Here is a 576,716-nt window from a genome sequence, read left to right on the forward strand (position 1 = left end):
TCTTGAAGAGGTTGACGATTTAGAGCTAATATTCGTGCTATCTAGGTCAGCGCTGTCCGAAATTTACACGCGAGTAAATCGATCGTCCACTAATCCATTTTCGTTGTCAAGAGAAACAAGATGTTAAGCATAACATAATACAAAGCTGCTTTGCGTTAGCAATTTCCAAGCAATTTTTCCATCACGCGATAGCAACATTTCTTTTTTTCTACCAGCAGATTTTCTGTTTCACTTACCATAATTTTGGGATTTCACATACTTCCCATATGACAAAATAATGGAAGCGGAATCATGTATGTATTATACATTGCGTACAGGAATCACCGATTTTTTTCAATGATTACTAGACTGCGGATTTTATACATTTATGACAAAAACGAGTAGGCGAAATTCGAAACAGTAAAAAGATTAAAAGAGTTTAACAATATCGATACAGCATTTTTAACATATAAAAGTTATTAATGAGCAAAATATAATAAGCAAATATAATATATAATATAATATACAATGTGCAAATTATAGTTTCTTATGTTAAAAATTATAACTTATAATATTAACTATTTGCTCAACTTATATTCATTGTAAGGAAATATTTGAAATACATATTTGAACAACGACAGTAAAATATTTTATGTTCTGTATCTGGTTATCAAAATACAAATATTTTATTTATGAATGAAATTTTTCTTTCCATTTAAAGCAGTATTTCATTTGAACCACATTAAATCATACTATTTAATATAGTATTTTAAATATTTTTCCTCGAAATTTTGCCCAGGTGTGGATAGTACCGACTTAAATGGTCCACCAGATTCTTGAAAAAAGATACCAAAGATCTATCTAGATCTTCTTTCTGTAAGCCTTCGTACGCTCATGCAACGTCTAAAAAGTGTTTAAACAAATGGCACGCGTTAAAGACAAGCGGCCTGTAAATCACGAAACGAAGATAGTACTCGCAGCCTGGTTTTAACAGACGATTACTATTAAAATACCGCGGGTAAGGGCATTCGGAACGCCTGCCGGTATCTACCACGGGCGTCGAAAAGCTCGTTCTACTTGATATAATCGCCGGTGGAGAACTAGTTTTGTTTTGATCGTTCTATAACCGCGTACGGGACAAATGGCGCCAGGCCGGAGCGCGCCGCTGAGGCAGATTAAAACGAGAGATTCGAATAATACTTCGTCGTGTGCCGGTGTTGCGCTGGAAAGCAGAGGGAAATGAGAGAAACGGCGATGTCCGCCGTGAGTGGATCGCTGAAAAATTATTCACATTTTCCCGGGGTTTTTCATCGGGGCGATCTTTTAATGAAGAGGAAACCGGTCGCGGACTCGGTATAAACGATGCAGCCGTAAAATTGGATCGAATAACAAATTCGCTTTTCCATCCTGTTCGCCCTTTAATTAAAATACATACATTGCATCCGCGCATTGTATAAACACTTCTTATTAATTCCAGCACGTTATAATCGGGAAATATTATAACCCGTATTGATAATCGTCGGTTAGTGAAAGCGCGGCATCGCGTTTCAGCGCCTCGCCGCCCACCGCACCGATTGAGAGAGAGAGAGAGAGAGAGAGAGAGAGAGAGAGAGAGAGAGAGAGAGAGAGAGAGAGAGAGAGATGGGGAACAGAGATACGTTAAATCGAGATGGAAATTCGATTGTATGCGAGGGAATTATTTTCCAGGATTTCAGCCCGGGGGTTTTCAAACGTCAGAGGCGAAGCTGGGGCCGATAATCGACAACAAGTGACCCTGTCCGCCATCAAAGTGCGCCGTGATACCCGTTGCAACGCGCTGACGGCGCGACCGTAGGCGCAAAATTAAATAGCGATAGAGCAGTTCACCATCGACTAGCATTGGTCATCTACACGGCCGATTCCTTCCTGCCTCTCAATTACTCCGAGGAGCAAAATTGAACCACTCAAATCATTTTTCATCATTTTTCAATTATTTTGAAATCTAAAACAAACTTTGTAGTACATTCAAGTTTTTATTTCTTAATTTATTACATAATCTCCATCATTATCAAGGACAGTTTGCCATCTGTCCTGCAAATTTTCAATCCCCCTCTTATAGAAATCCAGGGTTCGTCAAGCAAAATATGACTCAAAATGCCTCCTTGCATCTTCTACAGAAGTGAATGTTTTATTTCTTAAATAATGCTCCAGAGATCTGAAAAGATGATAGTCAGAGGGAGCAATATCCGGTGAATACGGGGGTGCGGTAAAACTTGCCATTACAATTCTTTGATTTTTTCCTGAGTTTCGCTGTATGAGGCCGGGCATTGTCAATTTGCAGTGTTACATCTTTTCTGTGAACTAAAGATGCCCTCTTTTTCAATAGTTCTGAATACAGCCGTTGTAATTGCTGACAATACAACTCAGCAGTAACTGTTTCTCCGGGTTTGAACAACTCAAAGTGAATTATGCTACGACAGTCCCACCAAATGCACAGTAACACCTTGCTAAGTGATAAGCTAGGTTTAGGGGTTGATATTGCGGTTTGATTTGCAGAAAGCCATTGCTTGGAGCGCTTTATGTTATCATAAAAAATTCATTTTTCATCTCCGGTAACGATTCTGCTAAAAAACGGATCTCTACGAAATCTGGATAGCAATGAAGTGGAAATTGATCGACGAATATTCTCGTTGTTCTCAGATAATTGATGCGGTACCCATATTCCTTGCCTATATGCCTTTCCCATTTCGTGTAGGTGCCTTTTTATAGTTGACCATGTGGACCCAAGGCTTCTCGATAATACTTGTATACTTAATTTTGGATCAGCTTCCACTAGAGATTTTAGGGTGTCATTATGAAATTCAACTGGTCGTCCATTTCGAGGCCTGCCAGAGAGATCATAATCACTAGCAGTAAACCTTCTGAACCAATGTTGACACTTGTTGACCTTCAATACATCTCCATAAACATCGCAAATTTTCTTTGTTGTTACCGTTGCATTAAATCCCGCATGAAAATGAAAAAGTATGCAATGACGAATATGATCTGCGGAAGGTACGGACGCCGCCATTTTATTACAGGGTTGTAAAAGAATTATACTTTTTAGAATATTTTGAGTACAGGCTGCTTTACCGAAAACTGTAAAAGAATACGTGTTTCCTCTTCAACGATCGGTACAGAACTAAAGGCAAAACAAATTCTTTTGCAAATGATTGATTACTTATGGGTACCCCTAATATGTCTATGAATGGTCGATGAATTGTGAAACTGGAGGCTCGAAGTTTCGAAATAATTCCTAATTAAATACTGTTCGATTCTATTTTACGAATTCATAATAGTCATTATACCGCAAATTTTTTGAAAATCGAAAAAACAAATTGAAAAAGAAGTGAATTAAAATATGTATCCATACCATTACGCGAACAGAATATGTAGAGCTTCTGTCAGATTAAACATGAATTTAGAAACCCGTCAAATTAATATTGATTAATTCCATAATTACATTTTTAAGATGTACATTACTGTCCATATACGTGTAAGCACGAATTTTGAAATCCGCCAAAGTAAAGTTAATTAATTCCAAAATTCTCTTTTACGTATTACTATTAAAACACAACATTGGAACTTCCTTTTCTCGATATTCAACGAATATCGCACAATTCGGGCTCACCACACACATCGTACGCAGACCGATCCGAGTATTATTATTATTGCTATTTATCTTTATTGTGCAACTGACTACAATTATTATATTATGATCAAAGCATAATAGCACGTATTCGAGACAGGCACACAACAAGCCGGTTTCTGCGAGAGACTGCAAATTTTTACTTTTGTTCTAATTGATAACTGTTTTGAATAAGCGAAAATTCTTTGTAATGAAAATAATTTCAAAAAATTAACGATTATACGTATACGTACACCCATATTCTTTTATTCGATGTTTATGCGAAATAAAATGTTTTGTCGTAATTATAAATCATACGAGTTAAACAGAAAAACATTTCAATAAATAATAACAATAATATTGAAAAATTCCTTTGCTATTTTTACTGTTTCCTGTTTCATCTAATAATTTTTTTAAATGCACATGCAATAAAAACAATTTCTACTATTTTTATCACATCGTAATTCGATGTAAGAATTTATTTACAAGAGAGGAAAATTAAAGTTTGTGCTAAATCCATTTCTGTAAAACTCTGAGCATCAAACTGAGCTAATTAAGTCTTTTAAAACTTGGTTGTAGGAAATTCGGAACGGCTATGAATCAAATAAATTAATACAAGAAAATTGAACTAACATTTGCCTTCCTAGTCCTTCAAATATAAATTCCTGTATTTTAAATATTTTATAGATAAATGTGAGCAGGAAGACGTAATACGGAAAACCGGTAAATGCTTCAAGATTTTCGGGTTACCTCTAAATGGCTGTGCAGACTGTTTGGAAAGGAGAAGAAAGTTTCGCGCGAAGTTCTCGTGTATCGTGCGTTTATCTAAAGCAGCGCAGTTGATACGGGAAGTTCGAAGTTGTCATCCTTTAATGCACGTGACAGCGAGTTCGCAAAATCCCGGAGATGGTCTTTAATAGAAGGCATCCCAGGCATGTGTGCACGACGAGTGACGGAACTTGACACGACGAGACGATTAAATAGCCGTAGAACATGCGGCAGATTAACTCCTCTTTTCGGCGTTCCGGTTCCGCAAATCCTTTGACGTGCGCGGCACAAGCGGCATCCCTCGCTACACGATTAACTTACCGGCGTTTGACTTTTGACGTTCGCCCACAAACTCGCGACGCTATCGGGCTAACGCAATCCAGTTACACCATGGGAAACGAATGACGAAGTTTGGAAAGCCGGAAAATTGCCCTTATTGCGAAGAGCAATCATCCACTGCGCACCGGCTCGCCGCGGAAAAACTGCGTACACTCCGCCACAAAAGGATAGACTGCACCAACTAAATGTTTTTAAACTTTCGAAATAATGTAGGTATTGCGGTGCTTTTATTATGTAGCATTTTGTTATTTACTCCAAATTCTAATATTTCCAGTATTTTTAAGAACAGTAGGATTTCCTGCAATTCTGAAAATTGTTTGTCACTATCAATTGGTCACCATTCTTGGAAGATTTCTTTTTGCCATGTTTTGTTACATTTCTTACGAAATTGTAATAAATAACTTTGCGACTGCGATTCGCAATTTTGTCAATGAAACTATTCATTTTCTCAGAGTAACTGTACAATATTATATTATATTATAATAACTGTATAATTTTCAGAGTAACTGTACAATGAGAGATGTTTATATAATGTAAAAACGATTTTTATACAACTACAGTTGCGAAAACCAAAATGGCACAGCGTATATTCTAAGCGTATCATAATCTCATTTTCTGTTCACAATCAAGCCACAAAGTGAGACAACAAAGCTAGAAACTTGGAAAACCGTGTCTCGTTTTTAATTTACGAAACCAGAGCGGCAGGGGTTGTATTAAAGCGCGGTATTAAAGACCTATTAAATTTTAATACACAAAAGAAGGCGTACATAACGAGCTGCGTATATTTAACTACGTCGTACTCTGTTTTTTAGTTATGTTCTGCGGTTTTGACCTGCATAATTGCATAATATACCGTTAACGTTTACAGAATAATAAACGAAGCTTTGAATAAAAGATCAGTGAAATAGCGAACCGTAAAAACATTACTTTGCACCTCAAGTTCTTCTAGCAACAATTAATATGCTGATAGTTACGCAAATTCTACCTCTTCTCGTAAATATCTATTTTCGTCTCTATTTATTTCTTCAATAACACATAATTTACTTTTGTGTACTGTGTAGTTTCAGATAATTTAACTAATCATGGAACAACTATCTTACTGGATAATTGACAAAATTTTGAATAATATTTTAAGCAAAAATTAAGTAAAGCCCTCGATTATCGCGCTGTCGTCTCCTTGTCAGTGTCGGCGCTACAATTTGTCCGGGACAACTTTCAAAAAGATCGTTTCTGTGTCGGCGTCAAAAAGCAGCCATCAATTGGCAGAATAATAGCGGGATTCTGTATTCGGATAAATTCGGAGGGGCTGTTTTTATTGGAAACTGATACGTCCGGCCGCGTTTTTGCCGAACGAAATCCATTGTCGCAGCTCGAGACACGGCCGACCATGCAAATTGTTCGGTGCTACGGCCCGCAACAAGAACACACATATCCAGGGATCATTTGCGGCTGGCCTCACACCACGATTGCCTTGTTTCTGCGATTATTTGTTGGCGACCGGATCGCAAGGAGGGCGCGCGTGCCTGCTCCGCTCTCTGGACCCGAACCTCGTGGACCAACGTTTTGCGGTAAATTAATGTCAAGGAACTGTAGTGATTAATCGACCCGCCATTGCACTGTATAGTTATAGAGTTCCTCGTCTTGGGAACGATTACTCGGAACCGTAATTGGAGAAATGGAACGGGTTCGTATTTTCTGGATCGTTCATCATATTTTTGCATATTTCTTGTACTATCATTGATCTACTCGACTCTGTCGGAATGATCTTCCAACGAGGTTGTGCGTAAAGCAAAAGCGAACAAAAGATTCGTCACTTCTTGTCCATTGTGTTCGCTATCACCAGGATGTCTCCGATCAGGATATGTTCTTGCATATTTTAATTGAGCTTGCACTGCGTTTTGTCTGCTTTTTGTCTTTTTCACCGATCAAATACGACATTTCGAAACTGAGACTGAAATCATACTGATATAATATGACACAAATTGCTGCACGGTGCGGCAGTTTGTAAACAAGAGATGTCTTTCGACAATGTGTCAGTGTTTACATCAACGGAACCCTAATAGAACACGGTCTCCGTACGTTAAATTATGCTTTTTGAAGAATAACTCCTTTGAAGGTTATTAGAAGGTCAACATATTATACACGGTTGAATTTGTCTTTACATTAGCTACAATGTTACACTAATCAAAATATATTCTTCCATTAAAAAAAAAATTACGATGACCTTGAAATATCGGAAAATATAACCTACAGAAAAAAACTTCTCTGTATGACCGAAAACAACGGAGATATTTTCGGTGAACGTCTTAGGCGCCTGTATATTTATTATAAAGTTACTTTCCGAACTTACAACTACCATGTAATATGTATATCTGAACAGTTTAAATTATGAACAACCACGGTTCGAATACTTTCGCGAGCCATTGTGCATAGTTATCGTTCACATTAATTTACCGATAGACAATTTTATGCATACATTATCACGCGGCAATTCGATTAAAATTAATGCGCAGATTACGAATATACTAATAACGATATTCATTTCAATGAACAATGCCACAAATCCTTTCAGTGATAATGCTTTTTTCTGAAAGGATGATATAGTTCAACAATTAAGCAGTCGATGCCGAGAAATAGTTTCAGCTTGAGTAAACGTGTTATATCTGTTCTTCATGAATCGTTTAACCTACACTTTTTTCATCAACGTTCTATTAGTTAATCTTTTTGCGACGCGACAGACTCGGGAACTGTAATCGAAAAATCGTTTCAACTTTGTGAGTAAATAGGATTAAAAGCATGGTCTTCATCAGTCTTTATTAAAGAAACTTAAGAGTTCCAACGCCTCGTCACTTTATCGTTTATTTATTTATTTATTCATTCAGATGCACCTCGGAGGAATCTCGATCGAACTTTGTAATTACACTTCCGCTCGAAAGTTTCTGATCATTTAATCAACTGGACCTGAATAAATAAAAGTTCGATATTTAAGGAGATGAACAAATATATTGTGCAAGATTGAGCATTCGTTTCGTTCGAGTACAAATTTTATTGTTTCTCCTCATTTATATATAATTTTTTGAACAGTAAAAATCAAAATTTTAATAAAACATTAGAAACGTTTCCCAGCTGTTCGTTGGTTCCACAAAACATTTTCAACACTTTCCATTCATTCAAGTGCAGTAGTTAAAAGGTGGGATGAATTTTATTTTTATTTAAATTTTAGAGACTACAGTCCCTCTTTTGAATTTCGTTAGCGCGTGGTTAACGCTATAAATGTTTCTTGTGTCAAAAATCACGTCAGTTCAGGAGCGGAACTAATAACAGCTCTGCATAAAATTTGTATGTCAATGCGTTTTATATATTCAAACCAGCTGTGAATGCGTAAAATCTAAAGTCTGGTTGATGTGGGAATGAAATGCAGAGATTCAATTAAGACAGTGCTTTCATCGGATTAATTGTGGCCGATTTTACTGAAAATGCGGTTCCGCTAGCAATAATAATAACGCCGGATTCGCCGAGTAATTTAAAAAATAAACACGCAATGCGAGTTACACAGTCGACAACAAAACGAAACAATCGCGAGTTCAGTCAGAACCAGGGATAACATAATTTAAAGTTGCGACGAAAAATACGAGCGTTACGCGGTAGTTTTAGCGAGCAAAGACTGCTGAATCTCATCGCGATTTGTATAATTGCGACTCGGACGCGACATTAATTTCCTTTTTAATTACGATGGACGGGTATGGAACACCTGGGCCCTTAGAACTTACATCGCAGAACTGAAAAATTGAAATTTCATCGCTGAAAAGAGGGTTATCATAATCTACAAACACCTTCAAAAAGGAAAATATTGTTAATATATTTTTAAAATGTTTTGACTTCACCGAAATGTCAACAGAAAATTTATGTTAAGACTATCTGGTTTGTAACTGGAAAAATGCATTGAGAAAAGTATCGGACAATTATCTCCAAACTCAGAAAGATTAAAATTTTATGAATTTAACAAATATTTTTTTCTATAAAATGAAGTTCATTATCATTTCAGGGTAAAAATAATGCTATGAAATTATTAAGACTTACATTTTAATATTTCCTAGGTTACGGATATGTGTAATTTATCAAATTAAATTACAGATATAATCTCTTTACTATCGATTTTATGGGTTTTTCATCATATCATGATTTCGTAAGCGCAAAAGAGTTAGAGAAAAAAATGTTATTCGTTTACATGTTCACTCGATGCCTAGTCTGAATTTCGAGCGAGACGCATCGGTTTCATATGGTGTGTATGTCCGCACTTCCGCGGGCCGGTTCTCATTTAAATTTAAAATATTTCATTTGGACAACTCTACCGGAAAGCGGCAACTACTGCGGCCTGGTGCTACACAAACGCGCAATTGAATTGGTCGAATGTTGCCAAAACGAATCGGGTTGGTGTATTGCGGTGTCATCGATTCGTAACGAAAGCAATTTGTCGATGGGATACGATCGCACGTATGTCTTCAATAGCGAGGAGACCTGGCTGGTGTCTTGTGTTTCCCGGTGAAAGACGCGTGCATGTACACTGGATCACACGTGCACGCGTTTTCCGGCGGCAATCAACGTGCTAATCAAGCTTTTGAATCAATTCAAAGGATTGAGTTTCCGGTCGGGCGGAAGTTAAGACGAACTTCCGCCACCATCGAGAAGGTTATTATAGCAACGAATATTGCGTGCGGTTACGAACATTTTCAGTGAGGTGTGTGCACAGGACGAGCCTGTTATATACGGTGATTTTCCTCGAGTTCGCTGCGAACTCTCTTCCAGCAAATGTTGTATCACTTCTGACCCGCTCTAGTTTATTTACAGCCATACTGTTGGATCCATCCGAACAAAACTACTATAGTTTGTATTTAAATTATACAAGTCACCAATAACTCTGTTGACCACATATTTGAATTGGCGGTTTTGAGTAAACGATGCCAATAGGTTTTAGTAAATCGGTTCACTTCATGTTCATACGTGAGTCCCTACATTTCTTTTTAAATCTCATATTTAGTTTTCAAGAGAATAAATTTTAAAGATACCTTGTGTTTTAATAGTAATACAGGTGGGAGAAAATTTAAGGGGTGGTTCTCCATGAGAATATAAGACGAAAATGAAGAGTAAAAAATTGTGATTTCGGCTCCATTTTTTAGTTATTAACAAGTAAAAATTCGCCTAAAATGCGGCAACCCGGACAACAGAGGTTGCTTACGTCATAGAGGCGCGCGACAGTCGCGCATCAAGTGACAGATACTCCGAGAGCCTCGCAAGATGTCACCTGGCAAGAATTCGGCATGTAAACCGTCCGATTGGGTCATCCACGCGCATTTCCGGTTCTAGCCGAATTATTGGCGAAAGTGTGTGACGTCAAAGCGTAACGATTGGGTGCGAGCGAGGAGCCCCTTTGACACACGACTGTCGCGCGCCTTTATGACGTAAGCAACGTACACCTCTGTTGGCCGGGTTGCCGCATTTTAGGCGGATTTTTCGTTTCAAAAATACACATCATTGCAGACGTGATGCACTTTTCAAAATTATTTTTCGCACGCATATTACCAAGATTCTTAAAAATTCTTGCAGCTCGCAGCATTATCTATTTGCCATCCATCGGAGGAGACCGATATAAGCAGCCTTGTAATTTTTAGTCGGTAAAGCAGTCGTTTCAGGAAGAAACTTCAAAGCATAAATGGGGTATAAAAGTAGACTGATCGTGGAGTTTTAACTCACACTGAATTACCGACCAGTACCGACATTGCTAAAAATCAGTGGCTTTCCGGCGCCCTCTCTCAAAATGAACCGGTCAAGTAGTAAACTACGTAAGACCACAGACGAGGTATAGGAGTAGACCAATCACCTAATGTATTTTTTTGTCTCACAACCATTACCATTCCCTATCGCATCCTACCGTATCGGCCAGAACTAACGATGACTTTTTCGCTTTCCAGAGCCAGTTAAATTTAAAAAAAAAATTTATCTCTCCCCATGTAATGTCTGGAATTTGAACAAAATTTTTTGTAACTGTCCAGGTCCAAATGGAAATTTGAAAAAGCATCTGAAAATAGAGACTTCAAGCTTTCAAATGATTTTTTTACGATATCGATACAACAATTTTTGCCGGAGTTATGATCACTGAAAATTGACCCAATTCCTCGGGTTCGTAGGGGTGATTTTTTAATTTTTTGAGGGGTGCGTATCTAACATGTGAAAAATCACTATGGCACTTACCTTTGGATAAGGTACCTTTGGAAAGAATGTGGAAAAACTAGTAACCCTTCTACTTGCAACGCAGTAGAACCATATATGATCGGTCAATGAAAACTCACTGTGATTTTTCGATAGTAAGAAGTGTATATTACTACAACATACTTGTGGGATATTGATTGCAACAATAATCGCATCGGTAAAATGGGAGGGTGAGGGTTTGGTAGATGGGTTTTGGATTTGGTGGCAGGGTCGTGAGGGTGAATGGATGGGGAACAGAGGTATCGCTACTTTTCTACACGGCGGATACGTATATAACAAAGAAAGAACACACACATATTTAGCTGTGACAATAATTTGTTCGCATATCAATACGTGTCGTGTAGTCGCATTATCAAGATAGAATTACAAAGATTCGTTTCGAAAAAGAAGAACGGAAACTATGTTCCAGCTAATCGCGGTGTCGTCGAACGGCGCCCCGTTTTCACATGTACAAAATTATCGTAAGACAGCGTACATCGTATAGGAATCAAATCAAACAACCGTTTCGTTGATCGTCTAACAATAAGAAACAAGGGAATGGAATTTGAACATTTTTCTGCTTGCGTCTTTTTGTTTCCTTTTTCATTCTGCATCTTTTGAATCGTTATCGTAGCATCTTGTATCGGTTTGTTGTTTTGATTTTTCGTATTTCGCATTCTGTATTTCGTCTTTTGTTTCGTGTTCCATCTGAAATGAAAGATTCCGCGTGAACGATTGGCAGACGGTCATTGGCAGTGTTTCCCTTGCGCAATTGGAAGAAAGTAAAACCGTGAAGATCATGAGCGAGGACAAATCGTCAAGAAGTCTGAACGTACATCAGACCGACACTTAACATTGAGTATTACGCAGGTAACTGGTTAACATTTATCTCAGTGTGTATACATCCATGCTAGCTTAGTATGTAATTGGTCAAGATACTGTAACGGTAAAGGACATACGTATTTGTTTTTTTTTTTGTGCTTTCTTGGTTTACTTCGGGACCCCTTGTGACGCTACACAGTCGAACGATCTCGAACTTCGAACGATCATTTCGAACAATCCGTCGCGATCGAGTCCGAAAAGAACGAACGAAAATCTTGAAACTCTCTGCTCGATATTCTGGCTGCTTTCTGTTTCTTTACGTTCTTCCAACGACTCGTCGAATATTCATTTTGTACTTGTTTCGAATTTCAAGATTACTCGCTAAATGTAATGCAACTGCGACCGCGAACATCGAACTGGCTATTGAGTTCCGTTGAACTTTTAGGGTCTCACTTGGAAATTAAAAAAGATGTTACTGATCTCTCAGGACTGTTACTCAAAACATTGGCCAATCCAAAATATGTCGATTTGTAAAAAGGGAGCCAGCGGCAAAACCGAAATCGCTCGACGTTCGCCAACGCTTGCGAAGTTATAGTAACTTTACGAATACGTTTTGTTAGGCATACGTTTATACTCGATGGGAAACGTACAGTGAACTCCTCAGATTGCATATTCGAACTTGCTGCATTCGATTAATAATCCCTTGTCTTATTGGATCGAATCTGCTAAATATCATTAATTTCTCTTAAATCGAAATAAATAAAATTTAATTTTCAGTACATGACTTGGGGTAAATGTCGACATACAATAAATATGTATTTTCTTTTCCTTGTAGAAAATTGGTAACGACGGATAAGTTCTACCCAGCACAGGCATTAAACCAATAGTACAAGGGATTATAAAGTTCATTGATTATCGAAACTCGACAGAATATTTGGTTAGACTCTCCCGTATTTTCCAGAATATCTTAACAACTTCGTTGCAATTGACGAATCCACTGCGTCTCTTTCAACGACACTGTCAGAACGAAATTAATTGACGGTTCTAGGTCACAATTCCCATTGCGGACTCTACCACACCCTCCTCCATCTCTGTATCGAACGGTGCAAGCTTGGGAAGTGTCTTCGAGGGATCATTTGATTTCATTCCGACCATATCGATGTACATAAATCATTTTGAACGTATCAAGTTCAACAGTCAACGGAAGACTTCTCATTTCGTTCCTCAGTGCCGCACGGATAACTGTCGCATTCTACCCCCGCCACTGCTTAGGGCAGGTAAACTTGTACCAGTACCAAACAGACTTTTCCTAAACTGCTTTCCAAATCGTTCAGACGCCAGAGAAATTTTACCTTGCAGAGATACATATCGCCGTAAGAGCTCTTGATAAGGGATCAAAAAGTTGGTTATCAAATTCAATGACTTCTGGTACAGTAGGTTCTCACTCATTACTGTGAGAATCGTAGCTTAATGGAAATGGTAACGACTAGTGGCGACTGGTTCTTTATATTGTTACACGATAATATATATTTCTTTATATTGATCGCAGCTTTGATTCAATAATGAGCTATAAGTGGGAAACCTTATGCAATTGATTTGACACCCTTCATTGCGAAAACCTCGGAGGTCGTCTGAAATTCCAGTTCTATTTTCGTGCAACGAGCGAGTACCTACTGTAATTGTGAAACTCCTTTCCAGAAGAATACGTTTCTTACTTTAAAGTGACTTATTGCGTCTGCTCTGCCAGAAAGTTGCACATGCGATGCTCGTGTTTTCAAGTGCGACCAACCGCACAGCATCTCATATGATCTTTCGAACCTAGTGACGGCTAATTACCTAGTCGGCAGTGTCAAAGGGCTCTAAAAGTCTCTAACCGAGACAGTTATCCACGCAGCGTCGCATTCACCGTCCGTGGTTCCCGTGCAACGCGATGCAGTTCCATTACGATGTCGCCAGTAGTAGTATCGTTGAAAGTTGTGACGGTTTGATGGAACATAGGTCCAGAGACGCCGCGGGGGTCCGTCGATTAGGCCAATTGCAGAGGCGAAACGCGTCAAGGAGAGTTGTTCCGCCGATCGGAGAGGGGGCGTCGAAGCTTCTTTCCGGTTGTGTCTCGTCGAGACACGCCGTCCTCTAGAACGCTACACGGTCGGCTGAATTCAATTAGCTCAAAATGACAATTAACACGTTAATTAGTCATACACACATGAAACATCATGGATACGTATATAAACACTTCTCTTATCGTAGGCCTGTGCGAATACTTGCATTTGTATGTTGCGCCCGGTTCGGCTCGACGCAAAACACGGAATAAAACCGATCACACCTCGGAAAGGAAACTCGAACACGACCACGTGAACGAAATATATTCATAATATGTACGTGTATATATTTATATCTTTATATATTTATATATATTTATAATCGTAAAAAACATCGTTTCGTCGCGTTCATCTTTCTATTTACTCTTGAATCGTAATTTCTCCATTATAATCATTTAATTCTGTTTACTATTCGTTTGCTTCCTTTTGTCCTCTTTTTGCAGTCCAAAGCTGGAATTTCTTAAACGCGGCGTGACGCGTTTAAGAAATCTCAGTTTTAGGGTGGCGTGGTACGGCAAATTCCCCGCGTGCGGTTCAACGATTACTATAATTACCGTTCGACCCCGAAATTTATGCTATTTGCGCTAAACGTTCTAACCGAATTCCCAATGATATTTTTCCGTCCCGCTAATTTCTCTAATGTCTTCCTTTTTGGTCGGCTGTACGAGCGAGCGTTCGATGGTTACATTTTCTGTTCCGGCTCCCTTTTTCTCTGCGATTTTTGGTTTTTCGTTCCTTTCTCGTCGACCGGAATTGAAAGACTTTTGGAATTGCGAATCGATCGGTCGCAAGCACACGTATTCGATGATCCCGATGACACGCCAGTTCTTCGTCTAGGCCTTCGATACGCACGATACACGGTCGCTTACAACATCGAGCATTTTATTCGCCAGCGAAACTCAGGATGGCCGCGTCTGCAGTCCGTTCGTTCATCGTATCGCTCACTATACTTCCGTCGCAACTGCCTTCGTCCGCGGTCGCGTCGTTCGACTATTCTATTCGCAAGATCAGGCTAATCATTGCAACGCAACTCGAATCCTCGAAATCAGTTCGAAAGACAAAATGAGGAACGGAAATTCACTCCTCGTGCGGGAATAAATAAAAAGTTTAATCACGTCGTAAAAAGAGTCTTAACATAAACAAAGCGATTAGGTTATTCGTATCATACAATCGTACAAAAGTCTTTTTTTGTTTAGTCAGAAGCAATTGGAATGTTAGCGCGGTCCCTCAATCTTTAAAAAACTCCCGCGTCCTTCTTCTGTTCAAACTATCCTCGCACGCGACAAACAATCGTCATAAATTTAAAGAGAAACAATAGAGTTTATAAATAAAAAAACGAAAGCATCCAATTACTTTTCGTTGTCGCACGACGAATCGCTCTCTCTCTCTCTCTCTCTCTCTCTCTCCGTGACGTAGTGTTATCACCGCCGATTTTACTTAGCAACCGTCATCAGCGATAGAAGCACGGAACACACTTTCATCTCCGTGCAGACGACAAACAACCGTAGACGCAGCCATGCGTCCATTCGTATCAGCGTGCGCAAAAACTAGGGTTGTGCGAGATCGCGAAATTTCGAGAGAGCGAAGCTTGGATCGCGGTTCAATCAGCATCTCGAAAGTGCCTGACGTCTCGAATCTATTAGGATTCTGAAATTATACGCTCAAAATTGTCAAAGTCCTCGAGGTCTTTCCAATTAAGAGCGTACAATTCCATCGTCGTGGCGTAACAGTCTAATCGAGATCGATACGATGACTAGGCTACAGATTTTTATCAAAAATAAAAATTTTCTAAGTCGATCGTAGGAAATAGAAGCTAGCTGAGAATGTATTTTTCTCTCAATTGTGTTAGTCAATCGAAAAGAATAAAAAATAATGTAACATTATTCTTGACAATGTGTCGTCCATAATCTCTCAGTATACTTAAAGATAGTCAAATCAATTTGATACATTTCCTTGTTTAAAATTCATACTCCACAGCGTAATGTTCTTCTGACAAAACGTTGCGATATTTCATAATAGGAATTCGTTGCATTCGATAAAACATTTGTACGAAGAAGATAAGCTGAATGTGTTACATTCTTCTAACGTCCCTACAGTTTCGCGTTTGAATCATCAATTTTTGTGAAAAATGCTTGAAATTCGCAGTCCAACGACGTCAATATAAAAGTGATATCGAGTCCGAAAACTCCAAAACGAGGGATAGCATTTTGATTGTGTCTTTAGAATAAGTATCTATCGAACTCTGAAACCCTGAGAAAAATTGTTCGCTCATTGCAATTACTTGGCCTTCGAAACTGAATCATATTCTCCCTCTGATATTTTCTATATCCTTAGAAATCACAGAGATGCTTAACGTGTTCGAGTTAGACATCCTGCGTAGAAAAATCAGTGGAAGAATAAGAGCCGACACCATTTCCAATATTTACGCTTTGCATTCTAGTTCACCCTTCGCAATCGAACAACGCGCGGAACACGAAAACACTATGACTTGACCGCTCGAGCGTTGCATCTTGCCGGATGCAACGAATCGCCAGGTACTTTCAAAACTCCGATACGATCCAAAGGAAAATTCTCGAAATTTTCGGATTCCGGCACACCTCCAGGAAAACCCGAACGCCTCGAGCACAGGGAAACAACGAGATGGCGAACAGTTTTCGACGGGGTACGCGGTCGTTGACCCCGTCCGCGAACGTAACGGAAAAGAAAGGGCAAAGTAAACGTACTTACATGGAGAACGAAACGAGAAACGTGTGCGTCCTCGGTTACGATTGTGTTATGTTGACTAGACTCTAAATTATCATTCTATACACACCTATCGTTATCCTCTCGTGTTTAATTATGTATAGTATTTATATTATGTATATATATATATATAAACGATGGGCCGACCGATTCCCGGGTGCAAATTCGTGCCGCGGGACTCGTTCGGTGTTCGCGTACGCCCTCTCTCGTCGCACACCCATCTCATCGTGAATAGGTATTTTTTTCGCTTTTCCATTTTTAGATCCGTATAGGTACATTCAGAGTTTACGGTGTTTGTTCCTTATTTGTAAAATACAGTACAGATTCGCGTTCGTTGCGCAACGTTGCCGTTGCGTTGGCAACCCGGGGGAGGAGCGTCGCGATTCCTCTCCCCGGGTTCTCATTGCGCGTCTCGCTTCGTTAAATCAGCGAGTCCTCGAACGACGCAATTAGGAGGGACTGGAATGACAGTGATCATCCGAAGGACCACCGTCAAACTATCACACGGTGTCTATCCACGGGGTGGCCGCCCACTGTGCGGTGAGCGGTTTGCAAAACGCACGCCGGTCACGAAAAACGCGGTTAACACATCTCTTCCTCTTCTCACGGTTTCAACATCGCCTCGACCGTCTCAGATCATAAATATCTGAATATAATATATTTATATCTGTAATCAATTTTTTCTTTATATTCATTCATATATATATACTTTTATATATATATATTTTTCTTTATATTTATATACTCTTTGCGGCTCTCTTTATGTATACGATGCATTCTCTCGCGTGATCGTTTCTCCTTTGCCACGTGATCGCCTTAAGCATTAACAACAGTCAGTTCGTTCGCCAATCAAACTACATTTCTACCAGAATCTAGACGCTCATCGTCGTCGATTTTTCTATAAATCTGCGGTCTTTATCTGCGTGTCTATGTATGTGTGCATGTGGTATACCGGATGTGTATTTGTATATTGATGTTTGCGTTATTCACGTGCGTTTGTATGCCGGTGTTTGCGTGACTTGTCTGTGTGCTGCTGCTTGTGTTATTTACGTGTGTATGTATGCCGTGTTTGTGTTACTTCTGTGTGCTGATGTTTCTATTATTTGTGTGTCTGCTGTTTAAGTTGTTCATGTACGTTTGTATGCAAATATGTGTGTACCTATATATGTATGTATGTAGGTATGCAGGTGTTTGTAGTTGTGTATAGTGAACGTGTGTTGGCGCGAGACGACCGTCGCGAACGGCCGGTATACTCTGATCGCCGACTCGCGTCTAATTACTCCTAATTACATCGAAACCGACAGTACACGCACAATATTATCGTATGTATTACAGAACACCATCATCGACTCTGTCATGCCTTGCAGGGAGGGATTCGCTGGATTAAAATCGGTCCAGAGGAATTATCTACTTTCGCGATGACTGGTCCTCCAGCGAGGACATACAGCATCGTCTCGATTCTGTCCGGCACGAGTTCTCGCAGCGTCATCGGCAACTAGTTAAGGCGTCCGCGATCGAAAATGCGATCGTCGCGTGCCAGCTGTTACCCCCGTCCTTGCATGTTTCTTTGTTTCTTCTTTTTTCTTTGTTTTCTTCGCAACGACGTTCGCAAAGTGAGAGCGAACAATGAGTAGAACGACGAAATGATCGACAAGGACGGCTCGATCGCGTGCACCGATTCCGATCTACGCTTCGCCCGACGCCGGACGTCGGCTCGGTTTCTCTGATTCGCCGAGAGCCTTTTGCAAACGGCCCCAAGCGGTTCGCTTCGTTAGTGGATTCATTCTCGGATGAATCGACTGTATTACAAAGAAACTAGAAAGGTTTGGTCGAATGTGCGAATCAGCCGGGTTCGATCGATCAATCATAGCTGCGGTTTGCCTATCGTCGAGAGACGCACAGCATTCAGACAATTTTTGTTTTCATATCTCCGAAAACACTCCGAACGCAATTTTGTCCGAACGGTCTATTTAACGCGCCTTGCGGTTTGATTCTAGCGATCGCGGAAACTATATCGAAGCTATACCGTAGCTGTAGATAGGTGTTTCGATCTTTTTCTAAATTCTCATTCTCTTTCCACCAGCGCAGCCTTCTATGACCTCTTTCTCCTTTCTTCGGCCGTCGTTATGTTTCTTAGCTTCGCCGACGGGTCTCGAAAGGTAGCAAGTGATACAGTCGACGGGATCGATGATCTCGCCCAAGTATTCGCCTCCTATCTTTCAGACACGCGGACTATACCTATTTCTTAAGCGTTAGGCGAGTCCTTCTCGGGTGGTTTCGCTGGGCTCTTGCGAAAGTAGACCGACGTTTGGTGCCCGTTGCGGAAGCATGGTATCGAGAGATCGATCCGTTGCTTCGTCCCTTCAAACCTCGCGTCGATCAAACCGGAGAAGGACGCGCGATTACGTTACCGTTAATTGAATACCGAGTTAAAACTGACGACGGGTTAAAGATCGCCTTGTTACACGCGTCTTATTAACACGGACACATACATGCACACACATATTATTTTTTCACTTTTTTCTTCGTTTCTTTTTTTGTAAATTTTCTTAGATTTTCCTGGTTCCTGTCGACGATAATTGCCAATAGAATTGTGTGACACGCCACCGTCCCCACGGTCGAGTTCGATCTGCTTCGTCGAAATACTTTGTAAAAAACGGGAGTGTCGGAAAAAGGGGTATCAATCGCAGGCAGTTTTCGTTTCCGTTATCACGTGGTTCGTTAACTTATGGTACGTGTATATCGTAAGAATCCTAGATCGATAACAGTCTTCGGTAGTGTCGATAGAAAATGATTGCGCGGCAAAAGAACTCGTGGCTAGAAGGATCCGCGTTATCACAATGAGCACACGAGCGGGTCGCATGATCGGGGGGAAAGAAAAAATCGTTACCGGCCCGCGAGTATCACCGGACACGACTACTGAGACGGTCGGAGAATCGTTAATTATCGAACGCTTAAGATTGTCGTCGCTGTAGGTTTTCCTCCGCGTTGATCGCGCGCGTCTCGATGATCGAATCGGGTCGCGGAGAAATCTAGAAGTTACGTCCGACCGGTGCTCAGTGGATTCCTTTAGTTTCTCTTCGTACGAATTAGTCGGTTATTAATTTATTAAATGGAGGGAGATCAGTCACGCTCGCACTTTCGCCTCGTCCTCTCGCGCTCGCATTCACTCTCGGATTCATAGGACAACCATACGCGGATTATTATACGTATACGTTTACACCTAGATCGATTATTAGATTCCTTCACAGAGTTTGTAAGTCATAGCGATCGAGCTTTGCGATTCGTTTAGATAGCCATTTATTCGATTACGTTTGACTCGTTAAGCATTTACGTTCGCGCACGACTTCGTTCGCGGCCGATCTCTGGCGATCGAGATTCGTTGATGTTCGTTTGATCAGGAGGCCGGATCGGCTGGTCAAAAGTCGTGCGAGCCGAGCTAGCTGGCCGCTCAATTCGACCGTTTGGATCCTCAATTCCTTGTGACATCGCATGTTTCGAAGCGGTGGAAATCGAGAAAGAGACACAAAAGGGCGCCGGACTAGCTGACTACTTTCTTCATCCGATAGTCTTCCTCGAATCAACGCGGCAAGGTTGTATTCGGTGTATTCGATATCCTGTGCACAGATCGCAGATACTCGGAAGTGTGTTTCGATCGATCGATCGATCCTCGGCTAGTAGAGAAAACCATGGAGAAAGACTTAAAACGAAACGAGAGCGAATACAAGCGATTCTTTGGTAAAGTGGTCGAATGATCCAACTTATATAAACGTACACATCTATACGCATTTATGGCCGTGCGCGTTGTTTATATTTGTATGTGTATGGCCGCGTGTGTATATACAGATACGAGCAGTGTACACTTACACGATGAAACAATGATCGACGGCGGCGCGGCGGCGGGGGGCGACCGGCGGGCGTGTTCTCGACGAAAAGTGGTTTCTTTTTTCTTTTTTGGCACCCAGCGCGCTACCGGAAAAACTCGCCCCTCTCCACCCATTGCCACCGGTATTTTTACGGTATTTTTACCCTATGGTGCGTGCACGCGCACCCTCTTCTTTCCTCGTGTGTTCCCGCGAGCGTACGCGTGCACCTACTGACGCGAATGATTAGGATATTTACACGGAACGTGCCCGAACAGTTTTCAGGAAAGTGCTAAAATCGAGTCGCCGTCCTTCCGTTTTGTGCGAAGACGTATCCAACCTGGAACTCCACCCGATGGGCCCTGCGTTTAAAAATAAAAACATACGTATATGAATACTATGTCCGGTTATGGTCACGATACGATGGTGATGATATCTTAACTCTGAACCGCCCCTTATTTGGCAAACTCAATCCTTGACACACCTGTGTCGAGTGACTGTGAAGATTTAAAACTTGTAATACCTTTTAAACTCGAAAGAGCTTATATTTGTGTCTTCACTTGGCGTCGTCACTTCTACGCATGACAGTTTAGTTGTCGACGGTTAAGTGTGCATTGTATTTTATAATGTTAATATCTTTTTTACTTAGATAAGTAATCTACATGTATTTAGCTATTTTAAATATTATTAGTAAAGAGAATCGTTTAAAATTAGCACCAATCAAGGAACTGTTTATTGGCGTACATTTTAAAATGATGGGTAGTTTTTGGGAACAAAATTCATAAAAATTAATGTCATATTAAGATGAACGATTGAATTTGTACATTTTTTCCTAACGAATGAAACACTGTGGTAAGGTGACACAAGATTAATAAGATTATTTGCATCGTTCACAAATAATAAATTGACGTGCAGAAGTGAACTTTTGGTCTATATGGCTATTTGCCAAATTATGGACATGGTAGCGAAAAAGGCCGATCAATGCATAAGCTCATTCTTTTCATCCGCGCAAAAGCAAACGTAGCGGAGTTGGAGTTCGAATATAAATTAAAGAATTATGAGTGCAAACGTGCTTTCTAAATATAGAAGCAATTGACGTCGCAAGACTTGAGTTCTTAACAATGGTCGAAAGATATATTTAGTATTTGGGTAAACGTCATATTTTTTTTATTTCTATGCAAAACGAAACAAACGTCCTCCAAAAAGTGTCTACAGGCCACCGTGTACGAATTGGTTATTACTACTCACATATTTGGAAAAAGCATTGTACAAAAGTAATACATCACTTAATTTAATTTCTTCAGAATTAATTTTAGGAAAACTATACATTTCAGTAATTTGACTGTTTAGCCCCCTTAAATCTAGGAACGATGGACCAAGCTTTGGATTCTTTGATCACTTGGGACGAGTAACCGCTCGCCCACTCGACATCGAGTGTTTGTGTTTCGTGTTGGTAGCCAGAAGTGCTGTCTCGAGTGTTGTAAATACTGATTTCCAAAGTGTACCAGGTTCGAGTGTTTACTTAAAACAGTTTGGGTTGCAACGGTAGGTGAAATTGTACACGAAGATGATGTTCAGTCAAGAATGCTCAATGGGGGCATTTAGGGTACGATTTGACCCGCTTCTAAAATGAAATTTTATTATGCACTAGCTTTGTTAGTTGTAAGACAAGGGAATTGGACAATTACATTCCAATAGTCTCCACTCATCTGTACGTATTTTCTTGTTTAAAATGCAATTCTATTGTCGCACCAAGCAAACTTATTTGCAAGGAGAATAAAAAGAATTTTTGGGAACATTGATCAATTAATCCAATACCAATTATAATTTTTACATTTTACTTATTCTGTTTTTTTGGAAGATAAAGTATTTTCGTTACTAAATAAAAAGTGTTTCTACTTTTTGTCGTTATTCCCACGCCTCATAGTTCAGTCACTTAGAGTTAAATCGATGGAAAATTTTTTTAAGTCGAACCACATAACTTTTAAGCAAATTAAACTGCTCATTCTCCATGCACTGTAGGCAACAAATCGTAGGAAAGTCAATCGACACCGAACACGTCGATTGACCTTCAATGAGAACCGAGGTTCAAAAGAGTTCCCCTATTCGAAAGCCTTTGCACAATTCGCTTAACTCTGATAATGAAAAGATGCGGTAACGACTAGGACGACCACGGGTACTCACAGAATCAGGATTACACTTCGGACAGTGTGGAGCTCGATCGGTTACAGCGGCTCGGACCGGCTCGAGGAGACACTGCAACCGAAGATCGGCAGGCATCATTGAGGCAACGTCTTGCAGCTCGTCTCCATACCTTCTGGCGGCACACGCATGCTACCGTTGGTGACGTACCCATTTGCGTCAACGATCACAGAGACGCTTCCCGGATGATTGTGATAACTGACATTCCGGTGGGTCATCACGATGCTTTTCTCGTGCTCGTTGCCGGCGTGCGTCGACAAGCAGCTCTCGCTGCTTCTGCTACTACATGGCTCCATCGAGTGTTCCACTCGGATCGGTACCGTATAATCGGCCATAGTGTTTACTTCGACCGTTGCATACTCGCGGATCATGGTCGGTTTCGGTGAGTAATCCATTTGCATGTGCTGCATAGACAGAGTTGGCACGTCAGCAGGATCCGTCATGGTGGACACGTGGCCGTTCGCCATGCTGTACAGATCCGGCTCATCGTGGCCCTTCGATGACAGTGTGTGTTCCAGGCATTGGTACAGCAGCATGTAATCCTCCTGTTAAGAAACCGAAACGCGTTAGATAGGTGGAAGAAGAGGATTTGCTGAAAAGAGTACACTGTCGGTGGGATAGTTAGGTATGCTGGTTGCTTGTCCTACCAACTGTGCGAGGGATAGTCTCAAGATAGTCCTAGAATGATGCCGTGGTGGCTGTGGGGTTAGTAACTCACGAGCAATGGCCCAAAGACTAACGAATTATTTTATTTTCTACACGCTTAATCGCTTGGACATAGGTGAAAACTTAAATTCGGATTTTTGTACTATATCTTCACTAAAACTGTAGTGACCATAACTTCAAAAAAGTACACTTTACACTCGCATTCAAATTGATCCAGTTGTGCACGCGTCTGGTCTATACAAAAATTTTACGTCATTTGTAAATTTTGAAAACGAAACTCTGCACGTTCACTGTTTGTAGTTTAATATCGTTCATTTAAGAAATCACCATATCTTACGTACTATTGCAAGAATTAAACCTCAATCATACCTTTGATCGGAAGACACCAGGTCTCTTCATGTACAGCAGCTTCGCGAACATATAGATATCAGCACTCTTCTCGAACTCCAGCTGCTTGTTCAAAGTTATAAGGAGAATGAAGACAGCAGCCTCAACACCGCCATACCTGCAATAAGAGGAAATAAACGTTATCCCTGCTTTGAAGACGCGCAACAGCTTTCGGTAGCTAATAACCTTACCTATCCATCACGACGATAGGACCGTTTTGATAGTCCCGGTGCAAGTCGTGGATCAAAGTGACGAGAGGTTGCGGATTCGTGTTGTGCGGCCAGAAGCAGGGATGAGATCGCGGTCCTTGAACGATTTTGGCACTCAGTTCGTAATCGTCTTGTAGAGATCGGACTGCGACCTCGCGGAGGATCATTCCGCCCGCGGTTTCTTTAATTCCGCAGAACCGGACGCGGAAGGTCTCAGACTCTAGATCGTTTCCTTCGGTCGGCCAGAATTCGGGATATTCCTGAAAGTGGAACAGTCACATTTAGAAACCTCTTCTCCCTCTGAATGCTTTCCTATTCACTGACAAAACATTTTGGTTTTGAATTATTTCTTTATGAAACTTCTACCAATATATTTGTCACATTTTTCTTATCAAAACGAGACCAAACATGATATAATTCGGTGTATGTTTGCTGGTTTAAGTTACAATTCAGTAGAGCCTCGATTATCCGAATCTATGATACCTGAATTCTCAATTCAAAGTGAAACTGCATTTGAAATAGTAAATAGTAATTAATCCTATGTATTGTAAATGATGCATACAACTTTGAAGAAAGTTCTCCAATAAATCTGAATAACATCATATCACTCACCTCGTTACATTCGGTTAACATGACCACAGTTTGCGCGTTGTAGTCCCACATGATCTGCCAGAACTCCATAATAGTGCTCTCCAAAGGATGTTGAGTGATAATGAATTCTCGATTGCGGTGGAAACCTGGAAAAATGGTGGAACTTAATCCCTGTCGTCATTGAAGACATCCACAGGCCAAAGAAGATAAACACGAAAATTTACCAGCGATCCATGTGGCGTTGATGTAATCGCTTCCGTCGACTCCTGGTTTCGGTGTTAGGTGAACTCGAGCGGTTTCGATAGAGACGATTTCCTGATTGCGATTCTTATGGAAGTTATATGGTTTGAGAGCCGACTCCAGATTTTCCTCCTTCGGTTTCCAAGAAGTGACCAACTGGAAGTAACGAGTCACTGTTTAGTCAGCGAGTTCTTACACAATCTTTCAGCGGTGAAACAAGCAAGGTATAATAGTACTTTGTATTGCGCCTCCATGTTGTTCCACGCATCGGTGTTGGTGTTGTTCGGGTTCAACATGTCCTGAACGTATTGCATCAGATTGTTCGTCTCGATGTTGGTCTCACCACTCTCCATAGCCTCCTGTAGAGCATGATGAATGAACACGTACTGCTGTTCGGTCTGAACCAGGAATTTTCGTTGGGTGCGAATGTGCTTCAAGAATCCAAACACGTTCACTTCGTTCTTGCACTTTGCCTGTTTCAGCATGGCATCTATAACGATGTAGGTACCAGTGCGTCCAACTCCGGCACTGAGGAACACAGAGGGAAGCTCAGTCAATGTGCGCGTTACACTTAACAAATATACCCCTTGCATTTCACAAATTGTACCTGCAGTGGACAACGATCGGTCCAGCTTCAGGAGGATTGGCGTTGGAAGATTTCCGAATGAAGCTCAGGACCGGAAGGGGATGCTCTGGTACACCATGGTCTGGCCAACCGGTGTAATGGTACTGCCAGATGATACGCTCACCCATGTTCACGCCGTTCTTCCTCTTCTTCACCTGTGGCATAGGCTACTTGGAAAATTGAATAAAAATGTTTTCGCCTACGTCTCATGCGCTATTACGTGGAAACTAACCTTCAGATGGCGGACCTGGAGAGTACGGATGGTATAGGTAGCCATCACGTCCTCCCGCAGCAGAGTCACTTGAATGTAACCATACGTCTCGGATCCCTTCTTAGGCCAGTACATATCACATTTTTTCTGCGAATCGCATAAAGACGGTCAGTTCACTTCGACGAGTCTGAGGATGCAGCAATAGGCGAATTTATTCAACTCGGAGGACTCTGTGTCCTTATTGCTACAGTAAAGTCTTGATCTAAGCGCAATCCTCGGGTCCGTGCTGTGACGTTCTCTGTGATAGGTCGTAGAAAAGGACAACGCGTGTAAACATGGACCATGCGGCCGGAAACGTACTATTTACGTACGACATGTTTACACTTTACGTTGATCGGCGACTAAGATCGTGGTAGCTCTGTTCGGCTTAGATCAAGACTTTGTCATTTACATTAACTCTTAAACGATTTTCTTTGTAATCCACGACTTTATACCAGACAAGAATATTTTAACATATTTTTCGAAACGAAGCAGTCGAGCTAATGTAACGAGTAAACTGAGACACGCGATGCTAATAAATTTTATTTAGAACAATTACAGCCAGACCAGCAGACTGTTATGTCTTATAAAATAATCCGCAGGTGTTAAACTATGATTTTGAAAGGGCGTATAATATTTACGACCCACGAGGTATACCGAGTCGATCTGCGTTACGAAAAGTAGCACGAAGTAGTAAATTAGTACCATCGTGTTTTATTACGGTAGGTTATATAATTCCTCAATTTTGTTACAAGACCACACTTTCTCTATCTCTTCTATTCATTGCATTTATCGATAGTAAATTGTTCTTTGTTTAGAGATGTTTAGAGAAACTAATAATAATTGTGTATAAGTTCTCAAGTTCTTGATGAACAATTTTAGGTTGCGTATAGATACTTACACGTCCACGTTCGACGAGATTGGTAATCATCACGATGATCGACACCCTCTGCTCCCACACCATACGCCAGAATCCATCGAATGTTGACGGTAATGGACCCTGTGTGCCGATATAAGCGTGTGCACGCTGCCAGCCATCGATGTAATTCGCGTTCACATAATCGTGACCTTTCTTGGGCGGACCTCCGTCGCATGATAGCAATTGCACTCTAGTATGATCGTCTGCAAAGCAACGTTGCACTGCATTAGATATATACACAAATTTTAGTCCAGTTCAATCTTTCATGCATAATAACTTATAATGGTAGTAACATTCCGCGTTTTTCTGCAATGTGTTTAAATAACCAAGTTCATTATAAAAAGACTAAAACTTCATTGTACACGTAATGGAATTACGAAAAGCCGAGTCTGTAAAATTTGCAGTCATTATAGCTACATTTGCGATGTTCTTCTCCTTTCCAAAAGATAAAACGCGACTCAATTTTCGCATGTAACTCTAACTTATCCTATGAATTCTTCCACTTCCTTATTAGATACGAGCACAATTAAACCCGAGAGAAAGAAACAAAACAATTCTAAAGCAGAATGTTCGAAATTATCTTTCTGTATATCTTACGTTCTAACGATATGTTTAAACGAAGGTAATTACTTCGGGAATGACTGGTGAAATTCTCGATTCTCATCATTTCGAAATTAATACAATCACGTATGGCTACTTAAGTTTGTTGACTTAACAAGTAGCTGTATCTCTACGTCCATCAATTCACAGAGAGATTCGAAGCTCTCGTGTTGCGCTGGTGCGTCGGCTCCATTAACGCAACACGAGAGCGCTGCTCGTTGCCTCATAATCGCCAAGAGTGTCGGATCGCCTGGAGAACGCAGTTCCGTGGCGAAGGGGCTAATTAAATTCAGAAAATCCGTCGCAGATTTCGATCGATTAAGCGATCGCGCATCCGCCGCCCCGTCTCGAACTGCTCCTCTGGCTGATAGGCATTAACGAACAGTGCCGTGGAGCATCTGTGACCTCATTGTCGAGTGCCGCCGGTCACTCGCATTAAAAGCGAACGGAGAGCTGTTCGTTAATCCGATAACAGTGCGAAGGAGACGAGGCACGTTGCACCGCGAATTTCGAGCCGCCTCGGGTCCCGTGCGAGGCACGTTCAGAGCCGCGGTCGAAAACTCTTCTTATCGGAACAGGTCGCGGTATCTTATCGTTGGAAAATAGCAATGGAATTTCTTGTCGCGTCTCTCCTACTGAAAAGGGAACGCACCGAACCCAGGCACACCGATTTTAACGCCGAAAGTACCGAGCACTAAACTAAACTCGTAAATATACAGGGTGGTTGGTAACTGTTGGTACAAGCGGAAAGGGGGTGATTCTACGCGAAAAAAGAAGTCGAAAATATAGAATAAAAATTTTTTGTTTGAGGTTTTGTTTTCGAGAAAATCGAATTTAAAGATCCGTCGGGTTCGCGTGCTTCAGTATGCGCAGGAAGTAGAATTGGTAGGTCATGATCAGACGCAGCAGACAATTCCTATCGAATAACACGCGCATTGGCTGCATTTTCAAACTCAATGTTCTCGAAAACGAAGCTTCGGATGAAAAAATTTTTTCGCGTAGAATCACCCCCTTTCCGCTTGTACCAACAGTTACCAACCACCCTGTATATTTTCTACCGCAATTAATAATTTCTTTGAGCTTTTCATTTTCGTCGACAGCTTCGCTCGCTTCACCATCTATTTTATTCTAAAGTAATTATGCCAATTTTATCTATTTTAGCAAACTTCAAGTCACCTGATTTCACATTTCGTGAAACAATTAGACAGAAAACTTCCAGTCGTGTAATACGTTAACACTCGGTACACCGGATACTATAGTGCTTCAACACCAGCAACGAGCGGATAGATGTGTACTTCGACGTTCTAGTGCTTCAGGACGTAAGAACTTCTTTGTATGCTTTAATCGATTCATTGGTCAATCGAACACGAACGCAGGAGACGTGAAACAATTCGACGCGGTTCGCGCAACAATTGAAGCGAAAACGAAAATGGTTCCGACGAGATTCATGGGACATATCTAAACACAAATCTATCTTCATCTATGCCAAAAATGTTCAGGAATTTTCAGACCCCGATTCTTAAAAAGCTGATGAAAATAATAAACACGTATGTGTAAACGAAAAATAGCATTGGTTGCATCATTAAATTCGGATTGCCGCAGCTAATGAAATACGTGTTTATTACTTTTTAGCAGAAAAGTTCTGTTGTAGTCTGACAATTTCCAAAGAAGTCTCGCGAATCAGACGAGAGGCGGCTCGCTGCGGAGTTGGAAAGCGAGATTGGGAACAATTTCAGCTCCATTGGAGGCCGTTTCCACGCGAGGTCGGCCGACGCTGTAACGATTGCAGACTTCCGATACGCACGATTGCAATTGTCGCATTGTGACAGGGCATCGGTCTCTGTGTTCCGATGGAGGTGAAACGCGCGTCGCGTTGCGTCGCGTCGCATGGACGGCGAGCAGAACGGAAGGAAAAACGCGAACGGTCCAGTTGACGCGAAACGAAATGGAAAAGACCGGTTAATCATTCCACCGTGTTAATCCCGATTTGGAGAGAGATTCACTCGCGGATACAGAGAAGAGATAACAACGTGCTGGGCATCCGCGACAGCTTACAACAGCCGGGATAAAATTAAACGGGCCGACGTATCGCGAGGATGGAGAAGAGACTCGTGACGTTCTAAAGTAGAATACACACCGACCGCGGGCAACGGCGGCAAAAAAAAAACAACAGAAGCGGTAACGAGAACCTGTCAAAACCGTGCGTGTAAAAGATCGAAATAAATTTTTCCAGGAAAACCGTGTTTCGCAATTTCCACGTTGCGGTGCTCTCTGTCGCTGGCAGCTTTTACGCGTCAATATTGTTGCATTTCCAGTATGTTTCAACGATGCTAAATATAAAACGTGGCAAATCTCGACGATTCGCACCTTTGTTTTATTAGCTGTTGCCACTCTTTTTTTGTTTCTTTTGATAGAAAGCACACATCAAAATCCTCCTAAAAACTGTGTGCGTGCGTGTGTGTGTGTGTTTTAAATCATCGTTCAATTTGTAACTGGAACGTAGACTTTTATCGATTTACTGTAGGGAATGTTTCCGATTCGGAAACACGGAACAACGCACCTTAAAACTGAATAGTAATTAATAGATTGCGGTTCTGTATGCGACATAAAAATTATCCACCTGTGTTGTAACAAACGTGAGAGATAGAAGTTTAGTTCGTTTCTTAAAATGTTTAATAAGGTAATAAAACGGTATTTTTAAATTCTTCTAATGTTTTTACCGATTGAAATTACACCTACTCAGTTTTGTCATAAATACGTAAAATTGCGCAGTCTAGCGATTAGCAAGACCTGACTGAAAATTTCAATTTTTTCACTGTCCCAATTAGATTGCGGATTTTATGCGACAAAACTGTGTGGTCATATTATTTCTGACGTATTAACAGACATCCGACCGCACGACTGAATTAATCATTTCCCTAGTATTAATCATATTAGCTGTCTATGCCGTCTGTGCTATCTGTGTAGGAATCGTTCATATTACAGTGAATTCTCGATATATGTCAACAACACGTGCCCTGTCAGCGTCGCGTATCGTCCAGAAGACATACCCGAGCCGTATTATGTTTACATTCCTCGGGGGTATAGAGGTAGTGGGGATGATTCCGCGACGTTTATCATCCAGGTGTTGGCGACATATATAGAGGAATCACTGTATATTTGGAATCGTTCGAACCTGAAGAGTCTACAGTGAATATACAAAATTCGTAACCAATGAAGGATGAGACTCACAGGCAAAGATGTTCACGTATCGGTTCTTCGGTTGGTTTTCGACGTACTGGGAGTTCTTCGCCGGGAACTCGTCGGTCTCCGATTCGATGAACTCGAACTCCTTGCTGAACCCGATGTCACTGTCCGCGTGGAGTTTGGCAACGTGCTGCACGAACTTCTGTATAGCAACCGCGGTCCGTTCGCCGTCCTGCTCGGTGTTCTCCCATTCCTGAAGCATGGGCACGCTCCGGGGCGGATAGCCGAGGAAGTAGTAAGCGGTGTGGAAACATTTCCTGAAAATTGGCCTCAGGCAAGGCCTGATGAGTTTCACCGTAAGCATGCATTCGAACGAAAAAAAAAGAGACATAAGGAGAACGTGAAAAAAACAGTGACGGGAAGACCGAGGGGCAACGGGGGAGCAGTATATCGCGTGGTTGAACGATACGGCGTTATCAGTGTCCCGTCGCGTTGCGTCTCTTTATCGAACACGAAACAAGTTCAGCGTAATAAACAAATTCTAAGGTGCACCGACCAGCCGGCTCGAGGTGCATCTCACGAGGAAAAGTCGTCCACGATTTCCCAGACGGTAAGCAACAAACAAACTCCCCGGACTTTCTTCAACTCACAACTCGAGGTACTTCTTCATGATCGTCGTCGCGCGACTGCCGTTGTCCATCTTAAATGTGCTTCAACGTTCGTTGCCGAGGAACGAAACGAGAAATGCTAGCACGATCAGACCAACAGGAAATCGAGTGACTCGGATGTTTGCGAGACGAAGAGGTTCTCTATTGTGGTCCGCTTTTCGGTCCTCAGCATCTTCGACGACTCGATCAATGGGAAAATCCGATATCGCCACCGGCAAAACGTACTTCGCGCTCGCGAACCGCGTACGACAAGTGCTGCTCGAGATCTGCTTGGCAAAATACTGTCTCTGCTCGACCACGAAGCCTTACTTCGGCGCTGGCGCTGGTTGTTATCGCAACTGATAAGCGGTTAACCGGCGAATCAGAAAGAGAGAAACGGGCCGAGCAGTGTCCACGGAGGAAAGAGGAATCGATCAAAAAAAAAAACTCCGAAACATGTGTTTGCCCTCCGCGTTTGATTTGTGCATTTTCAAATTTTGTACTTGGAATGCTGCGTCTCATCACAGAATTATGTAAAACGAATAATATTTTCGTTTTCGGTGCTCCGAAGGGTTTTAACGTTACAGAAAACAAATTTTCCAAAATATTACTCTTTACAAAAATTGACTTTTCGCCACGAAATACGGATTTTCAGACCATTTTACAAAATTCTGAGAATACGGAACGTAAGATGCTTCTTCAGCCTTCCGTTTAGGCAGAAATGGTCGCCCGTGCGGTAATTGCAGTAGTTGCAGTTGAATCATTATCTATAAGCTTTTGCGAGAGTGATACGGAGCATAGAAAGTTATGAGCGGCGAATCTGGTTAGCATCGAAGCTACGAAGAATTCATTGACGAAAAATAGATTGCTAGACAATTACCTTATCGATGACAGCACATTCCTAGCCTTTTTAACCACCCGATCCATCGTCCTACCCGATGCATCATCGAGTATGATGCAACGTAGACTGACGCGAGTATTAAGATACAGCTCCAAGTGAGAAGGGTCAGATAAACGAATGAAAAACTGCGACACGGGTCGCGATAATTCTCCTTTCGCGATAACGAAACGCCAATGGCAACGTGCAATCTTTCGGTGTCGATCGTTATCATGTACTTTTCAGCAGTTGCATCGATACAGGTCTGGTTGGTGGAATTTCGAACGGAACACTGAATGCATTAGGGTGGTCGTTGATTCTGACTAAATTCTGACACTTGATGTGAAAATGATGTCTGCCAATTTTGGAAGTAATAGGACAACGGTCCTTTGAATCATCAGTTTCCTACAGGGATGGATCATTCTCTAAGACATTTATATTTTAATATTATATCTATTGAAAATAATTTCATTTTGCAATTTGCAATTTGCAAAAATTTCTTCTAGTTCTACATTTTTTAAATTTATTTAGCATACGCTTTTTATACGTTGTAAGTTCATCACAGAAAGACAAAGCTGCACATTTAATATATAAATGCCCATGAAATTGACTGAATTCAGTTCTGCTTATAATTTCATCGACTTCTTTATAATCCGAAAGATTTTTTAAAAATTTTAAATTCTGATACAGAGCTAGGGCAGAAATTGGAGTATTAGACCAAGCTTCAACATATAAAATAATCTATATGCAGAAATCACTAATGCCTTTAATTTCCTCATTATTTGAGAAGAATTCCTCACGAAGTAAATATATTTTTAATTCAGGTCCTGTAGTCCTTCTTTCGGCACAAATCCTTCTCTCGCCAAGTGCCACAATTTAGGGGGATGTGACGAGAAAAATTTTGAAAAAAAATTGTTGAGCCGCATAGTCAAGGATCAGTCTCGGGGACACACAGGGAGTAAAAACTGGAAGACAGAGAGGGGAGAGAGAGAGAGAGAGAGAGAGAGAGAGAGAGAGAGAGAGAGAAAGAGAGAAAGTTGATCCTCACTTCCACAAGACGAACGATGTAATCATCAGCATCACCGCGAGACAGGCGCAAATCATTCCGGCAATCACTCCGCTGCTGAACCTTCTGGTGCTATGGGGCAACAATGGTGGAACTTTGTCGCAATCGCGTGTCGCGCGCACCTTCCGTGGGATGGAACCTTCTCCGTGTATGATTAGCTGGTTGTTGATGGCGCTGCGTGTGCCTCCGCGTACCACGATCTCGTAAACTGTGTTCATCGTCAGGTTCGGTATGATCGTCTGCGAACAAACAACATTTCTCAACGTAAATATTGGCTCTCGTCCCAACAACGAAATTCCTGCCCACGCAATTAAAACTGAAACCATAGAGCTTAACTCAGCCAACGCACAATGATATCTCGTTTCGTGTGAAAAATTCAGGACCGAAACGTCGATTATATCGCGTACGAACACTATTTTCCTTGATCTCTTGCCTCTAGCATCGAACGCAGATAAAGATAGCAAGCAAACAAATTATCGACACCGACGTATGGCTTAAACGATACTATTCCCACGATGAAATCTTTTTGTTTCTAATGATCTTTTTATGAAACTTTCACGAGTACATTCGTGACACTTTCCTGATTAAAATGATACCCAACACGCAAGCAAAATATTTACTGTTTCGCACAGCTTATCGTGTTGTATGGATATGTGTATGTATCACTTTAGATTGATAATATCGATCGATTCGGATAATCGAGGTTGTACTATGTCGTGAATTAAACCAGTAAATATCGTCCAAAATGTGTCGTGTTTGGTCTCATGTTAATTAGAAAAATGTCACAAACATGTTGTTAAAAGAATTATGGGTTCCACGGTCCAGGTTTCAACTAGAATCCTATTGAACATTTCCATAACTCTTTTCATCTCTGTTTTCTGCGTATTTAGAGGCTTGGGAGAAGATAATTTCCAATTCCAAACACTTCTGGCACGCCTGGAGCCGGCTCTTAGAATTAGTCATCGGCAGATAACGTAACGTCATCGGCGATTCCATCGCAACGATTTTCCACAATATGAAAGCTGGTAACTCGATACACAATTAGAGAGGAGGAATCTACGCCTACGGTGGAAGAGGCTCGACCGGTCCAGAAAACTAAACGTTTCGAGATCGATTTCCGGTCCAGCGAACCTCGTTGCCGATTCCATTCGCGAACTCAGAAATCTTCTAAAATGAAGGTGCGCGGAAAATATTGGGTTGTCCGGAAGATTCCTGCCGTTTTTCTGTAGGTGGCATTAGGATAGGTCTGAATATGTCAGAATGATTGAAAACAAATGGTATGTGTACATAGTCCAAAAGGTGATGTCTCAGGCATTTTTAGAAAAAAGTTTGATTAGGATACATTAAGTTTTGTTAGTTTTATACGTTCTTCAATATGGAAGGAAACAGACTGCATTATAGGTATTTGATATTTTTTTCTTTCAAAAGCTGTTGGATCTTGGTTGGGATGTGCTACCCCATTCACCCTATCAACTAGACATTAAACCTTCAGATTTTCATCTCTTTAGGTCAATACAAAATTCCCATAATGACAAAAACTTTAACTCTTTGGTCGACATAAAAAATCATGTTAAAAAGTTTTACGCCAAAAAACGCAAGTTGCGTGAAAGATAGAGAATGATTGTGGAACGAAATGGCACTTATAATAATTCAATAAATGTATATTGAAATTTAAATGTACTGTGTTTCAGTTTTCCGGACAACCCAATACAGTGGAAAAATCCCGAGCCGGTCATACTGACGGCAAAGTTTAGGTATTCTGTTCTCGACGACCGATTTTTTCTTCCAGTCATAACATATTACAAAAATGGTAAGTAGTTTAAATAAAGAAAACGGCGCGAATCAATGCAACCCCGTAATAGATTCCAAGTGAGAGTCGTTGGGGGTGAAAGTGCGAAAGCGAGCAATGTCAACGTACAGCGGTCTCAATTTGGTCCTTCTCGGTGAAGACTTCGATCTCCTCGTAGCGGTTGTCGTTCTCGATCCGGTACTTGATGAAATAGTAATCGATCGGGCCCCAAAAGATGCTTGGCCTGGCCCATTGGATGTAGACGGAGTCGTGGGTCTGACAGCTCACGTTCAAAATCAACGGTGCTCCCGGTCCAGCGACGTCCGTCTGCCGAATTATGTGATCCGAAGGCTCGCCCTCGTTCTTCCATGTGTACGCCTTTACCCATATTTTGTACTCGGTGTTCGGCTCTGGAAGGAAAACGTTCTTTAATCAGAATGGGAGGATCTACTTTGTCTTAGCGGCTCGGCCGTTTGGCCGGAGACCAAAGCGGGCTCGACTGTTTTGGCTCTGGAACAATGACGGTAAGGGTTCATAAAATTATTCCAGAACATTCCCCTCGAGCGTATTATTGCGCTATACCCTCTTTATTCGCAAAACAGAGGTCTCACGTGCTAACACACAGGATAAGAAGACCGTTATCTGGCGTAAGAGACGGTATAGGGTGACCTGTCCAGCGAATGAACGCTTAAGCTGCATGTCTGTTGAAATTAGTATTCGCAAATCGCTATTTAATTTTCTGGGAACTATGGTAGAGGTACTCTGGTTTTCGAGGCCGTTTTTGCACGAAATTTTGGGAATTATTGAATCTTCTGCCTTGGGATTTCGCAGGCATACTTATTGCTATTTAAAGTACACGTAGGATTTTTTCAAATAAGAATAGTTAAAATTACACGAGTTACATATGTTGTGAAAAACATGGGTCTTTCCACTAATGTGAAACAGAAAAATTCAGTTGTTTATTAACAGGAAGGAACATAGTCATGGTCTGAACCAAACGAGGAGATGAATGACCGATTTTTTAATATTCTTCTTAAAAATTTAAAATATTCTGGTTCCTGCAACTTTTCTTTCTTAGTCAACGTTTGATTTGTGCACAGTACGAAGGTAGCCATGCTAGCTGTCCAGCCGACTTCATTCACGAGAGGCTCATAAAATATGATTGTCAAGAGTGGGGTAGATAGTGTCTCTTCTTTCAAAAAACAACCTATTCAATCAAACTGGATAATTACACTGTTCAACACTAATTCTGCGATCCGATTTTCTCCGCCGCCATTAGATTTTGAGAGATTTAATTTTGAAAAGCCACATTTTCGATTTTAAGGATTTCTCCTGTTCTAATTGTGACACAACTAAGCAAATTCAACGGTAGGTATATTTTTCGATTGATCATTCTCGATTTTGATCAATAAAACATTGAAAACCGAAGATTTGTTTTGGATCAAATTAATCTGAACCGTGTACCATGTGAACTACTGTGTCCCCTAGAAATGGAATTATTAGTTGAAATTTAAAAAAGAATTTTTACGCCAATATATTCGGTGCGCCGATTAGATCTGTGGAATGCAAGAAGGTTGAAAGAGAGAACTCACAGTTCAGACATCCTAATTTCTCAATTTTTATTTAATTCTATTAATCTGATTTTATGGAGGCTGTTGAGTTGACAGTCGAAGTGTTAAACGGCTCAAGATTAGACAAATCTGGCTGCGAGAGCAGCACGCATCTTGAAATGAGGATCGAGTAAGTGAGTGATTCGTTAGCCGAATCCCCGGTTTCGGCGCGTTATCTAGCGGTGCACTAATCTGCAGCCATCCAACTCAAATATGTCGATAAGAGCTTATCGATGCCCCAAGTGTGCGGACGTCTCTCATTCCATTACCTGAACGATAATTCTCGGTACGCTATTCATTCGATGTTGGTTCAGTTCTGTCCCAAAGTAGGCAATACCACCCCCTAGGGAGTTTTGGAACCCAATCTAAGGGATGCGGGTTCTAGTGGCTTCGGGTGATGTTAGCAGTCGTTGAATCAAAAATAAGGCGTAAGAGAAAATCCCGTGTTCTATCTTTTGTGCAACATAATCGAAACTGGACGGAGTGCGCAAGCGAAAGAAATGTTTACAATCGACACTTACTCAGTTTTTTCAAGACGAACTCGATAATCGACCCATCGTAGTTGTCGGATTTGTACATCTGAACGTGGGTGTAGTTGGCATGCATGTAATAGATGCGATAACCGGATATGATCCCATTGGCGCTCTCGGGCTCGGACCATGACAATTCGATGGTGTCGGAGTTGATGCCATGGGACGTAAGGTTCAGCGGTTTTGTTGGCGCTGCAAACAGAATTCATCAAACAAATTATTATGCGTACAAATTAATTCTCGGTCCTAACATTAAATTCATCAGTCGTATTTTTCAATATGTCTGTACATTGAATACACAATTCCATCAATGGGTATCGGATCAAGTTCGCTACGGGAGAAACACGTCCACACCATGACGCTTCCATGTTTAATAATGGATAGAACGCATCGCCATTGAGACACCCTCGAACGTGAAGACAATTTTCCATATTTTTGAATGCGCTGCGGCTCAATATTCCCAGCTCCGTAAACTATTTTTCGGTCGATGCACTTGGCGGCGCGGCTCTTTCTCCCCTTTTCGCCCCTTTTCTCTTCTTTTCGGCGGGCTCGTCATCTTCCAAGGTGGCTTTCCAATTTCCCGCGCACAAAGACGAGAGCCGGCTCGCGTCGACCGAAGTCTGAATAATTAATTTCGCCTCGAGTATCTTCTCAGACCCCTCGCGTCGCCGGAGTTATACTGCATACAGCCGCGGCGTTCTCACTTTTCGTACGGCCGACCACCGTGTCTAAGATCGAGACTGCGTCCTCTTCGACGCGTCTAAAGACCACTCCCTCTCGCGAATAAGTCGCGGGACAACCGGGGCTTAACTGTTTGAGAGGAGCCGGCTCATTCCGGGAATCCAGTCGAAGAGCCACGAGCGTCGACATCACGCTTCTCTTGTACCCCCGCAAGAAGACTGCTCGTTTACTATTCACTATTCGAAATAATATTGTACGTAATATTAGAATAATGATCAAAATGAGATTCGGTTTGAAATAGCGAATAATCATTCCGCGGTGTAAATAACGATCCCGCGGTAGAGTGCAAACACGCGACTTTTAATTGCGCTTTTCAACGCGCAGAGGGAGAAAAATAATTACGTTGCGCCGCGCCCGAACGGTTGAACATCGCCCCGAGACGATCGCGTGAAAGAAAAAGATGCTTGTGAAAGCGAGCCATTGTCGAGGCTGACTAGGGGAACACCCCTAAAGTCAATATGCCACCCTAATACTTCGAGGATGGTCAGGGCATCATAAATAACACCGGGAGCAGCGAAGAGCAAGGACACTGGTGTGTAAACGAAGTTGTCCCTGCCAGATGACAATGTTTCCTTTTGGAAGTGCCTGCTGAGACGTAAATACGTCCTCGTCGCAGGTCCCGCTGGTTCGGGAAAAGCGAGGATTATGCGTCATTCATCTTTAAGCAGATATCGCACGTGCACAGCATGTGCTCGTGGTTCTCTTATAACAGTTCGAAAGGCTTGCCTCTTCGGTTTAATGTGGATTAGCATGTCTCGAGCAGATGCGAGCGAAAGTTTACTCCGATAGCGGACGAGAATTACAAACAGAGCCGAAGTACTTAAATGTTTAAGTTCACCTTGTTCCGCCGCGCGAATTCGATTCTCTCGATTATTCATTGTGCGACGCAGGCTCTTCCCTGCTGATCATTTCATGCGCATTCCCTGGACTGAAGAAGTTTAATGTTATACTTGGATTTCTCAAGATCACGGAAATTCAAGTGCAATACGGTTGACAAATATTTGGTTGGCCTGCAGTTCGCAATTTTTAGTCCCTCGTCAAATTTCATCTGATATTATTATAACATTCAAAAAATGTCGTAGTTTACCATTTTATATTTGTTGCCCTATACCACTCAGCTGCATGTACTAACTTCAATTCAGGCCGGAAGTAGAGGACTTTCAACCCTCAGCACACCAAGGTGAATGTTTTAAAACCCTCGGTTTTAATTTTCTTCTAAAAATCATTTTAACCGATTTCAAAAAATCTGTTTTGTATCTAAGCAAGAGGTATCTATTTAAAAAATTCGCCAGCAGTATCCTGCACAGTAAATCCTCCCGAAAGCCATTTTTAAAGCCCATCAAAGTCGCCAAAAGCCGAGGAACCACAACCGCGAACCCTAACAGTGGTCGGACGGAGTCGTTTCAACAGAAAGTTGATTAGCAGATGAAACAAAAGAACGAACAAGCGGAAAACATTCTACGGTACGGCTTCACGATTGAATTTCGCGGAGTTTCAGCAACGTAACGAGGATTTCCAAGCAGCATCGCGCGCCACGCGACGTACCAAACTCGAAGCTCGTAATCAGATTCTGCACAGGCCGCAGTCAAAACCTTCGGTAGGTACTTATCGAAATTCACAGCCGGCGCAGCTGCGCGTGTTTTCGATTCGGGACGATACCTCGAGGAAAACGATACCCTCCGAACACCAAACGGACTTCAATAACGCACGCCGTACCCCTAGTGCTTCTGCGTAACACAATACTCCAGCAAACGGTGTGAAACGCCGAGCTTGGCCCGCGCTCCAACTTTGACTATGGATGTGAACGATCGTTGGGGTGGCAAATCGTGCATGATAGAAAACGCAGGGGCTTCAATTTTCACCTGGACACGATGTCCTTTTGTTCTTCTTCTGGCTCGCTCTGTGGGACAGATCAGCTTCGTGAATAACGACAGGACAATCGTGAAATAATGAAATAAGTGTTCTTAATTTTCTCTTCATCTTCAGCGGAACCGAGAATACTTGTAAGCAATCAAATAAATATGCTACGGGCAATTCAGTTAATATTCAATCTAACGAGAACACAACTCCGAGCGAAATGCAACGAATGGACCTGAAAAATACTGTACAGTAACGGCTTAGTGTACGGCACAGAATGCGTGCGTCAAATAGCAATTGGTCGTGTAAATTCATTCGGGACCGGATGAAAAAAAAATTACGCGTGAAAATTCTTGTTGCACGGGCTGCAATTCGATATCGATACGATCGGGCGACAAATTGCGTTCGGAGTATTTACCCACGTTCGAACGTGATCAAACGAGTTTTGACGCTGCCAGGGGGAAACGCATGGAACAAACGGGTTTATTTGGCGATTCTAGAGAATAGACCAGTCCGGCTCGTCTTTGCTTTTCCACTTAAACCCTCGTTAGTTTCGATTCTGATCTGATTTTTGGACATTGGTGTCTCTTCTGTCACGTTCGTATACAGAAATACTTGTTAAAAATAAATAAATCCACATATCGATATTGTGTACCTGTGTTATTTACCTTCCGGACACTATGCGTGTTTGTACAGGAATTTATCAGATCAAAGACGGAAGGTTTCATTTCAATGGAACGAAATTTTCTTTGACAATAAATAATAATTTCGTTACTTTCGCAAATTTCTCCGCAAAAATTTGATGGACATTTTCGAAATATTTTACTATAGATTTGTGCAAAAGTTCCCCTTCGAATCATACAGAACAAAATGATGCACCTTACCGCGCTAAATACATCGAGAATTCTCGATATACATATATCAACAACACTGGTCTTGCCAGCGTCGTCCAGGAGACATACCCGAGCCATGTTTACGTTTACATTTCTCGGCGTCCGAGGCCTCTCGAGCTTCGTGGCCCCTCACGGGGTATACCCCGCGGTAGTCGAGAAAATACCGCGACGTTTTTCATCCAGGCTTTGGCGACGTAAATAAAGAAATCACTGTAGTTTATAGTTTCGCTACTTAGGAAATTTTTCCGCGGACTTTGGGAGGATATTTATGACACGTACTACAGATTTGTGCAAAAAGATATTTCCCGAGCTCGTTCCACGAGAATCCCCCCACGATGCATACAGAACACGGTGATCAATGTCGCTCCTTACCGCACTAAATAGTAAACAATTTCGTTGGTTCAGCAAATTTTTCTGCAAACTTTGAGAGGATATCTATGACACGTTGTACTATAGATTTGTGCAAAAAGATATTTCCCGAGCTCGTTCCACGAGAATCCCCCCACAAGGCAAAAACAGACCACGGTGATCAATGTCGCTCCTTACCGCACTAAATAGTAAATAATTTCGTTACTTTATCAAATTTCTCCGTAAACTTTGAGTGGATATCTATGACACGTACTACAGATTTGTGCAAAAAGATATTTCCCGAGCTCGTTCCACGAGAATCCCCCCACAAGGCATACAGAACACGGTGATCAATGTCGCTCCTTACCGCACTAAATAGTAAATAATTTCGTTACTTTATCAAATTTTTCCGTAAACTTTGAGAGGATATCTATGACACGTACTACAGATTTGTGCAAAAAGATATTTCCCGAGCTCGTTCCACGAGAATCCCCCCACGATGCATACAGAACACGGTGATCAATGTCGCACCTTACCGCACTAAATAGTAAACAATTTCGTTGCTTCAGCAAATTTTTCTGCAAACTTTGAGAGGATATCTATGACACGTTGTACTATAGATTTGTGCAAAAAGATATTTCCCGAGCTCGTTCCACGAGAATCCCCCCACAAGGCAAAAACAGACCACGGTGATCAATGTCGCTCCTTACCGCACTAAATAGTAAATAATTTCGTTACTTTATCAAATTTCTCCGTAAACTTTGAGTGGATATCTATGACATGTACTATAGATTTGTGCAAAAAGATATTTCCCGAGCTCGTTCCACGAGAATCCCCCCACAAGGCAAAAACAGACCACGGTGATCCACCTCGGAACCGAAGTCGACCGCGAAAGTATCCATTCGCGTTCCCACATTTCGTATTCACCCTTTCTGTTTCTGTTCCATTTCCGCGACGGTTTTTCCACGCAGGTTCGTCCGGAAAGCGACGGCCTCCCGCAATATCGCCGACTGTCGAAATCGTCTATTTTAGCTCGGGGAACGGAAGAACCGCGCGTCACTCCGTTTCGTATTCACCGCGCATTAAGGATGGAAATGAAGAGGCGAGTCACGACGATTAGAAGGAAGGCTTTAGAATTCGCGGCCGAACGATGATGTTGTATCGAGTACGTGCACGCACGAGCTGAAAAATGAGTACGATTACGCGGTGAATAGGCAAGGTCGAGCAACCCGTTCCACGTCCCGGCAAAACAACCGCGGAAAAAAGTAAAAAGAAAAAAAAAAAGAAAAGGAAGAGAAAGGCGAGAACCCAGTCCCGCTGATTACGTCGTGGACTCGCGGCATTTTTCCCCGACGACTTTTCCGGGTCGAGGGAAAACGCGAATCTGCCGACCCTTTCTCCTCGCCTTCGACGGAAACTTTTGTCCTCGATCCTTTCAAACCGAATTTTTTCGTTCAAACAATGCGCGCGACATTTTGTTCCCGTTCGTTCTGTTTTGACTGAATACCTTCGTATTTTTTAAGAGTATATTTGCTGTAATGGTTGAAATGACGTACAGTGGCTCCAAAATGTAGAGCAGTAACACATTTTTTTATTAAATTTTTTAATTCAAAATCGTACAACAAGCCTGGTCACAGGCCCCTGTATTAGAAAATATTTTCTATGGTTTAATCTACCATAGGAAGATTGAACCTTCTCCCTTACAATTAGTCGTCTTATTAATTGTAAGCTTTGAATGAAAGGTGTACTGTCAAGTTTACTGAAATATGCAGTACACAATGAACACTAATTTTTGTTGCATGAAACATTTAAAAAATTAAAAAAAAAAAAGAACCATTATTTACGGTCCCATTAATTCTATGACGAAGTTTAAATAGATAGAGTAAGAGGCCCAATTACTGTGGAGGTACCAATTACTGTGCCTATATTAATTATACTTATAATTATACTTATACTTATTTTGGAAGCATAATGAATATTAAAAGAAAGATATTAAATTTGTTTCATTAAAATCAGTTAATACATATGCATATTAATATCCATTATGCTTTAAAAATAAGTATAATTAATATAGACACAGTAATCGGTACCCCCACGGTAATTGGATCCCTCGCCTTAGTTCTGCGGTTTTTGTAAAGGTAAACAAGGAAATATCAAAGTACATCTAATAAGTAGTGTGAATAGTACTCGTTTCTTCTGGACTGAAATGTCATGCTTTCGTTATGAACACAGAAGAGGATGTAGCTGTTAGGGTAAATGTAGGTTTAAAGGCAAAACGTAACTTTAGAGTAACGGTTATAGAATTCCGTTTCCTCGTACCGAGCCATTAAAGATAAAGTAACTTTGCTGAACACAATTGCGACAGAAATGCCAAGACGAGGCATAGTGAAGAGTCTTGTCTCTTGCTCGACTACCCATTTCAAAGATTCTGTTAAAGTTTGAAGGAGAAAGTTCTTTTCTTAACCTCCGACGATGTTAACCTCGTTGGACCTCGTGCGATTACTGGATTGCGGATTTTAAGCATTCACGAGAGAAATGAATAGGTGCAATTTATCTTCTAATTGCTAACATATACTACTCACAATCCCAAAACTACAGATTCATAATTTCAAGCATAAAGTCTCGTCTACATTAGTAAATATTCATTTCTTAACCCTTTGCACTCGAAGCCATTTTAACTGCAAAACGAAACATTTCTTCCGACCTAGAATATTTCCCTTCTATAGATTTTTTTCAGGTTATACATACAAAAATGATGCAATCTCCTCGTACAGTACTGAAGTGTTTAGTAATTTATAAAATACAAACAAATTTAATAAAGTCAAATATATTTTGAGTGGCGCCTTATAGTCGCCATTCGAGTGCTAAGGGTTAAATATTTATTTCACATTTACGGAATTTAAATAATTTTACGGAATAAAAATTGATGCCAGGCTCATATCGAATTTCAAGTGTACAATTGTGTAGACAGTGCGAATAATTGGAGGCTAAAGAGCAGATATATTAATAGAATATTTATGAGTAAAATGTATTAGTTACACTTCGCTAAACATATTAAAAGGAGAAAGAAATTTCTCCTTGACTCCTGCTTAGTGGCAATCATTATTTTGCATAGAGATCCGCGGTCTAGTTGTTACTTTTACAGTCGACTGGATCGACAGATTGAATTTCAATGTCGTTGGAAATGAAAGGATCGGTAATCGTTCGTCAGAGTGTTAGCGCGAACCGGCACGCCACGTTCTCCGCAGGTGACTAATCTCCCGCACCGAAACAAAACCATCTATCCAGGTACGAGTCTTTTATGCGGAATCCTATTTCAACAGAGGTCGGAGTGCCTTCATAAATACCAGGCAATTCGAGTTACGGATCGATTCTTCTCGGAAATAACACAGCGTTGCTTTCATATTTTCCTAACGTTGCCGCGCGCACAACCCGCGATGCTATCGGCCACTCAAATTATCGCCAGAAAGGAACGCAGCAACCGGAAAATTTTAATACATTGTACAAGCGAAATTGCCGGCACTCAGGCAACGCTTTGGTTAATGACTCGGCCCAGACCTGGCAAATCGGCAGGTGAGTCAGGAGCACGCTATCGACGATGCCGTGAAATGATCGGACAAAAGCCCCAATGAAACTTGTTCCCTGAACATTCCAGGTGTGTTATAATTTATGACGAATAAAAAATATTCGACTCCCAATGCAGAACATTTTTTAACATAGCTTCACCTTCGGGAAAATGTCAGAAATTGAACACTTCAAGCAGAATGAATGAAGAAGTTTGTTAAATTATCCTACCTTTGTACAGACAATTCCCTTATTTACTACACGGTATATGTATAACCTTCGCATAGTCTTACGACAGTAATGGGGCACGGTAGGGGCCCCTCAAACGCCTACTTCTCCCACCAATCACTCTTTCCTGCAGTGCGAAGAGAAGGAGACAATGAGCGTCCCCACAAAGGGGACACTCTTGTCTCAATTGAGACAAAAATTGTTACCATTGTACAGGAAATTCCCATATTTACTACACACTATGTATATGTATAATTTTCATACAGCCTTACGACATAGTATCGTTCTAACGTGGTTACATAATTGACAAAACACCCGGTATAGTACGTTATTTTCACTGAAATTTGGTATAACAATCCTTCAAGAAGTACACAAAAAGAACAACTGAAATAACAGTACGCAAACAGTTGTTGTTAGCTCGTGCAATATAAACTGTCTCATTTCTAATTTTTTCATTGCTCGATTATTACGCGAGTATTGAGAAAATGTATGCCCCTTCGTGTTACCTTAGACTTGACAAAAACTGAATTATTTAAACAATATTAGGCGCAAATGATAGACTCATGCTGAGCAGAGGACATTAACATAAAAATCAAAAAATTGTTTGAATTTCGAGAGCACCAAACAGTACATTGCTACGAAAAAAAACGGTTGCGCGACACAAACGACAGGCTGTGGGTATTGCATTAATTGGCAGGCGACGCGATACAATAAATAGACCGCGAGGTTTAATAATAAAAATATCGATTTGACCTGCGGAGTACGATTCAGTCGAGCAGGACGCGTTTGGCAATTTTCTCTGAAGTCTCGACAGGCTTCATTAAAGAAACAAATGCAGCCGACCTTGAAGTGTCCTTGGCCCTGCCTACAAGCAGCTCATCATATGAAATTCTAATGTCCTCCTCGACCTCTTTCAACACTCGCACTTTCAGTTTCTTCTCGATTGATTGTACCGTTCACGGTCTATCGAGCGCGCGCGTTGTAACCGATCACCCTGTATAGAATTCCCGACCGTAATTATCTAAATGATCGGAAGAAAACCGACTCTCCGGGGATGCATAGAAGGGGCGTTCCACGAGGATACGAGAAATAGGCGAAAGTGGCTTTATTAGGATAGGCTCGGTATGAGTAACGACGTGCCAGTGAAAGGAACCGTTGATAAGAAAACGAACAACCAGTGACGGCTACCTGTTTCTCGCGTCGCCCTGTCCACAATTTCCTGGACGGAAAATTTATGAATTTCGAACACACTGTGCGGATTTTCGCGGCGATTTCACCCACGACAAACCAATGCCACGTTCGCAATCCTGATCATTCTCCCCATAAAATATTAGACGCAGAAACAATTTCTTTCATGCAAACGATATACAGTATCGTCTCGATACTACATTATTTTTTTTATGAATCTTTCGCCAACATATTTCTGACATTTTTCTGTTTACAATCAGGCAGAACATGGCATGATTCGGAGCATGTTTGTTCAATTGACGATTCAGCGGAATTTCGTTATCGATATCTGAATTCTCCCTTATCCATTCTCCATCGCCATTACCCCAAAAGCGACAAATGTACAACACGATTTCTTGCAAAAGTAAGTAAACATTTAATCTAACGCCGTAGGTGGATAACTGTTCTGTTATCCGAGCAATCATGTTCCATGGATGAGTTCGGATAATTGAGGTTGTATTGTATCGTTAGTTAAACGATTAAACATGATTCAAGTTGTGTCGTGTTTGATCAGAGAAATGATTTTGATCAGAAAAGTTGATCAGTTCGTCAACATGACGAACATGTTGGTAAAAGTTTCATTAAAAAATCATTGGAAACGAAAAAGTTTCATCAGCACTTTAAAACATTTATCAAATCAGGACATTATTGTCCCGTAAATCTTAAATTGTGATATGTGAAAATGTTTTTAATGAATTTATTATTTATTATGGTCATTAATAATAATAGCGAATATTTTGTCTAATTATTTTTTCTTAGAGCTTTCACGGAAAACTGAATTTATTTCTACACTTAATGTTTATGTAAATACTTGTAGGTTTTACATAAATATTAATTATCGAGAGAAGGTAATAACTACAAATTCAGCGAGTGTTAGGCGAGATCAAGCCATTAGTAAAAACTTCTTGTGTAACCATCACTTCTGAGACAAGAAACATTGCAGCCAGTTTGACAACTGAATTGTTATTCGTCGAGCCTACTTCAAACGTGTTCTTAAATTATTCGTCGCTTAGTACTTTTCTTTTGACTTCCTATTTCCCTGCTCCACTTTCTATTTCCCCTGGCAACTTCTACTGAAATGGTCTCCATTCCTCAACTTCGTTTATGGTTTGGGTTCAGTTAATTATGCTTCCTTTTTCTTTTTATTTATTAAACACTTGGGTGGTATTTTGTAACAGCTTGTAGTTGCAGCTTGCCTCTTGTTTTTGTGTAGCGTATCAAATCGCGCGCTATGTTAAGTACGTATGCATTTCCGTTCTGCTCGATGCTCAATATGTTGAAATCGTAATAATAAGAATACTAGGTATGTTGATTGGGTTACCTTTAAATCACCGACAAAAGGGACTGCGGTCTTATAACCCAAAGACGATGTCGGTGAAATGATTGTCGGTGATTTCAACATGCCGGAAAATAAACATTGTCGGTGAAATCGTGTCGATGAAAACATTGTCGGCGAAAAGATTGTCGCTAATTTAAACGTAACCCGTGTTAATTTGTGAGGTAATTGATTTGGTGTCTCCAGACGGGTCAAAAACTATGCTTTAAAGGTATTTCAATGTAACCTCTTCCCAGTCCTTTTGGGTTTCGAACCACTGTATATGACACTACATTTAGTATTTCATAGAAGTAACGAAAATGTATTTCTTCAGATTTTTAACGATTTTTATCATAAAAAATCTCCAACCAAATAAACTTATCGAACGAGTTCCCCATAACTGCAACTATCCAATCTGGGTAATCGAAAATTTACAGCCGCGGACGTAATTTGCGAGAATGCGTCGAATAAAGAAAAAGAATGTCTTGAGCTGGCGACAGCGATCGACCGGCAAAATCACTGATTCTGCCAGCACGGGTTGCCCAATCCCCTATCGGATAAAATTCAATAGCCATACAAAGACGTTGTCGTTCAACTATAATTGCCGGCGGTGTTGGATTGCAAAAGATTAAGTGGGGCAGCCGACTGAAAAAGGCGACGGGGTTTCGCGGGGCGTTGTCCATTAATTCAAGGAGCGCGTCCTCCTCTATGGACATTAGCAAACTGTACGAAAAGAAAAAACCGGCTAGACATTTCGGAGCATGCGAATTAGAATCGCGACCTTGGGGCCTGTCGTCCGTCGCGCTCGCGCGCGCCTTCGGCACGTAAAAATAGCACGTCTGGATGGCTCGCGAAAGATAACGTGCTTTGACTTTCAAAAAAACGAAATGAAAAGAAACCGGGCATAAACGCGACGAGTATTTCCATAATTTTATACCTGGCCCGAGAGAGGACGCCGGTGAGGTCAACAAGCACGGCCCACCGTACGGTTGTTGCAACCGATGACGCCGTGAGGTGGAGAAAGAAAGAAAGAGAGAGAGAGAGAGAAAGAGAGAAGCTTTTGCATGCGGATCACGCGTCCCGCGAATCAAAACCCGAGGACCATTGCGAAAAGTGGACCAAAACGGGACGAAGAAGTCCGCGGCTGGTTTTCATCGCCAGAAACGTGATTTTCTCGTGAAGGGACCGTGATTAAATATCGCTGGAGGGCGTTCAATAGAGTCGCACTGGGGCGCAAATAGCCTTGCGCGTTCCAGTACATCTCTGTCTTTTCCTATCTTTTTCTTTCTCTGTATTCTGTGTTCGGATATTCCAGCAAATATTGCGCGTTTCTATCTACAGTCGTTCGAAACTCCGTACCACCCTCTGAAACAAAGTAACTTTTTCAACCCCATTTCATCGAACGCTTTCAGGAGAATATTTTCAAGCCATTATATTAGGGGAACCCATAAGTAATCAATTATTTTGAAATCTAAAACAAACTTTGTAGTAAATTCAAGTTTTTATTTCTTAATTTATTATATACTCTCCATCGTTATCAAGGACAGTTTGCCATCTTTCCTGCAAATTTTCAATCCCCCTCTTATAGAAATCCAGGGTTCGTGAAGCAAAATATGACTCAAGATGCCTCCTAACATCTTCTACAGAATGTTTTATTTCTTAAATAATGCTCCAGAGATCTGAAAAGATGATAGTCAGAGTGAGCAATATCCGGTGAGTACGGGGGGTGCGGTAAAACTTGCCATTACAATTCTTTGATTTTTTCCTGAGTTTCGCTGTATGAAGCCGGGCATTGTCAATTTGCAGTATTACATCTTTTCTGTGAGCTAAAGATGCCCTCTTTTTCAATAGTTCTGAATACAGCCGTTGTAATTGCTGACAATACAACTCAGCAGTAACTGTTTCTCCAGGTTTCAACAACTCAAAGTGAATTATGCCACGACAGTCTCACCAAATGCACAGTAACACCTTTCTAAGTGATAAGCTAGGTTTAAGGGTTGATATTGCGGTTTGATTTGCAGAAAGCCATTGCTTGGAACGCTTTATGTTATCATAAAGAATCCATTTTTCATCTCCGGTAACGATTCTGCTAAGAATGAATCTCTACGAAATCTGGATAGCAATGAAGTGCAAATTGATCGACGAATATTCTGGTTGGTCTAAGATAATTGATGCGGTACCCATATTCCTTGCTTATGTGCCTTTCCCATTTCGTGTAGGTGCCTTTGTATAGTTGACCATGTGGACCCAAGGCTTCTCGATAATTCTTGTATACTTAATTTTGGATCAGCTTCCACTAGAGATTTTAGGGTGTGATTATCAAATTCGACTGGTTGTCCACTTCGAGGCCTGTCAGAGAGATCATGATCACCAGCAGCAAACCTTCTGTACCAACGTTGACACTTGTTGACCTTCAATACATCTCCATAAACATCGCAAATTTTCTTTGTTGTTACCGTTGCATTCAATCCCGCATGAAAATGAAAAAGTATGCAATGACGAATATGATCCTCGGAAGGTACGGACGCCACCATTTCATTACAGGGTTGTACAAAAAAATCATACCGTTTAGAATATTTTGAACACAGGCTGCTTTACCGAAAACTGTAAGGCAAAACAAATTCTTTGCAAATAATTGATTACTTATCGGTACCCCTAATACTATCGAATTGTTCAATTTAAAAAATCGATTTCTACGTCCCGTTATGTCGAGCTTAACCGGATCCTTTCCGTTAATCAACGGCCGGTTAATCGGGCATCGATTGCCGAAACTTCGGCAGAGTGTTGAACCGTTAAGGAAACTGGACCGAAACGGGAGGGCGGAACGTGCGCGGCTGGCTCGGCCGGCCGGAAACGAGATTCGCTCGTTGGAAGCAGGATCAAGTGACGCTCGAGGGCGCTTCCTCTCTTGCCCGGGAACCAGTTTCGTGGCCAGGCATCGGAACTGGATCGCAGGCATTGAAGACGGAACGTAATGCAGTGTTTTCATGGCTTTATGACAACCTGCGTACCCGTGATTCCGTACTCGAGCCGCTTACGTAACGCCCGCGGCAAGGTGCGTTTCAGAGGCTAGGAGAGCTAGAGGATCGGGGGCATATAGGCGAAGGGGAAGAAAGAGGGAGAGAGAGAGGGAGAGACACAAACCTACTAATATGCACCTCGTTCTTCGGAATCGAGACGAAAAAGGAAATGAACCGGCTCCGCTGCGCGCGAGCGGAAAATCTCGCGACGGGATTACGGGCGCAACGATTCCAGAAAAATTTTCTCGAGGATCTATTTTCGGTGGACCGGAATGCGGATTGGATGTTGCAGCTTCGTATTCGCTTAACGAATGCTTCCGACGAATTTTCTCGAGCACCCAATCCAGAAAAATTGACGCCAATGCCGCGCTCCTCGCGATTAAGGCTTCCTTGGAAAGTGTACGCGATACGCTGCATCCACCGAGTATTTAATATTCCGAATGTCTTGTACATTGTTCACGTAATTATATGACCGGAGTGCGGCTCTTATTACATTCGGAATGAATTGTCGTCGTAACAATGCGGTTGGCCAATTTGCTTTGAGTGGCTCGGAAAATTACATTTGACGGCGGGGCTCTGGTATAAAAGTTAATTTCAGGAGAAAACGAGCTCTCGCCTTGTTCTAATTTGTGTACCGTAGATCCAGTATTCGATTCTTTAACAACGCATCGTTCCAGTGGAACACTGTGGTTGACTCAATTGTTTTTGCCGGTTACCCAACATTCGATTAACCAATTACTAACTGATTGTTCGGTCGCTACTCTGTTACGCTGATGATACGTTTGCCGTTCATCGAATAACAACAATTAACGAAACAGATCGATCTGAGAACAGAAACAAACAATATGAAATGTCGCGGTGCCTGCGGATTTCGTTGTGCCATTTTGCGGCTATTAATTGTAATCTACTTAATAATTAATATCATTTAACAACTTGCCAAAAAAGCAACTTTATTTGACAGACAGCCAAGCAACCTATTTATTGAACCTTGTGTAGAAGAATCTGACTTTTCCCGTTGGTAATCAGTTCATTGGTAGCAATTTCCTCGCTATCTACAAAATTCACGTGCGTTTATCGTAGCAATAAATCTCTACGGTCCTAGAGACAACGAATTCGGAGCAAAGCAAGCAGGAAAGGTTCATTAAAAGGTCACAGATATTGGAATGTCCTGTGGAGACGTGATATTCGTTTCGGTATTGTTTCGTTCTCGTTTAATTATCGGCGCTCGCGGAATGTTGGGTCAGCGATACCGACGATTAATCGGATATATTTCACGCACCATCTATTGTGTCTTTGCCGCGCACGGACAGAGCGATTTCAAGTGCTCCTTTCGTTCATTAAATGCGAATGAATTGGACAATGATACTTGTTTTATGATATTTCAAAATTTTTTTATGCGAAAAGTACTCCAAACATTCCTGCTCTTTTACTACTTAAAAATTTGGAGGAAATGATAAAATTGTATATGTATATTAACGCTGAAAAATATTTGATTATTCACAAGATTTAATTTATAGAAAATGGCAAATAAAAATATAAAACTTTCCAGAGAACTGTTCCATCTCATAAGTTTAGCATCGACTAAACAACTAATGAAATATCTTGTAGCGTTAATGTGTATTATAAATCAGCTGCCACTGTGACGTTTTAAATTTAATTGGTAATTGAATCCCTTTTGCCAATCAATAAATGATTAATCATGCACCGGTAGCTGAAAGTCTAATGTGAATCATCGAGAACGAACAGATTTTTAGAAACGTATTGTAATTAATGGGTTGAACCAATACTCTTGAAAATTGAAGGCTATTTCATTACAATATTGCAGTAATCAAAACAACTTTTTAGCAAAAACAGCTCTACAATAATCCACGGTTAAATTTCACTACGTTCTGGAGCCAGCAGTGAAATTCTCGCGAGTAGGGTAGCGTTTTTTAACATTGTAGCATTGTATTATTTATACTCTCTCCTTATCTACTGAGATATGGCTCCGCCGAGTTCGAGGCACCCACAATAAGCGGTAGGGGGAGAGTGGGGATGGTCCGTGGATATTTCAGTGAAACCGTGGATCGCTGTACCTATTTTAAATTTAATTGGTAATTTAACCCCATTTTTTGCATGTAACCGGATATTTCGGTAATCAACCAAAAAGGTTTGTTGTTACAGGCATATTTATCTTTCGCAGTGCAGCACCGAAGAGTTTTCGCCTGCGAGGGCGTAATAACACCCAGACTAGAAACGAGAACACGCTGGAAGGAAGTCCCGCAGCGTTTCCTCGTACGACTGGTCACGTAATTGCAGCTATAATCTAACGAGACAGCAGCCTCGAGAAATCTCGTACTTTCATTTCCACGTCGGGCAAATATCTTTATGCACAACAAACCTGCCGGCTACATAAAATCGACCTGGAAGGACATCGTTCGTTGTACACCGGTTGGTCCGCTCGGGCCGAAATAAAAACCATACAATAGACACCTTTCTCTTTGGACCGTTCGGGGAACAGGAAAACGTCCGTGACAACCGATGCCACGAGAGCATAGATCCGATTTACCTCGATAAATGTCGCTGTCGTTCTCCGTGGAGGAGACTGGCACCGTGTACGTGGTCTGCTCGTAGGTCTGTTCGTCGGTGTACGCGATCGGATCCGCGGACGCGAATAGAATCCTCAGGATGACAGCCACTGCGGCCGCGAGTTGAGCGGCACTGACTATCCTGGCCCACGACATTTTCGTTTTGCAGCTGCAGCTGTGAGGCGTGGTGGCTCGGGCTCGGCGTGGCTCTTCTCCACCGGGCTATTTCACAAATTCGTCCATCCTCGTCGTTCGCGGCGACGCGGAGATTTTCATCGCGGTCGTTCCACCCCCGTGTGCACGGCTACAAGACAGAACGGTCCGCCGTGCGACTCGAGTCTTCGCGAATGTTCGTGCCGTTTAGCACGCGTTACATCGCGACCCGGTACACCATGGGGGACTGGGATTCGCATTGTCTCATGGCACCCCGAGACGCAACGATCCCGAAGGGTCCCCGCGAGAGCCCCCTGTGCGATCACCGTTTTCTAGATCGTCGATCGGAGGACGTGGTTCGGTCGAAGGATTCACCAGCGAACCATCATTTCATCGAACGATCACACTGACCCGCGACCGTGGATCGGCCGGTTACGAGGGAACAGATATTTCGCCAGACATATCCTGCGGTGGCCTGAAGGAATATCGAAATTGTGGCGGAGGCACGTCGGGCCACGAGGATCGAACTAACGAAGCGGCGATTACATTCGCGCTGTGTGCATCCTCGCGACCCGATACATGCGCCTCGTAGAGCGGCGTGTACACGTACGAGCAACGCGAGCGGAATATTAACGTGGCTCGAGATCGAACCCGACCAGCCCAATTTGGTCTCCTCCTGCCGTCGATAAATAATCTCCTCCTTCTATCCCCCTTCGTCGGGCTCATCTCGCTTCCTCGATTCGTAAGCGCCTGCCTCCACCCCCGAACACCGCTGATTACACTTTGTTTTCCTAACCGCGAACGAAAACCGGGAGAAAACAGATACTCGTGTCGTTTCTCACCCACCGGGCAACAGTTCTCTCGCTCGCGCGTTGTTCTAATTGCATCGTCGACCGGCTCAATTAGTCGGAATTATGGCCTCGATTGTTTCTCGTCGGGCATACACAGGCCCCGAGAGCCAGGCAGCAACAGCGCCGCACCGCGCCGGTAGCAACAACGGAGACGCGACCAGCCGGCAGCGACAAACGCATCAGGTTTGCCAGCCGCGCAGCAATAATTACACGACCCCTCTCGAACGTTTTAAAGCGGCTTCCCCTTATATTTTTAGTGCGTCAAGACCGAGGGGATAGACACGGCCCCGGCCACCGAGGCCCTCGGAACCCGACGACCAGTCGTTTTGCGCTTTTACAGGGCGAGTTGTCGAAAACTTCGCCCGGCTTGCCGAATCATCGCATCGGCACGTCCCGCTATGGGCCAAACTGCGAATCTACACTGGACGGTCAAATTATTAGAGCCACCGCGTGGAAGATAGACTTTGTTAACCACGTGATGAATAACGTTATTTATATTTCTAGCTTTCAAACATTAGTATTTTTATTAAATCAGTCAGCCGTCTTCGACGTAGTTGTTATTAACATGCTATTTTCTGAATATTTTATAATATGGGAACATGAGTCTATGAGTGCTCGGTCAGATGTAGAATAATTTGTTAGCACATATTTATTTTCAAGCATTTTCAGGAAAGCCGAATATTGGATCTAGAAAGATTTTCATTAAAAATGTATAAGATTGTTAAAAACGGTTGTTCAATTGTAAGATTGCGAACTTAGGCGAGTGGTTCTAATAATTTGATCATCCACTGTGACAGGAAATGGTGCTTCTATTTTAGGATCTATAGAGATTTGGGAACAGAAAAAAACTGATAAATAGTAGAAAACAATCCGAACTTTGAATTATCTCGATTCAAAGTTAAAAGGTATCTATAAATTTCCTTAGGAACACGAAACGATTAGAAGGCAATTATTGTTCGACTTTTCGAAGAGGTTATGCTCATTGTCGATCAGAAAATGGAAAGATCATGTCATGTGTGTTTGTCTTTAACACACTTATGAACGTTTTAATGTAAATCTCTTTGCTTTCGCATAACTATGTTTTCAAGCTATTTTCGCAATGTTTTCCGTCTAAAAATTCAGTTAAAAGTAGGCAATAACAGGTTTTCCTGTGGGAACGTTTTGTAATGATTACTGCTACTCGTACATTTAGCTTAGTGAATTCAAATGTTTGAAAGGAGGTAGCATTTGTAAAAGATCTACACCGAAAAATAGATTTGCAACAGAATGACGGAAATTTAAAGTAAAAACGACTTTTTATTTTCGCTAATTAAATACAATTCAGGCTCCAGCTTCTATTCTTTACGCTGAGTCTATATTTTGACCGTCCACTCTATAAATACAATTTTAAGTAATATTTTGAGATAACATATTACTCTATTATCAAGTTTCTCAAAGTCTCCAACCGAGCATAACCCTTCGCGGAGTAACCTCAAATGACACTAAACGCATAATCATTCCCAGAACGATGCCAGTCTGCCTATGACAATCTCCGGAAGGACAGTTGATCTGCCATCCAAGGACCGTTAGAGAACGTCCGAGAGCTGTGAGCGAATCCTGATCGCGGTTGATGCTGGGTAAGAAAGTCCGAGGAGGAACATCGGTCCTGGGAGACCGATTATCGATACGAGAACAGAATCATTTCTCCCTCCTTATTGAATGCTTGAAGCGGAGGAAGCGAACACGCAAAGAAAGAATATTTCCCTGGGAGTTTCTTCGCCGGATGAACAAGACGTCTTCATATCGAACAGAAAAATTCCCGTACCGATCAAAGATTAGACAGTTCTCTCTTTACATCGCTGCTACCGAGCTCTCTATCGCCGCATTTTAATCCGTATCGCGTCGCCACCGCGGTGGATTATCGTGTAAAAGTGAAAGAATGGTACCGTGCGAAAGATCAACCTCCTCCTCCCCCCCCCCCATATTTTCTAGCTGGGCGATTTCCCCTGGGAAAAGCGGTGGGCACGGGAACAAAGACGAATTGTTTGCCGTAGTATATCAGCAGACAGCGCGAGCAAATGGACGACTCGCAATTACGTCTGAACGATTGCGATATTAACCGCAAGTTAACCGAGAATCGGCCGCAGCGACGCTGCTGCACACGTGCTGTTCCTCGGCAACCGCGAGCCTTGACATTTATACGTCACAGAGAAATTCTCTCTGGTGGGCTCTTCGTGTTCATCCTAGTTACCCAGAAAGCTCTGCGCACACGGTGGGGAGAGTAAAACACGTCGTCCGCCGTGTCGAGACGAGACCACGTTTCGTCAACCGTGATCGTGCCGAGGACAAACCGAGAAAAACGCTTCCGCCGATCAGAGATGAAATTTTCAGTTCCGCAATAAAAGGATGACTCACTCACGTGCGACGCTTCGACGCGTGCACCTACATGTACAGGGTGTACATCTCGTAATGTAGAAGCGACGGATCGCCGTTACCAGACTCGGTTCAGAGAATCGTGGGAATAGAGGCGGATGCACAGTTGTGCTTGCGAAAGTATTGGGCAAACGCCGGTTTAACGCGGATCCCCCCGCTAACGTTCGTTCGTTCGCCTGCTTTTATTCTTAAATGGCCATTCGGTGCGTCGAGCGGCAACTTTCTACGTGCAACGTGATCGACTAGACTGCGGATACTTATGCAGATGCAGACTTGAGTGCGCTATCTTTGCGAAAGATGCGAGAACTACTAGTAAAACCGTGTCCCGTCTTTTTTAAATACTGCATACCGGTCTCGAATTGACGAGATGAACAATAGAGCGGAGGAATGCCTAGATAATTAGATAATAACAGATAATTTTGCAACTGTCTTAGCAAAAATGGGAAATTGCACTTCTATCCATCGAGCATGAAATTACTTTTTCAATCGATGCAACTTCTATGATTGAGAAAATGTGCGATAAATTATCATAAGAACAGGATACGAGAGAGAATTTAGTAAATTTTGTACTACACTTTAATATCAATACTGCAACAATCTGGAAGGCATAATTACACTTCTGAGGAATTCGATGAATTTATTATACTACCCGAAAAAAATGATTCGATCAAACAAATCGATATTTTCAATAAAACTTGCCATATATAATACAATATGTTGGCTAGAATCAAATATTATTCGGATAGCATAACTATGGATAATCCACGCTCGAATGAATTTTCGCCTAACTATACTTCTGTCGACCATTCTCAAGTACCGCGATCAAATCAGAGTACGAACGTGTTTTACACGCGCTGATTCGACCGACAGTAAAACGACCGTTAAACTCGTTTATATTCAGTTTTATTCTGCTCCAAATAGTTGCCTGTCATTCGCATACCAACTAGAACTGACCTATACTAACGTTCAAATAATGTTTATAGACTGGTCGTCAAGGTCGTCGTCGTCGGCATACCGTGTCCAATTAGCAAGCACGATCGATTGGAAACGAACAGGATCGAGCAGGACACACGTGTCCTGGGAACAACGTATTCTTTAAACTTTCATCTCGAGACGTTTCTCACGCATTGTGAAACACCCGGTAGATGCGTGTACAATAAATGCCCATTCGAAGCAAGTTAAATGTTGTTTCTCACGCGTCAGCTAACGACCTATCGATGATTTCCTGGCGACTTCCGTTTCCCGAGGACGTTAAACGGGACGACATACTGGGAATGAGAGACAAAACGAGAACGAGAGAGAGAGAGAGAGAGAGAGAGAGAGAGAGAGAGAGAGAACGATAGAAAGAGAACGCTTCCGATTCCAATATCGTTCCCGATGAGAAATATCCAGTTCCTCGACGATGAGGTCGAAAAGCACGGAGAACTCGGTTCGAACCGACTTCGTGTACCGCATCGGTGTATTTGCATAGGTCGCGCGCACCGATGACACCGTGTCGTCGCGTGGGATCGTGTCGACCGACGTACAGAAGACCAATCGATTTGTTCTGCGAGACGTCGCTCCTTCGACGGATTCGACGGTGAGGGGTGTTGCCCTTTACCGTCGATTGTCATTTATTAACTGGCCGCAGCCGACGGTGGAACGAGTTTCGAATTAACTCGTCCAGGATCAACCAACAACGGGGCAAACGTTGTCGACGCCGTTGTCACGTATCGTCTCCACGTAATCTCGAACCTGTACATAATTTACGAATGGTACCGCAGACTTCTACCAGTACTGCTTCAAATTTCAAACTAATAGAACTCTCAACAGAAGTCTCCGTGATAAACAACAGAGGCTGTCTCCTCTGCGAAAGACTCTCGATCCTTTGCACCACAGCTTTATACGGTACTACCTCAAACTAGATATTAAGAGAACTGTCAACGGAAGTGTTCACGGTGAACTACAGACAGCAAGGTCACCTTGTCTCTGAAAGACTCGATTCTTTGTAACGAGGATCGTGCGAGGACTATTTGCCGGTAATTAGCACTGGAACGACTGGTTTGCTCTGTCATACACACAAGAACGACTTGAATCGAGTCGTTCATTTCGACCGGTTCGTCGGTCCTAGCGTAAACCACGGACATTTGGCACGGCGTTAAACGAAAATAAACAGAGCCATGACCAACAACGAATGTAGGACACTCGGGAAACACGTAGAATCGTTGTCGTTAACATTGACCAACTGTACCGGAAACAGTTGATCCAGACGCGCTTCAGCTCGCGCGAGAACGGTGCAGCTGGTGTCGATGCACTTTAAGGAAAGCAGCAGGATGCTGGCGAAAATCGGTGCGAGATTCAAAAGGCGACCACTAGAGACTGTGCTGGTGGGTCGGTCGGTTAGAACTGCATCGCCCGGCGATCGTGTTCGCATGACCGTTCGACTGCACCGTCAAACGCAGCGTCATTTTGGCAAAGTGTGGAGTGAGCCCTTCACGCCATATCGACCCTTCAACCTCGAGCCGCGATTCCGCCCACGTTGAACGCGTACCGGGACCACGTACCGGCCCCCGATCATTACCAGGCGACTCCTTTGGCCTTGTTGCGTCGGTCTTGAACCCGATTAGACGTGCAGGAGAAGAGCGAGTAAGAGAGAGAGACAGAGAGAGAAAGAAGAGAGAAAGAGTGTAGCGTAATCCTGGGACGCAAGCACACTTAAAACTTTCTCACAGCAGGCATGATTCGGCACGGTCGCGAAGGCGTCGCACGCGCGACGAATCAAACGCCATATTTTCGATTCGCGGAAGATGGTCCAGGGAACCGGGATGGGAGACAGAGAGAGAGAGAGAGAAAGAGAGAAAGAGAGCGATATCGTCCCCTGCGTTATAGGAACGTCGCGATGCTGCGAGAGCGACACAACGTGCACTGGATCCGCTTGCTGCGAGAGCGAACACGAACACTGAGCACGCACACGATCCGCTCCCACGATCGGCACACACAGACGACGATCTCTCGCAACGTTCTCTCGCGCGCACAGTAAAACCGTGACTTCGGCTCGGTTCGGCTCGGCTGTACACGCTATGCTCGCTTCTCCGACTCGTCTCCAGTAGGGACGAGAACAGACGGACAAACCGACGAGCGAGTACAGAGAGAGGGAGAGAAACTCACGCTGCCACACGCTCGAGGAGCGCCGGCTCTCTCTCTCTCTCTCTCTCTCTCTCGTTTTCTCTCTTCCTCTCTCCGTCTGTGTTCGTGTGTACACGTACACGGAAAGGGGGATGGATGGTGCTGCAGCGAGGGTGTGTGCTTGTGCACGCGAGCGCGTCAGCTTGTTCACCGACGTGCACGCTGGCATACACGCGCGTTATGCCAGCACGAGCGCCCGCCAACACGCACAACTGAGGCTAGGCCCTCTGACAAGCCGGCGTATACACGTGCGTTCTCGCAAAATGTGCGTGAGAGAAAGAAAGCCGAATAAAAGGGAGGGGAATCCTCTAGCCAGACAGAGAGAGGGGGGAGGGGGAGAGGTCTGTAGAGTAGTAAAATGCAACACACAAAGGCTGTTCCGAACAGAACGTGTGCGCTCGTTCGAATTCTCTTGGTGTGTGGTTGTAACGCGCGTTTCCCTCGGCTGCCTCCCCGCTTATCGCGTCTTCTTCGCGCCGAGAACCGAGAGAGACTTGGCCGTGTCGCATTCACCACGTACCGCCGGACCACTCTTCTCGAGGAGTGCACGCCGGAGTGAAAAATCGTGGAAAATCGATCGTGGAACGAAGAGGCGCGCCGGTGGCGACGACCGAAACGGCGTGGCTCTGTCCCCTTCTCGTTCGCCTCTGTTCAGCCCCTCCTGCTCCGCCCCGTCCCCCTGTTCCCCGTCTTTGTCCTCCTTTGTGTACCTCTATACCTATACCCTCGTCTCTCTTTCATCCTCTGTCCTCTTCTTTTACCGTTTATCCACCCACGTTTCTCTCCGTCCCACTCTCTCCCTCTCCGTTTCCTTTTCGCCCTGTGTCGTTCTCTCCTTCTTTCTCTCTGTCTCTTCCCTCCTTCTGCTCTCCCTTCTCTATCCAACCAGCAACGTCCTCTCCGTTTACACGGTTGCTGTCTGTTCGATCCTCGTCGGTTGCTCGATTCTCCGTCTCCGTTCACCACGCTCCCTGCCCTCTGCCAATGTATGGATTTTCAGGCAGTTCGTGGTAGGGAAAATTCGGACGATTATTTGGCGATCGCCGATCGGAACGGAATCCGAGCGAACAAGGGGACGAGGATCGACGATCACGATGACCGACTTCGTTGACTCATCGAGGAACGATGATGAGTCGTTAAAGAACGGCGACCATAAAAATCTGTGAGCCTGTCCTGCCCTGCCCTGCCCTGCTGGCAAACGAAACGACACGACGGACGCACAAGTGTCGGGGGCCGTTCACGGACAATGGAGAGAAGAGCAGCTGGAAACCTGCTGGCCGACCGGCCGCTTCAGGGACGTAGGAGTCGATCCTCGTACCACGTGACCCTAACTGTCATTGCCGGGGACGTGATTCGTGTACAGAGCGCCGGTGATCTTTCAGCGGCCGATAAGAATCTACCGGCGAGATGAAACGGTGTCATTAGACCGTCATCGGGCGCTACCGTCGCTTTCGCGGATTTCGGAGCAGATGTCGCTGTCATACAGATTTCCCCTTGCGATTTGTCGCTGTATAGGTGACAGAGAGTTAGAGAGTTAGAGAGTTAGAGAGAGAGAGAGAGAGACGGATTTCACATCCGCGAACTTTCAGCCGATCGAATTTTACGAGACTGCCGGAGGGTGGATGGTCGCTTCCTGAGTCTGTTCCGTGTTCTCACGTCGGCCCCGCGAACAATGGACGACACCGAGGAACAAAACGACGCTGACGCTCGGGCGGGATCGTGATAGGATGTTCGGTAATTACGTATCAGTGGATACTATGGCAGTTGGGATTGATAAATTTCGCCCTCAAGACGCCCGCTCGTGTCGGAAACACGATATTTTTCAGTATCCTTCATCTATAGGGAAATCCTTCTTGGCGAAGGAATGTTTGTCATGTTGACTGTCATCGCGACTAATAGCTCGAACTTCTAAAATGTAGGACTGTAATTACGCGAGTATAATTATCGGTAAAAGAATGATTTGAACAAAGGAGTCGCCGTTTCACTGTTCATCAAATTTACACAATGCTTTTGTATCGACAGCTTCTTGTTACTACATAATCGTTTGGAAAGGTTCCAGTAATAGTATCGTTGCACAGCAACACTCTGGCGTTTCGAAACAAACGAGTCGGAACGGTTCATCTGGAGGTCCTTATAGGCATCAGGGACACATGGACCATAAGAAAAGGCGAAAAAGAACCGTGACCGGAATAGAAGAGGTTTGCATAAAATATCTGAAGTGTAGCTTTTATTGTGTCCCGCGAATGGAGCACCGTAGTTGACGTCCGACGAATTTAAATGACATCATTGACTGCGCCAGTTAAGAAAAGATCGTCTCATGGACGTTACGCTACATTCGTTATCTGTACGCGTAATCAGCGTATTTCGACTGATAGAGACGATTAAGTTAAGCGCGCGCTGTTGAAGCGTATGATTAAATGAATTCAGACCTTGGCGCAGAGAGGCTTGTACACCTTCTCCTCGGTCCGAGTAATCTCACCGTTTTCGTGGCGAAGATAAAAAAGTCGTGATCCCGATACGATCTTTATAAATACCACGTGCAAAGGGGAGCCGGTGAGTCCTTATCATTCTGTCGTAAACCAGAAACCGAATAACAATCTAACGATGGACCGATCAAACTCAACAAGACCTTTGACCTCGCGGTCCCTAATTTATCTTTCACCGATGTTACCATACCATTTTATAGGTATTTTAACACATTAGATTATCGGAGATTATTTCATACTTTTCGGAAGTCCATGGTCTATCAATAACGATGCCTTAATAGATCCATCAACAACTTCTATCATGAAGCAATAACACACTCCCAGCAACGCCATCCAATAATTTTCAAGCGTCCTTTTGGTACAACACAATTATTGAAAGTTCTAATAGGCATACGGTAAGCAAAGTGTTAAAGATTCGAGGTCTTTTGTGTGACCTCCTAAAGATAAATTGTTTCTATCTTATGATCGATCATCGCTAAGTTTCCAAGCGTGACGAAACCTTCCTTATCGAGACTCACTGAAGTAGAAATCCCTGCGTCATCGACCGAAGACACAGCGAAACTTGATCAGATCCCTGTTTTATCGACAGTGAAAGCGTGGAGCCGGGAGATTCGCGAATCGTCCGCACGCGTTTGAATTCTCTGGCGCTGAACTTACCGCCTTCGTCCGTCATGACGGAAACTGTCGTCTTTGGTCCTGGTCCGGCCGGATTGAATACAAGCAGCGACACCAGATATTGCGTATAAGTCTCCAGATTGTATATACTGTGATTCTGTAACGAATAGAGGAACGGCGTTCAAAAGGACGAATTGGTGGAACAATACTGATTCTTTGACACGACACTGATCAAGAAACGGATTGATACACATTCTGATGTGACTTACGTGTATGGCCGGGTTACGTATGTATATCTCTTGTACTTCTTTGTCCTTTTTATCCCGCGGACGGTACTGGATCTGATAGCCCAGGAACTGTCCATGAATGGTGTTCTTGCTGGGCGGTTTCCATGCCAGATAAATCGACGTGGATGAGGTATTGTAAGCGCTGGTAATTACGGGAACCCCCTCTGGCACTGTAAAAAAGCAGAATACACAGTCATGTCGGCGCATTTCGAAGTAAATACATTCCCCGAGAGCTTTCGAGATCGTATCGTCATTTCATAGGGTATTGCGTAAACATTGCGAGCCACTATCGAATGTTTATTATGGGATAATGTTTTTGCTTAGTAAACACACGATATTGTTACTGTTTATGCCACGATTCAGGGACGAACATTTCTCAAATGTAATTTAAGTAAAGTCTTGATGTAAGCCCAATCCTCGGGTACGTGCTGTGATATAGATCGTGTAGGGCTACTATTTTCTTGTGACCGCGTCGACCGCGCCGAACTTAGAAACGGGCAGCGCATGTAAACACGGACCAGGCGGCCGAAGTCGCACTATAGTGAATTCTCAGTATATGTTAACAACAAGGGCCTTGCCAGCGTCGTGTATCGTCCGAGACATACTCGAGCCGTGTTATGTTTACACGCCTCGGTGTCCGAGGTCAAATCTAAAGGAATTATGTTGGGTTGACCAAGATGATGGCACTTATTTATAAAAAATTATACAAACTTCTGTTCAAGCCTATATATATTATAAAATCGTCGAACCGGCTTTTTCGTCTTAAACAATAGTAACACACGTATCCATAAAGATCCAGGCAGAAATTCGAAAAGAGTCAATGTTTAATGCTCGATGAATCTACAGCATATACAAAAAATAAATCAAACAATTTCTTTCGCAGAAACAACACAAAAATTTCCAGCTACAACCATAAATTCTCATTCGAAGTCCAACCAATTTGTCAATTTTGTACATTTTTCTAGTTTGTAAAGTTCATCGTCAGCACTAGAATATAAGAATTACGAATGTCATTCGTTTTTTTGGTTTGTGAGGCTGTACATGTATAAACGTCTGAATATTTATTTATTATCTACCACATATTTTTCAACGACAAAATTAAGATATATTCCTTGAGTACAAGATAAATTGTATTAAATGTTTTAAAAAGAACCGTTTCGTAGTTCCTTCAAAAAAGTTTGCAAAAATCACTTTGTTTTTGGCGTTCTAAGCCAGAATCCGCCCTTAAAACTGAACAAAAGCAAAAAAGGGGGAGGAGGCGGATATATAAAAATCTTGAAATAATCGACTAAATTTTTTTATTGGGCATAGTCATATAAATACCGTTCATCAAACGAGCGCGCTGAAACGTATTTCCATTATTTCCCCTGTGCCGGCGTTACATATTTTTGGAAAATTCTCCGAAGCTTTTGAATAAATGGTAACACTCGTTTAATGTAACGTTCTTTTCGTACGAACGGATTTCATAACATCAAAACTCTGCAATAAATTGTAACATTTTCCCAGTTTTCCTGACAGCAGCTAATTGTAAGATTCACGGATTTGTGCGTCCCTTTGGGAATTTAATTATGCTCTCGTATTATTACACGGTGTTTGACCTTATGAATCCAGGAAAATTCCGTTCAAAGTGTAACGAGTTTTCCACTGTTCGTTAAAATAATCCGTCGACGATGTTGCACTCTTTCACGTTCGTCTGCTAACTCGTTGAAAGCGTTCCCTTTCATGCAAGGCCGGCGATTCCTTTATTACATTTCTTTTAATACCGCTCGGTATCTATAAAGTTTTTCCTCGCTCAGTGTGAATTTAATTTCCTAAGATAAAGAAACAATGGTAGTAAATCAAGAAAGCGTGAGGATGACTCAGTTTCCGGAATCAAAGCTCTTCGGGAACACTGCTCCACTTGCCGCGTAAGGGAAACTTATACTCTTTTTGGCAACATTAAACTCCCCAGAACCCTAAAGGAATTTTTACTTGGCAAATTCTAATTATAGTGATATTTTCAGAACGTTCAATGCGGTCGGAATGAAAGTTTAATTGGTGCTTCACTGTAAACTGTCCCGAATAATTTTGTGATTCCTTATAACATTCTCTGCGATTGGTGGCACAGCGAACTATTAACCTACTTATATATATATATGACTAGCTTAAAAAATTAATTTTTTTTTAAAACAATGCCATGATTACGACTAGCACACTTAACGTAACAGTACTATTTACTCGAAGTTTTCAGTAAATACTTCGTATTATGTTTAGATAGATTACGTTACATAGAATCTGTCTCGCGTTCCCTTGGCCCAACGAACGAAGACTGAGGACGCGCCGGGGTTTTCAGTCACTCCTGAATAATCAGCGCGACCTGAGCAACTACGCTTTATCATGCGGCAATATTCGCAGCGAAACTTCGCGAATTCCGCACAGCCAGCCGGCCGAGGAACGAGGGAATTATCTCCGAAATAATTTCGCGTCGTTGAATGCGCGCGCCGCGCCACGTCAACCGACGTCGCAGATCACGCGAACTTCCGGTAGCAGTTTAATGGCCACTTGACCGAGGGGTGACCGGCCGGCGAAAATAAACCATTCGAACAGGGACGGTACGGTGCCGCGAATGAAAGTCTTTAGGTAATTAATGCTCGGTGCAACGCCACTGAAACTCCGAACGGTCGTCTGTCCGGGTAACTGCGCGCGACAGCGATTATGCGGCAAGTTGAGGGCTAGCAAATAGCATTCAAAGAGTTCATAGAATCGTAACAACAAAACTCGGCGTTTCAATTGTCTTCCGAGTTGATGGCATCCCCTTCAAAAAGGTCCCCTTCCGAATATACAGGGTGTGGCCGGATCGGTGGTACAACTGGATGATTCTACACGTAAAAATAAGTCGTAGAAAGGGAATAAAATTTTTTTGTTCGACGGTTTATTTCCGAGAAAATCGAGTTTGCACGCGTGCTATTAGATAGGAGTCACCTGACGCGTCTGATCATGACCAACCAATTGTACTTCCTGCATATACTATAGCACGCGAAGTCAACCGAAGGTTGAAAACGTTCCGGAAATAATATTGCCGGCATTTCGGTCCTGTTACCAAGTTTATTCTATTCTACACTGTATACCGTAATGTTAAAACCGACATATGTCCGTTATAGAACTGATATAAACGAAAACTTTTTTCAATCATAACTGCTTAGTTTATTTCGGTTCTTACAACTGTTTTGAGAACCGAGACCGATATTATAACCGTTTTCATCACCAGCTTTGAACTCGATACTTTTTTTTTAACCGAAGCGCGAAGGTAAGCATGTTTTTCTTTTTTTCGATTTATTTTTACGTGCCGAATCATCCCTTGCTCGGTTGGACCACCCTTCCGGCCACACCCTGTGTACACGTGCTTCAGCAGCGTTTCCATCAGCGGTGGGTAATATTTGGCGAAATAAATATTTCAAATACTATTTAACACTTTGGATTACATTTGACTCAAAACACTAGTATTGTAAATGGGATACATAATATTTTTATTACTAGAATCTGATTCACAAAATAAAGTATTTCCATTTTAATAATCTGAAACACAAAATAAAATATTCTATTTTGTTCGATAAATCTCGTATGAGACTTCCAGTGATATAAAAGAAAATATTTTATTTCAATAATCTGACGCAACATAAAGTACTTTAATAACCATCTTTCGAGTTTTCTTAAATTCTGCCAATATAAATATTTTTAACATTAATACCATGGAATAACAAGCATTGAAAGAACTTCTTTCAGTTCATCAATTCTCTTTACTTCTGATATTGGGGAGTTAATCGATTTGGCTAATAAGCGGCTCATATTTATACTCCCGAATTTTGTTTAACCTTTTCGCTATTTTAGATTTCGCCGACTCGTTTTTGTCATGAACGCATAAAATGCAGTCTAGCGATCACACTAATTCGAGCAACCTGCCTCAATTTTTTCGGGAGAAAATTGCGAAGTGCCCGTCGTCGATATTAATTTGCTGCACAAAGCCCGCTCGAGGCCCGATCGCGCCACGAAAATGAATTCGTCGGACAGTTAGGGATGGCGCCGCGTCGTTCGATCGACCGTTCTTTTCAGTAGAGTTTGATAGAAAAAGTTATGTCACGAGTAATTTCGTGTCGGTAACGGTAATTAATGAGGTCGACGCGGCATCAAAAACCGCCGGTATCGCGGTGGCGTTGCTCGACGAAGCAACTGTTGAATTGGATCCTGGGACTGGGTGACTCGCGTCGGAGCACGTGAACTTTACGATTATTTTCCGCCACTTAATTTGGCCGGTGAACAAACTTTCTAACGCGCGGACGGCTTACTTTACTGTTTAACACGCGAGCTCGCCGGAAAAGTCCGAGTAATTTTTCCGGTTACAGAAACCGCTGCCCGGCTTTATCCCGATGTCCCTCTGCTGCGCTATTATTCATAAGCCTCCGGACAATGTTCCGTTTCAGCGTCTCGTGCGGATATTAATTACAAGCCCGTTAACTTCTGTTCGCGGTTGTTAATTTTTACCGGGGCCCTTTGTTATCTTCGTCCCGCAATTAACACCTCCTGGCCGGCCATCAATAATTCACGCGCGTTAAACCTCCGATTCCGTTCCGCGAATCTTATTCCCCGCAGCTTCGCAGCAATGCTGAAAATTGTTTAAAAAATTCTCGAACGCCTTTCCATTGAATTCTAACTTCTGTCCGCATGAATGTGCAGAAATTGTTTGCAGTCAAACAGGATGTTGTGTATCGTAACTATACAAAATTATTCTCCTTCACGTTAGTCGCGAAAAAACCGAAGTTATTTACTTCATTTTGCGTTTAATATTTCTTATATTCTTACCTTCGAAGATAAAGATCCCGGCTCTGACACTGCAGTCTTTTATTTTCTTCGCGGTATGAATATTCAGTGCACAAACGCTCAAAAGATAAAGGGCAACTTATCTTAAATGAAGTTGTGTTAACGGCCATGGACATTACACACGAGAGCACAGTTTATAAAGATTAAAAGCGTTAGGCACGTAATTAATTGCAGCAGAAATTTTCTAATTCTGATACGGTGCTTGGGGTTGTACGCATTTGTAATGCTACAACGTGTTGAATCACTTCACGGTGTTAATGCAAACCTTGCAATGGAGAAAATAAATTGTTCCGTGCTAGTTTTCCTTTTATCTAATTGCAACATTTATATCGATTCTGTGAAATTTTTATAATAGTATAATATAATTTTATAATATAAATAATTCAAAGACTTCTACATCTATAACAAGATTCGAACATCCTTTTAATTGACCATCATCTTTTGATTGTCATTTGTTTATAAACATTGGGAGGAAAAGATGGATCTCTTCATGTATAATTGGCTCTGCATCCAATCTTTTATTTTCCACAAAACTTGAATTAAAATATTACCGATCTGGTTAAACAGGTATGTAGACTGTAATAGAACATTGATAGAAAAACAACTGGTGTGTAGTTTTAGAAGATTACGATCGAATGCAAAAATTAGAGTAATAGTTCGGTTTATATTTGACCGACCCTCGTATTAAGAATTGCAATGTACAGAAAAATGTTAGCCGTTGAATTTGTTTTTAGTTTTGGTCGGCATCATCATTCACCGCACCATGGCAGTCAATTAACGAAACAACCGGTATTATTAACACACGGCTGAAGACATTGTGGTAGGTCAGGCATTACGAGCGTACGCGGCCGGCAATAAGTCTTTCGCGCGATCCGGGCCAGCTACTCCGCCGGGCAATTTAGCGGGGTAATAAATGCGAGCCGTGCTTTTTTACCGACGCTAAATCTGCGTTAAGTTATTACGATCCTGCTGAGCCCGCGTTTATGGTGGCCGCTGGTCCACTTTTACACCCACGCGATGAAATTACGAAACACCGATTACTCCCGGACGCGCGAGGGTAATTCAATCGAACCGCTCGATCCTTTTACAAACCATCATTCTCGCTCGGTCAAATTAAGCTTTCATAAGAGCGAAAGGAATGCAAACTAATTCACTGTGCTCGGAACCGTCAAAAATATGAAGCAAAAACACCACTGGGTTACGAATTCGAATTTCTCTCCTTGTCCGACTAGGCGGAAAGAAAAATAGAACAGAAGTTTATCTTTTCCTATTAGTTTTAAAAACAAGGATGGTGGTTCAGAATTCTACGCATTATTGGTAAGACTGCAGTACGAAAGAGAGGTTGAACTAACAGTTATTTCTTCGTAAAATGATATAAAGTATAGAGGTAACAAAAATGTATTAACAAGGAAAAATTGCGCTTAAAAGATAAGCCACAATCTAATTATATAAGTGTCAGGAAAAGATCAAGTATCTTTAGAAGATTAACTACACATTTCAACATTACTGCATTAAAACGGAAAATATTTTGCCGTTCACTTTTTATAATACGATATGGTGGCACGTTATCATTTATATCCATATCCACGGACTCCGCTAATTGTACCTTACTTAATCAACAATGTATTATTCTCTTTCATTAACAATGTAACCTGATCTTGTATTGCACTTTCGAAACGTATTGCACACCGTTCCCCACAATTAATTTGTCACTAAGTCGCAGTATTTATCTCGAAACAGATTAACTCGTTTATTTATACCGCTTAAAAGAACCGGAAATCAGTTCTCCATCTCTAAGAAGTTAAACGGAGTAGTTACTCTCTCCCTAATTTGCAATTCAGATATAAATAGTGCCCTATAAAGCTACTCTTTCAATCTTTACCAAGTGATTGCGAATCCCTCGGCTATCAAGGCCAGATCCTGCCGCCGCTGTGTCCCAGGACAGCGGAGCCTGGAGGGACCAGCGGCAGCGACAGAAATTTCCTTCATCCCTTATCATCTCCGAAGGAAAATAAAAACTGGAGACCGAGGACGTTCCACGAGATCCCAACGGTGCCGGGCGTCGTCGTTCCACTTCTTGGTAACTTAGCGTGATTACTGGCTCGCGGTGGTAGCGATGTAGTCGAAATTAGCGCCGCGACGAGTCACGGAATCCTCCAATTTTCACGGCAGAGCCCGGACCGACGAACTTAGGCGAACACACCCCGGTCATGCCCCCCTCCCCGCGTTTTCATCCCCTTGGTGCTCGCGTGTACGTCGACACGGCTGTACCGATGGCTAATTGGTGGCTCTGTTACGCCATATATTTCCGTGGGTCCAGGCGAACGATCTCCGAAAACAGAAATGGAGAAGTCGGTCTGCGTATTGGTCCAGGCCGAAGTGGTACACTCCGGAACAAAAAGATACTCTCCCATACAGAATAATAGCACGCGAGCTAGTGCCAGTTGTGGAACAATTTTTTGAACGCGAAAACACATCAGTTTTTCCATGACCAGCACACGGATATAAATACAGGGTGGTGATTAAATCGAGAAAAAGGAATAACCTTTCTTCGTCTGACGCCTTGTTTTCGAAAAAAAAACGAGTTTAAAGATCCGGCGAGTTCGCGCGCTTTAGTAACTGCAGGAAGTAGAATTGGTTGGTCATGACCAGACGCGTCGGACTGTTCCTATCTAATAGCACGCGTGTTGGAAGCATTTTGAAACTCGATTTTCTCGCAAACGAAGCTTCGGATAAAAACATGTTATTCCAAATTTTTTCGTATTTTTTTCATGTAGAGTCATCCCCTGCCCGAGTGTACTAGGGTTTCCGCCCCGCTCTGTATTATTGGAAATTGTTGGGGAGGGCTCTCACGAACTGTATATACGAATAAAATGCACTATGAAAATATTCAACAATTAAAGCAAGTTGTTATGGTAGAATGGAACCATTCGTCGCAGATTATAATTAAAACAGTTTATAATCCTTACTAAATTAGGTGCTTGAAGTAATAGAAAGTAAAAATAAATATACCCGCTTATTAACCCTTTGCACTCGAAGCCATTTTAACTTGAAAACGAAACATTTCTTCCGACCTAGAATATTTCCCTTCTATATATATTTTTTCATGCTATACATACGAAAATGGTGCAATTTACTCGTACAAATTTAATAATGTAAAAAATATTTTGAATAATGATACAGCAATTTTTAGTGGCGCCTTACGGTCGCCATTCGAGTGTTAAGGGTTAAATACCTGGTAAGTGGCATGAACTAACTTCTTTGTGAAAATATATGCATAAACTTCATTTCGCCGCCATAATTTCTATTTTTCTTCTCCTGGTTTAGAATATCAGTGTTGAATTTAATTTACTGGCATATTCTGTTTTTCGGAATCGTAACAATAACCGTGTGTTTCCTTCTGAAATATCTATGTAGTCTTCGAGAAATGAAAAATGTCACACGCGTGCCGTTTGTCCCGTTTGCGTACTAGGATATTTACATTTGCATTCGTAGAATTTCATCGGAATGAACATTGTGGACCTAGTAGGGTTTTAGTAATAACATGAAATATGTATTTTTAGCAGTTTCCACAGCAGAACTTTAAAAAAATATTAGGTGTGCTATCTTTTTTGTTTGGGAGAGTAGAAGTTACGTTGGTGCTCTATTGATCTAGCAGTGACAGAACGGGAGGACCAGCAACGGGGAAGCGCAAGGCAGACAGTAAGGACAGCGTTTTGTTAAAGCCACCCTCGAGTCCTGTACACCGGCCCAGGACTTATCACCTATCCCCCTTCATATCTGCTCGGCCACCTCGCACAATATCCGCGAATTAGTGTAGCGATTTCGAATCTGGCGACGATGTAACTGCACCGCGATTCCGCTCGATCGTTGACGCATTATCTAACGTAATCCTGCAGCAGATCGCAGTCAATTCCATTCATTCGGTGAATTAGGTCTAGCCTGGGTTTGCAGCTGTGGTTTATTTACGCTAGGCATCCATAGAACACGTTGACCCGTCGACCAGCCCGACAGATTCAGACAAAATTTAAGTAATCGAGTTCAAGTTGAGGGTACGGTTTTCTTGATGGTTTTTTTCGTAACAACTTTATTTTCACGGGACCCATGAATTCTCGTCTCAAACAAGAACAATGTCTTATATCGAAAGAAGACCGTAGTGGAATTATTATAAACATTGTCCTGTTCATACACGGATTTGAAAATGTGTACAGTGTACACATTATTTTATGGGGGAAATTTTTGTAGTATAATACGAAATAGATATAACATATACACAAAAATTGACATAGGAAGGAGAACAACGCAAACAAAAATAATATTCCAAATAATAACAAATTGAAAAATAAGAACTGGGAAAAGATAGAATCAATAAGATAATTATAGTAATTGATAATAATGGACGCTGTTACTATTAAACCTAACCGGAGAAAGTATTACAGAATTGGTCGAACATTCTCAGTGATAATATCTGAACTAATCATCCAAGATCATTTTTAAGGCTGTAAAAGTGACTTATATCATGGTGCAGAACGCATCTTCGAGTTCCTAAGTTGGCAGTGGCGTAAACAGTTCGTTAACGTTCGTCAAGCCTTTTCCCGCGACGGTAGCGCCAATAAGTATAAAAATTATTATATAAGACGTTTAATGACTGATGAAAAACGTCACGGAACCCCGTGAACTGATTAAAAGAATCCGTGTCCGAATGTTACGCGTCAAGTTAACGGGTGAAGAAAGTTTCGCAGCGTCTCGTTAACGAGTTGCTAAAGGCAACGTAACGTTTACCGAGCTACAGTATTAATTATTCTCTTAAGATGTATCTATTTGCAAGGGGAGATTGAAGCTTGCCAGCCGGCCACGATCAAAAGAAAGATTTAAAGAAGCTCACGGGAAATTTATTAGAAAAATATACTGAAGACCAATATGGACACGCTGGTTAAGTGTACCCTTGAAAAATTAGGTCAACGAATTAATCGCGACGGTGTTCGTACGAACTTCTTACGTTATCTGTTCTTTGTATTCGCCGCTCGGCGTTCACTGACGGTAACGCACGACTCGTATTGACAGCATTAAACACACACACGGCCATTAATTGTTGGTTGATTACCCTGACAGCTGTCATAGTCAGGTTATCACCGCAAGATTATTTTCGTCGAACAACGGGCCTTTGCGTTGCCTGTGCATTCCAGGCATCGTGTACCAAATCCACAGCATTTGCCGCGATTGAAGACGCTCCCTGTCAACGTGACGTATAATCTCCCGCCAACCCTTTCCCCCTGCTCTCCCACCATTTTCGAGGCTATCGTCCCGTGTCCGTTCACCACGTCTGTCCCCATCTATTAACCAATTTCTTGAAATTAATTCGATTGCATTCTGAATACCGCACCCGATAACCAATTTGCAATGTTAGGGTTAGGGGATGGAATCTATCAACGACCTGCATGCTTTGAATAGACGATGATTCGGCGAAAAGTAGCTTATCCGGCTTCGATCCGTTAAATTACCATACTCCTCTCTAGACTGCTGATTTTATGGATTTATGGCGAAAATATATCAGTGGAAAACAAAACCGCAGATATGTTAGAAGCATTTAAGAATATCATTACATTCTTTTCGACTTGTTTCCGGACCGACACAGACCGGCACGAACCTGCACAGACCTGCACGGACCGGCACGAACCTGCACAGACCTGTACGGATCTGCACTGACCTGCATAGACCTGCACGGAACCTGTACAGACCTCTACGAACCGGCACGTACCTGCACGGACCGGAACGGAGCTGTACAGACCTGCACGGACCTGCACGAACCGGCACAGACCTGCACGGACCTGCACGAACCGGCACAGACCTGCACGGACCGGAACAGATCTGCACGGACCGGCACGAATCTGCTCAGACCTGCACAGACCTGCTCAGACCTGCACAGACCTGCACAGACCTGCACGGACTGGCACGAACCGGCAGGGACCTGCACGGACCTGTACGGATCGGAACAGACCTGCACGTACCGTTAACGAACCGGCACCGAGCAACATTATCCCGAAGAATGTTTAATGCTTGAATAATGATAACGAAAGAACAGAATTCGATTTCGATTTAAAAGAAAGGTGTAACTTTTTAGACTTAACAGATTTTGTTTGAAATCTTCGTCACGTGACATTATACTGCGTATAGTGTGTGATATAAATGATTGAAAATACGAAATATGTATTTGCGAACACAAAAGGATTCTGTTACCGATAAAAACGGTGCGATTATTGTACCAATTGTCGATTAACGAAGTGGTAATTGTAAAAATTGATAAGGTAGAATTTCATCGTCAAACACGCCGAATATTACTATAGTCGTTTGCTGCCTTACACATTCATCGGCGATCGACATCGCATCATAAATTCCGCGGCGTTACTGCGAGCACGATATCGTAAATATTTTTTTCATTTTTTTTTTTTTGTTTCGGCGACCCATTTTTGGCAAAAATTCATTCGAGCCCGTCAGTAGGAACGCGCGCTGTCACAGTTGACGTATTACTTGTCGCTCGGTATCGGGCAAAGGTTTCTCGTCTCGTTTCAAGTGAGAGTTTACCCGCGACTCAGACAGACTTCATCGATCTTCGCGATAGGATGTCATGTCAATCCCGCGGGATTCGATTAGACGGCAGAAAAGACGCGATCGATAATTGTTGAATTATTCGAGTTGTATCAATACCTTGATAACAATCGTGACAGACATTCTCTCCAAAACAAAATTTAGCAGCGGAACAGATCGAAAAAAATTGTTGTTTGCCAGTAGAAAATTGAAGTTGCCAGATGTGGAGTAACATTGTGTTTTTGAATGTTACTTTTGAAAATCGATCGCAACAATATTATTTAGATAGTCCGTAACATGTGTTCAATTTATGAGGAGTCGTGTTACTTTTTCTCGAATGCCACAAATATTCATCAATAACCACTCGACTTTACTGTTTCGTACAAGTCAACAGAACTTTTAGTACAATTCTGGAAGTATAAATAATAAGTAGAAATACTAATGAGAGAGTGTAATGTGCATAATTATTAGGTAGAAACGTTGTTTATAGAGCCCATGTTTTTACAAGAAGTAGAATAGGTAGGTCATGGCCAGACGCGTCAGCCGATTCCTATTCAGATAGATCTTCAAATTTAATTTCCTCGGGAACGAAACCTCGGACTAGGAAATTTTATTCCACGTTTCCGACTTATTTTTCCATCAAGATTGTCTCCTTTTTCAGATATACCACCAAATCTGACAGTAAAAAAAGGTGCGAGTGAATAATATATTTATTTCCGATTAATGTTAGCAGTAATGCCTGCACTACGATTAAAACAGAGGAAACTAGACACATATACTTTCGAAAACATAAACAATTCATATAAAATAAGGACTAAATTTGTACCAAATTTGTTGGAAGTTTTTATTAAGTTTCATCATAAATGCATAAAATCTGCAGACTATTTTCTGCTCGATAAGATTAATAACATTGAGTTTCTATCAGCACACAAAACAACCCCCCGAAAAACCGTCACTGTGATTCAAGGTTTATTACACTGAACCCGAAGGCGAAGGAGGAGTTCCCCGTTGTTGTGACGCAACATTTTGTCAGATCAAGGGAATTTCAAGCGCGTCAATATTTTGCTCGGTCGGACGGTGTTGTTGTTGACGGTTTTCGTGAAAACGACGTTTAAACGGCGTATCCGGTCTCACGTGTATCGGGAAAACAGAATTGGAAAAGGCAGATGGGGAAAAAAGCGAGTTTCCTGGAAGCAATATCCGCGAAACGAATATAATCACGCTCGGCTTAACGACTCGCGGCCGCGACCGTTTGTTTTTCTTCGTTCTCCTTTCATCCGGGCCTCTTGCTCCCGCTAGTTTGCGAGCCCGTTGATTGCACAGCTGACGATCGCCGGTATTTAAATTAGTTATTGACACTGGCCCTCGTCCCCGACCCGACGCGCAATCATTTCCAAATGCGGGCCAGTCTTGATAACTAGATAATTGCTCCTATCTCACGTGATACCATAATCAACCCGCTCCCCTCCCCCGGACCTGAGTTTATGCATTTAATAGCACCGATTTCGCGTCGCTCGATTCGCGAATGATCCCCCGTGCTGTTGGTCCTTGTTCGAATCCCGCAACCCCGTCAAATACTACAGAGATTTCTGATCCTGTCTATTTGCGCCCGCATTTGGCCGCGTGTCAAATGTCCGCGCGATTTTTATCCTACCCGATGCCGGATTTGCCGCATGTTTTGTGGCACGATTCTAATTAATTTGGCTTGCCCCGATCACCCACGCTCGGCTATCGGAAACACTTTGTTGGAGCGTAACATTGTAAATCGTTCCAAATCTATTATAGCCTACATCGCAAAGGATAGACTATAACATTAAAATTGCACTACGTATTTCACATATTTTCGACTTAATTTTTTTTTTATGTATCATCCCCTTTTCGGCTGTGCCACCAGTTTCCAATGATTTCGTATAATGTGCCGAAGTTTTCAAAACTTTTCCTCTGTGTTTTAACATCGCGATACAAATGTTCCATGTTCCATTGCTGTAACAAAATATCTACGAATTTTATTTCGTCGACATCTGTCAAACAATTGTTATCAACATTTTTTGGATCAATCAATACGCGAGTTTAAAATACTAAAGCCTCCGCCTTCAACGGTCTGCGGTTTTTCCAGTTTCGTCAGTATTGCGCGTATTGCGTCGATTAATTCAGTAATACGATATCAATCACCAATTCGAATGCCCGCGGGTAACACGATATTTACGCGCGGCTAGGCTACGTTACGAGTTGGACGGAGTGTTGCTAGGGTTTCCTCGGGTTTAGAAAAAAATGTTATTATAATTTAAATTTCTCGGCATTCCCTGCGAAACTGTGTCGTTAGGTGCCAATAATTAATCAGCCAGAAGATACCTACGACATTTTAAATACTTATAACAGGACTCGATATTTCATTTGGAATGACAAAGAATTGTTGCCACGAGTACAATTACACTTACCAGCAGGTAAGTGTTAGCGAAAGAGAGGGGATGGGTCGTGCAAGTTTCAGCGTTACAGATTTAGTGAAATTTAAGCGAGCAGTACCGTAAATATACAGGCTGTTCGTGTGAAAACTTTCCAGCCGAATGTCTCGAAAAGTATGAAAGATATCAAAAAACTGTAAAACACGTGTCCAAGGATTTCGAGGGGGAAAGAGGGGGGCAGTATCAGTTTTTTTATTTGGGTGGCGTTTTCACGGAAAAATATAGGTTTCCATATGAAAAAACAAAGTTGACCTTCAAATGACCTTGAAAACGCCACCCAAATAAAAAACCGATACTGTCCCCCTAGTTTCCTTATTTTCTGTATATTCTTGGCTGTTCTTGGCCCGGTGAATTATTCACTGCCGAATATCTCGGGCAGCCAAGTAATTCGGCGGGTCGTCAGCGAGTAACGTGCTAATTGTTAGCACGATACGCATGGGAATCCAGGTCGGGGAGGTCCGCAACGATCGGCGGCCCGGACGGAACCGGCTAGGCTGCGAGAGGGTGTGTGTCGGTAGCGAGAGCGTCTTTGTCATCGTCATCGTGTCGGGGGCAAAGTTTGTTGAGCGTCGTAGGTATACACCGGCCGTCGTCGGCCAATCCCGGCGGCGTTGACAGAATTTATAGGGCTCAGCGTGCGCTGCTCAACCTATTTTCCCGGCTGGCCGAGCTAGAAAGACAAACGGAGGCTTGAAGCGGCAACGGAGAAACGCGAGCCGGACCGCTCGAGTTAAGCGCGGCTGTACATTGCTTCTTCCTGTGCTGCAATTAGCGCCTCTTTAGTTGCCTACGCTCTCTCGCGACGCTCCGTCCTGGCCGCGGAGAACCCGGCCTCTGCCAACCATTCTTCTCGCCCTTGGCCTCTCCCCCTAACCCCTTCAACCCCATCCCCCTTCAAGCCCATCGACCCTCGCGTTTCAGCTCATCCGCCCCGGAATTTCGACCGTTTGTTTTTGCAGGCTCGAAGATTGCCCCCGAGGCGCTCGTTCCCATGGATATTCCTGACCCGATTTCACACCTATTATCATTCCCCAAAGCGTTCTGCGAGCTGTCACTGCATACGTATGGCCAGCCCGCTTGCCAACCCTCCGGTGGCGGGACGCGGGTCCGTTTTGATCCACGGTTAACAAATCTCTATACAGGACTATACTGTCCAGTATCCGAACCGAATCGTAACTCGGTTATTATTGAACTTTGAATGGAAATAGCCGTTGCGTACAAATAACGGAAACATAGAGGCTTATTTAGGAAAATAACATTAACCTTTGTATCTCGTTAACTCTTTGCAGCAGACAAGAAACCGTTGTTCGTATACAAAGGCTCTACGCGAAACTAGAGAATTATTATAGGAAACGTTTTTACGAAATTTTAATTAAAACGGACATATTTCGAATGGGAAAGTTGGATGGCACGATCTGCACAGCTTTAATTTGAAATTGGAAAATTATGGCGTACGTATATGTGGACAGTATCTGTCCTTTTAAAATATTTATAATTATTCTCACCTGCTTTTTATACTGCTTTATTCCTATTTATTTCAAATATAACTAACTAAATTAAAATCATCCCTTCCGACTCCTAAAAAATTCGTTTTTAACGCGGATGAAGTACATGTCATTCTGACTATTTTAATATTTAATAAGTGTTTATTAAGGCTCTTTTCTTCAGCGTTTAATCTCGACTTCGGTATTCTGAAAATGGCAATTTTCACTTTGTTCGACTCTTCAAGATTTACACTTTATGCAGTGTGTTCGGTAACTAGTGCTACAACCGAAAAAGGAAGTGATTCTACACCAAAAAATAAGTCGAAAATGTGAAGTAAAAATTTTTCAAAGTAGAGTTGAAAATCCGTCAAAATCGTGCGCATTTGGAAGTAGTAGAACCGATAGGTCGCGAATAGACGCGTCAGACGACTCACGTGAAAAATTTGATTTTGCATCTCCGACTTATTTTTATATGTAGAATCACCCCCTTTTGTCCATAAAACCCAGGAATATCTTTTTCACTCGAGTAGGTGGGTGTTCGAAATGAAACCAACGTTGCCGAGCTACTTTTGAAAAATCTCGCCCGTAAAAACGATCTTGAAATATTCTTGGAAACTTATTTCCATCAAGTACCGCATTTGTACCGCGAAGAATTGTTATTCTGTGCGTCGAACCATAATCCCGCCGCGAAGTTGAACACAATCTACAAAAACTTTTTACTTGTTAAAACTGTAGAAACACAGGGTATCGAGGGTTGCGCGTTCGTCGATTGAATTCGAAAGGCAAATAATTTGGTTCTGAAGTTTCAGGTTTCTGCTGTTATCCTGGTTTCTCCAATATTAATTAATTATTTGCAACTTCTCTCTTCCCTCTTTCTGCAGCGCAATACTTTCTTGCGCGAAATCTGTAACCGGTGCACAGTGGTCCAAAATTGTTGAAACGCAGAAATAATCAAATTTTCAAGTTCAGTCAAAATCAATGAATTTTATGTCACAGATACATTAGGGTACACTACATTTTAAGTTACCATAGTACAGAGTAAAATATATACTAGAATACAGAGGAAAATACATGTCTTAAAACGAGATTCCCCAAAATAATCTGACTTTGCTCTATCATATTTTTTATAGTTGACAAATTAACCAAAAATTACTACATAATGCTGAAGAACGTTAGATATATGCATTAATATATGCAACACTTTCAAACAATATCTTTTCAGGAATGTCTATTATTCATTGTGTTGGGCGTTTAGCGACGTTTATAAAGTGGAAGTCAAACAAGGATATTTTGTAAGACATATCGTCGCCAGAATATGCCCATTTGGGTATCTGTTCCCCTTCCACCATCCCATTCCACCACCATGAGCACACTCCAACGCCCCCCACTAAGACTGGTCACGTGACATGTCCCGTGAGGCCGGGCGCGACTGAGGCGACGCTTGGTGTCCCACTCAATCCCCATCGCGCACGCGCAACGTGTCACATACTACTCTGGTCATCAGAGAGGGGGTACATTGTATTCCCCTCGACTTTCTCGATCTGGCAACACTGCTTAGCACCTACGTCGACCTTCCCCGCCTGAGCCTAAGCGTAAGAGTGGGGTCCGCCGCCTGGCGTCAAGAGTGGGATCTCGCAGATCCCCCTGCGTCCCACAGTCGAAATCACTGTCATCTGATGGACGCATAGTACATAGCATGTGTGGCCGCTTTAGCCAATAGTGCGCTAGAGCCGAAAATGCGTGTAAATCGAGACGTGCCCCTTTCGCTCTGACCAATTAGACCCATGCTCCTTTATCGGAACTTCTTGTGACGTAATGTCCGTGCCTCACAAGAAGTCTCGCGGACCCCAGAAGGGCAAAGGGGGCACTCGCTCGCTCCGCCTATCCCCACCGTTGACGCTCCAGTAGGCCAATGCTTAGGCTTTGACGTCACACGCTACATAGTATGTGCAACCGCTTTACCCAATAGAGCAGCTAGAGGCGTGCCCCTTCCACTCTGACCAATCAGCCCCGCATTCCTTTCACGAGACTTCTTGTGCGGCACGCACAGTACGCACAGCACAGCTATTTGGAATTAAATGTAATATTATTGTATTAGGCCAAACTACGACAAGGAATTGGGATCGAACTTTTTCGCTGACGAAATGTAATACATCACGAAAGAAACGGTATTAGGGGATAATTAAATGATAAAATAATTATGATATGGACAATTTATATAAAAATGATTGTTCGAATCGTAATTCTAGAAAACTTACAAAACCATTTCTTTCATAATGGGTGATGCGTAGATAGCAATGCTATGAATTTTGTTCCGCGCTTTGACGATTTCGGACTACTGTGCGAGACCGTGGGGAACGGTGCTGCTATAAAAGTTAAGCGTGGACATTTTGAATGGCATCGTTCTGCCGCGGGTGGGACTCGTAACCGATCGAAATCCGACCCCGGTAAAGCGAATGCCGGTAATTACAATTGGAAAAACATACATTCACGAAGAGTGATGAGGAAATAAGACGCGTCGCTGGGCCGGCTACGTCCTATCGCGTTCACGGCCGACACACGGAAGCTGTAGACGGTGAACGGCAGCAGGTTCTTGACAGTATAGTAGGTATGGTTGGTCGGTGTTTCGATCTCCTTTGTTGCGTTCCATGGCCCGTTCTCGCCGATCCTGGAAACAGTTGTGTCGTCGTTAGCACAGAACTTGCGACCGTAAACCTTGATGGGAAACGGTTCGAAGAAATAATCTTAAATGCTTCGAACGCGTTGCCATTATCGTTCAGCGGACAGTCAAGGAACGTATACAGTCATTGAAGGGGGTGTTTTCAATATCATTCTTTCAGTTTCTCCTCGTGGGAACGTAGCACCGTGACGTACGGGATCAAATAAATCCGGATGTTTCGAAAAAAAAAACTTTGTCGCAAATCTGATATTGATATCGGCATGTATTATATTTCCTGAAACTCTACATAATTTTCATAACACCGTCACGAAACCAGCCGACACTTTCAGCATGGCCACTGGTCGCGCGACAACGCGCATACAAATAATTCGACTTTTTCTATCAAAATACGATATCGCGCGCGTCACACGTACGTGACTCCCGCCGGTGTAGGAGTTAATGTGCGAAAACCCGTATTTACATAAAGCCGGCGCGATACAAATATGGAACGCGTTTCGAAAATTTGCGAAACGCATCGCCGCGTTGCGAGCGGCGCGGCGCGGCGCACGGTCGCTTCGGAAATTCAGTATGCGTCTCTTATAAAAAATGTGCTTTTCGTTCCATTGAATTCTGCTACTGTACGAGCGGATCGCGTTACCCCGCGGACACGCTGTGTACCATCGGACCGATTTCTCATTGGGCCAACGGGACAATAATAGATTCGATAGCGATGCAGTTCGGCCTGTAACCGGGGATCTAATAACGATCGCGCGGCGGATCGCGAAAACAGTGTCGCGGCGCGCGGGGGTGAATTTAGAACGAGGCGGACAACGGTATCGATTTCGCGGCGCGTTGGAAAAGCCAGCGAATGACTGTGCCCCCGAAGCGTGACCAAAATTGAAACGATCTACTTGTACAAACGATAAGCAAATCGAAGAGCCGGGTAAACGGCAGGTGAGCGACGTTAATTGGAAACGAGTTATCGGCTTTATTTTTACCGCGTACACCGGTGGGACTGCGCCGACTCGAGCTCGGGCCGGGCCGGGCCGGGTATCGTTCTCGTCGAAAATCATTTTTATGCCGTGTGATTTTTCGCTGCGCCAAGCCCGCTACGTTGTTCCGTCGCCCCCTTCCCCCTCCCCTCGACACTTTCGGCCGACATTGTAGGAACGACGAGAAAGAGGGGAAAGGGAATTAAAAAATACACACCGTATAATCCCGTCCTCGCGCCGCGCCGACCATTGTATCGGGAAACAGGGGTTTGCGCGTAACAGATAGCTGAACGCATTGTTATTAAATCTGCTGGGAAAACAGTTATCCGCCGCGGGCCATTTAAACAATTTGCCTGCAACGTACGGGAAAAGTGTCGGCTATTTTTCTTGAGTGTAATGATTGGATCGGTCCACCATTTTTTACGGGGACTCCGCGAACGCTTCGGTTGGTTCGCGATTTATCGATGCGGCGTTCGTTCGCGAATGGAGTTTGCTGTGTTAGATTGTTTATGGATCTTGTTTAGCAACGGGAACGTTAGCGAACTTCGATCGTTCGGCACATCATCATTTGGATTTTATTTAGGAATTAGAAGACACGATATAAATATTTCTTTATTTATTGAAAGGCCCTATTCTGTTGAAAGTTAATTATATAAATTTGTGCTCAAGTTGAGCTATGTTAGCAATATTAGCGCGACAATGGAATAATATGACTGAAGGATACAATTTACATAATTCGAAGCTTAAAATGGTCGCTTTGTGTAACAGAATGTTCAACTATAGTACGTAGAACTCCGTTTAGCTGGATCCCGTTAATCTGGATTTGCGGTTCATCCGGATTGCCGTGTATAAACCCTGTCTTTTTCGTATTCGCTAATTAATTAATATCCTGAGTCTACGTCTGTGGCAACACGTTCGAGTCGTCGCATAGCTCCTTATCTCCTTGTAACTGCTACGTCATGTTTCGCTGCGTTTCAGACATGTTTCATCTTTCGTGAGTTGCTCACTGCAACAAATGACGTCGCGAAAGCAGAAAGTGGTTGTTTCTATGGAAAAAGAATTAGAAGCACTGGGAAGAATAGACAAAGGCGAAGACCTTAAATTCATATTTATTAAAATCCCATTTTAGCCTATAAATTGCTATCAATTGCAGAATTTTCGGGTACATCTGAGTTAGCACAAATGACACGAGAATTAAATACAGATCGGTCTGTGAATTAAATACAGATTTTAATTTCCGTTGGAATCGATAATGCGTGCTTCTGATGAAGCAATTGTGAAATTATTTTCTTTAGTGTTTACATCGCGTTACCTGCCACACGATGGAAGATGGTTGAAACATGATTATACACGTTTAAATAAACTTTGCGGGAAATTGAAATGCATTTGTTATTGCAGCTCGAACAGAAATACAATAGGAAATAAATTATTGGCGGGCTGGGAAATACTTCGGAACGGCCCTCGCATGGCAGAGTTTCCAGCACTATAGAAAATTGGTTACGAAACAAGTTCGTATTTGAAAATTTTCTAATTTCAAATTTCTCGTTACGCCAACCGAGGTTAGTGCTACCGGGTGGACAGAAACACACGGTTCATTATGAAATTTTGTCGGTCCGGTTCGAACAGTCAAATAACGAAAAAGTGGAATATCTGCTGCACTCAGCGAGAGTTAATTTTTGAGTGGCAAGGTTTACAGATGGTTAAACTTTAAAGAGGCTAGCACACGCAAAAGTATGTAAAATAAAAAAGATAACGAATGTGAAAATAATACTGCGTTGACGTAACAAAAATAATAAATTGTTAAAAATTTTTACAATCTTGCTGTAGAATCGATCGCTGAAGCTCTTCGTCAAGGGAATTCACTATTTTTGGACACGGGAACAAGTTCAATATGTACTCACGAATCCGAATCAATTCCAATTTCCAGCTTCGCTTGACAAGTCTCGAATAGTACTCGCAAGAAATAATATTTATCGATAACATTTCCAGCGTAGGAGGTCTGCAATAAAGTTTCAAAATGTAGCGTGCTTCGAAATCGTACTTGAGCATTCAACAAATTTAAATACAATTTCATATCGATATTCTGATGATAAACTATTTCTAATTGAGCGCATAGTTCATCGGCTTAAAGTCAAATTTACACAGTTTTAAAAATAAAAATTAATCCGTGAATAGTTGCTAAATCAACTCGCAAGCATCAATACTTCATAAAAGAACAATACGAAATCAAAGTAGCAGGATTCTCATTTAATAATTGTCCGTTTAACAACCGTCAATTGTCTATGCAAATGGCTCTAACAATTCAATCGCCCAGTGTAGGGGTCAAATATCTTTGTGAGTTCGGTCTCACTTGAATAATGACCCTTGCAAACTATGTATAGTAACTAGACTGCGGATCATTATGCAAATAAAATGTGTTACGAGCCATATTGCAGACACTAGAATGCAACAGAAATTCGAAAGGCGTATATGGTCGACGAGGTTTACCTACAACGAGAATGATAGTGGATATGTTAGTGGGAGTACAGACGAACCTAACGCGAAATCAGGTTGCTGTTAGGATATCGAGAGACGGCACGAAGGAACCCGACCTAAAATCGGGGAGTCGCTAGCGAAAAGAGAAACACGAACGATTCTGAAATCTAGCAGCTGTCAGTAGGTTGGATAACGTAGAGACAAACTTGATGCGAAATCAGGGAACCTAATGCGAAATTATGGAGCTTTGTAGGGGGAAACGCCTCAGGTGTATAAGTTATTAATTGATTCATTTGGCTGATTTCGATACACGGTTACGCAGCCACTGACTTCCCCACGCTCAGCATCGAACACGCTATCTCTGCCGATCCTCCTTTGTTAATCATGCCCAGCGTTACCAGGTCGAGGAATTTCTGAGGTAAATAGATGGAGAAATGCTATAGTCGGAACCTGAGTGACGTCACCAAGCTATAGTTTAGTCCTTTGCTGTTCTTATTCTGGGCGTAGACAGAACGGCTACCCCCACTCCGCTATGTCACTTGCCCGTAGCTGTGCCCTTTGTCCGCTAATGGACATGTTGAGCAGCTCTGGTTGAGTCTAACCTAGATAGTGACGTAGCGATACATGCTGAGGGTGGGGATCCTATAATGATCCCGAAGTAGCGATATGATGTCACTAGGTACCCCCACTATTGGTACGTTGGTAGGACAACTCCCGGAGTGTGACGTCATGTAGTTCCTCTGAGAGACTCCTCACTATTTTTCACTTATTGATTATCCTTCAAAAATATTCCCGAAAACATAACACATTTTTAGATAGTCAAGGTATTCTACCCCCTTAAACAAATGCTTATCGTTCTATAATATGAACATTATTTTCTACTGCCCATTAATTCACGTACTGGAGTTTCTACTGTTTATAATCTCTCAGAAAGTGCGAATAAGAAAAGAAACAAATTTTAAAAATCAGCAAACTACCGAAACCCTTGAGATTTAAGATTTTTTTTTATTCTGAAGTAAACGCCACGCAACAAGGATTTGTTAAATCAAATTCGACCGAGTATTTCCAAGTTAATTCGTCCAACCATGGCTGAACGAGCAGGGCATTCGACGCGTTCCCATCCGCCTGGATCTTCTCTCGGAAGACGAATGCTCAGCGTCAGCCACGGTGACAGTTTTCTTACGGGCGGCGCTCGTTGATCGAAAAGTTAGGGTCTCGACGATTTATTTGAACGGAGACGGGGAAACATTGCGAATCAAAATTTCTCATACGGCGCCCTCGTTCAACCTCGGCCCCTCTTATTCCGCAGAGGTCGAAACTTTTCGTCGAGCGGCAGAGCCTGGTATGATTGACTCTGCCGCACCGGCAGCGGAGGGGGTGTGAACGATCGATCCCACCCTCGGAAAAATGGCGCCGTGATCCACGGGATTAAGTAAATCTGGATTTTTCTAGGTGGAAACCGAATCCGGTGGAAATTAAATGGATCTTCGAACACTCTGAATTTACTCAGAACACGCACTCTTTAATAGAGATATTGCGAACGGATATTTCAGTTTCTGTGGGATTTGCGTTTGTACCGGGAAACTACTTCAGCTATGAACGAAAAACTGGAAACTGTTGCGATTATGGGTCGGACGATTGTTTGAACACCTGTTCGCTCCTTCGGTGGCAGCAGGTAACCATTATACAAGCAAAGAAGTTTGTTAATCATAGATTGGAAAAGTTTTGATGAAAGCCAGCCTGTATTAGCCGTTGTGCAGGGAAGACAATTTTAAATGTAATCAAATTCTTTTAAGGTTTGCGTGAAAACACATTTCAAACTTAGAAAGCAAATATTTTGGAGGTGTACGTTTGAAAACTTCCCGGCCGAATATCTCGAAAAGTATGAAAGATATTAAAAGAGTGTAAAACACGTGTCCAAGGATTTAGAATTTACAATAAAAAATGTAGGTTTCCATATGAAAAAAACAAAGTTGACCTTCAAATGATCTTGAAAACACCACCCAAATGAAAACTGATACTGCCTCCCTCTTTCATACTTTTCGAGATATTCGGCTGGGAAGTTTTCAAATGAACACCCTGTGTAATCGGCGATCAGCAATGAATATCAACGTATTGTGATTCAAAGAAATTAATCATTTTTTCCAAAGAAAGAACTACCAGAAATACTGAACACGACGTTAGAAAAACAAAGATATTGCAAGCTTTTATAAATATTCGATATTAAATATTTACTTGTAACCCGTTCAATAACATTTCGTACCCGACCGACCCATTTGTGTGGTCGCATCGAAACAGCGATCATCCGGATTTCTTTCGCAGAACAGTTGAACGGAATCCTGGTTTCCCCTCGAGGTAACCGCACCGTCTCAAATTGCAAATTGTACGAATCGAGCGACAATTTCGAATGAAAATAGATGCAGGGTTTTTTTTGCAGTAGGACCTCCGGTTGCAGTCTCGTAACCGGAGAAGCTATTGGCGAACCGATTATCGAGCACTCTCGAAGCCCGCCCGTGCCCGCAAAGAAATAATGCAACACCGTGGAACCGTGGGTTCCGCGGTTGATTGGTACCGGCAACAATAGCTTGTCCATAAGCAACTGTGCTTAGACATTAATGGCATCGGGTGGATCATCGACGAGCGGGATGCGACGTACCGCGGATCGGACGCGATTGATTAATTATGCGAGAGCGACCGCCTCGTCCCGCGGAACAATGCCATTTTACAGGAAACAAGTCAAATCGCAAGTACCACGGACGGAAACGGCGTCGTTCGACGTGGAATAATGAGTGGTCGAAGACGCAGCGTGGCTGCGACCGTGATTTTACCGTCTCGCAAATTATACGGTACTCGTTCCGCCCTAATTAATATAGGTTATTAATCGCGGTCGCGATCCGTTACGGAAAGTTCTCGCGCAGCTGCGGTTCCGGTAATTGCCACAGTTTGCATTCGGTTGATTCACCCTTCGCCACCCGGTTGTTCACGCGTGTGCTCCCTTTGCCGATCGAGCCCTACCCTCTGGGAGCAGTTTCGACGTAAAAGGTGGCAATTACTCTTTGTCGACGGTACTCGAACTGTTGTTAGTACCAGAAAGTACTGTCAACCCTGTTTTACGCACCAGGGGCGTACGCGTTGCCCCCTTCTTTATTTGCTGCCGTATCTATGGAACTGTCAGTATTTTTAACTTCATTTGGCAAATATTCGATCTACAACGCATATATACCATTTCATCTGCTATGGCTTTTCAGAGCACTTTTGTGTGTACCACGGACCTAGGTGATCTCAAGGCCAATTTAATTTCTTTAAACGGAACCCTATATTTTTTGCCCTATAGCGTCTTATGTGACCAATTCGCCAACCATAGCACAAGGTCATCCAAGGTCAGGTGACACGGGCTAAAAGCTTCAACTACCATGCTTAAATAACGTGTTTATTAATGTGTTATCACATCAAATGCTCAAAATGATTGCCCTCCGCTTGTCTGCAAAGATCAATCCCCAATACTGTGAATTCTCGATACATGTCAACAACACGGGTCTTGCCAGCGTCACGTATCGTCCAGGGGACACCCGAACCGTGTAAACAGAACTGTTTACACTCCTCGTGTGAGCTTCGGGGACCCTCAAGGGGTATACCCCGCGGTAGTGGGGATAATTCCGCGACGTTTATCATCTATGCCTTGGCGACATATATAGAGAAATCTGTTCGATGATTCCTAAAACCAAAACTATGGATTCTCCATGGCTTTTGCATCGTTGGAATTCGCGTCACCGCACTCAGATATGACGAATGAAAATTATTCCAGCTTCCATTCATTTACGCGAGATTCGTTTTTCTTTATCTAGGTAAAAATGTTCACCACTTCGCGTCGGTAAAAACCTGCTGGGCGAATGGGTTAGCCTTGATCAGGGTCGGAACGTTCAGAGGACCAAGTGGAAAGTGTCGTATTACAACGTCCGTTCGCGAAATTGCCCCGAACGTTCACAGCGTCCGCGAATTTCGCCCAAAATCCGATCGGGCGTTCCCCTCCTTTCTCCCCGTTCTTTTTTCCCTTTTATCGGACGGTTCTTCCTGTTCATTTCGAGGGCCTTTGATTTATTTCGGTGGGAATAGGACTGTGTGGTTCCGGCTCGTCCGAATTATCCCGCGAGTATCCAGACATCCGCGATGGGACAGAGATTCGATCCGATCGCTGTTGCGTGATTTCTCCCGGCCAGCTTAGGTTTTCGCCTTGCGGTGCCGACCTTCGAGACAGTTTCGCATAACTGGCCGCGTTATCAACACACCAGCTGTTTATTCTTGAAGCGATTCGTCGCGTGCACGGGGACTTTATGCAATTCGGGGCCAACCCCTCGAACATGCGAAAATAATGCCGTGACCGGGCTTCGACCGTGATTATCATAACGATAGCCTTTGCAACCTGTTTGATTCCGTCCTACCTGCCGACTTTTGCCAGCGAAACTATTTTGTACAAGTGTTGCTTGATTCCGCGTTGAAACAGCGGTACGTGGCCTAATTTCAACCTAGTTCGAAATAATTGTGATCGTGATTTCATTCTTTGAGACATGGAAAAATTGTTGTTGTAATTTTTAGTCACAAAATTTAGAATCACGAATGTTCCAATTGTCGTACACTTATTACTAAAGTACTTAATAGTAAAATAACATATTACAGTATAACATCCCCTAATGTGCGATAACATTTTCCTAAACGTTTGCTCAGAGTTACAAAACGAAACATGTGTTTCCAGGTCCATCGCTACATGTTCGGTTTTCTGTTTCTATTATCTCGTGATCAGGAACTTGAGCAATATTATTCCACGAAATTTTGTAAACGTTACGGAGAGCGTAACTCAGATAACCAATCGCGAAAGTTTGCAACCGTTTATTGGAAGAAATTGAAGGGTTCCACTAACAAAAATACAAAACGGTATCTGCATCCGGCGCGGTTCTCCTCGGGTTTCCAATTATTCCACAGCATCGATCTTTGCAAGCGAAACATTTTGTTTATAAACACCACTGTTTCATTTCCACGGGAAAGATCTGAGTGATCTAATTTCGAAAATCACGGATGAACGAACGGGCAATAGGAAACAACTGAACTAATAAAATCGCAAGCCTTGTCTTTTAGTAGGTAATCAAAATATATCGATTTAGCGTTTCAAATCGAAATCATCGATTAACAGTTTCGTGGCGGCTCTCGCGAGCACGGCGTAATAACACGCGTCGTTATTAAATCATCTGGAAAACGAAACGATCCATAAATATAAAGCCCGATGTATCGGGGTATAACAGGTCGCGTATACGAGCGCTATATCATCATTCACAACCGTCTTGTAAAAATAAACTGGTCCCGTGGTTTGCCGCCTGCAATTCAACCAGCGATCCATTCACACGGTCGTCTCGTCCATTTGAAATTTAAATTTTATATCGTTATTGTCAGTTTGCCCCGTTTAAATCTGTAATCTTGTTTCAATTTCATCGTTCACATATCACGCGTGGCGAATTATAAGTTTATTTATTGAGCCGAGAATTTTTGCTGCTATTATGCAGGAGATTTGCATCCGAATGTTATCCGATTATAAAATATCGATGTTTCGTTTATCAACCGCAATCGATCGGGACGATTTTCAAATATCCTTCTGTTGTGCGATCGAAAATTCTTTTGTGAAATCACTCGACTGCAGAGTTTTATGTGTTTACGAAGAAATTGGCTGGGCGAAATGTAAAACAGTAAAAGATTGATAAAATCTGAGTATGTTATTTTAATCATCCGAATTATTCCTGTATAATACCGGAAATGAGAACGTTTGTCACAAATGTTTTAACGATTGAACACGATTTTATTATTTTCTTGCATAATTACGTGCTGCTGTCGCGGATTCTCCATTCCAATTCACAGTTTAGCATTTTAATTATTCCGGATTACAGGTTAATGATTCGAAGCTATTTGTCGAGTTTCTGTAAAATTATGTCGCATAACAATATTTTTCTTTATTTATAGTAATATTTTTGAACATTTATTTCAGCTGCAAGTTTTAACCTTCTATAAGCGGAAGCTACTGTTCGTAATCTCTCAAGATTTTTCGCTTCAGGCAGCTTGTATTTTATTTACATTAATGCAGTAGTCTTTACATATTTACTATTACTTCAGGTTCGATATGATATATACTTAAAACATATGGCACAATACGTCCTAACTTCGTATGACCTTATTTTTTATGTGGACGCACCGATGCAACCGCCAGGTGCAATTGCACTTTATTCTTTAATGCAACCCAACTTTTTTTTTCGTTAAACCAATCGATCCCTTTTATTGTCCTGCGTATAAAAGTACTTACCCAAAGTGAATATTTTACGAGATATTTGACATTTCATGTCCGAAGCGTATTTTATTACAAAAGGTGTCCAAACTCTCAACATAATGGACATAAAATGAAATTTTCAATATATGTATAACTAATGTGGATCTACAAGACACATATTTTAAATTTTCATCACAGGCTCAAATAATAAAGTTTAAAAAAGTGCCTGCTTTCTTTTTCCATGTAGTTCTCTCCAATTACAATTTGTTCAAAATCCTTTGTGCACGTCAATTAGTAAATCAACGCACCTAATAGCTAAAAAAAAAAAAGAATCAAGTCGTTTGGTCCACTTTTAAAAAAGTTATTCTGATGTAAAGGGCGTTCGAATACTTTCCTGCGCCACTGTACGTAAATATAATTAAACGTATAATTTTGTAACAAGTCCCAAAGTAAAAGAGAGACATCAGACCGCAAAAGGTTAAGCGTAGATCCGCAATGCGCAACGCAGGAATAGTAATCGTTGCAGGAAACTGTTTATTACACCAAATATCAGACGAGACCGCAAGAAAAGTCGCAGAAAATTCAAGGTCGCCGCGTGCCCGGCTGACCCGTAATCGAGCGGTGAACGTATTCGACTTGCCTAACTTCGGTTAACGAGCAAATCACGTTACACGTGATATCGCGTTCTCAGAACGCCATCTACGGCGTTAGCCGTGCTACATTAGCCCGCGCCCGCAATTAATTAAGTTACAAGCGGTTTAATGGGGATCTAGTTATCTCTTTGATTGGCCCGCTCCTCCGTGCTACACCAAATTTCTCCGGCGCACTTATTTCCGAGTTTCTCTGCCGGGGCTCGAAGCCCTCGTCCCGCCTAACTACGGTATCCAGAGACTCCTTGAAACAAAGAAACCGCACCGGCAAACTAGGTCGTCTGAGAGATAGAGAGCCGCCTAAATGATCTCAATTACATTCTCAGTTAACCGGGGAACGGGAGCTTTCTACTTGTCCGACTATATTTCCGGCATCGTTTGAATGTTTCCTGCGCTGAACACCGCAGGAAGATCCTTTTGCCAGGGGTGCATATTAACCGTCGATCAGCGTTGCTTCCCTTCTTCTTCTTCTTCTGCGTCTTGGTCTTGCTCCACGTTGATCTCCGTTCCGTTTCTCGAGGGAATCGGTGAAACAGCCACTGTTCCCGTCCTTTGAAATCTCCACGAGCTCTTTCCTCGAAATTTTCGCGGGCTTCGAGCCACGGGTTCGCAGCCGTGGCTTAAAAGAGTGTAGCTAGCGAGCCGCTCGATTAAGAAACGCTCCGTCTCCGAGTGCACAAAACACTAGAACCCTCCCGGAGAAACATTGCGCGTCGTTAGTCACTTTCTTTCCCGTTTTTTGTTCCCAAACACCGCCCGCGGAAAGATGACGGCTGACTATAAATCACGACGAAGTGCATTTTGATGATTAAAGTTCCTCCTTCTTGTATTCATGACTTACCAGTTTTGACACGTTGTCCCGGGGACTTTAATAATACACCTCTTTCCAGATGTAATCCTTTGTGCACCGGGGTGACGGATGCTTTGAACCGACGGATCATGTTGTTGTAATTAAAAGTTTACAACAGTTCGTCGACTGGCAAAAACGGGCGCAAAGTGATTCTATTTGCAAAAATAAGGTTGACGCATCCTTTTCGAGAAAATCAAGTTTCATAGTTGTCCGGGTTTGCGTGCCCCAGCATTCGCTGGAAGTAGAATTAGTTCGCCGTGATCAAACAAGTCAGCCGGCTCTTACCCAACATCGCGAATAGTCAGCGAATTCTCAAACTCGATTTTCTCGACTATGAAAGGTCACAACCGAGAAAATGTATTTCTTTTATCTATACCTATTTTTGCACGTCATATTTTAGAAATACCTATCCAAAGTTCAGATCTCAATTCTAGTGATCATTTACTGGCAGAAATAGGAAAACGGCTAAACGGAAACCAGAAATGTTGAACTTCTGTTATGGAATCCTGTAGATTTTGACGAGAAAATGCTGAAAATCGAAGTTTTAATCCTAAGAGGTCAGTAGTTTTAAAGATGTGCTATTTTCAACGTTTTTGACAGGTAAGGGCGCCGCCATATTGGTACGTACTCAGATATCGTCCAATGAGCAGAGCCGCGAGAAGGGGAGGGGACAGAAAGGCCCAACTAGGCTTACAAATCTACGTTACCGACATCACCGTGTGCTTGTGCTGCCATCTAGCGGCTCCGCTCGTTAGACAACGCGAGACGCTGAGTACATACCAACATGGCGGCGCCCTTACCTGTCAGAAACGCTTAAAATAACTCCACTTTAAACATGCATAACTTCTGAACTACTGATCTCCTAGGGTTAAAACGTAGATTTTCGGTATTTTCTCGCCAGAATCTACAAGATTTCATTAAAAATTTCTGGTTTCTTGAAAAAAAGTTCAACCTGGAAAACGATTTTCCAAATACACGACTCAAAATAATTTTTTCCGTCGGTGTACGTCTCCAGTGCTTTACTATTATAAATGGTACTATAATGGTGACAGAACGAGCATAAACAAATTACGGGCTGATACCGGGTCCACGAGAACCCGTTCGACGGTCTGAACGCGTGTTAAGATTAAACTAGGACAATGCTCGGAACCGATGTTTTGACACCGCGTCGATCTATAACCCGATTTCCGTCGCGTCCAAAAGTGTCCTGTTCGGCTTTCACGCGCGATTCGCTGAAACGCTTTCGACGTAACGGCCAGGCCTCGATTAATAACGCTTTATTAAATCAGCCGCGGGATAATCGAACGGCGGGAACTGGGGCCGTGTTTTCGCCAGACGCGTCCGCTTTTATTTTTTTCTCGGGACGTTTTACGGCGGCCAGCTGCACGCGCCGGCCATCGCGCCGCGCGCCGCGTCGAATAATTATTTTTGCGTAACTAGGGGGTGGCGTTCAAAAACGTGACATCTCATTAATTACATAGCACGTGTTGTATGAAAACTGGGACCGGTTACCGGAACGGAGTTCAAGCGTGAACGGTTCGAAACTGCGCTTCGCTTTTCCCCCCTCGTGCAACGAGGACGGACAAAGCGAGAGGAAAAGAACAAGGGAATCATCCTCCCCCACTATACGGTTTTTCGACCACGGTCAGCCGTTGTTCCGTGCCTCTTTGCTAATTAAATACGTTTCACCTTAATACCCTGGTAACAAGTGACGTTTTTCGGCGGCCGTTTGCCAAAGCACCGCGTGTCGCCCTCCCCGACATGCAGAACGTTGCTTACGCCAGAGACACCATAAGCCAAATCGATTACTTCTTGCGGTCGATGTCACGAATTTTTTACAAACATGCACAGCGTAGTTAATCATGGCTGGTCACTTGATTGGTTGCGAATTGCTTCCTCAGATATAGACCCTTCAACTTACTCACGGCTTAATAGAGACAGGTTGCAACTGGCCAATTATATTGTTTTTGAACTGTTAACAACTAGTACTGATACTCTTTTGTTTCCGATGATTTCTTTCATCAGCGTATTCGTGACACTTTTCTGGTTGAAACGACATAAAACACGACGCAATTCAGATCACTTTTATCTGTTTATTGCACGATACGGTAGAACCTCGATTATCCGAACTAATCGGTGGAGCATGCGTAGTCGAATAATAGAACAGTCCTATAGTTAATGGAGAATTCAGGTAATCGCGGTTTTACTTGTCAATTTAAAAAATCAATATGATCCAAATCGTGTAATTTTAATCAGAAAAGTGTGACAAATATGTTGGCAGAACTTTCATAAAATATGAAACAAATATCATTGATTTCCACAAGTATAGTACTGTGCAGGTGTACTTGAGTGCACTGGAAACAGTACACGCCTACCCATGCACATAAAATGAAACGTACCAGCGTACCTCGCGTACAGGTACGCGAAACACACGGCTGCTTTCAATGCACGTTCGAAACCATGATCTGCAGCATGTTGGCCACCTCGCAAGAATTATCCGCGTAGCCGCGAGGCTAACGTCCCGTCGAGATCTCCGTACGAGTTCGATCAGGCTAGTCGCACCGATGCCAGTCAGGGACTCGTGGATCTTGTCGGACGTGCGTGGCGAACATGTATACATAGATACGTCCGGTCGTTCGCCGTTCTGTTTATGCCTCGCTCAGAATAGTAAATTGCTCGGCATTATCTGGCCGGTGTGCTCGTGTATCGCTCGTCGTCCGCCACAAACGAATCGGCCAAATGTCAATGATAATCCTGCGGGCACGTTCTAATTTTGAGTGATGAACGCCGCCGCGTTTGTAGCTTGTCTCTCCCCGGCAGAGCCGAATCTGCTCTCGGTGCCTCGCAATTGCCTCCGAACAATTTCCTCTCCTGTTGTTTCGGAATGACATTTGCACTCCTCCTTCGCCTCCGGTTTTCCATTGAATAACAAACGGAAGCCTCGCGCCTGGGTTGAACGACTTCGTCGCGAGAGAGACAGAGAGAGAGAGAGAGAGGGAGAGAGAGATGAAACTGCGATGGTCGATCTCGGAAAGAGGTTACAGGGTTTATCGAAAGTGATTTGTTCAGCGGGGACCAACGGCGCGGAAACATCGAAGAGTCGCGGATTTATGTCGCGTTTTTTCGCCCCTCGGGCGGCCATCATCATAAATTTCGCGGGCAGATCCGGTGCGCCGCCACGAATCATGCGGAGACCGACAACCCTGCCCATCGAACGGTTTGAATTAAAAATAATGTAACTCCGCGTTCCCGACCCCTGTTTCCCTCTCTTCACTTCTGTTCTCTTTCTCCCCTTCCCCCGCCACCGATAGATCCGTATAAATCAACGCGTCAGATACGTCCCCGATAAACTGTCGGTGAGCTTATCGATCCTCCGGACGGTGAAATCGGCCGGCGCACCGCGAGCGAACGCGATTTGCAAATTATAATCGGTCACCGAGTCCTCGCGTCGTGATCTATAAACCCGCGTACACAGAACCCTCGTATCGCCCCGGTCGAATTGCGTACGGTATAATTTTTCAATCTCGTTTTATAGTTCTCAGCGGTGCACGCGGATCGCGTCCGCAGATTTAATTTCAGCGCTGCTGGAACTTTCCGAGTGGCTGAGAACTTTTTGAAGTGGCACCGTAGAAAAAACGATAGTCGCTGAAGTATTCCGAGTCCCTCCAAAATTTGCCAAATTTTAATGCCCTTCATCAGTTTGGCCATTCATTTCGATGAAAATATTAGAATAAAGCGTTAAGAGCCAAGACCACGTGGATTCGCGATAAGGTAGAGTGACCACGTTACCGACAAGAATAGGCGAAAAATGGTTTCACGTGCCTCAACTTTTCGCCCTTATCTGAGAATATTTTCTGGAAGGAAAGGGCTCATTCGAAAGAGGAAGGTCGGCCGGATTTTAAAGAAGCCGTTCTATTTAACAGTAGGTTTACGGAGCACTAAAAGTGACTATTTTACGTTGTAGAAATAACAAAATTGTAGTTATTCAGATTTTCAGCCATTTTTATTGTAATAAGTGCTCAAAGAAACGAGCCTATTGAACAATTCTTCGCAAGTGTGTCCTTAAACACTTAAATATTGTAAATTTAAAACGTCGAGTCAGTGACTTAGACGGGTCCCGTGAATCTAGTGAATGCTCCGTAGATTCGCGATAAGGTAGAGTGACCACGTTACCGACAATAATAGGCGAAAAATGGTTTCACGTGCCTCAACTTTTCGTCCTTACATGAGAATATTTTCCGGAGGGAAAGGACTTATTCGAAAGAAGGTCCTCGAAAAAGGAAGTGCAGTTATGGGAGAAATTTCCCAATGATTCTGCAGACCTTCTCATATGTAGTATCTTACCCACAGTACCATGCAAACATATCTTGGACAAAAATTATCCGTACGATATTAGTCTTCCACAAGTTCATATACCAGAGGTTTTACTGTACTATTTTCGAACGTCATAACAGGCACCATAGGTTGCATTTCCTAGAACAGTATAACCACCAATCCTGTTGCCGAGGGGAATACAGTTACACGTTGATGAGCCTGTCGCTGCATTGATCTCGCGACAGGTGTTGTCCATGGGCTCGATTGAAAAATTACCGGCGTCTAGAGGGATAAACAAAAGTGAAACGAACAGACCCGGGAAAAATGGTCGGAAAACGGCAATCTCGCTGCGGGGGTTGAAAATATTTTTACGGGTCGGGAACACTTGACGAAACAACGTCCGCGACTCGACGGGGCGCGTATCCCCCGTTGGGATGGCTGACGACCGAAACGAAGGCATCGGTTATCCGCAACGATCCCTGTTAACGAATTCCATGGCGGCCGACAGCGCAACGCGCAGTTTACTTAACGCGAAACACCGCAGCCGGTGTTCCACGCGCACAGATATACCATGTGCGCACACGATCCCATATATAGATATATATGTATATATGAGCCGGTTTCGATTGGTTTTTTCCGGCGATTTTTCGTCGGATTTTTCCCCCGGCCCCCGGGCCAACTTCGCTGCATTACAGGAAAGCTCCGTTCTGCGGGCGTGAATGGTTTCGAAACGTGGCGCGCCGGCACGCGGCAACCAGAAACAAAACATCTAGTTCAACAACTCAACGCAGCCATGGACACGGACAATTATCGTGATCGCAACGGCCGGAGGCAGGGCGGCTCGTGAAAAGAATCAATCCGTGCCGCGTACCAAACGGCGAGACAAAACCCTGGAATAACCGGATTGCGAGAGAAAGAGAGGAAAAATAAAACTACAGGATCTACGAGGACTCTGCATCGGCGGCTCCCCCTTTTTTTTTTGTGTCGGCTGAATGGGCGCGGGAAATTCGAATTTGTCGGGGGTACGAGGCATCCTGACGCAGACCGTACCCAAACAGCGGACCCCACAAAACAACAAGTTGTTGCTCCCCCGTTCTCTCATCTCCGACGAATACGGGAAAAAGCACGCCACTGTCCGTTCAATGGTGGCTATCGCGGGTCGATGGTTTTCGAACAGAGGTAACGGGAAACGCTTAAAGGTGCGTCTACACCGGTGCTGGGCACGGTTGGGGTCCCTCAAACGCTTGCTGTCCCCAACAACCTCTCTTCCGTGCCAGTGTCGCCAGAAGATGCCCATTCGGGTATCTGTTCCCCTTCCACTATCCCATTCCACCACCATAAGCACACTCCAACGCCCCCCACTAAGACCGGTCACGTGACGTGCCGTGTGGTGCCGCGTGCGACTGAGGCGACGCTTGGTGTCCCACCCAATCTCCATCGCGCACGCGCAACGTGTCACATATTACTCTGGTCATCAGAGAGGGGGTACATAGTATTCCCCTCGATTTTCTCGATCTGGCAACACTGCTTAGCACCTACGTCGACCTTCCCCGCCTGAGCCTAAGCGTAAGAGTGGGGTCCGCCGCCTGGCGTCAAGAGTGGGATCTCGCAGATCCCCCTGCGTCCCACTGTCGAAATCACTGTCATCTGATGGACGCATAGTACATAGCATGTGTGGCCGCTTTAGCCTATAGTGCGCTAGAGCCGAAAATGCGTGCAAATCGAGACGTGCCCCCTTCGCTCTGACCAATTAGACCCATGCTCCTTTATCGGAACTTCTTGTGACGTACTGTCCGTGACTCACAAGAAGTCTCGCGGACCCCAGAAGGGCAAAGGGGGCACTCGCTCGCTCCGCCTATCCCCACCGTTGACGCTCCAGTAGGCCAATGCTTAGGCTTTGACGTCACACGCTACATAGTATGTGCAACCGCTTTACCCAATAGAGCAGCCAGAGGCGTGCCCCTTCCACTCTGACCAATCAGCCCCGCATTCCTTTCACGAGACTTCTTGTGCGGCACGCACAGTACGCGCACAGCACAACTATTTGAAATTAAATGTAATATTATTGTATTAGGTGAAACTACAACAAGGAATCGGGAACGATCTTTTGCATTGACCCAATGTAATACATTATGAAAGAAACGGTATTAGGGGATAATTAAATGATAAAATAATTATGAAATGGACACTCTATATAAAAGACCTCGTGATTCGTAACTGATCAACTCCTGAGCACTCCCACCGAACCGATTTTTCTTAATCCCATACGTATTTGGTTTGAATGTCCTGTTCTCGCAAGAGTAGATTTGCCGATGATCGATTTACATTAAAAACAAAGGTAGCTCAAATTCATCGTACATAGTCCGTTATATTACAAGCGTTCGTTCGTTTAGCCTAAACGCACCTTAACGTTATTTTCCATCGCGAAACCTACATTGTTCTGCTCCACGACGAGAAATAAAACCTCATCGCTGGAAGAATAATTGCGTAGATCATTCTTTGCGAAGATCAACTCTCAACGAAGAATTTTTGTTGCGGAGACGATTAAAGAAATAAATGATCTTCGCGGATCCAGATTAAATCGCGAAATGGACGAGCTTTTAATACCTATTCGATAGTTATTGTTTGCCGATATTAACGACTTTTGCTTTTAAAGATTTAGGATGATCGATCCTCTATAATAGGACCACAAAAGGGCCCACGTAGGATCTACAAAAACGTATAGTGGCTATTACCATGAATTGCCAATGGAGTATCGTGAATTGAGTGCGGGCTTTTATATATTTGCGATACGCTGCAGTGCAGAGAGTGATGAAATTATTATAGACATGAAAACCATATTTCGTATTTCCATTTTCGTACGAAAATGGGTACAATTTAAAGTGTGAATCTTCTCTCGACTTTTTATTAAACATCCAGTCGTTTTTATACATGTATAATTATTATGAATATGAATATTTCTTCGTTTCTGCGTTATGCAAATCACTGAAATACTAGTGAACACATTTCATCCTACAAGCGCGAATGTGTACACGCTTAGTATGTTTACAGACAGTATTGTATATTGGGTAATACGTTGTTCACATAACAGGTGCTCCTGGAACGTGCGCATAATGGACGGTCATACATGTTCATATAGGTGATTACTTATGCAAAAATAAGAAAACAATATAAAATAGAATTTTCAATCAAGTTTGAAAATGGAACGAATTCACTATTAGATAGCAATCGTCTGACCATGACCAACCAATTCTACTTCCTGCACGTACTATAGCACGCGAACCCGACGGACCTTTAAATTCGATTTTCCCGAAAACAAGGCGTCGAACGAAAAAATTGTATACCTTTTTTCGAAAATTCAGTTTCATTTCTAGAACGAAGTTCCACGTCTAGAACCGTAGCAGTACCTATGTGTGCACATAGATCGCTAGTGACTCTTATATAGTGTGTGATACGCGTTAAACTTTAACGCCGCCATCAAAACGGTCATCGAGACTTTATAAAATGCAGACAACATAAAACGGCACCTTTTCTTCTAGCATCCACTGTACGAAATCCTAGCTTGCGGATTCGCGTGGGTAATCCATGCTGCCACGTGACAGAGTAGCCAGCCGTAAGCAGTATCGTATTACCGTAATCTCGAAAATGTGATTGCACCAAGTAACTTTCAAATATACGCTTTTTCCTACCAACAATACTTTGCGAGATAATGGTCCATTTGCTGTTAAGCGCGGGCACATTAACCGGTATGAATCATCCGACGCGAACACTTTAAATTAGCTGTTTTTGCTTGTGTCTGAGTTACTTGAAATCTCGTCGAACAATATAATAAAGTCAAATTTCGAATTTTGAGATCAGCTGGAAGTCATAATAAAAAATAGACGCGAAGAAGCTGTGGATTCGCCAATCCTGAAAACATTTGTATAAAGATTAATGAACAGGAGAGCGTACAGTTACGTTGCAATACTATGTTATTTAAAAAAATATTAATGGATCCGTTAAAAGAACTCTTGTAAATCGAAATATGCACTTCGATTCGGATCATTTATCAGTAGTACTCATTAAAATTTCAAAAAGGAAAATAGATTTCTATGCAACTCCTCTGTCTAGCAATTAATGCAGACTATTTTTATTTTGCATAAAAATCCACAAACTATTTATCAGGTGTTTAAGTACATTACTTCAGCTTCGTATGTTGCGAAAATAAAGCTCAACGAAGTTGGACAGTTGCGTAGTCATTCGTTTCTACTGAAGGAAACTTCATCGAGTAAAATAAGAATAGAAGGAATGTAGATAGCAAGAGAAACGTAAAGATGAAGTAAGAATGGTTAAAACTGTTCACATGGTTTACAACAACTTAATGAGAGATGCACCATCCACGGAATGTTTTAAATGTATACCATTAATTGCGTTAAAATCATAAAGCTCGCGTTAAGCGATGGAACTGCGGCAGCTTAGTGTATTATTAACACGCGAGCAAACAGAATGGATAATTGTTACGTTGAACGAAAGGTATACGCGGCAAACTGTTATTCAGTTTCGTCCAGGAAAATTTTGGCGGAATTTATTTCCGGAATACACGGAGTAGCCGGTCCCTCGCATAATTTGAATAATTTTTATGCATATTGTATTATTGTAGAATACGGTTTCCTTCGGCTAGCTTTGTTCTAGCCGGCGCGCCGGCTTTTACGGTGTTTACGGTCGAATAATGAATTACTTTTCTGGGAAGGGGCACGAACGTGCGAAACGCCCGATTAAAACGAACACCGAAAGCTTTCCCCAGGCTGGCATGAACGTTGTTAAAATTTCACGGGTATTTGTCTCTACGCTGTGTCAATAAATGCCACCGGCGCGAAAAAGATAATGGAAAGCTATGGATTCGTACGGTATAAACTCGCACGCTAGATCAGTCATAGCGCCGTGCTCGTTTCTCGGCAGTGAATTCGAACAATCCAATGCGCACCTGCCTACAGGCACCGTCTGCGGTACCCACGGTAAAACAATACACAATTTGGAAGCAACTATTGATCCCAGTCGTAACTTTAAAAATGGTAGAACGATCAAAAACTTTACTTCTCATTCCATCTAAATATTGTCACAATGTAAGAATTGAAAAGCAACCACGAAGGGTGGTAGACCTGACAGTAGCATTTTATTGTGGCTGGTAACGATAAAATAATTTAAATATATTTGTGTATTTTATTTTATTTCAATAACGAGGCAGTGCTGACAGAAACTTCTCTAAGGAAGTTCAACTTCAATAAGTATTTCAAAGGCTAAAATTTAGTTTTCATTCTTCTTGCTTATTTTTGCCTTATTCTGTAACATTTCAGCTGTAATTTAAAAAAAGTTTCGTCACTCTATCTTAATTTTATCAAAAGTTCTATGGTTTCGCCACAAAAATTACCATTTTTCTCAAGTATGCAATTATCTGTACTGGAAGGGCTTAGTAGCAGTTTATTGTTAAATAATATTATAATTTATTATTAAATAATATCCGTTTTCATTTTCGTAATTTATAAACTTATTACTACACAAGTTATTATTACACATATTAATTGTTATTCTATGCTACAGCTTTCATCATTATTCTGAGCACAAACTGATTCAAGGTACGTTTATCCAGTAATACAGAAAGCATGTGAAATAAATTCCTGAATATCTTTTCAGGTCTCTCAGTGTTCTAGAATTTCAGTCGTGCGGACATAGCTTGCATACATGGTCAAAATTGATTGGCAAACAGAACACTATACCAGTTGGAAATAACAATAATTCAGCACTGACTAATATATGTATGTTTGGTTGGTAAATTATGTTATCAAAAGCAAATGATTCTCCGGTAGTTAATTAATAGTTGTAGGATTTCCATATTGGAATTTGTTAAATTGTTCATTGCATCGCATATTCGAACGTTTTGAACCAGTACCAACCAATCGAATATGCTATTCGTTTATTTCAGAAGAAAGTTGTGCCTTTTCGAATATTGACTTTTTCATAAATATTCATTATTTGCTTCGTCCAATAGTATAATTGGTAACATTTTACCTACCGGGAGCCTACTAGAATGGGATTTTCACTAATTATGCTAACAAAAGAGAAAGGTTAAAAATCGTCTTTCGCATAATAATTCTAAACGAAATTGTTGGATGACAATATCAGCCACGACTTATAGTTCACAATTGAAATTGCTGTTGAAGAATCTATTAAAAAGTCTATAACCATGGACAATAGGCTTTCAAAAATAACGAGAGATTCGCTGGTAGGTAATGTGTAGACTGCGGATCTGTTTTCAAGTCACAGAAGCGAAACAAAAATTATCTTCTTCGTTTAATTAATTTATTAAGCTGAAAACAATATGTCCACTGCAATAAATTGTGCTTACCAATTTTTGTCACGAATGCATAAAATCCGCAGTCTAGTAATGCGTTATAACATGAACAAGGTTAAACTGAAATTGACTAATCCAGAAAGATGATGTTTTCGGGATTGGTATAGGGGAATGACAAATTGCAGGAAGCAAACAACTGGCGGGAAAAGTGACCGAAACGATTTTGTGTGTCCAGCGGATTCTATTCCGGCCACGTGCAACGATTACGCACGCCTCGTTACCTCGTGCACGCGTTCTGACGGGTTGAACGTTGTTCTTGGTCGACCTCGAGCACAACGCCATATCAAATCCGGACCAGACGCGCACCATAACTAGTTCAAACACAGAGGTCTCGGGATGGCGGTATCAGAACCTCCGTTTCCCATCTGCTCTAATAACGTACAACCGAGCGATAGACTCGGCCGCGTGCGTGTATACGTAAGTCTATTCTTGTTCTCGCCTATTTACTCGCCCGTACGCGTGTCCGGATGGGTTACGATATGATTTACGCCTAGCCCGCAGCAATATGTCACCGAACGACAGCGATGATACGACGGGAGCACGCGTTCGTCACATCGAATTTTCTGAAACACGCTTCCCATCCGTTTTCCTTTGAACGCCGCGCCGCGCGTCCATCGAACCCCCTCGCGGTTTTTATCACAACGGACGCGGGATTACATTTACTTTAATAAGGTTTCACGAAACTGTCCTCGCACTCCCAACAATTACAGAATAAAATATCTCACGTCGATTGTCCCTTCCCTTCTGGCAACTGTAGTGCTAAATCTATGGACATATATTAGATGTATAATTATGGACGCTTGAAAAACACAAAAAGAAAAATAAATTCATGCAAGAATTTATGTCTATTTATAATTCAGTTTAACCCATTTAGACTTACATATGTACAGTTAATTAAATAAAAATATAAACTGAATTATGAATATAAACAAACTGTTTAACCCATTTAGACTTACGTATGTACAGTTAATTGAATAAAAATATAAATAGTTTGCCAATTGAGACGATATTTTCTCGAATATATATAAGAATTATATAGTAAATTAAATGATTGTATGCATATAAAAAGACTAGATACAATAACAACCGTGACAAACGTATAAAACGTACAATTTAAAATGCCATTTTAAGATTCGTGCTTGACCTCTTGCCTTACGATTATTTTTAAATACTCTGACGGCTAAATATATCGGCAATAAGAAAATTGTACTTCATTTGAATAACGTTTCAGTAGATTCAGTTAAAAATCTTCGTCACGAGTCTAATTCAATGTTATTAGGTAGCAAGTGAAGTGCAATTTTCTGCGCATTCGTATCAATAAAAGCCACATTTTGTTCGCAGATCTCCAAGAAAGAATTTTAAAGAAGAAAGTTTACTTTGTATTTGAACGTTAACTTTCTTTTACGATTGAAAACACACTGATTCAAGAGAAGAGTATTGAACAACCGGCAGGATGCATAACCTTTTGTTGCTGGGTGGATTTGAAGGATGAAAGAACATCGTAATTGTACTGATCAATCAAGCTTTGCGAATTATTAAGCGAACGTGAAAACAGAATCTCTTGTTTGTGTAAAACCGGGTTACGGTGCCTTTGGAGAATTCGTCTTACGCTGAAAGGAAACGTTGAAATGCGATTGGAAGGTAACGCGTATGTATGTTTAATGTTCGTAGTAAACATGTCTTTTGTGGCGTTGGAAAATGGCGTACCAGAGGTGAAACTGACTATTTAATATAATGCGTGGGCCCTGGGAGTAAACATGTCCGTGTTTATGATACCTCCATGGACAAAATCTAACGGACTGGAATTGGGGTAATAACCGTATTTACCTTACAAGCTACTGCCATTGATTTCTATACCGTTGTTTAACGTTCAAACGTTGTGCCGACGCCATAGAATACGTCGGCCATTGTCTTTCTTCTCATTCAAAGAACTCGGAATATGGCCGTCGATTTAGTAATTTCGTGAAACTGAAGTTTTCAGTGCAGCTTTCTTCAAAGGCACAGTAAATACAGCCCACAATAAAAATTGTAAGAATTGTCTTACACTCGCATTTTGTAAAATTGTTATAAAAAATTCGATTACCGTGGTTCTAATAAAAGTTGGATAATTTATTATACATTTTCAGACGATGCTATTGAACGAATATAATTTTTCCGTTTAAATAAAAGGTCTTTTACCATCGTCATCGTGAAAAATTTTCAATTTTCTACCACGTCGAAAACTGTATAGAATAAATGCAGATGAATATGTTGAATATATGAAACGCGTCGGATAACATGATATTTAAATAATTTGAAATTGTGCCGTTTTATGAGGCATGGAAAGCTCTTGAATATTTATTATAATCGTTTTTTATGTCTACCACAGTTTCAAAGATACACAAGAAAATAGAATAGTACTCATTCAAGGTACGTTTTCATTCTTAAAAATCGGAGAAAAGGCTGAAAAATAAAATTGTAGTTTATTTTCTAACTTTAAAGTTATTATTTGCAGTCATTGTTTTCAAGTTATTATTTGTTTTTCGGCGCAATCGTGTCGGATGTGGAGAAAAAATGGCCGGTTTCAATTCTCTCGTGAAATCGTTCGGCGAAGGTGTCAGGTGTGTCTCGGCGGACAATTTGGTCACGAGCCTATTATTCGGCTCTTATTCAATCCCATGGCCCGTGTCTGAATAAATCGGCGTCATTTCCTCGCGAATCGCCGACTCTATATCCCGGGCCACCCGCGTCCCAACTGCAGAATGCAGCCGATTCAATTCGGAGTGGCTTCCGGGAATGGAAGTACCTCTTCCCGAGATATATTAAGGACCCCCCGAGGAAGTTGATCGAACTCCCTCCACCGGCCATCCAAAATGATCCGCGAGAAAGTCAAAGCCGACCGTGCAAATTGACTATGAGAACGTTCAAAGCGAAATTGACCCCGCCCCTCTCCACCGACGATTTTCGTTCGCGACGTAAAAGTACCATTCCTCGCGAGCTCGCGTATCAATGGTATCGCATGAATGGAGCAAAGAGCAATTAACACGCCATTTTTACGAAAAGGGTCACAGGTTTATTGCTCAGGTTAATCCATTGGGACATTCGAGTCATTCGTGACCCGTAGCGGTTTTTTATTCCTAAATAAAGAAATCCCCTCTTTTCTTCTTCATCCGAAATACGACGAAAGCGGGTCCCGAACCATCGTCTTATATCGGAACAAAACTGCATTAGAGAAGTATAGAACTCGCAGGAGCTCGGGGTTAAACAAGAAAAAGATAAACATCATATTTTTATTAACCCTTTGCACTCATCGATTCTATACTGACAATGTGCCCCTAGAGGGGAAATCCGAGTGCAAAGGGTTGAAAAGTGAATTTGATTTTTAGGACCATAAGTAACATACAAAAGAGACGTAACTTACGTAAATTGTGTTGCATGATTTCTAGTAATACCGGCGGTGCACATGAGACACGTTCAGCAAACGTTGTCGAAATACGACAATTATGGCGAGGGGAAAAGAACGAGGAGGAAGAGGATTAGAGACAGCAAGTTATTTTGAGTCCTGATGGGAAGCTCGAATCGTTCGAGGCAGCTTGACAATTTCCAATTGATACGGCGTGAACGAGATTAGCTACGATAAAACACAATCGACATTGTTGCTCGTGTGAACGGTTTTCAGCGATCGTCTACGATAATTGAATTTTCCGTTTCCGGAGAACGACCGGCACCGTGTATGTACATAGATCTCTCTCGTTTTCTTCGCCCGGTGAAATGAATCCAGTGCTAGGCTGAAAGAAGCCGATTCTCAATTTGCCGGTATCAGATATGATATTCCGGTGAATGAAAATTGGGATTCGAGAGATTGACCGCGAAAAATGAAGAGAGACGTTATACCGGCGGCTGTGAAGTGTTGCAATTTGGCGAGAGGGAGGGGGGAGAGGAGCGCGAGGGGAGAATAGTCGACAGAGAGACGACCATCGAGGCGTTAGAGGCCGCGGCTTGGAAAACGAATAAAAGTTTTCCGATCCCGAAATCTTTTTACGACTTTATTTTTACCGCGCTTTCAGCCGCTACCAATAAACGAATCCCGACTCTTAATAACGTCGGGGAGGTTCCGTAATATCTTCGCAATTCTAAACGCATTTCGAAAAGTCAGATTGCTGTATCGAAATTTCGTACGATCGTCATGGTTGCCGTACAAACGAGTTCGTGGCTCTCACAATTAGTAACTTTATATGACATTTAAATATTTTGATCGTCGCATCTAGCTTTGGGACTTTCAACATTCAACACGACGAATTAACTCGTCATTCTCTGTTAAATGATTAAGCTAGTCTATCCAGACCCTTATATACCCTGCTCCGTTCCCTTTAACCTCGTCTGATTGATATGTATTTTAAAACACCTGAGGTGGTGAAACCTGGTATTAACGCCTCATTCCGATGGATTAAAATGCCCGCTTTGTTTTCGAGGGAGAGCTTGTCAATTGATTGAGATTGAAATTATTTTAAAAATTACAGCTATGTAGGGAACGAATTTATTTGTACACCTAATAATTCGATGGAAATCATTTGTCGTCCACAAAACAATGATGAACTTTTGTGTTGTGAACGCCAAGACCAGCGATCATAAAAATCCCATAAAATCGAATATATTTAACACTAAACCTACCAAGCACAAAACATATAAAAGTGAAACGTCCTACAGAAAGGAGAAGATTGAATTTAATTAAACTTTGTACGATTTTCATCATAATATGTGCTTAAATAAAGAAGTCAATTCAGTGATTTCCTATGAAAACGGTATATATACTCCGCGGTAGTGGGGATAATTCCGCGATGTTTATCATCCAGGCCTTGGCGACATATATAGAGAGATCACTGTATTTAGTTCTTTTCAAAATTACGATGATTCTAAATAAAAAAAAATCTGGAGAACTATTGGAGAACCGTTTGCTAAGCCAGCCGAATGCAATAATGCCATAAAACTCTTAATACCGACTAAACGGAATCCTCGAACTGTGTCATTGCAATCGATTCATCGGCACCGGTAAAACCGATTCGTGAAACTTTGTGCTTCTTCCGGCGATATTCGTTTTTTCCGAAAAACCGTATCGTCACGTTGTTCGGTTGTGTCCCAGCTGTGCAATATAAACCGTAGAATGCGAGAACGTAACCCGAAACGTTGTCGAAGTGTGCAAACAGTAATCGAATTACAAAAGGTAACACCCAGCTTTGAGAGGCGAGCTTGAACGTGGCGCTGAATTTCACGTATGGACGTGTCGTAAAAGTTAATTGATAAAATTGTCGCCGCGCGGGCTGCGATTTTGATGCTTTATGATCGCCAGGATGAGAAACATTATTGTCGTTTTCGATGAATCGGCCCGGCGCGTTCACTGTCGATTCGGAGATTATTCGATTGTTATCGGTGAACAGTAGCCGTCATCGTTCGTCGATATCTCATTGCTTAATTGTTACACTTTGGTTTGTTACTTGCCGGGGTGCTATTACGCCCTTCATCCGATCGTTGCGCTTTTTCTGAAAGACGAGCGATACATTATAGTTCGGCAGAACTCATCGATTTGAATATCGTCGGTAATTAAATATATGCAATTCGCGTGGATCGCCGGCAACTCCGTTAATGGGATAGGTACATTGATGTTCGAATAATGTATTATCTATTTATTTGTAATCTGGATTAAAGTTGCTACATGGCTAATTCGTGCTACAGACGTTTGAGATACGCGTTAACGTTATGACAACGGCGGCGATAAATGAACAAATAATCGAATAAAGAAAAAGAAACCAATACAAGAAGATACTAGATACATAGGAGCCCACAGTTAACAAAATCTAAGGGTGAAATCCACAAATCACACTGTCAATTATTGAACAACGAACAAAAAAATTTCAACGATAATATATGGGGACAGATGAACATTTTCCACTTGTATTTTTGAAAATGTATTTTTACCAGTCTTCACTACAAAACTTCCGAAAATGCAAAACGTGCTACGTTTTTGTCGCACGGTGTATAACAATGTAAACGCGTCGACGTCGGTCCGGTGTCGTTCACGTGCGGCGATGTTAAGCGGGCGACAGCCTTAAATGTAAATTAACCGCACAGCAATGCTATACGTTTTGATCGATCGACGCTATATAAATTAGATTGCCCGAACTAATTCGAACAACCTGAAAAGTAGAACGCTCCTCGAGGCGGACATGCCGGGTCTGCCAACCGATGGCTGGTTAACACACGCTGACAGCGCTGCGTACGCTTGTCAGCTCGAAAGATCCCGCTCGGATCGAGTAATTCCTCGACGTCCGCGGGACAGAAAATTTCATCGACGGATTAATCCCTGAGCACCTTTCGCGGAAAGCGAAAAAGTACGCGGCCAGTCAGTCACCGAACCCGACAATATCGATCGTTCGCGAGATCGGTTTGATAGCGTTGGCGCGCGGTGTGATGGATCGCCAATCCGCCCGGACCAAAGTTATTTTGGTGACCGTCGTAAAGTCTTTTAACACTTCGGCCGCCACTTCTCTCTGAAACGAGGGTCCGAACTATTTGCTCAGATTTAGAGGCGCTACTACGTTCGCGGTGAAAGTGACAATTTTGTTTGCGGGTTATTCAAAAACTTCCGGAACAGCTGAAAAATAATTTGTAAACGAACTGTGGAGAGTCGTAATCAATTATTTGCAAAGAATTTGTTTTGCCTTTAGTTCTGTACCGATCGTTCAAGAGGAAACACGTATTCTTTTACAGTTTTCGGTAAAGCAGCCTGTGCTCGAGATATTCTAAAAAGTATAATTTTTTTTTACAACAACAAATTGGCGGCCGTACCTTCCGAGGATCATATTCGTCATTGCATACTTTTTCATTTTCATGCGGGATTTAATGCAACGGTAACAACAAAGAAAATTTGCGATGTTTATGGAGATGTATCGAAGGTCAACAAGTGTCAACGTTGGTTCAGAAGGTTTGCTGCTGGTGATTATGATCTCTCTGACAGGCCTCGAGTGGACGACCAGTTGAATTTGATATTGGCACCCTAAAATCTCTAGTGGAAGCTGATCCAAAATTAAGTATACAAGAATTATCGAGAAGCCTTGGGTCCACATGGTCAACTATACAAAGGCACCTACACGAAATGGGAAAGACATATAGGCAAGGAATATGGGTACGGCATCAATTATCTGAGACCAACGAGAATATTCGTCGATCAATTTGCACTTCATTGCTAACCAGATTTCGTAGAAATCCATTTTTTAGCAGAATCGTTACCGGAGATGAGAAAAGGATTCTTTATGATAACATAAAGCGTCCCAAGCAATGGCTTTCTGCAAATCAAACCGCAATATCAACCCCTAAACCTAGCTTATCACTTAGAAAGGTGTTACTGTGCATTTGGTGGGACTGTCGTGGTATAATTCACTTTGAGTTGTTGAAACCTGGAGAAACAGTTTAATACTGCAAAAGGTGTAATACTGCAAATTGACAATGTCCGGTCCCATACAGCGAAACTCACTCAGGAAAAAATCAAAGAATTGCAATGGGAAGTTTTACCGCACCCCCCGTACTCTCCGGTAATTGCTCCCTCTGACTATCACCTTTTCAGATCTCTGGAGCGTTATTTAAGAAATAAAACATTCACTTCTTTAGAAGATGTAAGGAGGCTACTTGAGTCACATTTTGCTTCACGAACTCTGGATTTCTATAAGAGAGGGATTGAGAACTTGCAGGAAAGATGGCAAACTGTCCTTGATAATGATGGAGATTGTATAATAAATTAAGAAGTAAAAACTTGAATTTACTACAAAGTTTGTTTTAGATTTCAAAATAATTGATTACGTATTGGTCTCCCTAATATTACATAGAAAAATAAAGAAACATATCAGATCAGAATAAATATAAAATACTAACGAGTAGCTGTGTTTTCTCAGCAAAATTTTTCTATAAAAGAAATTACTGGTGCTCCGACACGTCCAAATTGAATTTTACGAATTCCTCGTTCTAGTGCGGACAGGAGCCGGCAAAGATTGATTTCCGACGAACCATGACAGCCGATTTCGACATTTTTCCAAAGATTCGATGGAAACGGTTTCCAATTCGATGGAAATACAAAACGATACGAGTTGTCGATTAGCAAGCGGCGGAAGCTAATTACTTTCCAGCCGGATTGAACAAACGGCTCGGCTTTGACGCGGCGTTGCGTGCGCTGCACTCGTGATCGTTTAATTCGAGGTCGCAAGTCTCCGGGACGACGACGGTGGAGGGGACTAATCGCATTTGACGCGGTTCAGGAGAATGGAAAAATTTCTGAGCGGCGGATTTCCGAGGGCCTTGCTAGTAGATGCGATTGTTCGCGTTTGAAAGGAATCCGACTGCACTGTCGGCGCACAGGCCACCGCTAAAAGACCTACTACGCGTTGTTGCACGATGACGCGGAATTTGAAAATGAGGTCGAGCCACAAAAGGGTAGCCCGAGAAGAGAGAGAGAGAGAGAGAGAGAAAGAGGGGTGGAAAATGGAAGAGGGGACGCGCCGCGAAAAAGAACGACGCTAACAGAGGGACAGTGTTTTAAAGAGGAACCTCTGATGCGCGCTCCCCGACGAAATTCCTGCCCTGCCGGTGTAAAATGCGCCGGTCAACAATTATGAAATTGCTAATTTCTTTGATAGCGAATCCCTCCGTCTCGCGGCAGTCTCAAACTGGATGTTCTAGTGCTTCATCAATTTCAAACTCATTTCATTAAGGAGATCAGGTAGGAAAACGGGTTCAGCTTCTCTCGGATGGGTCCTCCAACTTTTAGATCGTTAACACCGGAAAAAGCTCGCGAGGGAAGAGGTTAATTAAACTAATGCAAATGTATACAGGGGATAGGAGCGGAAGGGAAATATTGGGAGTTCGTGTTCCTCGGGGTTTCGACCTACAGCCGAGTTTTCAGTTGAGCTTCCTTTTTGGGGGAACGCATCGGCCAGGACCCTCCAAGATTTCTTCCGCTTCTTTCGCAGTGCTATCTTCGACAAACTTCGCGAGTGTTTTGGGAACTGGTACGCGCAGCGAATGTAAAGTTTACGTCCGCAAATATGGAAAAACAATTCATTCTTAGGTGAAGAATCCGCTGGATTTATAATGTTTAATCGTTAGAGATCCGGCACTTTTCTATTGAAATTGAAATTCTTTTATACCCGAAATTTGTTTAACCACATAACCTATGTGCTCCTCGAAGCTTCCCAGTTTGTTCCTGGTCACTATAGTGGTTCACCTGAGTCTTACTGACAAGGCAAATATTGAAAGTTTCCAAAATTAAATATGCACATTATACAATTACTAGTTAAAAAGCACTATAAAATAACATAAGTTCACCCTTATACGTTTCTTGGATGAAAATTCGCCCATTTTCTGCTGTAGACACTATACAATTTTTTATTTCTGTATGACTGTGTTGTAACATGATTTATTTGTTTAAAATACCAGGGTATGATTGAAACACAATTAATCGAACCAATTCGCGAGGAGCGTACAGAGCTAATATAATACAAAACCTCGGTTATGCGAATTAATCAGGGGAACACGTGTGTTTGGTTAATATAACAGTTACGTAGTTACGGTGTAAATCTTTATTGAGTTGCATAATAATTCGCGTTACATATGGATTGTTTCATGGTAAATTGTTTGCATGTGGCATGTATTCAGTCAGTAACGAATTCTAATATCGTAGGTTCGGATAATCGAGGTTCTATTGCATTATTAATCAAACAGTTTCATTCATCATGGGATTTAATTTGGTAATAAATTCATAATGCAGTGTGTACAGACCTCGTATATTTTCGTTATTATTTTCTTGCGATGTTTATCTTGGGGATTATTCTTCTGTTTAAACTGGTCGCGGTGTCCCTTCATTTCATTTTTAATGCTACTTGAACCCATAAATTCTTTGTATTTCTCCGTACTGTAATTCTTATCTTTTTCATATGCTCTTTCTATATCCTCAGCATTCTTGCTAAGTTCTTCTTGTGTGAACCAAAGCGCCACCATTATATTAATCATTGTCTTGTTCCATTCGCGTATTTTTCAATACTATGTATTTGTATTTTTCCCTTTCATTTCTTTCTGTTACGTGCTTCCCGTATCCTCAGTATTTTTACGAAGTTCTTTTGATCAAAGCCATTAAATTAATTTTTTCGTTTTATTCCCGTATGTTTTGATACAGTATATTCTTCCGTTTCTCTTTCCCTTCTCTTTTGTATGCACTTTATTTATGAATCTTGATCTGTACACCTGTACATCTTTATCTTTGAAAATTATACTAAACTGAACTGTATTTAGTGGCTTAATCGAGCGCTGTCCTTTTGTACGTTCGGCGCCGGTCGACGCGGTCACAAGAAAATAGTAGCCCTACACGATCTATGTCACGGCACGGACCCGAGAACTGGACTTAAATCAAGACTTTACTGTATTCGCGGGAAGTAGAATTGGCTGGTCATGGTCAGACGCGTCAGATGATTACGATTATGATTTTTCATAATCGATTTTCTCGAAAACGGGATGAAAAAATTATGTTCTACTTTTTTGCAATTTTTCCATAAGGAATCGCCCTGTCTCCGTTTGTACATGTTATTCTTTAAGTTAGTGTTTAATATTCGGTAGTTCTAGTGCTAAACTAATGATTGTACACAGTACACAAATTTAGAAATAATGCAAAACTTGCGGGTACATATTTCGAGGCTTCTTAACACAACGTGAATCATACTGTACGTCAAAAGTATCGTTGCCACAGGAAACAATAAAGTTTCCATCTGCAGTAAAACCGAGGCGGGCGCCGCGCTTGCATTCGACGCGCGGAACGTGGGCTATAATTGCATTAACGGATATTAACTGGTGCATGATGTCCAAACCGTATTGGAAAAATTGCATCAAACAGCGTGGAAGAACAAACACACGCCGGCCCGAGATTTGCATGTGATTACGTATTCGATTAAAAACTGAACTCCCGTCACTTCATCGAGATACGGGCATTGTATGCAATTTCGTTAAAAGAAATACACTGATTGATTCATTGTATGCATCGATTCTTTTTTTTTTTACGCTTCTACCCAGAGTGATTGGTCACCGAAACCAACTTACGCTCGAACATGTTATAAATTTCGTTATTCTGCGGTTGACATAGATACTTACAGTCTTTTAATAACCTATATCCAAAATTTGAATCTTGTCGACCAGCATAAATTTTAATTTTGGTCTGCGATTATTGAATTTCTATATTTACCGTTCATCCGTTCCTCGTTCTCTCAATTTAATTCGTTCCTCGGTGTTAAATAGAGACAATCGTTAAATGTCGATGATTAAATAAATTCATTTTTCAAAAATGAAAACCTAAGGTTAACTAAGGTAGATTTGCATAAAATTTCGAAGTACAATTAAACGAATGTCAGGAAGAAAGACGTATGTTACGAAATTTTTGAAATGGACTTTTCCATGCGACGAGTGCCAATGCGATGAACAAATTACTTTGGCAAAGTTTTTAATGCTCGACAATGGCACTTCAGGTTCTAGCTTCCATTGTTACATGGAGCGACGAATTGTTTTTACGCTTCCTTGTTTTACGAAATGTAACATACGACCTTTTGCTAGACATCCATCCAATTAAAAAAAAGCGCGTCTGAATGTTAGCATCAGATTAGACCTACTAATTAGCGAGATAGCAGATTAAAACTGATTGCAGCTTCGTAAAAGATAAGAGTTGACGCATGGAACGTCGCAAACATGTTCCAGCGTGTGTAGGCAGCTTAATGGCAAGGCACAGAAGTATTATCTTAAATCTAATCGAGCAGGAAGTTTCGAAAGGAAGTGAAGGATTAGCAGAATCTTGTTCGTCAATTAATATTTTAATTAGACAAGCATGCCTGATGAAAGATTGGTAGAGTCTTATCGAGATTTAACGCGAATGAGAGCTTGCGATAGATGGAACCAGGAGTCAGTAGAACGTAATTTATATTTAATCCATATTTAACCAAATTCCGGGCCATTCGGGTCTTTCAGGAGCCACTGAAGGGCTCTGATGGGATTCCGAAGGTCTTGAATGACCTCGTGGCTATTTGGAGAGCCTTGTCGGACTCGGAAGCTGTAAGTAATCCTTGCTGGGCCTCCGTGGTCAATTGAGGCTATTTAAGTGTCCTCATTGTCCTTCGTAGCTGCTGGAAGTATCTTTCATTATTCACGGAGACCGTAAAAACGTCAAGAGAGCTTTCGAATCTCTTTCAAATTTACATGACGTTCATTGAAACCTTTTTACTCGGCATTTACATCATGCATGCCTATTAGTTCCCGGTCAAGATTGAGATCTCACTATGGGGTGTCTCGCGTGAGTTTTGCGGGTGTTTCGTGTGTGTTTTGTGTGCACGCAAAACACGCACAAAACAATCAGCAAGAGTGCCTTCGAAGGATATTAGTTCCACAATATTAGTTCTGGTCGATAAAGTAGGATGTGACACGAAATGGTAAGGGGTGTCTAGAGCCGCCCGAACGTGAAACAGAAGAATACAATGGGTGATTGATCCACTATACCTCGACTGTGCTACAATAATTGGTCAAGATTCATGTGTCACTCGTCAATGTGAAAAGGCTCTAATTTTTCTCGCAGACAGGAACATTTGATCTCGCATCGCTAGTGTAGAGAGTTTCTGTAGAGCGCTTTCAGTAAGGAACTCGTAAGAAAGAGACGATCCGAGCCACTCTTGCGGAATTAGAGTTATCGCGGAGAAGAAAGCCGCCGGACATTAGCGTTAATTCAGCGCGATGATGTATTCGCATTAATTGGCTCCAGCTAATTTCAACGTAATTAAGGGAACCTCGCCACGCGGAGTCTCGTGGCTCGGGTAACTTGGTGGAAGCAGATCTGGCCAACAGCCAGCAAGAAGAAACGTGAAAGAGTCCCGACAGTAAGTCGAAAATTACGAGGCGCGGTCATAAGCTAATGCCTATTAGCTGGTAAAAACAAGAACGGTGGCCGGGGCGAAGGCAGCTTCGGCTTTAAAATACGATGCAATTGAATTATTTCGCGGACAGGACGTTGCAAACTTTTTCTTATAACTGTAAATCGTTTCGCAAATATCATTCTCACGATGTATTTTAAGTTAATTAACTTGTCACACTCCACGTCGCATCAATTACCTTCAATTGCCGACATTGTACCGTTCGCTTCAATAGACATTGATCTATTCTACTGGCACCGACCGGCACCAACTGATTCTACTCGTTTAACCGATCCAAGCACGTATTGTAGCGTCGTATTTTACTTGTCTGACCAGCCTCAGGTCTATTCTACTTGTCCGGTTGAATGCGGCGCAACTGTTTCATCTGAAATCGATACCCCGTTGTTGTAAACATTTCATAATTATTCATTTAAGCTCTTCTGTAGAGGATTAAAGAAGTTGCGAAAATATTTTGAACTCTTTTACGAGAAATAAAAGAAGGTAGAATACAGTTAACTATTACAATATATACAGAGTGTTCATTTGAAAACTTCCCAGCCGAATATCTCGAAAAGTATGAAAGATATTAAGAAAGTGTGAAACACGTGTCCAAGGATTTCGAGGGGGAAAGAGGGGAGCAGTATCAGTTTTTTATTTGGGTGGTGTTCTCAAGGTCATTTGAAGGTCAACTTTGTTTTTTCAAATGAAAAGCTATATTTTTTCGTTAATTTTTTGTTAAATGAAGAACTTTTGCACTTCTAACATGATGGTGCTTCCCGCATTACACGTTACCAGTTCGCCAGTGGTTAAATAATCGACTCCCGCTAAGATGGATCGGCAGAAAAGGTGTAAAAGGAGGGAGGCAAAATGCAAGAAAGTTGGAGGACTACTCGATATCATACATTTAATTATTTTTAATTTTTAATTCATTCGATAACTTATTTTATGGAATTTTTGAGGTTTCTAGTTCGGCAGTCAAAGTGTTGATGAAGCTTCAGCCCAAAAACCGGAAAGAATTTATATTGAACAGCCAATAGATGTTTGCGTGCGACATTCGCGCGAACACTTCGCAGAAACCATTTCGCCGGATCAGGCGAAGTATTAGTTTGATCGCTGGCGTTCGTTACGACGTTTTGCGATCACGTTTGTCGGCGACGGGACAGTGGAGCGGATAAAAGTGCGTAATCCGGAAGGGTTAAGTGTGCTCGATAGACCGTTAAAAGCAACGACTGTGTGCTCGCGAGGCGTGCCGTGTCGGGGAAGTTGCGCTTGAACTTTCATAATGCGAAATCCAACGGGGGGGAAAGCAACGAGCGGTCCTCGAACGGGTTACGAGCGATCCAATCGCAGAGTACCGAGCGAGCTTCTCGTTCGTCTATGTACGCCGAGCATTTACTAATAAATGGCTGTTCACCAAACAATGCCAGCAACGTGTCGGGCTATCGGCAAAGGAATGAGCCGTGACCGAAAGAATGGTCGTCTGACGACGAGTGCCGTCGCGTGCTCCACCGAGAACTTTTCAAACCGTATTCTCGACGCTCGCAAAGCACGCCGACGATAAAATCAACTCGTTTCTTTGATTCGAACATCTATAAATTCCTTGTTTAACCTACTGCAGCGATTGTTCAACGTCTCGCACGATCGCTGGCGAATATGGACTTCCATAGTCCCTCAAAATCGAAATAGTATACAGTGACTCCCACTAATACTCGGACGCTCTTAAAAATCGCATAACTCTGTCAATATTGGACTATACTACTTGAATTTATTTGAGAAGTTAGAACAATTCGTTCGCTACGTAACGTAAAAAAACGAACGTTTAACGTTGAAAACTTAAGGGTGAGAGTCGCCGAATTTCGGACTTGCCAGGGAATTTCGCCCTTATGTGATAATTTTCAAACATCAATTCATATAGATCTACAAATCGTACTTTCCAAATTTTCAATATAAGTCGACACAAAAGAGTTGCGAAATACAACTTTTAGTATTTTCTCTGGAATTTTTGTAATTAAATTTTTTCACTTTACTTGTCTTTTTTCATAGTTGCAGAACTTTGTTCGACTTTCGACGAGTATTGACGCTTCACACGTTTGCTGCCGAAATCGGAGTAACTTCATTAATGGAACCGAAACTGGAAAGTTACAAAATCGATCGGTTCCGCTTATCGGCAAATCGTGGTTTGATTTGAACGACCTGTGATTATCGCGAAGTTCCGAGATAATCTGATTATACACAATCACAGGTAGGTGGCGTCTAACTATGACGATTCTTTTTCGAAAAAACCGGAACACGTACATACGTCGAGCGTCGATCGATGCAAACAGTCGGGCTGCATGTTCGAGAAGCGTTGCAAAGTTGTCTCGCCTAGGTTTATTGGTAGATCGTGGCCGTTAATTATTCGAATGCTCGCTAATTGCTGATTCGGTGGATTATCTGGTTATCTACTCGTTCGACCAGCCTCTCTCTTTCTCCATTCCCATCTCCGAGCCTGTTCCTTCCTGTTTCTCTCCCTTCCTCGCCCTTGCCGATTAATGGTTTATACGACCCGATGGGATGGCGTGCGGTTCCACGGGGATTTTCGATCGAATTTCTCCCGATAGTTTAGTCAATATTCGCCTACGTTGGGCTTTCGTCGAAAGAATTACTCCCCCGAATTAGTGGATGATCGTTAAAGCTCGTTCCCGATTTTTAGAGTTGCTATATTAACTCTTCAGGTACGAGGATTCTTGGTTTCACAGATGTTAGCACAATGTGTCGATTAATTAGACTTTTTCGCAAGTTTCATAGATATTTTCAGATTGTACAAAGTGAGCAATAATAGGTATATTAATAATCTTGTTTAGCGTGATAACTTTGGGAACATTCGTCGACCATTAAAGGTTAAATACTTATGGACAGATAGCACCGCCATGAGACGCTTCAGCGTCATCGATTTAAAAATTATATTCTCGCCATGTTATACAGGGTGGTTGACTACAGGCGAGAGAAAATCTAAGTGGCGGTTCTCCAAGGCACATCTGTTAGTTGGGTTGCCTCATTTTAGGGGGATTTTTAATTGATTTTTAATTAATTTTTTTATTCTTCATTTTCGTCTTATATAGTCTTGGAGAACCACCCCTTAAATTTTCTGCCACCTGTAGCCGAACTCCATGTGTTATATGAGTTTCGAAAATGAGTGAGTGTTCGAATCGCAATGAAAAAAAAAAAACATTCAAGACGTTCATGTGGGTTCCCGCTCTGTGAACCGTAAAAGATTGGTTTGGAAAATTTCGGAACGATGATTTTAACCTGGACAATCAACTCAGTAGATTGGGCATGCCATATTTGAAGAAACACCATGCAGTTTCTACGAAAAAGGAATGCACCAGCTTGTACAACAAAATTGTAGAAATTGGTAGTGACTCTTATGGGCGATTGACAAAACTGTTTTCTTGAAGTTGTAACCGCTTGCGTTTGATTTCCGAATCGAGCACGAACTATTGAGCACGAAACACTAAAAACGTCCGCGGCCGTTGTATATCTTCCGTGGCCGGTATTAATGATACCCTAAGTTTTTCACGCAAGTATATTTTTGTTCCGTAAATATCCCGGGCAACATTTACGCGGGGAATAAACGAGCAGATTACAAGGCGCGAAAAGTAGCTCGGTTAATAGCGGTTGAAATTACCAGCGGCCTGCGCCGGGCCGGCCTGCTTACGGGCGTTAATAATAATTAATAAGAATGCGGCCGGTTTAACCGGGCAAAAGGTGATACCGGTGTTATGGTAAATCCTATTACCGTGTTCCCCCGTTGTCGGCCGGGGGCGGAGAACTGATTAAAAAATTAACCCAGTTCGATAATGTCCGGCGGCCTTCTAGCATTGTTCGATAGTTGATTCCTTCTACCCGGCGGCTATCGTTATGCGAGAACGATATTTACGCGGGATTAATAGCTAATTAATTTCCAGCCGGGTTACGTGCCTTAGATACACGCCGGCCGAGTAATTTCCAGGGGGCTGCGTTTTAATTAACTTACGTCGGTTCCCTTGAACGGGCTATTCGCTATCACGGCCTGCACGTGAGATACAAGGAAAAAAGTGGAGGGAGAGAGAGAGAGAGAGAGAGAGAGAGAGAGGGAGGGGGCGTATCGTCGATGGAAAAACGAAAAATAAAGGTTCGCCGGCCGCACGGAAAATAAAATCTAAATCGACGGGGTTCCTACCCGGCCGCCATTATACTCAGCGGTTTAAAAGGTTTTAAGTATCCAAAGGCTTATAATACCGGTCGACACCGGCGGGGACCGGGAAGATTCGCTATGGACTAATCTTCTAGAATTTATGGACCCGCTCGATAATGTTCCCGCCTTTCTTTTACCTTAATTCTAACCCGGACTGCTCATTTCGCTCCCACGAATTCCGCCGGCATTTTTCCATTTCCACCCGCGCCCCCGGCTTTTTCTGTCCCGCCCTCCGTCTCCCTATTCTTTAGTTGCCCTCGCCCTTCCCCCTCCCCTCCACCCCAACCCTTCACTCTAGCCGCTGCACACGTTTTTCATTTCCGTTTCGCATTAAATCCCTTCCCGGCTAACAATAGAATTTAACGTGACCGCCGGGCGTTATCGATCTCGCGCAATAATTCAAACAGAGTTACATTACGCAGCTGTGTACGGCGCGCCGATTTCTTCTAGTATACGTACCCTCGTGGTATGTTTCGTCGTGTGCGCACCCGGTTATTGTCGGCCCCCCCCCCCCCTCCACTCATCCTCGAGATACGCGTCACGTTTTGTCTTCCTCTTTTATCTGCCCGGGCGACGCAACCTTTTCGCCGATGCCTTTTATTCGCGGAATAAAATGGACGAAAACGAAGCGGCGCGGGTATCGGACCGCGACGATTGCATGCGAACGATTTCGCGAGCGGGAAACGAAATCCGAGGGAATTTTTCTCCGATCGATCAAAAATCACGCATACATTGTCACTGTCCGCGGACATCCTGGCCGAACCCCCTTGGCTTCACCCCCTCTCCCCAAATCGTCTCTCTCGCCGATCCCGGCAATTTTCCTGGCCGATTTACCATTCGATTTCCGGCCTCCTTTTTATTTCTCTTTTTTTCTTTTTCCTTTTTTTTTTCGTTCGGCTCGATTCGGTTCAGTCCACGTTACGTCGGAGGATCGTTTTCGAGGATCTTCCGCTCTAATCCGTGACCGCGATCGATAAATCCTCGGTGGCCAGCGACGGTCATTTATATTTATGGGGGACACGGGGGCCCGCGAGCTGTAACATTATTCAGCCGGGTAGAAAGCGCGCGACGGACAACGCGGCTCGTTAAAAATTGAATCTATTTGCGCAGCGACGCTTGAAATTCAAATTCGACGAGAAATACCCGCGCGCCGGCCAGCTGGACCCTTCAGCCTATAATCGACATATACGTGTATATATTATATAGGTACCCGCGAGGACTAGATGGCTGCCAGCGAACCGGGCAATCGGCTCTGTTCAGTCGGAGATTGAAAAAGGAATCTCATGGAAAAAGAGTCCTGCCAGCGAGCTGCATCTACCGCGATTAAAAATTTCGATCGATGCCCGTCGAAGAGACTCTGCTACGTTTTCCTCGTCAACTCTCCGGTTGGTTGCGCGCGAGAAAATAATAATAACGACTGGTCTCTCGTTCGTATCCGTCATTAAGAGGTTGAGGCCTGGTCGGGACCTTAATATCTCTGTTATGGCGAAAACTACCAAACTTTCTTTTCGTGTCAAATTCGCGAGAGTGTACTTGTTAAGATTCGACATTGGTTCGACTACAGGTGGGAGAAAATTTAAGGGGTGGTTCTCCAAGACGATATAAGACGAAAATGAAGAATAAAAAAGTTGCGATTTTCGCCTCATCTTTTAGTTATTACCAATTAAAAATTCGCCTAAAATGCGGCAACCCGACCAACAGAGGTGCACGTTGCCTACGTCACAGAGGCGCGCGGCACTCAGGTATTCTTGACGTCGCACACTTTAGTCAATAAAGTTATAGTTTATAAGAATAATATTTTATAAGAGTAAATTTATGTTACTTTATAAGAATAAAATGATTCATCTAGAACCGAAAATGCGTGTGGATGACCCAATCGGACGGTTTACGAACACCTGCCAGGTGACTTCTTGTGAAGCGGAGTATCTGTCACCTACGTGACTATCGCGCGCCTCATTTTAGGCGGATTTTTAATTGTTAATAACTAAAAAATTAAGCCGAAATCACAATTTTTATATTCTTCATTTTGGTCTCCTTCATTTTCCCTGTATATACAGGGTGTTCACGCTATTACTAGCCAGCGTTTTTCTTGTAAATAGTAAATATTAGAAAAACAATGAAAGAGGAGAAAGTAGTACTGTTTTTTATATGCAACACAATGGCCTATGTAATTTTTTTGTGTTTATACTATTTTGTTAGATATGAAGGTGACCTTCAATATTTTAAATGGAATGCTGTATATTTTTTATATCACATGAAAGCATGTGTCTAGACGAATTCATCCGTATACTGCACAGAGGCTTTCAAGGTCATGCAAGGTCAGAAATGGAAGAAACATTTTGAATAATTCATACAAATGTGTTTACAAGTATTCCTTATTCAGACGATTCAGCTGATTTATATGTATATGTGTATTGTAGGTGGTACCTAAATCGATTACCTCTACGCTATTACTGAATACACAAATTTTGTTTCCCCCTCTTCTCAAATATTTAAAAACAACACCGGAGCCAGAAACGAAAAAGATAATGCAGCAGGTAGCAAGTGTTTCTTCCCGTTGTTTGCCGTTGTTGAACTGTCCCTAGGAACCCAGCGGCTCTCTTTTCTCCCGAGCATGACACACAGTGTAGCGAAAAACTTTCGCGACGCTTATTGTTCCAGCTCTGTTTTCAAAGGAAGGATGAAGCTACATAATAATACATTTAGCCGGCTAAGCATCTCCAAAAATAGAAACAGCATTTCTATCTCGCTCCTCCTTTTCACCGCGCAAAACTTTCATTTCGTATCGTTTAAAGTTTCCTTTGATTTTTAATTCTGCGGCGAAAAGATGACGGCGAAACGACGAAACTTCTCCACATCGTACAACGTGCACTCCTTTATTCTTAGCTGTTCCGTCTCTGCGTACCAATTCTGAGAGGAAGCCACAATACTGCACGAAAATAATAAGACACCCTGTGTATTGCGCACCACGATAAAATTCTACTTTGTTGTTGTCGATATAATAACGGGCCTTGGAATTCTTCAACAACATATTAATAAAATAAAACAACACGACTTATAATAAATATAAATTTCCTAATCACTGTAATCGCAAAGTACATCGTAGTCGAAGGGAAGACTCCGTAGATAAGGTAGAGTGACCAGGTTATCGACAAAAATGGACGATCAATGGTTTTACATTCCTCAACCTTTCGTCCTTATATGAGAATATATTTCGCTGGGAAAGGGCTCATTCGAAAGAGGAAGGTTCAATCTAGCGGACGCTGGTCATGAGCTGACGAGATTATGCGGATATTTGGTAATATAAGCGTTAGAAGTAGGCCAAAAATTGACGATATGCATGCCGTGGAATCCAAGAATTGTTATGCCATTGGAGTAGCGTGCGCTAGAAAATATCTCCAGCTACAAATCGAGCTATATTTTGTGTTGATTCTCTGCGGAATAAAGCCAGAAACTTGAAGCACGTTTCTGGCGTCAGAATTCATAATATCGATAATACATAGCAAAAAATGTGACAAGTTTAGTCACAGACTTAAGACCCGTCGGATCAAGATCAAAACGGATCTCAAGTCAGTGGATGAAGGCTGTGAACCGGAATTATACAGCAGTTACCGACCTGCTGGCTCTGCAAAAGTCACGCGACTACCTTTGGTTATTAAATAGCCCCGTGTATTTCTGACCGTAATATTCTGCAAGCGATTTTCGGACAAATTTAATATTTTGTTCAGCGCGAGCATTTCTAAGAGGAAGCTGAGAGGCAGGAATATTTTCTAGCTCGTCTTAATTTTCGTAGAATTTCTTGAAAAAGCATCTCCCGACGAGAGGAAGGTTCGTACGACCAGACGAGAATTTTCGGCGTCGAATAACGTTGTCGCGCGAGCGTGACGATTTCCACGGCGGAAAGCTTTAGCGTCCGGTTGACATATTCGCCGGGCGTCTTTCATTACTTTTAATTCCATCTTGTGCTGATTACGCCGGGAATACTTAAGCAGCGCACGGTATTTTTTAATTACGGTTGATGCACCACCGTAGACCAGCCAGCCCGGCATTTCATCGATCCTAGAGACGGTGCAAGGCCAACGGGCTACTTCCCGGAATATTGCAAAATCCCGAAGAAACCGCGAAAATCTTCGCCGTGACCGCTCCCGCCATCCGCTCCGCCGAGAGCGAGATTAATTTCACCAGGATTTCACCGACGTCTGATATCCTCTCGCATTCTGATCGTCGCTTGCCTAAATCCCCAGACCTCCGGCCGGATTATCTTCGCCTCCGGAGCAGAATTCGGCGACGGTGGGTAGTTAGTCAACAATAAAAGCGAATAGTTTGACCAGCAGACTCTTCACCGTCGAGATTCCATTCTCTACGCTCGGACGTCTCGAAATTGTCACTGAGGTTATGCTCACACATCGAAGTGCAAAAGTAACTTTTAGAGATCCGCAGCGAGTTTTGCGAATCATCAAAGCCGTCTCTGTGGATTTGGCACACATATCGAAAAATGTATATGAGGTCAGTTAAAGAATATTCAGTACTTATTCCTGTGTCGCACACGATGGCGTTTAAATAAATAATATCTAATATGAATATCTAATGATATCTAATATTATAATAAATAATATATAGGATTTGTTTTCAAACGCCAAACAGTATGTATCAATCTTCTCCTCCATTTCAGTAGATATCCTGTTTATATTCAATAAGAAGCAAATTTTTTGCACAACTTTTGACATATTCTAGGAATAAGTCTGCTGAGAAATTGACTCTTCAACTAAATCAAGATTACGTATGGATTTCTCGAAAAAAATGAATACGATCCTGTGTAGCAGTCTGTAGCAGAAAAAATAAATAAATAAACGATATTTGCGTGCATGTACGTACACGTGGAGGTTTTATCGTATTCGATTCTCATAAACGTGGTGGCGATGTTCAAAAATCGTGTTTTAATAACTTCTTTTTTATCGTAATAGAGTGTAAAAGCTGAAGTCGGTACAAGTTCGACAATTAAGTTACCGAAGTTGTTGACTTCCAAGATTGTTGCCGAGCAAATTTGCTTTTAATAGAAACTTTGAAACGAAAGAACCTTAATGTATTACGTTCGTAACTCTATAGCGCTGCTTTGTTACCGTCGTCTCTCCAAGTCACGATGTTATTATATTCTCGATATTCTTTATTCAATTACCCCTACACGTACATATTTCTCTTATAACTTCATTAGAATTTTATATTACGAAGACTTGAATATATTTTAATAATCACTGGGAGGTACAAAGGATAAACTAATATATTCTCTTTATCTTATGAGGCTCAAACGCTTTCGACCCTCGTCCTATCAGACACTTTGTTATCGCCGCCAGCTTCCTACGTTATTAAATCCCATTTCTGATAACAACAAACAATAACTATACCCAGACACGATTAATTAACCAGTAAACAGTAGGGAATATTTAAAAACAATAAATTATGTCTTCATATTTATAAGCAGTCAATAAATACGTAAAATAAAGAGTTAAATACTCGAAATATTTCTGTTTCGTGTTTCAGTTTAGTACAGAAGATACTAAAGAAGATTATTTTTGATTTTTATTTTTCGGATGAATACAACATAAATTACGAAAGCCATACAAAGTGATACAATTAGGGAACAACATAACCGGTAACATTTAACCTATTTTTCAATAATATACGCATGCATAAATTACAACCAATTACAATATAATTATGACCAAATTACAATATATCAAACACATGCATAATTATAAATACTTCATCTATAGAAATCTGACAAGATGCTTCCTGAAAAGAATTCTTCCTTAAATAACAATCATGAAAGTTTACAATCTATTATAAATTTGGCAGATTTCTAATCACTTGGAAGATTATTCTAAGGATTATTATCACATAGATATACAGTAGTGATTCAATTATTAGAGCCACAGTGCGAAAAATGTATTTACTTTGAACATAACAGATGCCTGCAATTGTAAATTGATTGTTCTAATGTCCGCGCGTCACATAGTGCAAGGAGCTTTAGCAATTCGACCACCTGTATTAGTATAATATGAAGATATTATTACAAGTTTAAAATTTGTCGACATCTGCAACCGTACCCACAGAAATTCCCACTAATTGCAAGCCGTCGCGATCAGGGTTCGCTCGCTGAAACCTATTGCTGCGAGATATTCTATTTGTACAACAGCCTATCTCGACGGCGGAACGTTCGGATATTAGAGTGCTCGTATAACGGGTGGCGTGGCGTGCTTATTTTATTTCCCGTACGATCTCGTGCCCTGTTCAATTTACCAAACGGGAAGCGGCAGACGCTAAATACAGTAAATCCATTAAAGAAACATTCATCTCCTCGACGATCAGTTCGAAACCGACTCGAGCGCGGGAGAAAGGGATTAATTTCGCCGGGATCTGTCCGGCACAGCCAGATATACTCGCGCATTCTGATCGTTCGGTGAATGGAGACCTCGCGCGGTTTATCTTCGCCTTCGGAGGACACCGCGACGTTGACAATTAATCGCGCAGTCGAACAATGGAAAGTAACCCGACGGTTTAATCTGCGTCTCGAATGAATTAATCGCGGAGGACGACCGGAGGACCGTTTCCGGTTGCTAGGCAACAAGCTGGACCAACGCGAAATCCCTGGCTCGTCGTCTTCTGGGGTCCGGCGGGTGTCTAAGAGGTCGCTCTAATTCAGAACCGTCTAATCTGACCGGCTAACTCGCTCCCTCCCCCCCCCCACCCGACCCCTTCCTCTCCTCCAGATGATTAAACGGTTCACACGTTTCCGGTCGCCGTGTTTTTGCCACTTCAACCCCACGATCGATGACCTAGCCGCGGGAAGAAGCTGAAGAATGAATATCCGGCGAACGCCGCGACACCTGACGTATCGGTCGCCGTTCGCCGGAAACCCCAGTCCCCTAAACTTTCCATCCCCCTCCTCTAGAGTCACCCTAAACTTGTGGCTGCGATTTTGCTCGAGTGATTGAAACCAATTCGCGTTTCGGAGATTTCACAGCTATACACACAATCCGATCGTGCCGTACGAAAGCTGTTTACGGAACAGATGGGCGGACCGAAAGAGTTCGAGGACTTTTTAATAGGCTCTATTTAACAGCCAAGACTCCGTAGATTCGCGATAAGGTAGAGTGACCACGTTACCGACAAAGATAGACGAAAAATTGTTTTATCTGCCTCAACTTTTCGTCCTTATATGAGAATATTTTCCGCTGGGAAAGGGCTCATTCGAAAGAGGAAGGTCGGTGGGATTTTAGAGAAGCCGTTCTATTTAACAGAAGGTTCACGGAGCAGTAAAAGTGACTATTTTACGTTGTAGAAATAACAAAATTGTAGTTATTCAGACTTTCAGCCATTTTTATTGTAATAAGTGCATTCTCGATAAAGTAGAGTGACCACGTTACCGACAAAGATAGGCGAAAAATGGTCTTACGTGCCTCAACTTTTCGTCCTCGTATGGTCGACGCTCGTGCGGGCTATAAGGCCCGCTTTGTCCGAATCCGGGACCTCCGGTACATTGCTGGTGGTACGCGGAGCGAGGGTTTCCCGGATTGACTTTATGGCCACTTTCCAATGCCATCAGCTAAAAAACCCTCGAGTGGCGCATGGCCACTCGAGCATTAGCATTCTTCTAATTTTCGAAGGACGGCTTGAAATCGGAGAAGGGCTTTATTTATGGCTTTCAGCTTTCTTACTTGTAGCTGTTGCCTGGCGACGATTTACTATATGCTGAAAAACTCGGTGGGAACGAACATCGTATGAGAATATTTTCCGCTGGGAAAGGGCTCATTCGAAAGAGGAAGGTTCAATCTAGCTAAATTCTGTCGGCAGAAATTGGTTACCCTGTTTTTGTATCTAGCGTTTACAGACCCTCAGCGACTGACCTGCCTAATACGATTTGACCCTTATTCCTTGATGACACAGAAATGGGCGACTGGGCGCCCTTCGTAATTTTTATTTTACACCCACGTCTCTATTTTATATTTTTAAAAATATACTCTCGTTAATACCGGAACCCGTTCGTTGACGCTCTCTCGATTGCCTACAATAAAAGATGATCTTTAAGCTTCTTTTTCGTAGAACACAATTACTGAAAATCCCACTAGGCCACCGGTAGATAAAATATTGAATAAAAAGAAAATCTATTAGAGAAGCCAAGTGCCTTCGGCGGAGCGCAATCATTATCGCCGGAATAGTCATCGGTAACGACACCGGTTTCAATGGTTGATGACATTCTCCGCGTCTCAAATTCGAGCCTCGTTGACCAGTCTTCGAACCCGGGGGCTTTTAATCTATTCACGGGGCCGCGGTCTATCGATCCGCTAGATCAAAGAGCGGAGATCGTGGTCGTCGGCACCTCGTTAAAAACGCATAAGTCTGCGACAGGGAAGGCAGGGAGCGTGAATTCAGTAGGCACATCGGCAAGAGAGATTGGGAGAGCTCGGCGCAAAGGAAACGACGAGGGAGACAAAAAAGAGAGCAGAGATGGGAGAGAGGCGAAAGTCGATGTCGGCTGAAAACTAGAAAATGGAAGGTGTAGCGGGGGAAAGAGAGATCGTGGACGAGGGGTGGGGTGGGGGGTGGGTGGATAGAGGCTAGTCGGTCGGCCACAATTCCACGGGTTACTTCCAGCACATATTTTCAAGTTAATGACAATTATTATCAGGGCCGGACATGCGCCGCTGTCTGACCGCCGCGGTTCCCCCAGATAATTACATTATTTATACACCGGTGGTTGGTGGAACAGTGTGGCTCTTCCATTCGCGAAAGGCCGGCTTTTTCATTGTTCCACGGCCTCGAGAGGACTTCGGTGCTCGACACACTATCGTCGTTCGCCTAAGCGGAATCGTTCGCGAATATACAGCACCGTTCAATGGATTCCGGCCAAACGTTTTACGGTCGGTACGCGCCGGCCGAAATTCCCGTGCACTGCCTCGAGATTTATTGTACTTTCTGTGGTTGGAGCGAGATGAAATAATATTACCCGATTCCCCACTGGTGTTTGCTTAATTCACGCACTGTCGCTCGCGGGCGTGCTCGCGAAATCGCCCCGTTGTTTGAAGGCGCATTTTTCCTCACGCTCGATAATTCTCGCGAACGGTGGAACCCGGTACAACGACCGGATATCCGAATTCTTGTTAAATACGGATGGGTTTTGTAAACGTTCACAAATTTACAGGTTTAGAGACGCGCCGATGCCGCACCGCTACGACGGTATTTATGGTTGTCGATACAATGGCTCATTAGAGAGTCTCTGCAGTCCGATGATTTTAATACTCTGATTTCATAATCCCGGAGAATTTACTCGCAAAGTCGGAAACTCTGCAGGCATAACTTTCGAACCAGTGAATTCCTCGCCTTAAAACTTCGATTTTTGACATTTTCTCGTCAAGATCTATAGGATTGTATAAAAAAAGTTGAAAATTTCTGCGTTGCCAAGGCGAAGTTTAATCCTTCTTGGTTCTCCATAATTTCCTAGCAGAAAAAGAAATTTTATGTTCGCTATGTCTACATTTACTTTAATGCTCAAATGTCGATAACATGAGTACAACATTTTATTTCGATCCAAAAGAAATAAAAAGTGTATTATAGATTTTTAGTTTAGAATCTTAAACGTTCTCATACCAGGTGTATCGATAATTAGTTATAGTGGATTTTCTGGAGAACCAAGCTTTGTTCCCATAATAGAACAGTTGACTTAGTTTTGCACGAAACGTCACCCCATTTCGAACTGTATCATGATTTCCAGCATACACCCTTGTACCGTAAGGGATACCCATTAACTCTACGTTACGCTATGAATGTTTCATGACAAGTGTAGGAAATTAATACAAACTTTGGCGATGTCGAGCAGTTAAGACCAGCTAGTAAAATTCCCGTACAAATTGATATAACAAATTTCCATGACACGTACTCGTTAAAGTCAGTCTGTATTCTGAAATGATACCCGTGTTACATAACGAGTTACAATGAAAACATTAAACTTCAGTTTTGAATTTCGCGCGTACTACTCCGGAGAACTTTATGGAAGTTTCGATGCTTCGTGTGCATGCGCTGTGCAATGCTAATTACCCGTTAAATGTGAAAAATATGGAATTTAGTTATCTCAGTTTACAAGTAAAATTATCGGTTTTATATTTATGATATAATTGTTCATATTGTGATTACAACATACTCGATAAAAAAAATCTTTCGGCCACGTATGATATGAAAAATCTAACGTATTGAATTCTATGCTGTATTAATTTACATGTAAAAATTAAATTTAACTAGTGAACGAATTTTTCGAGCATGTTGTATCGAATAACCTGTGCAATTAGTCGAAATTTAAATGAAATTTTTCTGGATACGAACAGAGTTATGAAAATGTTCATTTAAAATTTTCCACTCACGTTTTCGTACTGTCAATTTCAAAAATGTTTTATATTTTTCCGATTGATTAAAAAACTGTGAAAATGTTGTTAATAAATAGGTACGACAGAAGGTGGCAGGAAGGATAAATTCAATTTGATAAAGCAAAATACTTCTTTAAAATTTGTTGAAGAATTCGAAAGAATATTTTCAAATTAATATACATATCGTAATATGCAATTTCTCAAGAGTATTGCAAAATAAATAAAATAATTCTCAACACAATAAACAGACGCTAAATAAAAATGTCCGTCTTTGGTGATTTGTAAAGTTCGTAATGATGATTGATATCGTGAAACGTTTCCGAGTGATTCTCGCCGCAAACGCATAAAATCGGCGGGACTACTAATCCAGAAATTAGCGAATTAGATTTCGCTGACCGGATTGCAGCGGTTCGGCGAGCGTCGGATAAATATTCCACGAGCTAGTATAAACCGGTTGGCCATTACGGCAAACAATTAAGCGGGCCGATCGCGTAGACCCATTTCATTAAACACTTGCCAGACAATGGGCAAAAGCGTCGACGATGTCCACCGGTGTAATGTAACCTAATTAAGCCGACAATAGATAACCGGCGGTGCATGGGACCGTTCGCGATTCCAATGGATCTCCCGAAGGAGAAGATAAGACCTTTGAAATATCGACAGCGGCTGAAGGGTGTATAGAGGTCGAGACAGAGAGATAATCCCCTGGAGAGGCTCCTGCCACCAAGCTTAGGCAGTCAGGGATAATCACCTTGAGGCACCTCTATATCCACGTAAAACGGTATCGACGCCGACGATCGTCTCGAATTTCAACGAGGCCGCAATAAAGATTCGTCAGACGCTTACCGTCGGGGGGAGTCCTCGATGAGCAGAGTTCAGCGGCTTTTTCCGTTTCCCCCTTTACCGTCTCCTCCCTAACCGCCGCGCTGAGAGATTAGAATCCGCGAGCCTTGGGCGAATTTCTGCGCATTCCTGGCCCCAAAAATTCAAGCCACCGACGCGATCTAACGATCCACCTCCCAGAAAACACACCAGAGGCTACAGAGATTGATCTACTTCAAAAATACACTGCTACCCAAACCTCGCCAACGGGTCCGAATTAATTTGTTTTTGCCAGATCTTATACAGGAGACCTCGGACATTTATTGTGGAAAAAGCGACGACCGAATAGCGAACACAAATTGTGAAATTTTATAGAATGACTGTAAAAGTTTGTACTCGATTTTTACACTTCAACACCTTCTTTAACCTTCGGTCTTCTGCGAGTCATATCTGACCCACACCTATATTTCACTAATACAGCTTTATTCCGATATAAGACGATGGCTCGGGACCGGCTTCCGTTCTATTTCGGATGGTGAAGAAGAAGAGGGGATAGCGATTATCTTCTTTCGAAATAAGAAGCGTCATCTTATGTCGGTATAAAATTGTGCATATTGACGATTGCTCGAGCTTATCCCCACCGCTAAGGGTCACGAATGACTCCGGCATAGCACGCGGAGGGTTGAATGGGGGTTTCTATGATACTGCAAAATAAGAAGTAAAGTAGTCATTAGACGCTTAAATACCTTCGCGACTTTTGACCCACCCTGTATCAGTATTCCCGGGTTAACTCGTTAATCGAATCTAACTTTTCCCATTACGATAATGGCGCATCAGATTAGGTATAATCATTAAGGGGGAACCCCATTTTGCGACATCGGACAATTGATTTTTTTTTTGTACTTTAACTTGGCCACGTTCCTCAATTTGATTGCACATAGGAGGTTCTAAGGACAAGAATGTCCTGCAGATATAAAAGTTCAATTTTCTTGTTGCAAAAGTTTACGACCAGCTGAAAGAATGTAAAAATTTGTGCAACACAATATTTCACTATTTATTATTAAAATATATATTTCTTTTTCTGTAAAAAGTCTTACATATTGTATGACAATATTGTTTCTCGAAACGACTGTCTCACAAGTGGTCGACAAAATTAAGAAAAAAGTATTGCACGAATCAACTTGAACTTCTAATTCCAAAAAAATAGTTCGTTTTCGGAAATTTATTACACGAATGGTTATGATTTCGTTCCGTTCCAGTGGAAATATGTTTTTGTTGATTGTAGGTGAAATGATAGCTGTACATGTATAAAATAAAATCTAACTGGGATTTTTTGAGGTCAGATAAACAAACTGGAGGACACATATCATGTCAACCGTCAGTGAAGCAATTCCGCAGTGTCCTAGTCCACGGACGACGAAAATTTTATTTTTAAGCAAATCGGTTTGAAAAAATTTGAGTAACACGATATAAGTACAATAAAAACATACGCAACGTTTTGGAGAATTTAAATTCATTTGTTTTTTTTCCAAATTCTAAAATATCGATATCTCCTATTAAGAAGAAACAGAGGACCTTAAAAGGTCATGTGGAAATGATTTGATTACAAAAACTGTATTTCGAAAAAGGTTAGTTTTAATAGTGCTGTATTTTTTGTTTTTAGGAATGGTGCATTTTATTGGTTACTACTTCGTATTGCGGATACAAGAAGTTTTGTAGGTTTTCAGGATGACGGCTTTTCCTTTCAAGTTGGTTGAACTTGAAGGGCCTTGTTGTGAGTTTCGATTTCATGCGTGAAAGCGCAGCCACTTTATGATGATGGATTAGATGGAGCGCCGTTAAACGGAAAGTGTTTGGTAAATATACATATAAGATCCACAATCTGATTAAAGGTTCAACGCATCTTTGGAAAATTGTGGCCTGATTTTTCCTGAAGACACAGAAGATCATGATAGCTATTTATCCTACAGTTATTATTGTCTACTGTCGATGAATCGCAAGGCTTCTATCAAAGATCAGAACATAGTGGTTTGCGAAGTTTCCACCTTGAGCACGACGGTAAACAAGAATCATACCTTGAAAGATTTCCTGAAACTTTTAACGTACTTGAAACTGGCAACTTTCGAGTTGCCGAGCTTGGCCGCTTAGTTTTCGATTTTTCGGTGACCTGGTTGCCAACGACAATGCCTGACAACCCTAATTGTCGCGCTATTTTTCTTGAGGCTTTCTAAACCCGAACTACAAACAAGGTACTACTAGACAGGAAACGATTGTATAATTTTTGAACAAGGAATGCGAGAGAAAATCACTTATGATCTAGAGACTGAGCATACTCTATTAATACAAGTTCGTTTAGAAACAAGTTAGGTCGTTTACGAAAAATGCATACATTTACATGGCCGACATATAATACATTAAAGTTTCGAAGCGGAAATCTGTTAATGAAACTGTCAAAAACATACTTCCTCGTGGATTAGTACGAAATTTTTAAAAATATTTTCTCGTGACGTATATGTAACTGGAAAAATAATGAAAAACTTATGAAGAATTTTTACGAATTTAATCGAAATTTCTTCTCAGATCTGCTTTGACGTGCAATTAACCGAAAACGTAATTGGATAAGTTCGTTACCACTAATACAACCATGAATTCTCCGAAAATTAATTTGTGGCCACATACTTCGCCTTCTTTTATTCTTGACATTTTAAGTTTCGAGCAGAACAGGTACAGCAAAAATTTGAAAAAGACTATATATATTATTTTTAAACCGAGTTTCAATCGCGTTGCACGGTGGTTTATCGTAGAAATAAAAATTGTCCGGTAACAGGGGTAGATAATTTGTTCATCAATATTAGAAAGTTTTCAATCCTCTCGAAAAGCATTTAATATTACAGATAGTAGTACGATAATATTAACTAATTCTTACAGTTAAATTAATACACTGCACATGTCATTTATTTGTGATATATATGTAAATAATTCAGAGTACAAAACTTGTTTGCATTTCCTTCATACATCCTTTTAAAATAAATGAGCCATTTCATGCATAAATAGTGCAATTGAAAACAGTTAATCATTGGATAGAGAGGAATTCAGTAAAAGTTCTATGGAACACAATAATATCGAAGTTACGTTTGTCTTGTACAAGCTACACTAAAATAATATTACAATCATTTTATTTAATGACGTGGTGTAAAGCCAAACAGACAAATATTGCTTTACACCACTTTTGCATTAAAGGGCACAAATATTAGGTCGTTCCAATATTTTTATACGTCACATGTACAAGTGACATAATAGTCAAACATGTTAAAGTATCTTTTAGGTACAACATTTTTTCTATAAAAATCTCACCAAAAAAATATGTTCTTTAATAGAATTCGTTGGAATCACAATTATTTTAGAAACGAAATATGTCCGTTTCATTCCTCGTTTCCAACCGGATCTTTTTTCTCGCAATAACTTTTGCATCCGGATTACGCGTCGATGGTTTCCGGAATCTGGTGGTTTTGAGCCTAACCGCAGGCACGACGGACCGGTTAACGTGTCCGCGAGGTGGACAGAGGAACACGACCCCCCAATCAACGGCTTATCAACACTTTTCAATATGCGCACGCGCTCTCTCCCGTCTGCGCCCCTGCGACATAAAGATATAATTCGATCGCCGATAATTAGTTACCCGGCGTCCGAGCGGGCCACTAATAACTGGATTTCGCGTAGAAAGCCGACGAATTAGCGATTCATCGAAAACCCATAATTACCCTAGCCGGGCGATAATGCCGGCGGAAAGCAGGATTTCAAATACGTTCCCGCTACAAATCGGTAAATTACAATAGCCCGACATTCTGAAGCTTCTACCTCCTGTTTTGGCGCACGTATCATTGCGTCAAATTTTCGCGGGTTAGAAGGATGATCTCACTACGGTCGCAATCGTTTGCTATGCCGGAGTCGTTCGTTACCCGTAGCGGCGCGGACAAACTCGTACGACCGTCGATATGTGCAATTTTATTCTCTTGTTCCTCGTTATCCGAAATACGACGAAAGCCGGTCCCGAGCCGTCGTCTTACATCGAAAGAAAACTGTAGTAAAATATTAATAAATTATAATAAATTACGAAAAACTCGTACGACCGTCGATATGTGCAATTTTATTCTGTTCTCCCTCTTCATCCGAAATACAACGAAAGCCGGTCCCGAGCCGTCGTCTTACATCGAAAGAAAACTGTAGTGAAATATAAATAAATTATATTATATTACGATAAACTTGTACGACCCTCAATATGTGCAATTTTATTCTCCTCTTCCTCTTCATCCGAAATACGACGAAATCTGGTCCCGAGCCGTCGTCTTATATCGAAAGAAAACTGTAGTGAAATGTCGGCGGGAAGTAACTTCGTTATTCTTAGAAATTCAAACAAATGCTTCTGCAGACATATTTTTAGAAAAATGTGCTTTAAACAAGTGGAATAAAGAAGAATCGATTTTTTCAAGGTTGTAGACCAGAGGACCCCCTTAAAGCGGAAAGCTCCCATGGTACCGTCGCCGCCGGCAGGGGCGATGGCGACGATAAGGGGGTGGAGGGTTGACTGCGAGAGAGAAAGGGTCGTGAAGGAAACGGCCGGTCGGATTTAAAACCTCGAATCTGGGAAAGTGTCGTTAAGCCGAGGATTAATCTATCCATAAAGGCTCGCCGCGAGCGGACGCGTTACCGTACCGTAATGCAGTATGCAAACGAGCTCGCGGCCCGCTTATCACAGGCTTATCGATTTTCGGCACGTGTTTAGCGCCGGTTGTTGATAGTAAAGTCGGAAGATCGACGCCGGGAAAACCGACTTTCGTTTCCGCCGGTTCATTCGAATACGTACCGACTTTCGTACGGGCACCGGCTCGGCGTCCTGGCTGTGGTCTAATGGAGACACTATACACGTCGTATAGTGACACTATACACTGTTTATAGTGACTCCATTCATGGAGTAGTTGTACCAGGAGTCAGCCATTTAAGGCCAGTAGTCGGGCACCTTAAGTGTTGTTACTCATTTTTGTATGAGGACATGAAGTTATACCTTGGAAGTGAGAAACAGGTTGACTATTGTGCACGTCACATTCTGACGATTTAATCTATACAGGGTGTCCCGGTATTGATTTTCTACACGAGAAAATATGTCGAAAATATTAAATGCATTTTTTCAAAATTTAGTTTGAAAATTCGGCGAACACGCGGGCGATTGAATAGGAATCGTCCGACGTGTCTGATCATGACCTACTGATTCTACTTCTTGCAAATGCTAGGCAGGCAAACTTGACGGATCTTCAAAGTCGATTTTCACGAAAACAAAGTCTCGAGCCAAAAAAATTTATTCCCTACTTTCCCTCAGGTAGCTCCTGTTTTGTCCAACGAACGTAGAAAATTTTTATTGTGCATAAAGATCCGCAGTCTAATAATTAACTTTAGAGTTCGTCACTTCCTTATCGAGATATTGCTCTATTCATTAAAGGGAACGCTAATAGAGTACTAGTGAGAATGAAATTCCCAGCGCTATAATTAATGAACTATCTGTTTATTGTGATTACTGACACAGCGTATAAATATTTATTTATCTCTGTCTCACTACCGCTATAGTAATTTGCTGTTTCAACTCTTTCCGTGGAACGATGCTATGTTTGCATTTACGCTCTATAATCCGATGATCACGAAGAGCGTGCTGTTTTAATACCGTCGTTGTTTATCAAGTATCTACTAGTTACCGGAACGAATCGCGTTCGAAGCATTTCGCTAATTTAATTTCAATGAAACGAACCGATCGAGAATCGTGAGGGGAATTATCGCCTAGTTCTACCGCGACTGTATATTGTTTATATACATTAGCCAATGGAACAATATGTTCGTGAACAATGGAGCTAGATTGTTCTCGCAAACATAACGTAGAGAGTGCTCGTGGGATGCCCTTTGGCTAAAATTGCGCTGGGTTTGCATTGTTTTAACCCTTCTGCGCTGCCCGGGAAATTGTGACATTCAAATTTTGCGAATTAAATCGAATCTGAAGACTAATTATTAAAAATAACGGGTTCCAAATTTTTTAATCCACTATTATTGAGACAAAGATAAATTTATGAGGAATTATTCAATGAATGTGTTTCTTCCAGCAGATATTATGATAAAATCCGCTAAGTAATAAACTCTGTTATTTTTATAAAGTAATGTAAAATAGTTATTTCTAGTACTTTGTAGATCAGAAGCATTGCAATTAAAAGCAGAGGAAATCTATGTAAACCTCACCTGATTTAAAGCAATAAGTAAATAATAGTAATAGTTTCTTGCACAATCACCCGAACAAAGAACGTTTGAATTTTTTTTTTACCAGCACGAATCTTTTTTTGAAAGGAAGTTCTTTAGCTAACTAAGAATTTTCAAAATATTAATCCATTACGGTATGAAACTGACGTCGGTTCACAAAGTTCGTGGTGACGATTACTAAGTAAACGCGAACATTATTTGCACTCTCGGTGGAGCTATTTAATGGGCTGTATTTTGGACAGGATCATTTACAAAGTGCGATCGTGAATAATACACAGCTCCGAAACTTTATCGAACACAAAGGTTCCGAGACGTAATGACGGTATCAAAGCGAGCGATCGCAGATTTCCACTTTCAAGTTTGCATACACAGCCGCACAAAAGTTCTGCAACAACTGGATCTGACACTGCTAACGGATATTATTGAGACGGGATCATGTTCAATATGCACTTACGAATTCGAGGTAAACTCAATACTCGAGTTTCGTTTCGTGAGATTCGAATGTTACTCAACAGCAACAGTTTAATGACTATACTTGAATGTTCTTATTGTGTTCAAGTTGATTTGAATCCCTATAATGATCTACAGGCTTCGAAAGTGCAACTGTGAGATCGCGATGTTAGAAGAAATTGAACTATGATCAAGTATTATTCGAATCGTGGGAAATCAGACTCTACAATGTATACAATTATAGTGACTTTACATCGAATATTTAAAATTATTGTACATGGTGGGAACGTTTGTTTCAATACAAGGAATATTTTCAAAGGCGTAAACGTTTTCAATAAAGAGCCACAAGTTGTAAACCATAACTTGTATCCTAGTATTTATATTATATTTTCGTATCTCATCGTATATTCTAGTACATTATACAGCTAAACTTTACTTGGGGAAACCAGAAATGTTTAACTTTCTTTTTTATAGTCCTGTAGATTTTAGCGAGGAAATACCGAAAACACAAGTTTTAATCCTAGGGGATCAGTGGTTCAAAAGTTATGCGCGTGTAAAGACGTGCAATTTTCAGCGTTTGTGACAGGTAAGGGCGCCGTCAAGCTTTGTTTATTAAGCAACGTGTAAAAGAGTTTTTAGACATAGCAACTGACCAGAATCGCAGAGAAGATACCGAATCGCTTAAAAAAAAAACAGAAAATTGTTTCCTACAACTTTTTCATTTGTCTCGATTTCTTTTCGACGTCCGATTCTTCGCCTGTGTTGAAAGTTTTGAAAACACGTTGAGCAGAGTCGCGCCAGTTGCAACCGTTACGAAAACTTAATGGAAACGAGCGTCGGATTAAGCAAGGAAAATTTGTTTGCGCGTGGCCCATTTGCTGGAGGGTTTTCGTAATTACTTTCAACCCGATCGGCGATGCCACGGACGCCATTGCGGGGAGGTAGTGGATCGAAGGATCGGCGAAGCAAAAGCAATTCCGACGGACGACACCGTTTTCGAAGGACGAGGAAACACAGTGATTATCGAGAATACGCGGTGCTTTCGAGAGAGGGATCCCCTCTCGAAGAAGAGAGACGTGTCGGGACGGTGAAGGAGGGCGCGGATAAAGGCGGATGCAAAAACAAAAAAAAAAGAAAAAGAAAAAGGAAAAGAGAGAAGAAGAACGAAGTGGAAGAGGAAAGGGAAACAGACGAACGTTCTGATGCTTGTCGGGAGAATCCCTGGGAGATTTGCCGGTTCCATCAGCGAGCCCTTGCCATCAGGGATACCTGGCCGGGTCAGCGCGCGGCTTAATTCCAGAAATTGTACTATTGCCATGTTTATGGGAGCCACGCGGCCGTTCAAGCGATGCCGGTTAATCGGCAATCGCGAAGATTAGACGGAAAACTTAATTATAAAGATCCTGATTGGCTGGATCCTCCGGAGGCCGACTGCCACCGGGAAGACAGACCTATTCCGCTTGGCCATCTTCGCGCTAACAAGTTCTGGAATTGCATACGGACGCCGCCATGTATCTTTCCAGCAGGTTCTCGCGAACTTGCGCATCCCAATGTGCGTCGAATGACCCTTCTCCGCTTGCTCGTCCACTGAACCTCGCGCTACCGTTTCGCAAACTCCCGACACCGAATTCACCTGGAATTTTCAAATTCTGAAAACAGTGCCGGGCTGCGCTAGAAAGTTCCCTACCATCTCGCCGGAAACGAATGGAAGGAAGCGACCTTTCTTTACGAGTTAACCCGGTTAGGCCTGGAACTAATCCGAGTTTTATGGAACTGTTGTTAGCAATGGAACTCAACGCTTTTCAAAATAGTCAGAAAAATACATAGAAATGTTTTTGTAGTATTGTGTTCGATCTTCTACGAAACTGGAGCTTCGATAAACTTTTCTTTAGTGAACTGTACTAGTAAGTCGGTTAAAGTGACCACTTTATGTACGAACATTTTGAACATCTGAAATAAAAAAAGTAAAAGATCCCGCGGTACAAGTTTGAAAATTGCTCTTTTAATACAGAATTTTGAAAGGGCACAAAGGTTACGTAGATATGTGTATCGAGGAGAAATATAAGGCAGTATCGCAGAATCGGTACCTATTGAAAACGAAGACAAGACAAAGAAGATAAATCTGGCCATCCTATCGCCTTATACCCGCAGTACAATAAGAGCAGGATTAACTGTCCTACAGTTGACGATGTAATTGGAAAGCTCGCGAAAGACAGCTTCGGCGGGAAAGAAGAAGAGAATGGAGGCGCGAGAAATCTGCATAAGGAGCCGCTCTATTGTTCTGGGATCGTCGGGAATCGCTCAAATCATCGCGGTATTTCATAAATTTGTTAATACGAGATTCATATTCCATCCCCGGTAGTCTGGCTTCCTTCGCACCCTCTAGCAGCACTCCCCCCTCCCTCTCTCTCTCCCTCCTTCTCTCTGTCTCGTTCCCGTTCCCGAGCTGTTGAGTAAACGAGAACTTTTAATTACGCACGCTGTCCCGGCTCCTGCACGCGTCCCGACGCCTTCGGAGATGATTTAAAAGAGCGGCGGGGACGCGAAGAAAAGAGGGATGGAAGCCGTTGAGAGGGCGAGCGTGCTCGGCGTGGGACAAGCAATTTCACGGTCGACGGGAATAAGAGAAAAAGGAGCGAACAGAGCCGAGGCGAAGACGAGGGGCCCCCGGAATATATTCGCGAATCCGGGGAAAAGGTAGCGGGGGCGGTTTTAGCAGTGATGCGAGGGGAGGAACGCGGGGGTGAGACTTGAAAGCCGACGCAGCTCGAGGATAGCCCGGAAACGTGCACCGATCGGCCCGCCTGACGTCGGAAGATTTATTGAGCCCGGCAAGATTTATTTGACGCGTTTAAATGCCTACTTTATCGACACGGCCGGCCCGGCCCGGCCCACTCTGTTTAAAGCGCACACCCCCGCGGCCGGTTCCGGTCTTCTTCCTAGGCCGCGGAATCAATTTACCGCACGGTGAAAACGTAATCTTACCGGCCAGCTGAAAAATTTCCACGTAGAAATTGACCGATTTGAGAATTTCCGGCCGACAGCGGTTTCGGCGAATCGAGCAAGCGTGAAATAGAGCACCGCTCCTTAAATCCGTGCGAAATCACTGGGTGTCATTAATAATTTATTAGTAGCACGTGTGCACGCTTTTCGTTAAAACTCGGATAAAACGACGGCAGAATCATTTTGAAAGGGAGACGCCAATCTTCAGATTCACGGCGTTCGAAGATTTACAATTTTTCTGCCACAATTTGGTAATCTTTTAATTTTGTGGAGTAGCGTGTATCAGCGGTACCCGGAAACAAGTGAACGTGTAAGTGTGTTAACGTTGCCCGAACGAGCAAAGGTAATTATCGTTCGAGGAGTAGCCTTTTGGTGAGATTCAACCAAGGCAGCCTGATAACACGATCCCATCGCCAGAACAATTCGATCGGGCTTAAATGCTCTGTGTACCTGATTGAAAACAAACCCGCGGTGGTTCGGTCGCGGGCACAAAAGTGCACGACAGATGTCCCCGGTAATCGAATATCGCGAACCGTAGTTTCGCCTCGAACGACCTTAACTTTAATCAAAGCCTTCCTATCGAACGGGTTACTATCGTCCGATTGGTAATCCAGTTCCACAACCTAGAATTCACACATAGACTGACCTTTAAAAATATCGGTTCCGAATTTTCCGAAAAAGAAAACATAACGAACACTTCGATCCAAAAACCGGGCAAATCGGTGAAATTCTGCTTGTTGAAGTTTCATTTGGTTTTACACAGAAAAAGATGCGAATTTGCATGAAATAGTAAATCGACAAAAAGAATAATGTTTTTTCTTGTAAGGTTTCGTTTTCGACAAAATCGAGTGTGGAAATGCAGCGAGTATGCGCGCTGTTGGATAGGAATCGATCTGATGCGTCTGATCATGGCTGACCGGTTCTACTTCCTGCATTTTACCAGGGACCTTCAAACTCATTTTTGACGCATAATTTTTATATTTCACGATTGATATTTAAAATTGGTTTTACTTCGTCCAAATGAATCAGTTTTTAAACTGATTAAATTTATTTAAATTTACTCGCAAATTCGACGTCTGATCGGTGCATGTGTCACGGCCGAAAAATGTTTAAAAAGATTACGCTGAATTACGGGTGACGCGTGTTCAACGATGCGTCCCTTGGCATTGTGCGCGTGTTGTGAACAGCATAAATACATCGTTTCCGAGAGCGGATGGAAACATACACGCTTAAACAGATTCCTTTCCGTTCCGATGACTTTCACAGCCGGTTTAATTGGCAATTTCATTTCGAAAAATTGAATTGTCCTCGCAGTTTTTGATTTCTTCGGCCGGAAGATAATTAAAATTTGTAATCGGGCGAACCGAAATGAATGTAGCGGCGCGTTCAAATCGGAGTTCATAGAGTAGCCTCATTAAATAGGAGAAAGGTAGGCCAAGATTTAGTCAACAAAGAAATTCTTGTTTGAGATTCATTATTTATTGCTTTGCTGACAGAGAAACAATGACAGGAAATTACTGCGCGACGCCGACAGTTATACAATTAGTTTAGAACGTCGTTAAACGTTTTGTGACCATTTTTCTGTTTCAAAAGATTGCAATCTTATTTAGTGGCATCTTTGAACGTCAGCAGGCAAATAACTATAAATCGATTAAGCAGTTTCTTAAGGTTTCTGTTTATATATTTATGAACGTTATCATCTTATAAATTAGATGTTAGAATTTGGAGCACAATGAGAACATAAATGGTCACTTTTTGACAAATAAATGAAGGAACAGGGTGTTTCTCGTATACCTAACTTAGGAAAAGGAAAAAGAAGTAACAAAAGGGCAATATTTCTCGGAAGTAATAAACAAGAAGGAAAACAAGCATTTTTTGGAGAGAATAATAATGCCAAATGTGTCTTTTGTGACCATCTTACCCAATACACAAGACAGGGCATTGTTACAATATTTGAACTAGTTTATTCGTATCTTCTGCGTCGAGTTTTGCAAATTCCTTTATTAAGTCGACAAATATAGTATTCTAGAAAATTGATTCCATAGTGTTTCCATCTTTCCCCGCCTTCCCCTAAATATAACGGGGCCAGGTGGGTCACGCTGATGAGTCGGGGACGTTTTGTGTGACGAAAATTGATTGGACCCTTGCAGAAACAGGAAGATCGATAGGCTGTCTGGTCTGCCGCAGGTATGGTGGCTAGTGGATACTTTTCTAGCTGCACTCTGCTAAATTCATCCAGGCTCTTCACAGAATTTAAATTACTTTCTTTCGTCGCATTTCTCACTTCATACCGGATCGCTCACAATAAGAGCAACTAAAATAACCGATCCATCTCGAGACGAACCTTTTTAACAATTGTTTCGAAAATTTTACCCCTAGATCTCTCAAAGGTGAGATCTCTCACCTTTCACACACCTTTCATTAAACATTTAACCCAAAATAAATTGGCTTTTCCCAAAATTGCATAGCGTTATAATATATTATACATCGCGAGCTTTGCTTTGACTTTATCTTTATTTGTATGTGTCTGCGAGGATTGGTTACGCAATTTCTGCATTTAGAATAACGTTATTTGACATTATTTTCGGCTCCTATTTGCATTGTACTTGTAGCATCTTATTCTGTATTCTGCTACTACAGGCGTTTTCCTTTTGCCATCCTTATGTTTAGTATTTTTCGTGTTAATATTTCTCAAACGTCCACGATGTCCCCACAAATAAACAAATTTTCTGATAATATTCTATTTAACTTGTTGCCACAATGTGTTGCGAATAACGTTCAATTTACTGCCAATTTAGTCCACGCAACAGGCGAAAAAATGTCGTTATTAATTCGTTACGCCCATACTCGTGATTTGCACGAAGAACACTATGTAATTACAAAACTTTGACGTTGAATTTTGAAATAATTGCCAATTCCCGTAGTTTCTCTTCATCGACCAGTCAGTGCAGCTGCGAAAAGATGCGAGAAGAAGCGGGACAGGGGACCTGCCGAGATTATTCTAAACTCAAAATTCAAACTGAAATCAAAGTGATCCGTTGGTCTCTTTGTTCCGAAGTTTAATTAATTAAAATGAAACGGCGCATTTTCTTGGTAGGCAAAGATGGGCGAACTTAGCGACGTTCCCGAGGCGGAGAGACTCGGAGAGCAAACTGTGACTTTACGCGTCTCCTGTCTCAAACACGGTTACCCCTACTTTCGGGAACAGACTTTCTTCTAGTTTCTCCGTTTGATGGCTCGCCCGTAATCTTCTAGGGCAAGGGGCCGCGGAATTTTTAATTAGAACCATCGGGACCGGAAGGGGGACGGGGTCGTTTATCGTCCGGAGAAGTTTCGGCGTGGCGCGGTCCACGGATTCGCCGGGCCACGGCATTGTGAGAAACTCCTCGTCAAAACGATCACTCGATTCCCGCGATGATTAATAATCCTCGGACGAGAATGACTCGGAGGAGCGTGGGAACACGATTCCGAGTCCGCGAGAGAGGAACGGGGAACGGGGAACGGGGAGAGAGATAGAGAGAGAAGGAAGTTTGTCCGAACTTTATTATAAAACTAATATTTTCGAAGTTCTATGAGGTATTACGATAGTTTTCTGAAAGGGTCTGCCAGTAGACCGGTTAGGCGAAATGGTTGGCGGACGAAACTTCAATATTCGGCGACCATAACGACACCGGCTGATATATTATTTCCTATAACTTCTCTCCGCCTTACGGCTTTGTCTGGCCGGCGGAACGAGAATAAGAAGATCGAAAACGAAACTTGATTAAGAATTCCGGCTTCTCCGCCCGCTCCGCTTCCCTTATTCTTCTTCTTCTTCTTCTTCTTCTTCTTCGTCGTCGTCCTCCTGCTGCCATCGACGCGACGCCCATTTAAGTTCCACGGAAAATGAATCGTCGTCGTACGTGAGACGCGCGCGGGCCTCCTTGATTCGAACTCAATAATTAAAATCGCAATCGGTCCGGGGAGCATCGACCACATTTCCTACAACGGAACACGGGCACCCCGAAATCGATTTCAATCGTTCCATAATGTATCTTGGCCTTGCCGCCCTTATGCGGATGGTGGAATCGCGCATGATGCAGAGGTATCATCGAAAATAAGAAAATGATCCGCGAACTCTGCGAGTCGAGGCTTCACGTTTTAAAGTGAGCTCGGAACGATCGAGGCTCGATTCTTTGTCATTGAGTTATCGGTGTTCAAATATCAGCGATTTTTCCAAAAAAAGACTGCCATATTAATTTTCGAGCAATTTTTTTCATTTGAAAACTTCCCAGCCGAATATCTCGAAAAGTATGGAAGATATTGAAAAAGTGTAAAACACGTGTCCAAGGATTTCGAGGGGAAAGAGGGGGGCATTTTCAAGGTCATTTGAAGGTCAACTTTGTTTTTTTCAAATGGAAACCTACATTTTTTATTATGGGATCTTATTGTGCGTAAAAAGACCAGCAATTTTTGTAGGATACTTTTTTTTATCCGCGCACTAGTTACGGAGATATTTACAGAGAAGTAGAGCGAGGCATATTATTGTGTAAAATTTGTTGACGCAAATCGTTGATGTTTTCCAGTTGTACTAGCACGTACCGTTTGAAAACAAAATTGTCCTCTATTGATCTCTTGTTTACGTTGTCTGTCTTTCAATATAAGATTGTACTATTCAGTCAAGTGTGAAACATCGTAATAAGAGATACTATATCGTAGTACACTTAATTGTATAAAATGGTGTATTTTTTAGAAGAGCGAGTAGAAATAATTTTGATTTATGGAGCCGATGAGTGTGTTCGTCGAACTACTGCTACGTTTAATGAGAGACATCCTGATACACATGCTTCTCATACGTACGTGTTACAATTAGTTGCAAAGTTTAAGGAAACAGGATCGGTGACAAATTTAAAAAGACACCAGCCAAAATTCGTAAAAGAAGCTGATCAAACCGAAATTATAGGACAGTTTGCTGTGAATCCTACTAGTTCAATTCGACAAGTTTCAATGGTAACTGGTGTATCAGTGGGATCTGTGCACAAATTACTTAAACACAACAAGTTTCATCCTTATAAAATGCAATTGCATCAAAAGTTACTGGAAGATGACTTTGTCAGGCGGATTGAGTTTTGTGAGGAATTAACAAATATGATCAACGTCACCCCTAATCTAATTAAAAACATTTGTTTCAATGACGAATGCACTTTTTTCTTAAACGATGCTGTAAGTCGTCGTAACTATGGTTATTGGAGTGACGAAAATCCACATCTTATTAGAGAAAGTAATACTCAATGGCCGGAAAAAATAAATGTTTGGGCAGGCATTTTAGGAAATGCTATTATCGGTCCTCTGTTTTTCCAAGAGAATTTGAATGGCAATCTGTATTTAAATTTACTGGACGACAATTTACTGGATGGCAATTTTTTGTTAAATGAAGAACTTCTGTACTTCCAACATGATGGTGCTCCCCCACATTACACGTTACCACTGGTTAAACAATCGATTCCCACTAAGATGGATCGTTAGCAGAGGTGTTATCGACTATCTCGAGAATTGCACTGCGAGAATACCGAAACGATTTCGGACGAGACCAACAGCTTAAAAATTAAACAAGAAAATGTCGGCACGGTGTCGACGGGCGAGCGACGCGACGATTCAGAAACGAGTTTCACGGAAGATTAAAGTGACGACTTTATTACACCGTTTTAAGTTAAACACGGTGCCGTTCTATTAAAGAGCCGCCGAACATCTCGACAATATTTCACGCGGGGTGGCCTCTGAAAGATTCCTTCGACTCGGCCTGGCCCTTGGAAATAACGGAAAATAATCTCCGTGGGACGCGAGGAGTCAATCGAGCCCTTTGCCGGTGTACTTATAGATTTTTCGCGCGAGCGAGCGAAACGCGATTACCAGGATTCGTTGCGTCGCATTTCGCTGCCATCGCCCCCTTTCACCCCCGGTTATTAGGGAGGCCCTATTTCGAGCGGGTTGCGGGTTCAACCGCGTTTTATATTGTGCGCGCCGTGTGGCCAAATGAACCCGGTGAATTGAAGCGAAAGAAACGGTGTCGGAGAGGGGAGAACAGGCCGGGACGAGACGAGAGACCGCCGCGCCGCGAAGGGGGATGACGCGCTTGTGGATGGCCGAAGGGGAAGAAAATTAGTTTGCGTCCTCGAGCAAGAAAGACAATGGTGGCTTCCGCGAGGCGCGGTAAGTAGATCCTCAATTTTCATCCCCCGGTTTCTTCTTCACAGCGGCCCGGCGCCGACGTAACGCCCGTCGAGCAACGCTGCCTAAATAGTTTTAAATTATACCGGCCCGTAAATCACTCTAATAAGATTCCCGGCTGAATCCCCCTTCCATTTTAACGTTTCACGGACCCGGTATCGGTTTCACACCGTGATATCGAGACGCTTCTCTACCGGGCCGAGACAATCGATGCTGTACCGACGGATAAAGCGGTACGAGCAAAATCGAAGCATACAGTCGTCCATCGTTTCTATACAATTTCTCTTCGGAACTTCTTCGTTTACAATGTTAGAACTTTTCTGAAAAATATATCCTCCACCGTTCACATTTCAAACGGAAACCATTAAACGGGTCTAGGTCTCTTCCTAAATTTTTGAGATTTTTAAATAAATCTCAAATTTATTTAAAAAGCTGTTTTTAGCTATTTAGTGTTCTAGATTTCATTTTGCTAAAAAAGAATAGTATTTCAACTGGGATATGTAATTTCAAAAATACAATATTCGCACTGTTGTTGTTTGCTGGGAACAGTGGTTCACCAAAAAAAAAAAAAAAAAAAGGAAACTCATAAACGGTGGGGTCTTTGGTATCGTCGTTGTCGCCCGAGAGGGGATTTGTCCGACGAAAGATGTGGGTCATCTCAAACTAGCCGGCTCACTCTCATTTAAAATTTATTTAACACTAGAACTACCGAGCCCTAAACGTGACTTAGACTTATCCCTTTATGATAACAGCAAGATTGAATTTGCTCAGGTTTCACACGATTTTCATGGTAACATGTACTCCAAAGAAGAGATATATTAAAAAATTTCTCGTGAAAATGTTTTCATAGTGTCAGTAATCGTGAAAGAAGAAATCATCCACCAGTCATTTTGACTGGTTCGGTAGTTCTAGTGTTAAAAAGCAGGTTTTCGTTATTTAGTGTTTTAGATTTCATTTTGCTAAAAAAGAATAGTATTTCAAATGGGATATGTAATTTCAAAAATACAATATTCGCACTGTTGTTGTTTGCTGGGAACAGTGGTTCACCAAAAAAAAAAAAAAGGAAACTCATAAACGGTGAGATCTTTGGTATCGTTGTTGTCGCCCGAGAAGGGATTTGTCCGACGAAAGATGTGGGTCATCTGAAACGAGCCGGTTCACGGCCGGACAATAGGTTCGGGACTGGCTCGAGCCGGGTTCGGCAAATTGAATTAAACCGGCGTTATTTACAATGCGTCCCGAGTCGTAGCGATTTATTTGCGGTTCGATAAAAGTTATGGTAACGACCGTAAGGAGGGGAGGGGTCCGTTTCTCGCAGTTGGCACGACAAAAGCTATCGACAAAACCGAATGAGTTAGTGCGGACGGTAAAGGCGCGACGGCCGAAGGGTGGCACGGAGAAAGGCGTGAGACTTTTCCGCGCCTTTTCCCTACCGTTTCCTGGCCCCCCGGCTTCCTTTTGCACATTTTCCTGCATCTCCGCAACCTTCGCGAGTGGTCATTCGATATACGTGCCACTCGGAAATGTCGATAGCGAATTTCTTCGTGGAAAATCGGTGGAACGAGAGAACCAAGGATAAGTGCGAGCACAGGGGTTGCTTTCCATCGGGAACGAGGGAGGAGGAGGAGGAGGAGGAGGAGGAGGAGGAGGAGGAGGAGGAGGTGGAGGTGGAGGAAGGGGTGGTATGAGATCGGTGGGTTTACGAAGGTGGAGCGGGAGGATCGGGAAAGGTAAAGAACAGAAAAAGAAACAGAACCGGGAGGAAGAACGGGAGAAGATAACAGGTCCCAGAGAAACGAGGGAGAACAAAGGGTGCTTATCGACACCGCAGTTCTTATCCCTAGTAACTCCTTTTATTTTATCCGTTTCCGTTCCCGGAGCTTCGGGGCTAAAGCCTCGACTCGTACCTTGTATCTGAAAGATAATCAGACCGAGACGTACTCGAACGCAGACGGCTATTTTCGACCTCCCCCTCCCCTCCCCACCACCTTTTCCCCCTTCGTTCCTGTTTCCGGTTCCGTTACATTAAGAAACCGGAAATATTATCGGCGCGTATCCCCGGACAAAAAAGAATTTTCGACACGTTGACAGGCGAGTAGTCCGGGATAGAGGAACTCGTGGGATCGAAAACGAATGTTTTAATCCTCTTCGATCAAGCTAGATTAATTCCCGCGGGAGTTTCTTCGTGCCAGGCGCCCCAGTCGAATTTTCATCACAAAGCAAGAGTCTAATTGGAAACCGAGCTTACATCGAGTGGAACGGGTAAAATCAATATTTAAAGGACTTACCGAGTTTCGATGACGTAGTGCTCGATCGGGTTGTAATGAGAAGAATTAAGGTTCTGCTCCCAAGTCAGATTCACAGATCTCGACGTAAAGCCTGTTATCATTGGCTGCTGCGGTGGATCGGGCACATCTGAAAGCAAATTTTCAAAGTTTAACTGCGCCACTCGGAACGGGTTTGAACAACGCTTATTCGTTTTAATGGGAAACAAGAACAATTTTTAATACTCGGACACTACAAATTTTGCGGTGTAAAATCAGCATAATTGGTTTCACTCAGAAAATTCAAATATAATTAGCTAGTTGCATTAGCTGAAAAAATTGATGGAAGATAATGAGGGTTTTGAAAATTTTTACTTGTAAAACAATGAATAAGTTATATCAAATAAATATACTCAAACAGGACAGCGGGGTTGAATGTTACAAATTGGATCTAAAATTGAACAAATAATTCTGTCGAACAATGCAGAAATATCGATAGGCTGTACTTTTAAACGATGCACGCCGTGGAATATAAGTTTGGCCTGCGTGTCTGATCAGTGCATGATATTTCTACTTGTTACTTGTGTTTAGGTCATGCTGTTGCGGAATAGTAGATATTTAAGTAGAAATACACGGCAATGGTCAGGCACGGTATCGAAGCAGTGAGCAAGTATTTTGGTTAATTAGTAGGCCGCGTGTTTTGTGCATTTATATTAAAAACAAACAGGTAGAATGCAAAATTGTAGGGAAGCTAGAAGAATTTGAAAATATTGTTACATTATTTTCGACTTGAAAATTATTTATTGAAGTTATTAAAAGAAGCAATACATTTTCTTTTGCCGTCTGTTTTTTATAATTGGCTGAAAACAGGATTATTTTTAGCAAAAGATATTAATTACAATTGTTTTTGGTTCATACTGTTCTCGAAAGTATATGTTGTTTATCGATCTTTTGCGGTGAACGTGATAACGTAGGACACTATCGTGTCCGTTCATTTATTCGTTCGGAACACTTAATTTCGTTTGATTCAAGTTAATATCCGGATGTTAACAACGCTAGAGGAATGCCGCTTTATTAAAAAATACGAGCTCTCGTTTCGAGTACGCGCGACGACGACGCGACGCGACGCGACGCTTCAATATATCCAGCAGGAGGATATTTCATACGAACGCCGTCCTAACTTGGAACCCACGATCATGCATTAATTTTCTCCTCATATACGGTAATCTACATTCATTCTCTTATACATCGACATTCTGCGGCCTGATGTACGTCTTTGTGTCGTGGGTTCCTCTCCCCTGTGCAAACTATCCCATATTAAAACCGCGATGTTTCGCGGAGATTTTCTTGCTTTTGGCAAGCGATCGATGTGGACAATGAAACCTTTTAATTCGGGAACAGTGCAGTCGATTCAGGCAACAGAGAAACAGTGTTTAGCAACAGCAGCTGTGGAATTGTTTCTGTTGAGGCAATGTTGATACTATTCGTTTACCAAATCGAGAGTTTACTATTTCAACGAAATCAACTGACAGAAAACGTTGCACAATCATTCCTGTTCGATTTTAACGAGTTAGCTGTTGCGACCTCTTTGAAAAATGTGTACCTAAGTTGCGTCGCAAAAATTAACCGCTGTTTGAATTATAGCTGTTTTGACGAGTATACTCGTCATGACACAAAATATTGCCATTTCTTCATGACGAGTATACTCGTCAAACACAGTTATCTGGTTAACTAGAACTGAACCTGTCCAAAATGTCTGTTCCTAATTTTTTCTGTGAGAATTACAAAAAATGCTTTCATCAGAAATTTTCGAAACTTCTTCATTGCAGCACATTTTACAATAAACAATTGTATGAAGCTTGAGTAGATGCAGTCCTGTCATTGTTGGAAAGCATTTATTACAGATCGTTAGTACCAATGTTAATGTGTAAATTTGCAGAACAGTTAAATGTAGGAGATATTTTTTTACAGGCTATTGCATTTTTAGTATTCGAGTTATTTATTATTTATTTAAACAGATATTCAAAAATATCTTTCTAATTCTTTCTTTATTTATGATAACGTACGTACAATTCTAGACACAGTTCTAATGAAGTATAATATTTAATATGGCTAGAAAATTACCACAACCCAGTAATGAGGGTTTTCGAACAAGAAAAAAAAACTTGCACCTTGTACTATTTTAACTATGTCATAGTGATTTCTGTCTCATCATAGTTCCTATAGTTTAGAAATCTGTAAAATAGTACCAATCTCAATAGTATCACGCATGCAATTCATGTAATTCAATTTATCTTACAATCATGTTGCACATTTTTGTTTCGAATTAGTATAAAAGGTCGGAGTTCTGCTGAAGGTTGTTTCGAAGTGTGACTTGACGGGATGGCAAATGCCCACCGATAAGGCTGAGTGGATTCGATAAGCTTCCCCGCGTGCTCACGCAGTTCGATAAGTTTGCCTAAACGAGCCCGCATCGTTCATCCGTTTCTGATATATCATTGCACCGTGAGACAACATTCGATTGCTCCTCTTCCAAGAAAATTCGTTAAACGGCGACAACGGGGTTTATTGTTCCGTTTCCTTGTCTCTGCCCGCAGTCGTTCGCGCTTGAAGAAATGCCAGCTGTTGACCCCCTCGAACCGTGGTAACATGAATTATTAATGAGAAAATGGAAATTCGAGGCGGGGCCCGATGTAAAGTTGCGTTTAACCAGCCTGCGGAATTAACGAAGCGAGCGAACCGTAACACAGTCATTCCTTTTTCCTTTTCGCTAAATTTCATTCGTTCCTTCGGCCGGATTAAATTTAATTGCTCGGCGAAAAACAAACAGATCGATGGGGCCAACGTTGAAAGAAAGCTAAACGGTCCCGATAAATAAACTGCAGCGTTTATCTTGGCGGCTTCGTATTGCGGAGCGATTGTCGCAAGAAAATTCCCGAATAGTCGATGCAGTTTGTTAAGTCGTCGAAGAAGACTCGAGTGGATCAAATGGCTCGAGCGGATCGAGAAGAAAAGTCTACCTGGTGTCGGCGGGATAATATAATGGCATTTTTATTGATTTCCCGCGAGATGCCTCGGTGAAAGAGTAACGATAGGGCGCGATCCCCTCGCTTCTTCTTCTTCTTCTTCGTCTTCACGATTCATGCTGCTCTTATATTCCACGAGTTCTGATACACCGCTGAGCCGGCGCGCCGAGTTCGTGTCGGCACTGTTCCCTGCCGATCACTGAATTAAATGAAACAGATATCAAAATCAGTTTATCCGGAAGAAGCTCCGCCTCTCCTGTTTCAAGGGACTAGAAATTAGAGGTTTCATATGAAATACATTTTCATGTGGCTTCTGTTCCTCGCGATCGACTCGGAACATCTTCGGGTTAAACTTCACCTTGGCAACCCAGAAATTTTTAACTCTTTACTAGATAATCCTGTACATCTTGACGAGACAATGCCAAAAATCGAAGTTTTAAGGCGAGGAATTCACTGGTTCGAAAGTTATGCGTGTTTAAAGATGAGCGATTTTCTATCCTAGCTTGTATCTATAGACTTTCGGTTCACGCTGCAAGTTTGTTTAATTGCAAGTTTGTGTCTAAACAGAAGTCACCTCTTCGAGTCATCCGACGCGTCGCCTAAACGAAAAGGGTGTCTTGTGGACCGACGTCGCCTGAACGGACAGTTTTGTGTCGGTCCCCTGGGACCAACGTAGCGCTTAGCGTGTTAAGCGTTTGTGACAGGTAGGGGCTCCGCCACGTTATAACGTACGTTAGCAAACCTTACCGTACGTTGGCCTTCTCTGCCCCCTCTCCAACAACCTAATCCCACCCAACTTGGATTATACTTTCTCTATAAGATCCCGTATATGATTCCCTAGATTTTAATTACCGTTCGATGACAGCTTGTCCCGGAACAAAGCGTAATCGCTCGACTTTAAACACGCATCATTTCTGAACCGGTGAATTCCTCGCTTTAAAACTTCAATTTTTAGAATTGTCTCGTCAAGATGTACAGGATTATATATTAAAAAGTAAAAAATTTCTGGGTTGCCAAGGTGAAAGTTAACAAGGTCCTGGAGCTTTTGAGACGCGGCTTGTATTATATTTAAGCATCCGGTATCCTCGGATCTTAATTAGATGGGTGTAAACGATGCGTCGAATTAAAAGGTAGCAGGGGTTAGAGCGTGGGAGTAGGAAACGGCGGAGGTTGTCGCAACAGGCTGCGCTTACAATGGACGATTAATTGCTCGGTGGTAACTGTGACCAGCTTCTACCAGCGTCGCGAAGGGTCCCTGCAAAATGTTACGACGTCGGTAGAATGGTGTTCGTGGGCGGTGGTGTGGTTGTAGAACCGGGAACGACCGGGAAAGCTGCGATATGGCGGGCTGAGGTCAGAGAAGGATGACGACTCCATCCACGGGGGTTGCCGGGTCCCTGTTCTCATTTATGATCTTATGCAACGTGCGCGCAATGTTATATCTCCACGGTTGCATGGCGGCGCATATTAAACGGTCGACTGTTATCCGATGTAGCCGCGGCAACGGGCGTGACCGGTGTTTATGTCGGGGAAACTTCTTTGAAGGTTGCCCTCTTTACACCTCGCGACGAAATGCTTTAATTGGCGGTTTAAAGGGGAAAGTTCGATGCACGATCCCCGCGAATTATCCTTGAACCGACACGACGCCCCGGTGATCCTTGAAATTTCATTAAACTTGTCTACGACAGTTGGAGACGTTGCTGGAATTCATCGCTTCCTGCTGACGCTCCGAGGTCGTGTGCATCATCTCAAACCGCCGAGTATCACTTGGAATGTTTGTTCTATTTAACGGCAGATTTTATTCGAGTTCATTGATATTCCAAAAGAGTCACTCTATACGTCGAAGTAAAATATTAGGAGAAGTAATCAATTATTTGCAAAGAATTTGTTTTGCCTTTACTTCTGTACCGATCATTGAAGAGGAAACGTATTCTTTTACTGTGTTCAAAATATTCTGAAAAGCATAATTTTTTTTTAGAACCCTGTAAGAAAATGGCGGCGTCCGTATCTTCCGAGGATCATATTCGTCGTTGCATACTTTTTCATTTTCATGCGGGATTTAATGCAACGGTAACAACAAGCGATGTTTATGGAGATGTATTGAAGGTCAACAAGTGTCAACGTTGGTTCAGAAGGTTTGCTGCTGGTGATTATGATCTCTCTGACAGGCCTCGAAGTGGACGACCAGTTGAATTTGATAATGGCACCCTAAAATCTCTAGCGGAAGCTGATCCAAAATTAAGTATACAAGTATTATCGAGAAGCCTTGGGTCCACATGGTCAACTATACAAAGGCACCTACACGAAATGGGAAAGGCATATAGGCAAGGAATATGGGTACCGCATCAATTATCTGAGACCAACGAGAATATTCGTCGATCAATTTCCACTTCATTGCTATCCAGATTTCGTAGAGATCCGTTTTTTAGCAGAATCGTTACCGGACATGAAAAATGAATTCTTTGTGATAACATAAAGCGCTCCAAGCAATGGCTTTCTGCAGATCAAACCGCAATATCAACCCCTAAACCAAGCTTATCACTTGGAAAGGTGTTACTGTGCATTTGGTGGGACTGTCGTGGCATAATTCACTTTGAGTTGTTGAGACCTGGAGAAACAGTTACTGCTGAGTTGTATTGTCAGCAATTACAACGGCTGTATTCAGAACTATTGAAAAAGAGGGCATCTTTAGTCCACGGAAAAGGTGTAATACTGCAAATTGGCAATGCCCGGCTTCATATAGCGAAACTCAGGAAAAAATCAAAGAATTGTAATGGGAAGTTTTACCGTACCCCCCGTATTCACCGGATATTGCTCCCTCTGACTATCAATCATCTTTTCAGATCTCTGGAGCATTATTTAAGAAATAAAACATTCACTTCTGTAGAAGATGCAAGGAGGCACCTTGAGTCATATTTTGCTTCAAGAACTCTGGATTTTTATAAGAGGAGGATTGAAAATTTGCAGGAAAGATGGCAAACTGTCCTTGATAATGATGGAGATTATATGATAAATTAAGAAATAAAAACCTGTATTTACTACAAAGTTTGTTTTAGATTTCAAAATAATTGATTACTTATGGGCCCCCCTAATATAATTGAGGTACAGAGGTGTTATAAAAATGATTCTGTGACGTTGCTGCACTTTTAATTCTCTATCCGAGTGTAACGATAGCATTCAACCGTTTCAAGAGATATTGGAATGACAGTGGAGAAGGGTTAAGGAAAAGAAAGTGGCAAGCGTGAAAGATGCCTCGGGAGAGAGGACGCGTGGGAACGTAAAGGGCAGGGTTAATGGTTAAACGCTAAGCTCTAATGACAAAACGGAGTGAGAGATATTTACGTGGGAGCCATATGGTTGAGCAAGGCAAAACAGTTCTTAAAATGACGCTCATAAATTTTGGTAAACGGCCTCTCTGGAATTTATATTCCGCGTCTAGTAAAGGACGGTGCAGTAGCAGTGGCAGCAGCAGCAGCGGCAACGGTGCAGCGCGGTCCTTCTGTGTGCAGTTAGGTCGGTATGCCGGCGTGGCCTATATAACTTCCGGTATCAGGCATCCACGATACTCGTTACCCGAGCGGAAGACGCGTTTCGTAACCGAGTTCCGGTATCGCGGTCGACTGTAATTGAGAAAAATGGTGGTAAAGTCTCGAGCGTCCACGGTCGAACGGAGCCGTGTTTTCGTTCGCGAGCCGCGAGACGCAGTGTTGCAATTAAAACGGGCCGAGATTAGAATTAATTCTGCCCGGATGATAAATCGTCGACCATAGGTCCCCGGCCGTTCATTCTTTTTTCGGTTCGGGATACTTAATTTCGCCTGATCCGGTTTAATATCCGGATATTAACAACACTACAGGAATTCCGCTTTATTAAAAAAACACAAGCTATTGTCACGAACATGCGTGACGCTTCTGTTGTATCGAGATGGCGAATTATTATTGCAACCTACGTCAAAGAATAATTTTTCTAATATGTATTTCGGAAGAAAATTCAAGTACCTCTGCAGTTTTGTTTTATTTTTCTTTGAAGTGTGGAAATATATAAGTGGATTCTTGCATTATTTGTTTAATACGTTTGCTACCAACAGTTGCTTAAGCAACTGATTGCTAAACTAGCAACCACAAAAACTCCACAAAATTGTGGATTTATGAACGTTGTTATTGCATCTACGACAGATCGGTAATTATAAAATAATGTGATTGTTTGAATTAAAAAGCATTTTTCAAAGTAGAAGTCAACGCTGTCAACAACATTTGTACACCGTTCTACCAAATCGAATCAAATGTAATTGTTATTAATATTGATCCAAAATTGGACGATCTACTTTATCATCAACGTGGTGCACAAGAAAAATAACAATAATCGTTATCCCCTGTGAGGACCAGATCACATTACCCTAAACCTAATGTAAAATCAATACAAGGCCAACATACAAGCAATACGGAGCCACTAATTCAACAACCATGCGCACTTTTATGATGTAGAGCCTGAACAAATTTTCAGAGCTCTCAAAATTATGTTTTTCTTAACCTGGCCATGAAAATCTAAATTCCATATCCAAAATGTGAATTTAAAAATAAAAATTCTTGCACCAGCTTCTCTGTAAACATTTGCAGTCTATCAATAGCAAGTTAACAAAGAACTTCACTAATTGTAAAAACGAAGGTACGTTACATCACCATCTTTTAGCACGTTATCAAATTGCTTATAAAATAAAAAATAAATGAATAAAAATTAATTCTTTGCAACTGTTGCAAGAAACAAAGATCTCCTTTTTCTTTAACAACTTTCGTACTTTATAATTCTCTCAATCATTCTGTTGTTCCAAATTGCAAATCCTCATTTTTGTAACGAACACGTATACGGTCTACTCATTAATAATCGTCATTACCGGCACTAACTTCACGGACGGAACAAACGGTGCTCGTTCGAGGCGCTCGAAGTTCGCGCGGCACTTTCCGACCATTTCGTTCGCGGAGAAAGGGCCAAAACAATGTTTACTCAGCGACTATTAAAAAAATCTCGCGCCACGACTCTCCAATTTCAGTTCCCAATTAAGGTCAACGACGATCAGAAGCAGGTATTACACAGAGTCGCAGGTAAACGTTTCCGGGCGAACACGTCTGCCGGAGTGTCTCATCCAATATATTGGATCCTGCGAACGTGAATCCGAGCCCGGGCCGTGAGTATCTCTTTCTCCCGGTGTCGCATCCCCCGGCGTTAGTTTTCCTTATTTCGAACACGCGACAGTCTTCTCAAGTAAATACTTGATCGGATAAAGTAGTGAAGTGTACCGCGAGCGTTCAATCGAGCTTTATTGAAAACGTCACCGTACCATCTGAGCCTCTTCTTACGTTCTGCGCTGCCGCGCGACACATCCGTCGAGAATTGTTTGCCCGTTCCCACAGTTCATCCCCCCACCCATCCCACCCCCCGACACGCCGAAAGCATTCTTCACACCGCGCCAAGGTTTCCCGTAATGTTTCCGTTTATTTAAGCGTCGCAATAACGCCAGGCATTAGCCGGTGTAATGCCGGTAAATTACAGTTGCCAGGCAGCTTTGAAACCGCGAACGTTTCCAGCGCGTCCGCGTCGGCCTCGGAATCGCGGCGAACCTTCGTCTCAATTATTTCGCCCGTTTTTCCTGTTCCGAATCGCGTGACTCTCTCTCTCTCCCTCTCTCTCTCTCTCTTTTCCCGCTCTCTCGCTCTCTTTCTCCCGTCAGCTCGGCGTTATTCAAAAGCCATGCTCGAGTCGCGAAGCCTCGAGACCGTAATCGGCCATAGAACGTCACGAGCGTGTGTTTCAATTCGATTCCGCGCATCTGCCGGGGGAAGAAGAATTGAAGGAGAGCTATCATTCTCCATTCAAAGGCGCAACGGGAATAAACTTTAAACGATAAACTGTCTCCTGGCGGTGCCGTCCCATCCGATAACGCGTTCGGAAATATCGGAGATACAAATGGCCGTCTCGAGTAAAGAGCTTACGGTCCCCGAACGCAAAATAATAAGGTGCTCGCCGGCGATTACGCTCTGCAAGAAATATTGCAGCGTTCCCTCTACACGGTAGACGAAATAACATCGTACGTTAAAATTTACACGATTTTCATTTATTTTCATATTGCAAAGTACGTTGCTATTTCAGGATACGTTCGATAACATATATAAAAGCAAATTGCCAGCGGCATGTACCAATATGGCGGCGCCCTTACCTGTCGAGAACATTGAAAATCGCACATCTTTACACACGCGTAACCTTTGAACTAGTGATCTCCTAGAATTAAAACTTGGATTTTCGGCATTTTCTCGGCAAAATCTGCAGAATTGCGTAAGAAACAGTTTAAAATTTCTGGTTTCCCGAGGTAAAGTTTATGCTTGCCCCGTTTGCGTACTACAAAATTTGCATTTACATTCGGAAAATTTTGTCGCAGCGAATTTTATGGACAATCTTGAGCACGTTATGCGTACAGGCATGCCAAAAACTAGTAACAAAACTTTAAAAAAGTGCGAGATAGTACATCGATGTGACTTTTCGTCACACCGTGTACATGATTGCTCGTGCGAGTGTAATGGAATAAATACATGAATTTATTAATGACACTCGTCAGGATCGATCCAATTGTGGAATGCGTGTCGCTCAAATTAAATTGGATCGCGGAATCAGGTCGAGAGGTGATCGTCGAAGGAATTCTGTTGAATCGGTTACACCAGATTTCAATAAATCTTGATGAACATACTGTGTTCAGACTTCTTCTCCGTTCATCCGTTAACACTTCATTGGGTGCAGGGTTCTTCTACTGAAATGCTTTAGGCCCGTGGTTCTCAATTACTCTTTCGGTTTAGGTAATGCCTGTTTAGACATACTCGAGCCGTATTATATTTTATACTACTCGGCGGCCGAGGCCTCTTGAGCTTCTAGGCCCCTCACGGGGTATAGCCTGCGGTGGTGGGGATAATTCTGCGGCATTTATCATCCAGACCTTGGCGACGTATATAGAGAAATCACTGTAAAATGAATGGAAAAAATGAATTTTTGATTCGATTGCCTTTATGGTTTAATTGCGTTCGATCGGAATCTGCGTTATCCAGGCAATGGAGAATACACAACGGTGCATGGTTCCCGAACCGTATCTGAAATAAGCAAGAGAAACTGAACGTACGAGCGATAAATGTTCATCCGTGCGACAATATCGTCGATTGACAAATACAACCGTCCTCCCCGTTTGTTTTATACCGTTTGCCCGTGGACGCGGGCGTTCGCAGCGACGCTATTTCCTTTCTGTTGTGGATATAAGCTGACATTTTTCCTTTACGCGGCCCCACGGCTATCGTTACAAGGGGACGGGATTACGCAGGCGGACGTACAAAGTGAAAAATCACGAAACGTCCCAGGGAAATTGGCCCGTGGTCCATTCTTGGCCGGTGCTTCCGTCGGGACATCGATTCGATTCGCAAGGATTTGCGTGGATCCACGAGCCGGAACCCAGGTGTCGAGCGGCCAACGGTAATAGAAGATAGTTTTCAGCCAGTGCGTTCAGAAACGCTTCGAAGGTGAAACGTTTCTATCGATTCGTGTCTCACCTCCAACATCCCGTTCATCCTACCATCATTTTATATTTTTTAGACAATTCTCCCTTCTGTTCGCTATTTCAAGCACATTCTCGTACCCAGGGACTTTTTCTCAAATCGTTCTTCTGGGTTCGAACGAGAGTTCGTACCGTTTTGAAATTAAAATTCAAAGATAAAATTCAGATATTTATTCATAGATTTATTCAATAACAGTTACCTAGAAAATGGCAAAAAGTAATAGAACAGAATGGAAATTATTCAATTCTCATTTTTATTACTCTTTTACTTTGACTACTTATTAAACTTGGAAATCAATTTCGACCACTACTTATTAAGGGAATAAATTTTTATCAAGATCTAGGCTTGCGACAAAGTTACAAAAATGTGCATTTATGACAATATCGAGTGGATGAAATTTTTACTACGTAGGAGGATTAAAACAGCTTGCGAGGAGTTTAAAGAGATATAAACGTACATTTTTCTCAGACAATTTTTCTTGAAAAAGGAATACCACATGAAAGGCGCGGATTTAGTTGCTGAATGTGATATTCTGGGGAACCACAATCGTATTATTCGTTGCGAAAAACTCACATCGATTGTGTTTCATTGTGGAAATATGTGAGAGCGAGTTATGAAAATTTGAAACTTTTTGTCCTTGAACGTCCTTTGTTCGACGCACTATTCGACGTTCGCTCACGAATGGTTCTCGAAAGCCATAATATATCCAGACAACAGAATTTCGTCGCTTGGCGAAATATCGTGTCGCTTACAATTGTTAACACACTACATTACAATTACATCCGGTCAACTGTGTTCCACAAATACAGTCCGAATCACGAACCTTTGAAACAAAATTACGTCGTCCACCGTTGCCGTTCTCTCCGGCGCGGTGTGTATTATTTTCTTTCCAGTAATTTGTTTATTTTCATACACACGCGTCGATGGAGCACAATGTGCGGTCCGAGTATAATATTACGATACGCGTGTACGTATGTTTGAGCTTTTGATACTGAAACCAGCGTTGCCTGACCGAATTGTACACGAACGGTGTATATGTTTTCACGCTTCGGTACTAATAATATTGGACGCGATCAACCAAAAAATCACGTTACCCACACACATTACCTTCATTAAAAACAAACAATGATCCGATAATTGCTGCGTGAATATTTGTCGCGTTTGTCCAGAAACCCCTCTACGCCCACAATTACCGAAACGTCCCTCGGGGTTTTTCGGAAATCAATAAATTCGAAATTGGAAGAATCATGCGTTTAACAGTACTATAATCGCTCGTAAAAGTACTCGAAGCACTTATGTTTTTAATATTTTACAGATGCATGCAACGTTTAGACATTTATCTTTATGTGAAAGTATGTCGCAAGTCAATGACATAATTCTAGCGGTAAATTATCGGTAGAAATAGTACAAGGTGTTCATTAGAAATATCTCATTACACCTTGTTAATTTTTTAACCATATTATTATATTATAAATACTTCACTAGAACTGTACTACAATTTTCTATATTATTTCCTTATTATTTAACTCATTTCTTTAGCTCTACAGTACATAAATTCAGATTTACCATGTACGATGACAATGTTTTTTTTTCAATTGTAGATGTTTTAGCCAGAAATGACTGAACCAAATATTAATTTATTACAGTGATGTCTCCAGAATTTAATGAAACTTTGAGAGGACGTAGTTTTTGTTAAAATATTCGACAGATATTTCTTTTTATCGGCCATCGTATCGAAGTGGTGAAAACAACCCCTAAACACCTGTAACCTGAAAATTATATTTGATCAAATTTCTCAGTAATTATTCGAGTTAGAGGAACGACGAAGTTTCGTAATTTCAAATGAAAAATCCCGTGCGCAGCCCGACTATAAATATTCTAATTTATTTAAAAAGTACATTAACAAGTAGGACTTTCTAGTCAATTTTTCCATCGATACGTTGCTGTATTGTCTCGAATATTTATGATTTGTGGAGATGTCACTTCGGGACGTTTCCCTGTGAATGTGCCGTACGTGTGTAGATTAAATTATTTCCTAATTTCGCTGACATTAACTTTAGATTTCTCCCTTACCCTAGATCAGGAATGACGGGCTTCATCTCCTCTGGGAGTCACAGGAGTTTTGCCAGGAGTCAAGCGTTCCTCCCCCTAAAAAATAGCGCCTCTCCCACTACCATCCTAACCGATCACCAGGTCCCCACTACTGTATAATGAAGAGGTGCGTGACGCACGATGCCCCATTTTCCATCTTCGTATAGTAAGTACAGAAGGGGAAATTCGCCACCCCTAAGCCGGAGAGGATAGTAGGAGCACAATTTTGCCACCCCTTTTCCTATCATCCGGTATAAAACAAGAATTACACTCGCTATTCCAGCTTTTATTTCACTTTTATTTAAATTTGTTTGAAAAACAGAAAGAACTTAATGCTACAAAAATGATTAAAACTGCGACTCTTGACTCGATTATATAATAAACGACGGGAAAGGTGTGAGGAGCCGGGCAACTAGACTTCATCCGAGAAGAAAATATATCCGAACGATTTAGTATTCCGATTAGGGAATGATTCCCAGGCGGGAAAAGTGGGATTGTTCCCGGCCGGCTGCACCGGTAGTGACCGCGATATTACTGAAATATTCCTCGAATTCGCCTGGCCGAGGGTGGCTATATTTTACATCAGAAATCCTCCGAAGAGGAACGTCGGGAAGGGTCGTTGGTCCCCTGGGCGAGACTCGGGGGGTAGTTTTCCGTTCGAATTTTTGCGGCAAGCGGATCGCAACGCGGAAATACGAGCTCTCTTCGCGGATTCTCTTAACTGGCCACCCACGGCCACTGCGGCTCCCCGGACGCGAGTGCAACCAGATAAAACATAAAACAGAGACAGGCTGGTCTTTGTTCTCCGTGGAACGGTTTTCCAGCCCGGGACGTGGAATACTTGCTGTCAAAAACAACGCGGTGCGTGACTTTATCTCGGTTCTATTCTCACGCGAACGCCAGAGGGGGTTTTTCGCCCGAGCCGCGCGTTCTTTGACGTTGCCTTTTCACCACTGATTTCGACGGGTTCAATAACGAAAAAGGAGGAATAGAGGATGCACTCTATACGGCTGCACCGAATTCGCGAAACGTTAAACTGCGTCCTCGCTGAAGCAGCAATGTCTTTTTGTTACATCTTGTTACTGCATATTCTAAAATGTCTCCGATGAACATTTCAGTTTTGTTTCGGTTCCAAGGATACACTTGTTGCTATTTAAATTGCAGATCTTTATGCGAAATAAAAATTTCCTACGTCTGTTATAAGAAACAGGTGCTACTTAAAAATTTCTTCCCTTTTTAAAGAATTTTAGATAGAGAGTAGTGTGTAAATATTTGAATCTTGTTAAAATCTTGATTTTTGGTCACACCATTCGATAGAACCCCCAAAGAAACCCCTCTGCGACAAATTTCAAGTCGGTACCCCTACCACAAGGGTGGTTATAGGGTGAGCACGGTTTAATGAATTATACTCCATTTCTTCTGTTCGGTTCAACAAAAAATTACGAAAAAATTCATGAACATTCTATCTAATAGGACACACGACAGTGAATTATTTCAGAATTTTTGGTTGGAAAATCGATTTTTAAAAAAATCCGGAAACGTAAAATTGCCAATGTTATATTGAAGTTTTCTCTTTCGTCCGGACACGCCCTCTGAAAATTGAAAATTGAGAACTGGAAGCTGCATAAACATCCGTAGTTTCTTTCAGCAATATCTTTGATATTATGAATTCGAAATAGCGAGAAAAGATTAAATCGCAGGGTCGAGTTTCGAGTCTATCGCAAAGAATGGAATGTGTGTGTAACGGTGGACAAACATCCGCTCGAAGCGCGGAGATGGATATAAAGAGATATAATATTGATGCAGCGATCATAGTAGGTGGCACAGGACAAGAGGTGAAATCGGTCGATCGTGGAGTGTGAAGGCTCCGGACCTTCTCAGAATTTCCGACGGATGCATCAGAGTGATGCGCAAACTCGGCAGAGCATAGAAAAGCAAATCGACTATCTGCGAGGATGCGCGAGACATTGTACCAATCCCTTTAGATTTGCTGTTTGATAGAATGATAAATCATGCAGCTACAGCAGATTAGTATACATTTGCAAATATTTCTATCAGAAGCATCTCTGACAACTTCAGCGGTTGATCAAAATATTAGAACCACTTGCAGAAGGTGGCAATCTTATAAAACGCTCAATTTTTACAATTAGTTGGTTACCTCCTATAATATCTTCGGTTAAACTTCACCTTGGCAACCCAGAAATTTTCAACTTTTTACTAGATAATCCTGTACATCTTGGCGAGGAAATGCCAAAAATCGAAGTTTTAAGGCGAGGAATTCACTGGTTGAAAAGTTATGCGTGTTATCCTCGCCTTAAAACTTCGATTTTTGGAATTTTCTCGTGAACATGTACAAGATTAAGTAGTAAAAAGTTAAAACTCCCTGGGTTGCCAACGCAAAGTTAAGCCACATCAACCTTGGATCTGATTTATCATAAAATTTTAATCATCCTGAAAAAGTAGAAGTAGGTGGGAAAAGTTGTGGGAAAATCATTGTAGCGATATTTTTATATGGAAATGTGTGACAATTTCTTAAGGGAGAATTAAAAGGATTAGATTTTAATTGCTTCATTCTAATGTAAATAAAAATAGCATTGCTATCGTGCAGCAAGTCATGAATGTTGCGCAACGGCGCTGCGCCAGCACAGTATAAAAGGTTACTAAAAAAAAAAATAGTATGAATGTCTGAAATTTCGTCTACATAATAAGCCCGGTTACAAATATTGTTCTCGTTTCAATGGCCTGTACGTATTACAAAGAATTTTGGATAAAACATTTGTTTACCGAAACATGAAAGGGATTCAAACAAGTATAAATGAGGCCATTGAGACGAATATAATACCATGCAGCGGGGCTTATTTTGTACGAAAGATTTCAAAGGACACAGCCAAATCTTTTTTTAAATTTTAAATCTCTCACGCGCTTCGAGTATTCATGCTTCAACATTAATGCACTCTGTACTAATTCGAATGATTTTTTAATTTCAGCTTTGCTGCACTTCGTTGTGGCAATTTTTTCCTAAAACGTGGACAAAATTAATATTTTTAATTCCAAGTAAAATTATTCAGATACATCACAGTTAAATAATGTACCGTATATTGTTACCTAAGAAGGAGCCACTTTCTCCTGCTTTCCAAGAATGCCCATTCAGTCCACCGTACGGTGTTACAAAGATTTCAAAAAATTGTGACAGGCAGGTTAGCAGACATTTGCAGCTGATTTTTGTCAGAATCCCTTCTATATAGTCTGAACTTAAAGCAATAAAAATGTCAAGATGGGATCTTTTGAGACTTTTTAGTTCTGCTCTATTAAAGTCAGCTAACCGGCATAGAAAACTGGTACTTAAAAAATCTCTAAAAATTATTGTAAAGGACTTTATTAACGAACTTTGTAAACATTAATGTAAATATTTACTTACGTTAATATAGAATATCGTGCATAGAAGCTTAAAGATTCACATTTATTGCTCCGACATAATTTTCTTTAGAACAAATATAAATGTACGATTTCGCCGTATTACGGTTCGGACTTTTCACTATTAAAAGTTATATCGCTATTAAATGAATTATTATGGGTATAAATAGGCTCAGTAAACATTCCGAAAGAAGAATATATGAATGTTATATCTACTTCCATGACTTTTTTCCACCTAAAATGTCAATTCGCGACACGGTGGCACTCAACGTGTTGTAATAATAAGAAGAGAATAAAACAATCTAACGTCTCGATATAATTTTGTGCAGTTTCCGACAGCACCGAGTTCGAACTCGGCGCAACGTCTTCTAGGGATCCCGAGTACTATACTCGGAACTCTCGCAAAAGAGAAAAGGTGGGTCTCGTCGGCTCGGGTCGCCGGAGAGAACGCCAGCAGCCGAATCCTCGCTCGAAGGAAAATCTAACTAGACGTTGCTCGTAGGAAAGCTGAAATACAGCCGCACCAAAAAGTTCCTCCCCAATGTTCCAGCTCCGTTCACAGCCGTTCGGTGACGCATTGACAAGCGCGATCGCGTACACGCGTAATATTTGTTCACCTGTCCGTCGAGAGTCTGCCGGCGAGAGGCAACGTCGCGTTCGCGCGGCGTGTTTGCCGCGAGCATGATTTTGACGGTCTATTTACGATGTCGCACGTCGCTCGATCGTGCTCGCCGTCTCGTCTCCGCCGGTGTTGATGTTCCATTTACGTGGATGGGCCCGGGGACGGGGATTTCGACGGAAAAATCGTCGGAAAGGAACGGTTTTCTCGGCTAGGACGGCCGACCGATGCTGGCGGAGACCTACGGGCTGATGGAACCGAGCCGAGCGAGGCCCTCCGACTCGATCTGAATCCGAAATTTTTCGAGCGGAGCCTCTCCCTGCCGAGGAGCGTAGATCCCGCGTGAAACCGGACGGAATTAATCGAATATAAAACACTGCATTAGAAGCTACGAAAAATCCGGGCCCGGACCACCCCCGGCCGCCGCCGATCCTGAATATTTCATTGTCTAGCTGCCCGGTGAATTTTGAATCGCAGTCCCGACTGGACACGATTAATTTTCGATATAACCTGTCGGCTTGTTTTAATCCGATCGAAGCACGCGCTCATCCCGATCCTCTTTCCACCGACGCAAATGGATCGTACCGGTTACCGCGAGAAATGTCGATTAACTCGGCAATTTTACTGATGGTGACGGTTTTTTGCTAGGTGATTCTATTTCATGTGTTCGTGATGTAATTACCGTCAGGACGAGGTCGGGTTAATGTACATATAGCGGAGTCTCTTGTAACGGACGGTTTAACACGTCGATGTCCATAAAATCAAAATAATTTACATATAACCCTGCAATTCTATCGTCGGGTCCCTTATGATCTCAACAAAATTTAGTTTAACGGACAACAGCCGTAAATATGAAATTTCGTTCACATTTTAAAACATTTCAGGATTTTAATATTAAATTATTAAATTATCCTTAGTAAGTTTCAGCGGAATTTTAGATGACGGGTTTCATTTCGAAATAGGAAAATCGATGTCCCCTCTTTTTCTCCTTCATCCGAAATACAGCGAAAGCCGGTCCCGAACTATCGCCTTATTTCGAAGGGAAACTGCAGTGAAATATCGGCGTGGGTCAGAAATGACTCTGGCAAAGGCATAGAACTCGAGTCCGAGGGTTAAACAGTGGGTGAAGAACGAACGAATATTAGATAGTTTTCACTAGGAGGCAATGAGTCGTTTAATGATTCAAGAACGACTAACGACGGATCTCCCGGGAAGACGGAAACAAGTCCGCGGTAATCATAAATTATTCGGCCAGCAGTTCCGTTTCCATAACGTCGGATTAATTCAAGCACGCCGCGAAATATGAAGGGAAGAAGCATGGTCGTTCGTTTTACGAATTGCTTGTTTGCGCGGCTTTCCGGACATTTTCTCCGCAAATAGTTTAAGACGGAATTACCGATAGGATTTTCACTCCGCACACCCCTCCCCTCACGGTGGAAATTCACGTCAGCGAGTTTACCGTGGTCGAGGGCGGAATAAGACGGGTACAGTCAACGAGGGTGGCCAGCAAAAAAAGAAAAATCCTGGCCGACAGGGACGGAGCAAGAGAGAAAGAAAAAGAAAGAGAAGCGGGGGCGGGGGGATAGTATGCGCACAAATATTTTACTTGCGTCTCGGATGCTTTAAGTACGCCGGCTGAAGTACAAAGACAAATGTCGGAGCGAATAAGCCATTTGTTTGTGAGCGACGTAATACTTGCGGGCAACGAACAAAAAAGCTTCGACGAAATAATGGCGGTCGGCGAGCGAGGACCAACCCCGGGAAACGGCCAGCAAACTTGCCCGCGAGAAATTGTGCATGTGAATCTCGGATTGCTTGCGGAGCTGCTTGATTGTAAATAGTGCAACCGGGTTTGTTTTCCCTGGAACATCGCGGAGCGCGAGCCACCGACCATTCTATGGCCATGGAAAAATTGTTTCCGCGACAAAGCGTGCGCTTTAGAGCAGATTAAACGCCCAACACCTCGCCTGGATCTCCTGGAATTAAAATTTTCCGTTCTCCCTTGGAAACGGTCCGCTGTCTTTTATTTCCCTTAAAGATTATTGTTCAGTAAACAATTATTTTTTATGTTATCTTTCGCGAAACACTCGAATATTTTCCTGCGGGAAATGTAAACCGGAAGGAACACGAAACTTTAGTTATACGGGTAATAGACCGGAAGCTGATTTCTCTGCCGAATTCCGTCATGGAATATTGTCAAATTCAGACACAGGGAGGTACAAAATACAAGTGAAATAAAATTGTTGGGGATGGTATAACGAACGCGCTGGTAAACAAGTTCAAGTTTTCAATCGAAACGCCACTCGGACAAAAGCGATTGAAGATTCACCGCTATTCAAACACCTTCGCAACGCTCGTTCCGTCCACGTTGATTTTAACGAGGAAAGAAAGCTCGAGCCCCGCTATTTATCTTCGGATCCGCTCGGCAAACAGCGACGTCCGCATCCGTTCCGGGCTCCCGTAAATGAAGCTTATGTTAAACCTCGATCCGTCGCGCGGCCGATAAAAAGTAGCGAGCGAGCAGCGAAATTTTGCTGTGCCGTTTTCCGCAAGTCCGCCGTCGCGAATCCTCCGCGACCTGTTCTCCCTCGTCCGTTCTCTAATGTGATTTCGTGCAAGTTGCCGTTTTTGCCACCGCCGCGCCGACGAGTATCGCGATACACGACATTAACTTTTTCCAAGTTGCTGTCCGCGGAACACGCGACCGGACAGAATACGTCCGGATGCAGTTTTTTCGGATGGAACCTCCATCTTTCAGGGAATTAGGTCCGCGATGGTTCGGCCCCTGAACGGAACGTGGAATTGTGAATGAAATTACAGAATTTTTCAATAAAATTACCTTACGAACACCAAATTTCTGTCGCCGATTACCGGTAGAGAGACTTTCAACCCATTTCGGTTGGTATAATATTTTTAATTGTGTGAGGCGTTACAACAGCGTGATGACGATTATTGTCGCTGGTACGCGAGGACATGACGTTTCAAATGAGATCTCCCGCGTCCAGGACAATCCAAAGATCCAGCAGATTGTTCGAAAAACATTCCGGGCCACTGTTTTTCGGGCCAGCCGACCCGGTTAGTTTGTCGTTAACTGAAATGTGATACTGTCGGCAGCGGGACGGAGAGATCACAAAGGACCCGCGGAACGAAACCATCCCGAGAAAAGGGGTTAATTAGAGTCGAAACAAGAAGGAGCGGGACGTACGGTGGAACAGCGAAAGGATTTTAATGGCGACGTGGTAATTGTCGACATTACCACAAAACGTTTTCCCACCGTCGTCGCTCCTCTTTGATTCGAAATCTCTTTCTTCCTGCTCCGTGCTCCTTGTCAGTCCCGTCGTCCCTCTCGTTCGCCTGACCGTCATTGTTTTTCGGGGTTGCTGCCGACTCGCGATCCGCTGAAACGTTCGCCACACGATTTTCCGCGGTTTTAAATATACTGGCCGGCAACAAACGCGAAATCAATGTTACGGCTAAAAAGCCCGCGCGATACCGTGCCACTGTTCCATAGTTATCCGCCGCCGCCGCGTCGCCGAAGTTATTTACCATATATTTTTCGAACGCCACGACCCGCTATATCTACCGAAAAAACGTAATTATTAATCGCTCGTTTCGGAACCGATTCCTTCTTCGCGATAACTGCGCTGCGAATCACGATGGCGTTCATTCACGACGTGTGAAATTCTTCGGTAACTATGGAGAACATTTTGCAACGTAACGGATTTTAACAGAATTGAAAACACTGTTGTGCACTCCGGTTTCTTCTAGCTATAGTGATTTTTTATTAGAAATTATGGTAGAGACAAAATAAAATTTTTATACATCAATTGCAGTCTATAGGAGCTAAGTCAAAATTTATTTTGCTCATGAGTCATTTTTATATGTTAAAAACGGTGTATCGACATAGTTGAACTCTTTTAATCCTTTTACTGTTTTGAATTACACCTACTCATTTTTGTCGTAAATGCATAAAATCCGCAGTCTAGTAATAAGCGACGGTTCATATTCGAAACTTTGACAACTCCGAGTGAAAATCTTTGCAGCAAATTAAAAAATGATCAGCGCTGGCTACTTTTGGTGTGGATGTTGGCCAAAAACAATATTTCATCTGTTTTTGCTTCCTACAGTATGTTATATAAATGCGACAATTTGCATAAAATCCCGCTGTCCAGCGATGACTAATCGGTTATGAACGTTTTTGCCCGTAACGCGGAGATTCGCGATCAATCCGCGAGCTTTTCACGATATTTATCGAGGTAATTAATTATCACTCGACACGTCGTCAAATTTAATAAATCCCGAGTCCTTTGTGAACTTTCGCAACGTTTTTCATGATACGCTTTCACTTTAAAGTACGTTCGTCGATGTCCCCTGCTTCACAACCTGCTACGAGATTTGTCACTTTAAACGAAGATAACGATTCCGACTATTATGTGCGTAGAAGGATATTTCTGTCTTCTTTCGGTTGTAAATATCTCTATCATCGCTTTCCGCCGCGAATACGCAGTCCGTTCGAATCGGCTCTGTGATGGAGTTTATTGGGAATTTGTGCGCGCGCTGCGTTGTAATCCTCCTTCCGCTGGTTACTATTCCCAAATATTCTGTGTATTTCTGTTTTGTTCATTTTGTTCGGGAAACTCGACGTGGAATATAGAATACCGAAATAAAGAATTGCAGTCTATTGTATTTATACCGTTCGAATAATTGAAGAGTTCATCGTGCGCTGTTTCTTTTCCTTGTTTTTTCTTTTGCCAAGTATTTTGGAATCCTTTAGCTTCATTTATTCATATTCATTTATTTAGAATTAATACCTTAATCAATATATTGGTTTGATCGATATATTGGTTCTTAAATTACACTTTTTTAGAAATTAAAAGATAGGTAAACAGAAATTTATATTTATATTTGTACTTGTAATTGTACTTCTACTTGTATTGGTATTTGTATTTGTACTTGGATTTATATTTGGTGCATATTGCCAACGTTTGCTTTACGAGCTGTTGAACTTGCTGAAGCACCGTCCGGCAACAATGTAATAGTTTATGTCAAAAAATTTTTTAGTTTACATATAAAATTTTGTAAAATATTCTGTGTCCTCTAGATCTGATATTCCATTGTGCTGCATATTGTATCTCTTCGAATAATTTATAAAATATTGCCTGTTAATGTTACAACTGTGTTCAGTATGTTCACAATCTTACACGATAAATGTAATAAACGATTGACTAAATTATAATATAGAAATGTCATGGATGGACTGCGTATTTTATACATTAATGACAACATTGAGTAATTTGAAGCGACAGAAAGATCGAGGGGATCGAATAGCATTAACGCATTGCATTCGACCGACTATAATTATTGAAAAAAGGTAAAAGTTGCTGGGTGGCTCCAGTTTCTTGCAATAAATGCATGAAACATTTATTTAGCATAAAGATCCTCAGTCTAGCAATAAAACTGCACAATATGTGTGTTCATTTTCAAATTTCCCACTTGTTTGCCGACAAATGTAGAATATTTTGTAACCGGTGAGTACAATAAGCATTCACCGTCAGTCATCGCAGTGTCAAACTTTAAAATTCATCGATCTCTGCGTGAAAGCTTTGATGCCGGCGCGGGGGACGCGGTGAACAAATCAATGACAAGAGAAATCTTCTGTTAACCAAATGAGCGATAACGACGAGGGGTAGGGGGTGGGGGAGCACGTAGAAATTTGCCTGGAAATACGACGTGGCGAGGTTTCCAGTTGGAAGTACGGGCGGATACGAATTAGCATCTACAAGCGGGGACAAGAGAGTTCCCAAAATTCGGTTGGGCGGAACTGGCTGACGTTTCATTACGACATAAATGTCCGCGTCCATATCTGAGATAGTCCTGCAGCGTGTTTCCCGCCGCGACCCCGACGACGACGTAGTCGTAGTCGTCGTAGTCGTTCTCGTCGTCGTCGTCGTCGTCGTCGTCGTCGTTGCTGTCGTCGCATCCCAGCCAGCGGGGAAACAATTACTCCGGGACAAAAGATAACGCGTAGCCCCGCCGTGGAAATTTGCCAAAAGTGTCAAGTCTGTTACCGCGCTGCTCCCTGGCCCATCGGGGTGTTATTCGTCCCACCCTTAGCGTCCGAAACACTCCCCGATCAAACCGTTGCGTTGGGTAGAAACTCTTTCGTTCATGGGACTATCGCGACCCTCGTTATCACTCGAATTTATTTACCAGATAATTGAAAATAGGGAGGGTCGAAACGGATACGATGTGCTTCGACGTTTCTTTCAATTTTCTTCGTTTGCGATATCTTATCAGAAACGTTTGGCATCCTCCATACTAATGTATTAGGTGGTTTCAGTTCTATTCGCAATAAATTTCAAACATGTCGTTCATTCATAAGAACAGACACAACTCAAACATTTTTTAAATTATTTTTATTGGCATATCTATTTTATTGCATATCTGTTTATATTTTTATTATCTGTCTATATCTGTTTTATTGTCTGTGTATCTGATGTATCTCTGATATATCATTTTTCCTTTCAGAAAAATATTTTTAATAGTGAAAAAAATCCTCGCTCACGCGGAATTAGTTATCAAAGTAATCGTCAAAGTCGGGCTCTGGAACTGCATCCTGCACATGTTCGCCGTTCCTTTTCAATGTTTTCGTTTATAAAATGGAAATGTTTGGTAAAAATTGGATGGTTATGAACAACTCCATTCACTATTTGATTTTGGAATTGCGGTGACTGACGAGCGATTTCTTTATAAATTTCAATAGTAAAATTTAAATCGTTATTCTTGTAATTTATACAAATATTGATTACAGCGAAGCAAGGAATATTCGTGAATACAGCTTAGGCTATAGCCTTATTATTATTAGTGAAATTTATAATAGTAAAAATTTAAAAGAATCGCGACTTTGTAATTTTTGAAATTTAATAGACGTGGATACACGTAATTGATTGTATTCTGGCATATTCTTTGCAATATTTAGTATATTAACAATAATTCGGCAGTTCCACTGACATATAAATAAAAGCTTTATAATAATAACAATGCTAGCAGCAATTACCTATAAGTCAATGTTATTCAACGGGTCCCTTTTGCAATTACACCGTCGCTTAGCAATTTCAATATGCATTTAATTACTTTCGAAGCGGGCGCGATAAAATTTTGAAATGTGATGGTAAACCGAATGTAAAGCGCCCCGAAAGAGGATCCATTTTCATCTCGTCAGAGAAAATAATTAATGGTATGCTAATGAACGATGTTTGTCGCTGGAAAATTCGCGGCGCGTCCTATTTTCCGGCAGCGCAATAACGGGCCGCATCTTTCTCAGCGGCATCGGCGTGAAAGCGAGAGCGCGTCGCGTGCAGTGCAACGGCGATAACAGCGCAATCAATTTTGATTTGTGCCCCGGGAACGTAATATCATGCGCGCCCAGTAATCCGACACGCGATTTCCACCGAAATTTCGGAACGAATGTCTGCGGGCAGAAACTTCAATTTCGTCGTGGCGCGGCGGCGCGGACGGGTAATGAAAAAATAAGAGCTGAACGGCAAAAAAAAAAGAGGGAAGAGGCGAAAAGAGCGAAACAAAGAAAGGGTGAAAGAGAAAGAGAGAACCGGGCGAGTGACCGCCCGAGCGAACAATAGTCATTCGTGATAATGTAACGCATTACCATTTAACTCTCCACGAGCACGACAGTTATACAATTTCCATTACCGCGAAAAGTTGGAGTCATCAACGATCCATAAACCTTTTACGACGCTCCAGCGAGCTAATAATCTCAGCGAGAGCCGAGGTACTTTTGAAATCTCTGTTTCATGGCCGCGTCTACCTAATACGTGCGGCCAATAGAAATACTCGAGCTTTGCTGTTAAATGGAAAAACCAGTTTGCTAACACCTTTTTCATATTGTGCTTTTCGCTGCACGAATAGTAGAAATAGTTCGTTATCTGCTTGGAATGTTGCCAATATCGTACCAATTAAGTAATTTTGTATTCTCTGAAAAGTTTGGTGAACTTTTTTTTTATATTTTTCTTATAAATGTATAAAATCCGCAGTACAGTCATCAGTTCGAAGGTGCTTCGATCCTGTATTTGACTTTATTCCGCAGAGAATCAAGACAAAATATAGCTTGATTTGTAGCTAGAGATATTTTCTAGAGCGCGCTACTCTCGATGTCATCCAGAAAACTCATCCAATGACAATAAAAATGTTTGGTTTCCACGGCATGACATCGTCAACTTTTGGCCTGCTTCTAACGCTTGTATTACCAAATATCCTTCCTCTGTCGAACGAGCCCTTTCCCAGCGAAAAATATTCTCATATAGGGACGAAAAGTTGAGGCACGTAAAACCATTTATCGCCTATTTTTGTCGGTAACGTGGTCACTCTACCTTATCGCGAACCTACGGAATCTTGGTTCTTAACCCTCGGATAAATAAACATGGGTCCGTTTCAACCCAAAGTTACGAACATTAAATCTAAATTCTATTTTTCGAGGAATCAGTTCAAACAGTTTCTGTACTCGAACCGATAGGAAGATCATGGTTGATCCGAAAGAGTTGGGTTCAGAAATTGAGTGGCAAGTATTTGAGGGGGTGTCGTTTCGACTGGCACAAAATGATCACCAGCAAGTTTGCGAGGGTTACCATCCAAGGAGCGTTGGCTGGCGGGTATCGCGCGGGCATAATATTCTCCTTTAAGCGCGATCGGTTAGGTTCGACGATTTGAGAGACAGATTTACGCGCGCGGGGGCGGGGTTTTCGCTTTGACAGGAAATACTGCGGCGCGCAACGGACCGGCTGCGTCCGCACAAAAGCACTTTGCGTTCTTCCAGACGAACGTCGGCGAGGAATGCGAACGCGAGCGCCTTCGATTCACTCGGCGGGGCTCGTTTCAATGTAGCCGAAAGGTGCCGGGGAGGGGAAGCCGCTCGTAGGAAGAGGGGCCAGAAAAGCGGAAGGGCGCGTAGAATTTATACGAAAGATAATATATATCGAGGCGTTTTGCGGCGCTGGCGTACGCGCGCGGACAGAAGTGGCTTATTTCTGGTGTCGGGGCTCGGACGGCTAAAGAATGTCCCGCGTTTGATTTATGCCGGCCCGCGGAAGTTGTGGATACACAAACATCTCCTGGTGGTGGGCGCCGGATTGTTCCAGCGCGTTCCACAACGCTGTTCCGTAATGCTGTTCGAGGATGGTTCAGGGCGTCGCGGCGGACGCGCGAATCCCATCTGACGGGCCACCTTCGTCGCGATTTATGGGGGAATTTCACTCTTCCGTATATCTCATAGGCTGTCGTATCGTGCGTTCCATCCCAGGGTCCTCCTGTATAAAGAAACCATAGGACGCTTACGCCCCGTCGATTCCAAGACGTCGATTTTTCACGAATGACGACGCCCCCTTCTCCGCAACTCTCCATAATCGTCCGTAAGGAGGACAGCATAAATTATAAATGAAAATCAATCATTTCAATCTTCAATCTGCCGTATATCTCGCAGACTGCCATCGGGCGACCCACACCCCATAACCTCATATAAAGAAAATAAAGGACCCAGGTGCTACAGGTCTACAGGTGCCTCCATGATCGTCCTTGACCCCTTGTCCTACCCGCTATCTCAAGGACAAGAAGGTCGGTCACGAACTTGCGCAAAATGTATGCTTTTTATGACATAAATGTCAATTTTCTTACTTTCGTTGCGCTGAAATATTTAAATTTCGAAAGTAAGAAAGTATCGAGAACAAGTGAACCACGAATCTGAATCGTGTTGTTTACGTTTGTCTCGGATGAAGTACCATGAACCAGGCTCGAGTTGTTTACGTTTAGTCCGAACGAGGTGCCACGGGTCAGGCTCGTGTTTATATTGTTTTTGGCCCGAATTTCTGACCACGAGGCTCACTCGTAGGACTAGGGGTCATGGAGGGCAACCGCGACAACGTCCGATTCGGACATAAATTATCAGCGAAAATCAACGTGTCAACGGACGTGATACATCGCGCGGTAACGATCGATCCCCGCGATCGCACAAAAGCCGGTGACGTCACTCGCGGCGAACGAGGGGGGAAACTCAATATCCATGCCGGCAGAAAAATGTCGCTATGCTGTTTCACAAAAGAAACCCGATGCCGGGAAACCATTATTCTCGGACAATTCTTGCTACATCCGACCCGCTTCCTCTCGAAATTGGATGTTCCCGCGACCACAGTCCCGGCACTAACCTATTGGGCATCCGCCTTCGATCGGCCCTCGTTTTATTATCGAATTCTCGAGAACACAATCAGGTAGTTTTCCTTGTGCGCACCGCGGACCAAGGGATACGTGCAATTTGGAGCCAGCAGGGAAAGAAGGTGGACCGTTGTGTCTGTGCTTTTGTGGAACGGCTCGTGTGTTCTGCCGAGAACTCCGGAATTCTTCTTCGATGCGCTTTCGTTTCAATGATTTTAGTGATTCTTTGTTGCTCCGCCGTGGTACGTCGACAGACGCTCTACTCGGTGGATTGAAAATTGATGGTACTGTCGAGGTAAATTAACCATTAACATGTTCGATACGGACCACGCGTGTACACGAGTTTTCAGATTCTTCACATTTCCGGCTGAAAATAAAACAACGTTCTAAAAATGCAGAAATCTACAACAATCACCAATTATTACATATAAGGAATATTTACGTACCGTTCTAGAAATTTATGGAACAGTTGTCAGAGCGTATGATTTTATAATTTTATGTTTCATAATTTTGTTGTTCACAATCCAATAACTTCAAACTTTGCACGAAATTTTTATCCAGTTAATTTACTTGAATAACGCTGGATGAAGTTGCTCGTAAACGTCTGCTTCACGGCCATTATTGTAGACAGAACACGGTCTTTATGTCGATTGCAATGGGATTAAAATGCATGGTTCTGCTTCCATTATTCGTTTTATTTGTTTGTAACTGTATCCCGTTGTAATGCCTCTGTCACATAATAACGGGATACAAACGAGGTTTGCTTCTAATTATCAATTGTCGAGATTGCAACTATATTCAAGTTCTACTGTGCACTGGACAAACAAATCGTTTACAAATTGGAATAACTTCTGCATATTTAGTCATCAAGCAAATTCACCGTTGATACCACGAGGTAGAAGCACGCAGGACCCTATTTCAGTAAAGTATTATCAATTTTTGTATAAACTTTCCATTAACCATACTACCAACGATGTATTCTGTATCATTTTTTGTGGAATTAGTTTTTACACATTTAATTATTTTATACTTGTCCGCACACTCGTATTCTACTAATTAGTACGGACGTTGGAAGTTACACTGCACCGTACGCATTTTAATCAGAAAAAATCATGAACATGGTGGTAAAAGTTTTATAGAAAATATCATTAGGACCAAAACCGTTTCATCGTTGGAGTGCTGTCGAAGTTTCCTTTATTCGACGCTAGTATGAATAACCATTACACTGCGGATTTTATGTATTTATGACAAAAATGAGTAGGTGTAATTCAAAACAGTTACAAGTTTAAAAGAGTTTAACAATGTCGATATACCATTTTTAACGTATAAAAATGATTAACGAGCAAAACAAATTTATACTTAGTTCCTATAGATTGCAATTGATGTATAAAAATTTTATTTTGTACATGATACAAAATATTGATTCTTAAATATTTCGCATGTATCGATACATTACTGTGTACTACATTGTTTCAGCAGTGCGCAGAGACCGTGCGAAAAGTGAATTATACAATGGGAATTTCGAAATGTAAGAAACTGTTATGGATGGACTATAAATTTCGTTTCCATTCCACACGTTCTGTCGAGTCCGTTCAGGCCAGTCCAATAACAACTCGTTTCATGCCGTAGGTAATCAGACCATCCCAATAAACCGTTTCGTCGTGCAAACACATCTACTTTGCCAATTAACCGGCATTGCTACTTTGCCAATTACAACAGTCGGTAGGCTAGTCAATTCCCTCTATGCAAAACGCCGTCACGCGTGTCCGTGTTGCTGGCCCGGCAACTAATGAACGCACCAAGTCCGCGCATATACCGCCAAGGAAGTAACGAACCCTGCCTCGGCCCACAATTATTCGGCAAATGGCAGAGATGAACGCTTAGACCGGATCGAAATTATCGCGGCGCGGCGGCGGCGGCTACACGCTCGTTGCGAGACAAAATTTAACGCGCGAAGTGTTCGTGAATCGCATCGGCCCAGCATCGAATCGATTTAAATTTGATCACGTGCTCCGGCGATATCTAAGCAGGAGAACAACCAATTATTAATTCAGTTAAATCTCGCCTTTTGGATGCTTGATCCTCTGGAACTTGAATTTACAATACTAACGATTTTCTGTGCGTCCTGTAGTTGTGTTTAAGGTACACGTTACTTGATGTACAGTTTCTACACCTAATACAAAAGGGTGTTCGACTATGGGTGGCAGAAAATTTAAGGGGTGGTTTTCCAAGACGATATAAGATGAAAATGAAGAGTAAAAATATTGCGATTTCGGCTTTATTTCTTAGTTATTATCAATTAAAAATCCGCCTAAAATAAGGCAACCCGACTAACAGAGGTGTACGTTGCGTTACGTCGTTGCGTTGTGTGACGTCAGCGCCTAACCATTGGGTGCGGGCGAGGACACCCCTGCTGGTCGGGTTGCCGCATTTCAGGCGAATTTTTAATCGATAATAACTACAAAATGGAGCCGAAATCGAAATTTTTTTATTCTTCATTTTCGTCTTATATTGGCTTGGAGAACCACCCATTAAATTTTCTCTCACCTATAGTCGAGCACTGGTAGGTCTTCGACGACGCGAGAAAATTTGTCGGGGCAATTATGCGATGTTGCGCTGCGGGCAGACCTTTGAATTTTTCGCTCAGGGCGTTAAACGAGAATTCCGCGTCTTGTTCGCGGCCCTCGTTTAGGCACGAAATTAAAAGGCGGCGTTTGACGGGCCGGCGGGTTAGCGACGCAGCCGCGGCAATCAGCAACTCGTGATTAAGCGCTTAACTGCAGATATTTTTTTTTTTTTTTTGGCGACACGACGCCAGTCCGAGCCCGCCTTTTTCGTCGGAGGATTTAATTAGCCGCTTGGAATGATCCGCCGAGAGCGCGTAGCTGGCATCCGCTGACGTTCTCCTGACGACGAGTTTCTCTTATTTTCGCCGGGGATAAGTCCGCGCGCGAGCGGCTGGTATGAACGTCATTCTCGTCGAAATTCACGCGAAACATCCGGGAAAATGCTACCGATGTGACGCGACGCGACGCGGCAGCGGCGTGCCGGTCGATCCGCAATTGAAAACCAGACACATTCAATCTTTGTGTTTTCTCTCGGTCAGAGTATTGGTGACAAAAGAGCCTGCAAATTGTACGAATTCCGGGACGACGCGACCCTCTGTTGTTCCATAACGGGATTTATGATTAAAACGTTTTGGCTTTGTCTACGGTAAAATGGTAAGCATGATTTTCTCCCAATTCGAATAACAGTCGGCAGTTTATCATGGGTAACGAACGTCAATACGCAGGCTAAAACACAATGTTGTCAGATCGGAACAACTCATGTTGTTATGTGCCCTCCATACAACGATATTTTCGAAAAATGAGTTTTAATATATTATTTCAAAAATTTCGGAAAAATTATTTTTGCTTCAGTTATCCTTTTTATTCAGTCACAGAGATGTACACAAAGAGATATTATTTATTCTAAAACGTGCTACTTTATTTTGGAAAGAAATATACTTTTTTTCATTTTGCTACACTTTGTTTGAAAACTTTACGACAAGACTGACCCAACCTTACAAGTAAACCGTATGCACGAGTTCCGTACTTACGTTTGTACGGAAAAGCTTGGAACGGAAAAAATGTTCTTTCGTTAGTCGACATTTTTAGTAGGTAAAGAATAAAATGAAATTACATACATCGTATTCCGTATGCTGCATTCTACAATTTTTTCAAGAATTGTACACACTATAACTCCGTTCAGTGTCACAGTTTAATTAAAAGCAATGCATTAAAGGACAACCGGCATTAAAAATGAAATACGAAATGAAATGCAACACAGTAGCACGTTTGCAAATATTATGAATTCTTGCTTCCAATATTAATCCTCCCCTTCAGCCCCCATGTTTTAAACGAGACTTACAATACGAAATAAAATAAAATACGGAATATTGTATTTCCTATTTCAAGTTGCAAACATACCGATACTTTATTTGCTGAAATTTTACGTTTTAGTTAAACGTTTCATGACGATTATTTTACTCGTTGTTGACTGGAGACGTCAATTAGTATCTTCGACTTTTTAATGGTTTTCACAGGGACAATTCATATTTAACACGTCAACTGCCATGTCAGTCACATATGACTGACAGTGATTTTTTACTAGGTTTAGACATTCATTTTTATTCTGACATATCCAGATAAACCGAATTTTATTAAGATCTTTAGAAATGAAAAGGGTTAAAGGATCCCCTATAATACATTTAAAATTTCTAGTTTCACTTTTATTAATCAAGTTACTCTGATTTTGTAAGAATCTCTGGGAATGATATTTGGCACTTAACGTGTCAAATTTTTACGTATCTATTTCATCGAAGTACACTATCCGGTAGTGGGGATAATTCCGCGTCGTTTATCATGCAGGCCTTGGCGACATATACAGAGAAATCACTGTAAATGGCGTGGTTAAGTAAGAGAAGGCTAAGGAAAAATAAAACATTAATGATCATTAACCGTGTAACAATATTAAACGCGCACATTTCGAAATAAACTTTTCGGACAAATTTGATAGTATTTGAACTATTTTTACTGTATTAATTTTCGCGAGCACTGACTGTAGACGGCACAAGTTCACGTCAACGGAGCCTCGTGTCCCCGTTTGAATCGGCGAACGCAACGATCCCGATGTTGCTCGCCGTGACTATAAATTTTCAGTTGAACACAGCGCTCTGTTTAATAGAGTCGCTGCCGTAGGAATAAAGGAAGCGATGGACGCCAGTGCGCGGCGACAGTTCTCCAGTCATCGAGTAAAAATTTGTCGGGTAGAAGGTACGTGACTGTTAAGCCGGCTGGATATTGCGCCCGGGGGGTTGTCGGCGGTGACAAAATGGCGTCACCGGGAGCAAATGAGCCCCTTTTCGGATCGATGATAGTCTTCGGCCGGGATTACAGCCCGTAGAGAAAGGAGAACGACACCGGAGGACCTAAAGCCTCGGCAGCGGCCCGTTCTTACGCCTGGAATTTTCAGGCGTCAGACTTTCCGGGAAATTTATGGCGGGGTCACAGCTTGGATCGCCATGAACAGTGCTCACCCTCCTTTATCCAAGCTTGTTATCGTTCCGAACCTTTTGCCCTTGTACGAATTACATACATGTCCTCCGCGTATGTATACATACAGGTAAGTACCTTTGGTTCCTTCCCTACCAACCCCGCCAACGTCCTCTCTTTCAATATATGTACGCACACGTGCGCCATGCGACCACCCTCGACCACGCAAAATTTAATTTTGATAATAAGTGCCTTGTGCAGCGAGAAATAGCTCGAACTACCTCCCTTGAACCTGAATTAAACCGAACGTGCTGGTCACATGAAAGAAACGTGAAATCTGGCTAGCCGTGGGACCTCAGAAAACTACGGTGCTCGACTAAATATTAAGACATTTTACATATTCATGTAGTAGTTCCAGTAGTCGGTCAGTTAAGGCTGTGCATTCAATACGACAGAATCCCAAAAATCTCAAAAAGCACGCGAGTTTACATTCGTTTTAGTCAATTTTAGTATATTGTCCCAGAACAAAGCATTAAACACTCGCCTTAAAACCCCGATTTTTGGTATTTTCTCGTAACGACGAACAAGATTATGTAGTAAAAAGTTAAAAATTTCTGGGTTGCCAAGGTGAAGTTTAACCAATCTTGTCAATAATTTGCAAGTACCTGCATTTGCAGTATTCTGTTTCTTGTTTGTCTTTCCTTATCCTGTAGCATAGTAAATAAATGTGAGAGATTAAATTTTACATGAAACATTGACTTTCTTTCCACAGAAGTTTACACTCGAATTATCTGTTTATATCCAGGAGAACCGTACATCCTAGGCTCGAGAGTTGTCGATGCAACGTTTGCGACAACGGCATACATCGCGAGTTCCGTAACTCTGATGAAACTTCTTGGTAACATAACTCTTTGCTACTGTTTAAAGCCTTGCCACCGTTGCAGTAACGTCGTTACCGGTATCCGCTGTTCTCTATTTTCCTAGAAGTAATTATTTTGATATCCGAGATTTAATAAACCCCTCATCGTGTTCCGCAGTTCTACTTCAAAGTGTAAGTTTTTACGGCGGCCTGGATACGAGGGGGAATCTCTCCGGCAAAAACCGTGTATGAAAAGATGTGAGGCGTTCCTTGATGGCTTCAAACAACTTCTTCAGGTTCTCCGCCATAAAAAAAGAAAAGTTATTCGACGTCCTCTTGAATATAAGACGTGGTGTATTGTGAGGAAAACGGTTCTAATTATTTAACTTTGCAAATTGAATTCGTCAAGATTCGTTGACACAGTTGCGTTTTCGTGCTCGTTGTTCTCGGTTTTAATTATTCGAAACGCTGCGGCGAAGTCGTGTAGCGTACACCGCAATTCCGAGGACATTTTATAAAATCGCAACCTTAATGAAGTTTCACGAAACTTGGACTTTTTAAACAGACCACGGCTGTGTTTCAAATTTGTTTCGCCGTACTGCTACAGAAATATCAAAATGCGCACGAACGCCTGGAATGCGATTGTTATTCGCGAAATTCGCCGAACCGCGATGAAGACTAATCTTTCGTACCTGACTAGCAAAGTCAGGACCGCGAAATATTTCATTGCATTACTCGTCGGAAGATAAAAGCAACTTCGTCGGAGAAACACAAACCTCTGGATTTAATCTAAATAAAAAATACTTCGTATCTAGCATGTTGAAGTATCACGTTTTCCTTGTGATAAGGATGTCACATCTTTACGTATACGTTATTTGGCTCGACGCCACTACAACTCGATTGTCCATGTGCGTGGACCGAGTCCTCAGTCTCTGACAGAACGTTCTACCTCATGATTAATGTTAGAACCTTTATGAAATGCAAAATAGACTCGAAAAGATTTTCTGAAGTTACCGAAGCAAATGAAAGTCAATGAACGCGTGCACTGGCTCAAAACTGATCGTAAATATGGATGAAGTGCTCTGTTTAATGTGATTGAAATCTGATTAAAATAAAGTCCTTAAAAAAGTCCTTAAAGTCCGATAAAAAAGGTTACTTTAACCCCGAATAACTAACCTTTCATAAAAATCGCGGTACGAACATTTGGTTCTTGTGATATAATATTCATTGTTCTGCTTCTTTATGAGATAAAATGTTATTGTTGTTATACAAAGAGTTCAATCACACCCGTGTTTTTAATTGTCATCGTCATATATGTCTTTCAGAAAAGGTGCATCCTAATTATTCGGCCATAGTACATTTTTCATAGTACAGTGCCTACTCGATATATGTCCAAAACACGGCCAGAGACATATATCGGGTGGAAGATAGATCGGATTAGTAGTGGTCTCACACCGATATACCCGACCCCGTATTATGTTTACACTCCTCGGCGACCAAGGTCACTCGAGCTTTGGGGCCCCTAACGGGGTATACTCCGCGGCAGTGGGGATATTTCTGGGACTTTTATCTGCTAGGTATATGGGACATATATCGAGTAAAGACTGTACTCGTTAGATTTAGAGGAATATTAGAGGAAGGCAAATGAAAATCGCAGAGGCGATTTAGGACAAAATAGTTTGAGAATAATCCGAAGCCCGACGCAAGACATACGAGTTTCATGAAATATCGCAAATCCATGGTGCACGGGGCGAGTGCCCTAACATTCGCACGCGAGCGCACACGTACACGCCTAAACGGGTCACACCATTTCGTTGTCCCGTCGACAATCAAATGGGAGGGACCTGTACGCGTTTTATCGTCGCGCGATTCTATCTCGCGCCTCAATTTTTCATCATCCGTCGCCGGTATCAAAGGCTTGTCTTTTGAGGCGCAGCCAAATTGAGTTTCCGCGCCGCGACGAAATCCACAAAAGACGGATACGACCTAAACCGAGTGAAGACAGGAGATTGAATAGCGGACAAGGCGGATCCGCACGCACGGGGAACCGAGCGCCCACACGAAAGCATCGACGTATTTCGACTATAATTTATTCGTAATGGGCGACCACGGCCACAGAAAGCGCCCCGCGTTTTGAAAAAGGTTCACGGCCAGTCCCGCGATCATCCAATTTCACGGTGGATGTGATTTCTTGCGTGTCCTTCGGTCGACCGATTTTCGTAATTATGAAGCACGCGCTCGACCTCTTTACTCTCAATTCCCTTTCCTCCCCGCTCGTTATTCATTCTCGAATCTTTTCAATGGCACAATGCTGCTAATAACCATTCGGACGTGTCGTCGTAACGTCCTCCGAGTCGAATATTAAAATATTAAAGTATAATTGCTTTCTGACCGCATAGGTACAATACATTTTGTGTATGTGTAATGATTCTCCCAGTTTGTTATAATTTGTTGCCTGTGTAATTCTATACAGACATTGAGAATAAAGAGGAATCAACATCGTGCAAAAAGAAAATTTGTCTCGTGTTTATCGAACATATTAACGTACAGTGATTTCTCTATATATGTCGCCAAGGCCTGGATGATAAACGTCGCGGAATTATCCCCACTACCGCGAGGTATACCACGAAGCCACGAGAGGCCTCGGACGCCGAGGAGTGTAAACATAACACGGCTCCTGGACGATACATGACACTAGATAGACCCGTGTTGTTGACATATATCGAGAATTCACTGTATGGTAGAATGTGAGAGTCTTTGCGACTTCAAAGAGATATCCCTTGGCAATAGTGAAGATGTTTAAGACATGTTCGTCTTGGAAAAGAGTGCTTTTAATTGCAGGAAAGATTGAGAGTACAGCGCCACTAAAAATTGCTGTATCATTATTCAAAATATTTTTTACATTATGAAATTTGTTGGTATTTAATAAATTACTAAACATTTCAGTATTGCATGAGTAAATTGCGCTATATTCTTATGTACATACAACATGAAAAAAAAAATATATCGAAGGGCAATATTCTAGGTCGGAAGAAATGTTTTGTTTTGGAGTTAAAATAGCTTCGAGTGCAACGGGTTAATTTTAAGTGATCATAGTAATGAAAACATTTATTTGAGTTCGTCAACTTCTTCATTTTCTCAGGCCGTAGATCCCGAGAAGAGCGTGGTTGAGCCGGGCTTGAAAACTTGACGTTTTGACAAACTGTCACCGGGTCCTTCGATCTGAACCACCGCGGCGTTGGAGAAAGCGAATCGAGTGAAAGTGCCACGAGGGTGGAGTCTTATCGCTCGTCACCGTACGAACTGTATATTCGATCGTAACTTCCGCGCGAACGGAATCGAATTAGTTCTCGGCGATCGAGCAGTCCGTGGATAGTTCCTCGGCTGTTCATTATCTTCTTTTCGCTATTACTGTCGTTAAGGAGCGAAAAATTTCGCCGGCAAGAGGCGGGTATCGGAATGATGTTATGGGATTCCTGCAGGTCGAATGACTCTCGCCTTCGCTATCTTCGATGGTAAATTAAGAAGGGAGCTATGAGCAAAGATAGTTGGAACGACGAACAAAAAAAAAAAAAGGAAGGAAGGAACTGTGAACAAAGAAAATATTGGTTGGTTTTTATAGCTTGACAATAACTAACTACGGTTAACCCCTTGCGCTACTATTTATTTTGTGATTATAAAGATTAGAAATTCTGCATCGTTCAGAAACGAACGATAATTTATATTTAATTTCATAGAAAAAGAAAGATAGTTTATATTTATCGTACTCCTATGTTTTCTCTAAAACTTATGTATCAATTACAACAAAATAGAATTTTATTTCGGCTTGAAGGAAATTAATAACATACATATTTATTAGACTCTGTTCCGAATCTTTATCACGAGTCTGACTCGATATTGTAAGGCAAGGGGTTAATAAACGGTAAATAAGTAAACGACTCGTGTGCAAAAAATTCAGGATACATTCATATCAACTTGACTGTCAATTCGAACGTATTTTCGTTATTTATGTTTTCATGTTCTATCTAAAAACATAAAGTACTAATTGTAAGTACATAACACATAATAAGCAGCGTTTATATCATAACTAGATTTCATGCATTTATGACAAAAATGCACAATTTAAAGCAGTGGACAAAGTATGAAAAAGATTTCAGGGCACCAGCGTATTGGTTCTAGCTTAACAAAATAATTAAAAGAAGAAAGAAATGTTTATTTCGCTCCTGTGTCTTGCGATCAATGCAAATATTTTTTATACAGATCCGCAGTCTAGTCATAACACATAATAGCAGTGTTTTACTTGTCTGTTCATAGAGCACAAGCTATATAATTTACCGTTCACATTAGTCACGATAAGTTTTTTCAGATCTACAAAGATAGTTTGATTTTTCGTCCTTAGTTTCACTTCTCTGGCAGAAATAAAATAGAAAGTAACTATTTCGTGTGTCCCAGTGATTCAGTTGAAAAGAGAAAAATTAATTTACAAAACTATGACCGTACCCTGCACATTTCCAGGCTTCATTCGTGATTCTTGCTCGTTCCGCTTCTATTTCCGTCAGTCGATCGACGTTTTCGTTCGGCATGCCGGGTCTCCTTTTATCATTCGAGTTTTATCCCACAATGCGATATTTTCGTTCTCCGTGTTATTTTCTTTATTCCGAAGCGGCTGACTAATTTAATTCCGCCTCTGCGCGCTCGATTTAGACCACTGTTTCCGAGATTTAAATGGAAAACCCGGATCTTTCTGGCGTCCCTTTCCACCTTATTGCGCGCGCCGCAGTCCACGCAACGCGTGCTGATAATTCCGAGCAAATATGCAACCCGTTCCGCCTGTTCATCCCCCGGAATGGATCTCGGTCGGGAAAAAAAGCTGCGCGGAAGGGGAAAAATTGAGGCATGTTTTTCTGATACGATCGCGCGCGAGTGCGCAAATACCGTTTGGTAATGGCGTAATTGGTTTACTCGTTAATTAATACCGATGCGCCGGATTCATTGTTCCGACGATGCACGTCAATCCGTCGCATCCCTCAACCCCTTCACCCCTTCGCCACTCACCCTCTCCACCCCCACCCTCCCATGCGAAACATCATGGAGATCGAGTAATTTCACCGATTTTTATTCGGCTGTCGAAAGGTAATTTACTAGGAAACAGCGCGCCCGGGCATCATTTTCGCATTCCCCTTTTGTTAAGCGATCAACCCCGTAACAATTTAATTTTGTTTTTCGATGACCAGTCTAGCATAACGCTCGAAATGGATCGCGATACGAAACCAGATGCGTCGGGCACAGAGGGATGATGAGAACGCGGTTTCATCCGATCCAGCGGATCGTCGAATGAACAGACCGTGTTTTCACGACGAGCGGAATTTTAATATCGGCTCGGGTTCCATGATAACCAGTTTCCGGGTAAGAGGAACTTTCATCCCAATTAATTGGTCCGGTAATATTTTACAGTTTTAGCGAACACGCGGCTCCTCCTTTCGGACGAACAGTTGATCGGGTTACCGAAATTATGCGCGCTCAGGGAATCGAACACCAAAAGCATGGATTTATCGGGAGAATGTGAACCTTAATATTGGGTTTCAAATTTTTTCCGCGTGAAATTTCGTACCGATCGATTCTTCGAATTTATATTTTATAGCGGCCGTATCAACCACTCTGAATAGCAGCTTACGCCTTTTAATAAATGCGTGGTTTAGTCTCGTCCCCCAATCTCAGCAAATACCGATTGGAAAACATTAAAACATTAAAAAACAATAACGTGGAAAATTGCTTTTAAATATACCTTCTTGGAGATTGTCCACTACATAGTAATTTGAGTAAAAATTTTCCCTCTTCTGTTCAGCGATGAAGCTATTCATTTCCTGTTCCTTTTTGACGTGCAAATACCGTTAAATTATAAGTTACCGAATACTTTTAATTGGTGGTGAAAAAGGGACGCTGAAAAATTGTTGTACATACAATTTGCTCAGGTTTTCGGGTACATGTTCTGAATTTTTATATTTTTTAGAACAGCTAGAATACTTGCAAAACCCTACAATAAAGTTTCCCATCCTATTTTTATTCATAACAGCCTTTTCAGAGTTTTTTTCGCTATCTTCCCAGGCAAATTATGCCCATTATCAACATTTCCAACTATAGTTCCGCGTATAATTTTTTAACCCCAGAAAGTTACATTTAAAGTAAAATAACTAGAAATTGAGATTTTATCCCGCGAATCTCCTCACTGGTGAACGATAATAACCCCGTTGGGAAATTATGCTTTATACTATACATTAAAGTTATTCCATAAATTCGTTCGTACTTAAGTTATATCTATAATTAACCTTCATCCTCCATGCCTCACTATTACACTTTCAATTAAATTATTAATCTGCCGAGCGCTAAAAGCATGTGGCACGCTTTACAAAAATGGCAAGATTGGATTTAGCGCAAATCTTATTACTTCCTATAAACGTTTGAATAAAAAAATCGATTGAATCTTTTCCCATGGAAAGACCTTCACAATTTCGATAAGCGTAACTAGATTGCAGATTTGTATGCAAAATGCACATTTTACAAGCGTACTGCAAGAAACAAAACTCTATTTACTGTTTTTTTTTCACTCACCCATTGTTTGCTATTAATGCATAATCGGTCATATGACCGGTGGTAGATTTACTATAAAGTCTTACGATTGTACGTACATTTCATGATTCAGTTTTTCAAGAAAATAATCTTTGAAACGTTCCATACAAACGAGCTCATGAACCGAGCCGATGCTTCCTCGAAAGAGCCTGATTTAACTGCGGAACAATGAAGAATATACACTGCGTCATCTTAAACGACCCATGTATTATCTTTTCGAAATAAAGAGCGTACGCCCATAATCTGACCGGGAGTAGCTGGAACGACCCTAACTGGCCAGTTATTCCTGGCGGACTATAGGGAGGTCCTAGGGTATCTGTCCTAGCGGGAGGACTCCATCTAGCGGATAATGGGACGATGTATAATTCCAGAGGAATATCATCGGTCCTTGCGTTTACCATCTTTTTAAATGTTCCACCGGAGGAAGGGGTCCCTTTGTTCCGTTGATCTTTCACGCGTACCTCGCTCGTTACATCCCGCAGCTAGGTGGTCCATTAATGCTCCGGGCAGATACCGGCTCGCTTTAATTGTCCGTTATAACTCAGGCGAACGTAACTTTTCCCGCAGGAGCGGTGGTACGTCGTTCCTGCGGAGGTTCGTAGAAAAGATGGTCGTGGGCGGATAGCAGGGGGCTGTGTGCGTGCGTAAGGGCGCGGGGGAGGGGGAGGGGGAGTGCGAGAAGAGAAGCTGGACTGGGGGTAGAAAAATGGAGAGAAGAACGGGTCGAGGGAAAGGGAAGGGGTGAAAAGAGCGAAAGGAAATCGACGGGGTGGCGAGCGGGAGCGTTGTGGGGGGAGGGAGAGGGCAGCATGAAGAGGGTACAGAATGGCAAAAGGGAGATAAAACAAAATGGGTGACAGAGGGAAGAAGAGAAAAATATGGGGGGACGAAGACGACGAAGACGGCGAGAGCCCGCTGGTGGGAGAGAACGAAGGACCCGAGGAGGGAGATGAAGGGGCAGCAGTTTAAGTTGGCGGTGGTGTTAGTGAAAAGGCGGGCATTAAAGCGTCAGGCCACGTCTTGTATGCATCCCCAGGGCTGCGGATGAGGTATCGTCAAAAAAGGAGGGCGGCACCTGTAAATCAGTGTAATCGGTGACCTGCTCTGGGAGTACATTAGAATAATTTATGGTCGCCCCTCGCCGCGTCCTACCACCTACCCCTCTCCGGTAAAGTCGTAAAAAGACATCGTGTTATCCGTTACCGTTTCTACCTCTTCCTCGCTACCTCTTTCCCGAACGATAACGGCCTCGCGGGTCGAGGTTCGCGAAAAATCGGAAGGGAACCGTGCGACTTACGCTCGCGTCGATATTATAGTTGACGCGCTTCCACTTCCGCCATCTGACAATGCAACTCCGTACTTCTTATATCGTCGAAACAATATATTAGGGGAATCAAGAAGTAATCAATTATTTTGAAATCTGAAACAAATTTGGTAGTAAATGCAAGTTTTTATTTCTTAATTTATTATATAATCTCCATCATTATCAAGGACAGTTTGCCATCTTTCCTGCAAATTTTCAATCCCCCTCCTATAGAAATCCAGGGTTCGTGAAGCAAAATATGACTCAAGGTGCCTCCTTGCATCTTCTACAGAAGTGAATGTTTTATTTATTAAATAATGCTCCAGAGATCTGAAAAGTTGATAGTCAGAGGGAGCAATTACCGGAGAGTACGGGGGGTGCGGTAAAACTTCCCATTACAATTCTTTGATTTTTTCCTGAGTGAGTTTCGCTGTATGGGGCTGGGCATTGTCAATTTGCAGTATTACACCTTTTCCGTGGACTAAAGATGCCCTCTTTTTCAATAGTTCTGAGTACAGCCGTTGTAATTGCTGACAATACAACATAGCAGTAACTGTTTCTCCAGGTTCAACAACTCAAAGTGAATTATGCCACGACAGTCCCACCAAATGCACAGTAACACCTTTCTAAGTGATAAGCTATGTTTAGAGGTTGATATTGCGGTTTGATTTGCAGAAAGCCATTGCTTGGGACGCTTTATGTTATCTTAAAGAATCCATTTTTCATCTCCGGTAACGATTCTGCTTAGAAATGGATCTCTACGAAATTTGGATAGCAATGAAGTGCAAATTGATCGACGAATATTCTTGTTGGTCTCAGATAATTGATGCGGTACCCATATTCCTTGCCTATATGCCTTTCCCATTTCGTGTAGGTGCCTTTGTATAGTTGATCATGCGGACCCAAGGCTTCTCGATAATTCTTGTATACTTAATTTTGGATCAGCTTCCGCTAGAGATTTTAGGGTGTCATTATCAAATTCAACTGGTCGTCCACTTCGAGGCCTGTCAGAGAGATCATAATCACCAGCAGCAAACCTTCTGAACCAACGTTGACACTTGTTGACCTTCAATACATCTCCATAAACATCTCAAATTTTCTTTGTTGTTACCGTCGCATTAAAATCCCGCATGAAAATGAAAAAGTATGCAATGACGAATATGATCCTCGGAAGGTACGGACGCCGCCATTTGATTACAGGGTTGTAAAAAAATTATACTTTTTAGAATATTTTGAACACAGGCTGCTTTACCGAAAACTGTAAAAGAATACGTGTTTCCTCTTCGAAGATCGCTACAGAACTAAAGGCAAAACAAATTCTTTGCAAATAATTGATTACTTACGGGTACCCTAATATTTTCGGAAATATCTCACTCTTCGCTTATTTTTACTATGTCCTTTGATCGTAATCTTACTAAAACGATAGGCGTCAAGTTAAATACCGGTTGAACGTGCAGCGCGTGACGCTATTTTGGAAGACGCGAATGTGACACGGTCTCCCAGCAGAATTGAAGACATCTTGAACACCGGGAATCGCAAAACTCGGTTAACCGCGTCCCGCTGGCTTTATCTCGAAGCTCCTTTCGCTCTCGGTTGTTTTGCCAGCGCCGAGAGTCATGGCTTGCAAGAACCCCGGTGGAACGCAGGGGGGGGGGGGGCACCAAGCGAAAAACACACGGAGAGATTATGGGAAAAACAGAATGCTTCGAGACAATTCAAATGGTCACAATAATAACACGCTCCGCGGAGACGTTCTCGGCCCGACTCCACGTTCTACATCCATTTATATAAGTTGCCGGAGGGGTGGGACGATGTAAAGCATCGATTCAGACGTCGAGGAGCACCCCGCGCTTCACCATAACCCCGTCGGGGTTCCGAAGTGCTCGCCCCCGACTGCGGCGGGCTTCGAGGTTAAGTTGCCAAGAAGACGCGGAGAATGCCTCTGACACTCGAGTTTCATTCGTTTCGCCGCTCTCTGACCCTCTTCATCCCCCCTCGCGCGAGGCTGGGGTGCCACGGTTGCCGAGAAGTCGATCGCAACAGATCGAGACCGGACAACTAAAACTTCGATGGAACTTGGCTTACGTCCCTCGCAGTACTCCGAATGAAAACGGAGGAGGACCCCGACCATTCTGCCTCCATCTGCTCCACGCGACGGTTTCGATTGCATCGGAGCGCGTTCAACTTTGGCCTATTCCCGGAAGGAAACCGACAATCTTTTTCTGCGCGGCCGGCTGATCGTTCCGAACAGAGAGGGATCGTATCCCTTGTAGGTCTGTCTCGGCTCGATACTCGAACAGACTCTGCGAACTGCTCGCTTTCAATGCCCCGGTCTGACGTAATAATAATTGCGAATTTCTATGCAAAAGTCCACAATTACTTGGACACCCTTTCAAAAGCAATAACCTTTTTAAAATTGGACCAAACAACTGGAGTTGTTTTGTTAGGGGAACTAGTTTACCAGGTAATGTGTAAACAAATTTTTTTGAAATGCTATTGCTCGGAATTTGGACGAAAACAGTGAGTTATTGGTATTGAATCTGCGAATTTTCGGGTCTAAATCGCCAAAAATGCTGGTTCAGAGTTACCCAAAGTTGCTTCAAATATCATCGATACATGATTTCAAAATACCTGTCAGCGCCTATCATATGTATAGCATAGTATACTCTCCGGCCCACGAGGATAAAGGCAATGTTAAAAATATTTTGGAAATACGTTTCTAAGGGTTTTTGAGGTCGCAGAATTCGACAAAGGTGTCAGATTTTGTCAATTTTAATCGATTTGTATGAATACTTCCATGCACCAGGTGTACATACACGAACGTATATACGTGTATGTGTACGCATATGTGAGTGACTGTGGATGCGCGAGGAAATTCTTTTTTTATCGTGTGTCTATATATAGATTTTTCGGTCCTGAAAAGGATAACTTACTTGGATCAACAAAAGGCATATTTCGAATTTCCATTAAAGGCGCAATCTTTACGTTTCTTATCGCGATTGTTCAAATAATTTGCAAACTTTATCAGCATTTCCTACATCGATATCAAATTTGTAACTCCAAGAAAACTTCGGCATACAACGTACACCAGAAATTAAACTTTCCTAATTAATTTGTCAGTTTTATTACCCCCTCCCACCGGCCCGACCCCACCTATAATATAGTCGATCCATTTAAAATGAGTATAGTTTGCCTGTGTTGGCACAGTGAATTATTAACAAATTTCTGAGTATAACTTGCGAAGTACTTACGAAATCTCTACATTTCTGAGAATGATTTCCCGTGCTAAAACACACAGCGTATCGATTCACGGGAGAACGAAGCGCTATCAATCCTGGTAGTGTTACATTTCGTCGTATTATGTTGATTCTGCGATCTCGAGAGTGCTAATAAATAATTCCGAGGTACAAGTGCACCGTATGTATCGTCGGATGTTGGATTTCGCCATCTCCGTGCTCCCGGAGCATTTGAAATTCCCTCGAATCGCGTGATTCGGGAACGATTCCTTAGTGTAAAATGTTAGAAAACTCGGATCCCATCTCTGGCAACCGATGCTGGTATATATTCAGCGCTGGGAGAATCCGTTCGCATATCGAGTCCCGTGCGAATGAAATTCATGTGGATGCCTTGGAGACGAAGGATTAGGCAACAAGCGTACCCGCAAGGAATTCTCGGCGTCCGAGTTCCTCTCGCGATGATGTCGTTCCTCGTCAGGGGAGTTCCATACGTTTCCTCTTAACTCGGATCCTATCCCAGAATTCTCAACCTCCGTCTTATCTCGAGGGAGGCTTCCCTTAATAATTGTTCCGCGCCGGTAGGCTGTATGTACATAACTACGGAAATGATCGCACTCGGGGCTGTCGGCTCTGTTCAAGGAAAAAGTCCAGCAACCGAGATAGAGACGCGCAAATTTCAAACGAACCACGAGATGATAAAAACATTAATACAGTGTTTACTCTACATATGTCGCAAATGCCTAGCCGATAAAAGTCCCAGAACTATTCCCAGCTCGAAGACCTCGAGAGACCTCGGTCGCCGAGGAGTGTACGGTCGCGTTGATCAAGGAATAGTATCCCCTGGCCGATATATGTCAGTGGCTAGATTCGTGTTTTGGACATATATCGAGTAATCACTGTATGGTCATTAATCTCAAGCCCCACACTTTCTTACGCTACTTTATCCGCAGTAATTTTTTAGAACTGTTTTCTTTCTTCACATTGAAGAGGAATTTTTCAGAGCATAATTACAACATTGAAATATTTATAATATTCAGTTGTACTATGAATTTGTTCGGTTGTATATGTTCCAGTTTTAACTATTCCTGCGGGGTTTCATAAATTTATGGCAAAAACCACTAGACGAAATATTAAATATTCAGAAGATTCAGAGAATTTAAGTATATCCGTATACTATTTTCAACCCAACTCGAGTCTCTTGCAATCGATGCATTTTGCATGAGGTCTAGTCACGACTCATCGTAAATGTACGTAACTGTGACTGGAAAGAAGCGACTTGCAGTCAGGAATTATACAGGGTGTCCCAAAAGTGTTGTACCTCCTTGAAAGAGGAAATTCCTGAGGTCATTTGAAGTGACTGTTCCCTTTGCGAGAATGTTCTCCGTGACTTTGTTAAGGAGTTATTAACCGAAAACACGGACCAATCAGAACGTGGCTACAATAGACGGATTCCGGCTTGGCCAACGCCAACGCCACGCTCTGCTGTAGCCGTGCTCCGATTGGTCCGTGTTTTTCGTTAATAACTCCTTAACAAAGCCACGGAGAACATTTCCGCAAAGGAAATAGTTCCATAAAATGACCTCGGGAATCAAGGAAGATTATTCAAGATCACACTGTTACCAAGGACACGTGCATTTCCCACAGTTTGAAGACATTCGTGAAAAATATCAAAAAGTCTAAATCCCCAGCAAATTATGATATCGTCATACAACCTTGATCGTACAAAAAGAAAGAATCGCTGAAGGGTTAATCCCTAATTGCGCAGCAAAGAATCCAACGTTAATGTTGGAGTCGGAACAAATTGCCCCGCAATCAGGAGGTACGAATTGGCGATAGATCCGGTACACGTTCCGTCATCAAGACGTTATCACGGGCACTTTACCCAGCACGTGGTATCGATCGTTAGGGAGAGGTTTGTCGCATCGTTGAGCGTCGCTGCGGAAGTATCGCGGAGTTGGCTAACGCAATTTGCGGCGATCGATCAGCGTCGGACCACGAGTCCTGTTTTCTGACGCCGTCGAACGTCAACGATCGAATAGGAATCGGAGGCAGCTTGCGATCCCGTGACCGCTCGCTCGCTCGCGAGTCTCGCCCAGTCGAGCGTGGTTCGACCCGCGCGAACCATCCGGGCAAACCTGAATTCCTAGTCGAAGGATTGGCGCATCGGTTAGGAGAGACGTCTCGCAGCGAACGCTGCGGCCGGCATGTTTGTTCGCATCACGAGCGTTCTCGGCGCGTCGCGTCGCGCTGCCAATTTCGCGAGCGCGAACAGAAGCGACGCGTTCAACGGCACGTGGACCGGAAACGAGCGCAGACACGCGGAAGAGACCGCAGCCCGGAATCCTCTCGAGCGGGGAACCTGCCGACGAAGATAGCCCGAATCCGATTACCTGTTGGACGAAGCAACGGGCCGCGCCCAGGGCTTCCGGCGAACACTGCCCGGTGAAAAACTGTCCTTTCAGACTGGCACGACAAGCGGCGCCGCGCCCATATTTTTCCCCCTCAGCTTCTTCCGTGCACGCGATCGTGAGCACGAATTTCGGTTTCGTAGCGGTGCGCCAGTCCTTTTTTGCCGGCTTGTCGATTTAGCGAACAGTTCGCTGAACTGGGAATCCCGTGGATTCGCGCGGACCATCGGACCAAGGGCTCCGCGGGGTGGATCAGGGAGAAGCTTACCGTGGAAGTTAGTTTTGAACGGTCGCCGCAGTGCGCGTGGCTCGAATGCCACGATTAACTCGACAAAATTCATTTTCAAATTAACAGTAGCACACTGTGTCAATGTGATCTGTGATAGCCATATACAGCGTGTCCCACGAGCTCCGCCCGCTTGAATATCTTGGTTATCTCAAACAACACGAGAAAATGTTGCGTACAGAAGTTGTAGGGTTCAAGAAACTACATAGTATATGTATAAAGTGGTTTAACACTGAACCTACCGACATTTCATGTATACCTAATCTTACCGTGATCCTTAAAAAAAAATATGTATCTTAATATAGAAAGACGTGCTATGAAATTTTTTCGGAATGTAAATAATAAAGAAAGTTGTGAATATTGTAAAATGGGTTGTACGTATATTATAGGAAAAGTATACAAGAAATTCTAAACGAAATTTCAGATTTCATTTGACAGCGCGTGGTAGGTATAGTGTTAAAGGCCACCAGTAGACTATGGATTTACAAGCGAAATAAAATTTTAAGAAGCAGGGAACAAATAACAATTAATTCTGTCCGTAGCAATTATTAATACATCGAAAATAATACCGCTGTCACCTACTCGTGTTCGTCGTGAATGCATAAAATCTAAAGTTTAGTAATTACTAGCCAACGGGATCGAACTAAATATTTCAGCTAAGACGGACACGTTTTCGAAGAAAATGTCCGTTCCAGATTAATTAGAACGAGGGACGGTTCGAAGAATCGGGAGAAGAGCAAGAGAAAAAAATGTCGCCGAGAGGCAGTACCTACGCGAATCGCGCGACTACGCGACTTTAGAGTTTCATAATGATCGTCGAATGGAACAAAGTTCCGGGTGGGAATGACCGGAAGCTATTATCGTTCGAGACTACTCGACGACTAATGAGAGTAAAGAGACTCTAGAGTGGTCACTCATTGGAATGGCGAAAATGTGGATACGCGAATCCGGGGACCAGATACACGGTGAAACGAGAGGGAGCGAGAGATAAATCGAACAGCTACCCAGGAGACTCCGTGGAGCAATTTAAATTGCACCAGATGGGTACCCGCAGTGCAGGATTTCATTGTTGTTGGGTCCTTTTTCTTGCGACAATTGCGAGTGGAAATTGCGTGGTAGATAAACCGGATTCACCGGCGCGTAGCGTCTCCCTTGCTTCTTCGTCGGGCTTTTTCTCGATTTGCAAGGCGCCCGACTCCCGACTACTAATTGTGCTTTAACAATAAAGCCATTATCGAGCCAGTCGATTGGGAAGCTGAAAAACGAGGAACGAGCCAGCCCGGTTTACAGTAATGAAACTTTTACGCCCTTGCTGAATTGATCCACGTATAGCGACGACCCCGCTTAAGTGCACTCTATTATATTCCTATCCGTTATACTCGCATGACGCTTGGATACGAGCTGTTAGACGTAATTGCCGAATTTCACACATTTATCTCTTGAACTCACTTCTAATCTGCGGTAATAGATACAGTGTGCCAGCGAAGGGGAATTCAGTTGCTATTCTTATTCTAGTTCATTTCAACTCGAAATAGTTGCCCGACCCGAAATTTGTCCTCCCTTTGAAAATAGTCTTCCGCCTGCACTGATATTTTTTTAGCTAGAATTGCCAAGTGTGTGGGTAAAAACCAACGCGACAGTTCTATTTTCCTGACGAAGTGCAATGAATTCTCGATATATGTCAACAAGTCGTGTTATGTTTACAGTCCTCGGAGTCCGAGGTATCTCGAGCTTTGTGGCCCCTGACGGGGTATACCTGGCGGTAGTGGGGATAATTTCGCGACGTTTATCGTGCAGGCCTTCGCGACATGTATAAAGAAATCACTGTATCGGTTACTTTTCGAGTAACTGTAGTTATAATAGGTTTCTCATCGCGTTCAATCATCGGTTTCAATCTGTCCGAGGAAAATCAAAGATGAAACCGGGTTAGTAATCTGTATAACCTATTTGGCGGGCGGGCGATCCCAGGCGATGAAGTTTCTCGGATTCGCTGTTACGTTATGCATCGGTGCCCGGGCACGGCACATGTCGTCAATTCCGCGGGTCTAAGTGGATTAAACCCGATCTCTGGTATTCCGAGAATCGTTGTTAAACTCGGTTACAGAGTAGTTTGTCTAGAATATAATTATCCGGTCACGGTTTAATGCAAGTCTACAATTTTCCCGTGGTCCCGGAGGTCACGGTTCATCGGAGTGCCCGACATTGGTCCAAACTTAATTTCGCAGTCGGTAAAACTTCTGCAACGTGCATTCGGTAACAAGGTATCAAGTTTACTGACCGCAGCCGGTATCGCGTTACATGCTCGCATTAAGGACAATCAGATTATCGTGATAATGCTGTCGCATCGCCCACTTTGGAACAACGCGAACGCGTATCGGGCTCTCCGACCGCAGCGACGAAAAAAAAAAGAAATATTTTGTCGCGAAAGTTGCGGATCAACGGTTAGGGGAACCGGAGAGGAGGGGAGACAGTGTGTCACACTCGGGGAGCAACATTTTCACAACTGCGACGCTTCCTGAACTAATTGTTCGTTACCACGGAGGCTGAAACGCGCGTTTGAAGTCGCGATTACCGCATAGCATTAGGTTAATGCAGTACTGAGCGGTATTAATTAGGGTAATGGACACCTTTGGGAATTGAATGAGGAGAACTGTGCACGGTTCTAATAGGAAGATTGTGTCTGGATTGTGAGAATGTCCCGAGGCGGTGGACATCTGGACCATAATTTCAATGACGCCGAACTCCTTTGCGATGACCCGACGACGCATAATTGATCGCGCAAACATCGTCTAAAAAAAGTATTTATTACTGGAACAAACGTTTCGAATAAAATCTGTTGTGCTTCAAGGAAGGCGTCTTATGACCAACGCAAGCTGACTTTTGTTAATTTTTTTTTGAAATGATACTACACGGCACCACAGAAATCAAATGAATACTGAAAAAGGTCTTAAAATATTTTGTCCGTGCTCGTTTCTTTTTTGTTACAAAACCGAGTGAGAAAAGTTAAAATTTGTCAAATATTTTCCTGTGCTTTCTGTACATTTGAACGAATCAGTAAAATGTCACGTACGACGCCAGTCGCGAGAATATAAGGCGCAGAAAATAAAATGGTTTTTCTGGAGAAACCGTTATGGAAACCAAGATAGGAACCATAATCGAACCAGATAATTGGAAACTTTCTTCGTAACAGTTATTCAGACTTCATCATAACCGTTTTAATCAGAGCCTTCGTACAACAGCTTTGAACAGTTATTTCCGGACCTCTCTCCCGGTTCGCATGATGTAAGCATTTCAATTTTTGCCGGTTGATTGCAGCCAAGCAACATGTTCGTAGCGAGCATATCCGTGAACCACTTTCAAACAGTAATCGAACATCAACGAACCCGGCAAGGTTATTCTAAACGAGTTTCCGCGGGAACGAGCTCATTCTCCGGTATCCCTTTACTTCGAACTTTTGCGTGGCTAGTTAGTTGTAAGGGTACTCTTCCAGTTTCATAAAGAACACGTGTGTACGCGCCGGGCGGAAGGTGAGCGAGATTAGTATGTACTTCGGAAAAAGTCATTCCGGAACTTAGGTTAATTCTCGCGAGTCGAAAGTTGCGGCTCCTCGGCGGACCGCGAGAAGAACTTGGAATTTCATTCGAATTAAAATTTAACGGAAAACCTTGCAGGCAGATTCGGCAACGTTACCGGGGGAGGGGGGGGTCTGACGTCACGGGAGAAAAGTAGCAAACATCCGGGGGGACCGGTGCGGCATAAATCCGCCGCGATATCGAAGGCATTGTCGATTTTTCGAGCCACTTGCGTCGAGTCGCGAACGCTGTATCAACACAGGACGCATAGAAAAGCGGGAAAGAGGTGGAAGCATCTGAAGCCATTTGCGGAGTTCGCGATCTTGATTGATGCGTCTCCGGCCAACCCCGCGGTGAACAGAGTAAAGTGTTTTCGAGCGTGGAGGCGCCAACACCGGCCAAACTACCAGTTCCAGCGCAACCTGGGTCAACTATGGTTTCAGCCATTAGTATGGAATATCGAGATCCGTGTGCACACGGAATCCGATGAACAGACGCCTAAGAAAATACTGGACAGCCACGAATTCGATAAACACGAAACTTTATCGGGAACAAGACCTGGGAGAACAATTGATTCTGGTGAACTGCACCGTAGCAAAGTAGCCTAATATGAGACCTAATAAAAAAGAAATCGTAACTCTCGATTAGGAACGCTTTTATTAAATGTCACTACATCTTTTAAAAATACAATATATACTCTTTTGAAACTTGTTGATGGAAGGTAGAAATGATTCGGTTTCAATGAGGAAATGAAAAAGGAAGTGGTAACAAAACATGGTATCCAAAAGTGGGCTCCTAATTATGAGACCCGGTATGTTTGCTAAATGGATGCAAACAGTTGACAGAAATGTATATTTGAAGAACAAAATTGTATTCTTTGTGTTTCTCATTGATTGGAAATATATATGGAAAAAGAGTACAATGAAAGCACTTCTATGTCAACCACTAGTGATGCTGTAAGTTGACTGAAACTCTGATGAAACACCATGAGAGACTCTAAAGCCCTCTAGGGAAGTCTTCAAGAGGCTCCATACGCCTTTTCATAAGCGCTCTCAGAAATCTCGTTGATCCTCTTCAAGGGACCCTTGTAAAAATGATTAGAAAGTACAGTCAAGAATATCAGAGACACTCGATTAGGATCTTTCAGAGGATGATGCTGAACTCCTTCAAAGTATTACAGGCGGTCCATGGAAGAGTCTTCAAACGGATCCAAGGAAGAGCCAAGACAGGCTTTCGTTGGACACCATAGGTTTTCATATGAGTTATTGCAGAAACAGTAAAATAAATTTATTTTGTAGACTGTAAAGGTTCAAACGTAGTTGAAAGGACTCTAAATGATTCTAATTAGTAATACAGGAATTGATGGACTCCAAAGGATTCCAAGGTGTCCAATAAATTTTAATCCTCGAACGCTGAATCTTTTTCACTACTATAGAGTCGATGATGCTTATAAAACAGTTCACAGTTTCATTTATTAATATTTTTTAAAGTACTTCTTATAAATTCATTAGACTTTTAATTAATTGATTAATTTGGAAATTAAATGCAAAAGAGGTCTTTAAGAGACCTTGAAGACCAGTGCAGTCGCGATTTAATTTATTATTAATAACGCCTTTAAATAATAATAAAAAATTGATTGAGTCGATGTTTCCTCAAAGCCAGAATCATTTTGTTAAAGACATAAAGCAGACTCGTGGACTGCTATTGGTAGACTTTAATTGTCAATAAGTTGAAAACAAACTCGAAATCGTAGTTTTATTGTTCTTAATTTTCGTCTTATATTGTCCCGAAGAATCATTTCTTGAATTTTCTCCCACCTGTTGCCGAGCACTCAGTATAGCTTGATATTTAATATGTGAAAATATTCAATACTTCTTCATTGCTAGATTCGTTATGGACATAATTACATGGACGAAATGATATTACATATACAGAAATAATTATAGCATATAACGGTAATTGCGTGTTTTGAAATAACATATTATCACAACGGTGTTTATAATTAGCGTTTGAGTAAAACATACAAGGGTGTAACAATGCCTTGTGTCAATTTCTGTAATTGTCGGAATTGTAATTATAGTCAAAATAAAGTAAATCAGTAAATTAAGTAAATCAATATTATTCCTGCAAATGTATGAGGGAGGTGTGATGCGAGCGAAATTAATGAGGCTATCGAACTGATTGTTCGTCATAGGGTAAGGGATCCAATTACTGTGGAGGTACCAATTTCTCTGCATATATTAATTACACTTATTTTTAAAGCATAATAAATATCAAAAAAGAGATGTATTACATATATATTCACTGATTTTAATGAAAAATATTTAATATATCGTTTTTAATATTCACTATGCTATAAAGGCAGTCAAACTAAAACTAAAACTATCAAGCACTAAGAGTGATTAAAATACTCTATAAAAGATTAAGTCACCCTACAAAAATCACAATGCTGTAATTATTTAGACTTTGTACATATGTCAATGAGCTTAGTTAAAGAAATTTATCGAATCGTTTTTCAGGGAAGTCCCTTTATAATTCCAATAATTGTCAAATAAGGTATGAAAGCGGTAGTAGGTTTCGCGTTAAAATCGTTCGAGTCCGACTGTTATTGAACGGCGACGCATATTGTGCGAGTGCTTTTATACATCTTCCATATCTTATTAATTTTTCACGGTCGCGATTAAAACCGGATAAATCCTCGGCTTAAAGGATCAGTCTCGGGGTGGGCCACGTGACGTTTTCTCGTTTTAATAGAGAGACAGCACTGTCGATCAGTGGATCGTTTTTCTCTGGCCGCGTTTCGTTTTCTTTTTGCGGTTCGAGCAACGGGTCGATCTCCACGGACAGTCATGGACAGCTGTGACATTTGTTACGGTTTTTAGAAGCCGGGTCACGTGAGACACGATTCCAATTACGAAGGAAACAACTGGATGGAGCCGGTATTTTCATCGCTACGGATTGTCCCCGACACTGAACGAATTCGATGGAATTGCGCATCGTACAGTCAAATTTTTCCCGGAGATAGTGCCGCCGTGAAAATTCGTACGTGTCTTTCAAAATGTTCTATCAATCAAGGACCCGACAAGTGTGCCTGTTCGCGTACTGACATATTTTACGGTGAAATAGCTTCGGATTGTAAGAGTAATCGCGAGCAATCTAGCGAAAAAAGCAAAATGATATAGCACGGTAAATCTTCGTTACGAGTCCTCAAGTTCTTGACGATCGCACTACTGAAGATGTTACACAAAGCACAAACGTCAGAGCTGTAATAAACTGTAACGTACAATTAAATGCAATATTTTACAATTGCATATTAACCCTTTGTGCTCCGAATTCTTTTCAATTTTGTGCCCAACAACTTTCCGTCAGTTTAAGCGTTTCATTTAAAATACACTTCAAAGACAGTTCCTCGATTGGTGCTAATTTGATACAATCTTTTATTTTTAACACTTATGTATCTGGACGTATTTTGTAAAAATAATTGCTCAATTTCTCCATGAACGTGATGTTGACATTTCTAAAAGTTAGTACAAATTAGTCACTCTTGCTCGATTGTTCTAAAAATGTCGAGTCACTCTCGGCGTAGGATTGCAAAGGGTTAATAAGGCTTTAATAAGTTTCAGTGTGGAAAAATTTGATCTTGCGACGCATCGCTGCGACGATCGTCCGAATTATGCGATCGTACGATTACTTTGGGGAAGCGGAAGTGTAGCGATTTTTAGTTTAGGGGTCGGTTCGTGCTATCAGCGAGTCGGATAGAGCAAAATGTATTTCCTCTCGACAAATCTTGCGGAGGTCGCGTACACCGAATGAGAAAAGCTTCTACCGTCGGAGGGAGATACACAGAAAATATTGAATATTATCTGCCGAACGGGAGCACGATGAATGTGCTACGTTTCTTTTGCTCCTCGCATTGTCACGAAGATGGAATTCCACGTATAATATGTCATACGGGTTCTTCCGGAGCATTCCGAACCGTGAAATTGCTATTTATTCGGTAGACGTGGAGGGAATCGAAGGGATGTAGCCGGGTGGGGACAGAAAGGAGCTCGTCGACATAACCATTTGGCCACCTTGAAATCCATTACTGGCGAAACTATGAAGTTATCGTTCCGCTGGTTGCCAACGCAAGCCGCGGCAGTATGAAAATGTTCCCCGTTTACGGCTCGAGAAGGATTTCGCGTGCGCCAACCGTCGGACTATATTTAAACTAATGATAGCGGGCGTTGTAATCGCAATATCGCAAGGCAACAAATACTAGTGAGTTAGTCCTTTATCCGGGGCCGTACGATTTTATTCCGTCACTCGTTCGCAGAAAAGAAGTCATATATTTCTTGCAAGCGCATGTTTACCCTAGCGTAAATATAGTTCGCTGTGTATTAGTACCTCTTGTTCTTTAAGCAAACAAACAGTAACAAATTTATCGTTCCTTTACATGTCTTACCGACGTTCTACAGTTTAGTAAAGAAAGTTGTCGCAGATAAGGCTCCTTAAATTGTTAACGATTCACCGTACTACCAACAATTTTTTAAAATTCTCTCATATTTTCTTCTGTCTGTACGCCTCCATCAATCTTTGGATCAATCACTTTCTGATGAGAATATCAAAATCTTCAAGCCTCTGGATTTGATTCCGCAGAGTTTGACTCCACATAATTAGTGCGGAATGCCTCATGGTTTAATCGATTTCATAGCCTAATGCTGAGATTAGATAATATATTCAGCGATCGGATTCAGCTTAATCGGTTCATGAAACTTACTAAATTCGTCGAACCTGCACTTAATTACTTCCAGTAACTATTAAACTCTAATTCTGAGTAAAACATACAGAAAATTAATTTTTATTATGCAAAATGCAGGATAGAGAAAATTGATTAAATTCATTTTTAAAACTCTTTGAACTTTTGTAATTGGGTGTATTAAGCATTCTTTGTTAAATCAAAGTAAGTTATTTAATGAAATAAAAATTGAAAAAAATTAAATGTATGATACTGAGTAGTCCTCCAACTTTCTTGCATATTGCAGATCATAATCAAGTTTGGTACAATGAATATATCAACGTAAAAATTCATTTTAAAACCTGCACAAATAATTCCGTCACCCACATATGGGTGATGTGGCATTCAACGTGTTAAGCATAATTTTAACCATACAGGTGTATCGACAGTAAAATGTCGAAAACGGTAGTTGATCGATTTGGCCTGTAAATGGCTCAAATCGCGAATTAAAAAGCAAAAGTATTGTGAATGATTCAATTTTGCCCCTAACTGTATATACAATGGATCAATAAAAACGTAACGGTATTTCCCAGATAGAAGCGACCGAAAATTTCCGTTTTGTTTTTCCCGGAGAACCAATGTATTAAATCTGGCATCGTTGTTAGTCAGATTCCAGTGCAGTACAGCTCGGCCCGAATCGCGGGGACGTTTCTCGGCCAAAAAAAAAACAGAAATTCGCGTGGCTGAAAATCTCGGCGATCGAGGGGATCCGAGTTGAACCGAATCCAAGTTTGCAGCAGCGAAGTTACACGATCCGTTCGCACTGTTTCAAACGGTCGTCAGCGGCGGCCGCAATCGGCTAAAGCAGTGGTCCGTCAAACGAAACACGTTCCGGGCTTCAATTCTGGTGCAACGAACCGTGCAGACGTTTCCTTCTCCATGAATTCTTCGCCCGGTAGAAAGAAAAAGGGGTTCCGCTCGAGAGCTCGATGATTGTTACGTAAATCGTGGAACATTTGGGGCAATAAATCCTTTCGTTTCCTCAGAATCGTGGCGCGCAGCGAGTACCTGCGCGCGGGCTCTCCGAAGCGAGTAGCATCCTCGCGCTGATGATGCGGAACGGCGCAAAGTTTTGCGAAAGAAGTCCACGTACACGTACACGTACACGTACACGTGCTGAGAGGAGATTGTTCCAGCGGAACACTCCCGGCCTTCGGAGAACTTCAAACTACGCGCACCCGCGTTACGATCAGTCGCCAACCTCGACTGTGAAGTCTCCTTTCGTCAGATACGCTCGCTGTACACACGGCTCCCGGTTCCAAGACGCGAGCACGATCGTGAAACCCGCGGGATTACCGATCCCTTCGTCTACCCTACGAACGACTATTGCCACCGAGACCACGTAAAGAAGCAGCGGGCCAAGCAGAATCGTTTGACGCCGAACAGTTTTCTGGAAACTCGGGAAAACTGCATCTGCTTGCACAATATTTTGTCTTTCGAATGATTTTTTAGAGAATTTGAATTATTTAGGTAGATGGCAACGGGTCCACCTTTTCAACGTTGGGTCCTCCTATCATAGCATAAAAGTTTTTCAAAAACATTTTTTTAAACTGCTTGAAATGAACATGCTTTCACGTGTTACGAATTTAAAGTGAAACGGAATTTTATTTTCTATGTTAACAAAAGCAAAAGTAGTATAAAAAGTTTACTATTCAATTGTGATTTGCATGTTATTCATCGCAAAAAGTATTTAGAAGTTACAAATCTATCAATATTCCTAGTCTGTCTGAGAGAAAACAAATTTTCTGAAAGTATTCGTGATGTATAGTTTACAATAATTTCTAAAATCAACAAGAACCGCTAAAGTGATTAATATTTCGAGAACAAGCGCTATGATTACAAGGATAATCGATACCCATTAAAAAGGTTTGATGAGCAAACTTGCGTACATATAGATGTAGCCAATTACCGAACAATGAAGTACGAAAGCAGAAGAAGGAAAGATATCTAATTAAGAACCTAATTTAAGTTTCCTCGCCTATGGTTTAGATCAGATCAGACTGTAGTTCGATTAAAGTACTATTTAATGAACTACGGTCGACATATCGCAGCAATTATTAATTTTCAATTAATAAACAGTGTAATTAATTATTGTTCTGAAACTTTCGGATGAATTCAAAAGATCGATTGATACAGCTCAATTTAAAAAACAATAGAAAATACAACCTGTTACCAAATATTGTAGTGCACATTATTTTTACTTTATGCAAATATGAATTTTTACGCACTTACAGCATATAAAAATCTCTTACGATAAAATACAAGTTTTCATATCATTTAATTTACGTCACATCAGTAACAAATTAAGGAACTGCTAATACATGAAATATAATTTCATTTGAGTATCATCAGGTTTACACGAACTTTAACAAACTTGATTTATACCTATAGAATCATACATCAATGAAACAATACGCTCCGCACAATTACCTGTGATTACGTTGTCTTAGAGCCAAAGGTAGTCACGTGACTTTTGCAGAGTCAGCAGGTCGGTAACTGCTGTACAATTTCCGTTCACAGCCTTCAGCCACTGAAGATCCGTCTTGGTCTCCGTCTGTGACTAAACTTGTTACATTTTTTGCCCTGTATTATCGATATTATGAATTCCGATGCCAGAAACGTGCTTCCAGTTTTTGGCTTTATTTCAAAGAGAATCAAGACAAAATATAGCTCAATTTATAGCCGGAGATATTTTCTAGCACGCGCTACTCTCGATTTCACCCAGAAAACTCATCCAATGGCATAGCAATGCTTGGATTCCACGGCATGCACGTCGTCAATTTTTGTCCGACATCTAAAGCTTATATTACTATCTGCATAATCTCGTCAGATCATGACCAGCGCGCGCTAGATTGAATCTTCCTCTTTCGAACGAGCCCTTTCCCAGCGAAAAATATTCTCACATAAGGACGAAAAGTTGAGGCACGTAAAACCATTTCTCGCCTATTTTTGTCGGTAACGTGGTCACTCTACCTTATCGCGAATCTACTGAGTCTTGGCTCTTCAGTCAGGGAGTTCTAACATGTGGCTCGCAAGCCACACGCAGCTCCTACCCCGCTTAGGTATTTTCCGCAGTCTTAGACTTCGTCGTTACGTAGTACATAGTGCGTAGAACTTCGTCCCTGTTCCCGTGCAGTTATGATAGTTTTTCATCTAAGACGGTGACTTTCCTGAGTTAGCGGGAGATGGCGAGGGACTCGAGGTGAAAAACAACTCGACGCCCCCTCCCCAACAAGGCCACCTCCCCAGCAACGTCACCTCGGGGGGATGTGAAGCTTCCCCCCAAAATACCTAGGCTAGTAGGACACCGCGCGGGTCACTGACCCGGTGTCCCCCACCCGGGGGACGTACAGCTGGGCTCCGCGAGCTTGACCCGCTGGGACCCGTAGGTCCTCGCCCCGAAGAAGGGAGTCCTCCTCGCTCGCGGAAAGAGACGGCCGGGCGGCGTGTTCGGACACGCTCCGGTCCCCCCCTCCCCCTTCCCCGCCGAAGAACGGGTGCCCAACCGACCGAATTGACGGGGAGAGCACTTACACCGCTCCCCCCACCCGCATTACTTCCCTACTGCCGCCTCACTAACACTACGGCTGTATGTAGTAGTGGGAAGAGGTTTGACTAATGTCGGGCACCTTGCGGTCTCGGAGGGGAACAAGTTGGAACTCGATATAAAATGCTGTAACTGGTGAAGCAATTAACACGTTCGCGGACGCAAATGCTATAGCATTCATTTTCGTAGTGATGCAAAATGACGTGAATGTTATAGCATTCAAATTTTAAAGCCGATTTTTATTCATTTAATTTTATACAACCTTAAGTTTTTGTAATTAATATACATTTTATTTGTCATTACTAATGACGGTTAACTTATTATTATATAGTTATTATAATATTATATAATAATATTATATAGTTATTATTACTTATTATTATATTAGTATATAGGATAGTACAACTAGTTTCAAGAAAAATTGCCTGTCTATTTTTGCAACTCGCTGAAATTTTTAGTGTCCGTGAACGTGTTAAGAGATATAAAATACAGTGAATTCTTGTTAGGAGTCAGTTGCGCGGTTCTGGCGACTGACTCTTACACGAAATCTGAGGTTCTCGGCGAGCGTCGCGTTTGAAATACACAGGGCACGCTGGAAACCTAAGAGTCACAACCGTCTATGAATCATAAGTCTATGACTACTAACCGATAGTGACAAGAAGACTGAGAAAATGTCTTTCTCCGATACAATGTTGCACGTAGCTCGCGAGACGACTCTCGAGCTTCGGTCCCTCGCCGCGGTGGTGTGGGTAGTTCCACTGACTCCAAATCGTAAGGTTGGCACTGACTCGTAACGAGAATTCACTGTACACTGTGATTTAAGGACTATTTACCTGAAAATTTACACAAATGAACCACACCGCCTGCTTCCATTATTAATTCAGCTATAATTCAAAAATTGTGAGATCTCAAAAACAGCGAGTTTCAACTAGTCCTGTTTCAAACATCTCATAAGAAATGAATATTCTAAACTGGAAAGGATTCCCTTCGCGCTCTAATAAAATCAGCAGTCGATTCAGCTCGATTCGAATCGGACTTTCTCAACGGGAAACGTGTATTATTAAACTTGGAGAAAAAGCGCATTCGAATGCAACATCAGCTAATCAAAGCGTTATAATGTAGTTTTCTTATTGTTATTATCGTGCGAAAGTTAGCGCGCAGCGATGGGATTCTTCGGGTCATGAGCGTCCCCGAAGAATGTTATTGTTTCGTGGAAGATTTCATTGAAAGCCCGACGCATTCAACAAGCTCTAGCCAGAGCAAAAATGCGATGAAACAATGCGGGTCGAGTTACTGAATCTCATAATCGTTCCTCGGAGGCTAGTATCGCCGGCGTGCTTTTGTACTAGGTATCTGGTTTGTCTCAGTCTCCATTTAAACTCGGTTATTCTTACCTCGCTTCTCCGTATCCTCTATAAATTTTGTTGGTTATTTTGTTCGCTGGTTGCTTATGATGCTTCTCTGAGGAATATCAGTTAAGGGGATGCGGCAGTATTGGATAGCTAAAATCAATGGTATCTTCTAACTTACCTGACTTTAATACAGTTTAATACAGTAAATTCTGAATACATTCACGAGTAATTTATAAAAAAATAACCGTAAAAATATTAAAAATTTTTTAAATTATAGAACGATAAATATAGCACAACACTGATTGCGAATTCAAAAGAACCAATTGTCCGAGAGAAAAATGCGAATTGGTTGAATGCGCACAAAAATTAAAAAATTAATTCCGCGTACAATTTGAAGGAGAAACATTCAATCGTTCCACATTTATGGCGTAAACTGTGCTTAAAATTGTAGTTTTGAGGTAAACGGTTTCAAAGTTTGAAATTAGTTCTATAACTTTCGTAATTATGCAAATATTTCTATGAAATTTTTTAAAGAATGTTCACGGAGCTTTCTAATTATACAGCGTAACAAACTCTGTTTCGAAAACTGCTTTCATTCAATAAATCGTAGGAGAGCCAATGCAATATCCAGCGGAAATACGGTGCAGAGGAGCGTTTTCCGCTTCGGGAGCCGGTAAACATTTATAATTAAAGTCGAAAACACCGATAAAGACGGAGCGGTTTGTGGTGGCAGTAAAATTGATGAGCCGTTAGCCACCGGGAACGTTTCGTCTCCTCGTAAATAATAAAACGAACGGTGACGAAACGCGTTCAGCGTAGTTATGAACGGCGCGCGTCTCGAGTGATTATGATTTTGGCGAAATCGTTTAATTGCTGGAACGCTGGAGGAATTGTTCCGGATTGAGAGTTCCGTGTCGTCGGGAATAATTTAAAGACGGGGGAAGAAACGCAGGTGAAACGTAATCGAATTGTCCGTATCTCCGGGCCAGCCACGTACAAAGGAAATAATTCGAAGCCGTGCCTCGGGTCAGAGGTGCATCTACGTGGAATTTCGGTGCGCGGGTTACTTGGAAAACGGATGCGTCTGCAAGGTGTACGTGGCTTCGCGACAATTGCTATCGATTAACCCAACTATATGTCAAACTCCCTGTATATGACTCCCCAGGGTCGTTTCCAATACCCCAGTAATACGCTGTGCAAACATTTACACGCGCATTCAATTAACTGTCGCCTTTCCGCGACTTGAGTTTTATTCGTACGGTTATCTAACATATCAGTGGACCCTCTGTTAGGTTGTTACATATGAAATGTCCGATTTCAGAATGCATACGTTATGAAACGTTTTAATCAAGTAATACTATCATAATCTGCGGGTTTAATATATGCCGTTTTAACATGCACAGCTTACCTTTCAAGATCCTATCTTCGGTTAAACTTTACCTCAGGAAACCAGAGGTTTTTAACTTTTTTTCATGTAATCCTGTAGATTTTGGCGAGAAAATGTCGAAAATCCAAGTTTTAATTTTAGGAATTCACTGGTTCAAGAGTATGCGCGTTTATAGTTGAGTGTTTTTAAGCGTTTTTGACAGGCAAGGGCGCCGCCATGTTGGTATGTACTCAGCGTCGTCTAACGAATGGAACCGCTAGGTGGCAACACAAGCATACGATGATATCAACCTAACACTTATCAACCTTCTCGCGGCTCCGCTCATTAGATGATGTCTGAGTACATACTAATATGGCGACACCCTTACCCGTCAAAAGCTCTGAGAATCGCACATCTTTACATACGCATAACTTTTCAACTATTGATCTCCTAGGATTAAAACTTGGATTTTCGACATTTTCTCGCCAAAATCTACAGGATTACATAAGAAGAAGTTTAAAATTATCGGTTTCCTGAAGTAAAGTTTAGACTCCCCTCTTCAGTTTCTATTTAGGTATTTCATTTTACTTATAAATAAAATTTATTCCGATATCAATCAATGTGATTCATTTTATATGAGTGAAAAAAATGAACACGAATTCAATTTTTAGGTTAACGATGCAGTGACAAATGCTGCCGTTATACCGACTATTGTACCTCGTCCATGCTGTTCCGCTATAGCTTCGTCTATAAACCGGTCGTATGAAATTTTCAAGTCGTTTGAACAATTATTAACGACGCTGTAGAAATAGTTTCTCAAAGCATTGAATTCGAACAACAACACGAGTCCCAATTAAATGTCTGCAACGGAATTTTAATTATTACAGTGTAGCTGAACGTTGGTTTTCCGGGCGTTTATACGAGGAACAAATTGTATATGGCATGAATGACGTTCCCGTCGCGGCCGTTCGAGCGTGACGGTGAATTTCCAAATTACCTGGGGCTTGTTACGGCCAATCGTAAAGCTTAGGAACTAGGAATAATGCCAGCAGCTGAAAACAGTAATAGCATATTATAGAGGGCACTACAATAGCCGGCTGGGATTGAAATGGAACGCGACGGCGGCGTCGTAAAAGAAGAACGAATATTCGAGGAACGTGCAAGAAAATCGATACCGGACACGCAGAATTCGCCGATCGACTTTCGTTAACTCCCCAACATTATCCCAGAATGGTCCGTTATTGCTGCGGAATAACGCTTTCTTAAACTACTTGACAGCAATAGCAAATTCACTCGCCAGCCAAAAAATTACGTCGAGCAGAGGAGGGTAGGGCAATTCCGGTCAGCGGGTAAGAAAAATGACGCTCAGATGAATGTGAAATTAATCTTTTTTTTCATTGTACGAATAGATGATTAATTTAGGCTTGTGAACTGTACGTTTAACACTAAACCTACCACAGTCAAATGACCGGTTTTATATTTTACAATTATTGAAATTATAAAAATTCATTTATGGAAAGCAGTGGAATAAATTTCCCTGTCCAAGCGTTAATTATATGGAAAATTATAAGGCAGTATTTACCAGATACTGTTAATGCTTGGTAGGTTTAGTGTTAAATAAACATTTCGCTCCTTATTTTCACTTAATTATAATTATTGTTTAAGTGACCACCGTTACCCCATTCTTCCCTAATATATCCTAACCTAGTATTAATAGCTTTCCAAAAAATCGTATTCCACCGATCGACCATCGTTGACTTCCCAAAACGATCCAAGAACCGTAGCTACCGTCTTGGCGATAACGTTTTAAATCTCAGACTCATCCCATTAATAAGTCAGACCGGAGAGAAGTAATGCAGAATTAGTCTCATCGAACCTAAAATATTGCTGAAATCAAGTTACAAGTCCGGGGTCCATTCCTTAGAATGTTGAGGAAGCGCATCGAGTAAACTCTGAATTGTTCCCTTTTGTAGTGAGCCAGCTTCCACTAATCCCGTTCCCCTGGGGGAGCTAAATTTCTCTGTTCCCTGGAGCCACCTTCACTGGGCTGCGAACGCCCTAGTGCAACATGAAACGACCAATTCAGATTGTTAAGCGATTCCTTCGAATTCGGAAGACAGACACGGCTAATTCCCCAATACGATCTCGAAACTAGATGTCCCAGGACGTTTGTGTTTACACCGGTATCGATACTCTTCAGAAAAATCCCCGTCCTGATCTGCTTCTCATTTGCATCTTTTCTCGAATTTTATATTGTACTCAAGTCATACCTTCTAGATCTAACTAGAGCAAAAATGAAAGACTCATTTCAATACATTTCGTAGTGTAACATCTGTTTATGTAACTATTTCAGTACATCTTTACGGAATTTTAGAAAAACCTAATGTGAACGTAGCAAACGTGACAGGACTCAAAGGTTAATTTTACCTACTTGTCCTTGCGTTACGCCGTCGTAAATGAAAGACTATCGTGAGAGGGGGAGGGGGTGTGACAAATACCGGATAATCCGAGCCCGGTCAGCGTCAGCATAAAAATGGGGTTGAAACGAAACGCACTATCTAAATCGTGGAAAATCTGTACACGGAATTAGCGTGATCCTCAGTTTTGCGCTTAACGGGGTTGTTGGATCACCGACTTATCTACGGGTGGGGCCGTGCACGCGATTTAAGCAGCCCGTGGCTACGTTGAGAGGGACGTAGGTTACCTATGCCATTTGGGAGCCGTTGTTGTTGCACCCCTACCGAAGCAACTGCGAAGTCGGTTTAGAAACTTGGATCCCACAAGTGTTTCGCGATCCACCCCGGGCGAACCCATAAATCGCGGCCGGCCGGCGCATTACTGCGTTCTCATTTGTCTGTGCTGGAAACTTCTTACCGGACGCCCGGGCTTTTCTGGCGACCGCGCCAATTTATTCGCGGCCCGATACTGGTCGGTGTTATTTCAAATTTACACCCGTTGCATGAGCTCTTCGACTCGGATTTCGAGCGGACCCGGACGTGCCCATCGTATCGTATCATCGCTGGCCGTGCTGCCGCGTTTAATCCTTTCGCTACGGCAAATTTTGATACATACCGCGAGCGGCAGACGGTGAAAATTCGACCGCGACCTGCACTGCGAACGGCAAAATTTTTCGGAGGGTACAGTGCCTCGCGAAACTTTTCCAACGATCTTTACAAGAGAATACCTTGTTTTTTTAAACGATTCAAACTTTACTTTCAAACGACTATTTTTATTAAAAATTTTCCGTTCAAAGGGTCGCGAAATAAGAGCTATACATGTCTAAATTAAAATTCAGGTATCAGATGTCAATGTAATTTTTTTTCATTTTTTTTTTTTTATTTTTTGGTGTATGCCATCGCAATGAAAATTGCACAAATCCTAGACAAATTCAATGGTATTAGCTTTATGATACATAAATGGAATGATAGGGCGTACACAAATCGAGGAATTTGCTTTTGCACTAGGAAAGCAAAATTTATTGTTTGCTGTAGTGCAGGTACGTCGAATTTCTCGGTATATCGCTGTGATTCGAAGAAGTCATCCGAACTGATCCAGTAATGCGAACGCATTTACCCGCGATACCGCTATATCACTTTCCATATCAATTCTCATTGCAGCTTCCATTGGGTTAGGCATTTCGCTTGGTCGTATTAACGTGTAATTGAATCAGAAATGACATGCAAAGTTGAGTGACACGCGGAATTTACACGCGGACACGCGGTGTAAATTGTCACGCGTTAATTAAAAAAAAAAGTTCGCACATTCGTTTTCGTCGTTTTTTTTTTTCATCGAGCACGAACAGAACCGCACGGCTATGATCCAAGGGAAACGTGACATTTGGCGAACCCATGCGTCACTTTACGCAACAAACTCATTTCATTCTTCGTGTTTTGCATACACCGTGCAAATTTGCGTTGCTCTTCAACAACAATGCAACGCTGTTTGTCAGACTATTGGCACACCAGTCGATCCCGCTTCGAAATGTTACTTCCTCATTTGATTTCCCGATTATTCCATGCTTTCCGTGTGTCCATGTTGTCGCTGCACACCGCTTGTCCACGCGATACCGTATTTCACAGTATCTCGGTGCCACATAATTTCCGACTAATTTCGAATCAGCTCTAATGGATTCGTCGATTCCTCGATTCTGCTTCCCGAGCCGCCCACTTACCCCTAACCAACGATGATAGCGAGTTTCAGGATTGATTACAGAGGAACTACGAGGGGACAAAAGAGGGAATCCCCTCCACGCGAGGGGACAAAAGAGTTCTCGGAAAACAACTAGCAATTGAAACGCAACATTGACCGGAAACATGTTCCGACGATTATTTTTTACAATTTATTACCCAAGGATAATACTTCATTTTAAAATCATTCTGATTGTATCCTCTACATCGTAGAATTATTTTAACGTAAAATTTTTAAGAAATATATGTTACACAAATATGTTAACATATATTTCTCAAAAATGGGTGAATGTTCACCTTGAGAAAAATATGAGCATGAATAGTGTTTTTAAAATCAGCCATTAACTGTTTAAGAGCTTTCTATTGTATTTGTAATATTTAAAACGATATCATCAAGGGAAAAATTGATTGAATTATTTTAAAACGTAGTTCGTCGAGTTTCATCCAGTATGATTTTCTATTTTCATCTCTGCGTTGACCTCGCTGCAAATATAAATTGAATTTCGCGGATCGTGTGACGATAGCTGATCTTTTGTACGTCCTATGGAAGAATTTTCATTAAAACCTTTGTCCACGTTCTTTCAGAAAACTAATATTGTTCGGGAGACGTAGTTCCGTTTTTATGGCTAATCGTGCAATTGTGCTCCGGGTCATTTCAGATTACAATACACTGTATAGACCGCATTATTTGCTGGATAAAAATCAGGCAGACGTGTATCCGTATGAACAACAATCAGTGGTACTTTATCATTACCGCGAGCAACTGTTGCAACAGCAAAATGAAATTATCCTCGACTGCACAGTTTGCAAAGGAATTTATCCTAATGCAATCGATCAAATTGCGTTCATTAAACCGCGGATCTTTACGCGTTCATGGCCCCGGTGAAATGCTGAGAAACGTGTATACAAGCGATTAATCAATGGTATCTTACTATATCTGTACCGTGCGAAACTTTTGCAACAGCAGAATGAAATTTTCCCCCGGCTCCGCTCCTTGGCAATTAATTTATGGAAATGGGAATTTGCATAAAATCTAGTGTTCACGGTTCCGCTAATGCACGATAATTTCCTATTCACGGATTCCTCCCGATAATCCCTCCGCCGGATTGCCGCAAGTGTTTCCGCCGGTTTTCCTCGAATGGGAATCAGTTTTTCTCGAGGGAGCGGCAATCGCGAGCGACAATAAATTCACGCGGACCTGAATCGTGCCTGTCCGACCGTCATTACGACGACGGAATCGAGTCAGCAAATTATTCACGCACGCCGCCTTGTGACGGCTCTAACAATCTGTTTCCCTTCGCGGCTACGTCCGCCATCCTCGCCACGTCCGCTATCTCTCGATCTTGAAATTCAATGGCGACCCTGCCCAGAACAAACCTTCCGGTCTTCGTCTACTTCGCCGAAGAATATCCTACCGAGCCTCGCAAAAATATCCTACGCGACGCCAAGGTTTCCCTAATCCGTCCCGATTCGTTAATCCTCGAGCTTCTGAGCAAGTTCCTTCGAACCACAGGTCTCACATAATTTAATTCAGCGAATACAGTGAATTCTCGATATATGTCGACAACACGGGTCTTGCCAGCGTCGTGTATCGTCTAGGAGACATAACCCGTGCCGTGTTATGTTTACACTCGGCTTCCGAGGCCTCTCGAGCTTCGTGGCACCTCACGGCGTGTACCCGGTAGTGGGGATAATTCCGCGACGTTTATCATCCAGGCGTTGGCGACATATAAAGAGAATTTCTGTGGTCTCTTGTGTACAGACGGTATTCGGGAAACGATAGAGGAACGTTGACAAGGATAGACATAAAACTTCTTTGGTTTTCATGATTTTTTGGCGAGACTTTTTCTAACAGATTTGTAACAATTTCCTGGTTGACATGATTCCATACACGATAGAATTTGGATCGTATTTTCCTGTTTAATTCATGACATAGTAGAACCTCGACTGTCCGAACTAATCAGTGGAATATAAGTATTGGAATAACATGACAGTTTGAGATACATAAGATGACACGTTATATTTTGTGTGACACATCGAGAATTTAGATATCATCGGTTCGGATAATCGAGGTTCAACTCTTTGTTTGCTCTGAATTTGCTCTGAATTATGCAATGTTTGGGCTCATTTTAATCAGAAAAATGTGACGAACATGTTAGTCAAAGTTTTCATAAAGACCAAATAGTTCTATAATTAAGCCAGTATCGTTTCGTCGATATATGTCCGAATATTACTGTGAGTCGCTGCGTATGTGTAGCGATTCGGCAGAAGGACAAAGGACGAGAAGAAGTAGTTGTTCTTCAGGGGCGGCCGTTATCTCGTGTAATAGTTACCGGAGAGGGGCAAGGGATTAACAATTAACTGGTGGCGTAATGAACCGGCCTGAAAGCGATCGATGCGCCGTTCGCTTCCTATCGGCAACGTTATTCTCTGAACGGCTTGGAATCGAGTTCTGGGCCGGTTCGCATGCAGTCGTACCTAATCCGGTCAATTTCTTTCCGGGAGTCTCTATCAATCTCTGGCGGGATCTGAGAGCGGAGAGTAGCGTCTGCAACATTAACGACAAATTACCGGAGGTTTCGTGCACCGGTCCAACTGGCCGCTTCGACAAATGAGAAAGTTCCGGGAGAGCGAAACGAGGCTGGCCAGCCAGCGCGGTCCGTTACACGGTTACCTTTCCTAATGCGCGTCCAAAGTTGTGCCCTCCCCGTCCAGCGCAGCGACCGGGCAAAGTTTCTCGCGTGTGTCCCCTTCCGCAGCCGGAAGTTAAGATCGGCCGGATTCCGTCGGACAAAGTCTCCAGCCAGATCCTGAATTTCTTATTAACGTTTCAGCAGTTCCGGCGCGAACTATCCCAGCGAGCGGGCGCGCGCGCACGTCGGTTACGTTAACGGATACACACGATGCGCTCGCTTGCGCTCACACGCGCCTGGCCGCGCATCCGTTGAGCATCTCTTCTCGGTTCAAGTCGTTAATCTTCCTTCTATAGAGTATCGGGTATCGAGTTTAACCGAATTTCCCCAACTTCCCGCCGCTTAATACACCGGGCTAGTCTGCCGAGCGTCTAATCCATTTTCCCCTGTGGGCCGAGCAGAGCGGGGCCGAGGGTGGCGGCAAACGAAAAAGAGGACTCGCGGCGGAACGTCGACCGGGGAAATTAATGCGATCCTGTTTCGATTTTTCAAACTGGCTACCTCTGCACCCGTTCCCTCTCCTCCTCCCACTTGCCCATACCCTCTCTCTTTCTTTCTCTCCGGACCCCCCCCCCTCCCCTCCTTCCCCTCCCCGCCCACTCTTTGGTCGACTACTTTATCGCGTTTAATCAGATTTATCGATTAATCCAATTTACCAGTGGACCTTCTTCCAACGGTATGTCCGTACCCGGGGCGAGTACAGTCTCGATCTGGTCGGGCGATCGACTTTCAACTGTTCCTCGCTTTTGCGACATTTGAGAGGACCAGGCAAAACTGCGGAGTCCGAAATAGGAGTTTCCAGGGAATTTCTGATCACTGGACTCGAGGACGGGGTTGCAAGGAAATTTGTCGACTCGGAGTCCATCTTTGTGGATTTTCACAAAAATGTGCTGGAAATAATTGGAAGTTGTAATAAAACGATTTTTTGCACGTTAAAAAGACTACATTTGTATCGGAGTATACAAGTCAATATTGAACTTCACTGTTTTTCATTTCAGATTGGAGGAGACGGGTAAATCGTGAAGTTTACAGAGAGTCAAAGCGAAATTCGCGGTATAGTTTGTTTTATAGGGGTGAGAGTATTAAGAGATGAACGGAAGAGATGTTTTATTACACATAAACATTTTAGTGACAGACGTCCGTATACAGCGAATTCTCGTTACGAGTCAGTTCCGCCGTTCTGGTGACTGACTCTTATACGAAATCGGGGGTTCTTGCCGAGGTTCTTCACCGTTGGTGAAAGTTTCATAAAAAAATAACGAACAATAAAGAAGTATTCACGCTTTACATTCTTGAATTAATATACGTTAAATTTTCAACTATATGGCAATTTTTTCTAGTTGCTATACAAACTACATTTTTGGTGGTACGCACCGTCTGATGGAACGTTCAAGTTTGAGCCACGCGCCGGCATGAACGTGTTCGGACTTGTCTCCCAGTCTACGTCACCCCCCGCCATTTCCCTAATCCCCGGCGGCGAGCATCCCCACGCTTCTGCCGCGGCCCGGTCACGTGACTAATCCAGCAATGACAGAGGGGGTAAATCGAAGAACTTTCTAATAACAGAACCGACAAAACGTTTACTTTAACTGTAATCTACGAAAGGAAAAAAGTAATCTGCCGAGATTTAAAAGTAAAAAATTTATTACGTCAATTAGAGGTTCCCTTACAATAATATCCTTAACGGACCAATGTCGTCGTAAAAGCGGCATGGCACTTTTACTTACTGGGTCCAATGTCATTCAATCTAAAAATCATTTTATTATTTGTATCACTCTTATTGCTGTCATATTTACATAATGAACGCGTTAAGCATTGTGCCAGGTCACTTCTGCGAATTTGTTTCCGCTTGGACCTGGTGGGGAGTAAACCTGAAATACTTCCGGACCATTGGAGATATTTCTCAATATGTATAAGCGTTTCCTTATACTATCAAATCTCCGATAAAGCGATCCATGTATAACACGATCCACTGTACAGAATAGTCAAGATTTAATCTAGCTCTGTAACAATCGAACAGTTCCATTATCCGACTGTATATATCCGCTCGATCAGTTCGGATAATCGAGAATCTGCTTAATCCTGTTCATTCCCACAAAGACTGTGCAGCCGAATATACCGAGAATAAACTGACCAATTAATTTGCCAACGAAAACCGTTACACCCCCACCGATGCGCTTCAGATCTCTTTTTACGCAAACCAGACCAAAGCGAGGGCAAGAAAGTGGAAAGATTGGTATTGGGGGAAGCGACTCGCAAAAAAAAAAAAAGATGAGAAGCTCGAGTGTCTTGACAAATCAGGCAGCCGATGGGCCGAATACTTTCCTCCCGGCGGAGGATGTCTCCTGCTCCAATGCCCTTGTCCGTTTCGCAAGTCGGATAGTCGGATGAACTGCCAAAAGTGAGAGACTAAGTAAACGTTTGGCTGTCTAAGTAGAAGAACCAACACGGCGTTGACTTTGAAAATATCCCCGGGCTTCTACTATAATTACGTCCCTAATACGAAAGACGGGGCTCGCTTTAAGTACCCGTCTCGATCCTTCAGCTCGAGGACTCCCGGCTCCATCTCGTTTCTTCGCGGCGTCGCGCCATTTTCCAAAGCTGGCCCCGACGGGAACTGTTCCCGCTCGCTCGTTTTCTTCATAATTAATGATTTCTTTGCTCTCGACGCGGCGACACCGGGAAATCGATCGACTGACAAGTCGACTTCCGTGCGATCGACCTTCCCGTTCGAGCCGCTTCTCCTGCCGAGAGATGCGTGCATCGCTGCGAAATGTCAGCGGTATTGATCTTCAGCCGTTCCACTCGATCTTTTCGACAGCGGCGTTACGGTTTGCTGCGTCAAAGTCGACGACCGGGCTCCCAGAGTAGCATACTTCGCCGGAAAATGCGAACAAATGGGAAAACTTTTGCCCAGCACGTTCCTATCTGGTTCGGGTCCTTTGATTTTACTGGCGAGGCGAAGCATGTTGGCACCTCACTTATTAGGTAGCACCGCTGTATTATGAAGCGTAATTGTTTCAGAAATTTTGGATTCTCTAGGAAAAGAGTGGCACTTTTTTTCTAGAAGTATTATAACAGAGCAATTTCTCAGGATGATGACGATTTATTCTTGGTCATCGGTTGTGGGTTGAATTTTGATATACTGTTCTTCGGGTCTGCCAAGTGACAATTCTAGAAGAGGTACTACCTTCTTTGTAGTGTGCCGAACAAAGAAAACTCCTTTTCTTGCGATTGAAAAAGAAAGAGGAACTGAGCGTTCGGCAAACGTCAAAGGACTCCTGCCAGCTCAGCCTTGTACATCCAAAAATCAGAATCTCTCATTTTTGATTTTCCGTCAATGTAACTTTTACCATAGTATTTGCCTAGTGTTTCCGATTAAAATGACACCAAACACGATATAATTTCGATCATAATTACCTGTGTAACAAGCACTTCAAGTTTCTCGACATTTACGGTAGAGGTACACGGATTCTCAACTTCGCTTGTTACACAATTATGATCGCAACTATATAGTGTTTGGTGGCATCTTAATCAGAAAAATCAGAGGAACACAACGGTGAAAGTTCCGATTCATCGAAAACCAAACATAATAAAGTTTAATTTTTTATTTAAAGGTCTGAGCTCGCGTTTGTCTTTCGTTTCGACTCCCTGCCTCTCTTTCTCTCCCATTTGCCGTCCTCTTTCACGCGTGAAACTTTAATCGAAACATGGTCTCATGTGTGAGTCTTCGTGGAGAACCAACTCTTGCGAATTTAACTCCCGATGGAGTATAATTGCGGTAGTTATTGAGATGCAAGGGATTGGAGAATTAATTTGTGTCTATTAGCGCATTTTGTCCCCGAGAGACGTTTGGTGAGTAAATTCTCTCACTTCGACACGTTGCGTTACCCCTGTCATGTTCATCTATACATACTAACGTTTTATTCACAGATAAAACGTTATTTTGACCACATAGTTACATACGATACAAATTTTCCTTCCTATCTTGTTTATGTATCTATTCCTTATTATCAAATAAAACACACACAAAATAGCTAAATTCACATTCATTCATTAAAAGTAATTATACCAAATTGAAACGTTTAGGTGGTGTGTCAATCATCTTATGTTTACACTTCAACGTTCGAGTGTACGTTGTCTAAGTTTTAATTATTGAACACCGTCTTCTTTATACACGACATGGCTCTTTCTTTAGCGAGTAAAACAACACATAAGAGAAGAATTGATTTAACTTATTATACAATTATAGAATGTTATTATGCGCACGACAGAGACAATTCATCGTTCATTTTAAACCGTACTTTACGAATTTACATTATTACAATGAACTCATATTCTGCTTGGAATATGAAAAACTTCCTGTATAAACGGTCTTGTTAATTAAAATTCGCTTTAACTATTTGCCATATTATATCGGGTCAGGCTCGTGATGAAAAGTTCAAATGAAATCTGTTAAATACCAATATTATTTCCTTCTTTTAATGTCGAATAAAATTATGTCTCTCTGTTATCAATATTTCATTCTTATCTTTAATTCTAAGGAATTATTAGAGATCAATTACCACCAATTAGAGTTTCAAAGAAGCTGTAATCATTTCAAGATTACTATTCTTATTTATAGATTCCTAATAATATTAGAATCAATATCTGATTTTTTGCTCGAGTTTAATCTTTGGAATAGCACTAAAAGAGGTTACAGGGGAATAAGAAAAAAATTCCCCTAAAAGGGGAATAAGACTTTACTTTTGTAACTTGTAAAATATTGCCGAATAAAGCAGTTCCGTATATCCACTTACTCCGATATTGGAAGATCATTCGTTGACCCTAACCGCGATCCAATTTTCGCGCAGGTCATGTATCCTCTTTCGACACCGACAATTTCGGTTTTCAGACAGAGCCATAGTCTATCGGCGAAGGTGAAGCGACTAACTTCCCATCCCTGAATGGTAATCGCGGATTTACCGTGAATGCTATTCTCTCTCTCTCTCTCTCTCTCTCTCTCTCTCTCTCTCTCACCCCTCTAATACCATAAGAAAGGAACTAGCATTCGCCCCCTCCCCCCAGACTTCGTACCTAACGACGCATCGTCCCTCTTGCTTAACCTTTGACTATCTAAGCTTCCGGAAACTTAATTAAATGAGTCTCCGCGTGTCCGTTCGGCGGGAATCCTCGGTACGTCTTCGGGCCTGATTGTTGGCCCGATTCATTGCAACGTGATTCTTTCGTCGAACGTTTACATTGTACGGGACTAGTTCATATTCATGAGGATCGCGGCGATAAAGGCGGTCGGTGGAATAAAGTGAAAAACATTATATCAGAATGGTTAAAGCGAGTACAGCGGAGGAAATAAATTAACGCGAGCTCTGCCGTTTTTCTTTCGCTTAAATATGTTACGGAACGTTCCGCTGTTTGCGGTGAAATGTACTCTTTAAAATCGTACCTCCGTAAGCTGTGTGGAAACGGGGATCTTTATTGGATTCAACCAATGTAACATTTTCGAAGGAAAATACTCGACAGTCCTTAGAACGAACGATTCGAGCGTTCGGTTAGATAAGTATAATCTTCGTTCGCGTGTAAAAAAATGAAACTTGAAGTTTATCGGCGGAGGTAGCGAACAAATGTGCACAGAATTGCACGGGAAATGCCTCGAGGCGATTTTCTAAGCAATTCTTTTACTTTCTTTTCAAAATTTAATTTTGAATCGTCGTTCGAATGCTCGAAGCTGACAATAAGACGTCTCGAAATGTTACATTAATTGTTCAACGTATTGGAGCTCTTCAGAAATCTAAGAAAATATTAAAGTTGGTAAAAGATAAAATAAGAAATATATAACACCATTTTGTTCGAGTTTACGAATTCATAGTTGGTGAGATTCGAAACAGGAAACAGATTAATAAAATTTACGAGTTTCAATGTATTAGCTCCAGTTTGTTAAAATTATTAAAGAAAGGAGGAAATTTCTGTTTGATCCCTGTTCACTGAAATTCACTGAAAAAAAGAAGAATGCAGTATAAATGGGTCGTCATTCAAAAATTCATTGTTACAATCATCAACTTGTACAAATGACTCGCATAATTAGATCATCCCCTGTATATTCAAAGAAATGTCGCCAGGAAAATTGACCGAAACGTAGGTTGTAATTAGAGGCAAGAGTAAAATTGTATAATACCGTCGAACACTATGACAGGACCCTGGGGTACGTTAGTCGACGAATGTATCGTGACAAAATTTAACAGAATCACAGCAACAAATGACAAGTTTCGGAAAGGGGGGTGGGGGTGTGAAGAGGCCCCGGAAAGATTCAAATAGGTTTGGCATCGTTTATAATGGAATCCATTGAACCGACCATCACACTGGTTATAATTATCGCGTACAAATGAAATTATTGCCGCATCCGAACGTTAATTACCGTAAATTGATGGAATTCCGCTCTGGCAACGCGTTTAACGGGCGGTGGCCGTGGTTAAAACGAGCCGTGCACATTTTGACCACGAAAGTTCGTAATTGCATCCGACAAGTTAATTACCACGGTAATGAGCGGGTTGAAACGATATCTCGCAACTACGACGAAATAAAGACCGGCCGATCAATGACTTGGACAGCGGGCACGTTCGAGAGCGATCCCTCTTTCACGGCCGGTTACACGGTTTGTCCCCGGCCGTTTTCTCACCGTTTTCCCATCCATCGAGAACGGGAAATTGTGAAAATAAGAATTCCGAATGCCGCGTGCTGTGTCGAACGAGCAGGAATGCTCATATTCAGACGTGCATTCGAGAATAGCATCTGTCCGATACTCGAATTCGACGGTGCAGGCGCCCTGGCTCGGAATTCAATGGACTTTCTACGTGAATGATCGATGCTCGACTAAAGAAATCGCCTCTCCCCCTATCCCCACCTACTCTAAGAAGCGCAGAGTAAATATATTGATATATTAACCTCGGTGCGACACCCGGTTCAATTTCGACACTGCAATTTTTAAACTGGAATTCTTGCTACCGATATCGACACGGTGTTTTGAAAGCGGTGGAAACATTTTATTTGTTCGAACTCGCCGGGACCGCGTGTATCGGAAATAGACATTTTAGAGAATTTATTTCGCCATTATTAAAACGTTACTTATTGGCATGCATTCGAATATATTTTCTGTGCAAATGAACAATCCGCTTTTGCCAACGATAGTTCAGGTGTGTTTTAAACGACAGTAAAACAAGCTTTTCGGTCCAAGTATTCGTTGTTTGCTTCCATCTACAAATATGAATTATTTATAATTTATAATTTGCTTTTAATCAATTCGAATTCATTTTCAATTAAATCAATATTCATTTGCCTCCAATGTGCCGAAGCTGTTACGCGCAGAAATGAATTATTTTTTATTTAACCTCTTATTTTAATATTTACAAAATACTATGTATCTTGATAAAATATCCACATTAATATCCACATTATACACAGAGAATTGATGGTTTCTGTTGTATATATGAATAGTAATAAATATTAAAAGTCGTTAAAGAAGACGTGAGGTTCGTTTCTGGAACACTTTTTGCACGTACTACAATGCTTTATATACTTTGGTAATATTCTATTATAATGCCCTGCCTTCATTTAGAACAAAGGAATCTCTTTATATCGTGCAGAGTGTCCCGCTATCCATGGTACGTGAATATATAACATGAAAAAATAAACGTAAAGTATGGAATAAAATCCGTCAGAAAATCGAGCTTCAAAATTCGTCGAGCACGCGTGCATCGGTATATAGATGTAGTAGAAATGGTAAAGTCATGCACAGACACGTCAGCTGTCACCTATTCAGCAGCACGTGTGCCTTATAAACTTTTACATTAGTTTTCCTCGAAAACGGAGATTCATGTAAAAAATTCTATTACATATTTTCAATTTATCTTTTCACCTGGTATCGCTTCCATTTTAATTATATTACTTACATTGAAGTTTCCCGCATATTAAACATGCAACGATTTTACTTTTTTTTCCGGTTTGCACTTTTCAAGTTTGTCAGCTGCGGTACAATGATTGTTCGAAGAAACAAAATCACTGAATCACGCGAGTGATTCGTCAATTTGCTTCGACCTTGGATTTTAATAGAATACGACAAAGGACACGTGTCGACGCTGGGAATAAATATGTCTGTTAAATAAATGGGAAGGCGGGAAAGCAAAATTTGGACTGTTCGGTGATAATACGAAACTATCCGAAACCGATACGCTTCGATCCGACTATGGATCACCGAGCATCAATTTATCTTGCATCGCGGAATAACATCGCAGTTACTAACCTCGAGTGGTTTTCCCTGCGAAAAAAAGAACAACAAAATAATCTCGCCGGTAAAGCGATTCCGCGTTAATCTCTATCGATCGAGCATTGCCTTAATTCCGTAACGTATCTGAAGAGGATCGGAAATTTTGTGTCGCAGTTTTCATTGTATAAAGCACCCGCGAGTCCGAGCCGGATAAAACGCGCCGCGATCGTGCCGATAAAGCTCTGCGCCTCGGAACGGAACAATATTTTCGGCGAGCGAAATTTCTCTCTCGCGCGTCCCTCTTCCCGATTATTTCCGGTGGAAAAAAAAATGGTGTCGTGTCGTTAGTTAATTTTCTCATTGCGGCGCCGCGAGCCATTAATTTGACGGTTTAAATAAAATGCATGGATCCTTCGGCGTGACAGATTCGCCCGGGGAGAAAAAACAAAAAAATAAAAAACATCGGAGTATTTCGCGCGCGGGCTCGGAATTAAAAGAACACTTTGAAACATTCGCGCGACAACGTAAACGAACGTAATTTGATGGAAGCGAGGTAAATTATGCAGCGAGACGGTCCATTTATCGTGCGCGCTCTGTTGTACAAAAGAACGAGAATTGTGCGATTTCAAAAGCGAAAATCCACGTTGTTTCACGAAATTCGACGAAAACCAGCTCAAATAAATATATAAGTAAAACGTGCATTTCTCTACGTCTCTTTCTCGACCGTTCAGTATCGCGCGTATTTCGAGAACCACTTACAAGGCAAATTTAACTCGAAAAACCCATTCCTCTTGCTGGTTTATAGGATGTCTCTTTGGTTTTTTCGGTTCTTCCTGTTATCCTGCTTTAAAGCTACAGGCACAAAAGAATGGTTACAATAAAAACTTAATTACTTTTTATGTTCCATAAGACAACGCTACTAGATTAATACAAATTTCCGTTCCGCTCCGTCGTCGCGTTATTGTGAAAAACTTTCTGAATACTTTGCCACATTGAAAAACGTGTGGGATGAATGCAAATAAATATGTTAAATACGCTAAACTCGTCGGACAGTGTTCAAAGAATTGTACAAATATACTGTTCTTGCACGTTCATTGTTGCACTTTGGACGACGCATTATCAACCGACTGCAGGTTTATGAGAGTAATGATAAAAATAAACACGCACATGGTTCTTGTGCCCGTACGTTAACGCAAAAAATTCTACTTTGCATGAAATCCACACCATAATTAACGGTTACCAAACAGTATCTATAAATGCTTAAGCGTGACAGAAAATGAAAAATGTTTTATTAGAACAGCATACGTATTGTTAACGTCTGTTTCTATATAAATGGTGTTTTCACACCGAAGAATTAAATAAAAGAGCCAAAAAATAAAATTGTCTGACGCTTCTCGCGAGATACCGCTAAAAAATGGTTGACTTGCCGAAACAGCCTCGCCAGCATTGTTCAATGACTCCGTTTCGTCGCGGCGAGTGCATACATACGTGTAAAAACGAAACGTACGCCACTACGCTCACAATTTTCCCGCGGTAGTTCAGCGCTATAAACTGCCTGGCTAAAGCGAAAGGTATCGTTCAAACATCGCCGACCATGAAGCCATCAACGTGCAACAGTGTGCATAAAACAGTCGTATCGGTAAACTTCTCCGAGCAAGCGGATTATGCGGAATCCCATCAAAAATTTGCGGTTTAACCATGGAAACGGGAACGAAAAAACGGGACACAGGACCGAAACGCGGCAGTAGTTCGATGTCGACAGCTATACAATAACGCTTTATAGTTCCATCTGCGCCGATTCTTTACAGCGACCGTACAATGCTCGAGCGACCACCGTTGACCCATTTATTCTACACAAAGGAGCCGCCGTAATCGAGGCTCAATCCCTTCAGAAGTGGCGTCGCGATTACAACGGGAATTCGTTTGCGAAACTCTTGCAGTTCCATGGACCTCGTCACCCTTGCCCTTTCGACTGTCCAATCTATTGTTGTTTTCGATGTTAACACACTCGACGGACCAAAGACAGTTTGTCTCCTGAACGTTTGAGAATTCGGTCTATCAACTTTAAAAGGTCTATTATTTTTTATTCTAATCAGTAATGGCACATGTAGACAATGTATCGCTGGTATTTCAGATGGCATGGCGAAGTAGTTGTGTATTGTGCGTCCATCAGGCGATGGCAATAATTTCGAGAGTGGGGCGCAGGAGGATCCCCACTCTTGCGCTTAGGCTATGGCGTCACCACATCGCTCTGTTTCAGTCACACTCGGTACGTGCTATGCTGTCTTCGTCAATCGATTCAGCCAATAGCGGAAGACGCTAGCGCAATGTAAGGGTATCGCGTGGTACCAACAAGGTTCTCACTACCATCTCCTCATGGACGCATAGTAGATGCAGCTTATGAAGTCATCGCGCAAGTATACAGCTACTACACAGAGTCGCCAGATCAAGACTTGTTCCCCCACTCCAACTTCCCCTTCTACCGCGCTATTCCCCCACGCTTCCGCCACGGGCCGGTCACGTGACGCATTTCGTCTCTGTCGTGCATACTGCGGTACCGGCAGAGAGAGGGTAACCTTTTCCCCTCAATTCGTGCTCCCTCCCCTCATCTGGCGACACTGTATACAGGGTGCGGCCGAATAGCATGTACAAACGGGTGCGAGGTAATAGAGTATAAAATATTTTATAAAATTCATCCAAATACATGTTAGCTACTCGTCACTACTGGATACTCTCCGGGACACTAACTCTATTACATTTTACAATATTTTACTCTCGACTTTCGTCGACTATTGGCACCAAGAAAATCCTCCCTTGCAATTATTAGAATATTTTTACATTTTCTTGTAAATGCTCACAAAAGACTTTCGGAATCGGTAGAAATGAATCTTTCCAACGAATGTACACCCGCTAATCAACCGCTCGGAGATGGAACTCCGCTTACCGAAATTTCTGATGTGATTTAAAGTCTGTACGCGTACCGGATAGAATCGCGGAAAGACGAAAACACGATTCAATTTTCAACGTCCGTTCGCTTTGAATTGGATCCAGGACCGCAGTTGGGACACGTTAATTATCTTGTCTTTGGGCGTGCACGCACGACGACGGAGACGGACGTGTACGTTACAGGCGCAGATACAATCTCACGTTCATTATCCTCGTTGTCGCGCACTCTGACAGACAATAAGCATTATGAAACAACAATGGCCAGGAGAAACGTCACGCCGGGTCCTCCAGCGTTCGACGAACCGAGCGGATCGAGCCGGGACAAACGTTCCTCCGTGGAATTGTTTCGTTTATCTTTTACACGGGCCAGCCTCCTCGTTTCAGGGTGTCGCGTCCGCGATGGAACTTCGATTTATTTCTCGAACTGCTTCATTTGCAAAGGTAATAGTTTTCCACAAAAGATTGTACGCGTACTCGAACGGTGTCGCGCCGTTACTCGAGCGCTCTTGAAAATTTAAAGCTGCCCGATTTTAATTTCAATCCCGTATTCAAAGGAGTTTTTATGGAAAGAGGTTGTGTAGGAATATCAAGTGGAAATTAAGGGATGCAGCCCCTTTAAAATTTTATACGATTGGCTGAGGTTTACTGAGGCCTACTGATACAGGATTCTGTACCATAGGAACACGTATTGAAGTATTTAAATGTCAGCCTCAGTTGTTTATCGTTTATGCTTCGATAAACATGTTTAGCACTGCTTCCAAGATATTTATTGACGCACTGGGCTTTGAAACTTTCTTCAATGACATGGATATAGTCAGAGTCGCCGGATTAAGACTTGTCTCCCCACTCTACCTTCCCCTTCTACGACGCTACCCCCCCCCCCTGGCCCCGGCCCGGTCACGTGACAAGTTACGTCTCCGTCGTGCATGTGTCATAATGTCATTGATCCGGTACTGGCAGAGAGGGGGTAACTTTTCCCCTTCAATTCGAGTCAATTCCCCTGATCTGGCGATCCTGAGTATAGCTTGGAAGGAATAGTCAAAATCTTTTACGACGCTTTACCCTTATCGCCGAAAGTTAAGAACATGCTTAACACTAACCGTACCACGACCGATCAAATGACTGATTTCACATTCTTTATTTCATAATTATTGAAATTACAAAGATGCTACTGCTACAAAAATTTCGAGAAATTGAAATAAATTCAGTCTTGTAATTGTTATTTAATGCTCGGTCCGGTTAGTGTAAAAGACTCCGTTTTCCACGTATCAACAGCGGATCAATTTCAATTAATTCACCCCGCTCCCTCTAATTCGTTCGCCCTCCTTTAATTCGACGAACCAATCGCACACTTCAAACGCTATTCATCACCGACCGCAGTATGAATGGAATAGAAGTAGACACTGAATCGTATCTCGAATCACCATTCCTCGGCGTCAAATTCCGACGCAGACACGAGCCAAGAAGAACATGACCCGCTCTATTCGAAAACAATCCGAGATCCCGTATGAGCGTGAACCGTGCCGGAAGTGTCTCCGCTGCTGCTCCAGGAACTGTTCCGAAACGGGCCCGGTTGTTTCGGGAGCATGATTCATCGGTGCGAGTATTCGGATAAGCGAGCGAGCGCCACGCGCCACGCGCCATTAAATCATCGTAAGACGTTCATGCGCGTCGAAACGGGATCATACGATTCGCGTGCACGCCTACACCTATGCGGCACCGTCCTCCGCGGGAAACAATCAGCTGTCTCGTCGCGACGAAATTTATTTCGCGTCAGACGATAATTCAGTTTGCGCCGGGCCGGGTCGGGCCGGACCGTCCCGGCTCGCTCTCCCCCCAGGGAAATACAATTAAGGGATTTTTTAAAATGGTGGTGCTTATACCCCGCAAAATTAAAGGTGTGCTGAGTTATTAAAGTTGTTAAAGATCTCCCGATCTGTTTTTACATTTATGCTCGGACTTCCCAATGACACTGGGAAGTTGAAGCAATTAGAACTTAGTTGAAGCAATGAATGAATAATTTATCCAAACGTAAAAATTACGTGTAGAACACAGGGTTGTCGAAGGATCGTGCCCGTAAATATTTTTAATACTGCAGATATGATCTGAAACAAGATAAATGGGTGTGATGGGTCAGTTCGATCTTGACTAATTACATTAGTGAGAAATTCTGTGGTAGGCAAATGGATCACCGAATAGCCATTGATCCCTTCACCACCATATGGGCTCTTTGTTCTAACATCAAACGTCTCTATCCCTATACTCAAAGCATGGCATGCTTCTACCCTAAGTCATAGTATATCAATAAGTATATTTGCCGATGAGATTACTATCGATCCTGTGCGACAAGTGATGCCCTTGATTCAGAAAATATAATCCATTATTTTGATCGAACATCTATTATCAGAAAAAATACAGAAATATTTGTCAGAATCAATAATTACTTACAGAGTCAAATTAATAATTACTTAACGAAGCCACAATTTTGTAAGCACAGATTATACATTAATCCTTTGGCAGTGTTTGGCGATTGTGTTCGTCCTAAGAAAATAATTTTCTTTTTGTACAATAGCCACTATACTCATCGTGTGAAAAACTAAACACCGCTATAAAAATTGAAGCATTTAAAAAAATTGAAAATTTTGAGCCTATCATCGAATTTTCAATCGTTTCAAACGTAGAATTTGAAGGGAGACAAGATAAATGTCTCATCTCTCTTCTAATGTTCTATATAAATCCTTTCCGTTGTGTTTAAATTTTCCCAAATTGCATTAACAATTTTTCACATCTATCAGTTAACTCGCAATATTTCCCATCCGGTTGCAATTAATTCAAATTTAAATTATGTACATTTGTCCTGCGTGACGAGCGCGTTCTTTGAAAATTTTAATTGCCGCGCCTATCTTGCACGATTTTAATTAGCTCGTTATTAATTGCCCGAGCAGACACGCTCAAAACAAAACTCCGCCGTGAAAAAGATTGATTCCGCTACAAATTAGTCGCCAACTGCGACATCAGGAATCCGATCGATTCCGTACCGCGTCTGAGTGTCGGAACATCGCGGAATCGATAGCAATCTGGTCGAGCATGATCGAAGATTCGTGTTCCAATTTAGATTCTAATGTATCCCTGTACGTACTCACGATTAAGGCGACAGGGGTGTGAGAAACATATCCGGACAGGTTAATGGGACCGGGTTTCTTTGTCGCGTGCGAGGGAACATGATTTCGTCAATGTGGACTGTTCGAGGAAAAGCCGAAAGAGTCGCCGATAAATTATTAAGCTGGAACATTGTTTGTGAAAACGTGGAACAAGTGGTCAACGGGTCGGGATGCGGTGGGACGAGAACAGCCAATAAATGATATACACTGGCCTCTGAAAGAAGATACACCGTTGCCGCATCAAAGGTACCTGCTATTACACGGTCAAGCTACAAAGGCCGGCTTTACGCGCGTTGTTGTGTAGCGTAGAATGCAATCCGCCCTCGGTTTAAAAGCCTCGGAAGAGTGGGACACTCGAAGGGAAGATGCAACGACGCCAACAACAGGCAGATCACGGCCGTTTGTATTTACGATGCAACGACTTTGCCCGCGCAACCATGCGTTGCACCGTAAATACGGGGACTATGGTTCACGATCCGCTTGTAGCTGTTGTTGCTGCTTCTTCTTTGGAGGCCTCTTTTCCCGTACATATACAAACTTCGAATCTCCGGCCACGGGTTATACGATACGTTCGCAACTTTCCTCTGTTTCAACATTGTCTATCGATGCTTCTCGAATTTTCCGCATTTATGCCAAATTTATGACAAACAATACGCGCACAAAATAATTCGTAGCCGTTTAGTCGCGAAAAACCTTAACCCTTCCGTGCCGAGCGGTACACATATGTACCAGCCTGATTCAAAAATTACTGAAAGGCCAAGAAAGCAATGTGGGCATATGGCGATTGTACCACACCGGTCTTTTGAAAAAAAAACCCTGATGGTACACGTGTGTACCACCTTTCACCCCCTACCCCTACTGTGATAGGAAAAATTTGAAAACCTATTATTTTTAGTCCAACTTACATATCCATTACATTGTAATTGTTAAAATTTCAATTTCTGTATTCAGGGACTTTTTATTCTATCTTGATGAAAATTGCGACAAAGAGATATTTCATTCATTCTTTAACGAATTCATCGATATTCTCAAATTTCTTTAACCTCATCACTGTTTTCAATTTTACCTACTTTGTTACAAATTATAACTGCATAAAATTTGCCGTCTATTGATCAATCCACTACGCGGCGGTTGAAAGATATGGATTTAAATTGAATTACAATTGGTTCACTGTGAGAGCCACGAATTACATTGCACACCTAACAGATTCGCGTGGCATGTAAAACAGTAATCGATTCGGAAGAATTACACCTGGGACTTTTTTCACGCGGTTCTTCTTTCCCACGATTCGCTTTCACACGGTTCTTCTTTTTTTCAACACTTTGGCACGAGTGTTGGCACGCCTCGCGTTTTCGATATTTTATACACAGTGTGTTTCGCATATAGGTAGCAATGGGAATTTCCGAATATCAAACGGTATACAAAACAGTAAATAATTTTCTGAGAATTTTTTACAAACAGTAAATCGATATTTTACTGGTGTATTTGATTCCTACGGTTAAAAAGAAACGCAGAGGTCCGAAGAGAATTTGAAACAAGAAGAGACCTGTTTATCTCGACGCGTGGTTCCGATTGTGTCAGCGTCGAATGAAATGAAAAGTGGTGAACCATAACCGAATGCGGGTCGTGAACGATGGAACAAACGGTTCCAACAGCGGACAGAGTGCATTCGGGATTCGTGTCGAATACGTCGCGTCGGCTGACATTTGCTCGCGCTCTTCCACCCCGTCGAATTCAATACGGCCACGTGGCTGCAGCGTGCATGCATATATTCATAGACGCGGCCGATACGTACACGCTCATATACATAAGCGTCCGCGTGCACGCGTGCAGATACAGCGGGCGAGATGCGACCCGAATTTATGGTCGCGTGTCAAAATACACGATCTTAGGGCGGCGTGGCCATGTAAGCGCGGTTCGCGCGCGTTCTGCACAACGCGAATTCTGCATGTACAAGACCCGGGCCCGTGTCGGTGTGGGTGTGTATCTCCGCGTTCTATCGATCAACTGCCTTCTCGCCCTTCCTCCCTCTGTCTTATGCCGCGTATATGTATCCGGAGCAGTACCTTCGCCACGAGCTCTCCCTGTTCGAGCATCTAACCCGACCCTGGAACACGTCGGAATAAAGAGAGATCCTTTTTCAATACGCTCCACGTCGTATCCTGGATTTTCTGCGACTATGCCATACTGCCAGCGAGCGAGCATGCTGCGAGAGATACCGCGTCAATGGTTGTAGAACACGGTATCTTTATGGGCGCACGCTGATGAATGTACTTTCCTTCGAACGAGACCCTGCGACGCTGATCTGCGGAATATGCGAACCTTTAACCGCCGGAAGACGGATGTTTCGAAAAATATCAACGCTAAACCTGCCACTGCCGGTTAAATGACCGGTCTCAGATTTTTTATTCCACGGTTATTGAAACTGTGAGGATCCTTTCGTGGGAATTGATTCCATACATCAATTCAAGTCCATACAGTGTTTAATTTAAAGTAAAATATTTTCCATCGCAGTTGACCTTCGATGATCTTGAATGACCTTGAATAACCTTGAGCCTTAAAATGTCTTATTAGATGGTACACAAAAAATTCCAGTCGTGTGGTCCAATTTTAAAAAAGCTTTTAGACGGTGTTCACTTAATTTTGTCCATGACTGTACGTGATCAGTATTCTGTGGGTATTGTTTATTTTAAATGTTATGTTCTCATCGTAATTTTCAAGCTATCGATGCTTTTTTCTACATATTATCTACACGATACAATAGAAACGTTTGCATTTCTTATATTGTATTTATTAACGACAGTGTAGGTGATGCAGCAACAATTTTCGTTATGTGTCTTACAGACCGAACCGAATCCCTTGGATTCGACCTGTGTGTTTGCTGAAGTTCTGTTCACCCGTATACTGGAGAGTTAACACAATTGACGCAAGTCACTGTTAGCTTAGATACATAAATTGTGAATATATTAGCCCGGAACTTCGTATGCGTTTGTGCGCTGGGGCGACTGTGTGTACAGCAATAGTTGTGATAGAGAAAAACACAATACCTGAGAAAACAGAGTATATGCGTGTGTACCGATATACGAAAAATTAGGGGATTGTTACAGTCGCGATTCGTACAGTACAATTTATGCCAAAAATGTGTAGGTGCAATTTAAAACAGTGAAAAAACTTTAAGAGTATTGGTACATTATTCTCACTACATTGAAATTATTAGCGAAAAATATAGATGCATATTTAACTACCGTGCACAAACCTTTTATGTTGCATTAGGATTCGGAGCCTAATACTAATACTTTAACAATTTCTTTTTTGTCTTTTGTTTATACGATACGTATAAACATTCAAATACAATCCTTTACCATACTTTACAGATCATAAGTAAATACAGGATGTCCCAAAAATGTTGCAAAAATGATGTCCTCGAAATGGGTGATTCTTGAGATTATTTGAAGCAACTTTTACCTTTGCGAAAATATTCTCCGCGGCTTCGTGAAGGAGTCATTAACGAAAAACAAGGACCAATCAGGGCGCGCCAAAAGCAGACGGACTCCGGCATTGGGTACAGGACCCGTTGAGCGTTGCGTTGGCATTGGCCGAGCCGAAATCCATCTGCTATTGCTGCGTCCTGATTGGTCCGTGTTTTTCGTTAATAACTCTTTAATAAAACCGCGGAGAACATTTTCGCAAAGGAAAAAGTTTCTTCAAATGACCTCAGGAATCATCCCTTTCAAGGAAATACAACATTTTTGGGACACCTGTAGAGCGTGGTTACATGTAACGATCAAATTATGTACAACTAAATAGGCGACTAATTCTAAGATATTTCTATATTGAATCGTTATCTCTAAATTTTTATATCACTAAAGCGTCAATCAATCAGTACATTCTGCGGATCAACTGGACTTTCATCTCAGCTCATAAAGCGTATTTCCGATATAATAGGAAATTCAATGTTTCATCTCTCCGAATCGAGAGTCTCGGCTATCTCATAAATCAACAGCTCCAGTGACCGTGCACTTCATTTATTTCATGAATATAATCGTTGCCCGCGTGCTGAAAGTACGCGCGGCTTGAAACTAAACGAAAATTGTATAAGATACATATATATGTATATGTAGATGACGATTTAATTAAATCGCTTTCAAGCACTGATACATACGGCATAAATGCGGAAATCACGGCTCAGCGCGCGGCAGCTTGGATATATCAGTAGCTTGCGCGAACGATGAAATATTAATAAAATAACGTTGAACAGGCTGCGGATATGGGGGGGGGGAGGAAAAAAGAAAGAACGGCTCGCCGATGGCCGATCAAAGCTTCCCGGAAACTCATTAGGACGACGCGCGACGGCCGGAGCGTGTTTCGGCTGCATTGACAGTTATTTATTCATTTAGCCGGTTCGTGCGGCCGGAATTAAATGTAAATTTCACCGGGCGCATAGGAATTTGGCTGCGCTTCGAAATTCAATAATGCAGGGAGGTCGCAGGAGGAATGTAGGTTATAGCTGCAGGCGAACGGGAGAGGCGCATGGGTGGGACCTTCGATGCATTTCGCTGGCGTCAAGGTTTTCCGCGCGTCAAACGGACCAGAAGTAAAAACGCCGTCGCACAGAATTGCATTCTGTTCCCGGAGAACGGTCGAGGACACAAAGGGAGCTTTCAGTTTCTTTGCTCTCTTTTCTCTCTCTCTCTCTCTCTCTCTTTCTCTTTCACCCTGATCTCCTAGGAATAGACACGATAATCTAATAGAGACGCAATAAGAGCCTGGTTACCACCTTCCTCCCCCACCCTTCGTCCGCGCGTAAATATGCACTACCGCGGAGCGGTGTCTTAAACGACGCCGATGAAAAGTAATGGCCTTCCGCCGATGAATCGTCACCGCGAGGTAATCTAAAGCTTTCAGCTCTTCGGTTCTCTCCTCTCCAGTGAAAAAAAAAGAAAAGAAAAGAAAAAGGGGGGATACATTTTCTCCTGGAGCGGGCAGGAACGGCATGACCGACCACTTTCAGCCTCGGTCGTGACGCTCGAACGCCTCATCTCTGTTTCAATTTTCCTCATAAACGCGCCGCGAGTGAAATTGCTCGCAGACGAAGAAAAAGCGAGAGAGCGACAGAGAGGGAACCATCCTCTCGAATTTGAGTCTCTCGTTGCTGAATTGATCTTATTAAAGCGACTGCAGGCACCGGAACAATGCCGACTGCACTTCCGCGAAACTTTCTTCCGCGAGAGCTTCGATAATTTCTAGGGGTTCTCATAGACCGGCCCGGCGCATTCGAAAATGGATACTGCAGGCCGTTGCATCTCGGAATACATGGTCGGTTGACAGACACCAGCACGTCCGCAGTGTCGCACAGTGCAAAATATTCAATTTCAGTTTTGAATTACGCGCGAACAACTCCCGGTATAACTTCATGAAAGTTTCAGTGATGGGGCTGCGCACACTGCCGAGTGTTAATTACACGTTAAATTTTAAAAATCACTGATTTCAGTTGAGATGGGCTGCCGCTCCAGTGACGAGCACACGAGAGTGACACGAGAGTCGGTTTTGAGGGGTGTAACGTGAAACGTAACATTTTTGCATTGTTACGGTGAAATAATTTTATTAAAATACCAGATGATTCGATGTAGACACTGGTGATTACACGCAGCTCTAAAACCGATGCTTGAACACATGTTGACAAGTTATTACGTTGGTATAGTAATATATAGACTGCGGATCATTGTGCAAAATAAAAATGTTCTGCATTGATTGTGGGAAGCGGGAGTAAAATATAAAATTGATTTCATCCCTTAATGAATTTGTTACGTTAAAATATTTTCTCTAATCTTTTACTGTTTTGTATTTCACCCAGCCAATTTCTTCATAAATGCAAACAATTTCGCACGTTAGTAATGTACATATAAACGGAATGCCATCGAAAATCGTGTAATATTACCTCGCCCACGCGTCATTACCGGTACAAGAATTTCCCGTAAAAAATAATCGGTACTGATACCGTAGCCGCCGTATTCATTCGATATCCTTTCCCGCGACCGCTTTTTATTGCCTAAAATGAAAAGGGCTTTGAAAGGACAGCGTTTTGAAAATATTGAAGATATAAAACGAAAAATGCTGAGCGCGCTATACATCACGCAAGAAACTGCAGTCCAGAAATGGTTTCAAGGTTGGAAGGAACGTCGGCGAAGGTATATTAAATCCACCGAGGACAGTATTGAAAAGAAGAGGCCAAATCTAGAAGAGTAATCATTAGGTTCTCCCAAAAGTTCGTTTTGCTTTCGATTAATGCGCACAATGCAAATTCACGGCAGTATTTTAAGGAAGCAAATGGCATGGTTGAGTAAAAGTAATTATATTCATGAGATAATGCGGATTGTATGCGTTTACAAGAAAAATGAGTGGGTGAAATTTAAAACAGTAGAAAAGTCAAGAGACTTTAGCAGTGTCAATATATTTTCAACCGATTGAAACGATTTAACGATGAATTAAATATTTATTTGGCTCTCTCTTCCTACAATCTTGTTTGTGCGTGCTCATGTTATCTGACTGTATGAAATATACGTATTCCGAAAGACACTTTGGGGACAACCAAATGCATACTTCTCCGAAATTTAGGGACGTTTAATTTCTGGAACGTCTGATCGCATTTGTATAAGATAATTGTTACTCGTTTAGTATGTAAATGAAGCTAATTCGAGTTGACTTTGGACGATGAACGAGTGGCAAAGAATTCTTCCAGGTATTCGCGCGTATCCGTCGTGTTCCGTGAATCGGGGTGTTTGCAAGTTGAAGATAAATGATAACGCCTGCAGCGAGCTAGTCGAACGCAACGCATAAACGCCAAAACGCAACATCGATCATTCGGATTAACCCGCGAGGGAAGGAGCTCCGCCAACCAGCGGACTTTCATAATCTGTTTCATATCGAATAATCTACTTACGCGATGCGGATTCGCCGGTCACGTTGCTACAAACCACGATTTATGGTATCAAAGCGTTCCCTCCGTTTACGGGCACGTTGGTTCAACCGATTAATCGTCACCGACCGAGGCACCAAAGAGCAACCATGTTGGTTTTAACGAAATTACCACCGATTTCTGATGCGATCACGCTACGCTCCCCGGTTTTCCTACACCGAGGCTTTTCCGTCCTCGTCCTCAAATAACTTCAACAACGACATCATTCCTTAGCGCAATCCAATCAGCCTCGACTCAGGTATAATTTGAACCGCTCGTGACGGTTCTACGGTTTTAATGCGCCACGCAATCAATCCTTTTCGAACAGAAATTTGCATGCGTTGCGGTCGACGTTTAGAACCTGGTAAACCCGATACGCGGATGACGCACAGTCATTTATGATAGCTCATAAACCATGCTCGGCTTTCTACTTATTAGAATATGATATCGTCAGGTGCGAAGAATCGAGTGAACAATGTCTCACGTTTATTGATTGCGAATTTGAACCTGCGAACGACGTACGTAATTCTTGAGATAAGTAGCATTTCAGTCCTTTATATTATCAGTATTATTCTTGAACTATTGAAGAAGAGGGCATCTTTAGTCCAGAGAAGAGGCGTAATGCTGCAAATTGGAAAGCCCGGCCCCATACAGCGAAACTCACTCAGGAAAAAATCAAAGAATTGCAACGGGAAGTTTTACCGCACCCCCGTACTCATCTATCATCTTTTCAAATCTCTGGAGTATTATTTAAGAAATAAAACGTTCACTTCTGTAGATGATGTAAGGACCTTGAGTCATATTTTGCTTCGCAAACCCTGGATTTCTATAAGGGCGGTCAATTGAAAATTAGCAGAAAAGATGGCAAACTGTCCTTGATAATGATGGAGATTATATAATAAATTAAGAAATAAAAACCTGTATTTACTACAAAGTTTGTGTTAGATTTCAAAATAATTGATTACTTATTGGTCCCTCTAACAGTTAACGAGTTGCTGGAACGACAGACGAAGAAATTAGAAAAGGAGTGTTCGAAATGGATGCCGGGGCACGGAACCACAGTTTGGATTTAACGGAGTTTCGGCCGGAGCAGACGCGCTGGCCGGACAATAGTCCGGTTACAGAGTCTGCAGTGATCGAGTTCGCCGATTTCCATAAGCAACAGAGTCAGGTGCCGGTAACTTGACACGTCGTCGTTTAACGCGCCAGTTATCGACCACATAGCCCGTGTACATCTCGATACAAGTTGGCCGCCGTGTAACTCCAGTGGCAACACGGTCTGTTTCACGGGCGTCTCCGGAACGATAGCAATCCGAAACGCCGAAACAAAGCTAGCGTTTGGTTTCATCGTCGGCCGTGGTGCATATTGCTTCGCGTTGTCCTCGACCATTTGAGGGCAAGCAACCCGGACGCGCACCGCGAGCGACCGCAGCGCAGCGTTTCGATTCTCCGCGTCCACCGCGAAATGTATTTTTCCGGTGGCGAGGGGAGTGGCAGAGAGGGCTCTCTTTTTCCTTCTCGCGGAACGGGGAAACGAGATATGACACTGATTTCACGGGAAAATAATTTCGGCATTTCTCGATTTTCTGGAAGCTCGTTTCGCATTTCCGTGACAATTCGCGGCCGGGGAAACAGCGTTCCGAATGGCGAGTCGATATTCCTCGTAATTGAACGCGGCACGACAACGTAAAAATTAGTCGTCACCGCGCACCTGTCATTTTTATTTTAACGCGCGCGACCGAAACGAGCGTCGCTTTGAATGGCGCACGCGACCTGGCAATTCGTTACAGTTCTAGCTCGATCTCCGCACAAATATTTGACAACGGCGACCGTTACGATGCTCCGGTGGCTCCGCGACAAAAAAAAAAAAACCCCCGTTACCGACGATGCTGCCCGCGAGCAGATAACTTTTCCGCGGAAAACGGACGCGTTTCACGGGGTCACGATCGAGCAACAATTCTGTTACTGCGGCAACGCGAACGCGGCCCCGACAGTTGTTTCGGAAATTTAGAAACTGAATCAGACAACTATTTTATGGGAACGTGCGTTTAAATCGGTGCTTTAGTTTTCGCGATGGCGGAAGAATAAATAAACAGAAATAACAAGGGAATACGTACGAACGTAAACGAAATATACCGAATGGGCCGCCAAACATGACCCGACCCAATTATTTTTGTTACCAGTTGACCGATCAGTGTTTTTTTTTTTTTTTTCGTCACGAATAATACGATTCTCAACGACCTTTAAGGTGGTGACATTTGATCTTTTCCGTGTCGTTTACAGTTCCTAATTTTATAATTAATATCCAACGTAATTGTAAGATGTTCTTACGATTTTAAAAACGGATTAACATTATTTTTAACTTGCTGGAATCGTCTACAGTGAAAATAGAATTTGATTTTACCTCGGTCTCGTAATTCCCGGCTATAAATATCCGCATTTGTGTCAACGCTGCAAACCTTGCGGGTCTGCCGAATACGTCTGAAATAATCCTCTGTTGAAAGATTAAACCAGAGACCGTATCGGAAATTAAAAATACGGTGAAATCCTGACTTTTTTAAATAGTTATCCTAACACCTCAAAGGAAACCGAATGCTACAAATACCAGTATAAAGCCGTCAAAGCGACGAGATGAAACCATTCATCCAACTTCATCACGTATTTTACTTTTGTAGAATGAATAGGAATTCTGTGGCACAACTATATACAGGGTGAGTCACCAAACGTTACCACCTCAAATATCTTTGTTGTTTCTAAAGATACGTAAAATATGGTAAGGACAAAGTTGAATGGTACAATGGGGCTGACACGATGCAAAAAAAAATTTTGTTTTTATGTCATTTTTTTGGAGATATCAAGGTCACCTTGACTTTTTTAAATGGAACCACCCTTTTTTAAACGCCTACAATGATAGTCCCTTTCATTAGGAATTCAGTGACTATAATTAGTCCAAGGTCATTCAAGATCAAGGACAGAAAAAACGTATAAAACTAATATATGGAAGCAGAATACCTGTATTTTATAAATGTTCGAAATGATGGCCGTATTTATATATATATAAATTAGCTACAGTACTGTCTTGATCTGAATATAATCCTCTGGTCCGTGCTGTGACATAGACCGTGTAGGGCTACTATTTTCTTGTGACCGCGTCGACCGCGCCGAGCGTAGAAAAGGACAGCGAGTGTAAACACGGACCGCGCGGCCGAAGGCGAACAACAAACGGCATGTTTATTTATATTTTACACTGCTCGGCGACCGAAGCATCTCGAGTTTCTTGGCCCCTCGCGGGGTATGCCCCCCAGTGGAGGGGATAAGCGAAAGGACTAAGATCGCGTGGTTCCGTTCGGCTTAGATCAAGACTTTACTGTACTACAGTTCTGATGGCCCCTCGTACACAAGTCATTGTCAAATCTCTTTGCTCATATTTAAAATATATTTTATCTTATAACCGTTACAACTTACACGATATATATATATTAATAATTCGAACAACTGCAGCAACTTTTTCACTCGCTTTCATATTTTTAAATGAAACTACGTCTATAAAACTATATTCTGCGTACATATTTTGGTATTTATACCTAATACTTTGGATACCTTAAAAGCGTCGTACCGTAAAGAATATTTCCAAACATCGGTATTAAAAATGTTTACCAAAAGAAAGAAATACCGGTATGATACCAAAACCACAAAATACATCATTACCCAATCTTCGTCTGGATTAAACAATCGTGAGTAGCACACATCGAAATTTGTTTTGCACAACTGTTCAGCTTGTGTTACATTGCGATGGTTATCCGTTCTACACATAGAGCTAATGTTTAATTTCAAACAACATGGCAGTTTCGGTACGGGCAGGGGCGTTAATAATTCGCTGCGCCCCGTTTTCACGAGTACAAAGAACGGGGAATAACGATATTACCAATAAAATGATTCCCGCGAGCGCGGCCCAGTTTCTCATTACCATTCGCAAGCAGAGTCGTTCCGAAAATCGTTCATTTGATTGCAATCAGTTTCATATGTGGGTATAATCCCTGCCGCGGGGATATTAAACAAATTGCACATGACGAGCTACTTTCGCGGACCGGCCGCGAGATATTAAAAAAACATGTCCTCGGGGGAAAAGAGAAAGTAGGACGAAAACGTGAGTTCAGAATTGCGGAAACGAACCGGATAACGTGCGACGTCTACGTTAGCTGTTGCAACAGAGGAACGTAATTAATGCACATTAATATTCTCGCACCTTTCCGTGCCGGCTAAATGGCCGTCTTCCTACACGAGTCATAAATTCTCGACGACGGACCAGTTGCTCATAAATTCGGTAATACTTTTCTCTACGTAAATATTTGAGCATTTCTCTAAAACGTATTATGCACTTATTGCGAGAATATTGTTTAAAATAGAATAGTAAATAGTCCATTTTTAATTGTGCATTTTTTCAACTCCAAAAATGATGTGTGACGATTTATTCCATTTATAGAAAGAATATTGGGTAGGTTGATGTTTTATTTCAATATATTTATTAGCTCCCCCTACTGTTATATAATATTTTATACAGTCTTCGATGAAAGAAAACATCGATATGTAAGCAACATTTTCAATTTCAATAGGTTTGGAAACAGTTTTAGGTTGGCTGATCTTTTGACGGCGATTTTGTCAAAATTGAAAGGTGATTGTCGGTTGACGTTCTTTGCAAATATTTAAATATAATTGTTGAAATTAGATGACTACAGCTCATTAAGTTGGTGCAGAATGGGTAGTTTCTTCGATATGTAGCCGAAGCAATTAAATTCGTTCGTTTATTCGCTCACGGAAGCGCAAGCAATGTTAATTAAACCATAACAATACGTTCGGAACGTACTCAGATGTATTGCATATGCATCGCCGACTGTTATTTTAGAACTATTTTTTAATTAATGACTCTTACGCTTTAACGCTACGCCTTCCACGGTCAAAATGACCGGTTTTATATTTTGCAATTATTGAAACTATAAAAAATCATTTATGGAAAATGGCGGAATAAATTTCCTTGTCGAAGCATTTATTATATTGAAAATTACGGACAATCTCAATAAATTTAGGGTTAGCATTTTTGTAAGGCGATATTCATACTGTTACTTTGTAGGGTTAGTGTTTTAATACATCCTGGCGGATTTTGGGGGATTTAGTAATTGTAAAAAATTATATCTGTCCACAGATTAACGTGCTTGTCTTTTCACATTTCGATAATTATACCATATTTATTTTATATTATATTTTCGTTAATTATATCATCTCGTGCACCGATATCTAGTTCAATTTAGTTCTGTTTATTCCGCTATTGTAAGCGATACAAAGTAGAAATACATACGGAATCGGTAACGATACATTGGCTGTACCTTGGTCCCAAAGGTAAGAATAGATTAACGAAACGCCGAAGTTTCCAGTAAAGTATAGAAACGTCTGATCCAAGGAAACCGCGACCGACGCGATCCGAATTTCCAAGGGAAAAGCGATATCGATAAGGTCACCGAGATTGAATTCGAGGAATGCGTAAGCTTATAGTTGGAAACAGGGATGAGTTTTCCAGCGTCAGCCAGCCAAGAGAACGTCGAAAAGTTCCACGTCCTGCGCAGCGAATCGGCCGGGATTTCCAACTTTTATCGAGCACAGATTGCTGTCCCGCAGACAATTTTTCTGTCAGCCGGCCCCACCTCGATCTGTCTATTCTTCCATGGGACTTTAAGAGGCCATCCGACGCGGCGCAGCGCGGCGCGGCGCGGCGTCGCGAGCGGATGAAAATCGCGCGACGAGCCAGACGAAACGAATTACGGATCTCCCGGCTAACCCCGTGATCCTTTATACGCCGGATAATTTCAAGAAAATCCTTCTAGCCACGCTCGATCGCACTCGCTAATGTGTTTTACAGACGGAAAAACGGATCCGACTGCTCTTTGACCTGCGATCGTGCGAACGCGGAGATTCGCGTTTGATTAATCAGAAAATAGAATCGTTCTGGCTGATTGCTACATTGTTTCTGTCAAATACAGTCGATCCAAAATGGCGTTGGAACACTAAATTTACGGCTCCCGGGAAACTCTCAATATTACAACTACGATCATTTCGTTAAAAAGAAATATTTCAATAATAAATTGGGACTCGCTCTGCAGATCGAAGCCTTTACGTTTGCAGACCATCGTTTATTTTTCTTTAGTATATCTGTGCATATGTCAGGTGAAAAATTGAGGTCACATTTTTGGTCGAAAATAATACAAATTAACCCTTTGCACTCGGATATCCCCCCTAAGGGGACATTATAAGTCTATGGCCCCAAGTGCAAAAGGTTAAATCATTTGTAATCGCATAAAAAAATTTGTTTTCCGCATGAAGCTGTTCATGTACATTATCTTCATTGTGCACTAAGATCAGCACTCTATAAATGACCATCCATATCCATTCAAAGTCTGCGGTTCAATGTTTTCTGAATGAAGCTGTTCATGTACATTATCTTCATTATGCACTAAGATCAGCATTCTATAAGTGACCATCCATATCCATTCAAAGTCTGCGGTTCAATGTTTTATGAATGAAGCTGTTCATGTACATTATCATCATTATGCACTAAGATCAGCATTCTATAAATGACCATCCATATCCATTCAAAGTCTGCGGTTCAATGTTTTCTGAATGAAGCTGTTCATGTACATTATCTTCATTATGCACTAAGATCAGCACTCTATAAATGACCATCCATATCCGTTCAAAGTCTGCGGTTCAATGTTTTCTGAATGAAGCTGTTCATGTACATTATCTTCATTATGCACTAAGATCAGCATTCTATAAATGACCATCCATATCCATTCAAAGTCTGCGGTCCAATGTTTTCTGAATGAAGCTGTTCATGTACATTATCTTAATTATGCACTAAGATCAGCATTCTATAAATGACCATCCATATCCATTCAAAGTCTGCGTTTCAATGTTTTCTCAATGAAGCTGTTCATGTACATTATCTTCATTATGCACTAAGATCAGCATTCTATAAATGACCATCCATATCCATTCAAAGTCTGCGGTTCAATGTTTTCTGAATGAAGCTGTTCATGTATATTATCTTCATTATGCACTAAGATCAGCACTCTATAAATGACCATCCATATCCATTAAAAGTCTGCGGTTCAATGTTTTCTCAATGAAGCTGTTCATGTACATTATCTTCATTATGCACTGAGATCAGCATTCTATAAATGACCATATGTATATGCATTCAAGGTCTGCGGTCCAATGTAAATAGCCTCGAACACCTTTTGTGTAACGAGATAGACCATCGGACGGTGTGTTCATAATTCTCTCCTCCGAAAACAAGGCTGATGCTCGAGCGTGGATCGCCGACAAAGCGCATTGTGCAAGGCCCCGACGGACCCGATCCGAAAAAGTGAATACAAAAAACACCGAGCATAATTGCGTTCCGGCCGAAAACAGTGTTACGTGGTTGTCTATAGAGCCGTGCTCAATTTTGCCGGGGCAATAAATTCCGGCCTGCGAGCCGCATGCAAGCACGGATGAAATCGTCGGCGCGGAGGCCCGGTTGCCTTGACTCGACTCGGCTGTTCGGCTATCCATCGTTTCGCGTTCGGCGAAAAAAAGAGCCGAAATTAATCTGGAAAGTTCAATTCCCGCGCGGGAACCCGTTCGGAGCGGGAAAGACGCGATTTTCCCCAAGTTATTTCGCACTGGAGCGTGTCCCCTCATTAGCGGAAATTTTTGCGCGACCGCCGTGCCGCGCCGCGAAATGATGATCAGCATTCGGCGCGCATTCCACCGAAAGACGAAATATGCCGGGAGCGCGTGTGCGATGCACGCGTCACCGTCACCTTTATGCACCGGTGTCCATTAATCTCTGTCTCCGCGACGAAGCGACGGTCAATACGATAACAGGATCCTCTTCTGCAGAGCCTCTGTCGAGCGAAATTTACGGAGCGTCTCTGTTTTCCCGGCCTGTCCCTCGAAAACAACGCGATAGCCGGATTTTTAACTTTTCTCTCCGGTCGGCCCCCGCCGCCCTGTCGGCCTGACCCCGTTGTCTAATTGATCAGCTGATTGATCGAGCGTTAAAACTTTTCCCGGTTCTCTCTCTCTCTCATAGAGCTATCACACGCCGCGGAAGGCTTGGCCGTTATACACCCGTCAGGAGGAAATAACTTAGGGAAGCGAAGGGAATGCATCAGCCAAGCAAACTTCATTTTCTGGCTGAGTTATTGATCCTTGAACTCTGACACGGAAGACTTTTCTGTTCCTTTCCGCTCGGATCTAATATAAAGAGGCCGCGGTGAATCCGACCACTTCCAACTTTTTATTGCTAAATGAATTTTTCCCGGCGAATACCGAAAGTAATGACACCGATTTTTCGACCGCGACGGCAGCAAATTGAAAATCCGATGATTTGCAGTCGCAACCTTAGAAAACCTAATTTATCGGGTCCGTGTGGTTATCTCGAACGAAACTATTCTTTAATCGAAGCTTTTATCCACTTTACCCGTCCGCGTGTTTGGTTGTTCCATATGAAATGATTAATTTTTCGTTGCAAATGTTATGAACATGCAGGACCAGACAATTTTTCAATTTATACCGTGACGCAATCCAGAAACCTGTTAAAAAGTTTCGAAACGAAAAATATGTTGGTAGTTTGATCGATAAGTTTTATTTAGTTTAATTAATTTCATATGCAAAAAATATCAACATTGATCTTTTTCTGACTTTATTAGAAACATGTTATGGACTAGCTAATTCACGTTTTCCCTATTTATACGTTTCTTTACAGAAAGTCGATGCCTTTTTGTAGAGATAGAAGTTTTCTCGTGATCTTCGACTATTTATCATAGGAAAACTGGATTTTGCACATCTTGATTAACGACTGTATGTATGTGTACACACGTTCAATTAGTACTCTGATGGTTCACGGTTTACAGCGCTTTATTGCAGGGAAGAATGCGTTAGGTTCGTCCTGTACGTACTTTAAACTAATAGCATTTTTATAAGTTTAATAAGTTTTAATAAGTTTTCTAGCTTTATCCTTGGTCTCTGCAAACAAAGTCATCGCAGACGGGTACTGTAGACAGAATTTTTACCGTAAAATGTTCTGAATGTTATTAATAAATAAACCGTGGATTTCTATACAGAACAGGAATGTTCCAAATCAATTCTAAGTAGACTGCGGATCTTTATGCAAAATAAAAATATCCTCACTGTGGGAAGCAATAGTTCAATAAAAATTCATCCCTCGATAGTCTTTCTACGTTGAAAACAAGATAACAATATTCTTAGATTCCTTATATTTTTCACTGTTTTATATTTCACCCAGTTAATTTCTTCATAAACGCGTAAAACTCCGCAGTCTAATTGCAAGGAACAGAAATTCGATGAAAATGCATTTCTTCTTGTAATAAATCTTGTAATAAATAAAGGTGTTTTAATACGGTCATGTAAGTGCGTAAACTCCGCAGTCAACCGATGAATATTAATAAAGCCCGGCGCTTAAATAAAATATCATTTAAAATACAGTTAAAACAAGAAACGATCGTCGGTCGAATAATTACCAGTCAAGAGGTTCGCAAAACTTGGGCGGATTACTCGCGGCTGGCTGGTCTCGCGAAACAAATCTGACCTAGATGGAGGCTTCGCATAAATCTGAACCGCGGTTTCGTGATAACGATGTTTGCGGAGCCGATCGAGCGTAACAACGATTTTTCCGGAACGCTTAAGTAACGATTCGCGCTCGATCGCTTCGCGACGTTCCTGAAACGGAAAGAGCCGACGATGATACGTTTCACAGACCAAAGTGAGTATTCCGTGGTTTATCCTACACACTGGCGCCTTTTCCATCGACGTTCGAGGAAATCTGCACAACACGGCGGAATAAAGAACAATTATAACAGAACAGATCTTATTTCACTCGGCGTTCGATTAAACAAATCGTTTACCCTTTTCATTTCACACGTCTGACTGTTGGTAATGCAAAGACACATAAGTTTATAACCACGCGAAGAAAAATAAATTATTCATGTTGCTCGTATCATACAATTAATACCATTTTACATTAAAAAAGAAAACGTTGGCAGACCCTGCTTCTTCTAACAGATGAACTCCCATGGGCCATTTAATTAAAAACAAAAACGAAGTCGATGTCTTCATTAGATCAACCCTCCCTGTGCTATGCCGGTGTCATTCGTGACCCGTAGGGGATAAGCTCGAGCGACCTTGAATGAGTATAATTTTATTCCGATATAAGAAGACGCTTTTCATTTCGAAATAAGAAAATCGGTATACCCTCTTCTTCTTCTTCGTCCGAAATACGACGAAAGCCGGTCCCGAGCCATCGCCTTATATCGAAAGGAAACGAAATATCGGCACAGGTCTAGAAGTCGCAAGAGTCAGAGGAAGCACATTGTGTATTTGTGTCTTGTAATCAAGTTCGACAATTTTTATTCCGCAATAAATATCCGCGAGCAAACCACCCTGTTCGACAGGCCCCGTGCATTCATCCGAAAAAGTGTAACAAGAATCGTTCTGGAGAGTTTTTGTGGTGTAAACTGCTACAAGCGAGACGTTGTGAGGCAAGAGGTTAATATCACCGGAGGCAGAATCGAGGACAGAGGACGCAAGGACAGGCTTAGCGAATGGAAACCGCGTCGATGGAGACGGCACGTCTGTCAGTAGCGGATCTTGGAAGGCGTGGTGTTCGTTCGCCTGTCTACCGGCTGGATACGAAATGAATCAAAGAGCTTTGACGCCCTTCGGAACCATGAATAATGCAACGCCGCGATCCAATTTATAACTCGCCGCGGCGTAATATGTGTTACGCCGTGTTACGTGCGACGCGGCGAACGGCTGTGTGATATGTGGCACGGCAAAGAAGCCCGGAATATTTCAACTGGCACCGGAACTCCTGAGCGCACGGTCTGCGTCTGCCTAATTGAATGAATATCGCCCGGGCCAAGTTGCAACCTATCCCCGAGATTTCCGTACCCAGACCCCGCCGCTACGCCTACTGTTCGCGTCCTCTTTGCTTCGCGCCTACCCTTTGTCTCGCACCCCTCGTTAACAGATTCGACAGCTCCGACGATGATTCTGATTATGGAGTAGCTTTGTACCAGTTTCGACGCGTTTCGTGGAGTCGCTGTGCCCCTCCTTGATCCCACTGTCGTGACCCAAATTTTCTAAATCCTCATACCTGGAACAGAAAAATGGGAAACTAATTATTATCGTGTTATCAACAGGACTAACAGGATATTCTATTAGTTCGCCGGATTTTAATATGCAGGCTGTTTAGCAAGTGGTGGGCAAAACTTTAGGAATCGGTTCCTAATGCTTCGAGAAGAAAAGTAAGTTATATTAACATTGGTCCGGGAATGATTAGTTTCCGAGTTATTAAAGTTCTTGTGCCACTATTCTCCTCGTTACATTGTGTTAGAGGAAATGTTCAATATGTCCACCTCCTGTGTCAATACAAGCCTCAGGTGGTCGTCTCATTGACCTCCGAACACGCTCCCCAAATAGAGTGTAAATTGTAAACAAGAATAACACCTGGATGACGTAAACATAGACCGGCGATTACGTCAAAAGCATTGTTGATGCCTTTGACCTTAAGTATAGCGCGCTCGTCCGCAACTCTGTCTCCTAGTACGGCGCGCTTGTCCGCAACTCTGCTTCCCAGGGACGGCGCGCCTGGCCGCGGACGGCACAAAAGCCACTATAGTGGTGCGTACCGATCAAACTGACGCTTTTCACGGAAACCATTATAATGGCGTACCGTTCAATCTGATGCTTTCCACGGAAACCGCTATAGTACAGTACTTTAAGAGGTTAAACGGGCCGTTAAGACGATGCGACGAGAATTGTGACACGGAAACTTTAGTAGGAACTAATCTAGAAACTAATCTTTCCCGGACCTATGTTGACATAACTTTTTCTTCTTCTCTAAGCATTAGGAATCTATTCCCGAAGTTTACGAAACAGCCTGTACAACAACGGAATATTCTAATTATTTATTCACCGTAACAGTTTTATTTACATTACATACGTAAAAGAAATTTGTTGTTTCTCGTCGAATTCGCACCACCGCGTTTCATCGAAAACCTGTTTACCGGAGGTAGCGCACGCTAATTCCTCGTCGATCGATGATACAACGAAATAGTTTACGACAATATATCAGCAATGAATACATCAAATGGAACGAAACGCGTTAAATTGACTGTCTCAAGGGACACGATTATGGCAACCGCAACAACACGCTCTATGCGTTCTTTGAGGTTCCCTCCGCAGCGAAAGCCGCAACGATCAATTGCATTGTCGACTCGATTTTGACGGGGGGTAGGGGGAGAGGGTGGAGCGCGCAGCTAGCGATGAACTGAACGATCACCGTTGATCGTCTGTTTTGACCGCTAACCAGCCGAATAGCCGTGAACAGGCTGTCGTTCTAATTAACGTCACAATATTCGTTATCGAGAGAAGCCGCGACGCGGAGAACGCGCGAACCGTTCGAATCCGCGATTATTGTCCGGCTTTAATCGGCGTCCATTAGTTTCATAGACGTGACGTGCCAGTTATCCGCGTGTGAAACGGGTCGAGGGGCCAGGCCACGCTTCGAAATCTGCTCGTCAACGCGATCATTCAATCTGTTAATTATCTACTTCGGTTCCGGTAAACTCTTCCGAGTGTCTGGCCGGCTGCTACGGCCAGTTTCTCTTAGCGGGCTGCCGCGATGAATCGTGATTTAATCGGGGGTAGGGGGAGGTTCCGACGTCAATGACTGTCCCGAGGCTGATCTCGGCCGATACCTGCGAATTAATAATATCGCACCGTGCCCGGCCCGTGGCTGCATTATGCACACCGTGCAAATGCCACGCGTGCACCGCGGGGAGAACACGGACGTGGTGGCTGGGCTGACAACGAGCTTCCCCTCGGATCGCGTTGTCTGCCGGACCATGGGTTTTCATGTTTAGATTAGGAGGCTGCCAGATGCACATCGGCTAATTGTAGACACAGGAGACAGGCCCCCGTGATCGCCGCTGCCGCTTCTCAGCGCTTCGCTCTGCTCTGCTCCGCTTCGCTCCGCTCCGCTCTGCCACCGACAACCGTTGAATCTCGTCGAACGTCGGACATCCGTCACGTCGGAGACTTAACTTCGTGCAATTACTGTTATTCGGGGCTAATGCGATCGTTAGCGACGTTGATTAAAGGTTTCCACTGGCCAATTACGCCCGGGAATTTGCGGATTATCTAAGTCTCGGACGTGGACGGACACTTAAGCAGAAATGAGAGATTCATTTGAAACGGGCAGCCAGATCTGCGAGTACCGGCACCGAACGACCGAGCCAGCGAGTTTTTGTCGTTTCGACGTCAGGTTTTCTGCGATTGCAAGATCGTCAAGGTGTTTGTTAATTGCTAGCAGCTAGTTACTGAATAATGTACTTCGTGTAGAATGAGAGCAGCTGTTTCGCTGTTCCCTTGTTGAAATGTTTTATTGAATGCAGCGGATTGACTTATGAAACACTAAAATAATTTAACAGGAAGTCATGGATTCTTTGAATATTACGTCGTGTGCTGTAACTTTAAACAACAATGTGCATGATAGTAAAGTTCACAGTAGTTGCAAGTCCACGGATGTCTCGATAAAGAGATCTTCGTTTCTCTATGACACACTGGATTAATTTATTTAGCAGTTGCTCGAACAACATTGTTCAAAGTGGGTATTATTATCGTGAGACGAGCAATTTGTTTGTGCAATTATCATTCACCGGGGTGTCTCTATTCATTTGTTGGAAATTGATCGTTCAGTCCCAGTTCAACACAAGCTCTGACCATAAAATATTGCTAGAATAACTGTGAATACTGATTGTGACAGACATGCAGACATGTATTTCGAAACATATTTTCTGGACAAACTCTCTAAAAACACGCAAGTTGAAAATTAGCAATTTTTCCACTACAATTAATATTGTTCGAAATGAAGGATACGGACGCAATCCCGAAGTTTCTTTTCACTCCGTTAAAAATTATTACCAAAAATTGCTTACTACAATATCAATATTTGATACTGCGTATAAATGTCATTGAAATCAAACTGTATCACCAGGAAGATATGTTAAAACATTTTGCCCGGTCTATTAATTAACGACAACAATAGTTATCACCGGTTCGATCTTCGATCTAGACTTAGAGATTCTCGAAAGGATGTGATCGAAAAACTGAACGGAACGATTTCAGGTATCAAAGCAGGGCAGACAATGGTTCACGGAAGCGTAACGAATTATGATTTTGATGGGAGCGCGAACACGGCAGAGATAAACGGAATCAAAGCCTATCCCTGCAATCAAAGAAGCCAAGATTGAAGGGACGCGGAGCGGATGAAGAGGAGCGTACAGCGGAGACCCGCGGTTGAACACATCCGAACTTATCAGCTGCGAGCAGCTGCTGTTGCGGTGCAACATTAATGAGATGCATTCTATCTGTTCTATTGCGTGCGCCGCACCAGTGCATCTCGGCAATCGTTCACCTCTCTATCTGTCCGGACTCGGATCGTTTCGTCTCGCTTTGCCTAGGCAACTTCCTCGCTTTTGTCCGTCCATTGATGCACCGATTGACCCGCCTTTTAATTACGAAGCTTATCAACTGGTCAATAATGGAATGAAATCCATTAGCGTATTGCGACTACGGCCTCGCTTCCTGTCGTGACCATGGCACACTCGAAAATTCAGATCCAGAGAAACCGGCCGCGTTAAGGATCCCTAACTTCCCGCGGATTTCGCCTAATAAACACATTATTGCACCGTGATATTTTGCGATTGAAAGAAAACGGACTATGTAATAGTTCTGGCGAAACGGTGATATATTACTTAGATTTTAGGATACCTAGTAAGCTTTAGGACAAACACACTTTAGTACTGTTATTATCATTTATACCATATTATGTAATGTCTTAAACCCTACAACTTCTGCAGGTAACATTTTCTCGTATTCTTTGAAATAACCAAGATATTCAAATGGACACAGCTCGTGGGACACATTGTATAATCGTAATACAGTGAACATTATTACAATTGTGTTATACATATTATTATCTTAGATACAGAAGCTACGTACAAATTACTATCTTTCATTAATAATTTTAATTTTTTTATTCTGACTTGCCAATTTTTGTCGTACACGCATCAAATCAGTTATTGTTCCGTCCTCAACGGACTTTCCAAATTGCCTGGCATTCATTAAAACAGCTGTTTAGATTCTTTTAGTCGAACTAGCTGCAATTTAAATTTAATGGCTTTAGTACACGAAAACGACCCATTCTTCAAATGGTCGTTATTCCTTTAGTTACATTAGGTTTATTGTATTAAATTGTCGTAATCCATGCCGTCGAACCGTCCGGCAATAAAACAATTAATACGCGTGCGCTCAATGGGACATCGGGCCTCTCCTCAAGCGACCCTACGTTTACGACGGTCCTCCCATGCATATCTACTTCGGTCCCTAGCTCGGGTACCTGATGTACCGATATTTGTACGATTCTTTCGGGTTTTCCGCACTAGCCAATCAGCTGCCAGTCATTCACCTAAGCGTATAAAAAGGGTAGCCATCAGTTCAAAACTTCACTTCAAATTTCTACCTCGCTCAAGTCACGTCGATATCTTAGCGTTTCAAACTCGATTCAACTTGCGCTCGCCACGCCGCTTTTCTGTCTGGTCTTTCGATTTGTCAAGTCCAGCAGAACCGTCGCATCGATCGGCCGCTCACACGATCTGCGACACGAGTCTAGTCAACAACATTATAAAGTCATCATTGTTAAAATAAACGCTTCAACCAAAAAACAGCTGTCCTTCATTAATTTGACGTACAGCGGTATCAGAATATCGTCATCGCGTAACCGGCCTTACAACCCGGTTAGATTCTAGAGAGTCGCGGTATTTCGGTACCTGTGTAGGCTCAACGAGCCAGCCGACGCTACAGTTATGTCTGTTGATGAAATTGCGAATCAATTCAGAGCCCAGACGTCTGATAGAGTCCGCTGCATAGATAATTGTCGAAAGTGGTCCCACAGGCGCATTCGCCGATACCGATAACTCGGCGGAATCGTGAAATTCTCATAGCTGTTACTTTGCAGGTTTAAACCGGCAACTATAACGTATCGATGGTCCGCGGCCGGTGGCGGAGCCATCGGGAATCGGGCCCGGTAACTGTTTGAGTGTAAAGTTTCTATCCATCAGACGATTAAATTCGGAGTTTCGGGAATCCGTGCGTGCTAACTCACGTCCGCGGGACGCATAACGGGGTCTAATATCAGCGTTTCGAATTTATCGGCGTACCGGCCCGACGGGATTCGCCGAGGGGGCAACTTTACTCCTGTCGTTTGTGAGTTTGCCTTTCCGTATCCATTACGCCGGTGGCCACAACGAAAATGACCGCGTCGGAGGAACAACTTCCGGGCGCAACGAACGACCCACTGGGACACACGGGAGAGCGCGTCCGTGAGCGGGATACAGACGAGGACGGCCGGCAAGCCTCGATTAACATTTACCGTATCCGCGGACCGTGAAACTTCTGACGAATTCACGACGTCGCACGACGGACGGTGCGTCGACGTCGCGCTGCATTACCGTGACGACACCTGCACCGACACGCGTGAGACAGCTCCGCGACAGCGCGAACCGTCAAGGGACGTTTCCGACGTCGCTGATTCCTCGAACAGACCGAATCCAAACTTAAACGACGGTTTATCCGCGCAATCGCTTCGACGGTGCCATGAATGCGGCCCAAAGTCGAATCGATGGCGGTCTGGTTAATCGGAATTCCAAGGATTTCATGCGAGAATAGATGCAAGTGCAATCCGGTCGTTGCCTTGCTCTTGACTCTTTCGGATCTGATGAGACCTACACCGTTCATAAATTAACCGACTTGAAACTCTGCCAAGCAATTTTGGCAATTAAGCCCTCGCCTTGACATCGCGTGTCCGACAAGTCGTGGATTTTGACGACGTGCAACGATTTCGTACAACAGACTTGATTATTTCTAACTTTCCATCATAAACTTACATATGTAGCAACGAGCTGATCATTTTACGTTGATTTTCAAGCAATCAAAATGATTTTATCGGCCTGATATTTCTTATTCTGATTTTAGAAGGTCTCTATACTGTGTACTCACATAAGTAATAGATTGAAACAAGTAAGAGTTGTTCTTTGCAGTTAATAAGCAGACGAATATAACAATTTAATGAGTTGATCTTGAGTTGACCTTGAGCTGACTTTTAACGTCGAAATAATGATACATCTTGGGAATAACTGTATAGCTTACTTACTTGTTATTATGCAAAGTACGTTTTCAACGTTGTAGCCACCTCAAGTTCAGCATTTTTATAAACAACTTTAAAATGAATGAAAAAAAAAATGAAATTGCACTCATTCGAGTATGGTAGTCTCGTTGTACAAGATATATCAAATATTTTCGGATGGAATGAACAAGTAACGAGTAACATAATACAGAATACAGAATTTTTTATTATTCTTTTTTTACAATCCCATCTCATCTAAATCATTCCGACCTCTCCCGTGCCCAATTTTTCAAGAACTTCCGGACAGTGAGAGGGAAATTCGAAAACATCCGAAACCCCGATCTATCTCGCAATAATAAGGTAGTTTCAACAAATTGCCGACGGACGTGTTGTCCGACGTTATTTCGTTTTCCTCAAACATCTCGAAATTTTTCATGTCCATTTAAACTTGTCTGCGTTCCAGAGGACGAACGTGCCGGGAACACCGGTAGTAGACTCTCTCATTCGTCTTGAGACGTGTACGAAATACTTGAATCGTTTTAATCAAACGACTGGAATACCGTATAGAAAACGTATTACACGTACAACAACTGGACTGCCGATTTTACGTATCTGCGACAAAATTGAGCGAATCGAACACGAAAGTTTCTGTAACGAAACAACAAGGAACAACACAAGTTTTTAAGAATATTCGTGTATTATTGTCAACTTATTAAAATCACGGAGAGAATAACTAAATGTTGATTAACTCTTATCACTTGGAAATAATATAAACAAAAATTTTATTATGAATTAGGAGAGTTATTTCGTTATTATTTGTTATATGCAAAACCTAGCGACAAATATAGCATCACTGTTGTTTCCAAAGGCTATATCATTTTCAAAAATTCCGGAATTACACGTTCTTATATTCTAATTGACTGTTCGATACTTTGTATTACCAATGAATTCTTTGCGTGGTACATTTGAAAGTTAAATAAAACCTTCTGCAGGCCGTCAAAAAGTCAAAAAGTTCATACAGACTTTTGAATCATCGTGCTATTTGAGAGTCTAATCAAATTATGAGAAACTAAAAGTTTCTGAAAGTAGGTCCGCTTTCAAACAGCAAAGATATTAAAAGAATCTAAAAATGATATTACTTCAAACTTGTGAAAATGATTGAAGAAAGAGAGTTTCGAGTTTCTCGCAGTTAATACAATTAAAAATTAGTAGCCTAGTCATTCGAAACATATTATTCTCTTGGAGTATTAGAGACTCTCCCTTAGCTATTGGTATTTTAATTGAAAGACTCGCGGTTTCTTGGGGTGATTTTAGTGGGCTCAAGAAAGAGGGGAGGAAAACATGGAAACGGGACGACTATTCGAACGCGTTCTCGGTATGGCAGCCGTTTTGGCGTCGCCGATGATCGCCGGTAAATCCCAGGAATACGTGAACAGTTGTTACATTGGTACAAACGCGCGTTTACGCGTCGACGAACACCGGGGTCGGATTTTCCTTGGCTGCATTAGCAGAAACACGTGGTGCACATGCAGCTGATCTTCGCGGCACGAGAATCTATGCTAATTTCATAGCGTTTCGCGGATGGTAACCTAGAGGGTTATTGGCTCGTTATTGGCCCATCCTCGTTGCTATCGGTTATACGACTCGATTGTAACGGTGCTCTCGTGATATTGGATTTCGAATTGCGATCCGGATGCGTAGACGTTCCAGGTGCATATGCATATCCCGGTGTATTGTAATCAACGCACCGGACAATTCGATCTGCGTATACAAAGAACATCAGCTCCTCCCGTTATTCTCGTGGATTATTGTTGGCCCACCCTGTTACCTGAATAATTAAGGATAGATTTGTAAGTGCAGGTACGCGGGTCTCCTTTTGGCCACGCTAATTCTATCGCTTTTGTTACATCGACCTGCATTGACGAATTGTTAGCATTTGTTGTTCATATTATGTTCACATATGGAATTTTATACAGTGAGATTATTTGATTGTAAAATAAATACGCGTTCGGCTCTCTGTAATATCTTTCTCTCATTTATTAACAATATATAGAAGAACATACGTGTCACAGCACATAATATTGCATTTACTTTAATTTTTGTACTATACGACGGAAATATCCAGTGCATACGGAAGGAGAATTATGTTCCATCTATTAATTTTCTTATTAAAAAGTTAACAGGATTTATAATAAAGGAATACTTGAAATTCTGGTCCTGTTATTCTGATTAACCCGAGAGACTGGTAACAAAGTTTTGCTAAATTAGATTAAAGTGAACTAATAACGTTTATTTGAGAGACTGTATAGAGTGTACAAAAGTTGTAAAAATTCATTAATTTCTATTATTCTTCGCGAACTTATTCAATTTAAGGAAATAAAATGCTGTGCTATGATGAACGTACCATGAAACTTTCAGTAGTATGACTCAACGATTAACACACTTTACTGTATAAAGTATATGCTACATACACTAAAGTATGTAATACATAACGTAGTATGAATTATTATCATTAGACTGCGGATCTTTATGCAAAATAAACACTTTCTATCTGAATTGCAACTAACACGAGTGAAATAAAAATTTAATCTCTTTTTCATTATGTTCAATAGATTGAAAATAATATAAGAGTATCTTTAAATTCATCTAATGTTGTTACTGTTGTAAACTACACCTACTCATATTAGTCAGAAATGCATAAAATCCAATATTTTTCACTGAGTGGCATTATAAATGTGCGGACAGTAATTTAATTTATTTACGAGCAGAATTCTTCTATACGCGTATTACAGTGGGTGATTATTAAAACCACAGTACCGAGACGATATTTAAAACTGATCGATCCGAATTTTCAAAATTCGCGAATTGAATTAAATGGTACGCGCGGTGTTATTTGGAACGTGTTGCGAGTTTCAGTGGGTGAGGATGATACGGAAAACTGTGGGAGGGGCGTCGTGAATGTAAACGGGCGTCTGAGGAAGCGTCCGAAACGGCGGAGCGTCTGTCGATAGCGCGAATTCAAATTCCCTTCAGGAGCCGGCGTGTGCGTCAAAATTCGGAGATCGTACCCGATGTATGGTTCAATAGGAGTCCCCCTGAATTCTGGCGAGATACTGCGTCGCTCGCCTTTCAAATATCGCCGAGAGACGTTTTCTGCACCGTCACGTATATCCCGCAGTATGCTCCGGATAACACGAAGTGCGCTCGCGTGCGCTAGCACACGACCGCCGCCGCCCGTGGAAAATATATTGCACGTTTCCCACTTAAAAAGCAAATTCAATATTCCGGCCGGCTCGATCCGGGAATATCAATAACTAGCGACTGCGAGCACGATTTTCTTAAAATACCGACGCGGCTCGTGAACTGTTTCCGCGAAATGTCGTTTCATTACGGGAAATTGTAGAAAGTCTGCTTTCGGGGAAGCAGCATCGCGATTAATCTTCGGGAACGATCCCGTTCAAGCTCGCGGAAAAAGATCTAGTTTTATTTTTACACGGATTTACTGCTGGACGCTTAACCCGGACAAGAGAGCCGAGGAAAAGAAGATAATTAGGTATTATTGTGAAGCTAGAAACTCAGGACGTGGGACAAAGGACTTCTTTGTAACCTGACATTAAACATTGAAATCTGACATTGCGAGTATTAAGAGGATCGCAGATTTCTTGCTTCTTCGTTATTTATTACCTAGTTTATTGAATTATGACAGAATATACAAAGATTTTTAAAACAATACACGTGTGACTTTTCTCTGTTACATATTTTGTTATGACAGAATATACAAAGATTTTTAAAACAATACACGTGTGACTTTTCTCTGTTACATATTTTGTATTTTGTTAATAATTACCCTGGCGGCACAATAACCCTCAACCTTCTGCATTCTGCACTGTGTTAAACTCTTGCTGAGAATCATTCGTGGTAATAAATGCAATGCGAAACTGAATACAAGCGCAATATGATCTCAGCATAATAGTTTGTTACATGAATATATTCGGTTGCAAGTATGCACATGCTCCAATTTCAACGATTTAGTTGTAACGCATTGCAAATATTTACAAATATGTTTAAACAGAAGCCACTTAGAGTCAACGATTCTAGAATTGGTTGATTGTAATACTATACTTTGTTAACAAATGAAAGAAGGTATTGAAGATGTACCTTCGTTCCAGCACGCAGGTTTCGTTGAGAAACTGGCAAGCTTCTGAGTAATTCCATACCACCAAAGTTTACCCTAAACGCATAAAATCCCCGATCGAGTAATTCCTACCGAGCATTTTTCTACGGAAAGACAGTAACATGGGACTCGCATTCAAGCGATTCCGGTCCCGTCTAGAATGGTTTCTAACCGGCGCGGCGCGGGCTGCGAGCTGCTGTCGTACAAGCTGGAAGGATTGTTTCCGAAGGTGTAACGATCCTCGAAGAGTAATTGCCGAGTTGTTCTAGTCGATTCAGCAGATACGACAGACAAGGAGAGAAAAAAAAGTCGTGCTCGTCGGCAAGAGAGAAAGGAAATGGGCGGTGGTACGGGGGAGGATTTCGCGCGGCCATCTGCGCAGTGACGGCGGGTCCGTGATCGTAAATTTTCAAATATTTTCCCAGGGCCAAAGTAAATCAAGAGCTCGCGGAGTGCGGCGTATGCAGAAACCAGGCTTTCAATTTCCCTCGGCCGCCTCGCCCGCCGTCCCGTTATTTTTGTTAGCCGGTTCCCACGGCGTCCCCGGCCGGGAATCGATAGTTTGCATTTGCTAATTCCATCTTCCAGTCGGACCGGAGAAACCCTTCATTATTAAACGCCCAAATGGAAAAGCAACATCCGGGACGAAACTTCTTGACTCGATTTCGCTCGGTAACTTGGCCGGGATGGCCGATCGAAAAACGAATAACCGGTGTCCCGCGGCCCATCGGCTCGATTCTCAATTTCATAGCGCCACGGACAAGGGTGTTATTAATACAGCGTGTTCGACCACAGGTGGGAGAAAATTTGAGGGATGGTTCTCCGTGACAATATAAAACGAAAATGAAGGGTGAAAAATTGCGATTTCGGCTTCATATTTTAGTTATTGACAATTTAAGATTCGCCTAACATGCGGCAACCCGCTCAACAGAGGTGTAATTTGAGTACATTTAAAAAAGAAACGAAAATAAAAGAAATAAGTCACATGAAACGTTCTTCTCTCGCCCACAAATATAGTTGAGCACATTGCCAAATGCAATTCAACAGTATAAAATAATCAGTGACTATAAACAAGAATTGTTTATTATTGTTTCTCTAAACAGAACAATACATGTAAAAAATTTTCTTACAACTAGTAAACTCCTGTATAGCGCTATAAAAAGAACTGTATAAATAGATGTATATTTTTATTTATACATCTATATTATATTTTATTTTATTTATACATCTTTATATTATATTTTATTTATACATCTGTATTTGTACATTTATACTAAGACACGTACGCAGGGTGTCCGACCACAGGTGGGAGAAAATTTGAGGGGTGATTCTCCGTGACAATATAAGACGAAAATGAAGAGTGAAAAAATTGCGATTTCGGCTTCATATTTTAGTTATTGACAATTTAAGATTCGCCTAAAATGCGGCAACCCGCCTAACGAGGTGCTAAAGTGTGTGACGTCAGACCCTACCATTGGATACGAGCGAGGACCCCCTTCGATACGCGACTGTCGCGCGCCATTGTGACGTAAGCAACGTAGACCTCTGTTGGTCGGGTTGCCGCATGTTAGGGGGATTTTCAATTGATAATAACTACAAAATGAAGCCGAAATCGCAATTTTTTTATTCTTCGTTTTCGTCTTATATTCTCATGGTGAACCACCTCTTAAATTTTCTCCCACCTCTAGTCGAAACACCCTGTATAGACGTTTGGATAAACTTCGGCAAACCGGTAGGGTAAGGGACCTACTACTGCGGGGGTACAAACTATTGTGCATATATTATTTATACTTATTATTAAAGCATAACGCACATTAAAAAAGTGACGCCACTGTTTTCATACATTTCCATCGACACTGTTAACGTCAGCGTCAAAGGTGCTAGTTGATGCGCAGAGGCGTGTCTCTTGCACAAGCTGCGCTACAAAGAACAATTTGGCAAATGCACGACAAGGCAAAATGCCGAGGAGAAGGGGGTGCGACGGTTTCTTCGATGCCCGCGAAAATTCACGACACGCGTTCGGCGATGGAACAGTCGGTAGTAAAGGCCGTTTACAGTCTCGATCTCGTTACCCGCGGCAATCTCGTTCGTCGCCGAACGAATCTACGGATACACGCGTCGTCGCGCTAGAATCAAACAGGATTTTATTTCGTCGCAACGGAATGGTACACGTTGGCGTGCATAGCGGTCTCCGTACGAAGTTCTCGAGCGACCGGCAGGACCAAGGAAACCGAATCCTCGGCCACGACAACGCCGCGGCGCCCAATCGACCCGGCCGTAATTGGCAGCACGTGAATTATTCATAATGCGGGCGGACATAATAAAATAATATTGAATTCTATCGGGCAGTGACCGCGACACGGTACCAGGATCAATCGGACCGTTTCGCGTATTTTCTATGTCCAGCGAACAATCACGGTTCGCCAGAGCCGGCCGGAGGCATTACGGGCCGCAAAACGCGAGAACTGAGCCACGGCCGACCGCACACGCCGCGCCATTGTTCCGCGTATTATACCATCCGCGTGCGAGCCGATGCGCGATTACTCGCACGGCTCGTCCTCTCGGCGCGTTTCCGTGTCAACAAAATCATAAATAACGACATGGCCGCGTCGTCGTTCATCCTGTTTTTCAGAGGCTTCCGCGTGTCCATCTTCCGAAGCTGCCTGGAGCTAAGCTATGTTCGCGTTCGAGCGATAGAGGTTACAGTCAGCGACAAAATGCTGGGACACCCTACGGCCGGCCCTCCCAACGACCTAATCCCAACCAACTTGGATTATACCTTCTCTATGACATCCAGTATATGATTCTATATATCTTAATTACTGTTCGATCACAGCTTGTCCCAGAACAAAGTGTTACATATCAACTTTAAATCCGCATAACTTTTGAACCAGTGACTTCCTCGCCTTAAAACATTGAGTTTTGGCGTTCTCCCGTCAAGATGCACAGGATTATATAGTAAAAAGTTAAAAATTTCTGGGTTGCCTAGGTGAAGTTTAACCAAAAATGTGTGCAGTGTCTCACGACGGGTGGTATAAGCGAGAATAAAATGATTCCAATAACTGATTATTTCTGATGGTAGTTTCTACACTGACTCACATTGTATACAGGGTAGTCCACCCAACGTGACCACCTCAATTATTTTCGTTACTACTGAACCAAAAAAATTTCGTTGTTATGGTGGAATGTTGAAGCACCATCAGCGCGATAATTAGACTGCAGGTTTTATGCATTCATAACAAAATTGAATAAACGAAGAGCGTCAATTTATTTCTGATTTATTAAAATTTCAAATTAAAATTTTAAGTTCAAAATTTATTAAAATTATGGAAGTAAGAAATAACTTTCTATTTGGTTTCTGACGGAAAAAACTTTTCCTCTGCATAATCATTCGCAGTCCAGTGATGATATTTCATTTGCAAACTCGTTTCGCGTATTTTCATTTTGTTTCACCGAACGCAACTTCCGTTCACACTTTATTCCATAACTTCCATAATTCATGTTCTACGATACCAATTTTCAATACGATTACATATACCAGGAAATACAACGTATAGAACGTACAAGATTTAATGTAACGTAAAAGTTTGATTGAACGTAAAAAATTTGTACTTTCAGAAATAGAACGGCGACGAAAGCCTGTTCAAAAATGTTTTTCTTTGGTGCGCATTGATATCGCAATCCTCTTGGAAATTCCCGGTTTAATTACCAACCTAAACAAATCTTTTATGGTGGCTTGTATTTTTCCGATCTCATAAAGCAGATCGAACGACCACTCCGCTTATTCATTCGCCCATATTTATCGTCAATAAGGCGAGCAACGACAGCAACGATAATAACGCAGAAAAAGTTGATTCGCGACGCTCTCACCGTTGGTCATTTAGTATCCGTACCCCAGCTCGTTGCTCCAAAGTAAACACTTCCGTTTATAAAACAATAGCATGTATTTCTACGCTTCGGTCTCATCGTCGCCCGGAGGCCACGTTCTAATTGAATGTCGCGCAGCGAGAAAATCGTTGTTATGAATCCGAAGTTGTCTCATCGCGTGCAATTCGGTCGCGACCATGCACAACATGCTTTTGTTTGTTTTTTATTCTGTCGGTCGGTCGGCCGGACAAATAACGATTTCATCACTGTGCAACATTCGATTAGGACGTAGCCAGTTTATCGCGAGTCCGACGTAAACGTATACTGACGCGGCAGACTCGCTTGACACTATAAATCTATTGGAAAAAAGATCGAGAAACAAAATAGCATCCGGACGGGTAGACACTGGCACTGTCACCGTGGCCTTCTCGATATTCTGTTCGCGTATCTGCTACGGAATTCACGTTCGCCCCGTTTCCGTGCCCAGCCTCGGCTGGATAGAATACAGCGACGTCGTCCTTGATATGATTTCCAATTTAAATGGCGCTCCCGTCCACTCAACTGCGACTTTATCGGCGTTAATATACAGGACGAGGCAAATGAACGTGCCCCGTATCGGAGCTTATTACAGCGAATTCTCGATATATGTCAACAACGTCTTGCCAGCGACATATATCGTCGAGGAGACATACCCGAGCCGTGTTTACATTTTTGGCGTCCGAGGACTCTCGAGCTTTGGAACCCCTCACCGAGTATACCCCGCGGTAGTGGGGATAACTCCGCGACGTTTATCATACAGGCCTTCGCGACATATATAGAGAAATCACTGTACTCCACTGTTGTACCTTCGTTTTTCATGGTAACGTTAAACCTACCGAATGGGGAATAGTAACTGAAAAAAAAAACGGATTTCTTCAGTTGACGCTTCGTTTTTGAGGACATCTAGTTTGAAAATTCGGCGATTACGCGTACTGTTGAGGAGGAATCGTGTGACGCGTCTGATCGTGGTCAACCAATTCTACTTCTCGCGTGGCGCCGGAATTTCCAAATTCGTCATTTTCATGAACGATGTGATATCCGAGAAAATGTTGTTCGTTTTTCCCTAATGTTAACTTAACTTTGAGGAAGCGGCCCAGCGACTGAAGAGTCGCAAAAGTTAGACTAACGTATTCCTACCAGGTAACTACGTATCTCTGCTATCGAGACATAGTTCGCAGTAGTGCAGACAATAGTTCGTGACAAGGCCGACAATGCCCGGGCAACCCATACGGGCTCTCCTGTAGACATACCTACAAAGTATGTCTCAATCAGGCTTTGATAGTTAGTAACGTGACTCACTAAGTGTAACCTACAAATTTTAATAAAATCTATGTACGATGCTGTTTTATGAAAAGTATTTGTCGCGTGTTCCTTTTTATATGTAATTATTTATATCCATGGAGTGAAAGGAGTTCTCAATGTTATTAGTTCAAATATTTTATTAGATGTCGTTGGTTGTAATCTTGTAGAACCACCCCTCAAAATATTTGACACGTAGTCGAACACACTGTACACATATATCATGACCATTGTAACAATTTTTCGTTTTCTTTTATTGAAAATGATGAAGTTATTTCATAAAATAATCGAGCACATAATGAGCAAAAAATTCTATGATACCTGTAGTCTCGCAGTGTTCTCAAATGGCACCGAATCTTCATTACTCGCTCGAGCAAATCTTAGCTTAGCGAATAATAAGTGAGGACTCAAATAAGCCAATGCACCCACCACAGACAATTCCCAAGTTTGATTTAACTATAAGCGAAGTATAATATGTCGCGGAAGAGATGATTTTAAAGTACTGCAAAATTACCGAAAAGTTCGATAATTGTTTCGGGTTAAGTAACGGCTCGAAGTCTCCAGAATAAAACACAAGAAATTTAAAATGTAAATTCGTTTCGGAGTTACAGAGTCGAATGTAAGCTTGTGCAGGTGCTTGCGCGCTGAGACGCTTAACCCTTAGCATACGAAGTGAGCTCACTCAGACACCCTAATACATACAGTCGAGGACAACACTAAGGGGACGTACAGTGGAAATAAGTAACCAACGAAGGTTTACCAAATTAACACACTGGAAATATTTCGTTCGATTAGAATATGTTACGAGATAAAAGACACCCCATTAGTCCAGCGAACTTTGGCAACAATTATAACAATATCTCCTCCATGTTTGAAATTTTCACTCTATTAAAATTATTAAAGCAAGAATGAATACTTCATTTGTTTTCTACTGGGTCACAATTGATGCAGAACATTTTCAAGTAAGTCCGAAACATTTTAATCGGGAGAATAATTTCTATGATTTTTTTGTAAATGTATCGGGGTCCCCGAGTATGCGAAGGGATAAGATGACGGGCCGTTCCAGACGTTGCTGAAGAACCTCGGGAATGATAGGGGTGCGAGAGAAGGCTCGCACTCGATACGATATCGATGGCGTGGCTTAACTAATCGCGATCGGCGTAACTTTGTCGCTGGAAACTTTAACCCGCCGCGACAGACACTTAGTTTGGCTTTAACTGCTAATTGATCAGAAAATCCAATTGCTGATCCTGATACATTATATTCTGCTCTCGTCGCGTAGATCAAAGCACTCGGCGCCGCGTCCCGAACCCGAAGTTTCTCTATTAAGCTACCCAGCGCGTTCAACTTGCTTGACTCCAGGAAATTTGTCCACGTCCGCCACCGGTGGCCAGCTCTACCGCGGCCCAAAAACTTTTCGATGTATCCTACACTCCTGGCCCTGGACCTGAGCGAGGCATCGACGCTAATTTGATATTCATCAGGCGAGCAGATCGCCTGCAAGCTCCGTATTAGCCTATTGAATCGCCGGATTTGTCGATAATTCCTCTGCCGCCGGGAAAAATCATTTTCGAGAAGGCAGTAATGAGAGATTCGAAATTGCGGCGCTATTGACCAGTCAAACTCCGCTCCTATTGATGCCCCATTGCCCATTAAACATCCTAATTTGGCACTTTCCGAGAGAGCTGCCAACGAGAGAGTTGTTAGCACGTCGCACAGTGGCCTGCAAACCGGTTTCTCCTGGCCAAAATTCAAGATTTGGAGTTTCATATTTTCAAAAAGCTTTTGTATACATCAATTGATTACTCCGCAAACATTCGAGATCCAAAGCATTGTGCGAGCGGGCACATGAAGACAAAATTCAGAAATTCAAAGTGAAACGAATTATTCCGAAAACTCATTATACAGCATGAAATTACAGGTTTGAATTAATATTTTATTTATATACACTACCGCTCAAAAGCACCCGGACACTCCGCGGTGGATACGTCGCTGAATCTCGTATTTAATTTTAGCGTAATATTGATCTGTTCCACATACGTAATTTTTAATTTAAAACGTAAGATGTTTCATAAGAAACTAATAAAAATCGATTTTAGTCGCTATTTTAGACACTGAAGTAACTAAACGCAATGCTAATACATATTTCTGCAAGTGTCCGGATACTTTTGAGCGGTAGTGTATATATAAATATATATGTTAATAGGCGCATTTTCATTATCGAATTAATTCCCAAGCATTGTTCCATTCATGTAAAAATGCCGGAATATTTGTAACAATTTGAATTTTGAGAAGGGTTCCAAAACAATATTTACAAGTGTCAGAAATGGGACTTGTTTCATATGGAAGCTGAAGCAATCACGAAGAAAACAATACACAAAAATACAACTACCTGCAATTTTTTAAATTATGCGAATTTTAAAAAACATATGCCCGGAGTACTAGTGCTGTTACAATTATCAGTTATCGGTTTGTTTTGAATATTTTTCATTTTATTCCTGTCAGTTACATTAATGGCATTTTTAATAAAAAATAAATCGATATAAAGGTCTTTTTAATTTTGCATACAAAAAGTCACTTTTCAGACCGTTCAGCACTGTTAGCACGATTTTTCCAACATTTCCGAGGATGTGACAAAAAAATGTTTCAATAAAAGTTTATCAATATTCAGTTTTCTACAAACTTCGATATATAAAATTTTTTAAAAAATCGAGGTCACCTCGATTTCGAGGCAAACGTGTATTATAATAAAAACCGTACAAACTCCGAGTAAATATGATCTTGCGATTATTATAAAACAATACATGTCAGTTTAATGTTCCGGTGTTAAGAGTAAATCGATTTTTCGTAGTTTCAAAACCAGAGTCCAACTTTAAATATTTCCATATCGAATGCTACAGTGAATTCTCGATATATGTCGCCGAGTCTCGGATGATAAATGTCGCGGATCCTCAGTACCGCGGGGTATACCCCAAGATGCTCGAGAGACCTCGGTCTCTCCTGGCCGATATATGTCCTAGACCCTAGATTGGACAATAATCGAGTAAACACCGTATTTTCCACGTGAGAAAATTTGACATCAGCTGTTTCACGTTCAGGAACGTATCGAGGCACGAGCGGGGCAAGTGTGGGGGTTTAAGTGAAACAGCACCGGTCCCCGGGAAGCACGCACGCGCTTCATTCCGCCCTTTATTGTCACCGTCTTGTTTTCCGGGGACAGGTTTTTGACAGCGGCACGCGTCAGCTGCGTCGTATAATTCCGTATTCATAACGCCATCTCCGTCCAATTTTCCCGGGATATCGCTTACTTTTCGTCCCGTTTCTCCGGGCCCGTCTCGTCAGCCGCGCGCGCCTCCGCTTCGGAAGAATCGGGTAGGCAGATGAAACACGTCTGCAGTGAAACCTAATCCCACCCACGGCTTCCGTTTCCGACTGGTTCTCGGCGACAATTTTCAAGATATTCGCAGGGCGCGGGAGAATTAATATGATAGACGGAGCCACGCCACGCCACGGGCGGCCGCCGGTAACAATTCATTACGATCCCTAACGAAACTATTCACTTGGCGTGGCCGACGCCGAGCCCGTCGCTACCCTAGACACCGTTCGCAATTATTCATAATTTATACTACGGCGCATTTACGCACGCGATATTCCCGGCCGACCGTGTATCTTTCTTACGGCTGATATTCCAAGGCGTCGTCCCGGTCGTCGGACGAAACTAGGATAAATCGTTGATAAATTGCCAGGCAAAAGTAGCCGGCCACGGTCCAGAGTGCCACGTCGACGCTTATCGACGACCGAACCGACTAATTACCAGCAATTAATCATTGCCAGCTGCCCGCTGATGGCCGAGAAATACGCAGGGCCGATCGGATACGCCTTTTTTTTCGGAATCACCCTCGATCCGCCGCTGTTCCATTACCGATTCATTTTTGTTCGTCCGATCATTATGCCACCTGTGATTACAGATCGCTCGATATCACCGTTTAATCGCGATTTCAATTTATTACCCAGCATTACTGCGAACAGCCAATGCACTTTTTCTTACTACTCAATCACTACTTTCCAGTCAAAATGATTTATTCTTGTTTAATATCGACGCTTTCATGCTGCGTCGAGATACAGAAAATGGACGAATATTCACCTGAAAAATTTGTATTTTGTTAACAGTGTAACATGTTTAAGTTGTCATTCGTGTTCGTTATTATTTTTCGGTAAACTTTAACTTGCTTCTTAACTGAAACTGAACCTTGTATGCATATTAATACAAACTGCGGCTAAACTTTACTTCAGGAAACCAAATATTTTTACCTTGTTTTTATGTAATTCTGTAGATTTTGGCGAGGAAATATCGAAAATCCAAGTTTCAATCCTAGGAGATCACTAGTTCAAAAATTATACGCGTGTAAAGATGTCCGATTTTCAGCCTTTTTGACAGGTAAGGGCACCGCCATGTTGTTATGTAGTGACCGTCGGTAAAGGTAAAGTTTAATCCAAACTACATTTGATTCATTCACAGCGATTATGATCCGACAATTTTATTTATTTTGTTTCGTCTTTTTAAATCTATGAGATTATGAGATCATCCGATTATCAGGTTAATACGGTGTGCAGCCGTGCACCGTTTATAGCTTATAATACATATCGATATTTTTGGAAATATAAACTGTCAAACAATCAAAATGTCATCGTCCGATCAAACCCCTTAATAAAATGAATTTCATTTCAAACACTCCTTCGATAAAATCAATACCAGGTTATTTCAGGTGGTAGTTATTTTTGGTTTCGCCGGATTAATATTTGCAGCGTTATTAAAATTTTTAATAAAGTTTATTGTAGGAACAAAGAAACGGAATGTAGATATGAAATCAAAATTATTGGAAATGTGTATTCATGTTTTACAAATAATTGGGTTCTGCATTTAACGTGCTGTCGACTCTTTTATAATTCGTCGTTCGACAATTAATTTTAAATAACCACATGAAAAATGAATTATACATGTATTTCCGACTATTTATTTTTTGTGTTCCAATGCGATTTTATTCGCAGATAATCTGACTGAAATCTGATCACGATGTCACTCATATTTATGACAAATTTTTTCGGGAAGCATAATTCTCCGAAAAAAAATTATTGAACCAACTGTTTCGAGCGGGGCAGTAATCTTAGAAAATTATCGTGGCAAAACCGAAATTTCCAAATTCAAAGTCCGAAGCCGCTCGAGCTTCGTGGCCCGTCACGGGGTATACCCCGCGGTAGTGGGGATAATTCCGCGACGTTTATCATCCACGCCTTGGCGACATATATAGAGAAATCGAGATTTCTCAATATAGAGATTTCTCGAGGTTCAATTCGAGATCGAATTTGATTTTATGGGAACGAAAAATTTGTTCTCTCCCCCTCCCTCCCTATAAAACACACTTCAGCTCGTTTTCGATCAATGCGACGCACGGTGAGAACACTTGGTCACTTTTGTAACGAAATCGTAGAATTTTTGATAGAATTGAAAGAGACCAATGGAGCTTCTCCAAAGTGAAGCTTGAACGTTGCAGAACAAGAGGAGAATAAGGGAGGAATATGAAGAATAAGTGTCGACCTTGAAAATATTGATTAAAGTTGACTTTTCCTGAAGAAAGTTTCATTGAAGTCAGTAATTCCGATTCGGATTATTTCTTTTGTAAGCATACTGACGTAAAGTGACAGTTTTATGATTATTCCAGGAAAAATCACAGAATAAACGACGGTCCGGTGAGACAGCGTTTTCCTAACAGAAACAGAAAGTAAAGGAATTATATTAAGCTCGTTGGCTTCTGCGATGTCGTGCAAATCACATCACAGATTTAAGAAATGCTTTAATCCTATTTGCGATCTGCTAAAACTCTTAATAATAAAAATAAACCCCAAATTCGTCTGCTACTGAAAATGCATAAATACACAACGAAATAATGGAGTCTCTTCCAAATATCGTAGTCTTCGTCTCATAAATCATCCGGCGATTATCTCCACCATCTTCCGAGCTTCTTCGCACGGAATAAGTCTGTCTAAGTGGCTTTCAGGAAGATTTCTATTAAATTACTATGATAACTTGCCTTCGCCAATCTTTCATTGGCTTATACTATGTTCATATATATCAATCCTTTTTGTTTTCTCTTTTGTCATGCTGTTAAGTCGCATTTATTGTAAACCTAGGGCGAGGGACCCAATTACTGTGGGGGTACCAATCACTGTGCCCATATTAATTATACATATCTTTCAAGCACAATGAATATTAAGGAAAAGATGTTAAAGTTAAAATTAAGTAGAATTAATGTAGGCACGGTAATTGGTACGCCCACAGTAATTGGGCACCTTACTCTACTATTTTCACACTGTCACCATTGTACAATATTAAGTACACAAATTAATGCTTAGTGGGATGTCGTTCGAAAAACTGCTTTATAAATTAATGTAGTCCCGAATAGGTCATAAAAAAGAAATAAATAAAATCTCATTAGCGAGACATCTGTGAACTGACAATGGAATTACCATATTAATTTCACGAGGGCATTGTACATGATATACAGGGTGTTCATCTGAAAACTTTCCAACCGAATATCTCGAAAAGTATGAAAGATATTAAAAACGTGTAAAACGCGTGTCCAAGAATTTCGAGGGGAAAAGAGGGGGGCGTCTGTATTACTGTTTAGAAAGCAACCGAGAACATTTTGAAAATTTGTTATAGTTAAAAACTTTTCGCAGTATAAGTACGACTCGCTCGACATCTCTTTAAATATCTCCGAAACTAGTGCGCGGATGAAAAAAAAGTATCCTACGAAAATTGCTGGTCTTTTTACGTAAAATAAGATCCCATAATAAAAAATATAGGTTTCCATTAGAAAAAACAAAGTTGACCTTCAAATGACCTTGAAAACGCCACCCAAATAAAATCCTTCGACGCGTGTTTTACACTTTTTAAATATCTTTAATACTTTCCAAGATATTCGGCTGGAAAGTTTTCAAATGAACACCCTGTGTTTTCGTTTAACACGAATTATGTTTATTCGTGAACGCGTCGCCCTAAATCTTGTAAATCGTTGCGCGCGCGCGCGCGATCTGCAAATGTTACGCTGTCCACAGGCAAATGAATACAAGCGACCGGTCCGGATCCAGCTCTGTCGGGATATTCAGTAGCGCGGGTTATCTTGGAAGTCAAATAGGGTCTGGATGGAGAAGAGGATAGGTCAAGAAGGCCGTCAAAGTGAAATATTGATATGCCTGGAGTAGCTTTCGGTGACAGTGCCGCTGCGAAGGGACAAGTAGCAAAAGAGAATGCGAGAGAGAGAGAGAGAGAGAGAAAGAGAATCGTAGAGAGTGGCCGGTGTGCAGAGCATAAAAATAATTACGATGATAGAACGGTGGCAGGCTGCCAGCCGCAGTATCGCGAGCCTTGCCAAAATCAGATACCGCGATGTTGCGTCCGGATGCATTATTCGACGAAATGGATGCGAGTAACAAGGAGACACTCGATTTACCAAAGATGAATGCGCTGCCCGGGACTCGGAGATATGACGAATCATCGTTTTTGCACGACTTGTAATCCGTGTCTGCCAGTTTTATCCGTTGTTGGGATCACACACCACGACCTCGCGCCGTCCCTTCGCTTAGGGTATAATGAAACGGAGAGACGAGAGACGTTTCTGTTCCTCCCGTTCACGCGTTATCCTCCGACATCGTGAAATATTGCACGAGCTTTGTCACGGGAGTATCGTCCGACCAGAAATTTATTATATAAGCGGAAAGAATCCCCGGCTTTCGAGCCAAAGACAACGATACAAATTTCTTTTGATCCCCCGTTCTAACGCTCGAAACCGTGGTGGCTGCGTGAAGGGTTGATGAAGATCAGGATTAATTCACCGACGAGAACGTTCTGGTTCTCTTCGTTAGGAGCTCTCGTAGGCGTTAGTGTAACGAGTAATGTTAAGTGGGATACTCAAACAGCTCGCTGGAACTATGAGTGGATACAAAGGTTTGACATAGTTTCGGTTAAATTAGTTGGAATTGACCTAGTCTGCCAAATGGAACTCTAATTGTCTGGAAATAATGGGGCAAATAGCGGGTTGCTAGCCAGGTGCCTGTAAGCGATCAATTCCGAATAGTGAGTATGGTATATATAGATAAAACTGAAGCGCGAAGAATGATCGATCGAGATTTAAGTGATATCAGCTGCGAATGGTCAGACAGTCGACGATGTTACTGCTCGGTGCCCTGTACTCGCTATTGTACACTTTTACTCGGCGAGTGATTTTAAATGCAATTAGCGGACGCGGACCTTTACGCAAAATAAAAATTGTGTGTATCAGCTGTAAGAAACAAAAGCCAAATAGAAGTTTCATTTTCCTTTTTACAATTTTAATCAGCCGAGCCTTGTACGTCGATGCTCACAACTTCTTTTAATTTGCCTGCCTTTTACATTGCACCTACCCACCAAAGCGAGGAAGAAAATCCCAATTATCTCCCGTTTCTCGCAACAGATGCAGAACATTTTCATTTCGCACGAAGATTTTGTCCGATAGTGAACAAATCAAGGTCGTTGTATGCGAAATGTCTGATTTCAGGAAACAAATACTAGGATGTGTTTTAATTATGAAATATTGAGTTGGAACGAAAGTTCGTAACGTTTTTAAATTAAAATTCGAAGATAAAATTGAGATATTTATTTTCTATTCTGTTCTATCTTTTTTTTTTGCCATCTTTCAGGCATCTTATCATTAGACTGCAGATCTTAATACGAAATAAAAATTGATTGATCAAGATAGCGCTTACTTTAACCAATAAGGTTTCTTTCGGGAAAAGTTACGATAGTTTCAAGATACTATTGGGAGTCGGACATTTCGTATGCAACGACCTAATGCAACGGGCAGGGTCTCGCGCAGCATCAGGTTCGCCAGTGCTTAAACCAGTGCCGTGGACACCGATTGTGTCGGGAATATCCAAAGCGGACCGCTGCGAGGCGAAGGAAAATGAAGTCCTGGCGCGAGCGCGTACAGTGGAGCAGATCAGCGCTTAGTCGGACAAAAGATTGAATTCTTGCGATTCAAGTGAAATCGAATGAACCAGTGGTCGAGCGGATACACAGGGTCTATTCCTGGCTGTTCCAGGATGGAGAAGGTGATTGATTGCCGTTCAACGGGCAACTTTATACCGGATTAACGCCCACACAACCGTCCACTGTATTTCGAACCCCTTCTTTTCACGTGCATCGGGCTTCAATGCGCCGGCTCGACGATCCGATGCGGACGTCCTGCATCGGAGAGCACCAGACTGCGTGATAATCCATTGACGGCACGCTTATCGCGCGACGCAAGTAGCCGGCCGTAGGTCTAGGCTCGCGGGCAATCTTTCGGGGACAATGCGACTGTTTCGATTAGCGGGTTCGGTGCACGGTGTATATCCTAAGACAATGATGTATCTGCGGATGAATCAGTTCCAGCTGGCGATTTCATCTGTCGGGACGCGGCACCGCAATTCGCAACCGTGGGATCCACCGTGTCCAATTCGCGGGCACGGGTACGTGCGACAGCTTAGACCTGCATAATTACTCGGATGGCCGAGTTATCAGGGGCAGAGCTCCCTCCCTCCCTCTCTCGCCCTCCCTACCTCTTTCTCACTCTCTCTCTCTCGCTCTCGCTCTTGCGATACGATCTTCCGTTCACAGGATCAAACAAAACCACCGGACAATGTTTCCGCGATCGAATCCGCCGATTCGGTAAAGAGGCGACTGTTTAGAAAGCTGTGATACTCGCGACATGGTATCGGTATCAGCGCGTATTCCGAGGGACACCTCGGCATCGGTGATGCGTCCAAACGGAGGAGAAACCAACCGATTCCAACGGATTTGATCCCCTCGGCTTAGCTCCGCTTCTCGAGTTGCCGCCGCACGTGTGTGTGTGTGTGAACACGCATGCGAGAAATCTGCCTGTCCAATCATGATAGGCAATACGCACGATAGCTTTGCATTCCGAGGACAGACGCTGTTCCCCGGTACATTGGATTATCACCGGCTCGCACCGGTCGGGCCCCGTACGTGTTTCCGGCGATCTCCGATTCGATCAATCAATTTTCTTACTCGGGCAAATGGTTCCACTCGACCGGAAAATACCCTCTCTAGGAACGCAGTTTTTGTAAATAATTTTTCTACAACAAAACAACAGATGTACCGACTAATTAGGAATTTGAATCGTTGCCACGATTTGAATGTGACGGACGCTCCTAATTGGTATTGAGGCTAAACTTTACCTCGGGAAACCTGAAATTTTTACCGTTCTTTTATGTAATCCTGTAGATTTTGGAGCGGGGTCCGCTCGTTAGGCGACGCGCTTAAAAACTGTGAAAATCGCACACCTTTACGCGAACATAAATTTTGAACCAGTGATCTCCTAGAATTAGAACTAGGATTTTTGGCATTTTCTCGGCAAATTCTACCGGATTATGTAAAAAAAAGTTAAAAATTTCTGGTTTCCTCAGGTAAAGTTTAACCGGTATTAATCCTTCCGGCACCAGGGGATGTTTGAACAATTCTCTCGAGCGAACTAGGTCATCGAGTATACCTGTTACATTCTAATGCCGAAGTTCGGGAGCATTAGGCACGCGGTTCGATCAGATGCATCTCCAAGATTGGCCAGTCCGGCATTCGGATTCCAGATGCACTGATTACGCTGAATTTGCTTGGGATACGCAGATTCCTTCTTCGCGTGTTTATTCACGATGAATCGGAGGACGAGCGGCCTTGTCTCAACGAATTCAATATGTTTCAATCGAATAACGTTTTCAGTGTTCGCTCGGTGTATTCATCTATTGTCCCGGGTAAAGGACGGATTCAAACAGGTCACGCGCAATAAGAACGAAATACATCGAGCGAATAGCCGTCTTCTAGATAATATAATCAACAAGGAAATTCGTTGCTCGGTGAAACCAAGGCACTGGAAATTTCAATCGTTTGGCACGTGCCAGAAAGAGGAAAACGTCTCGGAGGATTCAAAGGCATTTGTCATTTCGCGAAACGAGAACGCCCTTAGATCCCGTCACTTATACTACATCCAATCATTCAAGGAGATTCTGGCAACGCGACGTCGATCATGCAGCATATCTGCCGTCGATCGATTGCCACCGGGAAAATAGGAAAATCGGTCATCGCGAATAAATTTTTGTCACGATCGCTCAATTTCTCCGAGACATCCGAATACTCTGCTTTGATTTCGTCGGTCTTTTCACGAAACAGCCATGACGCATCAATAATCGATCACGAACCGAAACGCTATCGTTTTGCTAAACGTTTATGCACGGAAGTTTGCAGACACAGAGCATTTTTTGAAATAAAAAATAGTATCTTCAACTATTTCGCTGGCAACCATATTATTTTTTTTAATATAGTCCTAAAATTATAAAGAAAAGAAATCGAATGTTTGTGTAGCTGCTGTGTCCTGGAATTAACTTAGACAATTTGTGTTCTGGATAAAAATCCACAGGCCGGCGATTACTGTCTTGTAGAGAAAGAATTATAGTAATCCGCAGTAAATTAACAATTAGCGAACGAACGCGTGTAAAGTTGTTTCCGACGCCTGATGCATATTTATAAATATTAATTGATCCTAACCCAGGCCGATTTAACAAACTGATTGGAATGGAAAGTTGCAGAAAATGAATGCTCGTTAACCTCGTTTGCGCGGTGCGTCGTTCGCAGGCGTTCGTGTGCGAACAATCGCGATTAATTGTCTATAGCTCCCGCAGAAACGACCCATTAATTGGAAAGGGATTAATGTCAGCGTATTGATCCCGGGCATTTTTCCCTTTAGTTAACTATTATTCCGCGTGATCGAGTCGATTGGCGAGAAGTGGACGGCAGAGGCCGTGTCAATTTTCCTCGACAGTCTCAAATTGCACAGTTGATTTAAGCGATACGCTTGCAACTTCGAGCGTGCGAATTCGGTAGCGAATTGGACAAGTCCGATTTCACATTACCCGACAAATTCCGTGATCGGCAGCCGCAAAGTGTCAACCACATATAACTATACATACAGTTCCAGGTTAAACTTTACCTCAGGAAACCAGAAATTTTTGACTCTTTTTAATGCAGTCCTGTAGATTTTGACGAGAAAATGCCGAAAATCCAAGTATAAATGCTAGGAGATCACTAGTTCAAAAGTTATGCGTGCGTAAAGAGGAAAGGTTTTCAGCGTTTCTGACAGGTAAGGGCGCCGCCATGTTGTCTTTCATCTCTTCTTTTATCTCGCGATCTCGGTTACGTTTTAAGTAAAAGGATAACAATTAAATATGCGTTCGCTTCTATTTCGGTGACGGGCTGAATCCGGAGATCCAGATTAGGCATCCCAATTCGGAATGCGAGACGAGAGAGAATCCAGGGGACGAAAGAGAACGCGAGAGGAGAGGAACGAAGGTGAGAACGAAACCGGCCGAACGAGGGAGAAACACACGGGGTGGAAAGTCGGCGAAAAGAACAACGGAATAGCGGGAAAAGTATACTCCGATTGTTTGTACTTCTGACATACCAAAGGCCGTTCCGGTTCCTTCCCGGGAATTATGCAATTGGATCGGTTGGCAAGCGGGAACTAAGTAAATTTCCCGCCATTTCCAGGACTCACGGCCATTTATGCTGAGTAAATTTGCCATTTGTTTCTTTTCCATTCCCGACCATCGTCTGCCCGGAAGCACGGGGGATCATAATGGAATCCTTGGCTGGATAGGGAAAAGGGGGTGGCGGTTCCTACCCCCGCGTGGTTATCGACTTCGCGAGGAGATTTAACTCGTGGAAACCAAGTCGCCGTTTCTGAGTTATTAAGACCGTTCGTCCTGGTTAATTAATGATAAGCGGGGAAGTCCGAAAATAGTTCGCCCGCTGCTATAATTCAAACAAAGATTATTTCGAACGCTTCCCCAGTTAGCGAAAACATCCTCGAACAAGTTGGAACACGCTCGGAAAATTCGTATGTAGGGTGAACAGTCACAATGCGGAACACCTAATTTCCAAAGCGAAGAGATCTGTTTTTTTTTTAGCGAAGGAACGGAGGCACAAACATATAATTGTATTGGGTGTATGCGAAAATTTTAGTTTTTTTCAATCTTCATCCCTAAGGTAAGGGACCCAATTATCTGTGCCTATATTAATTAGACTTATTGTTAAAGCATAATTAAAAAAGAGATATATAACATATATTAACTGATTTCAATGAAAAAAATGTAACATCCTTTTTTCAGTATCCATTATACTTTACATATAAATATAATTAATATAGGCACAGTAATTGGGTCCCTTGCCCTAGGGACTTAGATTTATAATGTTCACAATGTATAATGTTCCCTACTTTTTGGAAAAATTACTTTACCTTTTGGTAAAAACTCAATTTTTATTTCTTCTAGACTTTTATTATGAAAACGTTATCTCTGCAAATTTTTGTTTTAATTTTTTGGGCGTATTGTATATACACACGCTCCAATGAGAAATATAAAATTTACTATCGCAAAGAGGTACCAGGTAAATTATCTTTTAACAAACCAGGACAAACATGTCAAATGGAAAAGCGTATAAAAGCTTCTTGATTTACCTTTGGTACAACGTTTAATTTGTTTGATTCACTTTTACTGGAAGATCTATGCGAACCACTTTTAAGGTTATTTCTCTATTGAGATTTTACGATGTTTCATATTACGTTTCGTATGACCTACATTTACCCCATTCTTCAAGGAAAATTTACTCGGTCGTTGATCTTTCGTCTGGGGTCAGCGCGTTCACTGCTTGAGCACTCAGATTCAAATATCTGATCATCGGTGTCTGTCGACCAAAAATTTCGAGCCCAGTTTAATTTTAGAAAGAACTCATAAAAATCTGCTGATTTAATAGGTCCATTAAAATTGTGGAGATTCATCGAAAATGTAGAGGAAAGTAGCAGAACGTAGAATACTATTTTACTTTTGAAATGTCGTTCTTGAAAATTAGTTATAAAAAATAAAAAATTTTTTTTTAAATTTTTATTAATTTACTGTTTAATTGTTTTAAACTTGAGTGGTGACTCTGAAGCGTCACTAGAAATTGTTGTGACATTTTTTCAAAGAAATTACAAAAAATATTACAAAATATTTGTTACATTGTAGCATTTAATAGATGACTAAACATTTAAAATATTCTAAGACGGAAGAAAAAATTAATTTTAGAATTAGTTTAGCGCCGAGTGCAAAGGGTTAATCTAGCATCTGATCTTACATTGAACTTTACTATAAATATTTTGTCTGCGTGTCGGTTTCAACAGATTAATGTTGAGCAGCGTTTACTTTGATAAAGAAAAATTGTTCGGATTTTTTGAAGTGTTTATAAACATATATTAATACTCGTCATATAAACGACAGTTTGCTGCTTAATACTGATATTTGAAAATTTATTTCGAAAAACTGACAGAAAGCCGAGCGAGCATCGACAGTTCAGCGATTGCACTTGAAATTCGATCGGGCCGTATAGTTTAACGTTGAAAGCTGTGATCAAAAAGGAATGCGATTACGACTCTATTTCCGGCTCCAACACTCCATTGACTTGTTTCAGTACAATTCCATTTACCCAGAACTGTGTTCTTTGACCTTTGTGAAACTTCCTCGGAGTAACTTAGACAAAGTGTGGCTGTGACAACGGTATGGAATAGAGAATGGCGGTTCGCGGAACAACGTTGCCCACGCTCTTCATCAAAGTCGTCAATTAGCTCGGGATGCACTGGTTCTATTTACGCCACCTGCTTTATTGAATTTATACCCATCAAAGATGAATGGTGGGGACTGGAAATGCACGTAGCTCTGAATATAGTGTTTAAGCTTCAGCATCCATTGCAGTATGACGGATCGCTTGGCCGCGGTCGTTATTGACCCAGCACGGGACTCCGTACCGATCGATGTTGAAAAATGTTTGATACTTCTCCGAATTTCCTACCGGCATTCGCTAGCTTTATCATGTTCTTGCCACTGGTTTTTAGGAGCGACCGTAAAATTTGTCAGAACCGCAGACTCGTACAACTAATGGCTGCGTAAACTAATAGTTGGGTAAACATCTGACGGCTCAATTGTTTTGCACATATTCGCCCAGTAGATATTTCCAACACTATGGCTTACAATTTTAACACAAAAACTGATTGTGAGTAACGAATGCACCTGATGTATATTGTTTTGCAAGAATCCCAAGACTACATCTATTCAGACTTCATGCAATTTTCATTGTTACATGTGCTTGAATAAAGAAATTCCGTTAGAAATGAAAGAAAAAGTTCAAATTTAATTTTTTCTTTTCCGTTTTGAATATTTCTGATGAATACATTTTTATAATTGATTAAAGTGTTACTATTTCATAACTAAACTGCCGATCTTTGCGCAAAACAAAAATATTCTCCAACGATCGTGTGAAGCAGGAGTTAAGTAAAAATTCGTGTGATCCTATAGTGATTTTGATACACTACAAACAACATAATATCCTTGGATTTTTCAATCTGGATTTATCTAAGAACTTATTTATTGAGTGTTCACGTTGTGACCCAATATACAATACTACAATAATACAAGCTTAACAATAAATTTTTTCGTAAATACAACACAGATACGCTCCTAGGCTGCTAATATACACGTTGCCAGCAATATTTGCATTGAACAATATTTTTCTTCAATATGTACAATAAGAAATACATGACGCATACGAAACCTCTTTTACGCGGAGCGTGTTAATTCGCTAAAATCAATAGGGAAGAAAATAAAGTCATACTCGGCTGTTTGTCTCAATTGTCGCGTAAAATTGTAAACAACAGCTCGTACAAATTTACAAGGCAGCATGCATCCGAGGTATCAAATGTTAGCGCAGCTTCGACAAACACGAAAGCACGAGTGCAACAAGTGACCGTCGAATATCACGACAAAGAACGATCGTATTTATCTTCGCCGGAGGATTAAACATTCCTTCGGCCCCTAGATCTCGCAATTCCACGGGTCCCCGGTAATTGGCTCCCACATCTTCCGAAGTTAAGATCGAAGAACGTTCATGTGCAGTAAAGTGGCGCGGTAACATCGACCGGACGTAAAGTTCCCGCGGACAGGTTGAGCCTGATAAAGCGGCCATAAATGCGATCACGTGTACCCGGCGAACGTGAAACATTCCCCATTACATTTCTGGATATTGTCGACGATGCCCGGGTCTTTAACCCGGCCGAAATGCCTACGCGGAAAGATCTCTGCCGCGCCGGTCGTTGCACGCCGAGCAATTTTTCGCTTAACACCGCGCGCCCCGCTTCAACATCCCCTGGGCGATCATCATTCTTCCGTCGAACTTTGAAAGATTATTAGGCTTGATTCGAGCGGAGAATGTAGCACAGCGTGTAATCTAATATAGTACCCCGCGGATGATCGTTACGGGGATCGATCGTTTATCACTTCGCTTCGAATAGCTGCGATAAATATTCCATTGTTGTTCGTAAATCGCTGTTGCGCTCGGCAGGCTCTCGGAGCTTTGTATCGACTGCTGGCAGTTTCGAAAAATTATTGGATGATTGCAACAATCTGGCAACAATCATCCCAGTCAAGGTTCTTGAGCGCCCGGAGCGTTTCAAAATTTTAAGATCATTTATTTTTTATTTACTAGGACTAGTAACGAAACAAATAGCGTTCCGCTTAATTTTTGTGGTTTCTACCCCAGGCCCCTGTTTCCACAGTACATTCGTAATAATCTAATTCTGTTTATTAATAGGCTATGATTGTTTCTGCATTTCTACACTTCGTAACCTCTTCCTTCAACAGCAAAAGACAGTGAGCTCTCGATATACGTCAACAACACATCGTCCAGGAGACATACCCGAGTTATGTTTACACTCTTCGATGTCCGAGGCCTCTCGCGGTAGTGGGGATAATTCCGCGACGTTTATCGTCCAGGCCTTGGCGACATATATAGAGACATCGCTTTGCTATAATTCTTCCCCGGATGTTTTAACCTCGCTATATAGATTTAAAAAAAGCTTTCGCAGGGTCTGAAATGAACTATCGGATGATGGAATTCTTGAAAATGAATGCATTCGAGCGTGATAAGGCATCTATTGTACGGTAGGGTTCTTAAATGATGAATACTGATTTCAGCGGGGATTTCGTCGAATTTCTCGAGAGTGCGACATTTGCCGGGTAACGTAGACGTTCGCCATTGATTCGAGACGCGCGAGATATTTTTTTTTCCGCGGCCCGAGTGCCCGTCGACGCTGCCGTCGAAATTTCCCCGACGATATTCGTCGACAGCCTTCAATGACACGCGCCCGCGGAGAACGAAAGCGGCAAAAATCTTGGCTAGAGTAAATGAAATGCAACGGCGAGGGAGCAGGAGGGTTGGGGGGGGAGAGAGAGAGGGGATAGCCGACTATGGTTGTCGAAATAAGAATTTTCACGTCAGCCGTGATAAGAATGCGTGAACAACGGAAATGCAGGGAGGCCTGTGCGAATGGCACTTCGTCCGATGATTTTTGCTTTTCCGCGGAATGGAAACGCTTCGGGGTCGAGGCGGGACGAGGGTGGCTGCGAACACCCGGAAGCGGGGAAAAATCTGGCGCAGAATGCGAACCGGGACGAAACGGGGAACGTTATCGGATATCGAGAGGTCGGGGCTGGTGCGAGAAGCCGTTGTTACGGCGTAACACGCGGAAACCGTGGAAATTAACAAGCTCGATCGTACCTCGAGACGGCGCGAGAATATAATTCAGAACAGGGGGACACCGGAAACTGGAAAAAATCCGGCGCGACGGCGAACCGGGACGAAACGAGGAACGTTGGCAGATATCGAGGGGTCCAGGGCTTCCTGCCCATATTTTATATATGGTGCGGGAGGCGGGGAAGGTTGACCTTCCGCCTCACGCAGGTGCTCTCCGGCCATGGCTGTTTTGGAGAGTACCTGCACAGAATGGGGCGGGAGCCGACGGCGCAGTGCCACCACTGCGGCGAAGATGTCGACACGGCGCGGCACACTCTGGAGGAGTGCCCTGCTTGGGCCGAGCCGCGCCGTGTCCTGCGAGCCGCGGTGGGCGGGTGGGACCTCGCGCTGCCGACCGTGGTCGACCACATGGTCGACAGCGTGGGGTCGTGGAATGCGGTGGCCTCCTTCTGTGAGGACGTGATGTCCCGGAAGGAGGCCGCCGAGCGGGCCCGGGAACGGGACCCGGGCTCCGCGAGGAGGGTGTGGGCGCGGGGACGACCCCCGCGCCGACGTGTGCCCCCCAGGAGGGGGGCGGAGAGGGTTGGGAGGGCGCGGGGGTCTCCCCCGCGTCAACGTGTGCCCCCGGTGGTGGGGGGCGGAGTGGGGTTGGCGCGGGGAGCTTCCCCGCGCCCTGTTACGCCCCCACAACTGGGGGCGGTGTACTTGGTGGCCCGGGGTGTGAGCTGACCCGGGCCCCCGGGGGGGAGCATAGCTCCCCCCGTGATTGGCCGACACCCCCCGGGATAGTTTCCCGGTTGGTGGGGGGTGTCGGTCCCCCCCTCCCCCCGATAGGGGAGGGGGACCGTGGGGGGTTTTTTGGGGAAAGGAAGGGTCGGGGCGTGCCGGATCGCGCCTCCGACGGCCCTTCCTTCCGGTGGCGGCGTCCTCTTGCTCTGGCCGGGGCTGGTTCCTTCGGGACACTGGCCCCGAGCGGGGCACGAGGACTCCGGGAGCTGTGGGTGGACCGAGCTGGGGCTCGGGAAGCCCAATCCGAAGGCTCCAGGGATGGGGACACCGGGCGGGTCCCTCCGCCCGGGGTCTTATAGCGTAGGCAGTGGGGGAGGCTAACCCCCTCCCCCGGGGTATGATGATAGCTGGGGGGTGTCCTGTTGAGTACTCGCGTGATCCAGGCACCTCCCGTGTAGCTTAGGTGGGCGTGAGGTTTTAGTGGGTAGTCTCCGGGGGCTCCGCCCCCGGAGAGAATCCCACATAACCCCGGCTTCCCCCAGGGAGTCGGGGTATGTATAAAACATTTCCTCACGATAAAAAAAAAAAAAAAAAAAAAAAAAAAGGGGTCCAGGGCTGGCGGACCAAGGGGCCGCTGTTCCAGCGAAACGGCCGGCAACCGTGCAAATTAATAAGCTCGACCGTGCTTCGAGACGGCTAGGTAGGATAATTCAGACGTTCAAATAGGCAAGCGCTAGAGAAGAGTACCCTCGAGTGTATTCGCTTCGGGGATGAATCCGGGTTGGATCTCAATAAAGATGCAACAGCCGTGTACACGAAACACGTACACAAAAGGGGCAGATTGGGGGGCGGGGGGCAGGCGAAGGGTAGGGGGCGGCTAGACGCCGGGAGGAACGCGAAACCCCGGATAGAGAAAGACCGGAGGGAAGGGCGGTAAAGAGGAAGAACGGAGGCCACGCTCGGCTGAATATTTGCCCTTCCCTCGTAAATTGCGAAACATAAATAGAGAAATACGCGCGGTATGGTTATACCCGCACTGAACAAGCAGTCTGCCAGGGGCGGAGGGAACGAGGGGGCGAAAGGGGGAAAACTAAAACTCTATACGGCTCTCCGTATTCTTCGAGGAAGTTTTTAAGGAGAAACTACGTCCCGATAGAAATGTCAGTTTCGCGGAAATGGATGGGGCTCCGGTGGAGGGTTCAGCGTTCGTTCCTCTTCCTATCGTTACATTATATCCGCTTTGTCAAGTGGAGAAGTGGGTTACTGGTGCGCCGATGCACCGCCGCGCCGCGCTGCGACGCGCCGTCCTTGGAGCAATACACAGGCAGGATAGACCGTGGTAACGGACCGCGACAGGTGGCGATTGATTTTCTTATCGTGCAATTTCGCGAGAAGTGCTCGCCCCTCCGTCCGGGGGGGGGGGGGAAGCCTCTTTTATCCGAGATCAAAGGGGACCGAGGGACACGCGATATCGTCGAGAAACGTCCTGTCACTATGAACCAGCGACCGTAATCGCGACCTCCCGAACGAATATAATCAACGAGAGAACGCCCCGGTGGTCTAAACTGATGCACCTTGCGTCAAAATCGTAGAACTTTTCGTAGAAATGAGACAGCTCGGTAATTCTTGGACGAGGTTCAAGCTGAAACCTTGCAAAATGAGGGAAAATTATAGAGAAAGCAGCCTAATGAAACACTATGTTGATGTGACATTTTTTCAATAAAATTTTCGTTTATCCACTGTTGTTTGCTGTCAGATTTTATTCCTAACACGTTACACATCGTTTCGTATAGATTTTGTTATGCGGAATTCAAATCCGGCGGCAGATTTGATCTATCTCTTCAGAATTTTAAAAAATCTTCTAAATTTTGATAAATCTATTAAAATCGTGATTTCTTTCATTTAAACGCTTTCGTAATACTGTAGTTTCAATACATGCACTGTATTTAGTCATATGGAATACAAAAAAACAGTGATTTCTCTATATATGTCGTCAAGGCCTGGATGATAAACGTCGCGGAATTATCCCCACTACCACGGAGTATTCTCCATGGGGGGGGGGGGGGCTCGAGAGGCTTCGGACGCCGAGGAGTGTAAACATAACACGGCTTGGTTATGTCTGGACGATACATGACGCTGACGAGACCCGTGTTGTTGACATATATCGAGAATTCACTGTAGTCCTATTTTGATAATCCTGTAGAATTATCAATGTCTGAAATTTTCGATTTCCGGATGTCGTAGCTGACATCGAGACAAATTCAGCGGCTACTGTATGACGAGGCAATTAATAACGTCAAAATAGATCGGTCCGGTTTTCAGATTGAGTGCAGGGGGGAGTGCATGCCCATTGTGCAGCGTCAAAATTGAGACAGGCGTTCTCCCGTCGAAAATTCGGTTTCCTTCCCTCTCCGGGGCTCGGCTGCTCCTAAAACTCCCCGAAGACGATTAAATTGCGATCGGCCATAACCTCGACGTATTTCCCCCTATCGAGCTTCATCTCTCCGAGGAAAGATATAATCCCGATATCCGGAGACGTCTCGGAAAACCGGCAGGGAATGCGAACGGCGCGGGAGCAGTTCGAGTTCCGGATAGCTCCTCCGTTCTGGGACAAAATTGTAAGGATCCCCGTGGGGAAAACGTTTCCTTTAGGCCGGCGTCGGGAACCGAGGGGCCCGTCTTCGAAACAACTATCCAGAGATTCTAAAAAATTTAGTCTAATTTGGACCCGTCCCCGGTACCACTCTCGGAAATCCCAGTGGTGTTGGGAGCCGCTGCAATGGACTTTGGGATAGGTAGTATCTCCTCGGGCCGACGTGCACTTCGTCGAAGAAGAGATATAATCCGATACGTAACTGCGGAGAAAAAGGAAAGCAACGAGGCGCGGGGAAGGGGTGTGTGCGCTGGTATCCCAGGCCCCCCCACGTGGATGTTGCTACAAGGGAAGAGCATCCCTTGGACAGGTTAGCATCCCCTAGAGTGGACCGGTCGATAGATCTACAGCTTCTAACGCCGGGCTACAACGCCGTTACACTCGTTCGCCCGGCATCTGTTCTCCGTGATACGAAATAGACTCAGGAGTAACGCGACCGATAAATTTACTAACCGTTCGGACGAACCTTCCGGCCTCGAAGCCTTTGCCCGAAAATAAAGATACCAGGCTGGTTGTTAAAGACACAAGTTCCCAACAAGACGTGAGTTCTCTGCCGATTCTCCAGATGAGATTCCGGTACACGGTTCTGCGGCTTTCTTCGCGACCCGCAGTGGGTTCAAAAACCAGTTTTCTGGACAAAATTCCATTAATCGAAACTTATAGGTGATACGAAACAATGTTTCCAACGAAAGTTGTAGGATATACAGGGTGATCGGCCACAGGTGGGAGAAAATTTGAGAGGTGGTTCTCCGTGACGATATAAGACGAAAATGAAGAATAAAAAAATTGCAATTTCGGCTTCGTTTCTTAGTTATTATCAATTAAACATCCGCCTAAAATGCGGCAACCCGGCCAACAGAGGTCTACAAATGCTTACGTCATAATGGCGCGCGACAGTCACGGAGGTCCTCGCGCGCATCCAATGGTTAGGTTTCGACGTCACACACTTTAGCACCTCTGTTGGGCGGGTTGCCGCATTTTAGGCGAATGTGTACTTGTTAAAAACTAAAATACGAAGCCGGAATCGCAAATTTTGTACTCTTCATTTTCGTCTTATATTGTCATGGAGAACCACCCCTTAAATTTTCTCCCACCTGAAGTCAAACACCTCGTACAAGAGAGCGCGTGTAGATTGTATTTGGTTGACAGTGCAGTGACCCTGAAATACCCTGCAGAGATTACAATTGATATTTTGAGTCGAAACCTATATTTTTGATTACGTGAGCTTGTAGGTATGTAATGAGGTTTAATAAAGATACATGTTTTACCAAATTCTATACAATGTGTTGCACCATAATGAGTACGTCGAGTACACTTTACGCCACTGCTGAAATGTCTGCCTTTGCCGGGTTAACGAGTGTACGCTGTAAAAATTTATTTTAAACGAACAGAGAATGGTGTACACATACTATCTCCCAAATGAATTTAATGCGTAGCCACAGTTGTTTATCCCAATTTGGAAATTATCAAGCGGACAAATTAATTCGTGGGTCTTACAGATAGCCAATAGTAACTTTATTTTCGATTCAAATCTTTCCACCACTAACTTAAAAAATATTATCACACAAAATGAGATTATTAGGTGTGATACTCTTTCATGTATTATTTCTAGAATCTGAAGATGACTGTGAAAAATATCAAAGTGTCTACGTCACCAACAGGTTATGGTAAGATCGTGCAGTGTCACTGGTACTGGAAAAAATTGACAGTCGAGCTTCGACCCCGAAGGGTTACCACCACATAATTAATATAATTTTTGTAAAATTGTTTCTTTATAAGGTAAACTATTTTTATTGTTTGATAGAAAGAGCTCATTTTTACCTTTACTCTTATTATTATTTTACCTTTAATGTTATGTTTCGTGGCCTCACACCGGGTATACCCCGCTGTAGTGGCGATAATTCCGCGACATTTATCGTCCAGGTCTTCGCGACATGTACAGAAAAACCACTGTAATTGTCGTCGTTACTTCCAAGCGTAGCTTAGTTATCTCAGAGCCAAGTAGATTCCTACGATTTTCTGGAATGTTTATTTTTATTTCAGTGCACGCTTTGAAGGATTTGGAGAGCAGAAAGATTGCAAAGTGGGCGTATCAAAGGATTAGCCGGGGGACCCATTTCATGAATAGCGTAATCGTATGGACGGCGTATGATGGAAACAGTTTCACGCTGGACTCGGAACACGCCGCTTGAAAATCGCTTCTGGAATAACATTTACTTTCCAAGCAAAATTTCGTCGGTACACGGTGGACGGGCACCCTTGTGACTTGTGACCGACTGTGACTCAAAGGCTCGCACAACTTTCCCCGCCTCTGAATCCGAGCTTTCGTTTGGAAGGTTTCCCCGGCATCCGGCACGGTCCCGGGTTCCGAGTCGAATGATACGCAAATTATACGGGATTACATTCTCGAGTGGAAAATGCGGCTCGTTCGAGCGTACTGCAAATCAGCCCGGTGTTGTGTTCAGTTATGTCGCCGGGCAAGGGAGGTGAGAGAAAAAGGGGAAAAAAGGACGAAGAAGAAGAAGGAGAAGAAGAGGGAGAGGAAAGCTCGCGACAGCGAAAGTGCGAGCTCGTTGCAGCGGAAGGAATCGACCGGCAGCATCCCGGAAGAAATATTTATACGCGTCGCGTCGTGGCAAATAAAATTGCCGGCGCCGCGGCGCTGCTAATGAGTAAAAACGAAGAGCAAAACGTCTGGAATACCTGTTACCGAGGCGGACCGATTGAACCGGGAAGATAAGCTGCGAAGGCATCGAGCATCGTTAGCGACGTGAAATTGCATTCAAAACGGAATATAGCGATTCGCCGTCGCTTCGATTGAAATCGATCTTGTTATGACGGATTAAAACGCGTTGAACAACCCGAGTGTCGCTACTTAGAGGGAAATGTTAATAACGCGTTTCACGGATCGCTGCGACGACGCCCAACCGAATTAAATTATCGCTGTTATTGTTAACGGGACGAAGGGAGAGAACACGGTACAGCGCGTAATACGGCACGTCAGAAAATCTCGATAAGGAAATATAACGAACGTCTGCAAGTAATTCTGTAAGCGATAATCAGGCCAGCAAAATTTATAGAGATTCACTGGACGGGAAATGCTTCCGGTGCTCATGGCGTGAAAAAGCGAATCAAAACGTTGAAGTCATTTTTTTCTTAGTAAAGTTCGCGATTTATCGAGGAAGAAAATATGTACACAATACGGTAGACGTTGAAACATTTCGAATTAAAACTTGTTAATTATTATATTGAAATAAATGATGTAAAATAAAATATTGAAATAACTGAAAGGTTATCAGTAGGTTATGAGGATCAGAAATTGATTTTGTCACCTAAAGGTCACTTCAAGGTCATGGCGTGCAGATAGTTTAACTGGTCTTGACGCCGACTACCACAACCGGTTATCAAAAATACATGTCAATATACAAAAATATGCGACGACCTTGATAACACCGTTAAAATGACCTTCACAGGATCTTTTCACGAATTGAAACCATGCACATCCTATTTAGTCATTTTTTCTTACCTTCGATAGTAGCGGAAATAATTTAACTGCTTGAGTTAAAATTGACAACCTGTATTATGCTAGGAAGACAAGAGATCATTAACCGAAAGCTTGACATTAGAAATGACTTTGACAAAACGATTTAAAATTATGTGAAATTGTGGACAACTTAGTTTTATTTTTTTACTCAACGCAACTATTCGCGAAAGAAGTGGAATTCAATTTAATATCAGTTTTTTTGAATCTGCTTGCGACAATCTAGTTTGCAGAAGCTCCAACTCTTACCGCTTTAACTCTCCAACTCTTATTAAACTCTCATTCTCTTTCTACTCCATTTTTCGGAGTAAGGATCGAAAACAAAGAAAATTTAAATATCTTCGGGAAGAAACGTCATAAGTAGCCTGCGGTTCCATATGCAAAATCAAAAGTCTCTTCATCGGTTGTAAGAAATGGCAGCCAAATAGAAATTCTTTTTCTTCTGTAACAACTTTAATAATTCTTTCAATATTTTCACTGTTCCAAATGGCACCAACTCGTCTATGGTATAAATTCATAAAATCCACAGTCTATTACTTTCTCCGCATAGATGTTTTCTTTGTTCGAATCTTCATTATTTCTAGGGACAATGAAAGTGAATATTGGCGAACAACAGCAAACATTGACAGTAATAAATATTGCGTTTCAGGTAGATTAAACGAAAGTTGTGTTCTCATAGTTTATAAAATACTAGTGCAGTCATTTAATCTTCCTACAGTCCTTAAACGAAGCTATTGATTACTACAGTGAATTCTCGATATATGTCAACAAAACGGTCTTGCCAGCGTCGTGTATCGTCCAGGAGACATACTCGAATTTCGCGGCCCTCGCGGGATATACCCCGTGGTAGTGGGGATAATTCTGCGACGTTTATCATCCAGGCCTCGGCGACATATATAGAGAAATCACTGTACTTATCTTTGTCATAAATAAAATCCGGGGTCCAGTCAAATGCCATTTCTCGTTCTTACAACGAAAGACATTCTCGTTTCGTTTCCGGCCTGGACATGAACTGCAAAATTTCCGGGACTGTAAAAACACCGCGGCACTTATAGTGACCGAGATCTGATCAGTGTAATTGGTGCTTTGGTTGCGCCCGGTTAGTCGGGCGATATTTAAGCTAGAGGTGGTAAAAGTTTGACGAATACGGCAGTTGAAAAGGCAGTTGAATCCCCGTGACCCGGACCGTGGGTCCATTTTATCTTGTCAAATTCGGGCGATGCAATCAGGGGAAACGCAATTGAACGGCGTACCCGCGGGAAACGAGGAATCGGCTGAAAGGATCCCAAGTGTCGGCCGGTGCGGATGCGGCTTTGACCAGGAATTAAACGATCGTGTATCGGTGTCTCGGTATTTTGCCACGAAGTCATCCTGTCTTTGCGTTCTACATCGAAACCACTTTCCATTGTTCCGCGTTACCCTCCGGAACCACTCGAAAGCACCAAGCTTTTCATACCACTTCGTTATCCCTATCATTAAAACGTTGTTCCAACATTTTATGTCCTATGGCAAGCGAATTCTAACGGGCTTTTTGACAATTTGTTTCAATTTTTTAACCGCTTAGGATAATTGTTCCAATGCTCAGCCATTTAAGGCCAGGAGTCGACCTCCTTAAGCTTTTTTTATTATTAATAAACTATTTTCCAAATGCTTTTTTTTTTAGGACAAAGGAAAATTTTAAAATCACTAAAGATTACCTCCTGGAAGTTAGATCGTATATCTAACCTCCGGTCCTAGATTGCTTTTTATTTTGATCTCTAGTAAAAGCTGTGTATACTAAGTCTTTTCACTCGAAGCTACCTTCATTCCAAAATTGGATCATTTCAGCTGATCAGGATTGTTTTTGGTAAACACGACCAGTCTCTCAGTCATTTTAAAAAATCTATATACTCGTACCACACATAAACATATAGCAATTTATTAAATAGAAAGACATTTAATAATAATTTTTAGAGGTGCCTCGGTCAAGTAGAAAGGATTAAATCGTTTCTAAATGCAATAACAAATTGTACAGGATGCCTCATTTGAAGATTCGCGCACAATTACTTCCCAAACTATAGCGCGTTGTCAAAAATATTACAAATAATACTTGCTCTATTTCGAGAGAGACATATTATGGTGCTCACAAATCTCCTCTATGTAGCCGTGCTTCCGTCTAGTTGAGCTAAATTTAGAACAGCACCGAATGACCTTGAACAACCTTGGAAGCCGAAAGTGTTACACGTCAGTGAATTCGTCTCGGGATAGGCTGCACGCTTACCTGAATCGAAACACACGGTTCCGTATAAGAAAACAGAGGTCACCTTGAAACCTCGGAAGCACTTGCTACAGTTTCGAAAATAATTTCGTGCGAAACCTCAGATGAGACAGCCTCTATATATCTTCCCCAAGTTACCTCAGACAATAGATACCAGCAAGTCCGCCATTAGCGATTCTAGTTCAGGCGGAAGCTCCGTCGGACATTTTCGAGGTTATCGTAACGCGGTAATCATAGGTAGATACACGATCGGAGAATCGGTGTGCGGCGGATTCATCGTCGTCGAAAGTTCGCCGAGCAATTTGACCGTGGACGCTTTAAAAGACCTTAATCGGATTAGTCGGTCGAACGCGGAGCAGCGTGGGAGTGAAATCGCGGTGGAAAGGGGGATCGGAAAGACTTTCGGCCGATGAACGAGAATTTAAATCTATCGACCAGGAGAATGAAATGCAATGGGGGAAAAAAGGCGACTGACGGGGCCTGATAGGAGAAGAAAAGGGACGGCCGACGAATCGTTAAAAACAACGAGCTCGTACGCCGGTGTAGAGAGGCGATTTTCGAGATATCGAAGCGCGGGTGTATGCTCCGGCGGGTAAGTGCGACTGTCGGGCTTAGGGGCAATATGCGCCCGACCGAAACCTCCGCGACCAATTTCATTATTCCTGGCGTATTCCATTCTATCGCGGGCCTCTTTGAATCGCGCTGCTGCTCCCCTTCACGCTCGATTCGATCACTGACCGGCCGAAGTCGATTGTTCCTCGATTTATAATTTCCGATCAGTTGTGCAGCCTGATCCGTTCCTGTTAGAGCTATTCATATCGCCGGTACCGAGGGAGTTTGCACTCGGTTGCGCCCGCGAATTGCAGTTGGAAATTAGAAATTACACGTTACCCTGAAATCTACACTGGATACCATTTAAATTAATTTAAGCAATAGATAATATGGCATTACTGCGTTATAAACGAGGTCAACATTTTGAGAAAAGTTCGGAGAAGAAATACTCGGGAGGCATTCGAAATATTCCGCCGCGGGTTGGCATAATTAGTTTGACCTCGGTTATTTTAGAGCACGGTGAACGGTGTCGTTGAAACAATGCCGAGAATTGCAATACAAGGTGAAGATTGAGTGTTTGTATGTTTCGTGTATTTTAAGTTCGCGCAATTACCATCGAATTAACGACATATCAACAGATCAATTCCACCCTATTTCACGTTGCACTAAAATCAACGTCCGTTAATTTATGGCCGGGAGTTAATCGATCCCGTTTAACGCTCGGCAGTTCCAGTATTGAAATTGTAGATGGATTTTTACGCTTTCCCGAGCGAAAATATTATAGATGAATTGCCCGCGCGCAGTTTCGGTCTGTCATCTATAAATCGCAGACGGTCCCGATGCGTTCAAAAACCAATTAATCTAGGCGGGGCGGGGGAAGGGGGTGTGATGCGGAGGAGCGGATGAAAAGTTCCGAAAGCTCTCTTTACAAATTGTATTTTCTGTTCGTTATTCACCGGGGTTTAAATCTGATCACATTTCCCCCGCTCCGAGACAACTATCCGCCTCTCGATCAAGCTTTCAACAAAGCGGAGCATTCACCGAGAATTTTCGCGGTTATCGTTCATCGGCGAAATCCAATGCATTCAATCCGAAAACGAGGTTACACAACGGAATTGGATCCGCCGTATTCGACATTAATTTATTCCCGCCTCTCTACGAGTTTTTCTTCTTTTTTCGTTTTTTCATCACCCTCCGCCTGTGTTCAGGTTTCGCGTGTTGCCTCGACGCGTCGCGTCGCGTCACGGGCCCTAAATTTCCGCCGATAACTTCAGGTTCGCGAGTCGCGTTCGCGAAACTCGCGCATACCATGCGGCGATCGTATCGCGAACCGGCGGCGGCAGTTTACGCAACAGTTGTCGCGGACCGCCCTGCGAAAACGCCCTCCTGAACACCCTTAATTTATTGCTACGGAATTTTTATGGAAAGGACCGTTGCCCTTTGGAACTTCTTTAAAAGTTGTTCTTATGGAATAAATGTTTTGGAATCTGTGTCGTGAACGAGCTCCGAGTGGTAAATTATCTACGTAAATATTACAGATAACTGACATATTCACAACGTCTATTTAGTCATAATAAATATTTCATATTGTTGCAGTACCATTCACTGGTTTGCTAAAATCGATGTATTAACCCTCCATATACCGGAGTCATTCGTACCCTCATCCGAAATACGACGAAAGCCGGTCCCGAGCCATCGTCTTATATCGGAACAAAACTGTATTAGTGAAATATTGACGTAGGAGTGCTAGGGATTATCAATGAAAAGTGCGAAGCTCTGTCTTTTGTCGCAGCTAATAGGGTTGTGCTTGCAGCAAAAGTGAAAATGAAGATGTGCCATCTCCTCAGGTACACACAAATCATTGCAACTTCGCGACTACAGTGAATCCTCATTACGAGTCAGTCCCATCCTTACAATTTGGAGTCAGTGGAATTACCCGCACTCTCTTCTCTCTCTTCTCAGTCTTCTTGTCACTATCGCTTGTAGTCGCAGGCTTTTATGACTTGTAGACGGATATGATTATTAGGTTTCCAGCGTGTCGCGGCGACAACCTCAGATTTCGTCTAAGAGTCAGTCACCAGAACGGCGCAACTGACTCCTAACGAGAATTCACTGTATTTCGTAAATCCCATTCAGAAAGTTTCAATATAAGAACACGGAGAGCCCCAAAATCGGATTCAGGTAATAGCCCGTGTTCCCATTAATATTGTCGGAGTGTTTCATTATCTCCAATGTTTCCTGGCATTTTTTTGGAAAATACCCTGCTATCCTAACTTGAGGTTCGCGCGTCGCGAAACTCGCGCGTACCGAGCGCCGATCGTATCAGCGGACCGGCGGCAGTTTACGCAACAGTTGTCGCGGAACTCCCTGGAACTCCCTCGAAAATGCCCTCCCGAACACACTTAACAATACACCTCATTACAGCCGACGTTGTATACGTAGATCGAAGTAGGCGCGCGACTGCGGAGGTTATCGCCGTACTCTCTGCTTCAACCGGCGGGACCCACGGTTACATTATTTTTTTCCCTGCTCGGTTTTCACCGGTGGCAGTCGCCAGATCTCCGCATCTAAACTGGTTATAAACTGTTGCGAAGTTACATTATCGTTATTTAGTGCCGGTGCAACTTCCCTTTGGCTGCCGCGCCGCCGGTTATGACTTTTGTCGTTGCCCTGGTCACGGGAGCGCGGTTTGCGATACGCCTACAAAATGGAATAAAAATTGTTTCGCAGATTGCACATTTTTGCGTAGTTTGAACCGTTAGCGTCTATTCTGTGTAATTTGATAAGCTTCTCTCCGGTTGACGTTGTTTATCGTCGAAACGTTTCAATTCTGCGACATCGTTTCATTTACGTAATTTTAATACGATTTGGTGATCAGTATAATGGTTGATTTGTATTACAAAATGCAGGTCCCTACTACAAGATTCTGCTGCTATCTATAGCACTCCTCGAAGTTCGAAGTGCGGGCAATTCACCGGTAAGTGGTTAGTGCCGAGTGAGATCGATCGGACACCGATTAATTAAGAATGATTCCGAAAATTAGCGTTCAACTGTGCAGCGATTGTTATTATGCTTCGTGCGTAGTGTGCAGCCGATTTATGGAAATCACGCGCAGCCGAAAATTTGTACTTTCTTTATGAACCTGCGCACGGAAAATCGATTTCAAACTCATCGTTCATTTGTATTCACATAAAGCATACCTTCACATGAAGCATTCTTGTAATTACTTTTTTTCAAAGATACTTGTCAGATGTCATTAATATTCACACATAATACTGAACGTCTTGTTGTGTTCCCACGGTTCACGAATAAAAAGAAGCTTGATCTTCTAATAATTAAGAAAACCGTCGATCATAAGTACACTGAAGGTGTCATGCATTCGTAACAAAATTTATCAGGTGAAATAGAAAATAGTGGAAATATATTGTTACGTTACGTATAACTTCTAGAGGATATTGAGAGTAAAAATAAATTGAATGAAGAATTGAATTTTTTGTATGTAATTCCTGTTTCTTGAAAGTGATGCTGTTGAATTGTAAGGAGATTGAATTCTGTTGCGAACGTCAGCGCACGCTGTAGGTATCCCCAAGCGAATCATGGCACCATAGTAATGCAGAGTCCGAGCGTCATTATTGTATCACCTCGGAGGTGTTCGTACAGGGTTGTTGGATAAATTTCATCGGAAACGCTGCCACCCGTTAAGACTTAATCGAAGAATTCACGGGAGCGCATCATTGGCGAGGCATTCGGGGAATTCGCGGAAACGCAAATTAGACGAAAGGCGGCGCGGTAACATGCGAACCACATAACTCAAGGAACATAAACGTGGTTCCAAGTACACGGTCGGTGGATAGTTTCGAATATATACGAACGGAGTGTAGCCACGAGCCCAGCCTTTAAGCGAATTCCTTGGTGTCGTCGCGTCGACAACCAGTTCCCTTTAGCCTCCCGTGAACTGATCGCTCCCGCGAAATTCAATGCGACTCTGCCGCTAAACGCCGCGATGTAAATTCACTTTGAGTCAAATTACTGCTACCCGAACGTTTTCCTGACGGTCGCAAACCTGCGGAGGAGTAGTTTCTCTCGGGAAACCACCGTCGCGAAAACATCAAATAGTTTATACCGACATGGATATTATGATATGGTAAAGTTATTAGGAAAGAGTTATTTGGTCAATCCAGCGAACAATTCTGGCGAATAATCATTGGAATTTTCCTTTTCTTTCGAGATTTTGCAAAAGTTGCGTAACGCGCATAGTTTCTTTAACATTAGTACTACCATACAGGCCAAAATAGGTGGTTTCTAATTTTTTTTCTATCACAATTACTAAAATTATAAAAGTGTTTTCATGAGAAATTATTGAACGAACTTCTTAATTGAAGTATAATAAAAATTGTACGATATTTTGCAATTATTGTAAACATAATAAAAGAGACAGCTACAGTAGGATTTCGAGCAAAACAGAATTGGTTGAATCAAAGGGATATTTTGTGCAACTATGTCTAACGAACCTACAAGAGTTAACTAGAATGAATCCTTCCGAAAAATGTACTTTTGACGCTTAGTAATAAGTAGTAAATTTTATAAGCTTTATAGCTTTTCCGACCTCCTAAAGCACGACGTAGTAAAATTTTTTAAATATTTGATGAGATTTTTATCTTTTTTGGAATATGATGGAACTTTCAGTGCAATAAAAAAGTTACTTTACGATTCAAATTTTCGTGTAGTGATATATCAAATTTTATGTTTGTTCAAAGATTCGCTATCCGATGATAATGTTTCTGTTTTATGAGAATGAAGAACAATTGGACACTTAAACGATGTGGTGCAAAATGTAGGAATGCAAATCGTGAAATTCCTCGAATAAACTATATCAAGTACCTACTAGTTTCAACAAAACATTTCTGGTAAAATGTACAACTTAAAAGTCAACCAATAGATTATTAATACGTGCGTTATTAATACGTTTTAATTCGGTTCACTTTACCCCACTGCGCAATTATTCTCTGACGATAATAAAAACTATCTGTACTCAACTTATTATTTACACAGTTTTAAAATATTTATTCTAGATTAACGGTATTAATAAGTATTACGAAATGCATAATCCAGGTTTTTCAATTACGTTCCATTTCCTCAGGAATTTTTCATCAGTTTTTATACGAGCTCTTCTATATGGCATTTACCCATGCGAAAAATCCAATTAAAAAATAATATGACATAATTATTCATTACCCACCAGTAGTTTAATAATTTAAGTGAGTAATTTGAGTAATTAATTCGACTAGAAATTCGTTTCCCTTAAAAATTTCGTCGGGTCTGGCAGAATGTAATAACGTTAAAATTGACCAAGCTTTTTTAGCTCCTCAGCAAACTCTCATCAACATATATACATTTCGTTTAATATTTTAACAGCCACTTTCTACCTCAGAATTTCTTTCCCTGCAATTGCAGAATGAGGCAATACGCCCTTTAAATACACGTTACATAACGACGTTTCGCATTGCTATCACGTTGGAATAAATGTTCAGTTTGTTCTTCACTCCGCACCGTTCACCAGCTTCCTATTAAGAAACTGGTATAACAATGGAAAGACACTTTGCGGAGTTATGCTGCTCGACTATCATACGAAAAGAAATGAAAATATATATGTATATATTTACTTGTAAATGAAATACCAAAATGATGAATTTCAGATCTTCATTCGTTTATATTTTACGGTGGTATTTGATAGAGTTTATCAGATTTGATAAATCAACGCGACGCGAAGAACTGAATTTATTGGATCGCGCGATCAAAACTGATCTTACCGAAACTCGTTTCTGTTCCATGTAGTCTGGAATCGTATAAATAACGATAATACAGGATTCATTCAGCGGGTCAACGTGTAGCCTCTCGTCTCGACAGAGCACGTTCAACAGTTCCTGTGAAGATTCCTGTCCACGCTCGAGGCAGGTTAATTGATATCGATCGGCCCGAGCCCTGTGGCCGTGTTTCGTAAATGGTGCACCGTCTGACTTACCGTTCTTACAATTAGCGTTCCGAGCTTCGACACTATTCCGTCGAATTTAGCCGGAAAGCATAAGATCGTTCCGAAGGTATACAGTGCATCGAAACGTTAATGGCTATGAAAATAGTTCAACGAAGTAATATACCTGCACTCATTTTGAACCTCGAATCCTCTACGTTTGCAGTCATTCATTTCGCAACGGTCCATTTTATTCTGTGACATTTCCGAATGATATAACGGGTGGGAAATTGATGAATTGATTCCTCTATAGAAGCATACAGCAGTTGCCCTTTACAACGACCCTCCAAAAATTGATGTGCGATTTTTCCCTGCAGAGCTTGTGTGGTTTGAATCGACGTGAGGTAATTCTGTTTGAAAAAAGGAGTTAACAAAAAACAAATAAACTTTTTTCGGCTGACGCTTCGTTTTTGGAAAGAAACAAGTTTGAATGCTCGATGAACTCGCGTGGTATTCAGTAGAATTGACTGCCCATGGTCAGACACACCAGCCTATTCCCATTCAAAGGCACCAGTCAACAATTTTTTCACGTCAATTTATTTGAACATAGCAGTTTAGTTTTATTTTTCCTTTTGCACTTAAGTTTATTTGTAGAATATCTGTAGATTGATAAAAACTTGTAGATCGATAAAACGAGTAGGAACCGATCGCAAGCAGGTCTCGAGGACGAAGCTGTATTTTCAGAAATTACAGCCGGTTTATACTAATCTGTTCCACGTGGATGCGTCGTATATTTTTCGGGGTGCGGGCGCAAGTATCGCTGGCAGAAATTTCGGAGCGTCAGCCGACACGAAAAACCGAACTTTCGACTTTTGCGCCGAAGCCAACGGCCTCTCGTCCCTGCACGCTGGTCTATCCTAACGCCCGTCTAATTAAGACTAAATACATAATTAGAGTGTTGGTCACGTGCGGCGACGGTGTAATTGAACGGTCAGCTCCTGTGTCGGTTCTGCGAGGCAAACACGTACCGTGCAGTCAGCACGTTTGGATTTTAAGTTTCGACGATCACGTTTCGACGTGTCGCTCGTCTCTTTTATTTTCGACAGCAGGCTCGGTGGTCGCCGTCCTACCATAATCTCGCGAATTTTAGGAGGTTCGTGGAGATTGAAACAGCTTAATCGACTGGAACTTCGAACGTTCGCTGCCGCGTCTGACCCGGTTCCAATTTTTCTTTCGTCCAGATTCGTCTCTCGCAACCGGTACACGCGTTCCTTCGCGCTAATTGATACCCCGAGATTACGAGCAATTAAATTTGAATATCCAGGTGTTCCGGCAATTTCGCTAGAAAAGTTCCCGGCCGTGGACCGGCAAACTATTTACGGGGATCGATATTCCTGGCCCTGAAACGCGACCACACGTCATTCATGTGTTAAGCGAACCCCCGGAGCGGGGTACTTAATTTTCCCCGGAACTTCCGGTCGCATATTTCGCTACTCCGTGCCCGGGAACTTGTGCAATTAGACATTCGAGCTGGGAACTTAGATAACTTTTCAAGCGGAAGCGAGCTCGTAAGCCTACGCCCACAAACCTCGATGGAAATCGAGCTCGAGAGGTGATTCTATGTGGCGAAACAATACTGCAGGGGGCTCAGACTGTCAAATCAGCCGGGACGCGTATGATAAATTCTTAACTTCAAATTACTCTCCTACTGAATTGTTTGGTAAAATTTAGACAAGTCTAACACTTATGCTAGACTTTGTGCTCTTCATTGATAATCAGAATTTATTAAACAAACTACTGAATCCTTTTCTCTGTACATTCTAATTTCTGTGACCTGTATAGTCAGAAGAACCATGATTTTAGTCGATTTTTTCAAATTAAGAGAGAGATAATTTGTCTATGTAGACACATTTATTCGAATAAGTAAAACCAACAGAAATAATGTGCAACACGTTGAGAAAAAACATTCCACCGCGTATTACAGTTAAGGTTAAATTAATTTATTACGACTTGATGATTAAGTCAATTGCAATAAATATTTTCAGGGTCAAAATTTATTTCTCACTATTTCAGTTGTCATTTAAAAACAGTTTCATCGCTCTGTGTTAGTTCCATCAAAGGTTGTACGATTTTGTCAAGAAAATGACCAAACGTTTCCACCCAATGAAACTAGATCATTTTTAACAATAGGAATCAGTCTACTCGAATATATTACTCGAAATTGATAGTTATCCTAGTTTGAGATATTCGAGCAGCATTAAAGCCTTTACCCAAGATCTTAAACAGCCTACGAACACTTTACGAAGTTCTGTCTGGTTCAACAAAAATACAGAATAAAATAACCGAGGGAAGCTAACACGTACAGAGGAGAATAAGTTAATTATGATTGCGAAGATAGTTTCCGTTCCAGCTATACAAGGGGCTAGCGTCAACAGATGATTTTCACCGTAATTCGAAGCTCATACAGTATAGAAACCGAGCTGAACTGCTTATACGACTGAAATAACAATGTCTTAAAATCGCCGCAGTCTACGTACTGCACGTTCTGCTCGCGGAACAGGCACATATATATATGTATTTCACGGCCCGAAGAGAATATAAATACTTCCGCTAAAATTGTACGGCAGAATGTTCAAGAATTCCTGCTTTTACAGGAAACACGGGATCCTGTCCGACCAATCGATGCATTCCTTCGCCGCGACGTGAGTTAAACTCCGACTTAAAATAAACTGAGATCCACTTATCCGGTGTCGAAAAAAGCCGGCTGATCCTCGGCTCCCGACTGACAAGGGCCGAGGAGAAAGACGAGGGCGAACGAGCCGGTCGAATGATTTTGTCGATTCGACGAAACTTTCCCCGGGGTGCTTTTTCACGAGATTCGCTTTTCTTCTGTTCCGATCGTTCGTCAGGAGACAGTCTTGGTTCGGGCCTGCTTTACAGGGTGTTTCACCTAACTCGAGCATCTAAAATATTTCGCTTGTTTTTTATGATAGAAAGAAATTGCATACGAAAACACTCCTTGGTTCGGAGGGGCAAATATTATGATAGGGAAAAAAATTTGTTCAAGGTTATATTGTTTGAGATTTCAAGGTCATCGAAGTTTTTTTTAATGGAACGGTATAGTTTTGTTGTCGCTATATGATAGCCGAGGTCAAGACGAATCCAACGACCTGTAATATTATGACCTTCGCGCGACCTTGAAAAATTCATAAAAGTAGGGCACTTGATGTAAATAGTGAAATAACGACGAAATGATCCCCGTAGGGTTTCAAGAAATGTTCTTGAACCTTGACTAGTGACTGTAAACACGCTTACAATAAATTGTAAACACTGATACGAATTCTTCTCCTTTCGGTGACCCTAATCGGTACGTTTAAGAAATTCATCGGGATTTATTCAATTGTGAAAGATAACGTGAAATGGTTTTCTAGAAGATATTCATGTGCGACATTTGCTTTTTCAGGCTCCTTTGAAAATTTCTATAATTGCAAAATTTTTCGAACTCTGCGAAAGCTATTAACGAAAGCTATAGTGCCATGTACTTTTTTCACGGTAATTAAAAATTTTGTGGATTAAAGGTAATTAAGTTTTGTTCGAATAAAACAGGCCAAACTCAGGCTGACCCATTTAGCTAGTTTGAAATGAAAAAGAGCAATTTTTTGATTCGCATTTAGTATGTAGCTGGCTACGATCGGTATCGAAAAGAGCGGGAAATATTGAAAATTAATAAAACGTTGGCTTTTTGAGTATACATTTTTTTGACACTATTTCTTTTTACAAGGCTGTGAAAATTACAAAAAATATATTTTGACGTGATTGCGGTACTGTCACCGGCCACGCGTGTGCAAAAGACATAATTGATTTTGTGCAAACAAATTGTAGGTATGTTGGTCATAACCTTTCACTATTGAATATGAAAATATCGGCCATTTGTTGGCAGAGTTAAAACTTTAATCGACAAATTAATTAATCCTTTGAAATCAAACGGTGATTCTGAAACACCATCAGTTATTGCTATGGCATAAGTTGAAACAATTTTCACGTTACTGAATTTGTTTATGTTTAATCAACGGCCGAAAGTTTGATTATGGCACGAGTCAATGCCCTCGATTTTACATTTTCTGGTTTATAAAATGTACCGAATCGAACGAAATTTCTGGGTTATGGGGTGAAAACGCTTTGAGTGCAAAGAGTTAATCTCCATGTAATGTCCCGAACATTCGAAATTTTGGAGGCGTTGCACAGTTTTATAACTAACCATAACGCTCAAATTTAAACACGCGTAACTTCTGAACCAGTGAATTCCTCGCCTCAAAACTTCGATTTTTGGCATTTTCTCGGAAAGACGTACAGGATTATATCGTAAAAAGTTAAAAATTTCTGGATTGCCAAGATGAAGTTTAACCAAGATGAGAGTTTCAGCGTGCAAGTCGCAGATTTTCGGCCTTGCCAAGGAATTTCGCCCTTACGTGACAAATAAACATTGTTGTGGCTTATTATACAGCCATATTCCAACAGAAATTACTATACTTACACTCACGATACGACTGCGTTCGACCAGCGGCACCGAAACTAGGAAATACAGCATCCATCGTCGAGAAAATGCTCGATAAAAGAGAACGAGAAGTGTCATAGAGAAATCGTGAAAGATAAAATCTTTGCAATCTTTATGCCGACGATCATTTTTGCCGCAGCTTAACTATTATTTCAGAGGTTTGTGCGTCGTCCGTGTCGTCGAATAGAGTTTCGCGGGGACTCGTGCCGATAAAGAAGCTGTAACAAAGGCAATAACATCCCGCGGGCCAGTGACGGTGGCAGCTGTGATTTATTGGATGGCGAGCCTTTACGATTTCGCCTCCATTACGTAACTAGTAACGGAGTTATGTCAATATTAATACCGCGGGAGCGGCAACAATTGCGAGTCCCTTCGTGTGTTTCATTGTGCCGGCGCGGCCGGTTGACGTGTGTCGTTGTTCGCGACATGGAAAAGCAAGATGGGGCAAATATTTGAATGGCAGCGTCGGACGATTTAACAATTACGAGCGGCCAAGGCCCGGAAGAGCGGCGTTTTCATATATGCGTCGCTTCGCGGCGAATAAAACGTGATCGCAGCCGGAACGCCGCGCCGGCAAACACTCCCCTGGCCCGCGATACCGAGGCACATTTTTCGTGGACGTTAACGCGCGCGCGGAACGTCAGAGTTTTATTTTTATTTTTCTTTTAATAAGAACGGCCGCGACCGTCCTCCTCCTTTCCATTTTCCCGTTCCCGCTGACTTTCGAGAGGGACTCTATAGAAGTATGGACGGGTACACTCGAATGCGCCATTCGCGGCGGCTGTGTACGCGAAATTATTTCGTACAGCGCGGAGAGCAAATTTCGCTGCCGTAATTGGACGCTTTAAAAGCCGCGGAGAATCGAGCAACTTGAGTTTCCATGGGAAGCATTATTATCGAGTTGTTCCATCGAACGCGCGTCGACCAAGGAAACGCCGAACTTACTTTTACCCGGTTCCCGATAATTACGCGAGCGACGAATTCGTCGGAATGTTTTACCGCGTGAACGTGACAAATTGCAAGACGCGCGGGCACACGGAACACCGGCGAAATTTCTAAACCGAAATCATTTCGTAACCCGGCGAATTCGTGTACCCGCGGCGTCGTTAACTGTCTGGAAAATATGAATTGTCGCGAAGTTAACCATTCATTAGAGACACAGTTTCGCCGATTCGTTAAGGGGCAACGTAACTTTCATCAAGATTATCTGCTTCTTTGCAGTCGCGAATGACGAGCAATGCGATGCTTAATATACAGTCTTTTCTCGATATATGTCGCAAATACCTGGCTGATAAAAGTATTTTCCGTGAGAGACCTCGGGAGGCCTTGGACGCCGAGGGGTGTAAACATAACACGGCTCGGGTATGTCTCCTGGACGATACATGACGCTGGCAAGACCCGTGTTGTTGACATACATCGAGAATTCACTGTAACCCGATGACATTCTTTCCAATATAATGTCACTGTACTCTTTGGTCTTGTTAAAATATTTAGTTAGCCAGATGGTATTCTCGCGTGATGTAACGTTTGTATTAGAGCGCAAGAGTAAATAAAGGAGAAATTAATTTTCTGAAGAATGCCACGAAACAAAATACGGTCCGTATACGACGTTCTGCGTGGATCAAAGAATCTCCTGGACGATATATGTCGCTGGCAAGACCCGTGTTGTTGACATATATCGAGAAAACACTACATACGTATACATCTGATCCTAAATGCGCATGTACGATTCAATGTAAACTGAAAGGAACAAATGCTGCGACAAACAAAGGTCTAGGACAATAAATTGTCTCACAGAAAATAGAAAACTGCATCCAATTCGTAATGGAAACAAAATTATTGACAGGATTGGCATATCTAAAAGCTAGTTAGTTAAAGCGACTTTAAAAATCCAGAAAGAGTTAATTCATTCCAGAATAAGCACCTGTAAAATATTTTCGGAGAACACAAATCTCAAAGCTGGGCCATCGGGGAAACCGAAATGCTCTTAGGATTAAGTCGGCTAATGCTCGATTTACATCCCAATTAGCGTTTTATATGCTTCTCATACGCAGAAAATACGCGGTTGTATTCGCCAAAAAGATGAATCGCTCGAGCGGGATCGGCTTAACGAGGTGCAACACATTCCATAAATTTATTTGAACCGGGTTTAAACATATTCCCTCAAGGATGAAGCATGGATATTAAAAATTGTTTTCCGCGGCACAGTGAATCTACATGGTCTCTTATATTAAGTTAATGCGGTAGAATTGGTTTCCGGTCGAAAGAAGCACAGTGAATTCTCGATATATGTCAACAACACGGGCCTTGCCAGTGTCATATATCGTACAGGAGACATATACACGAGCCGTGTTATGTTTACACTCCTCAGTGCCCGTGGCATCTCGAGCTTTGGGGACCCTCATGGAGTATACCCCCCGGTAGTGGGGACAATTCCGCGACATTTATCATCCAGATCTTGGCGACATATATAGAGAAATTACTGTATACAGCGCGTACAGAGTTTTCAACAGACGATATTCTCATCAGGTGCTCGTCATTTCAGGAATTCGGTGCTTCGCGTCCCGTTCAACGAGCTGGTTAGCCATCCGGAGGTGTCCCCGATACTTCGTTCCAAGAGCCTAGGCTAGTTCGAGCATAGCACGTCTCAGAACCTGTTCGCGCGAAACACTTGCTCCTGCAACACCGACTCGCAAGCTATCCGAAACATGTTTCGAACAGTGGACTACCTCGTTCTCGCGAATCTACAGAGCGTATGTCTAATCGCCGACCGTAATTCAAGAGACTATTCCCATTCAGCAGTGCTCGAAACATCGATTTCGACCGGTTGCTATTTTTCCAAAATTTGCTTTACCGAGGGGTTCTATTCAAAGAGAAACCTCCTCTTCTAAATACTTAATTCGATCGGTCCTCATCAGTGCTCGCGTGGGAATGTTTTGTGAAAAAGTTCTATGTCCCATGTTTCAAACAGAGCCTATTAAAAAATGATACAACTCATTAGATCTCCAAATTTTTCTCTCTGAAACTCTGAACGAGTCTTTCTCAAACTGAAATTTCCAAAATCGATACATGTCTGAGAGACTAAACAATTTGGATAGAATTTTGCAGTATTATTTTAACCCTCCGGGTCATTCGTGACCCGTGGAGATAAGCTCGAGCGACTCTTCTTCTTTATCCGAAATACGACGAAAGCCGGTCCCGAGCCATCGCCTTGTATCGGACGAAAACTGCAGCGACATATCGGCGTGGGTCAGAAATGACTCCGGCATAGGCCTAGAACTCGCAGGAGTCGGAGACTGTTATCTAGTAGCGGACACCGGGGTAAGTTGATAAATTAATACTAGTACTAATATTATTGGTAATGTGTCAGATAAGTGCATTGCATCAATTTTCGTAGTTCCGGTCGAATTGTGTATTCATAGAACTAGTAGAGAGAACGCGGAAGAAGTACGAACCTTCGATCTGAGCTCGGCGGCTGTCGAATGATCGACAGAAATGTAGGTGGGTGTCTAGGGGTGATCCAGCTCCTAATTTCGACGCCGTCTGGAGATGAACTCCGGCTTTCGCGCGCAGATAGATTTTCAATAGCGACGCTCATTTGTCTCGGGCGTAGCGACAGTTGCCATCGTGCGGATCGACCTCGACAAGATCGGTGCCCGAAAGAAACGAGTTTTCCATTCAGGCTGAGCGCGGCAATCCGATCGTCGTTCCAAGAATGTTAAAGCGGACTTTCATGAGCCGGGAAGAAAGTCTGGCCCGGCTGACGCGCAGCCAGGAAGAAAATCGTGGACGGATATAAAGCATACCTAACGACCGATCCATTGATTTTCAATTTTCAACGTGTTGGCGGCAGACAGGGCCACAGAGAAAGAGAAAGAGAGGGAGAGATAGAGATGATGTCGACAGTGAATTAGCCTGCACGACCTGCCCCACGATGTTGTCTTGATAAATTCGGCTCGGAAACTTTTAAGATACCTCTTGATCCCGTCGTTATCGTTCGCGAGAGCTGGGATCCTGAAAAATACCCGTTCTCTACACCTGTCTCTTCCTTCCACAAGAAGAAACTCACCAAGTTCGATCTTTTTAATCTAATTACGTTCGTCGATTCGGCAATTTTCAGTTATTACGACGATTGCACGACGAATTTTTGTCAAATTTTACTTGGAGGCAAATTTGAAAAATTTTCTCTCAAGGCTTCCGGTAAATTAAAAATAAACTAAAGACACATTAAATTCTGTGAAGTCTTCTATTCTATTAGGTCGTCCCATAAGTTCGTACCGTTTACTCTTGTACCATTTAAATTCTACAAATAAAATATGTGATCACCCTTTCATTCCACAACCTCTCCTGACCTTCTTGGCAAAGACATCATACCGTCACTATAAAATTTCTGCGGATTTTCATTAAAATACTTTTCAATGGTGAATAATGTAATCATATCCACAGCACGAACTCATGGGACGATCTAATATTATGTGTTTTTATATGTACCCGTTAAGCAAGATTTTTATCCACTTGTCGCGTATACCTATCGCCAAAATTTATAAAATAGGAAGCTTAATAGAACTTCATTTTGTCTCGGCACGAGCCAAGATTTAAACAAATAAAATGTTATCTTCCTAGGAACAGCTGAATCTGCTATGAAAACCGTTTCTAACGATACACCGTGAAGAATCACGGCTGTCTTTCGTCGCCGGTTGTAAAGTATGGAGATGCTTATCGATTAAGCGATTCTCCAATTTTTACAGGGATATGAAAAGAAAAGTGTCTGACAGGCCTCGATCTTAAACAGCCTTGAAACTCGCGACGTCGCTTCATCACTTTCGAAGAACGTTTCGCGAAAAGGAGATCTGCATAACCGTTCCACTTTATCTGTTACAGCGTCTCGTTAAACGAGGTTACGTTGAAAACTCGTTTGCTTCGATGAGGAACCGAAGATGTGTTCGCTAATTACCGGAACAACAGAGGGCCCGATGTATTGGCTGGTAAAAATGCGCTTGGAGGTTCGCCGCCCTCGCTTTATCAATCAAACGCCACGCGGGCGTCCCATTAGGGGCTTTGAACCGACTGTTTCGGAAAGCCTTGTCGCCAGTCAGCCACGTTTCCCTCGGAGGCTCCACTTATTTACCTGTCTCGCAGAATGCTTTTAAGGAACTCGCATATTTCTCCGAAGGCAACGGAGAACATCCCGCTTTAATATAGCGGGTTGTCGTCGCTCGGAGACGTCTCCCGGCGACGGCGAAAGGTCTCCACGCCGAATTCGTACTCTTACGCTCATTATCTGCTGCGCTATGACATGACAATTGCATTTTAGTACCCGGGAAATTCATCTCGTTATCGCGAGTCGCGTGAATCCGCACAAAGGGCTCGCAAATTGCCGTCTACCCTAGACCCCTCTGGCCCCCTCCCCCTGGTTTTCTCCTCGACGAATTCAGTGGAACGTGTCAGCCATGCGCGCGACAACCTATTATTGGAACATGTCCGTTTTGTCGAATAAATTTTAGGAGTGCTCTAGGCTCGTTCTCCCTTGTCTAGCTGCACAAAGGATAAACAGGACATTGTCGATAACGTCACCAGGTGTACGCTAAGTGGTTCCTTTGTGCGAAAAAGACTACTGACCCGAGTGCCGTCGCGCGATGCGCCTGTCTTTACGCGAACCCTTTCTCGAGTTTAATTGTTGATGAAACGCAATTAACGTTCAGAGATGCTCGTCAGTCATCGGCAGCAACGTACCATTCTGCTGTTCCTGGCAGAACTTCATTTGAGACGCGTGAGTTTTTATCACAGCACACCATACTTGGCGTATCCGAGGGAGCTAAGAGCTCCACTTTGTGTACGTAATCAACGGGAAGGTTTGCCCTTTGTGCTTCGAACAATGTTCGCGCGCTGATCATTTAAATTTTCGTTCACGCACGCGTTCCTTTCATTCATATTCATGGCACAATGTAGGTATATACCTTGTACCATGTATTACACGTACCCCTTGTTCGCTGCCAGTGTACAGGATATTAAGCTACGCGCAACGAAAAGGTATTGTAGGATTTTAATTTTGTCCTGTTTCGATCGAAAAAAGAATCTCTTGCAATATTTACAAAGCTCGTCCAGTTCGCAAGGACTGTGCAAATAATTATTGCTATAGAAACGTTTTTATTTTAATGAAAAATCGATTTTTCAGCTCCAGATATTTTTGAGTTCAGAAATGTTAACTCTTTTACTTTAGTGTTTACCTCAATTCAGACAGAATTAAAATTATCCTATTGATCTGTTCTTTATTCTCTGTTCCTCTTTCTCCTTCCTTCCGCTCTTTATTCTTCCCGTCATTCTTTTTTCTTTTCCAGCTACTTCATACTACTTTCCATTTATTTTTCTCTTTCTCTTATCGAGCAACAGGTCACGACTACTTTTTAAGAACTTGACAGTATCCGAAATTGGAATCGATGAAAATTTGTATATACACAATAACGGGCTTGCCACGCTGGGCTTGTGCCAACTACTATACAATCTTCTTTATCTTTTTCATTATTTATTCTTTGCCCTCGTACACAGGCTAAACCTCATATCTATATCCGGATCTTTTCCTCGACACAATCAGAAAAATGTTCGTAAAAAAAACTAAATCTACTAAATAATACTAAAGTACTAAATAAGTAATAAGTTTACGTTAATACGTTCAGCATATCTTTGGTTAAGATCTAAAAGTGCAAGACGGTCATAGAACTGCACAGTGAGATAAATTTTAACTTCACTTCATTAAGTAAACTACTTCGATCGGATGGAATTTTTCAGATTGCTAGCTCGGTAGTTGATATTAAAAAAATCATCATCATAATTGGCTCTTTTTTGCGAAGAACAACCACTCATAACCATCTCTAGTTTCAACGATCGAACTCCCACAGAAGCAATATCAAATTCGAACAAACCGAAGCATAACACCGTTAGTATTTTCCTTCCATCTCCGTTGCCAAATGATATTCCATGGGACAGCCTGCGCCGGGGATCTCTCTATTACCTCTCGCTATAAAGAGCATCGTGGAGCGAGTTCCCCGTCAAAAACGATCGCGCCCCGCCACGGAAAAAGGAAAACAATCACACTATCTCCGAATGTTTTCCCCGACCAGAAACCATAGAACTGATCCCCGACCCCGTGCGCTCGTAATTGCCTCGAGAAGGGTGGTTCCCGCTGCGCGCGGCAACATTAAACTACTCGGAATCCCGTGTTCCAGCAACAGCCTTCGGAGGAACACGCTCGGCGAAGTCCAGCTGCGACTATCGCCGCCGGGTGCGGCATGGGACTAAGCCGGTGTCTGGCAAGGGCAGAGCGAAAATTTCCGCAACATATCGATTGCGGCCGGGGGTTCCTTGCATTATCTTCGCGCCGCGCCGACCACGTGCGCCAACGGAGTTGCACGTTGCGCGTCCAACCCTCCGCGTTCTCCACGGAATCCACGCTCGCGTCGGTACTTAAGTTGACGCGCTTCTGTTTCGCCACGTGAGAACGTTACTCCTTAGTGCTTATTATACAGAGAATATACCGGAATATACTAGAATGTAACAGAATATACCAGAATATACTAGTATATGTCTGAATATACCAGAATATGCCAGAATGTAACAGAATATGCGAGAATAGACCAGAATATACTAGAACATAACAGAATAGACCGGAATATACCAAAACGTACTAGAACATACCAGAATATGCCGGAGTATACCAGAATATACCAAAATACAGTACAATATACCAGAATATACCAGAATATACTAGAATATACCAGAATATACTAGAATATACCAGAATATACTAGAACATACTAGAATATACCAGAATATACCAAAATAGACTACAATATACCAGAATATACCAAAATATACTAGAATATACCAGAATATACCAGAATATACCAGAATATACCAAAATACAGTACAATATACCAGAATATACTAGAATATACCAGAATATACCAAAATACACTACAATATATCAGAATATACCAGAATATACCAAAATACACTACAATATACCAGAATATACCAGTATATACCAGGATATACTAGAATATACCAGAAGATACCAGAATATACTAGAATATAACACAATATACCGGAATATACCAGAATATACTAGAATATACCAGAATATATCGGAATATACCAGAATATACTAGAATCTACCAGAATATAGTAGAATATTTCAGAGTATACCAGAATATACCAGAATATATTAGAATACAACAGAGTAAAGATAAAAAAAAGTATCCTACTCAAATTGCTGGTCTTTTTATGTACAATAAGACCCCATAGTAAAAAATATAGGTTTCCATTTGGAAAAACAAAGTTGATCTTCAAATGACCTTGAAAACGCCACCCAAATAAAAAACTGATTCCCCCTCGAAATCCTTGGACACGTGTTTTGAACTTTTTTAATATCTTTCATAATTTTCGAGATACTCTGCTGGAAAGTTTTCAAATGAACACCCTGTAGATATTGTTACCCTACAGGGGTAGAATATCAGTGGCTAAACAAATACGACACCCTATTGCAGTCTTTTCTCGATATATGTCGCAAATACCTGGCTGATACAAGTCGCAGAACTGTCCTCACTACCGCAGGTTACACCACGTGAGAGACCTCGAAGCTTGAGAGGCCTCGGACGCCGAGGAGCATAAACATAATACGGGTGGGGTACGACCTTCAGCGTGGATCAAAGAATAGTATCTCCTGGACGATATATGTCGCTGGCAAGACCCGTGTACGTACATCGTTTTACACTGGTTTTCTTTATTTGGTTCAGTCGGTAGAACTAAAATGTTGTCGCACGAAATTGTCGCCACAAATTTTCAAGACAAATTAATGGGGGAAAAAATGATAGGAGTTACGATTTAGGGCCAAAAAGAAATCATTCCGGTATTAAATAAAATTTGGTTTCGGTAGTATATTTCGGTATGTTAACGATTTCGGGATCCATAAATTTCCGTACCGTGACAATTTCGGTATTATGTCGGTTTCGGTGCAGCCTTATTAGCGCAATACCGGTATCAAAATCACACCGGTTTTAAATCCCTGCCTCGAATACCGACGCGTAGCATTGGCCGCGAGATAAAGCGAGAAAGAACGTATCCGTGACAGAGGGTAGGTCCCCAAACAACCCCCTCAGGTAGTTTGGTGGAGGTATGCGTGGAACATGTTTCACGCGATAGTGTACATTTGAGATACAGCCGGCGGACTACGGTTCTAATTCCGATGACGTATGAGCTTGCATAACCTAGTTTTCTGTTTGCCAGCCTCGGTAATGAGTTGTCTAGTCCTGTCTCTGTCTACCGTCGCGCACACCCTCCCACCCGAAACCGCCGAAAATCCCCCTGCCCGATGTAAACCCCACCGTGACCCCGTACCCCGCGACTCTACTCCAACTGCCCGAAACACCTTGTACCCGCGCGTCGTAAATTACACGGCTGACAGATAATCGTATGCTCGCGAGTTTCGCCGGGTCGTTGGCGATGGTGTGGGCGGCCAGATCGGCTCATCTGGCTCCAGGGGAACGAAAGAAGGATATCTGAGAGGCGGCCGGGTCACGTCGCCGGCCGATAAACGTTGCCCGTGGTAAATTTTCAAGCCGGCGGCTCTGCGATGCCAGCCGAGAGATACTCGAACCGGAATTATTTTTAATGGGCACCGCGCCGGGGAATTAGTCGCAATCTGATTATCTTTGTTGAACGGCGCGCGGTCGTCGCGGGGGGGGGGGGGGGGGGAAGCGTAGATTTTTAATGAACCACCGTTGCGGCGGAATTCTCGACACCCGGGGAAATTACAGCGGAGACGCGAGCCTCTGTCGCGGAGTTTTGTACTCCGGTCGGCGCACAGAGTTGCAAATGGATGTTGGACGATCTTTTGTCAAGATAAATTCGGAACCGGCTAGTTTAAATGGAACGTAACGCGCCACGGTTTTGCGAAACCGTGCTGCGGTCCCGCTGTTACCAGGCTCTTGTGCAATTTTCCGACGATACGCGTTTGCGTCTTTGTCGCGGGTAAATTAGCATTCGCATGATAAATCCGCCGTTCGGGTCTTCCGCGATTTTCCGAATAATTTTGTTCGAATTCTCCGGGAATGGTATTGGCACTCTATTAACAGGCTTTGGAATAATTGCACTGTACCAAATGCGAGCTTGAAAATATTGTTTCATATAATAAGCCCGAACGAAATTGTTGGATCACGTTATTGAGGATGAGCTGAAGTTTCTTAATCGAAATACAAGTAACTAGGACGGTATAAGAAATTGTTCCCCACGACGGAAGAAAAAACAAATTATAACGTAAGACGTCCATCACTTTTCAATATTTACATGAGACAGCACCCTTAACACTAGGTTTACGGAGCACTAGAAGCGAATATTTCACATTTATAATAATAAGAAGAATGTGTCTATTCAAGTTTTTTAGCCATTTTTTAGATAACATATACCTAAAGAAATAAATTTGTTGAGTAATTACACGTAGGTGGATCGTCACAATCTGAATAATCGTAAATTAAAAATATTAGAATCCGTCATTTTGACGGGTCCCGTAAACCTAGCGTGCTAAGCGATGACGTTTGCTTTGCTCTTTCCATTTTGTAATGGGATTTGTGTTTCGCCGCGATCGATTGCACTTCACTCGGAGAGTGTTTGCACTGTTCCGACTAAAAACAGACAAGAAAATCAAACCCGAAACGACAAACAGGTTTTGAAAAATACCTACCCGGATAAATGGTATTTACGACGTTTCGGTGCGATATCGATCCCATTCACGCCATCCACTCCATCTTGCAGGATTCGAAAAACATACTCGCACGGTGTACCATCTAATTTTCGATATTCCACGCGGTCTGCACTTCTGAGTAGCTGCTGTGACGTGTAGAGGAATAGAACTCCGCTTGAAAGGGACACAGAAATGACACGACTCTTCGATAAATATTTATGGTCGTCACAATTTCTACCGCGATCACTACTATCGCAATTTCCAATAATTTACTATTACAAAATTAAGTTCTATGTTGGTTGTCAGTTGAATATTATAACCCTCTGCACTAGAAGCTATTTTAATGTCCCTTCAATATATATTTTTTTTTTCATGTTATACATAGGAAAATGGTGCAATTTACTCGTATAATACTGAAATATTTAGTAATTTATTGAATGCAAATGAATTTAATGATGCAGCAATTTTTAGTGTTGTCTTACAGTCGCCACTCGAGTGCAAAGGGTTAAACAAAACTCGTCAATTCTTTTTGTACATTCTACTATTTAAACACGCGTCCTTCCATGTTCCTCCCATTAATTTGTCTTGATAATTTACATTTTTGTCGATAAATTCATGCGGAGACTATTTCAGTTCTACCAAACGAATCAAAGAAACAAAAACAGTGTGAAACGATGTACAGTGACTTCTCTATATGTGTCGCAAAGGTCCGGATGATAAACGTCGCGGAATTATCCCCACTACCGAAGGGTATACCCCGTGAGAGGCCACGTATGCCTCGGACTGTAAACTTAACACGGCTCGGTTATGTCTACTGGACGAAACATGTCACTGCCACGACCCATGTTGTGACAGTTATCGAGAAGTCACTGTATGCACGAACTTGTGTTAAATAGTGAATGAAAATTAAGAGATTAATAGGGTGTCCAATCTTTTTGTCGCTGGGGCTGTATCCCAAGGCGTCTTACAATGGCGTCCGGCGTAGATTCCATAGTCGTTGACAGACGTAAAAGAAAAAAGCAATGCTCGGATCTGGCAGCGCCGAGGTATCGCCGGGGGCGTTCTAACGAACGTAACGACCTCGGTGTTTATTAAATCGATCATTCTGTCCCAAGCGTCGCGTCGCGCCGCGCCGCGTCGTTGCAGGATAGCGCGGCGCAACGATTCCAGCCGGATAGAGGAGTAAGTATCTTCAGGCACGAGAACCGACAATTTTTCATCGGAACCGCCCGCGAAACTCTTTTCATCGCCGTTTGCCTTCCCCGCGCGGCGAGACAGCCGTGATAAAGGAGACTGTTCGCCGGCGCTTTTACGCGAAACGGCGCGGCGTCGGTTTCGCAAACGGTAACGGCGTTTTGCGTTGCTGGCTGCTGCCCGAGACGCGGCTAGATCCGTCACATAGGTTCGCGACGAGTCTCTTATCCGACGCTCAAAAATCGGAAGACCGTGTCCCAACAACAGTATACAGTGTTTACTCGATATATGTGCGAGATGCCTACTCGATAAAAGCCCGAGAACCATCCCCACCGCCGCAGAGTATACCGCGTGAGGTGCCTTGAACCGAGCCCTCTAGAGCTTCGCTGTGGTTTTCATAGAATAGCATCTCCTTGCCGATATATGTCACTGGCTAGACCCGTGTTTTCGACAATTATCGTGTAAACACTGTACGTCGCTTATGACGGTCGAGTTTTCATCTGCTTCCGTCAGAACAGATCCGTCACATAGGTTCTCGACGAGTCTCTTATCCGACGCTCAAAAATCGGAAGACCATGTCCCAACAACGAGACCGATGCTCCAAGACTATACAGTGTTTACTCGATATATGTCCGAGATGCCTACTCGATAAAAGCCTGAGAACCATCCCCACCGCCGCAGAGTATACCCCGTGAGGAGCCTTGAACCGAGCCCTCTAGAGCTTCGCTGTGGTTTTCATAGAATAGCATCTCCTTGCCGATATATGTCACTGGCTAGACCCGTGTTTTCGACAATTATCGTGTAAACACTGTACGTCGCTTATGACGGTCGAGTTTTCATCTGCTTCCGTCAGAACAGATCCGTCACATAGGTTCGCGACGAGTCTCTTATCCGACGCTCAAAAATCGGAAGACCGTGTCCCAACAACGAGACCGATGCTCCAAGACTATACAGTGTTTACTCGATATATGTCCGACATACCTACTCGATAAAAGCCCGAGAACTATCCCCACCGCCGCAGAGTATACCGCGTGAAGGGCCTTGAACCGAACCCTCTAGAGCTTCGCTGTCCTTATCAAAGAATAGTATCTCCTAGCCGATATATGTCACTGGCTGGACCCGTGTTTTGGACAAATATCGTGTAAACACTGTACGTCGCTTATGACGGTCGAGTTTTCATCTTCTTCCGCGAGAACAGTGATGGAGTCTGCGGGCCTCGAGCTCGCGCATCTGCCTTCGATCTTCAAGATGTATGGGAGCCAGGGAGAAATGGGATTTCGATTATGTCGAATGTGAAAATAACCCTTGGGGCTATAATATGTTCCATCGGGCCCCCGGCTGATTCCGATTTCATGGGGGACGATCGCGAGCGGGTGTAATAAAATTGAAGCGTAATGTATTCATAAGAGAATCGGTCGATGGGGTGTGCGAGCTTCTTCTTGCTTGTGGTTCGGGATCAAGCACAAATTTTCTTGAAATGGTGGCTACTTCTTAAAATTGGTTTTTTTTTATACAGTGTAAGCACTTATGCGATTAAAGGGATGCGATAAATAGCAATTCAGAAATTAGTAGTTGCATTTCGATGCTTCTTTCCTTGAGTTACTAGATGGACAACCGGACAACACCAACGGCAACTGAAAATCGGAACATAGGATGTGATGACTAAAAAGGACATTAACAAGTAAATCTTGTTACACAAAATTACGTGTATTCGCATTACGTGAGCTTATTGCAAGCAAAACAGCAGAATAGTAGAACTACTGTTTCTTAGGACCTTTCCACTTGTGACCTTGTGTGACCCTGAAGACTATTGTGTCGTATACAAATGAATTCGTTTTGGCAAACGCTACAAAAAGATACATAGCATTCCATGTAATGTATTGAAGCTCACTTTCATTCCTAAAAGAATAATGCAGGTGGAAAAAATTACAGACACCATTACATTGCTTGCAGTATAACTTTTTCCTCTTTCATTTCTTAAAAACGCTGGCTAGTGTTAGCGTGAACACCCTATATAATAACACGGAATGACAGAAATCTTTCGATGGTTAACTGTAAGATCTGTTGTACTTAAAAATAGGTGCCACTATCGATTACATATTTCCTAGCGTTGATACACAGTTTGTTCAATGTTAAATAAATATTGATAGGTACAGAGAGAACTATAAATGGTGAAAGGCAATCATTTGTACATTACGTCATCACAGAAATGTGCTCGAGAAATGCATGGAAAGAGATTGGGGCGGAGCGTGAGTGGCTACGGTAAATGTGTTAATATCTTTGGAACTAAAAAGACAAAGATGGCGACGCTGTTTTGATAATACGGTGCTAGGTTCGGGTTGTTTTAAGGGGGTCGAACACTATGCTGCCAGTGGGATGATAACGGGGTTGTAAAAAAAAACGGAGCCTGCGCCCTTCTAGAACCTCCAGGTTCGTAAACCTTGATAGCCGAATATTTTGATGCATAAAGTATCTTCTACAGGAGAAGCAAAGTCTGCAAACTGTGTAGCTCGGGACATAAACATCTCGACCAGCTGCTTAGAAATTATTTGCCTCGAGAACTAAATTATCCTCGCTGTTAGTGAAATGCTAATGCTGAAGGTGCGTATTTTTCTCTGTATTTTATATAACATGTTGCAAAAGAAAAAAAAAAGAAACTGGAAATGAAAATAAATAATATTGAAAATGAATATATAAAGAGTATAACAGTATCTATAAATATGTAAGTACAATACGTAAGTATTCACTTTTTCCGAATATTTTTATAAAATTCTATCATTTTCCGTTCCTCTTCTGTGGATTTAACCAAAATCTTACTTAAGCATATTACTAGGAAATACCACTTTTCAGAGGATGAAATGAGAAGCGGAATTATAGAACGTGTACGTTCGGAGAAAATGGAAGCTGATGTATTAACCAAGCCTTTAGGTTGAGAACGTTACGTAAATTGCGTGCGAATAAGACTACCGCATATTTGGTAAAGTGGGGACTGTAGGATAACTGCGTTCCCGATATGTAGCACGTAAGATACTTGTCCCACTTTCTGCCTCATTAAGCTACCTTGTAAATTCACGAATTAATGAGTTAAAAGTTATTCGACTCTAATTTCGTCTGTTCAAAATTGACTCTCAAACCCTGTATATTCATCAGAATATTTTTTTCAAGCTGAAAGTTAATATTTCACAACAATGTTCCCTTAATTTACATTTTTCATAGCAACCGGCCCACGCATGTAAAATGAATAAAACCCAGCCGCGTAAAATGAATAAAAATACTAAAAAAATTTCATTTACTTATAAATTCTATATTAAAATAAATTTTTATAATTTCAATAAAATTCCCTCACAAATTTAATTTAATTATAAACTTGTAATACAGCGCAAGTAACACTAGACTACTACTACATTGCCCTTTACGTCTACCCGAAACAATTTTGTTGAATAATTCCTCACGGACGCGTCTGTACCTATCACAATAATTGTAAATTCAAAATATAGGGTTTTTCAGTAAGGACATAACAAGTTTAAGTTAAAAAACAAACACATAATAATTGAAATATCGCGCTGAAATTTATTAGGGTTGTACAATAGTACACACTTTACATTTTTATTGAATTATGTGTGGAATTCGATGTCGTTCATATGACCTCCACGGGCACGACGGCAGCATTCGATTCAGCTGGTCAAACAATTGACTTATTGAAAACGAAATTCGGTAATCGCTTAATCTCGAGAAATGGTCCTGTCGAATGGCCGCCTCGCTCATGTGATTTGACGCCGTTGGATTTTTTCTTGCGGGGTTACCTTAAGTCAAAGGTGTATGCCAACCATCCAAGGACGTTAGACGACCTCAAGAACAATATTCAACACGAAATTAACAACATTCCGGCTGATATGTGTGGGAGAGTAGTTGAAAATTGGAGACAACGAATCGAATGCTGCCGTCGTGCCCGTAGAGGTCATATACGAACGACATCGAATTCCACACATAATTCAATAAAGATGTAAAGTGTGTACTACAACCCTAATAAATTTCAGCGCGATATTTCAATTATTATGTGTTTGTTTTTTAACTTAAAGTTGTTATGTCCTTACTGAAAAACCCTTTATTAGAGCCCTTCATTTTTTCGGGTTCTGTAAACCTGGTGTTAAAAAAAGAAAGATCGGATTCAGAACGCTGAACGTCTTCGCGTGCCGAGCGGGCTGCGACATTGCGCAACCGACGGGAAACCTGATTCGCCGACGTGCCGAGAGACGTTCCAAGGTGGCCCCTGTCGAAGTTGCAACTCCTTTCGAGGAGTTGGATCAAGGGGCATTCGGGAAGCGGGATTTTCGAGTATCCGGGCGAGGTCTTGCCGAAGAAACGCGTCGGCGGCGGGCAAGAAAGTCGAGTTAACTTTGGCGCGGCGTGTTCGTCGCGAGAAATCGGCCCGCACGCGTCGTTAGACGTAACAAATGTAACGCGGTCCGGGACAGAAGAGACGGAGCAGAGGGAAGAACGGAAACGAGCGTGCGAATGCGTACGCTAGCCCCGGGAAAAAAACACGCTAACTTAACGAGGTAATTTAATCTGTTTTGTCAGCGGTCCGCCAGCCAACACGAACGCTTCACCGGGTTTACTTGCGACGAGAGATAATAACTCACCGCGAGTTTTGCTGAATCCACGCTACCTACCCCTTTCTCTCTCTCTCTCTCTCTCTCTCTCTCTCTCTCTCTCTCTCTCTCTTTCTCTTTCCCTGATTCTGTAGCGTCCCGTTTGCGATTTGCCTGGACTGTTGTGCCGGGACCGTTGATGAGCGCGTCCGCTGTTCGAGTACGTTTTGCAAGGCCCGGGACAATTGTCGATTAATTATATTGTTTTTGGGCGCTCTCGTGTCGACAGCTTTTGCGATCGTATAATTATGTTATAAAGTAACGTTAAACGGCGCGCGGTTTCGTTGTGCGAGCCGCGACGTTTAACAGGATTAACAGGATTAATTATTAATTATTTTTAATATTAATTATTATTCTCTAGTGGAAGCTGATACAAAATTAAGTATACAAGAATTATCGAGAAGCCTTGGGTCCGCATGGCCAACTATACAAAGGCACCTACACGAAATGGGAAAGGCATATAGGCAAGGAATATGTTAAATTTTAAAATTGTTAAAATTTACAATATTTTCATACGAAAAGTCGACAAAAAACAGATTATATTACTGCATGCAAGATATAAGCGCTATGTGAAAAAGACTAAAATTGCAATACCTTACAAAGTAGAGTTGATCGATTCGGGCCTAGCCAAGACACGTATTTAAAAATCCCAAAACAGTGATTTACCTGAAAACAAAAGAAAATTTTTTCAATCACATATCTACACAAATATTTGAAATGAAAATGGAAAATAAAGCCTTTTAAAATGATATTTCGTATTGTTTGTATTTTCAAATAATATTTCTCAAAATACAAAAATCATATCAGTTTCAAATAATATGTAATTCTTCCTTAATTTTGATAACGGAAAAAATGAATTGATTTGTACAACTATTTACATCTTAACTTCGATTACACTTTGTTCTGAGACAAGCGTGTCCAAAATGTCTGTATTTATCTCATTTTCACGGTGTGTCGGGTCCCAGACCAACGAAACAGTTGACCGGAAGTGAATTCGGGATCGTGCGTTCCATTGAAACAACGGGATTGTTCTTATTTTTCGTGAATTCGCTAGTCCAATGAAAAATAGAGGTGAAAGCTCACGATCCGGGATCGAGAAAAGAGGAAACCTGCGAAGCGAGAATCGCACGCGGCGAAAGTTTAAACGCGTGGTAGCATACAATCCTGTTGGAATATTGTTAAATTCGAATCCAGATATTACGAGCACGCGATTATAAGCGGGGAAGTTTATAAATATTACAATAGATAAGTGAGTTCACTAGGTTCACTTCGCCTTTGAATTATCGTTGGTTCCAGGCAAAGGTAGATACACAAATGCTTTTCTGTAGAATTAATCGTAATTATACAAACTATTATATCACAATTAAATGATTTTGCGTCAAATTACGAATTTTGTCTCTAAAACGTTCACTATACGGCGTTTTATTCCCCCCTTCGTAACCAGAATTTAGCTATGCAATTCATTTAGGTTTACAAACTAATACGTAGCCGGATCCCAATCTTCTGTAGAAAAAATACCGTCAATTAAACCACTAAATTCAGTTCAAATTCTGTCGTGTTTAGGGTCATTTTAATCAGAAAAATGTCACAAATAAGTTGGTGAAAGTCCCATAAAAAAATAATGAAAAATGAAGAATACTCGCGGGCCAGTGGAGGGGAAATGACTAAGCAGTTTCCGTTACTTTCTGTGTATTTATTTACCAAAAAATAATTATTGAACTTTCAATTTAGTGGATGAAATATTTAAATATGCTACATTGTGGAAACCACGAATTAATTTGCACATTACTTAATGCATATATCTTGAAACTTAACGCTTTGAAAATAAATGCATTTGTTGTTCGAACACGTTACATTTTGATTCAGAACACATCATCGTGATATGTTCTGCGCCGTGATTTTCATCTATGTTCCACCGCGTTTTCGCGCATTCTGTTGAATTCTAGTTTTGTCACGTCTGTCATCGGTTCAGTTTTCCCATGATGGGCTCTGCGCGAGAGACTGAGCGGTGGTTGTCGAAATTTCTTATTGATTTATGGTTCTGCTGGTAAGAGTCTTGACTGATGGAGTGTGAATTTGTTAGTAAAAAATTTATTCTATTGTTTCGTGTTTGCCGATGTCGTGATTTATAACCAGACAGTTGCCTTTTCGGTGTGCACCCGGCACATGGTGTCCGCATATTTGAATCGCTCTTGTCGAGGTACGATGGGCGTAAATTGATTCGTCTGACCGCGAAATCATTCATTTGTTCCTTCGTGGACGGGAACACCAATCAATATGAAAGTTTGATTCTTGCATTACCGCCTTTCACACCGTACGATATTCCATAAAGCTACGAACATCACTAGTCAAGTAATGATCTAGTACGAAAAATTTTCCAAGATTCTATTTGCATGCATTGCGTGTAAAACTCGATGTTGTAACGAAAAGGAATCGACTTTACCCATATTTAACCTTAAAAATCTATAAATTTTAAAAACAGTAAAATTCCGGTGTAATTTCTTTCTGAATGCAATTTTTCTTTTTTGGCCATTTGTAACGGGAAAGGAATTCGCACTGTATTATAGTAAGATTCTTCTTATTCCTTTGTAAACCATCCCGCATTTCTGCAGAAACGAAAATACAAAATTATGGTTCTAAAAAGAGCACCCCTTAGACAATCTCCAACTACCTCGCGCATCGAATTACCAAATTTTTGTTCAACGATTAAGAAAACGAAGATGGACACCACAAAGGAGAAAGATGTAAGCACACTTTATACTTTGAATCACACGTTGCTCGAGCTTGTTTTGCGGGATCAGTGAATCTGGTGAGCGAGGCCGTCTGGTTCGCGCGGAATTTATAGGGCGCGCGGTGCAATTTCTATTCAACAAGGCGTCCGTAAAAATGTGATTCGCCGTTCGGATCGGATCGATAAAAAAGAGGTATTGTCGGGATCCATTCCGTGGGGTCGAAACACGGGATCGTAACGCAGGAACGTCGGAATGAGGGGAGGGAGTGGGGGTGGGGGGGGGGGGCTGCACGGGAATCAAGCGCCCTACATTTTTCAAGGGGCTCGGTCGCGGGATTAAATGGCTGCATTTTTTCCCCTGTCCCCCTGGCGAGCGCGAAATTTACCTTCGGAACGTGACGAGCATCCGCGGGCCGGTTTGTCCTTTTCGCGGGACACACGGTGTACATTCGGTACACGGAGGGAAGATGCCGGGGGAAGAGATATATTATCCGGCAGGGAGGTTTCCACCCCCTTGTTTCGCGTTTCAGCCCCGAAGCGAAGCCCGGCTCTGCGAAGAGCCCAGGCAACCGGGAACGCTCGGTGCTGGTTTGCTGGGGACCGGGGACACCAGCGGGCTTCAACTTTACCGCTGACACCTCGAGTGTCCAAATAAATAATGCGCCTTATTTGTTATAGGAATTGTGCCCGGCGAGGGATGAAATCTGCGGGCGCCGCGCCACCGCCAGCGCCCGGCCCCGGAAATCCGTGTGATTAAGTGCACCCTTCGCTAGACGATAATTGCTCTACAAATACGCGGAATTTATTGTGAATTTACCACTCGACGCCGCGCCGGGGATCCGCCCCGGTGAATTTTGGCCAGCCACCGCGACCGTGCGCGACCGACCCGCCGTTTAATGGACGATCGCTTTTCTTTAGTTTGCGTAACGCCTGTTTTCCGCGGGGCTACCGTGTCGCCGGGTTTCACGGCGCAAACTGTGCCACTGTGTTTTCCGCAGACGGGCGAGACTGATGTTTCCTCTGAACGACGCTGTTAACCGTCTATCTAATTTTACAGCCTCTAGCCAACGCGAATGTATACTCACATTTTTACACGTTCCTGCTCTAACTCGGAATTAGTAGATTCCGGATCTGTTCAGAAAATGCGGGTTCTCACTTTTACAGGTCATTTATTCATCTTTCGCACTCCATTCGCGCCGTCGGATCGTTATCAGCCACTTCATAGTGAAAGCAGCAGTACTATTCTCGTTTCAATTATGACAAAGCAGACCAGCAAAAGAAATCGAAGTAAGTAAATTTACAAAAACTGAATTTTCTAATCTGAGAGTAAAACTTCTTTACCCTGCACCTATATGTAAGTGTGAAAGTGTGCATAGGTTTAATATTATACAATGCTTAATGTTACTGTGATAAACGTTTCTGGATTCGCTAGAGAAGAGATTCGTCAATTGTTCGGAAAATACGACGAAGTCATCGCGATAAAATATTTCGGAAATTGTGTTGCCTGCAAATAAATGGTAGTTTTAAGAGGTGCGCAGTTTTTGGAATTCAGTAAGTTGCAGAAAATGGTTGCGCACAAATCGGACTCAAAACACAATGCTATATCTCAGTGTTACACTCTTGTCGTATCATTCCTTGCACGTCGTTCTCCCATAACTAGCGTGTTTGTGCGCGAGTCCTCCTCGCAGATAGCGTCTCAATTCAGAAAGAATCAGTACACTCCGCTGCTGTCGCATTCCGGGTTAAAATTTCAATAAATAACCAATCCAATTCGCTTCCCCGACGTTCTCGAATTTATGATTTTCCAGATAAATCCTGAAATCCCCGTTTTGGTGAATTTGAACCATTTACACAGCGCACAGTGAAATCGCCGGATTTAAAAGCACAGCTTAATAAGAGACGCGAGCATTTATCGGCTAAAGAATATCGTTCGAACGATAAACGTTTCAGCCTAGCAGAACCGCTCGCAATTTACTGGCCAGGAAAGAACTCCGATGAATATATCACGCGAGAATGATGTTAAACGATTCCCAAATATTATTATGCAGCAATATTAACTACATTGTTCGTCCAACCTTGCTGCCAGCGCAATTTAATTGTCATTCATAATAAGATTGCGCAAAAAGGAAAGGAAAAATATTGCGTTTGAAAAATTTTGTTGTTAAAAATTGAAATTTGTTTGAAATTCTTTTTAATATATTTTCTTGAAAATTTTATCGAATTCTGCTCCTTTATAAACGATATTTAACACGTTAACTGTCCCGTCAGTCACATATGACTGACAATGATTTTTGACTAGGTTTAGACTCTCATTTTTATTGTGACATATCCAGATAAACCGAATTTTATTAACACTAGGTTTACGGAGCACTAAAAGTGACTATTTTATATTACGTTATAAAATAAACAAGAATGTGCTGCCCAAATTTTTAGTCATTTTTTTTTAATAACATACCCAAAGAAAGAAATTCGTTGAATAATTTCTCGTGGATGTATCTTTAGAGACTTAACAATTGTAAATTAAAAATATTAGAACCCGTCATTTTGACGGGTCCCGTAAACCTAGTGGCAAGATCTTTACAATACAAAAGGGTTAAAACAGCATCCCCTATAATACATTTAAAATTTCTAGTTTCGCTTTTATTAATTAAATTACTCTGATTTTGTAAGAATATCTGGGAATGATACGTGGCAGTTAACGTGTTAATCATTGAAGTGAATGTAGATATAGTTCGAATTATTGTAACTCAGAAGAAAATCGTGCAACAATGATTTAATATTAGTTGGGTGATCGTCTCAATTTCAAATTTCAGTAAAACCCGTGAGCACTTTAACAGTTTTGTTCAGCATTTGTGTATCGCTCGTCCCAGGGCGTGTTCGAGAGAACGGCAATGAAAAGAATCGTTTCTGTGACCACTCGAAATGAGAACAGTCAGTAAATGCGTCGCGATGATTGAACGTCAAAAACAACCGAGATATTACACGGAATCTGGAACGAGTCCTGATTACCCAACGTCCTACGTAATCAACACTGGCATGATAAAAATCCGGGAGGGTGGTCGGGGGAATGTAAAAAGTCAGCGGAGCGATACGGGCGACAATGCGAGGAGGGTTTGTCGTCGGACGTGCCTCCAGTTTTTCATTTTCCCCGGGCGGACCCGTTGGAGATATAGCGTAAGCGCGAGGCGGCGGCGTGGTCTAAAATCTTTGCCAATTCCGCGAGATTTAGTGCATCCGCTATCCGTAAAGCGGTAAATTGATTACATTCGCGCTAATAGAATTTTTATTCGCGCGACGCCCAGTCTCCGGGGCGCACGGACTCTCTCTCTCTCTCGCCCCCGGTTTCGGGCGTCGATTCCATAGACGCCACACAATTTTTCCCGGTTCGTGTCGGTGCGTAAATAAAATCGAGTCGAGTGTCTTAAAGTCTCCCCGGCCGCATCGCGACGTTGCATCCACTTAACGGATTTTTATGCGTCCGCTCGATCCTCCGTCTAAATGGAGACGGCCGCCGTCGAGAGATTCACGATACGCAGTGAAAAACACCTCGATTCTTTCTTTTAAGCTTGTCCCATCCTTTCTACGGGCCACTTCGAGGCGACAGCTGCACTCAGGATTTTACGCTAACAGACGAATCGCCCGGAGTAAATGGCCGAGGAATGGTAACCAGGGATCCTCCGAGTCTCGAGCGTTCGACTGTTAACGAATACGATCTTTACTCCGAGTCTTCGTCAGAGTGTTCACGCTTAATGTCAATTAACCTGTGTGCCTCTCGTCTCGTTTAGACCTCGTTCAAAGTTGAATCGTGTAAACTCATTCAGTGAGAATTTTACGGAACCTTCGTTATAAATGTAATTAACGCGTCCTCCGCCGAATAAGAATCTTAAATATCCCAAAATAATCCACTCAATAAAGTCGACAGTGGAAAATTAAAATTTCCCACCGCTATCTTAATCCTTTCGTATCCTATAAATCCCAATAAACACGAAAATTCATATCTAGTCAACAAATTCTGTCAACCGTATGTGACCAACCAAGTCAACGTGTTAACAATGTGTTTAATATTGTAACCAGTAGGCAATGTTGCTTCTAATCAACTAAATGCGAAATCGCTTTTTATATTTCTATAAACAGAAACTATCCTATTTCTTTTTTAATATGTTTCTGTCCTTGTACCTGTGAAGTTAGGGACATTTGGAAATCACAAAGAAATACGAAAAAGTATAATGAAAATTTACAAGAAATTGCACATAACTTGTTCCTTGTTTCGTCACAACTGAACATGGCATTTAGATGCACCACCCTGTGTATGACGTAACGGGGACACTTTACACATTCACACCGGACGACTCAAACAGGAATTTTTATATTCTTCAAACCTTTCTCTTGAGAGAAATCGATGAAATGTTATAAATGGGTCAATTTATTTTCAGATATCTTATAATAGACATTTTAAGAGTTAAGGTCAATTTACCCGATACTGCACGGACCGGCACGAACCGAACCGGCAAAACATTTTTCCGTGACGTATAGTGTAAATTGGCCTTGGTAATAATTGGTTAGGAAGTCGTAGAAGCAACCGTGTCAGAAATAACGCGACGCGAACGTGTTAAAAATAAGAATGCAGCCTAACAGACAACAATAAGATTTGCAAAGTTCACATATTATTCTGTAACGGTACATTATGTATCTCGCATATTATTTCCGTGAACAACGGAGCATAACAATAGCATGCATTACGCGTAGCATTTTTTACAGGCTGTCCTCCCCAGGAAAACCGAATGAGCAAATACTTTTCTGATCCGGCGTGGTCCCCTTACGAGGTCGCAGCGAACGGAAGAGCCGTGGCGAGAGCAGGATGGAATCAAGTTCAAAGTCGACGAGTTCGTTATACGAGGATTCCGGGAGTCCTTTTTCCTCGCGGCAGTCACGGGAATGGTGTTAAAATTCAGCGTGTTCAGCTCGCCGCCGGAGGCAGTCCAACTGGGTCATTAAATATGAGAGATCTCGTTGCCGAGACTCCAGTCGAGGGCTGCTACACGTGGCGAAAAAATAGAGAGAGAGAGAGAGAGAAAGGGAGAGGGAGAGGGGAAAAAATGAAACGAGGGTGGCAGGATAGCGGGCGAAGAAGGCGTACGGGGGAGGAAGAGGGTTAGAGGGTTGGGTAGCGCAACAACCCGGGAGAGGGTTTGGGAAAAGTGTAAGTCCCTTGCAGTTGTTTCTCGGCTGCCTGACGCGCGCGAGACGCGCCACTCTGCATGCACTTTTGTATAATTTTACTTTAATTGCTGTTGAGACCCCGGGAGTTTTCAAGTTTTCTCCTCTCCTTATCTTTTCCATGGTTCCATTGCCCCCGGTGGACGCTGTCTGCGTCGCACCAAAAACCCTTTCCTCCTCCACCGCGCGCGGCCGCCACTTTCTTCCCTTTAATCTATTTCTCCCTAAAGCTTCTTGCCTTTATTTCCCCCCTTCTTGGCATACTTTAGCCATCTCCTTTCCCGTCCACTCGGCGTGCTCGCACCTTCGAAACTACTACCTGCCGGGACCAGCAGCAGCGTGTTGTGCGACCCGCCGCCTCTCCCCACCTCCCCCCAACCCCTCACCCTCCGCCATCCCTCTGTAGCCGCACTACGTTGGCTAAAACTGTTTTATGCAACCCGTTCCACGTCTTAACTCATAACGCGCTGCCACCCCAGCGCATTCGACCCCCGAGATAAGCCTTCCGCCGGGCTGCTTCCGTATCACGGGATCCGCGAAATATGATCGCGTCCAGCGGCAAACGGAGGATTAAGCCCGGGAGCTTGAATTAGGGACGGAACGGCGACGGTGACGCTGCACCGGTTGCTTAAGGGTCGGGTGAACCAAATACACCGCGCCGGAACGGAACGACGGGACAAAAATCCTCGTCACTGTCCCAAGGCGTTATAATGAGACGGCGTCACTGTTTTTATCGCGGAACGGGACACCCCTCGAGATTTCAATTTACGCTGCCGCGTCGGTACTATTTCCCGCGAACAAGCACCGATTCTCGCGCCTTTAGACCCGCCGGATGCTGTACAGGGTGTATAAAAATTATATGTCACGACCATCGTAGCGTGATTCTACACCTCCGGATCGGTGGAGATCTGTGAAAAGAATGCACCGCAAAATTCATGTTGACCTCGAAACTTACGGTCAAAGTATCGAAGAATTGCGATGCAATAAAAGAAAATTTTTTGGACACTTTGACCTTGACCTCCAAGGTCAAGGTGAATTTTGCGGTGCATTTTTTTAACAGATTTCCACCGATCCAGAGGTGTAGAATCACGCTATGGTGGTCGTGACATATCAGTTTTATACACCCTGTACAGACTATCGTTGGTCTAGCAAAATCTTTATTTTTCTCACGAAAGATCGGTGGTAAAAATTTTGTGGAATTGTTTTTGTCTAATTTGTAACAATATTGTAGCAAGCGACGGTATAAGTTTCGGACCGGAACAACAATACCCAATAGATTTCGCTTTTGATTCATCGCTTAGGGTAAGAGAAACCCAATTACCGTGGGGGTACCAATCACTTTGGCTATATTAATTATACTCATTTCTAAAGAATAATGGATATTAAAAAAAAGATATTACATTTTTTTCCATTAAAATCTGTTAATACGTATGTTATATACCTCTTGTTGAAAATTTATTATGCTTTAATGATTAATGTAGGCACAGTAATGTGTACTCCCACAGTAGTTGGGTCCCTTACCCTACCTGTTTTTTAATTTATTATAGAACTAGACGCACCAATACCGTATACAGTGAATTCTCGATATATGTCAACAACACGGGTCTTGCCAGACATACCCGAGCCGGTAGTGGGGATAATTCCGCGACGTTAGTCATCCAGGCCTCAGCGACATATATAGAGAAATCACTGTATTTAGTTCTTTTCAAAATTACGATTATTCTAAATAAAAAATAATTAAAATCTTTTAGAGAACTATTTGCTAAGCTAGCCGAATCTCTGTGTAATAATGCCATAAAACTCTTAATATCGCCGTCGACTAGCGGTAGTGGGGATAATTCCGCGACGTTTATCGTCGAGGCCTTGGCGACATATATAGAGAAATCACTGTAATAGTTACATGAAAGATTCACACGTCCAATGTGAATCACCGCTGACTGACTACAAAACCTAACAACGGAAAACGTATCGAGTATCCTATCATTTCATCCGACCAAGATCATCTTATGTTCATGCTTCTCCCTCTAATTTCCCTTTTGAATACCATACAAACCTGAGACTTAGTATACTCACATGAAAGCACGCATCCAGTATACGGGGTGTCCCAAAAATGTACTTTCTCGAAAGAGGTGAATCCAGGGGTAATTTGAAGTAACTTTTTCCTTTGCGATAGTGTTCCCCGAGGCTTGGTCAAGGAGTTATCAACGAAAAGGACGGACCAATCAGAGCGCGGCTACGAAGGACAGATTCCGGAAGCCGCGGAAAACATTTTCGTGAAGGAAATAGTTACTGCAAATCACCGAAGGAATCGCCCCTTTCAAGGAAGTGATTATACGAAATAATAGAATACATCAAATACATAATTTTGTCCAGTGAATATAAGTTTCCTTTCTTCTGTTATGAAATGATTAAAAACGCGAAAGTTCCGATCAGTGTATCTGCGAATCGCGCGACAATGGACAAAGCCGATTTGTTGCCAACCATAGGCAGGTCACTTTCCCGAGTCACCGTATATCGTTTCCCTTTCGCAAGCTCAGGTAGCAGCAACCATCCTGAGTCGTCTGGGGTACATATGGTTTCCCATATGTTAACCGTACTCCTTTCATGATCCAAGGTGACCACTGAGTGACGGTCCGACTCAGGTATCGCCAACTATTTTGAGCCGCCTACCGCACATACAGTTTCCCATATGGCAACCGTACTCCTTTTGTGACCCAAGGTGGTCACTGAGTGACGGTCCGGCTCACTATTGTTGACGGTGTATTATTCTACCTGTTCGGGCTCAGGTAATAGTTCCCCATCATGGGTCGCTCACTACACATTTAGTTTCCTAAATGTCGACCATACTCCTTTTATGACCCAAGGTGATCACTGAGTGATGGTCCGACCCACGATCTCTTGGAACTCTTTCATACCTGACGATATTGACGGAAGTCGGTGACTACTCACAGAAGCGACCATTCCATTTGCCTTCTACTAGCACGACTCTCCCGTTTTCTCGTGGTTTCTCCTATTTAATCTACCCCTACCCCTGCATATTTGTCGCGGGGTTCCACACTAACAGAGTATACTTTCCATCTTCCAATTAACTCTCAACTCGAACATAGAAATTAACTTATATAAGAATTAACATAGAACATAATAATTAACTCAGTCCTTAACACGATTGATATCAATTCTACCGAAATGAAAGGGAGGACCAAGTATTTACCGATCAATTCAGAAGAAGGATCTCGCTTCGAACGTAACAAGGGGCGAGGAGCGAAATCCCGTTTTAAATCGGAGAGCGTATCCCGGTGGTCGTTCGAAAGGCAAATTAAGAATTATGAGGTTTTAAGGGACGCCTCTGCGAGCGTTCTCGCCGGAATAAAAACCCGACGTATCCGGCGCGGCGGCCGTGTGTTCGAATATGAAATGCAACGCGCATCGACCCGACGGAACCCGCGTGTACATGTAAATGGAAACGGTGTTGGAAAAGTTGTTGAGTTTGTGGAGGCCGAGAGGGTCTTGGCCGGTGGTCGGGGGATGATGTATGGGAGTAGTACGTGAGGATTCACGTGAGAGATCGCTGGTATTTCCTCTATCTCATATATTATGAGTTTTATGTTCGCCCGTCAGAACATTTATTTGTTTGGCTTCCATGTAAGAAAGCCGACATTTTCCCCCGTTCCTTCCGCCGCAATGCACGATGGTCATCCACCCCCGCGAAGGACCTCGCAATTATCACGGATTTCGGTATCGCGCGTCCACCGTCCGGCTGATAAGGCCTCGCCGGCGACCCGGCGAATAAATAATAACACCGGTCGGCCCGGAGATTTCGATCATCACGCGACGTAATTAATTCCCCTTCAACCGGTTACACGGCCGCGACAAAGCTGCCCGCGTAATTCCACTCTGCCTTGTGCCGCTTGTATCCCATCAGGTTCTCTTTATTGCGTTGTCGGCGGAGCACACCTGGAGGCAGCTTTCCACCGGTAGCTCGCGTCCTTTTTTTTCGAAATGGAACCGTAAACCGGCGGACAGATCAGAGTAGTCGAACCGAGTGGCCGGGTACCGTGAAAGAAACGAGGCGGAAAGAGCCACGAACAGCAGTATCGTCTTGGAAGGACAGCAACCGTAATGGCGGAAGGGGCTAGTGCGCAGTCGAGATTTTAGGTCAGTAATAAGGGAGGTTAGAGAGAGAGAGACAGAGAGAGAGTCGTATTATCGCGAATGTCCTGTATCGCAGTATACGGCCTGTAATTTATTAGAGGAAGCGTGTCGCCGGGTTCCGACGTTCTTTCTGCCGAGGGCGTCCGATAGTTTCAGCGACAATTTAACGCCTCCCAGAAACCATCGTTGCTCGGAATCACGCTGAATCGCGGTCAAGAAACATGTTACAGGGTTTACTATGTCCGAGACACGTGTCTCTCGCGCATTAAATCCCGTAATTACGGGGCCCTGAATCGCCACGCCCGGTACTCTATTTTCATTCGTCGGTCTCTCGGCTCTTCTATTCGTCGGTCCGGCTCTGATCTAGCTTCTATTAAAACGCACGGACGAGACCCGGTTTCAATGAGCTGGTACAGGCTTCTTCGCCCTTTCCGCAATCAACGTGAGCCGGGGTATTTTCTCTTCTTTTTTTTTTTTTCCATTTCTTGTTCATCAGGACACGTACCGTGTGTAATGAAATAGCTTCGGAATGAAAAGCAGCGAGGAAAATGGTAAGAGGACGGCCGCGCGCACGTGTGCTATTTGACAGTGAGCCGGGGAAAACGCGACATGGCAGGGGGAAAAAATGTTTGGACAAAGAGGGGACTGCTCGACGACGTTTCTGCGCGTCGCGGAGGCACGCTCGCCCGGCAAAGGGTTGGAGATTTATCTTTAAGTCGTAACGGCGCGGCGGAGCCTCCGTGACCCCGATACACCTGCTCTTTTTTTCCAACCGTAATATCCCCCATTTCCAGCCAGTTCAGTCGCCTGCATATTCATTTCATTTCGCGTCTTGATGAATATTAAATATTATTCAATGGTTCGCGGTTTTAAATTACGCGGCTAACGGTGCCGGCCACCGCGCCGCGCCGAGTCGAAGGAAATAATTATCGTCCGTGTAGTCCGGAAAATCTCAGCCATTCACCGGGCGTTTTTGCCTCGGCGAGTTCTCCGCTCTGACAAAAACGAGCCACGCTCGGGTCGCCGCGGCTCGAGATATCACTCGATAAGAGAAGGTGAAAACGTATCAGTCAGTGTCAATGACTGGGTGCGTGGGACCCCCCCGTTCTGGGAAAACGTTCTTGTTACGGTCGCGATGCAAATGGCTGATAACCTCGGTTGAAAGGGTCCAGGGCACCGCCTCGTCCTTAGTCCGCTCGCGGGTAAACATTGCCAGGTCGGCCCGATACCATCTTTCCAGTCATCGGGGCTACGCGATGCGCTCCGGGCCTCCGCTTCTTTTCAGAGCTTATAGAAACTACGACGGTGGACGTCGACAATGAAGCATCGCCTTAGCTCGGCCACCCTCTTCTCGAGCGACTTATTCGCAGCTGGTGCTCGTAATCTTGCCCCGACACTTCCGATTTCATCGAAACTCGCGACTCCGTTTGCGGTTTACCCTTCGGAGACGGCGGATCGGGTCTGCGGTTCAACATTTACAGTGAAATCTCGATATAAGTCACTTGCGCGGTTCTGGCGAGTGACACATAGACGAAACCCGTGGTCGTCGCGGAACGTTGCATTTGATATACACAGTGCACGCTGGAAATGTAAAAGTCACTATCCGTGGTGGTGTGGGTAGGTCCCAGTGACCTTTAAACGCGAGGCTCGCAGTGACTTATATCGGGAATTCACTGTATTACGCGTGGTCAAACTGTTAATATCTATGGCTGTGTATTTTCATTGTAGACGTTTTCACGTTTGAACGTTGTTGAAAAAGCAGTAGACAAGCTTTGAAAAAGATATACAGTGTTTTCTCGATATATGTCAACAACACAGGTCTTGCTAATGACATGCATCGTCCAGGGGATACTATTATTCTTTCATCCACGTGAACGTCGTACCCGACCCGTATTATGTTTACACTCCCCGCGGCAGTGGGGATAATTCTGTGACTTTCATCAGCCAAGTATTTGCGACATATATCGAGAGATGACTGTAGGTCCTTCTAAAAGTGTTTTAGGTATTCTGAGTCGCCTTAGTTTAGGCTAACGAGTTAGAATATATGGCTTTCGAAAAAATACGAAGTCGTGATCGTCATACGCATGTGGGGTAAGGAATATGTTAAGAATGTGATTAGTAGACTGCGGATTTTATGCAGTCATTGCAAAAATGGGTAAGCACAATTTAAAACAGTAGACATATGAAAAAGATTTAAGGGTACCAGCGTATTGTAAATGATTAAAAGAAGGAGGAAATTTTTATTTCGCTCCTGTGTCTTGTAATCAGTGCAAATATTTTCGCATAAAGATCCGTAGTCTAGAGATCTAATTAGAGAGAAAATTCGCAATCCACTTTTAGCTCGAGCACAACATCCACAATCTTCCGACTTTTCTCGCGTCCACGATGCAAAAATTCGGCCCATTTTATCAAAAAAGCTTTCCAACTCTCCTTATTTATTATAGTTTCACGGACGCGCGATTCCCCGGAGATCCTCCTCAAAATCCAGCGCCTCTTTATATCCCGAGTCCCGGGGGAGAATTCTTTCAGTCGACCGGGATACAACGATGTAGAAATCCTGGCGCGAATTCCCAAAGCATTTTGCCCGGCGCGGCATAGCGATCGCGTTCGCCTGTCCGCTATTAAAGATTGGTCTAAAGATTCCCCTGCCGTGTCAGTCATATTCCGCTCGTAGTCCGCGGAAAGCCCCACGCAGTTCCTGTCGATCATTAATTTTAAATTCGCGCGCCTTCGGGAAATCAAACGGGTTCCGTATCTTGACGGGAAAGCCGGCCGCGTGGAAAGTCGAAATGCATCGCGGTCGCGGATGAATTTTTCATTCGCCCCGATTTTAATATGCCGCAGTTTTCCCGACTGCCTCGGCATCCGAGGAAAAAAAAAAACACCGAAAAGGAGTTCTGCGAGGTCGTGACAATACAACAATTATACATCTGTTAAACGCCTTACACTGTACATTAACGTTTAGACAATGCCGCTTACAAGAATAATGCTTATCGAACTGTGACATAATACTCCATCTATCGTTGCTGGTTCCGAATCATTATTTCAATTACTATTTTGTATATCTAATTGGTGGAAAATTCATAGATACCAGAGATTTCAGATTGCACACACAGATAATCGATAACACATTTTACTGATTCACCACAGCCTATTACGTCATTTAGACTGAGCAAAAATCCATTACTGATCTTATAGTTTAACCTATAGTTTCCTGATTTTCCATCCTCGATCGTGTTATATAAAGACATAGTAAATTGCTGTTCAATTTACATACAGACTGAATTGACTTGATAATTCGCTGGTCTGCCACATTTGTTCACTATAGAATCTTTCCAATGATTACCTTGTCGTGGTTCATTTTAAACAGTAACTACAATCGAGATTAGAATTTTGAAATAATTTTGTAAAGCACAAAATATAACATAAACTTTAAGACGTTCAGTGTAGAGGAATTAATATTATTCCAAGTCAATCTTTTCAATTGTTTCGCTTAGTACTGCTCTGAAACGAACGCAAATCCACTATTTATTTAGTGCTTCATTCATTTATTAACCATTAATTCATTAAAAAGTTGTTAAGGGCTCGATACATACATCGGCCTCGAGCTCAACATGCTGATCTACACAGCAAGTAGAAAGAACGACCATTAATCAGACACGTATAGAACGTCGCATGCAAGAGCACGAGAGAAATATTTTGACATAATTCCATCTAAATCAGAGCGAACTATACCACCAGTTTTCTCATCACAGAAAGATTAAAACGGAGCTTCCTATATCGGAACATTTATTTCTTGAATATCCAAAATCCGCAAATAAAATATTTTCTAAAAATGAATGGGTTAGTCGAATAAATGTGACATAGTGCTTTAATATCCTGTCAGGATTCAAGAAACTTGCCATCGACAAGTGACAAAATGGAGCGACTCTCGTGACAAAATGAAAGCGAAAAACTTGTATTTTCTGTGTAACTCATGCACCTGAGCAATTTACACCGACATAAAAGAAATACTAAAAAAATGGGTATGAAAATCTTTTCCTCGCGAAAGAAAATGGAACGAGTAAAAGGACACGTACGAAGCCACGTCATCTCGCGAACAATGACAAGAGCTCGCTTTTCAATCGAGGGCGTATCTTCAATTTCAATTATATTACCATTTCGAGCACATTTTCCGCGGAGTACCTAGTAAAAAACCAAGTAATTTTAACGCGGTGATCAGAGGCACAGTTCAGCTGAATAGAATCGACTCTTTTCCCTCGACCCCAATTGGACCGGAACAGGGATTGAAGGGGGCGGCGTGGGGATGAGCGGGTAATTCCCAATTATTTCGCGAGTGCAAAGCGTAAGCCGTTCGATCGTATCGATTGCGTGGAGGTTTATGGTGCAGATAAGCCAAGTGCACGGACGCAGATCTTTCGCCGCGTTTCCAAAGCCCCGGCGTGACTTTACGTTATCGTAAAACCGGGATCGGGCTGGTTTTCAAGCAGCCGGAAAGCGTCCTGTTCCTAATAGGACGCGTCGCGGTCACACACGTGCGTTACAACAACGTTTCACCAAGAAATTCATTCTCATATGCTCGAGCAAACCGACGTTTCGTAGAATTTTTAGAATGCAAAAGGTCCAAGCAGTTCTTACTACGATCAATTTTAGTGTTCTGCGAATTCCATATTCCGGGAATTTTTGGGGCTGATACTCGACACTTAACGTGCCAAACACATTATAGTAATTATTACACAGCGGGTCGATGTGCAAATTAAATTCGTTTTCATCAATTGCAAGAAACAGAAGAACAATGTTCATTCTTCTTTTTGTAACTTTAATAAGCTGAACCTAGTATTGCGCATTGATGGTCTCAAATTCTTCCAAGTCGTCGACTGCGGTAAATTGTACTACTGTAAATTGCCTCTTTATTTTTGTCACAAGTATATAAAACACGCACAGTCTCGTCTTTATGAATTATCTGTATTTTACATACAATAAAAAGAAATACAAATCTTTGGATTAAGGCTTATAATAAAATAAAGTGTCAATATTACTAGATAATTTTTCGAAGCTGGGTGTCCAGTTTGAAAGCCGACACACAAATTCCCCAGATCACGACACAGATCGAATCTAAAAAATACCAGAAATACCCATGCCGTCTCGGGTCTCCCCGAACGCTCGATTCATCGATCAGGTTCCTAACATAACAGCAGACACGGCCGTCTAAATGCAAACAGTTGGACTAAAACGATACGAATGTATATCCGAAACCTATACCGAATAAAGGAACGAGGAGAAGAAAAAAAAAAGACCCCGTAGAAGTAAGAGAAGAAACTCCCGAGTAAGACGTTCCGATACGATCCACTTTTAGTGCCTCGGTATTCCGAGTTCATCGATAAGGCCGGGTTCAAATATTCCAATATATCCTGTACATCAAACTGTTCAAAATTTTATGCGGCCCCATCTCCCCGCCAAAGGGAACAGAGATAGAGAGGGAGGGGTGCTGCACGCTTTTTCTTCGATTTTGGGTTACGCGACCGCCTTAAGAATAGCGGCATCGGACACGGCGCACTCGAGCCACGGGAAGAAGAAATCGGACGAAAGAGCAAAGGCGAATTCGGGGAAGGCATGCATAATGGATCGACGTTGCATGTCGACGCGATTCCCGGTGCTCGATCGTATAAAAATGTCAGTAGCTCCACCGCGTCCCGTGCCGGCCCGTTCTCTTCCATTTCGGCCCGACCCGGCCCGACTACGTCCCGGCTCTGGCCCGGATCCGAACCCGGCCTGTTTCTTATGCGGAAGTCAAAAACATACGACGCCCAGATCCGACGTCAAGGTGTTTTCCGTTCCGTTCTGAATAATTTTAAATCCTAGCTGCGATAGCGGCACCCCTCCTACCTCCTCGGCCCCCGCAACTTTCGCGCCGATACGACGGGACTTTGGGAGAGCTCCTTCCTCGAAAAATACCCCCATTGCTCATTGAATAGAGACAGCAGGGGGAGGAGGGGAGCGGGGGCGTTCAACTTCCGCCACGTCGCCGACGATAATGCCCCGGTTTTGCAGTAAATCAGTTTATCGCGTTGACCCGGATACTTAGCTATTCCTTCGGGTTGTAATTCACCCGAAACCCGAAGGACTCAGCCGCCTTCGTATCGCGATTTCCGCTATCCCAGCCGTTTCACTTTCGCGATTAGCGTTTAATTAATAATCGCCATCGGCGCGGGCGCTGATTAATTAAGCGCTTCTAATAAGGCGCGCTCGTCGATCCTTTCTGGGACGTTGACTCTGCACCAGTCTGCTTATTTTACTGATTTAGCAGGTGCACGTATGAACTTTCTATCCTTCGACGTAATACCAGCTGTCATTCATCCTCCAAGGGAAACAATGGCCTATTGAACGGGGCGAGTCTTCTCCGAGTAGAGACAAAATAGAAGCCAAACTGATTATTCGCGGACAACAGAACTGGCGGGAGAACAACGCCGCCATCGTTCAATGGTATCTGCGAGTCCCGACGAATTTTCTGCCAGCTTAATATTTATACAAACGGACAAAAGGGTCGGCGGGCTCGCGTCTTCGTCGCTTCGGGGGGAGCAGCAAGGAATCTATCAAACACACGAGACCCCTCGTCCCCCTTCCCCCGGGGGAACAATGAAGCAATTGTGAATCTGACGTCTTCAGGTAATTCCGATCCGGGTGCAGCGAGGGTCGCTTGAATCGGGATTGGCCGGAGCCGATCAGGCTTCCTGATGCTCGGGACACTCGGTCACGATTCCATTCATGTGCCAAGTCTCACGTAACTAGTGATGACGTTCGTTGTATACACGCGGATGAATCAACGTGGACGTAATCAAGTAAACCACGGGCAATGGACACGCTGTCGAATTCTGGCATCGCGCCTATTCTCCTATGGCAGCTGCCTAGGACGCGTGCGATGAACATCGTCACTCAAAGAGATTCATCCCACCCAGCAGGGTCGATGCGTACTCTGCACTCGCAACTTCGAAATCGTGGTCGCTTTGATTCGCCCCCCCCCCTTCCCCAAATTCAATTGTGCGCTTCGATATTATCGCTCGGATCACTGAAGCGATCACCGAAGGTTCAATCTTGTTAGTCCACATAACTCTTTCGGTTAATCGTTTCTTTTGTCACAAATTACCATCGTTCTTATACTTTCCTTTACATTGTAACCGACCATTATCTCCCTTTTTAGTTACCGGTCGAACCTTGGCCCATTTGATCTTTTAACGTTGACTGCCTCACCAGTGCTAATAAAAGTTACACATACTCAGAATATGTCCAGTCAAAGTAAGACAATTTTGGAGGGTAGAACGTTATTTCACTTGTTCATGAACAATTGATAAATTCACGAATACAGGTCTACGAATTAATCTCTGCACTTAACACTAGGTGCACCAAAGGTCACTATTTTACATTACTTCATAAAAATAACAACAGTATGGCTATCCAAATTTTTAAATTTTTGTTTCATTTTCGAAGATCAAGGTCATGTTATTATACGTATCTGGATGCATTTTTCGATCAGTTACACGATGCAAGAAAAAAAAATGTAGTTACGTATCGAAAAACACCGATGACCTTGATAACTCCGAAATAAATGACCTTTTTGGAAAAATTTGGGGTCCTTTTTGGAAAAAAATTTTCTTGCCAGATATTTGGACCATTGACACCATGCACATTGCGTAACCGATATCTTTTGCATCACAATAACCTGAAGAGATGTTTAGGCGGCCTTACATAAAAGGACCACCCTGTACACACAAAGAAATAAATTTCTTGAATAATTCCTGACGGATGAATCTCTACAATCTCGGTAATCGTAAATTAAAAATCTTAGAACCTGCCAGAATGACGAATCCCGTCAACCTAGTGTCAATACTAAACTCCGGGCACAAAGTATTCCAGAGGTTCGCGCAGAACATGTACAAACAAATGCGAGTAAAATTAATGTACCGAGAAACGAGCGGAATAAGACATAAAATCGCAGAGGATAATTAAATTCGAGAAAATTACGTTCCCCCGATTCGAATTTGCTTTCGGAATTAATAGATTCAATCTCGAGCGGTGCGGATGCGGACACACGGGCGATTGCTCGATCAAGACCGCGCGCAGGACAAAATTCCCAAGTAAAATTTGTATAATAATAAAGATAGAGCGGAGCGGGGCTGATTGACGATGGCGGACGAGCAAACACACCTTCTTCGTTGGCCGTACAAACCCGGGCATCGGTTCGCTGGCTGCAGCCCCGAGATCTCTTCGAGGTTCCAGTTTCCGACTGCTCTCGGTCGAATAGTTTCATTGCGTCTCGTCGCGTTCGAGTTGCAAGGATAGCTCCGATTCTTGCTGGGTGTACACTTTTGTAACTCGACTCGCGAATATCGCCGGGCAATCCCGGGTTCTCGCTCCGTACTACGGACGCGGGACTTCGAGAACTTCTTGCAGGAGTTTTGTCTATCACGACCGATCGGGTCGCGGGCCAATCTGCTCGAAGCCTACACACAACGAGTGCCTCGAAAACGCAGTGTGTTAGCTCCAGTTCCACCGCTTTTCGAGTATTGCCCACCGCCCCCTCTCTTGGATCTCCGGCACATACTTCCGGCGAGTTTTCATCAGAGATCTCTTGTCGAAGAACGTTCTTCGGTATCAACCGTTACTTACAGAAAATGTTACTTACCGAGGTTGTAGGGTTTAAGAAACTACATGACATGGTATAAACGATATTCTTGCAAATTTGGACATTCCATTTAAAAGAACAAAGGTGACCTCTATATCTTCTCTACGCCTCCACTTACAAGAATATCATTTATAGCATATTATGCAGCTTCTTAAACCCTACAACTTCTGTAAGTAACATTTTCTCGTATTGTTTGAAATAACCAAGATATTCAAGCGGACAGAGCTCGTGGGACTCACTGTATGTCAACAACGCGGGTCTTGCCAGCGACATATATCGTCCAGGAGACATAGCCGAGGCGTGTTATGTTTACACTCCTCTGCGTCCGAGGCATTTCGAGCTTCGTGATTTCTCACGGGTTATACCCCGCGGTAGTGGGGATGATTCCGCGACGTTTATCATCCAGGCCTTGGCGACATATACAGAGAAATCACTGTATTCTGTTTTTGATAAGTATCGAGAGTGATCCGTTGAAGCTCCGCGTGCCAGAGGACAAGTCGTAGAGCGAAGTCAGCGTACACGAAGAATTTTCGAGGGTGTCGCTCGACGCGTCGCGTCGCGTCGCGTCGCTCCGTGCCGGTCCGAATGCGCTAATCATCTGTACTCCGTTTCGGGAGGGTCGCCGCGTATCGTAGCGGCGGGCGTTCTTTTGTGCGAGTCGCACAAAAGTGTCTGGTGGTTCCTTTCCCGTAGTTAAGAGATGAACAGACGCGAGGATGAAGCGAGGCGCCAAGCCGAGACGAGCAGACGACACAGGCCCACGACAGGCCGTCTCTTTCTGGTGCTGGCGCGTCGGCCGAGCTGTTACGCACTTACTCTGCGAGCGTCTCGACGGCAAACAATGTGTAGTCTGCGAATCTGTTTTCTTCTTCCTTTTTTTTTTTTGGAACGCTGCCTCTTCAGACCGGGGGTATCCTGTCGAGCAGCCACGCGTCTCGTCATTTTGCCCGGGGAGCATGTCTGTTTCGCATATTAGCGAAGTTGGCCTAAAGTTTCGAGCCCCAGGTCCGGCGTCGCGACGCCTCCGAGCCTGAAGACGACCGAAGGACTGCGCTGTTGCAGTCCTAGCGCTGTTGGCTAGGCCATGGTTAACAGAACCGGAGACGATCCAGAGAGGCTAACAGCCAGACGCGAGGGAGCAACGCCGGAATACGGTTACCTGCTACCATACAAAGCGCCTCGAAACCGCAACCGGCGGTCGAAGCCAGGCGATTCTCCCGAGAAACGAGTTAATTCGTCCGACCGAGTGAACGAGGTACGTGCGTTTATTGGAACCTGTTCGACGGCAGGCTTGCGGGAGTAATTTCGCATGCAGTATCCGCCCTCCTACTTCCGCATCCTATTTCGCTTCTCTCAGCCTCACAGACCAGACGTTTTGTAATTCGACGGCGGCCGGGCTGCCTTTTAAACTGCACGCTTCGAGAACAACGCTTACGCGACGGATAAACGCGATTATCCAATTTGTACCGGTCGTTCCGGTCACGTGGGACATGGGCTCCTTTTTATCGACAATAGAAACACCAAGTACAGTATATTCCCTATATATGTCGCCAAAGCCTGGATGATAAACGTCGCGGAATTATCCCCACTACCGCGGGCTGTACCCCGTGAGGATCCACCATGCTCGAGAGGCCTCGGACGCCGAGGAGTGTAAACATAACACGGCTCGGGGATGTCTCCTTGACGATATATGTCGCTGGCAAGACCCGTGTTGGTGACATATATCGAGAATTCACTGTATAACGATATACAGTCGGGGAGAAAAAGATAGAACACCCTACGCTTCTTTCTGTTTCGTAATTACTTATGTTAGGAATAGGGATCAAAGATCACTCTCGGAGTAGGCGATTTTGTCACTATCGAGTCTCTATCAATCTCTAAACATCCAGTCACTAGAAGAGACTATAATTCAGTCAATAACGAAGAGAATCATTCCATTCAACTCTTCGCTTTCAATACATCCACAAGTATCCTTGCAGTCTATCTCTGTACGAAGACTATAAAACGAAAATTAGCGTATATTATATATTGATGTACATGTATTTATAAGCGACATTTCGGTATCGTTGGCTCAGCCGGGTCACCTACATCGGTATTTGAATACTAATTTAATCTCGAGGAAACACTAAGTATAGACTGCTGGAAAGCTGTAAATAGTTATAAACTATCTGAATATTTCAGTGTGTGGAGGGTAGAATATTAAACGTCAAGAAAGAATATCTGTTCAGACGCTATTTCTGTAGAGGGTTGAGTTGATTTTATAGTTTGTCGTAAAATGTAACCTTTGACATTTTCCCGTATTCTACGAATTATTGGCTTTTCGGTCAAGCAATCTGAAATGAATATACGATTAATTATAAGTAGAAACGTATCAGTATAATGAAATTATAATACGGAGCTCGAATGGAATTGTTAAACTGTTAACTGGGTGATGAATGATAACGATCTCAAGCGATATATCTCGCAAGTGAATAGAATTATAATATAATTAACACGTTTGCTGATACGGTATAAATTAATGCGAGAGTCTGTTAAATTATTTAAACTAGAAGTCGAATTTTAATTAAATTAAAAGTTGGATCGCAGCAAAAGTGGACGAGAAGCTTGTATCGGTTAACTATCGGTCAACAGATGAAATGATATAACTCTTTTGCGAGAAATTGTAGTCGTCTTTAGCGCACAACGAATGTTCGATGTTGGCTGAGTGTAATCATGCTTTGTAACGGAAGAGTAACTTTTAATTAAGTCAAGTTTAGTAGTACAAACGAACACGTCACGCGAACGAAGTTTGCTCGGTTGTTGCACATGACGAAGAAGAAGGTCTCGCGCATTCTACTAAATTATTATTATTACCTTGTTCTTTATTGTGCTAAAGTTGGACAGAATCATTACGAGTACAAAGCACCTACAATCTTGTACGGGGACGGGCAGGAGCCAGTGACTGTTTAAAATCTGATTCAGAAACTAAAATTAATGGTGGAGCATAACAGAACTAATTTACTCGAAACTATAGCAAAACTATGACAAACATTTATTACGGAGACGTTACTAAGATGAGTTTTGTGTGAAAAATGTTTATTAAAGAGAAGTATGCCTACAACAATTATAAAGCATGCTAATCAAGAATCGAGAGGACAATTTCTTCTTTTTCCTGGATTCTAGAGTATTTTTAAAAATTTGTAAAAATTGAAGAATTTGTGGGATTAGAACTGAATTTTGAGTACTGAATCTCTGAATGGAATCTAGTATTACAATGCAATTTGTATGTTTCAGTAAAACAATAAGTTATTTTATATATGACTTCTATGCTATTATAAACTATTTTGTCTAAGCCCTTTTTATTTCGTTTTACAGAATGCATCGGTCCCAAAAATTTCAATTATCATTTATATTCTTCTCTGCACGCTTTTGTAAATAATGCATAATTGCAAATGTAAAAATCGTTTTATTTCTACATTTGGTGCTTAATGGGCAACATACCGTTAGTAGAATAAAAAGATAATGATAAAATGTAATACGTGTGCTGGATAGAATCCTACGAATATACGAATCGTCTGCCGCGTCTGATCATGGCCGACCAATTCTACTTCCTCCATATAATAAAGCACGCGAACCAGGCGAATCTTTAAATTCGACTTTCTCGAAATAAGCCTCAAACGAAAAAAATTTTTCTCACGTAGAATCACTCCCTCCACTGTGGTACCATCAGTACTGAGCCACCCTGTATATTTCGTATTACAAACGGTGTTTCGTACAAATGGCTTTGGGTAAATGTTTGCTACGTCCTTCTGGCTTAAAATATTTAGCTAAAAAAATGTTGAGCAAATATCACTTGAACATCGCGCAACAAGATGTACATATTAATTTTTTAAAGGATTCCCCGTGTTTTTCAACCGTTCGAGGGCAACAACCCCTCGATGGCAAGAAAATAAATATTTGAGTCACAGAACAACTTGCAAAATAGGAAATTCAAACGACAGCATTCCACGTTGTCATTTTGCAAGGAGGAAGGTTTTCCCAGGAATTTTGAAATTTGGTGGCTAGCGGGGTTGCGATAAAATGGCGCAAGCACGGGTCCGGGTAGAAAAGGCGGCCGCCCGGGGTGAAATTTTTGAATCGCGGCAATGCAATTTAGCGAAAGAAAGCAGGCAAAGAAAGTTCGTTCCTAAATAACATCGAATAAATAAGCCAACGAGGATCAAAGGCTTCGACAAAGAATTCATGCGGCCACCGTCAAGGGAGCGAGCGAGCGAGCGAACGAACGAACATGGCGCGGCAGCAAGAATCGCGGGGATTTAAGTGGAATGCGCCGCGCCATATTGTGGCAAGACTTTTCTTATCGCGCACTTCGGTTCGCTGGTACATTGAAGGAACTCGGGGCTCCGGCCTGATAAAAAGGGACGGCAATTCGCTTGCCATTTCAAACTTCGCTGCGGGTTCAAGTTATTCGAGATCATTGTCCGTGGCTATATACCAGGTATATCAGCGATTCACCGCGGTGAACTTTTTTTTTCCGAACCCACTGCGCGGCTACACATTGTTATGATTTTTTAAACGCCGCGCTCAGAACTTTCCGAACCGGAAAATCATGTTTGTCGGTGACTGGCGGTCACATGCACAATACCATTCACTTATAAGATGATCAATAAAGTTCCGCGAACACTTCCAGAAAAGCCTAGAACATAGTTACTAACAATTGATCTCTTTTGCAATTTCTTACAGTTTAACCCTCTGTATGCTACGGAGGCATTCCTGACCCCTCGCGGTGAGCATAAGCTCGAGTGACCGTCAATATGTACAATTTTATTCCGATATCAGACGACGCTTTTTATTTCGAAATAAGAAAGTCGCTGTTCTTCTTCTTGGTCCGAAATAGGACGAAAGCCGGTCCCGAGCCATCGCCTTATATCGAAAGAAGGTCATAGTTCTAGAACTTGCAGGAGTCCGAGGGTTAATAATGAAATTTTAAATTCTACAATCTCGACAGTGGTGAGAAAAAATTTGTAAGGTGTAGAAAATATACCATAATATCTGGCTTTACGTATTTTTATTCAAGATTCATCGAAGATGTTGGAAATAGTGAGTACGACAGAGAAAAATTGGCTTAAATAACATTTAGGTAGAGTTCTGAAAATTAGTGGCAGGGTAAGGGACCCCATTACTGTGGTGGTACCAATTATTGTGCACATATTAATTTTACTTATATTTAAAGCATTGTAAATATTAAAAAAGCGATACATAACATATATAGTGACTGATTTTAATAAAAATAGTTTAATATCTCTCTTTTAATATTCATTATGCTTTAAAAATATATACAGTTAATATAGACACAATAATTGGGTCCCTTACCCTATGCATGTCGCATAAGAATGTCAAAAGATTCAATTTCATTAAATCCTGCTACATTTTGATGTAGCAAAGAACCTAAAATTTATCCAGCCGTGGTAGTTTCCGTGCTAAATGACCGCCGGAATTAGCATACTCTTTCGCGTTTGTGTAAGAAATTGCTTCGAATTTGCGCGGTATTAGTTCCTTAAAGTGTATTCTCTTTCTCGACCCCACCCCTCGTCCGTCTTCTATTATTCCTTTTGAAATACCGAACTTTCACACACGCTTTCTCTTGAGGGTTGCATTAAACTCCCCCATCCCCTTCCCCCGCCAAGTCGAACGACCATCATGAATATATTCCGCGGGAAAGTTTCGCGAAGCGGGGTTGGCGAAACATCGGGCAGCCGTTTGACCCAATATTCTCGAACGGGGACGATTTAAAGAATAGCCGGCGGTAGTTTTTTTTTCGGCGGGCGTTCCGCGAACAACAATTTTTTGGCACGGAAATCGACGCCCGCCGGAAGCCGAGCATTCCGCGAACGTGACTCGCGAAGTTCGCGACCGCGAAGTGGATCGATAAACAGCGATCGCATCGCTCGGCCTAATTAGTATTATCCGCGGCGAATTAAGTTACCGGAAATAATTAATTGTCTATACTGTAAACGAACGCGGTACGTGATTCCATTTATTGCTTTGAACGGAATTACAGCGATGAAATAATACTATAGAAATAGTTAGATGAGCCCGGGCAATAGCACTAATTTCTGATTAGTTCGCTGGTAATTACGAAGCGATAACGTTGCCCAAGCACCCCGCGACGCTTATCAACGTGAAAGCCTGCGAAACTACGTTCCCACGCGCTGATGAGCCATTGTTTAGCCTGACGCCCAAATAAAGCATTCTCGAGTCGAAGTTATCCCCGCGGACCATTTGCCCGTGTTAACGCATTGCCGACCGCGCAGACTTCCGCCAACTATACATTTTAACCGCGAATTTGTTTCGCGAACCAACGGCAAAGATGCATTCTTTAACGTTAAGTCTATCGAGCACTGAAAGTAGCTATAGTAACGCGTGTATTGTCCCATAATGGGATTTATACAGTATGCGGTCGAATAACATGATCCCTTGTGAAAAAATGTGGAGGAAAATTTTCTCTTCCGTAGCTTCGTTTTCGAGAAAATCGAGTTTGAAAATGCGGGGAATGCCGCGTCTGATCATGACCGACCAATTCTACTTCCTGCACGTTCTAAAGTATGCGAACCCGGCGGATATTTAAACTCAATTTTCTTGAAATCCAGGCGAAAAATTGGAAAAATGTTTTTCCTTTTTTTCGATTTATTTTTACATACAGAATCATCTCCTGCCAGCTTGTACATGTTATTCGGCCGTGTTACATATTTATTGTTAAATATTTTCCGAAAAGCCTAATATCGAGTACTTCTTTGTGGTGCTATCTTTGATCAAATTGCACTGTATCTCTCATTGTTAATGGAAATTAATGAGAATCGCCATTGAAAATGATGAAGCATTGAAAGATATTGTTTGCAACGCAAAGTTTATTGGATGTTGAGCTGGCAGAACGTGTATATGCCAATGTGAATACGTTGCTTGTACCTTATCGGGTTTAACGCAATAAATAAATAATAATAATACGTTGCTTGGAATTGCAGTGTTTGCAGGATAAGTATGAATCGCTATGAAAATTGTATGAACCTGTGGTGCTGCTTGCGAATCTCGAGTGTTGCGTATCTGTGATGTTATATATCTGTATCTGTCGATTTCGCACATAAACATGTAAATGGTGGAAATGGATTTCGATCTTCGAATTCGGTAGTACAAACTTCGTGAAATATTCACTGATACTTTTGGAAAATCTTTTCTATTATTTTTTCACTAATATTGTGACGATCTGACAAAGATACAAGCATAGTGATGGTTGTTAAATTATAAACGACGGGTATAATATATTATTCATTGATTACACTATACAAGAGTATCAAGCATGCCTATTAAGAATTTGTCAAGAATTAACCAAGACGGTTAATTTTCTCTAGAAACTCACTCTTATAATTTTAGACATGTGTGCATTGCACTTGTTCATTTCAAATCGGGATTATGGAATTTCGTTTTGTGGAAACACCACACATCGGAAAAATATAAAAAATTTAATATCAAATAAGATATATAAAAATAAATATGAAATAAAATTTAATATCGTTCATTGTCAATCAACCTTGCTTTTTCAATCAAAAAGATACAAACGAATGTTTCTGAAATAAAACTACAAAATGAAATTGTGTGCTCGAAGAAATCGTAAGGATCTGCCAGTGTATTTTTTAAATGTTTTTCAAGAGCATTTAACTGGGACGACAATTCGCGTATCTCGAAAAAGCTATGCATAGATCTTCGTAAAATGTAAAAAACAAGAAACCGTAGCTCTTTTGATCATCATATATAGAGAAGATTGATTTTATCTTTGCCTTGATGTCTTTGTCCGGTTCTTGCAGATGAAGTAATCAGAAAACCGATAAGCTCGGAGCTAACGAATTTTTCGCCGTACCGAAATCGATATGGCATCGTTCTCGGTAACACTAATTTAATTTCGAGTATTTACAAGCGATGCAAAACAACGTCTACTTCGGTCAAACGAAACGAAACGTATGCGTTCGACAAACGATACAGAGGAAATAACGTTGTTCGAGCGAACATCTCCATTGACATGCGTCATTTCAGGATTACCCGTTATGGAACGATGACCCACATCTCCCGCGACGCGTAATTAAATACGATCGATCGCCTAATTAGATGTTCCAATGTAAATAATGAGGAGAAAGAGATAGCGCCGCAATTTCCCCCGATTTGCACAGTTCGCTTCTTTTTGCCCCCGCGCGAGCATTCTCGATCGCTTTGGGAATTGCTGGCTGCACACCGTCCGCGTATCGATTATGAGTGGCCTAATTGCCGGACGCTATTATAAAAATACTCCGGGGACGCATTAATTGTTTTTAACTAATTGCACATTGCGCAGGGAACCGATCAGGAACGATGCGCTTGGTTTATCCGGGAAATCTTTGATATACGTGTACGCGTATAGTGTATAAAGTATATATATATTAACAATTTTGGTTAATTTACAGGCTGGCGCAAACGCAAACTGTAGACGAGCCGATAACACGGAGATTCGAGGTGGATCCGAGGCCCTCGGTTTCATCGAACCGCCATTGTATTTCTTTTGCAATTAACAGTTTACGTCCGTGCATCTAGCCCCGGTGTAAATTGCGCTCTACCCCCAATCAATCATTAACGAGAACTCGTTGATTAAGAGCGTTATTACAGCCGGCAGTGTCCAATGAGCGATTCCGATATGATAGCCGAGTAAATTGTTTTGAGATAGTTTGCTAGCTGGCAAATCCTTTATCGCGCACGATGAATACCAAATGCACTGAAACGTGATTGTGACTAGAATGATAATTAGACTGCGGATTTTTATGCATTTATCAAGAAATTAACTCGGTGAAATGTGAAGCAGTAAAAAATATAAAAAAATCTCGGAATATTGTTTTCAACGTAGAAAGACTATTAAAACGAAGATTTATTTGACTGCTGCTTCCCACAATCGGTGCAGAATATTTTTATTTTGCATAAAGACCCGCAGTAAAACACAAATTTTAATGACATTCATACGTTCAAGCATTCTCAGCAAAACATCCCTTATGCATCATTCAAGTTGTATTATGCATAACTTATGATCGAAAATAATACTTCCGTATCAATCTGCCGTAATATTCATTAACTCCGTTCTCCTCTTTCATTTTAATCGAATCACGCTATAATTATACCGCCGGATAGAGTAAACACAGTGCTATATTACCAGAAAAATTAAATCCGCGTATTATTCACGCGTTCCATCATTTAGTAACTCCAAGGCCAGACACTTTTCGCATTAGAGGGAGAGATCAGGAAATGCAGAAAACACGAGTGATTTACTTTTTCTCATAACCGCGAGATTTATAATTTCCGCAATTTTCAATTTTAGATCAAGCCGTCGCAGGACGAATTAAATTAACAAAATCACAATCATCACACAATCATTTTCTGAAAGGCGAGTTCTAAGTTTCTTCTTTACATAGAACAGTGAACAAAATAAAAATATCGTATACCCGTATGGACACTGTGATACAACAAAATGGCAGAATTAGTGGCATAACCGCAAAGGAAGTGAAAATTTACTACAATTTTATTCCAATATCAGACGACGCTTTTTATTTCGAAAGAAGAAACTATTTTTCTCCGTCATTCGAAATACGCCGAAAGCAGGTCCCGAGCCATCGTCTTATATCGAAAGAAAAGTGTAGTGAAATATCGGTATGGGTCAGAAATGACTCCGGCACAGAAGCACACAGTTAATAGAAGATAGAGACGACACGGAAACGCTATACCTCTTGACCAAAAACCCAACGATATGCTGGCGCAAACCAGGTGCGTTTTCACGTTCTCTCGTCTCGCCGCCACTCATCTATCCCTCGTATTTTCGTCGGTGTTCTTTTGGTTCGCAACGATGGGGCTAAGGTGATTATGAAAGCCCGGCCAGGTTAAATTACTTTTGGTAACGTTAACTGCCGGCTTGATGCGCCGATGAAGATAGCGCTTACGGGGGTTTGTTGACTGTTCGGGGAGGGTTTCCACGCACCTGTCGGGTTTCCCACAATTTTGCCCGGTGCTCGCTCGTTTACAGACATTTCGAGTGGGCGCACCACCCGGAAAAAGGGGACTCCGCGCTCTTGCATCGAGAATCGTTGGGGTCCATTTAATGCGATTAGACCAGCCCCGCTATCATCACGGCCTGTTTGATTCGCCTTTTTGCTACGAATCTCGTAATGTCTTCCTTTCTTCTCCCTGCCTTTCTCCACCCCATTCCCCGCACACTCTTTCCATCACGATTCCACCCCTCGTGTCTCGTTGTTTCCATCGCGTCTTCATCGACTACGCCCGTTTTTCGCGATCCCGTCTATCTTGCTTTTGTCTCTTGACTAGCGCTAATGGCCGAACCCTGCTTCCCTTTGACACACGATGTCCCTTGAGCTCGCCTAAATTACATCCGCGTCGGAAAACTGTCGAATTAGAACGTCGCGTGGTGCGTTGAAAAGCCAAAATTACAGATGACACGAAAAATCGTTTCAGATCGAAACATATGCTAATTGACAAATTGCAATTTCGTTTTAGAGCATAACGTATCACCCAACGACTCCAGACAACTTCAAAAATTGATATGAATACTCCCCTATACATCATTCAAGTTTGTATCTATGCACAACGTAAGATCGAAAAAACTCTGTTCTCCTCTGTCATCATAATCGAATCACGCTATAATTATACGGTCGCATAGAGTAAACACGGTGCTATAGTACCTGCGCGAAAAATGAAATCCATGTGTCGTTGGCGCATTCCATCATTTAGCAACTTCAATACTTTTTGCGCTAGAGGAAGACTGGAGAAAGCAGGAAACTTTTTTTCGCATAAACGCAGACCGGAAAGATCTACACTGACGAGCAAAACTGAGTCTACACTATTTGAAGCAACATAACTTTTTAAAAATTGGATCAAACGACTTGAATGTTATTGAGAAGTTAGAAGGATTAGTTTATTAGACGAGGTGTAAAAAATTTTTGAAAAAAGTTTGAATTGGTCGGAATCGCAAAAGAAATAGTAAAAGTTAGCTTTTTTATCTGAGCCTGTATTGAAAATTTAAAAAATGTGTTTGATTCGCTTAAATAAATTACATCGTTTACATTCGTTTACGAGTTATAAACGATTAAAAGTGCGATTTTAAGTCGAAAATCGTGAAAAACGGCAATTTTTCCACTTTTAAGCGTTTATAACTCGTAATTGAATTAACCAATATCGGTGAAATTTTCAGCATGGATATAATTTATTCGAGCGAATCAAATACATTCTGTAAATTTTCAATACAGGCTCAGATAATTTAATATTTCTTTTGCGATTCCGACCAATTCAAATTGTTTTCAAAAATTTTGTACACCTCGTCTAGTAAACTAATCCTTCTAACTTCTCAATAACATTCAAGTCGTTTGATCTAATTTTTAAAAAGTTATGTTGCTTCAAATAGTGTAGACTCAGTTTTGCTCGTTAGTGTATATTGAAAACCCAGGGAGCTCACTTCAATTGCGTTGAAAAAAGACCAGCAAAGATTTCGGTTAAACTTCACTTTGGGAACCCAGACATTTTTAACTTTTCACTATGTAATCCTGTACGTCTTGACGAGAAAATGCCAAAAGTCGATGTTTTTAGGCGAGGAATTCACTGGATCAGATGTTACGCGTGTTTAAAGTTGAGCGATCATGGGAATTCATTTCCAAGGTAAGGGTCAATAAAAATATAAAACATGCCAATGCGACATAAAGCTTAGCAATGTCCTGCATTCTGAGGATCTTTGGTTAATGAATTGTCGTTTTGTTTCGTTCGTTTAGACGTCGTTTCTGTGGCCGACGACGTATCCAGTTCTCTCTCGAGTTCTAATTGTTGTAGCCAGATTTAAGCAGGCGCGCCCGGAACTGTCGGGACTGGCGCGCATCCGAATCTAGTAGAACAGGGTTGCGACTATTAATTACGGTGTAACCCGTAGTTAATTACGCGCGATTCGAAACTCGGCGAGAGAGCTGCAGCGGCGCGCTAATGAACGCAATAACGGCCGGCCACGAAGGGATCGAAACACGCCGGGAAATCGCGGCAAAGAAAAGCGGGAAGCGGAACAAGCCTCTGTACACACTTGCCCGCTCGCTCGCTCGCACGCTTGCTCGCTCGCGCGCTGGCCCGTCTAGCTCCTCTTCTCTCGTTGACCCAATTTGACGGCAGACCAAAGTTACGGCCGACCGGAACTTCCTTTGGCCCAGGGACGCTCCGTCTGTCCTGGCAAGGGGACTTATTTACTTATGCATTTTAACGAGACAAGCCTGCACCCTGCATATTATATTATGTAAAACCGTATTAGAAGATGCACCGTGGACCATACACATAGCGCGCCCTACTAAATGTAAATTATTTAACGAGTCGCGGTGTGCAGGATAGCCGAGGCAATGGAACCCAGAAAAATTTCGAAGAGTTTCTGTCTACGAATAGGACGCTCAACATCTCGCAAAATGGCGCTTGCTGTGCGCTTCAATGCTGCAAACAATATACACCGTTTTCCGGTGTCAAAGTGAAACCGTATTTCCTCTTTTAATAACCTTAATAAATCAAAAATAATATAAAAATATTCTAAAGTTTTATTTATCGTCTTCACAGGTTTGTATTTCCTGTATTAATGAATTATGTATATTTCAAAGTGCGTCAAATTGAATGTAAATTATTTAACGAGTCGCGGTGTGCAGGATAGTCGAAGCAATGGAACCCAGACAAATTTCGAAGAGTTTCTGTCTACGAATAGGACGCTCAATATCTCGCAAAATGGCGCTTGCTGTGCACTTCAATGCTGCAAACAATATACACCGTTTTCCGGTGTCAAAGTGAAACCGTATTTCCTCTTTTAATAACCTTAATAAATCAAAAATAATATAACAATATTCTAAACTTTTATTTATCGTCTTCACAGCTTTGTATTTCATGTATTAGTAAATTATGAATATTTCAAAGTGCGTCAAATTAAATTGTATATCTTAACACCATGAGACACATATTTCGAGTTGCTTGTCTTGATTTGAATATATTCTTCATTGTCATCGTTTATATATTTTTGTAGTTATCAGTAATACATACCATCGTTTGCAGTTGGTATACGTAATTTTATTTTCTATGATTAAAACCTCGTGGATTAAAGCCGCTTTCTTTTACGATGGACCATCGTATATTCAGGTGGATAGCATCGTGAAATTTCGTGCGAGGTATACTGTGCGAGATCTAACCGCACCCCCGACGGAGGGAACTTTAAATGTGTTCTTCATAGAAATAAGTTTAGTTTAAGCGTACATAAGGATAGTTAATTTAAGGTCGTGATAACGCGAGCTTGTAACGGATGGTTCGGACGATATATTCGAGGGAGATAATAAACAGCCAATAAACACTGTGCGACAAAGAACCTGAAGTAATTGAGTGTGTAAATAATAAATAATATTAATAGTTTTTTCGTTCAAACAATACAGTACGTTCTCCTAAAATTTGAATTTCCATTTTTACAGTGGGAATAATTTCTGTATAATAATTAGACTACGGATCTTTATGCAAAATAAAAGTTTTTTTACCTGAATTGCTACGAACTGAAGTCAAATAGAAATTTATTTTCTTTCTTGTTATGTTTAGCAGATTGAAAATAATATAATAGTATGTTTCAATTTTTCGAATATTTTTGCTACTTAAAATTACACCTACCAATTTTTATCATAAATGCATAAAATCCGCAGTCCAATTATAATAAATACTTAACACGCGATATCAGCCCTCGCATAACTGTCTTCAAAGTATCGTAACATTTTCAACACTCGTCCGTTCCGTAACACGATTATAAATTAACGCCTATTACTGCTCGTTAATCACGATATCGATTTTCGCGATATGACTACAAATTAGGTATTACATTATTGGTAGCTCCGAGAAGATTTTCGCAGATTATCCAAGTTTGCAACTCGCTTCCTCGCTATGTATGCTTTCCCTGATCCGTGATCAAGTTAAAGGGTCTCGATTACACAGAGGCTTGTATAATTAAAATAACAAAAGTTCGCGATGAAGCGGTAACAGGTAAGGCAGAAATTCTACGTAGCCTTTGAAATGGAAAAATCAATGCTTCATTACAACTGTTACCAATACTGACACGTTTCCCTTTTATCTTCGTTTAACTTTATCCGTGTCTGCGGAAACAAGACAAAAAATTCCAATTTCTTTTTTTCAATATTCCATTTGGCTTCGCCAGTCTCATCTTCTTCGTTCGATTCTGTATTTCAAGTTTCACTTCGACGACTCCTCACCGGGCAACATTTGTTTAAATTGTCTATCCATTCGGAATATTCAACGATCGTTAGATTATACATTTAGAACGTTTCATTCTTCCTATCCCAGGAACATATTACTTATGAATTTATACGAAAATTCACTGTTAAGCTGATACAACTGACAGGTTAAATAATAAATGAAGCAGCGAGAACAGAAGATTGTCGGAGCACCGTGAGATTATTTTCAACTTCTTAAAATGATTTAAGGAAGAAACGAAATTAAACGAATTTTCTTTTATTTAATTCACGTAACCGGTAATCAACGTAGACAATTTTTCATTCGCCTAAAGACCCGCAATCTCCCGATCACAAGGCGACACACCACGATAGAGACCAGCGACAATCATAAGAGAGATTCGACCTTAAAAGATTCAATTTACGGAAGAGGACACGATAATGTCGCAGCGCGATCAGTCCAAGCCCATTTTTCTCTTCGGCGAGCTTCAGTATGCCGCGGTTAGACACGACAGGAATTCACAGGGCTGTCTCGGGATCGATTAAAAGGATCGCGCACCCTTCGGCGGCTCATTTTCGAGCCCATCCCTTCTATTCCCTACACTTTGTGCTGCTCGGCGTTTTTTGTTCCTCTTTTGTATGCGCGAACGGTAATTTAATTAGTTCGGCGAGAAGATGCCGCGGCACGAAATAATACGCGGTCGTCTGGCCCGATCTTCGTAATTCCCGCGAAGACTCTTCCCAGCTTTTGCATAATACTTTCCGGTGAGCGGTGCCCGGCGATCGGGCGAGCCGTTCGACCGGAATTAAACGGGACACGGATTCAATGGGATCGATAAATAAGAGCGAGCCCGAGGGACATTAACGTTCCGTTAATCGCTGACGCATCACCGATAGACGGTTTCGCTTCCTCTTCTTTTCCCCGCTTTTCTTTCTTTCTCTTTCTCTCGCTTTTTTCCACCGGTTTCCTCTTTTCGCAACAGGTATTGTCTTCGTCGTACCCCGCAGAGAACGAACGGCGATCGCGAAAGCCCGTATCGTTAACGGGGGATTGTTCAAGTTCCGCTTCTAAACACCGATACACGCTGCTTTCAAAGTTTCCTGGGATTATCGGAATGCTGATTCTATCGTGCAAACGTACCAACGAGCGACGCATCGAAACGGCAAAAAATAAATGAATTTGGATCTACGACTCCCGTTTCGATCTTCGAGAAACCGTCGGCATTATGTTATAATTGTCCAAAAAGAATCGCACGGAAATAAACCTGGACTCACGTTGACCCTACGTACGATTTAGTACGTCGAGTCCTGTACCGATGTCTATAAAAGTCACACGAAATTAGAACGACTGATTTAATAATAGCGAAGACAATGATTTTTGTTTCATTCTCCCACCTCCTGGATCCGAATAAAAAGTGTTAAATGAAATTCGACGTGACCAAAGGTACGATTTATTATTACACCTAAGAGCCAAGACTTCGTAGATTGGCGATAAGGTAGAGCGACCACGTTACCGACAAAAATAGAAGAAAAATGGTTTCACGTGCCTCAACTTTTCGCCCTTATGTGAGAATATTTTTCGCTGGGAAAGGGCTCGTTCGAAAGACGAAGGTTCAATATAGCGCGCATTGGTCGTGAGCTGACGAGAGTATGCAGATATTTGGTAATACAAGCGTTAGAAGTAGGTCAAAAATTGACGACGTGCATGCCGTGGAATCCAAGCATTTTTATGCAATTGTACGAGTTTTCTGGATGAAATCGAGAGTAGCGCGCTAGAAAATATCTCCAGCTACAAATCGAGCTATATTTTGTCTTGATTCTTTGCAAAATAAAGCCAAAAACTTGAAGCACGTTTCTGGCGTCGGAATTCGCAATATCGATAATACAGAGCAAAAAATGTGACAAGTTTAGTCGCAGACTTAGGACCCGTCGGATCAAGATCAAGACGGATCTTAAGTCAGTGGCTGAAGGCTGTGAACGGAAATGATACAGAAGTTACCGACCTGCTGGCTCTGCAAAAGTCACGTGACTACCCTTGGCTCTTAACTTATGGCTTGGCAAAACGAATCAAGGTGTACGATTCCTTTCAAGAAATTATAACTTTTTAGACCCGCTACCTATCAAGTCTGCTCCGGTTTTCGCATTCTATCGATAAGATGGCTTTCGGATCGGATTTATTAACCGGTAGAGCACACTGTCACGCTTCATCTTCAAGTGTCGTCGGGAGGCATGTATTAGTGCTAGATTGAATTCCATAAATTTCTTCCTACAATCGTATTTAGATACAAAAGGAATAGGTCACGCCCGTATACGTATCCTGTTCCCTGATTTTAATATACGCGTTCCTGAAGCGCAAACGTTTCCTCGGCACAATACGATGCCACGGACGGCGAAATAGAACGGAATCCATCTTCCGGAACGGTTTAGAATTTTTTTCAACAATACGTCGCATTATTCGCGTAAAATACTGCCGTCGCGATCGGAATCCAGTTTATCCATTAATCCGTACAACGCACCGTTTCCTCCGGGAAAAATATTCGACATGTCGATTACATTCGTGCCACGGGTGCGTGAATTCGATCTAGGGACCTCGCGCAGCGGGACGAAACGATTTCGTGACGATCAAAAATCTTTGTAGATAAATCTTGTAGGTAAATCTTTGTGATATTTACACGATAGAGTTTTGTTTCTCTGCCGTCTAATAGGACGGAGAACGAGAAACGTGGTGTATGAGACACGGATACGAGACGCCCGAGAGCGCGAGTTCACTTTAATTGTCATTTTTTCTGAAGAAGTAACACTCAAAGTGGCACTCAACTCTTTTCGGTTTTGAGAGACAAGGGTTCTTTTGGTGGTTACAACTTTTTCAAACTCTAGAAGAGGTTGAAGCTTTTGATAACGTGTAACTCCTTTGATATAAACACTATTATTAAAAAAGTTATTAATATTTCATCCCAACTTATGTACCTAATACCATCGGTATATAGGAAACTGTGTAACTATGGAAGATGCAGCTGAAATTATTTCCCAGAACCACGAACTAATGTTATGGATCCATAAGATGTCCTGGTGACAGCTATGATTTTCTGGTGACTTTAAGCATCGAAAAACGAAATGAAACGTTAGAAAATGGAGTTTACCACATTATAATACAATTAATTCTCTCTCTCTCTCTCTCTCTCTGAAGTAACATAAATTATTTTCTAATTTGCAATTGTACGAAAATCGATTTTTTATTACCGCCTGACCGTTTCGTCTCTCTGCGCGCCCGCAAAAGCTTCCTAGAACGTTTTTTAAGTTGAAACGTCAACTAGCCTTGCTAAACCGATCGGACGTCGGGAAAGATGAATAATGCAAGAAGGACGTAAAGCCAACTGTTAATTGAAAGCAACTGAATTCTTGTCCCGTTGAATTTTCCATCCCGGTGCAACAGATCCTCGAACGTTTCTTGCGTCCTGCCGCGATTAATTATGCCGTTTCGCCCTATCTTCGTGCAAATACGTAATGCGTGGTTTCTCGCAGTGTGTGCGAGAGTTCTCCTGTCTCTCTCTCTCTCTCTCTCTCTCTCTCTCTCTCTGTCACTCTCTCTCTCTCTCTTCCACTCTCTTTCTTTCTCTCGTAAATTAAAGTAAAATATTGTTTAACACCGAATATTAGCGAAACTACATCTACACTCTTTAAATTTGTACGACAAATTATTTTTAAACATTCTCGATTATAATTTGACCCTTACCGGTCGTAGCACTTGAGATAGGGGTAATTTTGCCGAGATATTTCCAGACTTCGACCGGGAAGGGTTGAATAATATATTTTGGTAAAATCGAATTTCATTCGATTCGTATGCCAACGGGATTGAGATTTTACACGCAAAATAATGTTTTCCCTTATTGCGAGGACGATGAAAAACAGGAGAATGGAAAGAAGGAAAAAGAAGGGAGAGAAAACGAATTTTACTGCAAAAAATAGTGGTGCTGGTTAATTTCGTTTTCGCTTGTTAAATTCTAAGCTCGGTCTGGCGAAAAAAAAATCGGCCGAAACCCTATTTTCGACGTCGGCCGGTTATCAGCGTGCAGGGTTTTTCGGGGACAGGTCTAGAATAGTTGTCTCCGACACGATAAAACATCGTTCATCGACAATATTCGTGGCGACAAAGGGCACCGCGTGGACGCCATAACTTCTCTAATTGAATAGCCCGCTTTCCCTTCCGCCTCTATTTTCAGCGTTCCATTTCGAATTAACGCTTTACGTAATTCAATTCCGCCCCCTCGGGTACACTTTTTAATCCGGTTACGTGACGAGCGGCGACTCCGCGCCTTACAAAATATCACGAAAATCAAATTCTGGCTTCCGCTGGAAACGTGACGGCATAATGCGAGCGGCGGCTTAAGCGGCCGACGGTGACCGCGCGTATCGCCCGCGTATCGCGGCTAACAAACCTTCTTGCATTTAAAGCAAGTGACACGGTGTCGCGAGAAGCTAATGTATGCGCGTCCCGAACGGATCATTAATATAACCGGCAATAAGGGGGACCTGATTCAACCGAGTGTAACAGGACGTCTAACCGATCCCGCGGACGATCCAACACTTTTCGTTATCCGATTGCGACCTCACAAAATACCCAGCTTGAAATTTTCTACTTCCGACGAACAATTACAAGTAGATTTTTGTGTAAACTAAATATTGCTTGCATCAATTGCAAAAGTCAAGGGCCAAATAAAACTTGATTTCCCTCTTTAATAATTTTAATAAAGTATAAGCAACCTGTAGACATTCAAAAATTCTTCTAATCTGTTTAAGTTAACATTTAGCCGCACTGAATTTTTATTATTTTCTGATGGAGAATCTGCAAACTGCAAACGTACACTTGGGAACACTACAGCATTATCCATTATATGAACAAAAGCCGTTTTCCGACTTGCTGTATTCTTGTTTGAATCTGTTTCGACGAAATTTTTAGAATATATATAGTTGATGCAAATTGACAAAACGCATATAAAAAGGTTCTAAAATTCTAAGAAAATGTTTCCTTAATACAGACTTGCTCGTGCCTAACATCCAGCAAACTTTTCAAGATTGCTCGAGTCAGTGGGTATAATTTAAAAAATGTTATTCTCGTTTCAATAACATTCGAATATTAATGGAAGAGTCCCCGTACATGCGAAAAAGACAACAGTAAGTTCGAATAAAACTTTCACAAGAGGCAAGAATAATGAAATAAAATTTTCCTGGTTGGACAGGCTACAAAAATTACAAGGTAAAATACGATTCTTTTTGTGACGCATATTTTTTATATATAAACTGTTCCAAAAAAATTACTACTGGCATATCTAAATCATTCGAGTACACGCCGTACGAAGTATTTTAAGAATACGTTGGTACTGATAGTGCCAACGAGAATCTGTCTACATTCCGCGTTCGCCAATGAAGGAAAGCAAGCGGAAAAATTTCGACGACGGGACAAAACGGTGGTAAATAACGAGAAAATAATGAGACTAAAACAGTCGCAAATGAGCGAGATTCACCGAGTCCCGGCAGCGCCGGTTTCAAATCTGTCCCTTTGTTTCGGCAGATAATGAGACCGTGGTAAATGAAGATGATAATACCGCCAGATCTATTCAGTACAGTGTCGTTCCAACGGAGCCCACGTGCCACGTATCCGTTCTTAAAACCCACTTTCGAAACTCCCGAGTAAGTTCACCCGAAGACATAAGCGCCGCGACAGCCGGGGGTAACTTGTCGCGAGTTTTCGCGAGCACCGGTCCGGAACACCAGACAGCAAGCGTGCACGATGATTGTCTCCGATACAGGGAGAGCACATCGTCGTAAAAGAAGCCGGCCGCGAGATAATAGAAATACTTTTCTTCCCGTGCTCGTAATCCTTCTTCTTCGCGGTAGATTGAGACGACGCGACCACCTCATCGGTTGCCGGCGGTGGAGATAAGTGATCCGATGGTGGACAAAGAGTAGAACAAGGGTCAGGTTCGCGCGAGCTATCTTTTTCAGCAGGCTGGGCAACGCGGCTTCATCAATTTCAGCACGGGGACGGCGACGTTCCGAGTGTCATATTTTCTTTTCTTGCGCCGCCACGTTCTTCGCGCTCCGCGTTGTAACGTACCTCACCGCGGACAGAAAATTAACGTCGCGCGAACACGTTCCAGGAACCGGTTGGAAAACTCGGCGACCCAGCCCGGCCGACACTTACGTCCAGCTGGGACGCTTGTGCGAACGTATCTGGGTCAAGAGCCGAGCCGCGATTTCCGGTCCCCTCCTCGTTGATTTCTCGTGCACACGAACCACCGCTGTCGCGCTCGCGCCGATAAGCATTCAACCGTCCCGCCGACCATTCATTTTAATAAATACCTCCTCGTGAATCACCGTCGCAATCCAGTTGTTCCAGGATACGGACACTTGTCCAGCGATTCAAGATCGAGTCAGAAACGACGGACCTCTGCCTACAATTAACGGTTTTATTGAATCTGATGCGAAACTGCTCCGCGAAGATATTTGGACGTTCGTTTAGATCGAAGATGTTACAATGATCGTGTACTGCGATGAGTTGTTGTACAGTAGTAAAAATTGTAGGGAATAAAACAGAGATATTTACCACTTCCACCGTGATTAAAAGGACACCCGGTATATTTTCCTTCCCAGATTTATGGAAAACTAGAGCTACCTTTGAGTCACCGTTTGCTAGAAATACTTGTCAAGTTGATAAACTGAAGTAACTGTACATAGGCTACATTGATTTATTAAAAATCTGGACTAACGTTTGAATGACTGTTTTTCAAATTAGTGGGGGTCATTCTTCACGAGAAACTGCATCGAAAGTGTAGAACGAAGTTTCTTCATACGAGGCTTCGATTAAAAAAAAATTGAGTTCGAATCGGAATCGACTTTGTCTGACCGTAGCGCGATATTTCTACTTGCGACGAGCCGAGCATTTTTAATCTCATTTCTTTCGAAAATGAAGAGTCCTGTTCAAAAACATCATTGCACATTTTCGATGCAGTTTTTCATGCTGAACAATCTCCATTAATTTTATGAACAGTCACTCAAACCTAGCTCCCGCTTTTTGTAAATTAATGTAGCTATTTCTAGTTTCTTGAAGTTGTCAACCTAATAAACATGATTTTACCAATTCACAGAGTAGAACTAAATGTATGTACTATGTATGTCCTACATGAACTTTTGCATGACAATACCTTATTTTATAATTTCAATACCTTATTTTGTAATTTTAATAAAAAGATAAAAAGCAGTCACTTTAGGCGCTCTGTACATATAATTACAATCACGTTTATTCCGAACAAAATTAACATCCCAAACGAGAGCTATCTGAACGGCAGTGAACCCGGTCCTTCGACGAAAATTGAGAAACGGCGACCTGTCACCGTGAAAAAATTACTTGCGTCACTGCTGTCGTTCCTCGTGATCGTACCAGATGATCCTTCGAAGGTTTGCGTCACACCTGGCGATGATTAAACGAATAAGTCATGTAACGGTATCACCGAGGTACAGTATCCCGACACGATTTATGCGCGTCACTGTCAACGAACGATAACCGGCTTAAGTCGATTGTGTAAATGAAAATTAAATAGGACTAGAGGCAGTTAAAATCGGAGAACACACTTGTAACTATCACAGTTGCTGGGCAATGACTTTAATCATGAAACGCTTCCTTCCTTTTACTATTTCATTTGTGTATCTTTAAAAGTAGGTTACCTCCAATTCATATGCGAAGATTCATATGCCATATTCATATTTATAAAGGATTTCTAGCATTATCTACTATATAGCATTTATAGAGATTTGATAAGAACGAAGTCTACCTGGTTCTACCGACTGAACTATTAATGTCGACAATAAAGAATGTGGTCAATAATTAGTTTTGTACAACTCGCGTATTTTACCTGGTCTTTAAATATTATATTGTTATTGTTAATAAAGATATAATGAGTGGTTTCGTTACGTTTGTCGATATCGCGGAAGGAACAAACCACCAGCAAACCAGGCCATGATGTTATGCAATATCAAGTTATGCAATTTCGAAAATTCATGAAACTGAATGCAAGAGAGGCACATTCCAAGCGACTTTTCTTTGATTTTCATCACAGCTCCTCCACATGGTAGTTAAATATATTGCACACTTGGGACCGTCGTGGCCGAGCCCTTTACAATCTCCAGAATTTATAACTGTATCTCTTTATACGTTGTTGCGAGAAAATTATTACAGTCCTTTGTGCAAACTTTCGCGAAAATTATGAAGTCCGCTGAAAAGACGAAAACACGTTGTTCTTCGAGGAATAATAGCGACGTTCAAGACATTCTGAGACTCTTCAAGATGGCACAGTGAATCATTTTGCCCGTTCCGGACCCAATAAACATTATACGAACACACCGCATAATGGATCTGTAAACTGGTTGAAGTACTACGGTGTCGCGTTATTGGACAGGCCATTTTCGCGATTAATCTGTACGGATTTACGGTGTGACGGGCAATTATTCAATGGACAATGACTGGAAATTGTTCTAATTGCATCATCCTTGAAAACCTCAACGTGTCGTCACGGAACACGAAACAACTGGAAATTGCATGGAAGTACAGTGTTTTCTCGATATATGTCCGGAACATGAGTCTAGCCAGGGACATATATTGGACAGGAGATAATTTATTTTGATCCTTGGCTTCTAGGGGCCTTGGTTTATGGTCCCTCACGGGGTATACCCCGCGGCAGTGGGGATTGTTCTGGGACTTTTATCGGCAAGACAATTTGGACATATATCGGGAGAACACTGTATTTGGCTATCCCGAAAATGCGTTTGTATTTAGTAAGTAGAATCGGTCAGATATGAACAGACAAGTCTAAGTCAAACGAAAGTGCGTTCCACTTTCAATGATCGCACAATATAAATTCAGAGTAGCTTGTTACAAAAGCAAATTGCGTGGGTGAGTAAGTAGAAGTTTTTTTGAAACTTTAATCATTCCAAATTTTTATTTAAATATTGCTCCAACTATGTATGAAAGACTAAAGGATTAACTTATAATTATATAGTAAATCGTTGAAGAATAAATAAATTTTACTTAGCTTCCCCTTCCCCATACACCCTACCCCTACTTTGTGTCGTCATACTTTGTTTCTGTTTTATTGAAAATTGGTCAGTTTCTAAATCTACAGTAAAGATGGAGGAATACCAATGGCACTTGCTACAGACATCGATCCCGCTGCGAGAAAATTAAGTCCTCGTGTGGTCAACTCAAAGACGACTGAGTGCTCGGTAATAGCCTCCCCGAAGGCTCGGCGGGGTCCACGTAGCCATAAGGCTGGTTCCCGAAGGATCAATCAACTTCTGGTAACCCAGTTTCCGCTACGTCCGACCGACACGCTACATTCAGGCGGACCATTCTACACACATGCTGTTCGGTTTTCTCGTTAAACAGTTTGAACAAGGTAGGCGACCCGATGCGAGCTAATTAAACTCCACACTTTTCGTCGCGGCGTTTCTCGTGGAAAACCGATGGGCACAAAGTTGATCAGATTTTCCTCTCTGCCGGCAGATTTTGACCGCCCGGAAAGCTTAGGAACCTGTCCCGGTGGCCGATGGACAAACGCGAGGGAAAAAGCCCTCGGCGTGGGCTAACCGGAACGGGAACTCTACAAAGTTTTGCACTCTCGAAATAGCTGCTCGATGTCCCGGTAGGATCCTCCCGCCAGCCCCTGTTATCGTCAGTCAAGTCGACGACGTGGCTTTGAAACTGCGGGGACACATTTTTGCGGGGATCTGCGGAACGATCCAGGTGAAGCAATATCGCGCTCCGCTCCCGGGGAAAACGAAACTTATCGCCGAGTGGCAATAATAGCTCATCCCGCCATATTTCTGCTCTCTCTCTCTCTCCCTCTTTTTCTCTCGCGCGCGAACCGCGAGAAAGAGAAAAGGACTCGCAAGAACAGGACGAAGAAAATGGAAAGAGATTCGCGCCGCGTGACCAGCAGAGAATTCTTTTGGGTTTCCAGCGGAAAATTCTGCGAAGAAAATTCCATCTTAACCCTCCGCATGCTATGCCGGAGTCATTTTATTCCGATGTAAGACGACGCCTTTTATCTCGCCATCCCCTCTTCATCCGAAATACGACGAAAGACGGTCCCGAGCCATCGTCTTATATCGAAAGGAAACTGTAGTGAAATATCGGCGTGGGTCAGAAATGACTCCGGCATAGGAGTAGAACTCGCCGAAAGCCGAGGGTTAACAACTGACTAATTGCGACGAGGATTGTTGTAAGTGCAGCAACAGTATAATTTCGTTAAACGTTAATAAAAAATTTGCATGTACAGCTCGACCTTCCATCGTGCAATGAAGTATTTAATTTTAAAAAGCAGTAAACATTTCCTTCTCCAAAATGTTCGAATACTGACGAATCTCTCTACAGGTAGTTGATTAAATATTTACAGCATAATATAGTACGCTTTCTGTTCATTTCCATTAATATTGAACACCGCTGCACAGCTTTGAAACGGACCATCCTGTTGTTCGTTTAATTTAAGGTACCTGCGATGGGATTAAATTTACTATTTACGCATTTAAATCGTGTCGAATTTCATTTTGATATCTCTCCTTCTCGGTTGCGTCGGCGAAGCCATAATTTTAATTTGTAACAGAAATTAGCTGCTGTGCTGAGTAATTTGAAATAAAGATAATATAAATTTCAATTAGCACATTAGTATTAATTGATAGAAAGTAGGAAACATATTTCGAGTCAATTGAACTTAAGTACTAGTTCTTACATGACATAAATTACAATATTGTAATTCTATTACATCTCATATGATTTCAAATAGGCATCCGTTCTTTTTCCTCTGGTTTGGAAATAATTTGTTTACAAATACGCCTAAAATTCCCAATCTGTTAGCCACATTGCAACGAATATACGTCCTAACTTTCAGTCGGGAAACATGTACACTGATTTCTCTATGTCGCCAAGGCCTGGGTGGTAAATGTCACAGAATTATCCCCACTACCGCGCGAGGGGCCACGAAGCTCGAGAGGCCTCGGACGCTGAGGAGTGTAAACATGACTCGGGTATGTCTCCTGGACGATGCATGACGCTGGCATATATGTTGACATACATCGAGAATTCACTGTACTTTTTGTGTTCGACTACAGCGTCTTCGTTAAAATTTCTCGTACGGTTTCTTTGTGTAATCAGTCCGACTCGTGCGATTTGTTCCCATGAATTTTGGCGGTAGTCTCGTTTTGCGAACTGCAATTTCAGTCGGGCAAAGAGGTACACCGGCACGAGAATCGATAAACGGGGAAATACAAACGAAACGACGAACATCGAACCATTTCGACACGTTCCGAAATGTGTTTGAAGGAACGCACGCTCGCTAATTCGAGCCGAACGCCAGAAATATTCGACTTTTCCTGGGCAACGTGAAGCTTTTCTATCGCGATTCGTTAAAACCTATCAACCGTGGGCATACCGCCGATATCGTGCGGTCCATTGTCCAGGTATAGACGGAACAAAAACTGCAAATGCATGGCCATGCGAATCATGACGGTAAGCTAATCGAGAATCGATGCTGTTGATGCGACCGCGAAAACGGAACTGGAATCGCGGGATCCGCTTGCCTTCTACGATCAAGCAAAGAGTATTCGGAACGACTTTAAATCGTGCGAGTTTTACTTGTTCCATACTGTGCGATAATTAATTTCATTGACAACGTTTCATATTCTGTGTTAAACAGATCAGATGTAATTCATCCGGAATGACTTTTACCGAAAATACTTGAAGCATAGAACTCCTTACAAAAGAACATTAAATTTTTATTAATTATTAAGACGGATTTTATGCACTTATGACAAAAATGAGTAGGCGTAATTTAAAACAGTAAAAACATTAGAAGATTTTAAAAATACTGTTATATTACTTCCAATCTATTAAACATATTAAAACAGAAAATAAATTTCTATTTCACTCCAGTTTGTTGCAACTCAGATAGAACGTTTGCCAAAGTAGGCGTCTCTTCTAAGGATCTGTCCGGAACGTCAAATATATTTATTATGCTGTAAATAAATTTTATATTTTGCGCGTAAAGTATACACGGAAAGTGCACTAATCAGATTAATTCCGTAGGCGCTAACGTTGAATTTTCTCGTCGATTTAAACAGAAACGAGGGAGGTGGAAATTTGGACAGCGGGCGAGGGTTAACGCAGAGGAAATACAGCGCAATATAATTAAACGCTGCCGTCGTGCAGAAGCAAGGATCACGCAATTCCCTGCACCGGTCGAAAGAAGATTTTCCGAAATTTGGTCGGTGCTCGCTTCTAACCTGCGGGTCGAAAGAATTAGAGTTAAGTATCGGCTTTGCAACCGAAGTTCTGCTCGTTGTCTTCGCGTTCCCTCCGTTGCATTAGCCCGAAAGTGGCGCGGGGTCTCGTGGCAGCGGAATTGAAAAACTTGTTAAAAGATTGGGACGGGTCTCGTGTAAACAGGGTTATTACGTGGGAGGGATAAATTTAAGCATTAGAGCTCGCTTCCTCTTCAATTTTCCTGTCCGCTCCTTCGCCGGCGAATCGGCTGGTGGAATTGAAAGTCCCGCGCAGCCTCGACGTGCAAGCTTCTGCATGGAAACAGAACGATTCGGAGTTTTAATTTTATACCGGGACGCGACGTCGCTGCAGAATGTTAATACTTTTCGTTGGCAACGTCGCGACAACGCAACTTTCCCCGAGACCTTTCGAGGCGGCTCGGGGTCCTCGTCTTATGACACGGAAATTGCAACGGGCCGAGGAATGTCTTTAATATTAGACTCTCGACAGGACACAATCGCAAATATACACAATTCGACGGGCCACTTCGTTCCCGTCAATTTGCGCAAGCACGACCGCAGCACTCTACGGAATATTTTTGGGCAACCTGAAACGTGTGACATGCAATTCAAAATTTCTCGTAAACCACGACGTAGGGACAGTGTAACAATATTTATCGAATTTTCATAATCGCTCAAGAATTCTGTTCACTTTTAAACGACAAAGAAAAATTATTTCTCGTGCATGCATTATATTAACGGACAATTTACTGGTTTCTTAAGAACGTATTAACAGTTTCTTAAAGGTATTTATTCCTTTCAATACAATTGAGACTTTTCATTAGTAATTACTTTCCAATTTGATGTTACATCCAAAAAATTTCTTATAGAAAATAGGAACTGTGTATCTATTTCAGCAGAAGTTGAAAGAGAAATAAGTATTGTTAGACTGCGGATTTTACGCATTCATGACGAAAAAAGAGTGGATCAAATGCAAATATAGTAGAAGCACTTAAAGAATTTAAAGATTATTTTCAACTCATTAAAATTATTAAGAAGAGAATTTTTATTTTCCATAAAAATCCGCAATCTAATTATTGCATAATAGACGTGTAAAAGTATGTGAATAGAATCGACTCCAGTTTGAAATAGAATTCGAATACAATTTTGTCGAATTTTTATGGTCGCTAGTTATAGCTTAGGTGCAGTAAATTCGGTCTTAGATCAGCAAATAAATGCGAGCAAACGGTGCGAAATCAGTCGGTAACCGTTCGTAAACGATTTATGCATCGAAATTATCGAATTGCATCACGTCCTATTAAATCATCGACGCGTATCATGCAGATCAGACATTTAATCGGCCAACGAATTAAATATGCATGTGCGACGTATAACAAACTGCCGGGGATCGGTCTCTAGTCAATTTCGGTATAATTTTTGCACATCTCGACTGGTCGCCTGGCGATACAGAGGATTTATTTTTCGGCGGAAAATTAAACTGATACTGCTCGGCAAGACCAGATTGTTGCGTCGTTTCCTATTTTGTCGATTCCTAACAGGTTGTTGCACCGCACCACTTTTGATCCAATCCAATTGTTCAACTTTTTCGTACCCTTTACACTGGCAACGATTCGTTCGTATGTGCACGCGGTTTGTTTGACTGCCGGTACCGGGTAAATCAAATTTCTGCATTCTCATTGGTAACTTGCGAACGGAACGAAAAATAAGTTCTGTTATTGCATTCATGGCACGGTTTTTAACTATTAATCTTGTTGTCGTTTAGTCTAATAATGGGATACATGCGAGGAAAGATTAAATGCAATTCTTGGTTCAGATGTGAGAGGTGAAAGAAATAAAAGCTTCGTTTTCACAAGCTGTGTCTTTTTCCATTCTTCGCCCACTATAAAAAATTAATAAATGAGAAAGGAATATGTATAAACTTGAAAAATGATAAAAACTATAATATTTTTTGAACGAAATAAAAACTTGGTTCTCACACGCTGCGTCTTTTTTAATTTTACGCTTCACAGTTTCATTAATTATCGTTATTTGTTGAATTCTTGGTTGTTTAATTTTAAAAATGTATAAACTTGTAAAATAATAGAAATAATAATTTTTTCAAGTTGAATCTCATTGAAATCTATAAAGTTCAGGAGGGCGGAAATAATAATTTTTATAATAAATCTTGGGCTTCCGCTTCGACTATAAACCGTTTCGATTCGACAGAATTTTTCTACACGTTTGACGCTAATATGGAAGCAATAAATCGGTTAAGATTTTCGGCGAGTTTTACGAGTGCTGAGTTTGCGGTAAACGAGCCGACACGTATCCGGAGCACAAGGCGTTAAGAGCCGGAGGTGCGGTAAGGATCGATGTCTGGAAGGCGAGCATGATCGACACTTATCCGATATTCTCGGTTGACTTCTGCCGGCGGCTTCGATTTAATTAAGCAGAAACACTCGCGATAGAGACACAAAAGCAGCGCGCGTCGTGTCGCGTCGCGTTCACACGCGACACAGTGAACGCCCCCGAGGCGACTCTGCCGGGTCCCTGAACAGCAAACTATCTCGTTTCGCGTGCAAAGACGGACAACGCTTTTGGCCAGCCTTGGCGGCGGTATGTCACTTATGCGCGTGCACACTCGACGTTTTGCTTAATCGTCCGCCAACAAGGAGCTGCCGCGGCTTGCTAATCGAGGAAGAAGCCGGGACAGGGAACCGTGGAGGAAGAAGCTGGAACGGAATAGCAAAGGGCGACCAGGAAAAGAAGAAAAAAGAAGAGGATCGGTAAGATAAAGAACGGGAAGGCGTGCGACAGGTTGCACGCTCTGCAATCAATTCGATTTTCCATTCCCATTTCCCAGCGATCCCCATTTTTCCGTCGGCCCGTCCACCCTTTTCTCGTTTCGTCAGAATTTCCGTAGAACCGTCGTGAGACTCAGGACCGACCGCTTTCCTAGGACTCGTTTTGATTGCCTGCCCTCCTGCGTTCTGTATCTCGGAAGATTGCGAACTGTCTGGAAATTCGCTGGACGCCCGACTGAGATTTTGCTCTCTCTCTCTCTCTAGCTTTGTCTGTCTGTTTCTCCGTCTCCTTCTCTCCCATGTACCCAGCCCTTTCAAGTCCCTTTTCTTTATCGATTTCGTGAATCTCGACAAGCCACGCGCCAGAAGCTTTCTTAGCGCACGGAACGACCCGTGGATCGGGGTTCCGGTGAAATAAGCAGTTCGCAGCGGAGAGTTCGAACCAGGCCACCCATGCCTCGAACCCAGTCGATGAGATTTGCAGCCCGATAAACGGGGAACATGCTAACTTTCCTGGCACGGATACGGAAGAATCTCTTGGCGAATATTAAGCTCGAATCAATCGACGCTCGTCTTCTTCCGCGGAAGACTGGAACGCTTTGCTTGCGAACACAAGAGACTGTACAAATAGAATTAAATTGCTAAAAAAAATAAGGCACTGGTTTCAGCATGTAAAAATAAAAAGAAATGACCCTGCCTTGAACCCCCTGTCTTATGATTACAGTGAATTCTCGATATACGTCAACAACACGGGTCTTTCCAGCGTCGTGTTATGTTTACACGCCTCGGCGTTCGAGGCCTCTCGTGGCTTCGTAGTGCACCTCGCGGTAGTGGGGATAATTCCGCGACGTTTATCATCCAGGCCTTGGCGACATATATATATAGAAATCACTGTACTTCCAAGACTTCACATTAACCCCTTCCCTTACGATTTAACTTCCAATAGCGCGTGCCATACACCACAACAAGGTCGGTCACGCGTAGGGACATTCACGGTTTGGCTGAGCGTTCGAAGTTGTACAAATCGCAGACGTCCTATGATTTGTATATACATGTCTCTTCTACACGCTCCATAACGTCTCTGAGACGTTTTGTTTACATTTGGCACGGCCGCCCCACAACGCCTCCGACACGTCTTGTTGATATTTGGCCCGGTCAGCACATCACCTCTCTGATACAACTTGTTTATGTTTTGGCCCGGTATACTTACCACATTTCTGACACGTCATTGTAAGCTAAGAAGTTAAAATGCACTCTTTGATCTTGTCTGAAATATACAAAGAGTCCATAAATGATTTGTGATTCGCCTCTAGATTCTGCACAAGCCAAATACAAGCATAAAATCTGTTGATCTGAAGTGCCAAGCGTAGCTTAATTGGAATATATTTATAGCCCACGTTTTTATCGCACGTATTACCGTGTTATTCACGGACCATATTTCTCCTACATCTTTTTAGCGGATTATTTACGAGGATTTTTTGTTCGATGAAATTTTAATTTTGTTCTTACGCATACGGAACACACCGGCGAAGTTTCTAGAGGAACTTACGAGACACCTTGTACAGCGTAATTAATTATCTCGAAGCTGGCAGAGTTTCCACCGCCGGTCAAGCTGCCTCTCGCAGCTCCAATTGCAATTATTCTCCACGCGACCGCGATTGAAAGTGTAATATGCAAATCTCGGCTAGACGGAGAGAGAAAGGGGGAGGGGCAGACTTACGTTCTTTTCAATAAAGGTAAAGACGGTCTCCGTCTTCGAGTCTCGAAAGAATCGTCTCGACGGGACGCGGCTCGCTAAACGAACGGTACCTCGCCGATTGACTAAAAACTGATTTGCATTTAAATTATAGGTCGTCTACCTACGTAGACGGGTTTTAATTTATCCGCAGTCTGAATCCGTTCCCCGGGTTCCGCGACGTTTCTGCCTTTGAATATAATCTTATCATCGGGAACGAGTCGGAGGATTCGCAGCGTCTTCTCCCCTTTAATATTCATGATTTATTGTCGGTAACTTTCAGGACCTTTCGATGTCTACTCGCAAACTGCTCCGTTCCCGAGCTCTTTCGAAAAATTGTTCTCGAGCCTCGCGTACATTGTTGAGCAACAGTATTCGACAAAGTATTTGTCATAAATATCTCGAAAATGCACCTTAACAATGCTGCCAAAAGCTGGCTTGACAAAGTGAAGGAAAGAGCACAAAAATAAATTATATATTTGAATGCACTTAAATTACCCACTGTTATGATTTATTTAGCGTTACCGTTTATTATCATTTATTTATTATAATCTATTTTTACATAATAAACACAGTTTGGGACAGGCGGTGTTCCATGTCGATTTCTCAAGGTCACCTCCCGGTAGCGTTTTTGATGTACATTTTCATAACATTTGTGACATACAAATGCGTATTTTGTCATTTATCGAATAGCATTCCCCGTCGGAAACGATCGAGCATTTTTCGCCTATTTCTGTCGGTAACGTGGTCACTCTACCTTATCGCGAATCCACGTAGTTTTGACTCTTAATAGCGATCTTTGTGACGGCGGCGCTCTTTGTTTCCGGTTATGGATTTTATTTCGTGTGCGAACAAGTTTCTAACGAAATGTCGACTTTGAAAAAAAAGGCCGTCGCCGTCGCGTTGATGGAACGGCATTCGCGCAAATTGCCAGTCACAAAGGGTCCCGCCCGATAAACTTGTTATCGTATTGATGTTTCTCCGTCGGAGCGTATTATTACCGGCCACTTTGTGGCCTTTTCGAGCTTTCCGTTGCACGAGGTGACTGGATTCTGCGAAGACTTTCGCCGGCCGCGAGAGATCCGCGGGCGGAACGCAACGCGGCGAGGACGGGGACGTGCAAGCCGCAATATAAACCAAATGTAACAAACTTGCGAGCGGGCGATACGTGCCGGACGTCGCGACGCCCGGCTCTGACCGGGAATTGTTCACCGGTGAGTAGGTGATAAGACCGTATGAATAGAGGGATCCCTCGGGGTTCTGGACGATATAAAGAATTCTGCAGATAACGATGAAATTGCATTTTTTTCGTTTATCATTTCCCCCGTTTCTTCAGTAAACAGATACACCCACAAGACGTTCCTCGTACAGCCCTGGACAAGGTAAATATTCACGATATTACATGCTAGTATCGCTTTAAACGCGCCTAACTTACGAACCAGTGAATTCCTCGCCTTGAAACTCCGATTTTTGGCATTTTCTCGTCGAGATGTACAAGATCATATAGCGAAATGTTACAAATTTCTGGGTTGCCAAAGTGAAGTTTATCCGAGAAGTTTCTTAAAAACCGTCTCCTGAAAATAATTTTGTGATATCAATAAATCCAGGTCTAGCTTTCCGCCAGTAAATTGATAGAATTGAAGTTCAAGCGAAAATATAATAATATGAACTACAAGCGAGTTGATGAAGTTTCTTGAAGCCTGTAGAGTGTGCCGGACACTTTTTCGACAAACTGCATCTGAACTGCGACAGTTTCGCTAGGTTGTGACACCCGGCGGACTTCGCGACGACGACACCGTCGGATTCAACCCGACACGGAGTCGCTTTAGTATACGGAGCACGTCAACCCGGGGCTGCACGATGTTGGCGAAACGCGAGACAAAGCACGACTAACCCCGCGGACAAACACAACCGGAAGGTCAATCTGCGTGTCAGAATTAGATGAAAATTTAACAGCAACGTCGTTCGAGGACCCGGCGAGCTTTCACTCAGATTTCAGGACGCTCTCGGCATTCGGCATTTGTTACGATGACGGGTATATCGGCGCTCTGAGCTCGTTGAAAAATTAATAACGACCTCGACGGGACCTTCGTTCAATTGTTAATTGCACGGTCCAGGGGCCGGGCACGTTCTGCGTGAGCAATTAAAAGTCATTTGTAACGGATGTTGCCGGGAAACTCTGATTTATTTAAGAAATCAGCGGTCCATTAACGAGTGTAACGAAATTACGTTTTAGAAAGTAGATGTCAATGGCAGACACTGATTCGAACAGCAACGTTGGTTCTATTCAATCGAAATGTAAATTGTCGAATAGCCGATTTATCGGACGAGTTATTTAATTCCTCGATTGGTTTCTCCTTCCGGAGAACGGCAGTGAATTGTAACTGCATTAAGCACGTAACCATCGAGGGGATGATAAAAAATATTGCGTTCATTGAGCTACTCCTGAAAGAAATTCAGCACCCTTTGGAGGACCCTTTACTTCAGGAGAGCATCGATGAATTCATTCGATTAATAAATCAACTATAGAATGATGAATTAAGTGAGATTCGTTCAGTCTTCTTGATGTTATCGAGTTTCAACGATCCTGTGACCGTTTTTGCGATGGAAGTAGTTTTTGTACGGAAGGATGATACGAAAACGAAGTTGACATTCGTCGGTTATAATTAATAGGTTTTCCTATAGAAATACAGAGATTTCTGTGTATATGTCGCCAAGGCCTGGATCATAAACGTCGCGTAATTATCCCCACTACCGCGGGGTATACCCCGTGAGGGGCCACGAAAACTCGAGAAGGGAGTAAACATAACACGGTTCGGAGATGTCTCCTGCACGATACATGACGCCGGCGAGACCCGAGTTGTTGACATATATCGAGAATTGGTTAATTTTGATCGACAAGTAGGGTGACACGTTGCAAGGGGGAAACGTTTCCCAAGGAATATTGAGTGGTTAAAAGATTGAGTTCTTGGTGCAAAGGCACACTTTGCAGCCTACAAGCTCAACAACCTTCTAAGCACTCCCCGGCGCCGTGATTGCGCAGGCTAGAGCGCAACACGTGGAGAAACTGCTATCAATTCTTGTAATAATGCCGTCCGGGACGGCTGAGCAGGTTCTCGTAGCATTAGAAGAACAGAAATTACATATCCCAGCGTCGTTGTTTGCCGAGTAGCCTATCGATTAACCGCGAAGTGTCCCGCGTGCGTGCCAATTAATTACCCGGCAATTTAACGGGCCGCGATTGATCACGGCAATTTACTCGAACCCCATGTCGAATCGTGCTCTTATGACACGAGAAACGCCTATTATTCTCCGGACCCGAGGTGAACGTGGCACACCGGCGCATTCCGCGGCCGATAAACGAAAACGTTGCGAGGGTGAACGTGTCGCGATCATACACCCCGCGACAAAACTATAAGACATGTGAGAAAATGAATGAAAAATATACTCTGGTAAGAATTTTCTTCGTCCTAATGTTATTGTTTACTTTGCGTAAGTTCTACGCCTTACTCGAAGCTACGGTTCAAGGAACTTCAACAATAAATGAAAATACAATGAATTCTCGATATATGTCAACATCACGGGTCTTGCCAGCGTCGTGTATCGCCCAGGAGGCCCCTCGAGCTTCAAGGCCCCGAGGTAGTGGGGATAATTCCGCGACGTTTATCATCCAGGCCTTGGCGACATATATAGAGAAATTACTGTACGTTATTACAGTCAAGTGGAATCCAGGTAGTCGTTAATGACCTCGCAGTTAACCCTTCGCCTCCTGCGAGTTCTAAACCCATGCCGGAGTCATTTCTGACCCACGCTGATATTTCACTAGTTTCCTTCCGATATAAGACGATGACTGGGGACCGGCTTTCGTCGTATTTCGGATGAAGAAGCAAATCTTAATTTTCTTATTTCGAGACAAAGCGCGCCAGCTTATATCGAAATAAAATTGTACATATTGACGGTTGCTCGAGCTTTTCCCCTTCCCGACGGGTCACAAATGACTCCGGCATAGCGTATGACCACGTTAATGCGACCATGCTAAAGTAAACCACCAATATCATGAATTCCATTTTACCTTATATTAATAATTCGTAGTGTCACCATTTTATTTCGTACGACTTCCACTTTTCGGAAGAAATGGAAGGGAATATTTCCCAGAATACACTTTCTATTCGTCTCCTTATATGTCGTATAGTTTTGTCGCGGGGTGTACGCGTAACTTTTACGCCGCGGCCCCCGCGGCTAATTACGATCACGAAGTCGATGAAACTTTTCAGTAACTCTGATGTGTTAATCGTGGGCGCAGCGCCGCGACGATATCTGAACACGCACGGTGAAACCGACCGCTTTCAGGCTGAATTATAATTAATAGCTGCGAACCGCGGCTCGTACGATCGCGATCGCTAGCGACGTTTTCATCGGACCTTTCATACCTCACCGTTTACCGGCCGGAATCCGGCGAATTCCTGCTGCGAAACGTGCCGGATGATCGTGTCGCTTTCATTAAATGAAATGCATGCATTTCGAGGCTGACGGTAAACGACACACGCCGCCGCTGCAGGCATTTTAACTGCAGGCATTTACAACGGAACATATATGAGTTATACAAAACGATTTTGATGGAAGTTATGTGAGATAGTTCCCAGAAGCATGTTCGACAAATGGCTTTCTTGTCAGCCGTCGTCCACGTTGAGGGGGTGAAAACAACCCTTAATTTGTTGGAGTTAAAAGCGAGGGTTTGACACGGTTATGGAACTTTCTAATCCCTATATCGATGCCTGGCTACCTAGATACTTGCTTTCAACTTATTATTCAATATATTTGTAAAATTTATTATATTGATAGTGGAATTAATTTTATATATTTTGCTATTCAATGTCGTAATACACAGCATAATATTCAAAGATTCCACGATTTTCATCCTGAAAAAATTGTTAAATTGTTTCAATATTTCACCAAGTTGGTGCATTTAATAAATCATTTTAACAGTGAGAAACAGGACTGAAACAAATAGTGATAGTCAACGTGTCAATGTGTGGCGATCTTGTGTGTACGTCTGTTTATTTCCTTTAGTTTCGGTAGTTGGGATTTTTTCTGTTTAACACTAAATGCATTTCGGTAAATTTTCACTTTACTTTGAAGCCGAGTTTCGTTTTGCGACTGGTTAGGACAACTGTTTCGCTTTTGTCTGCCGAAGAATTTCAAATGCAAATTCGTAACAAGTAAACTGCAGGTTTCATGTATTCATAGAATTTTTAATTTTCTAAAACTCGTTTAATGAAATGTATAACAAAGTTCGATGCAATTTTTATCGTGTTTGGAATATGATGGAACTTCTAATAGAGTACAAAAAAGTTTTCTTGTCTGCTATTTCGATCAACTGATACTCACAGATTTGCTTCATTCCACGGATTTGTTTCTGCATAAAACATTCCAGTGTAATAAGAAGTATTTTGTAAAACGTTCAAACAACTTTCTAATTAACTTGTCAATTCGGTGCTTCTACATGTAGACGCTGTGGATTCCAACAAACACTTTTGTACAATCGTAACGAGGTGTACCGGTTGTTTGGATTGCAAGATAGAATCGTACGATGTTTAACATCATGCATACGTGCATATTCAATGATAAGAAAGTAGAACGAAATAGCGTTCTTCAAGCAAGGCATATGATTCTTCTCAGTGATCATAAGGAAGTTTAAAGAAAATCTACGTCGTGAGATTGTGAAAATAGAGGGCACGTTAAGATTCTTTTTGTCCCTTTGAATACCATTCTTGTCGCTTATTGCTTCGTGTTTCTTCATGAAACATATCTCAAAGAAGAAGCCTCTTTACCGTATTGAGAGCACATTACTGAATTATAATAAATGCGTGAGTACAGGGTGCATGCTTCTCTCGCTCTCCATATTTGTTTATGCCCGTTCTAAACTGCCTGGGGCAATATTCAAACATTTCTGGACAGCTTGTAAAAGTACATCCGAATTTTGACTGTGAAAAACTCTGATCGGCTTATGAAACAAACTGCAGTCCTTCCGCACGTTTCACATTTTAAGCTATCGCCCGTTTTACATGTTAAGCTTCACATTTGCAAATTAATATTTGAGTCTAAAAAACATAACCTACATACAAAAAAAGTTACAGAGTCAAATTCAATGAAAAAATGGATGCTGACAGAATCATTATGTGATTGAACATTTTTGTATACAGGGTGTTCGACTACAGGTGGGAGAAAATTTAGGGGGTGGTTCTCCATGACAATGTAAGACAAAAATGAAGAATAAAAAGATTGCAAATTCGGCTTCATTTTTTAGTTATTAATGAGTAAAAATCCGCCTAGATTGCGGCAACCCAACCGACAGACGCGTACGTTGCTTGCATCATAAAGGGACGCGACAGTGACGCATCAAAGGGGGTCCTCACTCGCAACCTATGGTTAGGCTTTGACGTCACACACTTTAGCCAATATTTCGGCTAGAACCGGATATGCGTGTGGATCGGACGGTTTATCTGACCGGTTTACCTACTCGGCGGAGTATCTGTCACGTGATACGTGACTCTCGCGCGCCTCTGTGACGTATAAGCTACGTACACCTCTGTTGGTCGGGTTGCCGCATTTTAGGCGCATTTTTAATTGATAATAACTAATAAAATGAAGCAAAAATCGCAACTTTTTTATTCTTCATTTTCGACTTATATTGTCTTCGAGAGCTACCCCTTACATTTTCTCCCACCTGTAGTCGAACACCCTGTATATTATAAAAATGGGTAGAATCAAAATGGGTAGAAATGGAAAGAATATATGTGTTGTATATAAAGGTGATCATTTTTTATTAATATCGTTTTGGTGAAACGAGCATCACAAATAAATCTTTACGCAGTAATATCAATTGCTATAAGAGATGCAGTAAAATTTATGATCTTATTTCTTGAATCTCACTTTTTTCTTCACTGTTTAAATACCGCTTGTTTTGCTTTTGCTAAGGCTATGAAAAGATAGCCGCAGGAGGTAAGCGGGATGAAAAGAATAATAATTTTCTTTATGGACTTCATTGACTTCCTTTTGTGCAATACTTACAACCCTGTATACATGCTGGTGGAAATAAAATGATGAATAAAATGAAATACAATGATTCGGTGGCTGTTACACGCGTCAGTTTACAGTGAGAAGATAAAAATATTGAATTATATTAACCGTTTTGCGGCGTAGAATATTTTCCAAAATATTCAGATAACCGAAGCCGTTTATTTTACCACTGTTCCTTTTCCTGTTATTGAAACGCGATGAGATATACAGTCGATCATTAATTGAAAAGTTAGCAGGCTTCGTATAGAATGTATTCTGGCAGGAAAAACAAATTAATTAAGAGCCGTTCGTCATATTTGTAACCGGACGATGCAAACGTTAAAACGGTTGATCGTGTTACTTAATCATTATGTTAATAAAGTTCTATTATTTTCAGTGCTTCAAATAAACAATTCACACTTCCCGCACGAATTTCGTGTTCCTTGTTAATTTCTCTATGTATTATTCTTGATTTGCTTGGACCAAGTATACGAGCCGTATGATACCTCACAATCAGAGCCGCCATGGTTGACACGTCATGCCTAGTTACATGTACAGTGAATTCTCGATATATGTCAACAACAAAGGTCTTGCCAGTGTCGTGTGTCGTCCAGGTGACATACCCGAGCCGTGTTATGTTTACACTCCTCGGCGTCCGAGGCCCCTCACATCCCGCGGTAGTGGGGATAATTCCGCGACATTTATCATCCAGGCCTTGGCGACATATATCAAGAAATCACTGTTCTCTTATCAGATTATTACAAAGATACAAGCGGTTACATTAGAGAATAACAGATTCGTTATTTTATCAACGTTTCACAAAGGGAGTCCTAGAAAGATCATAAAAAGATCTCGAGGTCTTTGAAAACCAAGCACAAACTTTCACAATCGGCCAATGGAAAAAACTGCCTGTTAAAAAACAGAGGTCCACCAAATTTCCTCGGAAGAAGACTCCCAAAAATCCCAAATTTCTCAGACTCTCGGCTGTGAAACCCGTAGCGTCTTCGCAGCGACCCGGCTTCGGTGCAGGCGGTTATAATTTCGCAGCTGCAAGCGGTACTTAATAGAGCAGCTCGGTAGGGCGTTATCGGACAGGCATCGAATATCTAACTTCGATAGTTTCCTGCGGAGATCGTGTTACAAAATAGTGTCACGTGTTTCCGTTGCTAATTAGTCTGTTGTTTCCGCAGGGATTCGGAGCAAGAAGGATTGTTCCGCGGGCCTATCGAGCCGCGAGGATAAGCCAGCGGCAACTGTCAGATTTCGGAATCCCGGTTTCTCCACCGGTGCCCCCCCCCACCCCTCTCCCATAACAAATTGCGATCACGTTACCAAGCAATTTCTCGCGCGGCGTGGATCTCCTCGCGGCTCAAGATAGAAACAGTCGTTCCAGATAATGCATTCGCACGGAAGGTGCGTGCACGCGAGCTGGCACACGCGACGAAACGCTTTTGTGCGACCGTTCCGCGCCGAGAACAATAGACGGGAAAGCTTCTGATATCCGTGCTCGGTAGACTAACGGGATGGCGACAAAGAACGGGCTTCCCAGTCATAAAGGACACCGCGGCGATGGTTGCACCCGGGTCCCGGCAGGATCACAGCGTAAATCATCATTATACGAGAACTAACCCTTAAAAGCTCGTCAGAGAGCTCACAATTAGAAGGCAGGAGTGTTGAATTTTGACGAGGCTGCCTATTTAATCCTTCCACCGGCGGCAGGTGAATGCCAAGTAACGGTAGGACGCCGCAACGCAGCCACCGACGAATACCGAATGCAGTTTTCGCATATATTACAATCCTGATGTAACGTACGCGTACCCCTCGCCCTACTGGATGCTGACGTACGCGCACGGATTTTATAGGATACGTACGACACTCTGCTGATCCTTTAATCAATGACACTCGCAACCGGCATCCGTTATCTGGTTTTCCATTCTTCGCTGGTAACGGCGTTTTGAAAATCTGTACCGGTGGAAAGTGGTGGGGGCTGATCGATATTGCTCGAGGAATCGCATTTTTGTTTTGGGGATGTAGAGCGAAGGTTAGCAGAAATGATTTTATTCGCCCACCTTAGCCCGAATCGGAGAAATCCATCTTCTTATATTCTCATTTTGATTTTTAACGCATTTCCGATAATCTGGGAAAAAGTGACCCCCTATCCCCTGTGCCATCGCAAGTGACTTCTTTTCAGCTACCAATAATACGGGATCCGATCCATCGTGGTCAATGCTCGATCGATATGAGCGTCCACAACGGCGAGCAGCGCGACCTTCACTTGACCGGTGAGGACGGCGACGCGCGCGACAGAACGATTAGTGAGTTGAGTTGTCGACACACGTCCTCTGTCATCACCCTTCGGTTGTTGCAAATGCCGGTGACCTTCTTGTCTTTCCTCCGGGAGGGGGGTGTCCTTTATTATCCAGGCTTTGCTTTGGCAGTCGACGGTTTGGAGAAAGACGGCCGTAGCCACTGTCGGGCCCGATTAAAAGTTATCAGTGATTTCTCTATATACGTCGCCAAGGCCTGGATGATAAACGTCGCGGAATTATCCCCAGTACGTCTCGTACGCCGAGTGTAAACATAACACGGCTCGGATATGTCTCCTGAACGATACCCGACGCTGACGAGACCCGAGTTGTTGCCATATATCGAGAACTTACTGTACTATGCTCGTCGCATTCGCGCGTCGACCCAATCAATTAACGTTTCTAACCTGTCTCAGAGGGGTCCCTTAGGGGAGCGCTCGCAGGGTTGCGGTTCCGAAGTTTGGGGACGGTTCGGTCCTCCGCAACCTCGCTCGGGGCAGAATTTTTGACCTTATAATAGATTCGTCTTGACGAGCTTCCCACACCGACAGAAAGAAAATAATTCAAAGTGAGTCTTCTTCGAATCGTAACGAAGCCGTTCTGGGAACTGTTCCTCGAGTCACCGTAAACACGAGTCGTTTTAAGGCAAGTAAGTTTTTAATGCACCCGCAAATTATCGCTCTGTTCTTTTTTTCTTTTTTTTTTAAGAGTACGCCGACAGTCTGATGAGAAATTTGACTGCTGTTCCACTTATGTGATTTACTCAATTAACCATCCAGTGGTTTGGACAGTGACAGGTCTGTCAGACTCGTAGATTGCGGCCGGAAATTCGATACCACAGTTTCGTACATTGTCAACTTACCAACGAATTAATCATGCTTTTCTAAAGTCGCTATTGTTAGCACGAGGTTTTTGATAAATTGATACAATTGTCACACAATTCGACAATTTAGCACACACAAATGCGACGTGTGTATGATAATTCTTCAATTATAATGGCTTAAAGAAAATAAATTCATTTTTTTTTTTAAGTGTTAGTGTCTAATGTTAGCATGTGAATTTAACTTATTTATGTCGAAAGTGGGTAAATTAAAAACGAAACAGTACAGGTATTTGTAGAATTTATAAAGTTAAGATTGATGAAAGAGCAAATACCGTTCTACAGTACACCTGCCTTCTGTAATTGATTCAGACAATTTTTGTTTTACATTAAAAATCCATAGCCCAGTTATTACATATTGCAAAAGTTCAATTTATAGAAATAAACTTGGTCTTCCAGAGGTTCGGCTATTTTAAATTTGAGCTACAGAGATAAAATAATTTGTCTGGGCGTGTGGTGAAAGATTCGAGTTTTAGTAAGTTTCACAGTGAATTCCCGATATAAGTCCCTTGCGCGGTTCTGGCGAGGGACATTTAGACGAAATCTGTGATTCTCGCCGGACGTTGCATTTGAAATAGTGCACGCTGGAAACGTAAATGACCCTCGCGTCTATATGTCCAAAACCCGGGACGTACAGACGGATAGTCATAGTTCTCGAGAACCATAGTTCCAGGGACCGTTGAACGCGAGGCTTGTAGGGACTTATATCGGGAATTCACTGTATTTGTTTTCACGGAGGTTTTCGCTGTCAAGCGGAAGGGAATCGACAAAATTTTCGCTTTATGAAGGTGTGAGTTATCGAGATTGAGCTGTAATAAAAAAAGAAAAGATTTAAGATGTTCCAGTTACGTAGGACACTGTGTATTTTAAAAATGTGTTCCGAAATTGAAAATGTTAACGTTGGTGGTAACTTGAAAGAAATTTGCAGATGGAAAACGACGGGGCAGAAATCTATTTACCACGGCCGGAAATGGACGGTATAAACACTAGCAGGGGCGATACCATGTCCGACTTATCGAAGATTATTATGGAGTTCCGACTTATCGCGGAGGTTTTGCGAGCTCGGCTGCAGCGTTACCGAACATTAGAGAACATTCGAGGAACGAGTAGTTCTAGTAATCTGAACGAATTTACGTTCGCCCTAATACTAGACGAGAGCAAGAACGCAATCCATGTTACTGCCACCGCTCGCGTAAGATAGAAAATCGATATTCATAGGTGCTCCGCGAGGACGAGACATCGGTGTTCGTCCTTTCATTTCCCTTCGAGGAGATACGAGCGGACTTTTAACATTCCACGGCAATTAGTTCGAGTTTTCATTTCCTTGTTCAAATAAACGTTAAGGCGAAGCCGAGATCCCTTGATTTTTAATCGAATTTCACCGACTTCTAATGGATTTTTGCTCCTGTGATATTACCTCTGTTATAACATTCAATTGTTTCGAATTCTAGCATATCCTCTGCTCGAAAATGTATGTTTCTTGAAATGGTAAGTGTAGGAATAAAGCGAGATTATAGTGTTTGAGTGAGAACAGTTTGACACAACATGAGACCTTTTGAGGTTCCCTTGGAAAAAATAGAAAAAATATTGTCTTGTTGCTCATGTAATAATTAGATTGTGGAAGAAATTTCACTAGGTACTATATCTGAATTTCACATCCTAACGTATCAGTTTTGTATTTCGATACAACAATAATAATGCAACTGTCTCAAATTTTTGTAATTACTAAATGGAAAATTAAACAATACACGATGGTCGTGTATTTGTAGCCATTGCAAATGCATGAAATGAACAATAATTCCATTGAAATGTGGAATATTTTTTACATTATCACTGCGGTGATGAAACCCATAATAAAATTAATTAGTTGCTCTAGTTTTCCGTAACGTTGTGGATTACATCATGAAAATTCGAATTTCTTTATTTATATATGAATGAGCAGTATAATAAGGATAAATAATGTATCCTTATGTAAAAATTCGAAATTTCCCTGAAGATACAATGAATATACGAGAATATTGAATTATAATAAAATGAAAGGAATGAATAAACAATGAAACTGTATCTCATTAAAATGTGTATGCTTATTGAAATGTAGGTTTTTATATAAATTCTCACCCAATGTTTTCCGTAATTGAACTTTCGACCAGAGGTCCTATTACACATCTTGAACAGAATAACAATTTCATTATATTTTTAGAACTGAAAATATACATTATATTATTTTCCCATTTACACAGTTCGCGCAATTTTGACGACAATCTATAAATTACTTTATGTCCAATTCATTTCAATCGTGGTAATGATTTTTAGCAATATTTTATTTCTGCAATAAATGTCCATTTTCAAGCGTTTGAAATCAGATGTTCCACTTCCAATCTTTGCCGTAGCAGCGTATCGGATTAAGCGTAATCGGTAGTTAATGATGCAGTAATTGTGTCGAATACCGCGCCAAGCTTTTATCACACAATATCTTAAACAATTGTGTCCGTTATGAGCCCATAAAATCCGCGGTCAAGTAATCGTATGCTCATTAGCGATTTCTCTGTTGCGTCAGAGATACCAGGCTACTCTCCTTCAATTTTCCTCGGCTCTTCGTTACAATTAGTACAATAACCGCGAGTCGACCCATTTGATCGCAATTTTCTCCGTCGGTTCCGCTCGTTTCGAGTAACGAGTTCAACTAGTCATTACGGTATCGCCGAGAGGGTGCGTTCGCTCGCGCGCGAGAGAGTATTTCGCAACGGATTAAAAAATGATAATCGGCTGGAGGATAATCGAAGAGCGGCGAAATTAGAATATTTCAGACTGACCTGGCCCACTAATCGAGTTACACTCCTGATCGACGATAATGGCTTCAATTAGCTCGCGATTAGCGCTAACCCCCTACGAAAGGGGTTGGGGGGGGGGGGGCTCGCACATCATTCGCCGGCCGGTTACATACCTGAAACAGAAAAGGCGAAGTCGGAGTTAGATCAGGCGGCTCACATTATACTAAAAATGAACTTGCCGGTTCAACACATCTACAGCTAGTCGAAGACCAGCCATCGTTCTACCATCGTTCAAAATGAAGTCACTTTTTCGAAAGTAGACCGACTTGGGTTTCTACGAGAACTTGCAAAAAACATCACTCGAGTGTAACACGCTGATTCTAATAAAATTTATTTATTTATTTGTTGAACAATATTTAACAACGGGGCGATTCACACGCATCACAATTAGGACTACGGGAGCGTCAACGGTGGAGGCAGGAGGAGCAAGTGAGGGACCCCTAAGCCCAGAGCTGTTCAGCGTAATTTCCTTGTCCTGGGCGTTCAAAGAACGGCGGGCACGAAGCCACGCCCCTGCGGGTAACGCTGCATGTATTCGTCACACGCATTGTCACAGCTACGTGGCCAGCTACGGCCTACCTTAGTAATGGGCACGTATGCTTCCCCCACCCACGTCTCTTCCGTGCAGTGCGCACCTTGGCTGCGCAGCGGTGCCTCGGGTCTCCGTCTCTCCCCTCCTACGTCCCGCCATAGCCCACCCGTACGCGGCTTATGCTGTCTATCCACATCCACGAGGCACCGCTGCGCAGCGAAGATGCGCGCTGCACGACAGAGGCGTTGGTGGGGGAACCAGGCAGCTGAGGGGCCCCTACCGTGCCCACCAGTGGCTTACCCCCACTCCGCTAACTCACTTGCGCGTAGCTATGCCCGTAGCTGTGCCCACGGGCATCGGCGGGCCCCTTGCCCGCTAATGGGCACGGTGAGCAGCCCTTAGGCCCTGTGCGACTTCTTGCGAGGCACGAACAGCAGCTAGAGAGTTAGACACTTTCGATTTTTAGGTTTGGGTCAGCTAGAAAGCGAATTTCGACTACCACGCTGTGACAGCAGTGGTATCCCGGAAAAGATTATACTATAATGTTGGCGGTAACTGCGTCGGTACGTTTGTTAAGCAACTATTTGATATCCGAGTCTCGTTGGGAAACGGAGCCGTCGGATAAATGGTCGGGGAAGCACGAACTGCCGCGGCGAATATTTGAGAAACACGGGCCAGGTAGAGAATAATATTATAGAAATGGGAACGTAGAATGTTTGAGAACATGGAAATAAGGGGAACGCGGAATATTTCTGAGACAGTCGAGTAATAGGACTATAAAATACATATGTACAGAGATACCAGGCTGGTTGTGTTAGACACAGCTCCATACACGCGCATATACACATACAGACGATCATACTGCGCTCGTAATAATGGGTACATATAGCATCTTTGAAAATGCGAGACACGTCCCGAAAGGAACCACGGTCTTCTTCATTCTCCTGTTCATTTTTATCGATTATGCGACCGGTAGGCAATCGATCCGCGAACCGCCTGGATCAAACACGAACAATACCTCCGGGCTATTTTTCTCCTGATGCAATATTCATGGCTGTTCTTACCCAGCCAGGAAACTTCGTCACGGTCAGGATATCGGATCAGGGTGAAATCTGTTCGCTAACTTGATCGGCAACAGTATTAGCATTGTTTAAAGTAGCGTTCCGTCGGCGCGCAGCTTCCCAGCGTCATTCGGAGATTATGGGTAAACTACGGTGATTGATCTTCGCGGAGCTAGTGTCTGTATGGTTTCAATTAGTATCGTTGCAGTCCTCGGCAACGAGCTTAGTACCTCTGCTAACGATAAGTACACTGTTCTGAATTTTTGACTGTAATGTACGTCGCCTTTAACATTATTCTATGGCATATATTAAGGGTTTGAAAATATTGAAGAAACATTTTCATAAAAGTCATTTGAAGGTACACATAATTTGGTAAAAATATTTTCTTGGCGATTTAAGTATTGGAGAAAATTAATTTTTTTTTTAAATTATTATAATTTGAAGTATTTGAAGATTATTCGATGTGATACATGATGACATCCGTATCTGTGATATTTTTCACACAGAATGACTCATTTCTCGTTTGCGTTACCACTTACGTGACGCTTTGTATATTAATATAGCTTTTAGGGTTAAGCATTAGGGTAACAGAGATAATGCACCTTGTTAATTTCATGCTTGTAAGGATGTAATAAGGGCTACTTAAACGACACTAGGACAGGTTGAAGCCTTCACTTAAGAATACCTCTAAATAATTATACTTATACAGTCAAACCTGTTTTTGTGCTGTTGTGTTGGCAAGAAGATGCGCGTTTTGGACTACGTTTAAAATGAGAAATTAAATTTTTTCTAAATGTTTCCATGTGTAATTTAATTATTTATTTTGTTTGGAAAGCACTTTCTCGCTATTTCGTAAATCTTTGACATATTTTCTAAGTGAGACTTTTTTTTAATATGTTGTAAAAAATTATTTCTTATAGCTATTTATGAAGTTTGACTGTACTGTGGATATTGAAGCAAATTTCCATCTTCGTGGTTTATTTTAAGCAAATCAGAATAAGGGAAAAGTTCATGAGACTTGTAGAAAGATAAAGTTAGCCATCATAGTTCAAATTATGTTGTGGGTCGAGTACTCAGGTAACCGGTCACTATAATTCCATGAACAATTTTTTATATTCTGAAAGTAATGTTGAGACCACGTTGAACACCCATTCCGTGGACACTGTTACACCAATTCAGCGATTAAGATTGACGAAAAGAATCTCGAATATCGAAGCTTTAAAATTATTCACACATTTGGTTGCCAGTCCCAATTAAGAAAACGTTCTACAATCGTTTGATAGAGTCTACAGTAACGAGCTTATTCAATACCGCCGTGCGACATCTGTCGCAAAAGGTAATCGACGAGAATGTTTGGTCGATGAAGCGACAACTGTCAACGAAGTTCGAAGCCGTGGGTACGGACTTCATCGAGGCAGAGCGAAGTGGCTGCAAAACTTTAATCGTTCGTTCGTTTCTCGGCAGGGATGGCTAAATGAGATGCACGACGGTAGTCCTTATGATTAATTCAGCGCATTATCGTCAGGCTATTAGAAGAATAGATTTAAATAACGAAATAGTTCTGCTTACACGGTTCTCTACTTTGCCATAGCCGGCCGCCGCCCTCGAACCTTCCAGTGGCAACGCAGCTTAAAATACAGACGTAGATTGAGTTTGGCAGTTACGGCTGAGGTCCTAATGCAGTTCGTCGGAACGGCCAGGCAGTTTCTGCCTTGCAAATTGTATTTTTAAGAGGCCTCATTTATTTGTCCATTTTCTCCCATTCTTTGTGAAATTATTTGCCCGACTGGCGGGAGCTCTTCTCCTCTTCTTGAAGCGGAAAGAGGGAAACTTATTGACAGTGGCATCGTACAACATGAACCGGCTCGCAAAGAACAAAGTGCTGCGAGCGTAACAAAGGCTTTAATCGAAACGCGTCTATGCCGAGGCCCGAGAAAATGGTGCAAGGGTTTGCAAGGGTTTGCAAGGCTTTGTCGTCAGACATGTATTTCCGTCTCTCGCGATGCGTCGCCTAAAAATTTTTACTACATTCTTCTTTTATAGTTATTTATACCACTGTTACCCGTAGTCGATGCAAAGGTAATATTTATGCAGAGTTTGGACATGCATTTAGTTGAATCCCGGAAATTCGATTTTAAATTTACATTATCTCTCACATATACATGTCCTCGCCTGTGTTTGGTGAACATTAAAGCTTTTAGCGAACTAAATTCAACTGGATATGCGAGCTCGACTACACTCGAATGAAACTCGTATTGTAGCGGAGATACGATCAAACAAAAGTTACAAGTGGGTAGACAGAATATTTTTTCGTTTCTGCTGCAAAGAGATTCATTAGGTATCATTTCATACATAAAAACAGCTTTGACTCTGGATTTCATGCATTTATGACACAAATCCTACATCAAATTCAAATTAGTGAAAATGTTCCACGAATTTAAAAACACTGTTATATTATTTTGGACTTATCAAAACGACTACAAAATAAAGTAAATGTACATATATGCAGCTCCTATATGTTGTAACGAATTCAGCCAATTTTTATTTTGCATGAAAACGCGTGAACCGCCATACCAATGCCCATAAAAGTCATATCAAATCAACTGATTTAATACTACGAGAATAGAAAAGACCTAAGCAAATTTGGTTTGTTCAATATTACGGATCTTTAAACTCTTATTCTTTCTTTTCTCTATAATACCGTTCATTTGCATTCTGGAATCGAAATTGCATTTCACGCGCAACGACCTAATAGACTGCAGTAAAAATCGATTTTCAAGATTGTTAAGACGATTGTGTCGGTCAGATATGACCGGCATGGCGCCGAAATTGTTAATGAAAAGGGAAAAAACAGACGTGATCGACGAGTCCGAACGAGAAACGGCTGGAATTCGAAGAAATCGGAAAGTCGGTCGAGAGGTTCCGACGCAGGAGTACCCGCGGCGAGTATAAACAATGCCGGAGCGCTGGACCGATTATGTTTGAGGTGAGTGAACACAATCTGGAAGAAGCCTCGACGTTGGCTCGAATTTTCGATCGGTCGTCGAACGGCGGACGAGCAAAGAGAACTGGCTGGAGCATTGCCAGGTTGAAAAGGCGGGAACGGTCCAGATATTCACACGCGATCGTTTTGCAACGGGCGGAATCGAAAGGGAGTATGGGTCGCCGGAGAAAGGCAAGGGAAGTAGACGGACGGCGAGCGCTTTCTCTTCTGTGCCCGGGCCCTTTTCCGTTCGAGTCCGGGGTCGGAGCTAGCGTGAACTCTGAGCTTCTCTGTTCGTAAGGAACTCGGCTTAAACTTCGGATCAATGCTCCGAGCAATTGCTCGGGAGTTTAAGCGGGTAGCTTGTCTTATCGACGGGTGACTTTCGCTCGGCGTGCGATACGGCCTCCGACGAATCTTCGATCCGCCGGATAGACCAGATTTCTTCGCCGACTGATGGAACGGGCGAAAACTGGGACGTCGCTATAGCATCATCCCCGAGCGCAGTCCCGATAGTAGAGTTTTCAATTTTCATACAGCCATGAAGAGCCCCGAGAGAAAGCATCCCTCTGCACGGAAGGATTAAGGGTCTGTTCCTTCTCGAACCGTAAAAGTGCCGGGCGAAGCAGAGGATTGGTTGAAGAAAGCGAAAATGCGGAGGTAAATAGCAAACTTGTGAAAAGTGTATGAGCATTTTTATGGCTGTTGGGCGGCAAGCATTCAAATTATATTGTACTAGATTGGAATATCTATATCTTGAAACAGTAGGAAAACTAAAAGAATAGAAGAGCGTTTTACTTATGACCTGACAAATTCATCAAAGAATGAGAAAAATTAGGTGGCCCCTATTTCGAGCGACAAACAGACAATTTTTATTTTGTATGATTCGTCCAGTGATCGCCGATCTGGGCAGACCAAAGTCATTTTGGTGACAATTACAAGATTTGTCAACTTTTATGGCAACGGAAGAAGGTCTGCAGCGTGGGAAAGCACATCTATAAATTATTTTTAGGAAGCCTAACAATCTTGGTGGCTGTCCAAAGCTGATTTTGCCGGAGGTCTGTTTGCGACGCAACGTAGCCCCAATTTGTGCGCCATAAAGAACTCCGTGATCCGAAACCTATCGGTAATATATTTTTATGTTTTATGTCGGGTATTTCTTCGCATGGTGTATGCTTTAAAATATAGAAAATAATACATTCTTTAATGCCTTAATTTTACGGGAAAAGTTTACGGAGTGTGTCGCTGTTCAGTTTTACCAAAATGCTATTGGTAACCGTTGGTTTATTTCCTCGTAGCATTGGATTGTGGGATTTACAGCCTACAAAATGTGCTCTATTCTAGCTGATGACAAATGCCATAAATCAACGTATTGCAATTTTTTTACGAGCCGTTTGGTTGTTTCGCGCATGATACTGCGCCCGGTAGTTTCTTTTTATTGTAACTTTGCGTGGACAATGTATTTGTTTCTTATTAATATAAATGGTTCATATTCAGGCTATCGGTAATTTCGCGTAAGTCGAAATGACTATGATAGTACTTTCAAATCTTCTTAATACTTTTACTGTTTTGATAAACGTGTGCTACTAGTAATTATTTCAAAACTTATCAATTACAACTTACAAGTAATTTATAATAATTTGACAAGAACGAGATCAGGTGAAAAATTTGTATTGTCTACTCGGAACATGTACGGTGAAAATAGAGCGCAGACGAACTTAATCTGTATTAATATAAATATTGTTTCGCATTTGATCGATGTTCGAGTGCCATAAATGCAGGAAAACTCGCAGCCCGCTTGCAAACGATACTATAATCTGCTTTACGAGCAGAGAGACCTAATGCATAATCGGTCGCAATCGCTGTTCACCCCTTCGCGATCACCCCAGATTGATGACGTTTCGGAGTGCAGCTATCGAGACTGCCTGGGTACTTCAGGTCTCCGTTTTCGAAAAACAGAGCATAACAGTTCGAACGTCGGCATGAACATCGTACGTGCGAACGACAGCCAATTTTGACGTCGCCGAGCATCAGAGCACGGCACGAGGCTCAGAGAGCATGCTTGCCCGAGACACGATTACGATCGCGGTATAATGAAATTTCTTGTACGGTGGTCCGCGGGACGAGGAACGAGGCTAAAACAGAGCAATTTTAAGCGTTCACCCCTATTCACCTCTGAGCATGAGTTTAGCGTACCGTAAGAACTTGTTTAGCTTCTGATCAGTAGCTCGTCGAATCTAATATAATAATAATTATATATTATCGAATCTAATCTGATATAATACTATTCAAGTTCAAATTCTCAACAGAAAAAGGTTCAGTTATCAGGTGATTTTTGTGTCACAAAATAAAGTAAACAGCACAGTGATTTCTCTATATATGTCGCCAAGGTCTGGATGATAAACGCCGCGGAATTATCCCCACTACCGTATACCCCGTGAGGCATAACACGACGCTGGCAAGACACGCATTGTTGACATATATCGAGAATTCACTGTATATACGTGTAAAAAAAAACTCCAATTCACTTTCGACGATGCAGCCACTCCTTTCGGCGAGTGAAGCGACTAGCATGGGAACGCGCGCGATTAATTTTTATTGGCGAACTCGGACCGCATTCTCGCGCTCCTTTCTCCGGGAACGTCGCGGCGCGGCGTCGGGGCGAAGAAGAAGGGCGGTTTCGAAGAAATAGTGGTCCCCGCGGAATCTGCTATCAAGATACCACGAAGAATAATTCCCTTCATATCTCAACGTAACCCATTGATCGTAAATCGAGGGGAAACGCCGCGACGCGGAGCGAAAACCGCTGGAACGCGGCCGCGCGAACGTCGGAACTTTTCGAATCGTGGGAACGGCGGAAAAAACATCTGCTCCCATTTGGCTCCATTACGCGCGACGTTCTCCTCGGAAGTTCGGGAGCAAATACCGCGATTCCCATCCCGTTTCGAGTCATGCGTTTCGGAAATCGAACGACCGTTCGCCGGAACTCCCGTTCCCTGCTTCCTTTATTTCTACCAGGTTTCGATCGTTCGCCAGCGAATAGGTCGGCCCCGTGCTCCGCGCACGATTCGATCCATCAAACCTTGACAAACACGCGGCACCATCAAAGAACGAAGAATCTTAAACTTTTCCTGCCCGGGCAGAGAGGCTGGCTGCACCTTTACCCAGATACAAAGTACGTTAGCCGTCCCATTGCACTCAGCTGGGAAACGTTTGAGGCGGAAACGTTACGGTATGAAGTGGAATGTCGTCGAAAGGATGCATTATTCAGCCAGTGGCATTTATTATTTCTTATACGGCTCCTCTGTCGCCCGCGTCACTTTGCCTCCTCCTCGTGCGGGATTTCTGCTCCTCCCTCGTTCAACTTTTCTCTTAATGCGTTTCCCGCGCAGGCATTCTTGCGTGACTTCCCGTTCACACTAAAAGGGCCATCGGTGGCTCGCAGGACGATAAAAGCGAGCGACGAGACGCTCCTGGACGAAATTCTACGGTAAAGGATTTTCATGGTACCCCAACAAATGGTATCCGAGAAGTTTTCTGGTTGCGCACGTTAAATGGCCCTTTTTAGATTACGACGGCGTAAAGGAAAATCGATTGGTTTTATTGTGTTTTTTAAAATTACCGCAATTCCGATATCATACCAAGATCTTGAAACCATGCAGGAAAACCATAGAAAGGGAATGAAACAAAACCACATTTAAAGAACATATTACAGTGAATTCTCGATATATGTCAACAACGCGGGTCTTGCCAACGTCATGTATCGTCCAGGAGACATATCTGAGTCGTGTTATGTTTATCGTGGCCCATCGCGGCGTATATCCCGCGGTAGTGGGGATAATTCCGCGACATTTATCATCCAGGTCTTGGCGCATATATAGAGAAATCACTGTATACACAATGTTATACAAAATTTCAAACGTATCCCCCAATGTGATTTAAATAGGAAAGAAAAATCCATACTGGAATGATAATATGGATTTTTCTGTTAGATACGATGGATGCACTCGCTGCACTCGATAAAAAAAATTCTTGAGGATTGCTAAATGTTGCAAGGTTCGCAGGAGCATCATCGTGAGAAAGTTTGTCCTCGGGGAAATTTGTTATGTTTCTTAAAAATAGTAGGTCAAAAAATGGTATATCTTCTTTTAATATTCCAAGAAAATAATCTATTTCTTAGGTCGGGGTAAATAAAGTTATGTCGTTAAAATTTCTTCCTGCTTCTGAATTATATTAAATAACACACGGAGATGAGAGTTTAAATCTTTTAACAGTGCCTCGAAGGATTCTGTTAAATGTGACTTTATTCGTTTTATTAGCCATCCATTTTAAAAACTGTTGATTGTGGAAATAAAGTTTACCCATCCGGAATTGTGTTTTCTCATGCGAAATTCGCAGATGTAAGCAAATTTTTAACAAATTGTTTTATTTGAAATATGCATACATGTAAAAACGTTGCATCTTCTGCGAATATATCGAAACAGATGTGCAATGTAAATCTTTCGAAACATAAAAATTCATAGCAGCTTCGGATTTGCAAATTGGTGTTATCACGTGTAAAATATGAATATGTAGCACATGCAATATCTTTCAAAAAGTTGAAATGAAATTTTTTAGTTTATTCATGTTTAGCGTATTGGGAATAATTCGCGGGCATAAATGTAAAATCAACATTTTTCATGAAAATAAAATTGATAAAAAGGGTTTCACATGTTTCTCCTCATATCGCGTATGTTTTAAACGCCGTTTTTAAAAATCCTTCTCCAACTTTTTTTCTGCATAATAATTAATAGCCCCCGAAGTGAATGATTGATTAAATTTTCGTACTCTAGTCTTGAGGATAAATATCATCCCTTGTGCATGAATTGTTAGCGTTAACAAAATGATGCATTAAACATTTTTTCTACTTCTATGTTGTATGTATATTTTGTAAATTTTATTATAATCAGAGAGAAGCCATTATTCAGACGGAACTCACTGTTATACCTGTTTGATTCTTTACGAGCTGATTTCAGGATTAAATTCTGCATGTGCAGAGCATATGAATTTCATAAGAAGACAAATGTTAATTTTATTCATGGAAAACCGCGATTTTCCACGTGCACAATGTAGTGGAACAAATTCTTCGGATGCATATAATTAACCGATATTATCAATGACTAAAACATTTTAACATTATCGTGTACTATTTTCTAGAATCTCTTTCTATCTTTTTATCGTCTTGTCAGTTTAAATTCTGCAGATTTGATAATTCCGGTCTAAAAGCGGACGTTCACCGCGAGAGGCTCGTGCGTTTCACAGTTTTTAATTACGCGCCGAGAATGTAGCATTATTCGAGTTTGAGCATTCTGTGGCCCGCGCGGGACGCTTTAACTTCAGCAATGGGGCCAGTGTTTGTACTGACATAATCCGAGTAGAGACACAGAAATACCGGCCAATTAACTCGACTCGTGACGACCCGCGCGTGCCTGAAAAAAATACCTGCCGAGAAACGTAGGGCAAGCGTGCGTAAACGGCACTTCATTTTCGTATTCCGCCGAAGGGATATCTTGAATGATGGATCATATGTTTTCGCGTTTGTCACCGCTATTGTTATCTACTCGTCTGCAAAAGGATTAAACAACACCGATCAAGCTAAAGGAAAACAAGTGAAAACTAATAATTTAAACATCAATAGCCGGTTTTAAAAAGTTAAATATAGTATCTCACTATAAACAAGAATTTTACATTTTAATTAAACATAGCATCACACTTCTAATAATAGTATAGAGTGTGTTCACGATGAATTTATTATTATTATTACTTTAAGGAAGTGCCAATCTTTCTGGGTCAAAACGTCCCACGACATCAATCTGTTTTAATAAATACGTCATCATTAGATTTATTAATTTGTAAGAAACAAAGACATTCTCGTGCTTGTGAAAAGTCAAAAGAACGCAGACGGTTCATGATTAAATTTTATAATTTAAAACATAGACCGAAAGCATTAACGCGGTCTCTGCGACCGTTATGCATGCACAAAGACCACGCTCTCTGCATATGCAAAGCCAAATTAATTATTTTCAGGTTATTATTAAAATTACAACGCGCGATGTAGTATTCAAAGGATCTACAAATTGTCCTTGTTAAATTTTTCACCTTTTTTGAGGAGAGCACTTTGCTTGATTTCTCAGCAATTTTCTCCTACAACTGAAGAACAGTGGCGTCAAACGTGCGTCAAGATAAATACGATACTAGAAAATAAGTGGCGATAATAATACAACGTGAAACAGGTCGAATATGCAAAACAGAGTCGTCCCACGCGTATCAATTTGTAGAGTCGCACCCGACGGAGGAAACTGTAAAGACTGACATTAAAACGAACGACGAGTGTGTTGATAAATTACAAATGACCAGCTGGTCGTCGGGTAGGAACGCTAATCTCTGGGAAAAATAATATTCGTTCAAACTGGAGTTTTATTCCCATCGAGCTGGGACGTTCTCGAGGGTCGTGCTCACGCGACTGAAACTCCACGGTGTATTTTCGCAAACGCAGTCCGTGTTCCGCGAAACGGTTTAGCGCGTTCTTAGCGGAAAGCTAGTACGCTGGTGTACGTGATATGTATTATACTGATTCGGGTGATTATTCGCCTGATGGATATCAATTAAACATGAAAACGCGAGCGGCGAAGCTCGATCGGGCCGTCGAATAATTTCGTCGGGCTTTTTTTCACGAGCTCGGTGAATTATGTTGACGTACCGGACGGTAACGGCGTCGTCTCAATTATCGTATATCATTAGCCCCATCCCAGTGTCGTTAAATAAAGTATGAACGTCACACACGTGCACGCGCCGTTCTCGTTTTTATTCCGATGTACCGTCGACGATTTAAAACGCGGCGCTCATTCATTACGATTCGGCACGGTGTATCAATTATTTTCAGCGGAACGCAGAATCATTAAGAGTTATTACCATGTTGGCAAGCATACGAGAAGAGCCGTAAAATACAGCGGCTGCTCTCGCAGCGGAACTGCAACCGAGAATGTAAAACGGACAGAACATAGACGGGAAAGGATGGTAGCCAGATATCCGAGTTAATCATACTCTTTTATTAGAGCAATTTGCCGATCTAATTATTATATGGAAATTTCCTTTTTCCCGTGGCGGTCGTTCCTACAATTTTTCTTTTAGAAGTTCCGAACTACCTTCGGGCCAATCTACTCGTTCCACCGGTCTCTTTGTTCGTCTCGGTTCCTCCCGCAACGTGGCCAACGTCACGAGTAAAGGACGTATCTCCTCTCTTTATGTCGAATGCTTTAAAAGTTCGCCATCGCGCAGAACTTTTGTCTCCCGCCTTTGAAATTAACCCTCCCGCCTTTCGTCCCCTCGGCGCAGCAGATTTGGTTCCCCATCCCCGGAGTGGTCCGAGCATTAACACGATGGTCATTTACTTCATTGTCGCGATAAGCCCGACGGCGCGGCGGTCGGTGTAATTATATTTTTAAACTGTGCCCCGGCCATGGTGGATCTGGACAGCTTTACAGGACACCGACGTTTCGCACCGTCGTTTCACTCCCGTCAAACAACTCCGCCGAAGACAACCTGAGGAACATTCGTCGCAATTTGAGAATTCACGCGATCTCCTCGCTTCAAGCGAACGATTTGTTAAATCGGGCGTCTTCTCCGGTTTCGAACGTTGCATAGAAAAAGTGTAAACAGTCCACGGACCGAGTTCGAGCTCGCTCTGTTTATGTTTTCGTGTCACCAAATGCCTCCGATGGGTCTGTGTGTATGTGCGTGCGCCCGTGCGTTGCGGTCGAGGCGTCCCACAGTCTCGCGAATGGCCATTCTAAGTGGAAAAAAATCATAGATCGTTTCACGCTTCTTCAAAACCATTGAAATTTTCTGTTCAGTCATGAAATGAGATTCAACATATGTCGAACCTTTAAAAATAATATTTATATTGAAAAATATTATATAAATTATAGAAATATAAAAATAAATCAAAAATATAATATTAAATAGGTATAATAATAATATCTAAATATAACAATGTAAAAATAATTCTTCGCTAATATCGGTGTCGCTATCAGCCAAGTTATTTATGAGATTAGACGGAAGTTCTTGTCAAAAGTAGATCTAATATTTTCAAAATTTATATAGCATTTTTACAAAGTCGTGTGATTTTAATGAGACTGGATTCCATATTTTTTAACACTCTCCCTAACAAAAAAGCGATGAATCATTTAATACACGTGCTGAGAGTAAACCAATATTACTCTTACTAAAACTTAATTCCTGCAATTATGTCGCTTAACAATAGCGTAAAATATATACGTAGAAAATAGCGAAAATTAAGGGAAAGTAAGATCTAAAATGGGAAAACTGATTTCTGAAATTACTTGATTGATTTCTTGATCGAATTTTTTAGATCTCATCGAAAATTTGATTCAGACAAAAATGCATAATTTCTTGAAGGTACCTGCCACGTTTCAAGGAATTCAGACGATTGATTTTTTTATTTAATTATGTGGATTCCATTACGAACGTAAGTAAGCATTCGTGCATTTAGTATTCAATTAGACATTTCACTCTTTAGGCATTTCAAACTAATAAGGAAATCAGTTTTAAATTAAAAATTCAGAAATCACGGCCTTATAAATATGAAACACGGTGTAGAAGTTATAATACCAAGTGGATTCTGAGCTATTATGTAGACATAAACTTTAATGGAATAATTTATAGAAACCATTACCGTGAAACTTTTTTAATATTCTACTGCACCGAATTTTACAGGTTCGAAATTATTATGAACGCATCAAATCTACTCGTAAGTCTCTATTTTCACTAATGACGAATACTTGTAACACGAATTTCGAATGGTACAGGTGAAGTAATTAATCTAATTCTTCAACAAATCTATTATCCTTTATCCCAACGCATTACAATTACTCGACGAAATGAGAGTATACGTATACTCCAGAAATTACCACCGACAATTCCGACGAAGTAGATATTTCATGAGATTATAAACGTGACAAGATCGCACTAAAAGTTCCAGCAGTATGAGATTATAGTTTCAAACCTTAATCCACGTTACAATCCTCTCTCGCCTCTGGTATACTACTCCGTTCAAAAAGATCGTAAAATCACATCGTGAAAATTCGCTGTTTCAATTTTCTCTTAAATCGATAGCATCCCATTAATAAAACTCATGCTACGAACTTTTTGAACAAAGTAGCACAGTCAACCCATGGCATGATATTATGGCATCCTCGAAACATCGTTTCGATGTACGAGGCTGCAGAAATTGCTACAATCCTCCTATAATACTCCATTAAAAGAAAATTTACATTTATTGTGTGTCCACATAATATACTTTAATACTTGAACATTGATCACAGACGAATCAAATTTCATTTCGATTTAAAACAGGTGAATGACATTCATATTTGGGAAGTTATACAGGGTGTCCAAAAAATGTCGTATTCCCTTGAAGGGGGTGATTCTTGACGCAATTTGAAACAACTTTTTCCTTTGCGAAAATGTTCCCCGCGGCTTCGTTCAGGAGTTATCAGCGAAAAACACGGACCAATCAGAGCGCGGGTACAGCAGGCGGATTCTGGCTCAGCCAATGCGAACGCCGCGCTCAGCTGTAACCGCGCTCTGATTGGTCCGTGTTTTTCGTTAATAACTCCTGAACAAAGCCACCGAGAACATTTCCGCAAAGGAAAAAGTTACTTCAATTGATCTCAGGAATCATCCCTCTCAAGAAAGTACAACATTTTTGGGACAGCTTTATAATTTCCCACATAAATCGTTATTATATGGAGTTGATAGACTCGAACAACACTGTGCATTCTTCTGATTTACAAACAAATTTCGCTTACCAGATTGAACGTGTTATAGGAGGGTCGACTACACCAGCTCAGAACGAAACTATATTCGTATTAATACAGATAGGAACAAAGGAAAGACGAATCGGCTATCGACGACCGAGGGATACATCTGACTCCTGGTTCAGATTGCGGCCGTTCAGTTTTTCCACGGGGAAGTAATTTCATAATGGAAAAAGTTGGTACGGTGTCGGGGCCCTCTATGGGCCGCCATTTTCCAGCGAAGTAAGATCCGATTTTGGCCTTTTAGGAAATTATATGCTCTCGAGGAGCACTCGATGTTACGGCCATGGAAACGACCCGGCTTTCGTTTACAGTCCCCTTCAGCGAGTTTTCGTTCGCCGTATTCTCAAGCGTTTCCCAAAGGCATCCCGCGGGTTTCGCGAGAAGAGCAGGAGGAGGAGGAGGAGAGGAAGAGAGAGAGAGATAGAGGGAGAGGGAGAGGGAGAGGGAGAAACGAAAGACGCTGCTGCGACGAAACCGAAAAGGGGACGTGGTAGGACGACGCGACGAGAGGAGCGTATTTCGGAAGACGCTTTCCATCGCGGGCGCGTAGCGAGGTCGATTAGGTATATTCGCGTCACGGCGCAATTTAGCCGAGTGAAATTTTCGCCGGATTTCTCGTTCTCGTTCTCACAAATGAAAGGGCCGCGGTCACGCGCGTCGAGTAAGGCCACCTCCCGCGGTAATTAAGGAGCCACGGAGAAATCTCGTTGAAAAACAATCTGAGCTCGGCCGGAAGCATTTGAACCTCGTTACACGTCGCTTTACTTGCGCGTGAATGCGTCGCAATAGATACAGGAACGCGCCTCGCTGCCGAAGCGGTGTGATCCTCTTTCACCCAGGCTGTTCGACTTGACACGCCTGCTTATTCGAAAACACGCGGCGCACGCTTTCCTTCAACGCGGCCATTCGTCGGATTGAAAAGCGCGCGCGGTAAATGCTTCTGTGCCGGGAAGAATCGTTCCATTGACGGCGATGCACGCGCGTATCAAAGCGGACCCGAGATTACGGGAACGTTCCTGCTAAACGGACCCTGGCGCAACTCGCTCCCGCGAATTCAAGACGAAACCGGAATACTGCCCGGTGAGATCTTACGTCCTCGAATAGATCGAATAGAGGAGAGCGGAATAGAAGTACACGCGAGACTACGCATTCAGAGAGATTATGAATGAGGGGAGGCTAAGTTTATAAGTATATTTTACCCGCTGAATTGCGCGTGATATTTGAGAAGACGCTTTGAGATCGGTGTGAATTGAGTCGCTGATTAAAAATCTTCGAGCGAGGATTTGGCAATTGTTGCCGTTATGCCCCGAGCGTGGAAAGGTGAATTGAAGGAATACAAGTGTGACCGTTCACGATCTATATTTTGCTGTTATGTCTACATTGATGTTACTTGAAAACAGCAAATACCATTCACCAGGCGAAAGTTACCAATGAATTCGCAGTTTGAACCAAAATTGAATTGACTCTGACGTGTGGGATAAGAATTTACAGTAACGAGGATATTATGCATTCATATCAGAATAGAATGATTAGGTTAGGATTTATTGTTCAGAGAAGATATTTGTGTCTCAAGTTTACTCTGCAATATTTGAAGCATTGAAACGTCCGTAGTACAATACAGATCGAAGTAATAAATACAGTTTATAATTCTTATTTACATAATATGTTTATTTAGCATGCAGCATTTTAGAAATAATATTGTACCGAAATGGGTTATCGCATAATTCGATTTTTAATGTGTATTGCCGATAGTTTCGAAGCTGTTCATTGATTTATCTGGAGAAAATGTCAATAATATTTTAATGTAATTGCACAACATCATTGTACAATGTAATTGTCTGTCATTATTGAATGTGGGGGAATCTTCAGTATTCGTACCCAATCAAATTATATGACAAGCATGATTCTACGCAAAAGGAAACATTGAGACTTTTAGTGGTAAACTCCTACTCTAGCAGTAAAGTCTCCTGTCAGCTCACATAATCTTTTTTTGTGACATTAAAATCTTAGTAGTCTCCTATAAAAGAATATACATTAGAGAAACTTAAATCTTTTTCAAGCAAAGTGACAAATCTTATTTTTACGTTAAGAATCTTGCTATACTTACAATTAGTTGTATTATTTTTTGCTCCGTTCTGTACATTAAATTAGGACTCGAGAATTTTACCTTAATATTTCTCTAAAACCATGAAGTAGTGATCTGAAACTCATCAAAATGGCATTTCAGGTACAATTTTTTCAACATACTAGAAACGTAGCCGTTAATTACACTTGTCCAACGAGATCTCCGAAATTTCATCCGAGGGTTAGCTCGACGACGAATCTGAATCCAGTAACGCTGAATTCGACCGGTAAAGAACAGTGAACGTCTAATACAGAGTTTACTCGATATATGTCCAAAACACGGGTCTAGCCACGGACATATATCTGCCAGGAGATACTATTCTGTGATCAACGCCGTAGAAAAGGACAGTAGAGACCTCGGTGCATAGCTTCTCGCAGGGTATACCCCGCGGTGGTGGGGGTAATTCCGCGACATTTCTCGGTCATACCTTGGCGACATATATAGAGAACTCACTCGATCGAGGATCGTAAAATTTCAATAACTCGGCGAGGAATTTTCTCGTGGTGAAGCTAACGACGCGGATGACCTGCCGGACTCATAGTCAAGGAGAATAATTGGATTCGAAATCAGATGCGATGCCAACTGCAGATGAGGAGTGATGTGACGTTGACTTAACGTCCCTCGTTGGTGCACGGTAGTCTAACGCGTAGTGTTAGCTATCTCGGTGAACAACGGCACGGGCCTGATGCGAAACAATCACGTAAATGGAGTAATCGCTGCCGAGTATGTTCCACGGCGCGGTGTATCGATCAATCCGCGAAACGTTATTTGTTCTTCGCCGGGTTAATCACCGCGCAACGAGCAATATGAATCTTTACGGTAACAGATGCTCGCAGTTCTCAGCGTCATTTTCGGTCGACGGCGGCAGCAGCCCGAGAGGGATGACCCGAATTTCTTGGTGACAGCGGTCCCGAGAATTCATTGCCGGCGGTAAACCGAGGATGCAGAGGGGCTACGAAATAATTTGTTCCGTTTTACGGCTGCGCGTCGACCATTCGAGGACTTCGGCTTAGGAACTTCGGAATTTTCGACTGCAGATCTTCACATTGCCTTGGAAATATTCGACGGTTGCGACAATTCCTGTCCGACTTGAAAATAATTACATTTCAACACTACACTTGTCGGCGATTGTTTCATGATAGTAAAAAAAAACTACGATTCATAGTTAAGGATTTCGTAAGGAAATTCATGAATCGTGAACTGATGAGTCGAGTAAATTCTCTTCGGATTACTATTTCAAAAAAGAATTTTTATTTCATTTAAAAATGAGGTTTTCGAGGATTCTTGTAGACGTAAAATAAAAGACGTAAATTAAAGTGTAAAATAAAGTTACTCAATAACACGATCCCCATCATTTTCTACAATTCTCTCAACGTTTTACAACCTGGTGGATTTCTTTTTTACAAAAACTGCGTGCATTTTCTTCAAAGAGCATCTTGAAGTCTCTGAAAATCGGTGAATGAACTTCTGGCAATGATTCTATATTTTCTGAAACTTTATTTATGTTGGATAAATTCGTTAAAGTTATAAGGGTTGGAATTCCACATGTCTCTTACTTCGACAGAATTTTCGTTGGACCTTGGTAAGCAGTATAATTCTATTTATTACAGGAGCACCGGTGAGTGGATATATTTTTGTTTCGCTATTTCCGATGACCATAGATCTTGAAACTCTGGCTCGTCATCCTCGTTATTCGATATCGGAGTTCATTTCAGGCTCGACCAAACGCGCGATAACGAGGCGGCTATTAATAGCCAGAACGGTTGTCTCTTACTTTGACAGAATTTTCGTTGGACCTTGGTAAGCAGTATAATTCTATTTATTACAGGAGCACCGGTGAGTGGATATATTTTTGTTTCGCTATTTCCGATGACCATAGATCTTGAAACTCTGGCTCGTCATCCTCGTTATTCGATATCGGAGTTCATTTCAGGCTCGACCAAACGCGCGATAACGAGGCGGCTATTAATAGCCAGAACGGTTGTAAACCAATTAACGGATGCCACGTATGAAGACGCGAGATCGTTGCACGGATAATGGCATCGGAACAGCGTCGTCCGGGTTTTAGCGAACTACGAAAAAACGAAGTCGCGCTTCCGGTTCGTAGAGCAAGAACGGGAAAGGGCGGGGAGCCGGCGCCAAGAAGCAGGAAAAGAAAGAAGATAATGCAAGAAGATAGAACGAAAAAACGACGGAGAGGAAATGACGGAGGCACCGGAAGCGCCGAGAGGGCAAGAAGAGAAGGCAGAAAATAAGCACCCGGGAGGAGACGAGCGGAGGACAACGGATGAGTTCCGAGCTGGTCCACGGAGAACCGGCCCCGGTATCGCCCGGAGGATGAGATTTGCAGCGGCGTGCACCGGTTGACGCGATGCGTTGCATTATTCATCCGTAGCCGGGTGCAACGTGTAACCGCCGGCTCAACGTTGCACACCCTGTGCTCCTCGCAACCCCCAACGCCGCGCGGTGTCTCGAATCAACAGTGAGAGGTTTTCGTGCCGATCGGTATCGATACCGCGACCCCGTCCTGCGCATCATCGAAACCAGCTCCCCCCGTTGGTCACTTGTCAGTCGCAATTAGTTCGAGGTGAACGCCGGCTACCGAGGCTCTTTGTGGTCGCCGAGACGACGGAACAGCTTCCTCGAAGAAGTAAGTTGGACCAGGGTGAAGCAGGAATTTTTCGGACGAATACTCAAAGAGACACTGAGGGAAGGAAGGAAATGAAAGGAAAAGAAAAACGGAGAACGCAGGAACGAGGATGAAAAGATTAGTGTAATTAGAAGGTAATGTTGAGGTAGGAAAATAATTATGATCATAGGGTATGATCGTCATGTTTTAAGGAATAATTCAGAATCGAGAGAAGAATCATTGAACGAATAGTAACATTCGTAGAAAATCGTGTTACGAAGTACGATATTTAGAATAAAAGTTAGTGGGGTAGTCCTATTTAGGATCGTCAATTTTAGACAATTTATGAGATAAGAGTTACGTTATCATAGGTTGAATGTTTTAAAATTCTGTGTTAATATTTGAATGAATTGAAAGGGAGTTTTTTTTCATGCAACGTATTAACTCGTTTAATTTTTCAACGCTGAGGGGCGCATTTTTGCTGTTTATTGAATTAATAATGGATGTTTGTATTATGAAGTAAGTCAGTTTTATTATAGACGTTTTAACATTTTGGAAATAACGTGTGTACTGTACATATAACTTTTATAATATGGTGCGTATAATAATAATAATAATATTTCATTGATGGAAATTCAATTTTTTACTTAATTTCGTATTCCATGCATTTGTTGCGCATTAACAGGTGCAAATGAAGTATACATATTCTCAACCAATTTTCTTCCTCATCCAATTAGTGGATTTTTCATTTCCTAACAACGCCTGCACTCGCAATAGAATAGTAGAATAAGAGAAAATAAAAATTTTAAGAATAGTATGAAAAGGATCTATTTACCGTCTATCTTAAAACCCCTTGTTCAATATAAATGGAAGTAAAAATATAGAAGGTTTTCTTTAAAATTTCCTCATTAATAGACATATCTCCAATTAAATTGCATTACATCATCCGCGAAAGTGTATTAAATTAAAAACAGGTCTGTCTGAATCATAATAAATAATGTATCACCAGATATAGTCCTTTCATAACTAACCAAGATGAATCGTTATAAAGTTGATACTGCTTATAATTAATAAACCTGTTTAACGCCATGCGACTTCGTAGTTACCCACCCATATGTGTATATGTATATGCCTTATATAAAATTTAATATATCACTATTATTGATCGTAAAGCATTTTATTCTAGTATTGTATATGTAACAATGTCCATCTTCGGTTAACAGCAAATGCAAATTATTTTATGGATTTCCATACACAAAAATGTGTCGCATGCATGTAGAAATGTAGAAACAATGTAAAGTTATAGTTAGTTTGTGGCAGACAATTAATTTATGCTCATGTTTCGCATATATGGATCAGGACGATTTCGGATAAAAACTTAATACACCATTCATGTTTCAAGACAACAAACTCTGCAAATCAAAATCAACTGTAAACTCCCCAACTCCCTAGTTATATGAAATAACACAAGGTAATCTACTTGCGAGAAGACTTGCAATTATTGCTTTTAAACAAGCCATTCTTTGTTTTCGAGTTTAGATATTTGGGACGTAAACGCATTAATTTATGCCAATTTCGCGTTACGTAATTTTTTTCTAGACGTGGAAATAATTCAGTAGTAAGGGTTAAAATAAAAGCAAATTCTAGCTAGGTATCGGAAGTGAATCGGTCATTTTTGGACCAACGTGAGGTGGAGCCGTGTTCGCACTCCACGCGTCGTATAAAGGTCGATGCACATCTCACCGGCCGGCCGACCGGCCGTTTTTTCCCCGTTTATAAGCATTTTGGGGTCCGGGACAGCTATTAGAGAGGGTTCGAGAGGCTCGGAACAAAGGCACAGCGTGTCCTCTGCTACCAGAACCCCAGGGGTTCGCTGCCCAATGCTAGAGCCGGCCGGCTAGCCGGCTAGCATTCTCGACGAGAATGTTCGCAGGCTAGCCGGCCGGCTCGTAGCGTGGCAGTACGAAGACAGAATGAACATGCTGTATTTATTTAAAAAACTATCAACCAGAACTTTTCTGAGTTCCTCGTGGTAATAGATCTTGTTAAGGAATTTGAACGTTGTAACAAACGAAATAACAATTTATTACCACGCTAACGAAAAAGAAAGAATATCATCTGACAATCTGTGCGGTGAAACAATTCGTCATTATTTATTTCAAAAGCTGTTAACTAGAACATTTCAGAGTCCCTCGTGGTAATAGATGGGGAATACTTTGTTAAGGAATTTGAGCGTTATTAGGAAAAAGCTACCAGAATAATTAATAATACGGTACTCCCTTTCGGAGCTATAGGTTCGAGCTACCATTTGTTGGGTTTGAGGGGAACATCTGTCGTATTTTAAATAGGCAGGTAATTTTTCTTGTGAATCAAAAACACATGTTGAATGTGAAAAATTATTAGATCTCGAGATATTTTCAAAAAATGTCATACATTTTCTTGTATTTAGTGAAATACAGCTACATTTTTTCAAAATCTTAGTTTTCGTACTCGAGTTACGATACGTGACTTGCTACTGAATTATGAAATGCTCACTCGTACAAATCGGTTTCTGTTATGATAACAATGTCGAAAGGGTGTTTACCTTTACAACATAGTTATGAAGTGTTTGAGTATCTTCTTCAATAAAGACATTTTTTGAAAATATCTCGAGATCTAATAATTTTTTTGCCATGGTACCCTAATCATTTTTTACGTAGAATGAAAGGAAGAATCTATTCTATTTAAAGAAATGATGCAATTGTTAATTGCACATGCACTGCAGCATCTAAAAAAATTTAAAGTCCTACAGATGTAGTGCTCTTCGAACCATTTATCTTTCTCCTTTATCATTTTTTCGTAAATGCAATAATAACGGAGTTATGACTTGAAACAATTGTGTGGACCACCCTGTATAAGGATGTGCGATGCTGTTTCACTAATTGTAAGTGCCAGGAACGTTTCCTATTTCCATGGTGTTGTAAAGGAGAGGTACGGATAGATTACCTAAGGAGCTGTGGAGCCCCTAAAAACATTTTTTTTTGTGCCACGCACAGCAGGGAACTGTCAACGCGCTCTCGAAAGGCCATCTGGAAAGGGTCGAGAGGCCAGAGAAGAAATTCGGTTCCAAAGCCTGACACGGTTGCCGCCAGTAAACGCTAGGGCCAAAACCAGGGTTATAATTTTGAGCCGGCCGGCCGGGCCGGTGAGATGTGCATCGACCTTAACGCAGACGATCCGCATCCTTTGTGTGATCGAGGGTGCAAATGGGCCGTTGGCGCGACCATGCTATGCGCAAACAGTGGGTACTCGGGGATCGAATATAACAGAAGCTGGTCGGTCGATGATTGTTTCGGTGGTGTCCACATGAACACGATCGCCTCTTTCGATATATACAGGGTGCTCGACTGTAGGTGAGAGAAAATTTAAGGGGTGGTTCTCCAAGGCAATATGAAACGAAAATGAAGAATACAAAAATTGCGATTTCGGCTTCATTTCTTAGTTATTATCAATTAAAAACCCGCCTGAAATGCGGCAACCCGAGCTACAATGGTGTACGTTGCTTACGTCATAATGGCGCGCGACAGTCACGGGGGCCCTCGCTCGCATCCAATGGTTAGGTTTCGACGTCACACACTTTAGCACCACTGTTGCGCGGGTTGCCGCATTTTAGGCGAACGTGTAATTGTTAAAAACTAAAATAGGAAGCCGAAATCGCAAATTTTTTACTCGTCATTCTCGTCTTATATAGTCTTGGAGAACCATCCCTTAAATTTTCTCGCACCTGTAGTCGAACACCCTGTATATATCGACCATAAGCCGTGTGCAAGAGAGGTGTGGCGAGGTGACTTTCCACGCACAAAGGAAACAAGAGTCATCGAGGCTGTTTCGTGGTGATTTTGCCGATGACAGCGGCCCGAGGGGGGGGGGGGGCTCGCAAAGAGGACACGCTACGACACCGAGCCGCAACGAATCCGTGGATGCGGCCGGTTACGCGACGCAATTTCGTGATCGTTCGAGGACGCCTGAATTTCGCTGGCCCGTCCCTCGATCGCGTTACCGGCCCTGCCAGCTGCCCCGTAAAATGAATGCGAGTCTCGATGGCGCTAGATCGATAGCCGATTCGCAATTAGCCGTCGCCGAAACACGGAGATGCGACCGTCGTCATTGCAAGCTCGGCCAGGGCCGTTGCGTGGGCGTGGTTGGCGTTCCACACACAAAGGAAATGAAAGTACACTTTGTCGAGCAGCGGTTTCATCAAAACATCGAGCCTCCCCCGTTCTCACGATACAGAGATATCTACGCGACCGAGAACCGCCTCGCATGTTGCCGCTGATTTGTCACCGCCAGTGATAACGGTCACAGCGAAATGTCAAGATGCGTGGCCCGCGAGCCAAATGTTACACCTACGCTCTAACCTTCTCAATTGTCACCCCAACGCTTGCTAATAACCAGTTATGCGTCGTCCTTGCCGAACCCATGTAACACTAGCTCCGTGTTCTGTAATATCGAGTCCGACTCGTGATGACGACAGCAGAATCGAAATAGTCGTCAATAGACTGCGGACTTTATGCATTTCTGACTAAAATGGTAACCACAATTTAAAGCAGTGGGCATATTAAAAAGATTTAAGGATATCAGCGTATTGGTTTCAACTTAGTAAAATAATTGGGAGAAGAAATAAATTTTTATTTTGCTCCTCCGTCTTGCAATCGATGCAAACATTTTTTTAGTTTGTACATGTTTAAATTCAAATAAGAACGTAACCGTATAAGATATCGATACTATTTAATTTTTTATTTATTGGTGCATCATGTTTTCAAAATACCATTACGTTTTAAAAATAATTTCATTCCAATGACCGCCTCTGGACTTCTTAAAAAAAGCGATCTGAAGAGTAAGGAGATAGAAAATATGACCGCAGTAAGCTGTCAAAGATCCACAGTACTAGTTTGATAACCCTGTACTAAATATGTTTCAATTTTCTTCAAACCGAAATAAAATTCTATTTTCGCAGTTGTTATTCACGATAGAAAAAATTGTAAAGTTTCACACGGTTTAATAAACTGCAGTAATGCGGCTTTTTATGGAAGCGCGTAAATATATTTTTCGTAGGTACAAAGGCACAACGTTGTCTGTCAATTTGTTTGTTAATTCGATCCTACAAGCGCTAGTTAACGAGCCCCGTTTTTGCGCGTAGATTAACGACGCGATGGGTCGGTTGAATATGTAGATCATCAAACATCCCGAATTTCAGTCCTGTTCCCCGGGGATACACCAAAAACCGTGTAAACAAAACTGCTACGAGAGTGAACCTAACATTTTTCCCTGACGGAGGTCACACGAATGACACAGCTAGTTATACGTTTCATGTATATATGTGTTGAATTTAGACCCTTATAACCGATTGAAATGTCACTCTAATTTTAGGTCCCCAAATTAATAGAGTTTAAGAGTATCGATGCGTTAAGTTCATCTAATTAAAATTATCAAATAAAGAACGAAATTTCTTTTTTTTTTTAAATAGAAAATTTTAGATTTAGTTTTAGATTTATGCAAAATAGAAAATTTCTATTTCACTATAAAACTGCACTATCGGAAACTGCACCGAGCTTTTTAATATAACTTTTAATTTCTTTTATTATTAAATTTTTAATTCGACATTCTTGTCCTTTATGCATAAAGGTGTTGAATGCTCGCATTATGACGATGGCACACCCTTCGGTACTTCAATTCGAAAGCAGCGAACGGAAGGCTCGTTTTGTGAACGCCCTTTTAATTATGCCAACGCAGAGATCGCATGCGTCTGGCTCGTAATATGAAGCCCTAATGCAGACTAATCGTCGTTCCGCTGAAATGGAAGCGGTAATCACGGAAACGATGCGAAAAGGCTTCCGGTAGTTTCGTGAGCGACGTATCCCTTCGTTTAAAAGCTCCCGCCTTCTTGGTATCGTCTTTTTAACTGAACCTGGTCGTCCGGTCTGCGAAAATTATCAGCAATTATTCACGAATCGTCTTGATGCAACCCGAATCATGTTCCTCTCATCCCTCCGTCTACGAGAACACAAGCGCCGTTTCGTTTCACCGAATCGTTATCCGCGAATGTTCAAAATTACAATAGTGTGCCGGCGCTTATCGCATATAACATGATCTCGCGAATGCCCGAGCAGGCCGAGCATACGTTCATAAATTTCCGGCGAGGTCGCCGAAAACAACGCTGCGCATACCCGTTCCGAATGCTACCACGAACTGTACAGGGTATCCCAAAAATGTAGTATTTTCATGAAAATCTTGATTCCCGAGGTCATTCGGAATAACTTTTTCCTTTACGAAAATGTTCCCCGCGGCTTCGTTAAGAAGTTATGAACGAAAAACACGGACCAATCGGAGCGCAGCTACAGCAGACCGATTCCGGCTCCGCCAATGCCAACGTCACGCTCAGCGGGACCGGTCGCCGAGGCGGAACCGGTCAGCTATAGCCGCGCTCCGATTGGTCCGTGTTTTTCGTCAATAACTCCTGAACGAAGCCACGGAGAACATTTTCGTAAAGGAAAAAGTTACTTCAAATGATCCGAAGAATCATCTCTTTCAAGGAAATACAAGATTTTCGGTACTCCCTGTATATCGTTCGCTGTAACATCGTTTTGTCTTGGGTGGTCCGCGTGTGCTCGGCTTTGCTTAAAGATGGCTGAAAATTCGAGCTTAGCACCGTGGTAGGGCACTCCGTCAGGCTAGATATGAACCGTTAATGAAAGTCAGAAACGTTTTCCGATAATGAGCTCTTATAGAAACGGTTCCGCATCGATCGTCACAGTCGTTCTCACTTAACCAAGTTGAAAAGATCGGGCCGGAGGAAACGGAGATTCCCGTTATTACAGTCGTTTTGTAACTTCGGACGCGGCAGCCGTCGAACCGCTCCGGCATTCACGTCTAACGAGCCGCAGCTTGAACTTGCTCGCCGTCGAACTGTATCCACAAATTTTCTATGCAACGGCCAACTACCAGATTGAATTGCCGCATAGTCACGCGGCCGATTCGTTGCCGCTCGAGAGGTCGTACAGGGTTGCTCATCGCATCGAAATGGAACACGCGTGTCAATGGGGAAGCTCTCCCGGTGCTCGCGGTGTCATCCAATTCAACCGATTTCCTCGCCGGAACGTTCAATCGGCTCCCGTAAAGTTGCATCGTTTGCGGATCGGCTCGTGGCGTTGCCCTGTCCGAGACCCGACTGGATTTGCATCGAAATTTTCAGTTGCCACGTTTCCTTTTTCGTAGCTCGCGTTCGAGCCGCGCGTTTTCTCAGCAACGAGCTGCCAGCGAAGATCTCGAGCTCTGGATCTCTAGGATCCTCCCGCGACGAGACCCAGCACAATCCCGACGACCTCTGTTTGATGGTGTACGGCAGATTTACTTGCTGACTCGGGTTACGATATTAGGAATAAGGTGAATTTTCTAACAGGGGAAGATTAGCCTCGCTGCACTCATTTCTATGAAACACTGTGGGATTATGAAGTGATCCTTGTATTTGTGCCCAATCTACCATTGAAGGTGTGAAAACCAACTTCAGACTCGACAGAGCGCTCTCAATTTTTTGAATACAGCTCTTAAAATATAAGAGGTTGAGAGAGTATTGGAGTTTTTAATAGGTTCTATTTGAGCAACATGGGCCATTGAGCTTGTGTTTATAGTACGAGTTCTAATGAGAACGTATACAGGGTGATTCAATGGGTGGATTACTCGAAGACTGTATAATCATAAATATAATACAAGGTCGTTCAAGTGCTACGATAAATACACCTATTCATTTGTTGCAACTTTAAGCATTTAATAAAAAAGAAAAAAATAATTCCGTAATAAATGACTGCAAAAATGTTTTGACAAATTGCAAAACATATGTAAGAGAACGTACTTTCAAGTAGATGTTCGTTTAATTTATTACTAGCATTCACGGTGTATGCAATCGCTATTAAATAGAACATATGTACCTTAATCTTAAAAGTGCGTTTTTAGTTTCGAACAGCACAGACGAAGCAAATGTTCATTAATGGGAACTCAACCATGAATCGGAACATTTACCTTAACTCAAACTACGAATTCTCCGCAGCTCGACGACCAAACGAAACGCGGGAAAAAAGAATGTTCAATTAGGGACCCTCAGAGAAGTTCCACGTTTGTTTAATTTCAAGACTAAATTCAAATGAGCTCAGTGGCTACGGAATCGGGTTTACCCGTCCGGAAACCATTAAAGAGACTTTCCAGCGCCTTGAATCATGTTGCGATAACGGCAAGTGTCACAGAAGCTTAAAATTCCCATTAATCTCTACATTTTCAATATAAGATCTTTATCCAGATTAATATCTCGGATAATAGATAGGAAATATAGTAACTTACTATTAGTAAGTGAATTTTTTTTTCTCTTAGCAGTCTAATCTGTATTTAATGATTGTTTTATTGTAGTTATTTAATAATTATAACTACAGCTGTTTACTTCGTTTAGCATATATTTTATGATCCTGAAGCAATCAGAATATGGTGAACAATTATCATGATGTATTTCAGGTTTACTATTTCCAAAACTGGACTACCGAATTAACAATTAAAAATTCTTACTGGTCCCCAGTAAGCGCCGTTACCGTGGGATCAGTATTGCCAGATCAAGATTCCCCCACTCTAATTTCCCCTTCTACCGTGCTATTCCCCACTCGTCCGCCGCGGCCGGGTCACGTGACGCGTTTCGTATCTGTCGTGCATACTCCGGTACAGGCAGAGAGAGGGTAACTTTTTCCCCTCTATTCGTGCCCCCTCCCCTCATCTGGCGACACTGCGTGGGGCAACGAAGACGCGAGACATCAGCGAACGCGACGAAGGTGCATGGTGGGGGAACCAGGCGTTTGAGGGGCCCCTACCGTGCCCATCACTGATGTAGACACTCTTTATTTATATTAAACTATCATCCATCTTAGAATGGGTAAATTACTAATCTCTTTCTATTTTTTCTAATTTATTCAAGCTATTGGGAATTTTTAAGAAAGAACTGCTGCCTTTTGCATTACGAATTGAATAGTCCAATTATTTATCATACTTAAATAAATCGCCTATAGATATCATCACCTTCATTGTCCTCCGCATTGATCTATGCAAACTTCTCGCTGAAAGTTTTAATTGGCCGGCCGCCGTTCGTATGCTAGTAAAAACGGCGACACCGGATTTCGAAGAAACAGGGGGCGCAAGAGAGTTAATTAATTTATGAACGAACAGATTAGCTGAATACTTGGCTGGATAGCAACGAAATCCGATTGCGTAGTTTATTCAAGTTTCCGGCTCGTCGTCGTTGGTCAGAGCGATGCTTTTGGAACGCCGGGTTCATTATTTTATTAGCAGAGAGGGATCCGCGGCGGGACTTTCGCCGATAGCGGTTATCTGCTATTGAGAGTCGCCAGAATTCTGCAAGTCGCGACAGGCTCGCGCGGAACTATAATAACTCTCGGACTCCTGCGAGTTCGAGGCCTATGCCGGAGAGGGAGCAATATTCGGTGAGTACAGGGGGTGCGGTATAACTTCCCATTGCAATTCTTTGATTTTTTCCTGAGTGAGTTTCGCCGTATAGGGGCCGGGCATTGTCAATTTGCAGTATTACACCTTTTCTGTGGACTAAAGATGCCCTCTTTTTCAATAGTTCCGAATACAGCCGTTGTAATTGCTGACAATACAACTCAGCAGTAACTGTTTCTCCAGGTTTCATCAACTCAAAGTGAACTATGCAACGACAGTCCCACCAAATGCACAGTAACACCTTTCTAAGTTATAAGCTAGGTTTAGGGGTTGATATTGCGGTTTGATTTGCAGAAAGCCATTGCTTGGAACGCTTTATGTCATCATAAAGAATCCATTTTTCATCTCCGGTAACGATTCTGCTAAGAAATGGATCTCTACGAAATCTGGATAGCAATCAAGTGCAAATTGATCGACGAATATTCTTCTTGGTCTCAGATAATTGATGCGGTACCCATATTCCTTGGCTATATGCCTTTCCCATTTCGTGTAGGTGCCTTTGTATAGTTGACCATGTGGACCCAAGGCTTCTCGATAATTCTTGTATACTTAATTTTGGATCAGCTTCCACTAGAGATTTCAGGGTGTCATCATCAAATTCAACTGGTCGTCCACTTCGAGGCCTGTCAGAGAGATCATAATCACCAGCAGCAAACCTTCTGAACCAACGTTGACCCTTGTTGACCTTCAATACATGTCCATAAACATCGCAAATTTTCTTTGTTGTTACCGTTGCATTAAATCCCGCATGAAAATGAAAAAGTATGCAATGACGAATATGATCCTCGGAAGGTACGGACGACGCCATTTTAATAGGGTTGTAAAAAAATTATACTTTTTAGAATATTTTGAACACAGGCGGCTTTAACGAAAACTGTAAAAGAATACGTGTTTCCTCTTTAACGATCGGTGCAGAACCAAAGGCAAAACAAATTCTTTGCAAATAATTGATTACTTGTGGGTACTCCTAATATTACGGGGGATTAAACGACGAAAACGTCGGACACCGCCGCCGTTATTTTTCCCGACAAAGTTTGAAGCGCGGAGCGGACAGGCTCGCGAATTTCCTTCGATAATCGTTTTTTGTTTTGTTATTGTTGCTTTTTGAAGATGTAGCGTTTAACGATAACAACGACGGAAGTGTATATCGTTTACGCGGCTGTACTCGTTCATGAATATTCAGGATCCAGAGTGCCAGAAGTGGTCGGAGTTCGAATGTCTACGGTGAACCTGGGGAAGGGCGCATAAATAATGGATTATCAGAGGAGCTCAGAAGAGAAATTCGCGTTTATATTTGATGGCTTTACATCGCCGGTGAAATACTTTCGTTGCGTGAATAAACAGTTGAACTCGCGACGCGAGGTTCCCCGTTGTTTCCGCAGATCCGGCGATTCTTTCGAATCGTTCCCGCTGTTCGACTATTAAAGTTCCGTAGAAACCGCGCGAATAGTACATTTGAAAGAGAAAAAACATTAACAGAGCGATACGTTTTAATCCGAAGGCTGGACCGCCTTTTTTCCGTGCCGGATGGCGTTATGATATGTCAACTTGTTTGACAAACAGATACAAAACACTTGTTTGGACATGTGAAATCAAAATTATATAAAACAAATATGAAGATAAATATTAGAAAAAGATAAATATTTTTTTAATTTTCGTTTGCGCGTGTATAACTGTTTACTGTTCTCGAAACATTTTTGTTATATGAAACACACTCGTTCATCACATTTTATCGTAGTCATCGTGTTTACTTATAATTGAATAGTTAGGTAATTATTTACTTTAGGGAATATCAACAATTTTTCTCTTATCGAAATATGTTGTCGAAGTCTACATTGCGTTTTGATTAGTCCACTACTTTTTGCAGAGGTTCGTCGGGATTGTTATTGTTATTGAGTTGATGGATATATACCGCCGGGAATTGCATGTCGAAAATGAACATTGGTTATGTATGTGTTTTGTACAATTTTCAGATTCTACTTTTCCTCTTGTATCTTGAATTTTTTAATTCAGTAGAAGGTATCTCTCGTTTCGAGCTAGAAAATGGAATACTCATATAAACATGACTGATACAGTCGTTTTTTTAATTTTTCATGGGCTTCAGCATTTGCTTTTAATATAATGGAAACTACTCGATTTTTATTGAACAAATTTTTCTTTATCTGTAACTGTATCCTATTATTTAAAGAGTCGAACTTTTAAAAAGATCTCCATAGTTTCATCTTCGAAATTTGAGTTATTCCAATTAAAAAGAAATAAGTATGTAACATATTTTAGTGTTCTTCGAGCCTCTTCTAAATTTCTCTTCTTTTAACAGCCTTAACACAGTTCTCACAGCTCAGTTCATATGATTACACAGTCCGCTTCAAATTTGATATAAAGCAAATATTCACACAAGGTTAATTCGGCGTGTAAAGTCGTGAATTACTGGAGCAATAATGTTGAAGATTTCGCTGCTGAACAACATTGGTCACTTAGAACCACGGCTCATCTAACTAGCAGCGGTAGCCGATGTTTGCCTACCCTCTCGTTCCATTAATCTCTCGTTCCGTCATTTTATTTCATAACGGTCTCGTTACTACACTGCGGACTTTATGCATTGATAGCAATATTAAGCAGATGAAATTTAAAATTCAACGAAAATTAAAACAATTTAAAGACTTCAGTATTTTTCATCTATCAAAATTATTAAGCGAAGAAATAATTCTACTTCGTTTCAGTTTCTTCCAATCGATGCAGATAGTTTTTATTCTGCATAGGGATCCGCAGTCTGCTCATTACCGTCACAAAAGTTGATACGGGGCTAAAGTCCGGTTTTAGAATTATTGGTAAAGGCATGAATTATACGAGGCAGCCGGAAAAGTTTACTTTAATACGGCCGTCAATTGCGCTGAATCTGTGCCCGGGATAAAAGTGAAGTAAAAAGACAAGTATTCTTCGACTGTAATTAGTACGCGGCTCGACCACAGTCCACGTACCTTCAATTACGCCGCATTCGCAACGAAACATGATGGCCGAAAGGGACCGTTACAGAAATTTCCTGACACACAGCGCATTAGAATGGTACGTGCCCAGAATTGCCCGGATCGTATTTTCCATTTTCTATGGAACGCTCTCTATTATTTATGCACTCTCACAGCCGAAAAAGGTCTATTCCTTAGAAAAATATTTTTGTCCCAAAAAATATTTTTTGCTCTGAAGCGTACAATCTTCCAACATTACCAGTTGCACGGATTCTGTGTAACTTTATTTATTGTGTAATTTTTTGTAAAAGTCTTTTAGCGTCATAATCACTCCTCTTTAACCCGAGAATTGTTTAGACGAATTAACATACAACATACAAATGAACGATCAATTTACAATGTTTTAAAAAAATGGATTCACTTTGACGTGTGAAGCAACAACAGAACAATATATGCTTAGAAATTAGATTGGTAAATACTTTCAAATAATAAAATTATGAAAACAAAGAAAAGAAAGAATATATGTCCCAAAAATTCTTGAATGTGTCATGTATATCACTTTGTTTTTTTTTAGCAAAAATTGCTTTGCATTGATTTTCAAAATATATTGAAAATTTTACTAACGAATATTCTGATTGCAAATTGACACTCCTCACTCGTGAAATTCCAGTGAAGAACCAGGATCATCTTTCAACGCGATCATACTCCAAGCAGCGACGAGTTAAGTACTGACCGCAGTTCAAAATGGCCGCAGCACTTATACCGCACATTTTGAGTGTTTCATTCAAAGTATGGCTTAATCGTGGGATGATCGCGAGGATACCGGAGATTCGGCGGGGCTCATTGAATGCTGGAAGCTCTCGTTGAAAGATGTGGCAAGAGCTTCGGCGTGTAATGTCGAAAATTTAATGGGGACCGCGAAAGAGCGCCGCGGTTTTGGCGGCTTATTTGAGAAAAGTCGGTGTTTTTCACCGGGCGATTCATTATCACAGTAACCGAAGCACTTTCCGGCCGAGAGGGTGCATTTATATCGTAGCATGCTCGGTGCTCACATGTTAAATCGCTCCTTTTATTCACCGGCCGGCACGTGAGTCGTCGTAGTTTGTCTCGTGAAATCGAGCGGCGGTTTAGAGCCGCGCGGAATCCAGGCCGGTTCTGCTCGCTCGGACGATTACTTAACTAATCGCGCTTTACTTTCAGCGATCGTGCTCCCGACACAGTTCCGTTTCATACTCGCCGGCTTCTGCGATAAATCTGCTTAAAGAAAACGGAATGGAACTTTGTTGCGTTTTTGCCCTGCGACCGATAGCTCGTTAGCCGGCAGCCACTTTTCACATAGTTTCTGTCAACTTCTCAACTCTGAACCCCTTTCTACAAGAACGGGTCAAACTCGTGCCGGAGACATTAAACATAATCTCTTAAATATAAACGCGAGTAATGTTTCAAACTCGAAATTGAATTCCGTTCCTTTGATATGAATATTTCCGCATTAAAGTGAACGTAAATAAATAATCTTCTTCTTCTAGGGAATAATTAAAGACAAAGGTGTCCCGATCATTATAGACGTACGAAAAATCATACAACAAGGGGTTAAATAATCGATTCTTATTGTTTGTCGTTACATACATATGTTTTTAAAAGGCGTATGATACCGACTTGTATTATACAGGGATTTCTCTGTATATGTCGCCCAAGACCTGGCTGATAACCGTCGCGGAATTATCCCCACTACCTCGGCATCTGAAGAGAGGCCTCGGATATATAACACGACTCGGGTATGTCTCCTCGAGGACACACAACGCTGGCAAGATCTGTATTGTTGACATATATCGAGAATTCACTGTACCTATAAAACACCTACATCCGGGAAATATGAGAACAGTATTGAATAAGAGATCCGAGAAGCAATATTCCACTTGTTCGATTGATTCTACGATGTATATGATCTCGTTCGTCAATATTATCGTATCGACCAACAACGAAGACACGAAGAAATCTCCAATAACCATTAAAACGGATCTTGTGTTACAGAATTATCGCAGTATTGTACTTCACAGTAACGTACCTTGTATTATTCTAATGTTGACAGTGCACTTTTCTTTCAAAGCTCGATAAATCGGTCAAAGGAAATCGTACATCAAGTTCTATGAGGTAGTTGCAAAGAGGAAGTTTTAATCTTCAATTTATGTTTGAATATTCTTGTCCGCAGTATCATGCAAAAATACAGACAAAAAAGAACGATGGATTTTGACAGTAGAGGCTTCAAGCTTTGAAATGAAAATTTGGCATTGTACGATCATTTCTTAGGAAACTATCACCGCGTACCATTTGTTCGACAATGGGAAATTTAATGGTGAAAATACTTTTCGGAGCATTTATACGGAAAAAATGGAAAATTCATCCCCGTCGTGTCATAGTTACGAACGGGGACACGCACGCACGGTGAAAAATTCGTTGCAGCGTTCCATCAGGAATCGGGAACAGTGGGGCAATCCGCAGCGTTAAATCGCAGTTCACAGTTCGCCAGATTCCGCCGCGCCGCGCCGCGCCGTTTGGGCGTTCGCAGGATCGAAACTAAATTACACGGTAGCGCGGTGCCGGTGACGCGTAATGGGCATAGTTCTGAAAATAATGATTCCAGCCGTACGTGCCCTCCCGCCGGGTATAAATTACAAGGGAAGTTCAGAAATTAGTCTGAAGCCGCGGCGCAACCGATGACTTATTACGATCTAGGCCGGCGGAGGCTCGCGTGGTCGAGCGTCGGTGAGTAACAGGTGAACGTCGATCAACCGGCCAATAACGAACATGAACGGCTCCGGGTACGGAAGAACCCGTTTCGGCCCGGTCGGATTAGTTTGTTTGCAACGTCACGTTGACCCCGGTACGATCCGGAGGGTAAAGTAAGGTGGCACGATCGAGACTGGCGTGGCGCGGTGCGGCTCGGCGTGGCGTGGCTCGGCGTGGCGTGGCGTGGCGGCAGTGAGCATTTGTACGCCCGTGTCCCTGCCTCCCACGGAAGGTAGTTAATTGCTGATCGATTGGAATAAATTGCCGTCGCCTGGTTAATGTCTCAATTAAAGGGGATGGAAACGCAACGAGCGGGAAAAGAGGGGCGAGAAACACCGATCGGAAAAAGAACCGAGTCTGCGGCCGTTTCCATCGACTTTCCTCTACGTGGTACACACACCTACACTCCTGGACAAAGAGATAGCACACACACGCTACCGTTATGTTCCCAGTGATACGTATGGAATTCGTCAAACGCGTTGAATGCTGTATAAACTTTACCCATTAACGATACACTGTCGGGGACAAAATTAAATCACTTTTTCTTTTACATCGAATCGACTCGAGCTCTCTTGAGGTGTTGAAAGGCTTCGTTTACTAGGTAATGTGTAAAAGAATTTTTTCTGAAATTGCTATTCCCCGGAATTTCGAGGAACAAATTGGAGCTCTCGATTTTTAACTTTTTAGACGTGGCGATATTGAAATTTCAAAATACGCCTTTTGCAGATCATCTAAATTGGTATAAATGGCAGTAGGTATTGAAAATTGTAAGAATCTCTGAAGTTTGGGCTAACGCTATTAGATCGCAGTCTCTTACAATTTTTGGCATTTTCGATTACTCGTTTCCACGAATTCGTGTACAACTTGCTTAAATTTACTAAAGGCATATTTTACATTTTCGTTATAAGCACAAATAAAACAGTTAAAAATCGTAACCTGTATTTTTTCTCTTCGCAATTTCGACCAATGGTGATTTTTGATTAAATTTTTTTTTGTACATTACAAAGTAAACTAATCCAAGTTTAAAGAAGTAATTAGTTTCTAATGGGTGTCCACTTAATTTTGTTCCCGACCGTAGTACTTGTCCCACCCTGTACAGGGTGTCATTCAAGCAGACTGTCATTTTTTGTTGAAACTTTCATTTTTTAGCCTTCAAGGTCACCCGAAGGTCATGGTATGCTAGGTCGTTGAGTGCGTTTTGACACTGGCTATAATACTGTTCAGTCAAAAATACAAAGTGCCAAGAAGCTCGAGAGGCCTCGGACGCCGAGGAGTGTAAACATAACAGGGCTCGGTTATGTCTCCTGGACGATACACGACGCTGGCAAGACCCGTTTTCTTGACATATATCGAGAATTCACTGTACCTACTAAAACATGCGACGCGACGGATCTTTAACACGTTAACTGCCACGTCGGTCACGTATGACGGACAGTGATTTTTGACTAGGTTTGGAAACTCATTTTCATTGTGACATGTCCAGAGAAACCGGAATTTATTAGAATCTTTAATCTTTCGAAAGGGTTAAGACAGCATCCTCTATAATACATTTTAAATTTCTAGTTGCGGTTTCATGAATTAAATTACACAGATTTTGTAAGAATCTCTGGGATTGATTTCCGGCATTTAACGTGTTAATAGATTTATCAAAATTCGAATTTCATACGTATCCCTGAGAATACGACTGCACGCGCGTGCTATCTTTTTGCCTGCGAGTGTACCGGCCGCCGTGTCTGTACAAGAAGATTCGATTAGTCGTAGAATCAACATCCGGTCGGCATTTATTTCTTATTCGTATGGCTGAACGGCCGGCCCACTCGATGGCTCCTTCGGCGGTGCTCATTTGCATGCATCTGCGCCGGCCGGGCCGCTCAATAGCCGGAATTCTCTGCGCTATCTGATCATCCGATTTTCCCGTTGATTGTCCCCGGCGAGCGCAGGCGACACTTTTAATTTCGCGTCCGGCCATCGAACCGAATACCGTATGTCCGACAACTGGGTCGCTTGAAACGATCGCGTTCGTTCGTTCGTTCGCTCGCCGGGGTTGGTTCGTCCGGCTCGTTCGACCGTTGCCCGTTTTCCACCGATAATTTCGTTCTTCGCGGGGGTTTGCAAGAATTCATGTATTCCCGGCGCGCGCGACCGTAACCGGGGCTAGACCGGAAATGCAATTCGGCTCCGTGATTACGCGAAGCCGGATCGCGGCGGGGCCTTTGTCAAATATCGCGGCGCTGGAAAAAATTCCGCGCGTAACTCGATTTTCGCTGAAACCGGCACGGGTGGCTTTGCTAGCGAGAGACAGAGAGACAGGGGGGAAGGAGAGAGAGAGAGAGAGAGAGCCGAGGCTCACCGAGGCGGAACCATTCGGGAAACCGGGCCCGATTGCCGAGCTAACGAAACGAAGAAAGATCCGACCGCTGCGATACGGTCCGTGTATTACTGCGATATCGCGAACACGCGCTCGCATACAGAACCAACGTGCCGGCCAAGTCAGGTAATTGGTTTTCCGGGGAAAATATTTTCGTCCCTCCGCGCTTGTAGATAGAAAAGAAGCAGAACGCGACAAACGTAACGGCCCTGTGTCACGAAATTCGCGTGCGTGCACGCGGAAAAAGAATTCGCCGCCTCCACGGCCGTTAGATTATTCCCCGGATCCGGTAAGTAACGAACCGTATGCTAATCCGGCCTCGGTTTGCACAGCGACTCCGCCGAATTCGCGGAAAACTTTCGAATAGGTGCGCGGTTTTTTGGGCGGTTCGTTCGCCCTGTCGTTTTGGTATTTCGAATTTCCTGCTTGGGCCATTTGTTTGTCCAGATGAACCGACGATGCTCGAGAATGCGTATCTTCCATAGGAGATGGCCGCTTAGACCTTTGACTGCGAAACACATCTGTACGCGCTGAAGAAATTTTGATCAGTACCTAACCACAGTAATTGTCTCATTAATCGTTTGCACTCGAAGCTATTTTAACTCCAAAACGAAATATTTCTTCCGATTTTTTCCTTCTATATATACTTTTTCATGTTATGCATTCGCAAATGGTGCAATTTGCTCGTACCATACTCACATGTTCAGTGATTTATTAAATAAAAATAAATTTAATAATGTAAAAAATATTTTGAATAATGATACAGCAATTTTTAGTGACGCCTTACGGTCGCCATTCGTGTGCTAAGGGTTAACACGTATCTCAATACTTGGGTATCGATTTCCAGTTTATTTTTACAATTTATTTAATGCTTTGCAATAATTTAATCAATCACGTAAGATCATCAACTGTGCTTCGAAGATGTAGGTTCAAAAATATATCTAAACATTAATGCTTAACCCATTTGCATCATTAGCGTATATATACGGTCAATTTCCCTGGTCGCTATCACCGGAGCGTATATATACGCTCAATTTATGTTTTCTTGTAATGCTGAAATATGAAGTTCTTTTACTTGTAGTCATTTTTGTACTTAAATATAATAAAAAAAAGTTTAGTGATAAAGGCCTTCTTTTCATATTTCCTTATGATGTAAATGGGTTAACAATTTGTATGGATCTAGCTTGGTTACCGTCAAATTATTAAAACTATTCGCCTAGCGAGGGTTAGGTGCTCGATCGAATTAAAAATTTAATTGTTTTCACCGCTGCCTTAAATACATGGCGAACCGAAGCTTGCCTCGATGAACGGCTCGAAGGTAGGACGAAAATGTTTACAGAATCAGACCGTGACTTAGCTACGTCAACTAGACGCTCCCCGCCATATACTTCCAGAACAAGTTCGTCGGAGGTCCCGGTACAGTTCTAATTACTTCGAACTTAAAGACCGTCTACTTGCGAACTATTGTACTTGCGTTCTTTATTTATTCGTACGTTGGTGTAAACGCGCCCCCGGAACTCCATTTGTTCAATTGCTTTGTCGGCGAAATCAAATAAGTAAATTCTAAAACTAGCAGTTCGTCATTTCCGTGAGAATGTGTCGTGTATTCGTCGTGAAGGTAAACGTTCGTTTCGGCACGGCCCAGCTGAACACGAATATGCAACTTAGCGTTGAATAATATTTTTAAAAAATGGATAAAATTTGCAATTTTCCACGGAAAACTTGATTCGGATCTATACGGAGCGTGAAAAAAATTGCATGCGCTCGTACACGCACACGCGACAACCTCCTCATGCTACACGAGTAATACCAACGGCGTTTTATTTTTCTGAAAGTCATTACCGACCTTTTTTTCATTATTTTTCCTGGTACTTATACGTCATTATGGGGACGTTCAACAAGGTCTCGTATAAATCCGTGAGAACAGATCGACGAGTTCCCCATTTTTTTTTTTCGTATAGCAAATACAGTGGATTCTCGATTTATGTCAACAACACGGGTCTTGCCGGCGGCGTGTATCGTCCAGGAGACATACCCGTGTTATGTTTGCTCTCCTCGGTGTCCAAGGTCTCTCGAGCTGGGGGGCCCCTCACGGGGTATACCCCGCGGTAGTGGGGATAATTCCGCGACGTTTATCATCCAGTCCTTGGCGACATATATAGAGAAATCACTGTACTGTTTACTTTATTTTGTGACACAAAAATTACCCGATAACTGAACTTTTTCCTGTCGAGAATTTGAACGTGAACAGTATTACACATTCGTACAGTATTATCAAGATATCTGAAATATACAAAATGTCCCAAACTAGCTTTTTCACTTCAGAGGTAGTTTCTACGTCGCAGTGCGGAAGAATGAATCGCGACATCCTGCATCACTTGTAAATAAGAATATAACCAAAGGCAAATTCTTGACAGTCCGATAAGCTCGCACCACGTCATTTTCCAGATTTATTGTATTTTTATGTATGGCAGTATGTGTTCGACAGATGGAATAGGGAAACGGGAACGGAAGGAATAGAGCGTCCAGATCTCTATTTTTTTGCCACCGGCAGATATAGCCGGCTCCGTAGACGTAATAATGCGAAAGTCTAAATACACGGAAGACGCCTTGGCCGGGTTCCAGGCGGACAACGCGGAGCGACATGTCTCGGCTACGTACATTCGGGTAATATTAAAGTTTCGTAATGCTGTTTCGGTCTGTCTTGCGAACCTTGTCCCAGCAACAACGCGAGAAACAGCACGATGATCCTAGGACCCATGCCCGATTATGAAAGAGAAACTCCTTGAACCTTGACACTTTCGTCACTTTCGCAGTCTTCTAATTTTGCCCTTGCAAGGCAAACTTATTTTAAATAACGCCCTGCAGAGTAACTTACCACTGTGCATAAAATAAAAATTCTCTGTAATTTTCGGATAAATAAAACTCGTTGTCGAAAAATATTTTCTGGGGTTGGGGAGAGATCGACCGAACGTTGTTGTTTATATCGGTTCGATAAACAAGATGGAGGTCTGAGCAGCTTCATTTTCGCCGAGGCTGAAGTTTATTCGGTCGCGAGCGTGCAGACGACAGTTATACAGTCAAAATGGGATTCCCGGCCAGCGTCGGTTTCACCTACGCTGAAATTTCAGCCGGCTTCGGCCCCGCTATTCGTGATTCCATTTTCTTCGTTCTACCACCGGCTAGACGAATTCTGGGCGCACTTCAACCCCGCGTTGCGAGAAACCCGCACGCGCGTGTACGCGTACGTGTGTCCCTATCGGTGTGCGAATACACTAGCGCGTGCATGACCCGGGAGTCTACGGTTGAGAGTGTACTGGCTGCTTCGAGGCAAGTGTCGCTTTAAGTGCTGAATCGCGGAGAAACCGGCGAAACACGCGAAAGCCTGTTACCTCGATCCCCCCCGTGTTGTGGAGTTTCGCGTAGAATTGCGAACGAAACGTATTACTATTTCACTTTTCAAGGTCGCCTCGGCGCCGATGCAAGGGAACGATGAATGAGGGGAACGTAATTCATACAGAACGCCTGTCGTTTGAACAGGCTTAAGAGAAATCAACGAACAAACAAGGTAGAACTTGAGCTTGATATTTCTAGAATTTGTGTTGCTCTGTACACTGTTTTTTTTTTTCGGTATATGTCAACAACGCGGGTCTTGTCAGCGACATATATCGTCCGGGAGATACTTTGATTCACGCGACCTTACACTCTTCGGCCTCCGAAGCCTCTCGAGCTTCGTGGCCCCTCACGGAGCATACTCCGCGGTAGTGGGGATAGTGCTGCGACTTTTATCTGCCAGGTATTTGCGACATATATCGAGAAGTGACTGTACTCCAACCCCTTGCGTTATAATTTATGGCTAGCTTCTTTGTCGTGCTTCTACGAGAAAGAGAACATTTTATTATATCCACATTTTCTGCGAAAATATCGATGACGGGAAACTAGTTTTTTTATTCCAGTTTAAAGTGAGCACTTTGAGTGCCACGTCTCCCGCTTCTGGGAGACGTAATTATTTCCTCAGATATGTAAATGAATTTTTGCAGTAATTTTTTGAGTCTAGCAAATTTAGCGAGGATCTGAAAAATGCTGGAAAGGTGACAGTGTGTTCTTAGTATTATTAGTTTGATTTTTTGGAATTTTTGAAATTGCTGAGTGGGCACCCAAAGTATTGATAAATTCTGATCGAAAACTTCGACATAAATCTGACTTGATATCATAAGGCAAGGGGTTAAATAAATTTCAAAACGATTATAGGACTGCATTGTATATTCCTTGTATTTTTGAGAATGTTTAAAATTTGTGTGCAAATACAGGTTGGGAAATTGCAGACGATAGTGCAGCGGCAGTCTGTTCAGACAGACAAGCAATCGGTGCGAGAGGTACATTCGCATTGGCCAACCTGTACATCGTTCCTATGAATTTCCTGTCGCACACAGACGCGCGCGCTCACGTCCTCGCATTATACACACACCCTAATGTCTGTCGTCATGCTAGCGGTAACATCCTTTTCGGGGTTGAATCCAATTGGTCCCTTGGGCTCTGCGCGCAGATGCATTTTCGCGAGCTCCCGTGCACCATAGACCACCGTATGCATCATTTCGTGTGCCGTATTTTTGAATCATGTGTACTCTTAAGCGATCGACGTGTTCTTCATCGTTCCCAGTGGCCCCGAGGATACCGTGATTTTACGTTGAATCTTTAATTCGAAATTTAATGAAATTTGAGCTTTACTGTTTGCGGAATCCTAACAATTTTTCTTTTCTTTTTAATACTTGCAAGATGTGTCATTTTAATTTTATAATTCTTATTTTGTTGGATCCTGTTTGAAATTCTGTCCTATTGGTGCATTATTCTCTCTTTAACTTTTCAATGTAACGGAACGATGAATAACAAAGTCATGCACTGTCCATAAAAATAAATAAAAATTGTCAATAAAAATGTTCTACTTAAATTGCGACAAACTGGAGTGAAACAGAAATATATTTTCTTTCTTAATAAATTTAATAGAAAACGATATAAGAGTATTTAAAAATTTTTCTAATATTTTTACTGTTATAAATTACTCACTGTTGTCACAAATGCATAAAATCGCTGTCTACATATCATCAATAAAACAGTAAATCAATATTTTGCTGTGTCCAAGCTAACGGTACCGTAGCGGTGCTTTTTCGTAAAATTATTCAGCAAATTACTTTTTCTCGGAAATTTTAACGAGTGTACCGATGCAATTTTCATAAGAGATTCGAAATAGGTTGCCTCGAGTGTTCGATGCTTCCAGTATTAATGCACAGATCTCGAGAAGCGTATCTTGGATGCGAGGGCGTGCCTACACGCGCGGCGCGCCGAATCTACATGAGAAAATTTACAAGTAGCTCTTGCGATCTTTACGGCCTGCGGCCGGAAATGCTTGCGTGGCGCCGAATTATCGAAATTCGATAGCCGCGATCCTGCGGCCGCGAGATTTGTGCTACGATTGCGAACTGCCGCGATGCGAGCCTGCGCTTGCTTTATCGTCCCGTGAGAATGATACCGGCAAAGATGATCTTCGACTGCGAAGAATGAACCGATTCCGCGCTGACCAGATGCGATCAACTTTTAGAGTTTAATCTCCTCGAAGCCTCGGAGCTGGATAATCAAGATCGACCTGACTTCTGCCGAGATCAACATCGAAACTGAAAATCCCTTTAAACGTTTCAACAGTCATTCGCCGACTACGAACTTTCCTTTGTAAGAATGAACAACTATTTTCTATCAATCAACTATTCACCTCTTAGCTACAGAATTCGTATTCAATTTTGAAATGAAATATATTAGAATGTTAAAGTTTCTGCAGCTGTAAATTTATTTTAACACACCCGTACCGGGTCATTTCTGACACAGTTGCCAGGCGACTTCGCAATACTTTGCAAAATTACGTCACTTTGAAGAAATTCCTACAGCTTCTTATCCAATTTATATACAGGGTGTTCACGGTAACATATGCCGGCTGTTTTATGCAATCAGTGTAATGGTATCTGTAAGTTTCTTTGTCGGCATTACTTTTTTAGATAAGATGGTGACCTTCAATTTTTCAAATGGGATTCTATGTACTTTTTTATATCATATCTATTCTAAAACGAATTGAAGAGGGATATATGCCAAAATGAATTCAATTTTATACGACACATTGACATTCAAGGTCAAACAAGGTCAGAAATGGAAGAAATACTGTATACGCCTCTTAAAACATTTATTGTAACTTATCTGAAGATGAAGAGAACTATTTACACCATTTTATTTATTTATTTTGAGACTAATGTCGTTTTGACACACTTCTAAGTGTGACTTCTAAGTGTAACTTCTTTAGCGTTGCTGTGTAGAAAAGGTTACTTCGTGGCCGGAAAAACGTAATAAATGCCAGTCGATTTATCGAAACATAGACTGAAAGCAATAGTTGATACAAAGCTTCGCAGTCGAGAAATTAGTTATTCGCTTCCGGAACAAGGAATCTCTGCAAAAGGGGAGACGAGTAAAGGTAAGCCGACTCTACTTGCGACAATAACGCTCGGTGAACAAGCGGCAGAGTGATCTTGAGGAAGAGAAATTTTATTTGCGTCGGTACCGAGAGCCACTTCCACCTTGACTCATTTCAGACTAGTCGCCTAGAGTCACCTAACCCAGATCCTCTCGTCCAAATATAGCGAAACAATTTACGTGCGCTAAGACGTTCCTCGCGGAGGAGCGGGGAACGTTGGCTCCGAAAACAGAAGAACCTTTATCGGGCGTGTTCCCCGATCTCCAGTGCTGAAAGCTTCGATCGATCGGAGGAATGAACGACAAAAATAGAACGGGGAATACCGGGACGCGTTTTGCGGCACGCAGCTGCTGCTTAGCCGTCGTTCACGCGACGATTAAAGTCTCGTTAACGGGCGACAGTAGATGAAGTCAATGATAATCCAAACAGCTTACACACGCATACGGCGCGCACGTCATTAGCTCGATCGCCTAAGCCGATCGTTTTCATTACAGAGTCACCGTGCAATTTCCGTCCTAACGGGCCACGGAAGCGTGTCAAGTGCAACTCGATTGGTCGACGGTCGCAAAGACGACGCGATGACGAAGAGGAAAGAAGCGAGCGGCGAGGAGAAGGGTCGGGGGCCTCGGGTGGGCCGCCAGAAAAGCCTTCTCTGCCGGGATACAAAGAGACATTTTATTTGCCTCGACGCGGAAGGATGCAATCTCTCTTTCTCGTCATGGCGTCCGCGTCCTGTCGTCGCTGCCTCCACCAAAAGTTTCTCCTTTCTCTGTAGACCGCAACTGCACTCCTCTTCGAGACCGACTCGCAGAATCCATCCCATCTTTTCGTTCTTCCGTTTACACCGATCAGATTCCCGCCCTCCTTTCTGGGGACACACGGTCCCGAGGTACATACATCCCCGAACGCGATTTCTTTGCTTACTCTCCTAATCACGTCGCCGCGGTTCTCAAACGGGATCCGACCGGGAAGCATCTGCAAACTGGCATCTATCCACCACCTGACCCTTCGGCTACTGTTTGATCCTATTAGCGTAGACACGGAATCCTTCTCTTCGCGTTACCGTATCGATATACGATCCTTAGAGCAACGTCTGCAAACGAGGTCTCACGTTTCGCTCCAGTACACGCGGACGGACCTCTACATTGCAAATGAGAACCCGTGTGATCGATCTTACGGCTCAATTTTGATTATAACGTGTCGCTTCACGGTCAGATTAACGTTGTTTACCGTCTATTTGTATTTGTTACTTCAGTGAATCTACCGAACCTGAAAAGTGACTGACGTGTGATGCCTTATAAAACACTGAATTTATTTAGATTCTGTACGGTTTTAGTTTGCAACAGGTACAGTGATTTCTCTATATATGTCGCCGAGGAGTGGGTGATAAACGTCGCGGAATTATCCCCACTACCGTGTACCCCGTGAGGGACTACGAAGCTCGAGAGACTCGGGTATGCCTCCTGCACGATACACGACGCTGGCAAGACCCGCGTTGTTGACATATATCGAGAATTCACTGTACTTCGGTAGTAGAGTTGATTCGATTATTTTCTATAATAACGTCCTTTTGTAATTTCGATAATTGTAACATTTAGAGCCGGCCGTTGTATCGTAGTAGGTTTAGTGTTTGCTTTCACGTCTGGTAAACTTGTGTCCTTTTCGTGACATACAGGGTGGCCGAGAAATCGTAGTACCGCAATGTATTATTACTAGACTGCAGATTTTATGCATTTATCACAAGAATTAGTAGGCGTGATTTTAAGCAGCAAAAACATTAGAAAAATTTCAACATGTCATTTTCAATCTGCTGAACATAATAAGAAAAAGAAATATCTATTTCACTTCAGTTCGCTGCGATTCAGGTAAAAAAATTTTGTTTCGCATAAAGATCCGCAGTGTAACAAACAAATTGAATGCAAAAATTCTTTCATAAGCACAGCACAGCAACCTCGAGCGGTGCTCCACGGTTGTCCTCCGAGAACGGAGGATTAAATGTCGCCGTGCTCATGTAAAAAAGAATTTGCATGAACGTTCAGGAATCGCGGGGCAACCAGAATCTAGAGTTGCATTCATTCTCTCTCTCTCTCTCTCTCTCTCTCTCTCTCTCTCTGTCTCTCTTTCTTTCTCTTCAACGCATTTAATCCTCCCACCCGCTCGTTAAACGGTCCACGAAATCGCCCGACGACTTTGACGCATTGGCGAGAGGGGCGCGAACGTCACGAACGATCGTCGAACCGTTTCCGCGGAAGAGAGACGGCGAAGATAGATCCGGAACACTCGCGGATATCCATCCTTCCCGGAATCTTGTCGCGAATGCGCGAAGCAAAGCGGCGGACACGGGGCCGGAATTATCATACCGGCGCACGGCGCGGCGGTTTACTGCATCAGAATCCGGTATTCGCCGTCCCGCGCCATGAATAAGCGCGGAGTCGTTTAACAGCGAGAGCCGGTTCCTCCGGTTTTTCTTCAACTCTCGCGGCGAAATCATTTCATTCATATGCATGACGGAATATGCAAGGAGCGCGGCGACGAGAGTAATAGAGACAGACGGCTGAAAACAAAGGACGAAGGGAGGGGGCGACCGGGCAAGGGGAAAGAAGCGCCGCGAAATCTCGGCAACCCCTAACGAGCCACGATTATTCCCCGGATAACGACCACCTTTGCATGCCGAACCGGCCTCCGGTATTGTTTGTATCAATCTCCACTGTCACCTATCTTAACTCCCCCTCCCGCCCCTCCCTCCCCACTCCCCCCGCTGCGACAATCGCTTTCCCTCGGGTGATCCTGCAATTTTTTTGACTGTAGATCGAACCTGAACGCGGAACGCGCATTGGTTGGGGGTGAAGAATTGCAAATGACGAGATACAGCCGGCTGAAAGAATATTCCGATACTCTTAAAAGGGCTTTTAGATTTTTTTTTTTTTGAGAAGTTACAGCGATTAATTTTACTACACGAGGTGCAAAATTAAATTTTTTGGAAAAATTACAGGGAAATGCTAAAAGTTGTTTTTCACAAATCTTTTGTGTGGGTCCATATTGAAAATTCAAAAAATAGCTTTTGTAGACCACAAGTCGTGAAAAGCTGTAATTTTCATCACTTTTAACCGCTTACAGCTCGATTGAACGTCGATGGATGTCGATGAAATTTTCAGCATGTGTGCAAGTAACATACATCTAAAAGAAGCATATTTTAAATTTTCATTACGGGCTCGAATAAAACAGTTTCGAAAAGTGCCTCTTTTATTTTTCCATGTAATTCTTGCCAATTGCAATTTTCTCGAAATCTTTTCCGCGCGACTTGTAATAAATCAATAATTCAAAGCTGTTCGGTCGAATTTTAGAAAAGTTATTTTGATCCAAAGGGTGTTCGAATACTTTCGTCAGCTAAGAACCGATGCGAAGAGAAGATAGCTGTCGAGGGTCGGATGATCTCGTTTGTTCCTTTGGTTCACCGCTGACAAAAAAGATGGTGACGTGACGAGGTAACACGCTTGTAGAGCAGCATTTCTGTTCAGCATTAGTAGGTTAGAGGTCTCGAAAGCGAGAGCCACCGATCGACATTGTTGGGGCATCAACCGATACCGCCTCTGCGCCCTCCTTAGTAAACTGTTCGAAGGTTTTCTTACCTTTTAAACAAATATCGCCGATGACACAGACGATATCGACCGTCGATGTCACGACAAGGTCGATAGACGGCCACAGCTTTCGAGACTTCGAGGTCGAGAGAAAGTTGAAACTGTTTATCAATAATGTAGTAAGCCGTGCACACTTTCCGTGTCTTCTGAATACAAATTATTATTGTTTAAAATTGATCGACGGAAACTTGGCAGACAATAGATCAATTTTTCACGAAATAGCCACGTATGAAATTGCATGGTTAGTTAAATGTCGTTAATGCGGAGAGCATTAAAAATTATGAAACCATCGAAGATAACATTTCGAATGAAAATGATTAATCCAGGATTTGTTTTCGTGATAATAAAATTCGAAAATTCGTCAGGTTTCCGTGCATTCGCAGGTACAAGAAGTAGAAGTGGAAAACCATTAACAGACACGTCGGCCAATCCCCATTGAATGGCGCGCGCTCTCAATGCATTTGCAAATTCCATTTTCCCGAAAATGAAATTCCATTCGGAATTTTTCAGCGCTTTCTAGGGGGACACCCATACTTCATACAAAAATACATAAGAATTCGGCGTGGCCAGGTATTCATTTAAAAATTGATTGTTCCAATGTGAAATTGTCAATTCATGCAAAATCAATTTTCACTGCAATCTATTAACCATCTGGTGCACGGGTTGGGTCTGCGAGACCCATGACTAAAATAGTTGTTTATTTAACTTCTTGAAACTGCTTAACACTTTGACTGCCCAACTAGAAATCTCAAAAATTCCATAAAATCAAAGTAAGTTATATAAAAAAAATTAAATGTATGATATTGAGTAGTCCTCCAACTTTGAATGAATATATTTACAATGAATATATTAACGCAAAAATTCATTTTAAAACTTGGACAAATAATTCCGACACCCACATATGGGTGACGTGGCAGTCAACGTGTTAATAGCTTGAATAAATTCCTTTGTTTGTAGTAATGTTTTGCGATTAAAAGAAAGAACAATATTCGTTAATGAAAATGCAGTGGAGGGTTGAGTAAACAAAATATTATTAGGATCTACAAAGTGTGAAAACAAGCTAAGAAAACAATTCTTCTATTCTTGTAACATTGAATAAATTGTTCTGATTTCCTGTGACCTTCATCAGTAGACGGCGAATTTTATATATTCATGGCAAAACTGAAAATTCAAAACACCAGGGAGATTAAAAGCATTTCAGTTTATCGAAATACAGTTTTCAGCTCACTGAACTCATCAAAGAAGGAACACAATTTTTATTTGGTTCCAGCTTCTTGCAGTCGATATTGAACACCTTTGTTTTGCCTAATGGCCCGCAGTCTATGAGCATTTGTATGGCACTCAACCTGTTAAAACATCGTTAATGTTGTTACGAGTTGAAAGGAATTGGCCCTTTCACGGTACCTCTTTTCTACACGAATCGCACGCCGAGCGCTTGGGCAGGCAATGAACGGAAGGGACCTTGAAAATAAGCAAAAGTCATTCGTTGTATTTTTTTTTTTTTTTTGTCGGGGACCGGGTCGATGGGAAAAATAGATCGTTTCAGCCGAGAGCCGAGGAACCCCTCGATAACTTCATTACGGTGACGTTTTCGACCGTCAAATTCGATATTCCGCCGATGCCTCGCTCCTTTATCACACTCTCAATCACGAGGGCGATTCTCGGGCGGGCGTGATTTACGAGCACCGCGCATCGATACCGTCGTTTCGGTTGATTTAATGGAATTCTCATCGTCGCGGCGTGCAGCTCGGAAAAAAAGCGCAACGAGAGACCGGAGACCGGCAGAGAGAGAGAGAGAGAGAGAGAGAGAGAGAGAGAGAGAGAGAGAGCACATGGGTAAAACGGCGTACAGAGAGCCGTCGGAGGGCAGTGGATGGAAAAGAGAAGGAAAGAGAGAGGGAAAGAGCGAGGGATGGTGTGAGAGGTCGAATTTCAAACCGCGAGGATACATGGTACGCGACCGACGATGCTCCTTGTCCGAGGCCCGTTTTTCTCCCATTGTCGTACATCGTTGCTGCCACTGTTGGGAGTCGTAAACGTAGAAACAAAGTGCATCGAATCGGGTCGCGCGTACGCGGGGCCGTAAAAAGCGATAAATACGGAAGAGAACAGGCGTGCCACTTTCAGCCGAGTTCCACCCACGGTTATACGTGACGGTGCTTCGGTGACACTCGCAAAGTCCAAGAATTTTTTACCCCCGCGTTGTCCTTTTACCGGTTCCGTTCGAACTTGGCATTTAAAAGCGCTCCGTGGACCTGTTCTCGGAATTAGAGATCACGGTTTTCAACTATGTCGTGCATTCTCGATATTTGTCAACAACGCGGGTCTTGCCGTGTTATGTTTACACTCCTCGGCGTCCGAGGCCCCTCGAGCTTCGCGGCCCCTCATCGGGTATACCCCGCGGTAGTGGGGATAATTCCGCGACGTTTGTCACACAGGCCTTGGCGACATATACAGGGTGATCCACGCAATTGTTTTAAGTCATTACTCCGTTATTATTGCATTTACGAAAAAATGATAAAGGAGAAAGATAAATGGTTCGAAGAGCACTACATCTGTAGGCCTTTAAATTTTGTTTAGATGCAGCAGTGCATGTGCAATTAACAATTGCATCATTTCTTTAAATAGAAATGCATATTTTTGTTTGCACATATCGATTCTTCCGTTCATTCTACGTAATAAATGATTAGGGTACCATGGCAAAAAAATTATTAGATCTCGAGATATTTTCAAAAAATGTCTTTATCAAAGGAGATACTGAAACACTTCATGACTATGTTGTAAACGTAAACGCCCTTTCGACATTGTTATCATAACAGAAACCGATTTGTACGAGTAAGCATTTCATCATTCAGTAGCAATTCACGTATCGTAACTCGAGTACGAAAACTAAGATTTTGAAAAAGTGTAGCTGTATTTCACTAAATACAAGAAAATGTATTTTACTAACACGTAAAACGTGTCGTAACGTTTCTTACGTTATCAGAAATGTTTAGAATGTAATGGAGAAGCGTTTGAGCATCTTCTTCAATAAAGACATTTTTTGAAAATATCTCGAGATCTAATAATTTTTTTGCCATGGTACCCTAATCATTTTTTACGTAGAATGAACGGAAGAATCGATCTGTGCAAAGAAAATATGCATTTCTATTTAAAGAAATGATGCAATTGTTAATTGCACATGCACTGCTGCATCTAAACAAAATTTAAAGGCCTACAGATGTAGTGCTCTTCGAACCATTTATCTTTCTCCTTTATCATTTTTTCGTCAATGCAATAATAACGGAGTTATGACTTAAAACAATTGCGTGGATCACCCTGTATAGAGGAAATTCTCATTGAAATATCTTCTTAAATCTCGTGCGTTCCTCGTGTCAATTTTGACACATTAACCAGTTAGCTGTTGCGACATCTTTGAAAAATGTGTACCTAAGTTGCGTCGCAAAAATTAACCGCTGTTTGAATTACAGCTGTTTTGACGAGCATACTCGTCATGCCACAAAATATTGCCATTTCTTCATTACGAGTATACTCGTCAAACACAGTTAACTGGTTAAGGGGGAGGAATATGGTGATATAAAAAACTGTTCCGATCGTAGTCGTTTTCAAGGTCTTTTGAAGGTCACCGATGATTTTTAAATAGCACCATACACGTTTAACTTCACAGTGTTGTAGCTGATGTCAAGGCGAGTTCAATTATGTGGTACACTATGACCTTCAAATAACCTTGGACTCATTAATAGATATAGTTTGACTATTCCGTTTGCGCACATCTCAAAAAAAGCGTGCGACATTTTTCCACAGACTGCATATCCCTGCGTGGATAAACGATCTTGCATTTTCCCGGCCGTCTGCTGTAATCGAATTTCAGACCCCACTTAAGCCGGTATAGATGTTACAGATTTTCGTTCGGGCAAAACTTAGTAAACTTCAAAGCCCCGTGGTGGACTCGTCGGGACCGCTATTGTCCGCTTTAAGAAGAGAAACGAAATCGGATTTCAACCCTCGTTGCTCGGAGGTTGCTCGTCAACAACTCGAGGGGCGTGCGTCTGTCTCTCCCGGAGCATCGACAAAAGGCGAAAACATTTATTCAATTCCGACGTAGGACCACGTTCGCGTGGCCCTTTGAAGATTAACGAGGCCCTGACGTACGAGACCCCTTCCATATTCAATCGGACTTCCTTTCTTTTCCGCCGCCGCGCTCCTGCTGCGAGACCACGTCCGACCGATTTCGAATCATTTCACTGGAAAACGTAGTTATGTTTGCCGTCGATGAGGGCGCTCGTCGAAGAAATAAAAGCCGGGAGGAACGGGGGGAAATATTAGGTGCTTGAACAAGTTTCTGCGGTTCTCTTGGCAAACAGAAGTCCTTTGTTTGAGTAGAAAACCAGGGAATATTTTATTGTATTTTCTATCGTTAGCCGTAACCTTCTCCCACTTTTCACGTGATAAGTGAAATCCACTTTTTGATTTCTTCATAGCAACTGAAGTACTCCTGCGAACGTCCATGTTACTTTCACCGGAATATATGGCAATTCTGTTGGGCAATGGTGTGCAATGTGTGGTCTGGCACTGCCATGCTGGAAAATGACTTTGTCATGTCTTTATGGTATATTCTGGACGTTTTTCCAGAATCCTAAATCGACTAATTGTACTCAGTTACGACTAGCAGTGATCGGTGAGCATATTTTATAGCATCAACAGTTTCAATGATTTGGAGAATGGAATTTATTGCGTACGCAAAAATAAAATGGAATATGTGTCATGAAGGCTATACAGTGAACTCTCGATATATGTCGACAACCCGGAGCTGTGTTATGTTTACACTCCTCCGCGTCCGTGGCCTCCCAAGCTTCGCGGGTCTACCCCGCGGTAGTGGGGATAATTCCGCGACGTTTATCATCCAGGCCTGGGCGACATATATAGAGAAATGACTGTATTTAACCCTCTCACGTTCCTCGGTCGCTCGAGCTTACCCCCACCGCTACGGGTCACGAGTGACTCCGGCACAGCGTACATTTGTTTGTGTTTTCTTCGCTCCCGTTTCTTCTGTTTGGCGCGAACGGCATTTCTCGCGGTTAATTTTTGAGAGGAACGAATCGGGAGGATCAACAACCGCAACCAAACTGCTGGTTCCCGTTGTCGGTTGCGCGTGGTGTTTGCGTTTTTGCTGGCCGTGGAAGGGTTGCATCGGTCGGGATCGATCAGGAACGAAAATAGCACGGTGTTATCATTGTTTCAGTATTTATGAACGGGAACTTCTTGCTGGCTGGAAGTTAGATTGGACCTTTTCGATGAACATTGGAAAGTATCGGCAGCGCCTGGTTGTGTAAACAACTGAAGTTATCGGGATATTCGGTTCTCTTAGCAAGTGGATGAATAGTTTAGTGGCCGCCACAACTGTGGCCACGAAATCGGACAGCGTGGACAGAACATACGGAAATATCATTTGTTTAGCGTTTGCAAATGATTTTACGTCGAGGAAAATCTTTTGTTGTTATTTCCACATCTTCGAATTCAAATAATATTTTAATATGGTGTAATATTATTGTTTCCTTGGGGAGCCCACACTTTTTGTCAGTTATTAGAAAATTGCATGTTCCAGTTAAAAAGACGTTAAAGCAAATTATTAACTCGCTGACTCATTAACTCGTTAATTTGATAAAGAGATTTAATTTCATACACTGTGCTGTTCTAAATCATAGTACACGATATTCAGAGCGTTCGTGACTCTCTTCTGCTAAATTCTTTTGGTATTTCATAAAGGTGGTACGTACCGTCGCAGTAGGTAAAACATTTCAGCAGCGAAGCTGAGAAACAAGTAAGATTGATCGGCCAAAATACTGCTTTCTTTTGTACGGTGCACAAGAAAGTTGCACTCGTTTCCGCTCGGTGTGGTTTTCCGTGCACCGACCCTCCTTGGACAAAGACCTCATTATCACGCGTTCCTTGTACACCGAGCGACCGAATGACGATGGAGTTACAAAATCAGGCAAAAGAAACACATTACGCGCGAAGAAATGTCAAAGCAGAGAAATCCCCTCTGCCTACCGTGATCACGCTCCGACGGGTTTGATTTAATTCCGCGGGAATCTGCTTGAAGAATCACAGGGGAGACCCGTTCCGTTCTGCGTCGCTTCAAAGTTCTGATTCCTCGTCGGCACCTTCCAAATGATTGTCCTACTAATCGAACCGGGTTATCCGAGGCGGAACGACTGAGAGAGAGAGAGAGAGAGAGAGAGAGAGAGAGAGAGAGAGAGAGGGAGAGAGGGAGAGAGAGAGATCCGTTCAGCGCGCGTTAATCGCTCGGCCGTGATTAGAGGATCTTTCGGGGAAAAAAACCTGCGCGCGAAATCGTCGGATTTACTCGTCAGGATTCCGAAGATAGGGAGATCGAACGGAAATCCGTGTCGCGTGTAAAAATCCGCTCGCGGACTTCGGGCGGAGACACGGGTCCATGAGTCGGCTCCCGGTGAATAGCGTACTCCGCGCGAAGCGAAATCTTACCCTCGCCATATACTCGAGAAATATTCATTTTAATGGTTGATGTAACGCGGATATTGGTTACCGCTGAAACACTACGTGACCGGAATTCCTAGACGTTATCACACGCCACACGGAATACACAATCTAAGAAACGGCCCGAGTCTCGCCGTTCGGAACTAGGACCGCGCGAACACGAACCACTGCCATGAATCCCCTCGACACCCTCACCTTTGAAGTGTGGGAAGCACTGCGCGATTAACCCTTCCGACGCAGCATGTGCTAGTACGGTCTTCAAGCAGAATGTGGGCCATAAGCGTCGATTGTTTTTCTGAGAAGCCGCGACACACTGCCAGCGTATCGTACCACATTCGAATGGAACTCGTGACAGTCACTTCCCTTTTTTTGGTATGCTTGGTAATGATGATAAACGAACATAGTATAAACGTGCATTAAAGGGAAACGATGCAGTAGCCAAATATGTCAATAAAAGCATAATATTAGAAAAATAATAGTGTGCGTAGTAATTTGGAATTTTAATACATGCCACTCTTAAACGGTAATTATGGGAAAAAAGCTCGAACAGGGTTAAACATGTGATACAATTTTTAGTATGCTATACTATGCTTTAGTTTGCTATAGTAGGTATTTGTTACGAAAAATGGATCCTAGCAAATTAATTTCTGTACTTCTACCATTTTGCCACTCATTGCGCAGATGCATTTGCACTCTTCTAGAAAATGTTAACCATTTTAAATGTTCCATTGAAATGTTTGAAAAAGGCGTGCAATTATTATTGCAAGTGGGATTAGTGTTTCCACATGAGAAACTGTGCCAAGTTTGTAGAATAAACTTTTTCCAGTTCGCTTTATCAAACAAAACAGGCGCTCGCGTTTCAGTCAAGTGCGAAATGCTTGTGCAAGAGAAATTTTCAGTAGTATTTTCAACAGATTTTCACATGTAGGCTTCAAAGGAATATCGTTAAGTTTTCTTGTTCCAGACGAAATCGTTACTAACAAAGGGAAGCTATCCGTATTTTCTTTCAATGGAACCGTGTAGACCTTCCTCATTCGCGATTATCGGTTAACCGTACAAATCCATTGACCCGAAATATGAAAATTATTTTTAATCCCTGCGGACCATTACAGAGTTTCCTTTTGATTCAAATCGTCAGAATTCTATAATACTTTCAGCACTTTTTATACCGTTCCGCTGAATAATTTATTCTCCAAACCTCAAGAAATGATATTACTTGTTTCTTCTTAGCGTAAAAACAATATCGATAAAGAGAATCCATTTTCAAACTTGACTGTTTCTAACTTTTCTCTTGCGACTTACAACAGAAAGAGGTCATTTTTATTTCTCATGAAAATCCGCAGTTCAATAACGATATTTTGCAATGAAACTGCAGCTGTTCAGTATAGACTCAAGCTCCCTAATTTGCTTAGAAAAATCTTCCAAACTGTTAAAAATATTGACAATCTCTCATAATTCATTCAAAGTAGTAAACTTTATATGAAAATTTGTATTTATTACAACCTCTATACAGTGATATCTCGATATATGTCGCCAAGGCCTGGATGATAAACGTCGCGGAATTATCCCCACTATCCCGCAGGAGGACGCCGAGGAGTGTAAACATAACACGACTCAGGTATGTCTCCTGGATGATACATGACGCTGGCAAGACTCATGTTGTTGACATATATCGAGAAAAAAGACGAAAAGAAAATAGAATATTATGTCGACAAAAAGAAAATAGAATATTATTTCGGTTTAAAAGAAATTAATGACATAAGTATTCAGTGAATTCTGCACGAAATCATCGTCTCGAGCCTGACTCGATATTATACAGTGCGGGGGGTTGATCCAGACACGATTAACCAACAGATCGCGTGACACAACGTTAAATCTGAAGAAAACGCGAAATGGTGATGTAAAATAAAGTATCAGGGTAACTGAAAGTTAGGTCACCCCCGCAAATGCATAACAAACATTTCCCATGGCGTTGGGCCAGGCGAAATATAGGTAGAAACCGTTCGGTAAAACGGATTAGGGATGAAAGACGTTTGAAGTGAATCGATTGGCCGAAGTTTTCCGTTTCCACGGACTCAGCCGTTCCTAATCGTCCACGAAACCGTCGTTTGTTACTCGCATTCGACCGATAGAACGAATCCCGGAGAAAATATTAAATTTATTTTTAGGAAGCAGTTCGTTTCAGCCGCGGGAAACTTCTTATTCAAATTGAGTCGCGGATCGTGCATTGAATGCAAATGACCGGCGACACAACGCGATAGGGGGTTCGGTTCCTCTCTGTCTCTTTCTTCCTTTGGCAAGCATTAATGTGCTCGCTTGCTCTGTCGCGCACACACACACACGCGCGCGTACCACCAGATAGAAAAGCGAAAAGAACGAGAGAGAAAGACGAATATAGCATGGAGTCAGAGGGAGAGGAGAGAGCAGAAGTTCGGGGCAAGTTACGGGGGTGAAGTTTTAACGAGAACTCCCAGGATTCTGGCGCCTATGGGACGCTCGGAAAAGTTAGCTTTTGACGCGGCGGGTTGCACGTGACGAATTCAAATCAGCCGTAAATACTTAGAACAAACAAAAGCCCGGCGAGAGGGAACAGAGAAACTCGGCTGTAAAGTAAAGCATTAGAGCACCAAGGGACAACGAGCTAGTTACCAAGGGCCGATCCCTTTCCAGCTGCTGTCGCTTTCTCTTCTCTTTTCTCTCACTCTCTCCCTCTCTTTCTCTCTCTCTCTCTTTCTCTCTATCTCTCATTCGCAGCTCGAAGTTCGAAGTTCGCCAGCTAGTACAAACTCGCGCAACTTTTATGGTGAGCCGGTTCGATGAACACAAATTGCGGAAGCTTGCCGAATGGACGAGCGGAACGGCCATTACGCATGGCTTCGATGAAATGGATCGGCTAATTTTTCTTCCGCTCAAACATGGGAACAACGAGCACCGGGACGGTAACCTTTCACACTGTCCGTTCCTCGCGAGATAATTTATTTGTCTCGAAGATCGAGTGGACCAAGGAGGTACTGCCATATTGAAGCTTCGATCGATCGATTTCTTTTATAATTGATTTCAGAAGCCCTATCCGTAGGAAATATTTGAAAAGGTTAAACTTCACCTTGGCAACCCAGAAATTTTTAACTTTTCACTACACAATCCTGTACATTTCGACGAGAAAATGCGAAAAAACGAAGTTTTAAAGCGAGGAATTCACTGGTTCATAAGCTATGCGTGTTGTAAAACATAGGATACAGGACAATTATTTCCAACTTTAAAGCTGCTCGTCTGGAAACTAGTTTTTAACATTACTCACACAGGCTATGCGATCCCCAGCATAATTACTCTTATTGTTTAACAACTCTTGAAGGAATGTTCGATTAAATAGATACATTTTGGTTTCTTATATTTTCCAGGATATTGAAGGTGACCCGGTGACCGTCCACAAATTTTGCTTTCGAATTAGAGTTAATATCCGTGGAGAATCCAATCGCCATATTTACGAAATATTAATTATTCAAGGTGAACGACGCTCTTGCGAGCGTACCTGGATCCCTGCTGAGAATGTGTTGTCCGCCGGTTCCTCGAAAAGGCGTACGATTAGAGGGAGTTCTAGTTTCGTCGCGGTGGCACAAAGCAGGGAACACAGCCGATGCTCGCAACTTGCAACAAATTCCCTGCGGTCCTCGGTCTCCGTTGCACTCCGGTGGCCGGCTGAAAGCAATGTAAGTGCACCGGAAAAAGTTTGCTTCATTTTTAACAGCGAACGACGAACAGAAGAAACGCATCCCGAACTTCAACGTCTCCGCCACCGGAGGACCGAGAGCCGACCGACGAGAAAACCTCGTATCCTTGTGGGAAGTTGCGCGGTTGCTTTAAGGCGGGCCCGAGATGATCTTTGTCGTTTTGAACATTTCTCATCGAGTAGTTATAATGGAAATCGATCGGCCAAGTCCGTTGCATACGGTTACGATTGACACGCTTGCGGCCGTGTTGCCTCGGACGAGAAAGAACTTCGGAGTTTCGCCTCCGATTGAAAACTAAACGAACGAAAGATGTCGAAGTTTCGCGAAGGAGAAATGCACCGGACACCTTTGCAACTCGGTGCAATTACTTTTTATATACAATTTTTTCTCGATATGTGTCGCAAATACCTGGCTGATAAAAGTCGCAGAACTGTCCCCACTACCGCGGGACATACCCCGCCAGGGGCGACGAAGCTCGAGAGTAAACATAATACGAGTCGGATACGACCTTCAGCTTGGATCAGAGAATAGTCCTGGACGATACATGTCGCTGGCAAGACCCGTGTTGTTGACATATATCGAGGAAACACTGTAATGTTTTTCTATATGATTCTATCCAAGTTCGACAAGTTTTTCAACGACGTCTTGAAGAAAGTTTCCGCAAATATCCTTTCAACAAATCGGTACGGTAGTAAAAATAAATAATTTACTTCCGGAAGATCTCTCCTGAAAATGAAAGACCAAGGCAAAATGCTAATAAAACGATTTAACGAATTGACATTACAGTGACATTGACATACAGTGTCTACTTTATTGTTTTGTTGCTTACGCTATAGGAAAACGCTATGCGAAGAGTGGTTAAAGAAACAAAGTGACGGACAATGTGCTCACCCATTGAACAATGTTTATATAATAAACACAAAAGCGTCGCAGCGTCTGTCGTATTTCGCTTCAAATATTCATGTAGATTTTGTCTTTGTACAGTTACCAGGAGTGATCAAACATTTCGGAGTGGCAGTCCATGTTTTATATGTAGCAATAAACTGTTTATGAGAGGAGCGTTTCCAGTGGGCAAAAATTTAATAACAGCGCATTGTTTAAACAGCATATCCAAAATTTCTGACAGTTTGACTGACATCGAGGTAGAATCGGGGTGCGCGTGCGAATTTCGAAGTGTGCATAGTGGAGAGAAGTTATCACAGGTATAGAATTTTTCATCAATTTCTCGCGGCTCAACGCAACACCTGCCATAACACCGGAAATACAATTTTCTAAACATTCTATTTTTCGCGTTCAAGATCTTAAACTGCAAAATAAAAATTTTCTTGTCAAATTTGTAAACCCAAAAAATTATCTTGTAATCTGGTGAACTGATTCTTCCAGTTTTTCAAAAATAAAAAACTAATTTGGTGCAACTTTTAGAAAGTTGTTCCGGTTTACATGGTACTCGGTGATGGATTATGTGTCGCGTAGTAACGCAAAGTTGCACGATTATGCGTGTGGATCTAGATTGAAGCGAATAGGCGCACAGTTGTCGAACGTCAATGACTCGATCGGGAAACTTGAAACGTCGACGCTTGACCATCGTGCGACCGACGTAAACTACTTCGGCATTAGGCAGGGCGAAATTTAGCCCCTCGCGGATCGCAAGTTTATCCAATATCGCCGAAGCGGCCAGGGATCGAAGTTGCTAACAGCTCAGCTGCCATACGCTTCAGGGAGACTCGAAAATTACCTTCGTTAGTTGTGCGAGCACTCTTCGGGGCCCTATTTAAAATAATAAGACGGGGAACATTCTTCGCGTGCTCCTGCCAATCGCCTGCATAATCAGGCCTCAATACGTCATACATAATCCCGCGAGTCACATCATTTTTCCTCCTAACGCACAGCTCTACAAAACTCTTAGCTCCTAATTTATCACGTAACACTTTTATTTCGAAAGAAAGGACCCACAATTTCCTTTCCAAAGGAACAGGTTCCTAAATCAATTCTAAGAAACAGAAGTTAAATAAAAATCTATTTCTTCTTCTAGTAATTTTAATAATTTTTAAATATTTTTAAATTCTTCTAATGTCTTCGCAGTTTCACATTTCATGCAGCCATTTTTATTACGAACGCGAAATATCCGCAGTCTACTTATTAAAATTATTGTCTCGTACATTGTATAGTGCCAGACTAAATGACGGGTCTGTTGACGCATTTCAATATTTCGTAGAACTTCACTTACACGGTACATTAAAAATATCCGTTAAAAACACATGTAACAATTTCATAAACGACGGGAAACGTCACACCGCGTAAAAATGGTCATTAAATCCAAATAAAAATCCAACAAATTTTCATATCCTTGGCAAGTAAATTTAAAATATGATAAAAATTCGAGCTTGCGCTAAAATGTACCAGCACATAATAGCAGCTTCAGTGTAATATATTTCCGAGAGCGGTTTCACGTCGGTCGATGGACCCGATGAGCTCAGCCGGAACCATAAAATATGTAGAACATTTTTGCCGCTCAATAATTAATTTAGATTTAATTATGGCGCCATCAATGTGTAACGAATACACCGCCGCCGTTTCGCGTTCGTTGAAAGAGTTATGGATCGTCAAGTTTGAAACGCAAATACATCTAACCTCTTTAGCCAGTTGGAGCCGTGCCAACTGGGGCGGGATTAATTTTTAATTCAGCCGCGATGTCGGCCCGACAACCCCGTCGAGAAATCACAAGGTACGTCCATATTGGCCGTCATTATTTTTACGTGATTATTTTATCGCACCAATTCGACCAATTATCCGTAATTTCCATTTGAATCGCTCCGGTCGTCTCATGGGGCAAGTGACGTTACGTGACAGTCCCGGTCCCGAGGAATCGCGGACCTTTCGTTGTAATTATGCTACTCGACAAGCGGGAATCATTGTTTACGTCCAGTTGTTATGCTCTCGTAAAAGTAGCACCACCAGAAACTTTCAAGTGATACTTAATCCAGTTTCGCTTTACACTTTAATTTAACAGATCGTGGTCCGTTCGTACCTTCATGGTATAAACAAATATGCATAATTGTACCGCAATTAGAGTGAAAATAAATATTTTACGGTATCTGGAAAAGGATAATAGGCGAATGTACAGACGAGAAAGAGGTGAAAGGTAAACAAGTATGCATTATATTTAATCACTGCTGGCTGTACACTTTATTCGAATTATTATATTTTTCTGCAATGTCTGCTTTCTTTATCTCTTTCTACCAATTAACATACTTATGTTTTACAACTTATTCCACGAAATAGATTAGATATATTTTTGTTAGAATATTGAAGAGGTACGCATTACTTGTAATGCATTGTTTGTATGAAAGTATTAAGCTATTTATTTATTATCTTGCAGTTGATGTTAACCCTTCGCACTCGAAGCTATTTTAACTCAAAAACCAGACATTTCTTCCGACCTAGAATATCTCCCTTCTATATATTTTTTTCATGTTATACCTACGAAAACGGTGCAATTCACTCGTACAATACTGAAGTGTCTAGTAACTTACTAGATACAAACAAATATAATAATGTAAAAAATATTTTTAATAACGATACAGCAATTTTTAGTGGTGCCTCACAGTCACCATTCGAGTGCTAAGGGCTAATATCTTCTTCCGCTTAATGCAGGAACTTGCTAAAGTTTCCGGTGATAAACAACTTTTTCTTTTACACAAGTTTGGTATTGAGGTACTAAGCGAAGGATCTATGGATGCAGCAAATTGTTTCTGGAATCATTTTGTACTTCTGAAGTGTCTAGTAACTTATTAGATACAAACAAATATAATAATGTAAAAAATATTTTTAATAACGATACAGCAATTTTTAGTGGTGCCTCACAGTCATTCGAGTGCTAATGGTTAATATGTTCATCAGCTTAATGCAGGAACCTGCTAAAGTTTCTGGTGATAAACAACTTTTTCTTTTACACAAGTGTGGTATTGAGGTACTAAGCGAAGGATCTATGGATGCAGCAAATTGTTTCTGGAATCATTTTGTACTTCTGAAGTGTCTAGTAACTTATTAGATACAAACAAATATAATAATGTAAAAAATATTTTTAATAACGATACAGCAATTTTTAGTGGTGCCTCACAGTCATTCGAGTGCTAATGGTTAATATGTTCATCAGCTTAATGCAGGAACCTGCTAAAGTTTCCGGTGACAAACAACTTTTTCTTTTACACAAGTTTGGTATTGAGGTACTAAGCGAAGAATCTATGGATGCAGCAAATTGTTTCTGGAATCATTTTGTACTTCTGAAGTGTCTAGTAACTTATTAGATACAAACAAATATAATAATGTAAAAAATATTTTTAATAATGATACAGCATTCTTAGTGGTGCCTTACAGTCACCATTCGAGTGCTAATGGTTAATATGTTCATCAGCTTAATGCAGGAACCTGCTAAAGTTTCCGGTGACAAACAACTTTTTCTTTTACACAAGTTTGGTATTGAGGTACTAAGCGAAGGATCTATGGATGCAGAAAATTGTTTCTGGAATCATTTTGCATTTAAAAATAAGGGAATTTAACAACGTTCGACTCCAGCAACAAGGTGGCAAGCAATATCACCTGTACACGATACTGGCATTTATTGAACTGACAATCGAAGTTGTCACGTGCATCGAGACATAACTTGGTCCGGGCACCATAAAATCGAAGGGGGGTCGAAGATTACATACCTTGGACGAGGAGCTTGATGGTCTGCGCCGGTTTCCGGTTGTTCACGAAGCAGCCGTAATCTCCAGTATCCTCCTTGCTGACCGGATGAAAGCTCAGCGCATAATTGCTGGCCGAGGAGACTCTGCTCCGTTGGTCCCACATGGTGGTGGCGCTGTTGCTCCACTCGAGTACGCGTTTGCCGTTCGCCTGCCATTCGAGCATCGATATCATCGAGCCCTTCGTCACCCCGGGACAAGACAACGTGACGTTCTTGCCGGCGTCGACCACCATCTCGATCACGGTGGGATCTGGAAACAAAAGTCGGAGTGAGAAACGCGCACCGCGTGCTGCCCGTTTCCATTCGTCACGTGGCGACCGTTATCGCGGAGATAAAAAAGAAGAGAGAGAGAGAAAAAAAAAAAAAGAACCGGAGAGCGAGCTCTCGTCCGTGGACACGGAGAATCCGCACGATCTGCCTGCGTCAGGACCATTCCGCTCCGGGGGCCAGATAAAACGAGCTCCACGGTTTTCCGGTTGGTTCAACGATCCTCTTACGATCGCCACGTTACACCGTGTCCTGTCTCGGGTTCGCGGGATTCGCGGAATCGGCAGGTTTATTGATTAACGGTGGGGGGAGCAGGGGGGAGAGAGTTAGTATCCGCGATTCTCGCGCCGAGCGGATCGCCGGAAATACGATATGGCAGTTTTCGCGATCTCCTCGTCGGCGTCCGCCGGACATTTTCCAGTTGCCGTGACACGATTCAACGGACATTTTGTTAGAGTCGCCCGCGCAACCAGGGAGACTCGGGGTGATTAGATGCAATGGGACGGATCAAACGACGATGACGGCAGTTTCTTGGGTTGCACCGGCTCAAGTGCGCTTCCACTCGGAGTCTCGCATTACGGGGTAATTTTGAACTCTCGAGGAAAGGGTGCTACGAGCCGGTCGTTCAACTAACTGCATTGTCAAGCATGACTTTCTGGAATGGCTTGTCGGCCTCGGCTAAGGACGACGAATTGCGATACCAATTTTCAGCTAGTTAAGAGAGACGGCAGAAAATCGCAAACAAATTGCTCGAAGTTGTTCCTCATTTTTTGGCCACTAACAGCCACGATTACTGAACGAACGACGATTGTCTACCGACGAAGAGTCTGACAATATGAAACTTGTATTCGAAATCGTATTGTAATAATCTATTACAATTGTGTGATTATAGATATGTTAATCATTGCATAGACTGCGGATCTTACTACAAAATAAAAATGCTCTGCATGAATTGCAAGAAGTGAAAAAATCGACTAGAAAATTCGTTCTTGTTTTAATGATTCGAATAGCTCGAAAATAATTTCTTAAATTCTGTTAACTATTATCTTGACACTAAATCTAGCACGGTCAAAATGATCGGTTTCCTATCTCACAATTATTGTAATTAAAAAAACGTTTTCATAGGAAATTACTAAATTAACTTCTTTATTGAAGCAGGTATTATCATAAAAATTGTACAAAGTTTAGGTAAATTCAATCTTCTCCCTTCCATAAGACGTTTCATTTTTATGTGTTTTGTGCTTGGTAGGTTTAGTGTTAAATGTGAACTAATCAATTTTAATTTTACAAGCAGAAACTTCAGCATAAACAGAATGCTCCGTAGTATCTCTAATCAGAGATTAATCAATCCGGTAGCGTAACATGCAATTCGTCAAACAAACATTTCGTTTAAAAATTAGATTGTCCCAGAAAAATTTGCTAAGGAGCCAAATAGCATATATAAATGACAAGAAGCTTAGGGAATAATGAAACATTGATATGAAGCGTACATAGCGTATGAATATTAAGCGCGCAGTAATGTATAGTAATATATAAAATACTGTCGAGTGTTAGTAATGTCACAGTTGAATTAAAGCGTTGACTTGGGGCTTCTTGTTTCGATGTTCCTAGCATTGCGAATGGTTTCTTGCCGACCCCGGGTGCCTTGTTCTAGGTAAGCATCCTCCAAAACATGGATTTTCTTCAATTAACTGTTGCAACAACGACGAGGTGTCGGTCCTATTATTTCTGTCGTGGTTTCTCGGGTTCGGGTCGCTTGCCATTTCGGCAAGAAACCTAGAATCATCGAAACCCGCGCGGTTCTCGTATTTCACAAGTTGTGGAACACCGATTTGAACGATCTGTCGGCAACACGATATTTTATCCAGCCGAACCATAGTCGACGCGACACATTGTTGCGCGAAACGGCTTTCGAGAGGTCCGCCTACAAACCGACCAATGAAATTCTAACATCGCCGTCGATGCATCGAGCCATCGATGTCCGTGTTTTGACCAGCCATTCGTCGAATGAATAGCGAAAGGTGGGATTCATGCCGGTACAGTGAGCAACGAGCTTTTTGTTTTCCTGTAAACAATTTCCAAATGTTGCCTGCGCCTCGCACGTTTGACGACTATCTGCTACAAAATTCTTTGTAGGTATTTGGGGCTCGTTTTTTAGGATTATTTCTGTGAGGTTCCTACTCGTCGGAGGACACGCTTAGGCATAGTGTGGCGTTCCTAATAGCTACTGTGCGTGCCTCACAAGAAGTATCGTGAAAGGAATGCGGGGCTGATTGGTCAGAGTGGAAGGGGCACGCCTCTAGCTGCTCTATTGGGCAAAGCGGTTGCACATACTATGCAGCGTGTGACGTCAAAGCCTAAGCATTGGTCTACTGGAGCGTGAACGGTGGGGATAGGCGGAGCGAGCGAGTGACCCCTTTGCCCTTGTGCCGTCCCGTGAGACCTCTTGTCAGTCACGCACAGTATTTATCTAACTATTCTATTATTGGGAGCTGTAAAGGGGTCTCTTTGGGGGGGGGGGGGGGCAGAGTCACACGGATTTCCGGCTCTAGAGAAATATTGGCTAAGCGGTCACAGGTACTACGCTGTGCCGCCAAAGCCTAAACATTGGGACTACGAAAGCATCCATGGTGGGGACAGACGTGCCGAGCTTCTCTTGTCCCTGTGTCGTCTGGGAAGGCTTTTTTCCCGCTCCCAATAATACATGGGACGATATTTCGAAGTTTGGACAAAATACTAAAAAGCTGAAGCTTAAATGTATGAGAGCTGTAGCCGTTCGATTAAAACGCGATCAAAAGACTAGACTAATTAAACCTTACGGAAAGCTTGAAGATCATAGGTCTGCCAGCAACGAAAATTAATCCAAAATTGTCCTCCCGTCCCTGGCGAACCTTTCGAGACGATAATCGAGATAACAGACATCAATGTTAAAAAAGGGCTTGTACTATATAACTATACAAATGAGAGAAGACGAATGACAATAATTTCGCATTGTTCCATGTTTCGTTTGGAAGAGGACTCGCAAAAGTACAAATTGGTTTCTACGTGTTTTCAATCACTGGATGTTACCATACTGTCAAGCACGGTGCACTGAAAATAAAGTGTTCTGGATCAACAAATACACCGACTGATATTTTAATTGCATCGGATAGAATTAGTAGACAGAATACAGTTTGTCTACGTTTCCCTTGTTGGCTCGAACATGTTTTTGAAGAATGCTTCGCCGTGGTGTCAGCGTGTTGGCGAGCTCCATTGAACAGAGTGACAGCGGTTCTCCATAGAAAAAAAGAGAACGGTGGTAACGAAGGGGAATCGGATTCACCGAGCAGCTGTGATTGGTTCGATCACAGGAACTCCCATTCTTCGAAACGAAAGGTCGTTGTGACGTGATTCACGAAGTAATTCCATTTACAATGAGCATTCAGTTCACGCGTACGTATTCATACGTGCATAAAGCGCAAGTTCGCTACACTTTGGACTTTCTCTCTCTCTTTCTCTCTTCACTCTCTCCCTCTAGACAGCTTTCGCTGTGGCACCCGACCGCCATCCATCCGCCCAATTCTCTTTCTCAACGATGCGGACTGATTTTCGTTAGCCCAGCGTCGATCAGCGACCGTCCACGCTTCCACGGCCTCGAACTTTGATCATCCTACGTTCTGCATCGATTCCGTAGTTCAGGCTGGAAGTTACGATGGAAATTTCAGCAGGGCCTTACCATAATTTCATCGCGAGCATTATAACTTTGGCAAACCCATCAGCTTCCTAGTTCTGCTGATCGTAAAACGAGCGGAACACACGGCCCGTCCAGTGTGGACACTTGTTTCGAGAAACGACATCGGCCGGTGCTCATTGAATAGGAGACGCTTCGGCGCGACGTGCACGTTCCGGCAAGGGTGACGGATGCGAAGGGACTCATCGATTTTCGAAGTGTCGCGCGGCTTCAAACTAGTTTCGAAGTTTCGAGAATGGAGCGGTGCTGATACTGGTACTTCTTCGCAACTTACAGTGTCTTTGCCCACAGATTTACCACTTCGTCGTCTTCTCCGATCATTTTTCCATTACAGACGCTTGAGCTGCTTGCTCCTCGTGTACTTCCATCGATTTCGTAAAAGACTACTCGGATAACACCCAGTGTCTCTAATAACATTTTAAACGTCGATTCTTGGCACTATTTTTTCTTTTTGTATATTATTAGTTGGAAAAGTTTCAACCTTCTCTTCAATTTTCTTTTATACGTTCGTATAAGACTTCGTTTCCAAACGAATCATCTTCAAAGTTCGTACAACACGTTGTTCAATAAGACCACAGCTAGCGTGTCTGATCAAAGTGCACTGTTTCTACTTCCCCTAAATCCTAATGCAAGCGTGCTTGAATGTTTGGAAACTCGAATCAGCAATTTAAAAATAAACCGAGACAAAGAACTGCCGTCAATAGGACACGCGCATACCGATAGCTGAAGTCTGTACACACCTTCGCCATTAAACAAAACTTACAGCACATTCGAAGCCAAACGAAAGAGGGAAAAACAGCGTGGGTATCGCGACGTCTCCTAATCCTAAAACAATTTCGCGAACACAGAAGGGGACACAACGAGCATTTTATTTCATGAGGTACACTTTCGTCGCGAAGATGCGTTAGTATGAGAGGACGGGCCAGGAATAAACAGGGAACAGCTTCTTCCGAAGGATCACGTGTTCCGAAGAGGGTGAAGGAAAGTTCCTGTCAGGCTGACGTTCATCTAGTTCACGGTCCGCGGGAGGCCATTTCGCGCGCAAGTTAACATAATGTAAAAACTTTCGTACCGGCAGTTGATAACACGAGCCAGCAGCTTGACACTCGGCGGCTCGGCGCGAGTAAGCGTAGCTTTTGTGGCCGTGCGCGATCCTCGATTATTCGTCGACGGGGGAACGGCAATCTGCACGCGGTACACCGTCGCGGCAAAGAAACGCCGCCGCTTTATGAACTACCCTGTAACCGAGCCGAACGTTAACACCGCTTGTTACTCTTTGAACTTGCTCGAAAGTGTGCCGTAAAACGTTCGCGCGGCCGTTTTCGCGCCACTGACGCCGCGTTATTAGGCGGCATCCTCTACTCCCGGCTGCCGAAGAATCTCGGCTTCACGAGCTCGTCATTTCGAGCGTGTCTAGTTTTTTAAAGTATCGATCCGCGGCGTGTCCGACGGCTTTCACTGGAAACAGCTTGTCTAGATTCGCTGAATCAGTCCTATCGAGAAATTGTTACAGCGAATCTGATAAACTCTGCAAAGTTAAAAGTGAAATTATGGATTAAGGGGAATTAAGGGTAAGCGAAAAATTCCGGTCTTTTCACAGCGAAATTTAACATAGCTTTTGACTTTGTTTTCCATTTTTTTTTTTTTTGCAGAACGAAATATTAAATAACGGCAGTTAGCTGGTATTTTTGGAACGACTTTTCAGTGGTACATTAGCAGTGGTATTATCTGAAATGTAGCGTAGGAGTTTACGTAGGGTTCTAACATTTTTAATTTAAAATTATTCAGACTCTAAGGATGCACACGTGAGAAATTATTTAGCAAATTTATTTCTTAGTATATACAGTGTGCCCCAGGAGCTCTGTCCACTTGAATATCTCGGTTATTTCAAACAAGAGAAAATGTTATTTACAGAAGTTTCAGGGTTTAAGAAATTACATAATATCGTATAAATGATATACAACTTCTGTAAGTAACATTTTCACGTATTGTTTGAAATAACGAAGATATTCAAGTGGACAGAGCTCGTGGGACACACTGTACATTATTTTGAAAATATTGCTAAAAATGTGGGTAGCACGTTCTTGTTAATTTTTATAAAGTAATGCAAAATAGTCGCTTTTAGTGCTCGGTGAACCTAGTGTTAAGAAATTCAATCGTTTGTAGAAACGGCAGCAGTTTGGGTTCTACGGATCGACGGTTGAGCTTACGGAAACATAAATTGTAATAAGCATTTCATTGGTACGGTTTTATTATAATTACAGTTTGGGAGACCACCATTACATACATATCTCTCTTAAATGAAGCTTTCGATAATTTCCATCGACGGCTTGGTTGGTATCATCGCCGAATGATTACACTGCGTCCGCGGAACGAAACGATAGCTGGTATAATCTCGAGGGCAGGGGAATAGGGGCGTTATGCAAATGCGGTCCAAAGAAGAAGCGTCAGGCCTTTAACAAGCTCGCGGTTTAATTGAATAACGGGAGCCGGTATTTTTAAGCCAAGGGATCGCGTCGGATTGAAATTGAACCGCAACGAAACCGGGAACAGTCGGATCGCGGCCGTTCGCGAAAAAACGAGCGCGAGTGGTCGACGTAATTAAACGCAATTAAACCTGTCATTCTGAAGATACCGCGGGGCTCGTCGTAACTCCTCGTTCACGGGGTCGTGAGCACCGTAGAGGCGCATGCAGGGCGTAGTACTTTCGTTAAAAAAGTGGAAAAAGAAGACCGGGGAACCAACGAACTGCTTCGCACCGAAGTTTCGAGGCATTAGGTGTGCCCGCGTCGGATCACGGTGTTTACATCGACTTTTCCGGTGACGCAAATAAATGGGAAGAAAAGCGACGAACGCGACGCGAGAGCCCCGGAGAGGAGGACTGCTCGGCCTACGGAAAACGGGAAAAAAGTCGCGGGAGGGGAAAGTGGAAGAGATGCGACGGTTTTCCTTCCCCTTCTGTCGTTACGACTAATCCGGTTTCGCTGTAATTGCATCTACCAGCCCGATTCTATAACGCTTCTCCCATCGAACTTTCCAGACGATTATATGCTCGATTTCACGGCGAAATTTCGCGATCCAGCAACGTCGTCGGGACTGCGGCTCCTGGCTTTTTTTTTTTTTTATTATTTAATTTCATTCGGGGACGGAAGTTCGCGGCAAGATCGAACACCGCGGGAACTCCTCGCAAATGTACACACAGCTTGCCCCGATCGTCCCCTCTGGGTCATCCTCGGCCAAGTCGAGGCCTAGACTCATCGAGAAATTGGATTTCGAGCGGTTTCGCGGCCGTAAATTAATTTACGCAAATCTTCCGCGGGTATGAATTTTTCCAGCACTAATTTCCCCAGAAGCCAGCACGCTCCGCGGGATACAGTCGCTGCGAGGCCGTTACCACGGTAATTACCTTCCTACCTTCGTTCTGCCTGGCTTTTTTGTCTCATAACCAAGTAACTATCTTAATTGCTTTCGCTTTTCTGGCGCTGGATACGGTCCCGACTCTCCGCCACCCCTCGCCGGGGCTCGTTTTTAGATTTAGCTCCGATTTCTTCCGTCCAACCGATCTCGAACGTCTTTTCCTTTTGGTATAGTACTTCTTTTCTTTTTTTTTTTTGTTTATTCCCCTCGCGGTTTCGCGATATTTTTTTTTTCTCCTCGCCACCCATGTCGTTTATGCTTCGTTTGCTTTCTTTCTCTGTTTCGTTTCGTTCCGTTCGTTCGCGGTATACCTTCCACCACCTTCGCCAGCCTCGGTTTTCCGCGTTTCAACGTGACGCTCTTTCTCCCTCGTTGTCTCTGGCAGCCGGCGATAATCCCGGATCGTTCGTGCGACGCGGCTGCGTGACAATCCTCCCGTGGGAATTTCGAACGAAACGACCCGTTCCGCCAATTTTCACGCTGTTAGCCGCCATTGCGTCGGCCTGGCTCCTCGTTATTCCGCTTAGAAAAATTCGTTGAATGGGACACCGAGCCGCGATGGAGTCTATACGATCGGTAATTGTCGGAGACACCGGCGACACGCCGAGGAGAAGAATATTGTATCCGAGAGACCGGCGTTACTATAAGGCGCGACCATGAGATCACTGGGTTGTTATCAGCAGGAATCCGAGCTGCGAGGTATTGTTCCAGGAAATCTAAAAATTGCTACAGTCGACGGGATACGCGGTAGCACACGGTTACTTCGTTCGAAGCGAGAAACGATAAATCGGGAATAGCTGTTACGTTTCTATCGATCCAGGCAATTGTCTACAGAGCTGTTTGTTGCGCAAGAAAGTACGACATGTGTATTAATCAGCTAGTGATTGTTATTCGATCGGGAATAATCTTGAATGACTGTGGGACCCAGTGTGGAATCAATGCGTTCGTCTTAGAATCGTTTACACACCTATTTAATCCTACAAATACATATTATTTATTTATTTAATCGTTTACATTCTTATTGAATCTTCGTCTGTCCCCCGTGTCGATTTGACGCAGTTTTCATGGTTTCTTGAAAAACAGTATGTTATGTACGTCGTTTTCTTAGCTGTGAAGAATTTTTTCTGTCTTGTTCTTTCGAGTGAAGCAATTAAAAAATTTAATTATTTTTCCTGCATATTCATTCTTTATCACTGTATCGATTTGATACCGAAGGACTAATTGAGCTGAGAAAATACATAATTGTCCCTTTCAATTGAAAATTAAAAAATTGGTAAACATAACACAAATTATGCTAAACAACTTCACAATTTACAAGGACGAGATAATTTATATTAACGTGCTCTGTGCGTGGCCTATACTGAATGAAAGTAGATAATAATAGAGAACCAAAGTAGCTACTAATATACTGAACGGAAACAAAAATACTATAAAAATTGTATCCACTGATGAAAGAATAAAAATGTTTAACCAACAAGTTCATTTTCGGTAACATAAATTGCAATTTCTTCTTATACAGTCTGAATAAATTAATATCCATCTTACAAATAATCTTGGTCAACGTATAAATGTACCGTAAAGTGTTGATCTAAGCCCAATCCTCACGTGACCTTCACGTGACCTTGAGTATGAAAAATTCATAAAAGTATGGCACTTGACGTAAATAATGAAATAACGATGACACAATCACCCTAGGGTTTCAAGAAATGTTCCTGAACCTTGACTACTGACTGTAAACACGCTTACAATAAATTGTAAACACTGATACAAATTCTTCTCCATTCGGTGACTCTAATCGGTACGTTTAAGAAATTAATCGGGATTTATTCTATTGTGAAAGATAACGTTACTTCTCCGAAACGATGGTGGTACAGTGATGCAGAAAAGACAGAAATGATTTTAGTTTATGGCGCGGCTAAAAGTAACTCGGTACAAGCATCTCAACTGTACGCAGAAAAATACCCCGAGAGAGATCATTCCTCTCGACAAAGTTTTGATCGCATAGTTCAATTGTTTTGTAAAACAGGGAGTATTGAATCACTGAAAAGAAAACGATCAAAGCCTGATACTGGAGAGGATGCCGAAACTTTTGTATTGGCTACAGTCAATATTGATCCTGCTACAAGTTGTCGAAAAATTGGACGTTCTTTAGCCATTTGCGAAGCAAGTGTGTGCAGAATATTGCAACGTCATAAATTTCATCCATACCATATTTCCTTACATCAGTAGCTTCATGGCAACGACTTCGAGAATCCTGTTGCTTTTTGTACATGGGCATTGCAGCAAATACAATGAAATGAACATTTCTTTTATGACGTTCTCTTTACTGACGAAGCTACTGTTTCTAACCATGCATAACAGAATACACGTAATATGCATTATTGGTGCACTGAAAACCATGGAAAACATGGAGTGTAGCATACATCGAAATTTGTTTTACACAACTATTCAGCTTGTGTTACACTGCGATGGTTGTCCATTATACACCTAGAGTTAATGTTTAATTTCAAACAACATGGTAGTTTCGGTACGGGCAGGGGCGTTAATAATTCGCTGCGCACCGTTTTAACGAGCACGAAGAACAAAGAATAACGATATTACCAATAAAATCCGTTCGGCTTAGATCGAGACTTTACTGCACTTTCCTTCTAAAAGATTAGTATACTGTGGATTTTATGCATGTATGGCAAGCACCAGTCGGTGGAACGCGAAGCTGAAAATATCAGGAGCATTGACAAACAGCGTTATGCGACTTTCATTTTATTAAAATTGTTAGGAAAACAAATCTATTTACGCACTTTATGGATTAGGCGAACACAAATAAACGGTTCTCTCAAAATTCATCGATTTTCCTCGAACAACGAACGGTTCGGAAGACAATTGCTCGGATCGGTTCAAACGAAACACCCTACGATGAACCCTTCTGCACACCCTTCACCCTTGTTGCACCGTCTTCACAGTTCGAGAAACCGTCGCGTCCGCGGGAAATGTAATTCAAACCTGCTCCCGGTGGAGAAACGCGAATCCGTGTTGCGAGAAAGCAAAAGAAACGACATGAGCCGGGTCTCCGCATCTTATCCGCGTTTAGATCGTTCAGCTCACGGGTCTGACTGTATCTAAAGCGATTTCGTGACTGCAACCGAGTATGCAGGGCTTGAGCGACAGCTTCCAGAATGTCATTATTTCATGGAAAGCGTTGTTACCCGCGGCTAGAGTCTCCGGCCTTCTTCACCGTTGAAGTGTTTACTCGAAACTCGCTCGGAGAACGAACCCACGGACGCGAGGTCCCTTTTTTCCGAAGGAGCGATTTTTTTTTTTAATTCTTCGCCCTCCGCGCCGCGGCCGGAATTCGTTAAAGTTGTCGCGAGCGTGGCCTATGATATTCGGAGAAGCAGTCAACCCCTTTTTTCCTTTCCATTCTCGTGTACCGCTTTTCTTTTTTCTTTTTTTTTTCGTTATGCCGGCGCAGCCACGTCCCACGCTCTGGCATGCATCTGTACCGGCGCGACCGCAAAATTGGACAGGGACCTTTCCCTGTCTTTCCATTTCTGCCCTTGAATCCATTTAGTCCCTCTACCCTTTTCTCGCCGTACATTTTTAGCTAGAGGCCTTCGCACTTTGGCGTTTTTAAAAAAACCAACGAGCCCATCCGTTAGGATTATACAAATTTGAGAAATACGAATTTACTTATTTTTGCACATGTGGAAAATCATAATCACCTTATACCCGCCTTTATTACCTGCCCTATTAATTTTGTCTGCACGAAATCGGGTACACAGTGATTTCTCTGTGTATGTCGCCAAGGCCTGAGTGATAAACGTCGCGGAATTATCCCCACTACCGCGGGGTACACCCCGTGAGGGGCCGCGTAGTTGACGTGTATCGAGGATTCACTGTATTTACTTGCACCGCACCGGAACTTTTATCAATTTGTTAAATACAGTCAAACTTGTTTTTGTGCGGTCCTTTTCTATGCGATTTCTTTTTTTTTTGAGTTTTGTATATGAATGCCAACGGTGTTGGCATTATAACACCCTTGTAATGTTCTCATCACAAGAAGATGCGCGTTTTGGACTACGAGTAGTATTGAATTGCGTACATTTTGAAAATTTCTCCACGTTTAAAACGAGAAATTAAATTTTTTAAAAATGTTTCCAAATGTAATTTAATTATTTATTTTACTTGGAAAGCACTTTCTCGCAATTTCGTAAATCTTTGACATATTTTCTAAGTGAGACTTTCTTTTATGCGGTCCCTCTCCACCGCATAAAAGAAATTTTCTTTAATATCTTGTGAAAAATGATTTGTTATAGCTATTTATGAAGTTTCTGAATATTTTTTGTGCGGTTTCTATCTCCCGCTCCAAAACAGGTTGGACGGCACAAAGACATTTGCTAATGTAGACATCGTTTTGAATTATAATGCAGTCATTTTTAGTGACCCCTGGAGGGAACAGTGAAAGCAATGAGGTAAGGTTAGTAATGACCAAAAAATACTTCGACGCCCCGCCTAGAAATCCGAGTTCATGATCGTTGAACCGTCCTTGAGCGGTCCGAAGTTTCAGTAGTCGTTACGAACAATGGCCCGCGTTGGCAATAGCAAGAAACGAACAAGAGACAGAGAGAGAGAGAGAGAGAGAGAGAGAGAGAGAGAGAGAGAGAGACAAATGAATAAAAGGGTGGCGATGGTATCGCAACGTGTTTCGTGGACAAAGCAATGTCAACAGGACGAGCAATCGCTTCGCACAGGGAGGAACATTATGATCCAGGGAACGATCTACGCCCAATAAGAAGACGAATCGAACATTCGTGACAGATGTTAGCCCGCAAGTGAACCGGCCCCATCAATCACGGACAGATTCGTATCGGTAGTGACGAGGGCACGCGTCACTCTTGGAAGGTGCACGAATTTGCGCGTGCGTGGGCGTGTCGAGGGACTCTCCTTAGATCTATGAGCGATTCCAGAATCGTCCGCGCCGGCAATACGTAAACTTCTCCCGGTTTAATTGGCCGCTCGGTCAGGCTGCCTCGTTAATTACCTCCCATTTAATTAGCGCTTACCCTCTTAGAGTGTAGCCAGGGCCACCCTCGCGAGCGATGTAAATCACTGACTTTAGATGCTCCAGCGATTCGACGCGTTCCTAGCCTCCGCGTTTCTCGTGAGGAACGAACGGAGACGAGACTCGCCCGTTGACTCTATTAGCGTGTTGTTTTAGGGCCAGCGGATATATTGCGTTTTCTACAGCCGGAATTGGATTCAAAGCGGTTCTACTCTTTAAATAACCGAGGACTTCGTTGCGAAAGTGCTCTGATAAATCTACTTGGCTCTGCCGGTAGAATACTCGGAAGACCACTGTAATTGGTCAAATTAAAATCCCACCCATTGCTCTTTCTGTCTCCTACATCTCGGTGGCAAAAATATCGGGCGATTGCACAAGCTGCTGCTCGACTGAAAAATAACAAACAACCCGTTATATTTTAAAATAACAGTTTATTTTCTACATGTCTCTACCAACAGTTTACAGGGTGACCTGTAAACCTACAAAGCATTAACAGTATCTGGCAAATATTGGCTTATAAAAATGGCAACCCTCTGTAATAGTAATATAATAAATGCTAGGACAAGGAAATTTATTCCTCTACTTTCCTTAAACGAATCTTTATAGTTTCAATAATTGGAAAATAAGAAACCGGTGATTTTGACCGCGGTGCGTTTAGTGCTAGACTATTTAAAATTTGAATTTTCTACAGAAAAGTGAATGTGTTAATTTTTAAAAAATAGAAAAGTTTTTTCATTTAAACATGGCCTGGTCACTTTTGGGCCACCTGAATAGTAGAACGATTACAAGAAGAGAGATTTAGATTGATTAAGAAAGACCCCTATCTCTTACAATTAAGGCAGACAATCTTTGTGTTGCACGACTATCCGAAGTCTAATCATTACTTCAGGTACTTGTTAATATCTGTATCTCGCGTGTTTAATCGTTAGCAATTTTACTGAACGCACATAAAATGTCATCGATCGCTGAAGTGAATTTTGATGTAAATTTTGAGAGTAAGAACGGTTTCTTCACGGTGTCTACCTGTATCCGAGTTATCCAGAAAAACGAAACTGGGATCGTGAGATACCGTTCGTGAGATTCCGATGGCGAACGTTTCCGCTAATGGATCATTCGGCCAAGACAAAACAAATGGATCCACCCCTCTTCGTTTCGTACAAATGGAGGTCTGCCCCGATGGCTTCGTGTTTAACCGTCTCTTAGATTTGTCTTGGGAGCCGGTCACGCGGCTTTCAGTGAGCAATTTTACGCGGAACTATTATCTCGACTTAGGAAATTGCGGCATGTATCACGCTCGCAAAATGGCTACGGGTGCCGCTCATTGTCGTTTTTCTTCACTTCCTTTTTTATTTATTTATCTTTTTTTTTTTCGTCAGAAAAATGCTTCATTCGCCGATTGCTCTTCCCGACTATCTGTTTCCCGGCCTTATCAAACGTTTATAACGCGCAAACAAATAGTATTTCCAGTGGAAGCAGCGCGAATAAATTTCGTGTTTCGAATTTTTCAACCGATTCGTCGGGGCCACGTTGCGCGATCGCATTTAAAATCTTCAGCTTCGCATACATAAAATCCTATTTTCATAGATTTAAAAACGAAAAAAAAACAACAACAAACGAAACACGGTGAACATTTGTTTTTACGCTTACGGCTGCGAGAGTTTTCACGCTGAAAATAAAGTGAATGCGTCGTCAATTTTTTTCGCATTTAATTTGATTAATATTTGGTGAAAATAAATTTCGTTAGGACCTTTGAAAAGAATATTACAAGAATAATTACTGAACAGTAATGTATTAAATTACCAATCAGTATTGACGTATCCAAATCACTTCTGCCTAACAAGCTTTGCTAATTATAACAAGATAATTTATTTATCAATTCATATTTTGTTAAATCAATTATATGCTGTTGCTTCGGTCGTGTTAGGTAAATAAATATATTCAAACCGCTAGTTGAACAAATATTTGTATAATATTATATATATATATATATTTGGATTATTGGTATTATTTTGGTATTCCATATATAAATGTTAAAGTATGTCTTTTGATGAGAAGCAGGATTGTGCCTTCGGAGTTAAATGTATTGGAATAAATTTGCAAACGAGTCGAGATAATTATCGGAAAAAGGAAAACATCGTGGCACTGATAAATTTTCACCGTTTCATTGGGACCTGTTATAGTGACAATACAAATCGTATCCGTACGGCTATAACAATTACGGTTCGCGTGTGCGGCGGAATGTACACACTTACGGGCACACATTAACCTGTGGGAGAATGGAGTGCCACATTTGAGATAATTATTTATCGAGACGTTGCGAGCATACCCAACCTCGTGTAAACAGCCCTGATCAACAATCGTGATTGGTAAAGAAGGAAAGTGTTGACTCAACGTCGTTCGACAAGCAGATCCTATTTTTCGATTATGTGAAAACGAAACATCGATCACTGTCCGATGACGAATTGAAATTTGAAGATCAAAGATAATTGACTAAATCAACGTATTATTAGGATAAGTTGTAATTAGATTGCGGGCTTTATGCATTTATGAGAAAAATGAGTGGGTACGAAACAATAAAAATATTACAAGAATTTACCGTTATATTATAGTGAATTTAATAATGTTATTAAGAGAAGAAATTAATTTTTCTGTAACCCCTCTTTCTCATAATTGATGCAGAAAATTTTTATTTTGCATAAACATCCGCAGCTCACTTGTTACATTATTAAATCAAAGTAGATGTAAACTGTACCGCGTACTGTATACCATATTTTTTAAATTTGGATATATAGTGGACATGGAAAAATTTAGAAGTTAATAAGACATTACAGTGAATTCTCGACAAATGTCAACAACACGGGTCTTGCCAGCGTCTCGTATCGTTCACGAGACGTGTTATGTTTACACTTCTCGGTAGTGGGGATAATTCCGCGACGTTTATCGTCCAGTCCTTGGCGACATATACAGAGAAATTACTGTATTTCTTGCACAATTGTTATAAACAGCATACCTATTTGATTATCAGCCCTATTTTCTCAATAAACATTTTAAACTACAATTGAAATTTGAAAAGCACAGAAATAGCAAAGCTGACCAAAGACTAAGCAAATGTCAGTTTCATTTTTTATTCATGTGTTTCATTAACTTTACCCTCCCATTAACTCGTTGATTTGTTCGTCTCTGGCATGTTAACTGTCGGCGGAAATATTTTTATCAATGGAATCTGATAGTTTCAGATTTTTATTCGGCCAGATTCGTTACCGACTTCACTGCGCAATCGTTTATGGGGATCCAAGTCTCCTCCGATGACAGCTTCGGCTAGCCGACGCGACGATTACTCGAATTCTGCTGGTAGCCGCCTGAAAAACGATACACAAACGGGACACGCGTGTTTTTTCCTCCATTCTCCCTTTTTTCTGCTCTACTTCGTTGACACGAGCCCACTCTAATGGATTTATACGACACTTTCGCATCGAATGTATCGGTCGTACACCGTGTAGCAATATTTTTCGTACGTTCTTGTTTTGTTAGTTTTGTTTTCGTTGATAACGGGAGAAACGACTTGCGCTGAAAATGCCACGCGGGAATGAAAAATTTTCATGGCGAGATGATTTGTGGTGAAGCGCGGGTGATACAGTGCGTGCCTGCTGGCTTTGAATTAGATCTTCCGGTGTATTAACTATATACCTGTGTAACTTGTCTCTGCGTGGCAGGGACACGATGATTTGAATTAATGTTCTAACGTTTTCGATCGTGTTCCCTATATTCTTACATCGGCTTTTTATCCTGGAAACCAATTGCCATCGGCATTCTTGCAACTACGATCTTCGTTGCCAGTTGACTACATTATGACGCCGAATTTGGCGAAACTTCACCTTGGAAACCCAGATATTTTTAACTTTTCACTATACAAACCTGCACATCTTGACGAGAATATGCCAAAAATCGAAGTTTCGAGGCGAGGAATTCACTGGGTCAAAAGTTATGCGTGGTTAATCAACCATCTGGTCACATGAGAAATCAAAAATCATACTGCAACTATTCCTCTTTCACCTATGGAAAGGACAACTTATGATTAGACAAGGTACATAATAATTCTGTTTTAAATAATGAGGAACAAGATTTTTAAGTTTCTAGATTTCATTGTATATTCAGATTGAGAAGTTTTAAGGAAGTCAGTCGGCCAAGTTGAAACGTGGTGAAAGACAGCGATTCGTGCGAGCGTCATAAACTCATTTGACTCGAATAAACCGAATGCCAATAGGGTCAAAGGTGGAGGAAACGTTTTCGGGTTAATGAAGACATGGCTGCGTCGCGGTTGAAGTGAGGCATCGATTCGCGATGCAAGTGGATTCTGATACGCATCGAGGATTAATCACAGTGGGACGGTGACACGAATGTCTCGTACAAGTGTGTCACCTATGCATTTTTCACCGGGTCGTCAAACGACAATGAAAGTGGGTGATTCGATGGGCTCGGAACTGGAGGAACGTGTAATTTGGTTGAATCAACGGACGTACTAAAAACTAATTGGCTTTCGAACAATGTTATACGATCGTCGGAACTTGTACCCTTTCCGTGTTCTCGCACAAAGAGCTGCCAACACAATTGCATTATTGAACGAAAAAATAGCACGTATATGCTGTCATCAGGTTTTCAGAGATTCCACTATATCGGAAGTACAGTGATATTACTTAGCATAATATAAAACCCACAAGAACAAATCAGGAAGTGTGCTGTATACGTTGCTGCCAGCAATTTCATTTTTAAACTTCCAAATTAATCTGTATGCTCTCACGATTTTAATTACATTGGGAATTAGTAAGATACCTTGTTTACAAAGTTTATACAGAAAATAGGCAATTTCGAAATATTAATGAATCAACGAACCACATGGTGGAAGTCATTGAAAATACGGTAAGATCCATTAAATAATAAGAAAAATTGTACATTGTTTTTCAATTTGTTTCATTTTCTTAAGTAATCTTCACACTTGAAAATGTTCGATTGAAACACAAACACAGGATAAACTTTTGTAATTAATTTCCATGTTAATAATGGATAGTTTATATATTATTCGTAGAATTAAGACAATTTTGAATCTCTGAAACCTGAAAATAGCACACATACGCTATCTCCTCTGGCAGGAGCGTATTTCAGAAATGCGTTCCACCTATTCTTCCCGTGGTCCTCTCGCAAAATTCCAGAAAAGAAAGCAACGCAATTAAGAACAAAGAACAGCCCGCTTTTTCGTTAAATTAATAATTTGCGCTGCCGAGTTTGCTATAGAAATCCCGAAGTTCGGAAACTTCGTCCCGGCGTAGGAAGCTTTTAAGAACGTGTCTGACGTTCACCGGCGTATTCTACTTACCGCCTACTTTTCGGTACGTTCTACAATAGCTCAGTCTCTGCATACATATACTTTACACCTGACATAAATCAAGGTAAAGTTTTCCGGTGTCCCATTTACAACTTCCAGCTTCCGGAACTTCGAATCATGCTTCGTCTCGCGATTGAAAGTAACAAGAATCCGGATCAGGGGAAAGAACAGTCGTCTCCGAAGCGATTTAGAACAATTGACAAGTTCTCAGCACGTAAGTACCTGTTAACAACGTAACGCGCATTATTCGCGGACGACCATGCTCCCCGCGTCGTTGTTTAACAGGAATTTCACAGGAACACGATTCTCAAATATTTGAAAACTAATTTAACGTTTAATCAAAATGTCTGAATTCAGTTACATTTGATCAATAGTAATTACTTTTATAGACAGTAATAACGAGCATTTAAGTAATTGTGCATTTTAATGTAAAATAAGAATTATCTGCATTAATTGTCAGACGCAAGGGCCACATAAATATTTATTTCTTTTTTAAATAATTTTAATGAGTTAGAAAGTTATAGGTTTTTACTCTTTCGCATTTGATCTAAAGAGAATTGTTTATTTTGATTCTTAGCGCGTAATTTATTGTCACGTGCATGATCACATTCTTGCGATCTTGAGTACGAGGAATTTGAAAGTAAATAGAAGTAATTAGAAGCAACCGCGTGCACATGTAAAGGTACAACAAGAAGGCAAACATGTGATTGGCCACTCTGTAACCACCTCCGGTATTGCCCGCCCCCCGGAGCCCCGGAAGCGAGTAGTTATCGAGCAGCTATTGTAATAGGAATGCGGTGTCACGATCGATTCCGAAAATTCCGTTGTCGCAATATGCTCTTAACAAGAGTATCCCGAGAACGCTCGCAGCGTTCAATTAGGGGATCGAACCTATGCCGGGACACCACGAAAATTCGCCCTAGTTGCGAGGCGTCGGTAATGTAATTTCGCAGCTGCGAAAACCGTCGGCCGATACCGGGGCGTCAAACTTTGCGCGGGGTTACTTTCGATACCCGTTTGTTCCTAAACGACGCTAACAGACGAGACGTCATGCCAATCCGGCTTAGGGAAAACTGTCGTGCACAGGAGGATCGCGAGAGACGGCCGGAAGACCTAATTTAAACGACGTGGTATAGTATACTTAGAACTTTATACGTTGAAATTATCAACGCGTTGAATGTTGACTTGCTGGTCCAAAGAATCCCAAAAGATCATTGTACCTTAACCAATTTCAATTTTTAATTTTGCAAATTCCTTCCACGAGAACGCGAACGGACAAGAAAGAAGGCGAGTTTAAAATGAGATTATATTTAAAAAAAATATTTTTGAAAAATGTGTCAAATTGAATTATTGTTCTAACGTTTTCGATCGCGTTCCCTATATTTTTACACGCAAACGATCATCAGCTTTTTATCCTGGAAACCAATTGCCATCGGCTTTCTTGCAACTATTATCTTCGTTTCCAGTTGACTACATTGTGACACCGAATTTGGCGAAACTTCACCTTGGAAACCCAGAAATTTTTAACTTTTCATTATATAACCTTGTACATCTTGACGAGAATATGCAAAAACTCGAAGTTTCGAGGCGAGGAATTCACTGGGTCAAAAGTTATGCGTGGTTAATCAACAATCTAGTCACATAAGAGATCAAAAGAAACAATTATACTGCACTTGCTATGTACGGATGAGGGATGATGTAATCGAAAATAAAAAATTGATATTTAATACAGTGGTTACCCCTGCTATCCGTTTGAATTTTGCAAATCCTAACGGAATTTGACTTCTATAAATATGTTACGACAAGAATTACTTGTAATAGTGATTGAAGTCCAACTGTATTAACCCTTTGCACTCGAGTGGTGACTCTGAAGCACCACTAGAAATTGTTGTGGCATTATTTCAAAGAAATTACAAAAAATATTACAATGTATTTGCTACATTATAAAATTTGTATTGAACAGATTACTAAACATTTACATATTATATGTGGAAATCGGATCAGTTTCGTATGAATAAAATGAAAATATTCTAAGACGAAAGAAAAATTTAGTTTTAGAATGAAAATAGCGCCGAGTGCAAAGGGTTGACTATGTACATGGTGACAGGTTGGAAGCACAAAACGCGAATCGCTTTAGGGCGTTGATTGAGCGACTGAATCGCAAAAGGACGGAACACGGGGTGGGTTCAGACATTAGAGGGTGTGGAATCAAAGCTCAGGTGGATAAGGGGATGTGTGCAGAGCGATAACGTTGTTACGCGAGCGATCGAGACTGAACTTGGTTGAGGATTCGTAAACATCTTACCGATCACCGATTTTTTCCCCGTCCAACGATTGTGTTTAATGTAATTACGCGGCTTAATGCAACGGGGCGCTAATCGATAACCGGCCGATCATGCACGCCGAGGATATTACGTATCGAGGTGAGGAGCACTGACGTGCTTCATAGAAGCGACATGAATTTTCTACACGGACTCGATTACCGACTGACCGATCTTCTCTCGTTCGCCTGCGTGTTACAGGATTGAATAAAATTTTCGGCAACCTTCAAGTGCCGGTTAATGTACCCCGGTTTCCCTCATTTATCGTTATTAATTCGTCAGACCCCGTTTCGCTATTATCGGGTAGTAGATAATACAGGACGTCGCGCTTGGCATTTTAGTATCGGCAATTTCGGAATATCGGCCCTGCGGATGATGGAGCTTAATGGTCAGCGATTTTCCCTTTTTTTTCGTATTAAACGATTTATTGCGTCGCGATTAATGCTTTCGACGGGAGCACGGAGACATTATTCTGTGGCTTATATTACGTGCCCGTTAGCAAGGATCTGAACAAATTTGTGGATTTCCTGAAAATTTCCTCGAAAAAAATAATCTCCTGAGGATATGGGGGGAGGGGGGATTGAATAATTTTTCCACAAATTCTCAGCAGCGAATCGTGAAGGTACCAAGTCTAGTAACCAACCGCCGCCGCCGGTAAGTAATGTGTTAACATCTTCGCGAGCTACGGAAATGTTTCTGCACGCGTGGTGGTTGCAGGGACATATGGCAGGAGGAAATTGTTGGTCACGAATCCGGTGAAATTTGCGAAGCTATTAAGACTACTTAATCAAGCGTCGCGAGGGGATCTAATGAAAGGAAATGCGCCCGCTGAGACCGGGCCGGATATAATTTACAAATTTATCGAATACCATTAATTCGCGGGCCTAGGCAACGCGAATTCTGAAGTCAAATTTCCGTGTTTCGTCGACTGGGCTGGTTGGTTCGCTAGGCTGTGTGCCTGCCGGCTTATCGATGGAAAATTATCCGCGGAATTGTAGCGGGAGCTCCCGGAGTTCCCACCGTGAATATCGCTTACGGAGCAATTACACCGTCGAAACAGCATAGACTGTGAACCCGGTTACCGCGATGATCGATTTTTTGAAAACGCGATTCCCTCGCGCTCATGCTCCCGCTCGCGCTCGGGAGTTCAGCGAATTAATGCTTCATCTAGCCACCGAGCGATCGGACGGCCCGGGGAAATAATTCAAGAAGCGCGGTCGGATCGCACTAAAATGTTATTTGCAATCCTATTACTGTTCACGCCTGATTCAGTTACCGCGATTTATTGAATTGTTAAATTTATACGATTTTAGTGAATCCGCGGCGATTTATGAGCAACGCGACCGCACCCGTTATTACGACATCTGTGTAACCGATTAAAAACGCCGATTCACACCGATCCCCCTATTAACAAGCCCCGTGATCCTTGACTTCTGACAAATTAACTTTTTCATTAATTTAGAGTCGAAATAAATTTTCTTTCCATTAAATTTTTAGCGTGTGTGTAACCAGCTTGTATCTACAGAATAGATATTTAAAAGTTTCATTACGGGCTCGAATAAAGAAATTTTGAATACTGTTCTTTTTTATTTGTAGTCGTTTAGTAAATTATTGCATCTAATTGCTCAAGAAAGGTGAAGTCGTTTGGTCCAATTTTAAAGAAATTATTCTGATTTAACTCTAGGTTTACGGAGCACCAGTAGTGACTATTTTGCAGTACTTTATAAAAATAACGAGAACGTGCTACCCACATTTTTAGCAATATTTTCAAAAAAAAACGTAAACCCAATGAAATCAATTTTCCAAATAATTTCTCATGCATGCATCCTGAGAATCGCAATAATTTTAAATAAAAAATATCAGAACCCGTCATTTGTACACTGTATGTACAGGGTGTACAGAAATGTTCGGTCCTGACGTATTCTACATCTTCTGATCGATGAATATCTGTAAAAAGAAGATTCCGCAAAATTGTACTTCACCTTGAATTTCAAGGTGAATTTCTTTTACTTTCATGACGCGTCGACTATAACGCAATGAAAACAAACTTGACCTTGAAATTCAAGGACAATTTTGCGGCAACTCTGGGACAGCCAAGACCAAACATTTCTCTGCACCCTGTACAGTCTTATCAAACGATCCTTCGGTCGCGTTTTACGGGAGCGTCAGGTGCGAACGAAACCGAACGAGTGTTGCACGACATTTCGTTACATGTCCCGCGTGATAAGTGTCCGAAATCACGGGAGAAATGTAGGTCTCGCAGTGAACGAGCGAGAAAGGGCAGGACCGCAATGCGAGGGTACGAAACAACAACAGGGCGGGGGGGGGGAGAGGAGGAGAGTAAAAATGCACGCGTGTCCGAGCGGAGGCGGTTTCGTCGGCGCAAACGCTCTCGTCCGGGAACTTTGGAAGTTTCGCGAGACCGGACGAAGACGGCGCACGTTCTACAGCAATGTAATTAAAACAGACAATGAGGCGGGCCTGAATGGGCAAGTTTTAAGAGCGCTTTCTTCGCGGGGCGGTTCTTCGAAGCGGCGAACCGCGCGCATTTATCACCGACAGACGCCCCCCCCCCCCTCCGTGCATCGTCCGACGAAACACTCCATCCGGCCGAGAACGTTGAAACCTGGCAGCCGTGTTTCACCAAGGGAACAAAAGGGAAACCAGTCCGCCATTCCCGGTCTCGAGTACTTTAACGTTTACTTCGGAGCCCTCCCCGGTCACGGACGAATCCTAATTCGGTTGCCTCGAATTAATCAAATTATCACCATTTCGACTCCTCTGTGCCCGGTTCGCTATTCCCCCTCTGTCTGTCCCCCCAACCCCCACCCCCCGTGACCGGGATCCTTTCGCAAGCAAAGCGATCTTCATCGCGAGCACCTCATCTCCGACATAACCAACGACGTTCGACGAGAAGAGTCTAAGTGGCTCAGCCTGTTAAAGGAGTCCGCAGGTAAACACGAATAATTCGATTTCTGTTCCGGGCGCCGCGGCGAGGTCAACAGAATTTCAGGTACGTCATTGCGGCTTCGTAATTCCGTTCACCTTAAGGTACACAAACGGACTGCCGACCCTGTACACGACTGTTACTTCGCCATACCACCACCCCCTTTTCGTCTCGATCACGTGCTCCCAATTATTCCAAGCCTGCGGCGTGTTTCCCAGCCTCGCGCAACACTCCATCTAACGACCTGCCGCGTTAATGATAACTAACGATCACGCTTTTATCTTCGATTAGCCGTGTACGGCTGCTGTGTCGAGGAGTCGCTCTGATCGAGTTCCTAATTTCTGGAAGATCGATTCGAGGAGAAGGGTTTACGGGGAGGATGCCAACTTCGTAGGGCAAGGGACCCAATTACTGTGGGGGTTATTCTTATAGCATAACGAATATTGAAAGAGAGATATAGAATACATATATACAGAGTGTTCATTTGAAAACTTTCTAAGGATTTAGAGAGGGAAAGAGGGGGACAGTATCAGATTTTTATTTGGATGGGGTTTTCAAGGTCATTTGAAGGTCAACTTTGTTTTTCAAATGGACACCTATAGTTTTTATTATGGGGTCTTATTGTGCGTAAAAAGACCAACCATTTTCGTACGATACTTTTTTTATCTGCGTACTCGTTTCGGAGATATTATATTATTTAACTGATTTTATTAAAAAAAAAGATTAATATCTCTTTTTTAATATTTATTATCCTTTAAACATAAGTATAATTAATATCGCCACAGTAATTGGTAACCCCGCAATAATTGAGTCTTTTACCCTACCGCATAAAAATGTTTGGACCCTTCAGGAAATTAAGTAGGCTTTTTAAAATTAGCTAAAGTCCAATTGCGTCTACCAAATCTTGTTCGATGTAAACGATTGAATATTGAATATATTTATAAGTCCGTTATCGTGTTCTAATGTACACGAACGGTTCGTCTGTACGAAAGTGTGAAAATGAAAAATATTCCTTAAAGGGCCGTATTCAGTGAGGTGTGTAGTAAAATATTATTTCAGTATCGATCTCTTGCGTTCAGGTTAATTTCCCCGTTTATTGGATCATATAAAATAACTGCCACTAAACTGGCGCGAAAAGAGTTCATCGGACGAGAAAATAACAGAGAAATGTTTGATATATAGAGCATAACCGGAATCACAATACTATTGAAAAACGGGACGTCTATCACGGTACAGTCAAATGAAAATTTCTCTGTTCTCGAGGAAATTGAATGTAATTGAATCCCGCTCGGTTGACGCGTTTGTATATTAATTATAGTCATTATAACTCTCGTTTCGCGTTTTGAAATTCGCTGTCTGATTTACTGTCGTTAAAACAGTGTTTTTGCGTTACACTGTACCGCGAACTTTGCTAATTTAAGCAGAATATTTTCACTTCCTAACACCGAAACTAATTGCACTCCGAATAAACGAATCGTTACAATTTATTCTAGCGTTGAATGTATAAAATTTCCACGGATTAAAGTACAAATTTTTAATAATTTCGCTTCCTTTGCTTTCCCTTTTCGACTGTTTAAATCAAACACTGGCACAGAATTACGTGTATGATTTTTCAAAAAGAAAAGACAATTGGAATTTAATTCTCTAAAAGTAAATGTTAAACGATAAGGAAACGTCTTTTCACGCGCTAATTGGTTTTAAAATTCGTAGAAAATTAGATTTCATAAAACATATTCACCTTCTACAATCTAAATATATTCTTAACCTATATTAATTCGGTTTCTATCGCAGAAACCGTTTCTTCTCCTCTTCCGTGATTAAAATAAATGAATTCCTGTAATTTAATCAATGTTACCAAAGTGAAATCATGTTTATCCGCTGAAACGTCATTTAATCTAACTGCAGAATTAGTTTTCGAAATAGAAAATTCTACTCTTTTCCAAGAAGCACATTTAGATTAGCGAAAGCGTTGTAGTCGGCAAAAATATAAGTGTACTAAACGGCAATTATGGGGAAAAAAAGCGTACTATTCTTTTCACACGAGAATACCATTCATCGAGAGGTATTGTGAACTGGAACGCAGGAGCACAGGATCTGTTCCAGATATCAAGAACTCCGATGCGATTAGCTATTATTAGATCGCAATTAACGCGACGATGTAGGCCTCGGGCTTGGAAAATCTTGATACAGACTATTCCGGTAATGCCGTGGAATCCCGCAATAGTGCATATCCGCATGCACGGCTCTCTCAAATGCTTATTAACACGCAAATTGTTTTTCTCCTCGAGATAGCATAGGCTGCGATCTGGCCATCTATTGTTTTATTGTTCACTGTACCATATTTCTAACCTATTCACCAAAACTTGCGCAATTTATCATTACAATAAAAGCAACTAGCGGGACTAACATATCGATTGTTACTGGCTTACAGTGTTTCTTGCGAACCGCATGAATCAGTTATTCTATCGACAAACACAACCGCGTGCGAATGTTTCAACCGAAAACATTCCGAGCATCCATTCACGGTTACTCAGAATTGTTCTCGCCACAACAAACACGTTACGCGTTGTTATTCATGGGGTTGCACTTGCACTTAATGTTACACGCGGAAATCAGCGTGCCTTATTGAATTTCGCTCGTACCGTTTGCAAGAATCAAATTACGCGCAACTATTGTACCTGTTGAAATTGAAAACCACAGTCGAACGGCCGGATTTTGATTCTACTGATATCGAAATTACCAGCGCACAAAATCGAAATAAATTCAAACTTCCCATTTTTATAAAGCAACAATAGCGCTGAATGAAATCGAAGCGAAGCTAAACGTCTAAGCACATTGTTGTTAGCGTTTTCACGGGTGCTTGCGGATACCTGGCCGAAGAGTTAAACAATTCGGCCGCAAGTCAGCTAATCCCCTTCGGGCGTTCGAACATCCATGAATCGGATCCAGCAGCTCTGCTATCGGTTTGCGGCGAACTTTCCGTCAATGCTCGCATTTTATTGGTAAATCCATCGCGTCGTAAGTTGAACGATGGACCGCCTAATGCTGCGTCGTAGGCGGAAGCCCGAACGCGGACCGTATATCGCTTTTAAATCCGTTAATGCCAGTTTGGAAAGGCAATTTGCATAGGGTGTCCGCCGTAACGTACACGAACGCTGGCTCCCGACTATCATTGCTGCAAGTTGGATCCGTATCCTGTTAATCCTTCGGACTTTGCCGGTGACACTTTCGCCGTCACGGACATCGCCTCGCAACGCGGCGATACTTTTCCGCGGCGGAAGAATCGCATATAAATGAACTCCCTGGCGTCGAGCAGCACTCCCGCCGCCGTCTTCCTTCATCCACTTCATCCGGCAGAATACTCGATATCAAGCCGTCATGCGAATCTCTTTCCCGGGTCGGCACGCGTGTCGTCAAGCTCGTTCCTTTCCACCTTATTTCCCTCAATATCGCGCAACTGTCTCGTATTTCCTTTCCCCGTGCACCCCGTTTCCCCCGATGCATCCATCCGGGTATCACCGTATCCCATATTCGACTTCACTCCTCACGATTTTGTCACTGCTACCGACTTGTCGCACCCACTTCATTCATTCCGCAAATATGCCGGGTGCTCGGCACGAGCGCACACGGTGAAACGCACTTTAGTACTTTTATACTCGGAATACCTATCGAAATCGAGCATAAAAGATTGGACATTCCATTTAAAAAAAACAAAGGCGACCTCTATCTCTTCAAGAATATCATTTGTACCATATTATGTAGTTTCTAAAACGCTGCAACTTCTGTAAGTAACATTTTCTCGTATTGTTTGAAATAACCAAGATATTCAAGTGGGCAGAGCTCGTGGGACACACTGTATAGTATTTTTAAAATATTTTTAAAAATGTGGGTAGCACGTTCTTGTTATTTCAAGTAACACAAAATAGTCACTTTTAGTGCTCCGTGAACCTAGTGTTAAGAAATTCAATCATTTGTAGAAATAGCAACAGTTTGGGTTCGACAGTTGGACTTACGGAAACATGATTCCGAAACATTTTCGTAATAAGTTCGTGGGACACATTGTGTACGGAGAAATCACTGTGGTTCGCTGAAACTAGAAAAATGCCTGTAGATGAATTAGCGCCATAATCCTGTGCTTGCAAGAAACTATTTTGATTGGCATCTAGGTTGAGCGTAAAAGCGCAAAATAGGATTGTTATAGTAAACTCTTCGGAACATTCCAATTCTCGCCAACGATTTTCAGAAAAGACGGGTTCCAATTTCTTCTTCGTCTCCCCATATATTTCGCTATTCCTTTCCGCAGATCCGTGCATTTCGTGTTTTTATGCCGCCATTAGTTTTTATTTCTGCCCCGCGTCGTGTCGTTCGCCGCGAAACAAATTTTCCCGGCTGATCGTGAAAAATCGTGCACGCGTCCGGCATCCAGAACTTTCATCCAGCTTACCATCCGGCTTCTCCGATTGATCTCGGTCTCGAAACTCTCTCCGTTTCCTCGTCTTTTCTCCTCTTACGCAGTAACCCTCGCCATCGATGGACCGCGCTAAAGGTGTACTTTAAATTTTCATTGTAAGCACAGATGAGAAAGTGACAAATCTTGAGCTGCACTCTCCTCCTCAAAATTCCGTGCGAAAGCAATTTTAGAAAAATTCGTTTACACGTTACCCAGTGATCTGATCTGGCATCTAAAAAGAGCTCAAGTGATTTGGTACAATTTAACGCGAGATGTTTTTGAAAGGTGTCCATTCAATTTTGTCCCCGATTGTAAATACACTACACAAATAAAATAATAGGTGCAAGGAATGACTGAGAGAAAGATGTTGAATATCAGTAGAGAAAGATTAAACGAAGCAGGAATGACAATTACTGGGGTAAACAAAAGTAAGAAGGCAATAGGCTTGCTTCGTTTATTGTGCGTAAATGTTAGAGCAAAAAAAAAAAAGGAAAGAGAGAAGTAATATTCAAACTTCAACATTCCAGTGGAGATTTTATTTGGTTAAATGATAATTAAAAGACAGGCCTGCTTCGAACATTTTGCAAAGGAAAGTGAAGTTTGATTGTAGAATTTTCCTCGATCAATGGTAATTGAAGCTTCGTTGGGAATTCGATTGATCGAACGTTCCAAAAGATCGGGTTCGTATAAATCTTAAAAGCCTTTTATGCATTTGTTCCATTCTCAAAGCGGAACAAAGCCTACGAAAGCCTCAGACATGTAACCAGCTGCTCCGTACGGATCCAACCGAAAATATCCCGTGAACCGTGCAAACGATTCCCTTGTCTTCCCCACGGAAGCGTGGTACTTTTAAAGCAGCGACGCAACAGCGGCAGAACAGAACAGAAAGAAAAAAGCTATCCAGGTTGCATCTCTGTCGCGATTAAGGCACGGCCGACGGTTTTTTGGGGCGAGCCACGATTTAACGCTGAACTGGAAGGCACACGATGGTATGCACCGGATGCATTTGCGATACAGTTTGCGTGTATGTGTTTCGGACCGTTCCTGCTGTCCATACACTCTTGGGCAAAACAATGGCACGTGTGTGTGAGTGTATCTTTAATTTCTTGAAAACTATATACAATTACTGAATGAAACGCACAGAGTCTGAGTGAGTTTGCCCGAGTTTGCGCGAGTCTGCGTCAGTTTGCGCGAGTTTACGTGAGTTTGTGTCAGTTTACGTGAGCTTGCATGAGTTTGCGATCAGTTTGTGTGAGTTTGCATGAGTTTGCGATCAGTTTGTGTGAGTTTGCGTGAGTTTGCCTGGATTTGCGTGAACTTGCGTGAGTTTGTGTCAGTTTGCGTGAGTTTGCATGAATTTGCGATCGGTTTGAGTGAGTTCGCGTCAATTTTCCTGACTGTGCGACCAGTTTACGTGAGTTTGCGTCAGTTTGCGTGAGTTTGCATGAGTTTGCGATCAGTTTACGTGTGTTTGCGTGAGTTTGCCTGGGTTTGCACGAACTTGCGTGAATTTACGCAAGTTTGTGTGAATTTTCTTGAGTTTGCGTCAGTTTGCATGAGTTTACATGAGCTTGCGTGAGTTTTCTTTCGATATAAGGCGACGGCTCGGGACCGGCTTTCGTCGTATTTCGGATGAAGAGGAAAAAGAGGGTTTAGCGATTTTCTTATTTCGAAAAAAACGGCGTCATCTTATGGAATGGATTATTGGAATGAAATTGTACATATCGAGCATATCCCCACCGCGACGGGTCACGAATGACTCGGGCATAGCATACGGGGAGTTAAAAGAGGGAATAAATGTCCATTTTATTTCACTTCCCCCACGATTAAACTGAAAAGTTTTTATCTTGCATAAAAATCCACAGTTTAGTCGGAACACTACTAAATTACACTGTGTTGTACATGTTTTGTAGAGTAAACTTTTTAGAAAGATGGTATATATGTTTTTCACGTGGCAGTAAATGTACAGTAAATGTATAAATAAAAATGTACTTCTTTTTATACAGTTCTTTTTATCGCGCCATGCAGGAGTTTAGTAGCTGTAAAAAAAATTTTTACATCTATTGTTCTGTTTAGAGAAACAATAATAAATAATTCTTGTTTATAGATACTGAATGTTTTGTACTGTTGAATAGAATTTGGGAATTTACATGACAAATAACCCAGTATCTAAATAATAACAAATTATTTTACATTTCTGTGTAGGTTATATACAATAAATTAATTGGCAGTTTTAGGTAATTTTCAAATGACTCTCGTGTAAAATTTCCTTTTTTTTTTACTTATGTCACTTTTCTTCTGAACGATGTGCTGTTCGTAACTTTTGAAATGACTCTTCGAAACACAAAGCAGCAATGCTTTGCATCTAGTGCTACACCGATGATGTATAATATATGGCGCTGGCGGTGCTGCAAATGAATAGCCGCTGGACGCCATATGTGCGTCCTCGGTGCTGTAGGAATCAAGATGGTTCTGTCGTATGAAATATGGCAAACCATAACTGTAGTATGCAAGCCTTCTTAACATAAAATCTGCAACATGTTTCCTCAAGATTTCACGTTTCTGTTTTCCAAGTCTTTTCAGTGGCGATGCACTTGAGTGTCGCTTGTCCAAACTCGAGGCTGTTCACAGGTTTATAAAGCTAATATGCAAACAAACAAAATTATTTATACTATAAATCTAATGATAATTTTAACTAGTAAATACTTGCTAGAAAACTCTCAAGAAAGGTCTGTTTATCCAGCCGATAAAATCTGAAATATCAAAAAACTCGTCGAAAAATATGAATTAACAGGTTATTGGCTCCTGTAATTAGTAACGTTTTCGGGCAGTTCGGTATTCCAAACTACCAACAGTATCCCAAATATGCACCGCTTCCACTGACCAATCGATCGGCGTAATAAAAGCGGCGTGTTAGTCCCGACGCATTCCGTTCCATTATAGTGCAGCGTTAAATAAATGGTAGCACGTAGAGTAATGGGTGGTTTCCATCAAAATTCCTGGATCACTAACAACCGGCCGAAGAATACACGGACGAGTTGACCAAGGAAATCGACTCGTTAACTCGGTCCATTTCCCGTCGCCACGTGGTCCTGCGGTTCGGTCCGTTCGAGGACGTCTCCACGGTTTAAGGGAGTCAGGATAGGCGGTCGAAAACCGCAGGATGCGGCCAGGATTCACTGGTCGGCGTCCAGCTTCGCCAGTTAATCTACGGTGTGTCGCGCGCGAATTTACTGGCTCGAATCATGAGCGCCGATACGTCCAAGGAGTCGCCGTCGATACATCGAGCGTGTCAGAAATTTTTTCATTCCTGAACACAGGACAATGTCCCAATTCTTTTCCCAACTCATTATCCGGTTGCTTACTGCTTGCAACTTCGACTCGTCACAGCTGATCTCTGTGCAAAGTAAAAATTATCTGCATCGATTCCAAGAAACGAAGTAGAAATTTTGAATAGTTGATCCTTTGAACACTTTTTCATCCACTCATTTTTCCCATAAATGCATAAAGTGTACTCGTCACGCTCTCACAGACATCCGTGTGCCGAACGATAATTAGATGGCTCAGTGCATTCGTCCACCCTCGTTCAAGAGCCCGTTATAAAACCCTCGAAGGGTAAGAATCGCCTCGGTATCAGCCCTCGAGTTTACTTAAAACAGGACGGCGTTAACAAGTGCGAAGGACTCTGTCGCTCCGAAGAAAAGGACAGAGAAAGAGAAACCTTTAAGTTTGGCTCGGAGAACAGCGATCCCTGGACGATAGAAGAAATGAGAACAGACTCGGTTGGAGGGAGAGAAAAAAGCCGGGATAAAAATGCTGGAACGATAAAGTGCGAGAGAGAGAGGGAGAGAGAGAAAGGGAAAAAGGAAAGATAACAGAGGAACGGGCAGCGAGGAGGGAGGACGGGAACTGGAATAAAAATGAGGGTAGTTACCGATGGCGGTTGGATCTTTCATTTGATTCCACGCTCCTAGAAAAATTGCATTTGTCCCCGGCAGCCTTTGGGCGCCGAGAAAGATACGGCACTGTGCGAAAGGGCGCCCCCGGGAGCTTTGCGCGGGATCAGATATTATGTTAAACGTTTTTAGTTATTCACTCGACGCTCCCCGGGTTGATTTCCTCCTCTGACGTAAATCCGTCTTTAGTGATCGTGAACGATTCTCGCTCGAGGAAACGATCCCGTTCGTTCGCCGTTTCTTTAACGAATGGTTGACCTTTGAGGGAAAGCCTCGAGGACTTATCGGTGTCTTGAGGGTTCGCAGAATCGCTCTCGGAGAGAGGAGGGGACTGCCGGCTGATACAGAGCATCGACGGAGGACAGGCGCAATCGAAGATAACGCGATTCGAGAGATAATGAAATATCTGAGATCGTTTCTTTGCCTCCGTCGCAATTGGGGACGTTATCTCGACTCGCCAATTATAGAATTCCGCGCGAGACAAATCGATGCTCTGATACAGAATTCACGGGTCGAATGCACAGTTTTTTTTTAACACTCCGATGCTGTTAGGTCGTCCCCAAAATTTTAATTGAAAGAGAAACAGTTGAATCGATGAACATCCTCTTTGAAAACTGTTCGCGACAAATATATTAACACTTTCACGACCGCACGTCTACGCAGTCAAACGTCGCCAGGGGCCGGCAGTATTTTTGAAGAATTAATTAAAAATTAAAAATAGGCAATAATTACCTAAAATCAAAGATGTGGCGATGAAACACGAAGCCAATAGCAATATCCACACTTGTGTACATTCATAAATTATCACACAAAGAGTGTGGTACTGGCCAACAACCTTCGGCGGTAGCATCACACACACGTTGTGTGAGCGGTCGTTAAAGTGTTAATCTGCAGGATATACTGCTCTTCCAGGATCGGTGAAGAACCTGCCGAATTGACTGAAGGGAGGGACGAGTCTTACTAGCATTGGTCGACCGAACGCAATTAATATAGTAACTCGAATTAGAGTCGCGTCGCGCGCATCATTTTGTCGGCGCGACTTCCGCAATACCCGGAATTTCATTTAAGCTGATTAAGCGGCATTTTTCGTCGCTTTTGTGTTTGGTGCGAGCAACCTTCGGATGCCGCGCGCAGATTACGCGCCCTCCCCTCTTTTCATCCCTGCGCCGCGCCGCTTTGTCGGGGAAATCGGAATCCCGGATTCCTTTGTCACGGAATTATCCCGATCCCGGTAAAGGAACAACGGAAACGATTGTCAACAGGGCGCGTTCGGACCGCGCGCGAGCATCGTTTTGAGTGTCGCTTATTCGCTCGGTATAATGAATTTTTGAGTTGATCGGGAAATATTGTCCGCGGGCCGCGAGTAAATTATGGAAAACGACCGAGAAAGGTCGCGTCATTGTCGTTCCGGTACCAACACCACGGTAATTGACGTTTGCTAGCCGGACCCGTGAAAAATAGGTGCATATCATGGTGCAGGCGTTCGATATCTTAGCTTCCCGCCGATAGTCACTTTCAAACGAACGCGCGCATTCTTCTAAATAGACGTCACGGGACACGGGAATTACAAAAGACCGCGCGCGCGGACGCTATTCAAATCGGATTTGCTCGGCTATTGCCGGACGGTCGCGGATCATAATGCACCGAAAACATTGCCTCCTGGGACGCTATAGTTGGAAAGTTTCAAAGAATCGCGGTGTCACCTAAATTTCGCCGGCTCTATGAACGTTTCAACGGTGTTGCATTCATTCGACGCATAAAGCGCCGCAAGCTCGCCGTACCGGCCACCAGTGCTATATTATAAATCTATTTTCTTCCGTGTCGATATTAATGGACATTTCGTGTATTTGACGCGCCACGGATTTTTGAATTACTGGACAATCGACTTGTCGCATCACCGTTCGAAACCGAATGTTTTCAATGGCGAAACTTCGGTTCTAAAACGAAGCTGTTAGAGTCGTTAGAGAAATAAAATTGTCAGTTGAATGACGAGTGAACTTTTGTCGTTAAAATCTAGTTATAAGCATGTAAATTTATATCTTCCCTGTCAGTACATACGTGGACATATTTTAGAAACATGCGGATAAAAATATTATGAAGGCACGTGTTTTAATATTTTTTACTTGACAGTAATTCGGTGAAAACTTTGAATAAGCACATTTTCGTGAAACTCGAGTCAACGGTAAAGTATGGTTTTATAGTCCCCATCGATCGTTTCGGTGCACGCAGGTTGCAAATATGTATTCCTGCAGAAAGCGATGCACCACGTTGAACACAAGAAGCACATTAGCTGTTCATAACTTATGGAGGAGAAGTCTAACGTAGAGCTCCGTGTTGTAGAGTTCACATGTTCCCTGGTTTAATTACGACAGTTTTAAAACTGCCATTACACGATCCGTCTTCCCGGCTCTTTTGCGAATGAGTAACGCGAGACGGAGTATTTTTGTCGGTGTAATTTTTAGATTTAATTTTCCGTGAACGCTCGTTTGCTTGACATGTCTGTATAAATTCTGAAAATCCGTAAGTGACAGCATACTATCCGTTTATCCCGGAACGTGTCATAAAATAGACATCAACGATTTAATTCCGGGGGTATGAGTATTCGGTTTGGCAACTTTCCGCGGCTAAATGCGAGCACTCAATTCCGCAGCCGCTTAGTCAGTTTCAAATAAACCGAGATTGACGGTCCAAGGATCGTCGAATAGACCCGTTCGATGGTTCGTTGGTGCGAGGGTATAGCTCGCTAGATGACCACTTGGGTCGAAGGCCTGCCATTAGGTTGGCTGCCCCCCAACAGACCCAACGCGTCAGCAGCGTAACGCCCGTTTTAATAACGTGTCAGAGAGGAACGAACGTTGACGTTCTTTGGCTAGCTGTACGCCAGCCGGAGGACAATGCTTGTGCCCGTGGCTGGAATATTTTCGAGATAAGTTCGCTAGGAACGAGGCTGCCCGAGAAATGTTCCGAGGCTGTCCCGCTTTTCCCGTGGAAAGGGAGCCGAGGCTCTGTGGTTCTGGACAGGAGAAGATTAAACTAGGAAGAAAGTCGAATGAACCGGGCTGGTGGAAGAACACCGATAGCGGGGGCGGGGGGTTTCCTGGTCAGAAAAATAGAGACGTTCCCGAAGAGAGCGGAGGAGGAGAATGGGACTACGACGAAAACAAAAATCAGGAAAAAAGTGCGGAAGAAGCCGGGGGACTCGTGCAGCGACGACAAGCCGACGGGCCAGGTGGCGGAGGAATATATAGCAGGGAACGGGGCGGAAGGTATGCAAAGTTCGGAACTTAATTCATTTCTAAGGCGTCTCACGCGAACCCTGAACGTGCCGGATCGGCCGCCGCGGTATTATAGTTACCATTGCGGCTTCCGTAGATTCGTGCTTCCGCAAATTATTAACCGCAATACCGGTGTTCGTCGCGGGCTTCGCTAAACAACTTCATCCCCAAACTGGAAGTCACGCCGGGACCCGTTGTTCGGCAACTTTCCTCGGATTTGTCCGCGACAGCTTGTTCTTTTTGAGGCGCGATTAAAAAGAAACCAAGGAAAATATCCTTGTATCGCAGATCCAAGTATCCTCGTTAGGATCCAAAATATGCCACATTTTTTCAGAATTTTAGGAAGCATCAGAGTGCGGAAAATGCGCGGAAAAGCGCGAAATCTAATTTACCCTGTAACTACCCTCACGGGAAAGATAGGGGGTTGAAATTTTGCTCAGAGGGGCTTTTCTTGGTTAGTTTTCGAATGGTTCATTAATCATTGAAAAACCTGTAAGGGCTGTTTTGACCATCTTAATCGGCTAGGCCCTTGCATGGCCTTGCTGGTCACTTCTCTATGGCTTTCTGTATCCGTCTGCCAATTTTCATCGAGCTGCGAACATTTTAATGCGTACTACATACAATTTAGTAGAAGTTTTATTGTACACATAACTGTGAATATATGCAGTTACTTGTAGCCAGAACGGAAAGTCTACGGGCACAAGCTCCGCGCTTAACGCGTTAAAATCGCTCAACTTCCAACACGCATAACTATTGAACCAGTGAATTCCTCGCCTTAAAACTTGGATTTTTGGGATTTTCGCGTCAAACTGTGCAGGATTATATAATAAAAAGTTAAAAACTTCTGGGTCACCAAGATGAAGTTTAACCAAAATGTACATTTCAGTAAATCAATTACATCGCACACATAGTCGTAAGTGTCTGTACGGAAGATTATGCGTAGCATCCGTTTCTAAGAAATATTATAAAGGAAGACGTAAAAATTGTAGTCCTTAAGTGCAACAATACGATAGGACATGCGTCGTATTTTTCCTTGAAACATGCTTTTAAATCTGATTGAGAATTCAATCATCTGACAATGCCATCTATGTTCAATCGGATTGAGGATTCGTTCCTCTGACAATACGATTTATGTACCAAAATGAGAAATACGTACTTTCAGAAATCTGGTTCCTTATTATTTATAACAGAATTATTATGTACCTTGTCTAATCAAGTTGTCCCTCCCATAGGTGAAAAAGGCATTGCAGGTGAAGTATGATTTCTCATGTGACTAGATTGTTGATTAACCACGCATAACTTATCAACCAGTGAATTCCTCGCCTTAAAACTTCGATTTTTGGAATTCTCTCGCCGAACGGTACAGGATTATATAATAAAAAGTTAAAAATTTCTGGGTCGCCAAAGCGAACTTTAACCAAAATGTACATATTAGTAAATCAATTGTACAAATAGCCGTAAATATCTGTACGGAAGATTATGCGTAGCATCCGTTTCTAAGCAATGTTACGAAGACTTTAGTTCGCATAATTTCCGATTACAACGCACGAAAAATTTCCAGCAAATTCGACAGACGAGTGGATGAAGTAGATGACGGCTGACCAGCTCGGCGCGCACAGGTCCGTCCGCCCTCGAATTTCGTCGCTGCGACGAGTTCGTCGGAGCGTCGTGCTCTGATTCTGCCGATCGTTTCGCGACTTCACGAAATTACGTTTCCGGAGGAACGGCTGAGATCTTTGTAGGGATTAAGACTGTGATGAAAATACGCCGGCATCTTTTACAGGATTTAGGTGCCGTCTTCCTCCGGCAGTCTCCGCTTTCTCTCTGCTCGCTGCCTTTTCCTTTCGCTCTTCCTTTCATCGCGCCGACGACTGACACGGTAAAGTAAAGGCATTTAACTTCGGGACTAGGCTCTGCCAGTTAATCGTCTTACAGTTTTCTTGTGGAAATTAGGCTACCGGCGATCTATTTATATATATTCAGAGGTAGTCTCGTTGGAGGCATTTCGTCCTGAGCCGGTCGACGAAGGTCGCTTCGGGCAACGAATTTTTATGTTCGAAAACTCTTTTCCAGTTGCTCGTTGAGTCTCATTGCCATTTCGGTTCCAGGACCGTTTATATGATTTTAAGAATTATGAACCGACGGTAGCTAAATGATTTTCAACCCTTTGGACTCGAGTGGTAACTCTGAAGCACCACCAAAAATTGTTGTGGCATTACCTCAAAGAAATTACAAAAAATATTAGAAAATATTTGTTACATTACCAAATTTGTATTTAAAGATTGCTAAACATTGAAATATTATACGTGGAAATGGGATCGGTTTCGTATGAATAAAATAAAAATATTCTACGACGGAAGAAAAATTTAGTTTTAGAATTAAAAGAGCGTCGAGTGCAAAGGGTTAATTTCCGTACTTACTTTAATTTGAGAATTACACGGCAAGTAGTTCTGAAAAGTAGGTGACGCAATAAGATATCATGTAAAAACTGAAATATATGAAAACGGACGAGTAACGCGTGGAATGTTGTCGGATAGAAAAACGATGTGTACATTGGAAATAGCAAAGCGTATAAAGTGTTAAACCGAAAGGAACGCGGAGATTTGCACGCCGAGCCACAAATTTGATCGACTATCAAGTTCATTAAATACACTTTCGATATATTGAACGTGAGTTTGCTCTCGGTCGGAATATTCTGTCCATTCCCGTTCGTTAATTCATACGGATAGCGGGCGGAACGATTAAAATCACCGATGTAAATGGAAAAGTCGCGGACGGCGTCGCGTGGGCGGCGCGACGCGCAGCGAAAGATAGAAACGTCAATTACCGAACCGGTGGCGGGGGAGGGGCCGAGATTATCGAAATACCATCCGTTTGAATTATCACGCCGCCACTTGGTCAGGAATATCGATTAACCGGAAACTCATATAGAATGTAAATAAGCTCTCCACGTGCCGTTGTTTATTCGAGCCTAGCGGCCATTTATTGTTCCCCGGCGTTGCGGCCCGAGGCGGGGTCGTCGTTCTACGAATTTATCTGTTGCGGGGCGCGCGCGACCGCTTAGCCGACATGAAATACGACTCGCAGACCTCGGGAAATCCAGTTTTTCCAATAACGCGACGAAACCGCTTTGTCTTCGGCTTGAAACAACGGTATTCCCGCGTGACCTGCGCCAGAAACGTTCGAACATTTAGCGTCACGTCGCGAGGATCGCGACTTTCGAGTTTCCGCATGCTACACCTTTATCGGGTCAGATCCGCTTTGCTCGAATCAGCGTTGAATACCGCGGAAAGTTCATCTAAACATTCGACCCGGCCCTCGGAGTTATGGATTGTTTTGCCAGCGAGGAACTTCCGGCGAAAGCCCACGTGAAAACATAAGAACGAATTGGAATTAACGCCGGCATTAAGCTACGCAATGGCCGCGTGAACCGAAACACGATGCTGAATGAAATTATAGAATTTTCCGAAAATTGGCGGAATATGGAATTAACGTTGTATTTATTATGTATATCAGGCAGCGTCGCATTTGAATAACAAGAATAATTCAATGTGTTTTTCATTTGAACGAATGCAACTGAATCTCGCTCGGACTACATTGTAACAGATATTACCATTGAAAATTAAAAATGTTTAGGTGAAAAATGATTTACAACGCATAGTTAATATGTTCCATTTTATACTTCAGATCATCAGTATAGAAATATTTTATTCGCTGAAATTTTCCTTCCTGTTTGTAATATTATTTTATTAAACCCCTCACTGTATAATTTTCGTCACAGCTGTAATAATTAGAACTTCGTCTTTAATCGTTCTCTAAAAGAACAGAAAATTTATATTTTCTTTTTATACCTTCATTTACTTTAAAGCTCAATAACTGATTACAAAAGACTTTTGTTTAAACCTGAAGGAAAGAAGTAGCATGTACATTTAATACCGTGCCACATTATTATAAGGATTGCAGCTAAGTCATTATTATACGATCATACAATTGTTAATATTTCAGCCTACGTACCATTCAAGCCTGATGTTTGATACACGTCTACCTCGCTTGCGTTTTCCCTGATAATGTTTAGTATTGTTTCAATTATTTCCACATACAACAACCGAACGGAAAATAAAACACTGTAGCGCAACCAACGTTCAAATATTTGATCACGTGTAACGAATACGGGAATTACATTCTGTTACGTTCATTAAAATTTCGACACGTTACCAACAAGTGGCTAAACCCATTAAATACCAACCATTAGACCTACTGGCAACCAGCCTCGCAATATTAATTCATTACCGTGAATTCAACCACCGCGAGGGAAGGGATTCGAGCACCGCGAGTTACCTTATAACAGGTATCGTTCAAGGTCACCGCGAGCTCAACAACGATGATAAAGAGCCCTCCTTCGCGATGCGTTCGTTACTGTGCTCCAGCCTCATTCGCTTCGCGGAAAGTGACACGGCGGAACAACTACTCCATCGCAAATGAAGTGGATTCCCTGCACGAATGAGGCAGGTCGGATGTGTTTATAGAATACATTTCTGCGCGTCGGCCGCTCCAGACGTAAAGCGACGCACTTTAGATAGCGAGTCGTTCGCAAACGTTACACGTAGCATGTAATTTTCTTCTTCTCCCATTCTTTTCGCTCCTCTTCCCGCTTTCTCACTCTTTCTCTCTCTCTCTCTCTCTCTCTCTGACTTTCTCACTACCCTCCCCCCACTCTCTTTGCTTGATCTTCTTTTTTTCGCGTTGTTCTGTTCCAGCCCGCTACTCTTAAGCGGCGTATCGTTCCTATTTTTTTTTTCTTCTCCCCGAGGCTGCGGGGATAAACGAGTCAACGATAACGTTTCCCGAGCAAAAGTGGTGTTCATTCGTTATAAAGCGAGACGGTAGCTGCGACGAACACGGGGACGCACTTAACAAACCCGGAATTGACCCGCTATCCCATTCAGATAGGTGGCCCATCTGTTGAAACGAAGAACACATTATTTTACTTTAATGCGTGTACCTACGTTTGACTTATTGCTGAACACGGACACAGACTTCTCAATACAGTAATGAACTCGTTTATCGAGCACTCGAAATCTACCATCGCTACTGAATGATACTATCTTGCCAATGAAATCTTCCATATGTGGTCTTCACATTGTGTTTCTGCTTTAAGAGCAAAGGGTAGTCACGTGACTTTCGCATAGTTAGCAGGTCGGTAACTGCTATATAATTTCCGTTCACAGCCTTCAGCCACTGACTGTGATTAAACTTGCCACACTTTTTGCTCTGTATTATCGATATCATGAATTCTGACACCAGAAACGTGCTTCAAGTTTTTGTCTTTACTTCGCAGAGAATCAAGACAAAATGTAGCTCAATTTGTAGCTGGAGATATTTTCTAGCCCACGCTACTCTCGATTTCATCCAGAAAACTCATCCGACGGCATAAAAATGCTTGGATTCCACGGCATGCACATCGTCAAAATTTTTGGCCTACTTCTAACGCTTATACTACCAAATATCTGTATAATCTCGTCAACTCATGACCAGCGTGCGCTACATTGGACCTTTCTTTTTCGAATGAGCCCTTTCCCAGCGAAAGATGTTCTCATACAGGGACGAAAAGTTCAGGCACGTGAAACCATTTTTCGCCTATTTTTGTCGGTAACGTGGTCGCTCTACCTTATCGCGAATCTACGGAGTCTTGGCTCTTAAATGCAAAAAAATAGAGTTTCCACTCGCTATAAATTGTCATAATTATAATTAACATTATATATCTTTATGCAAAATAAAAATTGTTTGTTTTAAGTTGCAACATTCGTTTATGACACGTTCCCTCATATCGAGCCATTTTTTCCGAGTTACTGCGTGTTCTCTTTGTCCGAGGTTTTCCTAGCAATACTTTAATGAAAACATCTTCTGAACTAATCATGTTACTTAATACTCCTTCATACAGAATAAAAAGCTGTATCGATTGGTGCAGAACGAAAAGTACAGTTCCATTTGAAAAATTAAAGTTGACCTTCATAAGTCCTTGACGCGTCCTCCTGCACCGTTTAATCTCCATTCGAAACATTTCTCGCTGCGATTAATAATAACGGCGTAAATCAAGGTGGTAATGTCTAGCGAGACACCCTGGTGTACTTGCAAAAGGGTTGATTATTAATATTGTTCTCAATTTCGGGAAACGTTGGGCCAGTAGCGAGCCTACTTCCCCGAAAGCTAGACGAAACGGCGAAACTTCGTCGAGAAGTCGGTCTCGGCGATCAGCCGACCAGAATAAACCGTGCGAAACTTCGAAATCGCCATTATTACCGGGATTTATCCGTGGAAAGGGGCCGCACGTATCGCCGTTCCTCCGGCAGGGTGGAAAGACAATCCGCGGAGTAAGAATCGCCACGAGTATTCCGGGAGATCTCCGGCGGGATAAAGTCGCCGGGGATCCAGCAGAGCACATACCACCCTCAGCCAGTGAAATTTTCGATCCTCCGCAGAACGGTGGAACGGACGATCGTCTCGAGGTTGTCCGAAGGTCGCTCGCAAAATTTCGCGATACGTACGAGGATTGTACCGGCACGGAACTCCCGGCTCCCAGGTTCCCCGACCGTTTTCAATTGTAACGACGCGATAAGATTGTTCTCGCACGGCCATGGAATTCCGCGTCGTTCCACAAAGTCCCCCGTTTTATTAGCCCTTTAAAGGAAACTCGAGGGCGACCGGTGTCGATGGAGAAATCCTTTGGAGGGCTCCCCAGCGAGAATATTGGGGCTGACTGAGATGAAGGGGACGCTGTAAATTTTCGCCGCTGAACTTCCCGGCACCGGGAATTTCGGACGGATTGTTCGAGTCTTCGGTTTTAGCCTTTTAATGGGAACGAAAACCCGGTTTACGCAACCGTACATCTTGGCGGACACAATCAAGCTCGAGAACCATGCCCGGCTCATTCCGATTATAGACAGACCTCTGTTTACAACAAATTTCGATTCAATCGGCTTGTATCGAAAGAAAACTGTAGTGAAATATCGGCGTGGGTCAGAAATGACTCCGGCATAGGCCTAGAACTCGCAGGAGTCCGAGAGAAATTATTGTTAATGTATCCAATAATCTTACTGCGACTATTGTCCCAACGAAATCCTTATAGATGTAGAAAAACTGAATTACACAGATGGATATATGTCGCCAAGGCCTGGATGATAAACGTCGCGAAATTATCCCCACTACCGCGGGGTACACCCCGTGAGGGGCCGTGAAGCTCGAGAGAACTCGGACGCCGAGGAATAATTTGTTATAGTATCATAATATTAGTTATTTTCAGCCAAATACTTTTTTTTCACAAATTTATTTATGACGGACATTTAAATTTTTTTTATTTGTAATGTTCTCCAGGTGCAGTATTTTAGGTTCTAATTTTGAGTTGTTAATTTATACATTATGCAATGAGCGTCTTTGGCGGATAAATATAGTTTGCAATTCCTCGTACGTCAGCGGTTAGGTTGAGGATGAGGAAGAGAAGGCCTATAAATGGACGCAATTCCTCTTCATACCCCATGAGATCAGAATAGAATCACCGAAGACTCCGTTATCAACACTGACGTAAATAGAACAAAATAATGCTGAGCCGTACGAGGATTTCCTATTCTCTCGCTGAACGTATGCATAGAGAATTATAATTTCCATATTCATTAAATACACTCGACTTTATGCAATGAATAGTATCTACTCTGTACGCGTTAAAACTTCAGTTTCCGTAGCTTAGACGTAGACGGCGCGTTACAATGAAAATGTGTAGCTTGGAAAATTAGTACGTCTTAATGCAATCGAAAAATTGAATAACGCCTAGTCGTAAATACAATTTTTGCTTGAAAACTCGAATAATTGTAAATCGTTATTCCTTTAAGATAATTAACACTTTTCAGCACACTGTGCACTGTTCTCTGTAGCTTTTCATCCCTTACAGTAAAAAATTGCACTTTTCTTAAGCACTTGTGACAAAAACAGACACATTGACTGTAGCGTAATGAAAAGACTTACAAATTCCATAATATTACACATTCATTGAAATAATTAAAGACTGCAGTAAATTTTCATTTCACTTCAGATGTCACCACAGCCTGAGGTCAAACCTTCATTACCAAATAGCAATGATTGTTAACAACGCTGATCGCTTCGACGATCGAAACAAGTAAAGCCTGTACGAAACGCAGAAAACCAACGTGAATTTTTAGCACATCGTTAGCACGCGAATTTTTCAAGTGTCCAAATATTCATGACCGGTAGTGTATTTTTCGTGGCAACGAATTATTAGCAGATCTTCCCGCAAATATTCTGGAACGCGGCGTACGCCTTTCTACAATCGAGACCCCCATTCGAACGCTGTCGAGACCATAAACGACCCGCAGTAAACGGAAAAAGTAAAATAACGTCGGATTACGCGTTTGCGAGCATAACGTTCGCGGTATAACAAGAAAATCGCGAGCGTTTCAGCAATCTCCGAACGAAATCGCGGCCGCCCCGGGGCGTAACGACGAGAATGCAGCTGCGTGTATCAGAAGCGGAGACGTCGGACGGTATCCGTGAACACGGAGTGGCCTGATCTAGTCATAATTTTGCGGCGGGCAATACGGCCCGTCTGAGCTCGGGCTCGTGCTCGGGCTCGGGCTCGGGCTCGGGCACGGGCGAAGTAAGGCAAGGCTATCGCCATATAGATAATGCTTTCGCACATATCGTGTCCGTGATCTATATTTGATGGCTCTATTCAGATACTCTCGAGTATCTTACCCGGCGCCGATGGCCCCGGGGGTGTAGTAGCTGGTCTACCGAGATTACCCCCGTGTACCCATTCCGCATACGAACGCACGCACCGTACGCACATTCCACGCACGCGGTATGAGCACGTTTAAGACAATCAGCCCCGCGAGTGGAATATATCGATCTCGGCACGGCGTTCCACGAATGCTCCGCGTTATTACACCGCCGCGAACGACTTCGACCGATGCCCCAGTAGCGAATCGGATTTTTCCCGCCGAACCGATCCTCCCGAAGCCCGACGGGATCCTGCAGGACCCGCAGCCTGTTGCCATCCGCGCGTCGCAAGGCATCGATTTAAATTCCGCCTCGAGGATATCGGAATTCCCGAACCGGCAGTTCCCGCCGCGAGATTAATCCAGGAATGACGGATGCCCCGATAGCGAACACCATGGCGGCTCGATGTGGCCCGCAAAGATCGTCTTGTTACCACCGTCGGTGAGGATACCTTCAGAGTTAGGATTAAAGACACCTGTGTGCTGTACGAGCCACATCCTGTTCGATGAGCCTTGGTAATTGCTGTGTATAGTAGGTTTTAATCGTGACAAATTTTAATTGGAACTTGCAGGCTTCCACGGCCTGGGATCATACGATTTTTATTGTTGAAGCTTTCGGGTGTAACCCTTTCCAATTGTTTCAACGATGTTTCGCAAGCATTGATGCCAGTGTGTCCTCTGATCCCTGGTGAAGTTAGGTGCAATAATATTACAAGAATATAACATGATTTGAAAGTAGCAGGTTTTAATTGTGACACATTTGAATTGGAACTTGCAGGCTTCCACGGCCTGGGATCATACGATTTTTATTGTTGAAGCTTTCGGGTGTAACCCTTTCCAATTGTTTCAACGATGTTTCGCAAGCATTGATGCCAGTGTGTCCTCTGATCCCTGGTGAAGTTAGGTGCAATAATATTACAAGAATATAACATGATTTGAAAGTAGCAGGTTTTAATTGTGACACATTTGAATTGGAACTTGCAGGCTTTCACGGCCTGGGATCATGTGATTTTTATTGTTGAAGCTTTCGGGTGTAATCCTTCCCAATTGTTTCAACGATGTTTCGCAAGCATTTATGTCAGTGTGTCCTCTGATCCCTGGTGAAGTAAGGTGCAATAATATTCCAAAAATATAATATGATTTGAAATATCGTACAAAAGAAGAAGAAATTCGATTTAAGGCTTATAAATTTCCTTTATCGATCTTGCTATTATAATTATTTTTAAACTACCACTTCCTTTTTTCTTTTTGGTACGTAATGGTGAAGCACGACGCCCTTTCAATAAGTCCATGGGATTTGTTTCGAACAAAAGTAGTTAGTTTACATCATAGTATGACGAGTGAAAGGAGCATACCAGCTCTTGCTACAATGTCAGAGAATGTTAAGTGGCCTCGTTAACTGTAGATTCCGGCGTTATCGATTGCCCTTGTCGATCGAACGGTTAAACTTTGATTAGGAAGCACCATTTTCCATCTGAAACTTCGGTAGCCACAGTAATTATAATTATTTCATTCGTCAGCGGCTGAAGTGTTAGCGATGGAAGACATTGCTTGTGGGCATATTGTGTGGGTTGTCATCGTTCGTCTATGTAAAAGATTTAAGAGAGCTTTTATACTTTGGTGGTAAGAGGATTTTTTAAATCTTAAATAATTCACAAAGTTACATCGCTGAAAGTTACTGCACACCGGGTGGCACAAATGGAAACGTGAATCTTTAAATGGGATTTTCTGAAAAATATGATTTTTACCTAACGTACATTAGATCCCCTAAACTATTCCACACAAGTTTTTCGAGTTTCCACACATGTTTTAAATTTTTATAACAATTCTACATTAAAATAATCTCACGTCACATCAAAAAAGCTTTGTTCTTATATAAGTTAATATAAGGTCAGTTAAAAAAATCCATTTAATCACGGTACTGCACATTATATTTTTATTTTATTAATAATTAATGATTATCCGAAAGAAGAATGTTGAGTTTATCAATTTTTAATCGTACATGATGGTGCACTTCCTTCAATCAGAAATGTTTAATAATGAGATAAAAATTCCCTGAAACCAGGAGAAGGGACGAGACTAATTTATTTGATACCATGGTAACGGACTTTTCAATTTGCATTTGTTCAAAAATACACAAGTTTCGGAAAATTACTTTGGGAATATCCTTGTATACCCTCAGTAACCTAGACTGTCTTGTCAATATCGAGAGTGGTGCCGCGTAATCGTATTGCATCAATGCTACATGAGATAATAACAAATTGATTTTACTGATACCAATGGTATCTCGATACCCATTTGATATTACATTGTGGTACTCGGGAATTGGTATCTATATATCGAGGTTCCACGACTAGCTGGAAGGATCGAGAGATCTTCGGTATCTTAGTTGAACGAATCGGATTATAAAATGTAGCACAGTGTGGCTTATCCTACTCGTTCATTTTTAACACATTTACTGGCATTCGAATTTTGTAGGTTTCATCAAGCTATATTTTATTCGTGGCAAAGAAAATATTATTAACCCACTTGCGTCACGAGGAAGAACGAAAGATCAATATATCCTATAACCATTTTTATTTCATTATATTTGAGCAGACAAATTTCAAAAAGTAAAAAGAAACTCTGCATATCAGTGATTTGTACATAATTTGTAATTTATTCCACTATAGGTGGGAGAAAATTTAGGGGGGTGGTTCTGCAAGACAATATAAGACGAAAATGAAGAATAGAAAAATTGCGATTTCGTCTTCATTTTTTAGTTATTGTCAATTAAAAATCCGCCTAAAATGCGGCAACCCGACCAACAGAGGTATACGTTGCTTACGTCATAGAGTAATCAAAGGGGCTCCTCGCTCGCACCCAATGGTTAGGCTTCGACGTCACAAACTTTGGCCAATCATTCGGCTAGAATCGAAAATGCGTGTGGAATGACCCAATCGTGCGGTTTACACGCCGAATTCTTGCCAGATGACTTCTTGCGAGGCACGCGGAGTATCTGTCACGTGACTGTCGCGCGCCTCTATGACGTAACCCACCTTCACCTCTGTTGGCCGGGTTGCCGCATTTCAGGCGGATTTTGAATTGCTACTAACTAGAAAATGAAGCCGAAATCACAATTTTTTTACTCTTCATTCTCGTCTTATATTGTCGTGAAGAACCACCCCTTAAATTTTCTACCACCTGAAGTCGAACACCCTTTATTGGAGATAATAACGACAGCATATCTTCATGTAGAATAAAAATTGTTTGTATCGAGATAATTTTCTCGCTATAATAATATTGACAATTTAAAAATAACACGACGACATTTAATCTATTTAATCATTCTACTGTTCCAAACTCAGCACTCACTTTGTCACGAACGCATACAGTCGACAGTCTAATCATAACGGTCAATGTCCCAACAATTTTGTCCTACTTCTTTCCTAAATGAAGGCTGACCGTTCGACTAATGCTTAGATCACAACCTCAGACGACGATAACTGCCTGCAGGATTATCACGAGCAGAACCGAGCTCGTAGCAATTCCACAAAAACTTAATTTCGACATGTTCTTGGACTTGACGCGACAGATATCTCTGTAATAGAGTCGTTATTTCGGAGCGATGCGCTTCTCGCATTATAGCAGGAAATAGGGGAGGGGGGGGGGTGCTGTTAATGAAGGCTAGACTTTGGTAAACGAAGAATCCCGTTTATAGTTGTTGTCAGGAGGTCGCCGAGACGCAGGTAATTGGGTACTCCCTCTGCCAAGCCGACCAGTTTCGCTTTACGGCTCGAAAATAGTTACTGGGTACCCAGAACCATTTGGCGAATGTCGTTTGATCCCCGAAATCCAGCATAATTGTCGTCCGATGGAATTCCCGGAGCCGTGGCAGGACAGCCGGCGCGGACACAGAATACAATTTAGCCAACAATTAAAAGCTTGTTCGGTATTACCGTGTCGCCTCGTCCCCCTTTTAGAGCCGCCGTCCCGTGAACCTGGAAACCCTCTTTGCATCTCCACTCTCTTTCGCATTTTTTTCTCTCCCTTTGTCGATCAACTGAATAATTTTTCCGTCGACGAATCGACCTTTTGTTCCACCCCGAAAACCGACAAACGATTTCACACCGGCCAGATAGTATTATATCACGCTTCGGTTTAAGGGAGTTTTCTGTTCTCGAGTGTCATTCTGTACGCCTTGTTTGGAAATTATTCTGAAGAAATCAAGCCACTGTTCAAAATACTGAAAATTGTAGCAGTTGTGTTGGGTTGGTGCAAAAAGAATTGCAGTTTATGTTCTCGAATTTTAAAGTTATGTATGTATTTTGCTTTACTTCAAAACTGAGCTGAATCTCAAATGACTGTTGTATGATCAACTTATAGTGCTCATGCAACCTCTCGAGATGTTTTTCGTAAAAGGATTTTCCAGTAAAAGGAACCTTATTTTAATAAAGAATTTCACCCACAATAATAAAACTTTAATTTACAACTATTGTTAAAATAAGCACACAGACTCAAGAATGTAACTATACTCAAATATATAACTTATGAACTCAAAAACAAATACTTTTGCAGACATATTGTGAAAGGCTTCCAGAAGATGCCCAGACCGGAAGACCCCCTTAATTTTCCCTGTGTCGCGTCGTGCGCAATCGGCGCAAGTCGATTCCCTATTTTCCAGAAAACAAATAAATACGAAACAGAAAGATACGAAGGTCTACAAAGAGAGCGAGAGGGAGGGAGAGACAGAGAAAGATCGCGGTAGAGGAACATCGCGGAACAGCGTTATGAAAGCCACGCTAATGAGAATGAACGTTTGCTTTCATTTACGGTGCAATGGGATTCGTAACATCCCCGTTGTTTCTGGTCATCTTCCTGGTCTTGTTGCGCTGCTGGTTACCTAAATCGTTCTCCGTGAATTAATACATTCCTATTTATTGTGCGCAATATCTACAGATGAATATCTACAGTACGTTGTTTCTCTAATAGAACCGGTTTTTTCATAGCAATATGTTGAACGTGCCTGGACCATCTGTAACCCTGTGTCACTTCGTTCTATGTGTCACGTTCGTTATTTACATTTTTTTAGTCTCGGTGCATTTCTCTATTCCGATTTTGCAGTTTCTTTCAGCTCCAGTTCTACTGTATATTTTTGAATCCCTGTTCACGTGGATGTACAGGTGATCAGAATTTGTTCGACAAATTTATTTCTTTGAACATATATTACAATAAAAGTCGCTAAAAATTTGAATAAGTGCATTCTTTTTATTTTTATAACCTGATGTGACAGAGTTACTTTTGGTGCTCCGTAAGTCTTCAAACGTCGAATGTTCAAATATGTATTCGATGCTAGTTTCGTTCCGTGCCTCAAAATAATTTTTACTGCGGCTAATCTTTCGTCTACTATCTCTGACGAGTATCTAAAGTGCAGACGAATCTTTCTTCTCGTTTTCAAAGCCGGGACAATTAGCGACAATGTCTCGTTGTATCGTCATTTCTAATTTCGAAGCGAACTATTCGCTCGTTGCAGCCAGCTGCAAACGCTCGAAAACAGAAATAAGCATTGAATAGCCTTTGTCTATTACGTTGACGTACAGAATCTCCGTGGAGGCGGCGTGCGCATCGATTGGCGGTTCAGCCTTGACGCCCAACAAAGCTGCGGCATTTGTCAGACTGTCGTTAATGGACCAGGTCATTCGTAACATTAATTTCTTAACCGGTGGTACTTCAACAAGTATAGTCGCTTTATAGAAGGAATTTGCGAGTTTCGTTCCACTTAAGGAGTTCTGTTCGGTTGGGGATAATAATGCGTTCAAAACAATGCCAACAGTTATTAACAATAAGAACATCGGGCGAGTAGTAATTGAACGAGTAGTAATTCAACGAATAAAATATGAAAAATTTGCCAAAATGATGTTTGGAAAACATCAGGAGCTGGAAGGTGCAGTCACAGTCGCGAAAATTATGTAAACTTACTGCCCACATAGAGAGAACCAATTGAGAAGGGAGAAATTTCGCATAGCAAGAATACTGCAATAAATTTGAAATCAATACCTTTCCAACGAAATATCAGTGTGTCCAATAGCAAAAGAAATTATGATAACAACACCTGGGTTTCCGTAGCGCAATGAACGTTTCCAGTAGCGTAATTTCAGCAGGAATTAAAACGTCGGTCTCTTTCCTTCGCCGTGGAACGAGGAAACGGGTGGTTTCTTTCAGGAGGCATAAAGAACGAAGCGACAAAAGAAAACAATATTCGTTATTAAGGGGCGCGGCAGCGGCAACCGCGCTTAAACGATCCAATTAGACAGAAATAAACGATGAACGGTAGTTGTCGGGGGCGAGTTAATTGTCAGCGGGGGCGAGAGTAACGCGTTGGAGGGCAAACCGGATACTAAACTCGTCGCCTCGCCGGCAGGAGAACGCCGAATTCAGCTCCCTGGGCGACGCGACGGGTCCGCGGCTTTGTTCGACGCGGAGCACAGAATGATCATTCGAGGAGAAAAAAGGCGGTGGGAGTGTTGGCTCGTGAAAAGCGCGAACGAGTCAGAAAGTAATTACAGAGAAGATAGAGTCGTGCTCACCGAGCTGAATCTTCAGAGAGTGGATCCGCGTCGGGAAAGAGATTGCGAAAGACGACGGAGGAGCTTCTGCGAATGACAACCGGGCCGCGTTAATCTTTCCTCCGTCCGAATCTATTTGACGAGTGCATTTATCTCGCGGGGATTAGCAGAAAAAGCAATGTTGCAAACAAAATCGCGTGGCAGGGTCCACGTACGCACGCCGGGTTCCCAAAACAAATGTTTCGAACTGTTATACAGTGTGTCCCACGAACTCTGTCCACTTGAATATCTTGGTTATTCTGTATCAACTGTGTTCTGTAGTCCGTATCTACAACTTCTGTAAGTAACATTTTCTCGTATTGTTTGAAATAACCAAGACATGGGATTTAAGCAGTTTTAAATCACCGAAATAATATTATAAATAGACATTAAAATTAGTCTCGTGTCAACTGACAATGTCCTCCCCCTTCCCAATATCAAAATTTGAGAGGCTGCACATCATCGTCGAGTGCCCAAAGAAGAAAAAATCTGAATAATTTTTCGGATATCTAGAATTGCTCGCTTAACAGAAACGAAAAGTAACTCATGAAAAATTCACCGATCTACGCTGTTAAATGATGTTCACGGCGACGAGGCGCGAGATTGCGCGCACAGGCAGTCAATGAATGTTTAATTTTTCGGGACAAGACGTCCCATAATTTTCAATCCCCCCGCAGATGAAAACGTTCTTCGGGAATCGCGGAAGTGAATTTTCCGTGTCGGTCTGTTCCTCCCGCGCTCGATCTCTGATCGTTTCGAAAGAGTTGGTGAACTTAAAACGGGGCGGCAGCCGCTCGCTGGTCCCGCACTCGATTTCGAGGCGAGATCGATAAAGTGGGACGGCAGCTTTGAAATCCCGTTTAAACGATACCGGCGTCGCTGAAACATCGCGACCCCTTAAAAGCGCAAACAATTTCCCTTTCCCCGGGATCCTTATGGTAAAGGAGACGCAGCCGTTCCTTCAACCCCTCGCTGAGGTGAACCCCTGTCTGGCCGCAGTCTGCGGAACGCTCCTCGTCACGGGGGAAATCTTATTTCAGTAGAAGGGCAATTTATTTTTACCCCGCCACTCTATTAAATCGGCTAATCCACGCAATCGCTGCAACTCCGCAGCTCCGCTAGAAAACTTCCTAAATCCTTCATCCTCGAACCGCCACGCACTTTCGAACGTAACCACATTTGTACGTCGGGCTGCTATTCGACTGGATTTCCATGGATTTTTTCTCAATCTTTGGAATTGTTCCTGATGATCCGGCTTCCATTTATTTTTTGCCATTTAGTAAGCTAAGTTAATAAATTGTGCAATGGACAGGCGGATAGGCTAGCTGAATAAGCATTTAACACAGTTTTAACAATCTTTCTGAATGTCTCCTCCACGGAGTGAAAAAAATTAGAAAAATCTATCGGTTTTGAATGTACTTGTGAATTTATGGAGAAGGAACTAGATAGAACGCTTTTTATCTAGGAACAAAAATGCTTTACCTTATATTGAACGAAATAAGTGAAATGTGAAGGTTACGTTTCGTGTCGAATTTATTAATTGTCACATTTGTTATCTAAGCTTAGTCATCTGGGGAATTAAAATCGGGGTATCATTATAAAAATCTCCAGTGCGAAATAATAACTGCAATTAATTACAATCAGAAGTTAAGCCGACCACTATTACCTTTCATTCTCTTTTGCTCGAATAGGTCTAACTAATGGTCCTATGCAATGGTAACGGTATAATGGTAATGGAGACGTGGCACAAAAAAGAAAAATCATATTTTACGGCAATGTACTCTATTTGGTTTTTCTCTATACTATTTGAAGTTTTCTCTTTCGTCGTCATTTAATAGAATACTTTTAAAGCTAAACATACGAGGAAAATATTGTAATACCTACTGGTACAAGATAATAATGCAACAACTAATTTCATAATAAAATAACGTAATGTTTTCTCTTTTATTTTCATTCATTATTGTCATTTTTTGTTAAAAGTTTTATTTCTTTGCCTTCAAGGCCATCCGAAGGTCACGGTATGGTAGGTCGTTAAATGCGTCTTGATACGTCTTGAATGCTGTTAAGTCAAAAATACAAAATGCCATTTAAAAAAATGAAGTTGACCTTGACAATACTACAAAAAAAATTTCTTTCCAACTTTTTTTTAATTGCAATGTATAGCCAATCGAAAACTGATCAACATTCGTTTCAAATAGTTCATTAGATTATCGCAAGTACTTAAAAAATCGTGAAAAGTGTTATGTTGGACACCCTGTGTATCTCTTTTGAAAAATAAGCGTAACTAATACAGGCACAGTAATTGGTACCCCGACAGTGATGTGGTCCCTTACCCTAAGCGAAACTCGCGTCACTTCGCAGCGAGTCCGCGGCGTAGAAAAGTGGAATTTTCGCTCGCCGCTGAGCCCCCCAAGAAAGAATTGCCCGAACCGCGATTGCTATTGCGAGTGTACAGATGGGCGTACAGCGAGACGATTGGTGCCTTCATCGTCGACGCAGCTCCCTCTATTTTTTTTTTCTTCTATTGACTTCAGCGTAGAACCCTCGAGCCGCAACAGTAATAAAGTTGAACGTATGAAAGCGAGGCAATGGGGCTGCGTGGAAACACGTAGTCGCAAAGACTTCTTTCACCGCGTGAAAGCAAGGAAGGAAGGAAGGAAGGAAGGAAGGAAGGAAGGAAGAATGGCGAAGAGAACGCGGGGCGTGTTACGGGTTCGAAGCTGGTTGTGGCGAGGGTCGTCAACGTTTTGAGGAACAGCCGGTGAACGTGGGCCCGAAATGGCGACCACTTCGCGGATAAAGCGAGCGTTTTCGTGCGAAAGCCAGTTGGATCGGCACTCGATGCAGCTTCTGCGGAACAATAGAGAAGGCAAGGAGGCGGTAGTCGGGGCGATGGGGGGAGAAGGGGGAGAGGAAGGAGAAGGAACCGTGGCTAAGCGAACGGAAAGGGGCTGGAAGATGGACGAGGGGCTGCCAGGGGTTCGAAAGAAAATGGCTGCGAAAAAGGCAAACTTAACGCGTGCCCGCCCAGAGAAGACGAGATATGTCGGCGTTTTATCTGTTCGCTCCAGCAACCGTGCAACTTCGTGGGAAATCGACTCGATAATTCGCCCTCTTCCGCACGCACCGCCGTGGCCCCTCTTAAGTTTCCGAATTTTCGGTCCAACGTCCCGGAAGTTCGCCCGCGATTTTAGGAGAGTCAATTTTCGCGGAGAAAGGCTCCCCCTCCTCCTCCCCCTCCCCCCGAGCCCCGGCTCGCGAAGACCGGTGTAACCGAGACCAGAGTATTTTCCACGAGTCGCTCGACGTTTCGCGATTGGATTTTTAGATGGGTTTCAATATTTTCGAGTTTCTGTCGTTACAATGTAGTATCCGGCGCGCGAAAGATACGCGAAACGAAAACTGGCTAAAAGATCCCGGAGTTTTGTGCTCCCGGAAGATCCGCACCAGCCGAGATTCTACCTCCGACGTAAATGGAACATACACCGAGCACGTCTGCCAAGTTTCGGGTAAACCAATGAGGAGTTTTTGAGACATCGCGGCGGCCAATTACGAAGATGTTATTTTACGGAGAGCGAGCTTGAAGTTTCGCGTACTCCTCCGAAGCGACTCGATCTCGAGCGCTCCTCCATTTTCTTTGCAGTCTCCTAATGATAATCTGTGCGAGAGAAAATATCGTAAAAATATATTACTAATGCCGACGGAACGCTTCTACATAAAACAAACGATACTCGTATTCGGCTAGATGATGATGCTGTATAGAAGAATAAACAGAGACATATCCGAGCCGTGTTATGTTTACACTCGGCGTCCGAGGCCTCCTCGTATACCCCGCGGTAGTGGGGATGCGACGTTTATCATCCAGGCCTTAGCGACATATATAGACACTGTACGCTAAAAGCTGACAGAATAAAGTGAACGATGCTCCGAGTGTTTAACAAGAGAAAATGAATTCCTTCAACCTGTCAAAAAGCTCGACCCCGCGGAGCACCGTAGATCCGTCACGTTATAAATCACAAGCTTGGGTAACCGTGACGAATTTTCCAGGCTGTCGCTTCAAAATTGCTTAGTTAGATTGTCCGCGCTCAATTAACCCGGGGCAAAGCGGTATCCGGAGCACGGGCACTCGTATTTAAAACAATACTGTTATCTTCCACGGGATCGTCTGATAGCAGGGCAATTAAATCTGAGACAATTTTCCGGTTGGTCTCCGAGCCGAAAAGAAACGACCAGTTTAGCTTCCGCTTAGGTTGACACGATCCAGTCGCGGGGATGAATAATAAATGAAGATTATAGCAGCGACGCGGTTCGTAGGTTTTCCTTTTCGAAATCCCCGGAGACAGGGGTGGGCGGAGTCTCTCGCGTCGTAAATCTTCCCGTTCCCTTAACGATTTCGCGTTTACATCGAAATTCGTCGGAATATATGGCGTGGTCAAGGAGAAACCGGACTCTGTCAGTTTGGTGAAGGTATAACTTTAATGGTTTTTGCTGGTCACTTCTCTGTACCCCTTTGTATCAGTTTGTCAAATTTTTCGGAGTCGCCAGATCAGAGGAATTGAGGAATCGAGGGGAAAAAGTTACCCCCTCTCTGTGCCAGTACTGGATTAGTCACGTGACATTAGAAACGCGTCACGTGACCGTGCCGTGGCGGAAGAGTGGGGGACAGCGCGGTAGAAGGGGAAGGTAGAGTAGGGAGACAAGTCTCAATCAAGTGTCGCCAGCTCAAGACTTGTGTCCCCACTCTAACTTCCCCTTCTACCGCGCTGTTCCCCACTCTTCCCCCGTCTCGTATTTGTCACGTGACTAACACGGTACCGGCAGAGAGAGAGAGAGTAACTTTTTCCCCTCAGTTCCTCCTCGCTCCCCTAATCTGTCTGCACTGGGCGAAACTTCCAGTTTAAGGATCAACTCGTTTAGCGAAGCCCGCAACGGACACCGGTTTCTTTTGTATTCTTTTTCGTCACACTTCGTAAGTTTAAGTAATCGAACCGAGTCGGTTCGAGTCCCGATTTGTCGCGCGGTAGCCCCGGTGATTCCTGGGTAGGAAGGTACAGGGAGGCGGGTTTGAAACCGCGAGTGTAATAGTCGGAGGGCGTAGCTCCTTGGTCCACTTGATCGTTAACGATCCTCGAGGAGAATGGAGGAGCCTGGAAGACGCAGGCACGCTTGATGCCGGATAAAGACGCGGGATATTAAAAGTTAACGGCGCCGGGTTACATAATAAGCCGTCTCATCTGCGTTATTAAAGCACGCCCCGTGGATATATCTCTCTGCGAAGACGTCAGTGCCGTCGTAGCCGCGGAATAAACTGCTGCCTCGGCTCCTCGCAGAACGCAAATAGTCTCCGCCGCTCGGGAAAACGTGCACGCTTTACAACGTTCCGCTCGAACGGTGCACCGACCGGCACAATCGGTGAACAAATTCCGGCTTTAAGAACGCGCGCAGATGTTTGCAGATTTAGGAGGATCAGACGGGCTCCCCGGTAGTTGTCAAATCGTCGCTCGATAACGCGGATCGGCATCGGAACCTGGATCTGGAGTTTGTACGCCGCCGTGCGAGTAGGCGAACTTCCTCGACGGACAATAATGGAAGTTTTCATGGCCGGTCCTCTTAGTTCCCGTAATTAAGTTGCTGATGCTTATGCCGTCGTAAAATCTCGAAATTTTCTATCGAGCTTCGCCCTGTTGCCGCGACTATCCTTTTCGTAGTTGCGCTTATCAGACACGTTGTACTTTCTTATGAATGTTTGAAGCAAGAGAATCTCTGTGTTTTGTTTGCGTGTTCTGTGTGAAATTAATTATAATATAAATTCGTAGAATACAATTTGAATCGTATGTAAATTTTTCTACATACAATAAAAATGCTTTAACCTTCCACAGAGGGAAAGATGGCGTAAATATCCATAGTATAGAAGCGAGCGTGCAATTATAATTATATACCTAATTTCTAGAAAATAGAATCGAGGGAAAATAAAAGGGAACAAACAAGATAAATATCTAGTTTATTTTTCTACGCGAATTTCTAGGAGAGTAAATAAAATCCGCATTGCAGTCACAAGTTTAAACGAACCTCGCTTCGCAGTATAGTTGACGTTTTAACATGATCCATCGCCGAAAAGTTAAGCATTCAGGTTCCATTGCGATAGATCGATTATTATTGTATTTCCTTTTTCGCGGGTAGATGATCGAATGGTTCCCAAAGCGAACAGGCACCGTAAACAGAACTTCCCCTTTTCCCGATCGTTATGGTTATGTTGCACGTTAACGAGGCAAAATCCGTCACCGGATCTGTATCCGCCCACAAGCGTAGCAAAAATGGGTCGAAATAAAAAAGGGGAAAAAGGAACCACCGTACAAATAGCACGGAAACGCGAGCATTTTTTAAAATTTTTTACTCGTTAACGAACCCCCTTGAGTAATAATAGCACGTCCTTCAACGTAGCTTTGATCTCATGCGATATTTGTACATAATGTCGGCCTTCTTTTCACCAACCGGGCAAGGAAATTCTATTCTTCGCGTTGCTGCTTTCTGTTCCGTTCTGTTCCGTGTACGCGAGCATAAGCCACAACGTACATGTGTACTTGTACGCGCTGCACGTCGAGCACCCATTCGAGCAAGGGGCTGTTGTACTATGATGCAACGATTCCTTGAGGAGAAGCAGTCGGCTCCGCAGTTCGATTTTTGGAACGACGCAACCACACTGCTCTACGAAGATCGCGCGAAATTAGTGTCTGCTTTGTTCGGCAACATATTCCCAACGGAATATGTTTCCACGGTTTTTCATACCGGAACGTTCTCATCGATTTTTGTGCGCGTTCGTCGAATATCGGCGAATATGACTTTAACAGAGGAGCAATGATCTCCTGGACCTTGATGAAATATCCGACTCCGTGGTCGAATCGCAACCTTATTTTGCCCTCGAGGTTACCACGAAACGATTTCTCCATTACCGAATTTATCTGTGTTTAATGGATTGATTTTTGACATTATTTGAGATTTATATTTATTTTTATTGCATGAACATAATTATTCCATATTTTTTTATGGCAATTCGGTTAAATAAATTCTCTAATTTAAAAAAAATTGGATTGCAACAGTTTCACGATCTCCATTAAGAACTCAAATAGTATTTCTTGCTTTATTAGGCTAAATAATGTTAGATAACTACGTAGCATTTTAGCATAAAGATTTTTAGTGCAAAGTGAAATTGTTATGTTTGACCCCGATCTCCCCTACATATGCATAATGCGAACACTTTCAGTTTGGTTTCGAATTTTTCATGTCGATTTAGGTGCAGCTTCCAACTTTTTAATGCAACTCCTGGGGCCCTGGTAAAATAAAATAAAATTGCCGATTTACGCAGAATGCAATATATTCAATATCTTGTTTAAACTTCTGCCAATATATCCATAGATTAACCATTTGAAAATCGACGGAAGCAATGAATTTATTGTTTTACATACGGAAAAACGTTTTGCACCGTTTCCATTTTTCCAAAAATGTTATTCAGTAAAATTGTACCTTAAATTTCTTATGATAAAAATACTTTGCATGCGAATCTAAACGGTACAATCCTAAACGGTGAAAAACATCTTTGCATATATTAAACATTAGTGTTCAAACGATCTTACTGAAATATTGCCGATCCGTCGTCAAGAATGAAATTTTCCCAATAAAACCAACAACAAAAATGAAAATACATTATGGTATCAAAATTTGAAACATCCTCCGCTCTTCGAATGTTCAATATTACATTGATTTATGTCTACAAAATAAATACGTAGAAACAAATTTGTTTGAGAACGAAAACGGGTTCCACCATTTTGAGGGGGAGTGAGCATAACCTACTTTCGTTTCTTCCCAATAATATTAACAGTAGAACATCTCTAATTTATGATTATTGAGATTATAAAGATACATTTTATAAAGATTACATTTTTATTTCTTTGGACATGTGTTAAAAAATGTAGAACAGCCACTTATAGTGCTCAACGCCTGTGTCAATTCCTTAAATCCACATTTCTGTTGCATCTAATGTCGATAGTCACTCATTTAATCTGATCACCAAAAATTGAGTACTTACATACTGATTATGACACTCTGAGTCAAAATAGACGCAGGCACTGCTGACAAAGGGTAAGTATTATTGAATCAGTCTCTTTGTTCTCAGCCGACAATTGCGGAACGTGACGTCACTGTTTCAATCGCTAGAGAAAAGAAAATTTCGCAGGCAAAGAATGTCAGAGCCGTGTATCAATTCTTTTTCCGCGGGGTAGCTATTGTCGGAACTCATCGCGTTTCACGCCCAGAAAAGTGGGGGATGTTAATTTTCAAAGATGGGTTTTACGGTACCCCTTAGTATTACAGGACCCCTCTGCCTACTCGCATTCAAATGTAAAGCTCCGTTCTTCCTCCTCGATCGAGGGAGTAATGCTCGGATGAAGGGTGCTATCTCCTGCGAGCCGGAATGCGAATGAATTTGCGATGAGGTACGCGGCAAATGAAGTGGCCGCGTAATCACGATCAATGAAGCGCCTGGAATACGCGGAGGGCCCGTCGCGTATTTCGGGAGGGAGGGGGGGGAGGAGGAGGAGGCAATGAGAACTCGGGGGAACAATTATTTGTCTTGAGGCAAGTTTACGTGTCTCGGAAATAATATTCTCTGCGCCGAACTCCTCAACTTGGATGTCAGTTGGTACAGAAATCTTCGAGACCCTGGAATTTGACAAGGAATAACATTCGCGGAACTATAAATACACTTTACCCGCCGTAATTACTGCCTCGTTAACGGTTGCGTGGATGTTACTCGCGTATCTGTAAGTTCCTGCGCCGACCTGGACTCCCGCGTTACACCCTCCAGATTTGGAAGAATTAACGGCTTTAACAAGTTGTCAACAGTTCCATGAAACTGCGCTTCGACGTTTACCGGAATATCATTTCAGGTGTAAACTTATCTGCCAAGCGAGAAATTTATAATCACGGTCTGCAAGGTTCAGCGTACCGCTTGACGCTTTTAGGACGTTACAAGTTCCTCTTGACACTTCCCAGAAATATCTTGAAAATTATTGGAGATATCTGTTGAAATTACAATATTTTTAAGACTGAAATTAAGAATAAAATATATTAGGTTATATAGATAATAATTATGTTAATTGATAAAATATATTCCAGAAGAGATCCCCGCCTTTTCATTGCATTAAAAGTGTGTACTAGATGAAACGGTGTTTTGTAGAAACGGCTTCGGGAAAATGGCTGCCACGCCGTTCTAGCTTAAGATGCGCGGTTCAATATTTTTGCAGATACTACTTAAACATCCTGTAACGAGATGTATATATTGATATTTTAAAGAAGCATCATTTCGCATTGAAAAAAATTGCTCAAAGGTATGTACAGCGAACAACCGAGCGACCGTACAATAGCATCAAACTGTGACACGCGATTTGATACGCATTGGAATGCTGCTGACAATCCGCCTGGTAGATAATGAATGGAATACGATATTTCGTGTTCTACAACTTCCAGTTCGCCGTGTTCCATGACACACGCGCTCGTCGTTCCAGTCTATGCGGATGAGATTAATATATTCCGCCAAAGAACCGCGCAAAATGCACGCGGTGCCCGTCGCGTGCCGCATGAAACTCGCATTATACCGACCGAGCGTATGGAAACTAATTAATTTGCTACTAATTAAGTTGTCTTCATAAAGCCGGCACACAATTGCGTCGCCGGTGCCATGACAAATGAGTTAATACACTGTCGGATCCCCGTCACGCGTCATTTATCGTTTAAGCTTGTCGAAGAACGGCCACAATGGAATTGTCTCCCATCGTATTTCTTGGCGATGCATTTTTCCATCGGACATCGACGCGTGCACCGCGACGGGACGGTATTATGTACATATACACGTACATAGAGTAATTCGAAACTCGCCGACGATTCGATATGATTGCAGCCTCCAAACACGCTCAAGGATTATCTGTCTCGACGAGGGAACCGAGTAATGGAATCGAGAGAGAGCTGAACGGAAACAATCGTTCTTACGTTCAGTGCAATATACGGAAAATATTGTAAAATTGCTATAATAAAAAAAAAACAGACGAATCGCGTAAAAATAACACGCGCGCGCGGAACGCGGTTTCCTCCATTTTTTCGGAAAAATTAAATTTTGCAATTTCGCTCAACACGCTTGCGATGTAACGCAATTGGACCGACGTGTTCGCCAATATCGATAGCTGAACATCGTTACACAAATTGTCGTTACTATCAATTATTCTACAAACACCAGAATAAAGGATCGGTTTATCTTCCAAAAAAATTTAAATTTCTTTTCACAAATCCAATGATCATACGCTATGGTTTCTCGCGGGTCTTATTAGTTTCTGTTCCATTAGTTTCTACAAAGATTTAAATATACGAAATACTAAAGTCTTATTAAAATAAGTGGTAATCTCGGGAAACAGTCGAGAAAATGTCTGATATTATGAAAACTACGTTCAGAATGACCTGCTTATTTGCATAAAAAGGATTATCCGTTTCTGAGATGCAATGGAATTTCTGACACTGCCGTTAGAGGGTTTTCTGCGGACCGGAAATAGAAAATGACGGCAGGATCAAGTCGAAATTCCCGTATCGCCATCTCTTTCGCTTAAGGTTTTTGTACGCCATCAAGGCTGCAAAAACGCAGAAAAATTCGCTACAGCGACGCGAAGCGCAGATTGCTTCGCGAATATGCGAACACGCGGACGGCGTTGCGATTACCCGCGTCTTCGTCAATTTACAATAATTCACCGGACGCTGTCGCTCGCGCGGCACTTCGCTTTGTTTCCCGGACAGCCGCCACTTCAACGTTAATGACGCGTTAATGAGAAATGCTCGCATGTCCGGCTACTTTTTTCATCCGGCAGTGACTTTTACTGGTCGACTTTACGCGTCTTGCCCCTCGCCACGGCAGCCGGTTGTCGCCTCGCGGAGGAATTTCGGCAGCCATCTTTTCCCATAGTCGGCCCCATAGCTTCCACCAGTATCCATGACATTTACTCTAAATTAACTAAACGCATTCCGCAACACGTCCACTCGTTAATTATCGCTTGCGTTTAAATATCGACCACGTAGTAGTCTGTTAACGAGTAAAATTGCGCGAGAATATTGTACGATTGTGTCACTATTCTCTTCTGTAGCATTACGAGCGACGTGATTGGAATGTTTGTGCGGTATTGTTCGCGCGTTCGTGATAGCCAAATGATTGTAAATTAATATCGCGTAGCTGATTAGTAATAGGTGTCATGATTGCTGTTGCAATGCAATTTGCAATAGCTACGAACAATTGCAAATTTTTAAAAATGTCCATCTCTCTTATACTTTAATCTATGGGGCAATAAAATGTTTCCATTCCAAATATTTCAGACAAAACAATTAAGTGAAGTCTAGAGCTGCAATTTTGAAACTAATAGCTACACTACGAGTCATGCAAATATTTATATTATTATTATTGTTGTTAGACTATATGTTCAAGACTTCGACAGATGGCGCTTCAGCCGTGCGTCTCTGTTGCTTGCAGTTGGTTCGGCGTCCAGCTCTTCTTCTTGCCTTCGCATACAGACATTAGTGTAAATGTTCTTATCCTTCTAACTTTCATGTAAATGTCCATTGTGTTCTGCTCTTATTAAAAGCCTGCTCTAACAGATTATGCGACTTAAGACGTTTGTGTAACCAACACGTAGTCGTTTTGAGGTTATGTCGGTTATTGAGCTTACGAACGATTCTTGCGACTGCTACTAACTGAAACTCGTTCGCTAGTAGTGAGTTAGAAACAAGTAAAAGGAACGGAGCTGAGGGTGGATAATCAAGCAGCAATAAACAAGTCAAAGAATCCAGAGTTTCAGAAGAGGACCAAACATATTGGAAACATATTCGTTTCCGTCGTGTTAGGCAGGAACAAGAGGAAGGGAATGTTAACGTTACGTATCTTCCGTCAAATGAACAGGTCGGTGACCTGCTCTCGAAAACACTTGCATGCTCAAAGGTATCAGGATACCTGGAATTGCGTCTTGAACAAAGAGGTGTTAGACTACATGTTCAAGATGTCGACAGATGGCGCCTGAGCCGTTCGTTCGGCGTCCAGTTCTTCTTCTTGCCTTCGCATTACTTTTATGTAAATGCTCTTTGTCCTTTGTGTTCTCCATTTCTTTGTTGAAAGCGTGCTGTAACCTGTGGATGGTTAGTATCTGAGTTTTTGATACCTCAACAATTATATTATATTGTTTTACAGGTTTAGCACAGATGTTTCCACAATTTGATGAAATGTATCTGGAATTAAATACTGTTCAGCGTGAGGTGAGTTTCCATAATAGCTTTTAGCAACAAATTCGCGACGAGCGACTGCCGGCTTTTTTATTTAGATAAATTCTCCAGAAAGTTTGCCCTAGATCAGGTATCTGCGAGCAAACCTTGGTCCCAGGCCGGTCATCCGGAAGTAACTCAAGATTCTACCCCCTTCCAATTCTCACCCGATCACGGGGCCAGAGTTCGTTTACCAAGTTTCCATACGAAAAACTGAGTACACTGGGAGCTGGTTTTTCCCTCGGTCCGCGACGCTTCCTGTCCGTCCTATACTCTCTTTTCACCGTCGTATCCAGCGATCGAATCTTCGCCGCGAGTCTGGGCGTTTCAGCTGGAAAAAGTTCGACCGGTGAGAAGCTTTTCTTCCGTGAACGTGGCCCATCGTTTCGCTCCAGGACTCTTCCCCGGTCCTCGGGGATTCGAATCAGCATCGATTTACATAACGCCGGGTTCAAGTTTCTCGAAAAGCCTCCTCGTTGTTTCCCGCTGTCATCAAGCACACAGTTTCGCCGGCATGTCGCAAAATTCTATGCTCCATATACAGTCGAGGACAAAATGAAGTGGATACTCGTCAAAACTAAATATCTTTCTTCAAATTCGACTAAATAACTTGAATGTTTTTGAGATGTTAGAAGGATTAACTTACTAGGTAATGTGTAAAAACACAATTTGGTGGAATTGCTCGCAATTTCTATGCTGAAGACAAAAATTGATATCATGCGTTTCGTAAATCCAAGTGAGTTATAAACACGTATCGTTATGGATTATATGTAGATCACTGACAAAACATGCACTCCAATTTAAAAGAAACATCGATGACCTTTAATGGGCCCTGGGAGGCCACTACAGTGCGATTTATTTATTGTACGCAAGAGAGAACCCTTGGTTTCTGCGAACACGGCCGAGCCGTGAAACATCTTGATTAAAATCCCTGTCCGGCGAACAAAGGAAAAATCAAGCTCGAGTCGTGGTGCATTAATTAGCTTGGGATTAAATTTTTGATCAAACGACTATCGCTTTTCGCTGTCGATCGGGTTCGGATAGAAAAGACGTCAACTGCCGGTTTTGATATCAATCGCTTGTAGCAAATGAGCCCTGTTTTTATGGGAGCCCACGTCACGAAAGTTTCGCCGGGAATACGGCGCGCTCAAAGGGACGCGTTTTATATCGCGAGCGATTTTTCGCGGCGCGACCTTCTAGTCAACCGGCCCTTTGAAGTTCGCCCGGACCCAGAGGGTATTTTAATATTCTATAATACCGTAAACGAAGTTGATCGACCCGCCCGTTGGAAATATGAAAGGTCTACTTTGCCGATCTCTATTAGTAATTGACCTGTCCTTCCGTCCGCTATTTACGGTTCCATTTGACACTGACGTCGGCGAGCCGATTGAAAAGTCGCGTGCATCAATCCGCAAAGGCGAGCAGCCGGCAGGGTTAGAAGCCCGTGAAATTTTATTTCAATATATTCCCCCGGCGCAGATGGGAGCAGCCATAAGCGACAGCCTCAGTCCCTCCCCGTGACAAAAATTGTCAACGGCAACAAAGAGTGTTGTTGCGGGGCTCGGTTCCGACGGAGATTGGCCTCCGACGCATCCGATAACGCGGTGTCATTGCCACGTTCCACAGCGCTCATTATCTGCGATCGACGCGATTCCTCGTTCACGTTCCCGCAGTTTGTTTGAACTTTGTCGGGCTTCCATCTAAACCGATACTTCCGACTTCGCGTAATACAATCCTCGATGAACTTCGATACTGTCGGGTTTTTCAATTAACCCCCCCGGGAACGACAATCTAAAACGGAACGTTCTCCAAGTGAACTCTTTCGGTACGGAGAATAAAACGATGGGACAGTACCGGATATTGTTAGTCGAATATGTAACGAATCCTATTTTCACTGATGACAAGTTCGCCCTTATCGCGCGTACGGCCCGCAACAAAGCTACGGCAGAGAAACAGAAACCATTACGGTAATTAGTATCACAAAGGGCCCGATCGGCCGGATAATATTACACTATTACCGAACCTAATTTGGTCTCAAATCATTTCTGTGTCGCGACACTCGAAAATTTTCGAGCTTGTGCACAGGTTGCTGGAAATAAGGAAAATGTTTTTGGTCTGAAATATTTGCAAGAAATTCTCAGTGTCTAAATTTTCTCGATATCTATTTCTCAGATATTGTGATATAATATAATAAATCTTTTTGAATCTACTAGAATTAAAGAAGGTACTGTAGAAACATATTTTAGAGACAGTGAATGCGAGAAACCATCAACTGTAATAATACCTTAAGCGTATTAGTTGAGTAGATCAATAGACTATAATAACATTGCTTGAGAGAATAAAACTGAAAATTCGATTTTCTTTCCCGGACAAGCCGCGACAGTAATACCATTTACTGCTGCCGCGACCAAAACTAATTTCAAAATGAATTTCATTTTCAGCAGGTTTTCTGCCGAGGTGTTAAACTGCAAGAAAAAGCGACGCAAAATGAAACGTTCCTCGCGAGCCGTCAATCCGGGGAATCCCTTCAAATTGATCGATAGAGCTTGTAGAAGAGGTGGCCGGTTTTTGTAGCTCGATTTGCCATCGAGGTGTCTTATCGAGCCGTTTAAATGAAGATCGAGCAATCCGTGGACGAGCAGGAACGCGCATCGTCCACGTTTCAGTGGACGTGACTCGGCATTACCACCCTTTATTAATTACGTAGGAGTCGGCGCGCGGTTGCGCGTTATAATTAATCACAATTTGCAGCGTCTGGTTGTTCCGGTGCCTCGGTAATTGGCCAGGCCGGCGTAAGAGTGGCGGGGCCAAGTGACGCGAAGAGGAGGGAAAAAAAATAAAGATGATGCCTCGCGGGAAAGGGGGCGGGAGGATCGCCGAGAGTAGAGCCACTTCAAGCGCCGTGTTCGCGGCAGCTTCAACGAGACCCTGAAACATCTCTGTGCACTTTGTTTTCTGCCTCTGTAATCTGTGCCGTGCGTGGCCGGCCTCCGCCTGCGATATTTATAAACGGCGAATTGAAGAAAAGGTCTTCCGCTGCTGGGAGAGCCGCGGCGCTCGCCAAAGTGTGTTAATACGCTTGCTCTCGGTAAATAGAGCCCTTGAAAATTGAGTTTTTCTTTGACGCGCACGTCTCCCTTTGCCTTTCGACCGAGCCGCCGGCGAATTCGGGCTTGTAAACTGTTCCGGATATGCCATTTTATTTTCCGTCTACTCTAATTAACCGTGCATCGTACCGGAGCGAGCGAATTTCACGAAAATATTTCTCTGTCTTCCTGCGACGAAAGAGAACATTTACGGAATCAATGTTTGCACTTTTCACAGACTCGTCAATCCCTTTTTCATTCGTCAAACGTGGAAGATTGCTGAACTTTATTTTTGAAATATAAAAATCTTCTTTTGCTAATTTTTAAGTGAGATTAATGATTTCTTAAACATTCGGTCTCTAATCCAGTGTTTATATAGTTAATAACAGGCGGATGCTTGGTGAACTACCGAATACATTTCTCACTCCTTTTCTAATCCTTTGTTTTATAAAAGTACGTCGGACATTTGCTGAGCGTTTCAAACAGACTTTGACAAGCACGAATCCCATTCGATTCATCTGTGAGCCTAGACTGGCGCACAGATTTATGGGATTTCCGATCAGCTGAAAGTCAGCACAGTAAAATGTTTACAAAAAGTACAATGAGATTTTTATCCGGTTCGAAATGCAATATACTCGGTGATAAAGTAAAAAGCGTTTTCCGATTCTAATTTCTATAAATTGGTTCGTAAACATTTATGCCGCCATAAAGATCCGCAATCTAATATAGAATTTCGATGAACATAATCTTCCAATTCCCCCGTAGGAAATCATTAACCATTTCATGACCGCAGCTGCAAAAGTAACGATAAGACGTGGAACACCTTTCATATTAATTACCACGCGGTTAATTTTCCCTGATTAGAGCCGCGCAGTCAAATCAGCCCACCTAAATCAAGGTATTAAAAAAACGAAGATAGGATAGAAGCACGGGACGGGTCGGGGAGGCGTCGCTAATGAGGCTCACTTTCAAAGGTCACTCGTTCGAGAAATAACGGAGGGTATTTTTCGCGTCCATCACCGTCTCCCGAGGGACTTCTTTCGTCTTGCCCTTATAAAAAAAAAATTTCCCTTCATTCATGACGGATTTAACGCCTCCATCGCTCCGCTACTTCAATTTGTAAAATCACTTTTTGTGACGAATGAAGTTCAGAAGTGCTGCCTTTTTTATTAAACATTTTTAAGGGCCTAATCCTTGATATCTGAAAACTATTGACTTGAATGCTTCAGCTGCTACAATGTGAGTGAAGAAATATAAATAAAATGCTCCGTACAGGTGAATTATCAATTATAACAAGAGGAGCGAAAATTTGTATGTTTAGAATGGACCCTCTAGATTGTACACCTAGCAATACACATGGATTGTGCAGATAATTTTCAGTAAAGAAATATCACATTAATGTGATGTACATATTTTAGTACTTGTGCCCAGAAACAGTTAGAAATGTCAGTAATTTATCGTGGAAGGAGAACGAAAATTTTATAGTCAGAAAAGTACTTGTACACCGCTGTTTCGCGTAGCAATTATGCATTTTAGCAGCGTCGTGTTCTCACAAGCGTGTAAGAAAGTTCGTCGGCGAGTGTCATTTAATTGCCGTGTCAAGGGATTAATTAAGGGAATCGCTTGCGTCATCCTGCACAAACACTCCGAAGGACGACGTGGCATTCTCCTCCCTGTCCCTCTCTTGGTAGATGCGATCAGTCAAATTGAATGTACTTACCGGCGCCGCGATCCCTTTGGCCCACAGTGTGAAGTAATACGAATATAAAGAGCCTATTTCCGACCCTAATTTCTGCTATGTATCGATAAAAGGCGCTAAGTGCCGTCCTCGATTACGGAGCACACCACCGCAAATAGCCTCGAGAATATTTAATTTCGTCGCGGGATGCCGGGAGGAAGCTATCGCCGGGGAGAGAAAAAAAGCTTTCTCCCGGCTCGGCGAGGGTGTTGGCCTGATTGCAGAGCGAAATTCTTGCCGAGCGGAGGCCCCATCGATTTTTCCGGGGGATGCAACGCGCCTCGATGCACGCTGCGAAGATGCAGACGTCAAAAGCGTTGGCGTCGTATGTAAGCCATAGTTGAGTGCGCATCGATCTTCCTTCTGGAAAAGGGCTGCATCCTTCAGTGTCTCGATCCGCTTCTCCCCCCACCTGTCCCGTCTCGAAATCCTCCTTAGGGAGGGGGAAACGCGCGACGGAGGTCAGGCAAATTACCTGGCGACGCGCAGTGGTCGAAAATCGTAAATAATTTACAACTTCGTTCAAAATCAACGAAACTTACGGTACACAGCGAGGGGCAAAATTAAATCAACGAAACGCTGTGTATTTATGGAAACAGAGTCCCACAGATTTCAAGAAGCATTTCACAGTTATTTTAGCTTGATTAATGTTCCAATTACATTTACCTTGATAGTTACACTAGTTTATTCTTGGCTGAATTTTTCATCAATCCAAAATACTAACAGAAAGTGATATTTAATATTGTGTTCAAAAACCTTTGATAGAAAATATCAAGAATTCGCAATTCTTACTTCTCAAAAGAAGTATTCACATACACACATTACAACCACTGGTTTCCCGAAATTATCCACGTTTGCTCTGTTATATGTTTCTATGGATAACAATTTAGCCAAAACTGTGGAACGTTCTTTTAATAAATATAAAATACCCGTCAAGGAAGGCTAATTTTCTCGTTGCTTTGGGGGTTGAGCGACATTTGTAAAGTGGAAGTCACTCGCAGCCACGATGAATTATGCATAAGAGTGTTTGCTAAGACACACACGTAAGTGGGGTACACAAAATTTTCTTGCCAATACTTGCCGAAATGCGCACAGCCGATAGTCACATTTTTGGATTTGGACTACGTCCCAGTTTTCTTAAAACGTTACCCGACACCGCCAGAACTGTTTCGAATTCCTAACAATCAACTAGTTCGAGAACAACCGAGTGTCTCTTGTAAGACTTGTAATTTCAAGTAATCGAAACTTGTTCCGCGGAGAATGGTTTTCGAGTATTTGCATTCGAATTCGTTGTGATCCGAAGTCCCCCAGTGTAACAATACGACACAACACTTCCCTTCGCACCTTCCGCGGTACCATTATTTTTTTGCTGCCTCTGGATCCTTCCTCCAGGGAGGCCGAAAGTTACGGCGATCTTGAATTCTGATGGGGAAAGTTCGGCTCTTCGGCGGAAAAATGAAAATTCGGGCACCGGCGACGCCAGCCACCGAAGCGTTTTCGTACAAGCTGACTCAAAATAAATGTTCCCCTACATCATAAGCGAAATATCGACGTTTCGGAGGGAACCGTGTAACGCCACGTCCCGTTACTCCGAATATAAAGTGGTGTTGATGAAAAAGAAAGTTTCGGTGCTTTCTCTCCTTCTGCAATTGTTTGTCAAGCAGGGTTCTGGATTTTTATGTCGATGCTTTATCGGACAGGGAAGAACACCGGTGTCCAATAACGGCGCACTGAAATGTATTGTCTGCCTCGAGCGACTATCTCCCGTCTGGAATAAATAATAAAACTGCCTCGCTCAACAGAAGGTTGCGGGTACGTCAGGTCGGGTAAGAAAGGTCTTTCGTTCTTTCGGAAAATATGGCGAAAAAATGAATTGTAGATCGTTGAATGCATTGTTGTAACCTGTAGACCGTTGCATTACATTCTATTGCATGTCCATTCCCGTATGATACTAATGCAAAATTTATCGAGTAGCATATAAAATGCTTCATTGAACGCGTTCTTGTAAACTGTAGACTGTTTGTATGATACCGATGCATAATTTATTGGGAAGTAAACTGTTGTATTAGTACAACTAGTAGTTAGAGTGCTTTCGCAGAAAAATGCAAGAAAACTCGGGAGGCATCGATTTGGCCTGTGATCAGCGCAAATTTACTATGCTGGGCAAAACTTTAGAATTAATTTCCTCTTCTCTTATTTCTCCTCGCATAATCTGCCTACCTGAAAAACTCGTACATTTTTTACACATGTTTTAACACCAGCATTATCGGTAATTTGGATTTTTGAAAAATTTACTGGATACATTTCTACTTAAATTGGAGAGTAACAATTTTGACAATAGAAAACTATTCTTGAAACAGCTTTAGGGCTGTTTCCATTTCAGACGCACTTCAGTTTTTTCCACGACCCATTTTATTATTGTTACAACGCTTCCTGTGCGGGTTTACAACTGACAAGGAAAAATACGACGCGTGTCCTATCATATTGTTGCACTTAAGAACTACAACTTTTACGTTTTCCTTCATAATATTTCTTAGAAACGGATACTACGCATAATCTTCCGTACAGGTATTTACTGTACAGGTATTTAGTATCTTCCGTACATTTTGGTTAAACTTCACCTTGGCAACCCAGAAATTTTTAACTTTTTACTATGTAATCCTGCACATGTCCACGAGAAAATGCCAAAAATTCAAGTTTTAAGGCACGGAATTCACTGGTTCAGAAGTTATGCGTGTTTAAAGTCGAGCGATTTTAACACGTTCAGCGCGGAGTTTGTATCTGTGCACTTTCCGTTCACGCTGCAAGTAACTGCAAGTCCCCTGGGTCCGACGTAGCGCTTTAAGCCTGACGGCCGGCTGGCTGTTCGATGACAGCTTGTTCCAGAACAAAGCGTAATCGCTCAACTTTAAACACGCTTAACTTTCGAGCCAGTGAACTCCTCGCCCTAAAACTTCGATTTTTGTCATTTCCTCGTCAAGATGTACAGGATTCTATATCAAAAACCTAAAAATGTCTGGTTTGCCAAAGTGAAGTTAAGCCAAGATTTTCGTCCGATATCATATGTAAACGCAAAAATACAGTGTTCTATCTTCTTTGTCTCTGGCTGTATAAACGCTAAAAATACGCGTTCCCGAGTATATTATACTTGCGCCGATAGCCGTGGGGCTACTTCGAGAATCATCCGAGAAGATCCACGTAGCCTCCGTCGGCGTGCGGGAACAACCCCGCAGATATTCTTATTACTTGATTATGATGTCCTCGGAGAGTGTTCCCCGTTCCCCATTTGAATATCCTCTCGCGTGCGCCCCGAGAAGGGATAGCCGACTCCGCCCTTCCGATTTACCCGCTTAAACGAACCGGCGCGTACCGCGGCGATATTTATGTGAACATATGTGCATAGAAACGCGGCTTGTTAGAATAAATTCGAAACGGTAGCGCTCGTAACGTTTCACGGGACGTTCGTGCGCTGTTGGTCCTGCTACGGTTGTAACAATACCCCCGAAGCATGCCAGCAGCCTCGTCAGGGACGCGGGGGAAGAGGGAAAGAGGAACGAACGGGGTCTCGAACCAGCTGTGGTAATGAAATTGAAAGCGATCCCGGTCCACGACGGTACGTGACCTCCTCAATATTATCGTGACCGTGTAAAAAGTGCAGGAGCCGCGCGTTACGTGTCCCAAAGACGCCCGAATCGATCGCTTTCTTCGCTACCCCCCTCCCGGAAACTGCGAGATCCCAGTGCTCCACTTGGCCGACATGTTTAAGCGACGAAGAACCGTTTTCACGAACGCAAGAAACGTTTGCTGGCCGGCACGTCGAGCTCCAGTTTCCGGGGGATTAGTCCCAGTTGTGTCTTGGTCAGCGTCGGTGTCGCGTCAATCGGCTACCTATACCACTTCCTCGACTCAACTTCTGTGTACTCCACTACTTTTTTACGAACTCCCGACGAGCACCGCTGTTTACTTTCGCAATTTCCACTCGTGTATTAGTTGACCCCGCCACCGGTCCGCCGCTGGGTTATCAATTTTCTTTATCCGCCACTGATCCTCGCTTCCTCCTCGCTGCGCACTTTATTTCAGTTTGTTCTCTCGTGGTACGAAACAATACTGTTTCTCTGTAGTCCTTTTCTTAATATTGTTTTTATGTCCCGTCGAATTCTAGGCCAGCCGAAGACTACGGATTTTATGCGCTTCGGGCGAAAATGGAGGTGGGCACGATTTTGTCTAATTTTCCGTTTTCTTTGTTGCGGACCGATCCGAGGAGGTCTTGGGTTAGGCGTGGCTGCTTCTTCAGCAAGTATCCGCTTTTCCCTTTCTTGTTCACACCGGGGTGCGAGAACTAACATAAAAGTTAAAAGGTTGGTAAGGGATTCGTGGACAATTAGGATGATTTAGCGTTTCCCTTTTGGCGTTAACATTTTCCCGTGCATACTTGTTTATACCTTGTTTGTCAGCCAGTTCTCCAAAGTTTGATACAGGAAGTTGGGTTTATTTTGCGCACGTTTTGACATTTGAATATTTTTCATCATTTTTGTACAGGGGATGTACATTTAACCCCTCGCTGGAATCTTATTTTTAATCCATTCTGGTGCTACTGGGTGTGCAATTTGTTCGGATAATTGTGTTTTAAAGTATCCCCGAAAAATCTGGAATGAAATCTTTGGACTCCTCTTTTACGATTCTAGCATTTGTTTTAATCTAACGCCGGTGTTACTTTATTACCTAGAAAAAGAAAAGTAAGGCGCGCCATAAACTTCCCGAGCAGAGGAGAATCGAGATAATGCGAAAATGTGAGACGCAATTAAAGTCTGTTACGGGAACGGACCCATAATTAAAGATCACGCTACTAAAGTCGTTGTGATGGAACATAGAAAAGATATAACAGGAGAACAATTATATGACAGGGCATATATAATAATATAGCAATTGTAAGAACAATAACTATGAACAGAATGGACGCCGCCATTCCGAGCTATGAAATATACGTAGCTATGAAAAATTTGCCGGAACTATGAACTGAATTTATGATGGTGGTAAAGTTGGGCGGAAAAAAGGAATCGTAGGAGTTTTAATAAAAGGGAAAATTATTTTACTGCGCGCACGAAGCAGGAAAAGGAGTTTAACATTAATATTTCGAATACGTTTATCAGCTAAAACGTTTAACCAAGCCACATACAATTTTTGTTATACTACAATTATTGTAAATAAGCTCAAAAATATGTGCTTTTGCGTAGAAAGTAAGCTGATGGCCCGCACCAAATGTTTATAAACTAACTTTTAAAAATTTGTTATGAATAAAAATTGACAGTGGTTGATAAACTCACGAATGGTGAATGTTTAGGGATTCTTATTTTTCAAGATCTGCACAACCTCCGTCAACTTTGCTTTCTATGAATATTGTTTATCTCCGAGAAGATGGCGTCAACTTTCGGTTTTCCCTCGAATTTATTGAGTAGTATACCAGTGTTTAACACAGGGAGAAACAATCGTGATACGTTGTAGCAAACGTTGACCAAGCCATCACAGAAATGTAATATAAAGCACGAAACTCGAAGCCCTCCGGAACAGTGTTTGGCCCACTTAAACTTATTACCCCCGAAGAGCAAGCGTAAACACTCTCAAAACGGAAAGACTCATTCCTTTTCATCCATGCCGCTCGACTTTTTCAGAAAAAGTCCCCGAGCAAATCCCGCGGACGATTGCGTAATTTCCGTTGGCAGTATGAAAAAATTTAATTATACGAAATTAGCTCCAAACTATTTCCCGACAAATCGAAAAATGCGCTAACCAAGAGTTAATTTATAGTAACATCCGGTATCGCAGGAAAATGTTTCGGAGTTAAACTTCGTGAGCCGTAGCGACTGCTAATTTTGGATTACTATTGCTGTAACTTTCAGTTTTAGACTTTTATTCAATTTAATTGTACGTTCTTTTCACCCATCGTCCAACAAATCATTAGACGATTGATCGTTGCAAAAATTCGTGTCCGATTTGAAAAGAAAACACAAGTGGAAACGCGCCTTTATGATGTAAGCAACGTACACCAACGTTGGTCGGGTTGCCGCATTTCAGGCAGAATTTTAATTGACAATAACTAAAAAATGAAGCCGGAATCGCAATTTTTCTATTCTTCATTTTCGTGTTATATTGTCTTGGAGAACCACCCCTTAAATTTTCTCCCACCTATAGTCCAATATCCTGTATAGTAACCACCATTTTCTAGAAATGTCTCTCATAAAATTTTCATGATTTCACATAGTCTCTTCGAAGCATTACGCGTGGTGGAAATGATATAGTTTTATTATTGTGTGATTAGCAGGGTTGAGGTGACAATTTATAGCGATCGTTGTCGTTTTCAGAATTACTCAATGGCCTATACCCAAATAAATTTATATTTCGTCGTGAGCCTCGGTAGGGAATTTTTCACATCAGTCCATCAATATCGCCCATAAAAGGGGCAAAAGTATCGCTTCGCAGTTTGCTAAATCGCAGGGATGATTCCTTCCCGAGAGGGATCGAAGGAACGTGGTGACCGGCGAGCGAACATGATGGATTATCATGGCCGGTATAAATAATCCCATCGGTATCTCAAATTCGTTTCGCTTCTGATCCTTCCAACCTCTCACATCCTCGCACCTCAACTCCTGTTCTTATCTGTTTCTTTAGATTTATGTCGAATGGGGAACACGAAGCTAAATCATAAGTACATCAATTGGCCCTTTCATTTAAATACAACCATATCGGAACTTCAACAAATGAATTTCTTATTATTGTATGAATAAAACACAATCGACCGCACTCCACTATCTTAAATAATTCTACCCAATGGTATCATAAATGTATGAAATCTACAGCTTAATCACGACTCACACAACGAGGGTCAAATTAGACACAAAACGACATTATAATTATCTTGAATTGCGAAACTAGGTTAAACTACATCTTGACAACCCAGAAATTTTTATCTCTTTACTATTAAACGCGCATAACTTTTGAACAAGTGAATTCCTCGCCTTGAAACTTCGATTTTTGGCATTTTCTCGTCAAGATGTACAGGATTGTACAGTAAAAAGTAAAAAATTTCTGGGTTTCCAAGATGAAGTTTAGCCCGAAACTGTATTACACAAACGTTGCATCCAATCATGCGCGTATTCTAATAAATAGAAGACTTCTAACTCGAGAACCACAACGGCGCAGTAAGACTTCTGAATAAGCTGGCTAAATAACGCAGAATTCCGTTGGATAATAAAAACCACAATAAACGATCAACAGCGAACGGTTCCCTTTGCTCTGAATTCGTAGGAAATCTCTAACCAGCCGGCCATTCGCGAATCTCTGGGGCGCAGCAAATTCTTAATTCATCCGGCAACGGAGAGCATTCGGAGTCCGCATATTAACGTTCCTGTTAATTCAATTTCCGGCGGCGCTCGAAAGAAGCAACAGATTGTATCATAAAAGGGCTAATTACGCATGCAATTACGCCGTTCGCGAGTTCACGTGCACAGTAATTTCGCGGCCGAGTTCGGTCGAGTAAACGTCGTGTCCGCGTTCAGTCGAAAAAGCGGGGCTACTTTTCCACCGTAAAAATAAGTTGCGGGGGCGGAACAGGAAATGTTTTAGCGGGCAGATTGAAAGGGCGTTTAGGCCGGCGAAGGGGGTTCAAATGCATCGGCGTCGGCTTGAATTTCCTTCCTCCACCCCCGGGGACCACTCGTCGCGATGTTTACTCGTGCGTAGTCCGCCGCACGTTCGGATAGGGATGAATTAAAGAGATCTGGGCTCCCTTATTCCCTTATCGCCTCTTCAAGCGTTCCCACCCACGCTCCGCTGCCTCCAAACTCGTTACTCTCGCGGACCGGCGCAAAATCCTAACCGATCGACTTCGGCCCAGGGATGGGCATAACAATTTCTTATTTAACAAAATCAAACCAAAAATTAAAAACTGTCTTAAACATCGAAAAACCAGTTCTCGTTATTTTTTTACCACGATTCACTTCACAAAAAATCTGCAAAAATACAATACTTGCACCCACACACTGATACTGTAAAAATATAAATAATGTCGCTCTTAAATTTCAATGAAAAAACTGCATTCGCCCGATTTTTTCTCGAGGTTTTTCATTTATTACTTAAAAATCTGAATTAATTACAGCACATGTATCTGAATGTTTGACATCTGTCAGATATTTTTTAAAATTTTCGCATGCGACTAAATAGGGAAAATAAATAAAAAACTGATCTTTTCAATTTTACCCCATAACCATCCTCCGAGATAGAGTTAAAATTTCTCGCAACATGGTTCCCCTTGATGCCCTATCAAACAGTCCATTAGCTTTTTAATTTTATCCAAGGGAATTTTTGACCTTCTCCTCCGGCTATGCCCTTAGCAGGGTGACCTTTTTGTCCCTGACTGTAGAAGCTTATGGTGACAATGCGTTACCCAGAGGAAGTTGTAGAGGTTGCTTTCAATGATTTCAAGACACTTAAATAAAACACATATCGGGCACTTAAAGGGTTGTCAGAAACTATCGTTATCGTAATCGTTATCGAGAATCAAATTCCTCGAAAATCGTTGAGAAGAATTGAATGTCTGCCATCGCTACCCCAGCCGGCTCGCTAACTCGTGAATTTATATCTGCGTACCATGAAAAATGCACCGCCTCAGCCGCGAATAAATTTCGGTGAATTTACGTTGTCACACCCCCGAATTGACTCGGCTAACGTCACACCACTCGCCGAGCCGTTTCCCGTTCGAAAGAACGTAAATACTTTGCCAAAGTAACCTTTCCTCGGTTCCGGTACGTTTGCGCGGGGCCGAATGAAAAATGGCACCGCCCTAGCACGCGGAGCATGTTATAGACACTCGCGGAAGATTTATCGCAAATCTTTCCTGTCACGCGTGAACTTTGCGCACGGGTGACTCAGTTGAGGGACCGTAAAGAACACCGGTGAGGAACTAACGTGACGATTATGCTGATTGGAGTCCATCTCGTCGGCCTTAATAGTTTCTTTAATAATAGTTTAATAATTTCTTTGATAGTTCCTAAAACTGCTCGGTATGTCCATTTGTCGACACTATGAGACAACCATTTGTCCATTGAGACTATATAGAGATATTATCATGAGGTTTCGTGTAATTTAGTATTGATCCTGGCACATCCTGGAATTGTCAACGACATTATACAATTTTGCCTTCAGACGAAGACTTATTTAGCATGCATTTTAGAATAACATGGACAGTTTAATTTCCTTCTTTCTAACAGAAATTCTTCCAGTGGCCACAAACCAATATATAATAAATAATGACGAATTACGGGGAACGATTTGGGCGATCAGTATGAATTTTGGTAACCTTCTGTCGATTCTGTAATTTAAAAAAAGACGTTCGATGCAGAGCGTGACACATGTGCGATCCAGTTTTACATCGGTTTGGGCGTGTAAGAGCGTACGTCGAGTTACGTGAAATTATAAGAAGCTTTGTCCATGGTACACAACTTTTTCCATAAACAATGACAGCGGACGTGTGAAAGGCATCAACGCGACCCCCCCCCCCCCCAGTCCAGACTTGGACAACAGCCGCTTTCTTCTTCGGGAGTGCTAGTTTCCTCTCCGCGGTTTCCTCATTGTCAGAGTAAAAGGTTCAGAGCAAGCGATGTCAGAAACACGCAGAGGGGTAGGGGTTTTGAGGTCTTGCAAGTTTGGCATCGACTACGACAGAAGACTGTGGTCTACTTGCTGTCTCTCCGTAGATTGCTATAAGTAAACGCGGTTCCTATAGATTTCGACGGAGACAGGAAAATCTGCACTCTTGGCTGCTCCAGTTTACATTAAACGAAAGATAACAAATTCGTACTGATATCACCCAGATCCCATGAATTTCTTACTGACAACATTTGATGGTAAATATACCTGGCGTCTACAGTCTGTTGTTTCCGTAATTCAAGCTTGAAATTTTGTAACTTTTGCCTCAATTATTCTTCCTGCCCTCTTGGAAGCTGAATTTATTTCATGCTCGGTATTTATTATTAACTCTTAACCAAATTAGTATAATGTAATATTTCAGGACAAATCAGTACAGTTTATGATATTGTTTCGTGAAATAACACTTCCGGAATTCGGTCGAAATGAGCACTAATGTAAAATTAATAAGTAGACAGAATTATTGAAATCGTAAAGAAGGACGGAATGCATTTTCGTTTAATTTTTGCTCCCTGCAATTGATTTGGAACGTCGTGATTCTCTATATTGATCCGAAGTCTAGTCATGAATTAGGTTCAATATATGCACTAAATTTGGCTGTTCTCCAATTTTGCTCCTTTTTTTTTTTTAGTACAGCTTTCCCTTGGAACTCAGAAGTTCTTAAGTGGTTCCATATTGGCAACTTCCTCGTATAAATTGAGCCCAGTTAATGACCCGTACGAAAATTTCATTACGACCTGACAATGATGACACGATGACAAATTGAACGTGTACTTTAAACGACGCGAAGAGTGCGTTAAAAGGGAAATAAGATTGAGATCAACGTGTTATGAAAAGGAGAAGTTCCTATTATTATTATTAGCAAGCGGAACAGTGAAGTTATTGAATTGCAAGAGAATCAAGAATGCAGGGGAGCTTTACTACTGTCTTGGGACATGAAAAGTGCAAAGGTTCGACTGGTTTTCTTGGCAATGTGGTCGACTGCAGCTGATACGGTCGATTCTGTCAGGAACTTCCTCGGGTAAAAGTGATTTCATTCTTAAAAGTCTACTCTTGACTTTCCGCGGGAAAATTGTGTAACTTTTTCCTGTAACTTATGGCGGAGGAATAATGGTTTGTTAGAGGTCTGTGTGAGTTTCGAATGTTCGCGGATAAAAATTTCAATCCGTCAACGTGTAATTCTGGAAAGTATTTGCAGTTTTGCAGGTTGATTAAAGCTTTACTGCGCTCTGTATAGGTGTCATTTACTTATACTAATTAACTGAATAATACGACAAACTGAACACGTAATCAACGTCGTGTAATCCCACTGATGGCATTCGTTTTGTCTACATTAGCCATAATTTAAATCTGCATCCATTATGACAAGTTAATTACTCAGTGGGCTGCGCATTAAAGTTTATTACTTTGAAATGCAAATTAAACGCGTAAATATAGAATGATCATTTTGTTATATAAATCCTATTAGGGGAAACATTTATAGAAATACGCGCGATCACCATTAATATTCTCTGTTCGCTCCTATTTAACAATTTATAAACCGTACGAAGTCGCTATTTACGAGTAGGATCTCTTTTGCTTCGATCATTAGCCATGAAATGTGGTGTCATGATTTATCAAACTTTATATTTCACAAAATTTTTGATGTTCCGTTATAAGTTTTATAAGCTCCATTCGAAACAAAAATCAGTTCAGAAAATACTTTTTCATTCAGAAGTAAATTCACAAGTTGTGAGGGACTTCGGCAGAGAAATCTGTCCAACTTATTCAGCAGACTTGAACTGCCAGAAATAATTGCATTCATTTATAACAGATGAGAACCATGACAAAATTTTTTAATGTTCTCACAGACGTTCTCACGTTTTCAGGTTTTTACCAACTGTATGATGAAACCTACTCCTTTCGAGGAAGGAATTAATATTTCTTTGCTTCCAGTACCCCGCAATTGACGCGATAAATTTTTGTTCCGCGTCAAAATTCGGTACTAATCGAATTCGAGGAATTTCGCCGGATGTTCCCACAAACCTGGCTAAACTGGCCGCAAGCTGTAAGGGGTGTCGGGTTAAAAACGGCGGGCCATTAAATTACCCGGTGGCAGGTTAAAAGCGTGACCACCGTCCGGTAAATTGAAAATCATAAACCGGCCGGGTCGTTTTAATTCCGGCGGGCCGAAGGAAAGATCGGGCCTCGTAAATCTCGGGAAGCGCGATGCGTGGGCGTTCTGCGAGATGTGTCGTTGTTTCGGGAAAAGAGGGGGCGGAGGGGAGGACAGTGGGTGGGTGTGTAGGTGGCAAAGAGGGTGGGGGGCGAAACGTGTGTCTTGGCTGCGCCGGAACCGCGGGCCACCTCGAGTGGATTGCTGCAGGCAGGCCACGGGTATTCGTTATACGTAATCTCATAATATTTCAGTTGACGTCCGCGCGACTACGTGCGCCCGTTCCCATGACGTACGAAGTTCGGTGCTCTATCCGACGACTTGAAATGCACGGTGATTTGTGGCCCGGCACGCTGTATCCTGTGTGTCACCTGCGCCCACCAATCGCAAACAGAGCCGTACACGCTATTGCTCAAAAGTTTCGGCGCAGCTGCACCGTTCGCGTTTCCGCAACTGAAGCGAAACGTAACCGGGGGAGGACGCTTACAACTATGTCTTTTATCGGAGTTAGGAAGCTTATCGTCGCGATACCTAACGACCAGCACTGGCGCCTTGGACGCGTCACACGAGGTGCGAAACTGTCGAGGGTGCTGTGCTACTTTTTCATTGTTCTTCGCGGAAAAAACGCGGAGAGCGAACAGCTCTTGGTTTCGTCGGACACTGTACCCGAGGCTTCTTCTATCAGAAAACGTTTTCACCAGACCAGACGGAATTTGTTTACCCTGTTTTTGTGTCCAGCGTTTGTAGACCCTCAGCTTCCTACCCGCCTAGTACAGTCTGACCCTAGAGGGGAATTATTTTTTAGTTTTTAGTCCGTCTTGAGAACGTGGTATATTAAAAATTTCTTTTTATTCGAATAATTATTGTTTTGTCTCTGTCTAAAAAACGAATATTTTCTCGGTTGACGCTTCCTTCTCGAGAAAATTCATATTCGAAATTCGGCGACTATGCGTGCCCTAGCAGTCGCAACTATGTTTTTAAGAACGGTGTACGTTATAACGAACGTCATTTTTTGTAGTCTGTAACTTGGACGTCAATATCGAGTCATTAATAACAGATCACCTGTTTCGACAAAAATATGGAAAAAATTTATTTCCTGTAAAACTGCCACAATTTTCAACCGAAGTCGCTGAGCGAGTTCCAGCTCTGTAGCTCGGGATATAGAGATTACTCATCCTGAAGCATTTTGCTTTCAGATGATTGGTTCTCGTAAAACTATGTACATACGTACATCGGCTACAGCTGCGCGGCTCGTAATGGTACCGTCATCGCTCCACCACTTGAACAATTTCCAACATTTTCGGAACAATTCTTTTTCTAAATTATTCGCAAACATTTCCATCCGCCATTAATCGTGAAAAGTTTTAGTGCGCATACTCGTCAAACCGTATAAGAGTCATCCAACTCAAAAGACCAGTGATTTGATCTACCATATACATATAGCTGTACGCTCCTAAGTAATTGAGTTCCCTATACGTATACGAACAATATGAAATCTCTCTCGACGATACAGCGTGTCAAAGTAACAATGGTCCGAAGTTTACACAATTCCCAGTTTTCACTGACAATTTTCCAGTGCTCAACGTTCAATTGAAATGCTTTTACATGATAAAAAGTTTCACACTTGACAACATAGGGAAATTTAAGGAAAGTTAATTTTATTTCGTTTTGCGCGGTGAAACGTAATAAAAAATTAACAAATTTGAGCAATTTACTTTTTATGAGATCGTAAAAGATGTCAGGAGACAGTGAAATACGAAATTCCACCATTAATATAATTTCATCTTATATTTTATATTTTAGCTTATCCGTCGAATTGATTGCTGCAATTAATTCTTGCAAAAGTTCGATGTACAATTACCCCGCGTTAACCCTTGCATGGCGTACATTTTTGGCGAATTTCTGGCAATCACGACTGAAATCCATTCAAACACTACATCTCAATTCTCTGCTTCGTATTTTCGTCTCTACCTAATATACCCCAGACAAACAGCCAATCATTCGAACCGGTTGCTCGAAAATCTGAATTCCCATGGAACGATTCTAATCGCGGATCGAAATGGATCCAAGTCCCGCCATCCGGTGGTTAGCATAAAATTCAAAAGAGCAATATCGACGTGTTCACAAATCACGGTTCACCTGCTTCGAATCACGCATGCAGATGCGCGGTGAAGGAAACCATTGTTGTCGAAGAAATTCGATATTGCAACAGCGGGGAATCGTTCGGGCGAAAATTCGAGTCGATAAAAACGTTCGGTTCGCTCCGTTTTTTTTTTTTTTTGCGACCGGCCACAAAGTGGACGCGATTTGCCGACCCGTTTCAGTTTTACGACAAAACACGTTTTTCGCAATATTGCGGTTCCCTTCCCACTTCCTTTCTCTCTTCTTCGCAAACATATATACACGCGTATGCGCACGGTCGCACGGAAACATGCGATCGCGCGCGCGCGCACACACACATTCGCGCACTTTTAATATTCGTACAGCTCGAAGGCGTAATATGTCATCGGAAAATGTAGTTTCATTCGCGCGAGGGTACGCGAGCGATAAGAGGAGCGGAGGCGTGATCGATCGATCGAGATTATGCCCGCTGAGTTCGGATGCGTGTCGATGCATCTGTCGCGACAGTCCCGGCGGAAAAAGAACGCGGCGAAAAAATTGGGAGAACCGTCGGGCGACGATAGAGACGCGGAATCGCGACGGGCAGAGCACGACGGGAACGTGCGGAAACGGATGGGAAAATATTTTAATGCATCTTCGGCGTCTGCGGCGCTGCGCTGCGCTCGTGCTGGAACGAGCGGGCGCGACGATCGTTAAAGTTGCGTTCGCTCGCAGCGAGCGAACGAATCGGCCGAATTTTCGCAACTGCGAAACTAATGACACCGGAAGGTGGCCGCGGAACAAAGGACGAACTGCTCGGGGAAAATTGCGGAGAAAAGTTATCGCCGACATTTTCGCCCATCGTGCCTGATATTCCCGGTGAACTTTCAATTTATTCCGTGTTACCAGCCGGCCGCGGCCGTTGTTCCTACCAGTGCCGGCGAGTCTCTGGTAAATGTCGCCCCTTAGGGCGAACCCGCGCTGTGATTCGCACAGAGATTCGTTAATTCTGCTCCTTTTTCTCAGCTCGATCCACCGGAAAGCGTATCGCTGTTACTTCAGTTTAAACTCGCAGAAAAACCGTTCTCACACCGAAAAAATCCGGTTTCCGAATTTTTACACGCACGACGATATGTAGAAATATATTAGGGGCACCCATAAGTAATCAATTATTTGCAAAGAATGAAGTGGAAACACGTATGCTTTTACAGGTTTCGATGAAGCAGCCCGAGTTCAAAATATTTTGAAAAGTAGAATTTTTTTTACAACCCTGTAATAAAATGGCAGCGTCATTGCATACTTTTTCATTTTCATGCGCGATTTAATGGAACGGTAACAACAAAGAAAATTTTCGATGTTTATGGAGATGTATTGAAGGTCAACGAGTGTCAACAGGTTCGTTGAGAAGGTTTGCTGCTGGTGATTATGATTTCTCTGACAGGCCTCGTAGTGGAGGACCAGTTGAATTTGATGACGACACCCGAAAATCTCTAGCGGAAGCTGATCCAAAATTAAGTATACGAGAATTATCGAGAAGCCTTGGGTCCACATGGTCAACTATACAAAGGCACCTACATTTCAAAATATTACTTATGGCTCCCCTTAGTATTAGATGTATTGCAAAAGTTTGTGTCTACAAGTGGTGGATTTCTTTTTCGTAAAAACTGCTTGGCTTTTTTCGTGCTTGTAAAATTCTGCTTGGCAGCAATTAAATCGAATTCAGAAATCGATTCAAAATCGCATCTTTTTCCATCACGTCTATTTGAACGGCGCCGCTTGAAAATCGATAAAGATAAAAACAGCTTCCGCAGATTGCAAGAATATTTAAGCGAATGGCGGAGGACCTATCGAGCGATGGATTCGTCTGAACCGTATCCGCCATTATTGACGAACCGTCGGACCCGGAAATACGGCGTTCCCCGTACAAATCGTAATCTAGAAAAACGCGTTCGCGGTCCTGTTTTCCAAGGGTCGCTCTCTCTCTCTCTCTCTCTCTCTCTCTCTCTCTCTCTCTCTCTCTCTCTCTCTCGCCCTTTAATGTATCGCTGTTCCGCGAATAGGAACGTTTCGTTCGGGCACATTATTTCTACATTACCAGAATTTATGTTCGAAAAGCGGTCGGACTTAAAAGCGTTTTACTTCGGGCACGAGATAGGAGCGATGAACGTTTGTGTACGCGCACGTAGACACGCGTGCGACGGATATCGGTCGGATAAAACCGCCCCCTCGCATTCCGATGGAAAACACTTGCAGCTATTCGCGTCAGATTCTGACAAAGTGTATCTCTATTTTATTCCGTGATCTTCGAGACATCGCGAGATGATCGCCGCACCCCTGCTCGCGTTTCGCAACAGGCGCGGTGCGGTATCTCGCCGATCATCGTTCCCTCCTCGATTCCCCGTATCAATGTCTCCCATCGCTCAAACGCTGACGTTCGAAACGCGAACACTTTTATGCAAATGTAATAGAAACCGTTTCCGGCTACGTTCACTGTCAAAGAACAGTTTCATCAAAGTAACTGTCAACTCGTTGCACTATAAACGTTCAGTCAGACTCGCGATGAAGATTTCGAACAGAATCTACCGGATCTGTGTGTCAGTAATTTCCCTTTGAAAATTCAAGGGATGGTTCTCCATGACAATATAAGACGAAAATAAAGAGTAAAAAAATTGTGATTTCGGCTCCAATTATTCGTTATTATCAATTCAAAATCCGCCTGAAATGGATTGGGTCATTCCACACGCCTTTTCGGTTCTAGCCGAATTATTGGCTGCAATGTGTGACGTCAAAGCCTAACCATTGGGTGCGAGCGAGGACCCCATTCGATACGTGACTGTCGCGTGCCTGTTGGTCGGGTTGCCGCATTTTAGGCGGATTTTTAATTGTCAATAACTGAAGAATGAGGCCGAAATCGCAATTTGTTTATTCTTCATTTTCGTCTTGCATTGCCATCCCTTAAATGTTCTCCCACCTGTAGTCGAACAGTATAACTGTATAACTGTATAACACCCTGTATAACTGTGATTGGAAAAAGCCACTTTCCGAAATCGTAGAATTAATTGAACGTAAGCCTGTACAAAATAGTATACAAAAAATACGTAACAATAACACAAGCATCGGTCTTTTTGAAACTGTGTTTCCGGCAGTACAGTTTCCCCTGTGCGAGCGCGACAAGGCAATCGAGCCACGAATTTCATCGTGACCGCATAGAAAACTTTTGCTCCGACCGTGCACACTTTCTATCATGGGTCTCGCATAACTGCGCTCCCTTTTTGTTGTATAATTTTATCCTGTTGCGCGGTACGGACGAAACAAAAGCGCGAGTTCCCTTGATGGACCGGCGACAGAACGAACGTGTTGTCTACGCGCCGGTATGAGGAGGGTCTATTTGTTTTGGTCACCAGGAAATCCGGTTGGTGGAAAATATTTGCGAAAAACAAACAAAGGAGGAGCGGTGTCGACGTGCGCGCCGCCGAGCCGCGCTGGGTCGAACCGAAGCGAAAATTATATTTTTGATTCAATTCCGCGAGTTCGGATGGATCTTTTGTACTTTCGCAGTCCTCGAATCGGGAGGAAACGCGTGCGCACGAAAATACGACATATTTTCTGCCGGCCCGGCGCCGGTGTTTCGACCGTTATGAATTCTAATTTCGCGCTCACGGGGAAGCGGCAACAATGTCTGCGCAAACCGGACGTGGTGTTTTATTAATATCGTCCCGACGGAAAACAGATAAAACAATTTCCAGCCGTCGTTCCTATGATTTCCGTTTCGGTCGTCGCTTTAACGCCATTTTCCATTTTCGTTGACTCCGGATTTGTCCCCCCCTCTCTCTCTCTCTCTTTTCAGCCGAAAAAAGAATACAACGCCGGTGGGATATTGAAATGATAGTCATCCCGGACGCGATGAAAGGGATCGTTCTCGGCCGGTACTGGCATATTTGCATATCGAGGAATCAAAATAAAACGAGGGAAGATTTATTCCCGCGGGACTACGACGCTCTCTGTCCATCCCCGGCGGCCGACGGTTTTGTGTAATATTCCGCTAGATTGCCGGAGCCCGTAAGCACTCGAAAAATATTCGATTTTCACCGGTTCACGGTGCTGCTGCTGCTGCTGCTGCGAATTGCCGTATGCCGCTGTATGTAATCGCGATTTCTTTTATTCATTCAATTTCCCGCTCAGACTCGATAACGAACGCGTGCTATGTCTGCCGATGAAATTCATAGGGCTTATCCGGTGCGCCGCCGCTCGCCGGTTAGACAGAGTGTCCTCCTTTCGAACTTAGTAATAAGTTCGCTTCCGTTAATACGGGGAGCGACGCTAATTGAATTAGAATTTAATTCTTCGGTGAAACGGAAGTGCAGGATTCGCCCGGTTTCCCCCGCCCGCCAATGTCCAATGAGAATATAAGGGAAGTCCGAACGGAGGCGTGTGAATAGTTGACGAGACGGCTGTTGCGATCAAAACATTTTTATTTTCGTGCAACAATCGTGGCTTTGTTGTTTCGATAGGAACTGGATGGTCCCAACAAGCATTTGTGCACGCTGGTTTTTATTATCGAAAATATTTCTATATTTATTTATATTAAATTTATTCCTATAAAGTCCAACTGTTTTTCTATATCTCCATTATTAACCAGTTAAGCGCGTTTGACGTGTACACACGTCGGACCACATTTCTATTGCGGTGCGGTCGACGTTAATGAATTGTTAATTTCTTATTGAATAAAAATGCGATTGTTTCTCATTTTGCTTTACTTTTTTCGTAAAATTCATAATAGCGGCATTTGGCCTGCGTTCGACGTGTATACTCGTCATTGCTTGATTTCAATTCCGCGCCGTGAGGGATCTTTAAAATTAAACTCCGCAGTTAACTGGTTCATATTTGCCTACCTTTAGTTCCATCACGTGCATACGCGCACAAAGAAATATATTGTTCTATGGTAGTTTATGTGACAACTGGAATAAAAAGAAAAATTCCTGCGGGAGAATGATGTTATTCTTATGGTTGAAGTACAGTAAAGTCTTGATCTAAGCCCAATCCTCGAGTCCGTGCTGTGACCGCGTCGACCGCGCCGAACAAAGAAAAGGTCAGCGCGTGTAAACACGGACCGCGCGGCCGAAGGCGCACTACGTACCGTAAATTCAACCACTAAATATAGATCAAATTATACCGTGTTTAGTGTCATTTTAACCAGAAAAATGCCACGAATAAGTTGGCGAAAGTCCCGCAAAAAAATAATGAAAGATAAAGAAGTTCTGTAATTGCATTAGTAATGGTTCACACCGATATACCCGACTCGGTATCGGATTACATGTTTACACTTCACACTGTTCGGCGACCGAGGCAGCTCCGGACGCTCGCGGGTTATGGCCCACAGTGGAGGGGGTAGGTGAACTAACTAAGATAGTGTAGCTCCCCGCGTCTTAGATCAAGACTTTACTGTACTAACATTTTTTCTCGATTATGGCGCGTTTCGGCTGGGTAGAATTTCAACGTTTATAGACGGAATTTTTATTGTCGCTCTAATAACGTGGTGTTTCTACATGTGCAGTTTTTATTCAAATCAACAGCGTACAAATAGTATTTCTATTACGTAAATGTCGTTTTCTTTCTTTTTTTTTCTATTGTATTTTCGAAAGGTAATTACTAACGTTTCTAATTGCGTATTAACGCAGAAAGTAGTTCTAGTTTTTTACCGTTCGTCTTTTTGATGAAACTGGATGCAAAAATAGTTTTCTGAACCTAAGTTTGAATAATAAGTGAATCAACATCTGAAAAATAAGCAAAAGTACTTACATACTATTTTGAGATTGCATGTTATTTCCAAGTGATGTTTGAAGAACCTATCATTTTGTAGGAAATTCAACGACTAATACGAAATCCGTTCATTATGTGGTATGAATTTACAAAATGTCATTAAACGTATTCCGTTTACGAATCATTCACGTAATAATGTAATGCCATTGAACTGTCATAATTCATTGAAATCGGATTATGAAAATCGGACGATGAAAATACACTGGGCCTACATTAACGCAGATATAAAATAATTAAATATTATTTACGTAAATAATTAATAAGAGTAAGATCAATAATTTTTCAAAGGTTTCATATTCGAAGATATAAATTTGTACTAATTGCCAGGTAGATAGAAGACAATTATTTGAAGCTGTTATTCTGCTTGACTGAGGCTCCGGAAAAATGTTATTAATTATGTACCTTTCTGAAGCTTATTAAGGTTTCCGGCTCTATGGAAATTTGTGAATGAACATTTTTATTGAAAATTTTCTATGGTAGTAAAAATTGTACGAAAACTGAATAAGTGCTGTCAATATTACAGAGCAATATTCTTCAGTTATGTCTACTGCTCGGTAATTCTAAATTTCTTTTAATCAAATAAAAGCCTTGGTAGAAAAATAGGATGAGCCCACTTTGTAATAAAATTATACACCATGAAGTTCTACATATCTTTGAAGTAAGAAGCTGATTGTTTGAAGTGAGAATTAAACAATTTTTAAAACCTGGACTTTACACAATTTCAGCGTTACTTATTTAATTTTGAATTACATTTACCTCTTAGATCATTAATCAGACATACCGAGCACGGAGAATGAAGATGGGAGAGCTAAATTGAAACGTATTTTCCTTCGGTATTGAGGGAGTTAACTAACTGTCACGTCGACGCTGGGTAAGAATGAGCGAGCTCACCTATTTTCTTGAAGACTATAAGAACATAAGCGGGCCATTCAGGCCGCTTCTATGAGAGTGGTTTCTACTTGAATGAACGAGGACAGCGAAGAAGTAAGAGTAAATAAGGGCCACGCGAGAGGGAAAAAGGGTGAAACGAATTACAGCCCGGCCGAAACCCTCTCCGCGGCCACCTTCCGTTTGCCTCTTTCCAGTTTCCGTACGGGAGAATGGTAAGTCTTTCGGTAATATAACATTAACCCCTATCGAAAACCCGTGACCCGAATCGTCCGGCCTTTCTCGGATTCGTCTCGTTTCCCAGCGAGCGTTCCATTCGCCTGAGCTTCCACCGCTCCAGCGAATATGCCTAAAGCATTTCCGACTGTCCCCGAGCATATTGAAATCTTTCTACAACCCCCCCCCCTCCCGCTCGCCTTTCTCAATTCCTTTTTAAAAATCATTCAAAAACGCAAAGCCTCCTTCTGTACACGAGCGCGCGATGTTTTCCTCCTAAGTAATGATATTCATGATTGAAACGCCAATGGAGTCCCCGAAACACAGGCAATCGTTACGGTTCGATTGCCGGGGCAATGGAAACGGGACCCTTTGCGCCGGTAAACAAATCGAATCAATTCGTTCCGATTTTACATTGATCGCGAGTCCTGTAACGATATTGGCGTTATTCGCGATCCAGTTACGCGCATTTGCTCTAATTGAACACACCTGTTCTTAATCGCGTTGGGATACATGGCTCGCATCGATCCGGACTTCTTCTTTTTGCGTAACAACCCAGCCTCGATATATCCGCCGCCATGGGAGCGATCGAAAGCATCGATTGGGACCGGGTTCGCCGAATTCCGAGCTATTATTATTTGCTGTGCTCCATTTGACCGTATCGATAGAAAATCCGACGGCAAACGTCGATCTTTTGATCATTGAATTCTGTTAAGCGTACAGTAATATTCCGGGGAGGTCGCCTAACGACAGACACTCGCATTTTATTAAATGATTAATCCACGAAGAGCACAAAATAAAATTAATAAAAGAAAAGAATCCAATAAAGTCCCACGAGATAAAGATAATGGAACAGTTATTGTTATAAAACTGTACTAGTGAAATACAGCGATTTCTCTATATATGTCGCCAAGGTCTAAAGGATAAACGGAAGCCACTATAGTGGCGTACACTACTTAAGGGGTTAAGCATTGTTCAAATTTTCTTTTCTCTTTCTCTCAATTTAATTTCTGCGATGCGACACGAACGTTCAGAAATTTATTAAACACAAGGAGATATAGTGGCGCGAGAACTGTTTGGACTTATAGCGTAATTATTTTTAGTGGTGCCTCAGAGAAGACAGTCGATTGCAAAGGGTGAATTATCGTAGCAGTGACAAAGGATTGTACGGTAAGAGGTTACCAACGACACTATCTATTTTACGTTCGGAGGATCAATACAATGAACACACGGTGAGGTGGTTCTATGGTTAAATGTTTAATTTTGTTACAATGAACAAAATTGTTATCGAGCATCTACTGACCGCGAGGGCTGCTTCGATTTCGTTTCCGAGGAAATGACGTGGAACGCGTTCACTTAGACGTAGACGAATGGCCTCACGCGTGACTTCGCATAAAAGGCTCGATTATCTTGTCCGATTTCAGCTCGTCCAATAACCCTCGGAATCATCGAAACTATTTACACGATTCCCGCCGAACATTCCACGGCGGACGGATCCGGGGCCCGCCAATAATTTCATTACTCCGAACGGGTGCGTGTTAAGCCGGCGTGCAAACCTTTTCCCATCGGCGTGGACAAAAGAGTATCGGTGACCGGTCGGATCGCATCGAATAATTCGTAATTAGTCGGCGACACGGCCGTCGGAGATTCATTGGCGACGAGGTATTCGCGAACAAAGAGCGCCGGATAGCGGATTTCGGCTTTCTTTTTTCATCCCCGGGGCTGCGAAACGCCGCGCCGCGTATCTCGTGGAAACGACGCCGACGAAGCAGTTTTACGACCGCGACGGCGATCGTTTCGAAGGGATTCTCCGAAGGGCGGCCGACAACAGGGCGGGAAAAAAAGTTTTTCATCCATCCTCGTGGACGAGGTGGGAGTGGCTCGGCCAGCCGGAAAAGAGGATGAACAACGGAAAACCGGGGAGGAAGACGATCCAGGGACTGCGATGTGCCACGACGGATTACGTAAATTGCACGAGGCTCGAAGGAAGAAACCGACTTCATCCTGCCGGACTCTGGCTACCGGATGATGGATGAAGGTATCGCTGCCCCCCACCCCCTCCCGCGGAACTGACAAATATTTTTGTCCGAGAACCTCCAAGGAAACTCAACGGAGACCTTACGGAATTGATTCAATAGGCGGCCGGCTAAGATGTGTCTTCGAACTTGGAAAACTTTTGGTTTTATTCGCTCAGTTCATACATTCTTTATGGGCGGTTCTTCGGCCCTATCGGACCTACGAACATTTATTTCAGCTAACAATATTTTTTTATTGTGTTTTGCACGTGGAAAAGAGATTTATAATTAGCTGTGGGCGGACTGTCATACTTTCTGACGTACAGGATGTTCATTTGGAAACTTTCCAGCCGAATATCTCGAAAAGTATGAAAGATATTAAAAAAGTGTAAAACACGTGTCCAAGGATTTCGAGGGGAAAAGAGAGGGGCAGTATTAGTTTTTCATTTGGGTGGCGTTTTCAAGGTTATTTGAAGGTCAACTTTGTTTTTCTTTCAAATGGAAACCTATATTTTTTATCATGGGATCTTATTGTATCTAAAAAGACCAGCAATTTTTGTAGGATACTTTTTTTATCCGCGCACTAGTTTCGGAGATATTTTAACAGCCTGTTTGGTATGTGTTGTGGTTTGGGTGTTCAGTAAATGATTCACCCAATATAACAATAACCGTTTATTAAATAAACAACAAAAACTCAACGACGTAACAAGGAACAACAAATGAAATAACAATGAAACAACTGACGGCGAATGAACTGACTGACTGACTTGACAAACTGACTTTACAGACTGACTTGAACTAACTGACCTCCTTATCCGTCAGAATCCGTGCTTATATCTAGTCCCCCGCGCCTCCAGAAATTTTCTTCGAACAAGGAAACTTCTGGAGTGGGGATGTCGCTTCCTGTACGTGCCCCTTGGAGAAAGTTCGTGTCCTTGCACCGAACATCCGTGTCCTGGCGAAAGTCAAGGGTTGGCGGCCAAATGTGCACGCCAAGGAAAAACCCCGAACCTGGTCGCCAAATGTGCACCCCAGGTAGGAACAGACTTCCGGCGACTAAGTGTGCGCTCGGGAAAAGCTTGGGCCTGGCGACCAAGTGCGTCCAAGGTCCCAGCCTGCAAACGACGCTCCTACCTGGGTCCGATGAACCCTTCTCCAAGGGGTCCGCCACAGCCTGTATATTGACTGATGAAATTTTCATTACGGACTCAAATGAAAACATTTTGTAAAATTTTTACTTTTCCGTTTGCAATCATTTCGAAATCTTTTCTGCACGTCATTTAGTAAGTGAATGCCTTCAATTGCTAAAAGATGGTCAGGTCGAGCACTTTCGTGTGCCACTGTACATTAAAATGGGACTAGGAACTAATGTTGTTTAAAAAAAAATCCAAGAATTTAGTAGATTTCTAGATCAAACATTAACTGAACGAGAAAATGATCAAACGGCCGGTTCTCATTTATTACAACAGCGCCCTTTTCCCATTTCACAGAAATTGATGTCGGACAGCATTTAATTATCGTAATCTTGAAGTTTGTTTCGCTGGCAAACGGTGGTAACGAACGTGTCGGCGAGCAGAGGGGGTCCCGATTAAATCGACGGACGTGCCAGCTCGGCTTCTTTCAATTCATATTTCCATCGATTTTATACGGAAGGTTGAAAGTCGCCGGTGCAGAATCAAGTGGCACGGGCCGGATGGGAGAAGGAGGGCGAGGAGCAAAGGAGCAGTGATATAAGATCGAAGTAGTCGGGCAGGCCGAGGAGAGTGTGGCACGCGTGTCACCCGGGACGATTTAATGAGAAAAATGTTCGCGACTAACGCCGGAATCCGGGAGGATGGAACTTTTATTCTCGCGCGGCCTCCCTTTTACGATCCGACTGGCCGTCTTTGCTCAATTCCTCGGTGAGTTTCGGCTCGTCTCCTCTCCGCCCACGCCCGATGTCCTTCCCCGAGTCTTAAACTCGCGCGCGTTTCTCTCGGAACGTTTTCCCTTGCCGGGCCCTCGATCCATTAAAACTCGTGCGGAGTGGACGGCTGGCTGGGGCATTCAATATTTTTCCGAAGCTTCCCGGGGAACTCGATTTAACAGGGACGAACTAAGAAGACCCGGAACCCCCGGCACCCCCCGAAGTTTCCCATTATTTCAGTGGCCATCCGCCATTGTTGTCGTTAACGAGCTGGTTTTAGCTGAAATTATCTGTCGGCCGGAGTTAGCGCGGAGAGTTTCGTTTCAGCCTGACCAATCTTCGATCAACAATCGACTTCGCGGACTAATCGTGCTGTCCAGAACCCGACATTATCCAGTCGAATCATTAAGGTATTGGGCCGTGTGAATGGAAGAAAATAAAAGCTTCTTGTAGTGAACTTTTGAGTATATACTCGGTCCTGTTTGGAAATTATTCCTAAGAGACCTAGTATTTGCTCTTACTTCTACTTAATTGGTACTTCTAACTCCACGTATTTTAATATTAAAACGTACAATAGTATGAACTCCAAATCACAGAGAAAGATCTCAAAATCTCCTTCGCATCTCCACAAAGAAATAATATATCGAGAAACTTCTGTTTAGAACGCAACCAACAGTTTCCAAATATACTTCCAATATATTCTAATAAATCCGCAGAGAAGCACAATCGCGTTTTCGGTGATCGCTGAATCGCATATCCGAACAACCTTGAACACCGGTCGGTTTGATTCGCGGCAAGGCGTGAGAAATTACGCCGTTTTATTTGACATAGGAATTTACAGAAACTATTTGCGGTTCGGTCTGACGAGCAATTATCCGATATCGGCAATCATTTTTGAAGCGTGCCGCGATTGTCGGGACCGGGTGCCGGTTGACCGGCCGATCCTCCGCTTTGCAATTCAAACGATCGGATCGCGGAAGCGGCACGGCGCTGCGCAGCGCGGCGCGGTTTATTTTCCGTCGGCCGGGTAACGTTTATAACTATTATCATCGGGTCGGACGCGTGTTCCCGGCATCAGCGTCTAAGTACGTTATCGCGGCCACGCGGCCGAAGTTACGAGCATGCAAATGCGGCCCGTGGGTTAGGGAGCTTTCCGAGCGGATACGCCGTGCTCCGCGAAGAATTATGCGGAATCTTATACCTACGTGTAATATTAGTCGATGCTGGAGGAGTGAGGAGGGCGGGGTGGGGGGGCCGGTGATTAACACGCAACTTTTCGAAACAATTACGCGAAACAGACTCGCCGGATAACGGGAAACGAACGAGCCGGCCTCCCTAACTTTCCGGCTTATGTATCCGGGGCTCCGCTAACGTCTCGGTGTTTTTCACCGGCTCGTTTGCGCCGCGCGTTTCCAGGGCTATTTTCCTCCGAACCCTCCGCGGGATAAATTAAAAATTCATATCGGCCGGCGATCGGCCATCGACCGTCATTCCGCTTATCAGCGAACACGCGTTCCCTCAGCCAGGCCCGACTATTTATTCGCGTGACTCCGTATTATTTTTTTCTGCTTTCCCTCTCTTTATTTTCGCCGTGAATTCCGCGTTTTCTGCCCGTCGATCGAGCCCGCACGCAGCGATAAGCCCGCCCGCGAGGATTCGAATTATTGACTCGCATTAAGGACACGCGGATTATACTTCGACCCCAGCGCCCATCCATCTGCTTTATCATAGGACCCGCCCGCTACTATTACCTCTCTATACCATGCATATTTCAGCGAATCGTTCGCTCACAAAGGACAACGCTGCTCGAGAGCAAATGCTGAACTATGAATTAGCATCGCGTGCGGAAAGGGCCTAGCCGAATAAGATGGTCAAAACTGCCCTTAGACGTTTTTCAATAATTAATGAACCATTCGAAAGCTGACCAAGAAAAACCCCTCTGAGCCAAATTTCAACCCCCTATCTTGCTCGTGAGGGTAGTTACAGGGTAAATTAGATTTTGAGCTTTTCCGTGCATTTTCCGCACTCTGATGCTTCCCAAAATTCTGAAAAAAATGTGGCATATTTTGGATCCTAAGACAGATTTTTGAGAATTTTTTCAGATTTTTTGGATGCAAACTGTGGTCGTAAAAAATGAAAAACCTCAAAAAAATCGGAAAAATGCAGGTTTCTCAAAAATATGAAAACATGCTATTGAGCTGTTTAGTGCCCCAATAAAGTACCATAACAGGCAGTGTCCTCAATTTTTTTTAGATTTTTTGTTGTGGGAAGTCTCTGTCAAAAACAAGAAAAACCGAATTTTTTCGACGTTTCTGCTATTAGGAGGAAAGTTACACTTGTTGATTTTATCGCAAGTATATATTAAGGCATTTTTAACGTTATTACATTGAAACAAGTAAGTGTTTGACCTCAGAAATATGTTTTAAGAGAAAAATAAATTCTATTTCGTGCGCTATATACCAGAATGTTCGCAACGTTTACAACATCGCCGGTCGGCCGAGCAGTCAAGGTGTCGGACTACGGAGCGGAAACGCTGGGTTCGAATCCCGTCGAGGGTAAAGTTTTTTTTTCCATACATCCTCTTTATTTTTTCAATTTTTTATTACATGGTTTATTCATGTGATTTTTAAAATATTTTTTTAATGTTTTAAAAATATTTAAGAAACATTTTTGAATAAAATATATGTAAATATAGTTTTAGAGTATCTATCACTTCCTCGATTCTCTAATTGTATATGATCTTCATTACGGTCCTCTCTAACATTCTTAATATTAAAATTCATTAATCTGGTTTCTAAGCCTTGCGTCTTCATAAATTAGGGAGGAAATGAGAAGAACTCTGAATAAATAACACGCAGCAAAGTATTGGTTTTTGTCCAATTGAAAGAAAAGGGCTACATACTACCACTATTTTTAAAGTGGGGTATCAGGTACAAATAAGCCTTAGCCATTCCTCTTTATTGTAACGTACATGAGGATGTATTTCCGTTTATAGTTACTTGATTGAAAACCATCATGAAGAGGGGAGACTTTTGTGTTGTCGACAGAGGTTTTCGAGATGTTACATCTCATTTAACAGGTCTTGGTTTTAGAGTTCTCATGCCTGCTTTAAAAGGTAATCGTTCTCAACTTTCGACGAAAGTGTCGAATTATTCCCGAAAAGTCACGAAAATTCATTGGGTTGTAGAGGCAATGTATAGTATACAAGGTCAAAAGTACCAGCTTCCACACAAACAAGTAGACAACGAAACCTTTCCAGAAATTGGACATAATTGGAACTGCAAAACGACTCCATTTCAAACAGTATCCTCGGTAGATACTCTGGATTTTCCGGAAATGACAGAAGTAGATTTAAAAATTCTTTTCACGGAATCTTACCAATTTTCGCAAGCAATTTCTATATCTGGCGGAAATCGTGGACGAACACAATAATATAAATATTAATTTATTACCTAATCCAAGAAAATAATATCATTAAATTCGAAGTCAAATCGGAGTAATATAAATAAAAGTTAGTTAAAAATGTTACCTCAATATTTTTTAAAAACATTTAAAAAATATTGTTAAAATCACATGAATAAACCATGTAATAAAAAATTGAAAAAATAAAGAGGATGTATGGAAAAAAAAACTTTACCCTCGACGGGATTCGAACCCAGCGTTTCCGCTCCGTAGTCCGACACCTTGACTGCTCGGCCGACCGGCGATGTTGTAAACGTTGCGAACATTCTGGTATATAGCGCACGAAATAGAATTTATTTTTCTCTTAAAACATATTTCTGAGGTCAAACACTTACTTGTTTCAATGTAATAACGTTAAAAATGCCTTAATATATACTTGCGATAAAATCAACAAGTGTAACTTTCCTCCTAATAGCAGAAACGTCGAAAAAATTCGGTTTTTCTTGTTTTTGACAGAGACTTCCCACAACAAAAAATCTAAAAAAAATTGAGGACACTGCCTGTTATGGTACTTTATTGGGGCACTAAACAGCTCAATAGCATGTTTTCATATTTTTGAGAAACCTGCATTTTTCCGATTTTTTTGAGGTTTTTCATTTTTTACGACCACAGTTTGCATCCAAAAAATCTGAAAAAATTCTCAAAAATCTGTCTTAGGATCCAAAATATGCCACATTTTTTTCAGAATTTTGGGAAGCATCAGAGTGCGGAAAATGCACGGAAAAGCTCAAAATCTAATTTACCCTGTAACTACCCTCACGAGCAAGATAGGGGGTTGAAATTTGGCTCAGAGGGGTTTTTCTTGGTCAGCTTTCGAATGGTTCATTAATTATTGAAAAACGTCTAAGGGCAGTTTTGACCATCTTATTCGGCTAGGCCCTTTCAATTTTCTGACTGCGGTCCGAATAGACGAATGAACGTGATGAATGAAATCAACTTATTTGTATTCAGAAGGTGTCAGTAAGTAAATAAATTTGTTAGTGATTATTAACACGTTCAGAATTACTTGTCCAGGTTTTAAAACAAAATTTTACGTTACTGTATTCATTGTAACAAATTTAATTGGGATCTGTAAAGTGCAAGAAAGTTTTTCAATTTTTATATCATTAAATAACTTACTTTGATTTTATAGAATTTTTGAGGTTGCTAGTTTGGCAGTCAAAGTGTTAAAGATTAACGATGTTAACGTACTTTTGCGACTCGACTGTATACATGCATAGTAACGTACATTTTGTACACATCTTATTGTATGTAAAGCGGAAGCAATTTCGTGGTCTTTTTAAAAAACTGGTACGAAATTATTAGACATTATTTTACTTCATAGAAGTAACAAGAGTGTATTTATTAAGATTTTTACATTCTCAATAATCGCGAATAAAAATATCCGAGATTATTCATTTTGACGTTAAATACAGTCTCGCAAAGCCGAAGCAACAAGTTACCACTAGACTGCGGATCTTTCCGCAAAATAAAAACGGTATAACTCGATCGTGAGAAACAGAATTTAAATGCACATGCATTTTCTCTTTTAACAATTTCAACGACTAAAAATATATGAATATCAATAAATTCTACTAATGTCTTTATCGTTTTATATTTGATCGATCTGCGTTTGTCAAAAAATGCATAAAACTTGCAGTCTAGTCACCCGACATTGTTTCATTACGTCGAATTAACTCTCCAACGAAACTTCAATTAATCGCGGTAATCGTTTCCATTCTGAGATGCATCCCGATAAGCATGGGAATCCATGTTTGATAACGTGAAAAGTTGGACACGATCGAACCAGTCTGAAAACAATTATCTCTTAACTCATCGTGCTCATCGATAATTATTAGTAGACACGAATATCAATCTCTACTTGTCAAGGAAAATTTCTTGGTCGGTTATAACTTCGTCGGTCATATCGATCAAGCACGAGAACGACGTGAAGTTTAAGTAAAAATAAAATTGCGGTGACATCTGATTAAAGAAACAATGAATTATTGATACATCCGCCGCGCCGTTCGGTTTTGGATCGCGCACGTAACGGAAACGTGCGAGTTCTCAGATCGGAAGGGGGGTAATTTGAAAATCAATGAACGACTGGAAATCAATGAGCAGACCGTAGACGCTGTCAATGAGTGAATAGTGAACGAGAATGAATTTCGCAACTGGGAATCGATATTAGCGCGGCTCCCTGATTACGGCGACCCGTGAATGATGTAGTTCAGGTACACGAAGTTAATTTCATGCTCAGACGCACATACTGATTTCATCGAATTATTCGCCGCGTGAAACACAGAGATAATGTCGGGCAATCTCTTCTTCGCGAGCCCTAGCCACCGGCGACTACTATTGGCGCGCATACGGCCGGCGCGATCTGCCTGCATAACTGGTTAATTAGACTACATCAATAGCACGGCCAATGAAATCAATATCAATGTCGGAACATTTCCGCGGCAGGGCCGACAACAAGTTCCCACGTCGCGTTCCGAACACCGGGATCGATCGGCGACGTGTTCCGGAACATTAAATATTGTTCTACGAATGTGTCGTTTACGAAACTAATTGTAAGTAGCCTCGAGACGAAGGGAACTTTGTCAAGGTAATTACTCGCGTGAGCTGTTTGCGGGACAAGAAACTCCGTCGCTCGACTAGACAGCCTAATCCCTCTTAGACGACACCGATATTGTTTACGCGTGACGCGCAGTAATTTCGTGGTATAAACACCGTCTACCGAGGCTATCCGAGATCCGAGGCTCCATAGATCCCATGCATTTGCTTATTAGTTCCGCTCGCGGACAATTAATCTTCCAGAAAACCGGGAACCTTTTCGCACGGGGATGAGACACGCGTTTCATACACGCGACAATGCGCTGCAAGCGTGCGAACACACCACAACCAAAACAAACGGAAAACATCGTATACGCAAGTACATCTTGTTCTATTTTTTTCATTGTTTCTCCTGTTAGCTGGCCTTGCACAACTTCAAATAACACCTAAGTTATTCGTTGTGGGAATACATTTTTCCAACAAATGTTACATAGTTTCTAGCAGCTGTAATCTGTTTTTTGTTACTTTGCTTTTCCACCGAGTTACGAAGGTCACCTACGGTTTCTTTAAATGCCCAATATTTCTGCAACGAATTCTGCATCAAAATTACTGAGTAATTGAATCATTACCGAGACGTTCTCACAACTCATTTCAGTTTTTCAAAACATGCAACAGTTCACTGTTATTATGTTTCAGCTTTGTTATAAATGCATCGAATCCGCAGTCTGCTTATCGCCCAATAGGTATGTTATTATCGAGCAACATAAACAGTATTTCTTCCGACAGAGACAGTAAATAAGCAGATCTAGTTTTAGAAGAAAAGTCTCTCTGTTCGTCCTCTTATCGCATTGTGTTTGATACCGTTATTGTTTACCCGAGTTTCGAACGCGAAATTAAAACGGCGCAGTTCGAAAGTATGAGACAATAAGATTAAAAAGTTCCAACGAAGTTTCGAAACTCTGGAAAACAGCTGCAGGGATGATTAAAAACCTACTATCAACTAGTGCTAACTGTATCACGAAGTGATCCTATTATCACAGAATTAAGACGCTACTCGTCGGAATTAGCAAAATTTCTGGACACGCTCCTGAACGACACGATGGCACATGCGTGGCATTTTTAATTCCTCGAAAAGTACAGGGTGTATAAAAAGTATATGTCACGACCATCATAGCGTGATTCTACACCTCCGGATCGGTGGAGATCTGTGAAAAAAATGCACCGCAAAATTCATTTTGACCTCGAAACTTAAAGTCAAAGTATCGAAAAATTCGAGTGATGAGTACTATACGATGCAATAAAAGAAAATTTTCCGACACTTTGACCTTGATTTCCAAGGTCAAGGTGAACTTTGCGGTGCATTTTTTTAACAGATTTCCACCGATCTAGAGGTGTAGAATCACGCTATGGTGGCCGTGACATATAATTTTTATACACCCTGTACATACAGAACTTCTGAATGAAACAGTGCCGTAATTGTCACGGTTCACTTCAATAATTTCTGTTTTTCTCCCGCTTGTTCCAAAACCTAGGCGAACATTATTAACTAGCAGGTTCGTTCTTTCTGTAAGAATTACGATATCGTGAGTTCCATTCAGAAATTCCACGTAGTTTTTGAGAAATTATGGATGGCCCGCACGAGCTATCATTTTGTCGATAAGCGTACGTACGAACAGCATCATCGCACACACGCTCGCATGATAGTCGGTCCTCGGAATTTGCTGCACACGGTGACTGTGTCTTTTCCTCGCTCAATTTTCTACTCCGCACTTCTCCGTTTCCCGGCGCCGCTCTCTCCCGGCCATCTTTGCGGACCAAATCTCGTAGGTTCCTTTCTGCCTCGCTAGTTCCTTTTATACGATCTTGCGAAAACTTGTACACTATCGCGTCCTGTATCTTTCCTTCTCTCCAGAGAGCTTTCCTTCGTCATCTGTCTTCCGGTAGTCGCGCGTGTTATGGTGCTTCGCCGCTAGCAGCCTCGAAAGAAGTCTGCGCACGGCGAACTTCGATACTCCCGGTGACAATAAAACGACTTCGAGCAAAGTTTCGACGTGCGCGCGAGCGAGTACCGTTCGATTACTAGACATTTAATTTTATATTATTTTTATCGGGCAGCAGGGCGCGGCGGTGCTACACCTGAGCGCGACACGATCAATTCGAGTTTCCCGCACGAAAAAGCGGAACGTGCGAAACCCAAGGACACACAATCGAAAAGGACAAGGACGGCGGGACAAGCCGATTTCTCGTTTACCGAGCGAAGTCTCTTCTCGTCTTGTCTCCTTCCAGTTTCCTCTCGTGAGTTACACAATTTCTTGGCAAGCTTGTCAGCCGCTCGTTACCCATCCGCGTTATCAATAGCTGCGAGCAGCCACGGTTTTCCTGCGACCACCTGCCCCCCTGCTTTTGTTGTTTCTTCCGGCATGGTAACGCCACGGTGTCTGACTAAACATTAACCCTTAAGTGCATAGGTAAACTAAATATTAAGAACATGAATTCATACATGGGGTTCATTGAGGACCCACTTACCTAATTCGTTGCTAAGTTTGATTACAGCAACAATTTATTTCTGTAAACACATTAAACACAACCTAAATACTGACAGAAACAAATAGCTGAACTCTCAGTTCACAAATGGCGCGGCTAAAAATGTTAACACAAAATCCAACACTGGGGTCCTTTGCGGACCCCACTCATGCATTTAAGGGTTAACCTGTCCACTGGACGGAAAATTGTTGTTGATTCACTGCCTTCGCCGCGAAATTCGAATATAAGGAGTAACACAATGTTTCATGGGAATAAAGAGTGTTCCAGAATTTGAGCAATTTTGTCAGGTGTACAAATTAGTGGCTTTCGCAGTCGATTAATTGTAACTTTGTTTTCAATCCTAATCTTCCAATCTGAATATTGGAGATTTAGAAATTACTTGACTGCGGACAGACCTGGGCAAAATTTCGAGAAAAAATATTTAAAATACTATCTTAAATAGTGTAATTTAATGTGGTTCGAATGAAATACTACCTTAAATAGAACGAAAAATTCCGGCAAATATTTTCATTTTGATACATAAGATAGAATATTTTAATGTCGTATTTCAAATATGTATTTCATATTTTTTTTTTAAGGACCAGGTCATTTTGACCACGCACGGTAGGAACAGGTATACAAGAAGCGTCGGTAGGTTTAGTGCTAATAAACTCTTTCATTACGTTTTATCAATTCTCATCGCCGAAGAGTAACAAACTAGTGCCTGTTCATTCGACGGAAATGGCGGGTGCAGAGAAAAAGAGCGAACAGAGCGTCCCGTCCGCGACTCCGTTCGAAATACAGTGACAATGCGACGAGGAGAGAAAGAGACTCGGGCCGGGCAAGCGGCGGAGAAGAATCGCGCGTCGCGAAACCAACGAGCATCGAAAGAGACACGGCAGCCTGGTTTCTAGATCCGCGGTTGAATCAAAGGCGACCGAGAGGCGAGGCGACGTGACGCGACGCGACACGGCGCAGACACGTCGCGTCGGGATGCGGCCGCGTCGAGCGAATTTCCGGAAATTTAATTGATTGTTATTCCGCGGGCCGCGTCGTGGAAACTTGCCAAGTAAGTTTCGTTTGAGCCGTCTGAGGAAACTCAACCAGTGGTCGTCCCTGAAGTGCATAGGCCCCTTCCAACCCGGCCTGGATACCCCCCCCCCCCCTCAACAACGCCCAAACGAATCCTTGTTCCCGTGTCCCCCTTTCCTCGCCTCTCTTTCCCCTTTCTTCCGACAATCCGGCGACTTCGAATGCGGTATCCGCCGTCACAAGCAACCTCATCAAAATGCAGAATCAGTTGCGAATGTTCGCCGAGTTATTGGTCCACTCCTCCCCCTCCCCTCTGTGAACATGGACTAACAACTTCCGGTTTCGGATCGGATCACGCGTCGCCAATATCCTCTCTCCCGCACCGACGAGATTTTTGTTTACGAGCGGCTCTGGTCGAAAGTTCGCTCGCAAAATGTCTCCGGGGACACCGTGTCGACCGCCGCGCTCCCTTTATTTATTTTCGAATTTTCGTTTTCGGAAAGTTTGCCCGATCGTACGTGCCCTGCACCCTTGCGCTTCTCGGGACGACTTAAGGTCGCCACAAACAAGACAGGCAAGATGCCGAAGTTGTTCGGGCGTCTAAAATCGTCGCGCATGAGGACTGAGCGTGTCCGCAGGCCACTTGAGAGGCGCTCGAGGCGTTCGCAACCAAGGCTAAGTTCCGAAAATCGTCTTGGTATCCGAAACGTGTCAGATTTTTTCAGAATTTTACATTGTCATTAACACGTTCACGCCGGCGCTGTGATTGATGCTCCTCGACCATTGGCGGCTGCGCTTAAGGGAGCCGGCAGGCATTTGGCCTTGACTGTCACGCTATGTTACGCTGTGCCTTTTCTTCTAGACATTTCACGTCTTAAATAAGTAAGTAATCAATTAAAAATGCACACCACCGCGTTTGTACATGTCTTTGCCACGTCTGTCCAGAGCCTTTTCATTTCGATACGAACACTAAGAGAATCTCTCTTTAGAGAGAAGGCTATTTTTTCGGTAGGCTATCGAATGGCGCAAATTAGAATAAAATACCCTCCAGGGCAGATTTGACCCTCCAACCCGGCTATAGCCTTTCTAACCCCTTGACTCTAGGCGCCCACACACCTTCGGCGTCTTGTCCGTCTTATGTGGGGCGACCTTTATTCGACCACTCGATCCTCTCGCGGAGGCATTCAACGCGGAACAACGTTCAATTCGGTAAATGCAGCTCTCTCGGCTTCCAACGATCCTTCGTTCCGGGACGGCTTTACGACGGAACTGTTCTTCCGCAGGCCGACTCGCAATTCGAGATAATCGTGTACTTTTAAAACTTACGCATTACCGGACGCCGAGGAGAAATTGAATCAACGCCTTAAGATGGGACTCGTTTACGGGCCGCTTACCTGCAACAAAAACACAGTACATTCTTTACGACTCGGTTTTACGGGTACATAAAAGGACGGACACGCGGTATTTAAAAGGTTCCTAAGTAATCCCGGACAACTATATTGCCGCGGCCCGGCGCGTCCTCGCGCCGCGTTCAACGTTGATCAGTAGCTTCTTCAACTAATAAACGGCGCGCGCGAACTGTCCCACGGGGACAGTAAAAAGTTTCATTTTAATATTCTTCTTTTATGCTCTTCATTTCGCCGACACGTGTCACCGTTTCGACGACTCTGCACGTGACGGCAGATTTTAACGATAGAAAAGAGCAGGGCGCACGTTCGGGCGATACAGTGGCCGGCCACTGGTCGATACATTCCACTGAATCGAGATACAGTGAATTCTCGATATATGTCAACAACACGGGTCTTCTATCGTCCAGGAGACACACCCGAGCCGTGTTGTGTTTACACTCCTGGCCCCTCACGGGGTATACCCCGCGTTAGTGCGTACATACCTACTGATATTAATAGAAAATAGTTAACCAGTTCAGCGCGTTCGACGTGTATACACGTCAATCCGAAACTCTATCGCGGTGCGGTTAACGTTAATGACTTGTTAATTTCTTCTCGAATAAAAACGTAATTCTTTCTCGTTTTGTTTTACTGTTTCCGTAAAAATATATAATAGCGGCATTTGGCCTGCGTTCGACGTATATATTCCTCATTGCTTGATTTTAATTCCGCGCCGTGAGGGATTTTTCAAATTAAACTCCACAGTTAACTGGTTAATATCTCTTTCTTGATATTCAATATGCTTTAAAAACGAGTATAATTAATATAGGCGCAGCAATTGGTACCTCCGCAGTAATCGGGTCGTGGAGTATACCCCGCGGTAGCGGGGATAATTCCGCGACGTTTATCATCCAGACCGTGGGGACATATACGGAGAAGTAACCGTACTTACGACGCAGCATCGTTCAAATTGACAATCTCATCTGTAGCGGAGTTCAACCGGAAGATAAGTGTATAAGTTAGTGCAAAACCAGCACAACCTCGCAAAAGCTGTGACAGTAGAAAACGAGCCCGAGCGTTATTTTATCCAGCCGAATTGTTTCTCGGTACGTCAGATCGTTTCCGTGATTAACCTACAACGCGATCATAATTCACTGTTAGCTGCGTGCGCGTGATAATTCGCGATTACCGAGCAACTTGACTGAATAATTGTTGCCGGTGTAAAACCAGCAGGACTGCAGAAACGCTGTGACAGTTCGAAACGAAGCTTTTATCGAGTCGCGATGATTTCTCGGTACGTCGGCTCGTTTCTGTGATTAACCTTCAACGCGTTCATAATTCATCGTTGCCCGCGTGCGCGCGTAATCCGCGGCGCCCAGTCTGGGCGACAGCTATAGCTCATTAAACTTGCAGAGTCGCGGCTAATGCCACTTACACGCGGTTGTTTTCGCGTGCGAGGCGCGTGCTCGTATTCGAGGCCGATACATCGATTCCCGGAAACGCTGCTGACCCGCGAGAAATGACACGAGAAATTACCGGGTCGGCGTCGCCGTCGCGAGTTATCGACTGGTGTTCCAGGGACATGTGGAACACGGCTTGGTTTCAATATGAGGCATTATTCCCGGGAACAATAGCCACGTAATGACCGGGCCGGTTCCAGGGAAGACACTGGTCGATTTCCATTGGTCTTCCCGATTGCGGCCGGGATACCTTGCCCCGTGTCGGCTGTTATTACAGCCGTCTGCAGTTTTGACAGCAGTTAATTGAACGGGGGGGCAGGGGAGAGAGGCGTACACAGCCGGGGACGAATAAAGGAAAAGTCCGGGAACGGCGCGGCGCGGCTCGGCGACGCCGCCTGCAAAAGTAATCTAGAATTTTCGCTCGTTTCTGGGCATCGCAGCGTCACGATTTCGTGAATTCGAGGCTAATCCTTTGTCTTTCCCGGCGCAGCGGGTCTAGAATCATTTCGCGTCGCCCGGGTCGTGTTGTCGAGCTGAAAGCTGCGAGCAGCTCGTAATGGAATTTCATTGCAGCACGCGTGACACGTGTCACCGGCATACATTATATTCGATACGTGGTAATTTCTATAAACGCACCCCCTCCCCCCGCCGGCTTTATTTCGTTATCGGGTGCCTGGTCCTTTGTTTCGCTATCACAAAGGGCAACAACGTGACGCGTCGATGAAAAAAAAAAAAAAAGGAAGGGATTCCCGTTCGAGGATCGATTCGCCGTTTCACGGAACTCTCCCCAGTCGACTGCGAACGCTCAACGTCATCGTCGTCGTTGGCCACGAAGCTGCACGGGCGCGACGCCGCGCCGCGACAAAAGCGGGTCGTTCGTTTGTTTATTTATTCAATACGCGAAGCGTCCGCGCATCTTCGTTACCGGTGGCGCGCTTAACGCGCAATCAAAATCACGCGACCGGCCGCCATTAGCCGGTGCTCTCAAATAAATCGTGCCGCCGGTAGACGACATCGTGCGGCTTCTATTGCGGCTCGGCTCGGCTCGGCTCTCTCTCTTTCTCGCTCTCTGTCTCTCTCTCTCTCCGAGGGAATGCAATTGCGCCACTTTGCTCGCACGCATGAATTTCAATAAATAACGAGACGGGCGGTCCCGCTTCGTTATCAGACGGAGTGGCTTAACTGTCGGCGACCGACTGCTTGTTGTCAATTTGAGTCGAGGCGTGCGAGCGCCCAAGACCACAACCACCCAGCTCGGACGTTCAAGGTAGAGGGCTGCTGGCGTGAACGAGGCAAAAGGGGAGCGGAAAGAGCCGTGCCAGATAACCATCCACCGGGTGCTCCGAATGAAATTGTCGATTCAGGTTTTCCAGTCAAAATTCACCGTTTTGCGAGTCAAATTCGCCTGGGCGACGCGAGAGTGAAACAACACAATGCCATTTTATTTGGAGTTGCGACAACAAATTTACGATTAATTTAACCCTCGTTCGTCCCTTACTTTCGCAACTTGATGTCTCTGGTGTGACGCAATGGTGAAACAGATTACAGTTAATTATTGTATTAAGAATGAAGTAGGTTTTGAACGTCCACTGAAAGATAGGCGTACAGAAATTATAACGTCCTCCACGAAAAAATTGTGATCAGGAAAACTGGAAAATTCAGTCAAGAAAATCATTTTAAAGATCTCCCTACGAACCATGTTACACCGGATAACAGAATTTTATGTCACACCAATAGCAACATAATTTAACATAAGCTGATCCGTGATTCTCCGCTGACGCTTATTTTATTTTCCAAGTAAAATGTATATCACAAATAGACTGTGGATGTTTAGGACACTTCCAAATTTTGTAGACAAATTTAAGAAAATGGGATGAAATATTTTTCATGGGAACAGTCTCTGTAGATCCAATACAAATAAAAATAGTGCTAAGTTGTATTAGTGCGGATTTTATATTATACCATTTTTTTTCAACATTTTCATAAGGCATAAACGCATAAAGATCCTCAATCTAATTATAAATGTACAAACATCCGGAGTCCGCTTCTTAGTGCGGACATCTGACTGCATTCCGCGGGCAGTTAAAGTGCACCCTGCATTTTTCAAAGCTCTTATCGTTCGCCGCAGCTCTTGCACGATCTGAAATCTCTCGAATCGGAGCCCGGAACTCGTTTCATTTCCGATCCTCGCCTGACTTCGAGCAGCGTGTACGCGGCTGTGTGTACGCTCGTGCGTGTATGTCTGTGTGGCCGTATCCTTAATCGCGTTATCTAATAACGTAAGTTCCGTACTCTAAATTCTAAGACCGCGTACGGAGCATTAACTCCTCCCCCTACAGAAAGCTCATCACCGGATGGAGGTTATGCTCGCGGTACCCACAATTCCACCAGAACATTTACGCCGGTCGTTTCGCTCGTATCACCCTGTATACGGGGAGCAGAATCGAAAAGCAGAGGCGGAAGAAGGGCAACGACGCCAGAACTCGCGACAGAAACTTTGCCGTCGGGCCCGTCCGCCATTTCGCTCTATAACTGGATATGAGTGCATCCCTTTATTCAGCCGCTGCATAATTGCGACGCTCGAACCCGTCCAACGCGTCCATGCGCCTGCGAAGGTGGAAAGTGTGACCAGCACGGAAAGTTCGCAAAATGTGACCAGCCGGGTGGATCGTCCCCGAATCGCACGGCTAAATCGCACGTGTTCCTTATTAAATAGAATTTCGACCGAGCGAAGGACACTGTGACCCTACTTACTTAAGAGCCATGGGTAGTCACGTGACTTTTGCAGAGTCCGCAGGTCGCTAACTGCTGTATAATTTTCGTTCACAGCCTTCAGCCACTGACTCAAGATCCGTCTCGATCCGACGAGTCTTAAGTCTGTGACTAAACTTGTCACATTTTTTCCTCTGTATTATCGACATTATGAATTCTAACGCCAGAAACGTGCGTCAAGTTTTTGGCTTTATTTCGCAGAGAATCAAGACAAAATGTAGCTCGATTTGTAGCTGAAGATATTTTCTAGCGCGCGCTAGTCTCGATTTCATCCAGAAAACTCGTCCAATGGCATAAAAATGCTTGGATTCCACGGCATGCACATCGCCAATATTTGGCCTACTTCTAACGATTATATTACCGAATATCTGCATAATCTCGACCAGCGCGCGCTAGATTGAACCTTCCTCTTTCGAATGAGCCCTTTCCCAGCGACAAAATATTCCCATATAAGGACGAAAAGTTGAGGCACGTGAAATCATTTTTCGCCTATTTTTGTCGGTAACGTGGTCACTCTACCTTATCGCGAATCTACGGTGTCTTGAAACGAGGCCTTCTCTAGGTTTAGAATTTATTGTGCAACATTATGCAAATTTATTGTGTTTTTTATGTTCTACACCTTTTCGTCCGATTTTTCTCGCGTCCGTAATGATTAGAATTCCTTTGTTCTTCTTAACACATTATTTATTGGCGAACACAATTTTTGAAAATCTATGATCCATGACTGGAGACATTTCAATAGAACCTTGAGCAGTAACAGGAATTGCAGTTATGAACCAACAAGTCAGCCCCAGTGACGTCATCTAATAATTTCACTTGTGATTATAATGTAAAAGAAGATTTCTAAGCCTTCTTGTAGTATAGCATTACTATTGAAAACCCTATTACTACTCTTCCGGTAGGTAAACTGTTATTAAAACCTGTGAGAAAATTTATTTTTGTAATGTTTCTATATTTTTTATGGTGCTTAAATGTTGACAATGTGAGAGCAGAATTTATTATGCTTAAATATTGAGAATAGAATTTTATTTTCTATAGGGAATTATTCGGTATAATAATTCATATTCCTTCTGTGCTTTTATATGAATTTCTTCTTATACAAGCTGTACCTTATAATACCTCGTACCTTATAATAATTCAAATTCATTCATTTCCTTTATTCATTTAAAGGAGCCATAGTCACGCACCTCGAGGAATATTCTGTCATCACGAGTCTGATTCGATATTACATGACAAGGGGTTGAGGATTATAAATTAAACTTCGACAACATAAACTCCCCTCATTGCAACGAACTACTTAGCACAACCGTTCAGCACATGTTATCAGGCAGTTCTGCGCAATTACTCATATTTGCAGTTTCGTGGAATGACTGTAATAGTATTTGTGAATAGGAGTACATGTGTGAGAACATGAGTATATTTAATAAGAGCATTTGCGAGTGATGCTGAGTCTGGGCACTTATGCAAAACTTTATTTTGTTCAACTATTAGTACTGAATCATTCCACAATAAGCTCACTAAATATCAATGATTCTTCAGTACATAGTCTATGTATGTCTCCTGGACGATAAATGACTCTGGCAAGACCCGTGTTGTTGACATATATCAAGAATTCACTGTATTTCTTTTCTTAATCGTTTTAACGTGTCCGAAATAATGTAACAATTGTCTTAAATTCTTTTGAAGCTTCTCTAACTATAAAATTTAATTTTTTTTTACTGTAAATGCATAAAATCCGCTACTTATCACTACCTCTACTAATTCTCCTTTGTGCATAGAAAAAGTTAGGTTAACAGTTTTTGGCCAGACTAAAGCGGTGCCATAGAATGTTAGGACCATAAAAGTAGTGCTCTTCTAAATTTTCTTTCTAAACGAATTATAATTGCTGTTTCGTTTACGGAACGGACTTGTCGCTTTCTTGGAACGTTATGAAATGCCCCCGACTGTTTTTTAAACGGGTGCAAGGATTCACGTCGACGAACGAGAACTTTCTCGCTGTTAATAACCGAGGTCCGGGGCGCTCGTAATTCGTCAACTTAATTTTTCACTGAACCGGCGCGTTTACACCGTCAATTTGTTCCCGGCGCTGCGGCGCAGTGTTTCCAGCTTCGCAATTTTCGAAACTCGTTAGAGCGGCACGGTGCGTAACTCGACAAAAACGAAGTTGCGCGACGCCGGTCGCGGTTTTATACACGACGGCGTGCAATCCACTTGACTCCGCGTCGAGCATCGCGATTCGCCGGGGCCCAGGTATGAATGCAAATTCCGAATCAGACGTTATTATGCATATTAGGTAGCGCTGCGGTCGTAATTCTCCTCTCATAAGTTCTTCGGTTACCCCCTGGGTGGCTCGTCTTCGGCCCGCCCACCCCCTCTCTCTCTCTCTCTCTCTCTCCTCGTCTCTTCTTCCCAATCGACCCTTTCATTCCGTCTCCATAGCCCCTCCCAGCCTCCCCGAAATCGTCGTTCTTCTTCCAGCACTCGTAAAGCAGTCCTCTTAAGAGGGGAAACGACACCGCGGCGGGAAAACTTCGTCCCGTTCCGAATTTGTAATCCGACTTGGAGTTTGATAAGGAATTTACATTTGTAAAAAGTCATTTGGGATCGGATTCCCCAGCGGTATAGCCGCAACTTCTTCCATCCGGCGCGGAAAGAAACCTAGAAGAAATCCGTGGAAGCGTTTTCCAACGGCGCGTCCGTCCCTCACGCCAATTCAATCGCGAATCCCGCGAACCAAAAGCACCCCTCCGACGACCTCCGCAGTCCTGCGAAGTCCTCGCGATAAATTATTTATTCGTACCGCGACCTCGTATATTTTTGCGTCTTCTGCGACCTCGTGGCAGCGTCGCTGCCGGCAGCAAAATGTTCTACATCAATGTCCTTAACGTCCGATCTGTCCTCTCTGTCTCGAGTACTTGAAGAGACTCCATCTTCGTTTCGCTCTTCTCTCGAATCTTCAAGCTTTTATCCAAGATGACGTTTCTATTGAACTTGACTGACGTTACTAGTATTTATTGTATTTATTTGTGGCATACGACACATTTTCGATTATGCAAATACCAACGAGATGATGACGAGGTTGAGGAAATGTTTTGTTATCATTCAAATTGAAGAAGCATTCTTCTCATTCTTTCGTATAGCTTTACAATTTTTCCATAATTTTCATTGTATTTGTATTTTTGTATATATTTCGTGGGATTTAAATTCAGTTCAAAAATACAGTTTACTGTTATAAACTGCTTAAACTAAGAAATTGAAGAAATCAACGATACTCGTAAGAGTTAAGGGATGAAAATATTCGACTTCGAAGCGAACGACGTGTAATACAGCAGAATCGCATTCTAATGTGGCCGGCAATGGGTTTATTCAACTTATGTATGTTCGAATCGATCGAGCCGACACGCGTATCGGCATTCAACGACGCAGGAATTAATCATACCGCAATAGTTGTCACAGCGGATACATTGGCAGCTGTTACTTTAGCCGTGTAAATCAATCTCGACCAGAGGATTCCCAGTTTCCCGTTGTTGCTTCATTTATCGAGTTTTCTGGCGTCGTTTGTTCCATCAAAGCTTGGCCGTTCTCCAAACACGGTACTTGTTGAGAGTGCCGGAAACCTGAATAACTTTTCGCATTAATTTCGATCGGTTCTCCCTCCGTGTCCATTGTTCCATCGTTCTAAACTATTTAGAACCATTCCTCTTTCTTTCTTTCAACGATAGGGTAAGGGACCCAACTACTGTGGGGGTACCAATTACTGTGCCCAAATTAAGTATACTTATTTTTAAAGCACAACGAATATTAAAAAAGAGATATCACATATTTTTATTAAAATCAATTGATATATACGTTACATATTTCTTTTTTTAATACTCATTATGTTTTAAAAACAAGTGTAATTAACATAGGCACAGTAATTGGGGCCCTTACCCTACACAATATTGTAGGTCTGCGGAATTTTCAAAATTCCCAAACAAGAATCTTCGACGATTTGCAAAATATGATGCAATGGTATAAATCCCTAGACTTAAAGAAAACTCGAAATGGCCGGGAGGTACAATTTATTATTTAAAACTAAATCTACCAAGCACAAAACATAGTGAAACGTCTTGTAGAAGGGAGAAGATTGAATTTACTTAAACTTCGTACGATTTTCATTATAATATGTGCTCAAATAAAGAAGTCGACTCAGCGATTTCCTATGAAAACGTTTTTATAATTTCAATAATTGTGAAGGAGAAAACCGGTCATTTCAACCGTGGCAGGTCTAGTGTTACTATTTGCACAAACTTGACAACGAATTTTTGTGAAAATTCAAAAGACATGTTCCGGGTAATATTAGACAATATTTTATACGACGTGTACAACGGGATAATCAAGAAGAATATAGTCCTGCCTGTTCAAAATTTGCTTGTCTTTTGAAGTTCTAAGATGCAGGCGAAGATTGCTTTCAACGATCAACGAATATTAGAGACGGAAGATTATGAAATTTCTCAGTTCATGTACAAACCGAACAAGCTCCTTAGAAAACGATATAAAGTTCGAAAGCACCAGCCACCGAAAGAGGGATTCCTTCCCGAAACTTGATCGTAGTAAAAGGAGAAATTTCGGAAGAATAACCGAAAAGTTCTCCCGTCCATAAGCGCTAATCAACACGTCGTCTTTCAAGCCGGAGCACGTGTCAATTCCCGAGGAATTCGTCTATCCCAGAGCACCCGGGTAGACAAAGAATCGGGGCAGGAATCCCGTCGACGATCATTCGGGAAAAAGTACACGTCCGACTTGATCACGTGCTGGTCGAGAAAGAGGTGCTGGAAGAAATCGTCAGAGCCTATTTCCAGTCGGTGTTCGTGCGCGGATCGTGAGGGCGGTCGAAGAAACGTGGGGCCGGCGATTTGGTCAGTTCCGCGAGAGAATCCGTGGCGCGCGGATCTCGCATTGACGGGGCCCGGCTACCTGCGAAAACGTATGCTGAATTTCAATCGGCACCGGCGGGATTGGAAAGCTGTGGAAACGGGGGCGAGCCGGGTCCGATGCAACGCCGAGACAAGGGGAGGAGAGGATTCTTCTGATAGAGACGTGCGCGCCGGTCTCTGCCAAGAGGAGGAGGACAGAGAAGATAGGGGGAACGGAGAGAAATGTCCGAGCAAGAAATAAGAAAGGGGATGAAGAGGAGATGCGCGGGAGGTGGTGGCAACGGCTGTGATTTACTCAATCAACCGAGCTTACTCGCCGCCGAAAGCTCCCTGCGAAGAGCCTTGACAAATGGTCGACTTATTCCACGAGAATACCTCTCGGCCGGTGAACGATGGCGGCCGCGCAACTCGAAATTGCACGCCAATAACTATCGATAACCCGGTTATTGTGTCGCGAGGTGCCGGTTATTGTCTGACGGGGTGTCCGTCTAATCTTGCTCGAACAACCGGCAAACAAACGATGCTCGTCGGACAAAGCGGAAAATGAAATGGAAATGAAGCAATTACGCACGGAAGTTCGATCGAGCCGGCAGACGATCGGCGATTTTCCGAGCTCCTTTTCTGACGACGCGATTAATACAGCTCTACAGGTGTGCGTGGTGCTGGCGGGCTTCGCGTCGTGTTCGCCAATCTGGCTCCTCGCGAATCGACGAACCGCGATTACCGATTACCATCACGAAATTCGATTCGGCTGGAAATTTCGAGGCCGGCCACGGCGATCACACGCTCCAGGCTACGGCCACCGATGGGAACATATTGGCCGTGTATCACCGCTTTGTGTTCACGCTTCGCGACAAATTAACCCTCAACCGACCACAACAAAAAGAGCAACCCAAAAAACCGGCAGGGTCCAACGGACCCACGTATGAAAAATGGCCGGGGGAAAAAGAACCGATCAGTTTTTGTTGCCACAACATTCTTATTATTTCACGCATTTTCTGCGTTGTATTGATTTTTTTTTTAATGCTCCGGGCATATAGGCAAATCTAATCACGTGTCAGGGTATGAGACCCCATTACCGTGGGGGTTCCAATGACTGTGCCCTATTATTAACTACGCTTATTTTTAAGGCACAATGAATATTTAAGAAGAGATATATTACATGTATATTAACTAATTTTAATGAAAAAAATGTTATGTCTCTTTTTTAACCCTTAGGACTCGAATGGTGCCTGTAAGGCACCACTAAAAGTTGCTGTATCATTGTTCAAAATATTTTTTACATTATTAAATTAAACATTTCGGTATAGTACGAGTAAGTTGCACCATTTTCGTATATATAACATGAAAAAAAAATATATAGAAGGGCAAGATTCTAGGTCGGAAGAAATGTTTCGTTTTGGAGTTAAAACAGCTTCGAGTGCAAAGGGTTAATATTCATTATGCTTTAAAAAGAAGTATAATCAATACAGGCACAGTAATTGGGTCCCCTACCCAACATATTTCGCTTTTACATAAGCTTCGTTACTGAAGTCGGACTTTCTGGTCGTTCGAAGGTTAAAGAACCCTCCAGGGCACCCGAAAATGGCCGGTCCTTTAATAATTACCGGTTGTGGGGGGGAGGGGGGCGCGGCTTCTTGTCGCATTTGCGTCCTCATTTCATGCTGCTTGTGGTTTATTAAATACTAAATAATGCTGGACTCGTCATAAACAGATTATCCGGGTTTCGCTGGGGAAACTGTGAAGCGCTGAAGTTGGTCGTGTGTTTACGGAAAATCGAAAATTCTCGGCTGTTCCTTTGAAGCAACGGCTACGGGATTAAATATCCGCCGACGGGAAATTATAGTCTGTGATTTCGTGATTTGATTCGTCGTGGCATTCGAACGGTTAGGTAATGTGTCCACGTTTTACAAAGTGAGCAGCGAAGTTCCATTTATTCCGTTCTTTGTGTTTCAAGGTTAGTTACTCTATAAAACATTAGTGTTTCTAAAGCGCACACGTAAATGGAAATTACGAAATGTAGAATAGTAATCCAACATGGAATAGTGCCATTTCAAAGGGCAACAGAAATTCTAAGTCACGTGCTACGTGAAAACTTTTTGCGTCTAGAAACCGAGTACAGTGATTTCTCTATATATGTCGCCAAGGCCTGGATGATAACGTCACGGAATTATCCCCACTACCGTGAGGGGCCCCGTAGCTCGAGTGGCCTCGAACGCCGAGGAGTGTAAACATAACACGGCTCGGGACCCGGTTGTTGACAAATATCGAGAATTCACTGTAATTGAACGACGATTATGATACTCTCGGTCAGAACAGACCCAGACTTCGCCATCGAAAGCTTCTGTATTATTTTCAAATCCGGCACGAACTTTTGCTATCATTTGATAGTTGCACAGAAGTTCGTAGGGCTAAATTATCACTAGACTGCTGAACAAAATTTTCCTACCTGAATTGCAACAAACTGGAACGAAGTAAAAAGTTATTTTCATTTTTAAATATGTTCAATAGGCTGAAAATAATATAACAGCATTATTAAAGACATCTAATTATTTTACTGTTTGAAATTACGCGAAATCATTTTTGTCATGAATGCATAAAATCCGCTGTCTAATTATCACACACGTTCGAAGTATAAACGAACGCCCGGCAAGTAAGGATACGGAAGAGAGGTTTCTATCCAAGGGTTGATTCGAGCAATGCAACCCTACGACATCATAAATTCGTCCGTCGAGCGCAATTGTCGTATCATTTGAGCGCGCGGTACCTTACCCCGCAGCTGAACAATCTTCGGGAAAGGTAATTTGCCACGAGGGTCTAATAAGCTGCCGCCAAACTCACAAATTTCGAGGACGGTGGAGCGAAGTTGCTGCCAAATATGTCGGTAGCAGGGGACGGAATCGACGAGGACGCCGAGAGACAGTTGGTTGATCGTTTACGCGGGGTGACAGTCCTCCGTTTTCAATTTGTCGGAAGGGCCCGTAAAGTATGAGTAACGACTAACTCGATTAGTTTCTATCAGGGTCGAGGGTCACGTACTCGGCCCTGGTGCGTTCCCCGATTACGTCGACGAAGACGCATCGACCCTCAACTGTCTCGCACTCGACGTCGAGCGGGAAGCTAACGTCTATTTTGACCGAGTCAAAATTAGATTAAAATCGTTATACTTGGACTCGTTTTAATCAAAAAAATCTGAGCACTACGTTTCTAAAGGTAAAAGTGGTTGAATTTGAAATATTTTGCATGACAGCCCTTTGGATTACGCGTCTGTCTCTTCTCCTCTAGCATCTCGACGCGTTGACTGATAGGGGAAAGGTGAGGATGGGTCGTGGAGATTTTGCTAATTTCAATAAGCACTACTATTATAAAACGACCCGAGGCTGGCCTCTGCCTGGCGCTCGACATGACGAGCGGAAGAACGCGAGCAGGAAGCTGACATAAGGTGACAGGAAGAGGGTGAGATATAGAAACTAACTCCGGACGTGCGAACGACTCGGGTTTTTCGACGACCCTGGCCAGCGTCCCGATATATCCACCTCTTCGTCAGGCCGAATGGTCCATTCGCGCCTAACTGTTTCGCGAGAGAGTCACTTACCGGCCGAAATGCTTTTATTTCTCTGATTCCCGGTTCAACGCCGTCGTCCGCCAACACGCGACACCGGCAACGACCATAGTAACGACTAGAACCAGGACGAGAACCGAATCGGACCGTCGGACACCGCCGCCTCTTCAACGGGGCTCGAGAACTGGTTCCCAGCTCTCAGATCAGTTAAATAAACGCGCAGCTTTATCGTAAAAATTACGACCGAACATCTGGCTTCCTGGCTGCACCGACGCGACGTCGTCCTACGAGCATCGTGAACTCTGCAACGAGTGGATGAAGAATGTTCGACTGACACGGGACTTTCCGAACAATCATGTCGTTCGGAATCGTGTTGATTTTGAGAATCGGTGCAGGTAGAGAGAACTGGCTGAATATGCAACGCCATTTTGTTTCCCGAATGTGCTCCTTGTGAAATGAATCTTAACCCCTAATTAGAACATCTTTATCCTTAATGTACTCGCTTAGAACTCCCAGACCCTCTGAAACTCTTTTTTCCTTTTGTAAGTAGAGTAAAATAACTGAATATAGAACACCATTTTGTTTCTCCAGTGTGGTCCTTGCAAAATATTTTAACAAAATATTCATGAACAATTTCTGTCAATCCTCTAATATTAGAATAACTTATTTTACACTTTCTTTTATTTCTCGTATCTTCATTTGGCACGAACACATACAAATTTACAGCCCGATAAGAGCACATTCGAATAACACTCACATTGTTAAAGGATCTTCGTAATATCACTTGTAATATCACTTTTATTCATAATATCACTTGAAGTACTTTAAGTACTTCTCCAATGATGAAGTAGGGTTTTAAGTACGAATGGTTTCTGCTGGTAATCATCAAGGTGTGTATATGTATACATGTATTCATATATATATATTATGAACAAGTGGATCCTCGTTTATAAAGGCTGTATTCTGTACACCCTTCAAAAGGGGTTGCTCATTTACGAAGGGTGTATTACATATAGCGCGCCCGTTCTATTAACCTCGTCTCTTTTAATTTTATATCGCAGCTTTGATCACCAGAGATATTTTTTCACCAATATTTTGCTATAAGAAAAATAAATTTATTTAATCCCTTAATCTGTTATCACTTCTAAACAATAAATATTAATAACAACTGTTTCACTGCAACGACATATTAAGTTACTCCATATTCTAATTTAAAAAATTGAAATTAAAAAGAAGAAAGAAGTTTCCTTCCTTTTACGAATATTTTTAGTAAATTAAATATGAAATAACGCTGCAACTAATTCCAGGAAAGCTCGCATTTCACAATTTTTCGAAAGACTCTCTGCGTTAAAGATGCGTAAAATCTGCAGGCTAATGTTTGACAATAAAGATCGAGAGATCTAACAATAATACCATAGCTCGCCGTGTTGAACATAATGATTTCTGAAAGAGGAACGAGTGGTGAGAGTCTAAGCAGCCCTCGGGGTCCCGGAGCAATTTTCCGAAATCGCACTGGTCATCGGTGCGAGGAGGTTGACGTTCGAGAACAAAGAGGACAAAATAAGAGTACGGGCAGAACGAATTGTGGAGCTGTAATTACTTCCGCTTCGCGACGGTATTTCTGGACAGATAATGGAGCGATCGCTTTGACTACAAAGGAACCAGGATAGATCGTTCGGTGCACCTCACAGACACGTTGTTGACTGTTCCGAACGTTCATGTCCGCGTGTCACGGGACCTGCCGCCCTACCATACACGCGTCAATTCCGTCTTTGTCAGGAACAACTCACCGAAGGATATTGAACTTCTGACGGTCGCGGAAATAGGGCGAAAACCATTCTGCGGTGCCAAGATAGGGGCCGGAGAAATATCCAGCAGCTGATCAGTAGACTCTCGCCACTTTTCTACCAAACTTTCCGAGGACTCGTGTCGCGAAGCTTATTATCGCTGCTCCTGCGCAACTTGTGTCGCACACTTACGACCACAACGACGCAATTTCAGAAATTATACTTTCCTTCAGACGCGAGAAACTGCTTTTCAATATATTCAACACGTTCGCGTAACGTGCGAAAAAAATATTATCTACGCCTCCACCTGCAAGAATATCATTTATACAATATTATGTAGTTTCTTAACACGTTAAATGCCAGAAATCTGTAACTGTAATTTATTTCATGAAACCGAAACCAGAAATTTAAAATGTATTATAGGGGATGCTGTCTTAACCCTTTTGAATTCTAAAGATAATAATAAATTTCGGTTTATCCGGATATGTCACAATAAAAATGAATTTCTAAACCTAGTAAGAAATTACTGTCAGTCATATATGACTCAGGTGGCAGTTAACGTGTTAAACCCTACAATAAATAAATAAATAACCAAGATATGCAAGTAGACGGAGTTCGCGGGATACATTCTATGTCGTCAAGACCTGGACGATAAACGTCGCGGAATTAGCCCCACCACCGTGTACCTCGTGAGGGGCCATGATGCTCGAGAGGTCTAGGACGCCGAGGAGTGTAAACATAACAGTATAAGTAAATATAAACATAAAAGTATCATCTCCTGGACGATACACGACGCTGGCAAGACCCGTGTTATTGACATAAATCGAGAAGTGACTGTATTCGGTTCTCCCTGATGTATGAATGTACAATTTTGTTTCGCGGAGGAAAAGTCCTAGCACTCTATTCCACGGAGCAAGCGCAAGGGTATCTGATTGTCGAAAATAAGAAACCAGAGACGGAGGAAATGTGTAACGATTGTACGTTTGATAGCGAGACGCTGGTAGCCAGGCGGTGGCCGGGTTTCTAACGGCACGGCACGGATTGGAATTCTGAGAGGTGAGTTACCGGTTATTGGAATTTTCCAGGTTTTAAAGCGACACAATAAAAAGAAATCGTGACCAATACCTCGCCGGGACCCGACTGCGTATCTGCTACTTTATGCGGACAACAAAATGGATATCGCGAGGCGACTGTTCGTGTTAATAACGTTCGTATCGAGTTATGACCTGTGCGTCTCGCTGAACCTCGAGCGTCGTTTATGGATCGAGGAATTTTACATTCCCGTGAAATATCGTAGACGTGCGTTACGTACTCGCGCGATTCAACCTCGCCAGTTTATTAAATAGTTACAACAACGGGACTTGTAAACGCGAGCGTAACACGCCTGTTAGAACACGAGCGGCTACGAAAATCAATAGGGTCTTTATTTCGTGCTCGTCATTGTAATGTCGACGATAAAAGAATTTTTGAGCGAACCAAAGCCAAAGGGGATCGTATTGATTATTATATTCGTGTTTGATAAAGTTTCATCGATACTTTGTTTGCGTTCTTGTTTTCCTCCAATACGCGCGGTATAAATATGAAACGTTCAGAAATAATCGGTTTACGAAATTTCGCTTAAAAATACATCGCTTTCTTTGTTGTTGTTGTATCTATTATAAATCAAGCTTGTCAAATGAAACTTGTATACGTGCCTTTACCGTGGTTGCAAGCTGGTTATAAATCTGGAACGTAATGCTTAATGAGAAATTATTGATGCTCGATATCAATCGAGTGGAATCTTAATTTTGACATAGAGAAAATTCCGGCTTTGATTGTTTAATTTCATATGGATAGTTAATGGAGTATAACAATTTATATGTAGGAGCGAAATAGTAAATAATTTTTGTTTTACTATTATTGTGCGCGTGCAGACTTTCGCTGTTCAATCAATTCGTCTTCGGAATTAGTGTTCACGAATTACTCAATTCGGAGGACCACCGAGTAATTAGCCCAGTAATGAGAGTAATGATCACCGAATGATTAAAAATGGAGACCAGTCCGGGGCAAGATTAAAATGACCCCTTCGAAAACGAAAGCTATAACGTTCTACGCAGCTCGGCCGTCTGTGCACGCGTACGAACTTTAATTGCAACTGTTCGACGGAACAAAGCCTCGAACCTTGCCGCGCAGCAACGCGAATCAAACGCAACTTTTAATCTGGACCGGATGTGCGCGAGGCCGCGGTTACACCAACAGACGACTTAATGAAAACCGATTTTCGCTAAACCGAGGTGCAGCTCCGTGGCCGGGCGCGAGGCGAGCTTTCGATTTCTCGGAATATTTTCCGCTCGGTACGTTTAGGTGTTTAGACCAATTATTGCATCGCTCGTTTGCTTCTTCACTTTGACTAAATTCCAGCAGAACGGACGTTTGTCCGTGCCTCAGCGACTGCTCGAAGATCGCATGATTTTAGAAACAAACGCAGGACTCTACGGTGGCTTCGAAAATTATTGGCACACTACAGTGAGTGACCCCGTTATTAAATGTTATGTAAATTGATATGTTTACATTATAACAATGAATTTTTTAATAAACTTCTAACCACTTCGACTATTTCTGTCAAACACTCGCGTTTACAAACTGAAAATATACAGTTTGGAACATTGTAGACACACAGTATTGGCACACTAGAGTGGGTGATCAAATTACTAGAGCCACTCGTATAAATTCACATGTTTACTTTGAGACAATCAATTTTTAAATAAATCCCAGGCTATATCACACATTTTTATTTATCATGAAACGTTAGCGTTTTCTAATTGAGAATATACAGTTTGGAACATTGTAGACACACAGTATTGGCACACTAGAGTGGGTGATCAAATTACTAGAGCCACTCGTATAAATTCACATGTTTACTTTGAGACAATCAATTTTTAAATAAATCCTAGGCTATATCGAATATTTTTATTTTTCATGAACCGTTTGCGTTTTCTAATTGAGAATATACAGTTTGGAACATTGTAGACACACAGTATTGGCACACTAGAGTGGGTGATCAAATTACTAGAGCCACTCGTATAAATTCACATGTTTACTTTGAGACAATCAATTTTTAAATAAATCCTAGGCTATATCGAATATTTTTATTTTTCATGAACCGTTTGCGTTTTCTAATTGAGAATATACAGTTTGGAACATTGTAGACACACAGTATTGGCACGCTAGAGTGGGTGATCAAATTACTAGAGCCACTCGTATAAATTGACATGTTTGCTTTGAGACAATCAATTTTTTAATAAATCCTAAGCTATATCGAATGTTCTTTATTTTTTATAAACCGTTTGCGTTTTCAAATTGAAAATATACATTTGGGAACACAGTAGGTAACAGTATCTATCACATTGAAGATAAATGTATTTTTCGCACTGTGATAAATTACGAGACTGTTGTTCCAATTAGAGCACACCTAAGAATCGCTCGTTTTCTAAAGAAATATTGCAGAAATAAAATACTGTGACATTTAATGTCACGACGGTGAAAGTCACAACTTTCTGTCACGCGAAAACGTATCTTAACTATTGATCATTCGCATGCGAATGTAGTTCGTTACCGTTTACGCTAAACGAGCACGAATTTTTTCGGAGTTTCAGAGCATGAATATCGTTCGTTTGACCTAAACGCATCTTTTGTTAGAAGACAGACGATAATCTCCACGAAGAAGGCAGTACCCCGGAACTTCTACTTGTATTACGTCCATCTTATTTATCTGTCATGAAAAGTCACAACTGATCGTCGTGAATGATTTTATTCCAAAAACACTTATGGCAGGAACGGTTACTAGGTATTAACTTTCGAAGGGACGCAAATAGAATTCGTGCAATGTGTTAATGTTGTTTCGTTATTGATTTCAAAGCGTTTTTCAAAAAAGAGAAGTAGAGGAAAGTAAAATTTTGCATATAGTTTCATATTTTATATTTTGCACATTTGCATATAGTTCCGTAATTACTTTTGGTACGCAAAACGATCGATGTGGAAGTATATTAATTCCTCGTTGTATGCACTTTCTTTATGGCACTAAATATTTCATTTTATGCGTTTGGATATATACTCTCTTATGACATATGCTGCAATTACTATTACACTGCCAATTTATATACATTTATAGCAGATAACAAGAAATAAAGTACAGCAAAATAACATTTTAACGAGTCTGATCCAAGGTTTAATATTCTTCTTTATCTAGAAAAAAAAAACAAAGTTTATTGAGGTACTAACTTTCTATATGACACTTGTCTTTATCGATCAGACCTTAAAAATGCAAATTTGATCCAAGATCTATAGTTATATTGTATAATACTTCAAGTAACGAGGATGATAACTGGACTGCGGACATTATGCATTTACATGCATTTATAACAAAACCGAGTGGAAAACATTTAAAGAATTTCAAAATATTGTTGAATTATTTCAGATTCACTAAAATTACTAAGGACAATTTCTATTTAACTTCGTACCTTTTAACGTAAAAGATATAAGTCTTTGTTAATATTGTTTTTGAGTAAACATGTAAAATCTATCTTATGTATTTTTCCGGGGAAATTTTGAAATAATTCTTGGAAGTACAAACACAATCTGTTTTATCGAGGAAACATTTCTAGATTAATCATACATCACGCTTAACATTTTGACCCTCTTTTGTAAACGCGTTTCTCAAAATGATATTTTATATTTGAATGCATTTCCGACCATTGTGGCATTTTCAACTCCACTGTGCAATTTTATTATCGAATTCTAAAGTTCCGCGGCGATATTTTCGAAATTCATTCCGGACGGGTTCCCGGTCCGATTTCTTGGATATTATACTGGATATTCTCTGCGGGACGCTTAGCCACGAACTGGTCAGACCATACTGAAGATAATCCATGCGTGAGTAGAATGCAAGGAGACCAAAGAGATGCGGTACACTGGACGAGAAACTAGCCGGAATGTCGATAGTGAACTCAGAATTTTGCGTCCAGAGTGCGGTTGGATGCGAAGGGTTGAAGAAGTTGGGGTTCGCATGCTACCGGATACTAACTAAGGATTACTTATTAAGATTGTTTTCCTTCGGGCGTGAATAACGAGAACTTATCCAAGTCGTCTCTCTGTGCCCTGTTAGAAGTTCTTCACAACTGTCTGAACTATGCCAGTAGGTGCAAGCCTGGCAATGAATTTGGACCGTTCTAATAGATGATCTTGTTTAAAGTTAGCGCTAAGTCGCAATTAATTAAAAGCAGCGGCATTACAACAAAAATAAATAAATGACTTCTAAACGACCTCTAAATAGAAGAAGAAATTTTTAAAGAATTAGTCACTTCAGACGTAAAAGAATGATTAAAATGTCACATGACATTTCACACGATAAAAATTAATTAAAAAATTTTTTTTGTATAAATAAATATTGTGCACATGTTAACATGCGTGTGCCTTTACATTAGTTCAATTCATTTTTGTGTAAGAAATTAAACTGTAAAGCGACGTTGTGGACTATTGTATGTCGCCTGCAAGTAGAAACGGTCGATTATGGTCAGACGACGTAACCAAACACGAAACTCTCGTGCTTTATACAGGATACGGCCGTGCAATCATTAAAATAAACTAACCCAGACCTTCTTTCACGATTAGCTAGCATATAATCATTGCGTTAATTAACCCGGATCAATTTATTTTTGTGCACAAAGTAAAACTGTCGAACAACGTCATGAACCGCTGCACGTTGCCTCCATAGAAACGGTCAGTTATGTGAGACCAGATGCGAGGTTCTCGAACTTTGCGCCAAATACGGCAACGTAACAATTAAAATAAACTAACCGAGTCCTTCTTTCGCGATTATCGGTCGCAGAGTCGCGTGCAAAGTATTTCGAAAAGATTCCGGAAGGGAACCTTCTCGAAACCGCGAAACGTTTCACGGGACATTTAAACTGGAACACATTCCCGAGGATTCTTTGGAACGTCACGCCACGCTGCGGCAAACGAAGACATTTTTCACTGAAACGAACGAAAAGCAGCATCGTAGAACCCGGCTCTGTGGGGGTCGGAAGAAAAACGGGAGGCCGTGAAGGGTCTGTCGCGAGATCAAGTTTTAAAATAGAAGGATGTCGCTGTCAGAGGAATTTCCGGAAACGCATAAGCAAATTACTGAACCGAATGCACCGTGCCCGACCTTAAGCTCGCTTGTCACGGTAAGCTGCATCCCTGACACCGATTTCCTGGCCGTTCTTCCCGTCCGAGAAGCTTCTTGCCGCGCCGGAACGCGGACTCACAAAGGACGTCTTCCTCGTCCCGAACTTTTTTCGACTGCCTTCCTCCTCCTCTTCGAAGTCATCTTTACGAGCCCGTTGGCCTCTGGCTCGTGGACCGATTTTAATTAATTCGGCAGGAAAAAGGAGTTTCACAAGAAGCTCTTCTTCCCAGGGCTCGCAAAATTGTTCCCTCGCGTCAAGCGTTTCTTTTACATTTTTTCGTTTCTTTTTTCTTCGTCGTGGTAGCGCGTGCGCGCCAGCTCTTCTCTCCTTTTCTTTCCGCTTTCGTTCGTCCCGCCGTCAGCTTCTTCCTGCGTCCCCTTCCCCCCGTCATTTCCTGTTTCCTCCTTGTCGTCCTCGTCCTTCTCTTTTTTTTTTCTTTGGCACGGTCGTTACGCTTCGGCGTGACTGTAATTGTAATTAGACATATCGTCCAATCAACAAACCTCTCGCTTCCCTTTGATCGCGTTCCGCGAGAACATTTTCCTGGCCGGGGCAACATTGAATTACAACTGTTCCTTATTGTTTACTATAGAATTACTACAGCTGTTCGACCGAAAAGCGTCTCGTTTCGTTGCCGCAAGATCGATAATCACTTTTCCCAGTTGTTGCCCGTCTGAATAATTCCTTTCCCTCCTTCCGATAGGTCACTTCCGGTTTAGTTGCTCCGTTCGATCCACCGTTCACCCGGAGGGAAAAACGTCCGCCGAACCTAATCAGCGGCCGCTAAGTCGCGCGAACGTATTAGCTATCGTCTGGCGTGCACATTAATATGTTACACTTCCCCCGGGTCTTCGAGTTGTTCAAGTTATAACACCGGCAAGTTCCTAATTCCTGGCGACACCCCTGCCGCGGGTTTCACGATAATTGATTTTCATACCGCGCTGAAACTTATCAATTTTAGCAATCGCGAGAGTATTACCCGCCTTAAGTAGTTGCACACGTTCCCCCGGCCCGTCCCGGCCCGGCCCGACCCGGCTCTATTTCGACGCGACGCCGGCGAAACGATAACGAAGACGGGCGCGACGAATACCGTCGGCGAACACCGCGTTATTACCGTAATTTCTGCGAGGAACTTCGAACCGCCGGGGAAAATAAAATCGCTAACCACTTCTTCGAGTTAACGCCACGAGTTCAGTGCAATTTGGGAATTTTTCCGAAAAAACAACTTTCTCGGAAAATTTCGTGACCTTGAGCTGGAAAAATAGTATTAGAGCTACACGTATTAGCCGGAAAGTTATAAAGTTTTGAGCAATTGCTCGAATTAATTCCCTTCGTCCGGTTTCCTGGCGCAGTTGTTTCCTAATTAAATCAATAGTCATTAACTTTCACGTTCTAGGTCACACGAGAAGGCCATGATTACGCATTTATGCGAAAAACGAGCAGGTGCAATTTGAAGTGCAGGTGCAGTATTAATATATTGTTGTCACAATATTCAAATTATTTGTTGAGCGATGCCCGCGACTTTCGTTTCGCGTTGCTCGTGTTAGTTTTCGATTTAACGAAAAACTGAACTCGTTGAGATGAATGTAAGTGTCGTTGGTTGTACAAATTTATTTTACTGTAAGGACACTTGACTAAACTCGGCCGATGCAATTCTTCACGTTTTCGCAACTTATACGATGTTACAACGATGTTACGAGCGTCCCAGCGACTGCCGATGTTAACGATACGATAATGCTACGACGTTGGGTTTGCGATTTCTGTTGTTGATCTCATTTCTGTTAGTGCTTGGCGATACTTAACTACTCCCGCTACGATTCCCTCCCTTCGTCATTTTTTGGGAGGAGTTTTCAAGGTGGCCTAGGGGCTGTGATTGGCGGAATTGAATTCGGAGGATGACCGTAGTAGACAATAAACCAAGGAAGCGCTTCGGACCTGGCAAGACATATTGAAGTTAAAAACGCGATGAATAGGATAGCGCAGGCTGGCCAACAGATGGCCCGGGAACGAAATCTGTAGTTAAAAATCGGACGCTAAATAGTTATGTCCCATGGCTTCGAGGATTTATTGTAGCTATGTCATAAACGGTAATTTATTTAGATTTGCAAGGGTTGTGAACGGACCCGTCTCGGTAGTGGCGTTAAAAACGTTTTTTCGGTAGGCACGTGGCGGACAGACGGCTCGCCTAGGTCATTGTTAAGGAAGGTGAGGGCGCAGGTAGCTCAAGGACGGTCCGAAAACCGTTGAGGGATTGGGTGGTCGTTACGCGTCGCAACATTATTAGTGAAAAGTATACATTTATATTTACGCAAACTGTTTATTTCGCGTAAAGATCCGGAGGCTAATCACGATATTGATTCGAGCTAAAAATCGCGAAAAATGTGATGTTAAGAAAAATTGTGTGCCACCGCAACATTTATCTCGTCGAACCTAATCGCGTTTCCACCGACGTGTTCGCTATCGTCAATAATGAACGAGGTATTCGAGGCGGTCAAATTAGGCGCAGCAGCCTGTACGCAGCGGCTGAAAATGTACTTACACCGTGCACGAACCCTCGAGAAATACATTATACGTGAATCAAGCGAGTTTCTCGGCGGCGGCTAGCGAAGGTTCTCAGGATAAACCGGAGTATCAACGTCGAAACACGAGCATTCCGAGCGTTTATGAATAGCATCGGGGCGTACACTCCTCTCCGAGCAACTTTGATGAATTACGGTCAGGGTCCCGTGGCGCGGGGATGAGTTTACGGCGACGGTGCTTTGACCAAATTAAAACGCGCTTGCTCGAAACACCTGACCCATGATTCGGTTAGAACAATACCCCTCGCTTTCGTCGGTCTCGCGTCTTGCGTTTCTCTCTGCTCGGGCATCGATCTGCTTGGAGCATCGGACAGAGAACGAAACGAAAGAAAGAAAAGAAGACGATAACCGAGTAAAAGTGACGGAATGAATAACAGAAGAGGAACCGGTGGAAAGAGCGAAGTGGAGGCAGCAAGCGCGAGAGCATGCGAGTGACAGAAAGAAAATAGACAGAGAGCAAAAGAAATGGCGGGTCAGAGAGGCTGCGAGAGCGAAAATAAGAGAGGCAGAGGGACAATGAGGGAGAGACTGGGGGGAAAAAGAAGCGAAATTGAAGTACGAGCGGCGCGGGAAAACGGTGCGAAAGCGTCCGTCACTGTGTACACGCTTGCGCACATATACGTACATATGTCCATCCTAAACGGCGTTAAAAAGAATCTAGTGTCGCGCGCGAACCGACGAATGGCATATTTCGTGGCAGCGCGTGTCCTTTTTTTTCAGCTTTCTTCGTCCATTACCCCACTGTCTTTCCCCCGTGAGAATTTTCTGGACAGCACCGTCCTCGAAAACAATGCCCGCTAACGGACAGAGAAGTTGAAATGCTGTGAATGACAGTTCCCACCGCACGCTCCTGTTATCCGTAGACGATTCGAGTTTACATATCGACGCGGCCAGTACATCGAGAAGACACTCGTACCGAACAAAGGACTGCGTCGATCGTGCTGAAACCCGATGTTCACCTACCGTCCACGACCATCAAACGCGACACATGGTATTTTTGAAAGCGCACTCCAACGGTTCTTCGGCGAGTTTCTCCCGAGTGCGTTTCGTTTGACACTGCACGGCGTCAGTATGCCGTTTCAAAATTCGTACGAACCAGCGTTTCGTTTTAAGTGTTGGAATGCGTTAAAAAATTCGGAGAACCGGATAGTTCGAGGTGTGTGTGTGTGTGCGTTTTTTTTTTTTATAGTGGACTCGTTTTTAGGAGAAGGTATTCGCGACTCTTTTCGTGCGAAATGTTACGAGACATAGTGCAGCAGAATGTTTCCCGCGTAACGTAATTACCGACGATGTTAAATAATATTAACAGGTGGGATGAATAGCTTGCGCAACCATCCCGGCTAACAATTTCTGTTATTCTACTGTTAATTAACGTGCTTTAATCGAGGACGAGGTAAGAATAGAGACTCGTTGCATAACGAATTTCGAATATCGGCCGTTGCGTCGGTCCCCGCCGGCTGCAAATTCAATCTACGTTCGAGCATGGTTCAAGTAGGCAGTAATTGTAATTGTTCTGTAATTTTCTGCGACTGGAAAGCATCGGCTCACTTTCTTCGCGGAATCGCTCTGTGTTCATTGTTAGTGACACTTCTCGTTGTACCTCATGAAAATTGTAAAGGACCCAGTTATTATATAATTTCGATTTTCTGGTGGATATACTTTTCGTTAGCCAACGCGTGTATCGATACTGCATATACAGTGTGTCCCAAGAACTCTGTCCACTTGAAAGCGTATTAAATGACTGGAAAATAGTGTATATTCATTTATTGTTAAATTTCTCATACATTAAAATTGTAACCTTGAATTTAATAAATTGTAACAGGCTGAGGCAAGCTGTTGTCGCATTAGGGCAAGTTGTTACTAAACAGTAAGATTCGTGAATAATTCAAACTACAATATAATACCTCATTTTCTAATTCAACAAACTACTATTATACAGAGAAATCATTGCGTAGGCATATTGACGACGTCAGGTTCATATCTCTTTAATTTGAATTTGGCGGCATGACGCCGGGTCTAGTAAGATCGATATGGTAGAGAGGATACGGATGGATCAAGGTAGAAGATTCGAGAAGGTGACCACGTGTGCAGAAGGAGTGGAGAAAGAGTAGAGAAAATCAAAGGGACGGATAAAAAGGAATTATTAAAAGAATTGGTAAAAGGAAATTGACTATTGGAAATAACATAAATGTCGTTACTCTTTTGACAGGTGAATGAGACTAAAAAAAAATAAATAATGTAAATAATGTAAGTATTGTAAATAGCTTTGTTGCAATAAATTTAATCCCTTTTGACAGGGCAACGAACAGTGGTTTATTTCTGAACGAAACTTCCCGCAGGATTTGATAGAATCTTATATATATACAGGGTGGTTGATAACTGGTGGTACAAGCGGAAAGGGGGTGATTCTACGCGAAAAAAGAAGTCGAAAATGTAGAATAAAAATTTTTCATTTGAGGCTTTGTTTTCGAGAACATTGAGTTTGAAAATGCAGCCAATACGCGTGTTATTCGATAGGAACTGTCTGCTGCGTCTGACCATGACCTACCAATTCTACTTCCTACGCATACTAAAGCACGCGAACCCGAAGGATCTTTAAATTCGATTTTCTCGAAAACAAAGCGTCAAACGAAAAATTTTTATTCCATATTTTCGACTTCTGTTTTCGCGTAGAATCACCCCCTTTCCGCTCGTACCACCAATTACCAACCACCCTGTATATCTAATTCCCGAAGTTAACTGTTTGCAGTTACAAAAGTTCGTTTTGACGGATTTCTGGAATAAGTGAAATCCCAGATAGAGGATATTACGCGTTCATCGATGAGTGTCGAACGGGTCCCGGTTCTGAGCGGTTCGTGTTAGTACGTTTTTCATCTTGAAGCGTCGTTCCTCTTCGAAACGTCGCCTGCGCTTAATGGCATAATAAAACGTACGTTTCATTACCGCCTATAAAGCTTAAAACCGTCCGGAAAATTGCTCGCGATCCTCCAAAGAAACGCAGCGTCCATCGAGCGCGCGCTCGCGCGCACCCGGAAGAACTGGAAACAATGGGGGGCTGCAAAGTACCCCCCATTGAAAAATGTCGGGAGCCTCGAGGCGGGCCAGTTTTCCGTTATATACGTACATCTATTATTTTAAATAACGACGCCCATAAAGTACCCTGTCGACCGGGCCACGAAAATTTCCCTCGGCCGAGGTACTTGGAAGCCGCCGGCAAAAAAAGGAGAAACACCGTCTCCTCTATCCGGGATGTTAATTTAATATTAAGCGAGCAAGAATTAGTGCCCGTGGAATGGCGGCGGGGATGTACGATCGTTCCGACGGGGCGCGCCGCGCCTGCATGAATCCGTG

The 576,716-nt window shown here is 42.5% G+C and overlaps 2 protein-coding genes across 6 annotated transcripts; one reads left to right on the forward strand and one right to left on the reverse strand.

Annotated features, from left to right (window-relative positions):
- Positions 1 to 14,989: 14,989 nt before the first annotated feature.
- LOC143352752 (putative receptor-type tyrosine-protein phosphatase mosPTP-1) lies at positions 14,990 to 447,239 on the reverse strand. Of its 5 annotated transcripts, XM_076785534.1 has the most exons (19): positions 446,969 to 447,239; positions 149,299 to 149,425; positions 80,502 to 80,683; positions 62,613 to 62,800; positions 62,386 to 62,500; positions 36,893 to 37,093; positions 34,891 to 35,171; positions 32,955 to 33,211; positions 30,428 to 30,723; positions 26,579 to 26,799; positions 25,660 to 25,785; positions 25,410 to 25,582; positions 25,039 to 25,330; positions 24,787 to 24,958; positions 24,584 to 24,708; positions 23,954 to 24,231; positions 23,745 to 23,880; positions 22,692 to 23,254; positions 14,990 to 20,869 (listed from the first exon to the last, which is right to left on the reverse strand). In XM_076785534.1, exons 1-18 carry the CDS (start codon positions 447,237 to 447,239, stop codon positions 22,787 to 22,789), a joined length of 3,909 nt encoding a protein of 1,302 aa, XP_076641649.1. In that variant the 3' UTR covers positions 14,990 to 20,869; positions 22,692 to 22,786. The 5 variants fall into 5 exon arrangements, with proteins under 5 accessions (XP_076641649.1, XP_076641648.1, XP_076641646.1 ...); XM_076785533.1 differs by lacking the exons at positions 62,386 to 62,500; positions 62,613 to 62,800; positions 80,502 to 80,683; positions 149,299 to 149,425; positions 446,969 to 447,239 and adding an exon at positions 52,643 to 52,828 and having other exon boundaries at positions 30,428 to 30,699; XM_076785531.1 differs by lacking the exons at positions 62,386 to 62,500; positions 62,613 to 62,800; positions 80,502 to 80,683; positions 149,299 to 149,425; positions 446,969 to 447,239 and adding an exon at positions 52,643 to 52,828 and having other exon boundaries at positions 25,410 to 25,594; positions 30,428 to 30,699.
- On the forward strand, positions 53,515 to 54,126 carry LOC143353015 (uncharacterized). The gene is made up of 2 exons (XM_076786109.1): positions 53,515 to 53,848; positions 53,923 to 54,126. The coding sequence occupies exons 1-2, from the start codon at positions 53,729 to 53,731 to the stop codon at positions 54,124 to 54,126; spliced, it is 324 nt and encodes a 107-aa protein (XP_076642224.1). The 5' UTR covers positions 53,515 to 53,728.
- Positions 447,240 to 576,716: the final 129,477 nt, after the last annotated feature.

Source organism: Halictus rubicundus, chromosome 3, assembly GCF_050948215.1.
Source record: "Halictus rubicundus isolate RS-2024b chromosome 3, iyHalRubi1_principal, whole genome shotgun sequence".
Lineage (NCBI taxonomy): Eukaryota > Metazoa > Arthropoda > Insecta > Hymenoptera > Halictidae > Halictus > Halictus rubicundus.

What these genes read in the sequence shown, in the direction of transcription:
- LOC143353015 (XM_076786109.1), top strand. Translation starts at nt 53,729, where the DNA reads ATGGCCTCGATTGTTTCTCGTCGGGCATACACAGGCCCCGAGAGCCAG. An exon ending in GGCAGCGACAAACGCATCAG is followed by an intron (nt 53,849 to 53,922) that starts GTTTGCCAGCCG and finishes TTATATTTTTAG; the next exon opens with TGCGTCAAGACCGAGGGGAT.
- LOC143352752 (XM_076785534.1), bottom strand. Translation starts at nt 447,239, where the DNA reads ATGGTGGTCGACGCCGGCAAGAACGTCACGTTGTCTTGTCCCGGGGTG. An exon ending in CACTACGTCATCGAAACTCG is followed by an intron (nt 80,684 to 149,298) that starts GTAAGTCCTTTA and finishes AACTGTTTCCAG; the next exon opens with GATCGGCGAGAACGGGCCAT. An exon ending in CTGGTGTCTTCCGATCAAAG is followed by an intron (nt 23,255 to 23,744) that starts GTATGATTGAGG and finishes GTTTCTTAACAG; the next exon opens with GAGGATTACATGCTGCTGTA.